At 37.8% G+C, this 576,716-nt stretch overlaps 1 protein-coding gene across 1 annotated transcript; it reads left to right on the top strand.

The window, feature by feature from the left end:
• The first annotated feature begins 101,010 nt into the window (after positions 1-101,010).
• On the top strand, positions 101,011-453,068 carry NCAM2 (neural cell adhesion molecule 2). The gene is made up of 18 exons (XM_075170635.1): positions 101,011-101,178; positions 299,109-299,183; positions 299,980-300,186; positions 302,527-302,670; positions 307,633-307,770; positions 314,672-314,789; positions 325,659-325,819; positions 335,172-335,317; positions 352,502-352,652; positions 367,130-367,317; positions 368,949-369,045; positions 382,989-383,162; positions 403,686-403,805; positions 405,729-405,850; positions 414,024-414,204; positions 440,058-440,262; positions 446,010-446,129; positions 452,124-453,068. Exons 1-18 carry the CDS (start codon positions 101,127-101,129, stop codon positions 452,233-452,235), a joined length of 2,511 nt encoding a protein of 836 aa, XP_075026736.1. The 5' UTR covers positions 101,011-101,126; the 3' UTR covers positions 452,236-453,068.
• The last annotated feature ends 123,648 nt before the right edge of the window (positions 453,069-576,716 follow it).

Here is a 576,716-nt window from a genome sequence, read left to right on the forward strand (position 1 = left end):
TCTTGTTTTCTCTGCTATCTAGAGATTTAGGGTTTTTTCTAGTAGAGAAGATGCAGTGTAAACAAAAGGGCTGAATACAATGATGTGCAAGTAGAAATACAACACAAATTCAAATCATCAAAATATATATTTTGGTAAAATCAAATGTTCTGCTGGAGATCCAGTGATGGAAAACACTTATTACTCCAGAATTTATTTAAATGTCTGAATTAATCAAATGCTCACTTGCTTGACTACCAGGATAATTAAAATATTTAGTGTATAAAATACATACACTGTCTTCTATTACCTTGCATTTTTGACAAAGCAGTCATTTTCATAGAGGGAAAAATTATGGATAGTCTTCATGTTGTGGTGACTACTAGTGCAGTAGCATGAAATTTCTTTCACCAAGTGATAAATACGCAATGTGTTCAGACTATAAAAATTCTACTGTACTGTCTTTTTTAATTGTGCTGGGCAAGCCAAGAAAATTTTGAGCAATACACTTTGATTTCAGATCAGGTAAGCTAGTCGAAACAATTAACTTAAATCTGCTTTGCAGTGAGGTCTGGCAGATAGAGAGAGGCAGGTGACTTAAAGTTGGAAAAAGAGCCTGAAATCCCTATGCCATGCTGCCAAGTCTCAGATTAAGTCATAGCTCCTCTTAGCAATTTAACTTCTGGGAAGGTGGAGGGAAGGAGGGCAGGATTTGTTCTGTCCCACCTGTCTGTAACATTATACAATGGATGTCTAAATCTGAGTGAGCCATGCTGGGTTCTTGTTATGGTCAGTGAACAGGTCTTCAAGGTGAGGCTCATCTCAGCCTATTTTAGCGTTCTTATCTGAAATGATGCCCATGATACTACTGTTTCTCTTCCCTAGTTATACACCCTGTATGATTACATTACAGATCTCTATGTATGAGTTAATGTATTGTCAGGCAGATGATTCCTAACCTATCATGGTCTAACTGGGCAACAGAAACTGTGACTTGAGATTTGGCATCATGTCAAAGCTAGAATAAAGGTTGATACTCCTAGACTTAAGTTAGGGTGTTTATTATCTGCAAGCTGTGGTGGATAAATCCCACAATGAAGTAAGTATGGACAAATTCTCCCCTTTTTGCATGCTAGTTGTCTGATGCATGAGTAACTGTTTCTATGTGCCACTACAAAAAAATATTTTTTTTGCTGTCACATAAGCTTATAAAGAATGGACTCTGGGTTTTTTAAAGAAAAAAAAAAAAAAAACACAAACAAAAAAACCCACACAAAACAAACCCCATAGTCCTTCCTGAACCAACAATGAAGTGCAGAAATTACCACAGTAGCTATAATAAAGTAAATTTTCAAAATTATGCTGATGGAATTGCAAGTGTCCTTAGCATGCAACATTGTTGATTTGCACATGTACAGTAAACACTTGTATTTGTAAATTAAACTTCCATAAATACCAACACAATATTTGAATATCTAGAACAAATGTGCTTCAATTTTTTTTAATGAATCGGTTTGTTTGGGAGAGTGGAGGAAACATCCTCTTAAACTCTAATGCAAGTAATTCTGGAATGGTGATCTGTATTAGAACTGTCTGAAAAAGTAAATAGTGGGTTCAAGTGCCTGTATCAAAGTGGAAAAACTTGTCAAGAGTTCTCCAGGGACTTGATCGTAATCTATGTAAATCACAGTTAAGATTCTTATTTACTTCAGTAGGATAGAATTAGTCATTTGCATATCATCATCAGTATTGCTTTGGAGGTGGGAGGGGGATATAGCGTTAATGACATTCACAGCTTGTCATAAATTGAGAAGAGTTGGTAGTGCCAACCAAAAAGATGATAACGAAGAAACTAACAGAAATGCAAGCCAAGTGACTTAAATGTAAACCAAAATGTACAAAGGAAGCAGGAGATGAAAAATGTGCTCTAATAGACATGCAGACTGGTGGACAGTAAATCTGGCTGAACATTGAAAATACTAATTCTTAAATAACTGTCTCCTAAGGAAATGTCAGCACTTGTAGCTGGTTAACTATTTCAATGGTTCAAACAAGTAACATTAGAAATGCATTTTTTTATGCAGTAGCCACAAAAAATGGGGCAAGTTCCAACATGGAGACTGCAGGTGTCTATCACAAAAGTGCTCTGTCTTGCTAGAGCTCTGATGTACTAGGCACTGTAATACCTATCAATTAATGGAAGATATTTGGATAGAAGTGATGAAAAATCCCTCTGGAGTTGGGGGTATTTCTCAAAACGGATTGAGTAATAAGACCTAATTCAGTTAGTCTTTTGTGATCGGTAGCTCCCAGCAATTTACTGAGAAGCGATGCAACAGTTTCCAACTTCCCAAAGAGATTGCTGTGTTCATTGTCCAGCCTATATAAGGGACACTACTGTAATTAGCGAAGGGAATGCCTTAGCTGATGCAGCAGCAAAAGCTGTGGCTCGCCAACCTGTGGTAAAGATTATGGCAGTTGCTTCAGACAAGAGCTTATGACCTTATGTCAACCATCCAGGGAAAATTACCATCAGTCAAAATGTGACAAATGAAGGAAAAAAAAAGTGGAGAAAATGGGAAGCAGTAGAAGATGAAGACAAAATATGGACAATAGGGGGAAAACCTGCATTACCAAAAAAAATACCTGATGACTATAACCAGATGGTTCCAAGATAAAGCTCATGGAGGAGTGGAAGCAGTGGCTAATCAAGTACAGCAAGTATGGATGGCACTTGGTGTCTGTGCAGCCACTAGAAGAATTATTAATGCCTGTCCTACCTGTCAGAAATTCTCAAACATAAAATCTGCATGTGACTTGGGAAGTCGACCATGGGCTTTTTTCCCATTCCAAAGATTGCAAGTATATTATGCTGATATGCTTGCAGTATGCGGATATAAATGTTTGCTAATGATAGTAGACCAATTATCAGGATGGGTGGAGGCTTTCCCAACAAGAAAAGCAGATACTGGAGGAGTAATAAAAGTTCTCCTTAAAGAAATGTTTCTTAGGTATGGAGTACCAGGATCTATTGAATCAGACAGTGGGTTGCATTTCAGAGCAGAAATAATTGACCTACTTTATAAAATTTTAGGAATAGAAAAAAGTTTGCACACTCCTTCTTACCTTCAAGCATCTGTGCAGGTAAAAAGAATGAATTGAACTATTAAGGAGAGAATAGCTAAAACTTGCACACATACAGGGTTAAAATGGACAAAATCATTACATTTAGCCTTATGGGACATTCAAAATGCCCCAAGACAACCCTTGGGGCTATTACCAGCAGAAGACCGTTTTGGGAGACATTTAGTTATACTGGGAACATACCCCAGCCAAAACCAGCTTCTTCAATGGAGATGAGCGTTTAATGCACTATGTTCTAAATTTACAAGAAAGTTTCAAAATTAAAAGGGATTGTACTCAGTGGTACCATCCCACTCCTCCAGAGACACAGGTACATGATTTTCAGCCTGGGGACAGAGTTTTAATTGGAGTATTTTCCTGTAAATCTAAATTGGAACCCAGGTGGGAGGGGCTGTATACTGTCTTATTAAGTTCTTTCTTTGCTGTAAAAGTTACAGGAAAGGAAGCTTGGATCCACCACTCACATGTTAAATGCTTGCCGGAGGGTCATTCAGCAGATGAACAACAACCGGTGGACAAGAATCTACTGTGGCCACTGTTCTAGAAACTGAAACTCTTTAGAATTTCTTTTCCAGAGCTATGTGCATGCAAGATTTCCAAATGCCTGAGGAAATTATGGAAAATCTATGGGTAAAGTTACTAACCTTTGCCATGCTTATTACATGGCGGAGGGAGTATCTAAATCTATACAGCCTCATTATGAGTGGAGGGGAAAATCTCTATTTCAACCGATAACAAACCACCGTCCAAATTACTAATAAAACTAACTATTGAATATGTACTTGCCTTCCAAGCCCCTCAGCTTTGAGCATTCCCCTGTTAGGGATCCCTATACCAAATAACACATCATGGACTACCTTATGGACAAATACTACTTTCCATCAAGACCATGTTGACTCACAACAATGGGAGGTGGTAATCCCAGAAGCAAAGAAAAAAATATGCAACATATGTAAAAAATGTCATGCTTGCTCCAGTCAACTTAAGCTCCTATACAATAGTACTACCCCTGTGGGCAACTTTAATGATTGTAACCAAACAATGAAAGCAAGAATACTTTGGGACTTTTCCAATACACCTTGGCCTGAACCTGAGGGGAAAGTGTGGTTTTGGATACGTGGTAAGAGAGCTTGCAAAACATAGCCAGGAGACTGGTTGGGAACTTGTACTTCATGAGCTGTTACTCCTAATATTTCTGTGTTCTCAAATTTAACTATGGAATCAGGATCATGGTTACAAACATTTGTTCATAGGACCAAATGTATTGATGAGCTAGTAGAAAGGCTGACTGCATTCCACTCCTTTACTAGGTTGGGAGTGAGTGAATTAAAAAGGCTTTGGTTAATGTCCTGGTTCCAGCTGGGACAGAGTTAACTTTCTTTCGAGTAGCTTGGGGGGTGTGCTGTGTTTCAGGTTTGGTGTGAAAGGAGCGTTGATGGCCCATTGATGCTTTGGCTGTTGCTGGGTGGTGCTTGCACTGGGGAGTTTTTGTTTCTCTTTTGGCCTCCTGTGCCCTGCCACGTACAGGGGAAGCTGTATGGGGCGAGGGGGGAGAGCCTAGCCAGGGTGGTCGACGTAGATGGCCAATGGGGTATTCTATACCATGTGACATTATGCTCAGTATAAAAAACGGGGGGGAGGGGGAGGCTCACCCCTGTTCATGACATGTGGTCGGTGAGCAGTTGCATTGTGCATTGCCTGCTTTGTATATTCTGTTATTGTTGTTGTTCTCATTGTTATTCTTACTGTTCTACTTCGTTTTATTTCAATTATTAAACTGTTTTTATCTCAACCTGCGAGTTTTCCTACTTGTGCCTGAAGTCCAGGTAGACCACATCCACAGCCTTTCCCTCATCCACTAGGCAGGTCACCTGGTCATAGAAGGAGATCAGGTTGGTCAAGCAGGACCTGCCTTCCATGAACTCGTGCTGGCTGGGCCTGATCCCCTGGTTGTCCCGGACATGGCTCGTGAGCACCCTCAAGATGAACTGCTCCATGATCTTCCCTGGCACCAAGGTCAGGCTGACAGGCCTGTAGTTCCCCGGATCGTCCCTCCGGCCCTTCTTGTAGATGGGTGTCACATTGGCTAGCCTCCAGTCATCTGGGACCTCCCCTGTTAACCAGGACTGCTGGTAAATGATGGAAGAGTGGTTTGGCAAGCTCCTCTGCCAGCTCCCTCAATACCCTCGGGTGGATCCCATCCAGCCCCATAGACTTGTGAGTGTCCAGGTGGCATAGCAGGTCGTTAACTGCTTCCTCTTGGATTATGGAGGGTTTATCCTGCTCTCTGTCCCCGTCTTCCAGCTTAGGGGGCTGAATACCCTGAGGATAAGTGCTCTGACTATTAAAGACTGAGGCAAAGAAGGCATTAAGTACCTCAGCCTTTTCCTCATCCTCGGTGGCAATGTTCTGCCCCCAGCATCCAATAGAGGATGGAGATTCTCCTTGGCTCTCCTTTTGTCACTAACATACTTATAAAAGCATTTTTTGTTGTCTCTTATGACAGTGGCCAGATTGAGTTCTAGCTGGGCTTTTGCCTTTCTAATTTCCTCTCTGCGTGACCTAACGCGATCCCTGTACTCTTCTCGAGTTGCCTGCCCCTTCTTCCACAAGTGATAAACTCCCCTTTTTTTCCTGAGTCCCAGTCAGAGCTCCCTCTTCAGCCAGGCTGGTGGTTCTCCACCTGTTCTTCTCCAGCCTGCTCCTGTGCCTTTAAGACTTCCTTCTTGAAGAATGTCCAGCCTTCCTGAACCCCTTTGCCCTTCAGGACTGTCTCCCAAGGGAGTCTCTCAACCAGCATCCTGAGCAGACCAAAGTCTGCCCTCCGGAAGTCCATGGTAGTGGTTTTGCTGGCCCCCCTCCTTACTTCACCAAGAATCAAGAATTCTATCATTTCATGGTCCTTAAGCCCAAGCCGACCTCCGACCACCACATCTCCCACAAGTCCTTCCCTGTTTGTGAACAACAGTTCAAGCGAGGCACCTCCCCTGGTAGGCTCGCTTACCAGCTGTGTCAGGAAGTTATCTTCCACACACTCCAGGAACCTCCTCGACTGTTTCCTCTCTGCCGTGTGGTATTTCCAGCAGACATCCGGAAAGTTGAAGTCCCCCACGAGAACAAGGGCTAGCGACTGTGAGACTTCTGCCAGCCTCTGACAGAATGCTTCATCTGCCTCCTCATCCTGGTTAGGTGGTCTATAACAGACTCCCAGCAGGATATCTGCCTTGTTGGCCTCCCCCCTCAGCCTTACCCACAAGCACTCGACCTCATCATCACTACCATTGAGCTCTAGACAATCAAAGCGCTCCCTAATATACAGGGCTACCCCACCGCCTCTCCTTCCTCACCTGTCCCTTCTGAAGAGCTTATAGCCATCCATTGCAGCACTCCAATCGTGAGACTCATCCCACCATGTTTCCGTGATGGTGACTAAGTCATAGCTACCCCCCTGCACAATGGCTTCCAGCTCCTCCTGTTTGCCGCCCATGCTGCATGGTTGTAGATGCACTTGAGCTGGGCTACCGATTTCGCCCCCAGCATTGGCGTACTGCCCCTAGGCTCTTCTCTAGTGAGCCTGGTTTTATCCCCTTCCCCCTTCGAACTTAGTTTAAAGCCCTCCCAATGAGCCCCGCCAACTCATACACGAGAATCCTTTTCCCTCTGTGAGACAGCTGAACTCCATCTGTTGCCAGCAGGCCCGGAGCCGTGTAAACCTCCCCCTGCTCAAAGAAGCCAAAATTCCACTGATGGCACCTGCCCCTGAGCCACGTGTTGATCCGATGAGTTTTCCTGTTCCCTTCAGTATCCTTCCCTGCCACTGAAGGGATAGAGGAAAACACTACCTGTGCTCCTGATCCTTTCACCAATCGTCCCAGTGCCCTGAAGTCCCTTTTGATCGCTTCGGGACTTCTCTCTGCAACCTCCTCACTGCCAGCCTGTGTAACCAATAGTGGGTAGTATGTACCTAAATGGAAAAAACCCCTAGGGATAATTTCAAAGTACTTGAATTAAAGAAGGCACATTTCATTTCACTTGCTAGTCATACTCTAGAAAAGCAAACTCTCCACATACCTCAAATCCATGATACCATTCCATGTTTTTAATTATGTATTCAAGCATGTTAGATCCTGAATACAGATTTAATCAATAGCTAGATAGCGCAATTATTGGAAAGCTTAATTTCCTTCACTTTTAACATGGGAAATTAGGCTTTCTTGGTTTAGTTTCTGTGTTTTAGTAATACGTTTCTTGCTTGCGGTTTGCTGGTTGGGAGTTTTTTGTGGATTTTTTATTTCTTTTTGGAATTCCCTGGTTGAACTGTCTTTGCAGGCGTAGTGTACGCTGTTGGTATTTGAAGGTGATTAACTGAATCAAACCATCCAATGGCTTGGATATATACCTTTGGAATTCTAAATCTGAAAAAAAAGAAAAGTAATGATTTGTGTGAACACATGTTTATTTAAAAAAAAAGTTGTAACATTGCTATGTTATATATTCAAGGATTTTTTTAATCAGAAGAACATGCATGTGAGTTTAAGATAGACTGTAGAGGTCTCCTTACATAAGCATGTACACTCAAAGATTGTTTAAAGAACCTGTGAATCTACATGTGTAGAAAACACATCTGTACGAACACATATGAAAGGCAAAATATTAGCGTGCATTCTCTAATCTACTATGTAGCCTTATTTGAGTAAGGGTCAGATTTCCCTGGTCACTTGAAGGAAGTAGTCTTCATTTCCCAGCCTGTGACTCTTCAGTGAGCTTTAGTAGCTGCAGGTTCTGTATTGAGGCTGACCCATGATCTTGGACCTGAGGTGTTATTCCCCAGTAGAGTGGTGCGGTGGGGGAGGAATTAATAATTTGTCTATTAGCACTTTCATTCTAAATCCGCTCAGTGCTACACTTCCCACATCCACAATTGACATTCTGTGCACTAATGAACAACTAAGCAAAAGTTTTGCCATAACACATGCCATGCTTTTTTCCCCTTCCACAGAGCTCTGCTGAAACTTTCCTGCCTATATGATTTTTGAGAACATCAACAGATGGAGGTCAACTGATGAGAAAATATGTCAGGCATAACATTGGTATTGCATATGGATACAGTCTGAGATGACAGGGTATTTAGTTTTTTCTATAGCAGCAAGCTGTCTGGGAAGGAAGCACTTACAATCTAATACATATTCTCTACATATGCATGTATCCTCTATATTTGCGAGCAAGAACATGAATTTTCCACAGCCAGAAAAATTATCTTCTGTTTTGTTGTTCACAAAAGTCCTGAAGCAGTACTCACATTCACAGTGTCAGATACTAACCCTAACTAATCAAAGTTTATCTCAAGGATAATGTCTACAGGCTGCTGTAGGCAGCAAGGTGAGGTGCTTAATGCAAGTTGCAGTATCTACTACTACTTTTAATGTCAAGGTAAATACAAGAAGTAAGCTGGGGAATGTATATTGATCTACTAAGAGTGAAGACCTAAATAAACTGACTTAAAGCCAGTACTATACTGGAAGCATTTCATGTCCTTACACACTGCTTGAGTTAACAGTCAACAAGCAGAATTTTACAGGCCATTAATCTATATGTGAATTATTGCCCCTGGGTATTGTAGAAATGAATAACACTGTTTTATTTTAGAAATGCTCTTTTCTATGCAATTAAAATTTCATAACGATATTTAGGCACATCAGTTTAGGACATGTGCCTAGTAACTGGATCAGCATTAAAGATTTTCATATTGCCTTTGGAACAGTTGGTCTCTGGATTTATAATCTACAAAATGAAAGAATTTAGACAAAGGATAGGAGCTGCTATTGTCCATAGTAGTTTTTATGTAATTGGTAAGTTTATCAAAATACATATACTCAAGAGTGTCCTGAAGATTGTCCTGGTTTTGGCTGGGATGGAGTTGATTTTCTTCCTATTAACTGGTATAGTGCTGTGTTTTGGATGTAGTGTGAGAATAATGTTGATGACACGCTGATGTTTTGGTTGTTGCTAGGTATTGTTTACGCTAGTCAAGGACTTTTCATCTTCCCATGTCCTGCCAGATGTGCAGGGGGCTGGGAGGGAGTGTGGCCAGGGCGGCTGGCCCAGCTGGCAAATAGGCTATTCCATACCATATGACGTCATGCTCAGCATATAAGGCTGGGTGAAGAAGAAGGAGGGGGGATGTTCGGAGTGATGGCGTGTGTCTTCCCAAGTAACCGTTACGCGTGATGGAGCCCTGCTTTCCTGGCGATGGCTGAACACCTGCCTGCCGATGGGAAGTGGTGAATGAATTCCTTGCTTTGCTTTGCTTGTGTGCGCGGCTTTTGCTTTCCCTGTTAAACTGTCTTTATCTCAGCCCACGAGTTTTTCTCACTTTTACCCTTCTGATTCTCTCCCCCATCCCACCCGGCAGGGGGGGTGAGCGAGCGGCTGCGTGGTATTTGGCTGCTGCCAGGTTAAACCACGACAGTCCTTTTTGGCGCCCAACGTGGGGCTCGAAGGATTCGAGATAACGACAGGTTTGATTGGAATGTGCTAGATTGAATTTATAGCTGTTACTGCTGTTTAGCTATTAATTCGCAGGCTCTTGTGCTTGCCATGGGGCTTGCTTGCCTTAATGTGTATTAGAGTCTTGTGCTCGTTAGTGGCTGCTTTTTTCTCTCGCTGCTTGCTGTACTGCTGCACTGCTGATCGTCTTACTGTGCTGTGCCTGGGAACATTCTGATAACAGCAATGGGGATGCGCCTGGGCTGGCAGATGGCCAGGGCATCGCTGCTGCTTCTGTGCTGCTGTGCTGGACAGGCTGGAACTGCAGCGTGAACTCGAATTGAAGGGACTGTGACCTGTGGCTGAGTCCATGCGGGACAGGAAACCCCGAGGCGTCTGTGACTGTGGATAAGCCCATGCCCAAGCAGGTACATCTTGAAGCGTCTGTGGCCGTGATTATGTCCGTGCCGCAGCAGGTATACCTCTGAAGGGATTGTGGCCTAAGGATAAGTCCACGCTGGAGAAGGTACACCTCGAAGCATCTGTGGCTGTGGATAAGTCCATGCTGCAGCAGGTACACCTTGAAGTGTCAGTGGCTGTGCATGAGGCCATGCTGGAGCACCTCAAAGCGTGTGGCCGTGGATAAGCCCATGACAGGGGAGGTACACCCCTGGAGAGATTGCAGCCATGGGTAAGGCCATGTTAGAGCAGGTTTACTTCTGAAGGGACTGTGGCCCATGGAGAAGGCCACACTGGAACTGGTGCACCTCGAAGCGACTGTGGCTGTGGACAAGCCTGTGCTGCAGCAGGTATACCCCTGGAGAGACTGTGGCTCATAGGTAAGGCTCCACTTGGAGCAGGTACACCCCTAAGAGACTGCAGTCTGTGGATAAATCCAAGCCGGAGCAGGGGCAAGGGGAGGAGTTCATTGCAATGTTAAACCCTATGATTTGGCCCAAAGGGACCAGGGGTGGAGATTGTAATGGATATACCTTTAAATTGTTGTAACCCATGATTTGAGTTGCATGTTATAGGAATTACTATAGCAGGAACCACCTGAACCAACGGAGGACAAACTTTACAAGAAGCAGCGCAGGTGCAGCAGTGACCCGACCTGAGCTGGCTTTGGTGCCCAGTAACTCCACGCAACACACCACCTCTGCTGACCTGAGTGACCACCATAACAGATGGAGCCCAAAGTCATGGACTAAATGAACGCAGTGGACATTTTGTGGACATTTATGGATATTTTATGAACATTTTACAGGGGTGGTCCATAGACTAAGGGAATGATATCTGTGTATTATATCAAAAGATGGGAAGGGGGATGGTGGGTAATGAGAATGTATTGGATAGTGTGGGACCTGAGCATGATGTAAATGGTATGGAATAAGGGGTGGATACTGTCCTGGTTTTGGCTGGGATGGAGTTGATTTTCTTCCTATTAACTGGTATAGTGCTGTGTTTTGGATGTAGTGTGAGAATAATGTTGATGACACGCTGATGTTTTGGTTGTTGCTAGGTATTGTTTACGCTAGTCAAGGACTTTTCATCTTCCCATGTCCTGCCAGATGTGCAGGGGGCTGGGAGGGAGTGTGGCCAGGGCGGCTGGCCCAGCTGGCCAATAGGCTATTCCATACCATATGACGTCATGCTCAGCATATAAGGCTGGGTGAAGAAGAAGGAGGGGGGATGTTCGGAGTGATGGCGTGTGTCTTCCCAAGTAACCGTTACGCGTGATGGAGCCCTGCTTTCCTGGCGATGGCTGAACACCTGCCTGCCGATGGGTAGTGGTGAATGAATTCCTTGCTTTGCTTTGCTTGTGTGCGCGGCTTTTGCTTTCCCTATTAAACTGTCTTTATCTCAACCCACGAGTTTTTCTCACTTTTACCCTTCTGATTCTCTCCCCCATCCCACCCGGCAGGGGGGGTGAGCGAGCGGCTGCGTGGTATTTGGCTGCTGCCAGGTTAAACCACGACAAGATTGTTTAAATCATATGTTGCAAAACTCATGTTAACCAGTTAAATTGTAAACCTTTAAAAAATCCTCAGTATGAATTCAACTATTGTTAATCATTTATCTGTCTGTCATCCAGGGAGGCTAGAATGGCTGCCACTGAATGTTTGTTTCACAACCTTTTGAGATTGTGTAAAGTACATTTTATATATTAACATTGGACAAAAGAGAAAAGCCACACTCGGAGCATACAAACAAGGCAAACCACAAAAGCCAGAGCATTCAAATTTAAATATGTAGTTTAAAAGATGTTTTTGCTTTTGCATTTGCAGGGTTTTGTCAGCATATATCTAAGCCATAATGCTATTTAAATGCAGGGGTTTGTCTACATCAGGTTTCTGATTGAAACAAGATAAAAAGCTGTTTGAATTCATTGTTCATGTGCGTTTGTAGAGCAAAAAGCTATCCCACACAAGTGTCAAGCTAGGGTTTGTTTTTTTTTTTTCCCCTTCTATTTGATTCTTAAGACACAGGGATTGTGGTTCCTTTTACGTTTAAGACAGAAAAATTCTTTCATTTGAAAATGACATTGTGAAGATATCTCTTTCTTAACAGCTTCTTAATAGCATGTTTTTGACTTTTCTTTCAGAATATAAAGTTCTTTCTAGAAAGAATATTAAAAACAAGTATAGTAGAACTTATTTGTACTATTATCAAAATTATATGATGAAATGCTATTATGTAAGCATATAAACTTTACTCAGAAAAGTCTCCTAAAGTTGTCAGTTCTTAACACATCTTTTGAGGCTTATCCAGCAGGTATGTTTGTATTTCTGCTTGTTACATATATCAATGCTGAAGAATTATTAAAAGTAGTGAAATCTAATTTGAAAATCTCATCTCTAAATCCAGTTGCTCCTTTCAGTCACTTATTTCTCACTACCATTTCAGACTGCTTCGCAAACTGGACAAGCGTGGTCTGTGTTTCCTTTCTTCAAGACACACTTGTATGCTGTTGGAAAATAATAGCTTTTCCTGTCTCTTTGCCTTTGTGCTTTGAATTCAATGCTTAAACCATTTGCTTGAAGCTTCTTTTCAGTCTCCATTCAACTTACCTACTCTTCTACCCATTGCAAAACACTTTCAACAGCCTTTTCCCAAAGCATGTGCTACACTATATGCATACCTTCTCTGCTTGTGCAATTCTTAATGGCAGATTCCTTAAATTTATATTGTTAGCTCTTTCTTTTTTTTTTTTTTTTAACTTATTTCCTTCTACTCCCCTTCAACTTCTCTAATATTTTTTTTTCTGTGTAAATTCTTGTAAATTATAAGATTTCAGGTTCACACTTCTTCCTTAATAATCTTTGCAGGAAATCTCATGTAGTATTACTTACTAAATCTCTGTCAGTAACTTAGTGCTCTACTTCTGACCTCTGTCTCATTTCTTCAGTCCTGTATCCTGTATCCTGATGTTAGTCCTGTATAACTGACTGTCAGACTAAACTCATCAAAGATAAACCAAATGCATATATCTCTCTGGAGCTGTTCAGTTCTTCACTTGTTCAGATTTCCTCTTACACTGCGAAATAATGGGTATTTCAAGGGTGTGGGGACATTGTGTGTTGGTTGTGTGGATTTTTTTTTCTTTTTTCAAGCAGTGTCATGGGCTACTTGAGAGCAGTGAAGAGCACTTCCCATCCCTTGTCTAAATACAGAGATATATTTCTCTCTCAAGTAGTCTACTTATTTCACAATAAAGGGCAAAATCAAGCTGTGTACTCATTTAACTAAAATCTTACAACACAAATTTACCCTCCCCCTCCCAACACACACACTTCCACAAAGTGAAAGAAAATTTCTTTCTCCTTCTGCCCTGTTCTGCCCCGGGAACAGGAGCTTGAACCCTATAAGGGCCTTTTACATTTAGGTACTGCTCAGTGAGGTGCATTAAACTACAGTCTTATAAGAGTTACGTGGACATTTGATCCAAGAAAGCTCAAGAGCAACCAAGATGGGAGAGAAGGCTTAGGCTGGTGTTTGTATCATGTTGTCTTTTTTTTAATAAAGGGAACTATTGACACTTTGAAGTGTCATGAGAATTGTTTAAAGCTTAATGTTGATTCCACCAAATTACTTTCTGAAAACCAAGTGTGTAGCAAGAAACATGGCTTTAGAACATCTTTAGAACGAATTGTACCGGCAGATCATTACTAACTATGTCTCTGATGGACTTCCAATCACTACAGGGTGGTGACTTTAAAGTGCTCTATTGAATGGTGTCTTCCAGATTAACAAAAGGTAGTAAAGAGTATACATGGGATGACTAAAGTGAGGAGGAAAGGGCTTTTTTGGGTTTTTTTCCCCTTTGGTTTTTGGTTTTGGAGGTTAGGGATGTAGTTGTTAGTTAGAGAGCAGAACATACTGCTAGAGAGCAGAACAAAGGAGTACCTGATATCCAATGTTTTTTTCCTGAATGGTTTGTTCTGTGGTGGACTAAATTTAATTTAATTTTCTTTGCTTTCTTTGCTTTTCTTTGTATTACCAGTGCAATCATATTAAAAGTCTCTCAGCTTAACTTCCTTAGGAGAATAGTCAATGCCCAACTCCCAAACCTGGATTTTTCCTTAGTAACTTTGTTGATCAGAGGGAGCAGCTTTTTTTTCCTATTGAGTAACAAAAAATTATTCTTTAAAGCCTTAGAAATTCTAGAGGAAAATGTTATAAGGAGCCCTATTTTGATGCCAGTTGCATTTATTCAAGACTTCCTAACAGAGGGAAAGGCATACATTTGAAGAGTATTGAATGTGACCTACTTGTGTAGGTCTTAAGCTATCGCTATATCCATCCAGTATCTTCGTGCTAAAAACTGACACCAGAACTAAGGGAGATAACCGTAATATGTAGACTGACAAGAGATATGGTGTCTCATACCCCCATGTCTCCCAACCCTCATGAGTCCCAATCTCCATTCCCCATGGCTCCTGCACCGCTCAGGGATGGGGCGGGTAGAGGAGTTGGGGATGAGGGAGTGAAATTGAGCCTGGGAAGCAGGGGGGGAGATGTCTTTGTTTCTTGCTATCCAACTCTATTTTTAATTGGCAATCAATTAAATTAATTTTCCCCAAGTTGAGCCTGTTTTGCCTGTGGTGATAACTGGTAAGTGCTCCCTGTCTTTGTCTCAGTTCATGAGCTCTTCCATACTATTTTCTCCCCCTCCTGCCCTGTTGAGGAGGGGGAGTGAGAGAGCTGCTGGGTGGAGGTGTGGCAGCCAGCCAACGTCAACCCACCATAGTGTGAAATCTCTGCTCAGTGAAATTGAGGGAGATCAACATAAAGGGTACATCAGTAGCCATGAAAGAGGCATAACTAGGACAGCTGTTTTAATAAATTAAACTTTTCCCTAGGCACTTTCACACACTCTTTTCTTAAGATGTCAGTCACACCTTCCAGATGCTTCTCTTCTAGCTCTCCTCCCCCTGGGATAAAGGACAAACAGTATAGCGGCAATATTATGTTGCTCCCTGTGTAGCTGCAAATGTCCTCAACAGCCGGGGGAGTAAGGGTGGGCTTGTGTAAGAAAACAGAATGACTTCCAAAGCTTTAGTTAGCATTATCAGGCCTGATATTTGAACATCATCAGCAACACTAAACTGCCTGAATACATATAGTGATGGTACTCTATATGCTTTTTAAAATAAATTTAGAAAAACTGTTTGGGGGCACGGGGGAGGGGTGGTTGGGTTTGTTTGTTTGGGTTTTTTTAATTTGGATTTAATGCTGAGGATGTGATACCAAAACCAGACTTTCTTAATTATCATTGTTCATCAACCCTCTGGCATCTGCAGGTTTTACTCTTTCTTGCTTATTTGGGCCAAGCATTATAATGTCTCCAGTACTGCCACACTTGAGCTTCAGGCAATTCCTTTTAGTCCTTTCTTTTTTTTTCTTTTCTTTTTTTTCCTCCCCCTCTGCTTCTCTAATAAGGTTGCAGTTATATCATGATGTTCCAGAAATATGTAGCAGCTATAGCTGTCATTGCACTGGTCTTTATCTGTTAGCTTCCTTGTCTGCTAGCCTGCTGAGCTATCAAGCAAGCTTCAGCTATGAAGATTCTGAAATGATAACACTTTTGACAATAGAAGAACACTTTATTCCCATTACACGTAGCCTTAAGTATACACATTACTCATACCAATACTGTCATTTATTGATAGTGTTGAACTGTCAGTGATCTAGTTAGCACAGTCAGGTGCTGCAGCTTCAGTTGCTAGACAGAATGACATTTTGCTCATGGAGCTTGTTATTACATTATTATTTTATACACTGGATTAAAGCCAAAAAACAGACTGGTTTACAAGAAAAAAATAAAAATCAAACCAGGAATGGTTAACTGTTTGCACAGTGTTTCACAGAATTTGGAGATAAATCAGATCTTGCACCAAACTGGGTAGCTGAATTCTGTGGGTGAGGTTTTTTGTTCTGTTAGAGAGGCTTACATCTATAAATGTGAAACTGTTGAATATTAATAAACTTCAACCTAATGCAAATATTAGCTTCCAATTAGATCATTTAAAGGCCCCATGTTAGAATGGAATACAAGAGATTCATAAGAAGATTTTTCATTCTGAATTCAGAAGGTAATTCTGTAGAGATTTGTAAAAAATATGAAAAATCAGTATGAATGCAATACAAATGGGAATGTGCAAATATGTGTTTAACAGAGTTTAAGAATGGTCTGTGTTGGTAATGGAGAATACCATTACCATATGGAGAAATGTTGCCTGTATCAAGGTGAGAAAGTCTGCACCATGGTAGGACCACACTATAGGTGATTTGTCAGCAGTTAAGAGGAACTCAAGAAACATGGTGAAGACCTGACAGCTGTCATCTTTTTTTTTTTTTTCTTCCACATTGTATGTGTGACCCTGGCCAGACCATTCAGATGCATTTATTGGTGCTTGTAAGTGCAGAAAGTCATCTTGATTAAAGATTTAAAAACAAAAAATCCTTTCCCCTTTATAAGACCTTACATTAAATTTTGTTACACTATTTTCTTGCAATTGCAAACTTTTAGGATCTTGATGTCTCAGAAAGGCATATTTGCTGGCTGACTTTAATAAAATTCCTAGATTTTAGAAACTCCAAGAAAAACACAGTTGACTTTTAACCTACTTTAGGTGTTTTGGCCCTGTTGTTTTTAGTTTAAGGCAACAAGTAAGTATTTTCAGTCTGTAAGACTCTAGTCCTACAGTAATTTAACCAATGTAGTGTTCTAGTGTTCTGAATGTATATTTCATGAAAAATGGGAGGAATGCCTTCTAAAATTAATCCTGATCTAAAAAAAACCATCAGCACACTGCATTCATTTGACATTTATGCTAAGTCTAGGCAATTCAATTTATATTGAATACTTGTGCTGCTGACCTATGTAGTACTGGTTTAAAAAAAAAAAGTATTATTCCCCACCTCAAAAGTTCAAAAAAATTTAAGTCAGATCTCTAAAGGTATGTTCGTTTTCTAAAAACGGGGTTCACTTCGTTAATTGTCTGGTTTCAGAGTCTTTAGGATATACTTGGATCGTGATTTTGTCACATCTGTTAGACCCCTAGTTAGCAAAGTGCAATGTTCTTTTTTTGATCTGAAATACAAACCTTAAGGGAAACACCAAGTGCTGAAAGACAAATTGCACTTTCATGTAGGACTGTAAAGCATAGATGCTTCTAAGTGTTATAGAAGAGTCACTTTGGGCCTCTTGTTGCATTACTGAGGCTTGTGGCTTAGTCCATGAATAGAAGCTGAAAACAATGGTAATCACTCTTTAAATTTAGAAACATCTACATTCAGGTATCTTTTCCTACCCTATCTTTTCAATAAATTTAGGCAAGTTACTATAGTGTAGCTGTTGTTTTCCATGATGCTCCTGGAGTTCTGTTGACTGGTGCACATCCAAGACTTACCCTGACTGTTAGGTGGGAAGGGACACAAACACACACAATCCTCTCACATGTGGATGTGTTTGAACAAGAAGCAATTCCCATCATGTTTGTCACAGCCAATCATAAAGGTTAAATTTACTTGCCCTTTTTTCACTGCACTCCAAGAAATTGCACAGGTGCAATAGGCAAAGAATTTACAAGGATTTATGTCAGTGCAATGAGAAGCCTGTATAGTCTAATAAATATATATTCATATCAGATCACCCTCTTTACACATGTCCTATTTCTTCAGCGAGGATGCACACATAATTTAGGAACAGACACATCAAGTAGGATGCTGAATTGGTACTGCCTCAGCCTGTTCTTGGTACCACTTGTGCAGCCGTCTGTTTTCCAGACGCTGCCTTTTCAGCACAGGAGAGAGAGTCTCTCACCACAGACAGTATTGCTTTAGCTGTGCAAGGATGGGAATAGATAGATTTTAGATCTTTATTTAGAGGCAGTATCTTGGTTCTCCACTACCTTTAGCCATGAGGCATACAGCAGTTCTTTGCCTATAGTGGAACGGCTAACTCACTTGCTCTTTCTTTTCTCAAAACTGGCTTTGTCCTCCACTACCAATAATATACACTGAAAAAAATAGTCAAAAATCCCAAAACCAAGCAAAAGTACTTTCTGAAAATGTATGAGAGCTTTGTGAGAAACTAGATGATAGCAAAAAGTAAATAAGGGAGGGGAGAGAGAGGAATTAGGCAATTAGACAGGGTAACAATCCATATATTTTAAGCTCCACTCAAGCCATGTCATTTAATATTTCTTTTACTCTATTTCCATGCAGATAATGCTCACTGTATACCATCAGGACCTTTAAAGCTATAACAAATGTTAAGAGATTGAGAAGCACAACAGACTATTTTTGGCAGGTTGTAATGTCATAATGTCCTTGACATCACACACTTCTGTTCCTTCCAGTTTTATAATGCATTAGGGGATTTGTGCAAACCGTATCTGTTTTGTAAAGCTACAGCATATCTGATAGCAAAACCCTCATATTCTTCCTAAGTCTGTTTTCTGTGCTAGAGTGGGTTTTGTGGTTAGGAAAGGATGTTCTAACAGCATAGTCAACTTTTATAGGAATGTTTTCTGGCATGCATTTCCAGCAGCTCTCCCTTTAAACATGGCAAAATTAAAAAAGTGCAGCCATAAATTAGCCATCTGGTAGCTGATGATTCATCTCTGTCCCTTAGAGATAGAAATTTTGTTTTGCTTTTCCTGAAAACCTGGGTTTGCATGTGCTCACAAGAGAATAAATTTTCAGGGGATTCATTGAGTTCAGGACTACTGTCCTCCTTGACGTACTCTCTCTTTTGCAAAAGCACTGGTAGTGACAGGTGTTTCTAGGGCCAAATTGTTTCCAGGTGTGAGTGAAGCCATAGTGGGTTTAAGCAGCCATGGATTTCAAAGCATTCCGTCCTGGTCTTCTTGACATTAGAGTTATTAAATTATGCTGAAACAGAGCTGCAAAAATTTCCCCAACCTGCTTGTACACACTTTTAAACACCCTGCTTATGGATAATGATGTTAACTCTTCCACTCTTTCTCTGCATTTTTTAATGAATAGGGGGAAAACTTAAAACATTGCTGGAAAGGGTTTCGCTTAATTACAGTCTTTGCCCTGTCCTGTCTATTAGTCTTTGAGAAAATGAAATCTGAATGAGGGAGGACTGGGAAAAGATCATTCTTCAATCTCTAGAAGTCTTTATTTTACAGGAAAATGACCCCTTGTTATTTTAGCACTGTTAGCACACTTGCAAAAAAAAAAAAATTATCATAAATATTCTAGTTCTGCATTTACAGAGGAACCTGATATTTGTATACTGAAAGGTGATAACTACTGAAGTTCTAATTAGAATGTTTGGGAAGAAGGGGGAAATGGTGTAGTAATTAAGTTTGAGCTGTCCTTTAAATTCATCTCCATAACATTTAAATGCATTCATTAACTCAATACATAATTGGGAGGCATGCCATTAATGCAACAGTTCTGAATGTTTATCAAATTACTTCCAATCATCGGTGTATCTTGATGATTCCTGGCAATCCGGTGTATGGACATCAATAAAATACTAATTATGAAATACTAATTGTAATCACTCCATAAGGTCTAAAAAGAAGCATCACTGTTTAAATTAAATTAAGTTAATTTTATTGACTTAATTATTGAAGGATGAGCTGTTCCAAGCTGTAAAATTCTGAACTGACATTTCAAATTACTTCTGTACTTATAATTAATGCCAATTCTTCTAAAAGCAAAGACCACAAACAAATAGATGTTGGCGATAATAGGTCATGCAAATTAACATATGCTTGCTCACCAACTGTTGAAAAATAGTTTGCTTAAAAATAAGTTATACAATGTTTTTTTGCTTTTTATTAGGAAAAAACAAAAGGAAGATCTATAATCTCAAGCTGTTTATTAAGTAAGCCTGCTCTATTTGTCATGTAGTCAGATAAACTACAATTGCAATAAGAAATGTTTGTTAACAGCTAGGCAAAATATGTAGGTAACTCATAACTTGATCTGATTTATTTATTTATTTATTTCTCCTTACCTCTCTACAATCTCATTTCCCAATGTCTGGGCTCACAGCTAAGCTTAAGGCAATATATTTGATCATTAATCTTTTCATTCATAAAGTCTAGAGCATTAATAATGTAATGAATAGTCTGAGATGAAGGAAATGTTGCTATCCAAAGCTTACAGATATTTAAATAGTCTTAGGTTTGTTTTCCACTGCATTAGGAGGTATTTAACCTATGTTTTCTTCCACGTGCAATGATAAATAAATTAATTATAGACATGCTTATAAACTTTATCAGGATTTGTTCACAGTTAACTGATCAGTTTGTAAAATGATTATGCAAGCAAACACAGTTTTATATTCAGAGCTCTGTTTTGTTTTATACAACAAAGAATAACAGGGCACTTTGGAGGGGATAGGGTGGTGTGGTGGTTTTGGCTGGGATAGAGAAAATTTTCGTCATAGTACCTAGCATGGGGCTATGTTTTGGATTTGTGCTGAAACAGCGTTGATAACACAGGGATGCTTTAGCTGTTGCTGAGCAATTCTTACACAGAGTCAAGGTGTTTTCTGCTTCTCACCCCACCCCACCAGCGAGAAGGCTGGGGGTGCACAAGAAGTCGAGAGGGGACACAGCTGAGACAGCTGACCCCAACTGACCAAACGGATATTCCATGCCATATGACGCCATGCTCAGCATATAAAGCTGGGGGAAGAAGAAAGAAGAGGGGGGACGTTCGGAGAGATGGAGTTTGTCTTCCCAAGTAACCATTATGTGTGACAGAGCCCTGCTTTCCTGGAGATGGCTGAACACCTGCCTGGTGATGGGAAGTAGTGAATGAATTCCTTGTTTTGCTTTGTTTGCGTGTGTGGCTTTTGCTTTACCTATTAAGCAGTTTTTATGTCAACCCATGAGTTTTCTCACTTTTACCCTTCCAATTCTCTCCCCATCCCACCAGGGGGAGGGAGCAAGTGGCTGGGTGGTGCTTAGTTGCCAGCTGAGGTTAAACCATGACAGGTGGATATAGGAGGCAGTGCTATGTAGATATGTTGGGTCTGTGGCAAGGTTTTGGTGCCTCACAGAAATAAGGGCTGATTGCTGGCTGCAGGCTATTTAAAAGGCATATTGCTGGGTTTCTTTATGCTGCCAGAGATTTTGCATCTGTGTATATGAGGATAATCTAACTGGTTTTCACTCAGGTCTTGTTCAGCACATAACCAAAAGCTAAGCTTTGCTCTTGAAGACATACTAACTGGGACAAATGGGACAGAGCTAAGACACCTTAGGCAAGTTAAGATCTAGGTTTTGACAGAATGTGTTTGAGATTAACTAAAACTGTATCTGTTTTGGAGTATTTCAGAGTTAAACTCCTATTAGTGTATAGCTTGAATCAGGTACCTCCAAATTGTCTCAGGCATCTTTAAATCTGTATCAAATGTATTTCAAGTTCTCCAGGTTTTCACCTATAATATTAATAATTAATTGAAAGGAATGTGATTGAGTTTCCATTACTTTGAAATAATGAGGTGAAATTATATTATGAGAATGTTTTCCAGGTAAGCTGCAATCCATTATAAAGGTGAAAGCAAAGTCTTTCTTAACTCTTGGTATACTTGCATCTGGAGAGGATGACTTCGAACTATAGAAAAGCATAAGTTATTCCGAACCCCTGTTAAAATATCAAAACCTTCAAAATCATGTATTTTTGAAGTGAAGTTAGTTAATTATGTTTACTGTAAAAGCTATTCTGGTAGGAGCATACTGTTATGCAGAACCAGACCTGTACAGGTTCAAGCAATCAGCATTAAATTTTTAAAGCCTTGTAATAAAATTAGAAGCTGGTTTAGGACAGGATCAAAAGCTAGGTCAATGTCTGTTGACCTCAGCAGACTCTCATCAAGGTCTTTACTTACAGAAATCTAATACCTGAAAGGATAACTGCAAAATACACAGTCATCAAAAAACGAGAATAGTTATTCCTGCCTTATTAGTGGTCATAGCTTATCAGCGTTGATGAAAAATTTTGCTTTTCTAGGTTTACAAGAGATTTCTTGGGGCAATATCCTGTGAATTGTTGACCTTTAGATTTCCCTGTTGTTACATCATAATTACAAATGCTTATGTAAAGGTGTAGCAACACTTACTCCATGCAGTTATTTGGTTAACATTGTTCTCAAACCCCAACCTCATTTTTAAAAGTAGTTATTGATTACTAGTGTTAGAAAGTTCTGCCTCTTTCCTCCCCCCCCCCCCCCCAAAAAAAAAAAAAAGGCACACCACCTTGACATACTGCATTTCTGTTGGATTATTTGCATTCCAAGACTTATTCATGGTTTAGACTGGGATGTTTCAGATGCTGGGATCTAGTCTAAGAATTTTAAAAACTCTTCCCCCCCCCACCCCCCCCATGTCATTTCATTCATTTCTTGGTATTAGCAATGTTTTTAAACTGCCATTGAGCTGTTCCAACAGTACTGATGGAGTAGGGTTGGAATCACAATGGTGATAGTCACCTTCTAATTGTGAACTCAACACAAAATATTTCTTGCAAATCATTTCATCTTTGACAAATTGATCTAGGTTAACTCAATTACTTTATTAGAAAATTTCTGATCAGATCTACACAGAAGGCAGTGGACATCTTGGTCAGCCACCATGCCAGGAAGAACTCAATAACAGAATAAAAAGTATAAGTGTTTGTTCTTTCTTTCATGCTGCTATGCTGCTGGTGATGTGCGCATGTGCTATCTTCGGCCTCGTTATGCCATTAATATGCTTAGGGTACTTAACATGATTTGAGACCTCACTACTTGGTGACTTTAGTGGCCTCTGTCTTCCTAAAACATCTGCTGCCGGGTTGTTTGGTTCTTCAGTTGTTTTCTAGATGTGCAGAATAATTATTTTCCTCTGTCAATACAGGCACCGCTACGCTTGCCTTCAACTGAAGTCTGAGAAATCTTCTCTAGAGATCCTTCTCCTATGAGAGATTTTGCAATTTTATCACACTGTGATAAACAGATTTTCTTTTTTAAATGTCCCAGTGCATTTTTTCACAAGGCACTCCTCTCATGCTGGTATCACCTAGGCTGTAGGTAGAGTCTCTACTCCATCATTCAGATTATCAGTGATGAATGCTGGACAGTTTCAAGGTCTCCACCGATGCCTTCTATCAGACTGTCTACAAAATGTGTGCAGGTAACTTGAAGTAAACTCGTACAAGCATTTATTATCTACTAAATATAAATTTCATCTTGACTGTGGATGACTGAATCACCACAGCAGGGTGAAAAAGGTTACTTCTTCTAGTGACTTTTTTAGAAAGTGACATTTGCCACTCTAAAATTCTGAAGTCATCACTGGTCATTGCACATCAACAGCTCTCATTAATATCAACTAGATACTCTGAGCCCCAAAGTGAAAAAACAAACCAAAAAACCACAGTATAGTAGTTCATCTAGACTAGTTTTTCAGTATCATCTTCCTCCTCCCCCTCCATGCTTTGTTAATTAAAACTGATTGGTGACATCAAAGTTGGTTTTCTTTTATGGAGGACCTTACAGGAACTAGGTGAGCAGTGTCATCTAATTCTGGAAAAAAACAGCTATTTAGACTTAGAGAGTCTACTTAGAGAGTAGGCATCTACCGTTTTAGTGTCTCCTGACTGCTCCGGTAGGAGTAATCAAGGTAGTTGGGCTTCTGATCTCTACAGGGAAGCCTGGCTCCTTTGAGACAGGGAAAAATGATGTGGCGTGTGTAAATAATTATATGAATCAAGTGGAAATGGGGAAGACAAGCATAATCATGTAGAAAGCAACACTGCATAAAAGGATCTTGGGGCTATCACGAAGAGCAGGCTGCATATGTTGGCATGGGGGTGGAGTTGGTAGCAAGAAGGCGTTTGGCTGTATGGACAGAAATGCCTAGGGAGGTATTGATGCTGCTCTGCTTACAGTGTATCAGTGGGATTGGCAGGAGGGGTGGGGTAGGTGGAGGGGTGTGTTTTTGATGCTGTGCTTGAAGAAATTTGGGGATAGACCAAATCTTAAGGAATGTAACAAAAGTACAAGAATGAAAAGAATGCCTTTGGGTATTTATTGATAACTTTACAAGTTCCTAGTTCTTGGATTATAGTGAGAACACCTTTGGAAACTTGTATGACAATTGTCTAGCTTTGTGGCTCTGTGAAACCCATTTCTTCAGCATATATCTCAAGGCTACATTGATTATTATGGATTCACTACTGTCACAGATTCACTAACACTAATATAACATGGACTAGAGGAAAATCATAAGTGGAGGTTTTCACAAACTAACAGCTGGTTTTGCTAATAAAAAATTGGAACTTAGTGTTCAGTGGTTTCTGAATACAAGGGTTACTGAGCTTAGTCCTGTTCTTCTGTCTGATTTAGTTTTTCTTGGCTTCCTTGGTTAATTAAATCCTTTACTGAACATTTGGATAGAAGAAAGGCCTATTTTGCTATAGCCAAAGTAGCTCTAAAATCACAGTAGGGTATATTTGGAAGACTGAGAGGGAAATGGAAATATCTAATGGCCGTGAAAATGCTGAGCAATGTCTACCTTGTGGTATAAGATCTTACTGTATTTTGTATGGTGTGGCATATTATACTGTACATTAGCTGCAGAGATCTTGTCATGTTAAACTTTTCCTCTTAAAACACTATGCAATTTCAAAATACTTTTTCTTTAATCCTCTATGACAACATGTGAAAAATTTCTAATGAAACTTCATTTGCCTCTTAGGAAAATTACTGTTTTAGAAAACAGTGGAGGTATTAATGATATTAGATGCACAAACTGTCAGTCAGAACAAGAAAAGGCAAAGCAAGCCAAACTTTGGATTGACACACTATAAACAAACAAAGCTGTTCAAATTTTATATCAGTGAGAGGCATACGTACAAGATTACGTCTTGAACAACAGGAAGATGAAGACTTACACCTACAGTAATTATTCCGTGACTAGTGGAAATATCGTGCCTGAAGATCAGGGTGTGAGTTTCAGAACTCGTCATTCTCTTCATCCTGGGTTATGAACCAGACTTCTTGGCAAAAACCTGTGGAGGGAGCTGTTGCTTTCAGAAAGCAGAGTTCACTGTTGGGTGAAGGATATAGCTGGGTTCTGACAACACTGGCAGTTGTGATGCTTGTAAAAAATATTTCTTTAACACAATCTGCAGCAAAATTATTGTCTTGGACCTGCTTTTGCAGGACTCCCTGTCCTTCTCCCTTATTACTTGTCTGTCTCTTGCCTCACAGCAAGGCTCCTCCTTTCTTCTTCTTATGCATAGACTGGGAGGTTGACCACTGAGGTTGACTAAACACTATTCTGACTAGACCAGGAGGTTTTTGGCCTTGGCTGTTAGCAGGATTCAACTTTATGTTCTTAGGAAAGTTGATGAAATTTTAAAAGTTGTTATTGCACCTATTTCAGTTTCCATGGGAACACTGATAAAACGTTTCACTTCCATAATCTCTTCTCGTTATTTTCTGGAAGATAAGTCATCTGCTACCTAATCTTCTGGGCATCTAAGCACTTATTTCAAGTAATGTCTCTTTTTTCTTTTTTTTTTTCTTTATTAGAGAAAATTTGGGAGCTGCTTGTGTGCCACTCGTACAGTCTCACCACAACTGACTTTGTATGTCACTGGTTAGAACAAAGGATGGACAGAAATCATATTTTGTGGGTAGAAGTTGTGAGATAAGGAAAAGTGGGACAGAATTAGGAAATAGAATCATAGAGTCATAGAATCATTTAGGTTGGAAAAGACCTTTAATAGGTTTAATAGGTTGGTGTTCCTTCTGCACTGGACTGGGAAGTGCTTCCAACAGAGATGTGATATAAGCAACAGAGAGGAGGGGGTTGTTCATGCATTCAAAGGATAGAGAAGTAGCACCAAGGTCATGGTATGTCTTGTCATTCTAGGGTATACCCTAGAATGCTATGGGATCTCCAAGATCTCGAGCTTGTTAAGGGATTATGAAATGTCACTGTTTCATTGCATTCAGACAACAATGGATCAATTCTGTGTCTGAAGTTTTGTTTTATATGACGACACAAGATGTACCACAAAAGTTCTGCAATGACAGTCCTGTATCTTAGGAACTAGTCATCTTAATAAACTATTGTAAGTCAGACAAGTATCTGAGAACCTTGATGTGTTGGTGTTTCTCTGTCTGAGAGTAGCACTGAACCAAAGAATGAGAATCGACAAGAATGAGAATAAGAATTCCTGAGAATATACAGTGAGCTAAAGTAACTTTTATATTACTTTATTTTTATTGTATTATATAGCAAGGAATTTTTACATGAGGGTCTTTTCTTAGTTGTAACCAGCTAAACCCAGGTTTGACGCTGGAGAAAAGTGGCTAGAGCAAGTTTGGGTGGGGGCTGCAGAGGTGGCTTCTGTGAGAAGACACCAGAACTTTCCCCCATGTCCAACAGAGCTAGTGCCAGCCAGCTCCAAGACGGACCCAAAGCTGAGCCCGTCAGTGATGGTGGTGGCGTGTCTGTGATAACGTATTTTAGAAAGGGTAAAAAATGCTGCACAGAAGCTGGAAGAGAGGACCGAGCATATGTGAGAGAAACAGCCCTGCAGACACTAAGGTCAGTGAAGAAGGAGGGAGAGGAGGTGCTCCAGGCACTGGAGCAGATTCCCCCGCAGCCCTTGGAGAAGACCATGATGAAGTAGCTATTTACCTACTGGAAATATTTTCCCATACTTCAGCATTTCTTAAAGAACTGCAGCCTGTGGGAAGGACCCACATTGGAGAAGTTTCTGAAGGACTGTATCCCATGGTAAGGACCCCACGCTGGAGCAGGGGAAGAGCATGAGGAGGAAGGAGTGACAGAGATGAAGTGTTATGAACTGACCACAGCTCCCATTCCCCATCCCCCTGCACAGCTTGGGAGGGAGGAGGTAGAAGAGTAGGGAGCTCAGTTGAGCCTAGGAAGAAGTGGGTGGGGTGGGGAGAAGGTGGTTTTAGTTTTGTTTTTATTTCTCATTATCTTACTCTATTATTAATTGGCAATACATTACATTAATTTCCCCAAAGTTGAGTCTGTTTTGTCCATGTCAGTAAGTGATGTCCCTGTCCTTATCGCTACCTTCAAGCTTTTCCGTTGTATTTTCTTCCTCTGCCCTGCTGAGTAAGGAGTGATAGAGCGCTTGGCATGCACCTGGTGGCCAGCCAAGGTCAACCCACCACAATGGGACAGAAACTGATATATTGGGAGTGGACATTGGCCTGCTGAATGGTACAGAACTGTCAAAAGCTCAGGATGCTCTGTTCTGTGCTAGGACTAATATCCCTTAGCATGATTGTAATTTTCAGCATATAGACAAAGCGTTCAGAGTTTGAGGTCTTGGTCTCCAGATATCACCCCTGTCATATTTATATATATATAGCATACAAATGCCTTAATTTTATCTGTAATTAAATATCAATAAAGCAAACTCATTTCCAGCTGACTTTCACATAACAAAAGGCTATAGTCATCTTGGCTATCTGCTAACAGTTTCCCAGGTGCCACTCGAGGCAATGCTGAATGAAAGATCTGCCTAAGACACTGGGCCGTGCCAGCGCCCGCTCTAAGTGTTATCTTGCAAAAAGTAAAGTTCACTGATGGTCTCTGGAAAAAGGATGTTATATCCAGCTCCTCCCTATAATGCAGCTATCTAGAGTGCTGTCAGAGTAAAATAAGAGAAAAAAACCAGGACCTAAGTCTGTCTGAGATTCTTGCCTTTGCTACATTAAGTACAGGTTAGAGAATGTACTTTTTTTCCAGATTTGCTGTCATAGGGTTTTCTACTGTAGTGGCTGTTGTTATGCAAGTGTGTGTTCTTTTCTCTTCCCAGTGCATATTATGTTATTAAGGATTAAGGTACATGTGTCTTGGAAGGTGCAAAGGCAAATGGTCCACAATCAGCTTTGTCCAGTCAACTCCAGAGCAGAAGAGTTACAATATAAAATGCTGGAATAATATAGACAATGCAGGAAAGTAGTTGGAAGACTGCCAACCTAGCACAAAAACTATGCATGAACCTTACTCATACTGAAATAACAGAAAGAATTTAATTCATTTTAAAAGCACGTTTGAGAATTTGCATCAACTAGCCAGCTAACTCAAAGTAGGGATCGTGCTATACGATCACAGAGTATTTTAACTTGGGGGAAAAAAAATTGATGAAAAATTAAATCTCTATCCAGATAAGATCTTAAATATCTGTGACCTTCCAAACCTCGTCTTGACTTTGAAAGGGAAATATTAGTAAATTAAATATAGAATAGGACATGTATTTTTTTTTTTATTAATGATAATATTCAACTCTGAAAACATCTCTGAATATTTAAAAGCACAGACTCTTGCTATTCCTATCCTCATTTATTTTTCTTTTTGTCGTTAATCTTCAACAATTGTTTCTATTACCTCTTAAAAGATTATTCATGCAAATGATGTATGGTATGGTATTACAGCTGCATGCAGCCAAATATATCATATAACTCATATATATATATATACACTTGTATTTTTTTGGCCTTCTTATTCTCAAATCTGTAACTACACTATTGTTTGCTCTTCTCTCTATTTTCATCTTTTTCCCCCTCTTTTTGCCTGTTTATGGCTCCATCTACATGTACAGAACTTCACAATGTTCACAAGTCCAGACAATTCACTCCTTGTCCCATTCTTCAAAAACATTAGCATTGGTAAATGCTGTGTTCCCTCCCTAGGAGTCTTATCTGGCGGGAATTGCTACAACACTTTTAGGCAATATTCGCATCATCTAGCTTCAGAAGGCCAGTTTAGGTGCTTTGGATCTGGGAACATCTACTTCTCTCTATTGACAACTTAAAAAAAAAAGTAATAATAAAATAAAACCCACCTTTCACTCTGAAGTATATGTATGGTGTATTTAACTGCAGAAAGTGAATGTCATAAATAGAACTGTGGTTTCCACTATGTGGATATGGAGCCAACCGATTATGCCTTTGTCTCACTCCATACAATTCTACAAGTTAGATCAGTCACGTAAGACCTGGAATCAATTCACATGGCTTCTTTCCTTTTTGAGAGCTTAAATCCAGTCCTCTCTGAGAAGTAATTGGATGCATGCTAGGCTTCATATTACTCTGGAGTGAGGTCTACCTCAGTCACATCTATCACAGTTGTTACCGGTGGGAGGGTGGGTAGTCACTGAGCCAGAAAGTGCACAAAGGATTCAGTGAGTGATGTGTGATACCGCCTGCAGCACAGGAGTTGCTCATTATTGCTGTCGGTGGACCAGCAAAGACAGGGGTACACTTTATTGACCTTAGTCCTCTGAAAAGTATCATTATGGTTATGGAGGTCACATAAGTACCTTAACTTCACTTGCCTTTCAAGTTTTTGTTATTTAAGGAAAGATAGGAAGCAGTTTACAATCTCTGGTAGCATGTAGAAGAGTAATTCTATTTTTTTTAATATAAATTAATTTCTATATTCTTACATCATAGATTATATCCACTATATCACCCCTTTTGACTAATGGCAGCCTTTACTGTTAGATTGTTAAATCAGAACTCCAATTGAACCCTATATCTCAAGCATTTCATAGTTCTTTGTGATAAAAAAAGCTTTCTGGTTTTGGAAGGGGAGGATTACTAGTTTGAAGAAAGGGCTGGATTTTTAGTTTCTTTTGTAGTGTCTGTACTGGACAACAATAAATTAATCTGTGGAGCTACAATTTGGAGGTAGGTGTTATTTAATTTTTTTTTAAATCTTCAGGCATACCAGTAAAATCATGCAAGCTGAGGAAAAAATAACTTCTACTACTAAGTGCTACCCTTAACCTTTACATAAAAATTAAAGGCAAGTTCTTGTTGATTTCCTCTTTCTGCAAAAATAGTTTTCATTTTGCCATCCTAACCTAGCTGCAGATAAAACATCTATGTATGCTGTTGCCTGTTGAGATTCTTGTGAATCATGGTTTAAGGCAGATGGGAATTATATCGAGCAGGAGATAACTCTGTGTTTCAGTATTGCAACGTCACAAGATGTTAAGTCCCTCCCTGCCTGATGCATACAATTTGTGTCAGTTTTTGTGTGTGGAAACCCATAGAATAGCTACCCCTGGCCTTCCATGAATGAAAAGCAGGTTCCCCTCAAGTGTCACTTCCCTTCCAAAGCATACAGGGGATATGGGACTCGCATAGGAGTTTCTGTCAGAGCTTTGACTGCAGCAGCTTCCACAAGAGACCTGCTCGTTCAGAGCCATTGTGCCAATGTGTGAAATGGGAACACCACTGTTTCAACCAAAATCATCACTGCTTGACACCCATAGGTGGTGCTCCTCATGCTCAGGGTGGAGGTGATAGTAATGTAGCCAATTTTTTATTGACTTTGTTCCACAAAACCCAGAAAAGTCAGTGATCTCCCTGTACTGAAGACTTGCAAGGTCCCAAATGATGCAAATTGCCTTTGTCTTTTGTGAGATAAGGCATAATGTGTGTAGAGAGCTCAACTCTTTTGTTTTATCATATGCAATAAAACCGGGGGTGAGGGGTGGGGCGTTAGATAACATATTGAGTATGTAATGATTATTTAATCCTAACATCATTCACTTCTGGCATTAAAATTTACTTTATTTTTATGTATGTTTTTCTATCTGTTGAATGGTAAAGTGGCAGTGAAATATTTCTATTTCAGCTGAGGAGCAAGATATCTGTGCTCCAAACAATTTACAGAACACACAACACTAGATCCACTATGACTTTATGCAAACAGCAAGACTGATCTTTCTGAGTAAATGTGCTACTTTGCCTTCTTTGAATGTATGTATTACTCTGCTATTATGGGCTATTTGATGCTGGAAGCTTTCTAGAAGCTACTGTTGTTTAGAAACAGGCTGTAATATAGGGTCAAAGATTTATAGTTTAACAGAAAATGTGAAGATAAACTAATAAGATTTTAAACAGCAGTTATCTGCAATGTAGACATATAGTTTCTAAATTAAAATATTTAGAATTTCAAATTTTTTTGCAAAGGCATTGAAGCTCAACTATCAACTATGTATGCAGGAAAGATTTTCTTACTGTGTAGCTTAACCTAAAGTCCAGAAGCTGTATACAGATCAATCCTCCAAATTGCAACCAATTTCTTCTTGGCATCTCTCCAAGGGTCCTGTAGACATTGGCAGTCATTAGGATGCATTGCTCCCATGTGCTTTAGTTGTCTTTCCTGAGGGTTTGACACATAGCCGGATGTGTACTCCCCAGTCAATTGACAGAGATTTATCTCTGTCTTATGACTAGAATGTCTGTTCACATGAAATACATATATCTGCTATATGCTTGATTCAGTGGTAGGAAGCGCCTGAGCCCCACAGCTGCACCACTGGGAAGAAGTGAGGGATTGCAGTGGGAAACTCCCTGCTATGGGGGGTGGAGGTCACTATCTGCTGACCCAACCTGCTGTCCAGGAAGGTTTGCTGCTTGCCAGGGGCTCAGAGATGACATTATGGAGAGGCTGCTGAAACTTGTTCGGCCCTTAGACCGTCTTCATGGGTGTTTTGAAAAGCCACAAAAATTATTATTAAAGGACTACAGCATCTCCCATATAAGGAAAGGCTGAGAAAGCTGGGACTGTTTAGCCTGGGGAAAAGAAGGCTCAGGGTGGGTTTCATTAGCGTATATAGATATAGGGCGTATATAGGAGGGTGCAAAGAGGACAGAGCCAGGCTGTTTTCATTGGTACTCAGTGGCAGGACAAGAGGCAGTGGGCACAAAACGAAATGCAGGAGGCTCCATATGAACATCAAGAAGCACTTTTTTACTGTGAGGCTGACTAAGCACTGGAACAGGTTGCCTGGTGATGTTGTAGAGTCTCCATCCTTGGTGATATTCAAAAGCCATCTGGATTTACTGTCCTGGTAACTGGCTCTAGGTGGTCCTGCTTGAGCAGGGGGGTTAGACCAGATGACCTCCAAAGGTCCCTTCCAACCTCAACCATTCTGTGATTCTGTGAGTACACGACATGTCTTAATTGGTATAGTAAAGTAGATTCACTGTATATAAGGCACCAGTGTTATGGTCATGCAACTGGGTCAATATCTGAATAAAAATACTTTGTTTTTATTTTTAAATGTAAAAATAGCTTTTCTTTAATCTCATTTTTTGGAGCTGAAATACGCATTTTTATCTCCTAGTCATCCCTCATGGATTTAAAAAAAAAAAAAAGAATCATTCTAACAGAAGCACTTGCAGTCTGACAAAGGGCAGATTTGGTAAAGCATTCTTGGTAGATCATTTAAGCAAATTAAAATTTTTAAACAGGTATGATAGGTATATGCTTTGAATGTTCGCAGATAAGTGCCAGAAAATGAATGCTCACGGAAGTTGTAGGCATATAAAAATGCAGAACTTTGCATTCAAGAGCATGCCAGGAGTATACCTGTATGGAAATTTATCCCATTTGTACTGACAGGGGACTTGCATATAGAAATACACTCAGAAAAATACAGGTTTTTTGGTCTTTTTTTTAAATAATGGCTTAAAAAAAAAGTTCGAGATAGAAAGACACTAGGTTAGCAATTGCTTCAAATTAAAGCAGTTTTTCTGAAAAGATTAAGATATTGTTCTGAAAATTTGGCATATTTGAGATAATTTTTTTTCCTTTGATACTAGTGATATTCTTAAAGTACTCCTATAATGTATTATATGTCATGTGAAATTTTCTTTATATAATTATCCATGGACACTGTACAATCATGAAATTTCAGGAATGTGTTTCCTCCTTCTCAACTCAGAAGAATAGCAGATGGTTTCTGCTGCTGGTTTACCCTAGAGAACTCTTCCCCCCCACCCCCGCCAAGCTTGAGTGTATATTTGCATTTATATAAATTCCATGATTCAATTTATATTAGAAAGGAAGAGACATATAAGCATGCAAGGCATAAAAGTGATAGTAGCATTGACCTGTAAATAACATGTCACTTTAATAGCCTTAAATACTGTCATTCCAATTGAGATGTCCTGTATCAAAAGTGAACAGTAGTGGTAAGGTGTGGAGTCAGGGGGGCAATTAAGTGAAAAAGCACTTTTTGTCAGAGGGTTGGAAATAAAATTGAAAATGCAACCAAGGAAACTGAAAATATGTTTTGGAGGCCAGATTGCAGGTGCTCCTAGGGGAAGTATGGAGGTAGTGTCTCTCTGTTCCGGCTGTCCCCCACTCTGGCAGCCACAGCAGGGACTAACGTCAGTGCAAGCACCTGAAAAAGACGCTCAATTTCCGTATTAGTTGCCTATTTCTACATTCCTAGGCACCTTGTGATGATTATTTTTAGGGCCAAAATGGTGTGGCTTAGATTGGAGAGTGGCAAATTCTTCAAGAGATGCCAACTCTTGTCCCATTATAAGGTTAATCCTCACAGTGCAACACTCTCTGTGGGAGGCATAACAGAACCCAATTCTCAGATCACACTCAGTGCCTCAGCTACGTTTCCCAGGGAAACTATCATGGTTTAGTGGTGGGTAAGTTAATAATTCTGATATCATGGAAAATGAAAGGAATTTATTAATATCACAAGTAGTGTAGGCATTTGGGTTGTACCTGGTATCCAAACCTGCATTTTGTGAGGTACTGAAACCTACATTTTCTATCTGGAGCCTGTGCAGTCTAAATCGTTGGAGGTTTTCAAGACCTGGCTGGCCAAAGCCCTGAGCAACCTGGTCTGACTCCAGAGCTGACACAGCTTTGGGCAGGAGGTTGGACCAGGGACCTCCTGGGGGCCCTTTCAGTCTGAATCTCATTATATAACACAGCTTGAGAAGATACAATTTCCTAACAAACAAGCTGTGAACAAGTGTTATTGAAGATATGAACTTAGAGAATGAAAATGAGAAACATAAGCCTAAAACCTAGATCCTGCCATGCCAAGGGAAGTGTGCTAAACATTCTGAATTTCCAAAGGTACATAGAATGAAGTTGGTGGAGGGTGAGGGGTTGGGGTATGGGGGGAGAAGCTACTTACATCTTTTATTTTTTTTTTTTTTTAAACGTGTAATAAAAGGACTTGGCTGGAATTGGGATACACTGAAATTTAGCTGTCACAGTCCAAAATGTGACCCTGCAATACCGTCTTCTGCTTCAACTTAGCCCTTGAAAGGACATCACAGTTTACTAAGTCATGTAACGCAATGGTTGTGTCTGTCAGTCACTTCCCTTAATGTCTGTGAACTCAAAGGAAAAAGAAGTATCACAAATATTGAATATCCACAAATTTCATTTAAATAGAAAAAGTAAGTGTAGAAGAAAAGTCTTGTAAGTGAATGTTTTCTCTCCCCACATGGCATGGGAGCATCCTTTGTTGGTTACTAGGGAATTGACCCATACTAAATGTTCTTAGAAATGCTCTTCATTCAGGATAAGCTCTGATCGTAACTTGGACAGTTCTTAAAATCAATTGACTGCAAGACATAAATCAATAGGAATTATGATCCTTTTATTCTAGCACACACTTAGAAGCTTATTTCATTGTTCCAGTAAGATTTACAATGTCAGCTGTATTTGAACATTTTAAACATTGCAAAAGTAGATTCCAGTATACGAGATCCTGTTGTAGCAGGAGAGAAGGCAAAAAAACCTCTGCATGCAAAACTTCAATGGCAATTCTAATGCCAATAATTTATAATTTTAAGTGTCTGTCTTGTGATTGCTATCATTTTTATTGTTCAGCTTATAAACATGTGTTTTTCCACAAACATTATGGAATATGTATTCTCCCTACAAAAGATATCTGTGGAATATAAAATTTAAAGGAGGGATTTATTTACTTTTCAAGGTGAATTGCCTGTAGAAAAAGGATTTCTCTAATTAGTCTGTACATTTCAAACAGAAGATTAACAGATCAGATTATCACAATTTTGCTTGATATTTGTAAATAACAACTGATCCCCTTTGCAGAGTCTTTCTCCAGGAGTGGTAGCTGTCTTTCAAGGCAATATTATTTCCAAAGATTCCCAGTTAGAAAACAAATCAATAGCTAAAAGTAAAGTACAGGTTATTCAGTGAGAAGACATAGCTTAAAAAAACTGAAAAATTACGTAAGTAGATCTTTCCATCACTTTTGTTTAAAAGTTTGGAGAAAAACAGTTGACATTGAATGTGGTAATGTACAAAATTACTCTTGTCAACAGTAATGCTAGCTAGTATATAGGAATGTATTGCTGAAAGAAGGTTTTGAGGCGGGAGTATATTGCCTGATGTTCTGAGATTAAAGAGTTATTTTTATTCCTTACCAATTTACTGCTGACCTTATTACATTGATGTAATGTAATATTTGGCTTGAGCCTGCTTTTCCAAAATCCCCATCTCCTCTTGACTTCAACTGAATTGTAAAGATCCAGCCTATCTGGAAATCATGGTTGTAAATATTTCTGTAGAGAAAACGTAGATTCTGAAAGCTTATATGCGATAAGAATATCACTTCAACTGCACCATCTAACAGTCCTCAGAATTACCCAATTATTCTTCTCCCAACTCAGAAATTACAAAAGGGATGGATACTTATTTTTCTCTCCTTATCTAGATACCAGTCACAAATATCTCAGACTTGTTGATTTTTGGAAGAGCCAAATCTAATCTAAATTCTGGATTATAACAAAAATTGGTCATCCCCCATAAAAATGGGAAAACAGTAGACATCAAAAATATCAAAATTACTATAGGGTATGCTAAAGAGGATGTTAGCATAAATGTCTATAGGCTGTGTTTTTACATTACTTTGACGGTAAGAGGAAATGCTAAAAGCATTAACCATAGAAAGATATGCGATGACTCTAATTTCTGTAAGTTATATAGCTGTGACTTCAAGAAAAAACACTCATGTAACAAAATAAAGTAACAAATTGAAATAATGGAGCAATTTCTTTGGACTCTGAAGTAAACAAGTGTAATTTTTTTTTATCCTCTTGTTTCCTCTCCAGAATTGTAATTACTTACAACACAGAAGAAAGCATATTCTGCAAAACTCTTAAGCAGCAAATTTGTAGAAGTGGAAATAAAATAAAAGAACAGAAAGGAATTATTTATTATTTTGCCTAGTGCAGTGAGATGTTTTTCTGTATCTGTTTGGTTTACGTGCCACTCAAACACATTCTCAAACAAACTTATTTGACAAAATAAGTGGTAGTGACAAAAGGAACTTTCTTTTTACTTTTTTTGTTCTTCTAAGTTGCAATAAAAATCTGCACTATAAATGACCTTTGAAATAAAACACCCACAGCAATGCTCCATAGCTCTCATAAAATGAACTCTCTAATTGGTTGGATATTTTTTTGCTGGAGGAATGTGTAAAAGGGCACAGTAAGTAGAATTGTACTGCTGCTTCTCATATCTGTGAGTATCCAATGTTTAATTTAGTAGCCTAAGTTTTCAAAACCACAGAAAGCAAAGAGAAGCAGACTGTGGCACTCTGTATGTGCAGCTCAGCCCTGTCTGGAATTTCTTAATAAATACCCAGCTGAAAAGTACCTTATCCAGCTCTTTTATAAGGTTTTAGGCCTTCGCATGGCTCTGCTAAATAAATCTACCAAGAGCAAAAAAAGTCAGACCCCTGCTCCTGCTATTAAAAGATATGGTAAAAGTTTGTTTGAAGATACTTTCATTCAGATACATCTTCTGGATGGATAGTCTGCAATATTTGTAATTAGGCAAAATATAAAATCCTGTTGTATACCCCACAGAAGAACTGAGGTGTGTGGTCTAGGCAGCCTTTTGTCCTTGCTAAGAGACTGCTTATCTGTAGCCCTGGGGCTACAGGTTGCAATTGCATAGCTGTTCTTCTGCCTTTTTGCCAGCAGAGCTTTCAGGGAAGTGCAGACTGTGCATGGGAGTAGTACAAAATGTGTAATGCACAGATCTTGCTAGTCACTCTGAGGAAGCTGGGAACAGACATGCAGATCGAATTAGTACCTGATTCTCTCCGGTATCATTTTAGAAGTTATATTAATTCTGAAAGTTTGCATTATTATTGCTTCCATTAGATCTGTTCTTTTCATAAATGCGGAGCTTTCTGTCAAGGTTTTCATTCCTAAACCTTTAGTAAATATGGAACAGGCAAAATAATACAGATGGCGATACGCAAAGATACCTGTAAACGTATTTGACGCAGACTATCAGCACACGTTAGCAGCAGTGGATTTCTAGCAGAATTTGGTTAGACTGTTCAGAGTTTCATGGGTTGGGGTTTTTTTGGGGTTGGTTTTGTGTTTGGGGTTTTTTTGTGGTTTGGGTTTTTTTTTCGCCATGAGCTAACAAAAGAAACTTTATGCTTTGAAGCATTTTTCCTAAAGAGATATCTTGTGCAACAGGGTAGTGAAAATGGCAAATCATTTGGGTGGTAAAGTACTTTTAGCTTTACTTCTGTCTTGCAAGAAAAAAAAATACTGAGTGCCAGCCATCTCTATTCCGGAAAGAGAGCTCTCAGTAACAGACCTCTCATGACAACTTACTGCCACCGGTGGTTCTGGAGCCGTAGCTGTGTGATGTAGATCTAGATATTCTGATGCTTGGTGACTTGTGCAGATACTGGGCAGTATCAGTATTTCTTTCTCTTTAAATTACACCTCTATTTCTTTATTTCAGATTTTTTTTTAATGCAAGCCAGAGCTTGTTTTCAAGTAAATATGCAAGAAAAGTGGAAGAACAAACATGCATAGGAGGTTTTGGTATGGACATTCCCTAACTTTTTAGAAATTGCCTTTACAAAGCTGATTTTTTTTTTTTTTTTTTTTTTTAAAGAAACAGTTTATTTCTTAGCATTCTAGATATAAACCACATAGTGGTGTTATTTTTAACTGTGTTTTTTTAGGGGGTGGGAATGAGTGTGCATTAAAAGGAAAACACATTTCTCAGTGCTTTTACTTTGCTTTTAAAACTGGTCTAATTGATATAGCTGGAACCTTTTTATTATTAAGTAGGAGACTTTTTCGTAGAAGAAACAGAGCTGAACTTTTCGTAAAGATTAGTCTAAATGTCACTGCAGTGACAGCTCAAAATAAAAGGCGCTGTAAGTAGTATTTTATGGGACAAGTTTTTAGTTTTCTTCTCAAGTTAAGAATTTACTTATCCCATGAAGTCTAGGCACTTCAAACATTTTTCCAGTCCCATGGTGGAAAAAGTTTTGGGGCAGAAATTCAAACATGAATATTCCATGTCTTAGCTGAGGGGTTTTGATCACTATAGACTCAATCTCTACTTTTGAAGAATAACTTCCAAGATATCCACAAGAGAATAGCAAATTAGCTAGTAGTTTCTTCACCCTTTTTTTTTTTCCTTCTCTCCCTTTTTGATCAGAAATTCCATCCTTGTCAAGAGAGGTTTTCCAAGTCAAAAGTTTTGATGAAACTAATATGTTTTCAATGGAAACAAAAAGACAGACAACATTGTAAAAATGTTTCTGGATAGCTATGCTTTCAACAAAACTCTTATTTTTAAATCCAGGAATGAATAGATTGTTAAGAGTAATTAAAGTCTCCAACTAATTTCAAATTAAAACAAAAAAAATACATGTAACATTCTCTGCACACAAGGACATACATTGAAATTCTGAATCTAATGAAATCAGTGGCAATAGTTTCTATGTATTTTTCCATGGAGCCAAGATTACATCCTCTTATACTTATAACCTTGTTTATGGGCAGAGAGGAAGCACACTTGCATGTAAGTAAAGCCAAGAATTTATTGTTAGTATAATTGAAATCTTAAGTTTAATCATTATTAGTCCAGATGTAATTGTTACAGAAAGAGAAAGAAAAATAATGCAGTCAAAATTGTTATATGCACATTTCTTAGTTTCTATGCTTTCTCCTGGAGCTATGCTCACCTTCCCACTGCTCCCCTGGGTCCTGAGGTCAGGAGGGTCATGCTGGTGCTGAGAGGAGGTGTGTGTTATGGGGGTCCTCAGCATCTGGAATCCTTCACTGGCAGGAGTATAATGTAGTGTTGATCGTTGCTTCTTCCTTGGTCTAGGATCCACTTTGGGTTATTTTTTATAGATTTGGTAACACAGCTTTACAGCTTTCTGCTTCTTTACTGGGCTGCAGTTTCTTATTACATCTGAATTTACTATATATGGTGCCTTTCACACATCTTAGATACTATTTCTCCGTTGTCTTTGTCACCCCAAAACCCCATTTTGTCCAGGTTTGCATTTCTGTAAAGGACCATGGGTGGGCTGTGTATAGCTGTGAGGTCTCCAGGGCCCCCCTGTGTCCCATATCTGACCATCCCATGCCGGTGCACCTCTGAGCAGCGTCCTGTGCTCCACTTGAGAAGGCCTCTGCCCTCGTACCAGGGCTGTGTTTCCCTACACTGTGTCTTTATTTTAGTTGTAAATATCTTGTTCTGCTCAGAGTAACTGCTTGTTGCTGCTGTCTATATAAAACTGCAGTTGTATCACACAAAGGTAAACAAAATTAGGACAAAGTAGCCATGGACATCTGATCAATTAGAGAAACTACTGTCACAGCTAGACCAAGTAAAATGAAGGGCAAGAAAAGTTCACACAGAGCAGGACTGACAACCTCAGTGCTGAGGCCTTGCAAAATCAGTTCAGGCTTATGGCCCTTAATTAGCAATGGCAATGCCATGCTACAGGGTTACAGTCCTTAGTGATAAGGAGAACATATGCCATAATTGTTACGAGACGTTGGCTAAACTGTGGGACTATCCTGACAGTCTGCTGTAACATGTAGGAGAAATGACTGGTCAACCAAGGAGCTCAGCACACCTAACAGGCAATTCGGTCCACAGATATAGGGATACTCTGTGTTGTGAGGACTGATTTTTAGGAAATTGCAAAGACCTAGTACATTACACAAAAATGGATAAAAGACATGGAGCAGAAGCCAATAACACTTTCTTTGCCTCTGACCTCCCTAGGGAGTTCAACAGTCACCTTCTAATTAGTGGCGGATTGGACACAATATTCAGAAACCACAAAGCGACTACAGACCCTGAGGCTTACAGAATCTTCCAGAAGAACTTTTGAATCTTGCAATGTTGGAGAACAAATGAAAAGTTGCTGAAACATTCAAAAGTTTGATTAACTAACACTTACAGCCTTGATCCTTTTCCAGGTGAAAGACCACAAAGTAGCTGCTCTGTCTTATAATTGAAATGAAGTAACGGTTGCCACCCCTTGTGGGTGAAGGATGCCAAAGGCAAAAGCAATTAAATCCCTGTTACATTATACCTGTTGGCAAAGATGATCATTCACAGGTAGCTTACTACATGCGGCTTGAATAACAAGGTGTACAACATTTACAAGTCTGTCAATTAAACTGGCATGGCAATAGCTCTATTCAGAAATTCTGTCTGAAGATGAGAAGTTTCATTAAATCACTGTTATGTATAGTGCTACAACCGTGGGGAAAATGTGTGAACTGCTGAAACTATTGTATGGAATAATAACATGTGGGCATTTGTCTGTAAAAGCATTTACATTCAGCAGTTCAGAGAAAATTTAGGTTTGTTTGATTTATGTAAACATTTTTAGTTTGTCAGATAGAAAATCCCTTTGGATTTGATACGTAACTCTGTGGTTTCTCTGTTGGTGAGTTGAAATTTTGTCTGCTCATATCTTGCAATAGGTACTATGGTATTTGTAATGGGGAATGCAACCTATTAATTTTTTATCACCTGGTTTTGTTATGCATGAGCTTGTCTGCTTTTACAGATGGGTATGTTGCACACTTACCTTAAATGATTGAGAAGTTTAGAAAACGAACTTCGCTAATCGGAAAGAGCCCAAATCTAGAGATGTGCAGATACATGCCATAAACTGAAGTTCTTCTCAGCAGTCACACTGTCTTTGGCTCCATACTGGCTTTGCGAACAAAGAATCCTCACAGAAGGTTAAGTGAACTGTTCGTCTCTGTTTTTCCCATCTTGGTTACTTCTGATTATATTCTTACAGTTGAAGAAGAAACTGCTGTAATTTCATTGCTTGATTTTTAGATCTCTGTGATTTTTTTTGTTTGTTCCCTTTCTCTGTTTTCTTCAGAGCTCAGAATATTGGAAAAGTTGACTGAGAGTGTATAACAGTATTCAAAATAAATTTCACAGAGATAATATGCACATTTATGAAATTATTAAGTACTGTACATAAAGAACATAATCAACATTAAATTATCATAATAATTGCTATATTTACAGTATCTGGTATTTTCTCATAACTTCTAGGAAGGACCCCCAGTGTTTCCTTGAATACTATACAGCTCCTGGTGTCAACAGATATTCTTATCTGTCAGGGAAAATGATGGCCACGATTTTGTAGGGATATTATCTCCTGACAATAACAATCTCCTTCTTCTGACATGCATACTGAAGTGAAGCTATGTGGTATGAGGGAAAGGGCGGTCTTGCAGAATTAATACGGTATTTTTTTAGTCATAACTTGGTACTTTCTAAAGCACTTTCACATTCCTTGGTACTTTCACATTTTATAAATCATTATTATAATATTTTTCAACCCAAATATAATCCTAAATAATCTCTGCTCCAAAACCTCTTCTATTATTTACTTAAGAAAACCTATTTTTCTGAATTTCCTTCAACAGTGGCTCCTCACCTCCTATGAGATAAGCAGTGTTGCTCAAGCCTACCTCTAGAAAAACAGAACATTGGAAGCCTGAAGTATCTTCTGACTGGGTTTTCTAGAACAACAGCTTCTAGAAAACTCTCTTATCCAAAGACTCCAAGAAAAATCAAGCAACAAAAATATAACATCAGAGCAGTTATAACAGATTGGACAGCAGGATGGACTGAAGAAGCTTCCCCTGGTGTAGTACAGTGGATGGCCACTGTGAGGGAGCCCGTAAGCCCCTCCCCAATTATTTCCTTTGAAAATTTAGAGTGCCATTGATATCTTGCCTATCACTAGGATGTTTTAAATCTATTACCAGTTGTAGTTTTTTCTTTTTTTCCCCTTCCTACCCTTGAGCAAACAGAAAGGGATTTTTGTTTATATTTATTTAATGATATGCAGGAAAACTGTCAGGAAAACTATGTCAAAGTGTTTTCTACATTGTATCTTGAGGGCAGCAAGATTGCTGGTTGTTCGGGCCTCCAATGCTAATGAGTTATCTTGGTGCAGATGTGACACTGATTAGCTTTTGCTAGGAATGCTTTATCCTAAGAGTCTACTGTCTGAAGTGAAAATTAAGCACTGGATGTGGAAAAATATAACATTGGTTTACTTGACAATAATAAGCTGATAAAATTCTAAAATCAATATTTAGATTGACATACTGTCTCTTGCCAAACCAGAATCATAACTGCAAATTTACAGCTGACCTATTTTTCATGTTGTAAGACTTATGTTAGAATGGCCTGAAGCATTTTCTTTCCAGATTTAGATTACTATCAACAAGATATGCATCCAGCAACATGTAATATGAAGGAAGTGATGATTCATTGTCAGAATCCAATGAAATAGAATAACTATCTCCTTGAAATATCCAGCTAATGTTTTCTTATCTTGCATAATGCATTATTAAATTCTCACTGAGTCAGCTGATGGGAATTCAGATTCTGATGAGTGTATGACTATCAGCCACCTGAAATGGTACTTCTCAGACAGAAACTGTTGATATTCAGGGTAAGTTCTTGTCCAGAATTTTACTTGCCCTTTTATCAGTTCAGATTTCTAAATAGAAAATAGGCAGGTATTTCTGGCTTCCCTACATTTTGGGGGGGAAAGAAAAAAATAGTGCAGACATTTTATTGGGGTTGGGTTAAAAAAAAAAAAAAAAAGAGAGAGAATAGAAAAAGTGTTTATAGAACAGATATACAGCAAGATCTAGAGAAGGTCTTTTGGCTAAATAAAATCCAAGTGTGTTGCACTTATTCATGTTTCCCTTTCTTCTGTCCTTTCACCTCTTTCCACTGGAAAAATTTCACCCCTCAAAAAAAGAAAAAAAAAATCCCTTGGACTTTTCTGTGGTATTTATGGATGGTTTAAACCAGTAAGAAAATTTAGTGGCTTTGAGATCCCTAAGTCCTTAACCTTTTCAATGTTGAGAAGAAAGCAGTGATGAATGAGCTTTAATTGTAGCCTAAACTTACTGTAGCCATCTCTATCCAAAAAGTTATGGTGGCAGCTATCTAATGCTGTTACGCTTAAGATCCTGTCAACACTGGCATTGTAAATCCCATTTGACTGCTCTTTGGAACTTGGCCATAAAAAACGTGCTTCAAATTGAACCTTACTGTGCATGGCTTTAGACTAACAGCTTTTCCCTTTCCTTCATACATATTTTAAATTTAATGGATTTTCAGTAATCAAGAATAAAAGAAAGCTATACTTAAGAAAATAGGAGTTCTCATGGTAGTTCATTTATTTTGTTTTTATTGCTCAGCCACTAAAGAAGAAATAGATGAGATAAAAGCATTAATTTTATTTCTTTCATATCCTGTTTTTCACTCATATGGGTTTAGTTATCACTACTATCATTCAGGCATGCAGCATCTCTTCTCTTTCCTACCTCCTGTCTGTTTAATCTCTATTTTCAGTTTGTTTCATTTTTTCCACACTTTCTCAAGTCTTTCTAGGGTCTTCCAAATGGCTTCCTGGTTATATACAGTTACAGTTATACTGCTGTCGTAATGGAAAGACTATGACAAATCTTTAACTGCTGCAACCTCCCCTTTCTTTCTTACCTATGTTTCTTTATTTCTTTAGTATTTCTCACTTAATCTGACTTTTACATTCTCACTTTCTGCTTTTCATTATCATTGCTAAGCCTGCTGATCGAAACATGAATGAGAAATGTTGGTGTCTTCAAGTATCTATCTGTCTGTCTATCTATCTATATCTTCTTGTGAGATGTAGATTAGCAGTGGTTGAAACAAAACATTTCCTGTATGTTTTTTTTCTTTCTTGGAGTGTTTCTTCCCATTTATTATACACCATCTTCTTCTGTGCAGGACTAATTCTGCACTGGAAGAAATCAAAACATCTCAGATTACAAGCATTAATAACTTCTTTTCCTCGTTTCTCCCAATAAAAGACCCAGCTCTCGAAGAGGTTCCAGCATACTCTTAAGAGCCTTTCCTAAAGCCATCATTAGAGTCTGATGGAACACACATCATAGTGGGCAACAGATAAAAGAGGAAAATATATAAAATGTTTTATCAGAAAATGCAGAAAATAAACAATAAAATTAAGATGACAATATAAAATCTATTTGTAGGTGAGGCGAAATTTTTGGTTAGGTAACGACACAGTAAAAAATACCATAACATAGACAAATTGTTTTTGTCTAAGAATCCTTATGTTTGACACAGGAACTATAAGAAAAGAGTCATCAAAGCTGAGGTTTTCTTTAGTCAAATTAGGACTGATTAGTCACAGTATGCACTAGCACTGCGGCCTCTCATATCTTGTGTGCATTGTAGAGAGAAAAGAAGTAACTACAGAAATATGTCCAGAGTGGCAATGACTGACTATTACCGTATTAGCGCTGTAATATCACAGAAGTCTTTGGGACCCATCAGTGAATTTTATTGGCTATAAATGAATTGCATATTCACGACTGCACATCTGGGAAGGAAGAGGAAGAGTAGAGAATTTAGAAAAAAAAAAAATCTAAAGCTCTGTAATCTGGAAAATATATCAATACTCAAGAAAATCCAGGAGAAAAAAATACTAAATTGAGTTGAGCCCTCTTCACTAACTACATTGAACAACTTCATAGTGTATAATATGGTTAAGTCAATAAAAATCTTCTTACAAATTCCTAATATTTTAAAATCTTTTGTTTATTCTTCGAATCTAAGTGTATAGTAGTATGCTTTTGCTCACCGTATTAATATTCAGGTTTTCATGAGAAGGTATTACGTAGAAATCTAATCCTACCAATGATTTTCACAGTGGTCAGTTGTTATTTTTACCAGCTGTGTTTATAAAAGATAGAAAGTTGAAGATATTTGGCGACTTGCCATTTACATCTATCATCCACAACGTGTTATCTCTGTTGCTTTGCCATATAAATACATTAGCTGAATAACTGTTAGAGATTAATATTTAATCTGAAATCTTTTTCACTTTCTTACAATTATATCTGTAAAATGTAGTAATTCTGACTACTGACAGAACTAGTTATTAATCTGATTTTTCAGAAAGTAAATTTTATTTAAAATATTTCCCTAAGTGAGCTTTACTTCAGTGATCATAAGCTTGGTACCTATGGCACACCTAATGCATTTTGATAACCAAAAGCTCTAGTGTCAACTACTAGTAACAGTGCAGTATAATATTACCACAAATTAATACCATCTGTCAACATGATAAGTATCAAGCTGGGTTTTTCAAACAGATCAGCTTTTCTTTCATTAAAGTATGTGCAGAGAAGAAGCTTTCTGAAAATGAAAGGAAGAGGTCAATCTCAATAACGTAGTTATCAGTACATAGTGAATAAATATGGCAGAACAGGTTTCTACCTCCAGCAGATAATGTAATAGTATAATTAAAATCATGCACTAAGTCTGCCTCTATAGATTTTTTCCCCCTTTTTAAAAATAACAATTGCTTAGAACTGTCACAATGCTTTTGTATTTAGTAAAGGTCAGTTGAACACCAGCCCACTTTCTTATGGCTATTGGATGGCCTTTCAAAGGTTATGTTTGGTTTCCTTCCAATTGTGTCTGAAAACAGGGGAAAGCTACCTATTGGCAACCAACCGCCTTATCTATTGTTATGCCTTATCAGAGGAGTGATTTTTCTCATCTAATGATGTAAAGAGATACTGCAACTAGGATGACCAGATACCTTCCTGTCAATGTTTGCACTTGGTCCTGCTCTGGCAAATGCTCCATGGAAGGGGCTATAAGGAGGACATTTAGGTCTGGACCCACTGCCTGTGCATACAACAGTTTTCTTTTTACTGTCTCTATTCTATTGAATCTAATACTCAAGATTCAGATGATAAAAGTAACTAGCAACATCTTTGTCTCTGGAACTTTAATCCATGCCTGCTGCTATGATGGGTAACTGCTTTGCCCTGTGACACCAGGCTTAAACAGACTAAACAGACTTAAACAGGCACAAAAATGAAGTCATTGTGCTTGAGAATCAAGCCAAGAACTCCTAAGTCATCCTTGTCCTCTATATTTGAAGAAACATCTGAGTTTTGCTTTTTTAAGTAAGGGTAGGATAAAGCCCTGAAGTTGCTATATGATGTTGTGCTGAATGCTGTTTCTGAGTAATAAAACATAGTAAACTTTCCTACAATACTTTAGTATCACTATACTACCTTAAATAATTACATACTACAAAAAAAAAAAAAATTCTGATTTTTCTAAGAACCTGGTAATAGTTAGAAACGATCAAATATGGCTTCGTTAGGCTGGCTGCTAATGTGGGTGAAAACAGCTTCTGTCTCCATGTGGTGATAGGAAGCAAAAAAATAAAGCACTTGGAGAAAGCAGCAGATTTCTTCAGACTTCTGCACTTGTCCCAGAGGGACAAATCAGAATAGAAGAGAAAAGGATGTAATATTCTTAAAATGAGGCTGCATTGTCTGTGAAACGCGAAGGAGCTTTTTGTTTATTTGAAGTGAGAATGTTGCCAAAACGGGTGCTGTCAAAATAATTAAGTACAATATTTGCCAGTTGTGATGCCCAGACAGACACCTCCAAATTTTATGTAAAGGAGGTATCACAGGGAAATTGCCAAGGTCTCAAAACATTTTTCTTCTTAACCTCATAAACAATTGTCATCTCATGTCATATTTTTTTAACTACAGTTTGCCATTTCATAGAATAAATGATTAGTGATATCATGCATCATTAACTATGTGGCCAAAGTTTAAGCCCCAGACACAGTGAGCCAAATTAATTTTTAGTGTAGAACTACCGACTCCAGTGTGTTACTTCTTGAGCCAGCAGAGGCTGAAATCACTGAGAAAGTACTGATTTTAGATCCCCTAAGTATTGTGCATCTCATGTAATAGAACTGTTATCACCTGCTGGTTCATCAGAACTGGTTTTCAGGTAGTTCAACCTTTCTTGGCAGAAGACACTTTTTGATGTAGTGGTAATAACATATCTAGGTATTTATAATATTCCCAGCACCATATTACCTTAACGGTTGAATTAAATCACTAGCTAGAATTTTCTCTTTCTTTTCTTATTTCATAATCCAAAGCAAATGAAGATATTTGGATGCTCTGTCTGTGAAAGCAATCAAGCTAAGTATCACACTAATACTGGGCAAAATGTTTTTATGTTTTTTAAAAAAATATTCATTTTTCTATTCTGAAATTTAAGGATGTCCTGCCAAATGACAATGAATCTTCAAAATACTTTGGATTTGGCATTTTTCTAATTTTTCTGCTCTTCTTTGAAACTTCTGTTTTAAATCACAAACTTAAAACTGACTTGTTAGGTCATTGTTGGTTGAATCACAGTATTTATCATTGAGTTGAGTCAGGTGAATAAAATAATCTGGAGATTCCATAATTCCTGTCTTTTCAGTAAAAAATCCTCAGACTATTGAGACTGTGTGTGCAAACCAGCTCCTGTGAATTGTTCTTTTGACTTATGTTTATAGATTAAAGAACCAGGGGAACCGGGTTGAATCATTTATATGTGTGACCATCATTTCATTTTTCTTTTTGGCTGGACCTCTTATTACTCACTTCCATAAATTAGCTTAGGGTACAGTTCCCAGCTGACTTCTTTTCTTTGAACAAAACTCCTTTAAACTCCTTGATACTCATTGATGGGATAGCTAACTCTATGCTATAATGTCCTTGATTTTAATGATACATTAATTATATTTTCTCGTTAATGATACCTCTATTATACCTCTTCATACTTTCCCCTTATTATCTTGTTATCCCCTTAAGTCATAGCTAATGTTAAGATAAGATCCCAAAGCTTCAATTGGAAAAATACCTCTAAAGCCAATTTCAGGAGTCCCAGACAAGCCAGAAGTCTCTCACTCAATGAGTTTAGCATTTTATAAGAAATTTGTATTCATTAATTTAATAATTACATATAAAGATTAAAATATAAGCAAATACAAACTATAGCTTAAATGGAATTTTACTTAATTGAAACAAAACATTTCAGTATTATTGAAATAATAGTATAAATGATTCCGTTTGTCTTCTCGTAAGTGTTAACCTTACCATGGAACTTTCTGATAAGCTAGACTTTGTTTGAATCATTGGCAATATATGTATTAAATTTATATTCAATTATTAAGTTAATCTTCAAGTTTAATATTGAAGACTATGAAATATTTCATTCAAATATTATTAGAAGGGAACACAATTAAATGTATGTTTAATGAAATTCTAGCTTTTACTTTTCATTTTTATCCACAACCTATATATTTATTAAGTTGTTTGAAAGATTATGAACCCCATGGTTACTTTTTCCTATAACTTTATTTATGTTTTCCTATGCAGAGATTAAAGTATTTAAAATGCTTACACACACTAACTTTCTGTGAATTGCTCTGTTAATGAGAACAAAATGAATTAACTGCAGGCACCCACATTGCTGTTAATAAGTTGAAAAACCAAGAACAATGAGAATGTTTTGCTAAAAATGTATGCAATGTTACTCTTATCAGTATAATGTCAATTATGACTTATGTTGTACGTGTCCTCTAACAGCACACATAACATCTTAAGTATTTTTCAAGACCCAAGCAAAGGTTCGGTCCTTACACAAAAGAGCCTACAATCAAAAGCAAATTTGAACCCCAAGCAGTGGGGTGAGAACAGGTTGAGATGTACAAGTGAAGTCTTGTGAAGTCTTGTCTCCCAATTCCCCAGCCTATATGTAAGTTCTGTTCACGTGTGTTTTCCAAACTGAAGTAGGAGTTATCACGCATAACCTCCTGGGTCATGGGTGTTTAAAAAAAACAAGAGTTCATGGAATTAGAGGGAGATGAATGCAGGGCAAGCTGGGGGTTTTGATTGATTTGTAAACGTTGTGAACGCAAAGACAAAGAAGAAGGAAAAAAGAAGAACTTGCAAAGAGTAATGAACTGCTGCTTTGTTAATTAAATCTTAGACAGAACTTTTGGTTGACAGACGTGTGTATTTTGCACAGTGGTGATGCTATACTGAAATTCTACTTTTGGGGCCTTAAAATTTGCTAGCCTTTATGCTACTTGCATGTTTTGTGATGATATGAGGATATGGAATTATGATAGGACTTTGGGGAGCGGGGCATGCAGTACCTTTGCTTCTCTGTATCTGCCATCAAGGGTTAGTCCCTTCCTTACAGACCTTACAGCTGCTAGGGTCACAAGTCTTTCACATTTCCGGGCCTCTTCCACATGCCCCATATTCCCTTGCTTTCCCAGAGGAACCCAGACAAACCACCAACAGAAGAATGAAGCAGAGACTCCATAAATGTAATTGAGATTTTAATTGGCCAGAGAAAAGAGGTGACAAATTTGTTCTTATTGTAGTTGAAAGAGTTAGGTTGTGGAAGCTCCTGCACTCATGCTCTATTGATTTTGCAGTTGTTGATGAAATATGTGCACGTTTTTTTGCTGAAAGCATACCTACCAGTATTTAATTGGATTCTTTGCTTGCTTCCTATAAAGCTTTCTAATAGACTCTTGCCTGTAGAGGAGCTTTAAGAACTGTGATTTGAAGCTGGGAATGAAGACTTTCAAATATGAAAGTCTATGGAGTATATTTGAAACGTAAATGCAAATGTGTTTTGCTACTTTTTATAAAATTCCCATGTCTGATTTTGTAGCATTATGCTAGTGCATGTAACTTGAGTTTTCAACTGGACTAAGTGCATCTTCTTGATGTACTCTTCTGAAAAGTTATCATTTTGAGTCCTGTTCACTTGGAGTTATCCTCGGGCTTGTTAGCAAATTAATATGGTGAGGATAGAGAAGAAGACAATGGGATGTAGAGAAACAACCCCAATTTGAAAGTCTCAAAAGCTTTTTCACTCACTCACTCTCCAATACCATTTTTTAAAGCTACTTGGGAAATGTCTGCAAATGGTCACAGCGTAAAAGCTGAAGTTGTCACCTATTTAACAAAATCCAGGGTATCTTTATAGCAGACTACTCAATAAGAACATCTAAGGACAGACTAGGTTCAAAACTATCATAGCATAGACACCATGTTTTCAAATCCAATCTATTCCCCTTACAGAGATGCTCATGTCATGTGAATATTCAAGTGCCAGTTAATAACGGTCTATGATGATTTTTGCATCTGCCTGTTTGAATGATGTAGCTGTGGTGTTAAGTGCCTACAGCAGTTGTAAAAAAAAATGCCAAAGGACAATTTTAAAAGCACAAGACAAATCTGTACACATAAAATGTTTGCGTAGCGGCCCCAGTAAAATATTTCTGAAGGCACATATATATCTTTGGAACTTGTTTCCTTTTCTTAAGGTAGAAACAATTAAAAAATGTGTATTAATAACACTCAAAATCCAGTTACAGGTAGGTAGGTCTGTGTAGCCCAGGTAAAGAGTCCAAGTATATATTATCCTTAGCAGTAGTTAATAAAAAAAAAAGATTAAAAAATAATTTCTTTATATGTTTCTTAATTCTGCTTTTTGGTGCTTTTCCTTGTCTCTCCCCTTCCCCCCTCCCCCCCCCTGCCGCCCTCCCCCCCAGTCCACAATTTATCTAGTCCTTCACTGCAAAAAGAAAGACTGGGTTGGGTGGGAACAAACATCCCCCTGCCCCATTCCTCCTTCCTACAGCCACAGTTTAGGTAAACTGGGCTATGCTACAAAAATAGTCCTGCCATCATTTAATCATTGGAAACTGAATGAGTTTTCATAACAAAGACATTGTTTTTTCTTTCTCACATGCTGATTTTCTTTCAGTTGTGCTGATTTACTTTTATGCATCTCTCATCAAGTTAGTAAATGCCATAATAGATTTTCTTTTACTGTGAAGCTGTATGGCTAACTTTGGAGAGGAAGACAATCCTTCTTTTCTAACTGATGCTGTAAAATATAGTAAACTGGATGATGAATTAAAGTTTCTGTGTGAGAGAAAGATCTTCTTTATGAATAATGGATTAGGCTTTGTTTAAACCATATAGATTTTATTTGCTTTTTATTAACTTACTACATTTGACACTGTTCCTGCATTTCCCCACCCCTCCTCCCCCTGGGAATGTCTTCTAATGAGGCATTTCATAATATTTATGATTTTTTTTTTAATCTTAAATAGCTCTAGATAGAAGGCAAACACTTTGTTATTGTAGAAGTAGTATGTTTACATCCCATGAGTGGGAACTGCTTGCTGTGGAACACTTTAAATTCATTTGTATATATATCAAAGATCACCTAATTTTTAAAACTTTGGGCCTAACTTGTAAAACTTATTACTGTGCATGATATTTGCTGTTTTCTGGGCCCCCTCTGGAGTTTCTCAGGTAAATATGGTCAATTATGCACACAAGTTTAATAAAAGGGGTATTGGGGGCAGGGAAGGTTTCCCTTGTCACACATGCACCTATAGCACTAGCGATTGTTATTTATTTTTTTTTTTGTCCAGTGGCGCATTGGCATAGTTGTGGTCTTTGACTCTATTGAGCTAGCTATTGTTAGACCTGTCTGTGCATTTGTCTGTTTGTTACTGCTTGAGCAGTTAAGTCATTGATTGATTTTACTGTCCCTATCTGTTGTGAAGAGAGGATACTCTCCCTCCATTTTACAGATAGAATTTTTTGTGAAGGCCACAGAGGCATGCGGTTGAGCCAGGTACTAAGATCTGTCTCAGACATTTCCAAATCTGTACCGATGGCAGAACCACCTCCGTTTAGATATATGAACAATGTATGGTATGATATATAGTAAGAATATATAGTAGCTGTATGAACTGTAGGAAGCTTCCTTCTGTTCAAGTCATACAACTTACTGCTTGGAAGAAGCCAGCCTACTGCTTGTCAAAGTACCAAGTTTAGGAAGGCTCAACCCTGTTTTCAAAGTATTATTGCCTCTTATGTTTTGATTTTCTCTATCACTGTTCTAGTCCTTCTGGCTTTCTCCATCAGAGCATTCTTCCTTTAGCAGCTATAGTTTACCTGACCACTTTGGTTGTCCCTGAATAAAGAGACCCCAAAAGCCCCAGTGAGCCTACTGTAACTGTTTACTGATGTTTCAGACTTTTTCTCTTATGTGGTAATATACAGAACTGATCATGTGTTCATCTACTCTGTTAAATACTAATTAGTTATATGGCTAAGCTAGCTTGTTTGAATTCCCCAATATCTGGATATTTCCATGTGTTTTTCACCAAATATTTTCATCACTAGACCTGTAATGAAGATACTAATGTGGCAAATAAACAAATAAACACAACATAATTTAATGAGAAACCAAGAAAATCAAATCCCTGGATCATGAAATAGATGTAGTACTAAATACATAATAGCACCAATTTCAATAACGTATTTCAGTGACCAGTACAGTATTTGGGGATAGTGTTTTTCATAGAAGATTTGTGTTAGGTCAGACTTCACAGCTATTGGAATGAATAATTAAAAAAGCATAACTTGTTGCATATGTTTAGCATAACATTTACTTACAGCTCGGCAGCATTAGTTGCAACACAGATCAAAAAATCTGAGTGCATAAGAAATGTCTTTCTGTGTTTTGCAGTAGCTCTCTAGATGGGACACATCTCAGTTGACCCAAACAAAATTGCAAACATCTGTCTCTGAAGCTAGTTGCCCTTGGTGTTCTTATGTCCATGGAACAGATGTGGACTTCTGGGACACAACAGGTATTGTACCACGCATAAAGGCAGCCTTAAGGTGATTAGTTCAGATATTGATATCTACTTGGTTCCTTGATCCACATCTGTGTGCTTCATGCCGATAGATGGCTGATTGCCTTTAAGCAGAGTGGCTTTTAAAGATGGTAACTAGGTCCTTATTTGCTCCCGTGAAAAGCTAATTTTGTATCATATCTGCCAAAGCATTACTTACTGTGTGGGATCAGCACACCCTCTTAAAAATTGAATGGCAAACTGATCAGATTTTTTTTTACTTAGCTTTGTATTCTTCATATTTATTTACTTATATTTTAATTCAAATCATCTGGGAACCCAAATTTAAATTAAGAAAGAAAATATATGTTGTGAATATTAAGGAAACATATTAAGGGAATGAGTGAGAAATGTGAACGTGCATATATAAACACTGATGCATTCACTTCTGTCACGGAGCTGTATGGATAACACAGGATATCTTCTTGCATTGCACATTACCTGAACACAGAAGAAGATGTAGTCATTTCAGACAATTGTCGCCAAAGATGTTGAAGTGCTGCAGTCAGCCCCTGTGCTAGTTACCCACAGGAAGAGTCTAACTCTTAACTCTTGCAATCTGCTGCAGCCATGTAAGGACAGAGTAGTACCCAGCTGTAATATTGTTGCACCTTCCCTTGAAATTGTCTGTACATGTCCCTCACCCCTTCTTTTACTCCTCACTGCCTACCCTCTTTCCTGTGTTTTTGAACAGATTTACAGGAGATATAAAGCCATATTCCTGCTGTTGTGTTTCTAATTCTTATTTACTGACATGACTTTTTTCACCTCTCTCTACACTTCATGTCTCTCTCTTTTGTTTCAAATATCTCCCTTTATGGTCTTTTCTTCATTTTTGCTCCTTCAGGGAAGATTGGGCACTTAAGTATATCAATCTGACGAGCAAGAGTGTAAGCCTGGAGAAACCAGGAATATTGGATACCAGTCCAAGCTCTGTGGCAGTAAGTATGTGATTTCTTGCCTTTCAAACCAAGAAAATGTGCGACGACAATGGGTGCTAGACTGTAATATACACTGATAATGAATTTCCAAAATCAAACCATGAGAACAAATACGTCTCTAAGTTTTAGTTCTAGACTCTGGGAATTTTTCATTTCTAAGTTTTATTTTCCTTCCTTACACTACAGAGTGAGAGAGAGAAAAGGAAGGAAAAAGAGGGAAAAATTTAAAAAGAGCAAGTGTGGGCAGGGGGTGTTTCCAGATAGGAAGTCCATAGAGTCAGTGTGATCTTTTCTCCTAAATTCACATAGTCCTCTAATGATAATGAGATAGAATCATAGAATCATAGAATCATACAGGTTGGAAAAGACCTCTAAGATCATCGTGTCCAACCATCAACCCAACACACCATGCCCACTACACCATGTCCCTAAGGGCCTCATCTACACGTCTTTTAAATACCTCCAGGGATGGTGACTCCACCACTTCCCTGGGCAGCCTCTTCCAAGGCCTGACCACTCTTTCAGTAAAGAAATTTCTCCTAATGTTCAATCTAAACCTCCCTTGGTGCAACTTGAGGCCATTTCCTCTTGTCCTATCGCTAGTTACTTGGCAGAAGAGACCAACACCCACCTCGCTACAACCTCCTTTCGGGTAGTTGTAGAGCGCGATGAGGTCTCCCCTCAGCCTCCTCTTCTCCAGGCTAAACAACCCCAGTTCCCTCAGCCGCTCCTCATAAGGCTTGTGCTCCAGGGCCTTCACCAGCTTCGTTGCCCTCCTCTGGACACGCTCCAGCACCTCTATGTCCTTCTTGTAGTGAGGGGCCCAAAACTGAACACAGTATTCGAGGTGCGGCCTCACCAGTGCCGAGTACAGGGGCACGATCACCTCCCTACTCCTGCTGGCCACACTATTTCTGATACAGGCCAGGATGCCGTTGGCCTTCTTGGCCACCTGGGCACACTGCCGGCTCATGTTCAGCCGGCTGTCAATCAGCACCCCCAGGTCCTTTTCCTCTGGGCAGCTTTCCAGCCACTCTTCCCCAAGCCTGTAGCGTTGCATGGGGTTGTTGTGGCCGAAGTGCAGGACCCGGCACTTGGCCTTGTTGAACCTCATACAATTGGCCTTGGCCCACCGATCCAGCCTGTCCAGGTCCCTCTGCAGAGCCTTCCTACCCTCAAGCAGATCAACACTCCCGCCCAACTTGGTGTCATCTGCAAACTTACTGAGGGAGCACTCGATCCCCTCATCCAGATCATTGATAAAGATATTGAACAAGACCGGCCCCAGTACTGAGCCCTGGGGAACACTGCTCGTGACCGGCCACCAACTGGATTTAACTCCGTTGACCACAACTCTCTGGGCTCGGCCGTCCAGCCAGTTTTTTACCCAGTGAAGAGTGTACCTGTCAGATAGTTAGCAATGCTTATCCATTATTTTTCAATAATGCACTAGGAACCAAACATGCTGAAATACATTCTCATTATTCCCTGAATTGATTTATGCTTGCAGCTTGGGTTTGTTTTTTTTTTTTAATCCAAAAATAGCAGGAGTTATACATTTAATTCCGTAAATGCAGTCTTTAGAGTGTACCTGAGGAAATGCATGTTTTATCTAATATATTAGCTAGAAATCTGCCATTGCAATGATGAATTTGTTTTAGTTTTTTTCACTGCAGACTATAGCTGTTTTGTACATCTGTGTCCAAAGTGCATAGGCACAGCAGCACCTTACACACTGGTCATGTTGAAAATTATAATATTCAGACACAAAATAGTCAACAAAAGGTAAGTCATTAACCTTCCAGTGATACTTAGGAAAAGATAATACTTCTTGGTCTAACATTTGATAAACACAGTTCCAATTCTTTTTTACAGGACTGTTAGTGCTGAATAATTTGTTTATATAGAGAGTGATTTGCACCCTTAGACTTGTTCTCAGCCACATATTTCAGTGTAAAATCCACCACAGAACAACCCTGAAAGGTTTATAATTGTACCTATTTGAAAGCATATGAACTGAGATACAGAAAGGTTGTGACATGCCCAAGATTATGCAAGCCAGTCTGAAGAGCAAGAACAGAACTCAACTGGTAACACAGTCAGCCCTGTCTCTCATTTTCTTCCCTGCTGTGTCCCAGCTGTCCTAATATTTGAGATAAATTGGCGCCTGGAAGAAACCCAGGGAGCTCAAACTGAATGTGAATAAGATGTGGTGGATATAGAGAAGAGAAAGAAAACTGTTTGAGGAGCAAGCTGAAATTATGGCTTTATTTTTGACTGAGAAGAGTCATCTTCTGAATCTTGAGAAAATGTCTTAATTTTTCATTGCTTCTTTAGAAAGCAAAGCAAAGCATCTAGACGAATACTTTTCTCAGCTCTTAGTTGAGTGATGGGGCTTTGTCTTCTGTTTTTCTGATAAGACTTTCATAAAATCCACAGCTAGAACAGCACCCAAAAGTATCCCAAAGATTAGCAGGAAAGACAAAATCTCTCTGCCTCATGTTATGTTCCCTCTTCTCTGAGGACAGAGCTCTTTAATCATGCCTTCAGTAAGCCTCGGGAAAAGGATGCTCCACTGCAGCTTCACAGGAAAGCTGTTGTCACCATCTTCTTCAGGAACGGCCATGGATCCAGCAAATGAGTCCTGCTTCTGGGCAGTGCCCTGGGAGATGAGGGTCTGAAAAGTTTTTTTTTGCGGGGGGGTGTGATCTTTTCTTGTTTCTTAATCTACCTCCGCACCACTTTCTACCTCTGAGGGAAAGGAACTGGGTTTGTTTCTCCTAGCTTTGTCCGGGGGCTCTGCAGCTAGAAGCCTGCCCAGGTTATGATCCATCAGTGCAGATTCTGAGCATTTTTTAAATACAAGTAGTAGCCATAGCAGGTCTCACTAGCAAGGGACTCTGCCTCATCTCCTTGCTGAGGACCATAAGAAGCCTTGTGTTCCATGGAGCGGTACTAATCAAAGTGTGCATATATGCTTATATCCTGCTCGCAGTACAACGTAAACCTAAGTCTTGCCTTGCCATTGTTTGGTTATCCCATGAGAGCTCTCCTTTAAATAAGCTTGCTTCATGTCCAAAGCAAACTGCCAAGCTGTCAAAAAAACCCATTATCTACCATTAGTGAAGTTGACCGAAATTTTGCAGTGAGCTTCACCCAGACCAACACCTGACTTCCAACCCAAAAAAAGATGTGAGGCGGGTGTGCTCTGTAATGCACCCAGCAGTCTTGCTTCCAGAGGATGCATCACAAGTCCCTCCTTGCTGGAGTCTGCAATTGAAACAAAATTGGGGAGGAAAATGAGGATGGAGCGTGGTCCTCTCACAGGATGCAGTAAGGCCACAGCTCAATGTGTGCCTGGACTCAGCAACTGGGAAGCGTTCCCATGTCCTGCAGTTTAGGAATAACAATAATGAAGAATCTAAAGGAGAAAATTCACAGAGAAATTTATATTTTGAATTTATCAAGCAGAGTATTTATGATTTCAGCTATGGACATGAATTTTGAATGTTACAGAGTAGGTTTTCATTCTTTCTCTGTATCCGTGAGGCCGCCTTCTTGCATGTTATGATTTTCTACTGAAAATATAAGATTAAATTAGAAATCATTGCTAAGGGAGAGTAAGAAATGTTCCTGATACTGAGGCCTGAAATCAGACTTCATTTGATAATATCATAATTTAGATAATTTGCTAAAGTTTTGAATTCTCAAACTGGTAAGAAAGGAGGAATATATTGGTGATGAACTAGCACTAATTTAGTCTTCTCTGAAGGCAATAGATTTTAATGAAAATGAAGGAGTATGAACTGCCACAGTAGGGTTAAAACAATATTAAGAAGTATTACATAGAATAAGTAGAGACCTAATAGTGTGACTGCAACAGCCAGGACAGTACTATAAATAGAGAAAGCCAACAAGTTAAAATGCTGATAATATATCAGAGCTCTATAAATTGTTCTACTCAATAAATAGATTGATTTGCTAAATAAAATACCATTATTACATCATCCCTGCTTCATCTTTGGGTTCTGTTTTTCACACTTAGAAATTAATTGCTATCTTGGGTTAAGTTTGTAGTGTCACTGACAAATGTAGAGAGTCATAGCAAAGACTGAGTAAGAATTGTTATTTTTTTATGACCTAGCTTTTAAGAAATGTTTTTCTTCTTTAGTGCAAATAATCTTGCACAACCATTGTTTGTGCAGGGCCATGGGTTTTTCATTCAACTTTGATACCTATAAAATTATTGTTTTAAAGCTCCTGTCACGTTAGAAAATAGTTATGCATGAGGAGAGCAACCATCTGTAGGCTTCAGATAAAAAGTAGTAATACGCAGGTAATCCTGTGAAATGCAGTCATACAATTACAATTATTGGAGTCATATTGTGATACGCATTTGTTGCATAGTTAGTATATGAGTTTAACTTCTACAGAAGGTCTGTACTGGTGCTTCCTCTTCGAACGCTACTGAAAATAACCCAGTATATAATAAACTGTGGACGGTAGAACTAGAGCTTCGGAGAGGAGGAGAAGGAGATTCATGGTCATTTCTGTTGATTCATTTAACTGACAACTAGGAGAAAGAAAAAAAAAGACCAAAGGCTAGGGAGGAGCTATAGCTACATGAAAGAATGTAGCTGTAGCTGGAAATTCAGGAGGAAGCTATGCTGTGAGGGTTTATACAGGTCTCTGAGAAAGGATCAGGCAGCCAAAACAGAACTTAAAGAACAGTTTATGTTAATCATCCATTAACATTACTTTGTTTTTAAGAGTATCAACACAGCTAATATATTAGTTTAAAACAAATTTTAAAGTATACTGTAAGTTGCTGATAAATGCAAGTAAGGTGAAATAGGACTGTTTAGGAATTGGTACAAAAATACAAAGATTACAATCTAGTGTGCTTGGTCGATAGAGGTGTAATTAAATCAAACAAACTCCATCAAACTTCCAAATGCATAGTAAGAGGAAAAGAATTTTCTCCATAATGGTCTAATAGAGTATTCTTACCATTAAAAATTTAAAAAATCTTGGTTTTTTTTGAAAGAAATGTGTAATTGATTTCATTCTTATTCTTAAAACTTCGGTTTTAAAATGCCTTTTGGTCCTTTTTCAAGAAGGTTGAAGCAAAGGACTTTTAAATAACAGTTTTACTCTTAGAATACACAAAGAACACATAAATACTTAGTTTTATTGCTAAGGAGTAAGCTATGACATTTAAAATTATCTTCACATAAATTTTCACAAGTTGTAAACACCTGTATTAATTTTTCTAATGGACGATATTTTCAGTATTTTTGCAGTTGCTTTAGTGGTGCACTGTTAGTTTTCAGTAAAAAAAACATGACATAATAAAGCCTTCTATATCATGTCATAATTTTTATTTATTACAATTGTTAGTAATAAATTGGTTAACATTACATGAGAGAGTGAAAATGTTTCCATACATGTACACACATTCTCTCTACCTCTTCAATTCTCTTCCACTCTTCTCTAGATAAAATTTTTGCCACTATACAGCTGAATTTTCAGAATTGGGAAATCAAACATGTTTGAGCTGTACACAATGTAATTAAAGCCATTAATAACTAGCATCTTTTGGAAAAGCATGCAGCTGGAAGTGACAATGTGGTCATGGAAGAACTTCTAATTTAATTTCATGATTGTACAAACAGTAGTATACATCTCTTATAAAGATTTGTTTGTTTCTCATTTTTTGCCTTTTAGGGTTTGTGGGGCAGGAGGTTATTGCTGGTTTTTTTGGTTTTCAATTTTTCAACAGAAAAATACTATTAGCATTTTTGCTTCCCATTCCAAGGCAGAAGGAATAATAATGGAAATGTTTTAAGCAACGTGACTGAATTTCATTTTCCAGTTTACCAAAAAGCCATCATTGAGGTTATGGTCTTCCTCAAAACAAGCTCTATTACTGTTATTTTGTAACACTCCCAGTGAAACTATAAACCACAAATAAGTCCTATGTCTTATGTAGATTTAATTGGTGAATCAAACCAGGCTGTACAGCTTGTCACATGAAGTTATTTTCTGGATCAGCATTCCCCAGTGTAATTGGACATTTGTATATTTGACATTTTTAAGGCTGAGTTTTCATACAAGTCTACATGTTCCTTGGCATCTGAGTGGGAAGTGAGGTTTCACAAGAGACCCAGATTATACTTATTGAAATGAACTGTGTAAAGCACTGAAATGACAGGTTTTATTTGAGGGCGGTGAGACTAACAATAGAGTTAACAAAGGAAATACATGTGGTTTGCTAGCTCAGAACCTTATTAATAATAAGAAATAATATATTATTTTACTGCTTTGTGCTTGTATAAAAATAGAGAGATATGCCTAGTCTTTCAGAGAGACGGGGCTTGAGATGTCAAGAAAACCTTCTCAATAGGAACGAAATATAGGAAATTAATGTTAGATGTTAAAGCTTTTGGGAAAATAACACTTTTTAAAAATATTTGTAGAAAGATTTATCAAGTTTTGAAGTATACATAGCTCAAGGACAAGGCAACAACTGAGAACAGACCTTGTGTTTTATAAGCAAGCATGCAATTAATACAGATCACTCCTGCTTTGAATAAGGTTAAAAGTATTTTGAGTTAAGTTTCTAGTGGAAGGTACCATGACCTGATGTGAACAATAATTTTGAAGAACTGGTCACGGTGATCATTCAGTATCAATGTAAACAGACTTTCTATTCACAAATCATTTATAAACAGTTTAATGACTTCAGAACTGTCAGCCTAAGGGGAGTGTGGCTGGGAGGGAAAAGGTGAAGAACTGTCATTTGGCTATTCAGTGTTGCCTATTGGCACATCATTACGTGCTGTCGGTCACCTAAATCTCATATCATTGTTCTGTTTACTAATTTATTGAGAAAAGAAGTTTTGCAACTAAAGCATGATGAAAACTCCTATTGCCATAGGGACAGTGTGTTTCATGTAGTAGTATGGATATTTTTACTTAACAGTAGGCTTTTTTTATTAAAACTTTTATGCAAGCAGTAATCCATTCACTCAAATGCTTTCAAATAGCAAGAAATAAAGCTCATAAACACATCAAACTGCCATGTGGTTATCAAAGAAGTTTTTTTTTTTCAGTGTTCTGCTCTACTTAAGGGTTACTAATCCAAGTTTTGTAATTGATTTGGCCTGTGTCACTGATAAATTGTTTATGACTCAAATTTCAGAAGTACTGTCCAAACTAAACTATAGCTCCTATTGACTTGGGAAGCTGTGTACACTCAACTTCTTTGAGCCTCCCCCACACCCTAACTGTATCTGATGAAGGTAATAATTCCTAACTTTCCTAGAGGCTGCCATAATGAATAAGCTATTAATACTATATGCAGATATGAGAATATGTAAGTCTGCCTAGGCACCAGATTTTGCCAAGGGAAGGAAAAAAAATCTCTGATCTAGTATCTCTTTAAATGCACCTTCTTGGTTCAATAGACAAGACACTATGCAAAGTACTTCAGAGATACAGCAGAGTAATTGAGGTACAGAAGTTAAGTACTTTGGTTTTGATATACTGACAGTGTTCCAAATAGTGATATTAATGGTTTTGCGTGTCCCTTTTACTCCTTATGCACACTGTCAAAAGCTGAACATCATTGTTTTTCTATGACAGAGAATAGAATAAAGCTGAGCCAAATACAGCTTCTATACAAAACATTTTCATGGTCTTTACTGCATCTGGCTTCTAGTCCATGCTGTGCTTGCAGAAGGGTTGCTCAGACTATCTGACATGCAGATGAATCATGTATCAAGTGTGATAAAACCTCTGAACAGAGCACTGAACTTTCACAAACTTGTTTCATTTGCTTACATTTTAACTTGTGTTTGAATTTTCTTAGGAAACCGTTTGGACTGTAGTATTTTGTCTTCTCAAGTATACTTCGCATTTTTCCCTATTTGCCTAATTCATTGATCAAATAATTCTTCAAGCACTGGTCAGAACTAGCACTGCTTATTGTAACACCCATCCCTCCAAAGATGAATGGATTACAATTCAATAGCATGCATTCTTTCAGTGACGTAGCACGATGATAGTAAGCAATTATTGCACTTCCTGTTTCTGCTCTTTCTTTTTTCTTTTTTTTTTTTTTTTAAATTGTAGTGGATATTAAGTGACCACAGAAAGCTGAGTCACCCACCTTGAATGGTGCTGGAGATCTCTGGGGAGAGCTTGTGTTGTTTTGGTAGAGCTAAATCACGGAACAAAGAAGCACATGTAGCTAAGTTCTCAATGTCTTAATTTCATACTGGACATAGACTGCCATATGGAATTTGTTCATATGAACAGGCATGTTGAGTTGTTGATAGATCCTTGAATAAAACAGACTTAAAAATTTTGGCTGTTTACAGACAACCCAACTACTTTCTGTAGGGAAGAATAGACTTGTTATGGAGCTAGGTAACTATATAACTTCTGAATTTCAGTTCTCTATTTTGTAAGTCAGCAAAATAATACTTCTTGAAGCTGTTGTGTGAAAAAGTTACTTGATATCTTTGTTTACTTAAATGAAGGTGATATGTAAGTAAGGCTGAGCCTCTATGTTTCCTTGGTCTGATTTTGATGAGACAGACAGTCCTGACAGGTTCTGGCATGAGCTGAAGAACAAGGAGCTCCCAAAGGAGCTTTTGTGGTTTCTTGGCTGCTTTTGTGGTTTATTCCCTCCTGAGAACCACAGGATATGACTGTAGACATTGCTGCTGCTGCACTCTCTTAGGGCAGTGATCACTTGACATCATCTGAGAATGGACCCTGTGACCATGTCTTCCTAATGTTTTCCTACTGAAAAACAATCAACTGTTTTCTAACTTTCACACTGTAAACTCTGTTACGGGTAGAATGATGGATGACTTCTCGTTATACAGACAATTAAATATTTTACGCTGAGGCAAATCTTCATGTTGACATTCTTAGTACAATTCAAGGTGTTTTCGTGACCTTTAAAGTGCTGGATAGACCACAACCCTGTTACTGCAGCTGAGATAAGCTGGAAGAAAACTCATGTCTGTGTCTTCGTTTGAGTGTGCCAGTCAGAGGACTGCCTCTGGAATCTGCCTTCTTTGGCAGTTTATCAGAACTCAAGTCTAGTGACCTTCAGATTAAAAAAAAAAAATCAAATACTAAACATTAAAAAGAAAGCAAGTCATACCTGCTTTTTCTTCTGATTTTTTTAGCTAAACTGTTAACTGCCATAACAAAGGCCAGAGCTGATATTAATGTAAATAGAAAGGGCCTCCTCCCTTCGGATTATTTCTTTTGCATGCCTTTTCAAAACTGAACTTGTTTCACAGAATAAAGTACCACAACATAGTTTAGTTTCTCTACACAAGGTAATATTAATTAATTTGTTTTCTCAGTAGCTTTGTATTTTTTTCCAGTGGCCGAATACGTTTATTCTCCTGTTTTCCCAGTAGTAGGGTAGCACATATATTTTAATATATTATTAGTGCCATTCAGAATGTCTGTCTTAAATAGTACTAGAGAAGACATTGTTCTTGCTTTCTCAGGGAATTAGGTTAGTGAACACTGCATGCCAATAATTAATGAATGACCAAGTTACTTCATTGCAATTTTGACAATTTCATTTGTATTTTTCAGTCCAAGTTTATCATATTTATTGCTAGATTTTCAGTTGTCAAAAAAGTTTAAACATCAGAGAAAAGAAACATGAGACCATCACAACAAATCTTATAGTAAATATTCTAACATATGCACTTTTGAAGACATACATCAAGAGGAGATAATACCATGTAAGTCTTAAGACCCAAAGGAGCTCTAATTCAAACTGTTAAACTGTCAGCTGCTTTGTGGCCCTCAGTTTGTATGCATGAAATGTTTTAAGGCTATTGGAAAAGGTCAGAGTCCTTAAATAAAAACAAAAACCAAACAAAACAAAACAACCAACAAAAAACCAAACAGCAGATTTATCTCCTTCTTAGAAAAGCAGAAGGATGATAAAGGACGGTTTCTTCTGTCCTTGGGAAAAAATCTAAGGATAGAGCACATTTATAGCAGTAAGATCCTGAAGTTTTTATACAGTCAAATCACCTCTTGCTTCTGACAATTGTCCCTCAAAAGCTACTTCAGCTTCCTCTGAGTCAGTGGAAAACCTTCTAGTGATTTCAAGAGAATTGGATGAGCTTTTAAATGCAGTTATCCAGCTGCACAATTAACAGCCAGAAAAGCACATTCTATAAATTATTTTGCTATTTAGAGATACATTTAGCATGTTCTAGCAATATCAATTAACTAGGAGAAGAATGACTCATCCAAGCCTTCTCCAAATCCATTAAGTCAATATCTGACTCACTTTTTGTGGTATGAAAAATGGTCTGTTCACTAAATTTACTCTGGATTTTTATCAGATCATCCAACCTGTATTAAACTGAATTGCAATTGAGGCAAAAAATTATGGCCAGAAAGTGCCAAGTTACAGTAAAAAAATAACAGGGGTTAATCTGCTAGGTTTTGCCATTTGGCCGAAGACATCTTGGCCTTAAGCAGTGAGGAAGCTTTAGGAGAATCCCAAAGGGCCAGGTCGTGCAGCACTGCCTGCATGGCACCACTGCTGGAGGTGCAGGACGCTTGTCCTCACAGCCAGGCCCTTCAGCCCCTCTCTGACAGCCAGAGCGGATTCCTTGCAGTTTCCAAATTCCTAGCAGCGACGTCCCTATGCTCCCTTTGAGGAAAACTTTTGTGGCCCATAAAAGCTGGGAGACATCCATATGAGTTTAAGCAAGCAAGTGGTCAGGGAGAATGAGGTCCCTGCAGCAAGGCTTTTGGAGAGGGGAGAGTAGTGGAGGACATACTGGAGGCAAGTTTTTAACACGTGAATTAGGAAATAGCTTTTAACACTGGTCCAACCAAACTAGTTGCTTAAAACCTGAAATGCTTTCAGTACAATCCTTATTCTCCCAGTTTCACATTATGCTTAGAGAACGTGGCTGTGGGTTGAATATATTTTACATTTTCAAATTATTGAGTGCACAAACAACATAATATTGATGTCAAAACATGCAGAGGCACTGTTTTGTTGGTCAGCTGAAAGATGATCATTAAAGAGGTAGGTTTACATATCATAATTCACTGAAGTGAATCTATAAGGCAGCACTTTAACAAATTAAGTGCACAGCCAAAGTGAAGTTCAGACCGTACAGTTATTCCAATGAAGTTTTCTTGGGAAACTATTACAATTTTTCCCCAAAGTATGCTGTGGTAATTTCTATGGTATCCCAGTTCAGCTAACTTTCCCTATGAAACTATAAAGATATTTATGCCTAAAATCATTCACTAAGGACCATGATAATGCTCATAGATAGAAGTCCTAACCATTTTTTTACTTTATCACAAACTTTTTGTAATTCTAACTTATTTCAAAAAACATTTCTTCTTTCGTCTAAGTACAGATTTCATGTCATACAGGAAAATAGTATCATAAATGCTCTCATTTTCATTTGTAGTTCTTTCTTCCACAAAACTTTCCTATGCTTTTATAATTTTCCTTTCACTCTGTAGAAACTTTATCTTTTGTGATCATTTAGGTCTAGTATTCTGTTTCAGCCACCGTTTTTTCACAGACTTCTTAGAGAACTCTTTTTTTCCTATATGTGGTAGAAAAAAATACACTTTATTCTCTACGTTTGTAATTGTACGTGTTCTTATTGAAGAATGCTTTTATTTTTCTGATTTGGTAGAGCAAGCCCACAGTTTTGGCAACGGCTACTTGGCCCCATTTTCAGACATTGCTTTTGATGGGCAATGGAGTGTCTGTTTTCCTGTCTTCCTGGACTACTTACATCAATACTTATATCACTTGTATTTCCCTTATATCAATAAAGGAAATGACAGAGTGACTTAGAAGAACAATGGTGAGAATAGTCAGAAAAGGCCATGGGCAGCTTTTTGCTTTGTTCTGTTTTGATTTAGTTTTGGAAATAAATAATATCTTAAGAAAGGGGCATGTCTGGATCATAAGAAATAGGGGGAGTAAGAACTCCAAAGGGACCCTTCCTGCTGCTGCACCCCTTTCCTTCCTAGATATGAAACAGAAGTTCATCCAGCCTCTTCAAGAAAATCTTCAATGATATAGAGAATTTACACTCTTTCCGGGCAAAAATTCAGTTGTTTTATCATTTAATCTCTACAAAGATTTTTCTGATGTCTAGCCTAAGTCTTCTTTGCTGCAATTTCTTTACTGTAGACATGAAGAACCATGCTTATGGAAGCTACCTTTGCACATCTGAAAACTGATATAATGTTTCCTCTCTTTTTCTTCTCCTGTTAGCTAAACAATCCCATTTCATTGGTTTCCACTTAGTCGAAAGCCACCGCCAGAAGGAATGTGGCGACCCAGACGGAGCCCCCACGCAAACATACATCTGTCCAGGTCTCCGGCTGCAGGGAGTGCCTGAGCCTGTCACCTGTACAGGAGGGCAGCAGAGACAACGCCTGTATGCGCTGTGACCAGGTGGATGATCTGCTCAGCCTGGTGGCTGAAAGAGGAAGAGGAGAGTTTAAGGAGTATCAGGGAGTGTGAGAGGGAGATAGATTGGTGGAGTCACACCCTACCATCCCTGAGGCAAAGGCAGCAGATGGAGGCTCCACAAGAAGCAGAGGATCCCCTGCCCTCTTGCCACCAGGCAGAAGGAGGGGACCTAGGAGATGGGGGGGAATGGACACAGGTCCCTGCTTGGGGCGCCAGGCGAATCCCCGCCCGGCCTCCCTCACCTCAACCTTCCCAGTTGCCCTTACACAATAGATATGGGGCCCTGGAATTTGAGGGCCAGGCAAATGAGGATGTAGATGAAGGTCCATCCAGGGGGTTGTCCAGGGCAAGTCAGTCAGCCCCACGCATTACGACTGCCTCCGCTAAGGAAAAAAAGTGATTCTCTTCTGAGGGGGACGGAGGGCCCAATATGCTGCCCAGACCCATCCCACAGGGAAGTCTACTGCCTCCCTGGGGCCCGGGTTAAGGACATTACTAGGAAGCTCCCTAGTCTCGTGCAGGCCTCCGATTACTGCCCGCTACTGGTTATACAGGCTGGCAGTGAGGAGGTTGCAGAGAGAAGTCCCGAAGCGATCAAAAGGGACTTCAGGGCACTGGGGCGACTGGTGGAAGGATCAGGAGCACAGGCAGTGTTTTCCTCAATCTCTTCAGCGGCAGGGAGGAATACTGAAGAGAACAGGAAAACTCATCGGATCAACACGTGGCTCAGGGGCTGGTGCCATCGGCGGAATTTTGGCTTCTTTGATCATGGGGAGGTTTATACGGCACCGGGCCTGCTGGCAACAGACGGAGTTCAGCTGTCTCACAGGGGGAAAAGGATTCTCGTGTATGAGTTGGCGGGGCTCATTGGGAGGGCTTTAAACTAGGTTCGAAGGGGGAAGGGGATAAAACCAGGCTCACTAGAGAAGAGCCTAGGGGTGGCACGCCAATGCTGGGGGCGAAATCGGTAGTCCAGCTCAAGTGCACCTACACCAATGCACGCAGCATGGGCGGCAAACAGGAGGAGCTGGAAGCCATTGTGCAGGGGGGTAGCTATGACTTAGTCACCATCACGGAAACGTGGTGGGATGAGTCTCACTATTGGAGTGCTGCAATGGATAGCTATAAGCTCTTCAGAAGGGACAGGCGAGGAAGGAGAGGCGGTGGGGTAGCCCTGTATGTTAGGGAGCACTTCAACTGTCTAGAGCTCGATGGTAGTGATGATGAGGTCGAGTGCTTGTGGGTAAGGCTGAGGGGGGAGGCCAACAAGGCAGATATCCTGCTGGGAGTCTGTTATAGACCACCTAATCAGGATGAGGAGGCAGATGAAGCATTCTGTCAGAGGCTGGCAGAAGTCTCACAGTCGCTAGCCCTTGTTCTCGTGGGGGACTTCATCTTTCCGGATGTCTGCTGGAAATACCACACGGCAGAGAGGAAACAGTCGAGGAGGTTCCTGGAGTGTGTGGAAGATAACTTCCTGACACAGCTGGTAAGTGAGCCTACCAGGGGAGGTGCCTCGCTTGACCTGTTGTTCACAAACAGAGAAGGACTTGTGGGAGGTGTGGTGGTCGGAGGCCAGCTTGGGCTTAAGGACCATGAAATGATAGAATTCTTGATTCTTGGTGAAGTAAGGAGGGGGGCCAGCAAAACCGCTACCATGGACTTCCGGAGGGCAGACTTTGGTCTGCTCAGGATGCTGGTTGAGAGAGTCCCTTGGGAGACAGTCCTGAAGGGCAAAGGGGTCCAGGAAGGCTGGACATTCTTCAAGAAGGAAGTCTTAAAGGCGCAGGAGCAGGCTGTCCCCATGTGCCATAAGAAGAACGGGTGGGGAAGATGACTGGCCTGTCTGAACAGGGAGCTCTGGCTGGGACTCAGGAAAAAAAGGAGAGGTTATCACTTGTGGAAGAAGGGGCAGGCAACTCAAGAAGAGTACAGGGATCTCGTTAGGTCACGCAGAGAGGAAATTAGAAAGGCAAAAGCCCAGCTAGAACTCAATCTGGCCACTGTCATAAGAGACAACAAAAAATGTTTTTACAAATATATTAATGACAAAAGGAGAGCCAAGGAGAATCTCCATCCTTTATTGGATGCCAGGGGGAACATTGCCACCACCGAGGATGAGGAAAAGGCTGAGGTACTTAATGCCTTCTTTGCCTCAGTCTTTAATAGTCAGACCAGTTATCCTCGGGGTACTCAGCCCCCTGAGCAGGAAGACAGGGATGGAGAGCAGGATAAACCCTCCATAATCCAGGAGAAAGCAGTTAACGACCTGCTACGCACCTGAACGCTCATAAGTCTATGGGGCTGGATGTGATCCACCCAAGGGTATTGAGGGAACTGGCAGAGGAGCTTGCCAAGCCACTCTCCATCATTTACCAGAAGTCCTGGTTAACAGGGGAGGTCCCGGATGACTGGGGCCAATGTGACACCCATCTACAAGAAGGGCCGGAAGGAGGATCTGGGGAACTACAGGCCTGTCAGCCTGACCGGGGAAGATTATGGAGAGGTTCGTTTTGAGGGCGCTCACAAGCCATGTTCAGGAAAACCAGGGGATCAGGCCCAGCCAGCACGGGTTCATGGAAGGCAGGTCCTGCTTGACCAACCTGATCTCCTTCTATGACCAGGTGACCCACCTCGTGGATGAGGGAAAGGCTGTGGATGTGGTCTACCTGGACTTCAGTAAAGCCTTTGACACTGTCTCCCACAGCATTCTCCTAGAGAAGCTGGCGGCTCACGGCTTAGACAGGTACACTCTTTGCTGAGTAAAAAAATAGCTGGACAGCTGAGCCCAGAAAGTTGTGGTCAACAGAGTTAAATCCAGTTCGTGGCCCATCATGAGCAGTGTTCCCCAGGGCTCAGTTTTGGGGCCGGTCTTGTTCAATATCTTTATCAACAATATGGATGAGGGGATTGAGTGCTCCCTCAGTAAGTTTGCAGATGACACCAAGTTGGGCGGGAGTGTTGATCTGCTTGAGGGTAGGAAGGCTCTGCAGAGGGACCTGGACAGGCTGGATCGATGGGCTGAGGCCAACTGTATGAGGTTCAACAAGGCCAAGTGCCGGGTCCTGCACTTGGGTCACAACAACCCCAGGCAACGCTACAGGTTTGGGGAAGAGTGGCTGGAAAGCTGCCCAGAGGAAAAGGACCTCGTGGTGCTGGTTGACAGCCGGCTGAACATGAGCCGGCAGTGTGCCCAGGTGGCCAAGAAGGCCAATGGCATCTTGGCCTGTATCAGAAATAGTGTGGCCAGCAGGAGTAGGGAGGTGATCGTGCCCCTGTACTCGGCACTGGTGAGGCCGCACCTCGAATACTGTGTTCAGTTTTGGGCCCCTCACTACAAGAAAGACATTGAGGTGCTGGAGCATGTCCAGAGAAGGGCAACAAAGCTGGTGAAGTGTCTAGAGAACAAGTCTTATGAGGAGCGGCTGAGGGAACTGGGGTTGTTTAGTCTGGAGAAGAGGAGGCTGAGGGGAGACCTCATCGCGCTCTACAACTACCCGAAAGGAGGTTGTAGCGAGGTGGGTGTTGGTCTCTTCTCCCAAGTAACTAGTGATAGGGTGAGAGGAAATGGCCCCAAGTTGCGCCACGGGAGGTTTAGATTGGACATTAGGAAAAATTTCTTTACTGAAAGAGTGATCAGCCCTTGGAACAGGCTGCCCAGGGAAGTGGTTGAGTCACCATCCCTGGAAGTATTTAAAAGAAGTGTAGATGAGGCCCTTAGGGACATGGTTTAGTGGGTATGGTGGTGTTGAGTTGATGGTTGGACTCAATGATCTTAGGGGTTTTTTCCAACCTTAAAGATTCTATGATTCTATGATTCTATGATTCAGTCATTATTTGTAAATACTATCCTTACTGGTTTCCTCTGAATCCATTCTAATAAATTCTTGGCCTTTGGAGTCCAAAATCCTACAACAATGTATTCATGCTCTAAGATCCTACTAATGCAAAAAAAGGAATATTAATACAAGTTTACACATCTGGCAGCCTATGTTCTTTTTAATTGTCCCCAGTTTGCCTTTTCCCAAGCAGCCTGAAATTGTTGATGAGCAATTGCAACTACAATTCCTTAGCTTCTCTCCTAGAAAGCTAGTAGCAGCCATCTTGCACTCAAGTACCATATTCTTTCAGCTGAACACTGCAACTTCTTTTTTTTCATACTTTCATTATTTTTTTCTTTTCTTTACAGACCGCTTTTTCAGTTTGCCAAGATCATCTTGAATTCTAATTCCAATCCCAAAACGCTTTCAATCCCTGTGATGGCATGTGCTCTAAGGCCCATCAAAAGAGCTAACTTGAGATCAAGTTCATTCCACCTTAGCATGGAAAGCAGCATTCTCTCAAAATGCCACAGAATACCCTGAAATTGAGGCCACAGTTTGTATAATATGAAGATGAGGAAATTCATTCTTTGCCTTTGAGCAGAGCAATTTGCAGCCCGTCTGTCTAGCAGCAGCAGCATTATTCTCAGTCTGACGATTAGCTGATCTATAATAACATGTGGTTCTGTATGCAGTTTATTTTCATCAGAAGCAGAACAGGTATGTGCAAAGCATTATATATTTTTATGTGTGTTAATATATTTATACACATGTACCTATATGGATGTGTGTTAATACACAGATTGGTCTGTTGCCACGCGTCAGACGCTCCCAATTCTCTTCAGCTCATTAAAACTCCACAGAAGCCTGCAGCGTAGCATTTTCCTGGGAGTCAGAATGAAGGTGGCACATGTCTCGGTCTGGCTACCACTTTATTGTTTGGCAAGCAGAGAAATATGAATGTAAGCCATAAATTGGTCTGCTAGCATTTCTACGAAAATAATCTCCAACTGCTTTGAAACAGATTCTGTTTGTAAACAGAACTTGCTACTGTTTGGATGCAGATTACTTCTAGTCCATTCGCTCTCCCCCTTTTTTTCCCATGTTGTATTTCATTGGTAAAGAACTGTGAGCATTGAAACTCACAGTCCACTTAAGCAACATTTAAATGACAGCCTTTCTGTTTGTGTGTATTTTTTCTTTTATAATACAAACTATGAACACAGAAAATTCAGTACTGTAACAGATATATTTAGGCCTTTAGGTTTATGAAAAAGTCAGTGAATCAAAACAAAACTAATATTATTTCACTTATTTTAACATACACGTTTTATATTCACTAAAAAGACCTGAACTATGAATATAAGTCACATAATCATTTCAACGTGTTACTTGCCTTGCCAGGATTAAAGTACTGCCACATTCCCATTCTGAATCAGTTTCAGAATTAGAAGAAAACTTTCGGGCTTAAATTGAGAACAGTCTCATCATTTTATTTTTTATTTTTAATCAAAAATCTAAATCTAAAATGCTTCCACTTGAGAAAATATAGGGTAAAAAAAAAAAAATCCTTTTTCTTTAATCGTTCTTGGTACAAAACTGGTGTTTTCAAGATTTCTGGAAACTAATCTAATACTTTTTTTTTGTTTGTTTTTAATATATTGTAATTATTAAAGATAAGGACGTGAAAACTTCTTGGAAAAATGTCTCCAGCAAAGATGTTTTAATCCAGCTGGAAAAGAAATCTGGTGTTATGCTTAGAGAATGAAACTTTAAGTGTCTTGAAAGAAAGTAGAATTGGATTTCTGTGATTAGAGTTTGTTCTGCCCCCTTGTGGTTATGCAGTCCAGTAGGGCATAGGTATGATTGTCTATTTTTAAAATATTTGTAACTATTTAAAAAATAAGCCTTATTGTACAGTTCAAATGATGCAGTTTTCCCAGAATGTCTATAGACCAAGAACACAAGGAAAAAAGTTCTGATAGATATGAGTCTTCATATATGAACAGTGGATAGATGAATGGTTTTAATTCAAAGTAGTTTTCCAAAAGGATATGTTTTTAGGTTATGAAAGGAAGCTTAGAAATGTTAAATATAAGCAATAATTTATTCAGAAAGTAATACTAATGGAAACAAGATAGAAATAAAGAATAATTTCAACTTTAAGCACAGCTTTTCCACTGTGGTTTTACTAATACAACTCAGTAGCAGGGTTGCTTTTCTCTCCCACAAGAAAAGAAAAAAAAAATTACCTTTGCAGTTTAATTCACCCAAAGCCAAAATTCATAATATAATTCTATTATGTTTGTAGAAGTGCACCTCTATATGCCAAATTTTCATTTATATAGATAAATTCTAGAAATATTTCACTTAGTTTTGGAAAGGTCCTACAGTTAGTTTGTCACAGATTAATTCTTAGATAGCAGGTTAGATTTTAAATCAACATATAACGTAGTAGACAAAGTCAGTGACTCTCTGGTCAATGATGACTTATTGTCATTTAAAGATTAAGAATTAGCTGTTCTTAAAGAGAAATTTTCTTAGCCTTTTCCTGTTTCTGCTAAACAGAGAAGATAAGGTAATATTACTACTTAATTTGTCTTTAAACATTCACTAGAAAATATATTAAAATACTTTATTTTTATAGGTTAATCATTTTTTATTTCCAGTTTACAGAACCAATCATTAAATTTGAAGTAATCAAGTAAATATTTTTATGTCTTCACTATTTCCAAAAACTCTGCCCCACTGCCCCCAAAATTCACATTTTGTTTCAGTACAGCTTAAAAATAACTAAGTTTTTATCTCTTTTTGGTTTTGTGTTGGTTTTTCTTCTTTTTTTTTTTTTTTAATGGGGTTGTAAGTTCTAGTAAACTACTGAAAAAGAATTTCAGTACATACAGAAAGTTAAACCAAAAGTGTCTCTCATCCATACACACACACACATCCACAGGGCATATGATATTAAATTATGTATAAGCAAATTTTTTGTATGAGACAAAAATCTCTGTATAATTTTTAATCCAAATCAAGTCCTGATCTGTATTAGCTGAAGTATACAAAAGCATTGGATGGATAGGTATCAAACCATAGTCTGTTACGTGACTAAGCTCAAATACCATCACAGAGTCTGTGCAAGCCGTTATGTTTTCAGCTGAACTGCCAAGACAAATGTGGCCTCTAGGATCAAACTCTCTGGTGTCCCCTTCAACCCAAGTTATGAACCTATTGGCTTAATAGAGTCACAGCTGTCTGGAGGAAAAAAGTTTCAAAGATAATCAAATGTGTAAAAAATAAGCAGCTTGACCAAAGGAGAGATTTCTTTTGGTGTCATAATTGTTAGAAAAGTTACAAAATGATCTAGCGCGTCATTAGACTGGAGAGTCGAAGTGTTGTTCAGTATGGATTAAGAAGTGAGATGCTGAGCTTTAATCACAGAACATTCCCGTGACCCTGTATAACGAATAGACCTCTTCAAGGTCCCCATTGCAGAAATTATTGCCCATGGCAACTGCACCTGTGAAAAGACCAATTTTGAAAAAGTACCACTGTAATGGCCCTTGGAGGCAGCTTATGACATTGTGAGGCACCAAGGCTTTGGGGAGACTTGGAAATGTGTCTCTGTATCTTCTACTAATGATTTTTAATACACTGTCTAATGTTAGTGAACTTTCATAAAGATAGGTAGCAGGCCAGCAGAGTAAACACAACTTGAAGAGTCACAAGTTCACCATTAATAGCTTTTACTAGCCCAAATGCTAACAAGATATTTTGCATAACATCAAAGGAAGTCTGCTACTAATGGAACTAGCCCTCATATTGGCACCAAAGTACTCTGTGGGAGATTATAAAGTACATGCAGAAACAGCAGAAAATGTTAGTCTATCCCAGTCAAATAGTTACTTATGAAATGTCAATCTGTTGGAAATGAGACCTCAACAGTTCATTATCTCATGAAGACTAATTTCATATCTATCATCTGCACCTCAGATAGTTCATGCCTGTTAAAATAGGGTTTCTTGGAATAACTACAGATAAATCACATTGTTGGGTGACTTGCAAAGAATCTGAAGTAGGGAGATCAGGGACTTTGGGAAAGAAGTGAGGTCTAGAGAAATTTGTGTAACACGAATGCATTTATAATATGAACTGCTGCTGAATTTGGGCGGGGGGGGGTAATTTATGGGTTATACATGTTACAGTATGGTACTTTTTCATCTTTCCCACAGAAAGTGAGTTGAGGTTACGAGGCTTCATAGCCACTGCAACTAATGGGCTGCTGTGAGGTTTATGAAGCAGCTGTACAGCTTTCTTCTCTTTTTTTTCTAACTGCTCATCTGCCACCATAGAGCATAATAGTGCCAGGCTTTTTACAGAGCATGTAGTTATTTGTACACTTTTGTATTCATCTAATCTAATGCATTTCTAATGAACTCTTCACTGTGAAATTGGTGCTTTCTTGAATATGAAAAGAGTAAATCCTTGGAATCCCTGCCTGCTCTTCAGACTAAACTGAGACCATGTGCCATTAAACATTTCTATTCATGAATATTTAAGCATATTTGTTCTTGTATTGATTTTGTACAATGCCGTTGGGTGTTCCCTAGCAGGACTCTCTCTGTAAACCTAAACAAGTGAGTGACTTATGGCGGGGGCAGAGTTTGAGAAATCCATAAATATGTATTTACATAAGTAAAGGATATAATCAGTGTGTTAACATTTCATTTCCTTGCTGTGCTTCCATTCTGTGTCAAAATCTTAATGTTAAGCAAGTACTAGAGTTGTTCTTTTTTTCATGTTCTTGAACAGTCTGATCTACTCATAAAGATATTTTATGTTTTACACTGCATAAAATACATAGTCTTCTTACTATTTTAAATCCTCTCTTCTCAGGCTATCAGGGTTGTTTGCTTTTTTTTCCTTGAATCATTCATCTGCTATTTTTATTGTGCATTAACCTTGTAAGGTGTTTTAACAGATGTCTGTACAATAGCAAGTATCATAGACTCCCAACTTGCTTGGCTAGAATGGGGGATTGGGGAGCAGCTTCTTCCACTCTAGTGTTGAGATAAAGTTATGTAGTTAGCTCTGTGTTATGCTTCCCCTTTCGTTTGGAAGAGATAGCTTATATTCATCTCTTCATTGTTATACAGGATAACCTGATTACATTCCTATTCCTGAAAAGCTTTGGTGAAACATGGAATATTATTTATAGATGTGAGATCACAAGATATTCCAGGGCCTCCATGTTATGTGCATATTGTAAGTGAACTAATTTACTGGCATTTTGTTTCCTTTGGTTAACACAGAGCCTCCACTGATGTGCTGGGTGGATTCAGCAAAACATTTTAACAGATGGTAAAATGGAGGGTTGCCCTTTGGTGTCACTGTAAGTGATGAGTGCTTAGCTGCATCTCAGCAACACATAACAGATGCTCTAGAAACAGCTGGCAAGAAAGAATTAGTGAAACAAAGAAACATTGCAATGCTATATGGCACTTTCTTGATTAGTAGGGGCCATTGGCATGCTGTATCCAGATGATGATATGTATTTAAGCACATCATTCCGAAGTCTCTGTCCTCTGCAGCAAAAACTCAGATGGGACTCAAAAGAAGATAGCTTCAACAGCTCCATTGCTTGATAATAGAAGTGATGGAAACTATTTTTAGAAGGCTGAAATGTCAGTGGTGTCATCAGCTACCACATACAATCTCTCCCCAAGTAGCATACCAGAAAATCTCTGAATTCAACTTTATCCGCAAAGGTCTTCTGTGCCGTCTTACACATTGGAAAGATAATAGCTTGTTTTTTCTTCTTGGGGTGAAAGATAATAGTCTTCACTACTGAAGAAAAATATGGAATATTTTGGAAAACATGGAATTGTTTATTCTTACATCTTGCCTACACTGATATTACTGAGATGTTTAGCTTTTATGTGTTCAAAAGAGAGACCAAGAGAATCAGAGTCAGATTCACATTCTAAACACTGAGGAAATCTGTTCAACTTTTTTTGCTAGAATAATCTGTTGGGAAACATCACATGATCTTTTCTACAAGGAGTAGAAAATGCTTCAGTGCAAGTTCCATGAGTTTGAACAGTAATAAGCAAAGACTGTCTTCATTTCCAAATACTTTCAGACCTTCCTTATCCTTCAAATCTAGCTGTTTCCTAACCAAAGTCTTAACAAGCAGAATTTGATATTACAGTACCTTCTATTGAAGAAGTGTCACTTTTACCGAATTTCCTGGGCCTAGTGCTGTATTTATGTCTAACGGTTGATGATGCAACTGTAGAGAATCTCAAATTTTCTTAGCCAGCCATAAGAACTCTTCAAAATCAGTAGTTTCTGAACTATATTTGGAATGAGCTATCTCTGGAATACCACTTCACACTAGCCACATTATGCTGCCACTAGAAGGTTAAGCAAGAGTCACAATTTATGACTTACACCCACCAACCCTCTTTAGACTCAGCTATGAACCTTGAACATCCAGTTCAACTCCTATTGAACTGCAATGATCCCAAAGTATGAGGTTGCCTAGTGCACAGCAGCTAAAGCATCTGATGACTATTTTAATCCTATCTGCAGCTAAGATAAAAATGGTGCTTACCTCCCTAGATACACATCATGTCTACCACTTACTTCATGAAATTTCATTAGAGAATTTGCATAATTCCTCTGCTGTTTCTTTTCCTTTCTTATATGTTTCTCTCATGACAGTGCACTGTCCTTATTCGGATCATAAATGTATTATAATTTACAATAGAGCAACATTTTTTATTTTGAACTTTCAATGTCTTAACTGTAAATAAAACTCCCCAGAAAAGCTGGGAAGAGTGTTTCTTAGGGTGTATATGCAGCACTAAATCTAATGCGTATAGGTTGTCATCAGCTGATATTAGTGAATGCACTTAACTTGGTACACACAAACTGACTCAGTGCATTAATATTTGCAAAGTCAGGGCCTTACATTTGAAAGGCTCCTGCAGATGTAGGATTTTGAAACTCTACTCATTAGTTTCCTGAGAGCATGAAATATGTTCACCTTTTATAATGTATTTTAAACTCCATTAAAAATAAAGTGTTGTGAGCAACAGTCTAGAAAGTACTCCTGCTTTGGCAGGGAGACTAGCAAAATAATCTAATAGGCTTTCTTCATCAGTAATTTCTGTGATTCAGTTAACTGTGATAATGTGGCTAATTATATCATTTTAAACTGATTAAACCTGTAAACATTCCCTTCTCAAAGAGCTTATGTGCTTATGTACTCTCTGACAAATTAAACAGGCTATTGATAATAGAAAATGAACCAACTACTTAAGTAAAATCTATTCTCATATATTTTGTTCAACCATTTAATCAGTAGTTCTTGAAATCAGTCAGAAATTTACATGCAAATTTCAGGTTTTGAAAAGAAAGGCACTTTTTTTTTCTGTTTCTAAAGTTTGGGAGGGTTTTGCTTGCAGGAGAGGTATTGATGCCTTAAAGAAAAAAAATACATTTTTGGCTTAGATATTGGCACAGTATCTCAAAATCTAACACAGTATGCCATAATCTACAGAACTGAGTACATTATTTCCCTTAGTATAAATCAAATAAGTCAGCATACAAAGACTAAAAGGTTTAATAGTTACAACTGGATAGAAAGCAAAGTTCCTTCCTAAAGAATGAATTGTAAATTAACTGCATCTGAGATGGATTTAGGTGGACTTTATCATTCACAAAACTCCTATCTTCAGCTCCTTAGGAAGAAATATCTGCAGTCACATCTTGTTGGATGGCTGTTACCAAGCCCATAGCTTTCTCATTGTTGAAAGAAACAGACAATAAATTAAGTGCTTTAAGAAGTCCATACCATTTTCTTTGCAATCTACTACTTTCAAGACAGCTCTAATTTAGATTAAAATGTGGTGATAGTTGAAATCCACATGGTTTGTGGGAAGGTCAGTTTCCCAAAGCTGACTGTATTTTGGAACTAGTTATGATTAAAGTTTTGGTTTGATTGCTTATTTGTTGTTTGTCTCCCATTTATAATTATATTGATTAAAGGTGATTTTATCTTTTTAGTACTATCCATTGAAAAAAGGAGACTTTTTGTGTCAATATTATTTTAAATATTTCTAAGTTCTTTAAATGTAAGTAATCCATAAGATTTATGCTCAAAAATTTATTATTTTATTTCACAAGATAATTTTAAGCAAATGTATGTTCATTCTAACATACTTCTTGATAATGACTATAACACATTTAATGATTTGAAAACTTCAAAAGCTTTCACAGAATGTTTTTAAAGTGAATTTACAATGATTGTCAGTATTGAACATTTTAAATACAGAATCACAGAATGGTTGAGGCAGGAAGACATCGCCTAGTCCAACCCCATACTCAAAGCAGGGTCAGCCAGAGTAGGTTGCTTAGGGTGATGTCCGGTCAAGTTGTGAATACCTACAAGGACGGAGAGTCAAGAAGTATTCTGGGCAACCTGCTACAGCATTCAGCCACCCTCACAATAAAAGGGTTTTTTTAATTTTAAATGGAATTTCCTTTATTTTAACTTGTGCCCACTGCCTTTTGTCCTCTCACTGCGCACCACTGAGAACACTCTGGTGGCATATGCACTAGACTTGGGTCCTTCCGAGCCTTCTCTGCTCCAGGATGAACAGTTCCAGCTTTCCTAGCCTTTTCTCACATGACAGATGCTCCAAGCTCCTAATCATCTTTGTGTCACTTCACGGGACTTGCTTCAGTATATGTCTGTCTCTTTTACTGGGGAGTCCTGGACTGGACAGAGCACTCCAGATGTGTCTCACCGGGGCTTGGTAGAAGGGAAAGATCTTCCTTAACTTTCTGGCAATGCTCTGCCTAATGCAGCCCAGGAGGCTGTTGGCTTTCTTTGCTGCACAGGAGCATTGCTGGATCATGCTCCACTTGGTGCTGACCAGGACACCCTGAGTTTTCTCTGCAAAGCTGCTTTCCAGCCAGTGGGCTCCCAGCCTGTATTAGTGCATTGGGCTGTTCCTCCCCAGATGCAGGACTTTGCACTTCCCTTTGTTGAACATCACAAGGTTCCTGTCAGACAATTTCTCCAGCTTATCAAGGTCCCTCTGAATGGTAGCACAAACTTCTGGTGTATCAGCCACTTCTCCCAGTTTTATATGATCTGAAAACTTGCTGAGGATGCACTTTGTTCCATCACCCAGGTCATTAATGAAGATGTTAAACAGTATTGGCCCCAGCATTAATCCTTGGGCTACGTCATTAGGGACTGTCTTCCAGCTTGACTTTGTGCTGCTCATCACAGCCAGTTATCAATCCACCTTGCTGTCCACTTCTCTAGCCCATACTTCATCAGCTTATCTATGAGGATATAATGGAAGACAGTGTCAAAAGCCTTACTAAGGTGAAGATAAATAACATTCACTTCTCTCTCCTCATCCACCAAACCAGTTGTCTCATCATAGAAACCTATCAGCTTCGTCATGCATGATTTTCCCTTCATAAATCCATGCTGACTACTCCCAGTCACCTTCTTCGTCCTTTGTGTGTTTGGAAATGGTTACCAGAATTATTTACCCCATCACCTTCCCAGGGACTGAAGTGAAGCTGACTAGCCTGCAGTTCCCCAGCCCTGTCCTTGAAGATAAAGGTGATATTTGCTTTCTTCCAGTATTCAGCAACTTCCCTAGATTACCACAGTCTTTCACAGATAATTAAGAGTGGCCTCACAGTGTCATTGGCCAGTTCCTTCAGCATTTGTGACTGCATCCCAATAGGTCTGAGAGATCTGGATATGTTCAGTTGGTTTAAGTGTTCCCTAACTTGATCCTCCTCCACAGACAGTACGTCTTCCTTGCTCCAGACTTTTCCACAAGTCTCAGGGCCTGGGATTCATGAAGAAAGTATTGAGTACCTCAGCCTTCTCCATGTTCTTTGTCACCAGGAGCCTGCCCCACTCAGCAGTGGGCCCACGTTGTCCCTAGTCTTCTTTTCCTGCTGATGTACCTGTAGAAATCCTTCTGGTTTTTCTTTATTCCTTGATTACCTGTGTCAGGAAGTTCAAGGCATCACTGTACTCCATAAACCCGTTCAAGGTATCAATATATTCCAGAAACCTCCTGGACTGCTCATGCTCTGCTCTGTTGCCCATCCAGCAGATATCTGGGGTAGTTCAAAATCTCCATGAGGAACAGGACCTATGAATATGAAGTTTCTTCCAGTTGTCTGAAGAAGGCCTCAGCTGCTTCTTCCTGATCAGGCAGTCTGTAGCAGATACCCACCACAGTGTCACCCACGTTGGTCTGCCCTCTAAGCCTGACCCATCAGCTCTCAGCTGGCTCATGACCCCTCCCAAGTCAGAGCTCAATGCATCCCTGCTGCTTTCCCACATAAAAGGCAACTTCCCCTCCTCATCTCCCTGGCCTGTCCTTCTTAAAGGGCCTGTATCCATCCATGGCAGGACTCCAGCTGTGTCAGCCATTCCATTACATCACTGCCACGCCAATGAGATGGTAGACTTGCAGCTGCACATGCACCTCTAATTCCTTCTGTTTGTTGCCCACGCTCCATCCGTGAGTGTACAGGCACTTCAGAGAGGCACCCAGTTGTGCCAATTTCTCAGAAAAGGCACAATATCTTTCCCCATCATGCTGTCCCTTCAGCACTTACTTATGTGCATATGCTTGAACTGGGTCCCTTTCAGCCCCAATTTGTTGTTTTCAAAGTCTCTCTTTTCCACATCATCTTGTTCCTTTCACTTGTCAGCCAGGTCTACCACTTTCCCACTTGAATGTGGATGCTCATCTCCCACCCTCATAATTTCTAGCATAAAGCTCTCCTGAGCAGGTTGGCCAGCCTGTTAGTAAAGATGCTTTTGTCAGATGGATCCCACCGCTCTCTCAGTCCACCATCCCCAGAGAGGGCCCCATGGTCATAAAAGAGAACGCCCTGTCATCAAATGCACACAATAACATTTGCCCAGACTCTGGGCAAAAAAAAAAGCATTTTAATTGCATTTAAGTTGGTTTACTACTCAGGCTATTTTAAGTATAATTGCTCTTCTTCTCTGCAAACCTTTTTAATTCCCATCTTCTGCTGCAGTTCATTTTGCTTCCTCTCTATATTTTGTGACTAAATAGAATGTCCTTCTCTTCCCAAACATAGTGAAAAGAGCAGGACCCAATACTGATGTTTGCAGTATCGCACTTGTCACATATATCCATTTCCGCCTGTTTCTTCTCACTCATGCTATTTGTCTTTACTCCTCAAGATAGCCCTTTATCCTTATAAACTGCATATATCTCTTGCAATACCAGATGACCTTGCTGAAAATCATCTTTGGGTGGTAATGTAATAGAGATTTCATAAGGTTTCTTTTAAGGCTGTATATTCTGTCCAAAATTTCTCTGACAAATCCTGTGTATTATTTGTTCATATATAACTCTCATATTTGTCACCACAATCTTGATAATCCTTAAACAATGTCGCTGTTAGTTCTTCTCTGTTTTATCTTTACTCAGCATTATCTTGTTTGCTTTATGTAACTCCAGACTTGGATTGTTTTTTTTTTCTTTTTTAAAATTATTTATTTATTATTACTCTGATTGGGAAGGCTCCGACCACCTCATTTATTGTTTTGCCCCCTGTTTTATAATGGGTCCTGTTGATTTTAGTGTCTTTCTTAGATATGTTTATTTTTTCAAATAGTTCTTTTTTTCCTCATGTAATGTTATGCTCCTTCAGTTTTTTGCTATTGTTCTGATTTGGTATAAGTATTTCCCTGTTGTTAGTTCTCTCTTCAGCCTTTTTTCCTCCTTTGAGAATGCTGAAGCAACAAGTTCATGTAAATAGCCTGTGGTGACAGTCACCTCTACCAATAAATTATCCCTACTGTCTCTTAAAGGGTTATGCACTCCAAGAGACTCCCTTTCTCCTTAATATTTCTGCAGTAATATTATTTCATTCTTGACTTCACATCTCCTTAAAATTGTTTTTCCATTTCTTTGGCCTCATTCTATAAACTTCCTATTCTTTTCTGTGCTTGAAGTGTTTTATATTTCACACTTTATTCTTTTTATATTATAATGCCCTTGCACTTCAGTAATACCTTTTATGTGAAGACCTATATGCTTTATAATAACTAATGAGTTAAGCTCTCAGTATGTTGTAAGAAGTAATGTCTATTATTTTCATATTAGCAAAAGGAAACTGAGGCACTGGAGCAAGCCAACTGACTTCTTGGAGATAAATACTAAGTCTCAATCAAGCTGTAAGAAATGTAATCTTGTTTCCTTGGGGTTTTTTTTGGGGGTTGGTGGTTTGTTTTGTTTTGTTTTGTTTTGTTTTCTATTCTGTTTATCACAATATGCTTCTCTCACAAATAAGGTATTTCTATAATTATTATTTCCCCTTCATTGACCGATAGTAGCACCTATGAGTACTATATGGTTTGCCATTTAACCTTGCAAGCCTATCAGAAGAGAACAGTATTTTAAAAGCTCTTTCAAACTCTTTATATTGTGACCTTAACAGCGCCTCTAGTACAAGATACTCTTCTGATTATATATTGCATTTATATATTTTTGCATGCTTTCAAAACTCAAAATCTAGAAAAAAAAATTGATATAATATTCCTTTCTGTGCATGTATGTGTTACATTTGAATTTTTAACTACATGATGACAATTACATTTCAAGGTTGTAATGTAGGTATATATGCAGCACTGTCAGACTGATGTACAGCTAGTTACCCCTTAAATTGCTTGGTTTGATAATGTCTCTAATATAAACATTTCTGAGTAGAGACCACCTTACTAAAACATTAATAAAATTGACGCCCTTACACTAATATATATGGTTTAGCCTTGCAGTAATATACAGATTTTTTTGTTTTCAACAATTTTTAAATTGCTGCGTTTAGTGTTGTGAAATGCTATTCTGTGCTTCATAAGCTATGTGTCTTATACAAAATTTTCATCACTACCCTGATCTCTTTATTGTCAGATATTGAGCAATGGAGATTTTACCCAATATGTAGTTTTTTCCCAAGACCCTTCCAATCTCTGCATGCTTTCACAAATGCCAGTTCTACCCAATTATAAAACCTGATTCTATTTTCTGCCAATTCAGTGATGTCTTTGGAGAGCCATAATTCCACGCTCTTAATGTGGACAATGCCTATCTCCGCATCAAAAATAGTACAGGGAGCAAACATGAAATACTGCATTGTGCAAATCTGAACAGGTCTTCTCAGTAATTCAGTTTATTTTTTTATTTGGCTGAGAAAACTGCCCTTCACTTTTGGCAAGGAATATTGCTCTCTCAAAATTGTTTTAAAGTGTTTCCTTTGGAGAACCAAGGGTGAAAGAAAGGAAAAGAAAACAAGTTACGTTGTTGTTTGTGTGAGGAGTTCTCAACCAAAGCCTCACTGTGTCACACCATGACATAAAACACCAAACAAACTGGCAACCCCTCTGGCCCAAGGTGTTTATGATTAGCAAATATCATAAAGGCTTGATTTTGTCATCCGTATTGAAGAGACTTTCACTTTCCTGCATTAAGAGGCTAATCAAAACCCACATAAGTACAACTCTGCTTCAGGATGAATCAGAGCAGCAAAATGTAACTCAGCTCTTTCATTTCCAGACAAAGTCCTTCTGAAAAAATGACAAGGAAAGGAGAAGCAAATGCTGTCATGGAGAGATGTCTAATTTTAGCAGCTTATCTAACTGAATAGTCGTCTCCAACTTTTAATTGAATAGCTGGATTCAGCTGAAGTAATATGGACTGAGGTCTTCACTGCATGATTATGGTATCCCCATTGTAGCTTCTCAGATGTAGATGCATACAGAGGATGTGAACTGCACACAGATAATACATGCTATTGGTGTATACTTGTGTAGTGAAGGCTTAAACATGTACAGATATATTAAAACTTAAATGTGAAGGCTGCAAAAAGAAGGGGAGAAACAGAAGGTGCAGCACTTACTCCTCATATTCCCATCTATACTAGCTTGCAATATTCCTTTATGCTTGAAAGGCAAATTGTAATAAACAGTATCTGCTATACAGACAGAGGAAAAATACAATATCCTATAGAACAGAAAAAGAAATATGAAATATAAAAGATAAAAGAACTTATTAGTCTTCAATCATGTCCACTCTGAAAGAGTCAATACTTCTTCCAGATGCTGGAATCATCTTCTCATCCACTAAACCTATCAACAGTTTTCTTAAAGACAACATAGCAGACCAAAACCCAGGGAAGGTCTGTAATCCACAGCTATGTTTAATGTGAATATAGAGTCTATATACTAAGGATAGATCTGATTGCGACCTTTGCTGCAGAAAATAGTTCAAGTTCTCTTATTGTGCCTGAGTTTTTTTGTTGGGCAAGCATCACATGCCATTGAATTCTCTGCCAGACCAGGGCAGAAGTTCCCCAAAGCCACTGATCTTGACTAGTTTTTCACGCAGAGCTCTTACTCTTGATTATGAATGTTTTTTTGCAGTGTGCCACTTTGAGGATGGCTCTTTACATCTGGTAGATTCAAATAGCATTAGAGGTACTGTAAACTGGAGGTGCAGTTGGATGTTTATTATCCATTTCTTCCCTTCTAGTTGGTTTGCACCAGTGTTTCTCCTGTTACGGTTATTTTTCCTGAGTCAAAAAAAAAAAAAAAAAGAAAAAAGAAAAAAACAAAAAGAAAAAAACCCCAACTTCTCTACATGCATCTTTGATCAAAACTTCCTGAAAAACCCTTTTCCTTTTAGTGAGAGTGCACCAGTTTTAGTAAAAATGTTTGATTTGTGTTCTTCCCTTTGAGACTTAGAAGGACAGTATTGAGGAAATACTTCAGTCAGACGACTAATACTAAAGCAAACTATTACCCTCCTATGCCAATTCTATGAAATAATAAAATGCAGTGGTCTAAGTACAGGTGAAGAAGAAAGTGATCCTTAGTGTGTCACTGAGGCAATATGAATTTTTGAAAATTTTGCAGGTGTGACCTGAACTTTAATGAGAAACTGTCTAAAAAGCTAAAGAACTAATTGTAGTGTTGTTCTTAGTGCAGATGCCCCTACAGTTCTCCTAAAGGTTCCGTACATTAGTCCATTATACTCTAGTTTATATATTCTAAGGCAGCGTTAATTTACATCACTTTCTAAACTATAGGACTAATTCACTCTATTCCTGAGGAGCAGGGGGAGCAGTCTCCTTGTACCTGATTAGCAGCTATGCTGAAGGATGGGCATAATTGTGCTGCAGATTTTTTTCCAACTTGTAACTGGTCAAAGAAGGCCCTTCCTAATAAATCCACAAGAAATTACCTTGTTGCTTCCAGAATGCAGTCCATGTACAAACAGGAAGAAAGAGCATTGACTTAAATATATTCTTCTGTGTATATGTACAGATACGTATATAAATATGTATTTATATATTATTTTTAAACATAAACCTGCACACACAGTCACATAAAAGCACATGGAGGCAAAAATATATGTGCATATTTCTGTCTACCTAAATAGATCAATGCTGAATACATACAGAATTGAAATGTAGTGGTACAGCTGTGCACAGGTATTCTGCAAAGATAATCCTTCAGTAATAGAGGGAATAGGCTAATACAGTTTGTTTCTACTAAATGTTAAAAATTGTGTTTCTTGTGTCTAATGAAATATTGATATGCTACTCAAAATTAATCATTCTAACCTATGTCCTGTAACAGATAAACACAAAAAAGTATCTAAACATGTCTTGTCTTTTCTTCCTCTCACTATTCTTATCCACTTTTTCTCAAATCAACTTCAATTCAGACTTTTACTGCCGTGGAGAAATTAAAGAAAATGTGATCTTCATGGAGTGCAGTTTCTCTTTCAAACAGTCAGTAAACACTTTGCTGCTTTTAATATTTTCATGCCTTTGGCAACCACCTGTTTTGTTTGTGTGTTAAAGCCTAAGATAATTCTAAGAAATAAACATTCAGCACACGGTTCAGGGACTTCAACAGATTATTCCTATAACTGGTAATTGAAGAGTGCTTTTAAAACAAGGTGTGAAAATTATGTGTGATGGAAAACAATGTTGCACTGAACGACCAGGGTACGCTCCTGAAAATGACCCCAGCAGTCACAGGTCCACTTTTCTTATTCAGGCATTTAAGACCAAATATTTTGCAGCAGCTTCTTTTTCCTCTTCTCACCCCAGTAAACTGGGATTTGATTAAATTTATTGCTTTATGTTTTATTAATCTCTTGGATTAGAGCAGTATAGTAAAGCAGTAGAGTTACTCACTGTACTGGTATGGATAGTTAACTTCAATTAGAGGGCATGCAGTTCCTGACGAGCAGGCCAGACGCAAACAGAAGAATTTGGTTTTAATGGACTATTTTATGTTTTCTTCTTGTTTCCTTCATTTCAGAGAATAAAAACTGTCCTTGCAAATATAACCATAGTCTCTAGGCTGGAAGTTGAAGCAAAAAGATCCTCTTTGTTCTTTGTTATAGTATTCCTCAGCAGAAAGGTAGTAAGGCACAAATTACAGCCCACCACACTCATACGGAATTCTCCCAAACCTGTTCATTGCACAATTGTGTCAATTTTTGAAATTCAAAACTTCATCTTTTCACTTGAAATTAATTAATATTCTGGGAACTTAGATAAGCACCCTTTTGCACAAATCTCAGTAGGTTAAAGGGCCATTTGCTGAGTCAGACAAGCACTGAAATCATATTGGGTTGCTGTATTCTCATGAATGGTGGGTACACTGCCTTTTTTGTTGCCCAAAACAAGATGGAGGATTCCAGTTCTTCCATAGGCCAATCAGAAGTTTTTTGGCCAATACGTGTGTTATAAATTTTTTACAGGTGTAAGGCCTCTAATTAATATTGTTAATTGAAATAAACAATTTTTATTTAATTTTTATATCTGTTTTAGTGAAACATCATTCTTAAGTCAATTTTTTGGTAAAGCTAATCCAATGTAAAACATTTGGTAATAGGTTAATTTTTCCCCCTTTAATTTGTCAGCTATAAAAACCTCCTTTTCCTCCTTTAATGAATTAAAAAATACCCTGGCTAAGACTTAGTTGCATTTTGAAAAAAAATCAAACTCTTTTTGTATCGTTAAAAAAAGTAATTTGCTATAATGGTAGATCTTCGTATCATTGGAGAACTCATTCATAAAGGTACCAACAATTGATCATAAAAAAAGTATGTATCCTTACATGAGACACTGAGGAAATAATAGTTTTAGAACAACAGCAAGAATCAGAAACTTACAGATGGAGACAGAAATCAAGTTTAGGACTTAAAATTATGGGGAAAGAATAAATAGAAACAGACTGATAATAATATACCATTACCTCAAATATGTCAAGTTTTATCCAGTTGAAGCTACTGTCAAAATAGCTTGATTTCTCAAGAATTCCTCTCTGTGGATATGAATGTGGATGTGAATGCACTAAGGTCCTGTGAGCTTCTTTTTTCTTTGCCTTCCAGCAGATATAGTGCCCAGTGTCCTTCTGGTACAGTATATGAAATCAGAAATGGACTGTAACAGACTATCTGACATTATGATATTTGAAACTGGGGAGACTGATCTATACTCTAGCCTGTCTTACAGCAGTCAAAGGGACAGAAGGTTGCAATTTCTTCTTTGACCAGAACTCTGGAGTGCTTCATCATTCTGTTTTTCAGACTGTTGCTCCCCCAGATACCCTCTAAGTAATCAGCCTTAATTAATATAATGCTGTTTGGTTTAGATCTGACTATTTTATCATTAAGCGTATCTTTCATTTTTCATAGATCAATTTACAGCCATAGATACTTTCAGACAAGAGAAAGTATATTGTCCTTGCATTGCTTAATATGTACATTATGATAGAAGGCAGTGTAAATCATACCATAACACCATTTATATTTGGTAGAATAAGACATATGCAAATTCAGAATGAATAAAGAAAATACTTTCTTATACAACTTTGTCAAACACGTTGCTATAAAGCTTTGCTAAAGATGGAAACTTAAAGAGATTTTTAAAATTAATGAATCTCTCATGTGAACAAGAATATCTGCAATTATCAGCTACTGCTTTTGGAAAGTATTAGACTTATACCAGACAATCTACTGCTGGTTTGGAGGTTTTTTGAGCCACCCATTGAGCTGGCCACTGATGTATAAATAATAGAGAACTAAATGGACAATTTTTCTGTTCTACTGTGGGATTTCTGATGTTCCTACACCAAACAGTGTTTTTAGATGTTTCTGTTTAGAAAAAAAATTTAAAAAAAACAACAAAAACTTCAAAAATGCTTTTCACCTAATGCAGAGCACAGCAGCCGTCACTGATTCTCTGCTTAATAAACTACAAGTCCATCAAACACCTTTCTTGTATTTGCTACTCAGGAGAATGGCAGTCCCCCTGTAGCCTTCATAAAGCCCTTAGTAATCTAATTTAATTTTGAAATTATCCCTTTTTAAGTAGAAAAGGGAAGACTACACAACCTCCAGAGGTCCTTTACAACCTAATTGGTTTTTTGCTTCCATGATTTGCAACTGTATTCCGAGCAAATCATGATTCTGTTGTCCAAGCTAGAAACAATCAAAAATACACAAAGTGGAACTCTGTATTCCAGGAATAAAACTCGTAAAAAGGCTGACAACAATTAGAATCCAATGCAAAATTCATTTCCTTGTTTAGTTCTTCAAGAGTACCTCCTTCCTGGTGAACATACATCAGCACGTACATCTGTTAGTCTTCAAGGGGAAGTGTATCTCTTCTCCCAGTTGAGGATTTTCAAACACTAAGATGGTAAGTACTTACATTCAGTCATTTAAGAGTCATTTGCCTCTCAGCATATAGCTAGTAGTACATGCAGGGAAGTGAAATACTTGCTTTGCTTGAATTGTAGACTCTTAAGTGAAAATATTGCAGCTGTTCTGAACATATATAAAAACTTAATTTTCCAGAGGCCTTGACTCTCTATTTATTTTCATAGTTTTGTGAAAATACTCTCTTTTCTAGATTAGTATTTTTTCTCTTTTTGAATGCTGCGTGTGCATAGATCATGGAATGGAATGTTTAAGAAATTTGATCACTTCAGTATTTAAAGTGGTATAGCTATAAAAAATATAGATATACAACTTTGCACTTAAACTGGTTAGATAAAATGTTTTCAACACTGAAGTAAAAAAAAAAAAAAGTGTCTGCTTGGCTTTCCGCCTCCCCCTTTTTTTTCCTTTTTTTTATTTAATGAAAAATGCATTGATGAGAAGAAAATAAATACATTAGCAGTACCCAGACAAAAAGGGGCACATTATTTTATATAGGAGTCTCAGTAATACATTATTGTAAACCTTCTGGGTCTTAAAGCCAAAGCAAAAGCAAAATCTCCAACATTTTCCCTCTCTTTTCCTTCAAAAGGCTTCTAAGGATTGAGGTGCTCTCAGAGAATGACTGCTCTGTTGACTTTCATGGAAAGGGTTATCTATGAAAACACTCTCTCAGCTCTGCAAATCTTATTCACTGCGAACAGAAGAAGAGTTTGAAATCACATTTGACAGCACAGGAGGTTTTTCTTGATCACAGAATGAAAAATCTAGACACATATTTCCAAATCACTTTTCGACCACAATTAAAACACCAAAATAATTCCGTCAAGCTGACTCCCAAGTAGAAATGCTGCAAGCAGGGGCAATAAAATAATCAGGAAAGGTTCAGTGCCATTGTACAATATATTACTGGCTGTCAGGTTTGTGATTTTTGAGACAGTTTAAATAAATGACATGTGAAAAATAGAAAGTTTGGCTTCAAGTCATATGTACTGTTAATGAGATTTTGGCAAATATAGTTGCAATATTTATTAAAATATCTTGACAGATGTTAGTATTTTAGCCAATTAAGACTTCTAGAATTCTTTTTGTGTTTTCTTATACTACAGATCTACCCCAATATGTGAACTAGAGCTGCACCGTGCATCACCGTGCCATCTTCTATACATGTTAGTTCAGTGAGCTGCCTATCTGCTCTTGTTAGGGAGAATAAGCACGTACTTCTTGCATCCTCAGGCCATCAGAAAGTTCTTTAAAAGTGCATGCTCCAGTTCAGTAGCCATGTTAGCACTCTGGATGATAACTTGGGACAAAAAAATATTTTGAGTACCCAGCTAATGTGAAAGTCTGGCCAAAACATGATCTGCAGAAGTACAAAAATAAAGAGCAAACATGGACTGCAACCACAAATAGCAGGCAAATTTTATTTTTATGGGTATCAAAGGATGCTAAGGCAACAAAATTATAATAGGGAGTATTAAAGGAAAATACCACGAGAACAATTAACAACTTATCTAAAGAGCTTTAAAAAAAAGAGAGAAAGAGAGAAAATGGAAGAATAATGCACAGAAATAATGAAAATGGACTGACATATGGACATCAAGGGTCAAAACTGAGTGTATCTATTAACCCTTATCAAAGAATCACCCTCACAAGAGTTTTATTGTGCAGTAACATATATAGCATAGGATAAGGCTGACTGCCCTACCCCCAAAAATGGGCTGAACTATTACTTTGGTTAGAGCTGTCTCATGAGAGCAAACAGAAAGTACTGAATAGTAGTTCTGCTATCTCATAATTCTCCATAAGACTCTCCCAAAATTATTTTACTACTGGAGCTACAGATAGCCTGAGCTGTTAAGGGTAACTGTTTTTTTTAAGTGACATTCCTAACACAGTATGATTGACCTGAATCAAAGAGTCATTCCTTCTTCTTTACTAGTACTTTTTTTTTAATAATTGCCAGTTTTCCTGGAGCTTATTAATAATTACTATTATTATTTAAATTCATCTTATTTAAATTCATCACACACATAAAATGCAACTCAAAAGTTCATACTGATCATTATTTATGGCTGCTTGGAATTTCACAACAAGGATGTTATTAAGAAGAAAAAAGGGAAGAAATACTTTCATGTTTCTTGTGCTTAAACGTTTTCAAGTGGTGATTTAGTTGGCAATTAATGTAAATGAAAAACCATGAACACCTCTTAACACCCTCTACGGCTGCTATCTGTGGCATCATAGAAGTCATTCAACAGGAGGAAGGGTTCCTGAGGCAACCAGGATGCTAAGAGAAAGGAAAATACTACAGAAAGATTTAAAGAATTCCTTCTCTTGCAGCTTGGGAATCATATGACAGAGTCACAGAATCACAGAAGGGCTGAGGCAGAAAGGTACCTCTTGAGATCCTCTAGTCCAACACCCCTGATCAAGCAGGGTCAGCCAAAGCAGGTTGACCAAGACTGTGTCCAGTCAGGTTTTGAGTATCTCCAAGGACAGAGACTCAACAATCTTGCTAAGAAATCATCCTCAAAGTAAGAGATTTATCTTGATTTTAAATGGTGTTTCCTGTATTTCAGTTTGTGCCCATTGTCTCTTGCCCTGTCACTGGGCACCACTGAGAAGAGTCCGGCTCCACCTTCTTTCCTGTCCTCCATCATGTATTTTTACGCACTGATAAAATCCCCCCAAACTTTCTCAGTTCCAGGCTGAATACTGCCAGCTCTCTCAGCCTCCCTTCATATATCAGATGCTCCAAGCTCTTAATCATCCTCGTGGCCCTGCGCTGGACTCGCTCCAATACATCTCTGTCTCTCTTGTACTGGGGAACCCAGCACTGGATCCAGCACTCCAAATGCGTCTCACCAGGGCTGAGCAGAGGGAAGGATCACCTCCCTTGATCTGCTGGAAACGGTCTGCATAATGTGGCCCAGGAGGTTGCTGGTCTTTGCTGTGAAGGCTCATTGCTGGCTCCTGGTCAGCTTGGTGTCCACCAGGACCCTCAGGGCCTTCTGTGACAAGTTGTCTTCTTCACCTCTGCTATAAGTTTCTAATTCCTTTCTTCTGCAAAGGAAACTTTCATGAAAACTTTGTGTACAATACTTCATGATCTTTTCTGCCGATACGGATAGTCCCAACTAAAAAAATAATTTGTACTTCAGTAAGTACCCTGGGTCCAAAGCAAATAATGCCACGGAGGTACTACTCTTTATTTCCATACCCCTTCAATGGGTCTTAATCCCCTATATTTCTGTGAGTAGAGGGAACAATACAGTCCTAAACCAGTTTTGAATTCTTTCTACAGGTTTTGGTTATGTTCTGCTGGGTTGCTAAATTAAACAAACAAACAGAAAATCCTCAAGAAAAATATTTTTTAAAATATTTTTTATTAATCCCTTATATAATATTTTTCCTTTTCTAACTCTCCTTCTGACAAATATTGATCCTTCCCAACCCTCCGTCCTTTCTTTTTCCTATGAAGAACAAGTCAGCACAGCAATATATACAGTACGCTGATTTCTCTTGCTTGTCAAAAACGTAACTGATGATTTCATCAGTGTTATTGGCACAGTTGTTGCAAAAAAGGATTTCTTAGCTTGTTTTCCCTGACAATCTTGCTTCTTCTGCATTAATGTAAGTAAGTATTCTGCAGCATCATGCTTAATCTGTGGCAACTGTGAGATTTGAAAATGCTCTTTTTATTTTCAAAGAATGTATCTAGAACTCAGAAGCTTCTACCTATGAAGTAGTAAGAGAGATTTCTTATAATTTTTTAAATATTGTTACATGCTGGGTCTAAATTACAGCAGAAATTGCCAGAAGGATGACCTGAGCTTAATTCTGAGTACCGATCTCATTTACTGTGCTTCCAGCTGTTCTGGGGCATAAATAAACTATCACTGTTGAATAGTTCAAGTTTAAAGAGCCTGAATATACGCATAGACATCATGTGTACCTGAAGACAGGAACTGAAACACCTGGAAACTAGTTCTTTGTGGGCCTCATTTTACAAGTATTTCAGTAGAAAAAGATCTTTATGCTTTCACAGGGCCAGTCAGGCTCTGAGAAGGTTGAGGTCTGCTCATATAAAACAGTCAGAAAATTTAGGCCTTCATATATTTTAAAGCTTATTTCCCAGCTAGATTTTCCAACAAGTTTTCAGCTTGTTACACATAGATCTATGGAACAGGTTTCCCTATGTGATAAAATTCCCAAATACAACCCCTCCTAAACCAACATATTAAATTAATTATTCATGTAATTTAAAAAATGCATTCAAATTTTAGCTCTGTTAAAGTTGGTGTAAAAATTCTCTTTCAAAATTTATTTTTCACGCCCTGTTATTTATTTATAACTACATCTCCACAGAAGAAATGAATCATAAAAAGGCATAAGCAAATGCATTGTAAAAACAACTGTTATTATTTTAGATACGTTTAATTTCAGTATGATTCTCACCAACATATCTATGTACCGTTGGTTGTTTGCTTCCCTATTTTAAGTTAAATATCTTTCCAAGTGAGTTTTTCCTTGCCCAGAGAATTTTTAGTGCCCTACAACATGTACTGCTTCATAACTATTGTTCTTGATATACCACACACTGTTAATGTGGGTAAAAAAAAAAAATATCTTGAATGGATGAAAAATAACTCTGGAAAAGTATGTATCTCCAAAATAAAATCCTATTTTATGTGTCTATGTACTTTGGATAACATAGATTTGCTTAACAATACAAGATTTTTCCCCCTTTTTTAAGACAAATGACATAACATCCTGACATTTGCCAACTCAAATGGCTATTTATTAGAAAGCATTCATTATTTATATTGACAATCTGAACAAGAAAGCAATGAAAAAGGAGTTACCTATACTACTTAAGGAGCTTGGAAATTTATTTAAAATTTTTCCATAAAGACTTTTTTTTTTTTTTTAAATTATGGAAAATATGTGTGGTATTGCAATCTGGCTTGGAAGTGAGTTGTAAGGTGACCAAGGCAGTTGCTGTCAAAAAAACACTATCTGTGGGTGTAAAAATAATTCACTATAAATCAGGAGTTCATTCTCATCTGTAATACTGTGCTTAATTCCCTACCTAACTAAGAGTTATAACAGATATTGAAGGATAATGAAAAACATATTAGAAACAGGAAGAAAAATAGGTGAGAGAATGAATAAATTGGGATCACTCCATTTAGAAAAGATATAGGAGGATGTTTATTCTTGTAATACAGTGTCTAGAGAAACCAAACTGAGCACTCTTATCTTTCACAACTCATCAAATTTAAAACTAATGAAAGAAAATGTTGTGCAACTGCTTGCTGTATCAAGGTGCTAGAAGATGCCAAGAGCTCAGAATATCTCAGTAAAGGAGCAGATGTCTCCTCATGAATAAGAACTTCTGAAGTTGTGGGTCTGAAATTAAATTAAAAGATAAATGTTGGTATAAACTACAGGTTTTAGATCACATGCCTTTATAACTGTCTGAGTTAAAATCCACATTATTTTGAATTTTCCATCATTGTTTAGTCGATAGTCTCTTCCTAAATTCACAGCTGAACATTTTCATGACCTTTCCTCCATGTTGAGAATTGGAGATGTGGACACAGTTCTTTTTATCACTTGGAGAAATCAATATACTCAAAATTACATGTGTTCCCTTTCCCCCAATCTTATTTATGTATATAAATGAAGACTTATTTATAAGTCCTCCATAAAGGTTTCACTGACTGTTGACATCCCGCATATCAGACATCATACCTCCTTGCTCACTTGTATCACATATAAGTCGACAATTACCCAGTTCCAATGAAAACTGGGACAGTGATGTGGATCAGGATAGTCAGATGGCTCTCAATCCCAGATACTCTATTTAATCTAGGCAGCATTTAAAATGTGCAGCACATTTAGCATCATGATACAGAACTGTAACCCAAAGGTATCCATAAACTTTCTAATTTTCACTTTATGTCTAATTTTACATTCTATAGATAACTTTTCTTTCTTTGGTCTGGGATTTTGTATGTTTTTAGTCTTTGCTGTTAATGAAAGTATGGATGGCTGAATAAGTGTTGTTCTGAATGTCTCTGAAATTCATCATGATTCAAAGCAATTCAGGGAACAAGTTTCACAGTCACAGAACAGTAGCTGAGAAAGGTCTGTGCTTTGCACACACAACCACTTTAAAAACAACTGCTTTTCAAATTCTTACCATGTAGCAACCATTCTTTGCTATTCCACATGCTGAAATAACTTCTGCACATCTTGGCTAAGGCCAGCAAATCTTGTCTCTTCTTCAGTGCTGCAGTAATAAAATATTCTTGAAAGTCCCTTCAATTAACTTAACTGATATTGCACTAAACCAGATATTAGTACTTGCATGATCTGGTAATACAGTTCATGGAGGAACAATTTTTGTCTAAGAGATGGTAACAAATGGTTGGTGGGACTTCAGTAACCAAAAGCTGGTGTTTACACCTATCAGGCATGAAGGTGACAGTTCCAATGAGCTAAGGAAATGTAGTAATTCATGAAACATTGTTTGGTAGCATCCACAATATTCCCAGATTTAAAAAAAAAAAAAAAAAAAAAGGAATCTTTTCTCTGGAAATTGTACGAAGTAAACCCCTGCTAACTAATAGGAAAGAAGGGTGCTAACATGAAAAAAAGGTGTATGAGGTTCATAAGCAGCCCATGAAGGAGGTAAACTGCCATGTTGCTGAATGTGTAGGCAGTTACATTTTAGCCAGTTAGAGCACCTTAGCATTGGCAGTTTCATTCTTGGATAAAATAAACAATGTGTCCATAATCCTGCCCAAATATCTGAAGTTGACAGTGACAGGATAGTAACTGTTGAGAGTTCCTGTTTTCTGAGTGACTGATCTGAGAAGAGGAATAGAGTTACATGCGGTAACCTGGAAAATATGAAAATCTGTCTCCAGAGTTCAGACAAGTTACCTTGTCTCATCTCTCAAATGCTACTTTTGCTGCACTAGACACAGAAGCACACAATGCTCAGACATATAAATTCAGCTTATTGATTTCTTTTGTCAGCACAATGTTTTATATTGTAATCAAATTAGCACACTGTACTTCAAGCAACCTTGCTATCTTCAAAAATTAAGCAGTCATCTTTACCTGGACAAAATTATTTTACACATGCCCTTGTCATTATTCAGTTCCAGAAATGATACAGGAAATTATCCTCCCTACACAAAATCCATGAGACTCTTCTTAGTAGCTGAATAATTTCAAGATAATTTTAAGTTTCTCTAACAGGAAGGAGAGTTCTTTATTTAAAGCGACATGAAACGGATTGGAACAATGTTTTTGACTCTTTCTCATAAAATGTTAATCCAAAATGACAGTGATTTTAGATCTTTACAAAAGTCTCTATAAGATGTTAAGAACTTGAAATATAATAGTGGTGCAAACATTTATGAAACTCTCTTTTGTTTATTATGCATCATTTCCTCACCACAATAATGCTGTTGTTCACTGTTGTATAATTTATCTTAGTGCCACTTTAATTGTGTTTCAGTCTTCATAGGAAAGCATCCTATTTGGGATAATTACTCACTTTGGAGATGATCAGCAATTCGGTTCATGAGCACCTCTGAAAATTACCCTGTCTGCAGAAGGCATTTTCCTGCAAGTGCAAGATACTGTGTTTGCAAGAAGGGGTATTTTCTCTTTTCTCTTTTCGTTTCCTCTCTCATTTCCTGTCCCCAAAACATTTGGTAATTGCTCTAGGACATGCTGATTTCCTTCCAACTCTTCACCAGCTATATCTAGACATATGATCTCTCTGTGCTTTCTTTGTAGCTGTGCCATTATCGTAAGTTCCGCTAAAATTCTCAGCTAATTTTAAGCTGCTTCCTTAATGTTTCACTTTATGTAAGACAAGTGAGCAAATCCAGCTGGATCTCTTGGCAACTTGGGTGTCCACAGGGAAACATGTATTTCAGTATAAATATCCATTATGAAATCACTGAGATTTAAGTTTCTGTATTTAATTACATTTGCATTGAGCAGGCAATCATCAATCAATTTAAAAATAAAGTAATCCTTGCAAAAACGCCATGGAGGTGTTTCTTGACAAGGAAGTTCAGTCACAGCAAGTTACAGATCCTCAGTTCTTGTAAACCGACTTAAGCGCAGTGATGATAGCTTAAAATGGTTCTGTTGCCAGAGCCTAATTTTGCCACTCTTATTCATACCATCTGATAGGCTACTGTATAAACAATCCCACTGAGCGAAACAAGTAAGTAACATGGGGGAAAAAAGAATTCTTGCTATCTTTTTGCTAACATCACAGGTAGTAAAACTTTTTAGGATAAAAGCTGCATATGACAACAGAGTTATGAAAGCTGGAGGCTATTGTGTGACAGATAAAAGACAGGGAACTCACAGATATATCCACTTAGATTCTGAGTATGGTATTCCACATTATCGAAGGTATTAATCAAACATGTATGTAATATTAGGTAATATTTTCCCTTCTTTTCTCCTAAGATTTTTCTGGTAAATCTTTTCAGTCACTGGAGTTGTATTTTAATTGCTTCAAAAACCTATCAAAGTCAATTTCCCCACCTTTGGAATAGCTGCCCCAACACAATGATTATTAAGCTTCTTGATGTTGCATCTCTTGGCTGTTCACATGGGATAATGCTCACTGTAGTTTATTTCTGGTCTTATTTTTAAAACTTATGTAGCATGAAAATGTATCTGTTTTCTGCCAGCATGTTTGTTATGCATGTGATATTACTCAGAAATCATGTTTCCTAATTCCCCAGTCTAAGTACAGCCATTAAACTCCATGTCAGGCTTCCCTCCAGTAAACAGTGCACTCTTTAAAGAAAAATGCCATTAGCCAAAGAATGGCAAATACTACAGGTGTGTTGTTACTGATACCGATTATTAGTGCTTTACAGCACTTTGAAATGCTCATCTTTTGGTTCATTTAACGCATGGTCACAAATACCAAGACTCATATAGATATGGATGGCAGAAAAGCTGAGCACTTTTTCTGCATCTTTCTAATCTCTGCGTGACCTCTGTGTGATATGCTGTTGTGGTTCACTGCGATACACTTTTTTACAGATCTTTCTTCCGTAACAAATGCGTTGTTCCATAAGCAGCAGAAACAATGAAGCCCATAAGCATACTTAGGTACTTTGTCCCCTCCTCTCCTCTCCATCCCTCCACTGCACGGTCTCAGGATCCGTACACATACCTTTTAGGTGGTATATGTGGTGGACATATACATGTCTACTGATGGACGAACCAGCTACTGCCTCTTCCTTCAGTGAGGTCTTTCTCTTTTAGAGCAGTACGACAAGAATGTGATTATCTTTGAGATTTATACCCATCTTTTGTTGTTGTTACTCCATTGCTTCAGAGAGGCGAAAAGCATGTTCCCCTTCTCCTTGAGAAGCTGGACTAAACCCAGATTTCTCCAAATCCTGTAGCCATATGGGGTGGACAGTCTACATGGTGGGCTCTGTTCATTGCTGCAGACAAGCAGTTGAGCAGACTTCTCAAGACAAGGAATCCTGTTTGGAAGCAAAGCATCCTCGTCCCATTTCAAAGGGGCAAGAACTGGCCACGCAAGTCTGACGCTGGTGAAATTCTCATCATATTTGTGATTTAAAATAAGCAAACTTGGGATAGTAGCATTCTTTCTATTATGTTTAGTTCTTGTGGGGCAAGAGACTTCCTACTTGCTACCGTACTGTGTCTTGGTGGGGTGTCTGCTGTACATGGATTTCAATCCTTGCATCTATGCTCCTGTGCAGATCAAGGTGCTTCTACTTTTGGCTCTTAATTAAAGCAGTTTATAATAGATGTTAAGGTATGCGTACAAGTTATTTGGTTTTATCTATGAATGCTGTTTATATTTTCTCTATTTATTCCACTTTTACTGGAGGGTACTGCTTCAAAGATGTTAAAACAAAAGATAAATTTGACAAATTTGGCATCTTATCCACTTCATAGTGAGGGTTTCCTGCTTTTTGCCCAGTAAGATTTATATTTCTTTTTCTGTTAAGGTTTTTATCTAATATTTGTGTTCATCATCTTTCCATATTAATCTATTAATGATGTCTATTTCTGTAGTTGGGCATGGGGCTGACGGAACCTTCTTACCTGGGAAAACTTCTTCACCAAAATACTTTCTTTTGTTGAGCTTTCCTGAACTTGCACTAACAGCCCCAGCCAAAAGTTTCTGCAATTAGGCATCTCTCCGACATTCGGGAGCGAAATGACTCCTAAATATAAATCTGGTTCTCACCTAAAAGGCTTTGCTGAAGCTGCCATATTTTGGATTTCCAAAAGTGTATGAGGAATTACAGTTCCATTCCCACTTAAATATACATGAAAATGAATCTGTTCCTTTTATACTAGGTTACAAAAATCTTTAGTTTCAAGAGCAGGGCCACGTGGTATGTAGTTGAGCTATAAGGTTCTGATTTATGTGGCTCAGATTAACCAACAACAGCACAAAGTTCTCACTCTCTCCTCTAGCAGCATTTTCTGTGCATGTTCCCAAGTGTCCTAAAACATCATCTTCTGAGGAAAGACTTTCAGTTTTATCACCTATCTTGTTGATACCAGCAAGATCTGACAAATTTCTTCCTCCTCTATTTCATAATTTTGTAAGACTCCTGTGCAGCAAGTGTCAAGCTGAAGATACTGGTCGTATAATTTGTATTAGTTTTCCGCAAAGAGACTTCTTGTCCCCCTCCTCCTCCCCAAAACCCAAATCCTCTTGAAAAGAGCAAAAAAAAGGTTGGAAAAATTATTAGGGATGTGTTAATTCGGATTAATCTTTTATTAACTACTATCACTACTGCTTCACGTTAATATAAATCCACTTCTCTGTCCTTCCATGTATCATACAGGTGGTGACAAATTTATAGAAGCTGCTTTGGAGACCACAGCTTAATTAACCCACACACACAAAAAATTACCTCTTCAAAGTCAAGCTGGACAAGATTTAGGGCAGTTTTTTTTCCTTACAAAGCAAGATCCTCAGTGAGACAGCACTGAGGCATCAAAAAGGTAAGCAACTTATTTTTTATGGGTTTTATTTCACGCAGTCAATCATAGCAGAGGTATTTTCCCCCTCTGTATCAATAACAAAAGTCAAAACAAGTGAATTCCGGGACAGCTAAATGAATAGGTATGCACCCAAGGGGATTAGTTGAAGACGCACCCGTAGGCGACGCTCACAGCCGTCCCGCTTCCCGCCGACGCTGCCCCACGTTACCGCACGCGGAGGGAGCGGGGGAATCGCCGGGCCCTGCGCAGCCCCTGCGCAGCCCCTGCGCAGCCCCCGCGCAGCGCCACCGCCTCGGCGCCCTCCGCTCCGCTCCGCTCCGCTCCCGGGCGGGCCGGCAGCTCCCGCGCACAGGCGCCCCGCGGCAGCGGGCGGCACGCGCCCGCCGCCCCCTAACGGAAGCCTCGCGGGCAGCCGTTGGGGGCGACGCCGCCGCGAGCCAGGGCACCGCCGGGGTGAAGGGGGTGGCAGAGCCACGCCAGCCCCCTTGGTGCGGCCCCCTCGAAGCGCCGCTCTCGGCTCTCCTTGCGCAGGCGGCCGGGGCTTTCCGGTAGGCTTCTCTGTCAAGCCGCCGCCTCTCCCTTTAGGCTCCCGTCAGGCAACGGCGGGAGGAGCAGGCTCCGAGGGGCCGCGGTGGCGAGGAGGGGGAGTTGCCTCACTCCCCCGGAGGAGGCTGCCGGCGGGCGGGGAAGGGGGGGGGGGGGGGGGAAGGAGGGAGGGAGGGAGGGAGGAAGGCTTCGAGCCGGCGGCCGCCTCTGAGAGCGGCGGAAGAATCTCCTTGCGCTGCCGCTCGTCGGTGGTGCGCCGTAAGTGTGGCGCGGAGGGATCCGCGCGGTCCGCCGTGTGCCCGCCTCCTGCGCGGCGGTCGCTGCCTCCCTGATATAGTGCGGCACGGGGAGGCGCTGGCAGTCACTTGGCGAGCGGCGCTCCGCGGGTGCGGGGCTGCGCGGGCGGGCGCGGACGGCAGCGGGGTTTGCCTGGGCTGAGCACCTCCAACTTGGAACTGTCCACCAGCGCGAGCTCCTGAACATGAGCCTCCTGCCTCTCTACCTGCTCGGATTGCTCCTCAGTAGCGGGCAAGGTAGGAGCGGGGCTGCCTCTTTTTTTTTTAATTATTATTCTTACCTGTACTGTCTGCTTGCTCAGATTAACATATAACCGGAAAAGAAACGGAGAAAAAAATAAAGCAATGTATCACCCTGGAGCCAAATTAAAAAGGACCTAAAACTTGCTTCATCCTGTCCCCCCCTCCCCCTTTTTTTTTTTAAGTCTTCAAGGTGGGGAGAGGAATGATTTCTGAGGAAAAAGAAAAAAAAGCTGGAAGGTGCTAAGTGCACTTAGCTGCTTTGCATGGGGTTTCGCCTTTTTTTGGGCGATAAATGTGGGAGGGGATCAAGCGATTAAAAAAAATATATCTGCCAGGGATCGCGCTTTAAAATATGAGTCTGCCTGAGGGAAAGGCAACGTGGGCTTCATTTTGAGGGCGAGCGAGAAGTACTGTCGGGTAGAGCCAGTGAGAAATCTGACCTGAAGTCTGCCTGTCAGGGTTTCTCCTCTTCGGAGGACCGTTCCTCTCGCTCTGCGGGGACGCTGAGCCCCCGGCTCGGGGGGTGGCAGCGCGGAGGAGGGGTGGGGCGGGCGTGTGCGCGGATGCGGAGACTTTTTGCCGTGAAATCACGCCGTGGAGGCAGGTGTATGGGGAGACGGGGCGTGCTGGGGTTGCGCCTCGGGGCACTGTTCGCCTTTTGCATGTGTATGTGCGTATCCAGACAGCTCTTCGCAAAATACGGACTTGGGGGCTGTGGGTTTTTTGTTTGGATTTTTTTGGGGGTTGACATTTTTTTTTATTTATTTATTTTGGATGTCACCTATGTGATTACTCGAGGATCTGTGGTGCTTTAGGAGACGGGGAGGGGAAGGGCCGCTGGGAGCGCGTTCGTGGGCGATGTGGCTCGGCCAGGGTGCCCCTCGATGAGGGATAATTGCGGTGATCCGAAACTGTTTGGGCAAGTTTCTGGCATTCATCTGGGGCCGAACCGGGCTGCCGTGCCGGCTGTGCCGCCTGTGGGATGCCCTCTGCGAGACGCCTGAAGGCGCCACATTGCCTCCACCTGAGGGGGTGGGCGGGGGCCCGCGCTCGGGGCCTTTTTAAGGAGGTTTTAGGGGAGGGGAAAAAAAAAAAAAATTGAAAAAGCTGCCCGGGTGTCAGCGGAGTCGTGGGAGCGGCGGGGACCGGCCCTCGGCCCCTGGTGCCGCCGCCTTGCAGCAGGGGGCGGCAGAGCTCCATCGGCGGCGGCCGCCGGTGCTCGAGTACTGCCCCGCGCCGGGACGGGGGCGGCTTCGCCTCCTCGCCGCCCCCCTCCGCCCCCGCCGCAGGTACCCAGGGAGTGCGCCGGGGGGCGGGTGGGTGCAGGCTCCGGAGCGCCGGGGCTGAATGTCTCACCCAGACGTCAGGCGGTGTCTTGTGAGAGGGTAGTGAGATCTGTTGCGCTTGAGAAAAGGGGGGGAGGGGGACGGCATTACACCTTGAGGTATTAAGATTGCAGCTCTGAAGGTCTCCTTCAATGCATTTATTGCTAAACCTCATACCATACAGACGTTTTGTCCCGGCGATAAGCGGCAAAGAGCCACCAGATGCTCTCAATTTATATAGAAATGCTTCTGTGCTTTTGCCACCTCGGGATGAGCTCTGGAGGTCTCCCGATTAGCAGCGTTTCAGAAACAGTCCGGAGGCTTTTCAGCACAGCCGACACTGGGATAGCAAAGGAGGAGGAGAACGGGAAAGCTTCCTTCAGGCTTTGCATTGATCTACCTAGGTGTAATGTGTACAGAGATGTGGTCTGTGGTTCCTCTAACGGAGGAATGGTAGAAAGATAGTTTGTGAAGTGTGATTACTGCAGCGTAGGAGGATTACATAGTTTTGGTATCTTACTATCAAATGTCAGGGGATAAATAATGGAGTGAAATTCTAGATGCTATTAAACTGAGTTTTAAAAATTCTAGGGGGATAGATATGAGGGGGAGATGGAAAGAAGAGGAGGAAAGTTGAAGAAATCTAATATTGATAGCAAGTTGTTATTAGTCTCAATTTAAAAAAACAAACAAACAGGGTTTTTTTGGGGTTTTTTTGTTTTTGTTTTTTTTTTAAGCAAAGGAAGTTAATTGTATTGGCGGGGCAGGGGGGGAAGGGTGGCTGTAGAACTGGCTGTAGAAATAGCAGGAACATGCAGTCTCAATCCACAGTAGGGGATAGTAAATGGGAGTCGGAAAACATCTGCATATGGAAAATATTCCCATTTAGGTTGCTAGGGTAGAGGAAAAATGTACAGTGATTTTTTTTTTTTTTTTTAATTTTAATAAGCATCACTGTGGTGAGGGATTTATTGTGCATTTTTTATTTTTTGACACCTCCTTGAAGTAATCTTGAGAATTTTTTGATGTGATTTAAACAATTTGAGAGACTATTCCAAAAAAACTTGGGATTTATCTTCTTTTGGGAATGCAGCGGTGGGGAACACTTACATCATCAGCTGAAGGTTGTGGTGGTTTGTAGTTTTTAAGAAAACCAGTGTTATCTGAGTATTAAATGATGATTATGACTTTTTTGATGTTAAAGTAGAGATAGAGAAGAGTGTGGATGGTTAAAAAAAAGCCAGTAACTAGATTTGGATCATTTGCTTTGGAAATATTGAAAGTTGTAGGTTGAGGATTTATATTTCTAAGAATATAGCTGCAATAGATTTTATGAAGAATGACTGACTGATGCTTTTTCTTTGGGAAGTGCTGGTGTTTAAGGCTGGGGAGAGGGAACTGTGATGTATTTGTTCCACCTCAGAAAATCAGAGCAGTTTGAAAACAAGTAGCAGACAGCAATCCCCTCCCCCAGCCCCTTACGTTAAGAGCTTATGAATGTCATAATTATCTACCAGGGCCAAATATTCCCTCTCCTAATTTCATCACAAGGGAGGAGTTTAACTGGCAATGTTATTACGCTAAAACAAAAGGATTTTTTTCTTAACCTTTCAAAGCTGTCCAGACAATTCATCCAGAGTGAAAGGCCCAAATTTAATTAGCTTTGCTTTAATAAAAAACAAAACAAAACACACCCCCCAAACCAACAAAATAGCCTACTCCACTCTGTAAATCTGCTTTTTAACATATGTAGTGATACAACACTCAGAAGAGGAGGCTTCATTGGTTTTTACCAGTGTCTGGGGACGCTGACTTACAGTGGATGAAAAGGACATCTTCCCAGATTGCAAAATCCTGTTTCTTTTATCACTCTGCATAATACACATTTCTCTAGGTTAGCAAATTTTTGTTAAGTTGCAATAGAAAATGTTTTCCTTGTAAAATTTAATCTATTTTGTGCTCGTCCAGGAGATTCATAGGAGTGAGTTCTTGTTCAGTCATTGTGCTTTAAGTTTCCTCTTTTCACTGCTTTGATACCGAGTTTGGTTTTGGGTTTTTTTTTTTTCTGAAGAGTTTCTCTTTACAAGTGCTTATAAGGGACTGTTTGTTAATAAGGAACATCGCCCAAAAGAGATGCCAGCGTGTGTGTCTTATTCACCACAGTGCAGTCACTTTCTAGAATCGTGCTTCTTTCTGCTTTTTGCGTAGGGAATCCATGAAATTTGGATTTTTTGAAATCAATGAATTTGTCTCATGGATTAAGTGGAACTAATATTATATTCCAGTTGTATACCGAAATCTGAAACATATCCTGAGACTTCAGCTAACCATTGTTTTTTGCTACCAGTTGATTTATACAAGATTAAAATACATCTACTACCTTCTCCTCTCCTTTTCACCCTTCAAAAAAAAAAAAAAAAAAGAATTCAGACAAAAAGTAATGTTTGATTTGCTGATTTAGCTTATGTAACTCTTGTTCAAGTGAAGATGAGAATCAAAATATCTGCCTGAAAATAAACCTTGACTGATGAGGTATTCTGAAAGATTGACTTAAGAATGGATGATTGAGAAATATGTAGAGAGTTTTGTTTCAAGCACACCTATTCAAAATGGAATTAAGAGATATTTTTATCATTTGCAGTGGCTCTAAATCATGAAATGTATTAAAGATAAAGTCATAGAGATAAAGCTTTAAAATCTTTCCTAAGAGGTTGAATAGCATCATTTTGACTTTGACTTTTGCTCTTACAGCACATTTCATGTATTTATTTAGGTAACTGATTATTTTTATGTACGGGAATGTTATTGGAGTGTTATGACCAATTTATGTATGATTTGCCTTTCATGGCCTTCTTTTTCAACAAGTATTTTGAGAACAAATACTGTATTTGTTTGCCCTTTCGTTGACCTTTTTCTTTGAGGCACCTTTCCGAAGTGATTCATGTTTACTTACTGATTTTCTTCCAATATACTCCAGTAATCCCCCAGTTTCATTCAGCACATGCCTTTTGATTCCAGCACAATTAAGTCAAGTTAATATGACATTTTGGGAAACATGTGTTTTAACTGCACTGTAATTTGTGGCTGTGAGTTGAAAATCCATTATTGAAAGAGTAGGACATAGACTTCTCTAGATAAATAATCTGGATAATACCTGCTATTCATATTTTAAACAGTTTATACCAACTAATTCATGCCAGATGTTTTATTTGGGTTTTTTGTTTGTTTGTTTTTAGCACACATTTGTTTTATAAAATAAGGTCAGTATACTTGATGAAGCATATCCTGAGGTTTTACATGTCACAGGTCATGCAAATTTTATTTTCGATGTCTCTTGAAATTTAGAAATGGGAGAGACGTGAGAGAAAACTTAAGGATATCCTGATGTATTAAATCTGAAGGCTCATTGGAATCTGATAGACTAGATCCAGGCCTATTGGTATCTAATATATCTTATCATCACTTTTTGTTTTGACCTAATCAATTAATCATGACCTAATCTGACCTAGTAATTATGTCCCATCTCCCCCCCCCCCCCCAGTGTAGGGTATTTGAATGAAATAATTCAATTTTTGGTAACTAGTTTAAAACTTAGAATAATTTTGAATATTAAATAGAGCATTCAGAGCACTACTTGCTGTTACTTCAAGAATCTGAGGATGTACAGCTTCAGTAACATAATTCTGCATTCTTTCACAAAATCTTTTTATTGCTTTTGTAGCTCAGTTTCAATTAACACTGTGATTGTATGGATTTGGATATTTTTAAAGGATATCAGGAAAATGAAGAGAGTTAATTTAAAATAGCAAGATACTCTTCAGATGTCTTGTGTTATTCTATAACATCTTGAATGGGGTGTCTTCAAAAATAAAGGTACCAAGCTTCTTATTTTTTGTTATTTGGCTAAATTTTTATATTAGTTGTTATCATTTGACTGATGACATCGTTAATTGGCAAAGACACCTTCTGATTTGCTCTGCTGTAGATGAGCTCAGAATCTACCTCTTAATATATTGAATGAAAAGAATAAAAGAGTTAGAGGAATAAAAAAAGAACATAAACAGGGAGAGTAATTTATCTGGCTACAGCTATTTGTGGTGACAGCTTATGATATTAAAATCTTTTTGTACTGGAAAAGAAATCCATTTAAAAGTTTCTTAGAAATTATGTGGAAAGGAAGCAAAGAATACATATGCATACACAAGTCTACTTTTAGAAAACCTTTTTTAACAAGACCCCTAAGCCTTTGAATAACCTGCATTTGAGTAGCTCCATAGAAGCACTGTTTGTTGCACTAATCCAGATGCCACCACACTGAGCAGGAGTCAGTTGACTTCAGTGGGTTTTGGAGCTGTGGAGTATGTGAAAGCATCTCTTGAAAACATCTCTTGAAATGGCAGGAGGTAAAACAGTTTTCATTTTTTAAATAGCATGAGATGTGACAATACTATCCATTTATGCTGCTGTTACAATTTAGGAAATTCTGATTAACAGAAAATATCTCTTTTTGCATCTGTGCATCAAAACCTAGATCGTTAATGACATGACACGGGAGTAGTGGCTTGAACTACAAATATAAAGACCTACTGCAGAATGAGATATTAATAATGTAGTTATCAAATACGAAGATGACTGTGAGCATTGTGGCCAAACTCTACTGATTCTAGTCAGAGGAGAATTTCCATTGACTTAAGTTTGTGTTTGCATGAGAAACAAAAAGGACCAGTCTTTAAAAGCAATTATCTTACTGTCTCAAGTAAGTTAATTTGGGAAGGAGGTAGACAGTGAATTGTATCAACTAAAAATTCATTACATGGTTTCTATCTATTTAAGAACACTACTACCATGTAAAAAAACCAAAACCAAACCAAACATCTTCTGAAATGTTTTACCTGTTTTCTGCTTCTTTTAGAAAAGAAAAAAGCAGTTGTTTGATTTCATCTGTTCTTTAATATAATACACAAGGAGCATTGCAAATAGGATGAAGAGATCAACTCTTTTAAAAACCTGTTTGAACAAATAATTCCAGTAAGCCTGGAGATCTACTAACCAAGACTGTCTTGCCACCAGTTTCCATGATCTAAGTATAATCTTATCTGAAATAGCCAGTTTGTGGATGGACAACATCCAGATAAACTTGGGAAGCAACATGAAGTACTATGGGGGTTTAGTCAGCTTCTTCATTGGTCCTGCCTATCATTACTGAAATAAACTTTCTCTTATCCAAGTACTATATAAGTTCCTTCAAGAACTAGCTTTCCATAAAAAGCATAAACATTGGTATGTTAATTTATGTTTATTTAAGAGATAGTGATTCTTTTCCAGAAAAAAATGAAGAAGAGAGGGGAGTAGAAGTGGCTCTTTTTCTCTTTGCCCACTTATATTTTTTTCTCCTACCTAAATTTTTATTGTGACTTTAGAAGTGGACACTGTTTTTTATTTAGTGTTCTAATTACTGGAGTAGTATTGCTAAACAGCAGACAAAGGTTGATGAATAACTTCATAATTCAGCAAAATTCAAAGTAATACATAATATACCTGTAGCATATGAATAACTTATTAGGATATGAATGAAAATTCCCTTTTCAAAATGACCTTTCCAGTTAGCTAATATTAAACTGATTATTTACATTGGAGTTGTAGCCTAAGTAACAATACGAGTTGTTCAACTGGCTATAAGCTGAGATTCATACTTGGAATTCATATATGAAATTCATACAAGAAGTTGCTATCCTCATCACTTTGCCCAAGTGGTGCCATTTGGAGCATACTATGAATTCAGTTTAAAAACAAAATCATTGCCATGAATTTTCTTGCTACTAAAACACATTGCACCATATTCAGTCAACCTGCAAGCAATTTCAAACCCATTAACTTCTCAGACCTTTGTACCGCAGCTGAATTTGGCTTGTATGAAGTCAGGTCTATACTTAAAATAATAAAGTATTTAAAAAGAGAGGGGCATGAAGCAGTGTATGGAGATCCTTATGGCATGTGTCACAGATAGACATAAACAGGTAGGGAGAGATAATTCTGTCTCTTACTATGAATAACTTTCTGTACGGATCACATAAAATGAATTTTCTTTTTTATTATAACAAGAAAGATGTAATTAGAACTGCAATGTTAATATGTCAATATTATATCATTATGTTATCTTAATTAGTCCAACCAAAATAAACTAAAGATCCAGGGTTTGGGGAGAGGATAGAAAAGGGGGTTGTGTTAAATGTACTGAAGACCAGTTAACAGGATTAACATAATTTAGCATTATTTTTAAAATTCTTGAACATCCCATACTCATAAACTAGTGTGCTTACTGGATCAGAACAAAGATTGATGTACTCCAGTGACCTCGATCCAACAGAGACTCAAGGCAAGAGTTGTAAAGAAACAGGATAAGTACAGGACAAAAACAGTGTGATACTTCTGTCAGTGTACCCTACAACGTTCAGGGATAATACAACCTATTCATAGGTTATATGTATGTGATCTTCCTTAATAATCTTGGCAGATCTTTGTTGCATGAATTTGTTCTTAAACCTATTGATACTTCGATCTAATTGGCATACTGTGTCAACAACTTAAACAAGGGAAAAATGCTGAAAGAAGCCTGAAAAAAATAATGTTCAGTCCCTTACTTGCTGTGTTGTAAGTAATGGAGTAATACTAATTCCTTGCTGAACTCTTCCATGACTTTCATAATTGTATGTACCATAGAGAAGCTCCACATCTCTTGTGTGACGGGCTCAGAACTACATGTTATATTCATGGACTTGCCAGCGATTTAATTAATTTTTTTGTTTTGTTTGGTGTTTCTTTCCTACATTTTGTTAGTATTTTGTTTATTTTCCTAGCCTTTTAGCAATGGTTATCTTAATTTAACAAATGGTAATGTGAAGTACTTGAATTTTAAGCTGATCTGCATCAGGCCAATTGTGAAAAACCACCTTCTTCATAAGTATCTCTTTTGCACTGTAATCAGCGTTGCAAGTTCTGCCTTACAGGGGGGTGGGGGCTAAAACTGTTCAAGCAGTTACCTTGGCAAAATGAATGCTGTGAGAGATTTGATTGTTAGGAAGACGACTCCTGGGGACGCGCACGTAGAGAGTGCAGAGGTACTTGAAAGGAAAGCATGACATATGAGTAAATGGATATAAACTGGTTACAAAAAAACCTTTCAGGATGAAAATTAATTTCTGGCCAAAAAAGCAGTCACTCTGGAGCATTATAAGAGCGAGAGGCAAGAAGTATGGTTGTTCTTAAGATGGTTCTTCATTAATTTATGAAAGGATTATGTTTAATGGGTTCCCAGAATGTCCCAGCAGATCCCTTCAAATGATGTGCTTCTAAGATATTCTTCATATAAAAGTTCTCAAGACATAGGGGAAAATAATTTTCAAATTGCTGAATGATACTTTCTGGAAAATATAATTATTTGAGTGTTTCTCAGCCATAATAGGTGTTGCATAGCAGGTATTACTTCTTAATGCAGTAAGAATTGCCAGAGTTTTTTGGGTATCTGTTGCAAATTCTGGTGGTGTCACTAGATGTTGTCTGTACATTTAAAAAAACAAAAAAGAAAAAATTGCTCTCTAGAGTTGTTTCTGGGGAAAAAAAAATCAGATGCTTGGGTGTCAAAAGTCTTTTTTCCATTTTTTTAATGTCTGAAAATTTTTTTCACTTGCTTACATCTCTTTGAAAGTTGAAGAAAACTGTTCTTAGAAAATGCAGCTTTAAATGATTTATTTGCATGTATAACAATAATAGAGAATTACAAAGATAAAATTGCACGACATTGAAACATTGTGGTTTTTGCTAATCATCTGAATGATTTTGTATCAGACATCCGTATTTCACAATAGGAGGTTTGCTTTTGTTGCTTTCTGTTTGCTTTTTGTTCCTGGATTCTAATTTTGTAAATCTTACCTGGGATTTGAAATTCAAGATGAATTATACCCAACTGGGCATTGCCATCAGTGATAAATAATGCAATAATTCATGTACTCCTGTGCTTTCTGTGTTGTGGAATAATATCCTAACTTTAGATTTATAAAAAAAACAAATGCTGACTTTTTCCAGTGAAGCCTATGGTATAATATGAATGCTACATCTATCTCTAGCCTGTGTAGTTTATTTTAAGAAAAACATGTTATGCGAGATGAGTTCTGCTGACAGAACTATGCACACTCTGCAGCCATGGAACTCCCACTGAAGTCGATGGGAGACTTGTGTGCCAAGAGTACTGTTTCGGGGGTTGTACTGATTGCAGCTTTCAGGATCTGATTGAAGCTTTCAGGAGTTTTATAACTCCCATGTAAGTATGTGGGAATTTCGATTTAGTAAAGAATAGAAAATCAAGCTCTAACTTTATGTATATTTAAGTAGTGGGCATGTTTATAAAGTAGTGCTGAAAGAGCGTGGGGCTAATCCAACAGCACAGAAGAACTAAGAACTAAAGAGATGTTCTGGTTGCCAGGTTCTATTCAAAGTAGTACGTGAGACAAAAGGGATATTTTTCTCTGTGTTTTTTTTAAATAATAAAACCAAAGACATATTGTAAGTATTGTAAGGTACTGGTTTAATTTTCTCCCTCTGAGAACATATGAGAAAGTTGAACTTCGTGCAATTAATCATTACGGTCACTTAGTCGTTGCAGCCCAGGTTATAGCTGTGTTGGAGAGTTTACCATTTAGTATAAAAATTCATCATTTGGTTTTGTTTGTGATTTTAAGAGTTTTTATGTACTTGTTTGTTTTGGTCTGTGGCTTTGTGACACTAGTCAAAATTGTTCCATAGACGTTCAGTATTCAAGTCATGCCTGTAGGTCTGTAAGCATACTGTCTGAGCGATCAGATGTTAAATGGATTTGTGCCAGTTTATGGCAGTTCCACACATTGGGTTCAACAGCTTTTAGCATAGTCGAAATAATCCTCCCCAGCACCTTTGCATTACATTTCTGTGAATGTCTTTGGATTATACAGCCTGCGTCCATACAGAATTTATGTTGCTCGGTTTGAGAACGCTCTCATAGGTGATGTTTTCTATACAGTTCTCCTAAACTCATGGTAGGCTTATTCTGATTTTACCATTCTTAGAAGTAAATTTACAGATGTTTCTTTAATGTCATGGTAGTGGGTTTCAGTTCTGAGTGCATGATTTGCTTACATGCTGCTAATTTGAAAATGAATATTGATCTTATATTCGCTTTTTCTGTATGATTTGCAAACATTAGTATAAATCAAAAGATTCCTAGGTGTGTTCTAAAACCTCAGGATTCACCTGCTTCATTCTGTGCAGCCCTTTACGAGCCGCACTCTGATAGCCTCTTTTTTTTTTTTTTTTTTTTTTTTTTTCATCCTAGGTACATGAATGAACACTTTATCTGCTATATATAAGAGCAGATCTGGCTGGGGAAACTATTGTTTCCCATAAAAATGTTGATGAAAAGAAGTACACTTTCCTATGAATTGTATATTTGCATTTTCAGCTACTAAGGATATCATTTAAAAAAAAAAAAAAACAAAACAACAAAAAAAACAAAACAAAACAAAAAAACCCAAAAAACCCACAAAAAAAAAAAAACCAAAACAACCAACCATAACTAAATAAAACCAAGAAATATTCCTTTTCAAGAGAAAAGACCTTTTGCTGTTAGATGGAGTTCTGATATTTTCTTCTGTGCCCATTTTAAACCAGGAAAGACAACTGTGGCCATTGAGTGGACTGAAAAATTAAAAGGAAAAGAGACTTTATTATCATGCAAATAGTGTAAATGCTATTCTAAAGAAACCTTACTTGATTTTTTTTAATTGTGATTAGTGAATGTTACTATTGCTTTAATGCACCTTAAATGTGTTTGTGACTATTTTCCAGACCATGAAGCCTAGTGAATACAGTCCTGAAAGGTTTCTAGATAGTCTCTCTTTACACCCAAGTCAATGAAAGTTACCCCTGCAGAAAACCTTTTTCTGTTCATAACCACCCTGAATCTTTTAATCTGCAGTTATTAAAGTAACCTCTCTATCTGTCAACCTATAGAACAATCCATTTCTGCAGTGATGTTCTATTTTTACCTATGAAAATGGCATAATGAATTTTGTAACTACATTTATGAATGTTTAATCAGAAAAAACAGTATTGTAGTGGGAGGAAAAAAAAAAGAGGGGAAACTCAAGCAGCAGGAAGGGAGGAACACCTAACATTTATTGAAGAGACACTTCTGCAAAGAAGAGATACTTCTCTCCTGGGTCCTTGTTGGGTTGGGTTTTGTTTTGTTGGGGGGGTGGGGAGGGGCTGTTAAAAAATAAAATTATGTTTTCGTAGTCCAGGTGTATTTTAAAGCATCACACAAAATTTGACATAATAGCTCTGCAAGATTTTATTCTTAAGACTGGAAGACAAGCCTTACTTAGAGGTATCTTCTGCATGACAGGCCTTTTGTGTCTAGCGCTGAGTTGTGTTTTTAGTCATAAGAACACTGAAGATTGAACAAAGGTCAGTTGGTCTGTTTCCTGGAGACAGAGTGGATGTTTTTAAGAGCCATGTTTATAGAAATCATGACACACTCTATGGTGTCATTTTCTGTTAACATCTGATTCTATTCTTTTTACCTACTGCTGCCTCTTAGAAAACCTTGATCACTTCTCTTGCAAATAGGCTATTGTGAGTTTTTTAAAATGTCGGGAAGAGGTAATCTATGCATTCTCAGAAGTGCTCATTAGATTCATAAAAACATAGAATAGCTTTACTGTTCATATTTCCATTTGAACTGTAGCCACATTTGCAAATATACGTCTGTTCCAAGTTTATTTTACTTGAATTATCAAATAAGTTTAAGAAGTAGTATCTTAGAATTCTGTTACTTGAAGTTTTTCTGCAATTCAATCCTAAAAATAGCTGCACATGTCTATGACAAAGAATTACTAAACCAGCAAAAATGAGAATATAAGCTTTTTTAAGCAGTTGTTAGGAAAAAAATACACAGTGAAGCAAAAGCTAATTTTCACAGTAAACACTTCTATGCAAAACCAACATTTGTATTATCAGTCTGAGTTTAATTGTTCATGAAACATCTTTGTGTAAGGCTTAATTCCTAACTACATAAAGAACTGTTGGTTTTTTTTTTAAGTCTTTACAGTATAAAAATACTTTTGGGGTCCTGCTGTCTTAGAAGAAGTAAAATGAGAGTGGAAACAGTAAACCTTCTCAGATTCATTGAGTTAATGCTGAGCTTTGCCCTACATCCGTTCGGCAGAATTTCTCCTCTTTAGCATTGTGCAATATAGTTGCATCATCTAAACTGAATTTTTGAGGTATGATATTAGGGAGGTAAATATTTCTCTGATACAACTTCTGATTCCAACCTCTTACAGGTCAGTTTACAACCTGGCAATAAAAAGGGCTGATTCAGCTGAAAAATGTGTACGTGATTTTCTGGTAATTACAAACAACAAGTAAAATACATTTTTTGTTATCAGAGTACAGTACCTGTCTTTTTAAAAGTACATGGTCTGTCCATTCAGTGTCATATGTATAGATATTCTCATAATGAAATCTATTATCATAACTGACACAAACGGCATCTTTGTTAGCCTGAAGAGAGAAGCTAAAGAAGGCTAAATGAGGATGGAGACTTTCTGTTTTTTCCTTTAGAAACTTTCTGGTTTTTACTTTAGTTTCTGCAGATCAGAGAAATGAAGACCACTTTCTTTTTTCTATAAGGTTCTCTACTGAATAATGTGTTTTCCATGATTATCTGTTCAGTATTATTGATGACGTTTAAAATTACTTCTGTATACTTGTCTTTGGAACATGTATGCCACCCAGTATCAATAACATACTGAGGAATTCTCAGTATGAGAATTCACAATATGAATTGTGAATGAATTCTGTCACTCAGAATTCACGATATGAAATGTGCTAATTCTCACAACACCTCCAGCCTTACCATTGGAAAAGTAGGGAATTAAGTTACCAGGTATGTCCACTTGTTCTCTTCTAGGCAGATGCAAACTCTCCTTGCGCATGCTCCCAGTTAACTGAAGACAAACTAGCTCCAAATCAAAAACTGAAACTGCTGTTCCTGTGACAGTGCTTGAACAAACTGTCGTTACGGCTTATTAACAGTAACATAGTGTTGTGGTAATTACAGATGCACAAATTGCCATTAGGTTGCATCTGGCCAACTCAGAGTGTGCATCTGCCTGCCAAAGATTGTGTTGACATGCCCACAGCAAGATAAAGGCAGGACAGTACAAAGATCCTCAAGTTAAAGAAAACCTAAACCAGTAAATCTAAATGGCACAGCATCGTCCTTGTGGTACAGATTGCCCACTCCTGTCAGGAAGAGGAGAAGTGGAGAAGGACTTCTGACTCCAAGTAAATAGTTTCATTTGCCATAGCCTGTGACCATGTTGACATATGTGTATTGTTTCCAGACTTAAGCTGAGTTAAGGTGTCTCTGCATCATTACATTATATTATTCACATTTCTGCTGCTGATGTCATAGACGCAGCTAGCTTGGTCTACAGCTGTGAATATATGACCTAATTAGAGGAGGTGTCACACAGAGCAATAAATTCGATTCAGTCTCCCGAGTCTTTAGGGTGGTACCCTAAAAGTTGAACCATCTTTTCGGACACTCGATGTTATTCCATAAATTCTAGGAAGCCACGGTGACTTCTATTCTAACTTTATTAGGGCCACTTAACGTGGCACATTGTTCTGAGAGTGCCCATGCAGTTCATATTCATGAAGTAAGAGTCAAACAGTATCCTTTTGGAAGACCAATCCAGTACCAGATTCAAACTGGTATAACTAAGAGGACGTGAGCTACTAGTGAGAAAGAAAATCCTGGCTCTATTAAATCAGTAATTCTTGAAAAGTGTTTTAAATTTAAAAGTCATTACTTTATCTTCAATCAAACTGTATAATTTTGTTCTTCATACAAATAAAATCAGAGATTAGATCTGATAGATTGAATACCAACCATTTCTAGACAATAGAATAGATATCCATTTAAACAGAGAAGAACGATTTCATGAAGAAGTATGAGAGACTATAGTTTTCTTTTTAGAACATCGCTAGCAGACAGGAAACCTGGGTTCTCCCATTGTGAAGCTTTGTGACTTAATACAAATAACTTTATTTGTGCCTCAGGAATTTTACCTGTTAGTGTGGCCCAGTGTACACTCTGAATCAACTAATTCAGGCACCAGAAAGAAAAGGGAGATGTTAATGTTGCATCTTAGACAGTAATCTGTACTTAATGTGTTGGATTTTGTTTTAGTTCTGTCATTGTCTGTGAAACAGAAATACTGGAATTTTACTGCCTTGGTTTTGCTAAAATTTGTTTCTCTTTTTTACATTAAAGCCAGGATGTGAGTGTGAAGTATTTCTTTACAAAATGAGAGAAGTCATGCCCCTGTGGATGTTTTTTTTCCTTAATTGTACTGAGATACCCCATTTTATTGATGTGAAATGAAACCTAAAGAAGCTTGATCAAGGTCAGACAGAAAGTCCATTGTGAATCCAGAACTGAACTAGCTGTCCTGATTGCGTTCCAGTGCTTTAACCGTCATCCTGCTTTTAGTTTATGATAAGATATGGAGTCAAAACTGACATGAAAATATGTAGTGATTTTAAACTGATTTCACTGTTGTTCTTTAGGGGTCTGCATGCTGATTCTAGCAGCTCTGTCTTAAATGGGCTTTATCTGACACTAGAGTGTTTGGCAAGTGTGATGATTTGGCATTCCTTTAGGATCCTAAGGAGTATCCCCAGAAATCCTTATTTAAATCTGCATATTAGCAAGTGGAATGCTTGGTTCTTCTTTTTAAGAAGACAAGGAAACAAAAGAAAAATGTGCTTTTTGGAGGGAAACTAGATTGGGGGCGGGAGCGGAGAAAACAAAAAACCCCAACAGAAAACCAAAAAACACCCTACAGATTCTGTAAGATCTGTATTTAAATATTTTTTTATGTTCCCCACTCACTATTCTGACACTGCATCAGAAATTACTTTTTTTTTTAGTTTTGAAATAATAGCTGTCATCATTTATCCCTTTGAAGAATGAAAGTGAATAACAAAATTGTTTTCTTTTCGTGGCCAAACAGGCTGTTTTGGTGTTCAAGGCTGGCTGTGAATGTTGGACTGGTAACACTTTAAGTAGATGAAACTGGATGAGAAAGATGCTGTCAGTATTGATAGGCTCAGAATCTGATCAAGCTTTTTTCTTCTTTCTTGCAAACTCCATTTACTAAAATTGCCAGAGTGGATATCTGTAGTGTGGGGTTTTTGTATCTATTTTTGGAATGAAGGTGGACCTACTTTTGTCTTCCTGAGTTTTGTTTCCTTTTAAATAGAAGTGGGATGGTGTTACATAGCTGTCTTTGTACAATACTCAAACATTGAAATACTAGTACAAAAATGCTGAATTAATTACTGGTAATATTAGTTTCAAATATAGAAATAGCAAAATAATGATATAAATTCCATCATCTGTTAACATAAAAAAAGGCAATAATGTTACTTACGCAAGAGTTTTGAGCGAGAATTTTACAGGGTGCCAAATGCTGGTACAACCTGTGTAGATTCTTTAATCCTTGCAGTGAAAATGGGGAGGGCTCTGAAATGCTGTTTGGAACACACATTCCCTGATCCCTTAGCACAAATGAGAGAACAGAGTAATTAGAGGGGCAAAATTTGTGTGTTCCCTGCATTGTTTGTACATATGAGAGGTTATCTATTGCTGCAAATTGGATTAGCTGCATAAACAGCAGGGTAATTTATTTAGTCAGGTCTCAAAGACTTGGAAAAGAATAGTGGAAGAACAAGAAGGGGATTGTAAAAAGAAGAGAGGTACAGAGAAAGCAGCTGTACTTGTGTACAGGTAACTCGTGTCTAACTGGAACTATTTTAATACAGCAGAATTTCTTTGTGTTTTAACCATTGGCAATGTAGAGAGCATGAGACTCAACATTCCGGCAGAAGCTTTAAACCTACATGTAAGGGCTGTTGAAATTACGTATTTAAAACCAATCATATTCCATAAATTCATAAAATCAATCACCACCTCCTTCTGAGTATCTATGAATATTCATACTTCTTCCACAGATGACTTGCAGAAATGATGATGTGCCTTCCAAATGGATATATACATAGTTGGTTCTTTGAAGTCAATAACATAACTTCTATTTAACTTTTCTAGTGCTTGGATTTTGTTCAGTGTACTCTCGCTTAGGTACTGAAAGGAACGTTTTGGGAAGCTTCCCTGCCTGCAGCCATGGTGACAGCATGAGAGGCACAGTCAGGTGGCTCTGCACTGGCTCTGCAGAGGTCCGTTAGCGGTCTGAGATGCACTGCTCCTCTCCTGGGTTCCACAGGGCTAAAAAGAAGAACTTGTTTCTTCCTTCCTGTAGGGAGTACTCAGATGAAGAAAAGTTTAACCTATACTAACCCAAACAAGTTAAATTATGATTAATATTGATAGCATTTACCACCGGAGTAACTTCATTCAGAAAGGTGGTGCAACTTGGTCAGAGGTACAAGGGCATTTGCGTGGTTTTTTTTGGAGAATACTCTTCATTTCTCTATTCAGTTGGATCTTTAATACATATTTTTTAATTTCTCTGGTCTTTAATTAGCATCTTCTCCAATGGGGTTCTTTATATTTTTGGGAGACATGAAAACTGTAAATGCTTGTAAGTTTGTGTATCATTTAAATACTTCTTGAAAATGATGTGGATATCTTAGAAAAAGTATCCTTTTTTAAAATGAAAATTATTTTGGTTTTTTTCTCATGTTTAAATAGGATGCTTGACAAGAACAGCCATAATTTTATTAGAAGCTACGATTTGTTGCATGTAATACGTACCTTGATTTTTCTAATCTTGGTTGTTGTTTTTACAGACCAAATCTGTCACTTTAGTAAACGAGATGTTTTATTTAAACTCCAGTCTTTAATGCAGCCTTCTAAAAGAGGGATCTTTTTGAGTGCAAAGTTCGTTGTCATGTTGCTAGTGTGTGTTTCTGACGAGCATGCAAAGTAGCTTTAATCCATACATTCTTTTTTCCTGTACTGGGATAGCTGCCAAATCTATGTCAGCGATTAACTTCTGAATGTGTCAGCTGTAACAAATACAGTTCATTGTTTCTTGACTAGCTAACAGCTAGTTAAAAGGCAGGATCAGCTCAAATGAAAGGGAAGTAGTGTATATTTTGTATCTAAAATATTCAGGCTGTTAAAACTACTGAGAGAAAGAAAATAAAAAAAATCAGTTCTAGGAGGGATTTTTGGGTAGACAAAAATACTTTGCTGATTCTTCAAATCAAAACATGCCAGATCACTGGATAATGAAGTTATCTGATGAAATTATGGTCAGTTACAGGTCATTTTCAGTAAAGGGTTGTATAATTCAATATTTAAACCTCTGTTTCACTCATGTGAAAAGCAAAACAACAACAACCCCTCCCCCCAAAAAACCCTACAAGAAATCTCTCTCAAACTGTTAGAATAATATCTGAGATACTGGTTAGAAAAAGAATATCACAAGAAAGAAAAATGCCTTAACTTATTCAGAGAACCTGAGAGTATGAAAACTATCATCTAGAGCAAAGTGCAAAATGACAGTTTAGAGGGATGAGTTAATGATACTCTTCCTCCTCACAGACATACATTTTCAAATTATTAATGTCTTTTTTGTTTGCAGACTGTTTGCACCAAGTTACAACAATCTTATGTTCATGTTTTGCCTATATTATTTTTGGCAAATTTTCCTCTGCAAGTGAAATGTGAATGGTTTGCTGTAAACATTTTAAAACCACAGTGTATTTAATTAGTTCTTTAGGCTTCATGTAGACCTTTTTTCCTAAATTTTAGATCAACTCTCCCAGCAGAAAATTTTTGCATTTCAAACTGCAATTTTAGTATATGTAAGACTTTTTTTTCTATAATTTTATTTTAAAAAGGTGTATTTTTGTACATTCTGTCTTGTTGAGCTTAACATGAAAATAGTGGTAGTAAATGAAGACAAAAGAGGCTGTTGTAACAGGTGTCATATTCAATGTCTTGCATAAGAGAGCAGATTCGGTTCTTTTTTCACAATGATGACAGGTGCTAGAACTCTGCAGAGATGCAGAATTATTTTTGTTGACTAGCTCATTTGAGCCCTGTTATTTTCAAGTTGTGGTAAGTGAAAGGTTTGAATGTCCTATTAGGCAGAGCAAAGACAGAGGAAGCCATGCAATGAAATGTCAATAATCTAACAAGAGGAGAAAATTTATACTGTAACATAAAAAAACCAACAACAACAAAACTCTGGAAAGCACAAATCAGGGTCATACTGAATGTGTGCTTCGAGTTAGAAGAGGAACTTCAGCAATTGGCAGCAAACTATATTGCTGGGTGAATTTTTAAATGCAAGGAAACTTGTGGAAAACTCTATCATTTGCTTTTATTTTAAATAAAAGTTATTTATATTAAGAAAGTGAAGGAGGGGGGGAAATAGTCTTTGCATAGCTAGAAATCATAAGCATTCTGTATAGGTTTGTGGAATAAAATGTTAACTCTCAATTCATTGACAGTGGTGCAGCCTATGCAGAAAGTAGTATTTACACCTAATGTACAGATTGTGAATCTACAGTCCCAGTCCTTCAGCACTTATTCCTCCTGCTCTGTGCCACCCTCACCCTCATTTGCCTAGTTTCCTTCTTACATAGGAGTACTGTTTCATTTACATAGGAGTACTGTTTCATTTAAAAAGGGACTCCAGACAGTGGTTTCCCCTATACATGAGTCAGAACATTTTATATTTGTAATGCATAATTCTCCATATCTGTAGAATAGTGGTTGTGAGTCACGAGCAGGATTTGTTTGTCTACCCTCAACTTACTCAGTGTGCGTGGTAGAAGACAGGAGTGGCATGAGTGGCACTCTTTTCCTTTCCCCCTTTCACCTTATGGTGGAAGATCTGTGAGCCTTAGGAGACAAAAAAACCTGATACACGTGAATCGAAAACCTAATTCCCATCTGATATACAAACTGTCTTCGAGTCAAGTTATACACTTACAGCTCAGTTCTTTCTGAAACCTTAACCACTCTCATCATCATTTCCTACTACTACTTTTAGTAACTCTTCTTGAGCATGCTGGTGACTGTGGAACACATTCTGAGGTATCCCATGCATTCTTGAATCCAGGATCTTTGAAATAAGTTATTGCAATGCCAAGATTTTGTAAGGAGGGGAAGGAGATATTACAAAGGGCAAAGAGAAACTGAATGGTGGGGATAATGAAAGGAAAATTTCTGCATTGCAAGTGGAAGCCAAAATGAATGAGCAGGTAACCTCCATCCCATGATCTTGAATGAAGCTGAAGATTCAGTGGCAAATGCTGTACCTTTGTTTAAAAGATAGAAGAAAGAAATCTGGTCAGTACAGGCTTGCTGCTCTAACACAAATAGTGTGCAAGGCTGTATATATATTTGTGTATGTAAATATATATATATCTTATGTAACTTTCAAATATAAATAATTTTATTTATATAGTTATGCCATTGTCCCAGATTCCAATGAAGTTTGTTCTTTTAATATTATATACAAGTCTGGTAATCCATTTTCAAGGATAAGTGTTCGTGCAAAATGAGAAAAAAGGCATCAGGGCATGAGAGAAAATAGGCTTGTTTACTTGAAAGTGGAGAGGGGATATGTTTGGAGTCTTTAAAAATTCCAGAGTGGTAAGTGGAAGGAAGGAGAATTATTCTTTATTTAAATTAAAGTATGTGCTTGGTGCAGGAACAAATCATGGAATCATAGAATAGTTTGGGGTTGGAAGGGACGTTGAAAGGTCATCTAGTCCAACCCCGCTGCCATGGGGGGACATCTTCAACTACATCAAGTTGCTCAGAGCCCCAACCAACCTGACCTTGAATGTTTCCAGGGATGGGGCATCTACCACGTCTCTGGGCAACCTGTTCCAGTGTTTCACCACCCTCATTGTAAAAAATTTCTTCCTTATATCTAGTCTGAATCTACCCTCTTTTAGTTTAAAACCCTCCTTGTCCTGTCGCAACAGGCCCTGCTAAAATATCAGTCCCCATCTTTCTTATAAGCCCCCTTCAAGTACTGATAGGCCACAATAAGGTCTCCCCAAAGCCTTCTCTTCTCCAGGCTGAATAACCCCAACTCTCTCAACCTTTCCTCAGAGGAGAGGTGTTCCATACCCCTGATCATTTTGGTGGCCCTCCTCTAGACCCGCTCCAACAGGTCCATGTCTTTCTTGTGCTGAGGGCTCCAGAGCTGGACGCAGTACTCCAGGTGGGGTCTCACCAGAGCAGAGTAGAGGGGCAGAATCACCTCCCTCGACCTGCTGGCCATGCTTCTTTTGATGCAGCCCAGGATACGGTTGGCCTTCTGGGCTGCGAGCGCACATTGCTGGCTCATGTCCAGGTTTTCATCCACCAGTACCCCCAAGTCCTTCTTGTCAGGACTACTCTCAATCTCTTCATCCCCCAGCCTGTATTGATACTGGGGGTTGCCCCAACCCAGGTGCAGGACCCTGCACCTGGCCTTGTTGAACCTCATGATGTTCACACAGGCCCGCTTCTCGAGCTTGTCCAGGTCCCTCTGGATGGCATCCCATCCCTCAGGCGTGTCGACTGCACCACTCAGCTTGGTGTCGTCTGCAAATTTGCTGAGGGTGCACTCGATCCCACTGTCTATGTCACTGATGAAGATATTAAACAGTACTGCTCCCAGTATGGACCCCTGAGGGACACCACTCGTCACCGATCTCCATCTGGACATTGAGCTGTTGACCACTACTCTCTGGATGTGTCCATCAAACCAATTGCTCACCTACCAGACAGTCCACCCATCAAATCCATACCTCTCCAGTTTAGAGAGAAAGATGTTGTGGAGGAGCGTGTCAAAGGCCTTACAGAGGTCCAGATAGACAACATCGATAGCCCTTTCCATGTCCGCTGATGTAGTCACTCCATCATAGAAGGCCACTAGGCTGGACAGGCAGGACTTGCCCTTGGTGAAGCCATGTTGGCTGTCTCAAATGTCCAGCAGGACGTGCTGTCCAAATCTTGTAACTTGACAAACATTTCCTTCTTTCATTTATAGGCACTCTACTCATGCAAATCCAAGATGTTTAGGCTTTAATTTAAAATTGCATTGATCTGTCATTTTGATTTCAATAGTTAACACACACAAAAAAAATCATACAATATTGGTCACATTTTTCTAATCAGATACATCTGATTTGTATCACTGTAATCAATGGAGGAAAGAAATTGCTACGAGTATTAAGTTCGTATGATTTGGAAGTATATCAAACTATCCATGTATATGTCAAAGTACATAATTTATTTGTATTTATAGTTTGTGGCAGACAACGTTTTCCAGTCTTTTTTTCCCAATTCTGTTGAATCCTGTTCACCACCTAATAATTGTTTGAATGCCTTTTTGCTTGAGTGTTAACCTTGGACCTTAGTATACCATAAGAAAACACGGATGACAGTTCGTAAGGTAGATGAGCTTTTGCAAGTTTAGAAGATGCTAATTTGTTACTGCTTCTATGTAACTACTCTTCACATTGCAACCTTGTATACCTGTTATTCTTTATTAGTATTTGATACAGACTGAGTATTCTCAAGTTTCTGGAAACATCTAGTTTCTAGTTCTGGTTCATGTTCAAATGCTTTTCCAGGCTCATATTAAATCATTAAATGGCATCATAACTCCAATTTAATACGTCCTTAGTCAATACATCTTGTCAATGATTCATTATTAGATCTGAATCTTTAGCTTTTTGCAAAATACTAACCACAGGATTTCCACCTGTATTCTCTAAACACGCTAGGCTAAGTTTAATTCTGTGAGAGACTTCTAATTTAGAACTAATGTGTTGCTTTTAAAAACACCTCTGAAACACATAATCTTAACTTTGATAGTTTATTCTTCATTTTATGACGTATTAAAACTTCTGTCTAAGGAATACAGTGCAAACATTTTAAGTTAATTCATTTGTGTTTATTCTTTGCTTGCAATGTCATAATTCTATGTTTTAAAAAAGGTAACCAAGTATAATTAAATAGACTTCATATCTCTTGTGATATCGATATATTTTATATTGTGCTCTCTGCCCAGAGACGAAATTCTGTATTACAAATTAAAGCAAAAAGAACACTCGCAAATACATACTAGGAAAAGATTAATTTAAAAGAAGAATGTAAAGTGGGTGCTTTCAAGAGCAATTACATATGAAAATGACATAATTTTTTTTTTTTTTAAACTCCTGAAGGACTAAACCAAAACAAAAGTGTAATGAAAAGTAGGGAATGACATCCTAAATATGAAGAAAAGACTGATGCCCAATTTTAGTTTTTGTGTAGTATTAAATATCGGAAAAATTATATAAGTCCACAGCTAGACATGTAAAATTAACACGCCTTTTTCCTATGAGAAACTGTCTCCATCTTTGCTTTGCTATGCAATTTGTAGTAAAGCTAAATTGGAAGTTTGATGCTTTTAATTTTGTTTTGGCATGGAGTCAATTGTGAACTTCTCCACCAACGTAACTCTTTATAATCTTCCTGGTAGCAAATCTTTTCTACTGGTGTCTGCCCTGGGAAACGGGGGAAGTTTACAAAGACGACGATATGTTCTAGATACTGCAGTGTCTTCAGTTGGAAATCTCCAGGGGGCCAAATGCTGATACGGTGCCTGCTTTGTTTCTCAGCCTTCTTTGCCTTTTCTTCCTTGTCTTCATTACCTACATCCAGCAAAGACATAATTGCTTGCTTTTCCTTCCTATTACCTAAAGCAGGGAGGTGCATATGAGTGGATTGCATTGCTAGTGTAGATCACGAAAAGGGTGGGGTGATTCTACTACACCATTCAAATGTTGTATTTGCTTATGTTTGTTTTCTAAAGCTGTTTGTGTTCCCCTCAAAGTACATATTGCATTGTGAAGCTACCCAGTACAAGTGGCATGACAGACCTTGACGAAAACAATGTACTGTTCCCATGTAACACTGTAATCTGTCTCTGTGAAGAGAGCAGCCATGTATTGTCTTTGACAACGGGGTTTTTTTACTACTTACAACTTACTTCACTTCATTACTTACACTTTACTACTTATATTTTATCACTTAAAATATACACTTATCTGGTTTCTATTGGACATGGTAGAGAAGCAGCAGTTCTGTCTGTCTCATGACCTGGTTGCCTCAAATTACTTTCTCTTTTGTTTCTGTTAAGCGGTCGTTCACATACACACCCCCTCCTTCAGGCAAAATAGTATGACAATTCAGGATTGCATTTGAACTGGTTCTCCAGTTTGGTGACAGCTGCTGAGCCTTTATGAATTTGTGTATGTTTTGGATTTTAAGATCAAATCTGAGAATATTTTCAGAATTTTTTTTTATCAAGTTTTGGCCTCTATATATGTTAATATTGGCAATAGGTACAAAGTATATGCCAGAGTTAAGTAGTTTAATTCAGGTTCTGTTTTCATTGATTGTTTCATTTACAATAACAATTTTAGATCATGAAATTCCTCCCACTGTCTCTATACATAAATATGTAGCTTCTTATTAAATTATATCCACCTGGTGGCAGTATATCATAGCTAGCAACAGAGTAACAAGCAGAACTGGAGCACTCTTTTTTTTTCCCCTCCTTTTTCTTTACAGAAACATAATATCAAAGCTAGTTAAATCAGATGAATCATTTATTGCTTAAAAAAACCTGGAGATATGCATGAAATAATTTAAGGCTGAACTGTGACGTCTTGTGTGTAATTTGATGTAAACACTATATGGATCTTTAACTGATAAGTATCCCATGCATAAGTGCCTTCAAAATGCAAGTCAGTTGTCAAAAGCTGTGTTGGCATAACTGTATTAATGGCTGCTTGTCCTGCTTTTGGCTGGGATAGAGTTAAACTTCTTCCTAGTGCTGTGTTTTGGATTCAGTATGAGAAGAATGTTGATAACACACTGATGTTTTCAGTTGTTGCTAAGTACCCTGCTAGTCAAGGACATTCAGCTTCCATGCTCTGGAAGAGGTTGGGAGGGAGCATAACCAGAACAGCTGGCCCAGCTGGCCAACAGGGTATTCCATACCATGTGACGTCATGCTCAGTGTATGAATGGTAGGCGTGATCCAGGAAGTAGCGATTGCTACTTGGTTATCGGCCAGCGGGTGGTGAGTAATTGCATTGTGCATCACTCATTTTGTATATTCTATCATTATTTATTATTTTCCCTTTTCTGTTCTGTTAAACTGTCTTTATCTTAAGCCATGAGTTTTTCACACTCTTACCCTTCCGATTCTCTCCCCATCCCACTGGGGTGGGGGGAGTGAGCAAACGGCTGCATGGTGTTTGGCTGCCTGCGGGTTAAACCACGACATTGCATTCCTTCACTTAAAAAGAACAACACAGATATTTTGATGGGTAAAGTAAACACTCAAAAGTGTTTCACATATATGTTATGCTTATTCCTGTAGTTATAAAATATGGATTAGGTTGTGCAAAGTTTGCATAATGTGTTTTCTTCAATCATATTTTTGTAGTCTGTTGCAAAGAAATGCTGTTTTCTGAAGTGCTGAATTGCCAGTTTTCCTCAGTGAAGAAAGGAAACATTTTCAGAACAATAAGCACAGTATCAACATATCTTATCAAAATGTGTTTTTAAGAACTTACCTACAAGACTTTTCATATCACAGTTGTCAGAAGAAGGTTTACATTTAAAGTTATACAAACAATTCCATATTATTTAAGAAAAATAGTACGTATGTGTCCTGGTTCCAGCTGGACGGAGTTAACTTTCTTCCTAGTAGCTTGGGGGGTGTGCTGTGTTTTGGGTTTGGTATGAAAGGAGCGTTGATGGCCCGTTGACACTTTGGCTGTTGCTGGGTGGTGCTTGCACCTGGGCGGGGGTTCCGGAGCACAGCCGGGGTGGTGGACCCAGCTGGCCAATGGGGTATTCTATACCATGTAACATCATGCTCAGTATAAAAACCTGGGGGGGGGGGGGCTCTCCCCGTTTGTGACACGCGGTTGGTGAGCAGTTGCGTTGTGCATTGCCTGCTTTGTGTATTCTGTTATTGTTGTTGTTCTCATTGTTATTCTTACTGTTCTACTTCGTTTTATTTCAATTATTAAACTGTTTCTATCTCAACCCGGGAGCTTTCCTACTTGTGCTCTCCCGATTCTCTCCCCCATCCCACCGGAGCAGAACAACTGGCAGCGCAGAGGTAAACCCATCTGGACTGCTGCATTGTGGCAAGGTATTGCTGCCTGAGTAGAGAACCTGGTTGTAAAAGTACGTCACGTAGGTGCTTACGTACCCAAGAGTCAGGCCACTGAAGAACACCAAAACAACCAGCAGGTGGACCCGGCTGCTAAGATTGAAGTAGCTCAGGTAGATCTGGACTGGCAACAGAAGGGTGAATTATTTATGGCTCGGTGGGCCCATGACACCTCAGGCCATCAAGGAAGAGATGCAACATACAGATGGGCTCGTGATCGAGGGGTGGACTTGACCATGGACACTATTGCACAGGTTATCCATGAATGTGAAACATGCGCTGCAAGCAAGCAAGCCAAGCGAGTAAAGCTTCTTTGGTATGGAGGACGATGGTTGAAGTATAAATATGGGGAGGCCTGGCAGATTGATTATATCACACTCCCACAAACCCGACAGGGCAAGCGCTATGTGCTCACCATGGTGGAAGTAACCACAGGATGGCTGAAACATATCCTATGCCCCATGCCACTGCCCGGAACACCATCCTGGGCCTTGAAAAACAAGTCCTATGGCGACATGGCACCCCATAAAGAATTGAGTCAGACAACGGGACTCATTTCTGAAACACCCTCGTAGACACCTGGGCCAAAGAGCACAGCATTGGGTGGGTCTATCACATCCCCTACCATGCACCAGCCTCCGGGAAAATTGAACGATACAACGGGCTGCTAAGGACTATGCTGAGGGCAATGGGTGGTGGGACATTCAAGCATTGGGGACACACATTTAGCAAAGGCCACCTGGTTAGCCAACACTAGGGGATCTGTCACTCGAGCTGGCCCTGCCCAATCCAAACCCTTATGTACTGTAGAGGGGGATAAAGTCCCTGTCGTGGATATGAGAAATATGCTGGGGAAGACAGTCTGGGTTACTGCTGCTTCTGGCAAGGGAAAACCCATCCGTGGGATTGCTTTTGCTCAAGGACCTGGGTGCACTTGGTGGGTAATGCGAAAGGATGGGGAAGTCCGGTGTGTACCTCAAGGAGATTTAATTTTGGGTAAAAATAGCCAATGAACTGGATTTTATGATGTTAGTTACTATATAATACTGTATGTCATCACTTCTATGGTTACTATATGTCATATTAACAGTATTACAGTAAGAATCACCCAGATTAATGTAGGATGAACTCTGATGAAACTGAGCAAGGTGCAACGATGATAGAACCGGACGAGCGCCCAGAACTGGCCTCCGCATGCACCAGTCCAACACCACACACCATCTCTCCTGTCCCGAAAGACTGTTACGACAGATGGAGCCCGAAGTCATGGACTAAATGAACTCAATGGACATTTTAGAGGGATGGCCCATGGACTAAGGGAATGATATCCCTGTGTGCGTATATATCAAAAGGCAGGAAAGGTAGTGGTGACTAATTGGAATGTATGGGAAAATGTGAGACCTGGCCACGATGTAGATGGTATAGAATAAGGGGTGGATATTGTCCTGGTTCCAGCTGGGACAGAGTTAACTTTCTTCCTAGTAGCTTGGGGGGGGTGCTGTGTTTTGGGTTTGGTGTGAAAGGAGCGTTGATGGCCCATTGATGCTTTGGCTGTTGCTGGGTGGTGCTTGCACCGGGAGGGGGGAGCACAGCCGGGGTGGTGGACCCAGCTGGCCAGTGGGGTATTTCTATACCATGTGACATCATGCTCAGTATAAAAACCAGGTGTGTGTGTGGGCTCGCCCCGTCGGTGTGCAGTTGCATTGTGCTTTGTATATTCTGTTATTGTTGTTGTTCTCATTGTTATTCTTACTGTTCTCCTTCATGTTTTTTCAATTATTAAACTGTTTTTATCTCAACCCGGCAGCTTTCCTGCTTAGGCCCTCCCGATTCTCTCCCCCATCCCACCGGAGGGGGGGTGAGCGAGCAGCTGCGGGTCTTTATTTGCCGGCTGGGGTTAAACCACAACAGTATGATTAAGGTTTTTACAGAAAAGCATAATTATTTGGTTAGCCACAGCTGAGAGGTTATTTTGTCTTACAAATAAAGTCATCCCCTAAATGTTATACATTTACATCTCTGTCTAAAATTTCAGGAGTACTCCAGAGCCATTCTGAGGGTTCAGTTGGAAAGGAAATTAGAGATTATGCTGTATTTTCAAAAATTCCTATGATCAAAGGAAGTTACAGGGTTCCTGGATGGTGTAAAGTGCTTTGACTAGCTTAATTCTTGTATGAAAGGTTTCTTTAACGTCGGGAGAGATTTTTAAGGCAATGGTTATGTTTTTTCCTGTGGAAAATACTTAGTTTTCTTTTTTGTTTGTTTGTTTTGGTCAAAAAATACTAAACACAGTTTTAGTTACTGTAGCCTGAAACTACAATGGTCATGAAAATATTTACTTTGTTGATTTCCCCTGCTTCCTCCCCTCCCCCCTCCCCCCCAAAAAAAGTCATACAATTTTTGTCAAAAAATTTTTGATCAGAGCTAATTAGCAGCTGAGAACTTGTAGCAAATCATGTTTTGCTGATTGAAAAGCTTTTAAATTTATTTGTTTCTATGTAGTATTATGTGTCATGTTCTGTTTATAAACATTGAATCAAATACAACCAATATTTTTTTATTTTTATGTTTTTTAAAAATAGACCTGTACTTCCCTTTGAAAATGAAAAGTTAGCCTTTTTATTGTTGAGTTTAGGTGGTAGCATATGTTACTTTGTTGAACTGTCATGTAATTATTTTGATACAGCTATTTACAAAGTATACTGGCTTGTGATGAGTTCTTTATTGGTTTAAACACAATTGTAAAAGAATTTACAGCTTGAGAACCTCATATGGGAAAGTTAAAAAGTGTTTTTTAAAGAGGGGGAAAAAAAAAAAGAATAGGCTGGCAGTAATCTAAAAGGAAGCTTGTATCTTTGTGGCAAAGTCCATGCTGTGTTCTCAGACCTTCACTTGATGTATGCGTGTGTGTAGGTTTTTTTTGTGTGTGTATAAATGAAATAATGCTTAACTCATTGTTCTGGGTGAGAACTAAAGAATTCACCTTTGTTGAAGTCATCTTAGGCTTAATAGGCCACAGAAACTGTGGTCTATAAGCACTAAATAGAAAGAGCAAGGGACACAAGGTAGTTAATGCTTTAATTACTGAAAGCATCACTTACGTGCTGTGAGACTTAAAATGTTTGGTTGTGCTCACCTTATTTTTCTGTAGTGTGAGGTGTACAAAATATGAGTTCACGGAAGAAAGGGAAAAGGCAAAGAATCCCAACCAAGCAAATAATATTTACATAGCAGAACAACCAATCTCTCTTACAAGCCATAAATATGGGAATATTATGATGATTTGTCACGCTGCATTCATCTGATAGAATTGGCTGAGGCAAAGTTTCTATTACGGACTCTTTTCTCTGCATATTAAGCTTTTTCATGGAAAAAGGCTTCCTTTTTTCTTTGATCAATCAAGCGGTTTCTAGGCTGATAATATCTTTCTGAATTTATCAATAAATTGCTAGTTGTTATTTAAGAGCTATAAAAATGAAATTCATATATTAAAAAAAAAAGATTAGGTGCTAATTACCCACTTACTTTCTTGGTTTATATAGTAGCATATTTCAGCCTGCAGCTGTTGAACTGACCAGCTTTAACTGACTAGATTAGGTAGTATCAGCTTTAAGGTAAAAAATGTGATAAAACCATCCTCATTAATGAAAGTGAAATTTAAGCAATGAAGAATTTCCTGCTTTATCAATTGCAAATATTTTTATTATAAAAAGCTATCACTACTTTTAGCTTTTTTAATCTTACAAAAGTGATAATATAAGAAACATTGAAGATTTGTTGAAGAAAGTTTGATTTGCATGACAGAACTCTTGAGCTGGAAATTTAGGGCCCAAGTCAGGTGCTAAGATGTCTTCATACTGCTTCAGAAGTTCAGACCACCAGATCCCCAATTGCCCATTTGCTTTCAGAAAATTATACCACTTGTAGGTCTGATGCTTTGTGTTGTCCTTCTGGGAAAGCAAGAAGGCTTCTCCTGTGGCCTGCTCTTTCCTCTTTACTTGTATGGGGTGAAGGGACATAGCAGCCCTATGAAGCCTGCTTGCTTTCTTTCACTTTCTATACACCTTCTCTTATAGGAAGCCTATGGGTGCCTTACTTCCTCTGCGGAGGTGCATAACTTGAGCCACATTCATGTCTTGATGGTTATTTTTTACTTTAGCAGAATCAGTGTTGTGTGGTGTTGGTTGGTGTGCAGGTTTTTTTGTCGTTGTTTTGGGGTGTGGTGTGTTGTGGGGTTTTTTTGGTTTTTTTGTGTGTGTGTGTATTCACAAGGCTGGAAGATACCAAGACTTTCTTGATTTAATTGATTGATTTGCTGCTTGCTATGTTAAGGAAAGAAAAACAAGGGTACTTGGAAGGGACAATTGTCAAAGTAGACAATAATAGACTTGATGAGATATTTGAAATTTTTATTAAAGTAAACCCAACAACTATTAGGTTAATACTTGAGCAAAAATTATAGCAAATAAATACTTATTGTTAAGTACTTACAACTTATTACTTCTTAAAATTGACTAGTAATACATTCTATCACTGTTGTAAGGATATCTGAAATAATAGAATAAAACATAGTATTTAAATTAATTTCTTTACCAGAGATGAGCAATTCCTTCAAATAGTGTGAATTTGGAGCTTGTGAAGTTCTTCTGAAACACGGAAAGAAAAAATAAAACCCTTCTGGAATTGGCTTGGGAATCTCATTATGTAATACTTCAATAATTTTGTAATTTAATACTTTTGGCCACCTCTTTCTCTTTTGACTGTAACAACTGATGCTCATAACTTGCACTGAATTCTGCGCTCTTTTCTTAGCAATTTTGTTACTGCTTAGAGTGAAAGTGAGAAATTCTTTTGCAGTCTTTTCATCCTGATTTTTCTCAAAGTACCATTCCCCCCCGCCCCCCAAATATTTTAACCTGAACTAATCTGTGAAAAAGGGGCAGGCTTCTGAAAGGAAGCAATTCTTCAGGGTAAGAACAACAGAAATATAACCAAACAACTGTATTGCTTGAAGTCATGTTCTTGTTTCTCCTCTACAGGGTATATGCGTTCAACGGAGTTGGTAATGGAGCTTATTCTATATACTGACTTCTAAGCCCTGAAATACTTGACTTTGATGCTACAAGTAGGCTGTGAACTTATGGATACTCTTTGTAGATGTCTGTTTAGAATGACCTTTAATAAAAATTCTTGTGCTATGTCATGGAATTCGATTTTTTTCATATCACCATTCATTTTAATATTGAAGAAATTCAGCAAATCTAAACAGCTGAGAGTTTATAAGATGATGTACCTTTATCTATGCACTTGCTGCTACCTCCAAAAAGAACTGTATAATCAACTTTTGTGGAAAATATCTTAGGGTGATGTATCATATGGTTTAGGAGTTATAGGATGTCACCACATCCGTGTTGAGGTTTAAGGAATTATTTCTAATTGTACAGTAGTTAAGACTGGTTCATAGGCTGGTTCTAATAAAGGAAACCTGCAAAATATAAGTACAGTAACCAACTCCTCTTTTTTCTTTTTTCTTTTTTCATTCCTTCCCCCTTTTCCTTCAAAAGCATTGGAACATTTTGAGCTTTAGCATTCTTCCATGAAGAAGAATGAACTGCAATTACCATGGCGTAACCTTGTGTGGCACCCTTTCTGTATACCCTAGTATTTAATGTTTTCTTACAGAGAAAAATCTTTATGAATAAATGTAATGTTTTTAGAATAATCATGCAGCACCATTTGAAATATATACTGCATTTTTCGTACCTTTCTCTCGCCTCTAGATAAGACAGGACAATGAGGTAAAATTTTACATTACCACTTATTTACTAAAGGAGTGAAACTAGGACTGCTAGTTTATTGCTGATGTTGCCAGGATGTTTTCATTTGGGGGAGACTGAATCTATACTATTTCAGAAAGACAGATGAACTCTTAAACACTCAATTGCTTTTCTGGTGGTGCTCAATCTTGGAGTTCATCCAAGTGTATTTCATAGTGTGTCTCAATATAGTGCCTGGTACTTTGGGTTGAAACAAACTTTTCTTTAATAGAAGTGTTATTAAAGGGAGTAATGTGAAGCATCGGGGGTTTTTTCTAACTTTCTAGTCTTGAAAAGGTATATAAACTTCTTTGGTCAGGAATTCATTAAGAATATATACAATATTGAAATTAAGTAGCTACACTATTTTAGAAAAGTATGTGTATACTTTTAATAAGACTGAAATTTCAACTGCCTAAGCCACTAATTGTTTCTGGAAAAGTTAAAAACTGTTACTAAGCTTTATTTTATAAAAAGTCAGTGACAGGTGCAGCTTCTCAATTTAAATGGATATTTTGGGGATTACCCTGAATACCTAGGACTTATGTTTGTGTTCTGTATTCATTCTGAAATCATATCTACATTGCTTACATATGTAATGCTGCAGTTTGACTTTGTTGCCCCTTTTGCTTCTGTGTACCAGTTATATCCATACTTGTGGTGTAGTAAAACTAAGAATGGTTTAAAATTAAAGCTGCAGCTCAGTCTACATCGTTTTATCACTTAGTAAGCCATACTGAAATTCTGTGTGGTCTTGTGGTTTTGGTTGGGTTTTTTTTGTGTGTTGCAGCATACATGCACAGCCTTTATCATAACAGGGCAGCCCTACCATCTCTCTCTCTCTCTCCATTGCACCTCTCTCCTCTGTCTCTCTCTGTTGCCTCTCTTATATCTTCCTTCCGGCAACGATCACATGTCTGCTCACAATTCCCTTCACCTGTTTCTGTTCTTGAATCAGCTGGTACTCATTAGGCCACCTCTTAATTCTTCTCCACATCTCCCCCTTTTTTTTTTATGGTTTTATAGCATTGCCAAAGTCCTATCCGAAACTCCCGATTCCAGAATTCTTCTCCACATTTGTGTGTTGGTTTTTTTTTTTTCCCTTTTTTTTTTCTCCCCACCACACCCCCCTCGAAGTGTTAAATATTGCTACCTTGTCAATAACCACAGAAGTCAGAATTCATACTGTGCCCACCTGGGTGGGTGGCAAGGTACATACAACAATAGAGTTGTTCTACATTGTAGTGATTTGAAGGTTTTAGAAAGAAAACAATTTGTCTTTGGATCCTCTAATTGATTCCATCAGGAATAAGTTAATGTAAAAGTGTGGTATTGAGATCATCTGAAGATTCTGGTGTGTATATATTGTAATGCTCAGATGGACCTCTTTTGTAATACTTGATCTGAACCATCATGTGATCACACCTACATGCAGTAAGTAAAGCATATGCTACTTTATACATCTGTGATCATATTAAGATAGTTATACTCTTGTTCCAGTTGGGGAAAAAGCTAAATTACTGAGTTCCAGCTGTCTGTAAGTTTTCACTGCATACAGAGGAAGAGGAAGAAGGCATCTTATTCTTATAAATAGCAGGAAGTCATTAAACTTGCAGCCTGTGTGCATGATCAGTTTGGGGATTAAAAATATCCATATACCCATCCCTAGCTTGGAAATGAGCAGTAGTCTGTTCAATATCCTAACAAGATCTTTCTTTAATGTACTCAAAAGATTTTAACCTTTTGTCAGTCAGAATAGTGGAAAAATAGGACAGGTCTAAGAGGATGAAGGATTTTTATATCTCTGGATAGATTTGAGGGAATATAGCTGAAAGATGTTTTGAGATTCAGCAGAAGCCTTTTCAGCACAGAAAATAAGTTAGCCATATGTGTCAAATATGAGGATCGACTGTACAGAAGGCAAAGAAATTTGAGCAGCTCTGAAAATTTTCGTGTCCCATTTCCCTGCCATAATGAATGCTCAAGTCTTCATCCTTAGTTCTCACTGGCTCCTGAACCCTGAACATTACAATGTTGAACAATTATGTGGGAAACGTGTGGCTCTTCTCTCATACCTGTTTCTTTGCTATTCTTCTCGAATAAACCAGACTGGCTCAGCCCTGCCATTTGTGTTGGGAATATGGTTATCCTGGTCACCAGGGAACAAGCAGTCCCAGTTCTCAGACGATTTAGTACATTTCAGTTATTATGATAGGCTCTCTTTGCTCAACTGTTAAGCATTATAGCAGTGTGAATAATTTACCACCATTACTTCAAAAGGAAAGGATTTCTGTTATGTGAGAACTTAATATAGTTTGGTGACGCAGATTCTGACTGAGCACTAGATTGATTCAGATAGATTTAATCCTTGCAGGTGTAAAATATGTGGGGGAGGGGGGGAAGCAATGGGGTTTATGATTAAGTCTCTGCCTGGAATGTACCAAAATCCCCAGGGTTAAATAAGTTGTGTGGGGCTTTTTTATTTTTTTTTTTAAATGGGACAACTGACAAAAACTTTAAGAACAAATGTATGTCTGAGACCTTTGATACGTTGTTCTTGTAGGTTGGGTGTCTTGTTTGGTGGTTTTTTTAGTTCCAAGTATTTTCTTAACATCATATAGCATACCATTGATTTTTATCAAAAACTGCAGTAATAATATACTTCTAAAATGTTCAGTTCCAAGATAGGCTTGACCGTATGTCATGGTTTAACCCCAGCCAGCAACTAAGCACCACACAACTGCTCGTTCGCTCCCCCCCCCCCCCGCCCCGGTGGGATGGGGGAGAGAATCAGAAGGGTAAAAGTGAGAAAACTCGTGGGTTGAGGTAAAGACAATTTAATAGATAAGGCAAAAACTGCGCATGCAAGCAAAGCAAAACAAGGAATTCATTCACTACTTCCCATCACCAGGCAGGTGTTCAGCCATCTCCAGGAAAGCAGGGCTCCATCACGCGTAACCGTTACTTGGGAAGACAAATGCCATCACTCTGAAAGTCACCCCGCTTCTTTCTTCTTCCCCCAGCTTTATATGCCATATGGTATGGAATACCCCATTGGTCAGTTGGGTTAGCTGTACTGGCTATGCTTCCTCCCAGCTTCTTGTGCACCTGGGACAACATGGGAAGCTGAAAAGTCCTTGACTAATGTAAACACTACTTAGCAACAACTAAACCATCAGTGTGTTATCAACATTCTTCTCATACTAAATCCAAAACACAGCACTATACCAGCTACCAGGAAGAAAATTAACTCTATCCCAGCCGAAACCAGGACACTGTAGAACTGTGGTTTGGCACATCTTCTCCCCAAAGCAGAAGATAATTCTGTCCTTCAGTTCTTAGTTCTGTCTTTCACTTCTTTAAATGTCACCTGCTAGAAAAATTGGAGAAGGACTACATTAAACTGTCCTTTTACACTCAAAATTTTAAGGGCAAAAAGGAACCACCTATATGTGGAGTCAATTTATTATTACTCCAATTATCTTTACCAGTTTAGTCAAAATGGAACAAATATTTCATAGAATCATAGAATCATTAAGGTTGGAAAAGACCTCTAAGATCATCGAGTCGTTATTAAAGTCGAAAACTTCCATAGTCCTTAATACTAGTGGAAGGAAAGGGTTAGTCATTATCCCAAAGTCTTTGCCAGCAGAAGTATGATGTCTGTGGTGGTGGTGTCTTCCTCAGTCTTGGGTCTACCTGGAGTATTTTTAATACTTACTCTGAAAGAGCTACTTATTTACTTTTTATTTGTGGTTTTTTTTATATTTTCTTTATTATCCCTAGGGTCATTAGCAGAATCCCTATTTGTTATGAGTTCTTGACTAACCATAGGAATTATGATTGCAAGAAGTGCAACTAAAGCTAAAATTAATTTAGGAAAGAGTCACCTGACCACTAGATGACTGCTCTCGCAGTCATAATAAACTAAAATCAGCTCAAGCCAATACGAGTCCAGAGAAGTCCATTACCACAGAAGCTAATGGAAAAATCATATTTACTTTACACATCTATTTATTGTAAGGAGGAACAATTAATGAATCTAGTTCTTTGTATTTAACTTTTGCTATACATTATTGTCCTGGTTCCGGCTGGGACAGAGTTAACTTTCTTCCCAGTAGCTTGGGGGCTGTGCTGTGTTTTGGGTTTAGTGTGAAAGGAGCATTGATGGCCCATTGATGCTTTGGCTGTTGCTGGATGATGCTTGCACCTGGACGGGGGAGCACAGCTGGCCAATGGGGTATTTCTATACCATGTAACATCATGCTCAGTATAAAAACCAGGTGTGGGGGGGGGCTCTCCCTGTTTGTGACACGTGGTTGGTGAGCAGTTGCGTTGTGCATTGCCTGCTTTGTGTATTCTGTTATTGTTGTTGTTCTCATTGTTATTCTTACTGTTCTACTTCGTTTTATTTCAATTATTAAACTGTTTCTGTCACCGAAATCGGGAAGGAACCTCGTAACACCAATGTAGTGTTAAAAGGCAGGCATTCTTTATTAGCAGCGCTGGGGACACGGGGGATCGCTCCACCACAGCGTGTCCAATTTGTTGCACCTTTCACCATAAATTTATACAACAAAATCATAAATATACATAGCATTACATCATTTACTAATACATATGCATGACTAGTCTTCGCTTCGTATTAAAATGAGCTCTCCTCCCATTTGCGCCTGCGCACTGTTGCTTGGTGGTGGTCGTCAGGGGTCTTGAAGATGAAGGCCAGTGACTCCTCTTCGTCACCGTTGGCTGACCCTTTTACTTTGCGCAGACTCAGTGGCCTTTTGGCTTCTATCCGACCTAGGTGATTTGCTTCAACTGGTTTCTTCTAAGCATCAGTTGCTTCTTACAATAGTATGCTAAATTATCTTCTAATATTTAACAAACCAACAGTCCCTCATGTTCCTAAATTTATTTGTACTGTACTGTACTATAGAAACATGAACAGAACACTCTACCTGAATTTATAATAACTATTTGTTTCAAACATCTACTCCTAGCAACTAGTGATTTCTTTTGATCAGTAGTTTGATTGGATTTTAACCCAATCATGGTCTAGGGCTATACAGAGGATTTCATAGCATAGCGGCACTGCTTGGTAACTGTGTGGTAACATTTCCCCCCTTTGGAAGTCTTGAAATTTTATTTAATTTCAATACTTCCACAATATTAACTATTTACAAAGGCAGGATTCGTGTTTGCTAGATTGTAATTGTCACCACTATTTCCTACTAGTGCGAGAGTGATCTTTCGATCAACGGCAGCCTTCCTTGTAAACTCTCTTTTCAAGCAATAATAGATAAGCAATATCACTAGGGAAATAATTAACAAACACAATACAGTACTAATTAAAGATTTTACCCAGGATTCAAATTTGTCGTTAAAATTCCCCATGGAATCGACTCACCTACTGCTCTCGGAATTGGGAGGCATGCCGTTATTTGGGTGACATTTTGCAATTTAGCAAACTCCTTTATCAATCCTATCATTAGATTTTCTTCCGGAGTCCTTTTGGGAATGTGTTTTACTGGTACTAGTGCAAGGATGCCTTGTTTTGCTGCCTCTTTCGCAGCTTTATCTGCCAATCGATTACCTATGTTTACTACTGTTTGACCAAATTGGTGGGCTTTGCAATGCATTACTGCTACTTCTTTCGGTTTCTGTACGTCTTCTAGAAGTTGGAGAATTTCTTCCTTGTATTTTATAGATGTCCCTTGAGCTGATAACAATCCTCTCTCTTTCCAAATAGCTCCATGAGCATGGATCACACCAAACGCATATTTAGAATCAGTCCAAATGTTTACCCTTTTTCCCTCGGCAATTTGCAGAGCTCGCCTTAATGCAACCAGTTCTGCTTTCTGTGCTGAGGTATTTGTAGGCAGCATCCTTGATTCCAGTACCTCGGTGGTGGTGACAACAGCATACCCGGCCATTCGCTTTCCTTCCTGGACAAAGCTGCTTCCATCAGTAAACAGTTCCAAGTCAGGATGTTCCAGAGGTTCATCTCTCAAATCCAATCTACTGGAATAGACTTGTTCAATGGTTAGCAAACAATCATGTTCTAAACTTTCTGCTGGATTCTCTGTTGTTAGAAATATTGCTGGATTGACAATTGGTGTGGTTTTCAATTCCACATCATCTTGTTCCAATAGGACAACCTGGTATTTTAGCATTCTGCTAGGGGACAACCAATGACCCCCCTTTTGCTCTAGAACAGTTATCACCATGTGTGGGGCATATACTACCATCTTCTGTCCCATAGTCAACTTTCGAGCCTCTTGGATCAACAACACTGTTGCTGCTACAGCGCGCAAACATCCCGGCCATCCTTTACTCACATTATCAAGTTACCCAACCGGTCTTTTCCAGGATCCCAGTCTTTGTGTCAGCACTCCCAGAGCCAGATGTTGTCTCTCGTGCACAAACAGCTCGAACGGCTTAGTCACATCAGGTAGTCCTAAAGCAGGAGCCATCATCAATGCTTTCTTTAGTTCTTTAAATGACTTTCGGCATTCAGGTGTCCAGGTCAAATACCGATCTTTGGATTCTTTCAAAGCCTCGTATAGTGGCTTTACATATAGTCCATAGTCCACAATCCAAAGTCGGCACCATCCAACCATTCCCAAAAAGGCTCTCAATTCCTTTGGGCTATTGGGTTCAGGGGTCTGACAAATTGCTTCCTTTCTTTCATTCCCCAATTGTCTTTGTCCCTGGGATATTTCAAAACCCAGGTAAATCACAGTTTCTTTTCCTATTTGGGCCTTAGTCTTAGAGACTCTATATCCACCTTGGCCCAGGAAGTTCAATAAACTAATAGTACTCTCGAGGCACTCCTTTTTGTTTTCTGCCGCTATCAAGATGTCATCCACATACTGTAACAATGTGCCTTTCCCTTGATTCTGTCTCTTCCATATTTCCAATTCTTTTGCCAATTGGTTTCCAAATATTGTAGGGCTATTTTTAAACCCTTGTGGAAGTACAGTCCATGTCAATTGTGTCTTCCGTCCTGTGGTAGGGCTTTCCCATTCAAAAGCAAATATGCTTTGGCTTTTTGCATCCAGGGGTATGCAAAAGAAGGCATCCTTTAAATCCAGTACCGTAAACCATTTATGTTCCTCTTTTAAAGAGGTCAATAAAGTATATGGGTTAGCCACAACTGGATGCATATCTTGCACTATTTGATTTATAGCTCTCAAATCTTGGACTAATCGATATTCTTTTCCTCCAGATTTCTTTACTGGCAATATGGGAGTGTTATATTCTGATTCACATTCTACCAAGAGCCCATATTCTAAAAATTTTGTAATCAATTCTTCTAATCCTTTCCGAGCCTCCCACTTAATGGGGTATTGTTTTTGTCTTACCGGCTTGGCTCCAGGTTTCAGGTTTACTTTTACCGGTTCTGCCAACTTAGATCGTCCTGGTTTTCCACTCGCCCAAACCAATGGAATTACTGCATTTTCCACTTCTTCTGGAATTTGTTCTTCCTTGGGGAAATCCTGCAACATAAACGCCTTTGCCTCTATAATTTTTGACTCCGGTACTAACAATTTAATTTCCCCATCTCTAAAAGTTATCTGTGCATTTAACTTACTCAACAAATCTCGCCCTAATAAGGGCAATGGGCATTCTGGCATATATAAAAACTGATGAGTTACCCACCGCTTTCCCAATTTAAACTTTAATGGTTCTAAAAAGGGTCGGTTCTCTCTTTGCCCTGTCGCACCAACAACATTAACTGATTTACTACTAAGTAATAGTAGTAAATCAGTAGTACTACTTACACATATTTAGTACTGAATAGGTAGCTCCTGTATCTACTAAAAATTCTATTTCTTCATCCCCTAGCCTTAACATTACCAGAGGTTCAGCTAGGGTTGATTCCTCCGGTCCCCTTCATAAATCTTCGTCCAAGGTCATCAATTTAACTGCTTGAAGAGTTGGATCTAATTCTCTAATTTTGGGGCATTCTCTCTTCCAGTGTCCATGCTCCTTGCACGCGGCACATTGATCTTCCGCCAATCGGAGGTTTACCCTTTCTCTATCTCCAACATTCATTCCACGTCCTCTTCCTCTACCTCTACCCCTCCTATTATTTCCAGCTAGAACAGCCAGCAATTTTCCATCCCTTCGTGCATCCCTTCGTGCTTGTCTTAATTCTTTCTCTTTTTCTCTATTATTATACACAGTCCATGCAATTTCAAGCATTTTACCCAAATTCCTAGATTCAGAACCTTCCAATTTCTGGAGTTTCTTCCTAATGTCTGGGGCCGACTGGCCCATAAATATAGAGGCCAATTGCGCTTCTTCATCTGGTTTATCTAAATCTAAATTAGTATATTTTCTAGCAGTCACCTTCAGTCTTTCCATGAAGGCTGAGGGAGACTCATTTGGTTCTTGTCTTACATCATATAATTTTGACCAATTCATTGCCTTGGGCATTGCATGTCTCACACCGTATAAAATCCACCTCTGATATCTATTTAACATCTCTCTGGGCCCTGGTTGATTAGGGTCCCATTCAGGATTCACGGATGGAAAATTCTGTTCCACTGTTCCCTGTAAACCCCCGTTAGCATGTGCCCCTTCTACCTGCTTCCTAGCAGCATTTAATACCATCCCTTTATCAGTATCATCAAGCAAAGCATCCAATATCACTTGTAAGTCACTCCAATCTGGTCGCAATGCGAAAAACAAATCAACATATGCCATTTCATCCCATTTACCTTCCCTCTTACAAAATAACATCAGTTGTAGGATGGTATTATATTGCAATGTTCCATTCTCTGGCCATTTTTCCCCATCTTCCAATTTATACATGGGCCACCAATTATTACAATATTCAATTAGCTGTTTCCGAGCCAAAGGATCACCCCCCAAATCTTTCCAATGCTTCAAAATACATCCCAAGGGTGTTCTTTGTGGGACCGGTTTCTTGCTCGGAAAAGTACCCATCCTCCAAGGACTAGTTGAGTGTGATTGTGCACTATCACCAGTCACTAGTCAGAGGGACCCCAACCCCTGGTGGAGCTCCCTCTCCGGGGCCTCTTACCCCTTCCTTTACCCGGGTCTCTAGCCCAACCCTGCGAAGCTTTCACCGCGACTTATGGGCAGGCGTTATTACTAGGTACCTCTCAGCCCAACTCTGCGTAGCTTTCGCCGCGCCTTACGAGCAGACCGCGGGGACTCTACCCCTTTCCTTTTTAGAAAAGAATGCCTTTTTACCTGTTCCAGGGGACTTGCTTTGAATTCTTCGGTCCGGGGATCAGAGGTTCTCCCCGAGAATCCCTCGGTGCCGGCTGGAGGTCCTGTGATCCCACGGATCCGTCGAGATTCACAAGCAGGGTCCCACCTGGGTCGCCAAAACTGTCACCGAAATCGGGAAGGAACCTCGTAACACCAATGTAGTGTTAAAAGGCAGGCATTCTTTATTAGCAGCGCTGGGGACACGGGGGATCGCTCCACCACAGCGTGTCCAATTTGTTGCACCTTTCACCATAAATTTATACAACAAAATCATAAATATACATAGCATTACATCATTTACTAATACATATGCATGACTAGTCTTCGCTTCGTATTAAAATGAGCTCTCCTCCCATTTGCGCCTGCGCACTGTTGCTTGGTGGTGGTCGTCAGGGGTCTTGAAGATGAAGGCCAGTGACTCCTCTTCGTCACCGTTGGCTGACCCTTTTACTTTGCGCAGACTCAGTGGCCTTTTGGCTTCTATCCGACCTAGGTGATTTGCTTCAACTGGTTTCTTCTAAGCATCAGTTGCTTCTTACAATAGTATGCTAAATTATCTTCTAATATTTAACAAACCAACAGTCCCTCATGTTCCTAAATTTATTTGTACTGTACTGTACTATAGAAACATGAACAGAACACTCTACCTGAATTTATAATAACTATTTGTTTCAAACATCTACTCCTAGCAACTAGTGATTTCTTTTGATCAGTAGTTTGATTGGATTTTAACCCAATCATGGTCTAGGGCTATACAGAGGATTTCATAGCATAGCGGCACTGCTTGGTAACTGTGTGGTAACATTTCTATCTCAACCTGGGAGCTTTCCTACTTGTGCTCTCCTGATTCTCTCTCCCATCCCACTGGAGGGGGGGTGAGCGAGCAGCTGCATGGGATTTATTTGCTGGCTGGGGTTAAACCACGACAGTTCTTTTTGGCGCCCAACATGGGGCAACGAAGGGTTGAGATAATGACAGATTAATTAGAGCATATTAAGGAATTTATATCTGTTAACATATTAATTTGTTCTGCACCATGCTCCTGTTTTTACTGTACCTGTTAAAGATTGGAGTTGGGTTTTGTAGTCTGCTGTGCTCTGCAGTGATTAATGTTTTGCCTGGGAGATTTGTTACTAAAAAGCTGGCATTGGGGGTTATTTGGTATTTGGGATTTGTAATGAAGCTGTTACTGTATTTCGGGTACCACCTCATGGAGACCATTAGCAATTATACCTTTTCCTCTGAGAGATTTTTTTATGGAGGAAATAGAGAATGGCACCGTCACTACCTTCCTCTATGATGTCGTGTCCTTTGTTAAAATAACTTGCCAGTACCTTGAACATCCCTGGGTAGTTAAGATACATCTATTGGTATTCCTTGGGAATATTGTTTTGGTTTTATCCAAGGTTAGTAAGCAATTTAAGAATGTCATCCAGAGATCTGCCCCAAGGCTGGATAGTTATGAGTGGCAGAGTGAGTGGGATAGCATGGGCAAATGCCTAGGATGGTGGGCATTCCAGTGTTCTGGAATTTCACCCCTGAGCAAGTACAGAATCCTGAAAAATTAGTAGAATATTTGGAAAAAGTATGCTGTCACCCTGACCATTCTAGGGAGACACAAATCACTACAATGTGCTGGGGCCGGGCCCACGCCTACCAAGCCCTGTTTAACACCACTCAGAACCCCCAAGGGGAAGGAAACGTCTCTGCAGCTGATGACAAAGCAACAGGCCCTGCGGCTACCCCACCCCCCACGGCAAGCACAGCAGCTCCCTCACCCCCCAGGGCAGGCACGGCAGCTACTCCGCCCCCTGCGACAGAGAACCAAGCCATGCCAGTATCAGACGCCCCTATACAAAAAAGAAAATGCACAAGAAAATCAGCTCGTTTAGTAAGGGATGAAGATGAACCAGGGCCATCACGAGAACAGGAGGAGGAGGAGGCAGAACCCGTAAATGAGATGGTGACCACCCGATCCCCATCTCTGGGTAGGCTGCGAGATATGCGAGATATGCGAAGACTTCAGTGTCATCCAGGCGAGCACATTGTCACCTGGCTGCTCTGATGCTGGGATAATGGGGGCAGTAGCCTGGAATTAGAGGGTAGGGAAGCCAAGCAGCTGGGATCCCTTTCTAGGGAAGGGGGCATTGACAAAGTGATTGGACAAGGGGCACAAGCCCTCAGCCTCTGGAGGCGACTGCTGTCAGGCGTGAAGGAAAGGTATCGCTTCAAGAAAGATGTTATATGCCACCCAGGCAAGTGGACTGCCATGGAGAGAGGTATCCAGTACCTGAGGGAATTAGCCGTGCTGGAGGTGATTTATGATGACCTGAACAATGAGCAGTTATCCAAAGACCCAGATGAAGTCAAATGCACCCGACCCATGTGGCAGAAGTTGGTACGGCCCGCACCAGCATCACATGCAAACTCATTGGCAATAATGACCTGGAGAGACGGAGAGGAACAAACAGTGGATGAACTGGCTGGCCAACTCCGGCAATATGAAGAAAGTCTCTCTTCCTCCCTACGGGCCTGTGTCTCTGCTGTGGAGAAACTGTCTCAGGAGGTCCAGCAACTCAAAGAGGATATGTCCTGCTCCCCACCTGCACGGGCCAGTGTCTCAGCCATTAGGAGCAAGCGTCCCTCTCCTCAAGAGAGGAGACATCATGGGTACACGTCCCGGGGCACCCTGTGGTTTTACCTGCGTGACCATGGAGCGGACATGAGGAAGTGGGATGGAAAACCTACCTCAGTCCTACAGGCACGGGTACATGAGTTGCAAGGGAAAACAACCACAAAAGGGGGTTCTTCCAGGAAAACTGCTGCTCCAGTCTCCAGTGAGCAGTTCCCCAGACAGAGTAGAAGGGCTGATTCCACTTCTGACCTTAACAAAGGGATTTCTGATCCATACTTACAAGAAGTGGATAGCGAATATGATGACCAGGACTAGAGGGGCCCTGCCTCCAGCCAGGCGGAGGAAAGGGACAACTGGGTTTACTGGACTGTGTGGATTCGATGGCCTGGCACATCAGATCCACAAGAATATAAGGCTCTCGTAGACACCGGTGCACAGTGTACCCTGATGCCATCACGCTATAAAGGGGCAGAACCCATTTGTATTTCTGGAGTGACAGGGGGATCCCAAGAGTTAACTGTATTGGAGGCCGAAGTGAGCCTAACCGGGAATGAGTGGCAGAAGCACCCCATTGTGACGGGCCCAGAGGCTCCGTGCATCCTTGGCATAGACTACCTCAGGAGGGGGTATTTCAAGGACCCAAAAGGGTACCGGTGGGCTTTTAGTATAGCTGCCCTGGAGACAGAGGAAATGAAACAGCTGTCTACCTTGCCCGGTCTCTTGGAGGATCCCTCTGTTGTGGGGTTGTTGAAGGTCCAAGAACAACAGGTACCGATCTCTACCACAACAGTGCATCGGCGGCAATACCACACCAACCGAGACTCCCTGATCCCCATCCATGAGCTGATTCGTCGACTGGAGAGCCAAGGAGTGATCAGCAAGACTCGCTCACCCTTTAGCAGTCCCATATGGCCAGTGAGAAAGTCCAATGGAGAGTGGAGGCTAACAGTAGACTACTGTGGCCTGAACGAAGTCACGCCGCCACTGAGTGCTGCCGTGCCGGACATGCTAGAACTCCAATACGAACTGGAGTCAAAGGCAGCCAAGTGGTACGCCACCATTGGCATCGCTAATGCTTTCTTCTCCATCCCTTTGGCGGCAGAGTGCAGGCCACAGTTTGCTTTCACTTGGAGGGGCGTCCAGTACACCTGGAACCGACTGCCCCAGGGGTGGAAACACAGCCCTACCATTTGCCATGGACTGATCCAGAGTGCACTGGAACAGGGTGAGGCTCCAGAACACCTGCAATACATTGATGACATCATTGTAAGGGGCAACACAGCAGAGGAAGTTTTCGAGAAAGGGGAGAGAATAGTCCAAATCCTTCTGAAGGCCGGCTTTGCAATAAAACGAAGTAAGGTCAAGGGACCTGCACAGGAGATCCAGTTATTAGGAATAAAGTGGCAAGATGGACACCGTCAGATCCCAATGGATGTGATCAACAAAATAACAGCCATGTCCCCACCAACTAGCAAAAAGGAAACACAAGCTTTCTTAGGTGTCGTGGGTTTTTGGAGGGTGCATATTCCAAATTACAGTCAAATCGTAAGCCCTCTCTATCACGTGACCAGGAAGAAGAACGACTTCAAATGGGGCCCTGAGCAACAACAAGCCTTTGAACAAATTAAATGGGAGATAGTTCATGCAGTAGCCCTTGGGCCAGTCCGGGTAGGACAAGATGTGAAGAATGTGGTCTACACTGCAGCAGGGGAGAATGGCCCTACCTGGAGCCTCTGGCAGAAAGCACCAGGGGAGACTCGAGGTCGACCCTTAGGGTTCTGGAGTCGGGGATACAGAGGATCTGAGGCCCGCTACACTCCAACTGAGAAGGAGATATTGGCAGCATATGAAGGGATTCGAGCTGCTTCGGAAGTGGTTGGTACTGAAGCACAGCTCCTCCTGGCACCCCGACTGCCGGTGCTGGGCTGGATGTTCAAAGGAAGGGTCCCCTCTACACATCATGCAACCGATGCTACATGGAGTAAGTGGGTCGCACTGATCACACAACGAGCCCGAATGGGAAACCCCAGTTGCCCAGGAATCTTGGAGGTGATCATGAACTGGCCAGAAGGCAAAGATTTTGGAATATCCCCAGAGGAGGTGATGACACGTGCTGAAGAGGCCCCACCATATGCAAACTACCAGAAAACGAGAAGCAATATGCCCTGTTCACTGATGGGTCCTGTTGCCTTGTGGGAAAGCATCGGAGATGGAAAGCTGCGGTATGGAGTCCTATAAGGCAAGTCGGAGAAACTGCTGAAGGAGAAGGTGAATCAAGCCAGTTTGCAGAGGTGAAAGCCATCCAGCTGGCCTTGGACATTGCCGAACGAGAAAAATGGCCAGTACTTTATCTCTATACTGACTCATGGATGGTGGCAAATGCCCTGTGGGGGTGGTTGCAGCAGTGGAAGCAGAAAACTGGCAGCGCAGAGGTAAACCCATCTGGACTGCTGCATTGTGGCAAGGTATTGCTGCCTGAGTAGAGAACCTGGTTGTAAAAGTACGTCACGTAGGTGCTCACGTACCCAAGAGTCAGGCCACTGAAGAACACCAAAACAACCAGCAGGTGGACCCGGCTGCTAAGATTGAAGTAGCTCAGGTAGATCTGGACTGGCAACAGAAGGGTGAATTATTTATGGCTCGGTGGGCCCATGACACTTCAGGCCACCAAGGAAGAGATGCAACATATAGATGGACTCGTGATCGAGGGGTGGACTTGACCATGGACACTATTGCACAGGTTATCCACGAATGTGAAACATGCGCTGCAAGCAAGCAAGCCAAGCGAGTAAAGCCTCTTTGGTATGGAGGACGATGATTGAAGTATAAATATGGGGAGGCCTGGCAGATTGATTATATCACACTCCCACAAACCCGACAGGGCAAGCGCTATGTGCTCACCATGGTGGAAGTAACCACAGGATGGCTGAAACATATCCTATGCCCCATGCCACTGCCCGGAACACCATCCTGGGCCTTGAAAAACAAGTCCTATGGCGACATGGCACCCCATAAAGAATTGAGTCAGACAACGGGACTCATTTCTGAAACACCCTCGTAGACGCCTGGGCCAAAGAGCATGGCATTGAGTGGGTCTATCACATCCCCTACCATGCACCAGCCTCCGGGAAAATTGAACGATACAACGGGCTGCTAAGGACTATGCTGAGGGCAATGGGTGGTGGGACATTCAAGCATTGGGGACACACATTTAGCAAAGGCCACCTGGTTAGCCAACACTAGGGGATCTGTCACTCGAGCTGGCCCTGCCCAATCCAAACCCTTATGTACTGTAGAGGGGGATAAAGTCCCTGTCGTGGATATGAGAAATATGCTGGGGAAGACAGTCTGGGTTACTGCTGCTTCTGGCAAGGGAAAACCCATCCGTGGGATTGCTTTTGCTCAAGGACCTGGGTGCACTTGGTGGGTAATGCGAAAGGATGGGGAAGTCCGGTGTGTACCTCAAGGAGATTTAATTTTGGGTAAAAATAGCCAATGAACTGGATTTTATGATGTTAGTTACTATATAATACTGTATGTCATCACTTCTATGGTTACTATATGTCATATTAACAGTATTACAGTAAGAATCACCCAGATTAATGTAGGATGAACTCTGATGAAACTGAGCAAGGTGCAACGATGATAGAACCGGACGAGCGCCCAGAACTGGCCTCCGCATGCACCAGTCCAACACCACACACCATCTCTCCTGTCCCGAAAGACTGTTACGACAGATGGAGCCCGAAGTCATGGACTAAATGAACTCAATGGACATTTTAGAGGGATGGCCCATGGACTAAGGGAATGATATCCCTGTGTGCGTATATATCAAAAGGCAGGAAAGGTAGTGGTGACTAATTGGAATGTATGGGAAAATGTGAGACCTGGCCACGATGTAGATGGTATAGAATAAGGGGTGGATATTGTCCTGGTTCCAGCTGGGACAGAGTTAACTTTCTTCCTAGTAGCTTGGGGGGGGTGCTGTGTTTTGGGTTTGGTGTGAAAGGAGCGTTGATGGCCCATTGATGCTTTGGCTGTTGCTGGGTGGTGCTTGCACCGGGAGGGGGGAGCACAGCCGGGGTGGTGGACCCAGCTGGCCAGTGGGGTATTTCTATACCATGTGACATCATGCTCAGTATAAAAACCAGGTGGTGGTGGGGGGGGGGGGGCTCGCCCCCTTTTGTGACACGCGGTCGGTGAGCAGTTGCATTGTGCATTGCCTGCTTTGTGTATTCTGTTATTCTTGTTGTTCTCTTGTTATTCTTACTGTTCTGCTTAGTTTTATTTCAATTATTAAACTGTTTTTATCTCAACCCAGCAGCTTTCCTGCTTAGGCCCTCCCGATTCTCTCCCCCATCCCACCGGAGGGGGAGTGATCGAGCAGCTGCGTGGGGTTTATTTTTGCTGGCTGGAGTTAAACCACGACAATTATCTTTCTTTTGAACTATACTATTCTTCTTAAATTCTCTTTTTCTCTTTATGGATTTCTCAAATGATTCCAAGACATTACCTATTTTAGTGAAAGATTAAGATTCAGTTAACATTTACTGGAACAGCCTTCTTTTCCTCCAGGTAAATGTGCAAGTAGAAGTGAAAGAATGATACACATTCACCTTCCCCAAAGAATGAACTTATAAAAAACAAAAGAAAAATGGCAAATAATTTTGTATTTGCCTCTTTCTCATTTCTTTCTGAAAAGCTACTTTCTCCAAGCAGAAATTATGTTAGGCAAATCTGAATTACAAAAAGTATTTTTCACTAATGGAATTGCTTGTGAAATTAAAGAAGTGAATTATGGTTCATACAGCAAATGCATTCATCATGTGGTACTAGACAACCTTTCAACAATGAATGGCAACTACAGTTCATGTGTTGTACCATATGTAAATTTCACAAGAGTAAAACAGTAAAAATTAGCAAGTTTTATGCATGTGCTTTTTCTTATTACATCATATGTTTAAATGACCATGAAAATTAATCCTTTAGTAAATTGCTATTTGATCTTACAATAGGTATTTCTTCTAATGCATAGATCTGCTACTTCAGTGTCTCTATTTTGTTTAAGCTTAGTGGTGAGTATGATCATTAAAGAGCAGAAGAACTAGAGTTTTAGAGAAAATTTTAATTTTTCTCTCTGGTGAAAGAAATTTAAGTTAAATACATATTTAACATATTTTAAATCCTTCAACTAGTCTCACTACAAAAAGATATCCAAAGTTAACTAATAGGTGCCACTGACTGTTTACTTCTCAGAAAATGATCATTCATTCAAAACATGGAAATAGCTTTGCTATTGGAGGCGGGTCAGCCTCCAACATTTGATAATGTAGAACTTGAATCATTATTCTAACACTTAAGTTTTATTCCTCTGAAATTCACCTCCAATCAGTGGAACATGTATTACATTAAGAGAATACAAAGAAAATAAATAATTGAAAACCCATAATGCCTTTATGAGACACTGTAAGCAGAGTCCATTAATTGTATATATAGATTTCTGCTTATTTAAATATAAGTTTAGCAATATGGAAAAAGGTTAAAGACAAAAGTCTATGCTTGAAATAAATTTTCACCACTTAACTTTCTAACTTGATAGAAAGACACCTGAAATTCAGCTTCAGAAGTTAGTTATCAGTTTCACATAATGGCTTGAAAGGGAAAATGATCTCATGGAAGCACACTTTCATGATCCTTGGAGATTTTGTCATTGCTTTGACGATCAATTTTAGTTTTCTTGTTTGCAGGAGACCATTGGCAATATTCTCTTTTTTCTGCCAGGCAGTAATTAATTTTGCCTCTTCATTTATAACTCTAGTAATAGCCTTGCACCTTAAATTCAGTGAGAGAACACAGTTTGCAGAAACATTATCTAAAGATACACAAGAGGAATAAATGGGAGTTTTGGAAGTGCCAGAGTACATTATTTGTTTAGTTCTCTAACTAGGCATCCATTTATGCAATTCTTTAAATCCAATAGCGCCTAGCTGCTTTTTAGATAGCTAGATCCCTTGCAAATCAAATTCAGTCAAAAAAGTAACTCTTGAAGTTAATTGGCCAACTGTTGAATCTGCTGTAACTTTTTTTGTGAGAAGCAAAATCAGAAGTTTTCCATGTTCTGAGTTCTTTTCTGCACATCCTTCAAAAACTCTGCTAGTTCCTTTAAACCACCTTTACCCTTTCTGGACTAGTTTGAATTAGCTTTAATATCATTCCTTAAAACATCACTGATTATGTCAAGTACTCCAAATCTTCTGTGGTTGGTGGGGTTTTTTGGGTGGGTTTTTTGTTTGTTTGTTGTTTTTGGTGGTTTGGGGTTTTTTTTGTGTAAGAGTTTTGTTTTGGTTTGCTTTTTTTTGTTGGGTTTGTTTTTTTTTTTTACCTGGGTCTGCAACTATCCAATCCTTTCATTTTGCTGTAGTAAAGATAACTTGTCCTTGCTCTTGAATAGCAGTGCTGTACAACAAAGAAAACTTGAATCTATAACCAGTGTGTTTTATCCTCACTGACAACTCTCGCTTGTAGCAAATGTGATTGTAAACCTAAGGGTACTGCTGAATTCTATACCTCTAAGTGATCAGTAACCTTTACAGGAGTCAAGATGGAACAGATGTATCATACAACATATTTTACATTATGAGAATGGTGAAATAAAAAAAAAACCCTTTTCATTAGAAATTATTTTCTTCAGCCTCTGTGATGTTTGAAGATGTACTTATGCTGTCATTTGTCTTCTCATGGGCAATCTTGATATTGCCTCAATTCCCCATCTACCCAAACTGTTAAAATTCTTCTCTTTCACAGTGCTATCTTCTTAACTCCTCAAAAAAGCTCTCTTAAGTGTTAGAAGTAGAGTACAGGCTGCCATCATCAGTTCAAACTCCATCTGTGCTGTCTGAAAAAAAGAATGGAAGGCAAGAGAAACTACACCTGGGAGGTGGTAGGCTTCTTAAATAGACTATGTGAGCTCTCGGGGGGGCCCCATTTAGATGCAAACTCAGATTGAAGTACCTTCAATACTAATAGAACTCCAACGCTAATAGAACTCCAACGCTATTGTTCCACATCTGGATGTTGCTAGTTGCAGCTATAAAAGTGTTAGGAGTTGAAACCCTTCTCTTTCATACACAATTGACTCTCAACTTTGCAGAGATGATTTTGTAGGTTAATATATTTTTAATTATGTTAAATTCAATATGTGTATGCCTGAGCAGAAACAGTCAGGAGAGGGGCTGAGAAAGAAATAGATATGCATCACTGTGTTGATTTATGCAGTTCCTGTTCCTTAATAATATGGCAGGAGGAAGATTCCATACCAAGCAGTCTGAAATTGTAGTATTAGTGTCTATTAGTATACTAATTTGAAATCTAAATGAACTCAGTTAATGTTAATTCTAGTATTAAGCCTTGTTAAAGTGATAAACCAACCTCTCCAATTCTTGTCACCTAACATCACTTCCATTTCTCCCACAGTCACCGCTTCTGCTTTCTAATTACAAATGTCCAGTATAGTAAAACATTTTTGCAGTTCTTGGGTATGTGTCCATACATATACAGACTCACACAATTCTTAAATGTTTTTTATTTAACACGGCAAACTCCATAATGGTACCCAAAATAGAAGAAATTTCTATGAGTTCAGATTTTCAATTTCTCAGACTGAGTTCAAGAAATTAAACAAGCCAAATAAGTATGTCTTAAGGCCATCCCATTTGATAAGAAAGTTTCTCTTCTCGGGGGAGGGGAACAGAATTTTTCTTTCTCATCCTCATATGGTCAGGAAAAAACTCTTCTTAGTTGTTTAAGCTTCTGTATATTAACTGTGAGATATCAGCCACTTCGTACAAGATTTCTGATAGCTTGAAAAAGTCCTTATTTTTCTTCTCTAGGAAGCATCTGCGGTGGCAGGAGAACAGCTTCCCTAAATGTTAGTACTCTGCATCCCTCACCCTAGTCTGACCACAATTAAATAGCAGCTTGTATTTAGCGATACTTTTAGTGATATCATCTCAGGGAAAAGAGAGAAATACTTTTTTCTTTCCCCCAGTCTCAGGGACACTGTCAAATATTAGTTTAGGTTCTGTGTGATTTTTGGATGGAGAAAATCCAGCTGTGAATTCTAAAATTCTATCTGGTTGATAAACAAATTTAGATCAAATAACAGGAAATTGAAGCATAAGGGAACACACATCTTAAATTTCCAGAAAATTAAATTTCTCCAGAAAAGAGAACTGCTGAATGAAGACGTTATTTGGAAATGAAGTTAATTGACCATAATCTTACTGGAAATGCAGTGGAGAGCAGTAACATGGATTAGGAACATTTTGGCTGAGGTGTCTGTAAGAAGCAGATGAGGCTTAAATGGGGAGATTTTGTTGTTATTCAATGACTGGAGAAGGATCTGGAAAGGAGGGAGCCTATATGGTAGATAATATTATAGTAGTGAACACTAGGCAGAACAGCAGTCTAATGAGAAACTGTATTAGCAACTCTTAAATCCTAAAACTGAAAAGAGTGATTTGCATAACAATGTTTCTTATTGCTTTACTTTAAATCCTGGGCTCTAGAATGCCCTCTAGCTATGCTTTTGGAGAGATAAAAAAATAAAAATTTATTATGTGTAAGGAGCATGGAAAAGATACGGTTCAGTTTCTTACACTACTGAAATTCAAGGTATTACATCACAATAAGTTATGAGGAAATCTCTACTTGCTCCAGTTTTTTCACTGATGGGATGGTACAGACAAGCCTTGTTTCTTTTTCTTTATATTCATTTTTCTATGCATTGGTCAGATGGAGTAGCAGAGGAGTTCCCTGCCTGTTCAGCTTTAAGTGCTGCTCTAGAAACAACCTTACTTTCCATCTCTCAATAGAATAGGAAGTCCAGATACCGAAGTACTCGTTTACTCTCATTCTAAAAAGTAATAAAACCCAAACCCTTTTAATTTCATTGTCTTTTTAGTGTAATTAGTTAATATAACATCACAATGACTTATACTGGACTATATGTAGCTGGGAAAAACATGAACGAAAATAAGTTTAACTAGTCAAATATACTTAGAAAATTTTTAATACCTGAGGTAATTTGCATACCTTAAGGTTCTTTCCATATGTCCAGAAGAAGTATTTATTTCTAAAATGTTGGGCTTTATGCAGTCTTTTTGCAGAACTCTTTACGGTCTGAATGTTACAGTTTTTCTTTTGGATCCTGTTACTCAGCAAAGCTTAATATGTAAGAAACACATTGTGGTCCCTTAAAGATTCTGCTCTATGTTTTTTTCTTAAGTGAGCTATGTATTCACAGGCATGCTGAACTTTCTGTTTTGCTTTTTCCAAATTAAAAGATTTGTGATGGAATCAGCAGAAGACTTGCATGGCATTCATAGAAGCATAGTAAATCTTTTTTCTTTTTTTTTTTTTTTCAGATACTTTCTCAGCAAAAAGCTAAGTCCCATCGGAACACATGATTTCAGTGACAGAAATACACTCTTTGAATTTAATATCCTGAAATGCAATTTTGTGTATCAAGCAAGTGTCAAAGCAAATAAAAGTTGCATTCACTCTAGACTTAACTTTGACAGTAGTTTCAGAATAAGTCTTCGAGTTGAGTTACACATTCTCACTCCAGCTGACATATGAGGAAACCTGTTTGCAAAGGTAGTAGAATCCCCGCTCTTTAGTTGGATCTTGTGGTGTGTTGATCTGTAGGAAACTTTTGCTCTTTACTAAGCTATTCTCCTTGGCCACAGGACAAGGGCGAGCACTGTCTGGGTCCCCAAGTTCTTCACCCAAGTGTTCAGAGCTTGTAGTCACTCTCAGGGTCTCCCCTGTCAATGTCAATGGTACTTGTGTGAATAAGCATCAGAGGGAAGTGGTCTTAGAAATGGATGAGCCTCAGCAGTCTCTGCCATGTCCAAGATCTTAGTCTTGGGCAAGCAAGCCCATGGGTCAGGTCAGAAGATGGGTAACTGTCACTCACAGGAGGAGTCCCTCATGATTGGTACCCACCAATTCTGCTTTGCAGCACTCTCTGCTTCATTGATCAGGTATGGCCAGCCCAAGTGCCTTCCAAACAGAACTTGTTCCAACTTTCCTGTTGCCAGGGCTGCTCCTGTACCTGGCCAACAACAAAAGTTGTGCAGGCGTCATGTTTGGCAAAGTGTTTTAGCCCACCTCAGTCCATATTCTGATGTATCCTGTGTTTTTCTTCACAAAGAGATTACATTATTAATTAAATATTTATTACTGAGATAAAAAAATTAATATAAACATTATGAAGTTATTTCATTTTATATCAGAAAGGAGGCTTATTGAGAGAAATTTCAACCCATCTTTGCCACTGTTAATGTGAAGGATATCTGAACTGATGAGTAGAACCACTTTTTTAAGGGCAACATTTTTTTTAAAGGTAGTTGTAAAATTAATGTTTAAAACAGATTTTTTTTTTTTAAATTAGTAATTCTGGAATAATATTTTATATGCATGGATAGAATTGCTGTGCTGCATAGAAATGTTGGATTAGCCTGCTGATGTGTAGCTAGTGTTTGGAGCTATTATGATTCTTAATTAACTGTAATTTTGCATAAGGTGCTATGCAATTAGTTAATACCACAAACACTCATTGAAATCATTATAATTGAGAGAAAAGAATTGGACCCTCAGTACCTGAAAGAGTTATCTGTTGTGAGAAGTATCCTTTCTCTGCTTAGAGAGATGTTGCCAGAAAGAGGTTACGTTCCTGGTTTATTACTAAAATTGTCTCCAATATTTCCAAAGGTTCTACTTGTGTAATGTATACATGTTATAATACGGAAAAATGGCAACCTGACTTTTGAAAATTTTGGATTACTTGTTGGTATTAGGTATTACCAGTTCTTTAATTGAATTTAAATGTTTGTTTCAGATAAAAATGATACCAATCTTTTTATATTTAAAAAAAAAAAAAAAAGTAATGTGGAAATGTATGTTTTTGTTGAAAAATACTTGTAACTTACTCGGCTGCATTACCATGTTTACTTCGGATCAGCCATTGTCTATTGGAGAATAATAATCATGTTATGCCAGAAATCCTGTTTCAAGTGATGTTTCAGAGTAGTGAATTTTAATGTACTACTAGCTACGTTTACAAAAAATAAGAATAATGTTGGAGGGATTATAGGACTTCCCCTATAGAAGTAGTGCAACGCTGTTGACCATTTAAAAAAAAAAAAGAACAACCAACCAAACAAAAACCAAACAAAAAACTCTATAAATGAAAAAAAGCTAAACAAGCTTAACTAAACAAAAGCTAACCAATCCCACTTGGAGGTGAAAAATGTATGTAAAATCTTGGGAAAAAATGGAGAAAGTAAGTTGTTCTGAAATCAGAGAAAAGTTCAATGAGTATGAATGTGTTTCTCTCAAAATCTTACTGGCATATTGCTGGAATGTTTTTTTTTCTATATACACAGTAGCAGTTTTGGATTTTAGATTTAGTATTTAGATTAATTTGCAGCAGAATGGTATTATTTCCGTTTGAGGTATCTCACGACTGGAGTTACCTGAAGGAAAGAAAATTCTTGGGAGACCTCACTGGGTAATGAAGATGATAAATATACTTAACTGAAAATGTGTTCATACTGAAATGTATGTATTCTGTCACTGCAAATAGTATATGATTGAGCTTGAGTCTATCAAAATGTTTATTCTGAAACATATATGAACTGGAAGATTCAGTATACCTATGCACTTAGCAGTATCATCTAAACAGAGCGCGCTCTTCTTCCCACCCCCATCCCCATCCTCCCTCATTCTGAGGACAAAATAGAATCAATCACCTTAGTGTATTTGGCAGTGTTGTAATCCTTTCTCTTTTCTGTTCCTTTAAAGGAAACCAAACTTTATCTTTGCATGTCAGATAAGATCACTGAAGAGATTATTTTCTGATTGGAGATAAAGACAATAAATACAATTGTCAGATGAATTTACTACTTCAGTGCTCAGTGACAAGGCTGAGCATTACCTGGTTTTAGATTTTAATTACAAACACAGAATTTTATGACTTTAATACCTACCTAGGCAATGATTGTACTGGCCATGCCAATTGCAAATATGCGCAAGTGAGATATGTTGAATGAAGCATGGCAAATCTAATGGAAGAAGTTGACCCTTCATTTGTTTTGGTCAGAGGGAGGCTATAGAAAGTAAGTATTGATTTGACTAAGAACATTCTTCCAATTTTACTATTGTAATAGTCACTGAATTTGTTGGAACAAGGAAATTGGTGAGAGTTTGTGGTCTGGCAGTTTTGCAGGCTCCCATGCAACCCTAGGAGACTGTAATATATATTTTTTTTTTAAGGCCAGGCAGTTGATTATCTATTAAGAGGTATAATACAGCATCTTGCCTTGTGACACTAATGGGGGGGGGAAAAAAAAATGTTGTTATGTAAAAACTGTTGTTTAAAGAAACAGAAACAAATACCTGAAAATCCTGGGCAACTGGCTGTACACGGCCCTGCTTGAATGGGGGGGTCAGACCAGGTGACCTCCAGAGGTCCCTTCCAATTGCAACCATTCTGTGATTTTAAGGAAAAATGTCTTGAATATCAGTGGCAAATCCCATCCCCCCCCTTTATTTTTTTTTTTTTAAAACCAATGTTTCATTTCAAAGAAATCTACTTTCTCTTCAGAGAGTGCTCATATTTTTATGCATTTGTCAACTTGCTGTGTTAAAATTAATATATTATGACTATATTGTAGTCCTGCTCAGCAGCTGTTTCTAGTGTCTTGGGAAATTGGTCCTGTATATAATAACACATTGTTAGAGATAGCGGAGATGTCAAGATGGTCCTTGGCTGTTTAAATTTTACTTTGTACTCTTCCTTATTTGTTTATCCCTGAGTCATATTGTAAAAGTACATAATGAGTAAACGAGCCACCTGCATAGGAAAACATAAAAGTTATTTTGTATTGTCCTTTCAGTTCACTAACCTTTATCAAGAATAACAGTAATAATAATAAAAAAAGAAAAAAATAGTTTTCCCAGAAGAAAGCATTTGTGTCAAATTGCCTGAGCAAAGAAGGGAGTAGGTGGAAGTTGCTTGCACAATCTGTTTCTGGGCTTCCTGAGTTGAATGCGATTGCCACAGTGTATTCTCAGGCCATGAAAAGATTTAAAACTGGAACAGATAATTGCAGAGGCCAGTTATGGGCTTTATTAAGGTTGCATTGCAGCTTCATGAATGAAAGGTGCTATATAATGTAATGTACGAGACTGTGAAATGTATGAAGACTTGAAAGTATTAAAGCCTTTGGTCTGCACTGCATTCTTGGAGACTACCAAAGGCATAAACATCTGATATAATGTCAAAAAGTGGAGTCCGGACGCTATTTGTTATTGATGGACATAAAGGTGTTAAGAAAAAAATCTCTTGCCTTTGTTCTGTTCCACAGGTGAAATTGCAAAAAGTGAGAAGGGGAGAAAGAAAAGAGGAAGGGCAGATTTTGATGCATCTGACAATACCAGATGTTCTTAATGGCTCTTTCTTTCCATCTTCATGGAAACTGCGGACTTCATAGGTCATAAATAGAAAAGAAAGAATAGGGAGGAGGGGAGGCTGATACCTAGTGGTTGATATTCTGTTGTTCAGTTAATGCTTATTCTTGTTTGCTTACACTCAAGTAGGGATGTACCATACTGTTTCTGTCCATATAGCAAGGCATTCCGTAACCAGAAAATTTGGCACAACAGGTATACATTTTGTTCCTGAAGTTTGCAGTCTGTCTGACTATAAAAGTGTCCAGTAGGTTTCTGAAATTAATCTTAGTTTATTTATATTCACTGGTGTTTCTTGTTTAAGAGATTGACTGACTTCAAGAGAACTTCATTGTTGTATTTTTTTCGTCAGATGTGAGAGAATTTAAAATCTAATGGCTTACAGATAGTAGATAATAGGAAGTTAGTTAACTCAGCAATCAGAAAATGAATTTAAAACATTAACTCTTTCCACTGTATCTCTATTTATCTTTTTGCCCTATTAGTTAACGTAACATAAATATTTATAGGTAGAAGCATATACATAATATAAGTACATGCGTGATATATCTGCATATCTCTCTTTCTCTGTACTTCTCAAATTATACAGTTATTGGCAGTTTAAACATACCCCAAAACAATTCCTGTGTGATTATAGTCTCACACTGAACATTTTTTTTTTTCTAATTCTCTTACCAGCAGAAATGGAATCAGTTTTATAATTCAGTGAAATAGAAGCCTCAATATAAATATACATATTGTGTTGGCATGCCCTAATGACATATATTTGAAAAATAAAGGTTAATTCTTTCAAAACAAAAAAAAGATTGTGGGACAAGAGTGATGGAAAAAGGCTATCATCTTCTCCCTTACCTTTCCCCCACTTTGAATTGTTTACAATCAATAAGCCTAAACTAAGCAAGCCTCAGGAATACTAGTATTCACAAATCCTTAGTGCCATTTGAAAGAGAATGCAAGCTGCATTACAAACCAAGATGCATCAAATTGCAAAGAAGGATGTAATCAGTAGCATGTTTGAGAAATATGGGCTAAAAGAAGGATAGAATTTTCATAGATTTTCATGGTTTTTTTGTACAGAGGGTAAAAATTGAATTAAGTAAAAGGTGTAAATTGGGTGATGACTAATAATTGCATTATTCTTGCTCATAATATAGCAATTTAGTTTGTGGAAAAAACCTCTAAATGTGTTTATATGTATAGAACTGAAAATTGTTTTGGAAATATAGTGTGTAGTTGTGAATTTAGAATTATTTGCAAGATTTGGTAATATGAGTAATGAAATAAAAATGAGTCACAACTCCAGAAATAAGTGCTTTGATGCCCTTGTGGAAGAGGCTACCAAAATGAATAACTAAATATAAACCTTAAAAATCAAAAGCTAACTTTAGCATTTTCTGAGTTACACTAAAAATCGGAGTAATTGAAAATCTGCATTCTTTATTTACAAAGATTACATCATGACGAAATTTTGTATTGTCCTTGCATAATAACTTTCTTAATCATAATATTAAACAAGATGAAAAACTGAAGAAAAAGTGTTGAAGAGCTCAGCATTCTCTCAAATCTTAGTGATTTTTTGATTAGAGTAGTTATAAGTCAGAGAACTAATCTGTCTGACCACTCTAGAAACTCACCCATACACTATTTCCCATTAGAATTCCCATTTGAGTGGAATAAGTTACAAAATAAATAGAACAAAAAAATGGCTATCATGTTGTTTTTTTTTTTTTAGTAAGAAACTGACTTGAATTATTTTAGTTTCTCTCTTAAAAATATTTTACACTATTGTGCAAGCATCTTATGAAAGTCTAAATTATTTAATTTAACTGTCTTAAATTCCCTGTGTGTAGGCTTTCAGATCCTCTAAGTAAGACATTAGATGAGATCCATTGACTGACATTAGTTAGCAGATTATTGTGTAATTTTTATTAGAGTCTTTTGTTCATTACTTTGCTTTGGAATGATCTGGTTGATGGGTCTATAATTACTTTTTCAGATGTTAGTGTTCTACAGTCCCGTGGAACTTTCCAGTATCCCAATACGTATTGAAAAGCAATATTAACTGTAAGGAGAACTCCTTAACCACTTCTTTTAAATGTCCTTATTGTGAGTTATCCAGAAATGATGATATCGAAACAGCCACTACAAAACAACTCCCTGAAAAGCAATATTTTAGAAAATATATTACCTCTATCATTATTACGGTTTGACTACACTACCTATTCTGGCTTTTTCACCATGATAATTTTATGAACACTTCTGTGTGATTACTGATGATTCTATGACAGTGAGTAACAATTCCATATTTTTTTAGGATTCATTAAGTTATTTTTAATTAAATTAAATTGCCTGGTATGGAATAAAACTGCATAAAATGTAATTAAAGTGAAGTATACGCTATTATTTTCTATGAATGATACTACAGTTTTGTGGATTAACCCTGGCAGGCAGCTAAGCCCCACACAACCACTCGCTCATTCCCCCAGCAGCGGGATGGGGGAGAGAAGTGGAAGGGCAAAGGTGAGAAAACTTGTGGGTTGAGATAAAGACAGTTTAATATTTAAGGTAAAAGCTGTGCATGCAAGCAAAGCAAAACAAGGAATTCATTCACTACTTCCCATCGGCAGGCAGGTGTTCAGCTGTCTCCAGGAAAGCAGGGCTCCATCACGTGTAATGGTTACTTGAGAAGACAAATGCCATAACTCTGAACATCCCTCCCTTCCTCCTTCTTCCTCCAGCTTTATATGCTGAGCATGACATCATATGGGGTGGGATATCCCTTTGGTCAGTTGGGGTCAGCTGTCCCGGCTGTGTCCCTCCCAACTGGTGCACCCCCAGCCTACTTGCTGGTGGGGTGGTGTGAGAAGCAGAAAAGGCCTTGACTCTCTGTAAGCACTGCTTAGCAAGAACGAAAACATCTCTATGTTATTAACACTGTTTTCAGCACAAATCCAAAACATAGCCCCATTCTAACTTCTATGAAGAAAGTTAACTCCATCCCAGCCAGGACCAGTATATACAGCCATAACAAAAAAATACTAATAGAAATTGTGAGCAATATTTAAATATTTCCTCTCCCTTTAAGATAAAAGGTAAAGATGTGGATGTGGCTAGTAGTGTGATTTGGTGAAATCTCATCACTGTAAGCTGTGCTTCATTGCTGGCTGTTGTTAGCCATCTTGATTGGACTCCAAGGACCTTCTCTTTGACTCTGGGAAGGACATATTGTTCTGCTTCTACTACATATTGTGCTGTTACTTCATGTAGAATCATACAATAGTTTGGATTGGAAAAGGACCTTTAGAGGTCATCTAGTCCAACCCCCTGCCATAGGGGGACATCTTCAACTACATCAAGTTGCTCAGAGCCCCGACCAACCTGACCTTGAATGTTTCCAGGGATGGGGCATCTACCACGTCTCTGGGCAACCTGTTCCAGTGTTTCACCACCCTCATTGTAAAAAATCTCTTCCTTATATCTAGTCTGAATCTACCCTCTTTTAGTTTAAAACCCTCCTTGTCCTGTCGCAACAGGCCCTGCTAAAATATCAGTCCCCATCTTTCTTATAAGCCCCCTTCAAGTACTGATAGGCCACAATAAGGTCTCCCCAAAGCCTTCTCTTCTCCAGGCTGAATAACCCCAACTCTCTCAACCTTTCCTCAGAGGAGAGGTGTTCCATACCCCTGATCATTTTGGTGGCCCTCCTCTAGACCCGCTCCAACAGGTCCATGTCTTTCTTGTGCTGAGGGCTCCAGAGCTGGACGCAGTACTCCAGGTGGGGTCTCACCAGAGCAGAGTAGAGGGGCAGAATCACCTCCCTCGACCTGCTGGCCATGCTTCTTTTGATGCAGCCCAGGATACGGTTGGCCTTCTGGGCTGCGAGCGCACATTGCTGGCTCATGTCCAGGTTTTCATCCACCAGTACCCCCAAGTCCTTCTTGTCAGGACTACTCTCAATCTCTTCATCCCCCAGCCTGTATTGATACTGGGGGTTGCCCCAACCCAGGTGCAGGACCCTGCACCTGGCCTTGTTGAACCTCATGATGTTCACACAGGCCCGCTTCTCGAGCTTGTCCAGGTCCCTCTGGATGGCATCCCATCCCTCAGGCGTGTCGACTGCACCACTCAGCTTGGTGTCGTCTGCAAATTTGCTGAGGGTGCACTCGATCCCACTGTCTATGTCACTGATGAAGATATTAAACAGTACTGCTCCCAGTATGGACCCCTGAGGGACACCACTCGTCACCGATCTCCATCTGGACATTGAGCTGTTGACCACTACTCTCTGGATGTGTCCATCAAACCAATTGCTCACCTACCAGACAGTCCACCCATCAAATCCATACCTCTCCAGTTTAGAGAGAAAGATGTTGTGGAGGAGCGTGTCAAAGGCCTTACAGAGGTCCAGATAGACAACATCGATAGCCCTTTCCATGTCCGCTGATGTAGTCACTCCATCATAGAAGGCCACTAGGCTGGACAGGCAGGACTTGCCCTTGGTGAAGCCATGTTGGCTGTCTCAAATCACCTCCCTGTCCTCCATGTGTCTCAGCATAGCTTCCAGGAGGATCTGCTCCATGATCTTCCCAGGCACAGAGGTGAACCTGACTGGCCTGTCATTCCTTGGGTCTTCCTTTTTTCCCTTTTTAAAAATGGGGGTTATGTTTCCCCCACTCCAGTCAGTGGAAACTTCACCGGACTGCCCCGACATCTCAAATACGATGGATACCTTCTTCATTCTCCCAGTCCTTTCCTTTGCCTTCTGCAGCTTGGGTGGTGAGGTTTGAGCACTTGCTGGTAAAGACTGAGGCAAAAAAGTCATTGAGTACCTCAGCCTTCTCCATATCCCGGCTATCCAGGTCTCCCATTTCCCTCTGGAGAGGGCCTACATTTTCCCTCGTCTTCCTTTTATCCCTGACGTACCTATAGAATCTTTTCTTGTTGCCCTTGACATCCCTGGCCAAATGTAGTTCTATCAGGGCTTTAGCTCTCCTAACCTGATCCCTGGCTGCTCGGACAATATCTCTGTATTCCTCCCAGGTTACCTGTCCTTGCTTCCACCCTCTGTAAGCTTCCTTTTTGTGTTTGAGGTTGTCCAGGAGCTCCTTGTTCATCCATGCAGGCTTCCTGGCATTTTTGCCTGTCTTCCTCTTTGTTGGGATGCATCGCTCCTGAGCTTGGAGGAGGTGATCCTTGAATATTAACCAGCTTTCTTTGGGTCTTCTTCCCTCCAAGGCTTTATCCTGTGGTACTCTACCAAGCAGATCCCTGACGAGGCCAAGTTCTGCTCTCCTGAAGTCCAGGGTAGTGAGCTTGCTGTGCACCCTCCTCAGTGCCCTAAGGATCTTGAACTCCAGCATTTCATGGTCGCTGCAGCGAAGGCTGCAGTATGTAGTACATTCAGTTTGAAATTCAGTGCAACTTCAGAGTACTATGTTATATTATGTTTTTAAATATTTTTCTAATAGAGTAAATAGGGATAGTGCCAAATATTTAACTTACATATATATATATATATGTAAACTATGTAGTAACAGTGGCATAGAGTCCTAAAGGCCAACAGATAACATTAATTCATTCTTCCTTGTAATGGCTACTGTTTTGTATTTCATCGCACTATGTAATTTGTGAATTATCCCAGGAATCTCTGGTAAATACTATCTTGTCCTGACAAGTTGTTTGGAGCAATTCAATATTTTATTTCCTCAATAGCTTCTTTTAAAACTTTCATTTCTAAGGCATCCTATGGCATGTTGCCTTTATAATAGGATCCTAACATAGGGATGTTCCAAGACTGAACATATTTCCAAGAAATCTTTTATTTTTTTCTGCTGTAGCCTTGTCTCTTCTGAATATTCTTTCTCTGCCATGGTCATGTGTTCAGACTCTGTCTGTACTCTTGACTCCTTTGGTAAAGGAGTATTATTTAAAACTTTTTTTTGAATTGTTCTTCAGATTATTTTTTGTCTCTTCTGCTTTCATGCTTACCTTTCTGGAGGTTTTCCTCTTTTTTTAATTTTCCTTTTGCTTTTCTTTTAAAGTGGACACAACTTAATTTTTTGAAGCATTCCTTGGCTTCAGCAAATCTCCTTTGCCCTGCAGTTCAGTCATTCTAGTCCAGAGATTTGTGGAAACCACAGAGGGGCAGAAAAAAATTAAGGTAAACAAAGCAATACATACAGTTATCATGTGTGGGTACAGTGCAGCACCCTTAATAGATAGTAGGTGACATTCTTGTGGCAGACTGTAACCAATCATTACATTTTTGCCTTTTTCAAAGGAGATGTCCTGTTCTTCATTGAAATACAATTTTTCTTTGTTTCTTATATCCTCAGTATTGTTTAAATTCCAGTAATCTAGTTGCTCACAACTGTTATCTCTATTATAGTATAATGACTAAACAGTTCTCAGATTGGCAAGTTCCTTAGCAAAGCTGGATATTTGACCAGAAATTATGGAAAGGGGGAGGGCACAGACTATTAAAAAAACCAACCAAACAAACAAAGCAAACAATCTTTTGACTAAAAGGAAAATTTAAAGAAAACTAATGCATAGTAATGTTTTTGCCAATATAACTTTTTTTTTTTTTTTAAAGCAGGAGTGAGGTAACAAATCTTTAGGAGCATTCTTTTCCATTGCATTGGTTCCTTCTTGTATAAAGCACTGACAAAATGCAACCAACTTCTCTGCTATCTGGGAAATGTTAAGCCAAGTTCTTCCTTGGTATAATGTCACTCAAATACCTGGAATTGTAACACAAAAATTTTGGCTTTTTGAGAGTTAGACAGTTCATAATATTTTATAAGAGATTACTGTTCTTAGTAATGCTATGAAAGTTTTCCTTTGGGTAAGTATCTTGATTATTCATAGAGAATTTGGTCCTGAAGAATTGCAGCAACTCTAAGAAAAGTTGGGCCACAATTTATGTTTCATATAGATTGCTTTTGAATTTTTCATTTGCTTTGCTCTCAGATTGCCAGGGGAAAAAAGATTAAGAGAACTGAAGGAAACATTTTCCTTGACCTTATGAAGAAATAAATAATGTGGTGTATATTATGAAGGTACCCTGGGATTAAATCCCATGCTCCTAGAACAAGGAATTTGCCTTGTAGCTTACTGAGAATGTTCTTTCTAGATACATCTTTTCTATTCTTTTTTCATTAAATACAGATTATATCTGGGACTCTTTTTAATACCAATACTGATTTTGAGCATTCATACAAGAATAAGTATTTCTAGAGCATTTGTTTAACACTGTATTTTCTTTCTCCTTTCCAAGTTGCATGATGGTCCAACAGTGTATGTTGTAGAAATGAAGTTGGATGGAGAAAGAGAGAAATAACAATAACTTGTTCTTTTTTTGTATCTGCCTGGTCTTTGGGAATTTTCTGTCCTTTAAAACGTTTCCTTTATTCTCTTTATTCAACTCTTTCTTTATTCCTTTATTCAACTTTTTCTTACCTTCTTATGTTCCCTAGCTGCCTATCCTCTGCTTTTTCAATGGTATATCAACAAAAAAAGTCAATCCTAAAAATATCTCTTAGAACTTTCAGCAATAATGTTTCTGAAGCTTCTGCATCTGTTTTGTTGTTGAGTTTTTGTTTTGAACTTTTTCATTTCTTTCCGGTAAGACTTCTAGCTTTCTTCCACTCTCAGTTTTGATCAGAGCTGCCACAGTTACCCACTTTTTATTCCCAGTCTACCCATCCAAGACGGAAGGCATATCCCCTTCATTATTTTTATGTCTGGTGTATCTCTATAATATAATCAAAGGCAGCAGCATTGTGTTTTCTAGCTACGACAAATAAGAATAGTCTGATGGTATAAAAATAACTGTAATAAGCTAAATTGAGAATTTAGCTATTTAAGACAGAAAAAAATTTGTAATTTTTCTTAGTTCATTAATGTTTTTTGAATAGGCTATGACACTAATAAATAGTTCTGAAATGACTTCCTCTTTCTTGGAATTGCACTAGTTTCTGTACATGCCAGATGTTGTTCGATATTAAATTCTTTTTCCACAAATAACCATGTTGCAAAACATGTCTGAGAACAGAAATGCCCACATGCATCTTTTGAAAGGGCAAAGAGATGATGAGTTTCTTTGCTATCTGATAGGAGGTATGTCTGGAGGACATGGATGAGCGTGCAGAGCTTTGATCCAGATCTGTACTTACTGGCAGCTACAGATAACCTGCATAAGTAGATAGAGACAGTGGAAAAAGGAAGATCTGGAGGGTGAACTAGTAAGGAAATACAGAAATTATAGAGGAGAAAAAGATCTATACGTTATTGTAGCCGAGAGCCGTTGATTTGGGTGTAGAATATGTGGGATTAACAATGGCATCATCCTCATTTCTGCCCTAAACTGATACTATCAGCAATTCTACTCCTGAAAAATAGTGAGATAGTTTGGTAGAAATTTTTACAGTGCAAACAATATGTTAATGTTTCAACTAAGATGCTGATGAATGTTTAATGTACAGTACTGCACAAGACGTACTTAAAGTATGCCTTATCTTTAGTCTAATATATTTAAGTCAAGACTGTTTATCTTTTCTACTTAATTCCACAGAATCAAATTTCTAGCATAAACACTGTGAATCTTGAATATGTTTCCTCTTTGTGCATCATTAATTTCTAGTAATGCATATTAGTGTTGTTCTATCTGAATGGTAGTATCCAAAGTGGAAACCAACAAGAGAAAGAAAAATTTTATTAGAAGAGAAACAAATATTCATTCACTGTACTTCATGTTTGTTTAGAGAACTTTTAGTCTAAAGTCTAAAGATGGGAGCAGGAGTGGGGCAGGTCTATAACATGAAGAGGAAACATGTTTTATCTGATTTACTGATTCCAGCTGAATGCTCAAATATTAAGGGAACTATAATGATTTTTTGCCACTCTTCCACTTACAATGGCCAACAACACTATGTTTTTTAAAATAAAAATCACTTCTTACAGTATACCTATATCTTCTGGTTATTTTGGAGGGGAAAAAGTGGAAAGGAATACTGTTGTTTGAAAACAGAACCCTCTAGAGGGGAAAAATGAGATGTGAAGAATAATTAAGCAGTTGAGATAAGGGTTTCTACAATCTATTTCTTATTGTCTTTTTCTGGGGAAGGATCAGAAGGCTTCTACATTAGTTTGGGGCAGTATGGTGATGGCTGCTTGCCTCACCTGGTTGGTTGGTTTGTTTGTTTGTTTTGAGTTTTTTGGTGTTTTGTTTTGGTTTTGGTTTTTTTTTTTGAACACACAGATGTGCTCTTTCAGACTAATAGCTAAAATGCCAAAACATAGGCTATTGATACTCCTTAATATTGAAACAGTTTTTAAAGAGGATTGATCATCAGCACAAGCACTTTGAATTTCTATAAATGAAAAAATTTTGGTGGTGAAAGGTAGAGAAATGAGCCTGAGATTTCCCAGGAATGTTCCCTTTCTCTATCTGCTTTCATTGCAGAGCTCAAGGAAGCACTTGAATAACATTCTGTAGGAGTTTTACATTTTTAATAATTCCTATGTTCCTTAATATTGTACATATTTCATAAAAGTGAGATCTTCCTGCTTTAGAGAATACCTGCTTCTTTTGATTATTCTTTTGATGATAATTTATCAGATGCTTTTAAATGCCATTTCTGTTACAAAGAAAATGTGCTGAACAGAAAGAAAAGGGCAAATATAAGTCACATACAGTAAAAAATGGCTTCCTAAAACTGGAAAACCATCTTTGGATGGATACCATAGAATTGCACTGTTTCTAAATAACTTGGTGGTGTTAATCCAGTTTTTAATTAATGTATGTCTCATATTAAGTTGAGAGAAGCTGTTTTGAAACGTAGCATTTTTCCATCTTGTTTGCCCCAAGTCCATTTAGTTGGTAACTTGTAACCACTACAGTGTATGTTCTCTCCCTGGGTACCTATTCCAGAGTTTTTGTGCATGTGCAGTAGCATCTGATGTTTAATAAAAATATCATTAGCATCCACACAGATGCATAAGGGAAAAAATACTCAATTGGTGCATATTGGTGTGTTTTTTCATCTTGACATTCTTTTAAAAGGATGAACAAATGTAGTTTTCTGTTTCTCCTTGTACATCATATGCTTCAGCCCCATAATGACCTTGGTGGTCCTTCTCTTGACATGCTATAGTATGCCAATGTCTTTCTTGAACCAGGGAACACAAAACACAGATGCAGACTCCCAAGTGCCAAGTAGAGAAGGAAGCATTTTTTTGGACCTGCTGGCTACGCTCTTGCTAATGCAGCCCAAGATATGGTTGGCCGCCTTTGCTGCAAAGGCATGTTGCAGACTTCTGTTCAAACTGTCCATCAGGACCTGAAGTCTTTTTCTATAAAGCTGTTCTCCAGGCTGTGAGTGTCCAGTATTGACTATTGCACAGGGTTAGTCCATCCCAGATTCCTTTGTTGAATTTCATGAGGTTCCTGTCAGCCCATTTTTCCATCCTGCCTAATTTTTTTTTATCAGTTTATCAATGCTGGCCCAGTATGCCATTCTCTGCAGCAGTGTCCTGGCGTTACTGTTTATACCCAGAGATTTAGGGTTAAAAAGTATTTACCTTTCTTACTACAAAAATCTCTGTGCTTCTTTTAAAGGTATTCTGTCTGGTACTGTGATTAGACAAACACAACTGGATTAAAGACAAACATGTTTACCATGTATTGTCTCTTGGACTGTTTTTAGTATACTTAAGATATATCTCTACTTGATTATTATATTTTTTTTTTTTAGTCAACCTTTTTCTTTCTTGTCTTCAGTGTTTAAACATGATGGAATTGAAGTTTATTTTTTGCTTCTGTAAATTTAAAACATTCAAGTCTATTTTAAATTCAGATACTGATTATTTCTTAATGAAATTTTAAGTAATTATCACTTTTTATATTTATTTCAATTTAAAATTAGTCAAAAAAGTGGTATTACCATTGGTTTGAGTGTTTTGTTCACTTTTGGTTTACCACTTAAAATTTACTTCAGACTGTAGGGTATGAGAGAGAATTTACTCACATATACCTAGGCTTAGAGTTTTCTCCCGTGGTTATATGTTACTGCAGCCAATCCTCTTCACATGAGTGCTTATTGTTAGATAGTTGCCACTGGTTGTTAGTTATGGTAGTTGAAGAAAGACCTCTACCATCATTGACTCAAAATAACTGCCTTTCATTCGAAATACTTATTGATGCTAATTCACTTGCAGCGTCAGACTTATGGTAAATTATGTTCCTTTACAAGTTTAATAAAAAGAGCATTCTGTTGGGGTAATAGCCTGTTTTCCAGTCTGTTTCAGTTCGGGCATGTGTTGCAGCAATAGATTACTTCTTCAGGTAGTGCCCAGTATGGTTGGACAGACAAAGATGAGGAACAGAATCAGGAGAGCAGGCAGTGAAGGACCAACCTTGCAGAATACCAAAAAGTAGATCAAAAACTTTAAGCCTTTGATGAAGAGGGTGTGACTGTCACTGGAAACGTGGTAGGCAGAAGAAAGTGGTGTTCTAAGCAGAAAAGTGAAAGGGGACACCTGCATCTGCCACAAAATTTCTGCCCTTTAAATGAAAAGATTGAAATCCATATTTCCCATTTCTGGGAAGAATTTCTACACAACAGAATATAGTATGTGCAGTTGTATACACACGATAGCATGGTGGGAAGGACCCTTCTACTTTTCTTCTGCTAAAAATTCATGCCAGATCATGCATTATCAAGAGAACTTATGACTGTTTAGTCTGGTAATTAGGATACTTGACTGCTTAAGACTGTCTTAAATCTTGGTCCCTGCTGCCAGTTTGATTTTGTGCATTAACTATTGGACAGTCAATGGTGAAAAGGTAAATAATCCAGGGAGCAGAAACAACCATTGCATTTGTCCTCCAACCCCTCATTCCTGAGGTCAGTATTTTCTGTTGAAGTATGATTTGTTCTGCAGTGGAATATACCCCTTTTCACTGCTGTAGAAACCTACTTAGTAGTTGTTGTGTAGTGGGTACTGACACTGAGGTAGATGTTCTGAAACTGAGCTCAAGTTTGGCTGTTTTTACTAAAATTGCCCTCTTTGTTCTTGTTGCATACTGCTGTCATTCAAATATGATGATAATATAGATACACTTAGTACAGGGTAGCTTCATTCAAAGTTAAATTGTTAGGTGAGGTCCAGGTCTAATTTATTTTCAGCAATACGTTGTTTTATTCATAGCCTCATTAGAATAAAAATGACAGTTGGATTTAGCCATTCATTTTTAAAACACTAAATTTAAGTTCTGATATGGTTCAAAGACAGGATATTTAAAAAAAAAAAAAAACAAAACCAAAACCCACAAACAACAGAACACCAAAAAACCCAACCAAAAAAACAAACAAAAAACCCCCTACTGATAGGAATTTCAGCTATCTCTAGGTTATGTTTCAGTTTCTTTCAAAGTTGTATTTCGGAGGGATGAGAACTGTTACAGTCATGATGACCTATCTGTCTGCTCCTGCTTCTTCACTGGTTTTGTATGTGGTGCTAATCAGCCTGCAGTTGTCAGAGATTTTCATGTTTACAGATTGTCATCAGTAAGAGATATACCTACCTTACATGCTGTTTCTAAATCATAATAGCTTCCACTTCCCTTTTGGAGATGCTTTTTTTTTTAATTTTTGGGGTTTTTGGGGGGTCTTTTTGGTTGTTTTGCTTTTGCCCTGCTTCCTTCTTGTTATGCTAGAACAGCTGTTAAAAGCTCATTACTTTTTTTTTTTCCTGCTTCCAGTGTTTTTTTCATTGTTCTGATAAAATTGTAACTCTCTAGAATTATTAATTATTTGGATTTGTGAGACCACATTTATCATAACTGAATGAGTGTGATAAAAGCAATTTCAGTTGGTAGGGCTTATAGTGTCAGTTTAAGATGAAACATCAATTTTGGATTATATGCAAGTTTGAGACGACTGGAAACTACTGCAGTGAACTTGATGCATTTTTCTTTATTCCAATGTTATCCTGTATATGCAGTGGTTTCTAGGGTATAATGAAAGCAACCGGAATGACCTTGAAAAGTGATTTGAATAGTCTAATACAGAGTACATTGATTAAACACTTATGTATAAATACTTCAAATGGCTGATAAACGTGATAAGAGCTGATAGTGAACTTACATATATATCTTTTGGGCAATTATGTTAACACTTGTGCTTATTACATTTCCCTAATGTTTTTATTAATACTTTCCATGTAAAATGAAGATTAAATACACGTAGCTCAGCTAGGATGTTCTGTAAACCTCCAACATAACATTTCAGAAGCCAGCTGGATGTATAGAATTACATTGCTTTTTCTCTTAACTTCCATTTCCTAAAATACATGTTTTGTAGCCTTTTCTAACCATAAATTACATATTTTTATTTGATAGTCATATACATTATATGTGTACGAATCGCATTGCTCCAACGTTTGATGCAAAAGACAATACAAATACAAGATTCTATGTTAATTTTTGTTTTTCTTATGGAAATCGTTACGACTTTAAATGTGTAACTCAGACATTATATGGTTTGATAAAATATTTTTTAATATTTTCAGATTGCATGAGAAACCAATTCTTTATTACACAAAATTGTTGATAACTGATTATGTTTTTTTAATGAGTGGGAAGTAATCTCGAGTTATCTTTATGCAGCTTCTTTATACGATTACTTTTTTTTCATCAGATGGATCATGATGAAACTATTACATTTTTCAAAAAAAAATTCTAGTTTTAATCTCTGTATTCTATGATATCTGTTTTTACTTAGTCTATCCTCAGCACTAAGGACTAACATATGGCTTAACCATGAATTAACGCCTATTACCCATCTTTTCTCTCATGTTCTAGAAGTACAGTCATCTAATACTATCCAAGCCAGGTTGTTCAATTCTGTTGTAAAATATGAGCATTGAGAGGTTACAGAGGAGAGGAAAAATACGAAATTTCTGTTGTATGTAGTATAAGGATACTAACTGCATATAACCCACCCCGTGTATGTCCTATTGAATCTAAGTCACTAATGTTTTTTCCATCAGGACTATGTGTATTTTTATAAATCAGATTATTTCAAAATTGGTAGTGGTAATTTGTTTTTGTTGTCAGTATTCCAGATATGTAAGTCTGATTAATCATCTCCTGACATACTGTAGATCCTTTTAGGACTTAACTTCTGAGATAGGTCAGTATGATTTCTTCTGCTAGCAAATGGGCTACTCGCACTACTTATGTGCAAGAGATTTATGGTACTAACAACAAACTATTTCATAAACACATCAGTCCCTGTATGACTGGTATAGTACACAAGAAAATAACTCCTATGAGAGAGTTTTCTCTAAGTCTCTTGTGAAATCTTCAGTTAAGAACACTTACTTCTTGTGTAAAAATGGAAAAATGGAGTTCAAGTTGCTGAAGCTACTGAAATTCTTTGTATAATTCCGTATAAATTTGGCTTTATTAGATAATTTCCAGCTCTGCAGCTGTGTTTGTGGTTTCTTAAGTTTCAGCATGTCAAGTATGTCTGTCAAGCCAATTCAAGGAGTTCAACCTTGAGCCAATAAGCTCTTGAAATGAAAGTTACTTATAGTAAAGCTTTGGTTACCTTGCTAAAGTGTCTTTCATTCTGTAACTGGTCAGTTATATGCCAGCTGTAAAATGTATTTCTGTTGCAGAGTTGTTCCTTGTCTATATTTGGCCAATTAAAATCAATATCATGTTTTGAAAGTGTTATCGAGTGTATCGTATAAATCAAGGATGCTGGCACAGAAGACTTCTGTGAGCAGAGATTGATACCTAATAGTTGTACCATTTTGCATTCATAATGTGGTTTTTTCATTGCTCTTTTTGAACAATATTTATGAAAGACTTTGCTTTTGGAAAGATTCGTTCACTATCTGGTAGTCATGTCCACTGGCAGTTGTTTGATACCTACAATCAATTGTATTTAGACCTTGAAAAAATTCTCCCCTTCCCTCTTCTTTGGTTGATGACATATTTATTCACCCATAAAGCTACTGGTGAAACCTGTCAGATTTAAGCTCTTAACATAAAATGATGTATCTGCATCATTGCTACTTACTAGGTTTGTGGTACTTTTGAGGGGGGAATAGTAACACTTCTATTATTATTTGGAAGCTCTTTGAGTTTTCTGAGGTTTTGTTGCCTTTTCATTCTTACAAATATCCTCAAATTCCTGCAATTGGTACAAGCTTACGTAGAGCTTATGTAGGGGACTGTTGTATCTAACAACTGTTAGTCAGATTCTTCCTGCTGAGTGTGATGACGAAGGGCTGGTGAATATAGTAGTGTTTATTTAAAACAACATATAACCTTTACTTTCTAATGAAAGTAATAGTTTTTACCTAATCAAAAGTCCTCATGGTTGGGATGGGTAGCTTAAATCATTTTTAGTAAAACTTCTATAGTGTTTTTTGTTTGTTTCATGTTCATTTGAAATAATAAGAATTACTTTTTCTAACTAAAAACAATTGGTGTGTATATGGTGCTCTGCTATTTGGTGATTGTCCGAGTCCCCTTAAGTGTTGCTGACTGTTCTGACTTGATTTTTTTGCTTTTTAAAAAATATTAATTCTATCACTTGTTTTCTAGACAGAGTGGATTTTGGAAAAGTCCTCTCAAAATAGTAATCGAAACTGTTTGAGTTAGATGAAAGTCCAGAAAGTACAAAACTTTATTAAACTTTATTTATGTGGGATAGATACTCAGTTGCTGTTTCAGAAAAGATAGGGTCATCGTGGCTAAATGGAGAACATCTTGTAGCACTTTGGGACCCTCTAAGATATGAGTCATCTTTACAAGACCACAAGATATGATAGGGTACATGTAGGAGACCCACAGCCTTCTGAAGCACCTCCTTGAGGCTGGGTGGGATATCCTAGGTCATTTAAAATGCTATGTTGAGGCAACTGAATCCCACTGAGTATAGCATGCTGAGGCCTATATATACAGACCCTAAAGAATTCTGTAACACATTGCAAAAGCTGACAGTACCTATTAGAATGGGGGTATGAGAAGGGAAACAGGGAATGTAACTGTCCCGGTTTCGGCTGGGATATGGTTAAATTTCTTCCTAGTGCTGTGTTTTGGATTTAGTATGAGAAGAATGTTGATAACACACTGATGTTTTAGTTGTTGCTAAGTGCCCTCCTAGTCCAAGGACAGCTCCCATGCCTACTGACTGAGCTAGGTACATGAGATGGGAGGGAACATAATCAGGACAGCCAGCCCAGCTGGCTAATGGGGTATTCCATACCGTGTGACGTCATGCTCAGTATATGAATGGTAGGCGTGATCCAGGAAGTACCGATCGCTACTTGGTTATCGGTCAGCGCGGGTGGTGAGCAATTGCATTGTGCATCACTCATTTTGTATCTTCTATCATTATTTATTATCATTATTTTCCCTTTTCTGTTCTATTAAACTGTCTTTATCTCAACCCACGAGTTTTTCTCACTCTTACCCTTCCGATTCTCTCCCCGTCCCACTGTGGGGGCGGGGGGAGTGAGTGAGCGGCTGCGTGGTATTTGGCTGCCTGCCAGGTTAAACCACGACAGTAACACTGGTCTTCTAGGAGTAACAGAAGAACAGAGCCAAACTGAACTGACACACAATCTATATACATCTAAATAGATAATTTGATGCAGTGACAAAATGGTTTAACTAAACACGAAGCGCATAAAGTGTGCTTGTCTTAAGTTTGAAAGTAGTGGTGTCCTTGTTAGCTGAACAAATGTGAAAATAATATTTATGTAACTTAATTTACAATGGATCAGTTGGCAAGAACCTATAATAGATTGTATTTCTTGCTGTGCATGTAGTGGATTGCAATTTGAAGATTTGACCTTTTTCAAAGACTTTTGCAGAAAGGCGTAGGAGGATATTCTGTACACCTAAACCATTTTGATCTCCATTCACAAGGATGTAATCAAATTATTGTTTTCCTCATGGATTTACAATAATATGGTATCAGAATATTTTATATATCTAATCTTATTGAATCTTGACACTGCACAAGAACAGCAGATGGATGTAAAGAATGCATAAGCAACGGAAGAAATAGTGTTGTGTCTCATAATGCTGAAATAGGGAGAAATAAAGTTCCTGCATTAAGTAATGTGATGCAGGCACTTATTTTTAATTGAAGGACTTATTTCAGATCCTGTAAACTTCTTTACCTGTGACTTCTAATTATAGCATATGCTGAGTGGGGGGGGTGAAGAAATCCTTTGCTGCTTTTTTTTCCCCCCAATAAGCATTTTTTTTACTCCTTTCTTTACACTTTTAACAAATCCTAATGACCTCATGAAATTTTCCATAAAACTGAAAGGAAAGGCAGATTACATCCACCCCTGCCTTTTTTTATTATCCATATTTATTCAGGTCAAAACTTATGATAGATCTGAACAACATTATTCTTTTCATACTTGAGGAATGATCACTGATGTTAATTGGAAAAGAAATGCATTTTACTAACAATAAACAGAATAATTTTCATTTCGGATAAATAGTACACAACTTTAGGAAAGCTTAAGCATGTAGAACAGTTTCAGTCCAAACAAGAGTAGAATTCACAGCAAAATGGCTAATTTGGTTCCTACTGATAGATAAAAAATATAAAGAGGTATCAGAGAGGATCCATTTTCTATTAAAATAAGATTAGATATGCTGCTAAAAATGCATATTCATACATGTTCATGATTATTAATGAGTGACCAAAATTAGAAAGTGTTTTATTTCTACAATTTGCAGCCAAAATATCTAACTTTTGTTGATCGTTCATGAGGAAAAACCTAAAATTTTTACAGTTACTTCTCAAGATTAATTCTTCACTGATTTGACCTACAGTTTGTTTTATACCAGTTAAATTGTTCATGTATGTAAACTGCACTTTAAGAGCATTTTAAAAGTTGGTGGTTTTTTTAATGTTGGATCATATAAAAAGAAAATAATTTTAGAATTAACATTGAATGAACACTGACTCAATTAGTTTTAAATACCTAATGCTACCATGAGATGTGATTAGTAATTTCTAAACTGTAAAATGTAGTATGCTTAATCTATAATCTATTTATCTGTCTATAGGTAGAGAAACATTAAGTTAAAGTACATTGTCAGTTTGAGGATTTACGTTATGAAAGGCTGTCATTAGCTGATTTTCACTTTTTCCAGTCTTCCAAGAAATAGCTTCTATCTATGCTAAATCTACAGCTATACTTGAAGAAACTTCTATATTTCAAACCAACTTACTCAATTAAACCCTGTTTCAAATGTATATTTACTCTCCTTCTGAGCATGTTTGGAAGTCTGAACGGTGAAAGTTATTTTAGGTTCCTGCTTTCTGCAGAGAAACTGAGGATGGGGAAGAACAGAAAGTAAATGTTATTTTATAATATTTTTCATCTAGCTAAACTTGTTTTTGATGTTATCTGTTGATTTTCAGATTGTTCAGAATGCTAAGCATTCTGCTGATTGCTATGAGTAACTCCTAACACAGAATATTTATGTGATAATGGGTGATATTTAAGAATATTCCCACTGATTTTAATGTGACTTCTTCCATACTGAGGTACATATAATGGTGTCTAATTATACCCTAACAGTACTGTAGTACAGGCTGAACTCATATCTCTTTAGGATTAGTTTTCCTAAAGATGTCATCTGTAGATCCTTGAAGTTCTGTTAGGGTATTTTTCAGTGAAACACAGAGGATGGGCAAAAGTTAGCAACCAACAATAACAAAAGTGTGTGTGTATAAATTATGCCGTAAGGTTGTGATCATCTTAAAAGTTCTTCCGCATTCATGCTGCAAGCCTGTGCAGGGAGGGGCAATAGATTGGTTTGTATTTGTTTCTGATTAATATTAAGGGCCTCTGTTTTTTGTTCCTATAGGCTAGAGTATGGAAAAGCTGTACCTAGAGTAATATATTACTTAGAGTATTATTATGTATCCTATAGTGCAATTATTCACTGGTTTTTTTTTTTTTTAACCAGGTTGTCTCATGACCTTTATTTTCTTGCTGCTTGGAGACATTAAAGAAGGAAATGTTTGTTGTTTAAATGTGAACATGAGAAGAATTTTAGGTTCGTTTTTCCTTTGTTGAACTTTTCTTTTTAGGTCTTCAGCTAGCATTTTTATATTACAGGCTTTGGTCTATAAGCAGTATCTTGAAAAAAAAATCCTTTACAAAGAACTATTAGCTGTATGTGCTGAGTTTTTGTTTAGCTCAAAACCTTTTCAAAAGTGCTTTCAAAGAAGATTTCAAAAAATAGACTTCAAGAAGATTTCTGAAGATGAAAAGTAGCATACCATGGTATAAGAATGTGTTGGGTGTAGGTGGTAAATTTTTGGTAGTGGAGGAGGGGGCCTGCAGGGGTGACTTTTATGAGAAGAGTGGCCAGCTAGACATGAATTGAGCCACTGCAGGACACAGCGAAGCCCATCAGCCAAGTTGGTGGTGCCTCTGTGAAAGTATATTTAAGAAAAGACAACACGCTGCACAAGCATTGAGGAGAAGGAAAAAGTGTGAGTAACAATCCTGCAAGCACCAAGGTCAGAGAAGAAGGAGGGGGAGGAAGTGCCTCAGGTGCTGGAGAAGAGACTCCCCCACAGCCCATGAATGAGACCATGATGCAGCACATATCTCCCTGCAGCAAGAACCATACCAGTACAGATATCCACACTGCAGCCCATGGAGGACCCCATACTGGAGCGGGTGGATATTCCCTGAAGGAACTGCAGCTCGTGGAGTACCCACACTGGAGCAGGTTCTCCTGACAGGATCTGTGGCCCATGAAGAACCCACGCTGGAGCAGGTTTGTGCTGAAGGACTGCAGCCTGTGGGAAGAACCCTCGCTGGATCAAGGGAAAAGTGTGTGAGAAGGAAGGAGCAGCAGAGAGGAGTTGTTATGGACTGACCACCACCCATTTTGCATTTCCCTCTCTACTGCTCAGGGTGGGAGAGGAGGTAGAAAAGTCAGGAATGAAGGACTGAGGTTGAGCCTGGGACAAGGGAGGAAAGGGGAAAGTGTTGTTTTCATTTTTGTCTTTGTTTCTCACGATCCAACTCTGTCTTATTTGGCAGTAAGTCAAATTAATTTTCCCCAAGTTCTGTCCGTTTTGCTCTTGTTTGTAATTAATGAGTTATCTCCCTGACTTTTTCTAAACTCACAGGCTTTTTCATCTTGTTTTGTCCCCCTGTTCTGTTGGGGAAGGAGAGTGAGAGGGTGGCTGGCAGTCAGCCAACGCAAATTGCTTAACACCTTAACACCAACGCAAGTTGCCCAGAGAGGCTGTGGTCTCCATCCTTGGAGCTACTAAAAACCTTACTAGGCATGGTCCTGAGCAACCTGCTCTGTCTGACCCTGATCTGAGCACGGGCTTGGACTCTATGGTCTCTGGGGGTGCCTTCCTGCCTCAGCCAGCCTCTGATGCTGTGGTTCTGTGAAAGGCTCCCATTGCCTAACAGTGGGAACCAGCCCCATCATTACTTTTGTAACAGGTGAACATCTATTCCTTTTACTTAACATGTACAGACAAAATTTGTATCAATATATGCTGTTTATGTTATGCATTCATCTTTTTGTTTCATTTTTGTGTTTTTCCTATTGTGACAAGTTTTTTCATGCATTTAGTGCAACACAAGTAGTTCACCAAGACCAAATGCTGTGTGAAAACATAGTTATATAAAGCCTTTCTCTGTAACTCAGCAAAACTGCAGAATGTTACCAAGAGTGAGCAGGGACATGTCCACTCAAAAACGGTGATGCTCAGTTCTGGCTGCAATTGTGGCTTTAGAATTTTTTGGTTTTGTTTTGGGTTTTTTTGGTTGGCTGTTTTGGTTTGGTTTTTTTAGGGGTTTGGTTTTACTTGAGTTTAGTGTGAAGCAAGACCATAAAAATGGTCAAAGCCTATTCACTGTAAATGGAACTTTTGAGACAGATTTAAAGTACAATTACCTTTTAAAGTTATGGTACAACACTACTGTATTAGGTATTAAAAACCCTAACCTTTCCCCTTATCTATTTCTAATACTTTTCTCTGCATTTCTTTGTATGTAGAAACTGCATCAAATGAACATTTGGCAAGGGGGAGAAATGGGAGATACTCCTGTACTTCCTATTTTGAACTTTTTTCCTGTGCCGTCATTACCAGTTGCTTCTGTAATCAAATATGTGCTCTGTTAATAGTACTTAGTCATGCTTTTGACCAATCATTTCAGTATATGTAAGTCAAAGGGAATATCAGGTGTATATTTATGTGTATATTTATCTATATGTATATTTTATATATATTTTTACATTATACATATAAAAATTCTATGTCATAGAATCATAGAATCATTAAGGTTGGAAAAGACCTCTACGATTATCGAGTCCAACCATCAACTCAACACCACCATGCCCACTAAACCATGTCCCTTAGCGCCTCATCTACATGTCTTTTAAATACTTCCAGGGATGGTGATCCAACCACTTCCCTGGGCAGCCTGTTCCAAGGCCTGACCACTCTTTCAGTAAAGAAATTTTTCCTGATGTCCAATCTAAACCTCTCTTGGCGCAACTTGAGGCCATTTCCTCTTGTCCTGTCGCTAGTTACCTGGGAAAAGAGACCAACTCCCACCTCACTACAACCTCCTTTCAGGTAGTTGTAGAGCGTGATGAGGTCTCCCCTCAACCTCCTCTTCTCCAGACTAAACAGTCCCAGTTCTCTCAGCCGCTCCTCATAAAACTTGTTCTCTAGACCCTTCACCAGCTTTGTTGCCCTTCTCTGGACATGCTCCAGTACCTCAATGTCTTTCTTGTAGTGAGGGGCCCAAAACTGAACACAGTATTTGAGGTTCGGCCTCACCAGTGCCGAGTACAGGGGCAAGATCACCTCCCTACTCCTGCTGGCCACACTATTTCTGATACAGGCCAGGATGCTATTGCCCTTCTTGGCCACCTGGGCACACTGCCGGCTCACGTTCAGCTGGCTGTCAACCAGCACGCCGAGGTCCTTTTCCTCTGGGCAGCTTTCCAGCCACTCTTCCCCAAGCCTCTGCAGAGCCTTCCTACCCTCGAGCAGATCAACACTCCCGCCCAGCTTGGTGTCGTCTGCAAACTTACTGAGGGAGCACTCAATCCCCTCATCCAGATCATTGATAAAGATATTGAACGAGACCGGCCCCAGAACTGAGCCCTGGGGAACACCGCTTGTGACTGGCCGACAACTGGATTTAACTCTGTTGACCGCAACTCTCTGGGCTCGGCCGTCCAGCCAGTTTTTTACCCAGCGAAGAGTACACCTGTCTAAGCTGTGAGCCGCCAGCTTCTCTAGGAGAATGCTGTGGGAGACAGTGTCAAAGGCTTTACTGAAGTCCAGGTAGACCACATCCACAGCCTTTCCGTCATCCACGAGGTGGGTCACCTGGTCATAGAAGGAGATCAGGTTGGTCAAGCAGGACCTGCCTTCCATGAACCTGTGCTGGCTGGGCCTGATCCCCTGGTTTTCCCGGACATGGCTTGTGAGCGCCCTCAAAACGAACCTCTCCATAATCTTCCCCAGCACCGAGGTCAGACTGACAGGCCTTTAATTCCCCAGATCCTCCTTCTGGCCATTCTTGTAGATGGGTGTCACATTGGCAAGCCTCCGGTCATCCGGAACCTCCCCTGCTAACCAGGACTGGTAATAAATGATGGAAGAGTGGCTTGGCAAGCTCCTCTGCCAGCTCCCTCAGTACCCTTGGGTGGATCCCATCCAGCCCCATAGACTTGTGAGCGTCCAGGTGGCGTAGCAGGTCGTTAACTGCTTTCTCCTGGATTATGCGGGGTTTATCCTGCTCGCCGTCCCTGTCTTCCTGCTCAGGGGGCTGAGTACCCCGAGGATAACTGGTCTGACTATTAAAGACTGAGGCAAAGAAGGCGTTAGGGACCTCAGCCTTATCCTTGTCCTTGGTGGCAATGTTCGCCCCTGCATCCAATAAAGGATGGAGATTCTCCTTGGCTCTCTTTTTGTCCTTAATACATTTGTAAAAACATTTTTTGTTGTCTCTTACTACAGTGGCCAGGTTGAGTTCTAGCTGGGCTTTTGCCTTTCTAATTTCCTCTCTGCATGACCTAACGAGATCCCTGTACTCTTCCTGAGTTGCCTGCCCCTTCTTCCACAAATGGTAAACTCTCCTTTTTTTCCTGAGTCCCAGCTAGAGCTCCCCATTCAGCCAGGCCGGTTGTCTTCCCCAACCGTTCTTCTTATGGCACATGGGGACAGCCTGCTCCTGCGCCTTTAAGACTTCTTTCTTGAAGAATGTCCAGCCTTCCTGAACCCCTTTGTCCTTCAGGACTGTCTCCCAAGGGACTCTCTCAACCAGTGTCCTGAGCAGGCCAAAGTCTGCCCTCCGGAAGTCCATGGTAGCATTTTTTCTGACCCCACTCCTTACTTCACCAAGAATTGAGAATTCTGTCATTTCGTTGTTGCTAAGCCCAAGATGGCCTCCGAGCACCACATCTCCCACCAGTCCTTCTCTGTTTGTAAACAGCAGGTCAAGCGAGGCTCCTCCCCCAGTAGACTCACTTACCAGCTGCGTCAGGAAGTTATCTTCCACACACTCCAGGAACCTCCTCGACTGTTTCCTCTCTGCCGTGTGGTATTTCCAGCAGACATCCGGAAAGATGAAGTCCCCCACGAGAACAAGGGCTAGCAACTGTGAGACTTCTGCGAGCCTCTTGTAGAATGCTTCATCTGCCTCCTCATCCTGGTTAGGTGGTCTATAACAGACTCCCAGCAGGATATCTGCCTTGTTGGCCTTCCCTCTCAGCCTTCCCCACAAGCACTCGGCCTTATCATCACAATTGTTGAGCTCTAAACAATCGAAGCACTCCCTAATGTAGAAGACTACCCCACCGCCTCTCCTTCCTTGCCTGTCCCTTCTGAAGAGCTTATAGCCATCCATTGCAGCACTCCAATCGTGAGACTCATCCCACCATGTTTCCGTGATGGTGACTAAGTCATAGCTACCCCGCTGCACAATGGTTTCCAGCTCCTCCTGTTTGCCGCCCATGCTGCGTGCATTGGTGTAGGTGCACTTGAGCTGGACTACCGATTTCGCTCCTAGCACTGGCGTGCGGTCCCTAGGCTCTTCTCTAGTGAGCCTGGTTTTATCCCCTTCCCCCTTCGAACCTAGTTTAAAGCCCTCTCGATGAGCCCCACCAACGCGAGGACCATGACTTCAAGTTATAAAGCAGACAAAGGCTGAATCCTACTCCTTCCATTCCACCACAGAGAAAAGCTGATGTGGCCTTTGTAGGTCTACAAGATACATAGCCACCTTTTCGTTTCTTTATGGGAATGTTATCTTACTTCTTCAACAAAACCATCTTGTCAGTACTTGAACTTGCACTTTCGTTGATATCTTTCAACACAGCAGTTGTCCTGGGACAGTATCTATGATAAAACCTTGTAGTATGGTCAAGCATTAAGTATTTTATGTAGTATTTTAATCTGTGAGGGGTCAATACCATTTGCCACCTTTTGCAGGGTCTTGCTTTATAAGAGTGCTAATCTGTCAGATGTTACATAAGATCCCTTTGAAAAAAGCAAGCATTTGTAAACAAAAAATGAGTTAGCTACAGAGAATATATTATGATGGTTCTGTAATACCATCAGATACAGATTTTTGACATTTAATCTAATAAAAGGCCATGCACTGCATATTTCCTTATGATAATTTTTCCTGCTTGCTGAATTTTTTGTATTTTTTCCCCTTTTCGTTCCAGGCTTTAGTTCTGCTTCTGAGGTAGATATAGATTTCCTTTTTCCACTAAAGTATTTTCATACATCCAAGTCTAGCTTACACTGGCTTTCAACCTGGAGATTAAGAAGCAGAGGTTTTCTTGACCTGAGCAGCTTCATTCTTTTTACAAGTTCAGTCTTGATCACGCATGAAGAAAAAAGGATATGTTAACACAAAACTGAAAATCTGTGTTTATTACTATGGTTATAAATGATTCAGATATTAAGAAAAAAAATAGTTTGAGAAACTGGAGAACATTGATTTGGCAAATCGAACTTACTCTTAACTCCACATACCTCTGCTGTATTTGTATTATGAATCCTCTCCCTTATTTACAACCTCTATGAGACTTTCAAACTCACTTTTTGTGTCCTAACTCAATATTTTGTTCTGTATGACTAATAATTTTTCTGTCATAATTTATCTTGTGTGAGTACCCAAATATGATCTAATTGATTTGTTTTATACTGTCTCCAATCTTCACAAAATTCGTGATACAATTGCAACTTTAGGAAAAAAAAAAAGACCTTTGTTTTTCTGTGATGTGTATTGAAGAGAAGCTGTATGTTCAAGCTTGTTGATCTCATCAATCTACTTGGCTTATTCTTTGCATCTTGCAAAGAAGGAAAATGAATGTGAAGTTGGCACTGTCAGAGTTGGCAGTGATGGAAAAAAATGAACCATATCACCTTCAGCTTCCTTGTAAAAATTTCTCAGATGTGTCTCCTTTGAATAGGAGTGTAACAGTGTGTCTGTCACTCAGAGGTGATAGCTGGTACCATGTTTTCTCTGGTGTACATGACTAAATGTACTTCCCAACCGCTAGATTTAATATTAGAAACACATTCTTCTGAATTTCATGTCATTATTACCGAATTCTATTTTCACTTATGCTCCCAAAATTAAAATAGAATTTCTCTGGAGGGCTATTAGACACACTAATATTACTGGATATAGTACTAATACTTATTAATACTGAATATGAATAAATACTGGTTTTAAAGTCACTTTTATCAAGAACAGGACTTAATTAGCTATGCATATTCAGTGGGTTCTGAAAACTCTCAAAATTACTGGGATAATTTATTTGTTACTATGCACCTTTCTTTCACTTTTTAAAACAGCTTCATATTTAGTAGTCTATTTCAGTTTCTGTTGCATAGCTGTTAGCTTGGCGATGAATCTATTATGAGAAACATTGTCAAGTGCTCCTTGAAAATCTAACTATGCTGTAGTCACTGAAATTTTTTTATTTTTCATAACAGTTATGTTTTCAAAGAACTTCAGAAGGTTAGTTAAGCATTACCTCCCCTGTCTGAATCCATATTTGCTGTCATTAATCAAACTACACTTTGCTGTGTGGTTTTTTTCACCACATCACTAAAGATCATTTCTAAATTTATTCCTATGTGACATGATAAGTTTCCTGGTTTGCATCATTGTGCCTTAAGATTTTCTTTCCTTTTTTTCTTACATATATTCATGGTGGTGAGATCTGAGGACACCTAAAGTCATATTCTTAGGTGTCTTTAGAATCTGCTGGCCATACTCATGTCAGCACTTGTTACTGGCTGTGTCACTGGAATGCTTTTCTTCAAGAAAAAAGTACTAGATGTAAGTTGGATAAAAAATGTCTGTAACTGGTTCTGAACAAACATTTCAGAAGCAGCTGGATAGAAGGCACATTTCTGTGTTCTAATTGCTTATTCTCATACTGTAACAATGTTTTCTCTGCATTTTAGTAAAAACGCCTGAATCTGAAATGCTACTTTCTCCTTCTGATACAACTGTACTTTTTATGATTAAGCCTATAGCTGCTACCTGTTGCTTACTGTGGATGTGCTGAGGAAGTAGCATTGTTTGTTTGCGTAGTCTTCTCTTTCTTAGACCCTTGTTTCTTGTTGCTTCTGAAGACAGGATGCTGCTGTAGGTACTCTCATTGAGAAGAGCCACTGTTATGTAGCTCATGTGACAACTTATAACATACATCAGACTGGAGCACTCTGCTTTATACCCAAGGGTGAAAATAATTCTTTACATTCCAGTTTATTTAGCATTCAACTGTAGCTCAGTACAGGAGAAAGAAAAAAAGCTCAAGACTTTAGCGTGAGCACTACACAAATAATTGCGGATTAGTAGTACGGAAAAATAAATATTTTGGGAAAGGAGCTTTGTATAAATCCATAATGTTCTAGGTATGATTTTGAGTTATATTTGATATCAGAGCAACATTTTCAGTGTATTATGTCAAACTGCAAAGCCATCTAGATAATTTTATTTTCTACTTGCTTATGGAAAACTGTGAGGTAAGGAAACTAATATAGTGAATAATTAGACCATAAATTATGAGATTGCAGAAGGAGATACTTTTTTTGCCTAGTATTAGTGTCTCCAGTGCTTTATAGAAAAGTTCTATTAGAAATATTAGATGCTTTGAGAGACAAAAGCTCTAGAAATCATTTTTACGGTCTTACTGCTAAAAATATTCAAGTATTTCGTGTGCCCAGTACTTCAGTGAAAGGCTTTGAAGGGTCTCATTCTGATTCAGTCTGTGATCAGGGTTGGTTTTTTGTTTTTTTTTTTATTGGTGATTCCACACCTTTTACTGCCCTTCATAAATTAGCACTGATGAGACTTCATTTGGAACCCTCAGCTGGCTCACGCCCAGTCATCGTGTTAAAGATATCTGATGGGTTTAAGAAGTTAGAACAGATGTAGAAGAGGAAATTCACTAGAAAAAAGAGTTACAGAGGACATGTCGTGTGAGAAAAGCCTGAAGGGGTGTGAATGTGCTTAAGTTGTGTGACCCCATGCCATTTTATTAGCGCAGGCAGAACACTAGAATCGAATGTGCTTTCACCTTTTAGACCCCCCAATTTGGTTCACATCCGGCTTGAAGTAGTGGTAGGGCCCTCACCTACCCCAGCCCACTCAGGTAGACAACGCTTTTGGTTTTTTAGCTCAGCAAAATGAATATTATGTTTAAATATGATTCCTCCCTATTACAGAAGGGAAGACAAAATTTAATAAAAAGGTTGCCAGTTCCCAAGAATTAATTTGGCTGGAAATCGGAAGGGAGGCTGCTAATTGCCAACCAAGTCAGATTCTAAAATAGACTTTCAGTGAAAATATTACTGAGGGGTGGGGAGGGGGAAATAGATCTTGGCTAGTTTATGGTTACAGTTACATGAATGAGGAGATTTTCTGTGATAAAGCAGGATGACTCTCCCATTTCTTTTGTTTAGAACCCAATGACTTCTGAAAACATTCATGTTGGCTTTTTACATGCCTATATAAAACAGTTGCCAATTTCAAAATGAATAAACTTGAATGGGAGACATTTAATCAGGGTCGTTATCACCACATCATGAAGTTTTCAAAAGATACTGCTGTAGGAGATAAAAGAATATAAAAAAATATTACATGTTTGCTTACAAACAAGGCATATACATCAACACAAAGAATTAAAATGCATTGTTTGTTCTTCCTTCTGTACTTCTTGCTTACTCACTGCAGATTGCTTTTACCTCTAATTCTATTATTCCACCCAGCTATAGAAATTTATTTTATCTGTTTTGTTACTTCTACTTCCACTATCACCAGATTTCATCCCTTCCGTCTCTTCTTTCATACAGTCTTTTCTCTCCTCTGTTTTGATCTTTTTCCTAACTCTAAGATATTATATCTTTCAGAAAATATGTTATTCTGGACTTCATCCTATAGTCTTGATTTTTATCATTTTAAAATGTAAACTTTTTGAGTCATTCTGTGTGTAGACTTCTGTAAGGAAATAATGAGAACTCTTGCTCACTTATGTTCACTGAAAAGTGTACATTCAGGATTTAAAGTCCCTCACTGACTACTATGTTCTATCCCAACAAGACTGAAAGAAGTATTTTGTTACATTTTGTTGACCTTTTTTTATAGAAGTGAACATTTGATATTATATATTACATATTAATCTCATAATTACATATCTGTAATATATTCTTAGATGAGAGGCTGGTCCTTTCCGAGTACCTAATATTTTCATTCTAACTTGAGACCATGTCATATTTCTGTGTATTGACCTTGGGAGTGAGAACAGAAATATCTCGTCTTCCTCTTGAATAACTTATGAATGTGAACAGGCTTCTTTGTTCTGGCCCTGCCATCTCAACCCTGTGTGAATGAGGAGGATGTGGAAGGCCAGACAGCAGTTAATCTTTTTCTTGCTTTGATAACTGGTGGCTGGAGAAATATAATGTAATGTATGCCTATCTGCCATAAAGATGAGAGCATCTTCTGGGTAACTGTGGCACCTGAATATGGCAATGTTTTCATTCTAGATCATTAAATCATCATAGAATATACAATAAATGTCTTCTGTGTTTGTTTTCAGTCTGAATTTCTTAGGCTTTTTCACTTCTTTGTGGATTTAGGAATGCCTTTGTATTGGTGTCCACTGGGATTGTTGCATACAACTTACTTACATACTGCTGATGGCAACTCATTGCATAAATTCTCATTCATGAGAATGAGGATATATTCCTTTTCATTATTTCAGCAGACATTTGTGGAGCTTCTTTAAGAAATATTTTAGGAAAAATTGAGCGCTAGTAATTTAGAAAATGAGCATAAGCTTTCAGAAATTACGTTTAAAATGTTAACGTCAAAAGTTAATGTTCTTGGTGCAAGTGTAGTGCCTTTAATGTTGTTGGTTTTTTTTCTCCTAGTAAATTGCCGTTCAACTCAGCTTTAATTTATAATAAAAGAACAGTTTTAGCTTTCTAGCCTTAAGACATCCACAGAGAGAATAAATTTACTTCTTTCTTGTTCAGCACTAACTGCGCTCGTTTGTTAGTGCTCCCCCTTGGGTCCAATTGGAAGAAGGTATAAGGAGACAGCAGGTTGCACAAAGGCTTGACCTTCCTGTAACAAGATTAAACTAGGGAACATCCTCAGTTATGAGAAATAGGGGAACATTTGGTGGTCTCCTGATTTTAATTCCCCTTTGGGCGAGCCTTTCTCTATTATCTGTACAGGCAGCCTAAGAGGATTAACCATCTTATTTTCATTTCTTCCATTTTCAAGCTGTGCTAATCACCAGAACTTCAGGGAGATATAGATGACATTAGGTAACTTTTGTATAATTTTCCCTGACATATGAGTGAGCAAAGTGTGGGTGTGAGGGTGTTGACTGTGACAATGAATATTTGAAATGGAATCAAAAAAGACTGAAAGCAAAGTTTTCTAGGAAGATGTGTTTTCAAAAGCAAACACTTTTACACACTGGGAGGCATTTGCTTTGGAAGCTTGGTAAAGCAAAAAGTAAACACAAATTTCTCATCTTTTTATGAAAATTAGATAGGGGTATATAAGAGAAGAATACTACAGAAGGTATAAAGCTATTTTATATGGCTCTGTCTTAAGAATAGTGTTGTAGAACAGCATTTCTATGGAGGCTGCTTTGTATAGTACTGTGGTCTCACTGAAGACTTTTGAGTAAGCAGTCATAGCTGTTCATTCACATCCAATAATTTATAATAAAAAAAAAAAATTATTAAAACCAGACTCTGCTGACTTTTTTTTTTCCCCAAGTGGTATGGTGCTGTAAAACTCTGATGTCATTAAGAAATGTTTGACATCAGGCAAAAGCAATATTTAATATGAACTAGACTGCAAATGGGAATTATTATTATCTTCTTCCATCTAACTTATAGAAAATGATTTAGTGTATAGCCCATTCTATATAGGTTTTCAGAGGGAATAATTTTTTCCAGATCTTTATAGATTAGTTGTGATTATACTTCTCTCTCTTTATTCAGCAAAAATGCTGTAGTGCGAAAATATCAAGGAGATGCCCTAATAAACATTAAGATTATTAAGTTATTTCTCCTTAGAATTTTTTTTTTTTCTAATATTGTTGTCATAGAGAAACAAGTCAGGGTTTTACTTTCTCTACTTTTTAAAAAAAGACTATTTAAGTAGGCTAAGTTTCCTGAATGTTTCGAATGTTCTGAAATGTTTTGAAAAACAATCTTTGCAGATTTTGCAACAGATTTGAAAGTATGCTTGTTCATTATTAAAGAACAGATATTATTGCAGCTCATTCAGAAGTCACATATAAAATTTGACAAGGTAGAAGTTATTTGTAGCATGAATAGGCAAATAATTGAATTTCACCTACTAAAACCTGGTAATGCATCAGCAAAGGATAAGAAACAGCCTGGTTATAAGTTTCTAAAGGCTAACTTATTAAGTTTAGTCATTTATGGGCATCTAAGGTGAGCAAATCTTAAAGGACTTGTTTTTGTATAAATCTGTGCTTAGAGTTTTCTGAGTGTGCCTTTAAGTTGTATCAGTTTGGACATCCAGTAGATGCATGTCCAGCATTTTATAATCTTGACGTTTTCTTAAGAAGGAACATTTAAAAGTTTAGTGCTAAAATAAAATGTTAGCAGTATGCAGCTGTTTTTTTCTTGTTTCTGATCTGAAACTTAAATTATCTAAAGTTCACGTAAGTGAATTATATAAGATCAGAATAGAACTTGATGATTCTTGAAATTTTAGAGGAGATGTGCATTTAGGTGAACCTGATTTATTTTGTTTGTGTTAGCCCAGGAGATGCTGTCATTATTTTTAGACTGGCTTTTGCAGGTTTGTATTCTAGTGATAGATCCAAAGAAGGCTTTTGCAACTAGAAAATCGTTTCATGACAAAAAAGGATCTTGACAATTTGAAGATGTGTAAAGATTTGCAGAAGTTGTTTTGAAATGTGTATCACTGATCCAGGAAGCCACTCAAGGCATTGTGTTTTGTTTGAAGTCCAAAAAATAACACTAGAATGTTTTTATCTCTAACCCTCTGCAGAAGGGGGGCAGGGGAGAGAGGGGAAGGATGCTATCCATGCTCTGGTTACCAGGACTGAAATTAAACTTCATGAGCTTGAACAAAACGCTTATTGTTCAGGGAGGAACAGTAGACAAACAAATGCGAAATTAGATCTACCCAAGCTTGAAGAGACTTGTTAAGAGGGGAGAATGGTAACGTCCAATTAAGAAAGGAAATAAAAGAATCTGGAGAACTCTATGGACTTAAATTTGTACTTAGCAGATCAGTAATGATAATTATGTCATGTTCCTTAAATCTCTTTATTGAGAAAGGCCTAACTAAACAGTTTCTCTTTGATTGCTGAAGTTGGTGTTTGTGTGGTAAGAGAAAATTATTGAGTTTTGGGGCTTTTTTTATCCTGGCCTAGTTCAAAATTTCTCTCTCTAAAATCATAACTTGTCGGGTTGTCTAACTTCATTAGGTTTCATACAAGCTTGTGACTGGCAATTGATGGAAAACAAAGAGGGTTTTTTTGACTCAGGGTTTTTTTTTAGGCCTTAAGTAAGAAATGAGCCTAGTAGTCCCAAGTTGATACTGTCATAACCTCATAATTATTATCAAGCGGACAGTTCTTTATTACTGTATTTAAAAATTGGTATGTCCCAGTTGCTTTTAGAGGTTCCTAACACTTTTTTCTAAGGTTTAAAGAATCTTATTTTTTGGCAGAAAGATAATCTCATTTGGGAAGCCTTTTTGATATATGCTTTCTGTGTAACAGTATAATGAGCCAGTCTTTAATGTAAAACTTTGGAGGATATTTAACTATATAAGCTGCATCCTAGGACTGAGAGTTGTGTCTTCATAAAATAGATTGATAGAAGAAAAAGATTTTAGATACAGTCATCACCTAGATCCATCTGAAGATTAGAACCATCCTTTTAAATTAACGTAGAAGCTGTCTGAAAAATTACTATATTTAGCATAGGTATGACACGTTTATAGTTACCTGAAATATTAAGCAAACTTCTATATTCAAAGCCATCTGGGGTGTCATCTTTGTGTTAAGCTGCAAAACAGCCAAGGTTAAATGTTTGTCACCTCTGCAGACTCTTGACTATATAAAAAGGGAAATAATTTCTGTAGATGAAAATGAGAAATAATTTTTTGACAATAACTGCTATAGGATGATGTTAAACTTAGTCAGTTAAAAAAACCCAAACCAACCCCAAACAAACAACCTCCCCCAGCAACACCTCCCCCCCCAAAAAAAAACACCAAAAAAACCAAACAAGCCCTCTTTTGAATGATATCGAATAGAAAAGATAGAAAGAAACTAAGATCATTTTTTCCCTTTAGTGTCTCCTTAGTTTCATCTTATTTTCTTCTTTCAGATTACCATACCGATCTCATGCCTAGATTTATCTAAGAACAAATTGCCTGCATGCAACTGGAAATCTGGACAGAAATACAGGCAGTGTTGAACAAAATAACCAATAGCATCCGATTGCTCTCCTCACATGCTTTTAGGCCTATATTGAAAAAACATTGTTGTATGGATGCCTATGATTCCATACAGGTGAGATCTTGAGAGAATGGTTAGACATCATTTTCTAGTTCAGGCCAAAATGCCCACTCCAGTTATTGCATAATTAAAATTTAACACCATGGTTCCAAAAGAAGCAGTCCATGTCTGTGAGCATGCAATTTCACCTGTGCCTATGGCATTATTTTTCTCTTAAAATTAATTTGTTATAAATAAATGCTAACAACTTCAGTTTCAACAAATCAGCATGATTGTTGCTTATTACTCAGCACGTAATTTTTCTACTGCTTATGTTTTCTGGATTATTTTATTTTTGGTGGATGTATTGATTCTTTCAAACAAAAATTATGTAAAGCCCTAATAATAGCTCCTCTCATTCACTTATGTGAGCAAAACCCCATCACTATTGCCACTATTTACCAGTATGTAGTATGGTTAGCTAGATAGACTTTGATATAAGTTTGGTCTGTCACAGTGCAGGTTGCAGTATGTCATATCCATTAATTTGTAGGCTGGGTTCTGCTGTGTTTTTGGAGAAAACATGTTTGTTAAAATTGCTGACTACTATAGTAACTTATTCTGCTGATGTAGCACATTATCTACATATCTAAATATCTAAAACCCGTCAATAAGTGTTTCCAGCTAACAGTGTCCCATATGCAATTCATCACCTTCTGTTGGCCACCAGGACAAATTTTTATGCGTAAGAAGAAACCATATGGGTATTAATATTTTGGTGCTTCTGTGCACTTGCATAGTTTTTGTGCTGTTTTGTGTTCTCCCTTTGTCCCATGCATATAGCCGTGTTTTGATATTGGTAAATGCTACTGAAATAAAATACTGGTTATTTTAAACTGATTCTGTTCAGTGTTGGAAAGCTAGAGATTAATGTGAAGGAAATTGTTTTTGCTAAGACACTTCATAAATACTAGTAACTGTAATCTTTAGAACACTATAGAAAAGGGCTACCTGGAAAGTACAAAACAGTCCAGAAGGAAGTTATACTGTAGGAATTCAGCTTGTGTATTTACTTGCACTTGTATATAGCACGTGCTTGTTACATGAATCAAAAGAGGGTGAAAATGCCCTGCAAATTTCAATGCCCTGACAGTTTAATGAAGTAATTTTATCACTGTATACTCCAGGAGGCAGTTACAGCATTGTTAAAGCCAATTCATGATAACTGTTGGTTAATGCTAATTTTTAAAACAGGAATCACAAAACCATTTTACTTAGTAAGGCTGTTGAATTTCAATTCAACTTTTGAACTATTTTATCCAAAACTTAAAATTTAACAGTCCACATATGGTCTTGAATATTCTTATGACAAATATGGGGATGTCTGTCCCAAGTGCTCTGTTGCCTTTTCCACAGAGATTGTTTAATTATTGTGTCCACTCCTCCTTTTTTCAATTCAACTAACAAACCTTTCAGATATTTTGGAGTTAAAAACAGAATGTACCCAGATGCCATCATGGGGAAAGGTAAGAAATCTCTCCATTACTAGTATGGGACTTGATTTCAGTTCTTAGACCAAGATCATTTTCAGAATCTTGCAGAGTGGAATTTAAGAGATGTACACAGAAAGGACTAGGGCATCTCCCCCCAAAAAAAGGATATTTCTATTCCTCTCTTCCCCAACTCACCTTTCATATATGACTAGAAAACTTGTGGAAAGCTGATGCTGCAAGCTGTGAAGTTTTATCCAAGTTATGACTTCATGGTCTGTAATGGCACACAAACTGATGGGTAAAAAACAGGTTGAAAAATCAGGTTAAGAGTGTAGAGGTTAACAAGTGTTGTGGTTTAACCTGGCAGGCAGCCAAATACCACGCAGCCGCTCGCTCACTGCCTCCCACCCCCAGTGGGATGGGGAGAGAATTGGAAGGGTAAGAGTGAGAAAAACTCATGGCTTGAGATAAAGACAGTTTAATAGAACAGAAAAGGGAAAATAATAATAATAATGATAGAATATACAAAATGAGTGATACACAAAGCAATTGCTCACCACCTGCACTGACCGATAACCAAGTAGCGATCGCTACTTCCTGGAACATGCCTACCATTCATATACCGAGCATGATGTCACATGGTATGGAATACCCCGTTGCCCAGCTGGGCCAGCTGTCCCAGCTAAGCTCCCTCCCAGTCTTTCGTGTGTTTCGGCATGGAAGCTATCCTTGACTAGCAGGGTACTTAGCAACAACTGAAAACACCAGTGTGTTATCAACATTCTTATACTAAATCCAAAACACAGCACTAGGAAGAAATTTAACTCTATCCCAGCCGAAACCAGGACAGCATCCACCCCTTATTCTATACCATTTATGTCATGCTTAGGTCTCACATTTTCCAATACATTCCAATTAATCACCACCACCTTTCTTGTCTTTATATATACATATATATATACACACACACACACGCAGATATCATTCCCTTAGTCTATGGGCCATCCCTTTAAAATGTCCATTGAGTTCATTTAGTCCATGACTTTGGGCTCCATCTGTTATAACAGTCTTTCAGGGCAAGACAGATGGTGTGTGGTGTTGGATTGTTGCATCCTGAAGCCAGTTCTTATTCCAGTATTGCTGGGCTCGTCCAGTTCTATCATCGTTGCACTTTCCTCGGTTTCATCAGAGTTAGTTCATTCTTCGTTAATCTGGGTGATTTTTACTGCTATACCATTGATAGCAACCATAGAAATCATGATATGCAATATCATATAACAATTAACATAATAAAATTTAGTTCATTGCCTATTTTCACCCAAAATCAAATCCCCCTGAGGTACATATCGGACTTCCCCATCATTTCGCATTATCCACCAAGTGCACCAAGGTCCTTGAGCAAAAGCAATCCCACAAATTGGTTTTCCCTTGCCAGAGGCGGTAGTAACCCAGACTGTCTTCCCCAGCATATTTCTTATGTGCACGACAGGGACTTTATCCCCATCTACAGTACGTAAGAGTTGTGATTGGGCAGGGCCAGCTCAATTGAAAGATCCGCTGATGTTGACTATCCAGGTGGCTTTTGCTAAATGTGTATCCCAATGCTTGAATGTCCCACCACCCATTGCTCTCAGTGCAGTCTTTAGCAGTCCATTGTATCGTTCGGTTTTCCCGGAAGCTGGTGCATGGTAGGGGATGTGATAGACCCACTCAATGCCATGCTCTTTGGTCCAGGTGTCTATAAGGGTGTTTCGGAAATGAGTCCCGTTGTCTGACTCAATTCTTTCTGGGGTGCCATGTCGCCACAGGACTTGTTTTTCAAGGCCCAGGATGGTGTTCCGGGCAGTGGCATGGGGCACAGGATATGTTTCTAGACATCCGGTGGTTACTTCCACCATGGTGAGCACATAGCGCTTGCCTTGGCAGATTTGTGGGAGTGTGATATAATCAATCTGCCAGGCCTCCCCATATTTATATTTCAGCCATTGTCCTCCATACTGAAGAGGCTTTACTCGCTTGGCTTGCTTGATTGCAGCACGTTTCACATTCATGGATAACCTTTGCAGTAGTGTCCATGGTCAAGTCCACCCCTCGATCACGAGCCCATCTATATGTTGCATCTCTTCCTTGATGGCCTGAGGCGTCATGGGCCCACGGAGCTATAAATAATTCACCCTTCTGTTGCCAGTCCAGATCCACCTGAGCCACTTCAGTCTTAGCAGCCTGGTCCACCTGCTGGTTGTTTTGATGTTCTTCAGTGGCCTGACTCTTGGGTACGTGAGCACCTACGTGACGTACTTTTACAACCAGGTTCTCTACCCGGGCAGCAATACCTTGCCACAATGCGGCAGCCCAGGTGGGTTTACCCCTGCGCTGCCAGTTGTTCTGCTTCCACTGCTGCAACCACCCCCACAGGGCATTTGCCACCATCCATGAGTCAGTATAGAGATAAAGTACTGGCCATTTTTCTCGTTCGGCAATGTCCAAGGCCAGCTGGATGGCTTTCACCTCTGCAAACTGGCTCGATTCACCTTCTCCTTCAGCAGTTTCTGCAACTTGCCGTATAGGACTCCATACCGCAGCTTTCCACCTCCAGTGCTTTCCCACAAGGCGACAGGACCCATCAGTGAACAGGGCATATTGCTTCTCTTTTTCTGGTAGTTTGTTATACAATGGGGCCTCTTCAGCACGTGTCATCTCCTCCTCTGGGGATATTCCAAAATCTTTGCCTTCTGGCCAGTTCGTGATCACTTCCAAGATTCCTGGGCGACTGGGGTTTCCCATTCGGGCTCGTTGTGTGATCAGTGCGACCCACTTACTCCATGTAGCATCGGTTGCATGATGTGTAGAGGGGACCCTTCCTTTGAACATCCAGCCCAGCACCGGCAGTCGGGGTGCCAGGAGGAGCTGTGCTTCAGTACCAACCACTTCCGAAGCAGCTCGAATCCCTTCATATGCTGCCAATATCTCCTTCTCAGTTGGAGTGTAGCGGGCCTCGGATCCTCTGTATCCCCGACTCCAGAACCCTAAGGATCGACCTCGAGTCTCCCCTGGTGCTTTCTGCCAGAGGCTCCAGGTAGGGCCATTCTCCCCGGCTGTGGTGTAGAGCACATTCTTTACATCTTGTCCTGCCCGGACTGGCCCAAGGGCTACTGCCTGAACTGTTTAATTTGTTCAAAGGCTTGTTGTTGCTCAGGGCCCCATTTGAAGTCGTTCTTCTTCCTGGTCACGTGATAGAGGGGGCTTACAATCAGGCTGTAAACTGGAATATGCATTCTCCAAAAGCCCATCAATGCCTAAGAAAGCTTGTTTCCTTTTTGCTAGTTGGTGGGGACATGGCTGTTATTTTGTTGATCACATCCGTTGGGATCTGACGACGTCCATCTTGCCATTTTACTCCTAAAAACTGGATCTCCTGTGCAGGTGTCCCTTGACCTTACTTTGTTTTATTGCAAAGCCGGTCTTCAGAAGGATTTGGACTATACTCTCCCCTTTCTCAAAAACCTCTTCTGCTGTGTTGCCCCATACAATGATGTCATCAATGTATTGCAGGTGTTCTGGAGCCTCACCCTGTTCCAGTGCGGTGTGGATCAGTCCATAGCAAATGGTAGGGCTGTGTTTCCACCCCTGGGGCAGTCGGTTCCAGGTGTACTGGACGCCCCTCCAAGTGAAAGCAAACTGTGGCCTGCACTCTGCCACCAAAGGGATGGAGAAGAATGCATTAGCGATATCAATGGTGGCGTACCACTTGGCTGCCTTTGACTCCAGTTCGTATTGGAGTTCTAGCATGTCTGGCACGGCAGCACTCAGTGGTGGCGTGACTTCGTTCAGGCCACGGTAGTCTACTGTTAGTCTCCACTCTCCATTGGACTTTCGCACTGGCCATATGGGACTGTTAAAGCGTGAGCGAGTCTTGCTGATCACTCCTTGGCTCTCCAGTCGACGAATCAGCTTATGGATGGGAATCAGGGAATCTTGGTTGGTGCGATGTTGCCGCCGGTGCACCGTTGTGGTAGCGATTGTTACCTGGCTGCTCAGATGCTGGGATAATGGGGCCAGTAGCCTGGAATTAGAGGGTAAGGAAGCCAATCAGTTGGGAACCCTTGCTAGGGAAGGGGGCATTGACAAAGCAATTGGAAAAGGGACACAGGCTCTCAGTCTGTAGAGGCATGGGTACGTGAGTTGGAAGGAAAAACAATCGCTCAAAGGGGTTCTTCCAGGAAAAATACTCTCCTGGAGGTTAGTAACAACTGCAGTGTTGTAGAGGTCTGTCCTGAGAACTCTCCTGTCTCGATGGACTGGATGTAAGAAAACTTTTTCCTCATTATGACAGTAAAACAGTAGAACTGGGTGCCTAGAGAAGTGCTGTTTCTATCTTTGGTGTTTTTCAAGATTTCACTGGATAAAACCCTGAGCAATCTCGTTTGTGACCATAGTTGACCCTCCTTGGAGCAGGAGGTTGGACTAGAGACCTCCTAAAATCCCTTTCAACCTAGATTATTCTACTATGCAATGATCTTGTCTTTGTCAGTAGTCATCCTCCATCCTGGACCTCAGAATAATTCTTTCATTATGAGACAGAAGCTTGAATTTTAGATATGGCTGAAACTCATTCTGTACATGGGCAAAATGTCCTCCCTCACATAAAGGTTTGGAAAAAAGAGAACAGCTATCTCAGAAACTCTTGGATGAAAAAATGTACAGGGACACAAACAGGAAATTTTCCTTTTGAAGTTAGGCCTCTTCCAAATGTACTGCAAAATTTGAAATATACAGCACAGAATTTGTTTCCTATCTACTTAGTAAAAAAAAGAATATCGATTTAACATTCAGTGCAAGTTTTAAACAAAACTAACACGTAATCCTGTTATATTCCACTGATACCATTCTTGTCTGTCTAAACGATATAGGATTGTTTTGTAGCATAGCTGTGTTTTTAATGGGAAAATCTGATTAAAATCCTAAGTAAATTTAAAACCTGATCCTGAACTTATTCAGAAATCAAAGGGAGTGAAAATACTTGTCTTTCCTTTGTCATGAACAGAAACAGGATTACAAAAAGCTAGGAGATACACTTTTTACTAACACTTCCATGTTAACCCCAAATTTTAACAGAATGTGTTGGTTTTCTTCCAAGTGAGATGTGGTTTAACTTTTTTTTTTTATTTTGTTTAACAAAAAATCTACATAACAGTAATGGGAGTTTTACTATAAACTTCCATGATTGAAATATTAAATTCAGAATTACAAGCTTCAAATAAATGCTTTCTTACAAAAATAAAATTTTCAGTGAAATATTTCCATAGTAAAACAACTGTGTTGATGTGTGCAGCAGTGAAAGTAGACTGCTCCAAGACATGTTATCATGATCATTGTGTACCAAAAAAGCAATATAAATTTGGAACTCAAACTGCCTCAAAGGCTAGGATTTCATAATAATTTCTACAACTTTCGCTTTCTGACATTTCATTTTACATATAGATTTTTTCAGTTTTTTTCTTCCATGCTTATTTTTTTCTAGCAATCTTTTTAGATTAATTATGTTCAAGTCAAACATACTTGAATCACACGGTTGTCTTCCTTAACATCTGTAGTTAGTTATGTACAATTCTCCAATGGTACTTTCATACTTCTTAGAATTGTAGTGTTCTGAAGAGATAGTTATATGTTCTGAAAGCAAGTTCTGCGAAGTGAGCAAAAGTGTGCTGAATATGGTTTAATCAGCTTCTCTCTTTAACAAGATTCTTTGACTATTTTTCATGTTTGGCTGCAGGACCACCTTTAGTCAACACCCAACAAATTATGCAGAAGACAGTTAACATGATTTGCGCCTTAAGAGTAATAAGTCTCTAGAGTTACTATTCTGCTACTAGAAAAATAGTAACTATAGTAGGATTATAGTACCGTAGTTGTTTTTCCAAAGGGGAGTATTTGTAAACACAAATGGTTTCAACATGTAATTTGAATTTCTAGATTTCAGTAATATTACTTTCTTATGTGAATAAATACAAAAGAAAAAAAAGGAATATAATCTCTATATCTGAAAAAATAATGCAATATTTTCATCAGAAATATTCTGATCTTCTGAGGTACCCAAAAATATCTCCTCCTCCTGTTTGTGTGAGTAATGCTTTCAAACGCATTTCTGAAAACTTTTACATAGTTTTCCAAAATAATAATAGCAATTACTGTGATACAGTTTTGGAGGGGGGTTAAATTTCTCATTTCAAGTAAAACTATAGCTTTGTTCATATACAATTCAGGTGCAACTCTATTAGAAGTGAAGAGGAATAATTTTCAAGAAATAAGGAATTAGCATTTGCTTAAGCATACGGTAGTTGCAATCCTCATTTTCCTTTTTGACAGTTAAACTTTTAATCTTGTGTGTACAAGGCATTGATTTTTAAGAAATGGAGTCAATTTTTTTGGTAATTTGGTTATGTGTTACCAGCAAATCCCAGGGAAAAAAAACCCTACAGATTAGTTCTTGATTCTGTAGAATATATCATGTAGGTGTATTTTGAAGCAGTTTTGTCTTTTCCATATAACACCAAGACCAGAAATAAATAACTGGTGAGTGGCTTTAACTTTTACCTTTTGTTATGCTTTTCCATGTCCAGTGAATGAAATATTCCAAAATGTTATGACAAAGATACGTATTTCATGCTATAACCTTAGAGCTTTAAAAATTGCTGTACGCCACATGAGGGGATAAATGAAATATAGCAGACATGTTTCTGTAAGAAGCATTTTAGGACCGCAGAGAATATTAGCATGTATTCTGACTCCCCTACTTTTACTTTATGCAATCCTAAATGCCTTAGGGAAAGCAATCCATGAAACCAGCCAAACAAAATGTATGCACTGGGTAGGAGAATGAGGGAAATGTGTGTCTGAGTTCTACAGAAAGTGAAGAATAGGAAGGTAAAGAGACTGAAACAGACAGGATTGAGAAGTGAAGGCAGGACTTTGACCACCTGCCTCTTGAAGGATGCAAGTCAGATGAAATCAGTTGTCTATCACATGAATCAAAGTTTCAGTTTCAAGGTTTTCCAGAGTCCTTTCTGTAGATGATTTATGCTACACTGCTGTTTTTGAAAGGTATTCCAAAGTTATCCACTCCTCTAGAGATAAGAAGCCTTCAAATTTCCTTCTCTTTTTGCTCTGGTATGGGTTGTTATGTTTCGGCTTCTTTCTCTTTCTCTTCCTAACTACAGTGCACAGAAGAAGTGACTATACAGCCCCACTGCACCATTATTTTTTTCACCTTTTCATGAGGTAGATTTCCATTGCCTAAGCATTCGAAAAGCCTTTCTCTCTGTAAATGTTAACATTTTTTAATGTAAGTGATCAGAGAATAAGTGTATTCCATATGAAGTTTTAGTGTTGTTTTGTTGAATTTCTATCTTAAACAATTCAAAAAACAATAAGCAGGCTACCAGTGCTGGCATTTATAAGTATCATGACATTTAGATTAACATCAGTTAAAAGAGAGTCAGTTTTCCTTGCTACTTCTTTCAATTTCTTTCTGCAAGCCAATGCTGGATCAGTTACAGTTAAGCCATACTTTTAGTGTTTCTTTGTAACTGTGGCAAATTTATATAGAAAAAGAGGTTGAATAGCCAATATGTTTCCAAAAAAACCATTGAATATGAGAGTGTTCATACAAATGAGGTGATAGGCTTTGAGAAATATCTCAAATGTGTCTGAGTTTGCCAGGAACTTTTCTGTTCTGTCTCCCCTTAGGAAAGCACATTTCTACATACTGAAGTATAGTGATGTAAAATGTAACCATTGAATGAAAATCATTGTTAGCAACTAATTGATTAATACAGGAATAAAAAGGATGAAGATGTGCAAACAACAAAAAAAAAAGTTTTGAGAAATTTTATGCAGTGTTATGACCTGTATTTTCTCCTTAAGTGTTTTTTTTCCAGAATATTTACAGTAGGGAACTTCACTAAATATATTATTACTTATGTTGCTTCTTCAGTGTTGAATGTAGATGATTTGGGGCTGCATCTCATTCTAAGGCATATGTGGAACTTAGTACCCAAAAAGTAGTTAATTGTACCCTAAATTTCTAACTTGATTTCTGCTTGCAGAGGTTTAGTTGTGGGTATAAGTCTGGTATTATCTGTAGGCAGTAAGATGCCTGAGAGTATTTTAACAGGATGACAGGCAGTTTTAAGTATTACTGCTAATAAGTGCTGTTCCCTACCAGTGTGCCTGGTGTCAGCTTAATATGACAGATATCAACAAAGAGTTGGACAGTTTGCCATACCTTTTTCAGGCTTTCTAGAAACTTGGACAAGAATAATTTTAAGCTGAGTGACCTTTTAAAGCACTTATTAACATCTGTGAATCCTAAAGGTATTACTATTAAAAAGTAAATCTTGTGTATTTTAGTACAATATTAATTTACATATATGCGGTGCTTGACTGAGTACTCCCTATGTTAAACATTGAACTAAGTGATAACTTTTAATATTGTGATGGCAAAAGAGGCTGGAAAGAAACATGTAGTCTTTCTCTTAAAAACAAAGAAAACAACTGCGTTTGGCAAAAAACAATTTTTTGAAGTGTAAACCAAGTGTGAACAATTTAATTTGAAATTAAATAAAAAGTTAGTGTAGAAATGGAAGTCTTTCACAGCTTGGCTGAAATGGAAATGAAATAACATATTTGGTTGACATTATGAAACATCATTTAACATACATGTTTAAAAAATGCAAGAGGAAATTGCAAGAAGTAATTTTTTCCGTATTGAACATCCTGATAATAGAAGACATTGCTCAAGTAACAGGTTTGGGTCAAGAATCATTCTAGTTCTAGGGATAGTTTCATTGACTATTTCCAAGATTAAAAATTTTTCACACTTAAAAATTAAGTTTTTATTATAGATACATGAAGGTAGTAAATACATTGATGAATATACTAGAGACAAGCTACATGTATATTTATGTTATTTGTTTTTTAAAAGCTGCAGTAAGGGACATAGAAAACAAAAGAGTCAATGTCAAAACTTAAGGAAAAATACAGGTTTTAAATTACCTTTTAATTAGGATCACACCAATACATTCTAGGGTTGTGTTGGAAACTCCCTTTACAAATTTGTATGCATTATTAGCTTTTGTTTAAAACCTTTTTAATTCTGGAAAGAATTTCCATTGTCTGTAAACAATAATAGATCAAAATTTAATGAAGTTATGTCAGAATAATATTATTGAATGTGGTGCTATTATTGATGTATTATTCATGTGAGGTCTCCAAGAATGATTGAAGGAGTTAAAATGAGGACCATCTCCATAAATTTAACTGAGTCAAAGAATAACATACAGTTTTTTCTTCTCTTTCTGCCTGTCCGCTGGTTTTCTTTCCTTTTTACTGTCCTCTCTAAGCAATTTTTATTATGCTTTCTTCTTGTCAAGAAAGAAAGAGGAAGGGAGAAGAGAGAATCCAAAATCTAAGTTTTCTTTAAAGATAAGTTTTAAAAAAAGAGTTAAATATCTCTTGAGACCCTAGATCTTAGTTACTGAAATATCTTAATCATATAGGTATTAAATGGTGTGATCACTGAAAAGAACTGCAACTATTTAGACTAGTTCAATGTGCATTTTTAGCGTAGTATGCTTGGCATTAAGTACAACATTGATTCTCTGCATTGCAAAGTTGTCTTTATGGTGTACTTGCCAGTTTTTTATTTCACTTTAAAATTACTGATTTGTAGTCTCTTAACACCATCCTAACATTTTTTACTTACAGTTACTAGCTATTTCTAGTATCTGGTAGGATAGCTAGTGTGCAGTACTGCTCTTATACAATATATGGAGTTAGGAAATTGCTTTATAAGAAGTTAGAAATCTCTCTACTCTTAAATATCAAATATTTCTCTTTTAATCTTATTTGTTGCCAGGTACTTAGTGGTTACTTGGCAAAGTATGTTGTGTGGGAAAATACTGAATGAATGAAACATGATAAAATTAATAACAGATGTTTACATTTGTAATCTTATTTGTGAAAAGAATAAGCAGCAAATAACATCATGTACAAGTATATGATTGCATTTATTTTGGGGGGAAGAAAAACAATTTAATATATCTTTCTAAGTCCATCATGTACAAGTATATGATTGCATTTATTTTGGGGGGAAGAAAAACAATTTAATGTAACTTTCTAAGTCCCTCTGTATTCACAGCCAACTCCCAATTACAGCCTCTGTTACCGTATAAGCAGTATAAAGTGTGTACATGTATAGTAGAGAAGAGGAGTGGTTTAGATTTGTTTATTGCTGGGGGCAGGGGAGAAATGTGTAGCATTTTCTTTCCTTCTTTGAAAATTTGTCCTTGACTTAAATTGACATGAGAAGCAAATACATCATGGGAGAGCACAGAACAGGAAAATGAAAAGAGATTTCAAAGCTCTAGGCTGCCTTTCTTAACCTCCTCAACTTTTGAACAAGAGAGAAAAATAAAAAAAACCACCCGCTTACTTCTCAAGGCTATATGCATTTGAGAACTTGCCTAGATAGAAATTCTGTTACCAGATTGGCTTTCCTTTCCTGCCAATTGACCATGACACAGGTTTTAGTTTTTTTTTCTGGAAGCAGGAAAAACTGTGTACATTATTACTGTGTACATACCCCTTTGAAAAAGAACGTGTAAGTAACAGCCTGAGAATCGTTGGAAGCTGGTTTTCCTACATGTTTCCAGATTCATCCTGAGTGTTCACCAATTCATAGAAAGTGTTCTAAGATCATTGAACTGTGGCACACAAGTTATTAACAGCAGCTGTGTAGTACATTGAGGAAAGTGTGTTTTTCCTATAAAATAGTATGGCTTTTACACTGGCAAATATTCTTTCTAAATTATTCCTGAAGAACACTGAAAAAGAAACCAGTAGATAATAATTTAAACATATTCTAAGCAATCTGAGAGTGTTTTGGTATAATGGCTAGTGCTGCTAAAGCTATTAGTGTAAGTTCAGAAAAAATTCAGAATGTGGCACATAAGAAAAGAAAATTAAAAATTAGTTAAATAGCCTCAAAAAAAGTAAATCCTCAAAAGTTTCTTTTTTTTATTTACTCTGTGTACAGAAAAGTTTAGGAAGTATTACAGGGAGGAATTAAAACAGAAAACCCATTTCTAAATAGAGTCTTCCACTGAATGAAAGAGACGTTGTTAGGCATAACTTCTATATTTTCAGCAAATACTTTTACTTACATAAGCAACTTTTAAACCTCTTTTCCAGTTCAGAGGGTTTGTAAGCCTCTCTTTCAGAATTAGTATTTTCAAAATAACATGAACAGCGTTATTTTTGCTAGAGTTTAATGATGATTTCTGTTCTTATCTGATATATTAATAGACGGAATTTATTTTATGTTTTTATATGTATTTGGAAAAACAGCACCCTTTCTTTACCAGTTAGCAGAGTTGTTCAAATTCCTCCAGAAAAGAAATTTTCCAACTTTCCCTTGTGATTTTCTTTTACTTTCAAACACCTTCAGGTTTTGAGCTGTATTTTATTTCTTTAATGCCAGTATGGTCGTTTTCTAGGAGTGAAAATTTTTTTCTCTCTCTCTCCTCGCTGTTCCTCCTCTCCTATATACACGTTCCTCATGATGAAGAGTTTTGTTCTTTCCTTCAAAAGTTTACTTTTTACCTGATAAGTTTTCCAAGCGGTAATTGTTCTGTTGTCGTGGTTTAACCCGCGCTGGCAACTAAGCACCACCCAGCCGCTTGCTCACTCAACTGCCTGTGGGATGAGGGAAAGAATTGGAAGAGTAAAAGTGAGAAAACTCATGGGTTGAGATAAAAACAGTTTAATAGGGAAAGCAAAAGCCGTGCACGCAAGCGAAGCAAAACAAGGAATTCATTCGCTACTTCCCATCACCAGGCAGTTGTTCAGCCATCTCCAGAAAAGCAGGGCTCCATCACGTGTAACGGTTACTTGAGAAGACAAATGCCATAACTCTGAACATCCCTCCTTTCCTCCTTCTTCCCCCAGCTTTATATGCTGAGCATGACGTCATATGGGGTGGGATATCCCTTTGGTCAGTTGGGGTCAGCTGTCCCAGCTGTGTCCCTCCCAACTTGTTGTGCACCCCCAGCCTACTTGCTGGTGGGGTGGTGTGAGAAGCAGAAAAGGCCTTGATGCTGTGTAAGCACTGCTGTGTAAGCAATAATGAAAACATCCCCGTGTTATCAACACTGTTTCCAGCACAAATCCAAACCATAGCCCCATACTAGCTTCTATAAAGAAAATTAACTCTATCCCAGCCAAAATCAGCACATGTTCTCAAACAGCTTTCTTATAAATCAGTGATGACATGTCTTTCAATTAAAAACTTAAACAAATTAAACTAGATTGAAAAATAGGTAGGCTTCTGACAATAGGTTTCAGAGTTCTTTCTGACCTGTAAAATCTGTGGCTTGGGGAAGGGCGCCTGGGAGTCTGGAACCTGATGTGCAAGCCATGGCTCTGTAGATTTCCAGTTCCTCCAATAGGACTTTGTATGTCTGATCTTAGCAACTAACAGCTAAGTTGAGTTTGTAAGTGAGTCGCTCTGTTTTAACAGACTAAAAACTTCTATATGCATTAGTGGAAATTTTTTTCATATCTAGTTCTGAATCAGAAGAAAAGCTCCCCTAGCACCATTATACTTCCATAGTAAAAGACTACTTTTAAGTTTTTTAGGAATCAGTCTATAATTTCCCTCTTTGGATACTTTTATTATTTCAGCTTTGAGAAATGTGCTGGTACTTTACCTCATGTGTAAGAATCATCTCACATAAAATGATAGCGTAAAATTTTGCAATAATGACATAAACTGACTGATAGCAACGAGCATTAAGCAATCAGTGATGCTCTAATGCTTACCTGATATACTGGGTAACTTTAATTGTTGACTGATTTTTAATGAGGAGCATGTGCTATTGATCCATGCAGTGCCAAAGCCTGAAAACTCATGGGTGTAAAAGAACTAACGATCATCTAATGCTTCTTGTTTACTTTGACTGAAGACATTTCTAATCTGTCTTATACATAGATTCTATACTCCAATACGGTCTTGTTTTCTGAGGTTTAAATGTATATGTCCTTGTATTCTTTCATTTTGAATAGCGTACCAAAGCCTTTGTGTTGTTGCTGGGAAAAGATGCTAACTAATTTTTTTTCCCTCAGAGAAGAGGTTGAAACTAGTTTAAACTTTCCAAGCCCATCTTGTTCACCTTGAAGCCTGACTGATGCATGAACTCTGGCTATTGCGAAAAATGGTGGTCAAAATGGAATAAATTTGGGGTTTCATTAGTTGTGAAATCCACTGAACTTGCTGTAATTGCCATTAAATTTTCTGACAACAGTATTGTTCAAAGACTAATCTAATCAATTCATTAATGTTTACAGTCAGTAAATTAGACTATGCTCATTTACCACCTCAGGCTCAATACCACTACTTCTGTTATGTGAATCTCATATGTTTTCATGCTCTGCTCTGCTTTCTTAATTTGAACTGATTTAAATTCACATGTGCATTTGTTAATTCAGGAGCCTCTGGTAATTTTTCCTTAAAAATTCTCTGATGATGATTTTAGATTAAGTGCGTCCCAATCTTTTGTATCATTCATAGGCACATTCTGCCTTTGATGCAGCCATCCATGAATTCTGCCATGATTCTCTTGAAACCATCTAGGTTTAGCCTACTACTCTCATTTCTAGTTATTCTGAATATCTTGTGTGATTGTTCAGAGATAGCCATCCCACAGAGTTTACCTCTGACAGTGGTGAATGTTTCACTCTCTTCAGTTGTCAATAATCTGAGCATCTGCCAAATCAAGTCTATAATTTTTATTCTAACTGTCATAGATGAATGCTTCTGAGCTTGCAATATCTTTTAAGGCAGACAAATTCAATACCAAGATTTGTGTAGTGCTTAACAATAAAATGATGAAACCTTGCCAATTCATCAAGCCTGTGATTCTGCAATCACACTCCATGACTGTAGTTGACATGTTTATCTCCAATCAGAAACTGAACTGAAGATCCACTGAGAATACCACAGTGAAAACTGGGCAGTTGTATTAACTTGTCTATGTTCCTTGTTCAAGAAACAAACTACTTCTCTATGTCCTTGTAAGTACTATTGATTTCTCAAAAACAAAACAAAACACAACAAAAAAACCCAGTCCTGCTGATGATCAAGAGTATGGAAAGAGTATGTTTTGCCAAGTATTCACTGCAATTGACTTTTCAACACTTCCAATATTGTCTCCAGTTCATTTTCATAATGGCAAATATAATTTTAATCCTGGTACAGTATGGACAAGCTTTTCATCTCAAGAGATCCAAAGCTCTTAAATGCCTTGAAAACATATATGTAAGAACAGCAGGAATTAGCTTGACATACCTTTCCCTGGCTGACGTAATCAATTTTCACCTGTGATCTTTGGCCAACATAAACAGTTTCTTTTGGAGGCGCTAATAAAGTAAGTATATATGTAATATAAGAGAGGTGATTTATCCTGTTACTTAGTTGGATTCCTGAGATAAAATCTCTCTGCAACAGGTGACAATGGATGCTAGGAAAGTGTCTACTCTTCTTGATAAAAAAGACATTCAACATTTTCTCATTTTATTACAGCACTATTTTTTCGAGACCATTAGCTGACAGAAATTTCTGAAAAACTCCAATTCTATTACATATCAGAGTTCTGGCCAGCTTTTCAAGTACTGGAGTAGACATTCATGTTAGTATTTATCCAAAAAGCACCCAGATATTCTGAAATCGCCCTGTAGTGAAAGGAAATGGATGCATTGAAGTCCTATTATTTGCGACTATTGCATTGAAGTCCAATTATTTGTGTATCTCTAAGCCTGTGGTGAATAAGAAGCATTATGATATGTGGGATAAAGAGTTGATGAACAACAGTACTGACCTGTGAGGAGTCACCAATCCATGAAATGTTAAAGATCCTGTGGCCGGTTCCCGAAACTACACTCACATCTGAGTCTTTAGCTTCTGTATATCATATTCTTCAACCTGAAACTTAACTAATGCTCTGCTGCTACGAACTGTAATCTCTGCACCAGGACTCTGGCATATTTCCTTTCTGTAAGGAATGCTAAAGCACATACAGTAATTCTGTTAAAATCTCTGTTACATAAAATGCAGCCTTTTACAACTACTTTAAGATTGTAGTTTGGTACATTAATGAAAGAATGAAAATATTACATAAAATTATCTCACAAAAAACAGGAGGTAAAATTTCAAATGTTAAAAAAATATGTATTAGAGTATTCATATACATCTTATCTCTTCCATGTGATAAATAAAAAATTATGATTAATGCCTAAGCAATCAGATTGTCTGGTTTTAAAACACTGATAGTTTTTGTTTGTTTTCATCTGTCATTCTTATGGTAATTGCTACAAGACCAAGACAAGCCAAATTCTGGCCACTTAAAATGTTTCCTTATAAGCCATTATCTGAGCTGAAAGCAATTTAGATTCACTCTTTTTTATGACAGCAAGAAAAAGAAATCCCTTGGAAAAGGTACTGTGAAATTCTTTGGGAAGATTTCACTAATCAGTTTGTGATTAATAAGGGGGGTTTCAACTATACAAAATACCTGAAAAAATGGCCAGCCTGAAGAAAATGTTTGAAATATTTCCTATATTTTGATTGTACAATGCTTACTAAAATAACTGTATTTTTTTATATATAGCACCTAAGACAATTGCAGAGTGCTCTGTTTTTGGAGACTGAGCAAAAGCAGCTGAGGCTTTTACAGTTAATGTCTAAAGTTTGCGAAGTTTACTCACCTTCATTGGTTTGAATTTTTAAAAGGCACATTTTCAATTCAGTCAAAAATCATAATTAACTGCTGTTAAATTTCTATTTACTTGAGCTTTTAACAGCATGTGGTGATTTTAAGTGGAACTTGCGTAAACTATAGTTCTATATTGTGATTTACATAATGTAAGGTAAAATGCAGATAGGGTCTTTGTAAGGCTTTCTTGAAAGTGAGTGCTATTGCATTTAGTAATGTAGTTCAGTTATTCTAACTTGTACTGTAAGCATTGGTAGACTTTGACTTCTACAAGCCAATGTAGTGAAAGACAGCAACAACTGATCAACTGAAAACCCACCAAAGAAATAACGAGAGAGAAATTTCTTATAAGTTTTTTTAATTATCATTATTTGTATTTGTTCTCATTAAAAAAAAAAAAAGGATGGAAGAACGTGTTTTGGTCTCTTCTTGGCATACAAGTTTTTAAAGAATGAAATGCATTCATGGGAAAAAATGTCTACTAATCAAAAATATACAAATAAGCTACTACAAAATTTTAGTTTTAGTATTTGATGATAACATGGCAAGAAAGCAAAGATCTACAGCTAGCTTAATGGAAAATGAATATCATTATTTTTATCCCCTGGGTTTTGTGCAAGAGTTTCTGAAGGATGAGGCATTAAGCTCTAATTTTAGATTTAATAATCTGGTAAATTTTGATGAGAAGTCATAGTATTATAGCTTTGCTCTTCTAATGTACTTGATAATTTTGTTTATTTTCAAATTATTTCCTTCCTAAATATTTGATAACTTGATGCTCGATTTTTCAAAATAATTCATACTTGGCTTTCTATGTAGTTTAAACTCAGTGTTATTCATAGAGAGCGTGCAAGTAGCCAGTCAAATGTGGAAAACATACTTATGGTTAAATAATATTTTCATTATGTTACTAGTTGTCACATCCTATTATGTTACTGCACAGTGATTGTACTATATTATTATATAAAAAGTGCTTTATGTTCCCTTCTTTTTTTCCTGTGATTTTTTCTTAATATAGTCACTTAAATGTATTTTAATAGGAGGATGGAGTTCATGCGCAATGCAGTTTTGTAAATATATTCATCTTTTTGCTGCATTGAGAACAGAATACAAATTAAAGTAACAGAAATAATAGAGTAATAATACAGAAATAATAAAGAAATAAAAATAATAAAGAAACAATGGAGTAATAAAAATGTAAAATTAAACATAAGAAACATAGACCTACTGATCTCTGATTGCATCAGACTGTCTAAAAAATAATAGCTAAAATTCAGAGAGAAAATTCTGTGCAGCAGTCACTAATCCCCTTCTCCATAAGGATAGAATGTATGTGTCAAGTTTTAATAGTGTTGTTTGACCGCAGAAACCCTGCTAATAAACCTCACTTACAGTTTACCAAAGGAACCATCTGAAACAACAAAAATAGCCTTTAACAATTCATATTGCAGGCTCCTAATCAGACTTTAAGTATATTTGAAACAGAAATCCACATACTTTTCTTGTCAATTGTCAAAGTCCTCATTAAAACTAAGATCATAAGTTACACATGAAAGATGGATTTTCACCATTTGAGAATGGAGAATTAAAAGATGATGTTGGAGTCTGCATGTAAATTACGTTATTTGCATTTGCCTTTATCACAAGGACATTGAAATAATACATGTATAAAAAAATACATTAATTGTTCAGAATCTTTTATTTTGTTGTGGTCTAAAACAAGTATCCTTCTGATGTTCTCCACTTAATTCACTCTTCCCAAACAATTTTGTACCATCCCCTTGCACTTTTGTTTCTATCCAGGTCCTTCAGAGAAGCCATTTCCTCTAGCAGGGAAGAGAAATGGCATCGACAGGTACCTGTTGAATTAAAGTTGAATAAGAAAATAGTTAGCCTTTAGGATCAGAGAAATTCTTATTGCCCAACAGGCTGCATTTCCTGCCCTTCCTTTGCCCCATTTTCACACCTTTGAGACCTGTTTTCTCAAATGATGTACTGCATGCGATTAAGAAAGGGTTGTGACTCCTCTTGTTATATATACAAATAAATTAAAAAGTTTAAGCATGTTTAAACCCATTAAAGTATGAGTAAAATATGTTTGGGGGAGTTTGAAAGACATTTGACTTTGTTATCAAATCGATTATAAAATAGGTACATTTGTTTGCCAGCAATGGAGTGAATATATTTGTAAAATATCTGGTATAACTTATGTGTCCTTCATCTTCAGGAAGATGAAAAGCAGAAATGAAATGACTGATCAGACATGCAGTTATCTGTGCATAATGCAGGACTGATTTAGATCTGTTTCTAAACAAGTAATAATTGCAAAATTATGTGTATATGTTGTATCCAAGTTCTAGTGGGCATTCAAATCAAACAGAGTAGAGTGTTTACATGGTGTATTTGAGAGATCACTGGTGTCAACCAACAACTGGCAAATTTTAAACTTCATCGTTCGAAGTTTCAGCAATAATACTTCAAAAACATTATAAAGATCTTAGATCATGGAAATAATATCTAAAAGTTTTATCAAACAGTTATGTTGCAGATATTGATTATGTATGTCATTGCTTAACCATTTGAGGTCTAGAGAAAAAGCTTTAGAAAAACTTTCATGAGTCAGACAAAGTGTCTGATATTAGATATTTTAGGTAAGTATCATAGATTCAATTTTTGAGCAACTGTTTATAAAAAATAAAACAGATTAAAATAATTATTGGTGTCTTTGTCCTTGTAGGAAGTTACACAGCTTTGCTTGTCAAGCTCTTAGGGAAAGCAATCTTTAATTCATCAAAGCTTGGTACATGACTGACTATATTTTTAACAACATAACTTGCTCTCTGGAAAACACAAAAGAGGTCTGGATATCTGGGGAAATGGAAGTAATGTTATGACAGTTTCTGTGTGTGATACAGTTTAATTAGGGGAATTGACAAGGAAGTACTTTATGTTTTTTCTTTTCCCCCTGTGGTTTCCATTTTAATTATTCATTGTTGAAATTCTTTTAACAGTTTTGGAAATAAGCTGTAAAAATTACAAATATATTATTGTTGATAAGTGTTCTACATGCAATAATGAAATGTACACAAGTGTCTGCTTAAGACTAGTTTCTTCCCTGTTGTCTGATCCTGGGGGTACCTTTCTAATGCTAGACTTTGTGCCACTGATCACACCTTGAGCCCAGCAGCTCAGCCAGTTTTGAGCTGACCTCACTGTCCACTTATTTATCCCGTGCTTCATTAGTTTGTGAGGATGTTATGTGTTCAGAATGTTCTGGATATTTAAATGTAATGGATTTATATGCATAAATCCATGCTGACTACTCCCAATCACCTTCTTGTCCTTCATATGTTTGGAAATGGGTTCCAGGATTATTTGTCCCATCATCTTCCCAGGGATCAAGGTAAGGCTGACTGACCTGTACTCTCCTGGATCCTCCTTCTGACCCTTCTTGAATGTAAGGGTGATATTTGCTTTCTTCCAGTCCTCATGCATCTCTCCTGATCACCTCAGTCTTTCCAAGATGATCAAGAGCGGCCTCTCAGTGACACTGGCCAGCTCCCTTCACACTCGTGGGAACATCCCATCAGGCCTCCTGGACTTGTGTATGTCCAGTCTGTTTAAATGTTTTCTTACCTGATCCTCCACCACCAAGGGTAGGTCTTCCTTGATCCATATTTTTCTAGTGTCAGGCGCCTCAGATTCCTGAGGGTGAATTTTCTCAGTAAAGACTGAGGTGAAGAAGTCACTAAGTACTTCAGACTTTTCCATATCCTTCAACACCAGGTCCCCTGTCCCATTCAGTAGTGGGCCCACATTTTCCATAGTCTTCATTTTGCTACTCATGAACCTGTAAAAGCCCTTTTTGTTGTTCTTCATGTCTCTTGCCAGATTCAACTCCAAGCAGACTTTGGCTTTCCTAACTCCATCCCTATACACTCAGACAGTGTCTCTGTTTTTCTCACAGGTCAAATGAGGGATCTCTTGAACCCCTCTTCTCTCTAGGACTGTATCTCATGGAATTCTTCCCCAACTTTGTTTTTCCAAGTATGAGATTATTTCTTTTCCATCCATTTTTCACTCAGAGATTTTCAGGCATCTTCTGAAGCTGTTACTTTTGCATAAAAAAGATTATTCTAAAATTTACAGAGCTGCAATAATATCCTTCCCTTCAATCCTTGCTTCCTTTTACATTCTGCCAATATTTTGATACTTTCAGGTGACTCCTGTGCAATGCTGGTTCATGTTTTCTAGTGCTGTCTTTTTCTGTCCACCAAGAATTTTCTTGCTACTTTTTGGACAATAAATTGGAGAAGCAAAAGAACTTTTTGAGTTTATTATGTGCCACTAGAATAAAGGGAAAAAGAATAGTTACAAGGACAAGTTTAATGGAATACATTCTTATGTCTACAACAGTAGGTAATCAAAGTACCTATGTTACAGGCGATTCACTATAGCATGAATCCATGAACCTGCATTCTTCAAAGAGGTAAGGTAAACCTGCATAATTTTTAAATTAAAAATACATATTGCTTTTCCAGTGAAGTGGTACACTCTTTGTCTTAATATACTATAAGTAAAAAATATTGAAGGGATGATAATGGATAGAGATTAAAATGTTGCTGCTTGAATTTAGTCAGTTATGGTAACTGACCCCATGCACTAACTTCTTTATTTAACTTGATAGTCCTTCTATGTGTCACTTATTTCTTTCAAAAGCAACTGTTAAGCATTTGCATAAAGTCGTCCTGCAATTTTAAATTTTTTTTATGTGTTTTTAAGGGTTAACCAAAGACATAATTACTCCAACCAATGACAAATTATTTTATATCCACTTAAGCACTGCAAGCTTTTTCAGCATGCTTTCACTGATACATGCATGCTGTTTTCTCTTCTGAGTATAGAAATCCCTAATTAGGTTACCTGCTGTTTATACTTACTAAGTTTTTGGACTTGTCCACATGATTCAATGTGCTGATGTACTGGCGATCCCTGAGCTAGCTCCAGGGTGCTGGCGCATCAACAGGGTTCAGTATGGTGCCCCACAGAGATACCAACTCCAGTTCTAACACAGTATAATCATGACTTCAGGAGGCAGTGATCAAACTAATGAGTCCCTCTGAGGAACACTTTTCTGATTCAAGTTACAGAGTTAGCTTGGAGAATGCTAGTTTGAAGTCAAGAGCAAAAAGCAGAGTTATTGCCTAGGCTGGCAGATGGTGTTCAGTGGTGGTTTCCCTAGCAGTTTAGTTAATCCACTTTGTATTTCTTATAAGGAGTTGAAATCAGCAAAACTATCAATCTTGATATTTGCCTTCAATTATGAATAACTGGGCTGCAAACTTACTATAAACATGGAAATACTTGAAATGAAATACGAGACACATCATTCTTCTGAACTGGCCACAGCTTAATCAATGGCAAAGAGAAGAAGGTATCAACTCATCCAGTAAAGGGGTCTGTAGTGTCTGTGAAGGGAAAAGATACAATCTAAATTCCAGTGAGTATGCCACAGTAATCAAGGAAAAAACAGGTTTTATTGCTACCCAACCAGAACTGAATTTTTTTCCAATCTAGAGAAAGAAATAGGTGAAAAAACATGTCTTGTTACCCCATGGCATTTATTATGGAAGTTAATATTTTTCTGAAGTATTGTAAAATAGAAGATGTTGCATTGTAGTTGGAGGGAGTCCATCTTTAATCATAGAAGGCAGAACCTGTTTGATGCAGCAGTACGAGTACTAATAGATATTACGCTCAAGCTAAGATGCGTTTTATAGTATAGTATTGTGACATTGCTTAAACATGAGTTATTTGATTTATTCCCTCTCTGTTTCTGGAATGAATACTTTGACTTCACAATTAGATTAGAGGAGGGATCAGGGAGGAGGGGAAGGATAAGCAGGGAAATGTAGAGGAGACCAGACAGAAACAATCAAAAGCAGAATATATTTGTGTGGTTTTTTTTTAAAAAAAGTTACTGACTTCTTATATAGTTTGTTATACATTCAGAAAAAATATTGTCCAGAATATGAAAAATTAACCTAACATGAATATGTTTTATTAAAGAAAATCTAGAGAGAAACAAAATTATGAGATGAGAAACATATGAAGAAGTACCCCTTTTCTCCTTAACCTGAAAAGTCTTGGTTCTGGGTTTTTGGTTTTTTTTTTTTGGTTGAGGTTCTCCTTAATCATCTCATTTGCAGATGTAACTGAACTACAATATTCATTATGTAAAAGGAAACTTATTTATGTGCTTTCTAGATTCACATATGCAGACCTCACTTTTATTCCAGACTATTTCAATATTGAATGCCTTTGACAAAAGTCAAAGGTCTGTGGAAAGAAATTGCAGGAATAAAAATGCAAGAGTCATTAAATGCAGTTGTTATTATGAATGGAGAATATATTCAATACAAAGTAAACCTTGCATCTTCAGAATTGCTCTAGTACTCCCATTACTGTATTTTCCCTGTTTATATTTTGCATATTAATTATCTTCCAGGAACTATCAATATAAAATCTTTTAAGAAAGAGTCTGCACCATCGCATCATAATAATGTAGGTAACAAACAGAAATCCTTTACATGTTTTAGTCATTTTCCAATATTTTTCCACCAAATCTGACCTTAAAATAACATTACCCTTAGTTATCTGAAATTTATTTGTATTTTCCCCACTCTGTTTATTTCTTGCTCTTTCCATTGTTGCTTAGGGCTAGTAAAAGGTCTAACAACTTATTAAAACAAGTACATAAACGTTTGCACGTTTTTCAGCTAGGAAAGTGCTTATTTACTGTTATTTATTTTTTCAATAGTGTATTTTAGTGACTCCTGTTATTCTTAGGATCTCCCTTCTCTTGAGCGTGTTGAAGATACTCATGTTCAGTAGCTAATGCAGAAAAATGTAAGATCTAGTTAGGACTGAGTTTTGGGTTTAATTCTGTTGAATAAGGCAAACTTTTTTCTACTTATCCTAGAAGAGGCTACTTATACTAAAATTAGAACCAGAAGTATGTCCCTAAGGTTTTTTGAAATTTATATGGAAGTTATATTAATAGTAGGATTGCAGCAAGTAGTTATTTTGTGTCTCAGGCCCAAATCATATGAGAGATGATACTAAAAATTTACATTATTTTAAAATTATTCTAAGTGTGTATATGAAAGGGATGTTTTCCCATAGTAGGGATGAGGGGGTGTCAACATAGAAAAGTACACATGGCATATTATGTGTGTCTCCCAGTTGAATGAATGGTTAAAAACTCATGTCTAGTAGGAAATTATCACTATAGTTATACAAATCTTTTAAGCAAGAGTTTTTAAAATTGAGAATAAAACCCCCTAATAGAGAGGAGCTATTCTTCTGTAATTCAAACATTATACTAGTTTTAAACATGGTATGAAGTACACAAACCTTGTAGCTGCAGTCTCATATGAGGTCAAATCTAGCTTGTGTAAAGGACTGGGGATGAAATGAGCCACAGAAAAGCTGCAGTTGTCACATTCCTCAACCACAGCAGCCAGTATTAATGGAGAGAGAGAAAACTGGATGTACCAGTTGTCAGCATATATCCATGATCAAAAGTGGTGGGTGTTTAAATATTTCCTAAAGTATTCCTTCTATTTGCTAACATAACTTTTCAATATTTCTTGAGTTAAGTTTCTGTTAGGATTTTTTCTTCACCTAAAGACGTCTGTGTCTCTCCCTGCGTGTCCTTTTCATGTACGTGCATGATTTTCCTCCAGTGTTATAGGGAGCATACAGCTCAAGTCACTGATATTTTTCCCACTAAAATGGAAAACGATGCTGTCTACATTACAATGTCTTGACATAGGTGCATTAACCCAAGAAGGACTGAAATACAGAAAGATTGAATTTCTGGCCTATAAGAATACATACAAACACATTTGCATACAGAAAATATTGTGTGAATAGTAATAGCAATAGTAGAAATAGATGATGCATAGTTCTGTGCAGGAGGATATGTAAAATATCTTACTAAAAAAAAATGTTTGCATTTCAGCATGTTTGATGTGACAGTGAGTGTTGGTATTATTAAATGTCTTATACTTCATATTATGTAGTTTTAATTATTGGTATCCAAGACACTGAAGCCAGGAAAAAAGCAAAATAGATGCATATCTATGAGATTATACTGCAGTAAAGTCTTGAACTCAAAGGTAAAAATATAATGCTTAACATTTTACAAAATTTTCAGATAGACCCCTTTATAAATTGTTTTCTGTATGTTTAAATTATTAATATTCTCAATTTGGATGAGACAGGTGCTATTGTAACTCATTCAGCTCTTTTCAGAATGATTATGCCAGGAAAAAAGTCTTCTGTCTTAATTCTGAGACCCACCGATAATTTTCTGTTCATGTCAGATTTGATGGAAAATTAAATTATTTTGGTCTATTCATGGAAGAAAGTACATTAAGTTGGTAGAATTTACTCCCATGATTAAGTCTTCTACTGTGTCCTGGGGCATTGATTGACTAGCTGAAGTCAATTGGCCTACCAGTGATAAGAACCCAACATAAGCTTTTTAACTTGAGGCTTTCATGGACATTAGAATAGCTAAAACTCAAAAAGATAGTTCATAGTTGTCGTGGTTTAACCCCAGCCGCCCACTGAGCACCACGCAGCCGCTCGCTCACCCCCCCTGCCGGGTGGGATGGGGGAGAGAATCAGAAGGGTAAAAGTGAGAAAACTCGTGGGTTGAGGTAAAGACAGTTTAATAGGCAAAGCAAAAGCCGCGCACGCAAGCAAAGCAAAACAAGGAATTCATTCACTACTTCCATCGGCAGGCAGGTGTTCAGCCATCGCCAGGAAAGCAGGGCTCCATCACGCGTAACGGTTACTTGGGAAGACAAACGCCATCACTCTGAATGCCCCCCCTCCTTCTTCTTCACCCAGCTTTATATGCTGAGCATGACGTCATATGGTGTGGAATAGCCTATTGGCCAGCTGGGCCAGCCGTCCTGGCCACGCTCCCTCCCAGCCCCCTGCACATCTGGCAGGGCATGGGAAGATGAAAAGTCCTTGACTAGCATAAACAATACCTAGCAACAACCAAAACATCAGTGTGTCATCAACATTATTCTCACACTACATCCAAAACACAGCACTATACCAGTTAAAAGGAAGAAAATCAACTCCATCCCAGCCAAAACCAGGACAATAGTTGGTGTGCTTCTCAGTGTTTTCTATCTTTCCGTATTTGAGTCAGATTTTTACAAATGTATGCAATAGTTTGAGATCTCTGTTCTCTTTCATTATTCAATAGGATTGAGTATGTTGTTTGAATCTGCCCACATGAACTTAATTTTCAAAAAACATAGTAAATTTTATACAGTGACTATTCCATAGTAAAGATAGCTTTTATTTTTAGTGTTTATTTTTTTCAGGCTTATTAAAATAATCAGACTTCTTTGAAAATAAGCTTCTGGGAGTTTATGAAAACATCATATAGGTTCAGACATTATAGAATTGGAGACTAGAGTAATTTGAAAAAGCCTCCTCATAGCTGAAAGCTTTCATCTAGTATAGGCCTTCCATGAAGACTTCACACTGTTTGAAATGAATGCACTGAGTTTAAGGTTGCAGCTATGTTCCAAGGTGTTCCTTGCAGAATGCTTGTAAAATTAGCAGCATTCACTCGCCTGGAAAATGTGGTCATTTTATGTAAGTGAAACACCAACATAGATTCTTACTAAAATGGCCAAGAGGTTAGAGTGAGGTACAGCCCATCCGATATAAACTTGTGCTTAACGAGTTCATGTAAATATTTTATAATGTTATATCTGAAAAGTGATACAATTCTTCCTGAACAATGTATTTGGAATAGAAAACCTGTTTGGTTACAGGACTATTAAACTGTATGGAAGCAAACAACAGTATAACATACTTTCTTTGTGGCCTACTTCCTCATCTGTAAACTGGAAATGCTAATCCTTCTTTCTCTCTTATTTGCCTTATTTCTTTAGACTATCTAGGATTGCCTCTTGCCATGCAAATACCCTGATTTTTCTGTGACTATATAGTGTAACTTGCATACTTTAAAATACAATCTTTTATTAGAAAAATATGTAATTCATAAAATTTAATACGATTTGTGTATCTTACCTATGTTATCAAAACTACAGTTTTATTAGAGAAATTGTCACAAAAGTAAAAGACTACTTGAAAATAAGAATGTCTTGATGGGGGAGTGGTGTTGCCATGAAAGTCCCCCAAAAAATTCAAACTGCAGAATTCTCACTTAAGAATAGCAGCCTTAAAATGCCTATTCCTGAGATATTTAAATTTGAAGAAAAGTAATTAAGGAATTTCCCTTAGTTGTTTTTTTTTTTTTCATGGACATGAGTTTGATTTTGACTCGTAGATCTGTTTGGTAGTGTGGTGAAATAATTAACTTGGAGTGTCAGAAACCACTGGATATGGGAAAATAAAATGAATACTTTTCCTAGAGAAACAACAGAAAACAAAACATTGTTTTCAGCGGGAGTTTTGCTGAGTGTTAGTGACCAAATACTGTAGCCATTTTAATTTTTTTTTTTTAATGTGCTGCTAATAATCTGTCTGGCTGATTGTTGACGCCTTAGTCACTTGTTATTTTCTTTGGAAATGGTGGGAGGTCACTTATTTCTAGAATGGGACGTTTTCTTTTTTCCTTTTCTATCTTTTTTTTTTTCTTTTTTCTTCCCCCCCCCAGCCCTGACACCTTAACTATTAGAACAGGATACCTCTGTCGGTTTCACTAATTATATATATGAACCTTTTAAAAGGTTCTTTTTATAAATCTTAAATTAACATCGGTTCCATAGCATGCCATTTTTTTCCTACTGCCATACAGGTTCTTACAGGTCCTTGTCAAAAACGCAATTTTCTTCCAACACTGTAAGAAAGATGTCAGCTAGTTTGAATGGTAATCATTTTATTGCTTTTTGTTTTACTTTTGAAGAAAGAAAATGCTTTTCCAAATTGCTGACTTCAAAGTACAGCTTGACTTGTAGAATGAATTTAACTGTACTATGGGAAAAAAGTGTATGTTTCATCTGAAAGATTAATTTTCACTCACAGAATTGTGGTTTAACCAGGCTTCCAGCCAAACAATTATTTTAGGTTTATACGTTTTATATGTCCATAGTCTCCAAAGAGATGTCATTAAAGCCTGGTAATTGTTAGTCTTTTGGAAAGGACATGCAATTATAAATAAATGCTTTAGCATTAATTTTTGAGGAACAAGCTAGGGGACTGACTTGTGTGGATTTCATTAATAGGATTCGCACAATGAAAAAACCCTGTGCTTTACATTGTAAATAGCTTTTTGTGTGTTTGCCGTTTAATTTGTAGTATTGCTCCCTACTATGAGCTAGATAATGCAAACTCTTGGAAGAAGATAACATCATTCCTTATTGTATGTAGTGCATACATTGCAAATCTGGAGTCATATTGCGATGTCACAGGTCAAGAAAACAATAAGCTGGGAGCTGAGGGGGAGCAAACAGCAAACAAACAAACAAAAATCATGTTCTTTGTTGTCAGAACAGATGGTGTTTCCACAAATTTTGGCCATAATTCGGAAGGTCTTACTGAAACAGCATGCCCTTGGCTTGTAGCCCTTGATTGTTTTCCCCGGTGGTTGTACCAGGCATCCAAGGTTACATTCAAGAACAGCTGTTTTGCACAGATTGTAGCAAATTTGATGTCTGTCTTTCAGTTCCAGGAGAAATCCTGTAAGTGTTGTTGAGAAGTTAGGCTGCTCCAGGAGTGCCATAAGCAAAACATATTCTGTGGTCCAGGACACATCACCATGAGTTAAATGTTATTATTAGTTGATTGTTTAACCATCTTTTGCCGTTTCTGTCATTTTAAGTAGAGGTGCTGTTCTATTAAAATTATCTCATGAGTTCAGGTGTAGATTATTTAAGATCTGGTGTTTGTTCTTGATGTTAATCTCTATAGATTTTTCCTATTAAAAGGAAAAACCAGAAGAAGTAGAAATGCCTCCGTCAGATAATTGTGCCAGGGCAGAGCATTTAAAATCAAAATCATCACTAACTTTGTTCATCTTCCTGTTCAGTTCTCGTTTCTCATTTCATTCTGAAATGAATCTGAGAAGAGTTTTGAACATGAAAAAAGTGTGGCAAAACTGTAGCAACATGAGACACATCAATGTGTTTAATGAAATTTAGTATGAGACCACTCAACTCATTTTTACTTAAAGCTGATTTGCATATGAATCTTAACATAAAACAGGATACAGACTGGGTAAGGTTTTATTTACAGTCCTCTTCAGTTAAAATTGTGGTGTTGCATGTGCATAAAAAGAGTTTTGAGTGATATGGCTGTAAGTACATGTTTTAGAACAGCCATTAAATTGAGTCTATTCTAGAACGTATATGTAACAGAAGTTTTGGGAAAAAACAAGTTAGCGTAGTATGTCCACTTATACATGCCAATACATTCTAATTTGCAGTTGATGTTATTTTTCATACTGCATTTTACAGTTAGTTATCAACTGTCCTCACCGAGTTCTTTCACTTAATTACAGATAACAGCTTTTGAAATGTTGCGTCTGAAGTGTGACCCTCAGTGCTATATAAATAGGACTTTATTCTAACTAATTCTGAAATAACTGTATTCTGAAAATGGCTGTTCTTGCAACTCTGAGTTCTGTTTTGCTTTTCTCTCAGCATTCTAGGGGGTGCAGTTTTTAAAGGCCACTGTCTGTCATACTTATTGAGGATTTTCTGTCTCAAAAAATCACATTTAAGTGAGAGGAAATCACTTGAACCATTTTATCAAATAAAAGCCATGTGAAAACTGTTGTACGTGCTTCCTCCACATGCAAGCTTACAGTTTGGTGTGTATAGAAGTTCCCTACTTTAATTCATCTTACCAGATCCACATTATATTATCTTTGGGAGATTTGCAAGGCCATTCAATTACTGTGTCCCTTCTACTAGTTCTTCTGCCACTAAGATTTGAAAGTAGTTTCTGCTTTATAGTTGTTATAGGCTATGTGCATCTGGACATTTCCTGCTTTGTTTCCAATATTCCTTGGTTTTCTAAAGCAAAGTGACTTAATAACTATCACAACTAAATTGGTATTTCTAAAATAAGTACTGTCTGCAGGATAGGACACATTAGTGGATATTTGAAAATATGATATACCTCATGGCATACATTAAATATGATTTTTTTTGTCCTTTTTTGCAACTCTCGAATTACTAAACAGTTTATGTATAGTGCTGGATGTTTATGCAGGATGCTTTAGAAAGGAGATGAAGCTCTTCAAGGTGAAGAATAGAGAAGTCATTTCAATGTTTATTGAAAAGGGACATTCAAGATAATTATTATAACTGATAAATTGCACCTGCTTCCTTTTTTGTTTCTCCTATTTCTTTGCTGTATCTTTCTGTTGCTTTAATTCTCTTAAAGAGGTTGTAAAACTTTTTAGAGTTCATAATTTCTTTCATTTCTCAGATCTTCATGTTTTGTTAAAGCTGTATGAAGATGCTTTTTGTTTCCTTTATGAGAGTTTATCAACTGAATATACCTAAGGCCAAATTGTATTTTTAAAATAGTCACTTCGGTGTACTGATTGAGTCATATTCACGATCATCAGAGCAATGTGTTTTTTATTGAATGAAACTTGTTCAAAAGTATGGCATTTTTCCAATTTTAAAAGAATTTATGATTCTTATAGCAAAGGTATCCATTTGCAGTCTGGTCTTCTCTTATTTCATGCAGTTGTTAGTGGAATAACTGAGCCCCAGAGAACATGGTGAAGAAACATGAAAGATGGTGAAAAGGGGACACAGCAAAACATAGACCCACCTAAATCTAAGTCAAATACTGGCTAGTCATACCCTGGCTGCACTGGTAGAGAAGTTAATATGCAAAAGAACCTTATTGCCTTGTAGATTAAACATATTTTAAAATATTTGGTTGAGTATTTAGGTGGATTCAAGTTCGTATCCTAAGACCTGTTTTAACCATCTCATGACTACTTAGTTTTCATAGTCAGGAGATCTTGTGCACTGCTATTTCATTGGAATACTTTTGAAAAATCCTAAAGCCATTAAAACAACAATAAAAAACTCTAGAAAGGACCCCAAACAATATTCCTTCCTCACAAGATTACACCATTCCTGCCTAACACACACACATCAACACATAATTGTCTAACCTATTCAGAAAGATCTCTAATGATGGTGGTTCTGCTGGCTGCTGAAGAACTTGGGAGTTCAAGATGATAGGGGTTTAGTATTTTTTTCCAAGTATCTAACCACATCAGCAAATAATTCTCTAATTATCAAAGAAAGAAAGGGCATACAGTAAGAAATTGCATCTGTTGTTAATTTCCAAGAATAAATGGAATGTATGCTGTAGTCTGAGCCTTAAAAAAAAGTGAAAGTGGTTTTCCTGAAAACTAGAAGTGACTGGAAGGTACTATCGCCTGCTCAGTCTCCTAGTCATTGCTAACACTTTGTGCCAGGAAGCATTTATGTTGCTTATAACCTGTTTTTTAGAACTGGCTTGTTTTGTTGTTAGCTGCCTCTATAGTTGTGAGAGATTTTGATTGTCTTCCATGTAAAGAAAATCTTCCCATTCTATGGTTGACTTTGAACATTTTCTGGTTCATCTCTTCCTGGTGATTCTGTGCTAAGACAGTTTTATGCAATTTAATTAGCAGGATAGCGCTTCCTTAATATAGTTTAATCTGGATCTGGTTTGATGACATGGTTTGTCATATTTTACTAAGAAAACTGAACAAGTCTGTTACCTAAGCAAAATTAGATGGGTAGGAACTGGCTTGATGGTTACATTTCTTAATTTCATGCTGATTGTTATTGTCATTTTAAAGACTTAGTATATAAAATATTATGCAGAAGTCTAAAGCAAATCAGCAGTGTTGTAATTTGGCATGCTTTCTCAGTTACATTTTTTTGTCTACTGAACAAGTCCAAAGAATAAACTAATGCAAAAACTATTTTCTCTCAAGTCTTGGAGGTAATCCGTTAAAGTCATAAACAGAACAAAGTTAAGGTTTTGCAGTGCAAAGTTTATGACTTACACGTCAACAAAATAAAAAATGCAAGTTAAATTTTATAAAGATTATTCTACAATATGTTAAAATATAAAATTAAATTCATAATTACAGTTTCTATGCAATCGGACGTATTTGCAGATTTGAAAATTGTATTCCACTTTTCCTTGAATTTTCTAGTTGACTTTCTTTTATATATTATATTTTATTCTCTTCCCCCACCCATGAAACAGAATTGCTTAATTGCTATGTGCTCAATCTTTAATTTCTACAAAGTTGTAGTTTTTTTCTGGTTCTGAGAGGATGGACTGAATAGCATATATCTACATTTCCCTGTGATATTTTGAAAAATATGAGGTGTGAGGAAATAGCATCTAGAATCTTTGTGTTTAGAATGACTTGGAAAAGAAAAGGAATGGGTGAGCTTTCAGCAAAATCGGGGACCTCAGGTCCAGCCTGGGCTGTGACTAGGGCTCACCTTCCACCACCACTGTGCAGAGCCCCGCAGTGGGGAGCTCCCTTTTAGGACACAGCATGGTGGGACAGGCTAGCTTGCATAGTCTCACTAATCCATACAATTATAGGTATAGATTCCACCTGAGGAAAAAACAAATATCATAAATCATTTTTTCTCAAATGTTGCATTATAAAGTGCAATTCATGTATGTACTTTTTGTTCAGTCATGAAGCAAAATCCTAATATTGTATATTTTTTACACAGTGTTGTCTATTCTTTTCTGTTTCAGCCTGTCAATGAAGAAGAAATTGGTACTTTAGAAAGATGCTGATACCTGTTTTAAGAAACATGGTATTAGGGCCAAAATAATTGAGTGTTCCTTAGGGGTGGTGTTGCTAGAGAAATGCAGTGTAGAGATGTTTGATAACTTACTTAAAGTCACATGCTAAAATTAAATAGCTCCTTAAATATCTCTATGCTATAAAGGAGGTAATAACACTAGACAATGCCTGAGGAATTGTTTAGTATGTTCAGCAATCAGCTTAATCTGTTAGTAGAAATAATATCTACATAATGAACTGTTCAGTTAGGAAAAAACACTTTTTTCCTAATAATAAAATGAAAATATTTTTATTTTATTTAGTATGTTGATCTTATAATGTCTAAAAGTTATTTATGTTTTACTTTATTAAAATCAGGTGTTATAATACAGAAACAGCTCTTACCTGTTTGATTAAAAATAGCAGCAATTCTAGCATACACAGAAGTCTTAAAATGCAATGCTTCTCTTAAGATTTAATTTGTTTTTATAGCACTAAAACCACACACAGACTAAGTGACAAGAAAGCTTAAAAAAAGTCATACATGGATTAGAAATGTGTGAAAGTGCTTTGGCTAGTGAGGATGGGAAGACTGACAAGGAAGCTATATTCAACTAAAATGGAAAAGGCTAGGAAAAAGAAAATGCGAATGGAATATAGAGAAATTGAGTCTTATTTTTTTAGGTGGAAAAAGGAAGATGCTTACTCTCTCTTGATTTTGCTAAAGATTATTGTTATTATCTGAATACAGAATAACTAGCTGGCACAGTTTTTCTGCTAGTCACTCCTGGAATCAGGAGTGTTGTTGGCTGATTATAATTGCAAGCATTTTATTAAGCCAAGTGAAGTACAGAGATGCAGAAGCATTCTATAACAAACATCCTGGCAGTAATCACACACACACAAGCACACACACTTCTTGTGGCTAGATTTTCTTTGTTTGTATTTTATTCTTCCTTGAGTTCCTTTGTGAATAAAAATAAATAAATCCAGGACCAATATTTAATCTGTTTATGGCTGTGATGGATTATTAGCAAGAGTAGTAAAATTCATCTTCATGCAGAAGATCATCACCAGGCTACGAACGACTTAAGAGATAACTTAATGCTCTAATCTGTCTGCTGAAGTTAATGCATAACTGTATGTGGGATTTCTGATAGAAGAGGAGAATAAATCCCCTTTACTTCTAAAGGAATGTTCATTACTGACAGGAAGGAAGGAAGGAAGGAAAAAGGGAGAAGCAGAACAAAACTTAAACTAAGACACTGAAGATCCTTTAATAATGAAAGGATCGGTGGCTTATTTACTCAGTGACGAATTTAAAACAGTTGATTTTGTCCCTAAAAGACATTGCAGTGTTGGGTTTGGGGGATGAAAGAGAAAATAAAGAAGGAATTGATTTGTTAGTCTGTCCTTAGCTATTATGATAATGTGAGCAATAACCACACGCCCTTTCCCTCTCTTTCATCTGTGGCACTGAATAATATTATCCATAATAGTTGTGTGATTTAATGATGGTGAAAAAACAAGCAAAACATCACTTTTGAATCACCACATCATGTTAAATTCACAGATGTTATAAAATTAGCGTAGATTGAAATGTAGCTGATTGTTTCACTGACTACGCTTTTCTTTCTTGCTTTTAAGTTAATATATGTAGGCATTCGTGGAGTTTATTTCTCCCTAGGATGATGTTTTTCAAACCTTGCCATTTACCTAAGTAATCATTCTGTTTTCATTTGCTGGGAAATGCAACTATATGAAAACAGGCAGATGAGACTACTGACCCATAACCAGCTCTACTGCCACTTTTAAACCTTTTGTTTTCTAATTAGGCTATCCTAATCATCCTTGTATTTCTTCTTAAGTTGCTGCGCACAGCTGAAGTCAAGGACAGAATGGTGCAATGGCTGATTGTAGGTTTGATTATCCACTGTACTGGGATTTTCTTATGCCCCAGAAATTCATGAGCTCAGATCTATCTTGCATCCCTGATTACATTTGCAGAGGTAGCCAGGGTACTTTTCAGTCTTCAATGACATCTATATATCGTGTGGGAAAGAATGAGACAGAAGAGAATTTTAAAAACGTGTAACGAGTTAACTTACTCCTGCAATCCTTAGAAGAAAATTTCTTAGGCATGTGTCATTGTTTTGCACAAATACAAACATAACACCCTTGGTGAACTGAAATAAATAAGCAAATGTGTTTAATTATAAATTATACATCACATTGTCCTCTCTACATCTCGTCCAACAGTTGTTTCTTCATCTCATGCAGATCAAACCATGCTTATATCATCACAAAATCTGAATTTTAAAAATTAAGTTTCCTTAGCATGAGGACAAGCTGACAATCATAGAATTTTGAACAGTATACAGCCGTTCGTACATAGTTATTTTCTTGTCTTTGTAATAGATATGAACAGAGAAAATAAAGATTCAAAGTCTGTTATTTCTAGGTGGTTTCTGAGCAGCTGGTATTGAGAATTTGTAAGCCAAGCAAAATTCCTTTAAGTCCATAAACCAGTTTGTTCTCAGTAAATGTGAGAAAAATCTGGGCCTTCGTTCTTCCAGAGCTAGGTAACCATCTCAGAGAGCTGAAGTTTTAACTGGTGTATTTTGAAACTTGCCCTTTTTTATCTTATTTGGAGGTTCATCTTACTCCTTCCTTGTTTGTAGACTGCTTGCTTAAATTGCAATTAGTCTAACTCAAAAGAGATCAACTCTTGTGCATGGAAATGGGATGGGTTTGTACTTACCTGTCAACCTGCTACAACCAATCATGTAGCTGCATGCACCTACTACATATGTTCTAACTTTAAAATTTACTGAATGGTGTGTTTTGTGCATGTCCAGACTAGTTCAGACTGTTTCCCATCAAAGGCACAATGGGACTTAGAACTGTTGTTTGCTTAAGTCCCCCAGGTAGGCAATCCCTTAGGTGTGCCAGGAGGCTGGGTACGCCTGTGCACATACACTTGGGAGCAACCAAACTGCGACAACTTTTCCTTAGGGCACAAGTGAAGGCAGAGATTTTAGTATCTCACTCTTATACATCATCTGAGTGATTAGAACTCTTTCCAAGAAGATGAAGACAGTGGGTTCAAATCAGTCCAAGAAATGCAAACGGTATCTTCTCCCACATAGCAGAGTTCAAAGCAGAACTGTCTTATCTGTCAGGATCTAGGACTCCTTAGAAACATCAAGGATAACCATTGCTGAGCTATTTATATGTACCTTGTGCATGTTGTAAGATTGGCAATACAGTGTAGACTTTGTTCTCCTGATGTCAGAAGATCTTGATTCAGTGTTGGTAGGTCAAACAAAAACAGTCTTTTCAGTTATAAAGTAGGAAAAAATGCATACTTAATTTCTAAATGTACTGATTCTGAAATTACAAAACATCAAATAAACACAAAATGAGGATTTTCATTCATGTATAAAAAGTAGATTTCTTTACATGAGACAATACAGATGATAAAAGGTAATCACTATTTATTATAATTAAGATAGCCAAAATAACTGTGCAGCTTTAAAATATTTGCAGTTCTGAATGTTGTTCAGGTATACATAGATAATTACATAAGAGTTCTAGCTGGGTTTTTTTGTTTGTTTGTTGTTTTGGGTTTTTTTTGAAGATTAAAAATGCCTTATATTCTGAAGGTAAAATACAATTGCTAATCAGCTCAAGACAATTTTTGAAGTGTACCAAGTGGTATGCTTCATTTATGTATAGTTCTCTCACTGCCTTTTGGTCTGCATGCATACAGAGATGTATACCTTTAGACCAGCTTTCTGGTTTTTGCTAATACAATTAATGAGCTGAAAGGTTTTTGAAAGCTAGGTTAAGTTTATGCTTAGAATAGCAGCATGTAGAAAATGCTTAGAATAGCAGTGTCTAAATACAGAATTGTAGTTCACAGAAAACTGTCCAATTACCGTATGTTTTTAGACTGGCCCAATTGTACATGATTATCACTTCTTTTATGTATTTTAACCTTTATGTGCATATAAAAGACAGATATTGTACTCAGCAAAAGGTAGATAAAAGACAACAGATTTTTTAGAAAAGAAAGGTCGTTTTTTTAATATACTTTGCTTCTTGCAAAATTACCCTGGAAATTAAACTCATATACACACACAGAAACACACACACACACTGCAAGTTTGTTTTTTTATGTTTGTCAAGGTTTATCAAGCTTACCTCTTCAGTTCCTTTTATAGGAAGTACTACTGAAGACAACTGGCTTTTCTTGAGGCCAGGAGGGAAGGGGTGGAAGTTTTTTTTTACAGCTTTAGGATGAGCAAATATTAACTTCCTTAGTTTTATGCTTTTTTGGGACTGCCATTGAAGAATGCATCAGCAGTCACTATCAGGAAATATAGATTGCTAACACCAAGGTGGTTTGGTTTTATGCAAATGAAGAATATTAGAGCTGGCACTACTTTATCAGAATTCAGAAAATAGGATTGTCAGCTTAACCAGGATGAGTGGCCAGGAGCTGATTACCTGGAATGCATTTAAGAACATTTAAATTCTATTTTATCAAGAGCTGTGAAACCTTGTGTTGGATTATAGGGACAGCCGTATGCTGACTTGGCAGGGTTCTTAAAAATATTCCATTAATACTGTGACAAGAATTAGAGCTATACAGAGAAAATGAAAGCTGTAGTAGTAGCTTCTGGCACCTTTTTTGTGCACTTAGCACAAAGTGGAACCCTTGCAAAGTGGGATATCAATGGTTCTAGCTCACTGAAGTTCTAGCTTGCTTAATAAATTGTCATAAATATTTGATATGCCAGAAGTCTTTAGGAAGAATCTATCATGAAAATAAAACAATTTTGTCCTTAGTCCATGTGACTTCTAACAGAGAAGCTCTTTTGCTGCCTGAGAAATGAGACATACTCTGAAATATGAGTGTAACCAAGAGTTCCACATTTCCTACAAACCCGCTCTCTACCTATTTAAGCCAGGACTAACCCTACACACCATTGTTTCTCCAATGTTGAGGCCCAGCAGAGCACCTCTTCTCATTGGGCTGTCACTTGGGTTGGGAAGTTGTCATCGATGCTTTGCAGGAACCCCCTGGCTTGCTTATGCCCTGCTGTGTTGTCCCTTCAGCAGACAATGGGGTGGTTGAAGTCCGACAGGAGGACCAGGCCCTGTGAATGTAAGGCTGTTCCTAGCTGCTTGTAGAGGGCCTTATCCACTTGTTCTTCCTGGTCAGGTGGCCTATAACAGACACTAACTACGACGTCACTCTTGCCTGTCTTGTCTTTAATACTCACCCATAAGCTCTCAGTCGGCTGATCATCCATTTCCAGGCAGACCTCCATGTATTCCATCTGTTCTCTCTTAGTATGTTAAGTATCCTTCTCCCCTGCCCCCCAATTATCAAAGAGCTGAGTAAATATTAAGTATATCAAATAATGTGTCAGGAAACATTAATATATTGAGAGAAAACTCTTATTGAAAAGACCTGTTACTTCTTTTGACAAGTAAGTCACGTAAATTGATATGTGTTTTAAAAGGTGCTGCTAATCCAGCATACAAGGAATGAAGCTAGAGTAATTTCTGCAGTTCATAAGCATTTGCAAGCTGTTAAGGGCTTGTTGGATTTTGGGGAATGGAGATAGGAGTTATACAGGTTTGACTATACAGCTAGCAAGCCACAGGATCTAAAGGAAATACCAGCTTGCATTTTATGTATTTCTACACTTTATACATGTGAGTCCAAAGAAGAACCTTTAGAACCTTTTGGCTGAATGGCTTTTTGATTTCATTCCTGAAATACAAATAGAATCATAGGATAAAGTCTGAAAAAGCTTTGTTATGTTAGAAGTGTTGCAAACCATTTTGTCTCAGTCACTTCTTTTCTGATCAGATTGTCAGTAAAAATGCAATTTTCAGCACCACACCTGAACCACTCGGAGAATGTTTTTTCCTTTTTTTTTTTTTTGTTTTTTGTTTGGTTTGGTTTGGTTTGGTTTTTTTGGTTGTTTTTTTTTTTTAATTCTGAATTCTTTAGAGTAGCCATACATACTTCGTCTTTCAAACTCCATTTTGGAAGGCTGCAGTTCCCTGTAAATTAAACTAGTGGATTTTAGTGTAAGAAGGGCTGATAATTGCAGGTTAGTCTCTATTTCACCTGGACTAGGGAAAAAAAGATTGATTTTCCTGGTGTGCATGAAGCAATGGTTAGTGCTGGGAGCTACTTATTCAATTAGAGAAACAGTAGTCATGAAAATCAGGGCTATTTGTGTTGTTTTCTAGAGGCACTTCTCCCTACAGAAGGAAGAGTGTTAGAAGCTTTCTGTGTATCCTTCCTTTCCTCATCTCCAGTACCTAGGGATATGTACTAGGTGAGGAGAAGTTTTTGTAGCTATGTTAGGCAGAAGAGGGAGAATGCCTGTGAGTTTCAGAACAGTCTAAAGAGGAGTGATCCTGTACAAAAAAGACAAAAAACATCCTATAATGGGAAGCTGGGATGACACACACATCTACATTCCTAATAAAATCTATGGCTTCCACAAACCCCTGCAAAAGCCAATGCATTCCTGCAGAAAACGAATTCTGCCTAATTATTGAAGAATTCTTAAATTGGCTCTGAACCAAAACCAAAGCCTGTTAGAATAGGAGGAAAGAGAGGTGAAAGGAGAACTCAGGATAAATTACTTACAAATTGCTTTTGGTCATTGTGTGTTAAGGATACTTAAGCTCTATTCATTGTTCTGTCAAGAAGTTCTTTTGAGCTCTCAGACAAGATACTTTTCTTCTTTGTGCCTCAGTTTGCTGAGTAAAATTGGAGATTCTCCATTTTACCTTTTTTTAATCTTGTTCTTTTTATAGCGTACTTCACATGCATTCGCTGTACAGCTGCCTGTACAGCTTCTCTATATAAAAAGTTCTGAGAGGAGGGGGCCACTCACTATTAAAGGAATGCAAATAATAATAAAATACCATTTGAAAATGTTAATGGCTTGATATTGTAAACCTATGTTTACTTTTGTAAAATTTTATGAGGATAGAATAATGAGAATAGAAAAAGTCAATGGGGCGGAGAGTAGCATAACATTAGGTATGTTTCAGAAAGTATTACCTACTTAAACATTGTTGGTATAGTAAAATTTAGATTTGTAACATTTTGATGGGAATTAGAAGGCTAATTGGATTTTTTTATTAGCTTTGTTAAATGAGAGCGAGTTGTAAAGTACTATGTAGGCAGTATTCAGGTTGTCAGAGTCTACCCAAACCCCAGTTCTCCAATGCTAACCCTAGACTCAACCTCGCCCTTGATGTCTAAAAGCAATGCATGTTTTGGAGCAAAGAATGCCTAACACTTTTACCTAGTCTTTCCCATTTATACTCAGAAGCAGTCTGATTGCCTGTTCTGTCTCTTTTATGATTTGGAGACTCAAAAGAAACACCTAATCTCTGCCTAGCCTCTGTTGAAGGTTTAACACAGAAACGACGTTAATTCATTCAGAGTACATTGGATTCAATGGATTCAATGCAAGACTCACTACTTTCATTTCAGAGCTCCAAGTGATTGGGGGGCGGGGAGAAGACCTATTTCAAAATGTGTTGATAATGTTAGTATTTGTTCAACCTGAAGAAATTTCATTTTACGTCTTCTGTTTCCTGGTTACTGCTTTGAGCCTGGACAGCCAGATGCATACTGGCATCAGGATGCTTCACAGACAGTTCAAGCATGGCTATTTTACAGCCAAGAGTAAAATAGGTGGCCAAATGGAGTTAAATGAGGATTCTGCCTCTTTTTCCAGTGGTGGTTGTGCATTCGCTTTCATTTTTATTAAATGGAAAAAAGCTGGCATGGTCCTTTGAACAAGAACAGGGACAGTTGTCTTATTTTGGTGTCTGCTTCCCTGTCTGAAGTAAGAGAAGTATTTCCACAGAATCATTTAGGTTGGAAAAGAGCCTTAAGATCATCGAGTCCAACCATTAACCTAACACTGCCAAGTCTACCGCTAAACCATGTCCCTAAGCACCACGTTCATTACACATTACATTAAAGGGAATAGTTACTCAGTCAAACTAAAAGTTTGGGAACACAGCAAGACCTTAAAGGGGTGCATATGGAAGTGGGTGGTGCTCCATTGGTGTAGGACAGTTGAGTTGCTTCATCTGTTAAATTACACTCTAATTTTATGGTAAGTCGCATGTCTGTCTAGAGTCTCATATATTAATCAGATGCAGAAATTATTAAAGAATGGGGCAACAATATTTTAACAGTAATCTTGGGAGAATTATCTGTGTATTGTGTACTATGGTAATGAAATGAGAACTGTATTTTTAAGACACTATTCTATTAAATACCATTAATAAAACTATTACTGTCTACCAAAGAAATAAATACTTTTTCTCCTAGTTGGTCCTGACTAGTTCTCATCTGGAGTACCATATTTATTCAGTATAGCAATTTAAAATGACAAATTGAAACTTAAATGACAGACAGTTCAGAAAATGAAGCCTACGAGGAAGCCTACAAGTGCAGAACTGTATACAGCCATCATAAAAGAAAGGAAAAGGGAGGAAGAAAATTGATAGTCTAGAGAAAGGGAAATATTTATAAATTGGGCAAGATCCAGCAGTTGTTTGACAGTAGGAGCAGAGAAGGTAGGCAGTTATTGAGAGTAAGAGAGAAAATATTAACAGAGTAATGTATTAAAATGCTTAGTCTCTAGAATGAACCAAGCATATTCTACAGCTGCTTTTGCTAGAGGAAGATGCTCTGTTGAGGCAACCACCACCAAAGACTGATAAATAAACAGAGGTGATTTTTTTTATTCATGTTTTATTAACAGCTTTATTATCAGTATGATTGTTCAAGTAATGCTGCAACATAAACCTAGATATTTATTTTGTGGCGTCCTATCAAATATGTATTATTCCATTCTAAATGGTTTATTGAAGAAAAATAAGAATTTGTATGGTTCTTAAGATACTGTTCTTCCATTGACTATACCAATTGTCAATTTCACTTTAAGGAGAGTTAAAAGGTTCACATTACTGCTGCAGTGTCATGACTATAGGTGCCAAAGAAGTTCTCTTTGTCAGGGAGGACTGCAAATTTCTGGAAACGTATTTTGCAGTCACTCATTTGTGCCTTAGTGATTTTTGAAATATTGGTAGATAAGTGAAAATGTTGACATCATCTAGTGTCAGAGATAATTTATTGGTTAGTTAATACCATGCTTTTCAAGTTTCCTGAAATAACGATCCATTTGAGGAGTGGCATCTGTTTTGTATGCAATAAACCACCTTCAGTTTGGCAACCTGTTAATCTATTTAAGTGCACATAGAAAAGCATGTTAATCAGTACATTTCATGTCAAATGTGTCTTTGAATGCTCTGTTTTCATTCATGTTATCACACAGATTAACTTGATTAGTGGACTTTTTTTTTCTTTTAAGACATAATGGATAGCATGATGAACATCATTTAACATAAAAAATACTTAATCCTCCCCTCTTGGTTGTGATTTTGCAGCCTAAGGAGGAGTGATTTATGTTAGAAGACTACAGATTAAGCAAATAGAGCCTCAAGAGACACTTCAGAGAATCATGTGTGCGCTCTTTCAGAGTGAACATTCAATCAGTTCTCTAGAGTAAGGTGTGCAAGGTCTAAATTGCTACAGGAGCCATGTTTTTGGGTGTTCTTTTGAAAAGTTCTTGTCCCTGACAGTTACCACTATTAAAATATTGTGGCCTTTTCTGGGAGGTTAGTCTTGGGTCTTAAATATGTCTTTTGTTTGAATAGCTACAATGTACTTTATGTTTGAAATTACTATTGTGATGATAGATTAATTTATTAATTAATAAAATAGATTATTTTTCTAAAGACATTTGGGCACCGGGATTAGCTGTCCCCTTATTGCACTTTGGCGTATAAAAAGATCTGGGAAAGTATGTATAGAAGCAAGTGCTTTGATGATGACAAATCTAGGAAAAAAACCTCAAAAACAGATAAATCCAGAATTTGCAAACCATTTGTGTATTTCAACATAGATATTAAATGAATTTCTGTATCTCCCAAGCATTTTTATAGATCTGCCTGGCCAGAATGTTGATCAAATCTAAATGCAATTTATATGTAGGTATCTCTGTACTTGTGCAGCAGTACTCTCTTCCATAATGCTTTCTACATGAAGTTCTTTCAAGATCAAGATATTACAGAGAGAAGATATTTAGTGAGAGAAATGGCTATGAAAGAAATATAAAGTTTAAGTGAAATTATGCATAAAGTAGAAAAGATGTTTCTATTTATATCTAAAAAATAATAGAGTGGATTCATTCATCAGCGAGTGCAAGCAAAATGGAAAAGAAATCTTCCTAGTCCAGAGGAGAGTCAAAAGATTTATATTGTTACTTACAAGAACGTCCAGGTTATGTGTTACAAACATTAAGGATGGTTATGAAATTAAGTTCAATATCTATATAAATAAGCTTTTACGTTTTATGTTTCTGCTCCAGATAGGAAAGCTGTAAGTGGACAAAAAGTAGTTTAAGTAGAAATCAAAGGCATATAAATAGAGATATAATCACCTATAACTCTCATTTGTATGAATTTTGCCAAGAAGGGGGGGGGGGGAGGGCAAAAGAAATTATTAATATATTGCTTTCCTTAACTGAATTCCATGTGCTCTACTTGATCTCATGGATATTCAAACATATACCAAGATGGGTATTTCAGTTATATAAATGTCTAATAAATTCCTGTTAAGTTATTGAGTTTTTCTGCTCTTAAAAGTTATTACTTCTAAAATTGCTTATATTTAATTGACATATTCAATCTAGTAGTGAATGTAAATTTATAAGATGCATAATCTGTGAAAAAAGCAGGATGTAGGGTGAACTAAGATTATTCATAGGAAATCCTGTCAGAAAATCAGGTAAATTTTGAAAAGGCGAATCAGGATGAGCAACTATATTAACAAATTTGGACAACGAGTCTGATGGAAGGCTTTGGTAGGAGGACAAAAGTTCATGCAGTACTGAAAAAAAATTAACATTAGCACATAGCAAACATCTTTTGAAGAAATGTTTGAGAGAAATGCATCACTTAGCCTACAAACGTCAGGAGTTGCAGTTTCTATGGTCACTAGATTAACTTTCTGGGGACTTGGAAATATAATGTTCCAGGCAAGAATTTGATACTTTCTCTGGATTTGTGTAAGACCAATTCCTCCTCCAGTGTCCATGGAACTGTGAAGAAAACCATTGAAAGCAGAAGGGACTACTCTTTTTTTTTTTTTTTTTTGAGGGGGGAAGGGGGCGTGGAGGGGGTGTCTGTCTTCATGCCTGCGGCACAAAATTGCTTTAAGAGACTTTGCTGGAGGGGTATGTATATGAGTGTATATATCTGTTTAATTGCTAGATAAGGTAACAACCTTTAAACAAGTGCAAACATCAAGGTATACTCTTCTTGAGTATTCTTTTTATCCTGCTTGAGTGTTCTGGACTTTTCTGCATGTCTTTTCTATGATAAGGATGAGGATGGAATAGTAGCAGACAAAAATCTGATAGACTTCTGTGAGAAATTATGCTCTATGCAGTTAATGTACCTCTATGATTAAGTACTTTATGAAGAACTGTGTTCTTGAAGCAATACCCACGACATCTTTCATAATGTGTAACCTAGAGAAGAGTAGAGACATAGACTGATAGTTTGTGTTTGGGTGAACTAGTGATGTATTAAACTACTAATACCTGTAAAATTGCTTTGAGAAAGGTAATTCTATCATGTTTTAAAGATTAGATCATTACAATTTGAAAATAAAACTAGACATCTTGAAATTTTGTACAAAATGAAATAGATTTATGAATGTGAGACCATGAATTTGGGATCCCAGGCTATAAAGAAATCCTTAACTTGAGATGCATTCCTCCTTTGAATTATTAGTGCTTATGTTTTTGTTAGTCTACCTTTGAGGTTATTAAAGAGTTGGATGATGAAATGAATTTAATTAATTTAATTTGACCCATCATTGCAAATATTATTAGCAAATTGACAAATTCTAACAAACTGCTTTGGAATGGTTTTTGAAGCTTCAGTTCTGGACTATATTGTGTAATTCTGTATAGAAGAAGAACCTATAGATCCAGGAATTGAAAATGTGAGTGTTGGAACTAAACACATTGAAAATAGCCTAAATTCCAGTGGAAATATTCTTGTGCCCTGTGTTGTCTGTTGTCTGTCGGCTTCACTGTCATTTTTCATGCAATGTGCAGTTTCTCTTTTAAAGCTTTTAAAATATTTAACATTATATATTTCATTTTTTTAAATGTAAATATTGTAAAAAATGTTGCAAACATTTGGAAATGTCTTAATGGCTTGGAAACTTAAGCTAGAGTTTATTTTATGGAATACTTGGTATAGGAGAGTTGATAGTCTTGTGTAAAGTGTAAATATATGAATCATTTTGATGTGTATGTCACTACTTGTCACGTTTTTGACTCCTTAATTGCAAATTAGAATAAATCAAAATTTTAAAGATCAAGAGACGTTAAAGTAGGAGACATTTCCTTAAGAAAAAAAATATTTGGCTATTCATATACACCAAAAGTACAGGTGACTATGAATAATAATTTTAATTTTTCTTTTATCTTCTTTTTTTTTAATTTTATTTAAATGAACTGGCTTTGTTCGTCTTTGATTGAATTGCAATATGGTTGATAATGTGCTGACTATTACTGCAAATAGGTAAGTTAAAATTATTTTTCTCTACTATAATATAGATATTCTGTTGGATGTGAAGAATTAATAATTTTCCAATTCAATATGATTTTTTAGGCTGCTCACTAAACAGTGCATATTTGTTTACTAATTAGAAGTTCAATACAGGTTTATGTATTTTCCTTGCACAGCAGACAGAACAGGATGATCACATCATTTCTGTTCCTTGGATATGCTGGTTTGGATGGAAAAATGTTACCTTCATTTTTATTATCGTACAAAATAGCTGCTTGGTTTCAGGTTTTATATTATTGTTGTTGTTGTTGTTATCCTATCCTTTGTTTGCCCTCGTAATCCATTACATTACTATGATTTTTTCCCCCCATCTCTCCCTGCACAGCCAAAAAGAAAGAAAAAGAAAAGAAAAATATCCTAGTGGTTAAATTCTAAATTCTACTGCAGGACTTCTTTTCCTTGCCGAAGAAGGAAATATTCATATATTCAAATATTCATATGTGATACCAACATAATGTGCTGATTTTGCTTTAGGTAGTATCTTAGAATTAGTATACAAAACCCCCCAGAACTACTTTTTTAAGAATTGATTTAATAATTTCCTCTACTTTAGTGGCCAAATTTATTTTCAAACCAGATTTTCTGCTGTTCCTATTTTTAAGTAAAAGGAGCACAAATGTGGACTGCTTTTTGGTTTTGGCACCAATGCATTCACCATATAATTCACAAATACATATTCTCTAGAAACTTAATGCTATCTTTTAAAAAGAAATGCAAACAAGTTTATAAATGACTGTTGTTGTTCACTGCTGTAACCTCAAAAAAAGAGTTACTTTTTCTTTCCTTATTGTCACAGTTTATCTGTTGATCAACACACTTATGTTGATTGATTGAAAAAAGGTTTCCAATAAATGAGATGAACTCTAATACTAAACAATGCATCAGAATTCCTGTAATAGTAAATAACGCATAATCGTCAAATAACTTAATTTCTGATTAGACAATTTTTTTCTCCATTTTACTGCAAGGTAAAATGACGCCGAATGCTTATTTAACAATAGATTATTACTTCCTCTTTTCTTTTTTTTCTTAATTACTGAATTAGTTCCTGTCAAAATAGATTATGATGGAGGTTATAATGTAGTAGCTGTCTGTCAAATCATCATTTGTACTTCTGAATGGCTGTGTTTGTGGAGTTCTGATGACAAAAAGAAGCATTAGCGTGCTTCCCAAATCTATGACTCAGTATTCACGGTCCAATTTTTCCACAGCTTGAAACAATGCCTTTCATTAGCAATTTATTAGAGCCTGCCCTGTAGAGTCAAAAAAAAGGGTAATAAATACCAGATAAGAAAAGCAAAAGTGTTCAGACTGTTAGGACAGATAATTTATCAATTATCTTTACAAGTCTAAATCCAAGGAAAGTGTACTGTGAAAGCTCATGTCTCAACTGCTTTTCCTAGCGATAGGTATTTCTATCCAAATTACTTTTTTTTGTTTTTAATGCAGGGTACAAGGAATTTAAACAAATCTAAGCACATATGGTGGGATTAATTCGCTTGGTTTTAGACTTCTATATTTCAAGTCCTCTTACCAGCAATGAAGGGAAGTACTTTGAGAAACTCAGTTGATTTATTTTCCTAAAGTACATGACTTCCTTAGAATGGAAGGGATTTGTACTGATGAATTTAGTCATTATAAGGACAAGGCATTAAATTCTCACTCTTAATGCCAAATAAAGTTGCTTTTTAGTGTTGTATTTAGAAACCACAGATAATCTACATTATGTGCCCTGAATTTTGTACCAGTAACTCATACTATCAGCCTCTTCTCTAATCTAACTATAATAAGGAGTTTCTTTGTCTGAGATCCTAGACACCTGAGTTTCTGCAGCCCTTACCTGAGTAAGTTGATTTGCCAGCAGTGCACGATAAAATGCTATTTTCTAGGCATCTGTTTTATAGTTAGTTCTTCAAGTTGTTACTCAGAATATAGCAATTTAAATGTGTCTGTACTAGGTCAACACCAGAATTTTATTTTAGTTTATTGATGTCCTACTTCTTTCCAAAAAGATGCAAAATGATAGTTGTATTTGAAACTAAATAGTGGTCACCTGTACTTAGTGTGACATTTCTAATGGCCCTTCTGTGGAACGAAGAATTTTAACATTAGGAGGCAGTACCTGTGATTGCCCTTTCAACAACAATACTGTATGTCATAGCCTGTGGCCATTAGTTTTTAATTCTGGTGAACGTGCTGAAGGCAGTCTTGCTAAGATTTACCAAATATATGTCTTAATCAAGCTATTAGGGGTGAATAGTTGTTCCAATTAAAATTATTCAAAATAAAAGATACAGTCTATTCAAATTATTGTCTCCTACCTATAATTTCCATTTGGAAAAGAATTATATCAACTGAAGTGTTTTTTAAAAATATATATTTAGGTACACTTTAGCCTGAGATTTTTAGAGGACTTGCCGAAATAAATTTTTTTCTATCTCAGAACCCCTCTTGCCTGTTCTTGCTTACTAGCAAATCTATTTCAACAATCTTGAAATCTAAAGTATTCTTAATATCTGCGTCGCCGGATTTTGGAGTATTCCATTTTCAATCAGAGGTTCTTGGAGCTCTTACGAAGCCTAGTGAGGCAGACAAAAGTGACTTGTCACTTCTTTTTGGCCAATAATTTGCCTATGTGTAAGAAATGAGTTGCTGATACCTGTCATTGCCCATCATAAGTGTCATCTCTGTATGACTGTCCTCTCTCTAATAAGTCTGAATGTGACAGTCTGAAAACACCAAGCCCAACATTCTTTCCTTTTTATATGCTGTGATTTTTTACATGTACGTATTTGGGATATTTGAAAGATGCAGGCGATGGAAAACATGAGGTAACTTTTGCCATTTCTTCATTTCATTTCTGCATGATTCATTAGTCTAAAATTTGGTGGGATTTATGTTTATTTAGTTTTTCTGAATATACCTAGCAAGCTTTTATGAAATTGGTTTTAAGTGTTTGGACTTGAAATGTTTGGCTTTCCTTTTAAATGCAAAGGGTTCATCTACCTTGCTCATTTAGACCATGAAATAACCTAGCAAAATGACAACTGCTTAATAATTATTCAGTTTTTCTTTCAGACCAAAGTAACAAATATGGCTTGTAAGTGGGGTTTGGGGTTTTTTTTATGATTAAAAAAAAGAAAGAAAGAAAAAGCCAGTGTTCAGTTTACACAGTTGCAGTGATTTAAGATCTTCTTGAACTCACCATGGCATTTTCAGCAATAAGGAAGAAAATTAAATTCTTCACATTTTAGGTCTGAAAGGCATGGGGGCAGTGAGATGGCAGTTTTGCAAAATAAGAATTTATTTATACACACAAAACTAAAATAGGCTATTAGAGCCTATTCTGGAGTATCTATTTTTAATACATAATAATCCCATTAGCAACACAGTGTTTCTTATGTCATACACAGTGTAATGTAAGTGTAACAGAAATGCCTGAGGCTTTCTGCTTCCAGAAATTTAATTTCACATCTAGCCCAAAAAGATTCATCCATCATTGTGACATTAAATCCAGATCACCTTTTTTTAAAGCTGAAGCCTCGCTGTCTGCTGTCCTTGTAATCTCTTAGATTGCCTGTAACTTGCATCCTAGTTATGAAACTTGGATAAAGGTTGAGGGAGGGAGGGAACAGGGTGCAGCAGAATAAATGTGAATGAGCAGCTCAGCAGCTGACAGCTTAGAAAAAGATAGTTCATCTTTATCTCCTATCTCTTATCCTGCTGGAAATACTTAGTCAATAATAGCAGTATCAGGGTTTATAGTGGCATATTTATTTACACTTACGTACATATGTGCACAGAACTATATATGCATTTATATACAATGCCTATATTCCCTATTCCCAGAATTAACTTTATTTAATATGTGGCTTTCAAAGAGGAAAAAATCATCAGATTTGCTAGGAACAGAGTATTTTTGGACCTCCAACAACAGAGCAAATCAAGGAGCAAATCAAGGAGGCTAGCTTTTCTGTACATGCTGGCATCTCTAACCAGAGAAAAATGATTTATTTTTGGGAGCCAACTACAAAATTAATAGAGAAACAGAGCAAAGCAAAAGAAAAAGAAATTTCACTGTAATCTGTTTGCCACTTACTCCTACTATAAGCTTCCAAAAACTTAATCTAAAACTGGATAATTATATACCTCCTTTAGTTTTTCTGTATATTTCTGTTCTCCCTCTCCCCCTCTTTTAAAATAAAGCATATGTTAAGCTCCTCTAAAAGCTCATTCAAATCTCTCTTTTTGCTTTTGTTTCCCAGCCATGCTTTAAGGGGCTATTTGTCAGGGCACAGCACAGATGACGGTGGCCGGGGGTGGTGGTGACCATGGGGCCGTCAGGGCGGTGCAGTGCCCTACCTCCTCGACCAGGCTGGTGAGCTGAGCCGGGCCAGGCATGGTGACGGAGGTCAGCCACAGCCCAGCCATCCCCAGGCGCTGCTGCAGGCCTGGGCCCAGCTGGGAATTCAGCCCCTGGGTGAGGACTGGAGGGGACTAGGGTGGTGCTCAGCTCAGCGGGGCCCAGGGCAAGGCAGAGCTTGCAGCAGCCCCCAAGGAGACCTCTCCCTGCCTGGAACCACTCCCACCCAGCCCCTAGGGCTGGCCCCCGGGCTGTGCCTGTTGCCGCAAGACCGCTTTCCTGTGATATAAAGTGTAGCTGTATGTCTCATCTGACTGCTGTGTCAAGTCCTTTATAACATACCACAGAAGCTACCATCATGCAGTTAGTGCTGATGGCCCTCTTCCTTGATGTCACCAAGTCAAGGTGTTCAGACTTGAGAGCTCACCAGGCGCAAGGGAAGCTGGAACCAATGTGGTCTTTTTCTTCCCATCTTTCCTCTCCTGTTAAAGATGTTTTATGTTCCTCTCCCCTCCCCAATCTCATTTATTCTTGACATTGTTGATCTTATTTTTGGGACCAGGGCTTACTCTGGTTTGGCCAGGCATCTTTCTTGCTTATTATGTAGGATTATTCTGCTTCCATCAGACATCTGTACTGCTTGTTCAACGGGATTATTCTGGTGGTTCCAGGCACCCTTCCCACATTTCCTGCAGGATTATTTCATTGTGCAAAACATCTTTCTTACTTTCTCTACAGCTTTAGTTTTTACCTTGCAGATTTTACTACTTGTACAGGTTTTCCTGTACCCAGTTTGGAGAAATGTCTTAGTCTATGTAAATTAAGACATCAATCCAAATTAAGAAGGCCATGGAGATTGCTGCTCATGGAGGATCTCTGCAGAAAAGAAGAAAAAAAAAAAAAAAAAAAAGAGTAAACTCTATACATTTACTTTTCAAGCTGGAAAATGTGACCAATAATAACCATGCAGCTCCTTTCAGGTAGTTGTAGAGCGCGCTGAGGTCTCCCCTCAGCCTCCTCTTCTCCAGGCTAAACAACCCCAGTTCCCTCAGCCGCTCCTCATAAGGCTTGTGCTCCAGGCCCTTCACCAGCTTCGTTGCCCTCCTCTGGACACGCTTCAGCACCTCCATGTCCTTCTTCTAGTGAGGGGCCCAAAACTGAACACAGGATTCGAGGTGCGGCCTCACCAGTGCCGAGTACAGGGGCACGATCACCTCCCTACTCCTGCTGGCCACACTATTTCTGATACAGGCCAGGATGCCGTTGGCCTTCCTGGCCACCTGGGCACACTGCCGGCTCATGTTCAGCCGGCTGTCAATCAGCACCCCCAGGTCCTTTTCCTCTGGGCAGCTTTCCAGCCACTCTTCCCCAAGCCTGTAGCGTTGCATGGGGTTGTGGTGGCCGAAGTGCAGGACCCGGCACTTGACCTTGTTGAACCTCATACAATTGGCCTCGGCCCATCGATCCAGCCTGTCCAGGTCCCTCTGCAGAGCCTTCCTACTCTCGAGCAAATCAACACTCCCGCCCAACTTGGTGTCGTCTGCAAACTTACTGAGGGAGCACTCGATCCCCTCGTCCAGATCATTGATAAAGATATTGAACAAGACCGGCCCCAGTACTGAGCCCTGGGGAACACCGCTCGTGACCGGTCGCCAACTGGATTTAACTCCGTTGACCACAACTCTCTGGGCTCGGCTGTCCAGCCAGTTTTTTACCCAGCGAAGACTGTACCTGTCTAGGCCGTGAGCCACCAGCTTCTCTAGGAGAATGCTGTGGGAGACAGTGTCAAAGGCTTTACTGAAGTCCAAGTAGACCACATCCACTGCCTTTCCCTCATCCAGTAGGCGGGTCACCTGGTCATAGAAGGAGATCAGGTTGGTCAAGCAGGACCTGCCTTCCATGAACCTGTGCTGGCTGGGCCTGATCCCCTGGTTGTCCCGCACATGGCTCGTGAGCACCCTCAAAACCAACCGCTCCATGATCTTCCCCGGCACCGAGGTCAGGCTGACCGGTCTGTAGTTCCCCGGATCCTCCCTCCGGCCCTTCTTGTAGATGGGAGTCACATTGGCGAGCCTCCAGTCATCCGGGACCTCCCCAGTTAACCAGGACTGCTGGTAAATGATGGAGAGCGGCTCGGCAAGCTCCTCCGCCAGCTCCCTCAGTACCCTCGGGTGGATCCCATCCGGCCCCATAGACTTGTGAACGTCCAGGTGGCATAGCAGGTCATTAACTTCATCCTCTTGAATTATGGGGAGTTTATCCTGCTCGTCGTCCTTGTCTTCCAGCTCAGGGGGCTGAGTACCCTGAGGATAACCACTCTGACTACTAAAGACTGAGGCAAAGAAGGCGTTGAGTACCTCAACCTTTTCCTCGTCCTTGGTGGCAACGTTCCCCCCCGCATCCAATAGAGGATGGAGATTCTCCTTGGCTCTTCTTTTGTCATTAACATACTTATAAAAGCATTTTTTGTTGTCCCTCACGACAGTGGCCAGGTTGAGTTCTAGCCGGGCTTTTGCCTTTCTAATTTCCTCTCTGCACGACCTAACGCGATCCCTGTACTCTTCCTGAGTTGCCTGCCCCTTCTTCCACAAGTGATAAACTCCCCTTTTTCTCCTGAGTCCCAGCCAGAGCTCCCCGTTCAGCCAGGCCGGTCGCCTTCCCCACCCGTTCTTCTTGCGGCACATGGGGACAGCCCGCTCCTGCGCCTTTAAGACTTCCTTCTTGAAGAATGTCCAGCCTTCCTGGACCCCTTTGCCCTTCAGGACTGTCTCCCAAGGGACCCTCTCGACCAGTGTCCTGAGCAGGCCAAAGTCCGCCCGCCGGAAGTCCATGGTAGCGGTTTTGCTGGCCCCCCTCTTTACTTCACCAAGAATCAAGAATTCTATCATTTCATGGTCGCTAAGCCCAAGCCGGCCTCCGACCACCACATCTCCCACCAGCCCTTCTCTGTTCGTGAACAGCAGGTCAAGCGAGGCATCTCCCCTGGTGGGCTCGCTTACCATCTGCGTCAGGAAGTTATCCTCCACACACTCCAGGAACCTCCTCGACTGTTTCCTCTCTGCCACGTGGTATTTCCAGCAGACGTCCGGAAAGTTGAAGTCCCCCACGAGAACAAGGGCTAGCGACTGGGAGACTTCTGCCAGCCTCTGGTAGAATATTTCGTCTGCCTCCTCATCCTGGCTAGGTGGTCTATAACAGACTCCCAGCAGGATATCTGCCTTGTTGGCCTTCCCCCTCATCCTTACCCACAAGCACTCGACCTCGTCATCACTACCATCGAGCTCTAGACAGTCGAAGCATTCCCTAACATACAGGGCTACTCCACCGCCTCTCCTTCCTCGCCTGTCCCTTCTGAAGAGCTTATAGCCATCCATTGCAGCACTCCAATCGTGAGACTCATCCCACCACATTTCCGTGATGGCGACTAAGTCATAGCTACCCCGCTGCACAATGGCTTCCAGCTCCTCCTGTTTGCCGCCCATGCTGCATGCATTGGTGTAGGTGCACTTGAGCTGGGCTGCCGATTTCTCCCCCGACATTGGCGTGCGGTCCCTAGGCTCTTCTCTAGAGAGCCTGGTTTTATCCCCTTCCCCCTTCGAATCTAGTTTAAAGCCCTCTCGATGAGCCCGGCCAACTCACACGCGAGAATCCTTTTCCCCCTGTGAGACAGCTGAACTCCATCCGTCGCCAGCAGGCCCGGTGCCGTGTAAACCTCCCCGTGGCCAAAGAAGCCAAAATTCCGCCGATGGCACCAGCCCCTGAGCCACGTGTTGATCCAATGAGTTTTCCTGTTCTCTTCAGTATTCCTCCCTGCCACTGAAGGGATCGAGGAAAACACTACCTGTGCTCCTGATCCTTCCACCAGTCGCCCCAGCGCCCTGAAGTCCCTTTTGATCCCTTCAGGACTTCTCCCTGCAACCTCCTCACTGCCAGCCTGTGTAACCAGTAGCGGGCAGTAATCGGAGGCCTGCACGAGACTAGGGAGCTTCCTAGTAATGTCCTTCACCTGGGCCCCAGGGAGGCAGCAGACTTCCCTGTGGGATGGGTCCGGCCGACAAATTGGGCCCTCCGTCCCCCTCAGTATGGAATCACCTACGACAATTACCCTCCTTTTATTCTTAGCGGAGGCAGTCGTAATTTGTGGGGCTGGCTGCCTCGCCTCGGGCAACCCCCTGGATGGGCCTTCATCTTCGTCCTCGTTCGTCTGGCCCTCAAGTTCCAGAGCTCCATATCTGTTGTGTAGGGGCAGCTGGGAAAGTTGAGGTGAGGGAGGCCGGCCGGGGGTTCGCCTGGCGCCCCGAGCAGGGACCTGTGTCCATTCCCCTCCATCGCCTGGGTCTCCTCCTTCTGCCTGGTGGCAAGAGGGCAGGGGTTCTTCCGCTTCTTGCGGAGCCTCCGTGTGCTGCCCTTGCCTCAGGGACGGCAGGGTGCGGCTCCACCAATCTATCTCCCTCTCACACTCCCTGATGCTCCTTAGCCTCTCCACTTCCTCTTTCAGCTCTGCCACCAGGCTGAGCAGATCATCCACCTTGTCGCAGCGGACACAGACATCGTCTCTGCTGCCCTCCTGTACAAGGGACAGCCTCAGGCACTCCCTGCAGCCGGAGACTTGGACAGATGTATGTTTGCCTAGGGGCTCCGTCTGGGTCGCCACGTTTCTTCTGGCGATGGCTTTCGGCCGAGTGGATACCATGGCCAGGTCCTCTTCTGGGAGGGCGACGACCACGAGTTGAATGAGTATATGACACTCTCAAGGAGAATAAAAATCTTTGAAAGCTAATGACATTGGGCTTTTTCTACTTATATAGAACTTCATCAGGTGTGATGGCTTATATTTAGATTGCTCTCTAGTTGGTCTCAAGTTCTTGAAGTAACGTGTTAATATAATGACAACTATGCAAAGTATAATTCCATAGGTGTGTTTTAGGTTTTCTCCTTCAGAAAAACCTTTTCCTTCTCCTAGCTAGACATATAACTGTGGCTTTGCAGGCACTGTAGCTTGTGCATGTGTGGGAGCATACATGTGCAAGTCTGAACTAATCTATTTAAGTGTGGGCCAAAATAGACTAAACTATGTAGGATTATTCAACTTTTTGGTGTGATGTAATGTTTTGGCCCTCATTTCACACTGTTGTAAAGAGAGATCATGTGCATCTGCTGAAAGAGATGAAACTGTAGGAAATTGTATTCAACAGAAAAATTAATGTAATGGAAATTAAATTGGCAGATAAGTAAAAGTAATCCATTGGCATATAGTATGTTTTATTTACACTATGCATATTTTTAAATTCAGAAGAATTGAACAGATGTCTTGATGTATCCCTCAAATAGCACTAAAGACACGAGCAAATATTTGCAAATATGATCAAATTATGCAGCTATCAAATAGAATTTTCTGTAATTAGGGGGTAAGCAGAAGTTGTTGACTTTGTGATTACATGACAATTCTAAAGGAAGTTCCCCTTTAATTTGTCTTAGTAAATACCACCAATGCAGTCAGAATTGAAATGCAGCACAGTTGTACTTTGACTCATCGGCTGTAAGGATAGCTAAGCTACAAGAAGAAAGATATGAGGAGGCAGAATTTTCTGTCTTTGAGACATTCACGTATTGCAAAAAGTTCTACTTAATAATTATCTGGAATTTTGTCCTACCGGAACTGAAGCAGTGACTCATTGACTGTCTCTGAGATATTCAGCGCTAAGGGGAAAAGGTATTAAAGAAAGAAGAAAGGTATTAATTGCAATGTGGAACTCAGGAGGAATGTAGATACTTGTTAAAGTCTGGAGGGAAACGAGTTATGTGCAAAGTAGAAAAATACTTTGTTGACCAGAAAAAGAATTGGGAATAACAGGAAATAAAAAGTACTTGCTTTACAAGCTGTGGCATTTTAAAACAAAACAAACAAGAGGAAAGATAATCAAAAAAAGGATATAAACAAAGTCAGTGTTGCTCTGAGAGAAAAATCTCAGAAAAGTCTAAAATGTGGAACAAGCCTACAAGGAATAGATACAGTGACAGGGTGACTGAATTTTTGGTAGTTTTTCTACATGAAATAGAAGAAAGAAATATAGAAATAATCAAAACTGTAAGATGGATGTAAAAATATCTTAATCTTAAATATTTCAGAAAAGAGAGCTAGAGGTCACTGGGTCAATTAGGGTGGAATAATTTATCAGCAGAACCTATGGGAAAAAACTTTTGGATCATTACAAAAAAACCCTGAGCAGAATACTAGAAATTATACTGAGACATATGCACTGCTGGATACCTGGATATCCTTCCATATTTTTTCCTATGAACTGGAAATCTCTTCTGTCAAGAGACAAATGGAGAACACAGCCATTTTGCTAGTTGTCTAACTGGCAAATGAATTGTCCAGCCCTAAAGGAGTTAAGTTAGAAGAACTATAAATGACTAGTGAATAATTTTCTTGTGCATAGCATAGCCAAAGTATATTGGCCTAAAGTGTTCTGTATTCATTTGATTAATTTTTGCAAAAATAAGTTACATAATTTATACCAGTTTTGAAAGCGCAGTTAATATTACTTTCCATTTATCAGTGATTTATCATCTTGAGACATTATTGCATTATACATGGACATACCTCTGAGATATTGGTAGATATATTACGTTATATAATTTTGGCCAGAAATAGTGTCTCCATTTTCTATGAGATACAAAATGTAAGTTTGAAAGAATATGTAATTTGTAGATTAAGACTGTATTAATGTAGTTGCATGATACAGTCATACAGGTATAATTTCAAGATTTTTTAAAATTCTTTGCTGCTGAATGGGTGTCCAACACTGAATATGTCACAGGAGAATTGTATTATCTGAAATTAATTAATCTGAAGATGTCCAAGTGTGAGGCAAGAAAGGTAAGAAAGAAGAATGTATGAATTCAGACAGAGAGAACTGAAAATTGACAGACTCGTGTGTGTGACCTTCGATTTGATTCATTTCTCATCTTCCTTACAAAGAGGCTGGAAAAGAACCCATGTATGCGCACATAACTCTGAACTCTTTTTACTCTTATTAATGTGCGAGAACAATTCAACTGAATAGAAAATTACTTTTTTCCTTATGATTTGACTAGCATCAAATTTATTTTGTGTTACTAATTTAAATGTCCATGTCCAGTTGTCCAAAGTAATGCAGTGGAGTCAGTGTATGCATATGGCCCAGCACATTTGTCTCAGAAACTTTGATTTGTTGTTAATTTCATTAATTCAGTATTGTTTAGGAAAGCTGGCTAAGGATTAGAGGTCTTCAATGTCTTACAGTTCTCCTTACAACTGATAGGACAGCTGCAGTCGATAAGCAATGTTATAAGAAAGTTTTGGAAGTTTTTTGGTATAAGTAAATCCCAGAAGTACGCTCGGAAAGATAGACTGAAGTATATGAAGAGGGAGATCTTCAGTGGAGGTTTGAATTGTTCACTTGGTAGCATTTTAAGCCATGCACGTATGTAAGAAAATGAAACACTTGAGAAAGTGAGGCGGATAGGGAAAGAAGACAGAAGGATGGAAAGAAAAAACAAAAGTTTGTGAGCTCTAGCTCATGAAGGTGAAAAAGCAGGAAGGGAACACATCCAATCAACTATAAAAGATCAGTTAAAAAAAAAAGAACAGAGTAGTTGGCATAGTGAAAATGTTTACAGCAGGAGAGAATCCTGAGCAAGAGAGGATTTTGTGGGTATGGGCAAAAAGTAGAATTGCTCGATTAAGAGAATTCCAGTGTCAGAAAAAAGCAGAGACCTGTAATTACAAAAGTCAGCACGATGCAGCCTTTCTCTTTCCAGTACTATGAGTCGAGGAAATGAACTGAGGAGTAAGCCATAACCATGGTATGCTTTACGCTGAGGGGACATAGAAATGGGAGTAACAGATGTCTCTTGAGAAGAAGAGCTCATCTGTGCCATTGTACACTATTTCTTCAATATAGGATCAAAGAATTCTCTTAAGAACACAGATGTTTGGGCTTCCAAAAGTTAAATTATGAGATCAGGGTATATTTTAAGCAATAGTTACAACTTCAATAATTGAAACATCTATTTAGTTTTAAGTACTACTGAGATAGAAATAGGGTCTTTCAGAAAATGTTATTTTTCTGTTCAGTAGATGTCTTCCCACTGTCCGCAACATACATGTTATTATGCCTGTATGACTGCTTTTACAACGGTTAATTTAAAATCAGTCAATAAGTCATGCTGGCATTTTTAGCATGATTCTTGAGATATTCTCAGTCTGTCTTCAGGTGTATTTGTTCCGTGACTGTTAAGGTTGTTCATAGCATTTTCACGTGATGCACAGTGTTATAATGTTCATTTTTATCCTGAGGGGAAATGTATTACTCATTTGTAATAAGAAGATTGGCTTAGGTTCCGTTGCAAAAGGTAAACAAAACTGAATTTTTTAATGCTGGTCAGGCTTCCAGGACAGTAGACATTTTGTGTATATTGGTCCCTGGTAATCTAATTGAAACTGTAATTAAACTGTTTTTTCTTTTAATAAAAAGGCTGGTGGGGCATCAACTGCCCTAAGGATTTCCTAAATAGCAGGAAAATTGAGAAACAATTAATTCTCATACCTTCTCACCTCACTAGCCTTTCTCCCTGCTACTCTATATATAGCTTTTGGCAACAGAAGAGACAGACAGATTTCTTCCTGTTCTCAACTCAGCCATACTGTTAATGTGAATCCTTGCAATAGTGAATGTACTAGAGCTATTGAAGATTGCCCCCAAATCTCAGAGTTGTTCTCATTGTTCCAGGTTGCTGGATATGTGATGAGGTGACAGTTTGTTTGAAGTTGTGAGAGCATTTTAAAACCCAAACTTGTTACTACATACGAAGAAAATAATTCTTTTTTCCTTTTTATGTGTTGTGTTGTATCTCTTTGATCCTCATAGTGCCTCCTGTTACCATCAATGGTAACAGCTGTAAGAGCATCCTAAAAATGGGCACATTTATGAACATGTATGTGTAGGAAATCCAAAATTCTGTCTAGTGGCCATGCCAAAAATATGTGGAATACTATGATAATCACTGCGAGTGACCGAATAGCAAAATACTGCACCTTGTATACCTAGAACTAGCCCCAGTGATTCTGCAGTACTTGAGAATATCCAATAGCCTTGCTGTGCAGTGCACTGCTGTTCTGTCAGCATTATGTGTTTCCCAGTTTTCAATTCCTACCAGCAAAATGTCACTGTGACTGCAGTTTTCATTGCAAACCATTTCTCTGGATTGTCATACCTACAGTTTTCCACATAAATTTCCACTATTATTCACCTATATTTTTTTCTGCTAATAAATTCATCCTCACAGTGAATATCTGTTTGAGTTCTTAAACTGACATCTGCTATACCTGGGTGCTTTTGTTTTCTGTAAGTCTAGACATATTGAAACATCTCTTTTGGGACATGCCACTTTCTTTGCTGTTGTTTTTCCTTTTGCAACAGAAAGATCAAAGCAGTGGCTCAAAATGGAAAATAGGTAAAATTGGAATTATTTGATGAAATTCTGGACCTTTAGTCACTTTTTATGATTGTACATGAGTAATGTAGCCTGTTCCATGATTTAGGTTTTGGGTGGGTTTTTTTGGTGGGTTAGGATTTTTTTTTAAATCTCTAATTATATGCAACATTTGGGCACAGCTGTCTATTCATTAATTTAGGGACACACTATATATGTGTATTATTTGCATACAGAACATGGATATATTGACGCACTTTGAAATAAGTGTAATTCTTTAGTGATTTAAAAGAAAAAAACGACAAACACCTGATATTAATACATTCCATATGTTTTCCCTTACTTCGAGTTCTCAAGCACCAGATAAGCTCTCTTTCCTCACCACAAACTGGTATTTGCAGTGACACAGGCTTCCTTACAGCTATTCATGACTGACTAAAGGGACAAGACCAGAAAAAAATACTGGCATGTACTATTTACTGAGGATAGTAAATTAATGAATTATTGCTTTCCTACACAGATCATTGGTACTTGATATTTTGTAATGGCTAAAGTGAAGTTGAACTGAAACTACATGGAAAAAAGTTACATATTCAGCAGGAGAAAAGATTTTTAACTACAGCACCTACTTTATAAGCTCTGTATGTTGAAGCTTTGCTACAAGTGTCAGCTTTCCAAGGATGTGCAATGACCGATTGGCAGTCATTGCAATGATGATTGATAAGTGACTCTCTTCTTTTTCTATTTTGAGGAGACTGGTTGAGAAGCTGAATTTTTAAATAAAGATTGTCCTTGAAACAAGAACTTTCCTAACTGCTGTAAGCAGGGCATTCTGCTCCATATATATTTCCAAAATTTGTTCTTTCTTTTAGAAGAGTTAATGTCAACATCAAGTAAACTTTTTGTCTTTCTGATTAACAAATTTACTTAAAATGTCTCTGTAAATGCCATGTGTTTTGTTCCTTTTGTCATTGCATAGATATCATCCACAGCAGTCGGTGAAAATTTTGTCTGGCAGAAGATCATTGTTTATGATTATATAATCCCAGAAACGTAGAGGTTTGGATCACGGTTCTGTTTATCTGAATGTGGGGGTGGTTTGGTTTTTTCATGGTGATTCAGACGCTGCAGCTGAATATGCGAACTAGAACTGTTGATCGTGATGTTGCATGGCAGTAATAGTATATAGTAGTAGTACTCCATATAAAAATAGTAAAGTAGTAGTGACTCCATATTAGAATAATAATAAGAAGGAGATAGTAGGGCCTATGGGATTATTTTATGTTTATGTCAACAATTCATACAACCACTTAAAAACATTGTTGTTATTTTTAAATTGTAAGTTTAATCCTTCCCATCTTCCCACATTTACTAAAGCCCATTCTTGCAAGTTGCTGGGAAATACAAAGTAACTGTGTTTCACTGAGTTGTAACCTTAAATGAAAGGAAAAAAAGTTAACATTTATTTTGTGAGTGAGTGTGTAGATATATATGTAGATGAACTAAGAATACAATTGAATTTTCTGAGCTGAAAATGTGCCATTCAAAGACACAAAGGCAGAATGCTATGGAAAAAATTGGGAAAAAATTGGGGAGAGATTTTTTCCAATTTTATAGTGGAAGTAGTATTAATCAGTGACCAGATAACATATCCAAGAATCAGATGGGTAAAGTTCTAGTTCATTCTCATATTTGGATAAGGTGGAGGATAAAATAATGCATAGTCATTTCAGAAAAGCTTTAAGGACTCTTCTGCTGAGAAGCATAGCACAAGTGAAGTGTAGCAATTGTGTCAAATGTTTTCAAGACAAATCAACTTGAAAATTTAGCAGAATTGTCTTTCAAATTATTAGAACATCCTCCTCCCTCTCCTTCACTTCATCCTCACCTAAATTCCTCATCCAATTGCAGAATGTAATTTGAACTTTCATTAAGTTGATGCAATATCATCTTCTTACTTTATTTTTATTACAAGTAGTATGCAATAAAATAAGTTAGAGAAAGTGCAATAATTTTAAGATAATTCAAGCTGAAATGCAGGAATTTTATTTAAAAGATAATTATTTTGATTTATGGTGTCTTACTCTGAAGATTGGTTAGTATAAAAGAATTGCAGAAGGGTTTAAAAATTATTTACTTTGTTACAGATATTAATGAAGAAAAATATAAAGAAGTAATATTAAGCTCTACTTTCTTTAATACATTCAATAGTAAATGGACAGTGGGAAATGGACAGTGTGTAGAAGAAATTAGACTGTCTTTCTGTTTAGACTGTTGATTTCAGTACTGTTGAGCATTCAGTGTATAATGATGGAAGTCAAGAAGTCTGTTTTCAACAATTTTCTATGTAAAAGAGGAATTACTGTCAGGCTGAAAGTAGCGAGTGTATGTGTATAAAACAATTTATAGAAACCAATATTGGCTAAGTTGGTTTTGAGTTCAAAGATTTTAACTGGTCAAAAGGAAGTGGTTTTGGATAGAATGTAGAAATCCATAATTCTTAGATTATAAACCAATTGCAGATCATTATGAATTTGAAAAGATCTGGTATGTCTTTCAGCCAGTAAGTGTCCCCCTAGTGTACTAATTTAAATATATTGTAGTCCCAGGTAAACAATAGAAAAGATGCTGGCACCAAAACCCTGGAAATACTAGTCTGTATATTTGTGTGGTTTAGCGTTTTGTTTTTTTTTTTTAAATAAAAGCCTACTGGATAAAATGCATTGTGAGTTCATGTGCCATGACAAACTCCAAAAGAAATTGTTTCCAAATTATTGCATTAAGAGACTATTTTGTGGAAACTTCTCTAGTTTATCTGGGACTATAAACCATCATAAAATGGAACATTTTAGTGTTAAATTTGGGCTATGAAATGGTGACACTAAGCAAAAAATACTTGTTACAGTAACTTCTTATTTTAATCTCGGTAAAAATACTTCATTTCCAAAACTGGTAGATTTCACAGGGAAGGGGAGAAGTTCTGGAGTTCTTTATTGATGATAATGAATATTTAAAACTGACTATAAAATGCACAGGGATAACACTTGTCAGATTAGTCTACTGCTTATCTGAATGGGTCAGGTGAAACAACTTGGCCTTATTATTCACAAAAAAGAACAGTGAACTGGGAGGGTGAATATATTCAAAACCAGGCAAAACTGTGATCTAGAATGTCTCTGACTTTTTAGCTGTGTAATGGTTGCCTTTAAAGAGCTTCGGGAGAATTTGAGAGTGTACTCAGAAGAATGGCCATACTCAGGAAAAGCAAGGCCCATTTTCTCTTTGGCAATAAGCAGGAATGAGTCTTTTGTGGAAAAGTTTATAACTATAAATAAGCAGTGATACTTTCTGAGTTTTGACAAAACATCCTTTATGTCTCCAAATGCCATGTGTTTCTTGTGACTGAATGACTTTCTGTCATACGTGTATGATCAATAATCTTACATTTTCATTTAATTTTATATTTTGCTAGTTCTGGTTACAGACTTATACTATGCAATCTGGTGACCTTGCAGTTGCACATTAAGTGTTCTCATCTATCATGTTTGTTCTCTTTTTCTCTCTCTAGAGAGGTATGATGAGATTTGTTGTTTCTTTGTTTTCAAATATTTGTGATTCACGTGTATGCAGACACACATACACATGTATTCTGGCGTATATATTTTTAGGAGAATTGAGGCCAGAGACATATACTGAAAACTGAAAGCTGAAAATGGGCTTTCTGGAGGCTCTTGTTTTCTGGTCTTGATCCAAGCTCATGAAGTTTTTTTTAGTGTACAGATTCATGGTAATCTTCCTATCAAAGCTTTCATTGCCCAGAGGAGCAAACCTACCAACTGTAGACTTTACCCTGGAGCTTTAAATCTATCTTTTTGTTTGTAAACTCATTGAGGACTGTTTTAAAGTGAGAGAAGTTTTACCTGCCAGTAATCACTGAAGAACAATTTTCAAATTGATAACACTAAGAGAGTAAAAAAAAATAACAGCTTCACATATGTTCAGGGCTTTAATGTGTTCAGGTTTGGTTTTTTTCTAGTGAAGGCACTGTGTTGGATTAATTACCTATCTTGGTGATTGGGCTGATCACCATCCAAAATTGGAAGAAGAACTGTGTGTGTTCAGCATCTGTGGAAGTGGGAACTTTTGAGAATTTGTATCAACGGTTTAGAAATATGGACTATCACATGTACTCCATTATTACCTATGAAGAGGCGATAGATTGGCACGAAGTTTTGTAGAGCATAACTAACACTAAAAAAAGTCAGAATTTTAGTGTGAGAAATGTTTTGTAGAAAGAACATTAAGCAGTAATTACATCCATGGGTTATTGTCCTGGTTTCAGCTGGGATAGAGTTAATTTTCTTCCTAGTAGCTGGTATGGTGCTGTGTTTTGGATTTAGTATGAGAAGAATGTTGATAACACACTGATGTTTTCAGTTGTTGCTAAGTAGTGTTTACGTGAGTCAAGGACTTTCTAGCTTCCCATGCTCAACCAGGTGCACAAGAAGCTGGGAGGGACCATAGCCAGGACAGCTGACCCCAACTGGCCAATGGGGTATTCCATACTATATGATGTCATGCTCAGTATATAAACTAGGAGGCGTGGTCCGGGAAGGGGCGATCGCTGCTTGGGGACGGGCTGGGCATCGGTCGGCGAGTGGTGAGCAACTGCATTGTGCACGACTCGTTTTGTATATTCTATCATTATTATTATTATTATTTTCCCTTCTTTTTCTGTTCTATTAAACTGTCTTTATCTAAATCCATGAATTTTACTTTTTTCCTGATTTTCTCCCCCATCGCACTAGGGGGTGGGGCGAGTGAACGAGCAGCTGTGTGGTGTTTGGCTGCCTGCTGGGTTAAACCACTACAGTTATAATCCATGGGTACATGAGAATATTTATTCCAGATTGATTATCAAACTTTATACTGTCTTTCTAATTTCATCAGTTGGCCAAATAGTTGAAGAAATAATGTGGATGAAATTTCACAGTTCGAAAGGACAACTTTTTTGTTGTTTTTTTTTTTTTTGTCCAGGAGAGTAGTCACCACAAAACTGAGGGAGTGATATCTTATATGCTATATCCCTGCCCTTGTCAGAATCAGTGTTCTCCTTTTTCAGGAAGGTATTCTGACTGGACCAGAGGGTGGGGATCTTATCAATTGCTTTGATTTCCAGTTGAAACTGTTCTAGCTTGAATTAATATGTAATACTAAAAATAAGCTACAGAGAGTTTCCACAAAGTGTTTTTTCTCCTCTTGCTCTTCTTCATATTCTTACATCTTAGCACATTTTACTGCTGTTTGCTCTTGTTTGCTTTGGCAGCGAAAATTAAAAATCAGTTCATGCATAACTGCTACACGAAACAGTCTCAACAATGATACAGTCTCAATACTTCTAACCCCTCAGCACTCAGGCTGAGAAAAATAATTGGGCAGTGTATCGCTTTAAGGCTTTAAAATCATGCAGTTTTCTTAGTCTGAACAGGACGTTTATGGTTGTGAATGTCATTATCAGAGATTATACAAGCCAGTAAAAAAAAAAAAAAACCACACAACCTAGGACTCAAGGAGAATATCATTATAAAAATTAAAAATAGATGAGTTTGATATTAGTTGCCATTTAAAATGAAAAGTGAAGGACATGGAAGGAAGCTGGCATTAAGATGAAAATCAATATGGGAACAGATGTGATATCAGTGAGATAGAGAAGGATCTAGAAGCTTGGAATGTGAGTAATTCTGATATAGGTACAAATGTGATTTACAGTAAGAAGCTAAGAAATTGAAATTCCTTTTTAGAAAGTATTTGCATACCAGATCTGCTATATAACTCCAATGATCCAATTTCATATCTTCCCTTGAAAAGGGAAAAAAAAAATTGTTTAAACCCCATAATGTTTACAAAGTGTTAGAAAATACATAGAAAAATTAAAATGTTTTGTAATAACAGTGTCTCTGGCTTTACATAATTCATGAATGCCTTATGAAAGAAAATGGAACAGAATTGCAATCTGATGTGCCTAGTTATCTGTGTGGAAGATCAGAAGAAATCTTCTAATTCTCAGAGTTCAGGTAAAGCAGCTTGTCATTTTAGGGCAAAGGATCCAAGGATTGGTTTGTGTGACTTGCGTATGAATTTGAGACAAAATCCCATTCTATTGGCTTATGCAACCGAGTCTCAAAAGCTCCCGACTTTGAAACATGAATAATTTCTGGATTTTTGTAATGATTTATGCATGCCTGTTAAAAGTTGTGAGGCAGGGTTGAACCAATGGCAGTAAACGGCTTTACCACATAGATGTTTTCATAGCGGAAGACAGTGTCTTCAATTTTGTATTATGAAAATAAGAGATGCCACACAGAGTTGGAACGAGGCGTGGACATACATGTATCATAGCTACATGAGTCACTATTCTTTCCATATTTTCAGGGAGTGATGAAAAATCTGAGAATTTGTTCAGCTGAAGGAACTTCAACTTTAAAAAAAAAGAATAAAATTGTTCTTTGTTATTCCTTGTCGGCTCACATCTCTTTGACTGAAATCTGATTTATCTTTTTAGAACAGCAATGGAATGTTTACTTTCTTATTTGTCCGTGGTGTTGTGTGATGAAGAATTTATGTCATTAGAATGTCATTGTGTCATTGTATTATTAGAATGATGTCTGATCATTATGTATCACCAAATCATTGTGGAATTAATTTAAAGCACACTGGAGCCTATTCCAAGAGAATCAAATCTAGGTGTAGTCACTGTCTTGACTAAATACTTCCTCAGCTAACATTTTTTTTCTTCTCCTTTCTTCTCCTTTCTCCTTTCTTCTCCTTTCTTCTTCATATAAATAATTTTCTCTCTCAAACTGGCCTTGACTGAAACCTCTTATTCATTGTCATTTGTCAGGAAAAAAGGAGAAAGGTTAAGGATTGCTGCTTTTGGAAACTATAGCTGAAATTCAGTAGAACATTAAGCAATTAAGGAATTGCATTAAGCAGTTTTCTTAAAGTCCTGTTAACCTTCGTTTTGCTGATCGCAGGGCTTTTTGCTAGCTCTCACATTGCATGAATCTAGTAATAAAGCTTTGATTGATTGTATGATGCAAGGATGGTGCCTAACTTGGGAAACAGTAAGTGTAACTGGAAACTTGCATGCTTTTAAATTATTTTTTTGAATCCCTGCTCCAAGCTACCTCTGAAGACTTTTTTGATATTAGTACTTTTATCTTGTGTTTATGTAAATCAAAAGATGTCACATTTGTTTGAGGATTTTATTTACTACATATATATTACATATTTACAGTGGTATTGTACGTTAACCCCAGCAGGCAGCTAAGACCTCCATGGCTGCTCACTCCCTGCGAGCAGAGTGAGGGAGAGAATCAGAAGGGCAAAAGCGAGGAAATTCATGGGTTGAGATAAAAAGAGTTTAAATGAAGCAAAAGCTGCGTGCACAAGCAAAGCAAAGTAAGGCGTTCATTCACTACTCCTCATTGACAGGCAGATGTCCAGCCACTTCCAGGAAAGCAGGGCCTCAGCACGCGTTATGGTTACTTGGGAAGACAGATGCTGTAACCACAAACATCCGTCCTTCCTCTTCCTTTCCCTGAGATTTTATTGCTAAGCACAACATCATGGACTATGGAACATCTCTCTGGTCAGTTGGGGTCAACTGTCCCTGCTGTGTCCCCTCCCAACCCCTTGCCTACCCCCAGCCAACTCGCTGAGGGAGGGAGAGAAAGCCTTGAGGCTGTGCAAGCACTGCTCAGCAACAGCCAAAACACTAGTGCGTTATCAGCACTGCTTCAGCCCCAAATGCAAAGCACAGCACCATACAGGCTCCTATGAAGTAAGTTAGCTCCATCGCAGCCACACCCAGTACAAATATTTATCTATAATTCTGTTAATTCTGTATTTTATTGATGAGTCTGTTAATATGGCCAATACAGAAGTTAGGCTTTATCCTTTTATAGTTTCCCAGTGTCTGTGGAACCCATTTTTGAAGTTAGGTATAATGTTTGCCACCTTTTAGTCCTTGGGTATCAAGGTAGTTTTGAGAAAGAGGTTCTGTATAGCAGTTATTAGTTGAGCTGTTTCATCCCTGAGTTCCTTCTGAACTTGCTTGAGTAGTCCCCTTTTCAGGTATTTCCTTCCTGCTCACTGTGTTGATTTGTTCCGTAACTAGTTCCATCGGTGCTTTGATTTGAGACAAACCCTTTGGTGTGTCCTTCATAGAGAAGGATTCTGATGTAAACCTCTCCCATGGTAAACACAGAAGCAAAAAATCTCTGTCACCTTAGCTTCTTAGAATGCTTTCTGTATCCTGTGATCACATATTGGTCCTATGTGCTCTTTGGCAGGCTTTCGCTTCTGATGTGTTTTAGAAAGGATTGATGAATAGTTTTTATGTCTTTTCCAAGCTGTTCCTCAGGCCTTTTTTTTTCCCCCCCTGACTGCCTCAGTCTATTGTTACATTTGAACTTGCAGAGTTTATGATCCTTTCTATTTTGAGGCAGCTTCGACTTCTAAAAATAATCTTTATTATCCCATTAGCTACGCTGTTTCATTTAGTCTTTCTCAACTCTGTCTTGCAAAGGGAAGAGAGGATTACAAATTTGCTCTGTCTTTGGTAGCGTTTCACTTAATAGTCTCCATGCTAGTGCAAAAATATCAATTCTTTACCCATATTTTTAGCTTCTTTTTAACTCATTTTGTTATTTTTCATCACTCGTATTGTATTTCAGGCAATATAGAGTCTACTATGTATTGCAGCATTTCATGCAATTTCTATATTTTGAGGACACCAGATATGAAAGGATGAGACATTCATTTTGCTTAAGTGGGAGGGAGAAATCATCCATTTGGGAGAGGAGAGAAAGAGAGGAGTAGAGAAAGGACATTTGGAACAAAATTCGTCCAGGAAGACTCTTGTTTCGTTTTTGTTTAAAAAATAGGGCAGCTTTTATGGGTTTCTTCTGTAATGATGCTTTTGGATAACCCATGTAGACCAAATTATTCAAGTGAATTGGTTATTCCTTCCTTGTTTTTAAAGGCAATATGCTAACTTCTTTTAAAAATGCAGCCCACGGGAAGGCTGTCAAAAAAACTACTAAAATCTTTGTGTGCTTACTGCCACTTACTGTAAAAATGCCTTACTAAGAAAATACTGCTACTTAACAATCCATGTGTTCTGTACAAAGAAGCATCTAAAACTTTTTCCTCTATTCCACATCTGGCTGAATTTCCATATTTAAAATGAAAGTAATATTATATTTTTTGAGATTTGCACAAAACTTTAAAGTTAATATGGAAAACAATTAGATTTCAAGTTTGTACTCTATTGTGAAAACAGCTTTTCCTATCATAATATCTCAGTACTATCGATGTTTAGAAGTATTTGAAATAGTTAACATGTTTGAACTTTTGGTGAAGACCCAGTGTCCGTCCTTGATCAAAATTCCTTTTGACTGCAGTGTTTCTTTTCCTGAGCTGTTTCAGTATAGGATCTAGAACGCAAGACAACCTTCAGATTAAAACAAGGGAAAAATGAAAAATAGAACCACTTGTGATTGTTTAAATGTTAAATATGATTTTAATGAGACTATACTACACCTTAGTTTTCCACATTCTGTTTGAAAAGAGGCTTGCATTAATGCATACTTTTTAATGTTAAGAAAGTTGCTTCCAAAGAGAAAAATACTAGTGAATACTATATACTTTTCATGGGAATCTTCAAATTTCTAATGCCCTTTTATTATACTGTATTCTGGAAAAGTTTATTTTTGGTGATGAAGAGAGGGAAGATTCCAAAAAATGTGATTTACTAGCTTAATGTAAAAATGTAATGTGTGACCCAGTACAGTTTTCATAGTAAATCATCCGCCTAAATGCCATTTTCTGATTTTTAGCTTTAGGAGAATCCTTAAAATATGTATTTCTCATCTGTGATGTTTAAAAATATTACTGTAATAATAGTACAATTCTTAAACATAAAAAATTATTGAAAATGTCTTTAAAATGAGAAAATGAAAATTATTTCAGCAGGTTCTAAAACTCATTCTAAATTGTGACAAGACCATGTATTGTAACCACATTTCATTTTTATACAAACTGAATGACACATCATCCCTTTATTTACTGTAGGTTCTAATTGTATGTAGATAATGACATATTTAAGTAAGTTTACCATTTTGATTCCATGAATGCTGTACATGTATAAACCTACCCTGTGGTGTTTAATCGTGTGTGCTTATGTATACATAACAAAATAGAGAGGTGTTTTCTGCGTGTACGTTGCTTAATTATGAATCACTTCCAGGACGGGTATAAAATAGCACAGCCTCCTGGTAGGCATAGAAATGCACCAAAATAGTACAACATAAATAATCCCGTTCTTGTCCTGAAAGTATGTTTGTCTTCCCCTCATACTGATAATCTGGCTCTGAAAAGTTGTTAAGCTTAATAGCGTTTTGGAATGCTTTGTTTAAAATCATGGTCTTTTTCTTTTTTTAATATTGGTTGATGTATGACACGTTTTACCGTCTTTTATTTGCTGTGAACATAGGGGATGTAAAACTGCATGGGTATGTAGAGCTAGTTCTGTTTGAACTGTTGCAGACAAAGCACAATAAGGCATGGCAACGTAATCTTTTTGCTTCCAATTTAGTCTTTCATGTGGTTAATCTGTAAACTAATTGAGCAGTACTGGATTGAGCTTCTGAATTTTTCTCTTCCCCATATACAAGAAATTAGTTATAATGAGTAGATTAAATAATGAGCCAGGCAGCCAGGAAACCAAAGGATGTGCTGTTAGTTCTGGTAATGAGGCTGGTTTGGTAGTTCAGTTGTGGTTAGTAGCCAGTTTTGTTCAGCAGAATTTTCATTTAAACAGAAGACTGAAAAGATGTAATTTTTCTTGTTAGTTTGCTGTCATCATCCACTATAATTCCAGTTAAAAAAAAAGGAAAAAAAACGGAAAGAAAAAGTCATTTACGAAGTAGAATTTGCTGTCTGACACAGATGCAGAGTTCTGTTTATTTCACAAAGCATTTATAAGCAGAACATATTCTATTGCATGTATTCTATTACTGAAAATTTACCCATGAACATAGATATATTCCGTGGTCTGAAAACTAATAAAAATGAGTAAAACTTATCCTAGCATGGATATTTACTTAGAGCGCAGAAAAGGCTATGTTTTGAAATTATCCATCTTGTGCTTAATCAACTTTGATTTGTACCTCATCAAAACAGTGCTTCTGTAACTAGCAAATACTGAATCTATATGCAAGATTAAAGAAAAAATGAAAAGGGGAATTAAATACACCATCTATATAGCAAGGGATAAATAATATAATCAACTGAATGTACCATGTCCATGTTAAAGAAATACTAAAATCTGACACAGGCTGAGGATTAACATATGTAAAGTCTTATACATATGAATCTTATATCATCGATCCCTAGTTGCTTCTCCCAAACAGCTTTCCCATGCGGGGCAGAGAGTTATAGACATTGTCTATTCTGTGTGATATATGCCCTTTCTCTCACTTGAGGGAAAATCACTAGAACAGTGATTTCCAAAACCTGAAACATTGCTTTGAATTCTTAAACATCACAGGACATCTACACACACCTTCCAAGCTAGTTCTCCCATTTTTCCTCAGTCCAATCCTACAAAATGAGTTTGTTTTATAACTTGTTTGTTTCCTATTTAAAGAATTAGGTGAGGACATTCTTGTGGGTATAGTTGGGCCTACATGGGGAATCTGCGAAGTAGGGATCAGAGAGCTGAAGTTAGTGAAAACTCAGGTTGAGACAGCTCAAGTTTCTGGTGATTGTCAGAGATAAGATTCTCTGCCTATTTGACAAGTACAATGCCTGTTTCAGTTTTGTTCCCTGTTTCAGGGAAAAAAATAGTTGTCTATTACTGTTAGGTAACTGCTGTTGCGTATGTGTGTGAAATGATACATCTTGATCTTCTGAGGGAACGTTTCTCCTGTTTTATGTGTGATGTCTTATGAGGACTTGTTTATCAATTTATGTGAATCACAGTTACATATGTTGTGAAAACATATCTAAAATAGCCCTGAAAGGAGCCATGTTAGTTACAGGAGCAGCACTGTGTCAGTACAGTGTAGCCAACAGCTTGGACCACAGCAGTAGCAATCTTTTATTATGATCACCTTTCCTCCACTTTTGTATGTTAAAGGCATGCAGGTGAGAGCGAAAAGTTGGTTCAAAGTGAAAAGGTGAGCACTGAAACATTGTAATGCAGTATTCAAAACAGGGATGGGGGGAAGTGACAGAGTGAATTAATGGTAAGCAAAATAGCTGTAGAAGGAAATGCACTCAAAAAGGTAACAGCCAGACTAGAGAGACTGCCAGAACACTCAGAATAATACTCAGAATTATATTCAAATATAATCAAGAAAATAAAGCCAAATTTTCAAAAACAAGCATTCCAGAACAATGGAGAAGAGAAGGTTTAAGTGCTAAAGAATAATGCTGATTTATACAACTAGTTGGTCTTAAGTCCCTATTGCCGTATTTTAAAACCGACTTACACATACTGTAGGCTGAAATTCATAATGGACCTAACTTGAGAAAATATTCCTGTTTTACCAGGGCTCTGAAACCTTGCATTGTGTAGTTTTGACTTCTTTTCTGCAATATTGCTAAGGAGTAGCTTCTTCAATGTAACAAGAACATGTTGCTGTCACAGGGAGGTTTTCCTTTTGCATCTATGTTGCCCACAGAATATCTGTCTTTTATAGGTCAACTAATCTCGGTAGGTACTGCTTATACAAAATCCTGTAGGAGAAATAGCTGTGTAAATATGGTTATTATTACTCTGTCTAGTACGCTGTTCCCTGTATGTTCCCTGACTCACACAAGTTGAAAAAAACAATTGTTGAGCAGACAGAACAAATCTTTATTCCAACAAAAGTACAGAAATTCAGAAAAAAAAGGCTATGGCTTCACTAACAAAACTGTTAAAGGAACTATAAAGGCTTTGCAGTTTAGTTAAAAGTTTTATTTTTTCGTTCTTCCAAAATAGTAACATATTTTCTTCTTGGGAAGCTAGGATGCCATCAATAACAATCAGTTACTCAGGAATGAGAGAACAAAATCTGAAGTTACATAATATTATAACTCATTCCTGTGACATAAACTATTATTCATCAGCATGGTCATTCCTCTGAGGCTGTTCATAAAGAGCATACCTAACCCAAATTCCAGAGTAATGGCTCTGGCCACTTTCAAAACAGAAGTAATGAATAGGATTGCAGTCAATCCAGAATTTACCTGTGAATGGACTTGCTAAATTTTCTTCATTGCGGTTAACTTGGGGGGGGGATGGAAATCCCAAAGGGTGTCAGAAATCATTATTCTGAAAGCAAGATTTTATTTTTTCACAAAGCAAAATGCTTTTACGAACATGGGAGACAATTCTGGATGTTACTAAATGCTGAGTGAACTAATGTTTTCAAGTAGAAGACAAATATTCTACATATCTACATGTATGTATGCACATATTAACATACATGTACACACACATGTAAATGTCTGTGCACACACTCAAGCTCTATCCAATAAACTGAAACAGCTTTTTTTGAGCTCCTGCTGTCAATAAGGATATCAAGTTTTAAAACTTTGCTTCATTTAGGTCAGATTCCGTGGAGACTCTGCACAGATTCTGTGCTGTAGAATATTGATGAGACTGGAAAGCCGGAGTTTTCACCAAATCTGGCTTTATGATAAAATCGGTTCTTTGGAAATGGGACTTGTTCTTGTCCTGGTATGTATTACATCTATTGATGAAACACTTATAGATCTGTAGCCCCTGTAATTCCGAACTGTTATGCACATGCAGTATTTGACTATGTGAGAAAATACTGACCATGAGAGAAGTGATTATGTGCAAGTCTTATGTTTTACTTTATTTTTTAAATCTGAATTTAGCTTTTGTATATTCGTAATTAATTCCAGATTAATTTTTGCATAGCGATGCTGAGTTGTTTTTGTTGTAACAGGAAAAGATGGATGATTCTAACTGTTTTTTAACGTGTTACTTACATGAAGAAAAATTAGAGAGCATTGTAGGAGTCAACCATTACTCTTGGAGTCGTTGCACCTTATATGCTTCACATATCAAAGGCCTGACACTGATGTACTGAAATCCCTGCTAAAACCAGTGATAGTCCTGTAAAGTAAAGATTGACAAGTTAATGGAGCAAGCAACAAAGAAGATTTTCCAATTTCTCCACTTTTGTTGTCCAGTTGTCCCAGTCTCTTGGGAGTTTAAAATAAGCTTAAATATCTTGAAGTACTGCAGCAAAAAATAGAGAACTACTTGTCCATGAAGTTGATTTGTTTCTCAGTGGGTGATGTGGGAGTAATGTACACCGTGTCAGGCTGATGAAATAATCTTCTGTACTTAATTAATCTAAAATCCTGAATACTCTTTCAGACTTTTGCAGTCTATCAGGAAAGCACCTGTTCTTAATGAATTCTAGTTACAATATCAGCTTTTAAAGCTATGAAATTAAACAAAGGTATTTTGGTTTAGGAAGAGCTGGAATATGCTGCAGTTCTGTATGTGTGGTGCAGATGTTCATAAAAAAGATTCCTAAATGTAAAAGGAGGAAAGTGATTGTGAAAGTCTCCTTACCAGACCTGAATGAGTAATCTACAACATAGAACTTAATTTCACCTAAAACATGTGGGATGGGGATCACAATTACAAATAGTGAACATCATGCTAACAGTTATTTCCTGGTGCAGTCAGTTGTCTTAGGGACAGCGGTCTAAGCTGTTTTAGTGATTTGAGTTTATTATCAGTAAAATGTAAATACTGCTTTATTTTACAGTTGTTTGCTATCAACTGCACCGCTTCATAGGTCTGTGTATTACTGAATTCACAAGACAAGTTAAATGGCTGTGGAAAGGTCTTAAAAATGTCTTTCGTAATGTTCAGTACTACTATATAAGTAGTAAAAGAAAACATTGGACTGCTGAGTAGAGGATCAGGGATTACGAAGTAGCAAAATGTGCTGCAGAGCAAATTATTAGTACAATCTCTCTAGGTAAATAGAAATGAATCTTGTATTTGGGTGGCATGCCTAGAAGGTAAATTCCATTACTCCAAATATTAATACCAAAACACTACTATACAAAATTAACAAATTAGCTTAGTGGTCAGGCTAGTCTAATAAAAAGTCTCTAGATGCAAGTCAGAGCTGCTTTCAAGGGCAGTAAAACCCTCACTATGAACAAATTCTCTTTTGTGCAGTGTCTAAGAAATTTTGAAAGATGCTGTGAATTTCCCCTTTTCATGAGCAGAAGATAACAAAAGATAGAGGGAAATTGATATTACTTACCATGTCCTAGGCATATACTGACTATCTGCTGGAACAGAGAAATCATTTTCTTTGTGATTTGTGATTGTGCCAAAAACATTTTGGGATAGATAAGGACTTCCTTTGGAAACATAAAGCATACAGGGTTCAATTAAGTATCTGTGTATGTATATGTTTTTAGTGAGTATTCATTTCTTACTTAGAAACTTAAGAGTACCACTGCACGCTGTTTGGAGGAAATCAACGTATGGAGAAGTATTTTAAGTGACTTTCAAGATTGCCCTGGAATACATGGAATAAATGAAGAAAGTCCTAGGGGAGTTCTTGACATGGATATCTTGTGTAGGCAAAAAATACCCTGTCAGAGTATTTTGTGAGCTGTTGCAATTCACATATGTAAGGAGAAGCTGGGAGACTGACAGGATAAGGTGCTGTTATAGTCATTTGTTACTTGTATTGTTCCAACAGTACTGGTCACAAAAATAAAGCATATAAGAGCTGGAAATTGAACAGGCTACAAAAGAGGAATATAAAAACATTGCCTGAATTTCCCGTGATGCTGATAGGAAAGGCAAAGCTCAACTTGGATTGAGAGTGACAAGCGACATCAATGGCAGCAAGAGCTTCTGCCATTACATTAACAGTAGAGAGCTGAGCAAGAACATGCAGGTCTGCTGATGAATAAGCCATTTAACAATAAGCAGATACAGCTAAGCTGAGGTAATCATGAGGTAATTATTGCCGCCTTTGCCTTGATTTTCATTGACAAGGTCTCCTAGCCTTTGTATCTAGCGACAGCGTTCAAGAAGGAGAGGATCTACAAGTAATGGAGGATGATCAAATAAGGAATCTTTTGAGAAATCTTGACCAATACATGTCCACAGGACAAGACAGGATGCATCTGAGGGTGATGAGAGAGCTTTCTTATGTCATTGCAAGAGTACTCTCTATCAACTTTGAAAAGTCATGTACACTGGGGGACAGTCCCGGTGACTGGAGAAAGGCAAATGCTACAGCCATCTTTAAAAAAGGGCAAGAAGAATGATCTTAGGAGTTACAGGCCATTCAGCCACACTTTAGTTCCAGGAAAAATCTTGGAATGAGTTCCTTCAGAAGCCATTTCTGGGCACATTAAAGAGAATAAGAAGATTGCGAATAGCCAACAGTTATTTAACAAGAATGGATTGTACTTGACCAGTCCAACTCTATTCTGTGATAAAATGATGAGATCTGTGGATGTGAGGATACCAGTGGATGTTCTTCACTTTGACTTTAGCAAAGTTTTTGACATGGTCTCCCATAGAATCCTTCTGTCTGGATGAATTCGTTCAACTAGATGGATGAAAAACTGGCAGGATCATTGGGCTCAAAAGAAAATAGTTAATGATTTGGATTCTACCTGGAGGCTTATTTTCAAGTAGAGTTCCTTTGGGTTCTGGTCTGTCTTGTTTGACATCTTTATCAGTGACCTGGAGGAAGAGGTAATGCACCTCCAGTTTGGTGTAGCAACTGGAGGACAGGGTTTTCATTCAGAGAAGCCTGAACAGGCTGGAAACAGAATACAGCACTCCACACATACCTGTACAGAATTTTTGATAGGTAAATAAAATGGCTGGTGATGAATTCTTATTTTCTTTCTCCCACTTCTCCCATTTCTAAGCAAGAGAGAATCCTGTCTAGTATTAGAAACTGATATCTTCAGATAAAAAAAAAAAAAATGTGTGAAGCACAATGCAATATTAGGATTGTGACTAGTTCACAGTAATCTTGAGGGACTTAACCAATGATGTTTGTGAAGTTTCTTATCTTTTTTTTATTAGTGGAATTTTTCATGTAACAGTAATTTTTGGAAATTATTTGCACAAATTTGTGTGTTCAGAATTCAAGTGGTTTTAATATTGCTACTTTATTTACTGAGATATTAAGGACAAAGGCAGGATTAATGGTATGTGCTTTGCAATGATCTGGCAAATGAATCATTGTTAATAATATAGAGTCTGTTTATTGATTTTCATTTAAGAAAGAAGAAAAAGAAAAGAAAGTGGAATAAATGCCAGAAGCAGCCTTTGTCACATTTCTGTAGGGAGATAGAGTTGATTCACTAGCTCAAAGTGTAGTAAATGCTTGTATATAATGAACATATTGCAAAGCAGTCGATATAACTTGCCTATTAAGTCAGAGGAACTTAATAAACAATCCTTAGATGTATTCCTCAATGTAATTTTAGCTTCTATAGACAGAATTTATAGGGACATTCATCAATCATTTTAACCTGTATTATTGCACAATATAAGTGTGTTTTCATTTTATTCTAAGAAATGAAATTAAAAATATTTAATTAACAAGCAAAATCTAATATTTTGCATTTTGTTTTCATCATGGATTTAAGAATATGATCTAAATTAAATCTATAAAAATTATAAATGGTGTTGCACTGAGCAGCAGTAATATAAAATTGGAAAGATTAACTTGTTTAATGTGTTTGCTTATCTTTAGCATTTAGATTTAGCTGTTCTTTGTTTCCGAGTTGTTTATCTGCACTTTCAGATTTGTAAGTAAATGTCACATATATCTGTACTCTGCTAAAGATAACCTATAATATGCGCAGGTGTGGCTAATCTGTTTGTTATACCGCCCTTTCTTTTCCTAAATCTTCTGGAGCCTTACCTTGTTGTGATTATGAAGCAGGTATTGCAGAGCACAGTTTAGGATTTAAAACATGTTAGGACTCCAGTTCTGCTTCCAAAATTGAATCAATGTCATACAGGAAGATTCCCTTTAGGGTCTTTGTGTTTTGCAGTAACAATTAGAGAGTCAGTTGGAAAGAAATGAAAGCAACACAGATAACAATCATCTGATTCAGCTCAGTTTTCTGGAACCATCCTTGCTTCATCAGAAAGGTCAATGAAAATGTTAGCATGGTCATTCCCAGGGTAATAGAATGTGTCGTCAGCAAATCTCAACCTCCTGGTAGCACTGTCCCTTGCTTCCTCTCTCCTGGGCACAAGCCAATCCTCTTTTAAAGAAGAGCTCTCTAAGAACTTTGTCAGCTCGTACAATATTCATTCTTTGCCTGTGTTCAGAAGTTTAATTTTGTATACTTCTGAAATGTACGCTTCTGAATATATATTCATACATATTTCAGAGATTTAGACCTAAAAACCATACCAAATTAAAGTGTACACTCACGCTGTGCATATACATACGTGCCTCTTGTCACTTGAAGCGTATGTTTATTTTTGTTCCTTGTCCCTCATGTTTGGAACATAAACCTATTAGAGTCACGTATCTTCATCACTTCAGTTTTTCTCAACTACTTTTGTGAGATAAATGAATTAGTTCTGTTACTTTTAATATCTGGCAATGGGATCTGTCATTAAAATAAATTACTTCTTCAGAGTTAATAGCAGCCAGTTTTCTGGAAGTGGACTTTTGAAGCTGAAGTGAGGAGATTAACTTCTTTGCAACTCTTTGCCCAGGGATTTCAGCACTGAGACAGGCTTCTGTACCTTTCCCTAAAGGTTTTATGATGATAGGCACTGTGAGAAGTTTCAAACACAAGCACCCATATCAAAACAGACAGGAGACAAACAGGGAAAAAAATAGATGTCTCAGCAATCTAGCCACATCATAGGAACACAAGAAGTTTGATGAGCTGATTTCTTCCATCTGTCCTCTTCCACTGATACCAAAAAAGATTTTCTGAGATAGATTTTTAAACTGGATTTCCTCAGTGCTCTACCTCATGGCCTGAGTGCTGGATTGCTTTCATCACTTTATGTCTTCCCTGCGAGACAGGCCCTGAATAAAAATTTTATGAAACACACTTATCCAACAAAATGGAATTTATGGAATTTTCTCTTGTCTTAATAGGGTCTGTTGTTCCTGTAAATCTGCCATGAGATACAACATTTTCTACCTTTCTAGTTCACATAATGGAGCAAAAGAGGTCTAATTTATCTCTTGGTTCAGTTAAAGAGCCATCACTTACCCTGGCGGGGTATCTCAATTTTTGTAATAAAAGATTGCCTTCAAATTCCTGAAGGATCAATGACAGAGCTTCTACTTGTGAAAGAGCCGCAATCCTGTGGAAGACAGAATCTGAACCTGATATCCTTGTCAATCTGACCTCTACTGATTTGCTTACATTATAGTCTAGTTACGGTTACTCATGAAAATGTCCTTTTTGATGACAGTTGCTTCTATCAGAAGGTTGAAAAAGAGTCAAACTTTCTGATTAATTTCCTATATACCGTGTTCTTTCTGGATAAAGTATCCTGTAGAAGCTATTTACAGCTTTCTTAAGGCAATTCGAGAATTCTGGAGCCTGGAAATGAATTTACCTGTCTCCTTTTCTAAACTTGATGCATACAGAGTTTATCCTTCCTACCTGCAGTGTCATTTAGGGGATTGGGTTTAGAGATGTTTCTCTCATGCCTTCTTGAAATGTTTAAAAAGACTTCCAAGGCTGTTCCTTTGAAGGCTAAGAAGTTGCTGTAATCTTTATGCCAAAACTCTAACTGGATAATGCTTGTTGTGAGATCTCCAAATTGATAGTGGAAGTGAGCGCACTTCTCTAGAGTTCAAACTAAATGGGAGGTACTGCTGAGAAATGCATGTGACAACAGCCAAGGTGCCACCAGGTGTTTCATAACCAACTTATCAAATCCCTTGCCATCCTCAATCAATTCAGGAGTGAAACTGGAGCGTATTCCTTCTCTTTTCGTTTTCTTTCAATGAAAGATTCTGAGATGCACCTCCAGTGTTAATGTATATCTGGTCTATCACTGGAATGCCAAAGAGAAGTTTTTCTGCTGGTAACTTCAATTCTTTGAGATGTGCAATCATTGCATATGCATCATTTTCAATTTGCACTCCATCTGTCTCAAAGCCTTTCCAAGTCCCTCTACCTCTAGAATTCTGCCAATGAGAGGGACGGAGGGTTTTTTTTCATTCATTCTGTGGTATTTTCATGAGCTGACTGTAAGTTGTTAAAACAACAGAACAACTCTGGTGTTTAGTGATGCACACAGCAAATGCACACATAAACTTGACATCTCATGAGGTTAATAAATATGCACAGGTTACTCATTAGTACGGAAACTTTTTATCTTCTCTCCTTATATCCTTTGGCAGGGAAGACCCAGCACAAGCCATTTGACTATTTCTCCTTTACTGTTTTTGTATTTCTGATCTAGATTACCTATAGGTAATCAAACTTCAGAAATACTAGAGGGTTTATGAGATATCACTGAAGGTATCAGTGGGAAGTCAAAGTATAAGGAGTCGCCACTTTGAAGGAGGGAGGGATAAAAAAATACCTTTTACATGAGAAATTGTCTGATATTTCATATGAAGTTTTCTGTAAAGAAATGTATGCATTTTTTAGTTAACATTCCTCTAAAAAGTAGACACTATAAAGACTATCTTTAGCCTCCCTCAGCAACGTATAGATTTCCAGTGTTACTAAAGCATTCTGCAATGAATGATAGTAGTATGGACACAGAAGTTTATCTTTCAGATTTGAAATTATCTGCAATATAGTGCTTGCTTTTATGCAAAAACTGGCACATTGGGCTTATATTTCTCTGATTTTTTTTTCAGGGAAAAAAACACTTAGAGCAGATTACGTTGCATGAACTGCTACAGAAGTCCAAAATGATAATCAGTTTTCAGAATCTGATTAGGGTCTTTCATTTTCTAATATTAGTGCTGGCTTGCAAATCTAAACAGCATTAGCAGTTTCAGTTCTTTGAACCTCCAGTCTCCAAACCTAATTCAGTCTGCATAAATACAGATTAAATATCTTGTTTTATGTTGAAAAAAAATGAATTGGGTTAATGTGATGAGTCTTCTGGCTTATGCTACTTTTTTGTAAAGTACTGGTGCTTTAATAAAATGTCATAATCAGGGAAGTACATGTACATATTGTATTTTCTCCAAGAGTGTAGTTTATGGGGAAGAGAAGGCTTTTATCTCTTTATATGGTAAATATATAATGGAAATGGAATGGAAAATGAATAATTCTTCAATTCATTCACAGACTTTTTATATAAATAACTGAGGTTGGTCAAACATCTATTTTTCAGTGGATTCATAGTTAAGATAGTATTGCTGCTTAGTTCTTATTTAGGTTTTCCTAGTTGGTGCTTACCATGTGACTAAGGCAAATCTGCATAATTAAAAATGTGCACCCACCATTAGTTCAAGTGGTGATATTTTGTGAAGACAGGCAATTAAGTGTTTGATTTTAGTATGTTAATTTTTTCAGAAGATTAAACATGAAAGAAAACAATACAGTCTTTTCAGTGAAATATTTTAATATACATTTAGGCTTCAAGGAAATTCATTCACTGTTTGCTATATGTTATCACAATAATCTGGATAATATTAATGGACAGTATTAATTTGTTTGATATGGAAAACCACATCTTTTCCTCACATGATACCTCTAGCTAAACTAACTTAGACTATCTTATGTTTATAGGTTTTTTGTTTTCATTATGTCTAGTACAAATAAATATTTTCAAGGTGGATTTATAATTGAACACTAAAGGGACGAAAATTAGTTTTATTCATATCCTGAAACAATTATATTTGTTTTTTCATGGGGTTCTTTTTGTGGACTAGATTCTTCAAGTTGATTTGATATACTAAAGTGATTTTCCAGTTGAATGACACCTGTAGGAAGACTAGAGAAGATACATTTCATACTCAGAGGAGCAACACTTGGCATTCATTAAGGCGTCTACAAGCTGTGTTAATACTGACTGGTTAGTACAGAACTCGAACTCATTGTAAGGGTTGGTAGCCAGTCGCTTAGGAGGAGCAGCCTTCCATTCAGGGTGTTAAAATGGTAACTCTGTGTCTTCTGAGCTCCAACCCTAGACAAGGAAGACTTCTTTCCACCTCTTTTTCATAAGCTTTATTTCTTTTTGATAAATCTTTTTCAGAGACAGTTTCACATATAACCCCCATTTCTATATTTGACACGGAAACATCTTCAGGGTTTTGTTAGTCCCTGTAGTCCCTTCTCTCGTAGTTTTTTAATTCAGATTCTTTGTTTTTTAGGATCTGCAACCAAGAATAAGCCATTTCTGAACCTATTTTCCAATATTATTGCTTCCTTGAGTCAGTTTTCTGTATCAGTCCGCAGTGGAGCTGAAACTTAAGTCCCAGCCATTGCTATTAGTCACATTATTCCTGGAAAATAAAATTTTTAAAAAGAGTATATATTACTATATATGTGGACAAGTATTTAATTAATTAATGTCAGCAATTATTACACGATGTATCCAAACTGTGGAAAGGAACAATTAGTCATTTAGCTCTTTCTGGAGTTCCTCAGGCAATGAGCTGGAAAAAATGTCGTGGTTAATCATAATGGATTGGGTCAGTTAAGTAAAACTAGAGATTGTTTATTAATCTGTTAGTTCAGTAGGCAGCATAAATACTCATAAAAATTGAAAGTATGTTGAAAGATCTAGGGAATTTCTGGGGGAATTCTTTATAACTAAGAAAGGATTTTTATTTTATTTTACGGTATCTCTAGTTTTAGTTTTCATGTATTACACTAGAAAAGAACACCAATTTCTGGATTTATATATAACAACAATCTGCATTTTTCCTTAGAGTGATTTGAATGGAAGTTTTTCATATCTCAAGCATTGGCCTCTGTTGCTTAAGCTGCTGGACGTTACCCTTTTCTATAAACCATATGGCAGAGGAGATGTGAGAAACTCAGTACTGAGTTATATATAAAGGTATGATTTAGTAGGTAGCAGAAATATACCGATCAGTGAACAGAGCATATTGCTTCTCATTTTCTGATAGTGTATTATACAGTGGGGCCTCTTTTAGCACACGCCAGCTCCTCCTCTGGGGATATTCCAAAATCTTTGCCTTCTGGCCAGTTCGTGATCAATTCCCAGATTCCTGGGCAACTGGGGTTTCCTGTCGAGGACATTGTGTGATCAGCGTGACCCACTTATTCCACGTAGCATCGGTTGCATGACGTGTAGAGGGGACCCTCCCTTTGAACATCCAGCCCAGCACCGGCAGTCGGGGTGCCAGGAGGAACTGTGCTTCAGTACCAACCACTTCTGAAGCAGCTCGAATCCCTTCATATGCTGCCAATATCTCCTTCTCAGTTGGAGTGTAGCGGGCCTCCGATCCTCTGTATCCCCGACTCCAGAACCCTAAGGGTCGACCTTGAGTCTCCCCTGGTGCTTTCTGCCAGAGGCTCCAGGTAGGGCCATTCTCCCTGGCTGTAGTGTAGACCACATTCTTCATATCTTGTCCTGCCCAGACTGGCCCAAGGGCTACTGCATGAACTATCTCCTGTTTAATTTGTTCAAAGGCTTGTCGTTGCTCAGGGCACCATTTGAAATCGTTCTTCTTCCGGGTCACTTGATAGAGAGGGCTTACAATCAGGCTGTCATCTGGAATACGCATTCTCCAAAAGCCCATCAACGCCTAAGAAAGCTTGTGTTTCCTTTTTGCTAGTTGGTGGGGACATGGCTGTTATTTTATTGATCATATCCATTGGGATCTGACGACGTCCAACTTGCCATTTTATTCCTAAGAACTGGATCTCCTGTGCAGGTCCCTTGACCTTACTTCGTTTTATGGCAAAGCCGGCCTTCAGAAGGATTTGGACTATTTTATTCCCTTTCTCAAAAAATCCTTCTGCTGTGTTGTCCCAATACACAGATGATGTCATCAATGTATTGCAGATGTTCAGACCCTCACCCTGTTCCAGTGCACTCTGGATCAGTCCATGGCAAATGGTAGAGCTGTGTTTCCACCCCTGGGGCAGTCGGTTCCAGGTGTACTGGACGCCCCTCCAAGTGAAAGCAAACTGTGGCCTGCACTCTGCTGCCAAAGGGATTGAGAAGAACGCAATAGCGATATCAGTTGTGGCGTACCACTTGGCTGCCTTTGACTCCAGTTCGTATTGGAGTTCTAGCATGTCTGGCATGGCAGCACTGAGTGGTGGCGTGACTTCGTTCAGGCCACGGTAGTCCAGTGTTAGTCTCCACTCTCCATTGGACTTTCGCACTGGCCATATGGGACTGTTAAAGGGTGAGCGAGTCTTGCTGATCACTCCTTGGCTCTCCAGTCAACGAATCAGCTCATGGATAGGGATCAGGGAACCTCAGTTGGTGCGATATTGCCGCCAGTGCACCGTTGTGGTAGCGATTGCCACCTGTTGTTCTTCAACCCTCAGCAACCCCACAACAGAAGGGTCCTCCGAGAGACCAGGCAAGGTAGACAGCTGTTTAATTTCCTCTGTCTCCAGGGCAGCTATACCAAAAGCCCACCGATACCCTTTTGGGTCTTTGAAATACCCTCTCCTGAGGTAGTCTATGCCAAGGATGCACGGAGCCTCTGGGCCAGTCACAATGGGGTGCTTCTGCCACTCATTCCCGATTAGGCTCACTTCGGCCTCCAATACAGTTAACTCTTGGGATCCCCCTGTCACTCCAGAAATACAAATGGGTTCTGCCCCTTTATAGCCTGATGGCATCAGGGTACACTGTGCACCAGTGTCTGCAAGAGCCTTATATTCTTGTGGATCTGATGTGCCAGGCCATCGAATCCACACAGTCCAGTAAACCTGGTTGTCCCTTTCCTCCACCTGACTGGAGGTAGGGCCCCTCTAGTCCTGGTCGTTACTCACTTCTTGTAAATGTGAATCAAAAGTCCCTTTATTAAGATTGGAATTAAGTCAGCCCTTCTACTCTGTCTGGGGAACTGCTCACCAGAGACTGGAAGAACCCCCCTTTTGTGGTTGTTTTTCCTTGCAACTCACATACCTGTGACTCTTAAGTTTGAGGTGGATTTTCCACCCTGCTTCCTCATGTCCTCTCCGTGGTCACGCAGGTAAAACCACAGGGTGCCCCGGGGTGTGTATCCACTATATCTTCTCTCTTGAGCAGAGGGACGCTTGCTCCTAATGGCTGAGATACTGGCCTGTGTAGGTGGGGAGTAGGACATATCCTCTTTGAGTTGCTGGAACTCCCAGGACAGTTTCTCGGTTATCATGTCCAGCAGTTTCTCCACAGCAGAGATGCAGGCCCATAGGGAGGAAGAGAGACTTTCTTCATATTGCCAGAGTTGGCCAGCCAATTCATCCACTGTTTGTTCCTCCCCATCTTTCCGGGTCATTACTGCCAATGAGTTTGCATGAGATGCCAGCGCGCTCCGTACCAACTTCCGCCACATGGGTCGGATGCACTTGACTTCATCTGGATCTTTGGATAACTGCTCGTTATTCAGGTCATCATAAATCACCTCCAGCACACCTAATTCCCTCAGGTACTGGATACCTTTCTCCATGGTGGTCCACTTGCCTGGGTGACATGTAACATCGTCCTTAACGGGATACCTTTCCTTCACGCCTGACAGGAGTCTCCTCCAGAGGCTGAGGGCTTGTGCCCCTTTTCCAATCGCTTTGTCAGTGCTCCCTTCCCTAGAAAGGGATTCCAGCTGCTTGGCTTTCCTACCCTCTAATTCCAGGCTACTGCCCCCATTATCCCAGCATCGGAGCAACCAGGTGACAACGTGCTTGCCTGGATGACGACTGTAATCCTTTTGCATATCTTGCAGCTCATTCAGGGATAGGGATCAAGTGGTTACCATCTCATTTATGGCTTCTACCTCTTCCTCCTCCTGTTGTTGTGATGGCCCTGGTTCATCTTCATCCCTTACTAAACAAGCTGATTTTCTTGTGTGTTTCTTCTTCTGTATAAGGGCAACTAATACTGGCACAGGTTGGTTCTCCGGTTCAGCCGCAGTGCCTGTTGCTGGGGTTCGAGTAGCTGCAGTGCCTGTCGCCGGGGTTCGAGTAGCTGCAGTGCCTGTCGCCGGAGTTGAAGTAGCCACATTGCCTGTCGCGGGGGTTGGAGTAGCGGCAGTGTCTGTTGCCGGGGTTGATCTCTGGACGGTATTCCTAAATAGTCATTTAAGCCTAAACAAGACCTGAATCACATTCAGGAGACATAACAATAGGAACATGCTTGTTTGAACATCCCAAGGATATTCAAAATTCTCAATAACTGTTGTGGAGTGCTTCATGAAGAGGATAGAAGGAAAAGGAGTTTCTGGAGATATGAAAGGGAAGGTGAAGGAGTGGGGGAAAGTGTCCCCTCCATCTCCACCATAAATTGGTTCTCTAAGGAGAAAAGGTAAAGAGTGTAATTATTAATAATTTCCAAGAGGTGGCTCCTGAGGTACAGAGATGACGGCAATGCTGAGTGCAAATACCAGATTAGATTCATGACCAATTATTTTATCATATCATAAAACAGTGTTACACAGTGCAGGAAAATGATAACCTTGACGCAGTTCCGAGCGGTGATAAACAGCACAACAGGGAATATATACTTCAAGTAAGGTATTACATAACCCAACATTGAGAGCCAGCCCAACAACTTTGAGAGCCAATAAATCGGCATTGTGACCAGCAACTATTAAACCAATATAATGAATGCTTATAACAAATTTGCCTTAACACGCTTCAGTCAGATCTGTCATTACCTCAACCCTTCGTGCCCCACACTGGGCACCAAAAAGGACTGTTGGGGTTTAACCCGGCAGGCAGCCGAACACCACACAGCCGCTTGCTCACTCCCCCCCACACACAGTGCAATGGGGGAGAGAATCGGAAAAGAAAAAGTAAAATTCATGGATTGAGATAAAGACAGTTTAATGGAACAGGAAAGAAAGAGAAAATAATAATAAAGATGATGGTAGAATATACAAAATGAGTGAGGTACAATGCAATTGGTCACTACTCTCTGACCGACGCCCAGCCCGTCCCCAAGCAGCGATCGCCTCCTAGTTTATATACTGAGCATGACGTCATGTGGTATGGAATACCCCGCTGGCCAGTTTGGGTTAGCTGTCCTAGCTATGCTCCCTCCCAGCTTCTTCTGCACCTTGCAGAGCATGGGAAGCTGAAAAGTCCTTGTTGAGCGTAAACACTAGTTAGCAACAACTAAAACATCAGTGTGTTATCAACATTATTCTCATACTAAATCCAAAACACAGCACTATACCAGCAACTAGGAAGAAAATTAACTCTATCCCAGCCAAAACCAGGACAGACACCTACAGTGTTTCCAGTGCACTACAGTAATGTAGATAGTAGACCACTGTGGTGTGTAGAGTGTATTTTGGATAACTAATAGTGATCCAAATAGTTTATAAAATTCAACCTAAGTTTTAATAATTTGTCTATTTTATTATTTAAGCTGATGCACAAAGATTACCTAAAAATGAGCAAATAAGTTAGATTTTATCTGCAAATATTTCTAGTATTTTGTTCTATGTCAGAGCATGTCTCTAATTCTGTTGCATTTTTGGGAAACTCTGCTGAATCATATAGTACTCAGGTCCTAGAGCTGGTTTCACAGTGATCTGTTCCCTGCCTCCTGTCTGAGGGACGTGCTTAGAAAGAGCTGTCGTACAGAAATACACGGCATGGGGCTGAGGGCTAATCAGAGAGCAATAAAATGTCTGGCCACTGACCTCATAAAATAAAGGCTTATAAAACAAGTAAGTCAAAATCTCAATTATATCAGTGAAAGAAATACTTTCAATTTCCTGCAGCATGGAAATGTTGAACACTTACAGAAGCATATGACAAATTTATTGCTATTTCCATTTCATAAAGGAATAATTCATTATCCTACAGAGCTTTCTGCCTCACCAGTATTTTCTTCTCAAAGCAAGAGTTATATAAAAGGTATGCTAGGATTGACTGCTGTTAATGAAGAATTTTGTTATTTTTTTTTCCCTTTTTTGAACTAAAACATTCAGAGTGAAAAAATAAAATGGTACATTTTTCCTGAAGTTGTAAAGGGGTGTCACATCACATCTGACCAAAATAACCATATATCTAGAGATAATTGCTACGAATGCTCTTTGCAAATTTCAACCTGAAGGTGAGAATGCCTCTGTAGTATGTTAAGATACTCATGCAAAAGAGAGAACACCTGGGTTCCAGTTCCTGTTCAGTATGTGTTTAATTATTTATGCAAAGCAAACATCCTCAGGAGAGGGATTGAGAGCACTCCACTACAAATTATCCTGTAGCTTTGAGGTAGAGATTCTTTCATTAAAAATGAGCGGTCCAAATTCAGATCCCCTTGTGTGTTGACACTCAAAATGTTGTTATGGGTAAAAGGGAGCATATCATATAAATGGCCCTAAGAATTTATTATTAGTCCCGTTAAGTTTTAACTGCTTGGTAGTCCCAACTAATAAAAAAACACCTCAAAATTGTTATATGAAAAACCTTCATGGTGTTTACCACTTTTTGATAATCAACAGCATCTTGAGGTCTTTGCCAGAAGGGGTTCAATGCCCACATTTATTTTTGTTTTCTTATCGCTACCTACTATGCCAGTGGGAGAAAGGAGTGAAAGCTGCCCCACAGCCCTATGGTCCTAGGAGCTGTTTGTCTGGCAGGGACCGCCCGGGGCTGTCAGCCCCTTCCCCGGGGGCACTCACAGAGCTGGAGCTCAGACAGGCTGGGCAATGGGCGCTTGGCCACGGGGCGCCTGGTCAACCCAGCTCAGCCCCGCTCAGGCCAAGGGCAGCCCAGCCACCCCCTAGGACCTGACACAGCCCAATGCCTTCCCCCAGCAGTGGCAAATATATTTACTGGGCCACACAGGTGGTAAGAGACTGAATCTAAAAATTGGACATTCTGTGAGAGTGCATTCACTGAACTTAAACAAGTGTTGAAAAAATAGGGAGCTTGCAGAGCAAGACTCAAAACAGTAGCATATCCCACTTAACAGAGTGGGACACTTACCAAGAGACACTTCTGATATTTCGTAGAAAGTCTGGCAGTGTAGTAATTTAACGATAAATACTTACTATTTAATGGATTGGCACAGTAGTTATTTTGGGGGTTTCTTTGCTACAATTATGTGTTTACACGTTGAGCAAACTGATTAAATATAATTGAACTGCATAAAATTGCACGCCTAGAAAATGAGGTTCATTTAATTATTTTTTTTATCATTTCCCTTAATAAGTGTAGAATTCAATGGCCAATTTCAGCCAGACCTGACACAATCATAGAGGCCTTAAAGATACAGTTATGCTCCTGAGTTTCTTGGAAATCTGCAGCAGGATATTTGCCTTTTTAAGGAAGGACTTTTAGTTAAGGGACGTGAGAAAGCATTGGGATAATATGTTAGAGGTTTAGGTAGTGGAAGTGAAAATTATTTTTGTGAGAGAGGTCATACAGGACAAAATAGAGGAAGATGGAAGGGATGTTTAGGAAATGTCTTCAGTATACTACTTTCATAGGTGTGCTATTGATGGAGCAACTTAGTTTAATGTCACGTAATTTGCACTGTCTGTAAAAACATTTTTTGTGTGTGTGTATATTAATTCGTACTTACTATTTAATTTTTTTTTCTTCAAGAGGTAATTGTATACTGTATAGTATTGGGAGGTAATGGGAAAACTAAGTTGCTTCATGTGAAAGAATGAACTAAAGCCTATGATTTGTCACAAACATGACATTTTAGTTCTTTTATCTTTCCCATCAATGAATCCTTTACATCCATAATTTTGGATGCTATAGAAAGTCCTATGAAATTCTCATATATTGTTTCATTCCAGTTTTTCTTATGGAACTATTTATGCTAGAGAAAAATTAGTCAGCAGAATCATAGGAAGAAGTGGTGGAACTGACTGAAAGAATAAATCATTTAGATTAAGTTCTACGAAGACATAAATTTCTCTTCCTATGGAAGCAACTTGTAACATGTAACCTGAAACAGGTTTCATAATTGGTTTAATTCAGCATCAGCTATCACCGCCACTGTAATCAGTGGTCCTGCTTTGTGGTACCCCTTTTCTTTTACTGAAAGAAGGTAGGGTAGACTGTTTTGGGAAAGAGAAGGGACAATACTATTGAGGGATGTATTTGGAAATATTTACATGAGTGATTGCAGTTAGAGGAAACAGTTTAGAAATCAGTGCTGGAACAAAAAGGTAGATAGATAGATAGATAGATAGATAGATAGATGGATGGATGGATGGATGGATGTATATATAGAGAGATATATATTAAAAACCATATGTAGTCCATGGTATGTTATCCATATATAAGTATTACAGTTCTATATGTGTGATCATCATCACGTGATTTGTTGATCTAATTTGTTTATTTGGTTTTTAATAAGGTGTTTCTGTTAGGAAAAAAACAGATGAGTCAATGGTTGTTTTGCATTTAAAAGAATAGAATTTCATAGGTAACATATTTCCAAGTGGATTTTCTATTTAGAATATTGTAATTGAATATTTTTGCTAGTAACATGGAGAAAATTCTGAGAAAATAACACTATTGAGGGTGGGAGTAGGAAGACAGGAGATTTCTTCTCAGGGAATTGTAAATCAAAAAAGTCTAGAACGGGAGATTTATTTTTTTTAAAATGTTATATCACAGTATGTGAGAAAGGGTATTAATATTGGTACACAAAACAATTTGGTGATCAGCAGAGCATTATTTGATACAGACTATGTTCGGGGATTCAGTAGCAGAAGTAGAAATATAATCCTAATTTATATTCCTTTCATCCTGTAATTAATTATAATGAAATGTGTTTCTTGATTGTTGTAGCAAATACAAATTCTATTTATTCCTTGCGTATTCCAAAGTAACATAACATAGGAAAAAAATTCCCTATTACTTATGAAATATCATCCTTAAAAAGTATATTTGTTAAGCACACCTGGGAATTGCAATTCAACCTTCTTCTGAAATTCTGTCTAATGGTATGTCAGTTGGGAAGCCCTAATGAATTATAATGATCTGGCTGAGCATTGTGCTTCAGTTAGAGAAAAGACTGAATGTAGAATTCTATAAAATCAGGAGATAACGGAGAAAGGGAACAAGAAATTATTGTGTACAATGTTATACTCAGAATAGAGAAGGAAGAAATGCTCACTGAAAGAATCTGCCACCAACTAAAGAACAGGAATTCCTTTTTGGAAAAGTATAATTAAATAATGTAATTAATTGTTGGCAGTTATTGAGGAAGCCAGAAGTTTTAAGTGCTTAGATAGTACTGAAGATGATGTAACAGGATGGATCTTGCAGGGGATATTAAAATTGAATGCTTCAAATAGACCTTTGGATGCCAAATTGCCAGCACTTGGAGTGAAAAACAAAAGGTACAAACTTGTGCTGATTCCTTGGATTTTCTTTTTTGACTGCTCTGAGAACTGCAGTACTGGCTAGTTAGACCTCTGACCTGACCTGTTTTATGGGTTTTAGTCTGAAATTTAGAGTTTATTTGTGCTTACATACTGAAAATACTTATAATCTTTAAACTAGCTATAACTTGACCAGTAAAAGATTTCATCAGAAGAGTTATGGCAGCCTTAATAAATATGTATTTAATGTCAAGAAAAGATTGATTTTTAAAACTTACGATTGTCTGGTTTGCTTATTAATTTGTCTGGCTGATTTCATATTAATTGCAACCCTGTTGGTTCTCAATTAGAAAGCTTTCAAAACAATCCTGTGAGAGAAAATTAGTTCCCTAAATCAAGATAATTAAAGATGGGAACTTGCTAGTACCCTTACAATAGCATTCAAAGATCAAAAAGCTTAAGGGTTAAAAGAAAGAGTTTGAAAAGCCAGTCTGATTTCTTATGATCTCTGGCAGTGTCACTTATTTATAAGCATTTCCTTGAACTTTCAGTTTTTTGAAACAGAAAGAATATTTATGCCAGAGACTGTTTTTATAATCCAGACAGGGCTCATGAAGCTGTTCTGCCATTTTTCCACAAGTCAAAGAGAATATTTTAACAGTATTAACAGCAATAATTTAAGTTTTTTATAAGACCTTAATAGGCGGTCATTCCTTTGAGGTAGTTTAACTAGATTTTTAAGTGGTTTTTCTTGGTCAATAATACTTCCAATAGCTGGTGATAATAATGTCCATTCTTTGCCTATTTTTAATATTTAGGTTTTGAAGTTTCAGGTCATTTTCACAAAAGTATCATGAAACTTTGCAAACATTTATCTCTTTTCAAGTAAATTGGTTCAGTGAAGATATTTGAAACAAAAAATATTTGAGATTATGAAAAATAATTGTAAAAATCCTAATTTATAATTCTAGACCTATATAGTTCTCCTTATTATAATTCTAATTCTTAAATTATAGGGTGCCTCTACATCAGCATTTTAGTTTGGATCACCAGTGTGCTTTAGAAGCATATTTCCCAGATATCCATTCCTACTATGTTTTGACTCATGTTACAGAATGGTTCCAAAGCAAGCAGACTGTGTTCTCTTCTGTTGAAACTGAACTGAAACATATATTCCTGAAATACACCTAAGGAACTCTTACCCGCTGAAGGCCTTTCAGGTCACAGGACCAACCACATGCTAGTCCAAAATAAAATTTATGAAACTCATACAGTATGAGCTTCGGGGCGTCAGCCACAAAGGTTTTCTATTGTGCTGTGCTGCTGGCTAACGCAGACACAGGCAAGGGACCTGCCCCTGCCAACATTCTCCAGTTCATAGGTCAAGGCTGCACATTTTCATTTATAGATAACCCCCTTATTAAAGAGACTAAGCATTCTGCTCAAGCAGAGCCAGTGAAAACTTTGCATTTGAGTGTACATATGAAACATTTCTGGCAATATCTCATAATATTTGCATCAGCTGAAGATGTGGCTTTTTTTTCACAGCAGTGTTATGGGAAAAATATCCTTCAATTGTTCTCCTCATTTTTCTTAGATAGGACTGTGCTGCCTTAAGTAAATCAGTAAGGGTACTTTGATACGTAGGCTTCCACCAGTTGTAGTTTTGATAACATATTAGGATTGCACATTATGACAAATTCTTGGTTCCTTTTGGTGATCTTTCTTATACAAAAACTACCTCTATTTATAGTGCTTTACAGACTGGAGTGATAGCTTTCTGTTACAGGAAGAGGAAAAAGACTAACATCAACATTAAATAAAAACCCTTAAGTTTTTTTCCTTAGGTATAAAATGCATATATACAACAGTGTCAGCTTAGCATAAGCGGTTTTGTATATTAGGATGTGATAGACTCTTCATCTTCTGTCAGGGATACTTAATTCAGATTTTATTAGCTTGTTAAATCAGTTTGTTTCTTGAGAGGTTTCTCTGAGCTGTCATCTGTTCAGACTATCAACTGGATTATCTGTGCCTATTTCTTACTTTGACAGGCAAAATTATTTTAGTTTATCTTCCTGTCTCCTAACTTCTATGATATTTCTCTTAGAATCACAAGATTATAGAAATGTTGGTTGGGAGGCATCTGTGAAGGTCATCTCTTCCAATTTCCTCTTTACAGCAAGACTGTCACAAGCACTCAGTCAGATCATGGCTTTGTCTAGTCAACTCTCCAAGGAGAGACACTGCAACTTCTCAGGACAACCTTTTCCTGTGTTAAGCTCTTCTTCTAGTGATTTTTTTTTTTTTTCATGAGGTCCACAGTTTGTGGTCTTGCCAATTATTATGTTGTCCAACAACATAACAGAAGAGCTTGGCTGTGACGTCTGAAACTCTGTTTCAATAAGCTGTAGGCAGTTATTAGCTCGATACTTAGCCTTCTATTTGCCAGAACAAACAGGCCAGTTTCCCTCATAATTTCTTCATGAGATATTTGCTCTAAGCCCCTAATCATAGCCCTTTGCTGGACTCTTCCAGATTCTGCATATCCATCTTGAACTAGGGGCCCAAAACTGGACTCAGTACTCCAGGTGTGACCTCACCAGCATTGAGTAGAGGGTTGGAAAAGAATTCATTCAAAGTAGCTGCCCAGTTGTCATTCAGAAATAATTATTTTGCTTTTTCAGATAATTTAAAGTAAATCAGAAAATTATCTTTTTAAGTCATTTAATATTTTTTCTAAGATACTTCCTTTTTTTATGGCAAACATTTACAATTAAATTGAATCTTAGTCCAGCTCATGAACAAGTAGTTTCAGCAAGTCCTAAATAAGTTAACATAATGAGGGAAAGATTTTAAATCTTTAAAATTTTATCTCTATTCATTTTAGCTTCTAATGTAAGATTCTAAACTAACCCAGCCATGAGAGAGAAAATTTTTTATTTGACCAAGGTAACTAATATAAGTTTGGAAGTAAGCCTTGCTGTAAGCAGGAGGTTGGATAAGATATCTTGTATAAGATATCATTTCCAACCTAAAAAATTCTATTATTTTATCTCAGTTTTTCACAGATATAAAGGAAAAACCAAATTTCACAGCTCAATTAAACCATCTCAGATTTAGCCTGAGAGTTTATGTAGATGACCAGTTTTGTGCTGAATAGAAATAGTTACCTCTAAAGTAATTGAATTATTTCTGTGCATAGATTATCCTTTGTTTTATTTAATATATATGTGCTTTTAATATGTTGATCCGTATACTGAGGCAGCAAGACAAGTTCCTAAAGAAATGAAATATACTTTGTGCAACGATAAGCTGTTTGTTAAAAGTGCATTGGGAGCATTCAGCATTATGGAGGGTCTGTGCATAAAAGTGTATCGTCTTTGCGAAGGGAGACAAATACGTTCTGCACAGAACAGGTGTGATATCTCCAACAGTCACATTTCTGTAACAATGATTTCTAAGCTTTTTTTGGATAGACATTTATTAGATCCAATGTCATGTTTCTTCAGGATTTAACCATTCAAGGTAAGACTTTGTGATGAAGGAATATTTTTCTAAAATATTTTCATTTTTATTGAATGTTGAATATCTTGAGTTGATTACTAAGTAGAAGAATCATCAACTTAAATGCTGTTATCTGGCATCTTTTAGCACTGTTCAGATAATTTATGATTTTTTTTATATCAATGGGTTTTCAATAGTGAGTATAATAGTATCAAATTCATGACTGAATTATTTATAGTTTACAAATAGGATAACATTAAAGTAGATAAAAACACATACATCCATAATTCTAGGTTTGTGTGCCATTGAAGTATGGTAATTTTTAAAAAGGTTTCAATGAAAGATAAAATATATTTATACAAATAATTATATATTAAGATGTTTCTGAATAAGATTATCTAAATACTCTGTAAGTTATATACTATAACTTTTTTTAATTACTTTTCGTGTAAATTCCAGAAGCAGAAAGTACAGGAATATGTAGAGAAAACATGTATCAACATGGCTAATTCTCCATCCTATGCTTCCAGTACGTTTCCTTCTAAGCAGAATTTTTTTAGAGTAAGGAAGCTTAGTGGCTGATGTAGATATTATTTCTGTTCTTAGGACCAATCCCAGTTGATAATATTTTCAAGTCTTGGATATACGAGTAATAATGGAAAATTTGAGTACTGGATTGTGGACTCTTGCATTTCAAGATGTGAGTGCAAGTTTTTCAAGGACTTGATGGAAGGAAGAGAAAATAAAAAAACATTGCTCAAAGTAAACTTGTCGTGGTTTAACCTGGCAGGCAGCCAAATACCACGCAGCCGCTCACTCACTCCCCCCACCCCCAGCGGGACGGGGAGAGAATCGGAAGGGTAAGAGTGAGAAAAACTCGTGGGTTGAGATAAAGACAGTTTAATAGAACAGGGGAAAAAAAAAGGAAAATAATAATGATAATGATAAAATATACAAAATGAGTGATGCATAATGCAATTGCTCACCACCCGTGCTGACCGATAACCAAGTAGCGATCGGTACTTCCTGGATCACGCCTACCCTTCGTATACTGAGCATGATGTCACATGGTATGGAATACCCCATTGGCCAGCTGGGCTGGCTGTCCTGATTATGTTCCCTCCCACCTTGTGTACCTAGCTCAGTCAGTAGGCACGGGAGCTGTCCTTGGACTAGGAGGGCACTTAGCAACAACTGAAAACATCAGTGTGTTATCAACATTCTTCTCATACTAAATCCAAAACACAGCACTAGGAAGAAATTTAACCCTATTCCAGCCGAAACCAGGACAAAACTGTACTGAGAGAAATTATGACTCCATAAATTCAAATTCAAGCCAATTTGGAGTGCCTCAGGAAACACCAACTTTTATAAGCAGCATGCAGGCAAAGCAACTAGTGCCAAGAGAAGGGCTGCAAGTCCTTAAATCTGAATTTAGACACTGCCTAGATCTATATGCCTGGCAGCAGGAAGTCCCTGTAGCCATTTCTCCATGCCCCAATGATGTCTGTTCTCAAAAGGACAGCAGATTTCAGAAATAGACTGAATGGGGCAATTCATATCTCTTTGAGCTATTAATTCATTTTCTTGAGATGTCAAATAGACATCCTTGGGTCACATTTCCACAATCTCTTTGTCAACTCTTACAATTAAAAATGTGGGGTTTTGTGTAGTTGAAATTGATATTCTGATTTCATTATGCAGTTCCAAGAAATGGGAATTAACTGCTTATGCTTTTATTAAAGAAACATCCTGACAGAGACTGTAACTGACTTTCCAGTCACGAAATGTTTTTACTATATCAGTCCTTTTCTCTGAAACAGGTAATTTTGGGATGTGTTGCCTTTTACAAGAAAAAAAGACAAATCCATGAGAAAAACCAATGCAGTTGGTTGTTTAGAGGTTCTTGGAATCAGGGTTGAAATAATCTCTATTCAGCTACAAAGACATTGATTAGTCAGTGTGTTTTATTCAAGATGTAATTAACTAAATACTGCTCTTACTGTTGCTGACTTTATTTTACATACTGTTCTAACTTATTTGCTGCCTTTGGTACATTTTTTAAAGACTACTATATTTTTAGCAACAGTTGCTGAAAGACAAGTTGTTTGCAATTGCAATGGTTGCTGTATCTGGCCATCTACTCGTTTGTTAATCTCACCTAATAACTTTTGAACTCAAAGGCTAATTTCAGCATTTTTCTGGTGAGAGTTAAGGGGAAGGGACTGATTGTGCCTTTTGTTGCAAAGATCTTTTGTTTTTAAATCAGTCAAGATTCACTGATACCATAATTATGTGATCTGATTTCTTGCCCTATCTTTATTAGAGTACTGTCTTTTAGCAACTATATTTTCTTTTTAGAGAAATCTCTTAACACATACCTCACATTAGAAAAAAACATGTAAGTCTTCTGTAGAATGTGCTTGAAGCAGACATTTTTGTGAGAATGGGTTGTGTACTGTTTAAGAATGGGCAAACTCTTGGCTCCAACTATGAGACATGGAGGAATCCATTCTTCACAATGTTTTCTACCACTCATTAGAATCATAAGGAACATTGATTGATTAAATGGTGTCTTGAAATGTCCAGGCCTTAGGATGTAATTTTGAAATGATCTTGCGGAGTCTGCCAGACTTAGAAGAACCTTTCTGTTCTTCTGTGCCTGTTGATACAGAAATATGATTCCAGCATTTTTTTTCTTTTCTTTTCCTCTTTTTCTTAGATTAGTTATGTTGAATTGGTTGCATGATCATTTGAAGGGTTAACGTGTTTGACATTCAACAAAAACATCACATACAACTTTTGGCCAGAAGTTGGAGAAACATGTTGTTTGGATTTAGATTATAAAGGCCAAGTACTTAGAAAGAATGCTGGCTCCATCCAGCACCCCTGTGCAATTTGAAGGACAACTTGGGCTATTAGCTGATTTTGAAGAAATAATTTTGGCAGTGATTCAGCTTGGCTTTTTTTTTCTAACTCCTGGTCCCAGAATCATGTTTTCTGCTGCTGTTCTAAGGCAGTATGAATGCATTTTTCGATTAGGGTGTCCATGTTCAGTTACTGTCTTGGTGTGTTATCAAACTTGTGCTGACTACCAAGCAACAATGGCAATATGCAGTTTTCAAAAGTTTCTACCTCAGCAAAACCAAAATTAAATATAATAAGGAAATATGAGGCATTTATAGCATGAGTGCTTCTTTTCAGCAACATTTCTAAGGTTTGTGGCTTTAAGATAAAGTTTACAGTTTTAGATAAATGTCACTCGTATGTTTTTTTCCTCTATATTGTGTCTGATTTACTGTTCTATAATAAAAGACTGTCCAGTGGAGCAGGGGGACAGCAAGGTAGACTTTTATGTTAGAAAGATCACGCAGGCTCACACAGACCAGCTGAGGCAGGAAGGTACCTCTGGAGATCACCTGGTCCAACCCCCTGCTCAGAGCAGGGTCAGCCAGAACAGGTTGCTCAGGGCCGTGTCCAGTCAGGTTTTTAATATCTCCAAGTATTGAGAATCAACAACCACTCTAGGCAACCGGTTCCAGTGTTTGACCACCCTCATAGTAAAAAAAGTGTTTTCTTATGTTTAAACTGAATTTCCTGTATCTGAGTTTGTATCCATTGCCACTTGTCAGGTATTTATACACACGAATGAGATGATACCCCCTGAGCCTTCTCTGCTCCAGGCTGGACAGTCCCAGCTCTCTCAGCCTTTCCCCATAGGTGAGAGGTATCTTCAAGTTGCAGCACATTTGTGATACAGATACTGTATCCCTATGGTACTGTTTATGAACTGCTTCTTGTGAAGGCCTGTACCAACACTGCATAACAGTAGATGAGAGGAGATTATATATTAAAATGCATTTTAAATTTATTACGATTCAAAATATTCCTGTTCAACTAAATACTATCAGCTGTACCATCAATGATTTCTGTTTATTAAGGGCAGTGCATTTTTTTAAGGTTTTGTAGTCAGCTTGTATCATTCTCTTTGCCTATGAGCTTTTAAGTTTTGCAAATTTTATTAAATCAATTTTAGATTAGATAAAAAAGTTTCCTAGATTGCTGTTACTGACAAACTGTCACTTTGAAGATTAAGGTCCTAATTTTTCAGGTTTATCTTTATTGAAGTACTTCTGGTTTTTAGAAGATTATTCTTTGGGTGTAGGAAAAATCGTGAAATTAAGAATTCACTGACTACATAATTTTCATTTTGGGAAGCATGTTTCTTAAAATTCATAGGCTCTTGAAATACTTTTTCTTTTTGTTTATTGCTGCCAAAAAGAAACATTTTCAGATTGAGGAGATTTTGTTAAGGTAGTGTTAAGTTTTGATAAGTATAATCATCCTATTCTATACTATTTTTCCTACATACCTATTTATTTATTTATGTATAAGATCAATATAAGATAAAGATTCCCCAGTATGTTTCTCTACAGTAAAAATAGTTTAATATTCTGTTAAGCAGTGAATTTTAAACTTCACTGTTCTTTCCATTCATGCTAAGAAGCTCTACTGAATTTAGCTGGAATAATGTAAATAGAATTAAATATCTGCATCATGTCATGCCTGACAGAACCCATTTTATAACTAAAGTCCTCCAAAGTTCATGCCTTTCACTTACAGAAAATCTTTCTTGCCAAAAACAGACTTGAAGTGAATAAAGTTAGATATCTTGATATATTTTTTTTTTAAATTTGGATATCTTTTAATCTTGATTTTCTGTGATAAGCTTCTAAGCCATGATTAGAAAATGTACCTATGGATTAAATATTGGTTAAAACTTCTTTAAAATACCTAAATAAGGTTGGGCTTGTAAATCTATATTTAAATATTTAAATCATTATCCCATCTCTTAAGTTTTGAGAGAGCTGACCTCCCAATATCAGCCTACCTGGAAATCTCAATAAAACTCACAATGTTTATATTTATATGTTTTTTTCTAAACTATAGTTTGCTTGACTTGGGGTGGGGCAGTAGTGAGTAACTTCTGTTTGAGATAAGTCTTGTGAATAAAGTTGTAACTAGCAGACATTGTTTAAGCAATGTACTGGTTTATAATTGTATACTGTCTCTGCTCAGATATTAATAGCTTATCTATTTTACTGTTTCTACTGCAAATGTCATAAAAAAGAATATTTAACAGAGAATTTTCTGTCTATGCTTCAGTATTTATGCCATTGTTGCACAAAACTGGATCATGGTTCTCTTGCATCGTGTATTTCACCCCTATAACATTTGTTATGTTATGCCCCAGAAGGCAGTTTGAACTTCGTGTGACTTCTAGCTCTTCTCATCAGGGAAAATGACACTTCAACAGATGTAGGAAATGAATTCACGATGACACAAGGACTCTTTTGTCTACCTAAAAATAAACCACTCTGTATTCTATAAGACAGAAATTCAACAAGGAATCCATAATGATTCAAATAAAACCTTAGAATTTTATATCAGGACTGTGTTTCCTACTGACAAATCCAAACTAATGCTAATGTGATGAAATGGAAAGTTCAGTTATACTGAACTACTTAATTAATTGTGAAACTTGATGTCAAGCAATTAAAAATGTAACTAACAACTCTCAGTAATGTCATACCGTGGAGAGATGATGCTTTATGATTTAGTAGTAGCCTGCCCACTACAGAGTTGAAAAATATCTAGCCTCCATAGAGTTTAAATTTTTGTTTATTGGCTTTGCAGATGCAGTTTGTCTTTCAGATATTTCTACAAAACAAATTGCTGGCAAGCATTCAAGGCCATTGAATGGAAGACAGGCTATCATTAGGCCAGTTAATATATCTTTGTTCATAAGAAAAAAGAAATAAAAAAGAGAATATAATTTTATAGTGCTTACAGGATATTAGAATACTGCCTGAATAGAAAACTTTACATAGTTTATTAAACTGCTAAAACAAATTGAGAAAAAAAATCTAAAAGTACATTTAAATGATAAAATATTGAGTGAGTTACATTTGAATAGAGTATTTGGATTAAATTTTCAGTGTAGGTTCCCACACATACAGAAAAAAAAATATTCTTTAGCATTATTTTTATTCCCAAAGGATTACAAATGTACAAGGTGTTTTTAAACACTACAAGACTCACAGGCTTTACAAGCTCAATAAGAACATCATCTCCTTTTCAGTCGGTATGCAGATGATAGGATTTCTTCCCCATAGGCAGTTCACTTAGATATAAAAAAGAGATGTGACAGTATGTGATAAAATCCTATTTTTTCTAGCATTTTGTTGTGGGTTTGCTGTTTAATGATGATAATGTTAGTAATGATGTCATTAGCTTTAATGGTCATCTTTTGTGTAACGTGTGACTGCATGCGTTCCTTCTTCAAAGGTCTACAGTGTTGGAGTTTTCTTCATTGTTCATAGGAAAAAAAAATAGTACCTTAGGTGACTTAAGATATCTCTGAACATTATTTCCATTTGGTGATTCCGTCTCTCAGGTGCAAACAGCTTAACAGACTTTAACTTAGCTCTATTTTGTACTGTTGTTTTAATGGAATCCTTTAGGGCAGAGGTGTATGGTTCCTGCTTGTTTGATTACTCACAGAAACAGCTCAAATCAGACTTTCTCTTACCGAACTGTAACTTTAGGGATTGTATAATGTTTTTGTGTTTCTGACTTTGCTGAATTAATAAGTGAAATAAGTTAACTGATTGAGATTTTTAAAAAAGAACCTAAAAAAGCATTTGCCCTAAAATAAAATGCCCTTGACCTGTCTGATACTGAACAAGTTCAGTGTACATTTAATAATTTCTGTTTCCTCATTTCAGCTTAGGAGTCCAAATGGATATAAAGTATAGTATTTAAAAACAAAACAAAGCATCCTTTTTGGTGTTTCAAAGTATATTAAAACTAGAAAATATTAGAAATTTAAAAGAGAATCCATTTCTGCAAGGATTGTGTTACTGTAATTTTCATTCAAAGCCCATTCACTTTTATCTGGGAATCAGTGGATTTAAACAGAATACCCTCAGAAGCCTGCATAATAAAGGGAAAAAAGATTAACTGGGTGAATGGTTATTCTGGGACTGAATTTGATACTAATTAAAAACTTACTAATTTCTTCATGCTCAAGAATAATGAAGACAAGTTTTCTAATCATATTAAATATTAAATACTAGTGTAATCATTTACTGAAAGCAAAACCATATCATCCAAATAAGTTTACTTACTACATGAAGTCAAAGCATACCAATAGCCGAGGGTATAACTATGGTCAGAGAACTTATGCTAAACAGAATTAGGACCTTCACAAAGAATACAGTCCTTATCTCAGCTGTATCTTGCAGTCTACTTGTTTTTCTTAGAAGCCACTGCCAAAGTCATCCGAATTAGCTTCTGTAGCTATCACTCCTCTCCTTAGTTCCATGTTGATCCCAAGCTATGCCTTGTTTTGTCTTCATAGCTGTGTCCTTTCATTTTTACTGCCTTCAAGTTACCCTCTCCCTTTCAGTGGGTTTGCAGCCCAACACATTTAGAAAGATCCCTCCATAGTAGAGTGCTGTCTCATTGCTCAAAAGTAAATTCTAAAATGCATTCAGATCTATTGATGTAGCATAAAACTGTTCGACTATATTGTTCCACATTTACATTGTGGAAACTGGGGCAGAATATGGTATGTTTTGGTTTTTGGTATCTGTCTGGTGTCATTTTTCAATACAAACAAAAGGAAGCTTTTCAGGTTTTTGGAGTGTTTGGGTGTTTTTTTAAGAAATGGAATTATCAGGAAGTTGCTGGATGGAGTTACTAGTCGAAGCAGAGCTTTACCCGATATTTTTCAGATTTTATTCAAATATTGTTTCCTTTTCCTTTTTAGTATCTTATATATCTTATATATATGTTTTAAGTATACATTTGTATAGTATACACATTTAACGTGATTTAATATGTTGCTAAGTGACAATAGAAGTACATATGCGAGTGACTTACTGTTACACTTTTTCTAAGCTCTCACTGATGACACCTCTCTTCTGTTGCATTAGGTAATCATCTGTGTAGACAGAGCTATGACAGGTTTGTTGATGCTAGTTCTGAAATGTAAAGGATACTAGTGCAAATGGGACTGAAATAAATTAATTTACTAAATATTAGGTCTTATGAATAGAGTCATCTGTCTCCATGTTTAACAGAACAAATGGACCTCTTATTGCTATTCTTCCTTATCTTCCTAAGTGATTTTAAACCCATTAAGGAATAATTCAACAGAATCCTCTTCTGTAGTACAGCTGATAATAATTCTTTTATTACTATGTTCAAAAGGGAAAGGGTTGGTTATATCACCTAGTGCTTTTTTTTGCTATAAAATTGCACATACACTGAAGACTGAGTGAAGCCCTGACTGACTTCACTTTTTACCAGAACAGCTGTACTACAGTAGCATTACAGTCCACAGTATTCTGTGTTCTAGATCTTGCCTTTTTTTTAAAATTTTTTTTTTATTTATTTATTGCTAGTTAGGTAATATCCTTGGAAACATGGGAAGAGGCAGTATTTTGTCAGATCTATCAAGAAGCTACTATTCATTTCTGGGCTTGGTTTAACATAACTAGACACAGCTTCTACTGACTTGAATTTTTTAACATCTTCACCGACCTGATAAAATAAACATTTACCTGTGTATTCAAAGACCTTCAGACCAGTCTAGTACAAACAACTCCCTTTTATATTACTCCAGTGTACAGCAATAACTTGAATTGTGTGTACATTGCATGCCATCTTCATCAGAGCTTATAATAACCTAATGCATTTATGTAGTTCTTCTTGAAATAAATTTGGAAGAAATGTAAAACTTTCTGGATGTGTTGTCTCTTTGCAATATTTTACTTTCAGTAAGTGATGAGTGAGCCTTCTCCTAGCTTAGTACTGGGCTATTTGCCTGACTACCTAATAAGCACAGATTGCTAGATTAATCACTTGGGCAATATTTTTCATTCTAGTTTGCATAAGGCAATATTTTTCTATTTACATGAAGCAGAGCTAGGAAAAGGATGAGGCTGGAAAAATTGGACAGATGGTCTTATATTTTTCTATTTTGTAAATATTAAAGTACCATATGTAGAAAATATTATTTCCTTTTGGTTTCAGAGATGTAGCTAGCATGTCTCCACAGAGTTTATAATTGCACTTATGCTAAGAATTTTAAATGAGTTCGGCCCTTTGCCAAAACTGTGTTAGAGTCTCAAATATCTATTTCATTGATGAAGGAAAAATATTCTCTAACTTTGCTTTTCACCTCTCATCATGCAGTTCCTTACATTCTACCTGACATTTATTACTTAATCTATTGCATTTACATAGGTCAACATCAGTTATTACAGTTATTGGAACTGAGCAATGAAATTGTCCTTGAAGCAATACTGCTGAAATCCTAACGTGTATATTTCTGAAGCAACTCTACAAGGCTACAAACTCCATAAAAAAATATAGTACCAGACAAGTGGTGGCATAGGACCTAAAAAGTGAGTCTGTGATTTGAAATAAATGTCCAGGCTCTAATCTCTTGAAATTCCCCAACCTCTGAATTTATTAGTACCTTGGTTTCCAACCAGCAGTTGTATGTCCTGAGGTTAAAGTGAAGCTTACCCTGACAGATAAATAAAGTGAGGCTTTGAGTAGCCTCCTGGATGATTTCTTACTCCTTGATGCTTATTACAACAAAAATAAAACTTTGTCTGCAGCTCATTTCCTTTCCTACACTTAAGCTTGTCCTTTGCTTGTGGTACCATGGACATAAAGACCGTAGATGAGTATGAGCACATTAGTCTCTTTCTCTGTCAGTGCTATGCGTGTGTCCTAATGGAGCCTTCACTGTGTTCCTTGATATTGCAATGAGAATGTACTAGTACCTGCTCTGGTACTAGATTCAACATTTTTACAGTCCACTTCAGTTTCTTCCTGACCTCTAGGCAGTCACGCCCTCTTCCTGACGGTCTTTATAGACTGACATGTTTTGATGTTAGCAAACAGAGTACACACAGATATTTACTTTTGCCTGAAGTAGGATGTGTTCTTGGGGGCTTTTTGTGGGTTTTCTTCTTAGCTATTTTCTTATGGGGGGGTAGGGTATAAAATATTATTAATAATTAAAAAAAAAAAGTAAGTTCAATTGTGATGATGTCCTCAGGAAAAGTATCCACAATTCAGGACATCTCATGAAAAATGTTATTTACTGTATAGATGTTTGATTTTTTTTTTTTTGCTAGAAAATACCCAATTCTGTTAAATTTAGTTTGTCAGACTGATACTGAAGTAACTGATACAGTTTTCTTTGCCTTTTTTTGGTTTGGCTTTTGATATGATTATTGAACAAAAAATTCAAATCTGGTCTAATTCTTGCTTATCCAGGCTGATTACATGAAAGTACATCAGTTAATAGCAAATCTATTTCATGACACTTTTCTCTTAATTGTAATAATTGCCACATTAATATGTATGGAATACTACTTAGATAATGATTTTTTCTGTGCTCATCTTTAATTTTTGCTATCAACAGAACTGAATAGTTGTGGGTTTTAGCAGGTTCTAAAGTTCTAACATATTCATGGGTAAAATTTGTCACACCAGAAAGTTAGTTTAGAGTGTAATACTCCCCACCTCTAGAGATGTTTGTGCTGTTGGACTTTCATAGCAATTATACAAAAGGAATATAGTGAGCTTGGGACATTCAGTATATACTGTAGATTGTGTTGCTGTTTTCAAAAAGGTGAAATATTTCCACATACACAGAATAGACCATAATTATTATATTTCAAGACTGAAAACCTCAGATTCTTGAAACATTTTTTTAAACTTCAGATACACCCCAGTTCTCTATTATGTATAATACTGAATGAAAATTTAGATTATTTTCTTCTCTTAAAAATGAGTATTTTTTTTGTCTGTTTGACTTTTTCTGTCTTGATTAGAGCTTGAAATTAACGTGACTCTAGTCTTGTTATTGGTTTATGAACATTTATTGTCCAATTTTGTAAGATAATGGATGTTAAAGAGCTACAGCTACTTAGGGTGATGATTATTGTGATTATTGAAGACTACATAGTTATTTTGCATAAATAAGCCCTTCACCAATCATACTGGCTGTGTTGGGTAGGTTATTCATAGGGTCATGGGACCATAAGATAGTTCAAGGTGGAAGGGACTTAAGAAAGTCTCTAGTCCAACCTCCTGTTCAAAGCAGGGTCAGTTACAAAAACAGACCAGATGTTCAAGGCTTTATCCAGTGAGTTCTTGAAACCTGAAAGAACAGAGATTGCATAATCTTTCTGGGCAATCTGCTCCACTTTCTGACTGTCCACATCATGAAAAAGTTTTTCCTTATGCTTAGCCTGAACCTCTCGTTTCAACTTGTCTTCTTGTTTTTCGTCTATCTGCCATACACCACTGTGAAGAGCCTGGCTCCATCTTCTTGATAAATTCCCCATAGGTATGGGTGGGTGGCTGTTTGGTTCCCCTGCAGTGCTCTCTTCGGCAGATTGAACAAGCCTAGCTCCCCCCAGCCTCTCCTCACCAGCTGTGTGACTCCCAACAGGTTATTCCCTCCCAGGGAACTTAGCATTTATCCTTACTGAATGTTATGATGTTCCTGTTGATACATTCTTCCAGTCTCTCTAGGTCAATGACCTTCATGTCAAGTGAAGGTGTTAAATAGGACAGATCCCAGGACAGACCCCTGCAGTACCCCACTTGTTACTGGTCTCCAGGTAGAGAATGACCCATTAGCCACTTGGACAGCCGAGCTGTCCACTCATCCAAACTGTAACACCCTAACTTGATGTAGTGGGTTGGCTTCAACTGGCAGCCAAGCACCCACACAGCCAGTTGCTCACAACTCCCACCCCCAGCAATACAGGGATGAAAATAGGAAGACTGGGAGTGAGAAAACTCATGGGTCAAGGTAAAGACAGGAAAATCACTGGCAAATTACTGTTGTGGGCAAAACAGACTCTAGTTGGGGAATTTAACTTTATTTATCAACCATTAACATAAACATTTAATTACTGATTTGAGTATTGGGAAACAAAGAAGACAAATACATAAGCACTTAGGGAAAACACCTTTCTTCCCCTTTCCCAAGCTCCAGATACCTCTCCTTCCGCATTCCTAGTCTCCACTCCCCTTGTTATCACCATCAATGCAGATTAGACTCAGTCCCTTCAGTGAGGTGATGGGTGATGCAGGAGGTTTGGTGATGACATAGTGGTTTCTTTCTGCCATTCCTTCTTTCTCACTCTTTCTTTCCACTTCTCCTTCTGCCTAACTCATTTTCTCTGTTCTGTTGGTTATTCACAGGCCACAGTCCTTTTGTGGGTGTTCTTACTCTGGCATGGGCTTATGCATGGGCCACAGTCCCTTCACGGGTGTTACCAACTGTGCCATGGAGCACCTGCTATTGCTCTGGCCTTCTTGTTACTCTGTCTTGGTGTTCTAAGAGGTGCCACAAACTCCTCCAACTGGCTCAGCTATGTCCTGCAGTGGGTCCGTTGTGGAGCCAGCTAGAACTGGCTGTGTCTGTTACAGCACAACCCCTGACCTCCCTCCAACAGAAGTCACCCTTACAACTATCCCCGGCTACCAAAACCTTGCTATTTAAACCCAATACACTTGAATACAAGAATTTTGTGGGAGGCAGTGTCAAAAGCCTTGGCAAAGTCAAGGTAATTGCCACCCACTGTTCTTCCCTCATCCACAAAACTAATAATTTTATCCTAGAAGGCAGTGGGGTTGGTCAGGCATTGTTTACCCTTGGTCAGTCTATGCTGAGTGTTCCCAGTCACTTTATTCTCACTGAGTTTTTGGGTTTATGTTCTTGTGTATTTCTATCCCTTTTTCTTCGTTTCTTTAATTTTGTCCTCAGTTTTAGGATCTGAGGCTGTTATCCTTCATGTAACATCTTTTCTTTATTTTGATTGTTTTCTCCACGTCTATATATACTCCCGTTCAAAGCATACAATGCTTAGCTGAAACTTCTCAGATTTGTTGAACAGGTTCTATAGTATAGAATGAGAAAATACAAAACCTGAAGATATAAAATTTAAACTTATAAATGCCAAAACATATTCACAACCTACTTTATATTTTTCAGCTCTACTTCAAGTTACAATTTCACTTAGCAAAGTTGAGCTCAGTGTGGGTGAATCCAAATTCTTCACATGCACAGGTATGTATTCATTTTATTTGTAGGTATGTATTTTTTTGTTAGATTTTCAACCTTCTACATAATTTGAACTGAATTAATTGGTTCACAATATTAACTTGAATTAGCATATTTTTGTATATTGACATTGACTTGTGAGAATTATGATAAATAGGACTTCACTGGCTTCACATTTCCAGTCTAGAAACTATTCATTTCAGACTCTGAATCACTCAGTTTGAATTGTCTATATCAGTACAGGTAATTTATATCTATTAGGATGCTTCTTTAGTTAAAATATTTTCACTTATCTAAACTAAAGAGTTAAATAAGCTACTAGGCTAAGCTTTAGTATCCTCTCCAACCTAATGAGACACCCAAAGAGTGTCTTCTGCTGAGGCAGATATCAGTCAAGAGCAGAAGGGTTTACACTTACAGCTGCCTGAAGTGGATCCTTGATGTTGCTGAGTTGCCATCTTCCATTGACAATGACACATGGCCTGACTACACTGACAACCCAACCGACTGATGACTTGACCTGTTGATCCAGTGACTGCTGAACAGCCTGTTTCTTTCCTTTAAGACTTTATACCTTTATGTGTTTATTTTTTTCCCTTTTGAATCCTTGAGCTACTACTAGTTATCCTGTCTCAACGATCATACATCTGCCTGCAGTTTTGCCTTGCTTGTCTTTCTGCAGACTCTCTCCCAACTCTCATAATTCAGCAATTCTCTGACATTGCATAGACATTGTGCATATGTGTTGCAAAATGTCTACCTGAACTTCTAATGTTGGATTGTTTTTTGGTTTTGTTTGTAGCCATTGGTGAGCCTGACAACATAGACTGGTACAATCCACAAGGAGAGAAGATTGTTTCTAGTCAAAGAGTGGTGGTTCAGAAAGAAGGTGTTCGATCACGTCTAACCATTTATAATGCAGATATAGAAGATGCTGGTATATATCGGTGTCAAGCAACAGATGCTAAAGGACAAACTCAAGAAGCTACTGTTGTTTTGGAAATTTATCGTAAGTAAAATATTATCAATTAACAAATGAAAGACTATGTTTTAAAAGCCTGCTCTTGAGAAAGTAAAGCCTATCAAAATATCTTCCCAGGCTCTTAACCTTATCTTCCAAATAACTGCATCTCCTGCAGTTTAGTTAATAGCTATTATGACTAAGATTTAAATGAAGTGGATGGCCACTTTGTAATATTGTAGATCACTTTTCGTTTGTATCTTAGAATGCCGTCTTATGAGGGTGCACTGCATGTCCCTCATGGAAAAAAGGAAATATGAGAAAAAAGTTATGTCAACCTAATTCTAATACAAATACATCTACAACCTATTACAAATATGTGCATAACTAAAAGCGCAGGAAGTGCAATATATGTCATTAAAAAAGTGGAGTTTAGACTGAATTAGTTATTTTTATGTCAACCTTTTCCTATTCTTGGCCTTATAATGGAATTTTGCCATAAAGCATTGAAGCTTAATGTGATAAGCAACCAAAATGCATTTCAATTACAAACAACTAATTGAGGAGTATATTTGAGAAGTAAATACATTCTATTGTGGTAAGAGATTCTCTGAGAGGTTGGTTTTTTTTTTTCTGTTTAGTTAAATAACTTTACATTGTACTATATTCTTTAGATCAATCAAAAATGCCTAAAAGCAATACAATAAACAAGTACACTGTGAAGATATAAGGCAAAGTCTTTGCTGGTGAACGGGTGAGACAGCAGCCTTTCAGCTGAGTTATTCTCTAATTTCATTGAAGAATAGTTTTTTAATATTCATAAAAATTGTTTGTGGATGGACTGAGCACTAAGGAATTCAGTGAGACAGAAAATACAGAGTAGAATCATGAAGCACTACTTCTGAAAGGTACAGATAACTCAGATAACAAAAGACATACAATTTAAAAAAAAATCTATTGATAAAACAACCATTAAAATGGTGATAGCAGTTACAAGAGATTACATGATGGCTTGAAAGCTGGCAGTTCAAAGGATTTAAAGTTTTGTGGAATTCATTTGTGTGCTTAAAACTGCCAATCACTCCATTAGCAGACTGCTGAGCAAGGTTGAAATCTTTTGAAGTGTTTGCATCCGGTAATTGTAATAATTCTGAGGCTAGATAAACCCAAAGACCTACACAAGAAATGTAAAGGTTTGTGGGAACTGACATATAAAAGTTTCATTATTCATATTTGTGGTGTATTGTAAGGAAAAAGCAGGATACACTGTACTCCTAGGGTCTAGTTCAGTACTCACTGGTGTCTGTGAGAGTTTTTCTTTTGAATTACATATGGTCAAATACTTCAAACATTTCATACAAATACTTTGTAAAAGTATACAAGAGATGTTTATAACAAAAGTGTGCTCCCTCTGCTGTGGGAACTGTGTGGGTTATTTGAGCCTGCACTCGTATCAATGCAAAAAGGTGGAGGTGGAGCTGCATCTCTGACTTACGTTCTCCAAAGTGTCCTCTGAAATGTAATTGGCAATCTTTGATCCTAGAGATCATAGGTCGGTTTGTTTCTTCTGTGTGCAAGAAAATCTTCCAGAATTTTTTGTCAGGCAATTGGTTTCTGCATTAGATCTTGTATGAGATCATGAATTAATGCCATCTTGGACTTCTAACTGTAAATTCTAATAATACTAAACTTATTCAACCCACTAATAAAATTACATGTCAAGTTTGGTTATTTGGGGGTTGGAATAATTAAAAACCTCATCAAGCCTAAAAAAAATCTTGTTATTTCCTCAAAAAAAGGCTACAAATTCTTATGACTTAATAATATTAAGTTTTTCCTATGGTTTCCCACTGGCTTTTAAGATTTTATGTTTTACTCAGCTGATGGTTTTCACAGTCAGTGAGACTAAAGTTCCATCTTTTTAATAAGACTTTTCCAAATTATTTTGGTGACTTTGATGGAAGTTTTGATGGAATAAAAACATGAGGTTTTAATTCAATAATAAGTTCATGAGGAATAAAACATACAAGAGAGTTAATAGATATTAACCTGAATATATAGACCTCTAAAAAACTAGAGTTTCAAAACTGGGCTCTGGAACATTGAAAACTTTGGAAAATATATTTATAAAACATGCTTAGTTTATATAAATAAAACAAAGATTATCATAATGCAAAATGATTGTAAAATCATTTCTACAGACAGAGTGGAAGCCATGTGTCCGGGATCATTTGAGTCTAATCAGGGAAAATTATATTGTGGAAATAATTCTGTATTATCACAATGAGGAGTCTTAATAGTCATCTTTATCTGATTTGGTGTTACATATAATTCTAATACTAAGTGAACTGGAAGACGCTTACTATATTCTGTTTTCTTCTTTTTCAGAAAAGCTAATTTTCCGAGACATAATATCTCCACAAGAGTTCAGGCAGGGAGAAGATGCAGAAGTTGTTTGCCGTGTAACTAGTTCACCTGCTCCCATTGTCAGCTGGTTGTATCGGAATGAGGAAGTCACAACTATTGCTGACAGTTAGTATTTTGGTAACTCTTTAAGTTATATACATTCTAATTAATATGAAAATACTATTGTAAAAGAAGACTAATCACATTATAGTGGAGGATGGATTTTGATTAGCCTATCAGCTTAAGTAGAATTTAACCAGGTTCTGTGGTCTATAGGGAATCCATATGCAATGATTTCCTTCATGTATCATTTTTTTCCAATTGGAAATTTTTTTCTAGATGTAACATGAGGGTCCAAATGCCCAAAAGATTGCTGGGAGCTCCTTCGCAGGAACTCTTCCTGGGTTGCCATGTATGTAGGAACACATTTTGAAAACACACAGAGATAAACTTCACTGTGAACACAAAGCCATGACACTGAGCAAACACTGCATTGACTTTGGTATACTTGCACATTAGCTCAGAGACTTTCATGTGGATAGTGAGAATTTTTGCACTATTGTGAGAATTTACCTGTATGAGTGTAAGCTACTCTTTGAGTTACAAACAACTGGGGGTATAGGTGATCTGTTTAGGCTAGATTCCCTAACAGCTAGACTGATAAAGTTAGGTGAAGATGAATCTCACCTTCCCCACATGCAAGTTCTAAGCCTGTGGAGAGACAATTAATTAGGCATATAGAATCTGTATGATTTAACCCCTCAAAAACTGTGAACCATTTTTTCAGCACTGTCTCAATAGTCATCTTTGCCTTTATGGAAAACAAGACTTTCCACATTTTCTGGAAATGGAAATAACATTGTTGATGAACCAGCTTATCCATCTTCTCATCAGTCTTTATCTCTGCATTTACTAAAACTCAAGGTTGTAGTGTATGCACTTAAAATTCTTGTTCTTCAGAAATATTTTTTTTTTTTCAAAATGAAAATGAAAAATTATATTTGGTCTCTTATGAAATCACATAAACAAATGTGGAGCAGTTTCTGGGGGAAAAAAAAAAGCTTGTTTCATGTTTCTGGACTCAGTCTTAGACTCCTCTCCATCATGAAGGAAAGTTTTGATCAAACTTCTTTCTTATGTAGTATATCCTATCCCTTCTGTCATCTAGACAGAGACACTAAGAAGAAATAGCAAACTTCTATCTTAGAAAAAAGAGTTGAAATTTTTATATGTATAGTTAAACAGTGAATGTAGGTGAGACGTAGCAGATTTTGAAAAATAAGAACTCTGAAAACCAAACAAAGTTTGACAATTTAGCAAAAAGTCTTTTTCAAGGATGCAGCTCAGAGCTTGAAAAAGTAAAAGTGCCTTCAAAGATATCTCTCAAAAATTTTTATTATTGCCATTTTATTTGTTTTTCCAATCAATCTGGCTGCTGTAGGATTAGCAATGGAAATAAAGCAACATTTCCTTTCTTTTTCAAAATCACACATTCTGAAGATTCCAAGTTTTTACATTTGAATGCGTAAATTTGTCTCTTTAACCATTTTTTTTCACAATGCTTACAATGTGAAAAGGTAGAACCATAGAAACCAGTTTTAATTTAAATTGCAGAATATCTTCCTTATGTTCTTCTGATCTAGAGTAGTATCCAAATAAAATCCCAGTCATGCTTGGGATTGCTGTTAAATACACTTGTGTAAACTGATGTGCAAAGGTGGGTGTCAGCTTTAGATGGTTAACATGCTGTGTTTACATTTGGTCTAGAAGAAGAAATTATTACTGGGTTGAAAAACAGTCCTTCCTGTAGAGAATGACTGGTTTGGTTGTATGAGGGACATATTTAATTGGAGTATTGGTCTTCAACTTTTGCCAAATTTTTGATTTTTTCTTCAACAGGTCTTTAGTCATGTCCCAGTCTTAGAATGAATAGCTGTGCCTAACCTTTTTGTTAGACATTGTGGGTCATAGCCTGGTACATACCCTAGAATGCAGTAAAATTGGCAAACCATCAGCCAAAAATTCCTCAAGCTCTGATTATGAGGGACTGAAAAGACATAGGCAATCCCTCTTGCCATCTATACCACTTAACGTCTGATTTGACTGAAGGGGGAGGTAGCATGACTGTTCTTCTAAATTGGGCATTTGAAGTTGAGTGAGTTGAGTCCAGAAAATAAAGTGATGAGCTGGAGGAGTGTAGTGCCCAGTCAATGTCCACATCCACCAACTGTAATCTGTTTACACAATTTTTATTATGATATCCATGGGACAGTGAATTTTATCTGTGTGCACACCATCTCTATGTAGCATGTTGTATTACTAGTTTATGCTCTGAACCTCCTGAATGTTCCATAGTACATGTGAGTCCATCAAGATCTAACCTCTGCCTGTCAAGATTTCAGTGCATTTGTTGACCTAGCTGGTCTATGCACAATTGATTCCTGCTGGATGAGAATAGTGTCATTGTACACTTAGTGGCATTTTTACAGCGCCATAAACTATTCTTTCACAAGCCTACCAAAGGATGAGACATGGAGGGCAACAATTTCTAAAGAAAGTCGCACATTCAATTCACATTCCATTTTTTAAGTTTCCTTGTAATATGGTGTGTATTAATTTTGTCTGTATGTAGAGAGTATTAGTGGCGGAAAAAGACATAAAATGTTTTTCTTCTGTTATGCCTAGTTTACTCATGAGAATATCTCCTGCTGTATCCATTATATTATTCTTGAAATAGGTGTTGTTTCCTGTTACTAAATGAACTCTCATTTTTTCAGCATTTTAAAGAAATAAAGGTTATCTCCAGTCCTTTCGTTCACTTCAGACATTAAATATTTACGTTTAACAAAAAAAAAGGTTACCAATGCTTAAAGAGAGACTACATCTCACCTTTTCAAAACATTTGAAGCACAGCTCTCTGGGAATTGTGTAGGGACAGGAAAGAAAAAGATTATATAATTTGCATGTGGTAGTGTGTGAAATGGCATTAATGTTCAAGCATGACTTTAATAAACTAGACATAATTAGCATAAATGTGTTGAGGCCATTGATGTCCTGTAAACCTCTATCAGGTGAAGCATAATTAAACTTTATTTTTTTATTTTTCTGATGTAGTTCTTGGTAATGAAACAGAACCCACATGGCATAAAAAGCTGTTTTATTTGTAAATATGTATGCACATATGTTCTGTAAATAGACTGTTAGCTGTATAATACATAAAAGCTTTTCTACCAAGTGTTGTTTATCACTGATTTGGAATATCAGTGTTGTGTTGTGGGAAATCTAGCATGGTTTAAAAATCTAGCAGAATCAAAAAGGAAAGCAAAGTGAAAAATGACACTTGGTTGCTAGTTAAAACTGAAAGCTAGTAAATCTCATCATCCTCCAATACTGAAACGATGACACTGGTTCAAATAGAACAAGACAGACGGATGAATAACAAGTGTGCAGGTTCTTCAAAATTCACATACAGTGAACTGCAGGAAGTAATTCTCCTCAAAAGAGTCTATTAATATTGACTAGTTATGGTGGGTTGACCTGGCCAGCTTCCAGGCACCCACCCAGCCACTCTCTCCCTTACCCTCCTCAACAGGACAGGGGGAGAAAATGAGATGAAAAAGCTCGGGGGTGGAGATAAAGGCAGGGAGATCACTCACCAATTACCAGCACAGGCAAAACAGATTTAAATTGGGGAAAATTAATTTAATTTATTGCCAGTTAAGTAGAGTTGGATGGTGAAACACAAAGGCAAAACTAAAGCAACACCTCCCCCCTCCTTTTTCCCAGGCTCAAGTTCACTGTTTCATTGCCAACTCCTCTACCTCCTCCACCCCGAGCAGCGCAGGGGGATGGGGAATGGGGATAATGGTCAGTCCATAACAGCTCCAGTGTGGGTCCTTCCCATGGGCTGCAGTTGTTCAGGATAAACTTGCTTCAGCATGGGGTCTTCCATGGTCTGCAATGTGTGTATCTGCTCCACCATGCTCTCTCCTGGGGCTGCAGGGGGATCTCTGCTCCAGTGCCTGGAGCACCTCCTCCCCTTCCACCTTCTCTCATCTTGGTGCTTGCAGGGCTGTTTCTTTCATTTTTTTTTTCATTCCTCTCTCTCACAGTTGCTGCGCAGCGTTTTTTTCCCTTTCTTTTACACCTTTTCCCAGAGATGCCACCACCTTGGCTGAGGGGCTCAGCTGTGCCCTGCGGTGGGTCCACTGGAACATGCTGGAAGTAGCTGTGTCTGGCACAGGGCAGCCCTGGCCTCTCCTCACAGAGGCTGCCCCTGCAGCCCTTTTGCTGTCAACATCTTGCCATGTAAATCCAATACACTCGTTCAGACAGAAAGGAGAGAAAAACTAAATTCAGATTCAGTTTACTTTTGCAGATTATAATTTTGCTGCTGCATGTGCAGGAAAGAGTACTCACTACTTGTTCAGAGTCTGATTTTTTCAATGAACTTAAGCTACTCAAAAGGTCTATTGAATTTCAGTTTATGCTGGACTATGCAGAAAGTGGAGTGGTTTGTTGGATTATGTCTTCGTACCCATTTCTATGAAGTGTTAGCCTATGGTGAGATACATTGAGTAATAGTGAATGAGCAAAGGAACAGGAGGAGGGAAGGACAGCAAGCAAGCTGAGAAATAATTAAGCATAGTGCCTGTAAAATGGACACAAAGACAGATGGTTAATCTAGATAGAGAGGGAAGAAGCATTTTCTTACTTATTTTATTATAAATTGCTTGATTTATCTTTTTTCCATCTCTTTAATCTTTTTGATATTCTGTGTAGGTGTTCATGAATATACCACTCATTTTGCAATAATTTATAAATTTAACTTACATTTGATGACTCCTCAGAGTAAGTAGGAAGTTATGGATGGAAAATCCAGATTGAGTTTTAGGAAATGGCAATGTATTTTGGAGTAGGAAAAAAACAAATTTCTCAGCTGACATTTTACTTATAAATTGACAAATATTTTGTCAATGAGCAGTCTGATTGTACAAAGAAAGTACATAAGTATTACTCATTTAATTTAGCATTCCTTGTGTTGTCTTGATTTTCTAACACCACTTAATCTCTTACTTGCCTTTCTAGATCGATTTGCAATATTAGCAAACAATAATCTCCAAATTCTTAATATCAATAAAAGTGATGAAGGAGTATACAGATGTGAAGGAAGAGTGGAAGCCAGAGGAGAAATTGACTTTCGGGACATAATTGTTATTGTGAATGGTAAGGAGTAAAAGTTTTTGAATTTACTTCTGGCTTTACTTGATTATCATAGCCTATTTTAAAATATATCAGCTTCTAAAAAATCCTGATTAAACTGGTTAATATAGTTGTCATGTCTGTTTAGTATTGTTTTTCTGTAAATGTAATTGCTTAATATTTAAAAAAAATCTACTATACTGTGTAAATAGAGTTCAGTGCATTTCATAATATCAGTGTATATAAATATGTAAAAGCTGGATTTTTTTTTTAATCATTCATGGAACATTGACAATCACTGCAAGACTAGAGATTCAGATTATAATATATAGTGGTTCAGTTCACCCTGTATTTTTCAATGTTTTGTCATTTACTGTTAAAAAACCGCACTTGATTTTTCATAGTTATTCACCTTCACTGCATTGAACATATTTTATTAACTGTCCCAAAAGTCACAGATACATTCTATTAAGATTAACAGAATTACTTATAGATTTTTAACATTTTATTTTTATGAGGAGTAAAATATGTAAAGTGGCATTATACATTTTATGAGTTTATAATAAACCTCTGAGAAGGAATATGAAAGGATTAAGACAAGATGGATAATTTAGCTCAATCCATCTCTTAAATTCAGGGTTGACCTGTTGAAAAATAAATATCTCTTCATATATTTTCTGGAAAGGGCACAGTTCCTAAAGAGCATTTCTTTATCTATACATTCTGTTTAATGTCATTTTTTCAATGAAACTACTTCCATCACGCCTATTAGGTTCTGAGTTCTAAATGCTTTGTCTTTGACTGGTCTTTTTGGGCAAACCCCAGTTTACCCCAGTTTTATGTAAGTTGAATTCTCAGTTAATTTCAGGAGAAAGAGCAGCTTTTGGCACAGGTATTATTTAATCCATATAGTCAAGCAGCAATCTTTGAAGCAGAATTCTTTAGATTGTTGTAGATAGTATACAGACAGTGGCAAGCAAATGGGTGATTATCCTATATATTGTGATAGAATATAACAGTACATGCCCTACGCACTGTGAAGATCCCCAACAAATTGCTTTCCTCTCTGTGCATTGTGGTGCTGTATTACCTTGACTCCTGGTTATGTACAGTTCCAACGGTGCATCTGGTAGCATTTAAAATGCTGAATGAGGTTTTCTGGGGGTGCTGGTTGACAGCCGGCTAAACATGAGCTGGCAGTGTGCCCAGGTGGCCAAGAAGGCCAACGGCATCCTGGTCTGCATCAGAAATAGTGTGGCCAGCAGGAGTAGGGAGGTGATCCTGCCCCTGTACTCGGCACTGGTGAGGCCGCATTGTGCCGAATACTGTACTCGGTTTTGGGCCCCTCACCACAAGAAGGACATGGAGCGTGTCCAAAGAAGAGCAACAAAGCTGATGAAGGGTCTGGAGCACAAGTCTTATGAGGAGCGGCTGAGGGAACTGGGACTGTTTAGTCTGGAGAAGAGGAGGCTGAGGGGAGACCTGAAAGGAGGTTATAGCGAGGTGGTTGCTGGTCTCTTCTCCCAAGTAACGGGCGATAGGACGAGAGGAAATGGCCTCAAGTTGCGCCAAGGGAGGTTTAGGCTGGACATTAGGAAAAATTTCTTTACTGAAAGAGTGGTCAGGCCTTGGAACAGGCTGCCCAGGGAAGTGGTTGAGTCACCATGCCTGGAGGTATTTAAAAGACGTGTAGATGAGGCCCTTAGGGACATGGTGTAGTGGGCATGGTGATGTTGTGTTGATGATTGGACTCAATGATCTTAGGGGTCTTTTCCAACCTTAATGATTCTATGATTCTATGATTCTTCTGCTGCTGTTTATGTACATGGATATGAACCTACATTCTGAACACCTTTCACCTCTATCTGATATTTGTATGCAGTTGAGCTGAGATAGCCTGTATTTAACCTAAAACGTCAGATTACAAACTATGGTCTGACTTCATATCTTTTATTGGTGGGTTATATCCACAAATTTGGTTCTTCGTATATTTATTATGACTCTAGACAAGAGACTTACTCGCTTACCTCTAGATTTCAGTTCATAGTATTGGGAGGAGAAGGGTTTGCCAATTGAGCGATTCTGACATGGTTGCTCATGTAGAGTGGTATCAATTAAGGACTACTTTCTGCTTCATTTATAGGAATAAATAGTTTTCCTACATAAAGCTGAATGTATTAAATTTGGCCCAAAATTACTTTTAGAGTAATATTAAAAATCAGAAAGAAAGAAAAATTGTAGTGTTCTTTGGTGAAAAGGAAAACCTATGAATGAATCGGATTCAGAAAAGAAAAGAAAAAGAAGAAAAAATAGGAGCAATCTGTAGGCCAGTAAAAGCTACACGGCTGTATTTCCACCATGTCTCCTTTTCCAAAAAATAAGCAGTAATGCTTACCTGGATGATAATTAAAGCTTGGTATAAAAAGAAAAAGTTATCATGACAGTATTTGTATGTAGAAACTATTCAAATTTAGAACTTTACTGTTTATTTACTTATATTGCAATAGTACCTACAGGATCTATAGAAAGATCTAAGATCTATACCAACACACAGGAAGAACTATACAAGGTCTCTAAAGATGGATAAAGTGCAGTTAAACCACAAAGGAATAGGAATACTTCAGGAGAGCTGGCACACCACATAACCCATACGTTTACATTTTAAAAAATTTAATTTTTTATGAGAGTCCGTAGGGAGAAGTGAATGTAGAGAATGATGAGATTCATAATTAAGTCAATAATATTAGTCCTTGCTCTCACATATGTATTTAGGGTTTACAGTGGAAATACATTTTCAGGAGGAATATAGGGGCTGATATTGTAGCTTTGCTAATTTATTTGGAGAGTAGCAGAATTCTTCATATATGATGTTTCTCTACTGCAAACAGTATATGAGTATGTTGCTTCTAAATGTCTTCTTTATTATATAGCAGGAGTTGATATTGTTTCTATTTCTGCAAGTATGATTTGTTCCAATGCTTATACACACTTCACTCAAAAATGTAAGCTATGGTAGAACTGTGTGAAATCTCAGATTCCCTTCTGCAAGAATAGTGACGAAGATTTAATTAAAAAAGAAATTGTTAGCTATCCCTTTACTCATTGCCTTCTAGTTAGAGTATTATCCATGGTGCAGGTTACCCATACATCCTCTGATTCAGGGCAAAGATTTGAACTAAGACTACCTCTTCTGTGAACAAGTACTTTATTTGATACTGTTTCTCTGCCTCTGTCCAACTAAAACGGGAGGACAGAGAGAGTGTAAAAGCATTGGAGAGACTGAGAGCACCCAAGCCTTACTGCAAGCTGATGAAGACCAATCTCTCAAAGGTAGATGGTATGGGATCAAATCCTCTCAAGAAGAGGAGAAGATTAAACCTATGATTCTCATATTTAAGAACAAGAGGTAAGTTCCCTCTTGGGCCATTTTGGCCATGACAGAGTCATCTCTCCATGTGGATGATACTTTCCTGTAGAATGGTTTCTTGTGCTATGTGGAAGCAAGAAAAAATAATCACCACTAGAACTATTACTATGAAATGAAGGATTAGACCTTGCAACCACCAAAATAAAATGGTAAAAAGCCACTCCCTGAATGATTTAAGAACATGTTGCAAAAATTCATTCTTTCTTTGCCTGAAGTTAGGTGGCTGTACCCATATTTAGGAACCTAAGTAGCAGAAATTTTCACAGTTAATGAAGCAGCATGTGCAGGTGATGTTTACTAAGTGGAAATTAATTGAACTTTTTAACTTAGATACCTGGATGGAATGTTATTATTTTCCTTATTAACAATGACTTCCTAAGAAACAAAAATTAGGTGACTGTAAGCATTTTTTATTTTATTTTTATATTTTATTTTTAGTGGAGTACTAAGTAGAATTAATTTCTTATCGATTTCTTACATTAGAAAGGAAATTTCTTGTTTTGTAATCATTATATAAATTTAAAATAGTCTAGTCTTGGGATTAAATAGTGGGCACTTGTAACTACACATAAAAATAGTGTTGTAGAGATGTATCTCATCTTGAAGAGAAGGAATTAACAAAGACAGTGGTGTGTATCTTGAAAATATTTCTTCCATTCTCCACTCAATCTGGATGCTAAACTGGTTGACATAACATTGGCTAATTCACATCTGGGTGAGATGTAAATAACAGGAAGAAGAGATGAAATGGATAGCATTTCCATCAGACCGTAGTAGGGTATGTTCTCTTCTGTACCAGTGTCCAAACTAGCTGATCATAGCAGCAGTTATGACTCAGGTCACATGCACATAGTTTTAAAAACTAAAAGCTGTAAAAGAAACTATTTTGAACATGATATTCAGTGTTCTGGTTAGTGTTGCAAGACCGTGCTGAATAATTGGTGAAGGCCCTGAAATGCAATACAAATCCTCTCTTTACTAACTTATGGAAAAGAAGAAAATTGAGTAAATTAGCAGAGGAAATTTTAAAGTCTGTTTGCCTAGATTATTGGCCCACAAATTTAGAGGTTCATGGCCCTGGGGTCATGGTATTTCCATATCCAATCCGTAGCCCAGGCAATTTCAGATAGGAAAGAAGTAATCTGTGAAACAGACTTAACATAAAAAAGTGTGAAAGCAACTTACAGTAAGTAAATATATGTTAGAAAACCTGTTTAGTTTTAGCTGGCTGTTCATTATATTGGTTATTTTTTTGTATAATGCTTTAAAGATTACATATGAACAGAATGCAACTTTGCTCAAAAATAGTTAAAAGTAAATACTGGAACAAACTTTTATATATAAAATGTAGTTTCTAGTGTATGGAAATCTTTGGGGGGTTATAATGAATAATAAATTGAAACACATTTGAGCTAGATTCTCTCTTTAAAATCTAATGTTTAGGTATCTTTTTCTACTTGCAATACTGAACTTATAGCATTTCTTCTCTACCCATATTTACAGTGAGGTCTAAATGGCAAGTTTTTATAAAAAAAAAAAAAAGGTTAGTATAAAGTAGAACAAAAGAATTCAAGTCCTCCTGAAAACAAAAACTTATTTGTTTTTCTTTTTATTCCTCTCTTTCTCTCTCTTTTGGTAAATGGGCTTATTAGATGTATTTCTTTAAGTTTTCTTTGCTGTCTGGGAAGTTCCCTAAATTGGATAGACTTCCTGACCTCACTGACATAAATGAAAAAGAATTGTTTTCACTTAAATGTGACTGGATTTTACCATTTTGCTTTAAGTTTGAAATGTGAGAGACTTGCCAGTATAGCTTCATTTGGCTTTTCCTCTTTTAGGTTCACACTTTATTTCCATCCTACGTACATACAAGAACAGAACCAAAGATAAACAGACCTTTTCCCAGAAGGAATGATGAGAAAAATAAAATTTGACTTTTGAAAAGAAAAATAATATTTCCTTTCATTGTCATTGCAGTATCTCTTGGAAGATTGAAGTGCTTAAGTAATGTGCTGAACTGAGTCATAGTCCTGTAATTCTTAATTGTGAGCAGTGAAGAACCTGCTACTGCTGGCAAAGAATTCATCCCCTCATGTTACTGAGTGTTTTCAGGTCTAGACATTAGAATGCTCTGCAAAATGGCTAAAATGTATATAACGTTTTCTAAGTGACATTTTTTCATGGGAGATGTTGCAAAACAGAAGGGTTTTGTATGCTGAGTAATGGCCCATGCAATTTCAGATAGGTAAGAAAGAAGTGATCTGTGAAACCTTTAAATTTCAGCACACCATTAAAAAGTGTGAAAAGTATATAACAACATCTACTTACTGATCATTGATAATTCTCATACATTATTTTTAGTAATTTGATATATTTAAGGTTCAGAAGCTGGAAAGGCTTCTGAAATAGAATACTAAAGCTAAAATATTTGGTGCAAAGCAACAGAAGTTGATTCTCAACTGTTTGTGAGAAAAATCCATGGAAGTGCAATGAGAAGCTAAAAGCAAATTCATTGGAGTTGCTTGTTTCTCCTTCTTTTCTCTAGTGAAAGTTAAAACTAAAAAAGTTAATTCTGAGTCACTCTGATGACAGGATGTTCTTGCTAGCAGAGGCCTATATTTTGTGAAGCTCTAATCTTTTCCGTTTCCTCTCACTTTCCCTGACATTCCTTCTTTTCCACATATCCTCTTCTTTCCAATCTGCTGGGATTGGTTTTTTTTTGTTTATTTGCTTGACAGTTAATGGAAACATTTAGGACAGCTGTCTTAAAATTACCATATGAACAGAGATATTAAATATCAGCCTGTAAGTTGTTCTGCCTTAAATATTATTGCTATTTTTTTCTGTTGGGTAGAGGTTCTCTGTGAACTGTTATAATTTTAGTAATAACTTCATCCCATCAAGAACAGACAAAATTCATCGCTCTTAGAACATAATTACAATTTTTTGAAATACAGTTTCCAAAAATAGATGTATCCATTGAGTTCTATCACATTTCACCTTTTGAAGCTGGTGATACTCTTGTCTAGGAAATATGCAGTAAAAAGAATTGAATATAATCAAGACTACTGACACCTGGTTTAAAAGCACTATCTGACATCAGTACATAGTTATATGTCAGCTTTATAATTGAGTGAAAGATAAAAAAGACTAGAGATACATTTTCATTTGAGATAGTTAAATTAGTGCCAATCATCACTCTATTGTGTCTTATACGTGCTAGGTATAACTTCAATCGCTTTAAAATGTTCTATAAGAAAACAGAAATGCTGAATAAGACTTTTTAAAAAAGGTTATAAATGTCCTGAAAATATTAAAAATCTTGTGTTTTAGAAAAGTAAAGAAATGCTAATAACAGTGATTAATCTCTTAACTTGATCCCTAAGCGTAACCATAAATTCCAAAATTAGCAAAGGATCCTATCCTGTGCTTTAAATTTCTCCGGAAACACATAAAATCATTTATTTTTCCATTAATAGGGCATGTTTTATTTTTCAGTTCCCCCTGCAATTACTCTGCTACAGAAATTCTTTAATGCCACTGCAGATAGAGGAGAGGCAATAACTTTGTTCTGCAGAGCCACTGGATCACCTCCACCTGAAATCAGCTGGTATAGGTAAGTTCAGTTGAGCACATCAGAGCACATGTTTTAATGTCACGATTTTCTATCACAGTCCATTAAGCTGTGCAACCTTAATTTCTTTACTGAATTTTAAGAGCATTTGCTGTCCATTTCTGTTCTAACTTCTAAAGCTAGATTCAGCACTAATAAGTGAATGAACTCACACAAATTCAGTTGCACTCAGGTTACCAGCAAGTGAGATAAATGTAAAAAGTAACAAAAATACCATATTGACATGATTTCTTCATATTTGAGGGGAAACAAATAAAGCTGAAGCAATGACTCCGTATCTCAAAAACAATACAAGCAAAAATTTCACAACAACTTTTGCACATGAATGCATCAGGTAAAAACATATACAGTTATGCAAGAAATAAATATCCAATATAGATCAACAATACTGATAACGAAGATAACATTTTCCCCATCTGTAAAAATAGATTCTAACCATAACTCTCCATTTCAGTGAGTTTCAGAAGGAGGAGGTATGGCTTTAGACATCCCAGGATATGGGAATGTTTCATTGCATAAGTTTCAAGTGTATTTTATGTAATTTTTAAAATGTAGTACATTTTGAAAATGGAACTGCTTTTAAAGTTCATGTGTGGTTTTTGATGATATCAGTGACATGAACATAGTAAAGCCATGTCGTTTGGGAAGTTTACCATATAACATTTGTAAAAATTTAAATATCCATACACTGTATATTTTTTCAATTTTAACAAAGATATGTGTCAGTCCTGGGTTATAAAGTATCTCAGACTCCTCATACCAGTGCACATTTCTATTTTAGACCTGAATAATTTGCATCTACATATATTATTTCAGGTGAATTAAAAGGTCACTGCATTTTCAAAACGGACATAGAAGGGATTTCCATCAATTCTTAATCTCCTTTGGAATCTTTGAACAATGTTAGATTCGTTTTAAATGTTAGCTTCCTTTGACTGACACCTTTATCTTAACATGCCATAAGTTAAATGTGGATTTAAATTTCTCTCTTCTGTAATTTAAATCTCAGGAGATATAAATAAATAGAATGCAAAGTTAATTCCTTAATGTGGCTTAGAATTCAAAATTTAGTGAAGAGGAGGAAAAAGAAAAACAAAATATGCAGAGCCCAAATTAAATAACTGGTACTGAATTCAAACTGAGGTTGAATATTCTGATTATTTAAAGTCTGTGAAGTAATTTTTTACAATGTATGTCTTATTTGGCCAAAATTCTTAAGAGTTGTCTGAAATCTGGTATTCAACTGGCCTTGTTGTAAGATAACCAACATTAATGTTTTATATTGTTAAGAAAGAATGCATACGTTTCCACAGTTTGTGGATATCTCTGTTTACAGTTGTGGGTTTTTTCAATCTTTTATAAATATTATAATACGTACACAGGCTAAGTGTCTTGAAGAGACACTTATCTCTGTCTACTGATCAGAGCCTACTGAAAGATTTTTTTGGGGGTTGCCAGCCCCTGAGGCAACTGATTTTTATGAACCATTCATTACCAGATACTGGATCTTAAATGAGGAAACTTCTGTTCTGTTCCTATTTCAGGAACTATCTCATAGTGAGGAATATTGGTTTATGTGCCTCCCTTCCCTGTTGTGGTGGCTTTTTTTCATTTTTTTGGTTTTTTCTTTCATTGTTTTTTTATTTTGTCTTATTAGGCTATAAATTCTTGGCAGTAGAAAATATTCTTGCTTTTTTATTTGCTGACAGTGAGAGGTTGTAAAGTGGTAGGTGGAGAAGGCCCCTGGTCTCTGTGACAGAATATTATCATTGATAGGCAAACAGGGAAAAAAAGACGGGAGGAGCTAAATCATTTTTTCTGGAGGAAGCAAATTGATTCTAAATTGTATTCCAGTACTAAATTTCTGCATCAAATTTCTGAAATCTCTGTCCTGAACTGTTCAGGTCCCTTTTCACTCACATACTGGTAGCCAGTTAAAAGAATTCAGAATCTGCTGATATCTTCTCCTTGTCCTCGGACTTACCTCGCAGATATGTCAAGATAAAGACCTTAGTTTTCTAGAATATTTCGGATTCTTTTTCTTTAGAAATTAGACTGAGCATAGGAAAACTAGATCAACATAATCCTTCTTGATTTTGAGAAAAATATAGAAAGCATTGTCAGTGTTAGGAAAGTCTATCAAAACTGATTTATCTAATATTAATATGCATGTCATCTACTGAGAACCTGTTTATCAGAATTAATGGCCAAAGTATCATATTCCCAATTTCATCCTGTTTAGTGTATTTTTTGGTGTTGAATGTAAGTTAATATTAACCTCAGTTTTATGTAAGTGTTTCTTTTTTAATAAACAAGTGGAATTACATCTTGAATTTGATTAAGTGTTAATGCTGATTTTGGAAGGATTATAACCTTTGGTTACAGCAAGTTATGGGAATCGTGTTAAGTTTTATTCCCAACTGTACCATTTATCTATGTAAGTTCAGTCATTTTATTTAATTTGCCTCAGGTTAACCATTTGTAAAATGGGCATATGTAATAAAGTGACTTAATGGAAGTCTGTTTTCTGAGTACATAACTATACTAAGGAAAAAAGTCCAGAGAGATGCAAACTATTATAACATATATTAAGCATTCTGGAGAGCTGAGGAAAAGCTCTGATAAAAATGGTGGGAATGATTTCTACTCCATTCTGCTGGAGGATTTTTGCTATATTGTACAGAAAGTACATCTGTACCTGTTGAGATGGTTCATCAAGATTAAGGACCTGTTTTATAAATAGTTCAGTGTTCTCGTGTCTTTGTTGCCTTTTAAAATGTGCTCTGACACCAGTTAGTCTCTCATTTGCTCTATTGAAGTTTCTTTAGCAAGGCCTGCATAATTTGGATCTATCATTGTGTAGTCGTATCTTCCCTAAAATCCACTGATATTTTAGTCAATTAAAAAAGAAATTCTCTTGATTCTCTTCTCTCTTGTTTCCTTTTTGGTTTCCAATGAACTGATTTAACTTCAGGTAGGACATGAAAAATGGCTGTATTTTTAAAATCAAATGACAGTACTATTAAGGTGGCTTATATATCCCTCTGTGTTGACTGTAAGCAAGACGCTGGACGAGACAGTAGTTTCAAGCTTTAAACTCTTTAAGACAGTATCTAATGTAGTAAAGCTTTATTTATGTCGACCCTTTTCATTTCCAGATGCTGACAATGTTTAAGATTTTGTCAATTTAAAATGTAGGCATCAGAACTAAGGTGTCAATCTTTTTCAGAAAAATACTTTTCTTCACTTACAAATTTGTCAGTTTGAAATACCTGGTCAAGAAGAAAGGTCAGCAAGGTTTAGTTGCTGCCCTATTTAATATGCTTATGTACTTTGCTGGTATTTCATGGACGGAGAGAATCTAATTCTTTCACCACTTAACTGATGTATCTATTGAAGCTGATATTACATTAGTGTAAAGTATAACCTTCAGAGAAGCAATACACTAATAGAATTAAATTAGCCAGGACTGAAAGATAAAGACCCAAATGTACAGGTCATGAACTGGAAATCTTTACTTGTGTGAATAGTCCTACTGAAAACATGATGATTGTTTACATCTGTGGAGATAATTTACACTAGTGAAGTTTAGCTGGATCAATCCATTTATCTTTACTGACAGGACTTAGAATTATCTGACAAAAAAAATAATCTGCTTTTAATGTGTTATTCATGTTTTCCTGTTCTCCAATATCAGCATCAATCTGAATCTCTCCTGATCACTAGAGGGTCCAAGGAAATGCTCATAATCTCATTTCTGCTTAGATATTGTCAGAGATACAGGTGATTGTCCTGGTTTTGGCTGGGATAGAGTTAAATTTCTTCCTAGTGCTGTGTTTTGAATTTAGTATGAGAAGACTGTTGATAACACACTGATGTTTTTAGTTGTTGCTAAGTACTCTGCTAGTCAAGGACTTTTCAGCTTCCCATGCTCTGCCAGGTGCACAAGAAACTGGGAGGCAGCATAGCCAGGACAGCTAACCCAAACTGGCCAACGGGGTATTCCATACCATATGACGTCATGCTCAGTATATAAACTAGGAGGCGATCGCTACTCGGGGATGGGCTGGGCATCAGTCGGAGAGTGGTGAGCAACTGCATTGTGCATCACTCATTTTGTATATTCTACCATCATCATTATTATTATTATTATTTTCTCTTTCTTTCCTGTTCTATTAAACTGTCTTTATCTCAATCCACGAATTTTACTTTATTTTTCCCCCAATTCTCTCCCCCATCCCACTGTGTGTGGGGGGGAGTGAGCGAGTGGCTATGTGGTGTTTGGCTGCCTTCCGGGTTAAACCACAACAGTCCTTTTTAGTGCCCAACGTGGGACACGAAGCATTGAAATAACGAAATCTCTGACTCAGGTGTCAACAGATTAAAACAAATTTGTTAAAAGCATTCATTGTATCAATTTAGTAGTCGCTGGTCACAATGTTGGTTTATTTGCTCTCAGAGTTGTTGGATCTGTTTTTGGATCTGTGTTATGTAGCACCTTACTGTCTGTATATACTGTTTGACCTGTTTATCACCTCTGGGAGATGGATTAAGGTTATCACTTTGCTACACTGTGTAACACTGGCTTATGGTATGATAAACTTATTGGTCACGAGATTGTACTAAGCATTGCCATCATCCCTGTGCTTAGGGAGCTATCTTGGAAACTATTAATAATTACACTTTTTACCTCTTCTCCTCGGAGAGCCAATTTACAGGGGAGACACCTTCCTTCACCTTCCCCTTCTCCTCCAAGCTGATTACAACAGCTCTTGAGGATTTTTAATATCCTTGGCATGTTCAAACCAGCATGTTCCTATTGCTATGTCTCCTGAATACGTTTCAGGCCTTGTTTAAGGTTAAACAAGTATTTAAGAATACCACCTAGAGATCTGCCCCGAGGCTGGATAGTTATGAGTGGCAGGGTGCGTGGGATAGTATGGGCAAGTACCTAGGACAGTGGACACCTCCAATGTTTTGGAACTTCACCCCTGAACAAGTGCAGAATCCTGAAAGTAAAGTATTTGGAAAACATATGCTGTCACCCTGGCAATTCCAGAGAGACACAAATCACTACAATGTGCTGGGGCTTGGCCCATGCCTACTGAGCCCTGTTCAAGACTATTCAGAACCCCCAAGGGGAAGAGAAGATCTCTAGATCTGACAACAAAACGACAGGCACTGCAGCTACTCCAACACCAGCGATAGACACTGAAGCTACTCCAACCCTGGTGACAGACATTGCAGCTACTCCAACCCCTGCGACGGGCACTACAGCTGAACCAGAGGACCAACCCGTGCTGGTATCAGTCTTCTATACATGAGAAGAAATCTTGGAAGCAAAAGTCAGGTTGTTTAGAAAGGGATGATGGAAAAGCAGGGCCATCATGAGGAGGGCAGGAGGAAGAGGAAGAACTTGTAAACAAGACAGAAACCACCTGATCCCTATCCCTGAGTGAGTGGAGAGATATGCAAAAATATTTCAGCCGTTTTCCAGGTGAGCATATTGTTACCTGGCTGCTCCGATGCTGGGATAATGGGGCCAGTAGCCTGGAATTAGAGGGGAAGGAAACCAAACAGCTGGGATCCCTTGCTAGGGAAGGAGGCATTGACAAAGCAATTGGAAAAGGGGCACAGGCCCACAGCCTCTGGAGGCGACTACTGTCAGGCGTGAAGGAAAGGTATCCCTTCAAGGAAGATGCTATATATCACCCAGGCAAAGGGACCACTATGGAGAGAAGTATCCAGTACCTGAGAGAATTAACCATGCTGGAGGTGCTTTATAGTGACCTGGATGACGAGCAAGTACCCAAAGATCCAGATGAAGTCAAGTGCACGCGACCCATATGGCGGAAGTTGGTACGGAGCGCACCAGCGTCATATGCCAATTCGTTGGCAGTACTGTGCTGGAAAGAGGAAGAAGCACCAACGGTGGATGAAGCAGTTGGAAGACTCCAGGAATACAAAGAAACTCTCTCTTCCTTCCTTGTCTCAGCTGTGCAGAAACTGTCCCAGGACGTCCAGCAACTCAAAGAAGATAGGTCCTACTCTCCACCTGTATAGACCAGTATCTCAGCTATTAGAAGTCAGCGTTTTTCTGCTCAAGAGAGAGGATATAGAAGGTACACACCACGGGGCACCCTGTGGTTTTACCTGCAGGACCACGGAGAGGACATGAGGAAGTGGGATGGAAAACCTACCTTGACCCTAGAGGCACAGGTACGTGAATTGCAAGGAAAAACAATGACAGATGGGGGTTCTGCCAGGAAAATTGGTCCTCCAGTTTTCAGGAAAAACCTGTCTCACAATGGTCCAGTTTCCAGTGAACAGTTCCCCAGATAGAGTAGAAGGGCTGATCTTACTCCTGATTGTAATGAAGGAATTCTTGACTTGTATTTACAAGAAGTGAGTAACAAATACTAGGACCAGGACTAGAGGGGCTCTGCCTCCAGCCAGGGGGAGGAAAGGGACAACTGGGTTTACTGAACTGTGTGGATTCGATGGTCTGGCACATCAGACCCACAGGAGTATAAGGTTCTAGTAGACATCGGTGCACAGTGTACCCTAATACCATCAAGCTATAAAGGGGCAGAACCCATCTGTATTTCTGGAGTGACAGGGGGATCCCAAGAGTTAACTGTATTGGAGGCTGAAGTGAGCCTGACCAAGAATGAGTGGCAGAAGCACCCCATTGTGACTGGCCAGAGGCTCCGTGCATCCTTGGCATAGACCACCTCAGGAGAGGGTATTTCAAGGACCCAAAAGGGTGGGCTTTTGGTATAGCTGCCTTGGAGACAGAGGAAATGAAACAGCTGTCCACCTTGCCTGGTCTCTTGGAGGACCCTTCTGTTGTGGGGTTGCTGAGGGTTGAAGAACAACAGATGCTGATCGCTAACACAGTGGTGCAGCAGGGCAATATTGCTCCAGCTGAGACTCCCTGATTCCCATCCATAAGTTGATTCGTTGACTGGAGAGCCAAGGAGTGATCAGCAAGACTCGCTCACTCTTTAACAGTCCCATATGGCCAGTGCGAAAGTCCAATGGAGAGTGGAGACTGACAGTAGACTACTGTGGCCTGAAAGAAGTGACGCCGCCACCAAGCGCTGCTGTGTCGGACATGCTGGAACTTCAATATGAACTGGAGTCAAAGGCAGCCAAGTGGTACGCCACAACTGATATCGCTAATATGTTCTTCTCAATCCCTTTGGCAGCAGAGTGCAGGGCACAGTTTGCTTTCACCCGGAATCGACTGCCCCAGGGGTGGAAACACAGCCCTACCATTTGCCACGGACTGATCCAGAGTGCACTGGAGCAACTGGCAGCGCAGCGGTAAACCCATCTTGGCTGTTGCATTGTGGCAAGCTATTGCTGCCCGGGTGGAGAACCTGGTTGTAAAAGTACGTCACATAGATGCTCACGTATCCAAGAGTCGGGCCACTGAAGAACATTGAAAAAACCAGCAGGTGGACTAGGCTGCTAAGATTGAAGTGGTTCAGGTGGCTCTGGACTGGCAACAGAAGGGTGAATTATTTATAGCTCGGTGGGCCCATGACACCTCAGGCCATCAAGGAAGAGATGCAACATACAGATGGGCTCGTGATCAAGGGGTGGGCTTGACCATGGACGCTATTGCACAGGTTATCCATGAATGTGAAACATGCGCTGCAATCAAGCAAGCCAAGTGAGTAAAGCCTCTTGGTATGGAGGACGATGGTTGAAATAACAATATGGGGAGGCCTGGCAGATTGATTATATCACACTCCCACAAACCCACCAAGGCAAGCGCTATGTGCTCACCATGGTGGAAGTAACCACAGGATGACTAGAAACATACCCTGTGCCCCATGCCACCGCCAGGAACGCTCTCCTGGGCCTTGAAAAACAAGTCCTGTGGTGACATGGCACCCCAGAAAGAATTGAGTCAGACAACGGGACTCATTTCCGAAACACCTTCATAGACACCTGGGCCAAAGAGCATGGCATTGAGTGGGTATGTCTCATCCCCTATCAGTCTCTGGGAAAATCGAACAATACAATGGACTGCTAAAGACTATGCTGAGAGCAATGGGTGGTGGGACATTCAAGCATTGGGATACACATTTAGCAAAACCCATGTGGATAGTCAACACCAGGGGATCTTTCAGTCGAGCTGGCCCTGCCCAGTCAAGACTCTTACGTACTGTAGAGGGGGATAACGTCCCTGTCATGCACATAAGAAATATGCTGGGGAAGACAGTCTGGGTTACTCCTGCCTCTGGCAAGGGAAAACCCATCTGTGGGATTGCTTTTGCTCAAGGACCTGGGTGCACTTGGTGGGTAGTGTGAAAGGATGGGCGAGTCCAATGTGTACCTCAAGGGGATTTGATTTTGGGTGAAAATAGCCAATGGACTGAATTGCATGATGTTAATTGCCATATAATATTGTATATCATCACTTCTGTGGTTGCTATATGTCATATCAATGGTATAGCAGTAAAACTCACCCAGATTGATGAAGAATGAACTTTGATGAAACCGAGCAAAGTGCAACAATGATAGAACTGGATAAGTGCAATGATAATGGAACCAGAACTGGCTTCAGCATGCAACAGTCCAACACCACACACCATCTTTCCTGCCCTGAAAGACTGTTGTGACAGATGGAGCCCAAAATCATAGACTAAATGAACTCAATGGACATTTCAGAGGGATGGCCCATAGACTAAGGGAATGAAATCTGTGTGTATATATCAAAAGACAGAAAAAGCGGTGGTGATTAATTGGAATGTGTTGGAAAATGTGAGACCTGGGCATGACATAGATGGTATAGAATAAGGGGTGGATACTGTTCTGATTTCAGCTGGTATAGAGTTAATTTTCTTCCTAGTGCTTTGTTTTGGATTTAGTATGAGAAGAATGTTGATAACACACTGATGTTTTAGTTGTTACTAAGTAGTGTTTACGCTGGTCAAGGACTTTTCAGCTTCCCATACTCTGCCAGGTGTACAAGAAGCTGGGAGGGAGCATAGCCAGGACAGCTAAGCCAACTGACCAATGGGGTATTCCATACCATATGATGTCATACTCAGTATATAAATGGGAGGCATGGTCCAGGAAATAGCAATCACTGTTTGGGCATTGCTCAGTGGGTGGTGAGCAACTGCATTGTGCATCAGTCATTTTGTATATTCTATCGTTGTTGTTGTTGTTGTTGTTGTTATTATTATTATTATTATTATCATCATTATAATTTTCCCTTCTTTTTCTGTTTTATTAAACTGTCTTTATCTCAATCCACAAATTTTACTTTTTTTTTCCTGATTCTCTCCCCCATCCCAATGTGGTGGGGGGGGCGGGGGGGGAGTGAGCGAGCAGCTGTGTGGTGTTTGGCTGCCTGCCAGATTAAACCACATCAGTGATGTTTGTGATAACAGACATTTGGAAACTACTCCTGACCTTGAATATAGACTTTTGTCTCCTAACAGAAATCACTGGATTTTTTTGTGAAACCACCTCTGTGGAAAATTAGACCTTTTCTGTTCTGCAAAACAATTTCTATGATTTGCTTTGGAAAGGAGGTGGACAAGTATCACAATAACATCTTGAAATGGACTAGAGTTATTTATAAATATGTTATTAAAATGCAAGCTATATAAATGGCAGGGGAATCCTATTAATGGATATTAATATTCCCCAAAAAGAAGCAGTATTCTCACTTTTAAGGAAAATATTATTTAGAAAATATGAAATATATGTAGTTATCAGCATTATGTGAGCAGAAAGAAAGTGAAAATCATTGTTGCTCAAATCTTGAAATAAAAATAGATGTCCTAAACTAGGCATGTTGAATAGAACAGAATAGAATATTTCAGTTATGCATATTGGTTCCATTTTACAAATAGTTTGTTTTCAAGAAGTCGGCATTGTCAACAGGATTATAAATGCTTATGAAAATCAGGCAATTTTTATGTAGGTGCTTATAAGAAGGGACTGTTGATGATTCAACAGAAATAAGATCGAAAAAAAACCTGCAACAAACAAGGCAGAATGAGAAGAAATAAAAAAAATTACAATTACACTCTTGAAAAAGAAGCTGTTTTGATAACTCTGTGTATGCCAAGGTGCTCAAATGGACCGGTCAAGCCTCAATCAGCCCTCAGAATTGTTCACAGATTTTATTATTTCTATACCATCTGGTCAGAACTCATTCTAACATCTGGAGACATGCCTGCTTAGTAAGTTGTGACTAGCCAACAACAACTGAGAGGAAATAATTTGGAAGGGTTCTTTATGTGCCAATAGGCTCTAAAGTAATTTAAAATATTTTTATCAGTTGGTACATTGTTAGTAACGTGAACTGCAACAGTCACACTTTGAAAATATGCTTTTAAATGTTTCTCACATACAAGTATGTATTTATATAACTGATTTCCTTCTATCCTTCCTTGAGTGTAAGCTGTATATTAGTGTTCTATTCACAAGCATTTTTCTAACATTAAGTCAATATTGAACATTTAAGAATAAAGATATAGTATTTTTAATATGTATATATTTTAGAACCTGACAATAAAATTTTGAAGCTGGGGTCTTGAACATCAAAATGCAGTTCAGAATGCTTTGCTTGTGTCTAGAATGTGCACATTCTTATGAAAAAACACTGTGATCCTGCAGAACAATTTTTGTCATGCTAAAATCAACTCCCTTCTATACATACTGCCAATTTATGCCGCGTGAGTTAATGCATTTTTGAGGCTAGCATAATAGCAGTCTTTTCCTTCAAAGATTATTTTCAACATATTGATGGTTTCATAGCACATTGTTTCAGACTTTGGAACCTACTGGTTGATTTATACATTGTTTTTATTTTTTTAGGAATGGTAAACTTATTGAAGAAAATGAAAAATATATGCTGAGAGGAAGCAATACGGAACTAACAATAAGAGATATAAAAAATATTGATGCGGGTCCTTATATCTGTAATGCTAAAAACAAAGCAGGAAATGATAAAAAACAGACATTCCTTCAAGTTTTTGGTAAGTACGGCAGAGTATGTTCCATCCTTCCTTTTTAAATGTAAACAGTATGGAACTGGGGTTATAATTCACAATTTTCAGTGGAACAGTATTCCTGCAAGGTGTCTACTGATGCAGCAAACCACTGTCTGTGTAATTTTACAGCTTTTGCCTCCCTGTTGGCTACTTTAACCTTTACACTTGACTTTAATTTTGAAAAGGCTGTCTTTGGCATTTGCTTTTCTACTATTCAGATACAGTACAATGGAGTGTTAAATTGTTAATTCACTCTGGTTTTCCTTTAAAAGTTAGTTGCTTGCAAGAAAACCAAGAGAAGAAAGAGGGGAAAATTCTGAAAGGGGAAAACCCAGGTTATTTGGACTTCTAAGCAGTGCTTTTTTTTTATAAGAAGACATCGTGCAGAGGTGTTCCTGATTTTTTTATTTGTTTTTCTTTCTTGATTTTTATTTTCTTAAGTGCATGATTGCACATGTAGTCACAAAAATATTGTCTGATCTGAGTTTCAAAGGATAAAGGTAATAATAAAGTGAAATAATAAAGTGAAAACTTATTTCTCTTTCTATGCTCTACTACCCAATCTGTGTTCATGATTCTCTCCTTTACACAGAGCTAATAATTTCTTTGAAGTTTTGTATAGCTGTAACCTAGTGAGAGTAGGCACCTGTGAGAATGTAGAAAACCTCTCTCAGAATCATTGTGCAGGATCAAGGCTGTAGCTTACTTATGAAAAACGTACAAAAAAGTAATGTGGTGGGGTTTTTTTACATTAACTGTACCTTGTAGTAGAGAGAAAGACCATTTGTATTTGAACAGCTAAAGCACATACTTAGGACCATGGGAAATTAAATTTTAAGTCCCAGTTAAAACTAATAGTAACTTATACAAAGTGAAACAGTTCTAACAGGAGAGGCTAATCTGGTAACTTGCACTGGGAAGAGCTAAACTGTTGGGTTGGATAATGCTGTCATTTGGGATCTGGGAGCCGGAGGCTGAAGACATGGTGTCAGGTGAACAGGTTAGCTGTGTCTGTGTGCCTTCCACTGTCTTCCCTATTTGGGAAACTCTTCATAGCCCTCCATGCTGTGCTGTCTCCAGTGCTCCATACTCCAGATGGGATGCCTAGCCATTGAGCTACTTTGTTTTTCTGAGGTGCTTGAAAGTTATTCTCAATACTTTTCAAAGAAGAGAAGATTAAATACAATTTTAAATTTCAGCCTAGCCTCAAGATGTAGAGCATCTTGAAGATTTTTGTGGAGAAACCAAAACATTTTATTCAATTGTGTTTCCAAAATTAAAAAAAAAAAAAATTTGAAGGAATAGAAAAGACTTGCTAGTTTTCATATGAGTTTAGGGAAGTTTCAGACAGAAATAATTTTGCCTGTTATTCGAGTAATTTTAAGTATGGATGAAATTCACATAGTTTTTGCCTGAGGCAAGGTAACTTTTTAACGCAAGGAATAGGGAAAGGGACACCCCAGACTAAGAGTGAATATTTCCTGTATACATTCTTCCATTGTTTAACAACCACTCTTCTGGGGACTCCCCAGAAAGCTAAATCCAAATGATTTAATAGATACCATGAGTTTCTTTAACCCATTTTGAACCTACACATTCTTTTTTGTTTCCATGACGTCCTAAACTCCTGAATTCCTTAAATGATTTCTTTCTTGCATGAAAAATTATTTCTTATGTTTAAGTTTGGACCCTATTCATTTCTTTGGCTCATAATTCTCATTTTAAGATAAACAGTGAAGAATAATTTGGTATGTTCTTTACATCAAACGTAGTTTTCTATCTCACTAGTTCATTTATTTTCTAAGCTGCGAGTTTCTAGTCTAGTTTCTCCTACTGTGGAAACCATTATGAATCTCTGAACCACACATTCCTGTACCTTTCCAGTTATAATGCCCTGTTTGTGAAACAGCAAGGCAAGAATGGCACGCAGGATTCATGCTGTGGGGGGAACCTGGCTGTTCAGCAGCACAGTGCTGCTTCTGCTTTGATCTCGGTACCTTCCCTCACATTCTGTTGGCCTCTCTGGCCCTCTCTGAGTACTGACCTGGTGCTTCCACAGAACTGTCTGCAGTGTCTCCCAGGTCTCTTTCCTGAGTGGTGATAGCTAATTTAGAGCACATCATTGAGTATGTATATTTAGAGTTATTTTTCCTGTGTGCTTTACTATTGGATGTCTTCAAATTAGATTATAATAATCTGTGTACTGTTAGCTTGACTTCAGGGAATAGTATCATAAATTAAGCCTCTTACCTTATTTGTAATCTGTAAAGCTAGTGTGATTTTAGTCTAATATTGCCTTTTCAAAGTTCACCCCTACTTTCAGTCTGAAAATGTGGAGCAGGGTTGTTGTATTTTTTCCTAGAAAGAACTTTACTTTTTCTTTTATCTCTTTCATACAGGTTAAACTCCCAATCATATATACAGCCAACAACTTATTATACTTTTCTTCCCCTTAAATGTATTCAAAAAACTGCAGTCTGAAAATGGCAAGGCAGATGGCTGATTATTATAGCTAAATAGTACACAACAGCCACTTTGTGTTAAAATGACCTATTAAATTACATTATTCTTTCCCACGCCATTAGCTTGCTTGTCTCACCTACCTGCTCGCTTTAATTTTAATTCGCAAACTCCTTGGGGCAATGACTATTGTTTCTACTGCAACAGGGCTCTGGCAGGGTTGAAACTTGTAATAACAGTAATGTAACCATAATGCAATAAAAGTAACAGTAACATTATAGCATTTAGCATTTAAAATTTCTAGTACTCTGCACTTTTGAATGGACATGCCCATCTTAGTGCCATCTAACACCTGCATATGTTTAGTTTCCATGCGTGACCTAGATTTTTTTTGTTCAACCTTTTTTTTGTTTCCAGTATTAGTGTTAAAAAAGCTATTTTGTCCTCATATCAAATTTTTACTCTGACAGTTTTTCTGGAACACTAACACATGTATAGAAACCTATATGCACACACCCTGCTCTCCCCAGTTCTTCATCTTTATTAGTGCTTTTAATCTGTTTACCGAATAAAACTTAGAAGGGTAAAGAAAGCCCTGTTTCCCTTAGAGAATTTCTTGCTGATCATGATTTGGTAATCTCTGTCTGTCATCCTGTTATCTGCTATAGTTCTCTCTGTATCATTGTCTATTACTACATAAAAGATCTCATCTATATTAATGCTTAGGACTTGTGCTAAGATTTCTGATACAAATTCATTTATGTTTAGTCCTTCTGAACGGCTTGAAACCATAGGTGTTCTTCCTTGAATTCTTTAAAAATATTTTTAGTCTCTGCTTGGTAGCTAACTTTTTATATCTCTTTCACCCATACTATTCAGTTTCATTATTTTCTTTGATTTGTTTTGTAATTAGCCATATATATATATGTGTTTAGATACCTGTAAAAAAAGCATTTTGAGTTATAAAATACCACATTTTTACACCTGTGGGCAGCCCAACAAAAATTTCAAAAATAATGTAATAATAAGCAATTGATTTAAGAGTAGTCAAGAGAATTCAATCCCTTAAAACGTTCCTACATTGTCATACTTTCTAAGACCTAAACATGGATTTCTTCATCATTACTTCTCCAGAGTGATGGCAGTACTGTTCATTTACCTTGTAATAAAAAATCTAATCAGGGTAAATGAAACAAAATTAGCTTTAATTAAAGACACATTCATGCTTTGTAAGAATAGTGTTTATATTCTGAGGACAGTTTTTATATCTTCATCTTGTTTGTTCTTTAGTTGCTCATTTCCACTTCTTAATCACTCAAATGCTTGGTTCTACCATTCCATGATGCATAAACAATTGAGGTTCTCAACAAGTTTTCTGTCTTCTGTACATATGCCATAGGAAGAGACATTTCTATGTCTAGAAATTTCTATTTCTAGAAAGAGAAAAAATATTCTTTCTTTAATCAGAATTGGTAAAAAAAAAATGTGAAGGAGTTCTAGCATATGTTAATTTGAAGTTCTCTAGGGTATAGGTGTTTTACCTACACAATCAATGAGAGGGTAGTCTGAGCTTATAAAAAATATTTCATTGGCATTTCAGTGATTTCTGACAATTGATTTCATGAAAGTCAAATAAGGGAAAAATACCTCAAGAAGCATTATAAAAGACCCTTTATAATTATTGTATGGTTTAAGCACATACCATTTTTAGTTTCTAGACGTCTTTTACATACAATCTGAATCTTGTATAGCAAGAAAGTTTTTGCAGATGTGTTCAATGTAACTTTTATTGATTATTGAGAATAGTATATGCTATTATTAATTTTTTATCTGTCATCAGGCAGATGAGAGGAAATGTAATGGACCTCTTCTGTCTTTTCCTTCTTAGATGTGTTCCAAATGTTAAAATTCAAAACATTTAGGTTAATCTAGCCCCTCAAAAGCCATGCAACTTGGAACCAAAGTGGCTGTCGTGAGTCTATAATGAGGTTGGAGTGAGAAGTTGCCTAAATTTTTTCCATTATTTTCAGGCTTAATGACTGCATTCCTTTTATATTTATAGTGCCTAGAGCACACCTAGTTAATTTTCCTTTGAGCTTAATAAGTAGATTAGTATGTGTTTTGGTTTGGTTTTTGTAATTTTTCTTTTTTCCCCCTAAGATACTATTCAATACATATATGGAAACTCTTTATTTAATTTCACTGATAAATCTAGAAGGGAATCCCATAGATCTGTGTATGGAACTATCTGTGCCTGCTCATCCCAGATATTATGAAGTATATCAACTGCAGCTTCACAAAGTGCAATTCATCAGTTAAAGATGTAGTGTCAGAAGTTCATACATTTTCTGTATTCCTTCTTCCTCCCTCCTACCTCCTTACCTGTTTGGAACACCTCTAATTTTTAAAATAAAAATTATGAAATTTATAAAGCTAGCGATGCTGGTTCTCTCAGAAGACAAGTCTTAAATCCCTTTGAATGTGAAGTAGTAATACCATTTTAACATGTACAAAGACTCAGGTTAATCATGCACTAAATGAAGTCAACACTTCATCCTGGTGTGTGCACGAATCCTTATTGTGTCAGGCATCAATTTTCAGGAATCTGTTTCTTATATATTAACTTGTTGGACTCTAGCTTTTTTATTAAATTCAAATTGTACCAGCAGTTTCCAGGAAGATGAGGTTGCAGTTTTGCTACCTGATACAAGTGTGGCTGCGCAGGAAGATAGCAGAAGAGTAAGATTCCTCACGTGTCATATTAATCAAGAGATCCTGTCAGGCAGCGATACAGACATATACTAAGCCTCTCGCCAGTAAATATGTTTATATTAATAACAAGCTGTTTAAAGCAATTCTTTTCATGAGATATAATTAGGACTGTCTCAAGCTTTATATATGTGCTGCTTCCCAAGTCTGATGAACTTCTTTTGTCAAAGATATGGGTAGAACTCTGTGAATTCAATAAATTTTGTACCTTCTTCAAGAAATCAGTTGTAAGCAACCAATAACAAATCTAGAACCTCAGATTGCTATCCAAATTCTTAAGCTTTTTGGGGAGGCTGTAAGGTACACAACAATGAGCTTAAATTTTCTGTTAAAAAGTATTGCACTTGTCTGAGACAAATAAGAAAAGACCAAGGAAGGAATCTGAAAGAAACTTGTTTATTGAGGAAGTATTAGAGAACTTAACACCAACCTTCCCTGCTCAGAAAGCAAACTTTCCAACCAGTAAATGTTATTTCTTTATTTGGCAGCATCACTCTGTTAATATTTAAAAAACGCATATCTAGTAATGAGCGGTTCCTTTTCCTTCCGAAAAAAAAAAATGTTAAAGAAGCTTAAGCATAACTCCTTTCTATATTCAAGCCTTCTTTCATTTCAGTCAGGTCATTCAGTTTAGAATTTTTTAAGTACATTATAATGCAAATATTTCAATATTTTTGACTGAGGAAACCAGAAAAGACCTGGAGGCTTCCTGGATTGACATTCCAAGACCCTGTATTTTCATTTGTTTCATATTTGCTAGAGTACAGCAAGCAAATACCAATTCAGTTTGAGAATGACCTTGTCAATTTAGAAAGAACAGTTAAGGAATTGGCGGGGGGGGGAACCCTGTTTCAGTATTTCGGTGAATACTAGTCTTATTAACAAATAAATACTGTTATTTACATGTACATAAAACTATTTCAATATTTTCCAGTGTCCAAAATGTCATAAAAAAGTAGTCAAACAGTATAAAAACTTCTAGTCAAGAGCAAGTTATGACTTGTGACCTACGAAAATGAAGCAATTAAATAATATCCCCCATATGAGCTCTCATCTTCTTAGTAATAACTGTCAGCTAGATATATTTGATGATTAATCAGTGCTTATTCCTTTAAATGTCAGCTGCTCATGTCTAAAATGTCAAGCTAAAACTTTTTGTCTTGTGATCCATTTGAAGAAAGCCTTAAAGAAATTTAGAATATAAGTCAAAGATTAAAAATTAAAGAGTATTAGTTATATGTTTTAGAACATGCATCATCTTGAGAAGATCATATTGTCTGTCATGTCTAGATGGGGAAATCCTCTTGTTCTGATGGAAATAATGTAATTCCAAATTTTACAAATTTCTGACATAAAATAATATAAATAAATGTTATATCTGCCATAGCTCTTTCCTTGTTTCCAGGGATGATATTATATCAAAGGAAAGAAACTAAAGAATGGATTATATTGGAGCCAGGAGACATGGCTATAGAAATAGAGTATCTGAATTACCCAAGGTAGAATATTTCATAGGCATTTGGATGATCCTGAAAGTGAGAGTAATAACTGAAGTTATTTTGAAGTTTAACATGGTTATCTTTTATCTCAAATTCTTTTTTGTAGTTCTTGTAGTTTCTCCTCTACTATTGAGGAGAGTTTCAGCTTTTCTCAGCCAAATTGATGTCCTGATGTAAAGCTTTTGCTTACTACCTTCTACTGCATCCAATAAAGCTGGATTCAGTTGACATTTCAAGAGCCCCTGATCACTCAGGGTATTTTCTCTCTACACACAATGTCACTCACCGTAGATTATATCTTAATGAAGCAGGATATTAGTGCAGTACTTCGGTAAAATATGACCTGTTTTTCATCTCTATGCAGTAAATACACAATAGATTATTTGTAATAGTAAAGGGTGAACAGACAGCAGACAAGCAACAGAAGGAGTATGGAGATAAGGAATGAGAAATGAGACCAGAAATGGTGTGGTGGAAATGGAAAAAAGAGAAGTAGGTGTTGTGTCTGGATATAACAAGTTTGAACGTGGGTTTATTATTTCTCTTGGTAGTGCTGAATGCAGCATCTGTGAGACAATGGTCATAAATGAAATAGTGGTCATAAAATGAAAAAGGAGACTAGACATAAGGAAAACATTCTTCACCATGAGGCAGTCAGACACTGCAACAGGCTGATGAGAAAGTCTGTGCAGTCTCCATTCTTGGCATTTTTCAAGATAGTAGTCAACACATCCCTGAGCAATCTGGTCTGAACAGGGTCTGTTGACCCTGTGTTAATGGGGAGGTTGGTCAAGATGACCTTCTGGGGTCTCTTCCAACCTGAGTGATTCTTTTTCCCCTTTTGATCCACTAACATAAGCCAATATTACTTTTCTGCGTAGCATATTGTTTTGTAACCTAATGAAAATAGGTTACCTCTGTGTTTATTTTCTGTTTCATAGAATACACCATAGTAGTGCTTCCTCAAAAGCAAAACTCAGGAAAACTACATAGAAAATATATTATTTTCAACAAATGTCCTTAACATTTACAAAGTCAATGTTAAGAACTGCCAAAATTAAATTTGCTCATGTATACTTAATTCACTGGGTTTGGGTGCAAACATACTGAACCATATTCTTATTACATGATTACATGCTAGGTTTTCCAGTAGGATGAGAGTCTCATTCAATGTGTAAAGTAGATGGGTTCAGAGAAACTTATTCATGGTTACATATGAGTGAGTATATAGGGCCAAAACATTTTTTATAAAGATGCTTAAATGCTGTGGAGGAGAGTAATATTCTATGCATAGTTCTACAACAGAGTTCTTGTATGATATTGTACACATAAGTCCTCTAAATAAAACTGTTCACGTGTAACCAGAAATTGTATTGCATATGTAAATAATCTGACAGGGTACAGTATAGGCTGAGAGCTGTAGTTCCTGTGTACTTGTGGCTATAAAGTGGAATGATTTGAAGAATGCAAACAATATCTGGAATTTTTAAATTGTATTTTACCACCTATTTACTCGGTCAGTAAAGATGAATAGATTTGTATCAGAGGACTCTTCAGTTCTTAATAGTGTTAATACCAGTATAATATGTTTGTTATGAGGAGATTTTGTTAAATTCAGTAATTTGTGTAAGGTAGATATTTCTAAAGACCAAAATACAAGAATATTGATAATTCTGTATTTTTTCCAAATAACTTTTATTTGAAGACAAACACAGATTATCAAACAATCCTCGAGGCAGGAAGGCATCTCTGAAGATCATCTAGACCAATGCCCTGCTCAGAGCAGGTGTCTCAGGACCACGTCTACTCAGGTTTTAAATATCTTCAAGGATGGATACTCCACAGTCACCTGGGCAGCTTGTTCTGGTGTTTAGTTACTGTCTCAGTAGTAAAAGATTTTTCCTCTTCTTAAACGGAATTTCCTGTGTTTCAATTTGTGTCCATTGCCTCTTGTCCTGTCACTGGGCACCACTGAGAAGATTCTGGCTGTGTTTGTACTCACCTCTGTCAGGTATTTATACACATGGCTAAGATACCCCAGAGCCTTCTCTACTCAAGGGCACATTGGTGGTTCATGGTCAACTTCTTGTTCACCAGGACCCCCTGGGTTTTCTCTGCAGAGCTGCTTTCCAGCCAGTTGGTCCCCAGCTTGCACTGATGCATAGAGTTATTCCTGCCCAGGTGGAGGAGGATCATGGAAACGTTGAATCTTTCCTTCATTCCTGAAGTGCCAGAGAGCAGCAAGGGTTAGTTAGTCCCTAAGGGACAGCGAGCCAGGAGCAAAGCACATGAACACAGCTACCAGGGCAGAGACCTCATCAATCAGGACCCATGCAACACTACCCCAGCGACAGAAGAGGCAGCCCTGGGGGTGTCAGCCATGCTGAGCCAGGAGTCCAGGTCATCAGACATACAGAAATGGTTGTTGTGCAACTTGAAGCCAGAAAAGCTGATTGCTCTTATAGATGGTAATGTTAAACCTGTAGTTAATCCTAAGTAAACAAACATGAATGTGTTTTTTAAAAAAAAAAAAAAAAGTGTTTTAAAAGATACGTTTTGATATGACATTCTTTGTGCAGGATGAGTAATGTAATTTGTATTTTTAACAGTACAGCCTCAGATTATACAACTTAAAAATGAAACCACATTTGAGAATGGGAAAGCCACCCTCATCTGTGAAGCAGAAGGAGAACCTACCCCAGAGATTACTTGGAAAAGGGCCATTGATGGAATAACTTTCTCTGAAGGTGACAAGGTAAATCAGTCTTTAATGTTTAAAATATCTAAATATGTATTGTCTGGCTAATCTTCTTTTCGTAAGCAGAAAATTAATTTAGAGATAGATTAATTCTAGATTCCTCTGGAACTGGAAGGAATTGCTACTTTCCAAGAGCGACATGGAGATTCTAAATTTTAAGTTAAAAGAATAAACAAAGAAAAAAGCAATTAAAGTGCTGAAAGGTAATTCATCTCATCAGGCCTAAATTTTCATACATAATCCCTACCTACTAAGGGTTTCAATTTCGCCTTGATCATAATGGCTGCCCATAGCCCTTCTTGACTATATTTGGATTCTGTCCAGTATTTCTCAAAATGCAGTAGAACTTATGGAAATCTGAAATAAAAAATTCTGAATACTTTGGAGTTCTTTATTTCCCACTTCTGATGTTTTTTTTCCCTATTTTTCTCCTTTCTTACATTTTTCCTGACACAGAGCAAGTAGTCTATAGCTACAAATTGAGCCCATTTTCCCATTTTGTTTTCCCATTTTCATGTTTTATATTAAAGTAAGTCGAGTAGAGGAAGATTACAGTATGACAATGAAGAAAGGCAGTTACTGTGGGAACTAGAGCTGTAATTAGATGGAATGTTGAAAGCAAAAGGGAACAGTGTAATGTTATTCCTAACCATGTAGATAACAAACTGTTTCTACAGAGCTCTTTTTCTTTTATTTGTTTAAAATAATTTTCTTTTAGTATTTGAAAAAGTTATTTTCTTAATTTCCTTACATAAACTACAGAATTTCTCTGCACTGGTTGAAGTATGAGATACCATCTTTCTGTCTGGCTAATTCAGATTTTTCACTCCAGATAATCAAATAGTGAAATAGACAGTCTTCTTGCAGATGTTTCCATATTCATAGCTCTTGCTTAAAAAAACAATTGACAAACCTATACAGCAATCATGCAAATGAGGGAATTAGATACATAGTAAGTCACTCAATTTATAGGGAATTACTATATATTAAGGAATTATGTACTTCCATTATTTGTGTTCTGAAGGAGAATGTCTGGTCTGGTCTAATCTTTGACTTGACGTTTCCTGGAATTGAGGCAGTTTATGTGAGGCTCTGTCTACCATTGTCCTGCTTTGTGATTTCCAACATAACAGTATTTATATATATTTTTTCTAATAGTTTTGCGTTAGAACAAAACAGTTTGTCTCCTCCTTAAATATTTCAAGTCAAAGGTCATCTTTCTGACCCACGAAGACTACACTTGGTTCAAAGGTTACAAATGTAGCCTTTCACTTAAGTTTGGAATCTTTCTAACATAACTTTGTTATATCAGAAATTGAAAATGAAAGCAAATCGCAGAAACAAGCTAAAAAATACTGGTGCAGTTGAAACCTGAACTTTATTCAGGCTTATATAGGACAGTATTACATTCTTACTTCAAACTGCAGATGGTTAAACTGTCTAGACGTGTTTCTGTAGCATTTTTTGAACTGTGGTTCAATTGAATAATACTGACAACTAAAACCTATATTCAGTTTCTACTAGTGTGCTGATATACTCTATGTGGAAGATAAAAAGAATGAGAATAATTGCAGTTATATGGTTTCCTTTTGTTCTTGCCAGTGGAAGAACTGTATGTGTATTGCTCATGGGAGAGTTTTTGCTGAATGTTGAATAAATGTTCTGAAATACTGTATATGTTCTTGAGCTATAAAATATGCTGCTGCATTTGCCATGTGGTCCTCCAGCTCTAAGGTCCCAAAGCCTTGGCTTGTGCTTTCCTACCAAATTAGGTGAATAGGGAACAAAACTGGCAGTGATTAAATAATTGAATAATTGTTGAATAATACAGCAGTTTTGCACACAGAAAGAGAAAAGGTGAATTGAAGAAAAGGGGGAGGGTTGTAACATAGTCTTAAATTAAAATTATTACTTATATGTGATAACTTTTGAAGCAATGTTAATCACCAGACATACTTGCATAAATATAAAAATTATCATCTACATTCAGAGAATTCATCTTTTGAAATTTTTACCAGTTTTAAAACACTTTTTCTGTATAGATTGCACTTTATCCAACCTTTTGGTGAATTAAGAATATCTTTACGGGATGATTTTTTTCCATAGAAGATGGAAGAACTGCTCTAACTGTAATACTAACATGACAATGATTAAAAAACACAGAAAGCGTTGTTCTTATTTTTTAATTATACTTTTATTGCTTTTAGTATGCAGCTCCTCAATCATGTTATTCTTGTTTTGCTAAAATGCAAGCATGCCTTGTATGGATAAGGAAGAAGGCTGAATGTGAGATCATTCTTAGCCTGCATGGATTCAACATGTTTTCTTTCAAATGATAGATAAATCTTTTAACCAGGACATAGGCTTTTCTGAGTTTTGAAATGATTATGTCCAAAAGAATGGAAAATATGCACAAAGTCATAGATCAAAGAAATAACCCTACTAGGCTTAAGGAGGATAATGAATAAGAAGTCTATAATTATCTCTCAGGAAAATATAGCTTTGATAAAGGATTTTCAATACATCAGAAGTGTGTATTTGAAAGTTGAAGCCAATTGAGTTCAAACCAGAAGCAAAGAAGCCTTTTCCTCTTTCCTTTTATCAGCCTTTGGAACAATCTACCACACAGTGTGTGGTCCCTCTTTCATTGAGAATTTGAAATAAAAGGGTCTTTCCGTTTCCTCTGACCTCTCTTGAAAGTTTAAATGGGAAGTTTTCCAGGAGGTCACATTAGATGACCTCTGTAATTGTTTTATGGCTTTATAACTCATACATACATGAGAGTGGGTAAGCGTGAATAAATGATTGATTATGACAGAAGGTGTTTGGCTCACCCTTAAAGATTGAAAAGGGAAAGGGAGGTTTACTCCAAGACAGAGCTTCATCTGCTGTTGCAGTGTCAAGCCAAAACTCTCTGCTTCATGCATGTACTCTGCCTCTGTGCTTCTAGTCCCCGATTCCCCAGCATTGCACGTCCTTTTGCTAACGTGCCAACCTGGCCATACCCCTTTCAGCTGTGATTCAGAATGGCGTGTTCCTACAGACCTCTGTGCATCCAGCAGGCCTGGCCCTTTTCCCAGTAAAAAGAGGAGACAGGAGAAGCATTGCTTTTTGTAGAACAGAAGGAAGGATAGTGATTGGATTTGATTTGCTGTAATCACTTATAAAATGGATTTTGGACACGCACACACATATCTACACATATCCCTGAAGGAGAGCATATCCTGATTCTCTGATACAAGTATGTCACTGATTTCTGTGCATACTGCAGAAATGAGGGCAGAGTTTCATGCTCTACTTTCCTAGTATCTGATTCTAGCAGAAATATGAAAGCTGACCAATGTTGTTTGTAATTACCATTTCAAGCTCTGTTTTGGAATGCAAATGACTATAACAGATGGGGCTTGATATGAGATAGTAGCTGCACTGTATGCAGCATGTGCCCAAAGAGACAATCTTTACCCTGAGGAATTTATGATCTAAACATGTAGAAGAATGAAAGAAGTCAGTGCAAAGAGGTTACAGTCCAGTATCTGATACTCAGTTTTGATAATGCCTCATGTGTGGGGTAACTGGTTAATAAAAAAAACAAACAAAAAAAAGAATGAGAATTTGCATCTTGGGTGTTGGATTTAAGATATATGAAATGATACTGTACTTTATATGTATTTGATACAGATTCACCAAATATCTTTCAAATACCTTACACTATTCTTCTTGTATCCACAAGTAAAAAAATCTCTGATTTTTAACTTTATAGTGAAGACTACAGAGAGAGCTTGAGTTCTGCTTCCTTCCATCTACCTACGATTGCAATAATAATCTGGGTGTCCCCCTAAAATTTTCTATGACGTTATTTATAAATATTGCAGAGCTCAGACCAACAATTCCATTATTTTCCAAGTTTGGATTCACTTATATTGGCATGCAAATCATAACTATTTGGAGCTTGTAGAGTTTTTCGTAGTTTTCATGATCAGGCAATAGGCAAAGGTAAAGGATTTGGGATTTGTTTTGTCTTTTTCTTTGAAAGGTCAACTCTGCTTTTACCCCAAGCCTGTTAACTCCACTTCAGCTATTACAAATGTTAATAAAAAGAATCTGAAATCTTTTTTATTCCCTGTATATGTTATTGTCACTGCACAAAAAGAAGCAGTGTTACAGTGTCAGCAAATTGTGTTGCCTTTCTTTTGAGATAGTAATGAGAGCTCTGTCACATTCTTGGTCATCAAGGATCAGCTCTTTATTTGAAATCACCCAAAAAGACGAAACATAGATGTATTTAGAGTATTTTAATTGATTCCAGGAGATTTCTTTCTTTTTCTGAGCTGTACAAATCCCAGTCTTTGTAAATTAATCTCAGGAACTTTCCTCCTTTGAATAGTTGCAAAAATGTAAGGGGCAAGTCTCCTTGCCTTATTGCAGAAAATTTTTATAACCTGTTTCACCTACATGTTGTGTGAACAGCTTCTACTTACAATATCATAAAATATTTTTGCTGTTGTAATATTAGCACAGGCCTGCAGGCCCGAACAGTTTATGTAGCCAGCTGCAATTGTGTTTGATTATGCAATTAAGACACTCTGCAAACAATTCAATCAGGCATCAAAGATTTTTTTATTTTGTTTTTTACCCTAAACTGAATCATGGTGGGCTTCACACATTAAGACTATGAAGTAGAAGAGTAAGAATATTGTGACTGGAAGGAGAAAGTAAATATACGGACTTGAGAGTGAGTAGAAAGCAGGAGGGTGGCCTTAAATGTTAGGTAATTAGTGCTGTTGAGAATATACAGATTTATACCCTGTGACATATGTAAAACATGGAGCACATATGAGCACTGAATAGTATACTCTTACCAGTCATCTGATCCATAGAAATCTGCATATGTTTTGGGTCTCTTTCATCTTCTCTATGGCATGTTCAGCTACACTAATATGGACTTGGGACAAACTCTTCAGATAACTAGAAGGAGCTAAAAGTAGAGTGTACAGTTTTGGGAGGTGACAGTATTTTAGTAGGAAGATTGATTTTGGAGGGGTAAAATTGTATGCAATTAGAAATAAAGAGCAGCTTTCCTGGGTGAGCTGAGGAAGCATTACAGTAGGAAAGCTGCAAACCAATGTGGATATTGCAAAGTCCTTAAGTAGCCCAATCACTCATCTGAGTTCCATACACTCCTTTAGGTAACAATATCTGCAGTGATGCATAAATGAAGCCAAAACTGAAGCCAGAAAGTATTTTGATGTACCGTAGCCTCTTCTTTCCCAATGCAGGCTTGGTTGGTGGTTATATTGACAACTCAATACTAAATCTCAGCCACATGGCCAGAGGGCCCTTCAGATTTCTTCCTCTTTTAGGAGAGAAATTAAATTCTCTGTTAACCAGAGTAGACCCAAATGGCTTTACATATACACATCCATATATGTATTCATATTGTGTGGATGACTGTATTAGTATTACACTAGCTCAGAATTCTCTCATTTCTGCAAATTTTTCCTTTCAGTAAAACTTCAAGGTCACTTTCCACTGGGACGGAATTAAGTAAGCAGAGATGTTGTTGATTCGTTAAAGATGACAAAAAGCCAAGAAAATGTAAAATTGAATACTCCTTCTGTATTAAAAGCTTAAACAACCTAGGGAAAGAAGGATGTTTGTTTAGGAACATCACTAATTTAATCAACTGTTTAACATGATACCTAAACTTAAATTAAGTACAAAGTTTTTATCCATTCTGTAAATGGATAATCCTATTTCTACCTGATTTATATTTCAAACTTAAAAATTGTCTCCTATTTAATCCATTTTCTTATGTGTTACCTATGCACCAAATAGATTTTTTTGGGTACTTTCCGTGGGTTGTGGTGCTGCATTTACTGGCTGAGATAAGGCCATACAAGCTTGGAAATGGTATTTCTTTCCTTTCCAATATTAGCTTTTTTCATTTAGTTGTCAGTGATGATATTCTGTCTGTTACACTAATGAAGACTGAAATTATCAGGGAACTTTTTATGGACCAACATTTCCTACGATACCAGTGCAGCTTGGACTTGAATATTCATTCCTTTCTTCCACTACATAAAAGATCATTTCATGAGCTTCTGCCTAAGTATCAGTTGTATTATCTGCTAACAGTTTAATAACTTTCAAATAGCTGTTACTTGTCTGATGAAATAGAGATCCTGCATCTGATGATACATTAAGCGATACAGCCACACTTTATAGACTGGGGTCATTTGCTAGCATTCACTGATGTACTATAGAACATTTTCCAGAGACTTCGGAAATGTTATATTTTCTAGGTACTGTGGAAACTCATAGGAAATGAGCACAATCAATGGCATAATCAGCAGCGGAATGCTGGCAAAATGTATTTTACACTATTAAAACCTGTCAGTAGTTTTCCTGACCTGAAAGGCAGTTTGAGTACCAGTGTATATTAGGAGAAAATAAGTATTTAGACTTTTGGCAAAAACAGGATGAAAGCAGGTGGCCTGGATTCTTTTTTCAGTCTATTGTTTGTTTTGTTTAACAAATTATCTAAACTCTGTGTAATAATCAGTTCTTAATAATTTATTAATGTCCTTAGTATGCTGTTAAAAAGCACATTTTCCTGTCACATTTTCACTGTACCATCTCCCTGTGTTCACCTACTCATATACTATCTTCCTATTAATAGCAGTTCTCAGATTTCAAACATAGTCAAGTTATGGCAGTTCAACATGGCAATGCTGATGGACCAGTGTACGTCCATCATTCATGATAGGAGTCTGTGCAACTTAACCTAAAGCATAATTCCAGAGTCTTATTTCTTTGCATTGGGAAAAGTGAAGACTGTTTTCACCATCCCTTACTTACAGCTTCTGAAATTCAGCAAACTATTTCTTAGGACTGCATAACTAAAATCTTTACAAATTCTGTATGAAAATGTACGGATTTATATAAACAGCTTACTTAGTCCTTTTGTCTTTATTACCTTTATCATCATATTTGTTAAAATGAAATTGTGTGGTCATAAAGCATTACACATGCATCATTCATCTTGTAGCAAATGCCAAAATATTAAGTAATACGGGGTTTTTTTGTTGATGAGATATCCTCAGCAAATGTATTTTTTGACAATTTTACTGGTAATTTTGTTTCTTGGATAACATGTTGGGAGGTACTAGCTGTACAAAAAAGAAGGAAAACTCTTATCCCTACCAGCAGGCCACCAAGAGGCCATTTGCTGCCCACAGTCTCCTCTGCTCCAATGCATGTTCTTCCCACAGGCTGCAGTTTTTCAAGAACTGCTCTAGCATGCATCTCTTCCACAGGGTACAGTCCTTCACGAACAGACTGCTCCAGCATGGGTCCCCCAGGGACCACAGGTCCTGTCAGGAGCCTGCTTCGGAGTGGGATTTCCACGGGCTGCAGCTTTCTTCAGGGCATGTCCACCTGCAGGGTGGAGTCTTCTGTGGGCTGCAGTGTGGATACCCACTCCACCATGGACCTCCATGGGCTGCAGGGGGACAACTTGCTTCGCAATGGTCTTCTCCACGGCCTGCCGGGGAATCTCTGCTCAGACACCTGGAGCACCTCCTTTTCCTCCTCCCACCTTGGTGTCTGTAGGGCTGTTTCTCACACTTTTTTCCTCACCCCTCTTTTTCCTCTCCTTCCTCACCCAGAAGCTGATTACTTTCCTCCAGGCCTCCCTCTCCCCTCCGAGTTTGCCTTCATACCTGAGAATCCTAGAGCTGGGACTAATTTTTTAGCTGTGATTAATTTATCCACATGGTTTCTTCAGTTGTTACAGATCTGTTTCTTCACCAATGTACTATGCATAGCATCTGATAATTTAATTTAATAATATATACTCCTTGAGTTTTGTAACTTGTGCAGTTGAGTAGGAAATGTTGTAAACTGAACGAAAATAAGCTACAGATTGGTTCTAGGGTTTTGTTTCTCAGTTATACTTTCCCTAGCAGAATGACATATGGTTTTTTGTGCTGCCATGTTGCAATCTCTCCTTTCCAACTTGTTTCAAACTCTAGTAGCAGCACATTTTTCTTTAATAGTTTCCACCCAATTTGACTGATATGTTCAGCATAATCTTTTATTTATATCCGTACATATAAATAAATTTAGAAATATAAATAAAGAAACTCTACTGGATATTACCAATTAAATAAAATAACTTGAAAAGAAATATTTCTATGGCCTTTCAGATATGTCCAGGTTAGCTCATTTTCTCCATTTTGCCTGCTACTGCAGTAATTTCCTGTTGTTTCTTCAGCTGCAAAAAGCCATACAGAATTATCTGGGTTTGTGAGCAAAGACTTTTTGATCTGTGAGATCTGGATCTGTGTCCTCCTGCAGACAATTCCCCTGCTTCTCATGACTCAAGTTATGCATTTCTGGCTTTCTGTGCCTTTCCTTCCCCTAAGGAAGCCTTGTTGCTTATATATCTCCCTGCAAGGTTCCACCTCATCCCAGTTTCCAGACTTCCTATCTGATTCCTAGCCATAGTCATTTTAATAAAATATACATCACCTTTACAGACAACTGGAAAGGATTCCAAGCTGCATACAACTACTGAACAAACCAGTAAGAGAAACTCAAATCATGATCCTTTTTTTTTTCCCCCAAAGAAAGCACATGTTGTGCTGCTCAGTATAGGCTATTCTGTGGTATATAACTGCATACCTTCACCACATCAGTTATTCCTGCAACTAAAGCTAAACTGTCATGGTTTGAACCTGAATTCTATGAAAATGAAATGAATGTATATACAAATGCATTAAGCTCAGTTTGAGATTCTTGGAGTAGTTGTCATTTTGAAGGTTATTTTGTATTCTTACAGAAGAGTTTTGTGAGCAAGAGGGGCATACAACCCATATTTATCCAAGAATTTGTTATCAGTCCAAGTAATGTTTTATCAGTTTGAACAAAATAAACCAAACAATTATTCTTAGTCCAGTTACAATGATACAAATACTTTAATCCAAGTTATCTGAGTAATACAGAGAGGAAAAAAAATAACATTACAGTTAAAACTGTTATACAAAAGCTTCCTAGTTTTCTTTTCATTGTTATAGTCACCCATCCAGTATTCCCCTGAGACCTGAGGTTAACAGTGCTTATTTTTCTTAAAAACAAAAAAGAAAAAATTTTAAAAAAGGGAGAGAAGGGTTGACAATTCATCAGCATCCTAAACTCTTCTCCAGGGGAAAATACCAATGACTTAACCTCCCACCCCAACCCCTTAAAAAGAAACCTAACCAAAACCATGCTTCCTTCTCTTCCTTGGGTCAAGTTGAAGTTATTTTTGTCCATTTTGTACTGCAGTCAGCTTACATGCTTTGTCTTCTACAAGTTGTTTTGGTTTCTTTTTTTTTTTTTTTTTTTTACTGTTTTCACCTGTTATTGAAGTTACAGAACTGCCTCCTCCAGTCCCAATTAAGATAAAGAGCTAATGTCTGCTAGTTAGACCTTTGCCATACATGGTACTTAGCACAGAGCTAAGCAGAAACAAGTTTGGGTAGTTACCTGATGACTAGGGACTTGCAATTGTAAAGCAAGCTGAAATCACCTCAGACCAAGGCAACGCCTGGCAAGTCCCGAGACCCTGCACTGCTGGAACAGTGCAGAGCCTTTACTAGTAATAGAAGGATCATACTTACTGGGCTACAGTATATGAAGCTTTCAAGAATAGATTTTTCCTGAGACCGTACATGCTGTTAACAACCTGCATAGAACCCACTACTATTTCCAATCTGAATTCTTTAAAAGTAACTGCTATGTCTGCAGATGAACAGAAAATCAAAACAACGATATTTTTTTCTTCAAGATTAGTTTTTTGTGACTTCCTGGTGTTACACTATAGATCTACAAAGAATAGGTTCTTCAATAATTTCTTCCTTGTGGAAAAACAAATTCCTAACAAATTCAGGAATTTGCAGCATGCTGACATATATATTTAATGAGCTGCAGTTCTAAAAGAATCACAAGGTCTCCTATAAAAATCACTGAAGTCCAAGACACTGCTGTAGCATTATTCTGATTCACTGGACATTAAGGCATATGCACGTAGCAATACTCTGGAATTTTCTGCTGTCTCCAACAGGTGCATGGATAGAATACATTTACCTGAAGAGATGGGAAATATTGTGAATATACCATCCATAATCCAGAAGGGAGCTTCCATCAGCTTCTACACGATGATGGCTGTTGTGACTAACAGCCCTTTCTCATCATCAAAGGTAGATTTTCAGACTAGGAATTGCTGGTCACTTACATTTAATAGAATTCTGGAATTTCATCATCATTTAGTATCAGCATGTCAGGTTGCAGAAGTTCTTATCTTTCATGCTGCTTCAAGGAACAGTTTCATGAGCAATTATAATCTGCTTAAATCTCACATATAAGAAATGTCAGCCTGAAGTATGTGATATGAAGTTTTCCTCTCATGTGATATCAACACAACCCAAAATCAGAAAGCTTCCTAAAAAAAATTGTTATTCCTGAAATTCCAAAGATGATTCTGTTAATCAGTATTTGTTTAATCCTTGAAATTTCAGTGATGCCTACTTGGAACGTGACCAAGACAACATGATGAGTTGGCAATTTTTGACAATTTGATATGAAGGAGGAAGAGCTAGGCATAAAATTAAAACAAGTTCTTTCCCCCCACGCCTTTTCCTCCTCCCCATGTGAGGATCTTCTACTATGTACATCTGCAGCAGCTCCTTTGGAGGAACTTGAAAAAGTCCTGCAGTTTTTACTCAAGTTATATGTTCTCACCAGTGACTGTTCTTGAGTATGTTGCACCATGTTTTACAAAAGAAACAACACTCTCAATTCTAAGCCACTGTTTCTTCATCTTTTCTGTTGTTAACACATGCATGCACATCCAAAATGGCACTAAAGTACACAAGGCATCAGAAGACATATTTGGTAAATATGTGACAGGCAAAACTGACCTGCAGTGGTGTGACTATGGACAGTAATGGTACTTTGATCACAAATAAGCTTTAAATATTAGAAGAAAAACAAATAAAGGTATTTCAACTTGTCTAGATTTTAAATGTAGGGATTTTTTGCTTGCAGTCTTGCACTTGGACTTCAAGGGATGAAGGAGTAATTTGTCAGCCAAATGGTAAACTCTGTAGGAGGGAAGATAATCAATCATACCCTAAAAACTGCATACCTCCTCTGCATGTGGAACCCTTGAATACACTGTTATCATCATTCTGGTACTGCCTTGGGCGCTCTGGAACATGGTTTTGGAACTGTGCATCGACCAGTCAGGTCAGCAGCAGCCAGTCAGGACTTTGGGAATATTCGCGTGTGGAATGACAAATCATGTGAGAAGTTCAGGAAGCAAGAGCATGACAGAAAAAGTCAGATAGTAGAATAGCATATATAGTATGACAAGAATTTTATCAAAATAAAAAATATGTATTTACTTTTACATAATCTGTAGAATCTCAAGTGATGAGATACCTCCCATTTTATGATTATTATAGAATTCATTTGGGTTAAGCTACATATTCTGAGTAAGAATATTGCAAGTGCAGAAAGTTCTCACCCTTTGGTATTGTTTTTTTTTTTCTCCAAAGGCACTTTTTGATACTTCAGAGTTGTCATTATGGATAATTTTACTTGAAGACCTGTATAGTTTTCTTTGACAATGACAGAGAATATCAGTATTCAAAAGGTGGTTTTCTGTGAAATGTTAAATTCTTAATTTAGGGAATGTGGGGTTTACGTGGATAAACTCACAGAATCAGCTGTGCCTGAGCTGTACCTATCAAAGTCTCTGCTGAAGATTTGTCACTTGTGTTTTAGCTTTCTTCTAGCGATGGGGTTGTAGGGGTTGTAGGGGGGGAAAAAACACCACCAAAACCCACTTTTATTTATGAATTCTATGAAATTCTCTGATAAACATTAATAATGTAAAATATTTTTATTTCTTAAGATTTTATTATGTTTTCCAAAATGCTGTGAAAAGGTAACTTCCGAAGACCTTGTCTGTCTTTACCATTTTCAGGACACACAATGGTCTGTTTATTGAAATTATTCTTCCAATGTCTTAGAGTGTAAGCACCTATTAACATACTTGCTCACTGACATTTCTAAATAAATATGTGTATCTGTATGGAACTGTGTTGACCACATATGTTTTCAGACCTCACCAATTATTCTTGCTCCACAATGATATGGAGTAATTCAGTGAATGAGCAGAAATCATTAGTATTGAACCACAGAGACTGTTCTGGTTGTCTAGGTTTTTGTTTTGTCTATTTTTTATACTCTTTATTAATACTAAGAAATAAAAGCACATGTATTTATTCAATCTAGCACAAAACACCATAGTACGTATTTCATATCTCTTCTACCATAACATTTGAAAGGAAAAAAAAAAAAAGAATTCCAATTTAGTAGGAGTCCATTATTATTTCAGGCAGACTTGAGAGTTACTGATGTTATTAATTTATAGAGTTTATATCTATATTTTGATTTGCCACCAGTGGCAGCTCCAATGCTTTTTTTCCTGGTGGGGATTTCTGCTGAGGACTACTGGGCAGGTGCAATGTACTTTGTGTTCCCATGTGGGCTGCCTCTTCCTCTTCCTGTTTTGGTGTGTTGTGGTGCCAGACATGGTGCTAACGTGTGCTCTCCATACTTAGTGCAGGAAGAAAATAAGCCTCAGAAAGATTTTACCAAGGGTTATAAAGTTCTGGTGGTCACAGACCCCAAGGTTAGGGCTGCCTCTGACATTTTGTATTTGCTGTTCAGAGTTAGATAAGACAACTGATGTCATGTATCAGTATGAATGCAGACTTCTGCTTTGTTGGTATATTCTGGTTGTCATAATGCCCTTTACAAGAGTGGGAAAATATAACTAGCATGGTTTCAATTTTTGCATCCGGCTAACACTGTATATTAAATTTTTGTCCCAGCTTCTTCATTGCTCTTTGCCATAGTCAAATTCTGTGTCTCTGCTGTGTTCCTAATGTTCGTTCCTAGCTGTGCTTCAGCATGACTGCACTGTTAGTGTACTTTTTTTATCATAATATGTCCTTGGCTTATTTACCCAGATCTCTATAAACTGACTTATACCATAGAACAATATAATACAGCCACTGTCCTGGTTTCGGCTGGGATAGAGTTAATTTTCTTCCCAGTAGCTGGTATAGTGCTGTGTTTTGGATTTAGTATGAGAATAATGTTGATAACACACTAACGTTTTAGTTGTTACTAAGTAGTACTTACACTAAAACAAGGACTTTTCGGCTTCCCATGCTCTGCCAGGTGCACAAGAAGCTGGGAGGGAGCACAGCCAGGACAGCTAACCCAAACTGGCCAAAGGGTATTCCACACCATATGATGTCATACGCAGTATATAAACTGGGGGGAGTTGGCTGGGGAATAGTGATCGCTGCTTGGGTACTGGCTGGGCATTGGTTGACAGGTGGTGAGCAATTGCATTGTGCATCACTTGCTTTGTATATTCTATCATCACCATCATTATTATTATTATTATTATCATTATTATTATTATCATTATTATTCTTTTCCCTTCCTTTTCTGTTCAATTAAACTGTCTTTATCTCAATCCATGAATGTTACTTTTTTTTTTCTGATTCTCTCCCCCATCCCGCTGGGGGGCAAGGCGGGGGGGGGGGGGGGGGGAGTGAGCAAGCGGCTGTGTGGTGTTTGGCCGCCTGCCGGGTTAAACCGCAACAGCCACAGTAGTATTTTTGAAGTCCTTGTGAAAATTCATCATACTCTCTAATATTTTTCATTTGCACATGTTAATCTCCAGCATATTCTGGGAATCCTCTCTAGACATAGGCAACTGCTTCAAAGTATTTTCTTTTATTTATGTATTTATTTATTTATTTATATATTTATGGAATTTTCTTGGTCTGTATTTGCACTCTTGTTTTCTTCCGCGTATTTCTGTGTTCAGGAATGTCAGCCAAACGGTATATTTTCAATTAGGTATTGCACCATCTTTGCAGAAAAATTAGTGAAATTGTACACTAATCCATCTGCAGAATAGGACTAGGGAACAGGACTTCTTAAACTATTCATGAAGAAGCCACAGGACAAAAAGCATTCTGAGCAATGCAGCAGAAAACATCTTATTGTATATTTTACATTACTTTATAAACAATTTCAAAGAGACTATTATAATAATTTTCAGACAATTTTTTAAAAGTAGAAATTAACTTCAGTAAATATGTATTTTTATGATCATTTGGGCCAAATTTTCTTGCCTACATTTGTTATGTGGTTTATTAGGTTTTGTGGACTTTCCTTAAACTAGTAGGTCCCTCTCAAAATGCTTCTTACCATGTATTTGATGATAAGAATGGACGATATGATCATGCAAAAATCTCCTATCATTCAGAGTATTTATTAGGTTGTTTTTTGCCCTAACTATTAACCTAAGATGTATTACACCCTCCATATTTGAATAAAATATTTTTTTCTCATACATGAGAACATAGGAAAGTAATTTTGAGTACAGACCAAATGTGTACATATCAAAGTAATTTTTTCCAGCAGTATTAGAAAATAATCAGATAAAATAAAACCAAGATTGAGACGTACTGTAAAAGTTATTTAATTTTAAGGATCTTTGTGGTTATTTTCATTACCTTTTTTTTTTTAAAACATCAATTAACACTCATATCTGTACTTTGGAATGTATGGAATTAATTATAGTGAAATATGCAGTGAATTATAATATTTAGGATTAGTATTGAACTGACAAAATTTTCCTTTGTTATCAAATTCAAAATAGCACTGCAAATTTTATACTTCTGTAAAAATACCTTTAATGACTTAGTGAGGATTATAAATAATTTAACTCTTTTTACAGGAATCCTGTTGACCATACTGCCCAGAAGGTACGACTAGTACATGCTTGTTTTTCAGAGAGTGAAGGATTATCTTTTGGAATATATATTTTTAATTCAAATTTTTTTTCTTTTTTCCATATATGCTTCTCATAACCTATTACTGGAAAGAGAAAATTGAGCTAGCTGAATAATCTCTGATCTAACTCAGAAAATCATGGTGAAAGAACTTCCGTGAATGTGTCATTACAGCTATAGATCAATATAACTTCACAGAAAGACACTTTCCATTGTGCAAGGAGAAGGTACTAAGAAAAGATTTGGCTTCTCATATTAGGTTTGTGATATACAATAAGGAAGAGCAAAGAGAATATTTTTCTCAAAAGACCTGTTCTCTACTACTATTGTCTATTGTATAGAGCTACCTTAGTGCTTTAGGAGGGCAGCTCTTAATGAATTACTAATACAGTATTTAGTACTGTACCTCTGATTCATAGTCACAGGTTGTTTCAGCATATGTCTTCTCACAGTTTCAAATGTGACTTCTTAGGGAAATATTTGTAATCAAGGTAAAATCAGAAATAAAGTTGCTGAAGTGTATGTACATTTTAATTAGGAATAATGTAGATTTACCATTTTATCTCATACGTGATGTTTTAAAAAAGAAGCAAATAATCCATAGGTAAATAATACTGTTATTAACTATGTCATACAAAGTACTTTTAATATCTCTCTCTCTCTCTCAGAAATTAGAAAACTATTTAATGTTTTGTTTTAAAGAAATTGTATTTTAATTATCCTAAAAAATCCCTCCAAAACCCATGACATTGGGTACTGTAGCATGTTTACTAGTAACTTCAAAACTTTTCTCTTTCCTTTTTTAAAGGTATAATGAAAATAGAATTTTCAGCATTAGAAATTACATAAGAGATAACTAAGTGGTCTTAGTTACTAATTTTTACCAATGCAGAGGGTTTTAGGTTTGCTCTTGCATTAGAATTCCATAACTTTAATTTATGTACCTATGCTGTGAGGTTTTCAAAGGAAACAAAATGCAGTGTTCTTGGATTCTGATGTGGATCAGAATACTTTTCTTTCCATAGGAATTATGATATACAGAATACTTTATATGACTGCTTTATGCCAAATATTTTAAGATCTAAATTGTGTGCATTTTTCCTGTATTCAGTGAAGAAACAATTGTACAGAGTTAAAAGCTCAGTCACTTAAATATCAGCTGCGACTTGGTGAGTATTTAGTGTAAAAAGCAGTAAACTTGAGTGTATGTATTTATATAATGGGACTAAAGTATGTTTCAAGTTTAAATGTGATACAGTGAAATAGTTACTGGTTTTTCCTTCCTTTTCCACCTTCCTCAATAATGAAGGTAGGTAAATATCAGTATTTTTTATCAGCTTTTTTTTTTCCTCAAACAAAAAAAGTGAAACAAAGAAGTAAAGCAAGTTTCCCAAAGCTACAAAACAAATAAAGAGCAGAACCAGATTAAAAATAACTTCTTTTTCCTCAGGTATACCTCTCCATGAAGGCTGAAGTGTCAAGCAGTGGATTTTTTTAATTGTTTTATTTAGTTTTCCCTAATATTTTATACTCTTGAAATTCAAATAGTTTTTGGGGAGGGGGTGGGGAGGTGTTATGGATAAAGATTTTTATGAAGTTGCTAAATATAAAATTTATATTCTAGAAAATCAGAAACCAGCATTCATTTTTCTCCCTTGCCTTTTTCCATGCAATGATATGGAAATGAAATCCAGAAATTCCAGTTGCATTTATGGATCAGGTTTTTTAACAATTGTGAGCTTATGATAAGAAAATGTGAATAATGAAAATAAATCTATGACTGGATTTTTGTTTTGATCATTGTTTGGGGACGTTTCTATTCAGTTTCACAGTTACATTTTTAAGGACAAGAGAGATAATGCTAACTGTAATCTAAGATACTATGATTTTACAGGTATGCGTTTTCATTAACTGCAGCATCGTAACAAAATGAGTGAGATCATAAACAGGTTTTGAATATGCAGTTTACTATTTCAGTCATAAGTGGATACATTTTGTGGTTTACCTTGACAATGTTCCTTTAAGCATGTACTTATTCCCTTGATTATAGTGCCTAGAAACAGAACATCTTTTTCTTTTTTTTTTTTAATTTATTTGACAAATTTAGAAGTTGCTTAGCTGTCAGTAATAACTTCACCATAGGTGAAGAGATGCTTTCAGTCATACTTATCAATGGTATTTAATATATAAAACATACATAAATATACGTATATGTATAAAACCTTTCTTTTTCCTGAATCAATGTAAACAGAGCCCAGATGGCCGTATAGAAGTCAAAGGGCAGCATGGAAAATCGTCACTGCATATTAAAGATGTGAAGTTGTCAGATTCAGGGAGATATGACTGTGAAGCTGCAAGTAGAATTGGTGGGCACCAAAAGAGCATGTACCTTGATATTGAATGTAAGTGCTAATATTTTGTTTTCTCTTTTAAATTTGTTTGAAAAGAAAAAAAAAAGTACATTCTTAATGGAAGGTCATTTTTTCCTGGTAATTTATGTTTAAACTTGCATGATTTAAGAAAGCATGTCCTTCTGTAGTTAGTGATACTGAATTCTGTGGAGGAATCCTGTCTTTTCTGAAGTTGACAAGACCCTTGTCAGGGACAAGATTTGATCTGAGATCATATGCCAGTGGTATTACCCACTTACTTAAAGCTAAGCGTAATAACTTCAAATCTTCGGGCTCATGGAGACTGCTGTGGGTGAAAAGTATTCTGTGGGATAACGTAAGGATTGATTTGAGTAACAGCTCAGTCTTGAGCTTAACCTTCTAAGATTCAGCAGAGTCTTCTGGTTTTTTCCTAGTTCTCTGTTTTACTAATCCCCAACAAGTCTCTAGCCCTTTTTATAACCCTTCCTGGAGTGTCACAAGTTTGTGACAATCTCTTTTAGACAGGCTGCTTTATGGACAGTCTGCTTTATTCAAAGGTCTTGAAATTTGTCCAGGAGAAAAGGAGATTATTTTTGCTTAGAGAAGAGTCTGATGCTATAGAAGCCAATCAGAGGATATAAATTTGAAATATATAAAAATTCATTGGAAAATTGTCTCTTCAAACTGTTCTTCAAATTCAGGAAGCAAAGGTCTTAAAGAAATGAAAACAAACAAAAAGTCCTTCTTTTATATTTCATTGTTGTTCTATTTTGCTAGAGAATTTCTAGATACATTTGTTCTACATTGCAATACAGCTTGAGTGAGCCTGTTTGAGATTGAGGCTCTTAACAGAAAAGGTCTTTCCAGTGGGAAGATAGAAGTTGGAATAGGATCTGTGGCACAGAAAGATAAGTAACAGTTGCAGACTGTCAGCTGAGTGATTTCCTGAGGAGTTCTGAAAGTCATTTCACTATACAATTGCGTTTTCCATCTTTTTGCCAGGCAAGCAATGCATTACGACGTAGGAAATAAATCTGAAAGGAAAATGAGAAATGGTCAAAGTTGTAACTGGACGTTAGGAATGGAGAGATTTGCCAACCCAGAAGACCTAAGAAATAAATACAGTATTTATTAATAGCTTTAACATGGCTACTCTTCAATAAATAGACATATGAAGGCATTGAAAACTTTGCAAAATATTATTATTCTTTTGGGAACATATTAATTTACTATATTTGTTTCTTTAATGAGTGCACTGGTAATTATTTATTTTATATGTATATAAAGGAAAAAAAAAACCTAGATAAAAATGCAAGTTCAGTGAAGTTCCTGTAAAATTTCTGTAAAATTCTGTCCTACTCTACACATAATGATATGAAATATATTGTTTGATTAAAGTTATGTAGCCATTATGCTTTAAATACTAATACTTTTTGTATTCAGAAGAGAGACATAGGATACACCACATTTTATGAAATATGGGCCATTGAAATTTAAAAATTTATTAGCCGCGCAGAATTCATACTAAAGGGCATAACAAAATCTCTGGACTGATACAATACCTCATTATTATAGTCTAAGACACCTTTCAGGGTGAAAGTTTTAGAATAGATGCTAAGCATTTAAAAGCAACATATTCTCATTATGATATGGCAGACAATTTTGAATATGTGTGGGAACAATCAAATATAGTGTACGAGAAAAAGGAATAGCATATTGTTTTAAGTCTGGATTTATGCCTTGGTAGACACTACAAATACATTCTTTTATGAAGCAGGTGTCATAGTTATCCTTCATTCCAGTTATTTCACTTTGGAAGTTGCAGGTTAGAGACCTTCAGCAAAAGCAACAGGTTCAAAAAATAAGCAACTAATTTGTATTCTCATAACAAAATGGGGACTAATCAATGCACCTATGCTATTCTGTAAGTTAATAACAAAACTACAGCAGTTTTCTTTATATGTTTTAATACTTTTGACAGTTTGTGTAGTTATGAGAGGATCATGCTCCCATCACATACTTAAATGTCAGTGCAGTTAAACAGGCCTAGTGGAGACACAGATTGCTCTGGTGTCACTGTCTTATCCTTTTACTTACTGACCCCTATCAGAGACTTGAACTGACTCTTCTGTACTTTATCCCTGTTCTGTACTTTATCCTTGTTCTCTATTGGGCTTGCTCTTGATGATAAGAGCAGTTCTCCACGACAGGAAGAGATTATCAGGTTTGATACCAATTGGGCACAATTAACCTTGCCTTTTATCTGAAGTAAATGCTAGACAGACATGAATTGTAGGGAACCCAGAGACATTTATAAGGATTTCTTCCTACAAAATCATCTCTGTATTTAGTTGTGTTTAGTTTTCCTTATATTAAGTATGAAAAATAAATCAAAATGACATGAAAAAGAAAGATGCTATTATAAACATTATTTACTAATGGATTTCATTAACTGCAAAATTTGATTACACATATGAAGCCTAGGGTGTATTGGATAATAATAATAATAATAATAATAATAATAATAATAATAATAATAACAGAAGTAACTGATTGAAAAGTTCCTGTGCGATGGCATATGTAATGTATGCTAGGTATTGGGCATTAAGATGTGTCTATATATTTATCATAGATAGAGAAATAGCTATTTCCTTTTTTAATAAAAACCATGATAGAAATAGATAAAAAATAAATAAAGAAGGAGATACTCTAAGATGAGGTTAAATGTACAAATCCCAGTGAATTACAACCTGATTTGTACATAATACTATCTTTCAAAGTTACAGTTTAGTTACAGTTACAGTTTTCCTATGCAGATGTTTACCTTTCTATATGGTATTTTTTGTCTTTTTAGCTGAGACATAATTATTCTGAAAAATATATGCTAGGGATGTAAAGGAAACTTAAAAAGCACAATATAGGCCTGACTAAAAGAAGAAAAATTCTGATGAGAGAACACATTATTTCTTGGGTTCCACAAGTTATTCACTGCAATGATTAGCATTAGTGAATGAAAAATCATAATTTTGACATGTTTGATATGCTGGATAATCTTCTTCATAGCATTATTCTTAGTTAGGATGCACTGATGGCATTACTAAGTTGGAAAAGATTTAAGCAAGCTAGCAATCAGCAGTCTTAAAAGTGGCTCTCTGCTTGCCCTTAAAGTTTTCACTTCATCATGTTCAAACTGTCATTAACACAGTCAGAAGTATTCACAGCACTTAGTTGTGTGCTCCTAGGTGCACACATTGTGTAAGATGCTGTCTCTCTGATTGCTCTGTATCACCAAGTGCAAATTCCTTCGGAGAATACTCCTGTTACTGGAGAAAATGTATTAAGCCATGTTCTTTGGAAAAGTCTCTGGTTTTCCCTATACTACCCGGGAAGCATCCTAACTTAGTCTTTTGTAGCTGCAATTACCAGTTTTCACATCACTCTATTCCAGTTAAAACTCCCAAGTTTCAATATGGGTACTGCAATTATTAGATATTGTGCACAGTCCAAAAATGCCTACTTCCTCACTGTACACAAAGACTAGTGGTTTGGGATATAATCAACTATCGCAAACATATTGCATTCAGTAATATGGTACATTTTGTATGAGATCAGCCATGTGAGTGTTTGACAAATATGATTTCTTAGAAAACAATTTCTAAAAAAACCCATCTAAATAATTTAAAGTCTCTTCCAAAAATGAGATGTTTTTCTTACTACTAGTTTTCATCCAAACCTGAATTTTGTAATTATATTCCTTATTAGTTAAGAACCAACTTAGTGATTCAGTGATACCAAAAAAAAATTGTATAGCTTCTGCAACATAGTCTTTACGTGTAAAGAAACCTGTGCAGTATTTATTATGCTACTGTATTGCTTATCAGAAACAGTCTTTTTTCTTTTTTTTTTCCCACCACAATTTGAAATCAACCTCATTACTGTTACAGTATTGAACTTTTTTTCCTGAGTCTATTAGTCTTTTAGGCTTTTCACTTTGTTTTATGTTAGTTAGCTGTATCGTGGTTAATGCAGATGCTTTGGATTCATGCTATTTAATTTTATATATTTGCAAAAATATACAGCATTACTTAAAAGCAGGTTGAAGAAGCTGAGCTACAAATTCTATTTATCTTCAAGGAAGCAAGGCTTTGAATCAGTGAAAATAATACTACTGTGTGCAGGATGTCACAAATGTCACAAATGTTTCAGGTACCTATTGCTATCATAAATTACAATAAATGGAAACAGTTCATACTTTGGATTCGGTTTCTGTTAAATCAGTGTATCAACATCCGGTCACTACTCACTGAATCACAGAATGGTTGAGGTTGGAAGGGATTGCCTCTTTTCCTGTCACTGGACACCACTGAAAAGAGCCTGGCTCCATCTTCTTTACACGCTCCCTTCAGCTATTAATCATGGGGGCCCAGACCTGTCTTGTTATCATAGCCAGAAAACAAAACTGATAAACACAATCATATGACCTAAGAAAGAGACAAATGACAGGAAAAGCAATCAAGAAAAAAAAAATGTTGAAATATTCTGGAAAATTTTGCATCTTTTCTATTAAAATACTACTGGCTTTAGTTACATTTCCTCCTGTCAAATTTATAGCTTAAAATGAGAAAGCAAAGATGGAAAAGGTCAATCTTTAGCATCATGAAATACACATCATAATTGTGAGATGACTTTGGAGCTCATGAATGTCACTTGTAAGATTTAAAATTTTCCTTCTTTGACTGCCTTGTGCGCTTGCTTAGAAGCAAATTTGGTATGTCACTGCAGTGACTTAAAGGGGATAAGAATGTTGAATTCTGAGCAAAAAGTGAGGTATATCGCATGAAGTCACTTTGCAAAACTGTTTCACCAAAACTCCCTGTACTGAAGCAGAGATGAATGCATCTTTGTTGTCTTTTTCTGATGTTGCAACAATAAATGTAGCAAAGTGGCTAAAATTATACTTTATTCATCTGTATGGTAAATCTACCTATTCTTTAGCCCAAAAGGGTGTAATCATACTTTAGAACAGAAATTCCATCTTAAAAACGTTTGGCCTATATATGTTAATGACTTGTTAAAATGCGATATTCCTGTTAGGAATTCTCTAATTTTTTACCTAATAGAGCTCTATACTGCATATTTCTTGACCTTGCAATGAACTTGATGTCATTGTAAGTAGATTTTTAATAAACATTTTGGCTATTTTTATTTAATAGAAAAATACAATTTTGAATGAATATTTGAATAAAATATGAAAAAATATTTTAGGTTTTATTCTGTTTCTCTTATAATAATTTACTCATTTTATTAATAGGTATATGTGTCTCAGCGTCTTTTCTTACTGACATAATTTTTCACATACAAAAAATACTTTTACAAGTATATTAATGACAAAAGGAGAGCCAAGGAGAATCTCCATCCTCTATTGGATGCGGGGGGAAACATTGCCACCGAGGACAAGGATAAGACTGAGGTACTTAACGCCTTTTTGCCTCAGTCTTTAATAGTCAGAGCAGTTATCCTCAGGGTACTCAGCCCCCCTGAGCTGGAAGACAGGGACGGAGAGCAGGATAAACCCCCCATAATCCAAGAGGAAGAAGTTAATGACTTGCTATGCCACCTGGACGTTCATAAGTCTATGGGACCAGATGGGATCCACCCCAGGGTACTGAGGGAGCTGGTGGAGGAGCTTGCCAAGCCACTCTCCATCATTAACCAGCAGTCCTAGTTAACAGGGGAGGTCCCGGACGACTGGAGGCTTGCCAATGTGACATCCACCTACAAGAAGGGCCGGGAGGAGGATCCGGGGAACTACAGGCCGGTCAGCCTGACCTCGGTGCCAGGCAAGATTATGGAGTGGTTCATCTTGAGGGTGTTCCCAAGCCATGTGCGGGACAACCAGGGGATCAGGCCCAGCCAGCAGGGGTTCATGGAAGGCAGGTCCTGTTTGGCCAACCTGATCTCCTTCTATGACCGGGTGACCCGCCTAGTGGATGAGGGAAAGGCTGTGGATGTGGTCTACCTGGACTTCAGTAAAGTCTTTGACACTGTCTCCCATAGCATTCTCCTAGAGAAGCTGGCGGCTCACGGCCTAGACAGGTACACTCTTCGCTGGGTAAAAAACTGGCTGGACGGCCGAGCCCAGAGAGTTGTGGTGAACGGAGTTAAATCCAGTTGGTGGCCGGTCACGAGCGGTGTTCCCCAGGGCTCAGTACTGGGGCCGGTCTTGTTCAATATCTTTACCAATGATCTGGACGAGGGGATCGAGTGCTCCCTCAGTAAGTTTGCAGACGACACCAAGTTGGGCGGGAGTGTTGATCTGCTTCAGGGTAGGAAAGCTCTGCAGAGGGACCTGGACAGGCTGGATCGATGGGCTGAGGCCAATTGTATGAGGTTCAACAAGGCCAAGTGCCGGGTCCTGCACTTCGGCCACAACAACCCCAGGCAACGCTACAGGCTTGGGGAAGAGTGGCTGGAAAGCTGCCCAGAGGAAAAGGACCTGGGGGTGCTGATTGACAGCCGGCTGAACATGAGCCGGCAGTGTGCCCAGGTGGCCAAGAAGGCCAACGGCATCCTGGCCTGTATCAGAAATAGTGTGGCCAGCAGGAGTAGGGAGGTGATCGTGCCCCTGTACTCGGCACTGGTGAGGCCGCACCTCGAATACTCTGTTCAGTTTTGGGCCCCTCACCACAAGAAGGACACTGAGTTGCTGGAGCGTGTCCAGAGAAGGGCAACGAAGCTGGTGAAGGGTCTGGAGCACAAGTCTTATGTGGAGCAGCTGAGGGAACTGGGGTTGTTTAGTTTGGAGAAGAGGAGGCTGAGGGGAGACCTCATCGCACTCTACAACTACCTGAAAGGAGGTTGTAGCGAGGTGGGTGTTGGTGTCTTCTCCCAAGTAACTAGTGATAGGACGAGAGGAAATGGCCTCAAGTTGCGCCACGGGAGGTTTAGACTGGACATTAGGAGAAATTTCGTTACTGAAAGAGTGGTCAGGCCTTGGAACAGGCTGCCCAGGGAAGTGGTTGGGTCACCATCCCTGGAAGTATTTAAAAGACGTGTAGATGTGGCACCTAGGGACATGGTTTAGTGGGCATGGTGGTGTTGGGTTGACGGTTGGACTCGATGATCTTAGAGGTCTTTTCCAACCTTAATGATTCTATGATTCTATGATTCTATGATACGTAATTGTGAAAAGTAAAGGTAAAAAAAAAAGCAAGAAAGAGTTTTCTGATGTTTCCTTGAAGATGGTTCTACTTCATGAGTTGGTCTTACAGGCTAAAAATATTAAATGTTTACATTGATAATTAATGCATAAATTTTAAACTGGTTTTCATACTGGCAAAATTCAACAGAGTGTTGCAAGTCATTTCATATTATGTTAAGTGTAATTTATATCATACAATGATGACCTGTGAATGAGAAATAGGCAACATTGCCTTTGTCCTTCTCTACACCTCGAAGATAGGTCCAGCAGAGCAGAAGCGACACATCTGAGAATTATGAAGCAAATAATCAGGTGCTATGATAAGTATGATGTTGAAACTTTGAAACTTGAACAAAACAAAATATCTTAAATTGAGATTTGTAACCTCAATTTTTTTTTTTTCAATTAACTTCCCTTAACTGCAGAATACTTAGCATTACTTGAAGTTGGTATCTTTAAATAGTCTTCAGTTATGTCAGAGCATCCGGAAGTCACTAGGTCAGCACATGCTTGAAAGAGAGACCTCCTGTATTTTTTCCAGTAAACCTGAGGCATGTAGCTTTGATTGCAGTATCTGAGGCCAGGTCCCTCTGCACCACAGAGCCTGCCTCTGAGCTGCTGTTGCTGCACACACTGGGAGCAGCATAGGTCTAAAGTGAAGAGGGAAATACTGGGTGAGTTTGAGCACACTGTAATGGAGGTCTGAGGGATATAACATATATGTTTAGGGGGACCATGTGTTGGAAATGGAGTTGGATATCCAGGGTAATTTCAGCAATGATGTTTGGATTTTTAGTATGTTCCTTAAAGTTCCTTAGAGATTTTTTTTGTTGTTTTCTGGACAGCACTGTGTGTAAAAATTAAGTAAAGAGATAATGAGACTGAGAGTCCCTGCTCCATACAGGAACAACAATTATGATTTGGGAATATGGGGGGGAAGACAGAGAGAGGGAGGGAGGGAAGGGGGGGGGAGAGAGAGAGATTAGGGAATGGAGGGAAGATAACAATAGGAGATATGTTGTGGTGGTAAGGACGACAGGTAAGAAAATACAGAAGGTAAAGATATGAAGCTGGATTTTGTTCTGAAAATGTGACAAGTAGGATAGAAAGAGAGATGGAGGTTAGGATCCTGGTTTGAGAAAGGCGTTGCAGTTTTTCACCTTTGGCTATAAGAGAATTATGTGATCTAATATATGATGTTAGAAGTCTGGCCATCCTAAACTATTCCAGTAATTCTGTTCTGGAATACATGTAACAATTGAAATTTTGGTACAAACTGCTGCCATCCAAAAATAATGTGTCAGTAATTGGCAACACCTGATCATTTTATTACTAAAATAAAAATTACTGCTTGTGTGAGAGATCTATAGGGGGAGTCTTCCTGTTCTAGTTCTGATGGCCAGTGTTCCTAGTGATTTACTGACATAAAAAATGACTGATAGATACATGCAGACAGTTTCTTTTAAACATCACTATTGACATACTTAGCTTATTTTACCTAGCTATGATTTCTTTATAATTTCTTCTCCTATTTTAGACAGGTTTAGATAATTTTATACAGATTTATCCATTCACAACAGATATTTCTATGAAACTAAAATTTCTTGGGGTTTTTGTGTGTTTTGTTTTGTGGTTTGGTGGGTTTTTTTGTTTTTGTTGTTTTTTTTTAAGTGATCAACCAAATACAATTCCTTAATGTCAACTAGAATTCAAAGAAAAATAGATACATTGAATATCTGTGACTCTGGCAGCACCAAGTACCAAAACCATGCATGCATTCGTTGCCCACCGTTTGTTAAGGTTGAAGGTGCCATTATCAACAACATACTTTGCATCTAGCAGAAAGATACCTTATCTTCATGATAACTAATTTTTTTCTATGTTTATGGAAATGGAGAAATTAGTGTGGTGTTTGGATATTAAAAATAACATCATAGTCAAGGTTATCAGGGACTAGTACTACTTGCCAGTAAGAGGGGACTCTTACTCTTGCATAAACTGTATGATTAGTAGATAGTTGGTCATACTATTGAATATCAATATTTTATTGTAGTGCATTTTGAGAGGAACCAAGAGAATGGGGAGGGGGAAAGGAAACATTACTGAGAGAGGTGTTTACTGTCTCTTGCTGTGAAAGAAACATGTATCTCTGCAAAACTGCTGATCTCAAACTTTTGAAATTATGAGCTGGATTCTGAAAAAAAACTCTGGTTTTAGCTAATAATCATGGCAATTTAAAACCTAGTGTATGATAAGTTTTGTTTGCTTTTCTATTTGGAAACTTAACATGTAGATCTTGCACATTTTTCCTCGCAGCCACATGATCGTGATAGTAGCAGTAAAATTATGAAAGTTAGTAAACCTGAAGCTCTGTAGTTCCTATCTTCCTTTTAAGGATGATTATATATTAAAATCTAATCACTTGGCCTCATTTGTTAAATCTCTCTAATATTATTTCTTGTTACAAGGAATATGTGACAGTACTGCACCTGTCTGGGGAGGTTCTTCTACTTTATCCACAAGGAAAAGCTATTCATTCCAAAATATTAACTATTGTGAAACAGTTATGCAGGAGAAAATACAAGAGAAAGATTGAAGGCTGTTAACAAAATTGTGGCAGAGTTACAAAAAATTAAGGTACTTTTACAGGATGGATGGCAAGGGAAGTACTAGATTAGCTAGAGGATGTGGTTTATTTGAGTCCTTGATGATGGGAAACTTATGCCAGTAATAACCATCTAAGAGAGAGGCTTCCAATAATATACTACAGGAAACATCCCAGCATCCTAGACCTGACAATCTGTCATATGTTTTCATTGTATGATCCAGGAAAACAAATTATTTGAGGAACAAATAGCCAGAAGTTTGAAAACCTATGTTCTTAAATTAAGGAGTGCAAATCTGATTCTGTACACTAGTTTGCTATTATAGCTATCTGGACACATGTGCTGAATCAGGTAATTTGCCATATCCAATTTTGTATATAACGCCGAACATACACCAGATCTGGATCTTTGAAGTTGTTAATTAAATTACCTCCTGGGTGAGACAGATCATGTATTAATCTGTTCTTGATTCACTGTTCTCGGACATTATACCTAGTAAGGATATCTGAATGCTAGAGACAGTTTTCAGGTCAGAGTTTGCTTCCCTTACATAGTCTTCTTACACAGGTTATCCAGAACCACTTCTCCTAGTTGGAGTGCTGACCTGTCAGTTTCTTTCTCGTTTGGGAAAATAAACAGGAAGGCTGCAGGGACACTTTATTGCAACCTTTCAATATGTAGAGGGGGCTTATAAGAAAGATGGAGAGAGACCTTTTAGCAGGGCCTAAAGTGATAGGACAAGGGGCTGCCCAGGGAAGTGGTTGAGTCACCATCCCTGGAAGTATTTAAAAGACGTGTAGATGAGGCGCTTAGGGACATGGTTTAGTGGGCATGGTGGTGTTGGGTTGACAGTTGGAATCGATGATCTCAGATCCAACCTTAATGATTCTATGATTCCATGATTCTAAGGGACAATGGTTTTAAACTAAAAGAGGGTCATTTCAGATTAGATATAAGGAATAAATTTTTTGCAATGATGGTGGTGAGACACTGGTTGCCCACGGAAGTTGTGAATGCCCCATCCCTGAAAGTGTTCAAGGTCAGATTGGATGGGACTTTGAACAACCTGATCTAGTTGAAGATGTCCCTACCCATGGCAGGGGGCAGGACTAGGTGATCTTTAAAGGTCCCTTCCAACACAAACCATTCTATGATTCTATGAGTTATTTTGTGCCTACACTAACTAATATGAACAGTAGCTTTTGTACTTTTCTGCAGTATTGTGGGTGTTTTGTTTTTTTTTTTTCAGTAAAGCGCCATAAGGTTCAGATATAATAAATACCATCAGGGTTCCTTTTCTTAAAAGTGGAGTGTATTCAAGCTCCTAGTTCTGTATTTAGCTATTTCTTAACTGGTAGTACTTTATGTACAAAAGATTAAAAAGAACAGTTCATTTACACTCTGAATTTATTTTTTGTCAGGTGTAAATTAATTCTGAGTTACATAGAAGCTAAGCAGAGCATATTTTTATTTTTTAATGGTTTTAACTTTCTCACTGATCTGCATGGAAGCTTTTTTCTTTTTATACAGTACATATGTTGCATTTAAGTATCCTTAACATATGTTAACATATGAGAAAGTCTACCTTCTCATTTCTACTTGGTTATACCTAATTTTCAGTTGATAGAATTTCTTGATAAATGTTCTGTTTATTAACTTAATTTGTTTCTTAGTTATTCTAGAAAACTGGAGGGATCAGATTTTGTAGACATATAAAATAGTCAACCTTATGTTTTCAAAGCCTTGACTTTAAGGTTTGTTATTTTTTCGTGCTCTATTTTATATTATACATATTGTGTGTTTCTGTTTGATAAATACTAATTCTGTAACCATTTAAGCATAATATACTACCATTAGTGATGAAGAGCATACAATAAAACCCAAAATCTCCTTATAAACCAGTTATTCCCTTCCAACTCATTTTTTTTATTTTATAAGAAGTGTAATATAACTTTTAATTGTACTGTAAAAAATGAAATTGTACTGTAAAAAATGATTTCCAGAGTTATTTTCTTTGTGTGAAACATTTCTCCAGGTATCTTAATCTGTTCCTGACTAGGAAATCAAAAATCATTTGACTTAAGATAATTTGTCTGAATCAAGCCATTAGCACAATCATCCTGTGTCCTCTTCTTTTTGCTATATTGGAGCTTTTGACTATTAGAGAAATGGCTGCAAAGCCTTTTTACCCGGACTTTTTGATAAGGAAAATGTGAAGCTCTTTTTGTTTAGGAATGTTTTACATTTGGGAGTTGTTGATTTTGGGATATATCTTTATTTGATGGACTTTTAGTCTTATTTGTGTTTTATGATGTTAAAACTGTCTGTTACTATCTGCAGTCATGTATAGATGGCAGTCCATAATTCACCTATTCTTTTAAAATATAAATAAACAGATACTATAGGCATCCAAAATCTACCTTTAGAAGAGAGAGCATTCTGAACTGAAAGTCCCTATTCTCTTAATTGCTTGTACCTGCAGTATAGAAGTTTATACTACTTTTTCACTTGTAAGACTTTTTAAATAGGATATGAGTTTGCCACGTGTTTTTAAATCAACAGAAAGCCACGTGATGTTACCTAGGAGGGAAAGTTCGTCAAGTTCAGACAGAACATCTTTCTTTCTTCCACATTCATGCCAGTGTTCATTAATGGAGTGAACTTATTCTGAGAAATTGTGCATTGGAAGACAGTGCTTATCTAAAATCTTTTGTGAAATAACCACATTTTGTGCCTCATGAACACTCTAATGAGATTTCTGATCCATATGTTGAACACATTAGGTGCAAAAACTGTCTGCCAGGCAGAAGTCAGTTTGTGCAGTTTTCCTTCAAGTGGCTCCCACCACTAATTTCATTTCCAGAGGAAAAGCCAAGGCTCTGGCTCTTCGTATTCTAGATCCCTGACCATACTTAACCATAAAACAGGCATATGCAGTTTGCTTTTTTCTTCATAGAGCTCCACCAGTGTGAGGTGTCACATCCTGAAGACTCTTTGGTAGTCCATTTTTGCATTAAGATGTTTAGATGATGAAATATGGGGTTTTTTTAAAGGTCTATGAAAATCAAGGAGCACTAGAATTACTTATTAAAACAGAAAAGAAAGATGAGCTCCTGTAAATAAATTCATAGGAAGACATACTTTACTTGTTTGGATGAAACCACTTGCTTTCCTACCAAAATAAGGGCTGAATAGTTATTAAAAAAAATGCTGCTGGCATTGAGCAATGTAGCAGCCTTGATCTGCTCTTTAAAATTTCTGCTGATAATAGTTCTTTTTGGTCAAAGCCTGTATGCATGCATGCAGCAGCAGCATAATGTCATCCAAAAGTTATGCTTTTTGACAAAGACAAACACAGAAAGAAGTTGAAAAAGTGCACTTCAGAAACCAGGAAGTAGTTTTAAACAATTCTTGAAGCTAAATTTTACTACTTAGTTAAATGTGCTCAGTTCTGGTCTCTGATAAGACCTATTAGCAATTTTCTAGCCTAAAGTTAAACTCTTTGTGAGAAGATTAGAATAGAATTTCCAGAGACATATCTAGAAACATTTAGGAGATATTTATCAAAATAAAAATATATACATATGTATTTTAAATATTAAAATGACACCAGCTATAATTGATAATTCTCTTTTGGAATTAAAGTGCTAGAGAGTTTCCTTGACTTTCAGTATTATAAAGAATATTTTCTTAATACTCTTAAAATACAATAAGAGTGGGATTAAAATTTAAAAAAAAAATTACAAATATATATTTGATAGACAAAAAATATGATTTACCCAAGACATAAGTAGAAGAGCAGGGAAAGAGCTACTCCCTCTCATTTTCTAGAGACCATTAAACTGTTCCTGCTATCCAGGGAAACACTGAGTAGAACAGGTAATTTTTGTCACTGTTGGCATTATGATCCGAAAAGCATAGTTAGTTTGCAAACCAGCAATTTCCTCGGTATCAGACTCAGTGTTTGGCTATATGTTTAACATAGCCATTTATAGGCAGGTTTGTAAGGAAGATGCATCATCTTTTTGCTTGTCTGTAGCTTGATGATTTCATAAGGAACTGGTATAAAGATTATCCTAAACAGTGTACTGATACACACAATATTTTTTCTGACGTAGGTAGAATACATTGCAACATTTTAGGTATTCTTTTATTATTTTTTTCTTCTAGCTTTATTCACACAGCTAAACATCTCTCTTTAGAAAGATTTCATAAAGTGTAAGATAGTTCCAGTGAGAAATGGGTGAAGCTCTTACACATCTATGAAAATTTGGAGAGTGAATATAATTTCTCCATAGCAAAAGAAGACACTATAAAATTGCAAATGAACAGATTATATATATAAGTTTTGTAGGTCACCTCCCTTTGTCATACAAGTGTCTGGCTGAAGAGATTCTCATCCTCAGGAAGAAATGTTCTTTGTCATTTCTGAGATAACGCCTGATGTTGCCTAATGCTAAATATAATTAGCATGTATTCTCTTCCTGAGAATTTCAGCTGAAACAGTTTCAGGAGAGGAGAAAGCTACCAAAATAAAGGCTTAGGAAACTCAAGGTTGAACACTGATCTTTTCATGGTCCACAATAAATTGATACAGCAATCAATTGAAATTTCTATGTGAACATGAATGCTTGGATAGGGGTATACGGCTTGTTTTACTAAAGCAGTTAATATATTTGTGTATTAATTCCTTTTTCCAGATGCTCCAACATTTGTGTCAAATCAAACCATGTATTACTCTTGGGAAGGCAATCCCATCAATATAAGCTGTGAAGTGCTAGCAAATCCATCTGCCTCAGTTCAGTGGAGAAGAGGAAAATTAGTTTTACCAGTAAAAAATACAACACATCTGAAGACCTACAGTACAGGAAGAAAGCTGATTCTAGAGGTAAGGCTTAAAATGGAAATCAACGTGGTGACATTAATTAATTTCTTCCTCAGTTTGGCATCATTGCAAGTACTGTAGAGTGCATTTAAGGATAAGACTTATAATTTAATAAGTAAAGTTCTTTTTTTTTTAAAAAAAAAAAAAACTATTTTTGAACTTATTTATGTCCACATTTCTTGTGAGCAGTTAGAAAATAAACCTCATTTGCATGGCTCGTGCTCAGTTTTCCATCTGCAGTGGACAAAAATGTAACTCACGTTTCTTGCAAGTAAATACATAAATAAATAAATATAAAACTAACACATCAGGTTAATACTAAAAATTAAAGTGACTACCTGGTAGGTGCTTGTAATATACAAAAAAATTTGTGTGGCTTCAGTCAAGAACAAAGCAGAAGGTTAAAGTGATAATAAACTGCAATTGGTTTTGAAAATAACTGTTTCGTCACAGAGGCATTGGAAAAATAGGAACTAAGCTCCTTTCTGTTTCTGAAAGGTACATGTAAGAACAAAACTTGAGAAAGGCAGAAGACAAAGAATGGACCTTAATTATCTCTTTATTAAGTTAACTTTATTAACTTGACTAAACAGTGAACTATTCAGCAATAGTGTATAACAAATTGTGGTCCTTAATTAATTATTTCACAACAAAGTGTAACCAGTGTCTCCAGCCCTGGTCTCACCTGTTACAGGGATGACGTACTGTCTTCCTCCACAGATGTGGAAGAAGTTAGTTTTCTCCATTTCTATCTAGTATCAGCCTTATGTCTGAACATAAGCTTCTCAGTTGCCATGGGAATAAAGATAGAGAAGCTATAGGGCTAATAAGAGTGGGTGACCTACTTCAGATCCCAAGCAGGACGTGTACAATGCACTGGAAAAAACTATGTTTTTTCCTAAAGTCCAAAGAAGTAACCTCTTTTCTTATATAGAGGATATATATTTAAAGAGACACACTCTTGTTTGAAGGTCATCTTTTTTTTTTTTTATATATTTTAAGTAAATATTAACAACACAAAATATGCTTTATGGTCTGTGGTTCTCTGAGTTCTCTTCCATTCTTCTGTCACCTGAACAGTTGGTCAGGCAAGCTGGATTCCAATAAAGCATTAGCTCCCTGTGGTATCTATTATCTGTTCTGTCTTATATCCTTATTTACCTGAGTTTACAGTTGAACCACATCCCTTACATCTTCTTTCCTCCCGCCGAATGTCTGGTGTATTGTGAATCCTGCAAACAATAAAAAGTAAAATATTATTCTTACATCATCTATAAGAATCAGAAATTTTCAGACCTTTCATTGCTTATTTCAGTCAAAATATCCATTTGTGCAAATAGCGTCTGTGAAAAAAATGTGGTTTATTAGATTTTTTTCTTGTTTAAAAGTAAAATTGTAAAGATGAACAATGTCACCATTTTCCATTATTTGATTTCCTCATTTGAATTTGCAAAGGAAGAGTTTAACACAAAAAGCATGTATTTAGATCTGTATTTGGAGAATATACTACCTAGGCTGAAGTAAGAACACATTTGCATGTTGGTTAAGGAGAACATTTTTGCATTTCTGATTTTTTTAAAGAACTTCGATATTTTATTAGAAGCTAATATTTACAAACTGTATTCATTTTAAAGATTGCTCCCACATCTGACAGTGATTTTGGGCGGTATAATTGTACAGCCACAAACAGAATAGGGACAAGATATCAGGAGTATACACTTGGTCAAGCTGGTAAGTTAAAAAGTTGTTTCCTTTTTTTTAAATATTTTTCTCTATTTTAATCAAAATTAAGTTCAGACATACTGTTCTCTGTTTATTTTATTCCAATGGAATGTTTGCAGTTAATTTTAATTCTCTAAAAATTGAGTCGCAATATAAAGTAAAATAAACCTGTTCCCTCAGAATATGAATCTTCTTCGGATTTAATTTTAAGCCCTTCTGAAATCTGAAAAAATAGAATTAGTCTAACTTTTTTTCCTTTGCCCTTATTACATCCTACATTTATAACAGTGTATTTTCGTTACTTCAGTGGAGAGACATATGGTTTTCAGGCAGTAAAAATAAGAAAGAATTAGGAAAGCCTTTTTTCCTTTCCCCCCCTGGTATTTTCTTGATAAACCAAGGATAACAAAAGACTGAAATACCTCAGCAAAGAATTTTTATCTTCATTTGCACTTTTAGTTATTTAAAAGCAGAATTTGACCCAGAGTGCTAGATTGGATTAATTTAAGCTCTGAGATGTTCTACAACCAATTGTTACAGAATTTCTGAGTATTTTTAAGTCCATCTATTGTTGTTTAGGCAAATATAAAAATATTACTATATGTTCGTTCTTTGGCAGAAATAACTATTAACTGAGAGTTAATGAGAATCTCTTAGCATTTCTTTCAATTATATTTTCTTGTGAAATGGACTAATGGTTGTTCAGAAAGCTTTGAGGTCTCCCAACATTTGGATCTACATTCTTAGATGATGCAAATTGTTCCAGCTTTAATGACGTCTATGGAGTTATAATGCAGTTTACAGTAACAAAGGTACAGCCATACTGAAAGCTACGCACCCCTTGTGATGCATTGTTATAGACCATTTTCATCATGTAACCTTCAGGTCCGTGTTATGAACCATTTTCATCAGTATGCCAGACTGGCTGATACATATTGAAGGGGACAGGTAGAAATAAGGTCTTGTATAATTTATTTTTTTTTTTTAAGTAGGACTTGTATATTTTCTATAATCTTGAATGTTTCAGCTGTAACTTTTGGTTACATTTTTTTTTTAAATAAGAAAATAAACTCTTTGGAGCCCTACTAGGAGGACCTTTGGAAGTGCATTTCTGAAATGTGCATATCCAGTCATAGGGAGGCTCTCTTACCCGGCCTGATGTTTTAATTTTTATAGTTTTGCTCAATACTGTAATTATTTTCTTCTGGTGTCTCAAGAGTCATAAAAACCAGTTGTTTATTAAGAAATTTCTTAGAAGTTGTACACAGCATTGAAAGTTTTTCCCATTACCTCTAAAGAATGGATTACTAGCACACACTTTTGCCATGAATGCTACATTTTTTTTTTTGTCTTTGAATGTGGTCAAAAGAGCTGAGCTTCCTAAAATAGGAAAATGTGGGGTTTTATTAAGAAAACAGCAGATTTCTATGTGGCACAATTTTACATCATCCAGAAGATCCATTCCCCTTGATTTTACAATTTTTGGGGTATTAGCTGTGTTGCAAATCTGATCTTCCTTTGATAGCTACATGTGACTAATGAGAAATATATTTCCTCTTCCTTTTGCATGTAACCATCCTTAGTCCCAGCTAAGTCCTAATTTCATACTATACATTCTTTACTTTCCATTTTACAAAACTCTCCCCGATATAAGGACTCACACAATCTAATTCATGCCTAAAATAATTTTATTTTTTGTGAAAAGAAATTCCAGAAGAGAACAGTTTGTAGAATCTTCAGTCATGTTCATGATCATTTACCTGGTTGATCCCATTTATTTCAATGGAATTACTGTAATAGGGCTAAAATTATGACTGTAGCAGCTCATCACTACTAAATGTGGCATTAAATATGAAAAAGGAATACTCCCTGTGACATTCAAAATTGAGGTAGTAATAGAAAAGCTCTAAGCTTTAAGGAAAAACAAAATTAATTTCTATACCAACTGTTCTGTCTCTAATTAAGAAATCTCAAGACTTGTAGAAAGTTAGCATTGATTTGAATAGGTAAGCTATATCTATTATATGTATATTACTTCTGCAATCATTTAATTCAGGAAGTAGATTTAGCCCTCTCAAAATCTCAGGCCTTGTTTTTCTAAATATGACTGGCATAGGATTTGCAAAGTTACATTAAATTCATCAAACAAAAGGACTGTACATAACCCTCTGATTTTAGTCAGTTACATCTATTTCTCTTAAGTAGCATGCTTTCTCTTTAGGGCAACACGTGCATCTGTTGATTTGACAGTAGCACTTGTTCTGCCTGTCCTGCTGGGCTAGGTGCTACACTTTTCTCTGGAGCATCATCTCTGAGATTTGTTACATGTAAAGCTCCAGTGAGACGGAAAAGCAGTAGAAATACAATGTGACAGCTGCTAGAATAATTTCTCAATTCCTCTCAAAAACAGACTTGTCACTAGAAGTCTTTCTTAAAGACGTGAACATAAATGGTAGGAAAGGGAAGGAAAAATCGCACTTGCATCCCTCTCGTGTCTTACCATTCAGGACAGAAAAAGATGAAAAAATACAACAATTATGTCAATGAAAACAGGTTGTTGTTATTGATGTGCACTGTTTTTTCATAAAGATGTATATACATATGAAAGCATCTCACCAGGTATTCCATATCTGCTGATTTTTCTCTTAGATTGCAAAACAGTATCTCATCACAATGCTTGATACTGCATGATGATTATTTTAGCTATGTATTTCTCTCCTGCTTTTATAAATAATGAATTAATTTTAATACAAAGTAATTCTCATTATTAATTGAAAAAGAACATGTTATTTTGATTACGCATTGTATTTCAGCAAATTCTCATGTGAGAGCCCCTGGAAATGCAAATGAGAGCAAATAACTCCATACAAGCTATCCTGTTTTGGCTTTTTAATACAACTGTATCAGAGATGTTACTGATGCCAGTTTTTTAAACAGCTTACTATTCTCTACTTTTGCAACAGTTTGCTTAACAGTTTTCAGTCAATTCTTCAGAAAACTTGATAAACACTTCAAAAAAAATATATTGGAGTTATAAACATAAAAACGTAAATCAGGTTATATTTAGAATTATAAAATCATAGAATCATAGAATTGGTTAGGTTGGAAAAGACCTTTGAGATTATCAAGTCCAACCGTTAACCTAGCACTGCCAAGTCCACCACTAAACCATGTCCCTAAGCACCATATCAACATGTCTTTTAAATACCTCCAGGGATGGTGACTCAACCACTTCCCTGGGAAATCTGTTCCAATGCTTGACAAGCCTTTCAGTGAAGAAATTTTTCCTAATACCCAATCTAAACCTCCCCTGGTGCAACTTGAGGCTGTGTCCTCTTGTCCTATCACTTGTTACTTGGGAGAAGAAACCGACACCCACCTCGCTACAACCTCCTTTCAGGGAGTTGTAGAGGACGATAAGGTCTCCTCTGAGCCTCCTTTTCTCCAGGCTAAAAAACCCCAGTTCCCTCAGCCGCTCCTCATAAGGCTTGTGCTCTAGACCCTTCACCAGCTTCGTTGCCCTTCTTTGGACATGCTCCAGCACCTCCATGTCTTTCTTGTAGTGAGGGGCCCAAAACTGAACACAGTATTTGAGGCGTGGCCTCACCAGTGCCGAGTACAGGCAGACAATCACTTCCCTACTCCTGCTGGCCACACTATTTCTCATATAAGCCATGGTGCTATTGGCCTTCTTGGCCACCTGGGCTCACTGCCGGCTCATGTTCAGCTGGCTGTCGACCAACACCCCCAGGTCTTTTTCCTCTGGGCAGCTTTCCAGCCACTCTTCCCCAAGCCTGTAGCATTGCATGGGGTTGTTGTGGCCAAAGTGCAGGACCCGGCATTTAACCTTGTTGAACCTCATACAATTGACCTCAGCCCATCATCAATCCAGCATGTCCAGGTCCCTCGGCAGAGCCTTCCTACCCTCAAGCAGATCAACTTGTTGTCATCTGCAAACGTACTGAGGGTGCATTTGATCCCCTCATCCAGATGATTTGATAAAAATATTGAACAGGACCAGCCCCGATACTGAGCCCTGGGGAACACCACTTGTGACCGGCCACCAACTGGATTTAACTCCATTCACCACAACTCTTTGGGCCCGGCCATCCGGACAGGTTTTTACCTAGCAAAGTGTACACCCGTCCAAGCCATGAGCAGCCAGTTTCTCCAGGAGAATGCTGTGGGAAATGGTGTCAAAAGCTTTACTAAAGTCTAGGTAAACGACATCCACTGCCTTTCCCTCATCCACTAAGTGGGTCACCTTTTCATAGGAGGAGATCAGGTTAGTCAAGCATGACCTGCTGTCACGAATGAGTGGTTTAAGGCCGCGTAAAAAATCACTGGGAAAGGTATTTGCAAAGGATGATTTTAATAGAAATTTATAGAAACGTGACTTAACAGAATTTGATGGCAAGGTTCACTCTATTACTTATTACATGAATTAAGTTACACAGGGGAAAATCGTATCAGAATGGTGTTGGAATGATTTGTACAGAGATTGAGGATAAAAGGGTAAGGGGGACCCACCCGTTGAGTCATGAGGTTCAGAGAAGATCCGACTGGACCCAATCTTAGTCTCAGACTTGGACAACGGTTTGTGTCTAAAGGGTTAAGGGTGTTTAGCAGCAACTTAGAGTCCAACAATACTTAAGCATTAATCAATTTGGCAGCTATACAAAGCATTAGTCAAGTTACTACAAATACTAAAACAACTTAACTACAGATTATACTTGTTAGTAACTGTACAGATAAGCATGCAAAAAGATCTAGATCAATCAATACTTATATATATGCATATAAATATGGTTCCAAAGCTAAATGAAAGGCCTAGAGTTAGCTAATTTATAAAGGTATACCTGCTAAAAATTCCCCTCAAGTTCCATGAAATACACATGTTAAATCCTTTGGCATTTCCCAACAGGCGAAGGGTTGACCCCGAGGAGTGTTTCAGCCCAAATCTCGGTGTTCCTCTGAGTATCGCAAATTCGAGTTTGCGGACTCTGAGAGGCGTCCCACTCAGAGGGAGATTCTGGCTGCAGCCGGCTGCGGTCCAGGAGAGCTCAAAGGGTCTCACTTGGTACCACTGTTTATAGGTTTGCAAGATGATTGGCTTTAGTCATCAGTAAATTTCCATTTTTGGCTACTATCCGAGGTGGTCCAGGGTAGTAATTATGGTATTGTTTCACGGTAACAATGGTATTGTTCCACTTGAGCTATGATCCAGGTAGGGAATGCTTCAGAGCCATCAGAGATGACGAATTATCTCTTGTTTCTGTTCCCTACTTTGATCATGTGGCTAGTGTCCCTGGTACGACCAGTGTTGTTCCCCACCTTAGCCATGCAAGTGCACTTGGTACGGCCAAGGGATGCTTAACCGCCCAACTCATACACAATGGCTAAAGCTTAACAGAAGGTTCTGAGATCATATCGCAGCCCAGAGGAAAAGAGGAGGGAGAGGAATGCACCACCACACCTGCCTTTCATAAATGCATGCTGACTGGGCCTGAACACCTGATTGTCCTGTACGTGCCACGTGATGACACTCAAGATGATCTGCTCCATAACCTTCCCCAGCACCGAGGTCAGACTGACAGGCCTGTAGTTCTCCAGATCCTCCTTCTGGCCTTTCTTGTAGATGGGTGTCACATTTGCTAACCTCCAGTCAACTGGGATCTCCCCGGTTAGCCAGGACTACTGATAAATGATTGAAAGTGCTTTGGTGAGCACTTCTGCCAGTTCCCTCAGTACCCTTGGGTAGATCTCATCTGGCCCCATAGAATTGTGTGTTTCTGAATGGTGTAGCAGGTTGCTAACTATTTCCCCTTGGCTTATGGGGGCTTCATTCTGCTGCCCGTCCCTGTCTTCCAGCTCAGGGGGCTGGGTGGCCAGAGAACAACTGGTCTTACCATTAGAGACTGAGGCAAAGAAGGCATTAAGTACCTCAGCGTTTTCCTCAGCCTTTGTCACTATGTTTCCCCGTGCATGCAATAAAGCATAGAGATTCTCCTTAGCCCTCCTTTTGTTGCTGATGTGTTTATAGAAACATTTTATATTGTCTTTTATGGCAGTGGCTAGGTAAGTTCTAGCTGGGCTTTGGCCCTTCTAATTTTCTCCCTGCCTAACCTCACAACATCCTTGTAGTCCTCCTGAGAGGCCTGCCCCTTCTTCCAAAGGTCATAAACTGTCTTTTTTTCCCTGAGTTCCAGCCAAAGCTCTCTGTTCAGCCAGGCCGGTCTTCTTCCCCACTGGCTTGTCTTTCGGCACATGGGGACGGCCTGCTCCTGCTCCTTGAAGATTTCCTTCTTGAAGAATGTCCAGCCTTCCTGGACTCCTTTGCCCTTCAGGACTGCCTCCCAAGGGACTCTGTCAGCCAGGCCTCTAAACAGGCCAAAGTTTGCCCAAGATAGCAGTTCTGCTGACCCCCCTCCTTACTTCTCCAAGAATTGAAAACTGTCATTTTGTGATCACTATTTAGTGAATATGTAATGATTTAGTGAATATGTAATAATAAAGAATTATGGGAAGTTATTATGTAAAGCATGAGCTATATATGGACATTCTATATAACAAAATGCAGAAAATAGAACAAAAACCAAATTTTGTAGTAATAATAATGAACAGGTATCCTTAACATAAGCCATTTGTAGTACAGTATTTATGTGGGGCTAGAAATATTGGATTTGGGGGTGTCAGGGCTCCATTATGCTAGGCACTACTTACAGTAGTGTAATTAATAATATTCAGTATCCTGAAAGATTGACATTTTTAGCATTTGCATCTAAACAGACTTTTTTTTGGGGGAAAAAAAAGCAAATAACAAATGTCGTTCACTGTTACAGGTTTTGCACTTAAACTAGCATCAGCTGGAAATGAAAAACAACCAGGGAGATGGAGGATAAAACTATCATAATAATTACATGTATAAAATGTCAAATGCAGCTTTCTTCCTAGTTTTACTACCTCTGTTGCTTTATTTTGGTAAATTAGGAAGCCCTAATGATTGATATTTTCCATATTAAAGCCTATAAAATTTTTTCATGCATTTCAATACAGCCCAGATTTTCTTCTGGATTTGATTGTAAATACTAATGCTCGGGCATAGCATACTTTCACAATGGCTCTGTCATTTCTGTCAGGCAAAAATAAATACTATTTCTAGCTGGGAGACAGTATTAAGCAAAGTATGTTGCTAGGGTAAATTTTACAAATAATGATAATTTTACTGAATAGTTTTCTCGTAAAATTCTGCAGGAATGACTTGTCGCTTCATGTTTTGTTCCATTTTTCTCCTTTGCTGGGTTTCAGCAGAATCAAACTACCCTTTGTTTTTTAATTTACTGCTAGTTAAAAAGTGGTCATACTGTCACAATGCCATTATCTTTATTTCTGCTGCCTTCCTGAAAAAATTAGACTTATTGATGATAGAAAAATAATTCTTTCAGAATTTAGATGCAATTTGCAACCATACCATTTTGTATGACAGGGAAACTGTATCTGTTCACTCAAATTGTACAGAGCTACTGAATCAACCTGGATTCCAGGCACTTTCATTTAAACCTTTCAAAACAATTGAAGAACTGCAGCCTATTTAAGGTTTCACACAGAAAGGTTCTGGCCATTACTGGTAAATGCTGAGAAACTTCAGTGCTTACTGAACGCTTAATCAGATGTGCTCACCATCTGACTTGTGGTGATCAACTCTTAAAAATACCACATGGCTGACATCCTCCTTTTTCATCCTTCTTTAAGGATTTAAATTGCTGTGTGAGTAACATGTAGAATGCGAAAAGAATCACAATCTTTTTTGTTTCTTGCCATTGCAAATTAATTACTTCACATCACAACAACTTTTATTTTAGAAGTCTACTTATACTCTGTTTTTTCTCTATGACAGGCTTAGGCTTTGGCAAGCCAGGTGAGCTTGGCAGATTGTCTCAATGGCTTTCAGAGCCTGAGGTGAGCACAGAGATTCCTAGTTTAGACACAGTTTATGTGAAATATTAGTATGCAGGGATATGGTATTAACTAGCAAAGAATTCTTCCTTTCTGTTGAGATCTCAGTATCATTATTTCAAATGTTTTTGTATAGGAAATAGAAAACTGTATGGCCATCATACAATTGGAATAGATAATTTATTATCTTAAAATGGTAAATGTTAAAGTTATGACACAGAGAGATAAACTGGATTTTTCAAATAATTTTTTTCTTTAAATATTAATTGTATTTTACACATAGCACTGTACAGCTGAACTGAATCCAGAGCCCCTAAAAAGTAAACCATGATTCATCTCTGAGGATCTCATGGCCTTACTCATTGTAGACTTCCCTTTCCCTTTCTTTCTTCTATTCTGGAATGGCAAAGGGGTTAAAAGTTCAGATAAATAGCCTGATTCACCTTTTTCCTCAGTCTTTCTTTCAGTTTTTGCACCTAAAAGGATACTTTCATTTTTGATGAAAGTTGAGATTCTGATCTCACTGCATCATGCCTGGAACTGCAGCTCAGCACAGAGACTTACAGTGACTAAGTGTTAACAGGATCAACTGCTGGCAGAAACCATACTAATAGGCAGTGAACATAGTTTACAAATTAGCTACATCATACAACTCTGATGATGAATTTCAGACTTGTCTTGCCAAGTCATCCCTATTATGTGTTTTGCACAGTATACTATAGAACATCAAAGATTTTACAGCTTTTAGAGATGGTGACATATAAGAATACTTAAAGAAATGAAAGATGCTATGTCTGTTTCCTTTCTACAGCAATATTACAGGGAATTAAAAAGTAAAATTAAAATACATTCTATGATGTCATTAGATATTGAGAATTCCCATGTCACTTTATTTAATTAAACTTATTTTAAGCATCCTGTATACACAGAAAGTCAGTGAAGATGGGGAATAATGACATCAAAAGGAAATGAAGACATAGGAAAGACAATAATTGAGCTTCACAGAAATTACTCCCTGTAACCTGTTTTACGGAATCAAGTCATGCTCAAAATATGATAAGGTTGATCGACAACTGACAAGGACTACAGCATCAAATTTAACAGTTTATTAATCTGGAGTTTTGGTGCTGGTACTTTGGTGCTGGTTAATGGATGTTGTTCCTTTTTTCTCCAAATATTTGTGTTTTCACACAGCCAAAATAAAATCAAAACTTAATTTTCCCTGGAGAATAATATAATAAAAAAGATAATCATGTTCTGTTCCAAGACAGTGTTATAGGATTTTATTGATTTTTTTTTTTAGGATTGTTAGGTTTCTTTCTCTGTACAACTTTTCCCTTGCTGCTGCCGAAATCCCATTCACCTCCACAAAAATATGGGCAGATCTAAAATCTAGATCTCTGTCCTAAAACTTGCTATTCACATCTTTAACAGCATCAGCTAAAGGATTTTTACCAAAAAGCCAAACAGCAACATATTTTCAATAAGCATATGTGTGAAACTATCAACATGGCAACAATGTTTTGCTTTATGTGCATATGTCTTATTTTCATTTATTATTTATGTATTTGTTTGCTAGCTGTGGTCCTGTTTCATAATTAATTCCTTATTTTTCCAGAACTCCCAACGATTTGGTAAAAGAAATGTATTGCAGTTTTCCCCAAGCAAGGATATCAAGGCAAGACTGAGCCTTACCTGTAGATTTAATACTGAATTTTTTCTCTATTCTGAGGATGTACAGGCATGAACTATTTCATGGAGGTCTTTGACTCCAAAGGTCTACTCCGCAGCCCCATCTCTTTCCCTGCCATGGTTCTGATATTACTTGCATTCAGGATTTAGACATAGTTACTTTCAGTCATATATATGCCAGATATACAGAGACAGGAAAAGCTGCAGAACTGCTCTAGGAACCTATTGACAGGCGATAGGAGACGAACTAACTGGACTAACTGTTGATAGTTTCACTACCTATTCTCACACCATCACTTCCTTTTCTCCATTTACACCAGGACTGCTAAATTCTCAGAAGGAAAATTATTTTCTTCCATAAAGCTATCCAAAAAATAGCTTGAAAAGAAAATCCCCAGTGATAAATGGTGGTCATTTATTGAGCAGGTTGGGTAATAATAGTAATAGGCTTGAAAGAGCATTTACATATCAGTGGAGATAGGTATGTACTCATAATTCCGTATGTACATCTCTATCAGCTGCAATAATGTTTTTGGAACCAAACCAATACTACTTAATTTAGGCCAATGTATCATAAAGTTAATTTGTGCTAACCAGCTTTACGTGCTGAGTACAAAATACATCAAGTGCAATTTTGCACTTACTATTTGGGGATCTCTTTTTCTTTTATTTTTAAGGAATTCTTTAACATCATACATGAACACAGTCACATACTGAACAGAAGAATAGACACTGTGGCAAGAAGATGAAGTTGACTAAGTCTGACACTTGTTGATTTTTAATGACTTATTTTAATTTAAAGGCTGAACTTTTGGTAAATTATCCCTTGTTTTGACAGCAGTATAATGACAACAAAGATAGCAGTGGAACTTCTAAGCAAGTATACCAGAATCTGCGCTATCACTAAGTGATCCTTAGATCATAGAAAAGAAATCCCATACTTTTTCTACTATATAGTCCTTCAACTTATATCCATAACAATGTATGAAAGACTAATCACTGCCCATAGCTAAACTCCTCTAAGATTCATTTGGTTGGTTGGTTTTAGAAGGAAAAAGAACAAGAACCATCCACAGTTCTATCCTTCCAGATGCAGACTTCAGAGTACACAACTTTGCAAATTATTCTTCACTCCTGCTAAACATTGAGCCAAAAGCCTTGCAGTGCTAATACGAAAATCATGGCAATGCTCCAAATAATTTCAGCTGACAGGGGACAGCTCAAATGCTGGAATGTTTAGCGAGATCAGGACCAGAGGGCTGTTTACCTTGAATGATAAAATTCATACTCATTAGAGAACTACGAAATTAGATTCAGTTCATTATGCTGCTAATGGTCTTCTTTGGGGAAAAAGTTATAGATTTGCCTAGTGATAGTAGGTATTTTATTCTATCTTAATGGAATTACTAGTATTTGTTTCTGATTTTGACTAGGAATGTGTCTCCTGTTGTATTTTCTTCAGGTGATTCACTCTTCAGAACTGATATATTTCAACTCTGAAAACTGCATAAAAGTTACCTACGTGTGGGTTGCTCGGATTGTGGGATGCATATTTAAAATATTATTGTGGATGTATTTCACACTTAAATGAGTTTTAAACATATTGCATTGTGCTAATTATGCAAAATATTTTACTGGGTTTTCACAGGAGCTTCATTTTATGCTTATTACCAAATGGAATCATATCTTCATTTGGCAGAAATTATACTTGAATCTGCAGTAGAGAACTTAAGGTTGTTCCTGAAAGATGTCTTCTTCCCTATGCCATGTTTATTATAGTTAATCATATGCAGACATAAACACACAAGGAAAAGAGATCTCCTTAACATTTTGAAAGTCAAGAACAGAGTGGATATGTAAATAACACATTTTTGTTTCATACCATTGACCAAATAATTGTTTTGATCCAAACTGAAGTAAGTGTATTGCCTTATAAAAAGAGCATACAAAAACTAACATAAAAATAGTCTTAGTGAAATTAAATATTCATGCAACCTTAAACAAATTTTTTTTTGTTTCATTTTGAACTCTTTTAACAACAGAAAAGGAATAAAAGTGTTTTGAAATTATTTGTAATATTGTCGGTATCCACAGCAGCTTTTAGCTTGCAATTAAATCCAAAGAGCATTCATCTTCAGTACTGCAGAGCTATATTCATCTTCCCGAGTGATTGGTATCCACACCACTCATACAGTGCATGCTGCTTTACTTTTGCTATCCTGGATTGCTTTGCTGGCATTCTTATGTTGTATTTTTCCCACCCCTCTCAGAACAGTCATTTGAGCTAGGGAGAGAAAGAATCTCTACACAGAATGGTGCTTAAGGTACTGTCACTGTGGGGAAAGAAAAATATTGCTCTGAGCTGTAATAAGAATCTGGAGGAGAGGGGTCACAAGCTGGTTCTAATCCTCATCCTCCTCTGATTTTGGGATCAATGCTTACTTAGCAAGCAATTCATATAACTAATTCTTCTTCCGTGTGATCACAGAAAAAAATCTGTATGGTTTTTTGAATATATTTTCTTTTTTCTAAAAACCCCCAACTTTTTGACCAATTTAGACAAAGATTCAAAACCCAGGTCTCTGTTATCCTGGATGCATAGCATACTGGTTACATTTGGTCACGTTCTGTCTGACCATGAATCTTGAATTCCTTTCTGCAGAGTAATACACCTTCACTAAGAAGGGTGAAAATTTCCTGCAACATCCCATATCCTGGTGAAATGAATGTTTCCTGGAATAAGAAATTATTTGAATCCCTCAAGCTGAGATTTACATTCTACTCAAATCTTTAACATCATGGATTCATATAGTTGTGTCTTTAAGTAAAAGATATTAAAATTGTTTGTCCACGTAAATAAATCTATGCTGGTTTTAACCCAATGAGCACCAAGCACTGGAGGTTTCAGAAGACCTATATTCAGAAATGCTAACTGTAAAAATTCACAGAGGTAATGATGTTAGCATTAAGACACTCAACTCTGACAACTGTTAGAGAATTTTTCTGGAAAAGTTTGGGTGCCTGATTATTAAAAGGTTATACAAATCAGCCCCTTTAGAGCAGCTTTGGCAGGTGTCCTTTTCCTGAGAATTCGTGGCTGAATATGGTCTTAAAACCATTCTTTATTATGTTATAGAAATTTTTGGCTCATGTTCATTCAAGTACCAATACTGGGTGAAGCTCAGATTGATTCTCATTTATTCCCAACTGCCTGACAGCCCTTGAATAAAGACTACATTTTATGTAAATGGTTCGGTACCCACTAACCAAATGATAGGCTTTGGCTCAAATTCTTGCATGTCCTTCCATATCTTCCATACCATGGAGACAAAAGCAATGTCAAATCTGTAAGCAGGTATGCAAATAATTGTTAGATGTATCAGAAGAGAAATTTTTAATGGTGTTTCAAATGCCTGGTCTTCTGTCCACAGAACTAAAATTCTTCCTCGTGTTTTCAATGCAATTTTTTGTAATTGTAACACTTTGAAATGTACAACAATTAGAAAAGTTAGTCTTTTGTCTTCTATGTGTTAGTTCAGTCATACATTGTAAAAGTAACATATGTTTCTATTTTTAAAGATGTACTGACCCCAAGGTTAATTTTTTCCTTTTGTTTCATATCTAGCGTCTCAACACCTACAGACACCTGCTTTATTTTCATAGTTCTTTTGTACTTTGAAAGATATGCACTTGCTTTTGATTTCAAAGAAAATGTTTCTTTCAACCTATTCCGGAAATTATTTCTTAAACTGAAAAGAGAATAGAAACCTTCCATTAATATTCCTTGCTAGTAGCTTGGAATCCAGTCTTTCAAAAAAAAGAAAAAAAGGATTCATGTTTTCAGCTGTATTTCAGAGTTTCATAAAAACAGCCAAATTATTTCTACATTTTTTTGTCATAATCTCATTTAGAAGAATTCAGACTCTGAATGATCTATTTAGTCATAACTGTTGCTCTAGTTAAATTTGATTTAAAGTTTGTTATTCTCTTTTACATAATTATACAGTAAACAAACTAATCTCTTACATTTGCCTATGATGAAATTAGCTATTAAAAAAGATCATATTATAAAAGAAAGGCAGAAATGGAAAATGTTTTTGCATAACTTTAGCATACAAGAAAGTAAGTGTGGTTTTCTTACAGCTCTGTATTAGAAAGCTTGTTTATCTAACACAAACATTATTACATGATTCATTATTTTTTCTCCCTTCAAGATGCTAAGGAGACTTTTTGGGGTAGATTATCAACTGTTTAGGTCTGTCTGCTTGCTGCTGATTATTAAATTGATGTGTATACTTTTTTAGATGTGCCATCAAATCCTTATGGAGTACGAGTTTTAGAGTTGTCACAAACCACTGCCAAAGTTTCGTTCAATAAGCCAGATTCACATGGAGGTGTGCCCATTCATCATTACCAAGTGGATGTAAAAGAGATAGCCTCAGAAACTTGGAAAATAGTTCGCTCCCATGGAGTTCAAAGTAAGTATACAAAAAATAAATGGAAGTATTTTGACTGAAAAGAATGTCAAGGGAAAAGAATGCAATTATATGTTAACTGATTCTTTGTTTCTCCATTAGTCTCAGTCCAGTAGCTGTATCTTCAGTTAATATTAATGAAGTCAGACATCTTTACACCAATTAGAAATCTTACTGTAATCTTGTAAAAATCAACCGTTACTTTTTAGTTTTAAAAAAGTTTGGTGAACAAATTTACAATTATTTTGCATTTTTCAGTGCCCAGTCAAGTAGGTATGAAGAATATTTTTGAAGCTGTAAACTTCAGAGACAGTAGAAATCACAGAGGAGTTAGTTTGAGAATGTGCATTACATATGCAGTTAACTTAAAAATTTTAAAAGTAAGCTATTATGTGATACTTAATCCTGGGCATTAATTACTGATTTTGAGCTACTTAGTAACCTTTCTACATACCTGTTGATATTCATGATGTCTGTTTCAAAAACATATCTATAAAGTATTTTTAAACCAACATTAAATGCATTTGTTAGATATTATATCTATTGTCTATCTACTGTATTAGTGGGGATGCTACAAATGAGGCCAGTTCCTTGCCAGATCTATGCCTTTGCACTTCTCTAAAGGCAGAAAAGAGTATAAGCCTCCCCAAACAGACAAGAGTTCTTTAAGTACATGCTGAGGTAGGGTGTTTATACAGAGTAATATTAACAAAATACATTCAACAGATCAGTAATCCCTTGCATCCATATCTACCCTTTGATATTTTTAACAGGTAGTGCAAGTTAAAGCAGCCCCAACAGTCTTCTGATTTATACAGCAAGAGGTGAATGGTTTTGCAGCTTCATCACAGTGATAGGAGAAAAAATCTAGCAAATGATCTAATGTGTGTTATCTCTTTCCCTTTCACATCCCATAATCCAGACACAAAAATTCTGCACTAAGCAGAGCATGTTCCAAATTACAGAATTATTTCAAAGAAACATACAATGAACATATAATTAACATCTATTCAAAGAAACATATGACTTTTTATCTTTTGTTTTTCTTAACCACAGTAACTGTGTGTATAAATGTAATACTGTAAATCATAGTAGCATTCATTTCAGTCCAGTATAGCTTGTATTTATTTCAGTACCAGAAGATCTAAAGAAGACAATGTGTTTCCTCTAATTGCAGGGCATACACATTAATGGACATTAGTGCACCTCTTCCATTCTTTTCATGTTATGTTTCAGATGAAGTTTGAGACTTTTTTTCTCATAGCTACTTCCTTCAATGAATTGGCAATAAATTTCTCTGATGAGAACTACAATATACCAAATGCTAAAACCTGAAGTGACCAGTCTGTGTAGTAGGGTGCAATGTACTCAAATGAGAACAAACCCAATGACTACAGAGTGCAGCCATTCAGATGCTTAATTTAAATGTAAAGCCAGAACAAAAAAAAGTCCTCAATATTAACTTTGTTGAACAGTGTATTTACCTTACTCCCCATAAAACTTTCTTTCTTATTATTTCTGTTAATGTGAAATTTATTAAAAGATTAATTGATTAGATTGGGAAAGATATATAACTTGACAGCCCCTTTTTGTTATTAGAGTTGACTGGAGCTGCCTTCTTCAAAAGTTCACCCTTTGATTTTGAAACATTCTTTCAGGAATACATGTTTTTAAGTTGTTTTATACAGCTTATTTTGGAGATTTCTGTATAACATGAATGGATCTTCCTGGAATTATTTTAGTATAATATCTGTTTGAATTGTAATTTATTCTAAAAACAGAGTGGCAAGTACAAATACCAGCAGTCCTTGTGAAGACAATACCACTGTGAAGTAGATTGTGAGTATTTAGGATCTCTGCTGCCATCCTTGCTGAAATTGAATATACAGCTTCTTTGAGAAAAAGACTGTGTTAGTTTCTACATGCTGTCATGTTATTTCCCCACGTCTTCCTTTTATGCAATTTGCCTTACTTTTTTCAGTTTATTCTCCTTTCTTGCTTGGAAGTTTTCAGGGGATTTACCTTCTTTCAAACATGTATTTTCCTTTTCATTTCATTGTCCCCCAACCGTAACGCTGAGAGATTTTGTTGAAAAAACAAAATTGGTCACACCAGTTTTGGACATCTTAAGGGTACCTCTTAATAGCAGGTATTATCAGAGACTACTCCAAGTGATGACAAAAACTAGTAAATATGAAAACAACGTGAAAAGTCATCTTGGTCTACAAATAGATATAAGTAGTAAATAGATAAATATTGGGAAGGTAAACTCTACTGAGAGGACAGTGGACAATATTAAAAATTAATTCTAGATCGATAATTAATTCATGCTGTTTTCTGAAATCTCTATTTATATACCCCTGCATAGAAAGATTGAGATTTTATATCCTATATTTCTCTGAATTTATCTCTGAACTACTTTAGAAATCAAAAACTACTTCAGAATTTCAAATATTTGCTAAGCAGAAGGCATCTTGTTTTTGTAAATCTTGTTGGTGTTACACTATACAATTTGATTGGGAAATCAAAAGGGACCTGGCTGCATTCATCTTAAGTTCTTGCAGATATTCTATAATGAGTTAAAAACTTGTTCTATTTGTGAGGTACTATAGGGCCAAACCAGAAAAACAAGATATGTTACCAAAACACAGACTGAATAGCCCAGAGCAGAAAAAGTCTTCCCAGATGGGGATGTCAAAAAACTATATTAGCATCCTTTTTTTTTAATGAAAATACTACTAAATGTAACTGGAATCTTTCTGAAAAATTCAGCCTTTGCTTGTTTCCTGAGCATTCAGAGGGTTTCAGCAAGTTTTCTAAAACATCTGTTTAAATCTCTCTCCATTTATGTTTTAGCCTACTTACAGTGTCATGGTAGGATAACATTGATATATGCTCTTCTAAATCACTGTTTTCAGTTCCTGAAAGAATTCTTAAAGAAGCTTTTCTTAGTGTGAATACTTTTATTTTTTTCTTTATACTTTTTGAGACATTTAGGATACTTCTAAGTCTTTTGAACGATAAAAAAAATTACATGTTTTTGAGACCGTTTCTCATTGTGCTTAGGTAACTAAGGACCACTTTCCTACCATGCCTCAACATCTTCTCAGCTGAATGAGGAGGATGTTTAGATTACATACAGTCAGTATTTCGTGTTATGATTTGTAGTTGGGTCCTCATAATGTCCATACTTGGTCAATATTCCTTAATGGAAACAAAATCACTTTTTTGTTCACATTATAGGGACAGGTTTATGGCTAAGATTCAGATATAAATGCTGTTTACACAGGGACAGTTAACTGCTTGTACATCTCAAGTAATCATGCATACATAATGCATGAGTCATGATTTTTTCCCAGCAGCCAGTGATAAACTATGCTGAAATTTTACAGGATGCCTTTTTATCAGACTGATTTAACTCAGAAGTGATAAAACAGCACTGCAGCCCTTTCTTGCCACAATGTAGGTAATGTGTAAATTCCACGACCATCTTTTAAGGGAAAGAGGCAGAAAAACCTACATGCAGGAGAAAGGTGTGCCTGGAAGACTGTTAGCATTCCAATACAGAGGCTGTCAAGGCTAAACTGGGTCTTCTGGTCCCTCTCTGCTATGACCAGAAGGAATAGTGTAGTTGTCTTCATGCAGTCACAAAGAACAGCCATAAACTCATGAAATGAATGAAAACTGTATTTTTAAATGAAACAAACATCGTGGAAATGTGCCTACAGAAGTTAGTTTATAAATAAAGTGTTAATAAATTCTTAATAGATGTTTCAAAAAGTTGTTGAAAAGAATTGCTAACACTAACAAGTCATTAATTTTCTTATAATTATGACCCAATAACTGTGTATAAAACCTTCTACAAGTAGGATTATAATTGTCTGGTTTTATTTATATGAAAAATATAAATTAAAAAGTTGTTAGGCATTCTTATGTAATCAATTATCCAGTAAATACAAATAAGTTTAATCAGAAAAAATTAAGCAGTATGAAATGGATTCTGTACAAATCTATTCAAACAGCCTGCAATTCTCTTCATCTAGGAAGAATGCTGCCAGTTTCTTCAAAGAATCCCTCAAAAGGTGGCTTGTCTCTCAAACTGTACTAGTTTGAGCTGTTTTCAGATCAAATTAAGGAGAAAATTCCAGAGTCTTGGAGCTGTAGCCAAGAATATCTGTTTCCCTATTTCCGCCCCTTTGTCTTTTATTACGAAAATTTCATTTGAAAGTCTGTGCTGATTGCAGCTATTGAAGGAGAGCACAGAAAGTGAAGCAATCATTCTGATATACCAACTTCAGGCTATTTAGGAATTTAAAAGTCACAATCAACACTATCATAGTTCACCAAGAGATCGGTGAGCAAACAGTAGCCAGATTTTTCTGCACTTGTTAGATGCTCTTCTGAATATGAAAATTGTTTTGTTGCAGGCTAGCTGCAAATCTCTGTATAGTTTCACTTTACAGTCATGGTGCAGTGGGGCTTCCTCTGGGCTGGAGTCCCGAGGGGAGGTTGGTGGGCAGGGACAGTCAGGGCTAACAGTGCCCTCAGGGCCCAGACTTTTATGACCCTGTCACTAGTGCAGAGAAGCCCACTAATCTTGAAGTAACAGAAGTGCAGATAATATTGGCAAGGTTCGTCCTCCAAGGAAGGTTTGCATCCTTTCAGCCAGACACCTGGTAAACCCCTGAGTGTGGGGTATTGCCCATCCATTGTCAAGAAGGGGATAACAACCAGTGAAGAGCATTCTCCATGCGTTCCTCTGTAGACACAAAGAAAACAGTGAGAAGGTGTGAGATACCTGTGCTGGGAAAAATTGTCTTACCACAATCTTCTGTGTAATTTTACTTAAAAAAAGAAAAGGGACATTCACTGATCAGTTTCTGAGCAATCAGCAAAGACTTCATGAGCAAAAAACCCTGCATTATTTTTCCCTTTCAAGCAGTATTGAGTTTTCCAAGAAAGAAACAGGATGGACTCAGAGACTGCAAGATTGAGTTCTTCAGATCCCTTCAGTCCTTCAGAAAGCACTACTGCTATAACTAATAGAGAAGCCGTCAAGGTCTTGTTTTGTCTTAACAGAAACACTAGTAATTCTGGTTCACAGGCAACAAATAATGTATTTGTAATGAAAGGGACTTAGCTTATACACAAACCTGTCGAGGTGTGCTTGAACCTTGAAAAAAATATTCTCTCTGAAAACTTTTGGATGTCTTCAGCAGGAATACAAAAAACTTTATTCCACCATCAGTCTAACTCAGCATAAGATGGGTATGGCCGCTAAAACTCTAGCAATTTTTCCTTCCTTCTTCACATTTACAGATAGATAGATAGATAGATAGACAGAGAAACATGTCAATGGATCTTTCTTTTCAAAGCATTAAATATCTATATAAGAATGGAATACCAGTCTACAAGTAGACTGGACTACAAGTGGTATCAGAAAAATAAGCATAACATATAGAAAGAATCAAAGGCATTTTTCTTAAGAAAAAATACTAAGAAAATTTGTACAGCATCTTAATCTTATGCAATAAATTGAAGACTTCAATACATTTAATAGTTTGTGTTTAGCTATTGAGGAGTTCTCAAACTTCAAGCACTACTGCTAGTATTTGCTTTCAACAGAACTTTTTGTTTTCTTTCTGGTTTTTGACAAATTGGAGATCAAATCTGAAATAAGTAATTCTTTGTAATTTCACATTCAAATCTCAGCAGGTTCAGTTCATTTTTTTCATCTAAGTACATTAATTTCATGTACTTGATTAAATCATCGAATAATTAAGAAAGAAAGGGACCTTGTGATTATCGGCTCCAAACCTCCTAGGTCGCAGCAGGGCCACCTTCAAAGTTTTGTTAGGGTGCTCAGGGCTTTGTCCTGATTTTTGAATCACTCTGTGAATGAAAATTCTGTATTTAGCAGTTTATTTGTGACATGAGGGGGTTTTTAAACAAGGTCCTGTCTGCACTATTTTTTCACATGCATTTAACTTTTTTTTTAGGCACATTATAGTAGGGAAAGGATTTTCTGTTACCCCAGAGAAGTTTTTAAACTGCTGTGCTCTGTATTATTCCTGGTACTGATTCTTCTTTTACTACATGTGTCCTTAAAGTTAGAGGGAATTATGTACATGTTGATGAGATAATTAAAACTTGAAGTCGTCTATCTCTGTGTTACGCTTTTTACTTTTGAATTGGCTATACCAGTGAGAAAGCATGCATGTATGTAGGCAAATCTTATTATAATCCTTCTAGTAAAAAAAAATTCAGTAAATTTAAAATAAGGTCATTCTATTTTCTCTTTTACTTTTTATAATATATATGACGTTCCAAGCAATGAAATGGTGATTTTTTTGTGTCTGTGCAGTTCAGGTTTTTGGGTAAAACTACTGAACTTCATTTTCTGTCTTTAAGCAAGACTTTTTGATAGACCTCACATGAACCAACATTCTTTCAGAAGACTTTAGAAGTTTATAGTGCATGGTTTTCTACCGAGATTTCAGAAACAGCATTATGCAAAAATATATTCTTTCTTATCTAAAATATAGCAATTACTATATCTTGTTTTTCTCATGGGGAGGAAATCTAATAGGTAGATCAGTTAGAATTCTCATGTACTACATCTTAGGCTGTAGGTTTTGTACTTCGTGCTTCTTTTGTACTGAAGCATGAAAGTATGCACCCCATTGATTACTAAAACACTTTCCCAGTGTAACAATGCTTCACCATTAAACTGGGAAGACTTTCAAATGGATTCCTGACAGATATGAACCCCATATAATTCAATAATTTTCTCAATGTGTTTAATGATTAAGAGAACATACCTGTATAATTTATAGAAAAAACAGAAATAAATTGCAAATATTTTGGTAGGCTAACTCAGCATTCAAAATTATTTTAATAGTTGAAAATCTTCAAGGGAGAATTCATTAACGTCTAGTGCAAATCTGCTAAAGCAGAAGGAAAAACAAGTTCATTAGCCAGTTCCAGTGAGAAAACACATTTTTAGTAAGTATTTGAGACATTGAATTCCTTGGCATATCTGTCAGATTTTGCTCCCTGTGACATGAATTGTGATCACATTCAGTTCTAAAATGACACTTGCTATTTTCGAGGAGTGTTTCTGCATTTCTGGAATATCGTGTATGTACTCCAGAAATTTAGAAGTATGTGAAGTCTCGGAGATTTTTGTACATGTTAAATGATGCCATAAGTCATTCAGAAAACATTTCTAGGTTGTGTATTCAGCTTTAGAATCTGATTCTCCATTTAGCAGACTGTTAGGCAGGCAGTTTAAGACCAGTGAAAACACGGATGAAAAAAACCTGTAACACCAAACCCCAAAACTTTGTTGTCACTTTATACCCAACTAGTACCACAGAAATTGATGCACAATATGGAGAATCTTAAAATGTCACATTGATTGTCATATTGTCAAATTGACTTAAATTAGTGGTTTAATTTAAGAAATTGTCTGTTGTCAATAGGCAATAATTGATAATATTGTAAAAAAAAAAAGTTGTAGACCATTCCTGATATCAGTTAATATATTTATGATACTGTTGCTAAGCCTAAACTCATGGGATTTCTTTTTCAAAAGAAACTGGATATTTAGCTTCATGCAAAAATAGTTTTCTCAACTTAAACCAGCTTTGAAATTATAAGAATGTGGGAGTTGCATATATATGTGTTATTAAGCTATAATGATGTAAGATGCAATACAAATAACACAAATAAAAAGTCCTTAATTTTAATAAATCTAAATTCTTCCAATAAAATGGCATGATACAATTTGCAACATGTCATACAATTAGAAAAAGAAAAAAGGTGAAAGAATGGATGCAATTTGCAACCAATATAGATTACTATTAAATGGTAGAAAAAAGACCACTTTTTATCCAAATTAATCTGTGTGTATACCTGCATGTAAGAAAGTTATTCAGCCCTCTAATTCTGTCTTTATACTATTCTTGGCCTCCATCCAGCTCAATCTTTGCTGTAAAAGTCTCATGTGGATGGAAAGGTTGGATTGTAAATAAATGTCTTAAATGAAATTACATGGACGGATTAGAGAGATTTGGAAAGTGAGGAGAAGTGTAAAGGGAAAGCTAGGTTTAAATATTTCAGGTTTTTATACAGACCTGAATGAAATGTACTTTTCACGTTCAAAGGTGAATAAAATGTCATGAGAAGAGAAGAAAACCCAAAAAATTTACTTCACAGCATGAGTTCATATCTGAAAGCAACTGAGTGTTATGCAGCTATAACCACTGCCCATATCTGAGGTTACTCTTCTCTTAAATAGCTTGTAATTCTGTGTTTGCAATTGCATTTAGTCAAACAATAAAAGCTCATTGGAAAACGTGATTTATGTTCAAGTGTTGGGTTTTTTAAAGACACAGACCTGAAAATCTGTAAGAACAAATGCAAGATACTTTGATTGCAAGAAGTATGTAGTAGATATTTTAATAAGCAATTAAATGGAGAATCAGTTATTCCAAATATATTTCACCTGGTCTTTCTCTGTTGTGATAACTCTTGGCTACTCCCTATTTAGACATTTTCAGGCTTTTCATCATGGCGCACTCTCAAGTAAATTTGCAGTGAACATGCTGATCTTATGTAAAGGTCTTACTGATCTGGCTCGTAAGGGTAAATCTTGTTAGGTAGAGAGTGATGCAATGCAGTATTGGATATGAATAACTGATAAATGAGATGCATGGTGCAGCTGCAAATTTTGCCTTTCAAATCTGTATTGTATTCATCTGCATTTATTTTACATTGCCAATCTGCTTACAAAAAGGTAAAGTACATTTATGGAATATTTATGCATATATAAACTTCTGCTGCATTTTGTAATACAAAACAGAAAAGTGTTCCTGGAGGATAGAGTATTCTTTAAGTATTTTTCCAAAGTCATTGAATGACAGAGTAGTTATGAATGGAGTTTTCCTTCTGCCGCATAAAACAATGCGCAACAGAGAAATAGCATAGCCCTATCTGTATTACATTTCCCAATATCATTAAATGAATCTCCTTTTTATCACTAAATTTCTCTCTACTCTTTTCTTTCTCCATTGGCAAGTAATAAAGTATAGTATGCAGGAGTAGGACGGGGATAAGGAAAAAAAAGTTATGAATGAAAATGATCTTTGCATGTAAGAAACAAAAAACCTGTTGTTAAAATCTATGTCAGCCTTGAGGTCTTTGCTTTTTCACAGTAGTGAATATCATAAAAGACATATTTGAGATCACATTTTAGTCCCTTTGCTTGTCAGGGGTTGTGAGGATGGCCTCTGATGATAGCAGTCACGAGGAGCTGGTTTATTCTTACCTCAAATGGTGATGGTTAGATTTTTGCCAGCTCCTGCCTTTGATAACAGAGCAAGTAGTCTCTTTTTCTCACACTTTGCATGCTCCAGAGTTGAAAATTACATGGGTTAGAGGAATGAAAGGCAGAACTCCTGCATCATAACCTGCTTCCTAGGTAGCTCCTGAGACTGCAGCAACATACCTTGATCACGGAACAATGAGTATTAATGAGAGCTTCCAGTTTAAAAAATCTGGTCAATGATAATATACTATTCAAGAGAAGACCATAGGAGACTACTTTTGTTGGCATTCAGACTAAGTGGCTTGTTTCGAACGTAAAACTAAGCAAGTAAAATAAGTAGTTTAGAAAAGAGAAAATCGTGCATTCAATTTCTAATAATGAATTCAGTGGTTACAGTACATAATTCTCTGTACATAGGTAAACCCAAAAAAATACACGTAGATTTTATATATGTTGTTCTGTTTATTACTGTTAGAATGCAGAATTATAATAAAATTAAAAAGTGGTGGAATTTTAAATAGCAGTCTCAACTGAGATGCAAGGCTTGCTAACATATATTCATTTGCCTATAAAAAAAAAATCTACTTCTCTGAGCACAGTATTAGAAGTTTTCATTCCTTTGTGCTCTGCAGATATTCCTTTGGCTTGGCATTAAGAATTCCTGAATTCTTGACATCTGTCTTGGAGCTTTGTAAGAGGACTGATATATTTGTATTAATGAGCAGAGAGTAATTAATTTTCTTAGGTATTTTGGGTTCATCTGGTTAAGAAAGGCCATCTCTTACTTGTATCTCTAACATGGTGCAGTTTTGTAACACCACAAACTAGTAAATTGCACGAAACATAAGAAAACTTCAATCTAGTGAATTACATGAGACTTCTTAAATCTGTTGCAAAGTCTCAAAGGAACAAAAAGATCACTCCAGTTCTGCAGAAGTTAGCTGACAACAGGAAGAAGGTGCAGGTGTTAAAAGTAAATTGCTGTCATTATTTTCTTAGACTTGAAAGGCATTTTCTGTGAGGTTTTTTTGCTTTTTTTTTGGTGATAAAAAAAGAAGATATTTGGACCAATAATCAGTTATTAGTTTACGATAAGTTGTTAGTTTAAATCTGAGTTATACCCTGCTCTATTAAAAGCAGTCACCAGGAGCTTACCCAGTCTTACCAGCTTCAAACAGCAGTTGTATCACACTGAAAGAAACTTGCCTGCTCAGACTTTTGAAAAAAGATCTGAGCTCACTCTGTGAAGTCAGTCAAGTGGAGACCAGCTCCAACTAAAGCTGTGCGCTGGGCACACTTCTGCCCTCCGATTGGCAAGACCCATTTGCCAGTGACTATGGTGACACAGAAGTATGGAGTCAGCCTTGACTCAGATGGGAGGGCTCACAGACCCACCAAATGCCAATGTATTGCAAGAATGTATACCAAGGTCTCCCATACCTGCCTTTCTCAAACAGTAATATGGTCCTCAAAACTATGTGGACTTGCTACACCATTAGCAAACGTATACACATTCGATATAACATATTCCAGACGCACCACGGAAACTATTTTGTGATTAGAAGATACAAGGTTTGTCTGCTATGAATTCAAGTGAGATCTACCTCACCTCTTTCTCAAGAACTCTCAGTGACGAAGAACTCACGGATGGAGTTTTGAATGTAGGAGACTCTTTTCAACTCCAGCTTTGTGTTGCAAATTTCAGACGGGATATTAGCTCACAGCAGGATCATGGGAACAGACAGAACAGCAGAAAAATGGGCAGGAAAAACTGAAATAAAATTCTTTCTACCCTACAAGGGAGTGTGAGAGATTCTAGATTCTGGCATATATGAGACTGGGATAGGATACAGTTTGATTTATACAATTGAAGAATGAGAGAAAGTGGTGTAACTGTAGTAAGCTTAGAAGAAAGGAAGGTATGCACTCCTAGCTAACCCCGAGCTTCCCCCCTCAAAATATACTCCCTCCTTCAATAATCCAGGGTAGATTCCAGTCCTTGATATAAGACAGGGAATACATAGTGGCATTAGCTAAAATCTAAGAACCAGCATGTTCTTTGTAGTCTCCTAATAAATGAAATCCCTGTTCCCCTTAGAAGACCCTGTTTTATTTTCTGAGTCATGTCCCAGTAAGCATTGTTTTTAGTCTTGATGGGTGTTCAAAAAGAGAAAAAAAAAAAGGATAAATGAAACAGCATAAATTATCTTAATGAGGGCCTTAATTGCCCTTCTGCAATGAGTTTAACACAGTTATTCCTTTACTACGTAATGTAGTATAATATTTACTCAATAAATTGTTACTTACTTAGAAAATTTAATTCTATTGTCTTTATGAATTCATATTGCCAATGGAAGTTCAGGTGTATTCAGTGGCCTAGAAATCTTTGTTTTAGGAGAATTTTAAAATTTATTTCTACAGAAAATAAATTTGATTTATGGAAAGATTTAACTTCATCGGATTTTATATTTAACAGTGTAATTTGCACTCTTAAAATTGCAGCAATTATAGTCACATAAATATTTAACAATGAACCCTCATGCTGCTATACTGAGAACATTAGTCATATGTTAGAAAGAATTTTGAACAATACCTTTTTGCATGATTGGGGGCATATCTTGTAGCAGTCCAAATCCCCATTGATTTTACTGTATTGTTTTATTGTTTCATAAAAAGTTTTAAGTATAGCCCTTTTCAAGTGGCTGGCTGTTTCTTCATGCAGTAGACTTTAAGATACTTGCATTAAGAACTGCACAATAATTTTATAGCAGAGGAGAAAATGGGATTCCAAGAACCAAGGTAGTATTCCCCTTTAATTTATAGAAACATAGAAAGATTAGTTGGGACATCTGGAGTATATGTGGTCCAACCTCCTGCTTGAAGCTTTGTCTAACTCAGTCTTAACCTCCAAAGATGGAGATTCCTCACCCTCTTCTCTTGGTGTAACCTGTCTCAGTGCTTCATTTCTCTCCCAGTGTATAAGTTTTTCTAATATCTGGCCTGAACATGCCAAGCTGCAGCTTGTGACGGTTGCCCCTGTTATGCTATTTGCCGCTGTTGAGAAAAGTCTCACACCATTGTTTCTATCTCCACTGCGAAGAGACAGTAGGTGACTGTTCAATCACCCCTTGGCATTCTTTTAATCAGACTAAATAAGCTTCGGAATCTATGTATTGTTCATGTGCCCTAGACTCCTCTGCTTGGACTCTATCTGGTTTCTTTTTGTTCCTGGACACACAATCCCAGGTTTGGCCCTACCAACACTAACTAGAGTGGGACAATAAACTTCCTTCAATCTGCCCGCTCCAAATACAGCCCAAGTAGGCAGTCTACCATGCTGGTGGCAGTGAGCTATGTCTGGATGTGTTGGCCTACTGCATGCATCTGTTCCTACACAAGCCTTTCAGCCTGACCAGAAAGACACTTTCGCCCTTGCCCCAAAGACCTACAGTTATCTTTGATCTAATTGAGGTTTCTGTTGGGCATCTTCTTGATGCCTGCATGGGTGAACATAAATGAATAAGGTTAGCAAGATGAGACTCTGCAGTCTCTGCTTCTGCAGCTATTTTTCCTTCAGCTGAATTAGAGGACTGGGATTTGGGCTTGTGTGTTTTAAACTACAAGAGTGTGATCAGTTCTTCTAAGGTTTGAGCCAAACTTCACCAGTCTCCAGGAGATTCATTTCCATAATTTTGATTGACTTAAGTTACTGCTACTAAATTTTAGGATGACAAAAGATTAGCCATTAAGCAAAGTTGTTTAATTTATCATCAAATAAATTTCAACGCTTCAGAACACCCACAATCCTATGCACAAAAAAATTTGGAAAAAGTCTTTCTTAAAAGCTGGTTCTAAAATAATTATTTATTTAATAAATAGAATGAAGGGCTAATGAGTACTTGGAGGAGATCTAACATTTTAAAGGTTAGGTTATTCAAAGAGCATTTGTTTTTGAAATGCATTTAAATTGTGTGGTTTTAAAGCTCAATATGTATTTCCATTTTAGCCTATTGAATTGTGTAAAGAATTGGTTTATTAAATATGCCTTTGCTTTGCTTAACAAGATATTCTTACAGGGAATATCAACTGTTTCAAGCACTCTCTCTCCCAGACTTTAAATATGGTGGTACCTAGTAAATTTTTAATTGTCCATTCTTTCTTTCTCCTCTCCTTTTCCCTTTCCATTCCCTTTTCTCTCCTCCCTTTCCTATTCCTTCCCCTCCATTTCCCCTCCCTTTAAGATATAGAAGTACCTTTTATGGAAGTTAACTGCATTTTTCAAGATTTGGTATTAAGCAGTTGGCTTTGGTCATCATAAATGTAGTATAGGAAATTTTAAAACTAAAAAAATTGGAGAAAGGGATAGGAAAGGGAGGGGTTTTTGTTGTTGTTTTTTTTTTTTTCCCCAAAAAAAAGATATCACCACACTACTCAGTAAAGTTTTGAGCATCTGTGTTTTTTAATGTGTGTTATTACAGTTGAGGCAAAGAAGCACATCTTGTTAGCATGATAAAAAAAACATGTTGGCTTTGTTCTCTGCTGCAAAAGATATAATTTTATAAGTAAGATACCGCTTACTAAAAACTAAACCAACATCTAGTGTGTTTGTGTACATTACAGTTAAATAGAATGTAATCAAAATAGCAACATAAGATATTTATAAAAGAACAATACAAAAACAATTGAATAAAAGTGGTATTGTGTCAAACCTGAAGAAAGGGAAGCTTACTTGTGGAGCAAAGTATTGGGTTATATAAGAATATAACAAAATTAAAGGAATTAAAGAGAAAGGAAAATTTGCCTACATCAGTTTTAATGCTGATGATATGAAAAGTCAGGGAAGTTAGGACAAAAAAAGTGTTATTTTATAGATAGTCAGTATATCTATTACATACTCGTATATTCGCATTATGTATTTAAAAATTCTCATTTTATACTGTTAGAAGGTTTCTGTATGGAAAGGAAGAATAGCAAGTTGGAATTAATAGTGATACCTCACGTGTTCTAGAAATTTTGGCAATTTTTAACCATGGAAATAATCTTTTATCAATGGGAGTACAAATATCTTTTGTAAGCCTATAGCCTAAAAATATTACATACAATTAATAATTTTTCATTTTTCTTAACACTATTTGTGTTAAGAAAACACTATTTGTGTTAAGCTTGTGTATTTGATATTTGTATTATTTGATATGCAGTTCGTGGAAGTTTCTTTTCTGGGTAAGGTTATGGGAACAGTTTACTGATACAATGATCCATCTCAGTAAATTACTTTTATTCCACGAATGTTTCTCCTAGGATTTTTAAAAACTGTGTACTATGCTGTGATTTAGATTAAACACAGGTTGAATGAAGGTTGCTTTTTAAATAAATAAACTAGAAAATGAACTGTTAAAGAAAACCTATTAGTTGTAACATCCTATGTTAAATAACAAAACCCATCTTCTGGATTCATGCTGATTCAAGATATTATAAACTATGTTGTCAATCCACAAATTTGCTCTTTTCTAGGGCTTTGGATTACAGTCTTGCTTGCTTTATTTTCATCAATTTACAATTTACAGCACTATACATTTTATAACTATAATTGTCCCATAGATTACTTAATCTTTTCTCATTAGTTTGATTTCAATAAAAATAAGTATCAAAATAATCTCCTGAATGACTGTAGGGTGCTGATGCTACTTCTGGTTCAATTTGTATACTGACATCTCAGAATCCTACCCAATAAAAACAAAAATTAAATGTATGGAGAAAAGAAGCTTAACAGGGTAATTGTGTTTTGGGTCCTGTACACAAAATATTAAAGCAATTTTTGCCAAGTGCATTTTTTATTTCAACTACTGAAAAGTATTTTATAAGGAAATTATTCATGTTAGTGAACGTTATATTTTATTAATTATAATTAATCTACCACACTATATATCTTTATTAACAGGTAATTGTTTATATTCACAGTTAATTAAGCCACTATAACTTTTATTGCAAAATAATGCAATAATTATACATTATATATTATAGTGCAAAGAATGATGGAAATTCCTGACAAAGCCATTCTCTCTGATTTTTAAAATGGTTACATTTGTTTCTGAGTATACATTTTAGGGAATGACTTAAGGCTTGATCCTGTCTCCATATATATTAATGGAAGTTATGCCAATTATTTCACTGGCAGTAGGATTCACTACCATTATGTTTTTTCATATAATGTGCAACTTGAAATATTTTCATTATTAAACTTCATTTATTTGTGTTAGTTGAAATCTGATGTTATAGCCAGATGTTTGAATCAGTATTTATGAAATTAATTGTTATTTAGGCAAGGCAGACAGATGGAACTGAGACAGCGTGACTGTTTCTGCATATGAATAAACATTTTGCCTATTGTGCAGCAAAATCCTTTTTTATTTTTTTCCTGTATTTCTCCCCCGTGGAAATTTCTAACTTCATTTTGTCAACATTTCTGTGAGCTAACTCTGTGAGGCTCAGCTAGAAAAAGAGTTTTTATACTCTTCCTCCTATTGTACTAACACATCGATTAAACAAAACCGTGTTGCTCATCCCAGATGGACAGAGGTTTTGGGAGAAGTTCTTCAGATTGCGTGACATCTACAAAAGTCTGAGACATTTTTGCAGAAACTTAATGCTATACTACCATAGGTTCCTCACTGTTCTCTTCACATATCCTACTACCATAGGTTCCTCACTGCTCTCTTCCCGAGCCTTTTTCTTCTGTCCTTAAAAGAACATGAGTCATCATCACATCATCATAAAGAGAAACCTGTTTAAGCTTCATAAAAATGCTGTTCATTTTTTCCTCTGAAAGAGATTCAAGTATTTCCAGAGAAATTCAAGAGATTCAGTTTTTCCTGAGAGTTGTAAAATAATGAGTAAAAGGTGCAGCAAAATGCTGCTAAATCAAAACACTCCACTTATTAACCTGCACTGTATTTGATCTGCATTCAGTCTGCATAGTAATAGAGATTCAGACTAGAGGGAAAGAAATAGGAAAAAACCCACCATCCTAAAATTTGCAATGCAGAAGTTTCACACTGCTGCTACTATCTGAAGTATATATGAGTGATAATGATATTTCAGCAATGCTATATCTCAGCTACTTTGTTTCAAAATAAATTTATATCCTACTTTAGTTAGATCTCACATCCTCAGGGGATTGAATTTGGAACAGAAAGAACATTGTTCTATGCAACAGATAGCTCTCCAATGAGAACAATGTATTGATGTGGTATTTCTGTTAATTAACCTCATATAAGATCTACTTTGGGATTAATGTAGTGTAACCATACTATTAGTTCCCCTAACCTTCCTTGCTTTGGTGATGATTTATATAATATATCACAGTCTTTAAAAGATTTCTGAGGTAGATTTACTTTGGTGAAAAGACGATTTAATATGCCAGACATTTCCCCTCTCATTCTACTGTAATAAGGTAATATAAACAACCTACCCCTGGACCAGAAAAGCAGCTGGGGATTTTTGTTTTGTTTTTACTGACTGGGATTTATGGTATGATTTATTTCACAGCAAATCTTGTGTCAGATGTTGTTTTCCTATGGTTCATCTTGATAGCAGTTAAAACTGTACAATAATAAAGTAAGCTCTTCTAGCTGAAATGATTACGCTCTGTATTTGAAATAACATGGAGTTCTGAATTTTTGTCTATCTATCTATCTAATGGAAATTTTTTGGTGTTTTTTTTTTCTGTACTGTGTTCATCCTTTAATGTTTTAGTTTTGCTTGGAAATTAGAAGAATCTGTATAATAAAAAATAAGGACTTTATTTTTAATGTTGCTTAAACTTTAGGATTCTTGCCACAGAATCGGTTGAACTGAATTTTGCTATTCAGTAAGGCTTAGTTCTTTTTGGTTGTTGTGTTTCTTTTTAAATTCTGGTCTACAAAAAAAAAAAAAAAAAGTTCCTTGCATACCCTGTCAAAAAAGTATTTACAATTTTGTTTTAAACTCTCTATGGAGTATATTAAAACAAAACCAAAATAACTGGTAACTTCTCGTGTCATAATCTCCTCCAAGGGTACCATGTGACTTGCAGCCTCCCTGTCTATCTTCTTATACATGGAAAACACTAAGGTCTGAGATGTTGTGCATCATGTTAATTGAGCCCAGCAATACCCGCAGAGTTCACAAGAGAATCTTCTGGTTTCTTCTCTTTGGAGTAGTTCTTCGAAGTCTGCTCCTCAATGTAACCAGTCACTATGTGAATAATCCCAGCAAAATCAATTAGTCTACAAAATTGAATACTTCAGATAAATCATGCAGATACTATGATTAGGAAGACAATATAAAACCAGAAGCAGATAGATAGGACAGGTAGAAAAAGACTGAAAAATTTCAAATCATATTCTGAAAGAAATAAAGGAATTTCACTTTCAGTATATTTGGGACTTGATATATCCAATGAATATGCCAATGGCATAATTCACGCATACAATATGCAGTGGACCAATTTTTTCACATTCATATACTGAAAGTGAAACTCCTATGTTTCTGTGAGAATATTATTTGAAATTTTACAGCTAATTACTTCAGTGATCATTGAAAACTGTAATCAAAATACCATTGTGGCCAGGGCTGTGAGCTATGGACTCCTGTAAGAAGAGTTTTGTTTGTGTATGGAAAGATGAATAAGCTGATTTTATACTTAAATGACATATACATATCTTAAAAAACAACAACAACAACAACAACAAAAAAACTAGTTTATTAAGTATTTTCTTCTATTCTCAACATATTTCAAAAATGTAAAACACTAAGCAAGCAGTGAAAGCTTTCACTACTCTTAGATTACTTTTAAGCCCTGCACTTTTGTTACATACTGTGAGATAGTTCCTTAATCTTACTTAATTATTCTAAATATTATTTTACAACTGGAGTATTTAAAGTATTCTGATCAATAATGGTTCTTTGTTTTCCAGGAGGACATAGTTATAATTTCTTTTCCTATGTATAAAATATAGTCACATCATAACATCACTGATACCAAGTGGTTCCAGTTTTTCAGGACAGATTATGCCATCGGATTTAGTTGGGTTAATTCCATAAACATATTTTAAAAGTCATTGCATCTAGACACATAGTGCTGTGCAGGGAATTCTAAAATAGAGACTGATTCTTTAGATACTGCCTATACAAATCATTTTATTCATTTAGATAGGCCCCAGGAGTCACTCAAGTGTTTATAGAATTAGATCCTTAGGTTTTATGTAGTTAACACATTCGCCTTTTATTAAGTGTAGATTCATAGTCATGCTTTTATGTTGTTTAAATTTTAAAAACATTTACAATAACACTAATTTTTAGTATGCCCTAAGGTTTATTTTCAGTGAAATTATTCAGCCTTGGAAAGTAATCATGGCTGAAAGGCAAGTCAAACACTGCTACTGCGTGGTTTAGGTTTTAAATTTCATCTTACTGTAACTGAATGTTAATATCATAATCCTTCTCTTCTCCAAATTCTATTCTTATTCTCATGATGGTACTTTATTTTTTCATGACATGGTTATACTTTATAGTTTGATATTGTTAAATCTCATGAAAATGATAAAGCTAAAATGTGCTGGAAGACATACAATTCTACTGTTTTGTTTACAAGAAAGCAGTTATCATGTTTCAATGGCAAATTTAAGCAAAGTGCTCATAATAGAGTGTGAAATGTAAAAGTTACTATTTTTCCAAAATTCATTAAATTCCTTTAGCTCCACGTGTAATGGGACCTCTGTCTATCTCCTGCAGAAACTAAAGAAATAGAAATTCTAATAAATTGGGACTCAAAATAACAACAGAGTACTGACAAATAATTATACTTTCATTAAATATAGAACTTGAAAAGCAAGCCTAAAGCATACTCCTCTGTAATGAAAAAAACTAGGCTCCCTAGAGACTGAGAAAGAGACTACTGGCTCTTTCTCAAGACATTACAATTCTATATCCTCTTGTAAGATAATACAGCCCCTGCTTTTCTGGGCAAGAAAAATACTAATGTGCTTCAAGTAAAGTCCATCCAATTTATGTCCATCCCCCAGTATGAATCTGACATCTGGAGAGCTCATCACAGAGCTGGCAAACAGCAAGCAAGCAATTGCTCTAGAGACAAAAAAAGGAAGTTTTCTTGTGAAGGCGGGGTGATCGTCCAAGAACTCTGTGGGGATCGAAGTTTCCAGGTGCATATTCAACACTGATATTAGTAATATACAGTACTATGGTAATATGTAATATTGCATTCCCATAAAGGATCTTGGAATCCAACATTCTTTTTCTCGATTTTGTTTCTAGATTTGTTGCTGTACATTGGAGCAACAATATTCTTAGTGCTGTAAAATATTATTTGGGGGAATTTTTTCCCCGTTTTCTGCTTCTGATGGCACCTCCAGGCAGAATCCTAGAGATAGGTTCAGGCTGTGTGAAAGAGTGCTGCCAGCGATTCAGTCTTGATTTCTGAAAGCATGTCCTAAGTTCAAACCCGTTTGCTTCCCAAATCACTTTTTTTTGTAGTAACTTAATATACATTTCCATACACCTCCTCTTAAATATGTACAAACACGCCTAATTCACTTTCAGGTCCTTAGTAGATAACTCAGAACTCTTCCTTTGATCATCATAGCCACCTGTCATTTTAGGTCTTCAATACATGATTGAACTGGCAGAGCATAGCACCAGTAATTCACCACTAATGTGCACGTAGACACATCCAGGAGTGTAGACCAAGGATGGTTGATACTGCTCTCCATGAAGGAAAAATGGCAAGTTATGAACTGTATAAAGGTGGCTTGAATGTGCATCAAATGCCCATTGACAGCTAGGAGAAAGGAAACTTCCATAATTTTTTGCCAGATTCATGTCTCCTGTGCTCACAATCTGAACATAAAATATCAATCCCCATCAAGGTCCTTAATTGTTGCCTATGGTTTCTGTAACACTGACATTAAATTCTTTCAGAAGCATAAATTGCTCAGTCACAACAATGATTTTATGCAGATGTGAAAAAAAGGACTATTAGCACTCAACAAGAAAGCTAAGTTTGGAACCACAGGACTATTAGAAAACAGGACTCCAAGAGTTGCAAGTGAAGCAAAGAAATTATGAAATTTGTTGACTCTTTTTAAAATTTATTGCTTTATCAAATTTTGTTCCCATATTTTTTCTCCCCTTTCCTTTAGCAATGGTTGTTCTCAGCAATTTGGAACCAAATACAACATATGAAATCAAAGTAGCTGCTGTAAATGGAAAAGGGCAAGGAGACTATAGCAAAATCGAGATCTTTCAGACCTTACCTGTCCGTGAGTAATACCTGTGCTATTAAATGAAAATGTAAAAGATTATTAGAATATGTTATCTCCAGATTAACTAATAATTTCAAGTATGATTCACTGTGGATAATGTGTTTTATATTTATACACTACTTCTCAGTGTATAAATCAGTCTTTACATTGTTTCTCAGAAATCATATTTTGTTCCTCTTATTCCTTCCACCAAGTAGTATGAATGAACTTAAATTGGATAATTTCTTCCATTATCTATATCTTTGAGACTTAGACAAATCTTTGTTTAATATTCAAGACCACAAACCATGAAAGAGATTAGATTAAGGACTTTTTCTTCATTTACACCCAAGGTATTATAGACATCTGTGAGAAAAGAATTGGCCCTTTCCAGAGACATTTCTTCAGCAAACTATGCTGCCAACAGTTTTGCAATTATCAAGCCTCAAACAGAACTCCTAAGCTATGGAAAAATGATGAGAATAAATTGTTTTAACTATGATTACATGCAAATGATAAATGATACAAAGTGAATTCTATATTTGTAGTAAATTTTATACGTAAGAAATTCAGATTTAAATATTAAGACCTAATGAAAAATGTTTTTCTCAAATTAATTTTAAATAGAAACAATAATAAATAAATTAAAAACAAAGGGAGAAGAAAAATAAAGGAACTACCAGATGGCACTGTATAGTACTCATACAGATATACCAAAATATATCAGCAACCAATCCTAGACTAATCTCTCATAAATCTGTTGCAAATGAACTGTTTTCTGAGGAGGGCGTTACTCAATATAGTTAAGAATACTGGCCCTAATGGAATGAACAATAAAAGTCACACGACTACAAAGAACACAAAATATTTCCGTGTTACTATATTTTGTTCTTATTGGTACATTTCTTCTGTTCGAAACCGGTAACTTGACAGCTTTCAAATTTCTTTTTGAATAAAGCATATGCATATTCTAAATAGATTGAATGACAGAGAGAATAATTTGCTATTATTCATATGGAACATCATACCTGATACAAAAGTGATAGAAACTGATAGAAATTATATATATGTTATCTGATAAAAATCTAGATAAATTCTATGTTGAGATCTAAGTCAATTTATCTTTACTATGACAAGGGATAAACACAAATATTACAAATATTTCTAAAGGAACTGTGTCTCTCTGGGTGAATGCAAATTTACAGATATTTTGAGGATAAGACACTTCAGTATAACAACACATGTTCATTTAGGATCTGACCTAAAACTTTATAATAGGCGTTATGTATAGAAATGATAATTAGTTTGTGAATTTTCATTAGTAAAGTGGCTTAAGCTGACTATTAACCCTTCAAATGTACATTTAAGATTATTTTTATCCTTTCATTACAGAGAAAATTGTTTTTGCTTTTGGAAATCTTATTCTTTATATTTATTCTTAATATAGACTACTCTAAAAGTATCTAATTTTGCCTTGGCACATTTATCGAAGAGTTAAGTTAGCTAGTATCTGTGTTACAATTTAGATCTTGCACGTGGGACTAAAGCTCATGCTTGATATTAAGGTTGCTTTCCTGTAAGATAGTGTTACTCAAACTTCAGTGTGACTAGGAGCTCACCAGCCTTGCTGAATTGATGGCTAAATAATTTCTGAAGTAAATTACATTTGAAAGTGTCAAAAGTCAGAAAGTCTCAAAGAAACAAATGCTTCTTTCATACTTGACGTAATTTTGTTTCCTTGTGTGAGATAATTCATCTACATTAGAACATACTTTAAGTAAAATATTTAACACACTTATTAAGGATGTTCTGCAGTGCTTGGAAGGATCATGTTGATTTTAAAGATTTTGACTAATAATCTTGTGAACAAGCTCCCAGCTATAATTTAAGACTTATCTTATTGCTGAATTGTTATTGTCTACTGTTTTTTCCCCTGTTTAGGGGAGCCAAGCCCCCCTTCAATTCATGGACAACCAGGAAGTGGCAAGAGTTTTAAACTTAGCATAACTAAACAAGATGATGGAGGTGCCCCCATTTTGGAATATATTGTCAAATACAGAAGTGTAAGTATTTCAGTTAATCAAAATACGTAGGTTTTGCTTAGTAATGGCTGCTTTTAATGTAGAGAAGACTGTTGATACAATTTGAAATGTAAAAAAATTGTTTGCATACTACAAAAAGAAAAAAAGATATAGTATAGTATGTTTTTTCTTGTGACTAGATTGCTGTTGTGGTTTAACCTGGCAGGCAGCCAAATACCACGCAGCCGCTTGCTCAGTCTCCGTCCTCCCCAGTGGGACGGGGAGAGAATTGGAAGGGTAAGAGTGAGAAAAACTCGTGGCTTGAGGTAAAGACAGTTTAATAGAACAGAAAAGGGAAAATAATAATAATGATAGAATATACAAAATGAGTGATGCACAATGCAATTGCTCACCACCCGCGCTGACCGATTAACCAAGTAGCGATCGGTACTTCCTGGATCACGCCTACCATTCATATACTGAGCATGACGTCATATGGTATGGAATACCCCATTGGCCAGCTGCGCTGGCTGTCCCGGCTATGTTCCCTCCCATCTTGTACATCTGGCAGAGCGTGGGAGCTGTCCTTGGACTAGGAGGGCACTTAGCAACAACTGAAAACATCAGTGTGTTATCAACATTCTTCTCATACTGAATCCAAAACACAGCACTAGGGAGAAATTTAACTCTATCCCAGCCAAAACCAGGACAGTTGCTAATGCCAGATTATAAAAAAAAAAAAAGAAAGAAAGAAAAGCACCCTGCTCTTTCTAAATGTATAACTGAAAGTTCATTCTAACAGGAAAACCATATTCTCTGTTTTGTTACATGGTAAATGAGGAACATTCGTGTTTAGCTCTCAAAAGTGCAGTAAATTAGCAGACATTAAAGTTACATAATTAAGGGTTGTTTGAACAGCAAATTACTAACCTGTTACAAATGCATCTGTATTGATAGATCTGTATTGATAGATACCATCCTAGAGATAGAAAGCTATATTCCAATGCTCCATATTAATTTTAAATGAGATTAATTATCTGATCATGTTTCATATTTTCTATCTTCCAAGATTCAAAGGGTCAGCTTAAAAAAGCCAAATAATTGACAAATTGTTAGGACTTTCATGAGTTTCGGTGTACATATCAGTTCTTTAACAGCCATCGTGCAGAGTTTATTGGTCTTGTGTCTGATCTGGTGTTCTCAACAGATCTGGCAAGTTTAGAAAACAGGCTTTTCTGCAATATGTAATTTCTCTTTCTATGAAAAAAATGGGGGGGAGGGTATTATTAAAGTAGCTAAAATATCCTTTCTTTCCTAATATACTATGTTTAGAAATGATTGGGTTGAAGAAGTAACTGTACAGTTGGCAAAAGCAGTGATTTTAATTCAAAAGTGTGCATTTTCTAATAAATTCTTTGTGTTCTTTTAGGAAGATTATACTACTTTTATCTGACTAGACCCAGTAAAAAGACATTTTACCAGAGTGCAATAGCAGATTTACCTGTCCATTTCAACACTCTAAAAGAGATTGGGAATGTAACATCAGATATTTAGAGCTGTTAAACAGAAAGTAGTGAGGACTGTATTTAACAGAAATAAGCTTTGAGAAATTAAATGCATAACCTGTTTAAGTCTTCTCAAAAAGGAAAAGCCAATTACTTATTTTGTAATAGTTTTTGTCACATTTCCTGATGTTTCCTGTAATGTAACTTTTTGATTTTGGGATTATCCAAGTGCTAAACCTGGCATGTAAAATGATTTTCTTAAGCTGAGTATAACCAAAGAAGATCGGTAGCTCCAAATCAATTGAGAAAAAATTTGGTAGAGCTTTTAAGAGCAGCCTGAGGAAATAACCAGCAGTTATTCTGATACCACTGATCCCTAAATCTTAATTGACCTTCTTAAATTACTTTCAGTCCAGTGAGTATAGTTGGCATAAAAGAAAAGTAATTGTAAAGAAGAGAGAGGGTAGTAAAATATGCAATACAAGATACAATGCAGTTTTGTGGGATAGAGTTTCCTAGTTAGGTAACAATGCCTGTAAATATAATTGAGAAGAAAAAAAAATAAACCATTTGGATATAATATAGGCATGCAGTATATGGAATTTAATCTGTTTCTGTGATTTAAGCAAGCTAAATGATTTTGGATATATCCTGAATATTTTTGGAAACTTGATTTTGATCTAGTGTTTTGACTAAGGTACAATATTATAGTATAAAAGATCACTTTTCATGTGTATTGTTGAAAGATAAATGTACAGTTTAAGCAGTAACTGGAAACTTAATAGGTTACAGAAGAAGATAGCTTTTATTTGGACCTCAAATCCATATCTCCTTAAGCTTCCAATTGAAAAAGCAATTTGACTAAATTAAAGGCCTTCCTACAACAAAAAAGCACAATAATTTTTTGGTGTTTTAATCAGAATGAATGGATGCTATTTAAAGTTCTTAATTATCTGTTGACTGCTTCTCTTCTATCTTCCCCATTGGTCGTATTTAATTAGCTTTCCTATAACTGTTGCCAGCCTCATTATTAGCACCTGGACCAATGTATTTGCTTGCATGTTTAAAGAGCATATTAGATAACAAGCTATACAGCGGTGGCTTTTGCTTCTTTGTGTTTCATAACAGCTTATGTCTTATTAAGAGTCAGTTCCCTCATATTTAAGTTTTATATATTTTTCTTTTTTTTTTTAAACTGGGAAAAGGACAGCCTTTAAGGTATTCTAGCAATATTATAGCCTGGTTTAGGGCAATGAGTAAGTTTTTTTTTTTTCCTGCAAATCACGTGTTTCAGTCTGTCAAATATTGCTTTCCTAACATCAGTTTATTCATATTATGGGCAGGACTTACTGACTATAATCAGATAATAAGAAGCTTCATATTTTGTTCTGTATTCCAGAGGAGTACGTACTATGCAATTTTTATGAGTAACAGCCTCAAATTGATTCCTGCGGTTGCACAAAGTCAAGACAGTCTTACAAAGCTTCACTGATGGAGTCTGAAGCTGATGGCATACCTTGACTTCAAAGATACCTTAGGAAAGAATAGGAGGAGAGAGAGAAAGAGAAGGGAAAACTGCTCCCCAGTAGCCAGCCAGGAAGAGCTCCCCTTTGTTCCTGCTTATGGTGCTATTAATGTTGGTTGGGGCAATGGATGTTAAGCTTCATGCATGCAAACTACTGGGCAAATGTGTATTGAATTTGTAAATGGCTATTATCTGCCGTGTTATTTACCAAGTAATAAAATAAAAGCTAGAGGATTGAAGAGATTGTACAGACTAAGGGGAAGGTGAGGCGATAAGGAAGGCCAGGAGCAAGGAGCACTTGGGACACAGGGGAGAGACTGCCACAGCAGCTCAGGGCAGGTGGGTGACCAGGCACAGACCAAGAGAAAGGCAGGCTACAAAGCAGCCTTTAGAAGGTATTACACAGGTTAAGGTTAGCACCAGAAACAGCACGCAAACGATGTGTGATCACCATGCAGGAATGATCACTTATGCATGACTCACATAGTCACAAGCAAAAATTTGTGCTTACTGCTCAAGTGCGTTTTGACCGTGATGGATATGCTGTAGCTGTACATGTTGCAACTGTGAATTGGTGCTTGGTGCATAATGTTGCCCACTGTTCCCTGCAAATACGTATCAGTCTATTATCTTGAAGAGATTTGCTCCCAGCCTTCAGATATGATTTTGGTACCATATCCTGAATTACTTCATAATGCTTAAAAAGCAAGTATTCAAATAGGCTTCTTAGTGATTGGAGAAGGGAATTCTGTTTCTATACTTTCAGGTCACAGAATGCCAACAGTAAGCTAGGGGAAAAAAAGGGGGAGGAGGTTGTTTTTGTTTTTCCCTGGCATGCCAAGTTTCAGTAAAAATTTGGAATTAGAATGAAATAATAAAAATATCTATCTTTTATGGTTATAAGCTTTTAAGTAGAAGCAAGAAAAGTTGATTAAAATCCTATTTTTAAAAACAATAACAGCATTTAATTTATTTTTTCCTTTTACATCCATAATGATTGGAGGAAATGTTAGAGGAGCAACTAGTTTTTGCAGGCCTAAAAGTTGTTCACCATGTTGACCTGTGACAGTGTCACTATTAATGCCCTGAATTTTGGCAGTGACAAGTGTTTGATTGATAGATTATGTGCTTCACTATTGTTTGACTATGTTGATGGAGGATTGTGTTAATTTTGTTGCTTTATGATAGGTTCTAGAACAAACTTCTGTAAGTACAAATCATTAAAAAACCATAATTTCTCATTTACTCCCACTCTGAGATACCTACCATAAAACAGTTAAATGTTTTTGCATCTCTAAGTTCCACTTTACCTACCAGATCCTTGGACTTTCTGTGCATTTTAACACTATGTATGTTATAAGCCATTTTGTGCTTTGTTCAGTATTTGTCCTGTGTTACCCAGACCTACAAAACACCATCCTAATGTAATGAATTCTTGTGAAGTCACTGCTTTAAATCATCAGATTGTCTTCCATGAGGATTTCTTGATATTTTTTCCTGCCAGCTTTCAAGATAGTGTGGTATGTTGTACCCTTTTTTTATCACAAGGACCACCATAATAACAAGTCTGTTTGAGTGGAACTTTCAGTGCAACAATTTAGGGAGGATGGAGAATAAGGGAAAGGGTTGAAGGGGGTTAATCACTTTTCCTCACTTTTTATGACTTCCCAGACAATGTGATCTTGGGTACAATGTAAAATGACCATTAAAGAGAGAGATGTTATTTTCTAGACTAGTAAATAGTTAGCTGCCTAAACAGTGGACTGGCTTTACTTCCACTGGTGTCAGATGTGCCCTCAGTTTCGAGAAGCAGCCAAGTCATGGTAGACTGGAGTTTCACACTGCTTTGTTTGCTCTTTTTTTGTCAGGGTATTTAGGTGTTTAGGTTACTTACAGCTGTCTTACAAATCTAGTTCTTAGACACTTCTGAGATAAATTTGGCTGATGCTTATATTGAAAGCCAATATACACACAATTAAGAAATATTTGTTTTGGTTTGGTTTGGTTTTTTTTAGTGTCATTAGTCTGTGGCATTGTGACAGGTTTGTTTCAACCAAAGACTTATACTGGGAAGAGGACAGTGTGAATCTAAGCCTTAAGAGTAATGGAAGTGGGCAGTAAGATCCCCAGAAATTGCCAGTCATTGGTTATTCTCACAGCATCAGTCACCTTCTGTAAAGGAATATTTCTGCATTATATGAAGCAAAACGAAATGCAAATAAAGGAACAGTTTAATCTCTGAGGCTGCAGATCTGATTGCAGTTTCTGAAAATGTGCATTTGTTGGTCGATATTAATGATACAACTGCTAGTAGCAAATGATTATTGAAGACATTTATATTAACTCACCCCTCAAATGAGACTGTAGTCTGTGATTTAGAAGTTTCTTTCCTTTGTTGTAGAACACTGTGCATATGTAGAGCTTTCTATAAATTTTAAGCTATATTAATAATAGAACAGCCTAATAAGGTATGAAGTGTTCTTTTGTAGTTCTGTTTTCTGCTTCTTAAGCTACCAATGAAAGGGTCTTAGCATAAACAGGGAGATTTGTAGCAAGATTTAACTGGCAGACTCTTGTGTTCTTGTCCCTCTCTTTCCATTTCTACACTAATAGTAAAATAAATCTGGACACATGACTGAACTCTATTTAGTAAAAAATACTTGAAAAAAATACATGTGAAATAACAGCTATAATGAAGGACATTGTGGTTCTTTTCTTTTTTTCTTTAAGATGCCAAAAGCAGATTGTATTCTGGAAGGCTTCATCTGTTTATCTTTAGAAGAAGACAACTTGCTTTCCAGATACTTTCTTTATTCTTCCTCCTAGCTTGTGTTTGTCAATCTTTGTAAAATGTTTTGTTGTCTTTGAGCTCAGGGCTTGGGTTTTGTTTCATTTGTCTCAATCCCACCCAGTTGGCTTCACTTTCAACTAAACTTACAGTGTCGCTTCTCTGGCATAGCATGCAGGTATCCTGTTACATTTCAGCTCTTTCATTATTCTTCACCTGACCAAACTGTGGAACAACTGCCTTTTCACTTATTCTTATGTCTACAGAAGAACAGCCTCATACAGAAATCTGTATAGTTTTCCTTCCAAATCTGAAGCTCATTCTATTCATCACATATAATTCTACAGTTTGTTTTCAGAATATAGTCATATATCTGTTTGCAGCGCTGTCTTTTCCTCCTGCAGGAACCATATTAGCCTGAATCTTTATTTTCCCAGTCAATATATTTTTTCTCCTTCTGTGATTCTGAACCTCTTTGGAATTCCCCAGTATATTCACATGGTTGTATGTGCACACACCAATATCACATATGGATCTTCTGATTTCTCTCATGTTGATATTCTTTGGAATCTAGGTGTGGTGGTTTTTTTTTCCTAACTCCTCCCAAACCTCACCAGTTTAAACAGCCATTAAAATATGGTGCTACGTGACACTGCTATTCCTAATATTACCAAAGAGTATTTGCATATGCATATTGCAATCTGTATTGATTCCTTTTTTTTTTGGCAGTGCTATATAAATATATATTTTGTAAAAGTAGTTTGATATAGTGATAATATAAGTGGATTCACTCAGTGAAATGTAAATATAGGTGGATTCACTCAATGGCATGTGAGATGATTGCAACAGAAATTATCCACAAGGATATGGGAAAATATCCTTGACAGAAAATACCAGTTTCACTGTATGATGAGTAAACTATTTTTACTCCAGTGTATCTATTTTTTTTCATGATTTGTAATGTGACTATCATTCTGATGTTTTTCATTGGTCTACTGCTGCACCAAGTAGGCACTTTCACCTTGCTGCAAATGTTCCTGAAATGATGTTTTACTGTATTTTACTCATTCCCAGGACTATCATGTGTCAGTACCAATGCCAGTGCAGAAGAAGCAAGAAAGAGTTTAAGAAAAGGTGAAGTCAGTACGGAAAACCCATCACACTCAGAGCTGATAGCGAATAAGTTATTGCAGCAGTGCACATAAGGGAGTTTAGTGTGTCACACTATTTTCTGAAGGCTGGGGACAAAAAAAAAAATCAACACAGGCATAAGGAGCATGACTGGGCTCTGAACTGTCTAATTTAGATGCTATTTTCTTTGTCACCTGTATTAGTCAAGAGCAAGATGCTTCAACAAAGAGCTGGGAAGTATAGTAGTCTGCAGCAAAACATTATACTTCCCTTTATTTGACGTTTTTTTTTTTTCCCAGAAAGATTGTATCCACTGATTAGGTCTGTGTTGCTGTATGGGTTGGACGGCCAGGATTTGGCTCTCAGCCATAATTTTGCCACTGTATTGTACCTCAGTGTTTAGTAAGAATAGGACTGCATGGATTCTTACTGACTGTTACTGGTACTCCTTTGAACAAGATGGCTTTTGTGTTTGGCAGTATATACTGTTTTATCCTTTTACCTATTAGTTATTAAAATAGTTCTCATTTGTATAGAGAATAATTAAATATATTATGCACTAAAAGGAGCGATTGCAAAGGTAAGCGCTCCAAATTCATTAAATGCCAGAATTAAGATTGCAACTGAAGTCCTCATTTTTTCCCTTTGTATAGGTGTCTTAGATAATTATCTAAATTATGAGAACCCTTTTTTCCTCTAGAACACCATCTTAATGATTTACATATATCCTCTCACCAGTGTAGACATAGGACTGCATACTTTCTCAATGGTGTTTATATTGTTGCATACAACCTGGTTTGCAAAATGTTACTATAGTACCACATATTGCTACAGTTAGTGTATGTTTTCATTATATCACTGATGTATGATACAAGCACAGCTTGCGTTCATGAACAATTCAAGTTTGGGTTTAATAGCAAGTTTCTTTTAAAGAACATTGATCAAAATGTAATTGAAACATCTATTTAAAATAAACATTTTACAGAAATTCTTAGCAGCATTTGCAAATAATTATCCTGCTATTCCCCAAGCAAAGTATAAATTGAAGCCAAAAGGTTAAAACTGATTGCCTACTGAATCCCTAAATCTGCATTGTGGAAACGTGATTAGGAGTGGTCAAAATTACAAAAAGCCCGAGTACTCAGAACTCTAAAATTAGATTAGTTGAATGTTTATATTGTTAGTGCATCATGTAGACATGTGCATAGTTTAGACAAATAATACAAGAGGTTTTGAGAATTTAAACTAATATTTGCATCTTTACAGAAAGATAAGGAAGACCAGTGGCTAGAGAAAAAAGTGCAGGGTAGTAGAGACCACATCATCTTAGAGCATCTTCAATGGACCATGGGTTACGAAGTACAAATAACAGCTGCCAACAGACTGGGTTATTCTGAACCAACATTGTATGAATTCAGCATGCCACCAAAGCCCAACATTATTACAGGTAAGTTGATTTTACAGTGTTTTCTCTCTATAATTTTTTTGCTACTCATAATACACTAATGTGTGTAGTTGAACATAATGTAACTGAAGTCGTCTTTAACTGACAAAGCCTGAGACCCCATACTCTATTATCAGCAAAGACTCGATTCAAAACCCTTAAATGGGACCCTGTTTCCTACTTTTCTCTTAGTAATAAGGTCATTTGTAAGTACAGAACAAATATTGAATCTTCAACCCAGATGTTGACAGTTAACAAGAAATATAGTATTTAAGATACACTTGCTATACATTTTTAAGTTGCCTTGTACTGCCTGTCTGTTGTAAGCAACTTGGTTGTTAGAATTCTTGATTTCAGTCCAGCTCAAAAAATCTCTACATGTGCTTCAAGATACACGTGTAATAAAAGTATTTATTTTAGTGTCTGATGAGGTTAAGACTTCAAATAGCCTTGTTTAGATACCGTCTTACTGATTCATCCTAACATGGTGAGCATACAGCCTTCTACTAGGCCTATTTACAAGCTTTGAAATCTATAGAAATGTTGTTCATATTTTTAAGTGTGTAGATCGAAAGGTTTGGATTTTTTTAAAGGAAAACTGCATAGTATTTAAGAGTGAGTGGGTTTCAGTAGCTTATTTATCAAGTTTTAATGCTTCCCAACATAAAGTTACATTTTGGTGCAACAATGCAAGATTATTTCATTCAGAATAGACCTGAAATAGGATGGTAATTTCTGATACATTATGGGTAATTTTAATTTTTATAAAGCAAAAGTTATGAGGAAGAGATTTCAAACTTTTTATCTAAATCATGAGCTGTTATCTTTAATAATAAATTCCAAATTAGATAAGTGTCATCATTACCATTTTAAAATCAGGTGCTAAATCCTCTAACATAGTGTATTCTGTATGCCATATATTAAACTATTAGAATATTAGAATCAAATTAAAATCTTGCCAAAAAAATATAATAGCCAATATATTAAAATGTAAACCATATCAATACCTGTGTTTCAATCTGAGCATCTGACTCGCATTGATCTTAGTAAAGTGTCAATAAGTTTGAATGAGTCATAGACTACTGTGTCATTGGAAAAGTTTGAAATAACTGACTAATTTTTTTTCTGTCTATTGCAAGTTTTCTTCAAACCTATTTTCAGGGAAGTTATCTCAAGATCTCTGCTATATTTTTTAATATTCCGTAGCAACTTGTTGATATCAGAAGCGTTGTTACTTGTATTTATAGAAAGGAATAGGCTTTTGTAATTCATTAGTAGGTTCAAATCCAGGTCTAGTACAAATATTTAGTTTATGCAATTGGATTGCAGTAGTGAGTGTTGATTTGCATCTTGATTGAAATTCAGGACCTCAATAGGCCCTGTGTACTTGATTTTAAACAGATAGTGCCTTGTGATTGCCATCATTCAGAAATAAAATTTCACTACATGATCGAAAAAAAAAAAGGAAAAAGAAATGTAGGAAAGCTTATTGTCCCAAGGAAATAAAAACATTTATTGAGTAGAAAAATAAATAAAACCTTATTTAGGTAAATTGAAGGGATAAACCATTTTTCAATTTTGTATATTTGAAACACAAATCTTACTTGTTTTGCAATGCAATCTAACTTTAACCTGTTATAATTAGTTAAAGTATTCCATATTATTGCCACAGCTGCTGTAACTCAGAGAAACATGATATGCCTGCATAAATGATAATGTAGATGGTCTCTAGACATTCAAGTAAAAAGCAACGTAGTTAATTTAGTTTCAGAAGATAGATAGAACATTTTTCTCTGAACACAGTTTTATAGATGTTTAGGGCCTTTTTCCGTTCAGCGCTCTCCCATAACCTCTAAGTACTTGTAAGAAGCCTGTTACAGTATTTGACATCAGGTCTTCTTTATATGAATCATTATTGCAATTATGATTGTGGAACTAATTAGTTTCCTTGACAACTGTTTTTGCAAAGCCTGAAAAGAGTGTGAAATTTCCATCATAAGAACATTCTGTAGGCGATTTTTAAAAGTATGTCAAAAGACATTTAAAATCAGTGGAACCTTAATGTTCACATGCATGAGTCAGTACGGTTATCTTGTTTTGAAATGGCATAATATTATTATTGCAATATAATATATATATATATAAAACATTGTTGCAAAAGTATGAACCTACTCTTTTAAAACTTGATAGATAATGTGTATAAAATGCTTAACTTTGAGCAGAATAATTCTTTCTGATATCGGTTAGTGAGCTCAGATCATGTAGTATTTGTCTGCTTTGAGGCTTTGGTATTTGCAGCTAGGCATCTACAGTTAGGTCCAAAGAAGGACACAGGCAACAAGAATGAAATTAGGCAGACTTTTGAATGAAATCTGCATCATCTATCCTGTGCTCACTTAGCTGCTTCTGATGACTGAGATTCCCTTCCTGATTATTCATGCAATTATTAAAAAAATTTCTAAGACTCCTAAAGGTTTTCATCTGTATGTGCCCAGATCTATGGCACTTCAGCTGAACTGAGTGTTTCTGTCTTGCTCTAAATGTAATTAAAAACCAAGGTATCTGTAGATCCTATGTATGCAATCTCATGGATATTACTTATCCCAAGCGAATTTTGGGATCCCCTAAGTATCATGACGGTTAACTATACCTAACATACTATTCTGGTGAAAACATGTGCAAGCTAATGCAATTAATCAGAGAACTGGAGAGAGATGGAAGCAAGGATCCATTTATTGTCCTTCGATGGGTGCTTACCAGGGAAATGGGAGCTGTCACAAGAAATAAAACTTTGGTTCTGATTCCTGCAGAAGGAGCTTGCTTATGCTTTTGAGAGGCATTGCACATAAGGCAGAAGTAGTAAACCCTGAGGGCAGGGACTGGAAGCCAAAACTCTACTTACGTGAATACACAACTCCTGTGGGCACTGAGCCCACAACTTCTGCTTGCAGTGTGAGCAAGTACCAGCTCCTCGCTGACTGTCAAATTCTATAATAATACAATATGATGATCTTCCATTACCAGTCTTAGGTCTAGGAAGGAGCCCGAGGCTGCAAATTGCTGTCTGGCATCAGTGAGGTGTATAAATGAGACAGACATACCTTTAAATTTTCACATGGTTGGCCTCAGCAGCCTCCAACTATAGATCTATTTGATTTTGTAATTTCTGTTTCTAGGCCTATAACATGGTCTCCATTCACTGAATCACTCAAATTTGAGATTAGTTCCTCAGAATTTGTAATCCTTTTAATAAAAGTTTCCTGGTTTTCTGAAGGGTTTAGCAACGGAACCTTGCACTGACTTTGAGAAATACTCAGCAAACCAACTTCTTAAAACACTTTGCCTTAAATATATGTATGTATAAATATATTCGTGTATGTGTATATGTTTATACATGCATTACTATATATTATATCTATGTATATATAATTTTACTTCCTACTTTTTTGAGTTATTTTTTGCAGTCAGCAATTCCATCTTTGTATTTCACTTTTTACTTAGGGGTGTGAGCATGTATTTAAGAATCATGCTTTGAAGAAAGAGTGGCATAGTCTTAAATGTAGTATTTTATGTATTCCATTATCTCACTAGGGATGTTAGTTGGCAGTACTTGCAGGCAGGTGCAACTCTAACATTGGTGTGTGTGCCTCTGAGTGAAGTCTTCATCAGATTTTAAGTACTGATTTGTGATATTTTAGAAAATTTTGTTCTGGTTTCTCTATAGTGTTAAGCTTCTTCTAGTCCTCTGAGAAAAAAGGGGATTCTCAAAGAAGCTGTGTGCCTTAGTTCTTAGCTCTTTATCAGTGTTAGGACAGCATAGACTAACCTCTGCAGCCATAACAAACCCTCTGACTAGGTGTCACCGGGAACAGCCGAACTCCATCAGCTTGCAGAGCCGACACTACAGCCCATTTGTATGGGTCCATTTACTCTTTCTCAGCAGGGCAGAGATAGAGATCCTGTCTTTGCACCGTGCAGCTGGTACAAAAGTGTTCAAATCAGCTGTCATTCTGAACCATTAGTATTGCAACCTAAAAACACATCTACAGTTTTATATTAAATGAATCTTAAAAGAAGATGAAATGGAAGGTGTTAAAAGTGGATACTTTCTGCAAGTGTTAGATATATTTTCAGACATTAGTGGCAGAAGATCTATGCAGGTGCCATCTTCCAAAGGCTTTTACCCAGTCAGTGCTGTTTCTCTGGAAGGCCAGTAGATATATTAAAAATGTCTGCAAGTTGTGTTTTATCATAAGTTTTTCCTTCTTCATTACAAATTAATAACTTGGCGCACTAGTGGGAAAATGAGAAAAGCATTCGGGGATAATAAGAAGCTCATAGACCTATTTTTCTCACTTTGCGATATTGGTTGTTTTGGGTTTTTTTAACTTCCAATACTGCATGAACTGTCAGAATGTTTTTTTGTTAACATCCCTGGAAAAGTTTTAATCCTTGTGCATCTCATTTACCTTTTTTTCAATGCATGTCTGTCACCAATGCTTGAAATCATATAGTGATAGGCAAAGAGGGACAATCTAATACGTGGTATTTTCTCTCATCATCACTAGCAGCAAAGATGATACTTTTCATGCCAACATTACTTTTATCAGTATTTTTTACAAAAATGCAGCTTTAGGATCTCCAGTGGTGTCAAAGTGAATGAAAAATAAAAGTAGCTCCTATCAGTGCTACAGGTATGTGTATATATATGTATTTGAATTTGTGTATGTATGTACATTTTATGATATATTACATAGACAAAATAGGGCTTTTGAACTATACAGATAGTGTTTTATTAGAATAGAAGCTAGGATAATGAACTCTTTAATCCAGAGACTGAAAATTACTAAGTACATAAAAATAGAAATAAGTCTCCCTGATGCCCACAATTTTCTCTCAGGGCGAGTCCTTTTCTTTAATTTTGCTCTCAGTCAAGCAATTCACAGATATTTTTTGGGAAGAAATAAATTCTGTATGATCCCATCTGGGTAGCTGGGGTAGGTTTTTGTTCCTGTCATGTCTTACTATTAAACAGCAGACACTCTTGCTGCAAGTGCTCTCCTTGTCTCTCACATCCCTTCAACCCTGACCCATGGGCTGCAAGAGACTCCCTGGGGCAGAGTCTGCCTTGCTCTGAAGGGAGGCATAACCTCCCTTTTCTCCAGAAGGGTTGACTTGACCCTGACCATGCATCAGCTAAGAAAAGCCAAAAAGCAGCCTTCTTCATTCTTGTTCTGTACCCCACCGCAAAAGTATAGAATATTTGTTGACTTACCATAACTATGAATAACTTCCGATCTGAATAGTTCTTGCGTCCTTTGAAGCATTTTCCTTAGATTTCAAGTCATTTCAGATCTGTTTGAAATTAGATTTTACCTGATTACAATCAAGCCTCAAGGTCAGGGTTTCACATACAAGCATGCTTGCAAAACCAAGGCCTCTGCTGTCATTACTTAGCCTTCCTTGCCACAAGAACACATTGCTGGCTCATGTTCAACTTAGTGTCTACCAGGACCCCCACTCCAGCTGGGTGGCCCCCAGCCATATACTGGTGACTAGGGTTGTTTCTCCCCAGGGGCAGGACTTTGCACTTGCCATTCCTGAACTTCATGAGGTTCCTGTCAGCCCATTTCTTCAGCCTGTCAAGATCCCTCTGGATGGCAGCATGACCCTCCAGTGTATCAGCCAATCCTCTGAGATTTGTGTCATCAGCAAAGTTGCTGAGGGTACGCTCTGCCCCATCATCCAAATAATTGACAATGTTGAACAGGATTGGACCCAGTATTGACCCCTGGGGTACACTGCTAGTCACTGGCCTCCAACTAGATTGGACACCATTGATCAGCACCCTCTGGGCCCAGCCATTCATCCAGTTTTCAATTCCATTTCACTGTCTGCTTATCCAGCCCATATATCAAGAACTTCTCTATGAGGATCTTACGGGAGACAGTGTTGAAAGCCTTATGGAAGTCAACGTAGACAATATCCACAGCCCTCCCCTCATCTACCAAGCCAGTCATTTCATCACAGAAGGTTACCAGGTTGGTCAACTTTTGCCTTTGTGAATCCATGCTGAGTACTTATGATGGAATAGTTCTTCACGTGCCTGGAAAGTTTCCAGGATTAGTTGCTCCATCACCTTCCCAGAGATTGAGGTGAGGATGACTGGCCTGTAGATCCCTGAGCCCTCCTTCCTGCCAGAAGGAAGTGACATTTGCTTCCCCCCATCCTCAGGCACGTCTCCCAGTCTCCATGATAATTCAAAGGTTATTGAGAACAGCCTTGCAATGACAGCTCCCTCAGCACTCGTGGGCACATCCCATCAGAGTCCATGGACTTATGTATGTCCAGTTTTCTTAAGTATTCCCTGACCTGATCCTTGCTCCAGAATTTCCTCACATCTCTGTGTCCTTAGATTTCCAAAAGCAATGTTATCTCTGTTATGTTTATTTTCTAGGTTTCTATTTACAGCTCTTCTTCCCATAAAACCATGCCAAATTTCTTCTTTCATCACTTTCACTTCAGTAGCAACAACAGCATTCTTCAGACCAGTTTGGCTTTCAGTTATATTTGTGGTATTTTTTGTCTCAGTACACAATCAGTAGCCCATGTGCTTTTGCAGATATAAACTGCCTGTTTTTTTTAACTTTAGTCAACAATTCTATAGGTAATGAACAAGGAAAAGACTGTAGATATTCCCTCTTGAGCATTTTGCAGAACTACTGGTAACTAAAATTAGTCATTCGTGATCATATGTAGCTCAGTTGAAGGGAAGCCCTTTCCAGGTACAGTGTGTTATTTCGGAACAAGGCCACATTCTGAGGCAGAGTTAGCTATGGGGTAATGTCATCAGTTGGCTTCTGATACTTATTCTTAGTTCTAGGAAAAGTTATGTTACATCATTAAAAGTTAAATTAGGAGAATTGTAGGGATTTGTAGTCATCTCCTTGTCTTGTACTCTCTTTCCACAGAAAAAGCTAGACAGGCTGCCAGTAGCTACTTGAGCCAGGACTAAAAGTCATTACTTGCAGCTTTTAAATTGCCTCTTTAAATCTCCAGAAAAAGACCGTAGAATTATATTATGTACTGATTCTTCAGTATGGGGCAGGATGGGATCCACCCGAGAGTACTGAGAGAGGAGCTTGCCAAGCCATTCTCCATCATTTATCTGCAGTCCTGGTTAACAGGGGAGGTCCTGGACGACTGGAGGCTTGCCAATGTGATGCCCATCTACAAGAAGGGCCAGAAGGAGGATCCGGGGAACTACAGGCCTGTCAGCCTGACCTCGGTACCAGGCAAGATTATGGAAGGGTTCGTCTTGAGGGCGCTTACAAGCCATGTCCGGGACAACCAGGGGATCAGGCCCAGCCAGCACGGTTCATGGAAGGCAGGTCCTGCTTGACCAACCTGATCTCCTTCTATGACCAGGTGACCCACCTCGTGGATGAGGGAAAGGCTGTGGATGTGGTCTACCTGGACTTCAGTAAAGCCTTTGACACTGTCTCCCACAGCATTCTCCTAGAGAAGCTGGCGGCTCACGGCTTAGACAGGTATACTCTTCGCTGGGTAAAAAACTGGCTGGATGGCCGAGCCCAGAGAGTTGTGGTGAAAGGAGTTAAATCCAGTTGGCGGCCGGTCATGAGCAGTGCTCCCCAGGGCTCAGTACTGGGGCCGGTCTTGTTCAATATCTTCATCAATGATCTGGATGAGGGGATCGAGTGCTCCCTCAGTAAGTTTGCAGATGACACCTAGTTGGGTGGGAGTGTTGATCTGCTCAAGGGTGAGAAGGATCCACAGAGGGACCTGGAGAGGTGGGATCAATGGGCTGAGGCCAATTGTATGAGGTCTAAGAAGGCCAAGTGCCAGGTCCTGCACTTGGGTCACAACAACCCCATGCAATGCTATAGGATTGGGGAAGAGTGGCTGGAAAGCTGCCCAGAGGAAAAGGACCTGGGGGTGCTGATTGACAGCCGGCTGAACATGAGCCGGCAGTGTGCTCAGGTGGCCAAGAAGACCAACAGCATCCTGGCCTGTATCAGAAATAGTGTGGCCAGCAGGAGTAGGGAGGTGATCGTGCCCCTGTACTCGGCACTGGTGAGGCCGAACCTCGAATCCAGTGTTCAGTTTTGGGCCCCTCACTACAAGAAGGACATTGAGGTACTGAAGTGTGTCCAGAGAAGGGCAACGAAGCTGGTGAAGGGCCTGGAGCACAAGCCTTATGAGGAGCGGCTGAGGGAGCTGGGATTGTTTAGTCTGGAGAAGAGGAGGCTGAGGGGAGACCTCATCGCACTCTACAACTCCCTGGAAGGAGGGTGTAGCGAGGTGGGTGTTGGTCTCTTCTCCCAAGTAACGAGCGACAGAACGAGAGGAAATGGCCTAAAGTTGTGCCATGGGAGGTTTAGATTGGATATTAGGAAGAATTTCTTTACTGAAAGAGTGGTCAAGCATTGGAAGAGGCTGCCTGGGGAAGTGGTTGAGTCACCATGCCTGGAGGTATTTAAAAGACGTGTAGATGAGGCGCTTAGGGACATGGTTTAGTGGGCATGGTGTTGGGTTGACGGTTGGGCTCGATGATCTTAGAGGTCTTTTCCAACCTTAGTGGTTCTATGATTCTATGATTCAGGAATAACATTTTGGCCTGATTTTCAAACTATGGCTTGTGACCACTACCTGTCCGTGTATGTGTGTATGTATACCTGCACAAACATCCATGAGTTTGTGTCTTGTGATAACTTTTGAATGCAGTTGACAATTTCACTAAATTTGCCAGAGAACTTTTTTCCGAAGTTCTGAAGAGAACTTCATTAAGAGATTAAATGTGTCTTTGAGACCTCATGCTTTGAGAACAGGCGTTGGTAGGAATCACACCAATGAGATGAATTAATATCCAAAACTTCAGAAAGATTGTAGCCCCCACAAAACTTATTTGCTTTTGTTTTGCAAACTAGTACTAGAATTTGCTGAGTAAAAGCCATTTCTCATCAAATCCTGGAGGTGAACATTGTTGTCGGTGATAGGCCATGTTCTTGCTGTAAGCTAAAAACATCTGTGTTTGCTCCATTCCCTGAAAAGACTAACATTTTTTACATGAAAAGGGATAGAAATTGCTTATTAAAATTGATAGAACTTATTTGATATGAATCAGAAAGAGAGACAAAAGGTCTTACACTATCAGTACCATCAGAGATGTTCATAGGCAAAAAAACCCCACCAAAATTATAAAATGTAATTCTTACAGTGCAGCTATCATAGAAATTAACTACCACCAAATACTAGAAAAACAGTAGAATGCTAGAAAAAATAAATAATAGTCAAAGAACTACTGTGTATTCACAGAACTTCTGCTTCAAAATGAATTTTTTTTTTTGCCTTGTGAATTTAAGTTTGCTTATCTTTTTGAATGCTATGAGAAAAAAAGAAAATCATCACAGATGTTGGAGTGCTAGGCCACACTTTGCAATTATGGTACTCTTATTCGTCTAGAATATTTGTTATAAGTAATCGCTAGCATTATGTTGCTTTATAATTAAAAAACCCCTAGGTGCCAATTAAAAGATTAAATTTTTAGATATATTCCTAAAAATATTTAAAAGCTGTGTTATTAAAATAACTGTGGAATTTTAATGTGTCAAAGATTTTTTCACTATGAATATAAGGACCAAACTATTTAAGTCTTAATAAAAAGAACCGGTTGTGAATTTTTAACATCTTGAACAGTCATAATTTCTTTAAAAATGTGTATCATTGAAAACACCACAGTAGAAATATGTGTGAGGATGGGGTAAAGTCCATAATAGCTCTTTGTTTATATTTCTGTCTTTTCTACTTGATAGTTACCTACACTCACATGTATATTTGTGCAAGAACAGGGACATTCATGTTATAAGAGGATAATGCATTGGTTAAACATTATGCATCCATGTCCCAAAGGCAAGTTTCTCACCAGAGCATATTCACAAAACAACAGCTCTGTGATTTAAGCTAAATTTGAGGTGCATTGAAAAAAAACCTAAAAGATTCAAATCCTAAAACCTAAAAAACCTTGATTTTGGGTAGCACTTAAGTTCTGCATGTCCTTATCATATATTTGTGGAAAGAGATAATGATTTATCCACCACTTGCCTTTCTCTTCAGACTGTGAGGTCTCTAGAGTAAGAGACATACCCCAATATATTTGTGCTAAGATGTCACAAATTATCCTCTACACTGATTTTAACCTTAAATAAATTCTTTTAAAGCTTAAATAATTATAGTAGGGGACTGATATAATACAGTTTAAATGAAAAATGGTGGGCTTAACAGTTTTCATCTACTTCCATTACAATTTCTTAAAATTCACGTTTTAAAGTAAGTAAATTAAGATGTAACCAAGGTTATTGTTCATACTACACAAGATTTCCTACATTTCAATTTCTTTTGAAGTCTACAACAGTAGCCTAATGCTGATATTAGTCACTACCCATATAGTTACTGTGTCACTATAGCTGAAAAAAAAAAAAAATCCAGTCAAGGAGATTAAGATATTTAAACATACACTGTATTGCATAAACTTGACTGTATTATCTGCCAAAAAGTGAACTTTCAATATAAATATTAGTAGAAAATATATATACAAACTTCATATATTGCACTGGATTGCATGCAGACATAGTGTGAGGATTTGAATGTCTAAGAAGTTGCATGTTTTAAAAAGCAACTTTGTTTTGTTCCCACCCTACTATTAAAGTTAATATTTAATTACCCAGCTGCCTGTGCTAATTGCATTGGTCATTCATATTTCAAGTGGACTTATGTCCGTATTATCGATACCACTTTTGACGGTGGTCCATTCTGGACTGCTATGATAATTCATGAACATGATAAACTTATTAGCAAGAAGAAACAGCTAAACAAGTTCCTCTCTTCTTTATCCCCATGCATGGTTGGAATCTTTTTATGTAGTTATTGACTTTTTTTACATTTTCTTTTTTCAGCCTATGCGCTGGTGTTTGTTGTTGCTTCAAATATTCACTATTTCTGATAGATGTTGCATTGTAGTTTCCCGAGTTCCAAGTACCTCCAGCAGGAAAGACACATGAAAGATTGTATTTAGGTTGGGCTTGGCTGAATAGTTTTGAATCTCAAGGGGAAACAAGAGAATTGGTTGCATGCTTCAGGTTAAGTCCTTAAATAAATTGTTTTAAAGTTAGACCAAAGAGTTTACCACTTTGGCTGCTGTGGAGAACCACACATTGCTGCTATTAAGGTACACCTTTTCTACGGTTTGAGGACTTGATTATCCAGCTTTGTCCAGAGCACTTCAATGGTTACCATTTCATCCACACTTTAATCATAATTTGATGTTTCTATTAGAGTAATGTATTTCAAGTGATTGTCTTTGGTACAATGTAAATAATAAATTAATTATTTTTTATCTTTTTTCTTTCCCACTGTCACTTTTTTTCTTTTGATACTTTATTTTTCATGTTTATCAACTTTTTCACTTTTTTCTCAAATTTACCTTTCACACTCTTGATTTTCTGTAACAATTCTTACCCACACAGATAGATGCTGTGAAGCTACTAGACGTGAAAATGGAAGCCAGTCCCTGCAGCTGAATGCTGCTGGTTTCTCTTTCATTGTAGTCATAAGTTTCTGGTACATGTTTTGATGCTGTTGATAAGGCAAGCAATGTGTTTTCTTCCTTTCCCTCTTAATTTTATATTTACAGGAAAATAAACACAGACCTCTATAAAAAATTGTACTTTTCTATAGCTCTTCTAAAGTTTCCATTCCTGGTTAAGATCCTAAATAGCGTAATCACTTGAGTCTGTGCATGCAAAATTCTTCACCTGGCTTTTTGGAAACCTTGTAAGTTCTGTGACAAATTCAACAGATGATGCTTGGCTCTTCTGTCTGACAGAACTTGGAGAATGTGACTTACTGAATTTGACCAATGTGATTTGATACTATTTTCTCAACTATATTTTGATTATAAGAAATCTATGCATAGGCCTTACCCTTGTGAGTGGCATGGCTTTCTAGGTACACCATAAATTGCTCTTTCATGAGAGCATTTTGATTCTGTATTAATCCTTTTCACAGAGTTGTACTTATACTAGCTCTTCCGTGATGTACTTAAAACCTTATGCTTAATATAGACATGGTTTGTACTTTCTAGCGGAGTTTAACAAACATTTCTTCCCTTATTTATAATCTATGAATTACTTTAGTTCATAGTATTTAATTTCATATACTTTTTCTGTGCCTCTCTGCAGTCATGCCTCAGCACATAAAATAAGTCCCTGCCCACCAAACTCACTTCTTGTGACTGTAACAGTGCCACATTCCATTTCATGACATTTGTTGGACTTGAAGCTCCACGGGGCTCAATTTTGACCTTTAGTAAAGAATGGGGAAAGTAGTTTTCCCTATTTTACACATTAAAAGAATGTGTAAAACTCTGCAACTAGAACAATGTATACTAAACCTCAGAAAAAAGTTCATTTAGTAAGAGTCTACATAGATATTTTACTAAATATATTTGAATTTAGAATTTATGTAGTTGACTAAATTTATGGTTCATTCCTCTGTTGCATACAGAATAACCCAAGAAAGCAATGCACTTTAGTGCTAAGGCAGAATTAAATATTTATTTTAAGATACTTCCCTTCAAATTGTTACAAAACATAACAAAGATAATAAATTAGCAGTATTTGTTGATTTTTCCCCCTTAGAGTTCATTTCTTTTGGGGTTTAATACCATTATCTTATAACTTTTAAATTAGTTGGTCAAATTTAAGTTTTTATGTGTCTTCACCAGTCTTCACACTTTCTTCTTAGAAATAGTGATTATGGTCAGTTTTGCCAGTTTCAATTTATTCTTGGAAGACTTGACTTTAAAACATCATTAATAAAACATCTCTCATCTAAAAAAAATAACAATCATTTTAGAAAACTGGCCTATGTCCCAAGTAAGATGTCTCCAGAATGCATGTGTGTTAATCTGAAGATTTAATTTATTGACAGAAATACTTTAAAAAAAAAATTACATATTTAGTATAACGAAGTAGCTGGAATTCAAGCAAATGCCATTCTAAAAATGTTGGCTTCATTGTGGTCTGTAGAAAATCTTCCACTGTGTTAAGTGGGGCCACTATTTCATCCACAGCCCTTGCCACTCTGTTCTATCACTTTAACCTAATGCTGTGCCATTAATTTGAAATTAATTACATTGACATGTGCCTGGCATAGTATGGTGAAGAAATAAAATTTCTATTCTAATTTTGTAAGAGTCAAAACTTTCGGTACCCAGTCAGAGTCAGTTGGATGAAAACCTATTTTTCCATGCACAAACAATGGGAATATATGAATTGACTTTGTTATTTAGTTTTATAAGTGTTAGTTTTACAACAAAAACTATTTATTTGTTTAATGCTTAAGTGCATATTGAACCTACAGACAATAATTCATGAAAGATTGGGATTTTAACATTAAGCTATCTTTTTTAATGAAACTTTTCTCTTTAACTGTGATACAGAGGATTTGGAATTGCTAGCTACACATAACAGTTATCAAAAACTTCCCGATGTGAGAACACATTTTCAATTGAGTCTGACAAGTGCTATTGCTTATGCTAAATTTTTTTAGGGGAAGAATCACCTTGAGCAGGAACTTTTGCAAGAGGCTTTATTTTTTTCTAACCATTTCTAAAATCCAGATAGTGAAAATGTTTGTTGTTGTCATTATTGTCACTTTTTTCCCTGTAGTAGCAAAACAAAAAAATTGCAAGTACCTCTCTACTTACAATCAGAGAACTGACATTTGGCAAATATGTAGTAAGTAGATACTGCTTGTATTCCCAAGGGTAAAAAAACCCCAACCCTGCCCAAGTCTGGCCTCATTAGAAACCTCTGAAGATCTCAGTTCACAAGTGGTCAACAGCGAATGGTTTGATCTCCACTGAGTGTGCTTCAGCACAAGCACACCACAATCTGCTCTCAGGAGCTCTTTCTCAGTTTGCAGGAGCACAGTGGTGCACAAACCCTGGGGCTCCTTGTTGGACCAGGGGAGCAGCAAATTATTTCGAGAAGCTGTTGTCTGAAATCATGTCTCTTCTGCATTCTGATCCCATTGTAAGATAGGGACTGGGTGAATATAAAGAAACAGAATTTTCTCTTGTGGACACAATAGAGAGAGAGAGTGCTGTTCTAAATAATAAAGAAAACCAAATTGCAGATACAATCACAACTAGTGAGCACCTGCCGCTGGATTAAAAGATCTTGAGTAAAACTTTGAGGGTCTCATAGAATGAAACATAAAATAGGGTCTCATTAAGGTTGCACAGACAGTCCGATTCTGGTATTTCCTTATTTTGCAGCATTTTCCTAATTTCCTAAAATTTGAGCTGTTCTACTAAACATTTTCTTACATATTTTACGTGTCACCTACTTGTCTCTGTTCTTATTTTTTTTAATAAAGCAAGACAAGAGACTACTACAGGTATGTATAAAAGTAGAAAAATGAAAATTTCTAAATAATTTTCCTACTCTGGTTAGACATTTGAAGTACTCTTTACCAGTTGTAAATTTATTATCTTAGCAAGTAATTCTAACATTGCAGATAAGTATATAAGAAGACGAGATAGGAATTAGGGCACAGAGAGTGATCGACTGTGAACTCTCCATACATATTGTGAAAGAGCTAATGAAAAACCTTGAGAAATTTTAGAAGCTAAACATACATTATAAATGAGTTGGCTTTTATCCTCAGTGTCACAATGCCAGTGGGATAAAGAGACAAATTTGGATCACTTACCTTTTTTCCAACTGATAGTAACTTCAGCTGGAATCTGCATAAATTTCCCCTGTTAAATGAGAGAAATTTTAGGTCTGCTCCAATTTATATTCTTCTGTGTTATGCATTTTGAGGTTATCAGGTACTTTGAATATGATCCTTTTCTTTTGGCCCTACTCTTCCCATCAAAGTCCAAAGAGGACGAGTTAAGCCAATATGTGGGATTCTGTGAGAGCAAAGCCAGACATTTCTGGGCAGTGTCCCAAAACCTCTGTAATGAGAAAGAAAAAGAGGAAGAGAATAATGTCCTTGGGTTGTCATGTATCTCCTGAGATGAATAACTAATACAGTTTTGTTTGTATTTCTGTCTTTAAAATCAATAAGCGCAAGATTATTTTACAATATTTTGTACAATCTGTGGGAAGATACAGAAGATTTTAAAATCTTGTCTTCCTACAGATGAGAATGAGGAAAAAGTGAAAAGAGACATTTGCAAATTAAATTATAATTGGTAGGTATAGACTGAACAGCTTTAAAATTGTAGTTTAAACTGTATTAAAATGATAAATATGTCTTCACAAATTGAATTTAATATTCTGCTGTCATTAGTACTTAAAGGTTAGATAAGTAAATTTGCTCCTTTAAGTGTAGTGATCGTAAAAGGAATTTTAGGTCTTATGATTGACAGTGTAAAATGTTACCATTTTTTCAACGTTGTCACATATTTTGAAATGCTAATATTCAACTGTCTGTAAGACTGAAGGCCTAAAATATTCTACACTGAACTTATGCCTTAAATCCAAATTGGTGGCACAGAAACTTAAAAAGGGTAATGATTATTCTGTGATATAACACTATATCTCTAAGGAACAGTATTTTTAAAATGTTTTGATTTACAACCTTTTGAGTCTAAGGCTGGCTTCTTTCCTAATCAGATTTTGCTTGTTGTCTTTTGTGTTTCCAGACTTTTGACAAGTTCCTAACATTTACAAATTATTCACATATCAAAGTATTTACATAATACAACTTCAAATGTGATCCTTCATTTATTACAGTAGGATTATTAGAATATAAATTGCTCTCTAGCTAAATACGAAAAATATTGCCCAGAAAAAGACATACATTGGAAATAAAATATATCTGTCTGTGTGGTTTTGAGGTGTACTAAACATACTATTACCAAGCAACAAAATAACATTCCATTTAAATTTGTGATGGAAGTATAAGGCCAAGCACTGATGTAAAAAATATGATGTGCATATGAAAAATAGATATTTAAAAGATAAAAGATATAGTGGTTTAATTACATAAGTAACCCTATGACCAATACTCAGTTAGATTCCTGGGCCTTACCATGTACTTTCCAGCATGCAAACCGCATTCACTAAATTTAATAGCTCCATTCACATGTGTTTGCAAATGTAAAGTTAACTAATTAAGCCTAACAAAACAATTTTTTTTTTTAAAAGAGGTAATGGAGACTCACATACAATTTGCTATTGTGCCAGTAGTCTCCAATCTTCTACCCATTGTCCAGTGTGTTGATGATTTCTAATTGCTCATTTTTTCAGGATTTTTAGGAGAAAAGGAAAAAACACTCTTATTTTTATGAAATAGTTTGAACAATATCAAGACAAATGTAGCTTCTGAAGTCTATAACGACATCACTTTAATCTTTGCTACATCTACAGCTCATTTGAGCTTATCACATTGTACTTCCATCCCATTTCTCCAGGCATATAAGGAATCTTCAGTTTTCCTTCGGTACACATTTATCAGAGTGATGGAAACTCATAGGGAAAATCCTATTCCTTGTAATGCCAATGACAACATCCTAATAAAGCCAATGGTGTCAAATATCAAGTGTAGAGAATCTACCAACTTTGCCCGTTTAGAAACAGTAGCTGTATGGAAGCTGTATGCTTGAGAGCTATGTTAAGTTTAGATGTTTTACAAGAACTAGATTAAGCAACTGAGGTAGGAATATCCATTTTTGTTCATTTTTATATTTTCTAAAGTCCTGAGAAACTGTAGTAGTAATTCTTGCCACTATAGTGTCATTACATTGTACGATATTCTTATTAATAATTCTGTATATTTATTTTACATGTTCAATATTTTTATAGAGGCCATTTCTAGTCAATATTTTATTTTCATATCATTTTAATTATAATACATGTTAAGTGAACTGTAACACAAGCAAAGTAAATCTTACTGAGTGTATGGTTCCAACAGAATTACATTTGAAAATATATACAATGTACTAAAAACTACTTCTGTAAAAAATATTGCAAGCACTGCAGTTTCTGTAAGTTTCTGTTTTCAAAAACAGTATGAAAGGCAAGAAAAAAATTTGGATTTAAAGTAGTTTATTTTAGTTTGTGAAATAATAGCATTTTTTTTTCATCTCGTTCATGTTTCACTACCATTTTGCTCCACTGATTTCTTTCATGCATGCAGTACTTGCTGTCATATCTCTGCTTTCTTCCTGAAGAATGTGTGCATAGTGTAAATGTAATATCCTTCAGCATCTTTCCAAACACACTGTCAAGAAATGTATGTAACTTTGTGTGTCTTTCATCTGTTGTTCAAAGTTCATTTTAGTTTATGCAACTTCTGTCTTCATTTTTGTAATAAAGAAAACTGATTTAAAGCATTTCTATCTGTATTTTCTTTATTACTGATAAATGTTGTTTTCCTTGTATTACCTACATTATGTATTTTGTAACTGAAAAGATTTTTTAACGTTGTATCAGTATTTGTGTTTCAACAGTAAACCTCAGTGGTTTATCCAATAATGAATATTAAAAAAAAACACAAAAAAAACCACAAAAAAAAAAAACCAAAAAAGCAACAAAAAGAAATCATTTAAATTAGAATTCCTCAGTTTTTAGTTTGGTTCATATTAGGTGGCTGCCATGCTACTCCACTAATGAAGCAACTATGTGAAATGTCTGTATAAATACGCAGCCTGAGCACTTGATCTATACTGATTTAATCTGCCTGCTTGAAACAGTTGTATCCCAAAAGGCAGATGTTTTAATACTGGGAAAAACTATATTGGTACATGGCACTTTTATACCAAGTACAACTCTGCTGACACTTGCAATTGTACCAGTGTAACTATTTCAAGTAAAAACATGCACCATGTACTGGCAGCACTCATAATATTAAACTTCTCTTTTTCTAGCTAATGCTATAAAATAATTATATATTTAAAATATCATTCCAAGTAATACTTCTCAAAACTCTTGAGTTTGCATTTACATAAGTCTTAAAGAGCTAAAAGAAAGTGCTGTCAAACCTGAAATATTTTATCAAGTCAAGTACAATCCCAACATAGTTTGACTTTTTTTCGGGTCTCCTGACTACAGTACTCTGGTTACAGCTGTCATCCAGTATAAAGATGCAAAAATCTCTCAGGTCTCTGTGGTATGTGCACAGTGTGATTTTGAATTCTCCTAAATAACGCAATTAAAATAATTTATCCTTTTATGTAATAGCAGTACTGAAACCACACATAAGTGTATGTTTTCAATACCCATGTCAATCTTAATTAATCTGCACAGTTTCTTAGAAATTCCTCCGAGAGACATGTTCAGTAAATCTGCTGTCAGTTTGAATGGAGGAAACTGGGACACAGAAACTTACTCATTTCCCCAAGGCCTTGTGAAACCTGGGTGCAGAGCTGATACCACAAACTCCACAACACTGCTGTTGTTGCGCAACCTCCCCCCTCAATGCACAGGAGGGCTGGGATCTCTCTGCCCGCTTTTCTCTGGGACTTCCCATAGAAGTAAGCAATGGTAAAAAAATACTCTTTACTACAGTGACTGAGTAAATACATGAAAGAAGGGGCTGTAGCTACCTGATAACTCTTTAGGCACATTAGAAATACTTCTGAAGGCTACTTAGAGATAGTTCGATGATGCCAGAAATAATTTTTTAAAACTTTGCTTAAAAATGAATAAACTACAACTCCAAAGAGTATTTTCACAACCCAGCACCCTTTTTCTAGTTAACATGGCCTTCTTTCCTTTCCCTTCTTATCCCTCGGTGGACATAGATAAGACATTGTTGACAGGAACACCTGAGCTGCTATTTACATTACAACATTTGTTTTATTTAGCTATTTCATTTATGTCTTAAGACACCTTCATATGAAAAATGCTGTAAAGGGCCATTAGAGTAAATAAGAACTCAAGGCCTACTTACTCAGTACCCAGAAAGAGTCATAGTAAAAGAAATTTTCCTGTAAAATTCAGAGGAAAAAAGTCATTTCAGAAAACTTGTTGGCAAAAGGATCTCTGCCGTAATAAAGAAAAGCTTCCTCACGCAGATAAGTGTCAGAAAAGCACAACATTTCTGATAGATACCATTTTAGACATGCTCGTTTCAGGAGCTCACATCTCTATAATTGATAATCCTGGTGACACCACAGACTCCCCTGACTGTGAATGCCCATCCCTCCTGTGCGTTGCTGTCTGTGGTATACAGCCTCTTCTTTATGGCTCCTCTCGCCAGTGAAACCATTGAAACTCCACTGCAATCGGGCTCAGATTTCATTACAGATGGTAGACAATGAAGATATGTCATTTACAGGGTAGAAGAAAGTTAAAGTAAACCTTCTCTTTAGTTAGTTAGTTACATCAGGATCAATAATACTGTCCTCTTATTTTTCAAAGCTGTGTGTCAAGCATATCTGTCAGAACATATTACTCAGTCGTGCAGTACAGAGCACACATCCTCATGTGCTTGCATGCTGCCCTACAGCAGTATCTGTCCTAGCAGAAAGTTACAGGAAAAATCACTGAGGAAGGAAAACCATTAAAATTAATGTTGATTATAGCCTTGTTAGCATCTTTTTGTATTAAGGAATAGGATAGAAAAGAATATTACTTATTGTCATGGTCTCTTTTGCATCATACATTCCCCCAGTAAATGTTGCACAGAATCATAAGAATTTTTTAAAAGTTGATGCTGCAACTGTATTGATTTGTTTATTTCATTTGAAGGTAGACATGTAGCTGCTGGGCACTTACCTGGCTAAAAGCCAAGTTTTATTGGTTTAAATTCCTAAAAGCAGCCTATGCAGCTCTGGCTGTGGCAGCCAAATTATTGGAGCTTGTTTCAGTAGGGGCGAGGGGTCATTGGTAGTTTGCTCCTTTTTGCCTGCTGTGATTTTTATCTCAGTAAGGAACGGGAGTGCTTAGTAATGGGAAGCTCTTGTACAAAGCTAAGAAGTGGTTCCTCTTCTAATTAATATAGTCTTCCAGCATCATAGCATTGTCACTAAAAAAGCTGGGTACATGCTACCTTCACATGCTACCGAAGATAAAGTTCATTCTGGGTACCTGTAACTTGTAAGATTTGGTGTGTCACACAGGTCCTTGCATCTTGATCACTCACAGCAAAGGAGCTGGAGCACACAACAGCTCTGTTTAAACTCCTCTTGAACATTTCCTGATGGAAAATGAAGGAGGAAGATGCTTTGACAGGCAGTGAGCAAAGTTATGCAAGTCCCACAATTTAGATATAACCATTTTCAATACAAGAAAATACAAAGCATTAAAAGGCAGTGAAATATAGATACCAAACATAATTATTTTTAAGAGAGGAATGTCTCTTTTTTAGCTGCTATCAATTGAGAAATTATTTCCACTTATTATGTACAAATTTGAATGTACTTAATTACATCCCCAAAGAAAAAAAAGAGGAAGCATTTCAAAGCATTTGGAAACAAATGAGTAATCACAGTGATTAAAATGAAGGACTGTCCTTTGAGTATTTGCAATACCCTGCCTCCGATACCCACCTCATAGTATTTGTATACATTTTTATATCTGGGATGACCTGTATTATAGATGCATGTTACCAGTCTGGAATTCTATAACATTTCCAGTAAATCCTTTTGGTTTTGCCATTGTTGTTTTTCTCATGATATGCTTGTTGTTTGGATGCGTATCCTTTTTTTTTTCCCCTCTCCAGATCTTTAGCTTGGCATTGCTTGTTCTAGCAATGGTCTTGGCCTTCCACCGTTATAGTATTAACTGGTAGAAAAACCTTGTACAGCTGTTTAACTTTTTGGTACTACATTATGATTGTTTGGATGCTCATCAATGGATACTAATTTTCAAGATCAATGTTTTCTATCTTTTTAGAGGTTTTGAATACATCTTGTAAGCCTTTGATTCTAAGAAATGTTCTAGATCAGATATAAAATCAAAGACAACATTCATAGGCAGTGCAGAAATAACTGTCATGGTTGGACAGCCTTTTTGAGAGTCAATACAACATGGCAGTTCAAGAAGATGACAAACAAGAGTATGCTTTTTTCCTGCCACTACCCAGTGCAGTATTTTCTAATTCATCCTCTAGCTCATAATTTTAACTATTTTAACTCGAGAGCAGTTCCTACTTTAGCTTCAGGCTGACCTGAAAGAAAGGACAAACTTATGCATAATATCCCTGCACACTCATTCACACCCATTCAAATGTAGCTGCCAGGTGCTACCCTATGAGTGTAGGAAAGTGTTTTATATTATTGCTTTTTTTCTTTAAAAATGTAAATGGCTGTAAAAGGTTAAGGGCTATGTAGAATCATCTTTCATCTTTTGTTTAATCCGTGCCTGCTAAGGAGGAGGGGAAGGGAAGAAAGGCACAAAAAGGTGCTAACTTGCTTTTTTTTTTTAACAACAAAACTAACAATCACTGAATGGTTGAGTTTGGAAGGGACGTCTGGAGGTCATCTTGTCCAAACCCCCTGCTCAGGCAGAGTACTTGTTATAAAGCTTGCAATTATTATTTTATTGTACCAGCAATTGAATAGATACAATGTGATTCTGTAAGAATACAGAGAAATTCTGTCACATCGAAGGACATACATTTGTGTAACGTCAGTCCAGATATATGAATGTTACATATTAAGTTCCTGTCTCTTTGTGCAGAAGCAACAGCTTTAGCTTTCCATGTACAAAATGTATCTGTACACTCTGTGTACATATGTAGATGGTGGCTCTCTCTTTAGACCTACTTCCCTTTATAATATCTGATATAGACTCCTTAAAGGAATTCACTCTGAATTTACATTTGAGGGTCCAGAAAATTTATTTTTGCAGTTAGTTCTTTTCACTGGGAAATTCTGTTTTAATTGCCAAAGCTCTTCATTGCTCTTTCCCATTCAAATAATGATTTGTGCAAAAATGTTCAATTATTTTATTAGAAGTTAGAAATACAACTTGTTGAATAAGTGAGAACTTGAAAATTGCCAATACTTTCCATGACATTTATAGAAAATTGCTTTAATTTTTTTTATTGCATTTCTGAAAGTTTTGTAATCTTATTTCCATTGATAAGCACCTATTTGAAGAAGTGGGTGAATGAAGTGGCTTTGTTTAAAGTTGGCAGTTTCCTTCATTATCATGGCAAGGTGTATTATATTATTTATGTCACATTCTATGTAACGAAAAGCATATTATTTTAAATTTAGCATATTTTTGACAAATTATAATTAAAACTCATTCAGAACTATGGAACTTACACTTTTTTTTTTCCAAGCAATGTTTCAAAAGGCTCCACTATGATTAGGGTCCTGTCAGGTATACAATAAATCTTTTCACAAAATTGTTAAGAACTATTCTCTCACATTAACATTGAATTTTTATGATTTAAAATAAGTGTGTTTTCAACTAAAGATAAGGTATATAATATATAAATACTTTATTATTGCAGAGCACAAAGTGGAACTAGTATTTTGAGTCCATTTGGTACATACTGGAACACTGTAAAAAAAAAAAAACTAAAATCATTGCTGCTTATAATGTATTTTTTTGTATTGTTTAAGAATTGTCACAGTAAAGCTAATCCCAATTTAATTTAAGGCAAAACTTTTTTGATAACAAAGATGTTTTTTCAAAGTTTTTTGAAAGGCTATATGTAGAATGACATTAATATTTCATCCAGTCACAGAATTAGTACTTCTGTTGATGTCATAAGATTTAACACAAAATTTTGCATTGTTTTGATACCATAGATGTATTAGGATATGATTTTTGAAAGCAGTCAGGACAGGCCTAAATCTGCTCTAATAGTAATGGGCATTAGTTCTACCACTGACTCTTACAGGAGCAGATAGACCAGTACAAAGTCCCAGCAATTTAAGAAACAATAGAATTAAGCCAAAAATTAACTTTTTAAAAATTAATTTTATATATTCTCATTAATATTAAAAATAAACCATAACACAGATACTTTTAAAACACAAGACAGTCCAATTTCTGCCTGTCTTCTGAAAAAGAAAGTACATAAAGAAGACTGATGACAGCCATATTCCTCACCCCGTCTCAGGATGTCCTGCGTTCCTGTCACTCTTTGGAGGGACAAGGAGAGAAATGTTGGAAAAGCATTGGCAATCATAAGAAATCAGACTTTCAGATGTTGTGAAACAGAAACCTGTATGAACAAATGGGTTGCAGGTACGAAAAATAGGACTTGGGACAAGTAGGGCAGTAGTAAGGATGGGGAATACTGAATGAAAAGGAAATTATCAATCATAAAGTGGTAGAAAAATATGTAACAGTCAAATACATAGGTCTCAGATGTCTCACCAATACCAAAAAGATTAAAAATGAAAAACAGTGTCTTCCCCACAACTATGGCAAATGAATACGAATATCATTGTACAAAGGAGCAATATTGTTACTATAAACATTTCCTTCACTTGCCCATGAAAATATTTTGTAGGTTTTTCTGTTACTGAATCATTCGGGGTGGGAAGCTTGCCACATCACAATATTCCAGTGACACTGGAAATGCTGTTTACATCAGTGAAAAATGTATCTCCCCATGGTAAAGACTTCTTAACACTGCATTACAAAAAGAAAAGAAACCCTAAAAATACAACAGCAACAAAACAATTCCAAATTCCTTTAAAAATATAGATTAAGAGACCCTAATTTTTCTCCTCCGCATTCTATTTAGTGGTTAAGAAGGTATAGAGAGGAAAACTTCACTGTATAAGATCTCGAGAACTGGACTATAGAATTTACTGGTATTATATCTGTTGAAACATATGAGCTTTTCAATAAACTGGAATTAAATATCTATTTATATCTTCCTGACAACTCAGACTGGTAAACATAAATGACTGAAATTTACAAAGGAAGTCATTAAATATGTAGGTGGATGTATGGGTAAAGCAAGTTTTGGAAGATGTGTCACAAATTATATTTATAATATTTAACTAGGAATGTTGATGCTAAAAAAAAGAAAGAAAATAAATTCATGTGAAATGTCAACTTCCAACATTGCTGATGGGGCAATGCATAAATGATACATCATTCTATTGTTGTGCCATTATTTTTGTTATTTATATAGTGTTTCTTAAGTCTTTCTGAAGAAAGGAAAATAACTTTGACGTAATATCTGTTTCTTTATCTGCCTATCCATCCATGTAAATATATACATTGAATTCTGGCTTATTGCATAATAACATTCTGAAGAACAGTTCTGTAATAAAACAATCCATACAATAGACAATGGAATCAATTGCATAAGAAGTAAAATGTAGCCCTTCCTTTGAAAAATTTTTACTTTTCCATTTAAGTGTTCAAACGCATAGACTAGCAAAGCATATATTTCTGTTAGTATGTATTGATTTAGAAGTCCTCAAGAAAATAACTTTTAAGTTATATTTGAAAGGGTAAATAGATATTTTCTTAAAAATTAGTTAAGCAGAAATATGAAAGCTTAAATTATATTCTTAATCTGAAAACAGTCCACAGTGTATCAGGGAGATGGAAGATGATAGTAGTAGCCCCATTAAAACATTTATATTATATTACATTATATTATGTTTTGGTGTCTGTTACAACAGTATTCAAGTAATCTCCTGTCAGAAAAATCTTGCTCTTATTTTGGCAACAGGCATAGATACTGCTGCAAAAGGAAATGTACCACTGCACCACTGACTCACGCATCACTCCAAGGCATGGTAACACTAAGTAAGCAATGCTGATGTGCAACACCAACGTGCAAAAAACCCTGTTCCACTGCCCCGTGGAGTTTGCTCAGGACATAGCATCACAAAAGGCAATTGTCACTAGCCAATTTCTGAGCTAGACTGACACCTTCTTGAATGAACTGGGTTCATGAACCATTACTGAGGTGGCCTTTTTTTTTTCCCTAGTTTATTGATCAGATACAAGTCCTCTCCTTTATGAGGGTCACCTGAGTTCACAAACACAATAGTTTTTCTTCTGAGAATCACACTATTCAAAACAGTCTGTAGCATTACTGTCTGTTATGGAAATGTCAACTGAGTCCAAACATTAAAATATTTTTTCTGAGATTTGTAATGAAGTAAAATTAGCTAAGCATCAGCTTTCATAATACAAATGCAGAAAGCAAGATCCGGTGTGGAATATGTTTTGAAGTGTATGAATGTATTCTCAAGGTACAAGACTATACAAAATGAAGTCCTAACCTTATAATGATTTAATAATATGCATAGTTTTCCTCATACTCATTTATTTAAGACTAAGTGTGTGCAACTGTTTGCAGAGTAAATAGCTTGAATTAACTTCTTTGAAGACTTTTTCATTCTACTTTAATTAAAAAAATGACATTTACAAGAATAAATACTATTTTAGCACTCTTTTAAACCTTTCAGTAATTCTGCTTAGCATCACTGCTAATTAATTATATTTGAAATGTGGAAGATGAAAACTTACATCAACTATTATTATGCTGAATATTTAAAACGTTTTTCTTAGGCTACATTCTGATACTCTCAGTGGAATGTTAAGATGTGATGTTATTTGTTATTAAATAATGTCATTTATGCTCTGTGTCTATATTGGAATTTTGGCAATGGGAAAATATTATATAGAAAAGATTTTTTTGTGATTTTTTTAATCAGGTTGTAAACATGCTTAATCTTCAGGACTGTTTATTTTCATTAATTTCTAAATGATTAATTTGTAAACATCCTTTAGCTTCCTGGCCTACAGCTTAAAAGCTTTAGAAAATACTATTCTTTGGGATGAATTTTATTAGTAAATTTTTATTTTCTTTCTTTCAAGACACTCTTTTTAACGGCCTTGGACTTGGTGCTGTCATTGGCCTGGGAGTGGCAGCTCTTTTGTTAATCCTGGTTGTGACTGATGTTAGCTGCTTCTTTGTACGACAATGTGGATTGCTAATGTGCATCACCAGGAGAATCTGTGGGAAAAAGAGTGGTTCAAGTGGAAAAAGTAAAGAACTGGAAGAAGGAAAGGCTGCTTACTTGTGAGTATTAATCATATATTTTGGAAACGTCATTAAAAGAAAAAGTTGGCTGTCCAGCTTATATTAATTTTATGGCCATTTTATGGTGTGGCAAAGAGAATTAATAAAATGTTTTTATTACTTGGAAAAGTGTTCCCCTGAAATGTACAGAATTGTTTGTGGTCAAATGTTACCTTAAAAGAAAAATGGACACAAAAAAGGACATTTGCCATACCTCACTTTAAGATGGCCTCTTTGTGCAGCTTGACACAAAGGAAATCAATTGTGATTCAGTAATAGGCACATCTGTGGTCCAAGAGGAACAGTAACAGATCATTGTAACTCCATTTCTACTAATCCATCTTTGAGGTGCTAATACCCAAAAACTCAGCATATGGTTGTGGCAGTGCCAATAAATCTGGGAGTAAAGGACATAGTATTATGGAAAATCCGTGAAAGAGATTTTCTTCTCAGATATAGCACTTGATGGAAAATCTTGTTTCTTGCCCATAGATTTTAGGAATAAAAAATATTGTTGATTTTTAAAAATAGGAGTGCTGAGTTGGATGTGGGTGGGATGCTGATTAGTGTGATTGTTCTTCATAGCAACAGTTAATGATTGATAAACATAAGTGAGGAAAAAATTTCTCACAAATACCCTTGTGTAGTGGCTACTTCATCAGACAAATGTGAATGAACTGATCATTTATGTGCAAATATGTTTTCTTAAATGATAAGAGATTCTGACAATACAGTTCAAGTACTGATTGCATAAAATAATAGTGCTTTAAAGGCCCAACGTTTACAGGTTTTCAAAAGGTAAGCTGGAGAGAGGATTACTTATGGTCCCTCATTTTAGGCAGTTCCTTTTTTTTAGCTAAAAAATGCATCCTTTCCTCATTATGTTCATCTGATAGGCTTCTTAAGTATGCACTGTAATATCTGTGAGAATGCTGTCTTTGTGTGGTTTAACTAACATTTACTGGTCCAATACCTGTGTGCTGTAGCTCTACCAGTAGCCAGGCCTTGCAGTTCATTCTCCTGAAGCTTCCCAGATCCCATCCTTCCCCAGGTGCCTGTATAGCAAATCACATTTCACAGCCCTCATTATTCATAGCTGTGTCAGGCTTCTTCATTGTTGGTAGTGAAGGTGTAGGTGTCTCTTTTTTGGTTTTAGTTCTGCCTATTGGGATTCAGAGACTATGTCTTTTGTAGGTAACTTGATTACATTTCTTGGTTGGGTTCTCAACCCTTTTTGAACAGCTCCACAAAACCAATCATAAGCAGGCACACAGTATTTACATCAAATAATGCTTCTGAATAGAAGTTATGCCATAAAATAGCTATTTCCTAATTCTCCGCAGCTTACAGTAAGAGAAAGAATAACAGCATTTTTTCTATTGTGTAAAGCCAGCGTGTCCAGGTCAATACAATCAAGATGTCAAGCTTCTGACTCTGACTCAACTGTCCTTTCTTACTGAGCACAGCACTTCAGTTTATGCTTTAATTTCCCATTCAACAAGTGACCAAGCATGAATTGGTGTACAGATCCTCCTGAATCATAGAATCATAGAATGGTTTTGGTTGGAAGGGACCTTTAAAGGTCATCTAATCCAACCCCCTGCAATGAGCAGGGACATCTTCAGCTAGATCAGGTTGCTCAGAGCCCCATCCAAAGAGCCCCAGTGCACATTACCTGCTCATGTCCAGCTTTTCATCCACCAGTACCCTCAAGTCCTTCTCCACAGGGCTGCTCTCAATAATATGGCCATGATATGGAAATAGCCGCTCACTGCTACAGAAGTATTAACAATATTAGTACTAATTAGCTTGCATATAATTTTACTCTCAAAGGCAGATCAAAGGATACCCAAGATATATCTGATATTTCCAAAATAACACCTCTTTCCATGTAAATATTTCATCCCTATTCCTGTCATCAGATCAGGAATTGTATCCTGGAACTTTATCAGCTGTAGTCTGGAATCACAGGGTAACAGAGTTACAGATGAACAACCACTTTTATATTTAATAGACTATTTTCTGGACCTGTGATGTTCAAGAGATGAGTCAGACTGCTATGTGCCATAGCAAAGACCTAGTATTAAACACTTGTCTAATTCATATCTCACATTTTCATATTGTTGATAATCGTTAAACAGGCTGTTACAACTACAATAATCCATCTATTCAGGAAGTACCTGGAAACCTCTACCATCCTCTGGTAGGTATCCTCAAGGGAAATATTTGTAGGTTAATAAGAGTGTAGCACAGATAAATGTGTAGCCAAAAAGTTGACTAGTGAAGAATTAATGGGTAGAAGTCTAAAATATTCTGGTTGTTTTTTAAAAAAACTGCATGTGCTTATTCACCTCTGCAAGTGAAATTCTACTTTAAGATACACAAATGCATACACTGCTCATTTCTGTAAATGATGCACATAACTGTCATGGCTACCTCATAGATGTGAAAAGATTATGGATCATAGTAGGACTGGTGGAGTGAATGGTAAGTTCTACTCAGTTTGTCTGTACATCTATAGTCTTATAGACAAACATACATTACTGCATGACCAAAAACCTAAAAAAGACATTACCCGTGAACAGCATTCACATAGGATTGAGGAAGTGATCTGTGCAGAAAGTACAAACTGCGTAGCCATTAAAAATTCCACAGAAGGGAAAGTGATTTGTAGGAAATGCATTATGTCACTTCTGTTCCAGGTGGCTGTGTGTATGTTACATCTACATTCATTACATATGAAACATAATTAACGATTATATATATACTACAATCAAAATGTAACAAAGAACCGTACTATAAACCACTTAAAAATCCAGAATGCAAATGGACATATTTAAAACAGGGAAATGTCAGTGTCTTTTAGGGAATGGCAGTTGGCATGAAATAAATTCAAATTTTGACTCTTCACTGTCTTGAAATATTAGCCTGACAGTTTATTTATGTGGAGACCAGGCTAAAACAAGAAAAGTCCCAAATATTTTAAGATCTGACTGACTGAAGATCACCCCAATAAGGAAAGAAATATAATTAAATAAGACAGTTGTTCTTGCAAAAGGAGTGTCATGGAGAATTAATATTAAGTGACCAGCTTTATGCTTTTCTGGAACAGCATGGAATGTCATTTGGGTATGAGATGTTGATAGCAAGATATAAACTGCTGTCAAGTGACATTTGCAACTTTAGCTCCCTAAGGTCTTCCCATTCTGGGGGGAATACAGAGAAATTGTCCGAGCAGCCAGGGATCAGGTTAGGAAAGCTAAAGCCCTGATAGAATTAAATCTGGCCAGGGACGTTAAGGGCAACAAGAAAACCTTCTGCAGATACATCGGGGATAAAAGGAAGACTAGGGAAAACGTGGGCCCTCTCCAGAGGGAAATGGGAGACCTGGTTACCCGGGATATGGAGAAGGCTGAGGTACTCAATGACTTTTTTGCCTTGGTCTTCACCGGAAAGTGCTTGAGCCTCACTGCCGAAGCCACAGAAGGCAAAGACAGGGTCTGGGAGAATGAAGAGCCGTCCACTGTAGGAGAAGATCAGATTGCAGACCATCTAAGGAACCTGAAGGTGCACAAGTCCATGGGACCCGATGAGATCCATCTGTGGGTCCTGAAGGAACTGGCGAATGAAGATGCTAAGCCACTATCCATCATATTTCAGAAGTCGTGGCAGTCCGGTGAAGTTCCCACTGACTGGAGTGGGGGAAACATAACCCCCATTTTTAAAAAGGGAAAAAAGGAAGACCCAGGGAACCACAGGCCAGTCAGTCTCACCTCTGTGCCTGGGAAGATCATGGAACAGATCTTCCCGGAAGCTATGCTAAGGCACATGGAGGACAGGGAGGTGATTCAAGACAGCCAACATGGCTTCACCAAGGGCAAGTCTTGCCTGACCAACTTAGTGGCCTTCTATGATGGAGTGACTACTCCCCAGACGTGGGAAGTGCTACAGATGTCATCTATCTGGGACCTCTGTAAGGCCTTTGACACAGTCCCCCACAACATCCTTCTCTCTAAACTGGAGAGGTATGGATTTGATGGGTGGACTGTCCAGTGGGTGAGGAATTGGTTGGATGGATGCATCCAGAGGGTAGTGGTCAACAGCTCAATGTCCAGATTGAGATTGGTGATGAGTGGTGTCCCGCAGGAGTCTGTATAAGGACCGGTACTGTTTAATATCTTCATCAGTGACATAGACAGTGGCATCGAGTGCACGCTCAGCAAGTTTGCAGATGACACCAAGCTGAGTGGTGCAGTCGACATGCCTGAGGGACGGGATGCCATCCAGAGGGACATGAACCTCATGAGGTTCAACAAGGCCAAGTGCAAGGTCCTGCACCTGGGTCGGGGCAACCCCCAAGTATCAATACAGGCTGGGGGATGAAGAGATTGAGAGCAGCCCTGCCGAGAAGGACTTGGGGATACTGGTGGATGAAAAGCTGGACATGAGTCTGCAGTGTGCACTCGCAGCCCAGAAGGCCAACTATATCCTGGGTTGCATCAAAAGAAGTGTGGCCAGCAGGTCGAGGGAAGTGATTCTGCCCCTCTACTCTGCTCTGGTGAGACTCCATCTGGAGTACTGTGTCCAGTTCTGGAACCCTCAGCACAGGAAAGACATGGACCTGTTGGAGCAGTCTGAGGAGGGCCACGAAAATGATCACAGAGATGGAACGTCTATCCTATGAAGAAAGGTTGAGAGAGTTGGGGTTATTCAGCCTGGAGAAGAGAAGGCTCCAGGGAGACCTTATTGCGGCCTATCAGTACTTGAAGGGGGCTTATAAGAAAGATGGGGACAGTCTTTTTAGCAGGGCCTGTTGTGACAGGACAAGGCAGAATGGTTTTAAACTAAAAGAGGGGAGATTTAGACTAGATATAAGGAAGAAATTTTTTACAATGAGGGTGGTGAAACACTGGAACAAGTTGCCCAGAGAGGTGGTAGATGCCCCATCCCTGGGAACATTCAAGGTCAGGTTGGACGGGGCTCTGAGCAACCTGATTGAGTTGAAGATGTCCCTGCTCATTGTAGGGGAGGTTGGACTAGATGATCTTTAAAGGTGCCTTCCAATCCAAACTATTCTATGATTCTATGATTATCATGAAAAGCATAATGATAATACTCACTGCTCCATCTTCCTTACAATTCATTGTCAAATTGACACAAAGGTTATTCATTTACTTACATGTGAGAGACTAGCATTTGTTCCTAAAATGGGGAAAATATGACATAGAAACAGAGAGTTTCTTCTGCCAGTGCGAGCAGAAGGGGCTAGATTCTTATTACACAAGGCTCTTTACCCCGTTCTGGCAGCTGGGATTGTCACAATCTCAGGAAATTAAAGTACACTTCTGCAGTGTGTATACTAACATGAGGGCTCTTTCCGCTGCCAGAAAAGTACAAGCATAACTGGGTATCAAGTCCTATATTTATTATATGAGGTTAGAAAAATTTACATCTATTCCCATGAAGCGGCTGTTGTCTTATTATTTAGTCATAACAAAATGCTCTTTTGAGATGCTAATCCATGATGTTTGCAGAGTTAGGTAAGTAACCATGGATACAGGAGGCTTTGAAGACTTTAAGGAATTGGGAACATGCCATTAAATGCGTCTCGGTGGTGTTAGTCAGTGATAATTAATTCTGCCTTTTTCTTGCCGACTTTTAAGAGAAGGGATCTTGGTAATTATTTATGTGCAATGTATGTGGTTAATATGATGATATGAGACTAAGACTCTGTTAATAATTTTTAGGAAAGATGGATCAAAAGAGCCAATAGTGGAAATGAGAACAGAGGATGAAAGAATTACCAATCACGAAGATGGGAGTCCAGTAAATGAGCCAAATGAGACAACTCCCCTCACAGAACCGGAGTAAGTAGTCTTATGTTGCCCAGAGTTTCACACAAGCTCCTCCTGGCTGTGAGGACGGACTGGGCTTCCCGCGCTCTGGGAGGGAGATACACAGCATCACCAGAATGGTGTGCTGTGGCAGGGCAGTGGAGGAGTGTGATTTTTTTGTTGTTGTTTTTTTTTTTTACAATCTAAGTCAATGGTACCCTACATACAATGGCTGAGATTATTACTAGACATTTTTCTCTTCTTTCTGTGACCCACCACACCTGGGCGTTATCTAGCCCTTGGATGGCAACACTGCGATAGCGGCGATCCTGCACTACCACCTGCTTGTAGTTTAGCGAGCACCCAGAGAAATTTTCTGGCCCTCCCTGCTGCCCTGACTCCCAAGGAGCTCCTCCTGTGCTCTTGATGAAAACAGATCTTGTGTGAGGGCAGGGGGGGCACAGGCAGCCCTGTCCCACCCTCCCTGGCCCACCCATCGCCCCTGACCAGGGTCCAGGAGCCCCACATCAGTTCCAGCCTTGTCAGCAGCCCGTGGCCAGCCCTAGCCCCGGTGGGACAGGGACCCACACCCTGCTGCTGCCCCCAGCTCTGCCCGCTGCATTCAGGGGCTGGAAGGTGAGGACAGGGCCCTGCCTGCGCTCTCTGGCTTTCAGGCGTCTCTGAAGCTTGCCCCAATGCTCTCCCGCTGCTCCCAGTTAACCTCCAAACCCCGAGGGGGACCACAGCTGGCAGAGGCAGGTCACAACCCTGCCTAATCCTCTCACAGCCCCGGCACTCGCAGTCACCTCACCCCCCCCAGCCCTCCTGGCCCTGCAGTGGTGGCTGAGCAGGAGGATGAGGATTTTTTTGGTCGGGTGCAGCTGATCTTCACCCCATACCCAGGGCCCACCCAGCAGTTATTAACGACTCTGCGGGAATGATCTGACTCACAGGAGTGAGTCCCTGAGACTGGGTCACACACGCATCCCCACACACACCCTGTATGTAGGGCACAATGATCCCATGCTCCAGAAACCCAGCTCCTCACGGGGTCGTCCCTTCCTGCTTTCACTCACATAACTCAGAGCTTAGCTCAGTATTTAAGTCTACGTGGTGTCATTGGATTAACAGCACTGAAGGGTAGCCACTTTGCTCGGTTCCCTCATCCCCGCTTCCCGTCCCTGCAAGCCATTCTCAGCACAGAAACCACAGCAGTTCCCCCCTCGGGCTCACAGGCTCCGGCTGCCTCCTGAGTCATGGGGACCAGCCTTGGGCTTGGGGATCCCAGGTGCTGGCGGTCATGTCCTCTCCTTCATTTTGTCACCGCAGCCCCTGGAACAGATTAAACTGCGTAGAGTGGCTGGTGTTTGTACCTGAATAGCACTTTTTGAAACGTGTGTGGAGGATAAACTAACATTCGTGATAGGGCACAAGGAAGCTGGTATTTTGCTAAGTTTACTGTCACAGTGAAAGCTTCTGATGTGCTTTTTTTTTTCTTCTGAAAATTTAGTTTGAAGAGAAACTAATATTTCAACAAAGGTGATGACAGTACCATTCCTTCTATTAAGAGCTCACCTAGTGGTGTTAAGCGACATGAACTGATTGCTCAAGAGTTTCATTTCTGAGCCTCCAAAGTTGACTGATTTGAAATTATTAAAGAAAACCCCAAGTTTCTTTGGTTTGAGCGCAAAGCTTTTCATGTGTTGTGAAAATCACCTACCTCATGAGATCTTAAAGCTGTCAGGGCTACGAAGAGACACTTCTATAGTAAATATAGAAACTCATCTGTTGATTATTTGATGGAATCACCATTGTTTTTTAAAAGGAGAGGTTGTTCTTATAAAAGTCTTCTTCTCTTTCTGAAAATACACCAAAATTGCCTTCCTTGCCATTACCTAGAACTGCAAATGCCAGAACCTTTAACAAGAAGAAAGCCTGTTATTGGCTGTCATTGGCGTTTGTAGTAAATGGGGGGGGGGGGTGGGTGGGTGGTGGTGGGTGTTAGGTAACTGCACATTAAGCTATATACTTGTTTAAAGAACTTGTATCTGAAGACTTCAAACTTGTGTTAATTAAATAATTATGGAATTTGTTGAATGACTAGTGTTACATTTGCTCTTCATATCAGAATTTATACTGAGGAGCACTGTAGAGAACCCACAGTTATCTAAGGAGTCAGGGGAATGTACTTGTAAACATTGTACAAGGCCAGTGGGCCTTGGATATGTTAGTGGGTAAGGCACCAGGGCCACATTTTTTCATGCTTCAAGACTATTTGTAGCACCAGATCTTGCAAATACAAATGAGATGCATCTAGCAAGGGACATGATACAAGGAAAGATTAAGTTCAGTTCTTCCTGCTTGTCCCAGTCATTAGAACAGCTGACAGGAGTGAAATATGAGAAAGTTAAGATCAAAAATGTTTTATTATCTTAGGGGAGGGGGAAAGAATCAGTCACTGGTAGCACAAAAAAATAACTAAGTCATAGGAACAACTGAGAAGGAGTTTGATGGCTATTATGTCCTTGGGAGAATAGGACTGCTTAGAGATATTAATAATGACAGTTTCTTTCTTGGTAATTTCTTCTCCCACAAGCAATGGCAAAAGGCAGCAGTCCAAAGTACAGCTGGATGGAGGTCAGCTAAAGATTCTGGACAGTGTCACTTAGGAAACCAAAGGTGAATAGAGCATCATGCAGTCAGGACATCTGAAGGAACACTGGTACTAGGGGAACATGGAAAGACCTGCTCAGACACAAGTCATAACAGATGAAACAGAGAAGCAACATAAAGTAGCGGTGAGATGCCACTAAAGGAAAGGAGGACACAACAGGGTAGAAGCAAGTCTCTCAGCAGGAATAACACAAAACCACATTGTCCACAACAGCTGCTATTGGCCAGAAAGGCACACGCTGGGCAGGGCGAGGACGACCAGAGGGGATCTTGGAGGGAAGAGCTTAGCTTGTAGGAAGGAAGAGTTTCAAGGACATTCCAGGCAGGCAATGTACATAAAAGGTGGGATTCATTCTGACTAATTATGGCTGTCTTAAAGGTATACAAGGTAAGCCTTCAGTTTAAATTAAATGAAATATTTTGAATAATTAGTAGAATTATTTTGCATAATACTAAATTATACACAGAACTTTAAATGCAATTTAAGCATTTGTGGGAAATCATTAATAAAGAGATTACTTCCTCTTACAATAATGGAGTATTTTCATTATATTGCTCAGCATATTATTCAGTAATCTACATTTACCTTAACTCAAATGATTCTTGTCAAAGCCAGGTTTGGGATTCATGTGTGACAGATGAGCACAACGCACTTTTACCTGGGAGTCAACAAGTTTTAAATAATACTGGCAGGAAATCAATTTAAGCTGTGCATTTCATATTACATTTCTGTAATATGATTAAAATATCACATGCAACGTGGTACTATAATTACATTCCTAGTCTGACATTATTGTGTTTCCAGTATTGGTTGAGTTTTTCTTCATATTAAAACTGGGTGAATTCCAGTATCAAAATTACTAGGAGCCATTTTCCTATAAAATAGGAAAGTAAATGTTCTAGTTAAAGTTTTGCATGGGTAATACCAGCAGAGTATTGCCGTTAGGCCACATGCAGTGCTAGAGAAAGTCAATATTATTAATGATTGATAACAGCCAGTACCTGATTAAAGCAAAAGAGCCTTTTAAAGTTCTCCAGTCTTTTTTTTTTCCCAAAAAGCTTTTACTATAAAATGCTTTAAGATTTCAAAAGATTAGCCTGCTCAGATGAAAAATATAAAATTATTTCAAATAACTGTAGCTAAAGAAAAATTAGGTCTAGAAAAATTGGTGTAATTAAAACATTTAAACTTGATTTAGTTAACTAAAAGAGGAAAATGATTGAATCTGTTAATGGAGATTAAATATGAATTAATATTTGAAACAAATGGAGAGAAAAATTCCAAAATAACAAAAATATTGTCATTGTCAAAAAGGACAATGTCTAACAATAACTGAGCTGATAACTTCACATTATATCCAAAAAACCCCACAAGTTTTTAAAGACAGTAAGGTCAAAGAATGGTGGATGGACTGTTTGATGAGGAAAACTTGTAAAACATTTTATTTGTTTGTAGATCTTTTTTTTTACTTTTTTCCTTGCTTGCATTGAAAGCAAGGTTAATTTTATTACACTGTTTGCATGAACGTGGATTTCAGTAATATCTAGTATCCTTCAACAGGGTTCTAGCAAATCTTCCTATTTCAAATAATTTGAAATTATTTGTAACATGCTCTTAATCCACTTCTCCAAAAACAATTTATTTAAATTTCCACACAGTATATTCTGCCAATTGTCTAGTTATTATTTTGACTAATATTTCTTCCCTTTCAGCACCATCTTTTGAGAAATTACTTTGCCTTTATATAAAACTAGATTAAATTAGGTCTTTTTTTTTAATACTAGTTTAAGTAAGTGTTTTGCCTTATAAGCCTTTAACACAGGTGTCTGCTTACCTAAAGTGCATCTCATGAGCCGCACTTCTTCTGCCCCAGTGTTTATAACCCTCTTTTAAAAATAGATTTGTATTGATTCTGCAGTTTCCATTCTTTCAGGTGTCGTGTTGTGGGCTGAAATCTATTTCCTTTGGGTGTGCCATGTGAAACAGACAATTACCAGAGACCTCCCTCTGTTCTCAAAGCCAGACAGCTATATATCTGATATATATCCTGCATATTTTACTGTAATAGAAGAAGTTAGTCTTCTCTTTGATTTCTCTCAGATATAGGTTGTGGTCGTTGTTTAACTGCTAGATAAACAGTATCTTTCTTAGTTTGTTTCAGACAGCCTAAATTTCATAAGACTGGGAATTTAGGTATTGCTTTGGTTTATTTGTTGTTATTAAACACTGTTATTACAAGACATTCCTAAGGGATTCCTCAGACAGGTTTTGAAGAGTATATTGCTCTTTGGGACATCAAAGGAATCACAGTGGAAGTTTACTGAAACATTTAACAGTTGTTATGAATAAAAAAGGCATATGCATACTTTTCCCTAGTTAAAAACCAGAAAGCAAACCCAAACTGGAATCACTGTTAACAGCTATTATGCCCAGGAGACATTATTACAGGAACATCTGAGTAAACCATACATATTTTTGACAGCTGTATTTTTTGACAGCTAACTACTGACAGTAGGGAATCAATGATTTTCAAGACCTTTTTGAATGGAATTTGTCTTTCCTGTAAAGTAAGGGTGAGGATACTTTTGCCATTGGAATTAAGGATTATAAAACCCAAAGGAATCTTTAGAACATTTCTGAAATTAAAATACCATCTGAAGGTCTTCTAGCATTCAAATAAGAACAGCTTCTATCACAGGGATGAATGTAAGTAGCCAGCTTCTTATTGTGCCATTTCTTCAGAGTTAGTCTTAAAAATTTAAGACTAAGTTAGTCTTAAAAGAGCTATCAGTTATTAACACAGCTAGATTGTGTGCTCTAGCAAAAATAAATTGTAGAAGTTTCTAGACAATAAAATAACTTCCATAACCTCCTAGTGCTATAAAAGGTTCTTTACCTATGTCTTGGCATAACCTCCAATGACAGACGTCTTCTTTCATATACAATTGAATTTACATTTAGAAACAGGCATAAAAAAAGGAGTATAATCTAGATTCAGCAAAAGGTTTGACTATAAGTCTTTCATGGTATCCTTGGGAACACATATCTCCATACTATCTTGAATCAGGTTATTTGGCATTCTGTTGTTTCTTTTGTCATATTGAAGAAACTGCATTTTGGGCAACAGCAATGTTCTTATCATGTGCCATTTAGCTTTTTCTCGCTTTGTAGAAATGGAAAGAGTTAATATGAATTTCTTCAAAAGTAAAGAACCTCAGTAATTATACATTATTTTCAATAAATTATGTTTTTAGAAACACTGTGGACTGTGTAAACAATACATATGTTGTAGACTTAAATTCCAGATTATGTGTTATTTATGTGCTACCATGATTCCTCTTTTCTTCTGATAGGAAGCTGCCACTAAAGGAGGAAAATGGGAAAGAAGCTTTAAATCCAGAAACCATAGAAATCAAAGTTGCTAATGACATCATCCAGTCAAAAGAAGATGATAGCAAAGCATAATAAGATAAACTACAGCTGTCTGGATAATGCATTTGGATTGAAGTAACCCCGTGACCAAAACTTTACAGCTGACCTTAATTTCTTGGGAAACTTAAGCTTGGAATAGTTAGTACATGTGTACATATGATGAAACAATTTCTGTCTACAGTTCCTTTCTATCTTTTTGTTAATGGTTTTAGTATGTAGTTTTGCTGACACCAAGTCCCATGGTATAAATTTGAAAAATCTGCAGAATAAGAACTGTAATTTATTGTATGACAAAGTATGTCTATTTAGAAGACTACTTTACAAAGCACCCCTACCCACAAACAACGCATTCAGGTCTGTCCAGATCTTACAGTGCAAGCTACATACATAGAGTGCCATATACTACTGTATTAGTTTCCATTTATAATAAAGCAGAAGTTTAGGTTGCCTTTAAAAAAAAAGAAAACCAGTCTCAGTATAACGTTTAAGATCTTAGTGCTGGCAGACACTCAGTAGTCATTCCAGCTGTGCTTATCTCTTAAAAAAAAACAACAAAAAAAAGACACTCCAACATAGAGCCAACTCCACCTGCAGTTCCACCTGGGTTCTTCAATATAATAAAAAGTTGATAAACACGATGTACAGATTTAAATAAAATTGGCTAAATATTTTGTAGCAGTATATTGGCCTCATCCTAACTACATGAGTGTAACTCTGAAAGGCCCCAGGATTTTCAGTGCTTCAGGTTTTCTGTATTAATGTTTGGGAGGTTGCATGTAAACTAAAATACAGCAAAGGTATGAAAAGAAAACTCTTTTTTGATCATAATCTTGGCTTCAAGTGAAACCTTACAATAAACACAAGCTCAAATTATTTGTCCCAATGTATTTGTGCATACACAGTATTCATTCTTCTTTTAGTTCTAACCATTTAGTCAAGGGATAAAACTGCATTTTAGTGTAGTAGATACATTTTCTTCCCAAATCAGTACATGAAATATTAAAAGTTGGCCTTATTAAAGTAGCACTTGTTTCTTTATGATTTCATACCCTTTGTCTTAACAAAAAAAACCATAAGAACAGATGGAAAGGAGGACTTTGGCTAAACAGCTAGGAACAGTTTTAAATTATTAATTGATAGCATCTTGTATTAGAACAAATACATTTTTTCCTGTTGAGCATTCCTTAAGATAATCTTTTTTATTTTTCTGGTTAACATGCAACAGTCTGAAATTTGGCTGATTTTTTTTTTGATGAAAAATTCATTCTTATTTATTGTCATTGATTTAATGGTGCCATTAACTGGAGCAACATATTTTGTTTCCATTCCAGCATAGTGTATCCTCACCTACTAAGCTCTTCAAAGTCTTGCTTTGGAAGAAGTAGATAAATCATATAGAAAACTAGATTGAAAAATTCTACTTGTCAGGAGTAAATTATAGAGTACCTTGTGGATTTTCCACATTTAAGTCATACCTGAGGTTTAAGTGTAGCTTTACTCAGCAAATTAATGTCCTCTCCACTCTATATCTGAATTTTGCTCATATTTGAAGTCCTTACACTTCCTGATTTCCCACAGAACGTCATCAACCCTTAGCTGATATTTTGTAGTCATGGCAAAATGGTTGACTTTTGTGCAGTAAAGCTGAAAGAGAAATGTAAAAGAGTGTCCTTAAATTTGGGGAAAATGGCAGGTTAACCTTCTTGTTAACCCAAGCTTTTGTGCGTTTGAAAGAACTGAGGATATATTTAATTCATAGATCTTTCTTATTTTTCAAAACCACGTCATTTTATGGTTTTTTTTACAACTTTTCCTCACTTTTGGAAATACCTACAATAAACCAAGTAGTTGAGGACAGCAGAATACCACTGGTGTAGCTAGGATAAGAGGCCAAGTTCCCACAAAACCAGAACCAAAGTGAAAAGAGTGGGTAAGAGGAGATAGCAATGTGGGATGGAAGTCGTGAAAGAGAATAATTTAAAACTGCTGCAAAGAAGTTTCTTTAAATGCTAAGGCACTACCTCTGGATGAAGGAAAGGTGAAGACATTCCTTTATAACCTCTGACTTTTGCTCCCACGTACTGAGCAGGCAGTACTACCAAATAGCTGCTTGTCTATTAAATTTCTGTCCTGTTTCTTTCTAAGTACACAGTACACCTATAATTAAGAGAACCAGTTGCTTTGTTTATATATATGAATATATACTCTTTCTACAAGCATGTATTTGCAACTTGGCTTTCTCCCTCTATCAAAATGCAAGGAAGAGACCTGGAAAATTCAAGCAGTTGAGAATAATGCAGTTGGTGTGGCTTGAACATCTGCACCCCACATCATCTCACGCAGTATTTTTACCAGGATGAGAATGAAGGTAGGAAACATCCTTTCCTCTTCTACCTGCCATCACAAAATTAGGTGATGCCATGCATATTCACATAAGTCAAGCTTCACTAGGGAAATGGTGCTTTTTCTGAAGCCAGCATGATCATTTGCACAACAAGGTTCCTATACAATGTGGGCAGAGCTAACAGTGTCTAGGCTCAACTGTAGATGCATTTCAAATTTTAGTACTTCTTATTGGGACTTACACAAAAAAACTTTCATGGCCTAACAGCTATATATTGCATTTTTTGGTTTTGTTTGGTTTTTCTTTTTTTTTTTTCCTAATATGGCCTCTAAATACAATGTGAAGGCATTAGAGGATTTAAGAGGTCTTGTCAGCACATTTATTTTTAATATGCCTGTGCTACTCTTTACAAGTAAAATGTACTGCAAAATTATTTCAATATTGGAAGCAAAAGCATTTCCCACTATATTGGGTTACAAATCAAAAGCTATTTCCAGAAGTATTTCTTTTCTTCCTGTTGTTAAGTCTCTTGCCCGTTGGGCTATGAGAGGGCTGAGAATTAAACAGTTCTAAATTACTGATGGACTGTTCCAAGCGTACCTTTTGGTCTGTGGATTAATAGGTTCTCTCTTGTACTTTGATTATATGCTGTGCAGGAGAAAGCCAAACTATAACTATGAAAGAATGCTCAAAAACACTGATATTTGCAAATATTTCCAAATGAGGGACAGCGCATAGCAATTTGTAAGATATGTGTAGAACTGGAATAACATCTTTTCTTTATTTTCTTTTCCTATTCTAGACTAAAAAGAAAAAAACAGGTATCTGTATAAACGTCACTTTTACTGTCTAAAAGTAATTTTAAGTGTTAGTATGAAATGTCAGAAGAGTTGACAGAATATAACTATTTGTAAAAGTAATCTGAATTGTTACACTAACATACTCCAGGGACGAGGGTGGGAGGGAGCCATTGAAATTATTGACAATATGGAATGTGGCAGTGACAATCTCTCTTCAACAAAAAATAAGAAGTAAAATTAAGTAAAACGACTTAGAGATTCTTGTTATTATTTTTTTAGTAGACACGCATTCTGATTTACCACAATAGTAACAAAAGTTTTAATCAATGTTTTACAATTTAGTATACAAGTGTACTCTGGAGAGTTTTTTATGGTTTTGTTCGTTTATTTGTTTTTTCAACTTCTGAGATTTTTTTTGTGGTTGCAGAAATATTTACTATTCTGGTGATGCTAATGCCTAATGTGACAAAGATTAATTTATTTAGGCCTCAGTCTTGCAAGAAATTTTGCGTGGCTGAACCCACCCCTCATATGGCACCCCACTGACATCAGTGGGGTCGATGTGAGCAGGAGGATGGATGTACTTTCATAGGAGAACTTGCAGGATTGGGCCTACTTTCTATCTCTTCATAGATAGAGTTAGTTACTCGTAGTTACACAGTGACAGTCATCTACAAAGGCTGTTTGACAACAGTCCATGGTATAGTAAATTCCACCTGCTGTCTTCAGCCTCTACATTGATGTTCATCAAAAAAAGTGGCTTTCTTTTTATGGTGATAATTACTTTGATTATTTATTTAAGTGCCAATCATCAAACTGTAGTATAATAATCATGCCATTTTTCTGTTTCCTAGACCGAATAATGGAAATGTATTTGTGCCTTTTGATAGCATGCCACTCTGCTTTATTAAAGAAAAATCTTCAATAATTTGTCTACAAAGCCTGTTTAAAATATTTGAAAGCTTTATCATTACATACTTTTCTGCTCAAATATGCTCAAATACTCATCTAAAGTAAACTGGAGATAGTTTTCTCAAGTCACATAAATATTTTAAATGCAAAATTTGCAAAAATCTATTGAGATCACAATTCTAGTGAGGGTTATAGTGTGTGTATTACTGCTGAAAAGATTCAAGTAGATGGAGCACATCGGGGGTGTGTAGGGGTGTTTTGACCAATTTATCAAGTTGAAGAGTCAGATAGAAAGTCTCCTTAGTTCTATCTAGGTACTTAGACCTAAAACATTAAAATCTTTTCTCAAATCTGAAAGATGATGTGGAGCATCTTCCCACCATTTTACCTCTGGAGTAAAACTGCAGTGAATATTTGTTTCGCAGTCATTTGTGGTCTCATCATCTCTGTGTAAGCTGTCATAGGAAGTATTATCTTTGTAAAGTAAGTGTTGTGTCTGTTGGGTGACATTCACTCCTGATTAAAGGGCCTCCAAAAAGACCATTTACTGAAAAAGCTCAAGACCCCTGTTATGAATTGATCTATGGAGGGGTGCTGAGTGCGCTGCAAGAAGGGCTATGGTGGAATCCAGGTCTCACTAGGGTTTAGACACAAACTGCCTTCAGTGGAGCCTGAATTTCACCCATCCATCTCAGGGAGGCTCTGCATGTCCTTGGCTGATCAAGTCGCTTTTGTGAATCGGACTTCTAGGTGTAAGTGGAACTTAAATGTCCTGCTAGGCTCCTGCTAACATTTTGCACAGGGGAGGTTTTCCTATCAGGAGTTTGTACCAATCAGGAAACGTTGATAAAAATATCTGATCACAGTTTTATCCCATACATTACTATATGCCCAGAAATAAAAGAAATAAAACATCCCTCTGAAAAATTCATTGTGATTGTGATACTTCTTTAGGTGAAGATGAAAACACTCTAAGAAGTAATGTTTCTTCTTAAATCCCTTTGTTTAACTTCTGATACTTGTGCTGATCAATCCACAGCTACTATGGTTAAATAAATCTTTTCTAAAAAGGATCCACCCCCTTTTTCAGATTTTTTCCATATCATTTCCTGGAGTACCCAATCCACTTGATAGCAGTTCTGTAGTGGTAGGGGGAAACCACTCACTAAGTTTTAAGTGATCTTCAATATTTCCACTGCGCATATAAATGTGTTCTTATATCATTTTATTTGAACCTGAGCCAGAAAAAAGCCTTTCTATTATAAAATTGGCTTTGGATAAGGTTCTGAGGAATCACAGTTTATCAGTTTATCTTTCCTCTTAACAGGCATTGTGAGCCTCATGATGTTTGACTTTCAAACTTGAATATTGGCCATTTTTAGCCCAGAGAAATGAAATAAACATTTATTGCCAAATTTGTATTGGCAGCTTTTAAGTCATAGGTGATATCGGGAGCGGGCGAGATGACCAAATGCAGTGCCGACAGAATTCAGGAAAGCCACTACCAGGAAGAACAGGGGCCAAAGAATGAGCTGAGAGAGGGCTCGGATACTGGGAGCATCTCTCGTTAGCAGTGACAAGGGAAACGGGGAGCTACTGAAACAAGAGAGGCTGCTGAAGGGCATTGCCAAAAGGCAGGGCACTGCACGCTGTGAAAACCAGAGGAGGGGGAACATTAGCCCTGTTGTGTCCTTTAACTCTGCCGTGTAAAAGTAGGCTACATTTTTAAACCTAAAATGCAAGATTGGGGGAAGGGAAAACAAACCCTCAGAGTCTCTATAGATCAGTGACAAATATATAAAGCAGTCAGACCCCCCAGGAAGGTAATTTCATTGCTCATGGTGTAGAGTTCTCACTAAGAATTTTGAACTATTTAGACAAGGTTTTAAAGAAAAAAAATAGCTTTCCTGCTACAACGAGCACTCGGTATGTATTTGTATGCTGTGTACAGTATAAGCTAAAGCATACCATACATTGTTTTTGTTATTCCACACGTTGTCAACAGTCCACTTGCGATATATACCACCTGAATTATATATTGATGAGTTAGCTACCACTGGAGCTAGTTTGTTTATTGTTTCAAAATCTTATGTCCCTATGAAATGCTGTGTATATATATATATCTCTATACTGTAAAAAGAAGTAATATCGCAGATGCTGGTTTTGTATTTATGAAAGACATTGAAAGTATGGCTTAAAGTATATCAATTATTTGTCACTCTTCACCATTTGTATATTAATAGTAAAGATACTTTTACTTTAATGAAGTGTTGTAGTTACATTTATTTTTGCTAAGAGTCTTTCTGTCAAGGATGTCTGATTCATTAGGAGTCTTATTGCCAAAAAGAAACATATCAATTATTTTCCCCCCCATTATAGAAGGGCTGAATAATGCTCAGGCAGCCCTGCAATTTATTCTCTTTTCTGTCAAAATACATCACTGCTATTAAAAGCTACTATTGTAGCATCCTGTGTCTCCAGCTGAGCTAGAGGCCCATTATGATCAGCCCCCCTAAATGTTAGTGTTGAAAGATAATCTTTTTTTCCAAAGAATATGAGTGCAACGTTTTAAAAGTATTTAGTATATGCCAGCAAAAGATAATATCAGCAGAAGCTAGCTTGTTTTGCCAAACTTTGAGCCTTCCAAAAATCTTGCAACCGTGTTAGCACCACCAGGATCTGGTCATAACCGGTCGGGCAGTCTGCAATGAAATGGGCTTCATTGCTGGTTTCTATTCCACTAAGATGGAGGATGGGCAAAGCACACCCCAGACAATACAGCTCAGCCACTTCCCTGAAATGGCAGAGGAACATGACGACCTCTGTTTTACCACCAATAAAATGAAGCCTCCTAAGAGACTGAATTCCCATAGAAACTTGCTAGATTGTGTAGTCATGCCTAAGCATCGGCTTTCTGAGTGCCACCTAAGCTCTAACAAACCACACCAGCCAAAGAATGGAAGGGCCACACATAGGAAAAAAAGTAATGTTTCGTCCAACAAAGTCTTCACAGCTGTATCTTCTTCCTTCCACAGATCCTTAAGTTCTGACCCTGCAGACGTCTTAGGCATGTGCTTCCCTAAATGTCAGTGGCAGCATCAACAATTAGCAAAAAGGTCTCCTTGTATTGAAAAACCGAACCTGAGGGAACTGGTTCAGTGTCCTGTTAACATCAGCGTGCGCCACTGAAAGTTTTTCATATAATCATGTGTCCTGGTCAGAAAATTCAGACTTCATCAAATGATGCATGAATTTATTTCCAATATCTCAAGAGTCAACCAGTTCAGTGCACTGGCCACAAGATAGGTCCCCCTTTAATTTACAGGTGAGCAGTAAATACAACTACTGCAAATTACTCGTAATGCAAAGATAATCTTCAGCAAGCAACTTTTTAAAATTCAGCCTTGCCACTGTATATCATGCTCTGATGTATTTCAAACATGTAATTCAAAATACAAGAATAATTATTTAAAGGTATATTCAGGTACCTTCATAAGGACAATTTATTTACCCATGTCATTGCTGAATTAGACACAGATAATACTGCACCAAAAAAAATAAACAAAATGGAAAAAACGTGTCACTTACTTACAGTTTACATTCTTGGCAAAAGATAACTAACTTTCTCATTTGAGCCCTAGCAGATCCTGATAAACAAACTATATTTGTAAGCTCATTCCTATGTGGAAAATGCTTATGTTTGGGGATATGGTTAAAACTTCATTGGTGATTTATTAAACACTTACTAAAAAAAAAAACAACTCTAAATTGAGCTTAGTGTCATACTTAAATTTCTGTAAAAATCCTTTATGTAGCAAAAAGATGAAACTATCTTTCAGTCAGATTAAACAAAGCAACAAAACATCCATGGTTGGTACCAACATAAAGAATTATCAATGGTGTTGCTGAAAAAGCAGAATGAACCACATCTGGCAGCAGGGTGATCAGGTCAGGCAACAAATTTCTAGAATTCATTAAAGCACTCTGATGATAAGGTGAACAAAAAAGTTTTGAATTAAAAAGAAAAGTTTTTTCTACTAAGCAAATGCCATTTTTTAGGACTAAACTAGTGATGGAGAAATTATATCTTACTATTTTTAAATTAAAAAAGGAGTTTCATTGTCTTAGTCCATGACATGATGAACAAATTTTACTTTGGCACTTATTTTTATCACAGACTGGGGAAAAAATAATCATTTACTAAGACTAAATGATCTTTAACCACAAAAAATAGGAAGGTGCTATGTACTGCTATGACACTTCCTAAAGCAATAAAAAATAAACATTATGATTTTTTAAAGAATTGCTTTCAAATGGATTTGTGAACTACAGATATCTTTAAAAATAAAAGAATTTGGAGAATGTAACGACTCCTTGCACATAGCGTACTGCGAGTTTAATTGACAGGGCGCTTGCAATGAATTTCAAACTACTGTGTGATAAGTAAGGCAGAATGAAAGTGGTGATGTATATTAGAGGTTTCCTATGCAAAACTTTTCATTATAGACAAGTTTTGTAATAAGGCCATCCCCTAATGGGATGCAAGTGTTAATTGTTGCACTGGAGTAATGGTTCTGCCCTTCTTGGTATTCATGACATGCCCAGCTGCAGCGTTTTGTTCTATCCTTCTCTCTATAAAGTATATATTCAGTGGAAAGTAGTATCTTTTGAAAAATTAAAGGCTTTTACTCTGTAAAATATAATTTTTGCTTCTGTGAGTAAAGGAAAACAAATAAACACCACTTGCATAATCTGGTGATAAAATACTCAGCTATAATATCACTGCCCTGTATACGGTAACTTGTATTCTTCACCAAGGCAACATAAATTCTTTAAGTTGAAACACCCTATGGCCATCTGAAGGTTCCATGTTTTTGTCTTATGCTGAAGGATGGGGACTTGAACATGCTGCATATGTGACCAAGGAAAGTGTTTGATTACTTTCTGTGAGTTTGATTCCAGCATCAGTCCAGGATTTCTGAAGATACCACTCTCCCTCTGCTGGACACAGGCATGAGAGGGAAGCAGTAATGTAGGGGCATAAAAGCAATTGAAGCCACTCTATCAATTACTGAGGAATTTACTGTGAACTCCATTAAGTTAAAAAAAAAAAGCAAAACCACCAAAGCAACTAAAAGTTAGTATTCTATTTCTCTGATGCTATTGAAAGATAGCCAGTGTCAAGGTGCCACGAGGGCTGGCAGCTCCCTGGTGCCAGGGCACTGGGGCACCCATGTGGGGTCTGGGAGGGTTTGTCAGCCAGGGTCTCTCCCACCACCCCCAGCCCAGGAGCAGGGTGGCCAGGGGGACATCTGGGGCAGCCCCAGCCCCAGTGAACCCATAGGGGTGATGCAGGGCCAAAGTCAAGCTGGGAAGTCAGGATTAACCTGGTCTGTGGGTCCAGCTGAGATGGGGACAGGCCCACCTAAGGTGCTGCTGGGGCAGGGGCTGACGGCCCTGGGCGGCTGACATGGGGCACTGTGTCATGGGCAGGGTGGGGGGAGCTCCAGAGGTGGGCAGGGACAGTCAGGTCTGCCAGGGCCTGGAAAGTGAGAGAGAAAATTCACGGAGAGAGAAGTTGTTTGTATATTCTCAGACTTGAGTTAAAGATTTAGAAGGAAGAAAAAATGGTTTTGGAGATGGGAATTGGGTAAGTGCCCACTACCAACATGTTAAAGCAATAAGATGTTGATCATTCAGGCGATTCAGGTTAAGCATGTTTCTCAGTTGAGAAAAGTATAGTGCTACGAGCAGACTAATCGTACTTTTTGCAGATATTGATTTTGTTGTCTTTTGTATGAGATCCTTGGGAGATAAGCTCCTTGTAGTTTGTAATTTGTCTTAAGTGGGAGAGCAGAAGAGTGACAGAGAGAAAGGCTGAAGCACTGGATTAGGGGTCAGAGGATCCAATTTCCATCTTGGGTGCTGGTTGCTTGGATTGAGCAAATCAATTGCCAGGAGAGAGTAATGTTTCTTTTCCTCTCCTTGTCCATTTTGTACTAAAGATTTATGGACCCGTTTATCTTACTGATTTGTGTGAGACTACTCACAATAAATATAAGAACATGCATAAACTGTTTGCAAGATTTAAACCTTAGATTAAAAGTGGGTTCTGTTGGGTCTTGTGGCAGAGAAATCTTTTTGCTGCTGCTTTATGAAGTGTTAGTATGCTTGTGTTTTAATGTATCAGAGCATTCAGTTCTTGCAATACAAATATTACTGATCACATGTTTAGTACTTGAGTTGTTACCACTATTGGAGCGTGAGGGCAATAGCCAAATCCTGGGCAGAGGAAGCGTTCTCTGTATGACGTTCAAGTGGCAAGGTTACTATCAATAATCACGATATTGTTAACTTTACCCCAAAGAATTCTGAATTCTTTATCAAATTATGAGAAACTGCATATCTATTGCTTAGCTTCAAAAACCTATGCTGTCTTGACAGATTATGCTGCCTGTTACTTCTATGTGAAAGGGCAACCATGAATTAGCTTATTGTTCATAAAATAGAGACAATTTCTTCCCTATGCCAGACCACCTGAATTTCCCTAGAAATGCTTAAGTAACATAACAGACAACAAAGGAAACACTAATTTAGTAGCAATATTTCCCAAAACATCTTTTTTGAGAACATCCTTAACTATCTGTAACTGCAGAATTAACCTCTTCTAGGATTTTTTTTTCTTACTAGGCCTTTTTGAGGACAGCACTATAACTTCAAAGTGGTTAAACAAATGCAGGTGAGGTGTGACCATTTTGCAAATGGCTGGTGCTTGCAACTTTACTCTTTCCCAGAGATAAGTATGTTTAGGTGTTGTTACAGTTTTCTCTCTTGTTTCTAAGAAAAGGAGTTATTGGTAGAGGCACTGTAACAGGCAAACTTTTTGTTAAACAATAAGCTGTGTTGTTTGGATACTGTAGCTTGTATTGCTGGAGTATCTAAAAGCTCCGAGCAGGCTGAGGTAGCGTGGAAACAGAGTCACAAAAAGTCAAGAGTCAAAAAAGAAAAAGTGGAGGAGGGGGGAGGAGAGAAAGCTGACGTAATAAATCAATAGGAAATCTATACTGGGGGCAAGAATTATGGGTTTAATAGTTTTTAATCACATTTTATTCTGAAGAGGAGTGGGAAGAGGAGGGAATTAGCAGAAGGACTTTAGTGTAAGTTAGGCAAAAGATGTATTAGAAGATTAGTGAGAGAAATAAGAATAAAAGAGAGTAAGATAAGTTTAAGTGAAACAAAAAAAAAGTAATTTGCTGGCAGAAAATAGGGGTGTTTTTAAACAATGAAAAGTAAGTGAGAAGGAGAGAGAGAGATCTATCATGTTGACCTGGAGAAGAGTGAAATGTTAGATGGCTACCATAGGAAATCTTAGCTGTTGTGCCGTGGTTTTGGGGGGGTCGGCAAATGTCTGTGTAAATCCATTTTCGGATGGTGTGTAGACTTCTTGATCTGAAACATTTCACCAGTTAGTGATTAGGAGAAGTTTACCCTAATTCTTCATAAGTCTCTGGATATCTTGTCATTCTATTCCTAATTTTGAGTGGGAACAGGAGACTTTCATACAGTGGCTCTACATTGATGGTAGCTGTCTCAAATTCTCAGGGAAGTCCTGATCCTGCCTTTCCTTGATATGCTGGTGAAAACTGATGGGCTTGCAGCATGATTTATTAAAAACAGATTTCAGAAACGAAGCAGAGGAGGGTAAACCCTGTGTTCTCACCTTTTCCTTTCTTCAGCCTTGATTAACAGTGAAACCACTGAAAGATATAATTGATGAATTGTACTGAATCAAGCTGTTCTTTGTGGAGTTCTTTAGTTTTGGTGGTTTTTTTGCTTGTTTGTTTTGTTTTGTTTTTGTTTTGTTTTGTTTTTTTCCCTTCAGGAAATCCCTTCAGAATCCCTTCAGGATTCTGACCTGCATAATGTGGGCCTATTCTTATAGTACTGAACACAAAACTGTCGCTGAAACATTTTCTTTTTTCTGCAAGCAATTAATTTCCTTCCTCTCAGACTCTATTTCACTAATTTTACCGACAATCATGTAGCATGTAGGTGTGCTGCAAAGCCCTGCCTGAGGTGGATTTTTTGCAGAGTTCAGATAAATTATATTCCCTGCATCTTGTCTTTTTATGGATTTTTTTTAGAGTAGCCTTAGAGATGGATTAAGCTCAATTTATGTAATTGGATATTTATTCCACTATGTAAGTTTTTCTCTGTCAAACTTGAATTGTAAAAAAGACAAACACGAAAAGCATACTGCTTCTTCTTTCTTCCTCTTTCTGTACATAGCCCTTTCTCGGGGCCTTGGACCATTCATGGACCTATTAATTCATGACCCTATTCTATGACTTCCAGTTCTTACCATACTTGTGGTCGTAACAGCTCCATGGCTTTGACTCTAAAAATGTTTCAGGCAGACAGGTTGTGTTTGAATTTGTATGTTTTACTTCAGTCATTTAGCCGAGCAAGTAGGCAGATGATAGCAGCGTGAGAGACAAGAATGTATGCATCATTAGAAGATTTTGGTGGTACTTGGGTTTTTCTGAGCAACTGCTACCTCAGACAGATGTGCCCTCTTAGTCGGGTGGATTGGGAGAGGATGTGATGGTGGGCTGCCAGGCTTTGTAAATGTTTACTCAATTTGAATTTTTATGGAAGCAGTTTAAGACTACAATAAGAATATATACAGATTGTCTAAGGGTATGGGCACAGTGCCTCGCTGTGATAAGGTAGGTGAAGAGTCTCTCATACCCCCTCTATCGGCAATTAATTTTGGCTGGGTGGAACTGTGCTGTATTGTGGTTAGTCAGCAGTGAGTGTGTGAGCTAGCTGAGCGCTGTTTTGAGTTTCTCTAATAATTATGGATTAGGCCTCTAGTACACAGTGGGCTACTACTGTGATTGCAGGAAGCCATAATAAAGGGGTTAAATGATTTAATTTGACTTACCATTTTTATTGGAACAAATTTATCTATTGGAATAGAGTTGATTTATTTTTGAATTGATTTCCGTCTACTTGGCTCTCGCTAGACATGCTTACAGAATGACCATGTAATAGCATGTCTTAAAAATCTCTTTTCTACAGTAAAATAACTGGTCCCTATTTAAAAAATGGCTAATTTGTGGACCTTTGATTATTCATATACTTTCTTTTGTTAACCCTCACTCATATCACTTCAAGTGAGTTCAAATCAGGCTGTAATTTTCTAGAAGCAAGATGGACTGTGAATATCTCTCAATGACCTGAAAGCATTGCAGTAGGTAATGCTGTTAAGATAGTAATGGAAGTTGCTGCCTCCTTGTAGACAAAGGTGTTTAGAAAAAATCCAGTGTATTTAGTAATACAAAATACTCTCCAAAAATTAGTTCCAACTCACATTAAAATTAATTTCTGTCCTGTGTCTTCTTTATAGCCAAATTGATGACTGTTTATTTGCCTCTTACTAGGAGTCTGTTAACAAGAGATTGTCAATCTCATAGGTGGGTGCTAACATGTGCTAATCAGGAATATATTAGAATATAGCAGAAACTTGCAATGACAGTTACAGTCTCTTCTCCTTACTACCTTTGTGCCACTGCACTAATACACAAGCTGCCATCACATCATGCTGCATTTAGAACTGCAAGGAATAATAATTACCATTAAAAGAAATTTCAGCTTGTAAATGAATATGTACCATATATCTGGATTTCATAGGTTATTTTGGTTAAGCTTAAAGTATAATAGCAGTATAATTTAAGGTTTTATCAGATCTGAGTTGGGATGGTGGTAGACTACTTACACATAGCCTCTAGGTGCAGTGTGCTGGTTTTGACTGGGATACAGTTAATTTTCTTAATAGTATGGGGCTATGTTTTGCATTTGTGATGAAAACAGTGCTGATAACACAGGGATGTTTTCATTATTGCTGAGCAGTGCCTACACAGAGACAAGGCCTTTTCTGCTTCTTACACCACCCCACCAGCGAGTAGGCTGGGGGTGCAGAAGAAGTTGGGAGGGGACACAGCTGGGACAGCTGACCCCAACTGACCAAAGGGATATTCCACACCATATGACGTCATGTTCAGCACATAAAGCTGGGGGAAGAAGAAGGAAGTGGGGGACTTTCGGAGAGATGGCGTTTGTCTTCCCAAGTAACCGTTACATGTGACGGAGCGCTGCTTTCCTGGAGATGGCTGAACACCTGCCTGGTGATGGGAAGTAGTGAATGAATTCCTTGTTTTGCTTTGCTTGCGTGCACGTCTTTTGCTTTGCCTATTAACCTGTCTTTATCTCAACCCATGAGTTTTCTTACTTTTACTGTTCTGATTCTCTCCCCCATCCCACTGGGGTTGGGAGGGTGAGTGAGCAGCTGTGTGGTGTTTAGTTGCTGGCTGGAGTTAAACCATGACACGCAGCTTCTCTTCTATATTTTTATGTTCCACTACATGTTACTCTGTCACAGTATGAAGAGACAGCATTTTCCCAAAGCAAAGGTTTTCAGCTTGTTAGATGCAGACAGATAGATATGGATTGTTTGTTTTGGGTTTTTTTTCTTAACAGTATAATTTCTTCAGTGAGAAAAATCTGTACTTGCACATGAATAAAGATAGGTTCATCACTCGCTACAAAATATTTCAGAAATAAACATCGTAATTGCTTCCTTTTCATCACAATATTGTACCAGCTTGACTTCTTTTGCCAGCCAACCTCCTCCGACCTTCCAGAACTGCCAAAACATCTGAGATAATACACATTCAATTACAGTATTATAAAGATGAACCATCTGTGCTAAGGTTTCCAGTGTTGCATGAGAACGAAAATAGGAATATGCAAAATCCCAGATAGGTTGTTATAAGTCCCAACATGACATAAGTGCATTGAATTAAGGCAGTCCCTAGCATTGTTAAATAGCCGTCACAGATTTTACCACCTACAATTAAAACCAAAATTAGAAAGACTATGTTGGATATGCTGTGGAATCCACTGTGAGTGAAGAGAAGTAAATTGCTTCAGTGTGTTCAACAAATAGTAGTAGTTTTATCAAAGCTTCACTTTTCTAATGGAACCAAATGCAATCCACATTTAAGGAGTCTGGAAGTAGGCTTTCTTTCTTTCTTGCTCCACAGGCATGGAAAGGATAATGGACACTGTTCACTATTAATACTTATACACCATACGTGTTTTCTCTTATGTCTTGCACTTAACTTCAGCAGATCTGTCTTTATACAGGTATAACCCATTCCTTATACTGCAATCTCTCTAAGGTTCCTCTCACATTGATAGGATCAAAGTTGTGTGCAGAAGATGAAGTGCTGTGAGCCCCATAGTTGGTGCTTTTATATTCATTGGTGGCTTATAAATAGGTCTACCTCTCAGTGCAGCTCTTGCCTAAGATTTTTATGTACATATATTTTGAGCTAGGCATGCTGTATTTGCTAAGCTAAAATAAATTTACTAGTATGCAAGAGTTAACATAGTGTGCTAATTTAAACCCATTTAGTTTTTTTAATGTTCACTAGAATGATTTTTACCTTTTGTTAAAGATAATTCACATCCTCCACTTGTGTGGCAGCATGGGGGGCTGAATAGAGGGAGAAGAAAAGTTTTCACTGCCTAGTTAGTTATTATCCTAATGACATTCCCAATGACTTAAATAAAAATGCAGTGTATACAAAATGTTAGCTAGAGATACAAAACAATTTCTGTTACATGCATATTGTGTTATGTAAAAAATGGAGCAGGAAAAAATGGAACAAGAAGGCAGAAGGAAAAACTGGGTGCACTGCTGGAAAGAGAGTTGTTCTGTAAAAAAGAAATTTTGGGTTGTTTTCTCTTCTTTCTTTTTCCAGTCAGAAAATAACCTCTTCTTCTGTGATCCAACATTAGCCCATGCCAGGATCTGTTCATTTGGTGTGTGATTTGCTATGTTAGCAAAGAGAGGGTGATGAGATGCCACAGCCATTAGATCCATCCCTCTTTGAAAGAATACACCATATGCAAGAGAGGGAGAAGAAAGAATTTATTGTTAACCTAACAAAAAATCATAAGACCTAATCATAATATGACAGTTGTTACTAGTCCAGCAATACAAACACAGTCCAAATCAGTACAGAAAGGCCTCACTAATAATAATGCCATTAAAATAGTTAAATAAGATAATTTTTTTTGGTGTTATGCTTGCCCACCCAATAACTGTCTAGGTTTGATAGTCAAGTGTTTGAGCCTTCCCCAAGCAAAGAGGTGGGGGCACTCGTCAGCGTCTTCACCAGGATGAATTTGACCTTTGTCGTCCCTTCCTCCTCAGTGATGGGGTACACTTGGATTTATTTTTACGTGTTTTCCCATCCCCACCTGCTCCCTTCCCCCTGCTCCCAGGGAAGGGGTGAAAGCTGCCCCATAACCCCCCTGTATCCCTGGGGGCCGTTTGTCTGGCAGGGACCGCCTGGGGCTGTCAGCCCCTTCCCCGGGGGCACTCACAGAGCTGGAGCTCAGACAGGCTGGGCAATGGGCACTTGGCCACAGGGCCCCTGGTCAACCCAGCTCAGCCCCGCTCAGGCCAAGGGCAGCCCAGCCACTCCCTGAGATTTGGTCTATGATCAAGTGAACACAAAACCAGTGGAATTTCACAACTAATGACAAAATTGTATTTATTGAGCTTAGATGTGAAGAAGAACGTTCCTATTTGAGTTATGAGGAGGGTATAACCATTACTACTGCTGTTTTTAAATTAAATTGACTGACCTTTCTCTCCCATGTACTAATATCTTTTTGTAACAGGGACACCCACATGCTGCTGCTGACTTAGGAAGCGTTCAGAATGAGACAGTGAACCTGAATATAAAGATATTTTGAAAGGTGATTGAATGAGCAATATGACCCTGAGATTTTCAGAGGCATAGATCAACATACAATGGTTAATACTAATCTCTGAATCTGCATGCAAATCAAACATTGACTGATAGTTCAGTATATTCATCTACGCTTATTACATTTAGATCTATATTCTTTGCTGAAATGAGGTCAACTGCTGAACCAAAGCTTCAGCATGGTAAGATTCACACATATTATGGTGTGATAGTAAATGCTGAGCTGAGCTGGTTACAAAGTTACTGCCTATTTAATGGAGAGTTGTTATGGTTTAACCCGGCAGCCAAATACCACACAGCCACTCACTCACTCCCCCCTGCCCAGTGGGGTGGGGGAGAGAATAGGAAAGAAAAAAGTAAAATTCATGGAAATTCATGGATTGAGATAAAGACAGTTTAGGGAAGGGATAATAATGATGATGATGATGATGATGATGATGATGATGATGATGATAATAATAATAATAATAATAATAATAATAATAATAATAATAGTAGAGTATACAAAATGAGTGATGCACAGTGCAATTGCTCACCACCCACTGAACAATGCCCATCCTGTCCCCAAGCAGCGATCCCTCCTTCCCGGACCATGCCTCCTAGTTTATATACTGAGCATGATGTCATATGGTATGGAATAGTCCGTTGGCCAGTTGGGTTAGCTGTCTTGGCTATGCTCCCTCTCAGGTTCTTGGCAGAGCATGGGAAACTAAAAAGTCCTTGATTTAGTGTAAACACTACTTAGCAACAATTAAAACATCAGTGTGTTATCAACATTCTCTCATACTAAATCCAAAACACAGCACTATACCAGCTACTAGGAAGAAAATTACCCCAGCCGAAACCAGGACAAGAGTTTAGGGAGGTGGAAGCTGATACTCCATCAAATCATACCAGTTCTTTTTAGGACTAATCAAGTAGCACTAATGTAATGAGTGATAACTGTAAGAGTTATAATTAGTCCTCATTTTTTCTCAGGCAGTGTTTTGTTTTGCTTGTGTACTCCTATTTATGTTTAAGAAAGTATTGCTAATCTTTTTTTCATGTCTGTTAACATACAAAAGTGATTTTAAATTCTCTTTGTTATTGTGCTGTTTCATAATTAACTATCTAGCTAAGACATTAGAACTTTATTGTCATCCACATATATTACTAATATAATCTGATACAGAAACCTAAACTATGTTTTTTTTTAAGGTTTTGCATAGTAACCCTAGTTGGGTTGGAGATATTGAACCCTCTTGTCCTGGTTTTGACTGGGATATGGTTAATTTTCGTAATAGTAGCTAGCATGGGGCTATGTTTTGCATTTGTGATGAAAACAGTACTGATAACACAGGGATGTTTTCATTATTGCTGAGCAGTGCTTACACAGAGACAAGGCCTTTTCTGCTTCTCACCCCACCCCACCAGCGAGTAGACTGGGGATGCAGAAGAAGTTGGGAGGGGACACAGCTGGGACAGCTGACCCCAGCTGACCAAAGGGATATTCCATGCCATATGACATCATGCTCAGCACATAAAGCTGGGGGAAGAAGAAGGAAGGGGGGATGTCTGGAGTGATGCCGTTTGTCTTCCCAAGTAACCGTTACATGTGACGGAGCGCTGCTTTCCTGGAGATGGCTGAACACCTGCCTGGTGATGGGAAGTAGTGAATAAATTCCTTGTTTTGCTTTGCTTGCGCGTGCGGCTTTTGCTTTACCTATTAACCTGTCTTTATCTCAACCCATGAGTTTTCTCACTTTTACCCTTCCGATTCTCTCCCCATCCCACTGCGGGGAGAATGAGTGAGCTGCTGTGTGGTGCTTAGTTGCCAGCTGCGGTTAAACAATGACACTTCTCCATTTTCTTCTGTACGAATAAGTAATATTTTGTATTTTTTGCAATACAAACTGTGGTACAGAAGAAATAACAGTAAATTATTGCAGTGGCTTGGTTCTGTTCATTAACCAGATGAATGAATTTCAAGTCTCCTTCCAACTGCAAAAGAAACTCCATGCTAAACTTGCTCTTGTTTATACTTCTGTCTTTGGAATTGATTAACTCCTCAGATACTAAGTCAACCTGAACTAAAAAATTTGAGCATGGAAGGACATTTCTGTGTACTTATGGGTGTGCAGTTTCTGGGTATGTTTCTATGCATCTTTTTCACATGCCAGAAAAACAAATTTCTTCTTCTCTCTGAACATCCCTTTTCATTTCTTCCCCTCATGAAGAAAAGTGAGAGGTAAAAAGACTGTCTCTGCATGGCTCCCCCGCAGTGGTAAGCCACTGCAGAGAGGTACAAGGAAGGAGCAGGCAAGGGTGCTGCTAGGGGAAGCGGCAGGCGTGTAAGCCAGTACTGCCATTGTGAGAAGCAACGGTGGACCCATATACTCAGACATCATCAGGATCCTTACATTCCAAAAAGAAGGTTCTCAGTGGGCAGCCTAAAGCTTAACGCTTAACGCTTTAAGCATTTCCAGAAATATTTCCATTCTGGAGAAATGTATATATACCTATGTAAACACACGCCAAATGCCTGTAGTCACTGACCATTCTGACTGGTGGGGTTCTGAGGTGGGGTCCTTAGTTAAGATGACATGGATCCTGGTTCATTGAGGTGGAGAAGAGAATGGCAGGAGAATCTGCAGGGATTTTATTGTATTTTTTTTACCCTTATGGCATAAATATTCTATTTTCCAGCTAGCACTCTCTGAAAATTACTTCATCTTCATACACTTCAAGAAAAACAGTATTTTCAAAGTCAATCATCTCTAAAATTCAGTGCAAACTCAACTGTACATACATTTTTTTCAAAGATGAGATGAGCAGGTTTCACATTGTAAGCAGATTTTCTCATATGAAGATCATGTTAATGGCAACTCTATAATTGTAGTAGGTCCAAGAAAAATTTGAACCCCTGGCCTCCAAGGGAAAAATAGAGAATTTAATGACTTTTTAAAAAATCTGTGTATGTCCATTGGGATTCTGTGAAATCCTAAAGTGAAAACATCTGATAAAATACAAGTAGGGAGAGAAAAAGATTAAAAAATAAAATACAGGCTGAATTCAGGAACATCAAACTATTTTCTCTTTAGGTAGAGAGATCCATAAAGAAAATTAAGTGTTTTATCACATATAGAGGTGGATGGTTTCTCTATTAAGTGGTTTTGATCTACTGGAAGAAAATTAATTCTCCAAGAATACAAGGAGAGAAAACATGTATTAATATTAATTCATCGTGCATGTTAACAGGACTGTATTCTCAAGTAAAATTTCTAGACTTCATTTCATATTTGTGGTGTGAACCCTTCCAATAAAATAATTTAATGTTTTACTTATGTAACCTTACATTTAATGTTTTACTTATGTAACCTATTATTTTCCTTTCTTTGGTTTGAAACTTTTTGTTGATTCCTGTCTTATTTAGTATTATTTGGTCCTACTGTGCACTTGCTCCAGCAGGCAGTTGGTCCTGACGATATAACCAGGCAGTCAGTGCTGACTGTATAACCTGCTGTTAGGTCTGCTTTTTTTCCCTCAGCTGAGTAGTAGTTCATCAAGAAGAAAGACTTGAAAAACTATGTGTGTGTATATATATATACACACACATGCGCGTGTATGTATGGATGTACATATATATATGTGTGTATGTCTACATATATACAATTATATAGTTTTTCTGTTTACTCTCACTTAAAAGTCCTGATCAGTAGTCACACCACAGAGGTCACACAGCAACAATTTGGCACAGTCTAAGAGTTTACTGGCTACTAATGAACTTTTATATATTTTAATCTGCAGTATGAGGAAGATTAAATGAAAATGTGTAATTGTACAGCAGTTTAATGGTGAAGTTCTCCTCTCTAGGTTTGGTTTAAGATGATTCTAGAATATTTAATATATATTCTGAAATTCAGTACAAATGCTATTCACAGTCTAGATCTTCTATCCCATTTTCCAAATGACATATTCAAATGTCATTGAAATAAAAGAATGCAGAAAGGAGCTTTTGTGTGTCTTGCTTTCCTTCTCCATTTTTTTTAAACAGGATAATTTAGCCAATGGTAACTTCCAGAAAGAAAAATACTAGAATGAAGAGTATGTTATAAGGGAAATATACATGTATGTAAGTAACCTAAGCCAAGTGTCTCCAGTTATATGGCTTAAAGTTCCCCATCAATTTGTAAAATAGATAAACTCATCTTTTAATTTCAAGAGTTTCCAGAGACACTTTCAACATTTCAATGCCCTCATAAACTAGCCATAAACATATATATAGGCCCTTTACTCTTAGAATTTGGTGACTAATTTCTAATAAATAATTTATTTGATGAATGTTTTCCCTTTTGTCTTTTGAACTGATCAGGGGTACAATATAAAAGAACATCTACTTATTGTTCAAAAACATCAGATTAATAGTTTGTGCTAATATACGTTGCTCTGAAATGAAGTGTTTGCCAACAACTTACAGGTATTTGATGAGCTGGTCTGGATAGTACAAACAGAACATATGTTTAAAGCTACTTATAAACCAAAATGTTTTTTTTTCTTTTTTAACCAGTAGACATTTTGCAAAACATCACCTAAAATAACAAGCAGAAAAAATGAATTTGAATGGCCTTTTTTAACTGTAGTTTTTTTTTTTTCTTTTTAAGATAAGAGCAGGTTGTTTTCATTGTTTTTTTCTTTCTGTAATCAGAAATAACAGCTTTTCAGGGAGAAAAATACAACACCACAGGAGATTATTTTAAGTACCTCTTTACAAATGATTTTTGTATTTCAAAACCAGCTTTGTTTTAACTGCTCGGTTTCTTATTAGGTTGCTAAATTGCTACAAATACTTGTTACATGGGTTTTTTTCTCTTAATTTCAAAAATGCTTGTTTTGATGAAACAGCTGCTGCTAGCTACACCAAATCTCTCAGGAGGAATTAACATGTAACACTTCTCCTGTATCCTAAGTTCCTGAATCCAGTTACATATTTTCATGTATATGTCATGGAGATACAGTACTTCTTTCCTCCAAATGTGGAAGATGTTGTTCTTTAATGGAATAGTGATAACCTGGGCTTATTTGCCAACCTTTAACATATATAATTCAAACCTCACCTTTATTCTCAGATATTTGCAGGTTTTTTCAGTGTTCGAAGCTGCCAATAGATGCAGCAGAATTTATCAATAGCATATTGGTGTCATCCGCCCACCCAAGACATTCACCCTAGGCCTTTTTAGGAGCTGTGCATTTACTCATAGTTTGACTATAAGGATTAAATCTAAAAAGTAATCACATATATATACAGCTGCTTAGACAAATAAGTATAGACAAGAATAGCAGTGATAACGTACTTTGATTGTTTTCAAGGTCTCAACTTTCCGTATGGCCATAGTGACCAGAATAACTATGACAAATGAGTCTTAATGATGGTTGTTTTACTGAGTCAATATCCTTATAAATAGTTTTGACTTTCCTGAATTTAAATTATATACTAAGACAGAGATGCTTTAGTCAGTTCATACACAAGTTGCCTGTGTTATTCTATGCTATGGTTTTTATTTTCAGCTCTTACCTCCTCTTGTTCTTTCCTCTACCTGTAGCTTATTTCTGCTAACCAGTTTCTTTTTCATCTTAAGTCTTATTCCAAGTCTGTCATGTGAACAATTGTAGCCAAATTCCAGCTGGAGCTTCTGTTGTTATTGTGTAATTAAAAGTAATAGACTACTGAAATTTCTACCATTTACTTGTATCTTTCTCATGTCTTCAGACTAAAATGTGGAAACATGGTTATTTTGCTCCTGGCATTCAGTATTCCTTTTCTATATTTTTAATCATCTCTTTCATTCATTTGTTTATTTTTAATAGTGGTGGAGTAGATATACATTTTGAGGCTATGCCTATGTGGCACAACAGATACTCATCTTAGCTTTGAATGAAGCATGATTTCTCTGAATCCTTAAATTTACTCTGTTCACAGGTGGAAATGATATAGGTGACAGAAATGTGATACTTTGATATTTAGATTTCAAAACACCCAGTTTGAAAGCTGTCTGGAATCTGTCTTTAAAAGCAGGCAAGGAAGGGGCTCTGAAAAAGTGTTTGTCTTCTCCATGTCAATTTGCAGTTCTACAGCAGCTGAAGTGTGTTCTTTGACACAGTAACCTTGAGTCACTTATAAGATTTTATTGACAACTGCAGTCCTTTGCCAAATCTCTCTTTATTTTTACCCAACTTCTGGCTGTCCTTGTTAGGATACATTAGTGTCAAACTGAGGAATGCTGATGAGGGAAGACAAGTCATGTACCATACACAGGCTTGCTATCATAGTCCTATTTAAATGAGGGTATAATGTCTTTTGGCTCTGTGGAGCAGATATAATTTTAGATGCCTTCTCCATCTCCCTTCTTTTCCTCTTCCCCCCACCCTCTTCTTTGATAAGTGATAGTTTGTGCAACTAAAGGTAATGGTGAAGATTAAATATCTGCCAAGGTTAAAAATAAATAAATGTGTACAGCTAGGCTTGGACTCAAAGCAGGACAGCAGAGAGGAATAGACTTCTTTTGGAAATGTGCAGTGACTGAGGCTCAGACCTCTGTGAGTCATTCTTAAAGGAGATGAACTAAAAGCTTGTCCCTCAGCAAAGGCCTAAGCCTGAAGGTCAGGAGAGATGTACCTGAAACGCTTTCTCCATGGAACAGTCTGCTAGATGTCTGACTTCAGATTTTACCCAGGGCTCAGTAACTGCTCTCTACTTTAGCACATTACTAAGACTGTTCTACAAAGCACATCTGTTGGAGTGTGCGTGTTTGTGTGGTCATATATGTGTATACATTTGATTCATAGATGTGTATACATTTGATTGCCCAGTGCCCCTAATACTAGGATAGGAATATGTTAGGGCTGAAAAAAAAACCAAACCCTTTTTGATTAAAAAGACCTAGAATAACAGAACAATTACCTTCTTATGCTGTCTGTCACACAGTTTTATTACGTTTTGCTGCTAGATGATACAAATTATCTAGTTAAAGATGAGTGTGGATATTCTTTTTTCATAATGTATAATGTACACATCTCAAGGTGAATGACCAATAATGAAAACCGTTAGAAATTTCTGTATCTGAAACTTGCTTTATGGGTATCTTATACTCTGAAAGGAGAAAGGAAAGCATAGCTTGTCATACAAACTGTCTTAGAGGAAACTTGTATAATTACAGGCAGTTTCCTGAGTGAAAGGGGAATTAAAACAAAACAAACAAAAAAAACATGCAATATATGGAAACAATAATTTCCACTACGTTTATCAGGGAGGAGGTGTAAAGCTAGTGCTACTAAGCTAAATAGGTGGAATAGGCAGAAAGAGATGAGAGGCATCACATTAATGAAAATTTTGTTATAATTCTGGACTATAAGTAGGAATTGTAGGAACGTTTGTTCCTTGGTATTTTTGCCCTGTGGAGACTTTGTTGAGGGCTATATGAATGCTGGCAGAAGTGGGCATACATAATCACAGTATTGGAAGTGGACTAGTTATTGCAGTGCAGTTGAAATGTCGGTAAGCAATTTTCCAGAACCTAATGTTAGTTTGAGGATAGGTTGTAAAAGGATGCTGCCAGAAAAGTATCAGGAAAAAAGCAAAAGTATTCATGTAAAAAGTATGAGGAAAAGCAGGTTGTTGGCAAAGATCCAGAATTTTATAATAAAAAATACTCTAATGTTTAAAAAGTTTGGTGGAATAACAGGAATTCAAATTTGTGAATGTCATCAAACTAATGCTAGTATACGCAACTTCTTCATCCTGTCCTGCAAAAGCTTATGATAGTAAATTTTCTTAGGCTGAAAACCTCAAAAACTGGATTTTGCAGCTCATTGCATTTTGTGAAGGAATTCAATTTAGTTCCTTTCACAGTCATGTTTTCTTTTTCCTTTTATAAATACAGCTGTTGGAGTGATTTATCTTGTGTGTTTGGCTGACATTAGTAATAAGTTAAGCACTACATATCAAGTCATCAGCTTCTTATAATGCTGATGGAATTCTGAATTTCAGAGGCCTTCCAGCAGTTTATAGTTTTGTGTTATTCTGCTGTATAAAATAGCTCAGCACAGAAACCGTGCATCTGAACAACACATCTGCAGGTATTGATGTAGCTTTTTAGCTTTTCACCCTTTTTAAAAAAAGATATTATTCTAAGAGGATACAGGGTGTCATTGAAAACTCATACACCTGTAAATGATTGAGCATTACCTATAAAATAGTAAAAAGCCCATTTACAGAATCACAGAATGGTTGAGGTTGAAAGGTACCTCTGGAGGTCATCTGATCCAACCCCCCTGCTCAAGCACCTAGAGCCACCATGCCCAGGACATGTCCAGAATGCTTTTGAATATCTTCAAGGAGGGAGACTCCACGATCTCTCTGGGCAACCTGTGTCAGTGCTCAGTCATCCTCACAGTGAAGAAAGTGTCTCCCTATGTTCAGACAGAGCCTCCTGTGTTTCAGTTTCTGCCCATTGCCTCTTGTCCTGGGCACCACTGAAAAGAGCCTGGCTCCACCCTCTTTGCAGCCTTCCTTCAGGTACTTATATACATTGATAAGATCCCCCTGAGCCTTCTCTTCTCCAGGCTGAACAGTGCCAGATCTCTCAGCCTTTCCTCTTGGGAGAGATGGCTCTAGTTCCTTAATCATCTTTGTGGCCTTTCATTGGATTCTCTCCAGTATGCCCATGTCTCTCTTGTACTGGGAAGCTCAGAGCTGGACACAGCACTCCAGGTGTGGCCTCACCAGTGCTGAGTAGAGAGGAAGGATCACCTCCTTCCACCTGCTGGCAATGCTTTGCCTAATGCAGTCCAGGATACCATTCGCCGCCTTTGATGCAAGGGCACATTTCTGGCTCATGTAAATGCCTTCACATGCCTTCTTGCTAGCTGCGTTTTCCACTTATTTCTTTTTCCTATCTACAGAGTTGGAAAAAAGTCTGCTGATTTTATTTACTTCTGAAGAATGAAAAGATATCTGAAAAATAATGAAACTTAAACCGTTACTCAGACAAGACAGAAATCAAAGATAAAATTTTGAAGAGGTTTGTTTCACTTTCTTTTCCATGAATAGAAGGTATATTATTACAAATACAATTATAAGAAACCAATGCAAAATGTTCAAATTACAAGAAACTTTCATGTGGTTTTAAGACAAAAATAGAGATGACATAACCAGACCTCAAAAATATTCTGAGAAATTGGTTCAGAAAAGCATCTGGTTTTGTATCTCTGCTCTTGAAAATTCAGAAATTTAACGTTAATGGAGCTATTGTAACATTTTCCAGAAAGTTAAATGGGAGAACAAGAAAATAAGAGAAAATTGCACTAATCTAATGGCAAAGTGAACAGTAGTCACCTTCCAAATCAGTCTGTGCCAACGACATCTCAGTGCTGAACTTCCCAGAATAATTCAGACATAGCTTTTCAGGAGCATCTCAGTTCAGATGTTTTATTGCAACAATGTTTCTGGAGATAATATGGACAACCACAGAAAACAGTACTTCAGTGATCATGGCTTTGGTTCTGCTACTGTCTACTTTGGTTTTGACAGAGATGAGTTGCAAATGCCTTTGCTACTCAAGCAATTTATTAGTTAAGTGTCAAAATATAAAAACATCTGCACATACTTGAAAATATATAAAAGACTTCCTTCTTTGCTGACTTAATATTTAGAACTCTAAATTGGTAACTGTCTACAGGTTGAGGCATAAATTACAAACTGACTAAGAATTATATCTGTCAGTATTCATTGGCATAAATAAGCAAAAATAAATTTGGGCTTTTCCTGGTAGGATTCAGCTTTCCTTATCAACAAAACCCGAAATGTATAATAGTTTAGAAGAGTTCTTGTCTTCCTTCTTGTGCTTATGGTGGTAGTTTCAAACTCATTGTTGCTTCTTGAATTCAGCATTTAGAGTCTAAGTCTTTAAAGGAGAAAGATTTTGATGTCACAGCCAAAAATGAATAACTTTTACTATTGTCATATGTTTGTGCTCTGGTAATGCATGGAGGCTAGGTAAGCTATACTGCAGCTAGGTAAGCCCCACTGTATTAAATAACTGTTTACACATGCCTCAAAAAAAAGGTCCGCTTATTAAGAGCTTGGTCCAGTTCTGACAAGGTGTAATTCTGCATTTTACTGCTACGTCTTCATCCATACATTATTATTTATTAGGATTCAAGTTCAAAAATCTGTGAACTGTCTACTTTTTAAATTTTAAATTGTACATGGTTTTACATGGAAAGGAATTCATGTCATTTTTTGTCCCTAAGAAAGTTGTTGATACAAATCCTGATACTAGTGAGATATGGCATCCCAGCAGGAATTTTATTAGAAATTATGGTAATTCCAAGGTGCAACGTAACAAGTACTATTGCTGTCATGTTATATCCTGATAAATATATTTACTTAACTTGTGTCACCTCAGTAAATACACTTCATCAGGCCTAGCATGAAGGAGAGAGATTATATTTTGTTGTTGCTCTTCTGGTCATTTGCATCTTAAAAATCTCATTTGTGTAAATTTCTGCTTAAGTAGCTTTAAAAAACAGTTCTCATTTTCAAATTGCATCTTCAGTCTTTTCACAAATGAAAAAGAAAAAAAATCTTTGCTCCTGCAGATCATATGCTGCTCAGCAGTCTTAACAAAATAGGTATAAAAGAAGATTTTATACGAAGAACAAAGAGCTACTCCCTAACTAATGTGCCCTAGAGACCCTTCCAGCATTGTATCTTGTTTACTTTGAAACTAGCTAGTTTGTAGTCCTTGATCTCAAATGTGGCAGTATCTCTGAAAAAGGTAAACAAACTCTCAGGTTATTGGATTCCAAATCATTATAATATTGCTTCCAGTGACTGCTAGCTTATATTTATTGAAGCAAGTCCTTCTGCCCTTACGTCCATTTTGGGAGATTATCTCCACTTAGGAAACTGCTCAAGCCACTACTCAGAAAGGCACCTAAAGTATGACTAAGAATACTCTTACCCTTTCCTACGTTGGAATGTTTCTATATTATCTAATAAAGAGATAATTAATAAAATATCATATATAAACCTATTGGATACATAAGCTTACATGCAGTAACATCAGTGATATGTTTTGATCTGATGTCCAGTAGGAGTTGAGCATTCATACTAACAAACAAAGCAGGAGGAAGTATGGATGCCCAGAAGCCTGTTGATCAGTCCTTGTCACCATACAGTAATTCTAAAATGAAGGCATTTCAAGTGAGCAAGCATTTTAAAACTTTGATCATCAGAGCCGTGATAAATACTGAGTGAATTGCATTTTCTCCCCCTATACACCATTTTAATTAAAAATAGATATTTGTGCAGTGCTGCAGTTCTTCAAAGTTTTGATAACTTTGAGCTGACTTTCATCTCTGTTCAAGTAAGTTCATCATGATAATAACATTTTATAGTCTTTCCAAGTTTTCATTTTCACCTATTTTATGAACATCTTCATAACAGTGTAAAGGGCTCTTCTTTTATGTCAAAATGTTAATCAAATACCTCTTCCATTACTAATAAAAAATGTAGGATTTTTTCCCCGTTAACTGAAGTTTCTATGTATATATGTGTATATATAACACATTTCCTGATGAGACTATCAGGAAAAAGGATAAAAGAGTTCGCAAATCCTTCTACTAGCTGGTTAATTTAATATTTCAAAGAACATGAAATCCATGCAGCAAAGCACATAGCATGAGTTTAAGCATGTGCTTATGTTCCTTTCAATTCAGCACATTACTAAAATAATGAATTTAAAATTAAATATATATTTAAGAGTTTAAATAAGTGCTTAATCACTGTTGCCATTAGGGATATTATTTTGACAGGCAGGTTCTAATGATTTAACACCTTGCTGAATTAAAGTCTTAAGCATCTGCCTGATTTAAGCAGTAAATCTTATTGAAGCCAATGGGACTTATCCTGATTAAGTCTCTTACTGAACTAGGGTGAAAGTGAGAGACCGATAATCCTGAGCAACCTTAAAGTCTGACAAACAGGCACTGAAACTAGTTCAAACAGTGAAATATAAATTACAGCTTCCCAGCTAGTCATGTCTATAAGCACAAATTTCAAAAGGTGCCAATCTCTTTATTTTGCAGATGAATCGTACCTGAGAACATCTCTAGAATAAATCTATTAAAGCAGGTAGCTATGTGTAATCTAAAAGAGCAAAAACATGTTAAATTGATTTTATTCAGTACCTCTGTTCCAAGCTTTCTTCTCCTGTGCTCTGGAGTTTGTCAGGATTCTGCTTATGCGTTTCTTTTCCCAGTCTTCTTTCCTTCTGCCTTTCAACATTGTCACAAAGTAATCCAAAGAAAATGAACAAATGAACAAAAGACAATACTATGTATGCTTCCTGCCACATGAAATGGTATGAATCTCTCTAATGCCAGACAAAATTATCTTCCCTGATATCCTGCACCCAAAGAACAGGTTAGTGGCCTTATACAGATAGGTAGAGGCAATATGACCAAAATGACTCCATCCCAACAAGAGGGTCATGTTCTACAACCCAGTAAAAATGGTATTTCCACTGCTTGGGGCAAATATCAGGCTGTGTCAGGTCCCGGGGGTGGCTGGACTGCCCTTGGCCTGAGCTGGGTTGACCAAGCGCCCATTGCCCAGCCTGTCTGAGCTCCAGCTCTGCGAGTGCCCCCGGGGAAGGGGCTGACAGCCCTGGGCAGTCCCTGCCGGACAAACGGCCCCCAGGGGTATTGGGGAGCTGCAGGGAAGATTTCACCCCTTCCCTGGGAGCAGGGGGAAGGGAGCAAGCCATAGTATACAAATGTATGCAAAGAAATCCAAGTGGACCCTGGCACTGGAAAGGAGGGGACCCCACCACCCACACCCCTCCCAGTGAGAGCTGAGGACATTGATGAGTGTCTGTGACACCCCCCACCTCTCTGCTTGGGGAACACTGTTGACCGTCAGATCCAAACAGGCTTCAGGAGCACGGGCATAACATAGAAAGAAAGGACTAGGAAGGTCTTTTTTAATATAGGCATACATAAATATATGTATAACAATTTTAATCATTGCGACTTTTCTATATTAGATAATTCGGACTAATAGAATGCCAAAATATTAACTAGACTGATAATAAATTCTCGGCTCCACATGTATGGTGTGCTCACTTCTACCCATAATGAGATTTTGAGTATAATATTCCCTCCCAGCAAGTGTTGGAAATGCACATTTAATTTTTTGCAGTCATGTATGAAATTCAAAGGGAAAGTGGGGAGAAACCCTGCAAATTCAGTTTAAAGAAGTTAAAACTGAGAAGGTTGTCCCATTGCCTGATTTTGGATCTTTTTCACATTTAGGCTTCTTTTTTATTTGGTAAGGAGGAGTATGCTACAGCTGAAAGCGGTCAGGATTCTAACTACCATCTGGAATAACACTTTCTGTAGATGTTTTGTTGTCTATTTAGAGTTCTTAGGGAACTTAAGATGTAATTATATGTTTTTGGAAGCTATTGTTTTTGTTCTGTTCTGTTCTCAGAATGACATTGACTGCTGCGATGTTGGGTTTTTTTGTTTTGTGGGGTTTTTGGGGGGGTTGTGTTTTTTTTTTTTTAAAGAAACCCACAACTGGTTTTGAAGGTGGATATGGTGGTGTTTGTATTTGTAAAGTATCTGCGGGTGCTGTTCAGAGACCACTCTCACCTAAATGATCTGGTCTGAGAGTTTTCAACTTTTATACCTCCCCTTGCCTCCCCACAACACAGGAAATAGTGTCTGTTGATATATAGTGTCTGTTGATATATAAAATAATCATGGAGATTATTTTAACCTAGATCTTTTTAATGATCTACTTGATAGTTCAGTCCCAGAAGGAACTGGGGTTTTAGGAGCTTTCTGTACAACAATGCAGAAAGAGTTGTAGTCTTTTTTGGACTGCATATTTATTTTTGTTCCTGTAATCTAGAGTATATGGAAATTCCTAAAAATCTTTAAAAACTGTCCCTTAGGATTTCTTTTGTTCCATCAAAAGAAGCAAAGGTCCCTTATCATCTGGACTCAGTTGCTTTAAGAGAGATCACCTTCTATCCAGCTTTCCTGCCTCAGTGCGTGATGCTTAATTGAACACCTGGAGGGACAGCATGTCCTTTTTCTCAGGTTCAGGTCAAGAACTCTTAGCTTGCTCCCAACAAAAAACTTGAGTTTCAAGTGTGTATGTATGTGCATGAGTTCTCGCCATTCCTCTCACAATTGATTGTTCCTGTGTTTTAGTTTTAATTAATCCATGTTTCCCATCACGCAAATTTAAAAGAGTAGGCCTGTTTCTATTTGAAGTTCTGTATGGGTATTAAGAGACAGGGGAGAAAAATATATAAACAAACAAAAAACATAGAAAAATAATCATTACATCTTTTGAGGAACAGGGAGGGAAGAATATCCTGGTAAAAGCTTATTTGTCTGTGCCCCCAATAGGGCTATTGGTGTAACAGAAATATCATCCAAACCATTCAGGCCTGCAATAGTTTCTTATATAAGCTTATTTTGGAATTTTATTGTGGCCTAATACTTTACCTTTTCCTTTTATATATGGTACTAAACTGTGGAGCCAGTTTCGTATTTGTTTCATTTTTGCCATGGCAGTGGGGGAAAAACATTGGTTCCAGATTAGAGAATTTGGGTTTTTTGTGTTATAATTGCACATTGCAAGAGGCTCAAGGCTAACTGAGTTTAGGAAAAGTAAGACCAAAAATACCACCAACTTCTCAGGTCAGATGTAAGCATATCATTTCAATAGTTAGCTGTTGGTTTGCCTTTCTTCAAAAACTGAAATTCAGACATGTTAATATGCCTGTTTCCCACCTTGTAACCTGTTCTATGGGAACAAGAAAAAAAAATTCCTGAACTCAGCTCTTACTGGAGTCTTGCATTTTGATGTCTCAAACTGCTCTTGTTTTCTTTGTGTCCCATGAAATCAAATACTGTTTCCCAATTATGACAGAAAGAGAACAGCTGAGCTACTGCAGGCTTTTCCTCTTGTTGGATTTAGTAAACAAGGTACTCAATGATTGTAGCAGATGTCTCTGATTTGAGCCTTTTACCTCTTCCCATGAAGCAAATGCTAGGGATGTTCAAAATCTGGAGACGAGCCCGCAGATACCAGGAATGATGCATGGCCAGCAGCCCTAGGAATTCAACCATTATTCCCAGCAGCTTAATTTTCTGATCAACCATGCTGATCGCATGTTTCTTTTTTTTTTAACAGTGTATTCTGCCATTCTCCCTCCTGGCCCGCTGCTCTCCCCTCTCCAAAAATTTATTCATTTATATTTGAACGCATCTTTCCCTCAGTCCCTGGGCGACTCGCCTGTACCCTCATGATCTTTGTCATGACATATGGTCTTTGTCTGGCACATGGACAGTGGGATCAAGTGCACCCTCAGCAAGTTTGCAGACGATACCAAGCTGAGTGGTGTGGTTGATACTCTAGAGGGAAGGGATGCCATCTAGAGGGACCTTAACAGGCTTGAGGAGTGGGCCCATGCAAAACTCATGAGGTTCAACAAGGCCAGGTGCAAGGTCCTGCACATGGGTCGGGGCAATCCCCAGTACCAATACAGACTGGGAGATGGATGGATTGAGAGCAGCCCTGCAGAGAAGGACTTGGGGATACTGGCGGACAAAAAATTAGACATGAGCCAGTAATGTGTGCTTGCAGCCCAGAAAGCCAACCATATGCTGGGCTGCATCAAAAGAAGTGTGGCCAGCAGGCAGAGGGAAGTGATTCTCCCCCTCTACTCTCATGAGACCCCACCTGGGGTATTCTGTCCAGCTCTGGGCCTCCCAGCATAAGAATCATAGAATCATAGAATCATACAGGTTGGAAAAGACCTCTAAGATCATCGTGTCCAACCGTCAACCCAACACACCATGCCCACTACACCATGTCCCTAAGGGCCTCATCTACACGTCTTTTAAATACCTCCAGGGATGGTGACTCAACCACTTCCGTGGGCAGCCTGTTCCAAGGCCTGACCACTCTTTCAGTAAAGAAATTTCTCCTGATGTCCAGTCTAAACCTCCCTTGGTGCAACTTGAGGCCATTTCCTCTTGTCCTGTCGCTAGTTACTTGGCAGAAGAGACCAACACCCACCTCGCTACAACCTCCTTTCAGGTAGTTGTAGAGCGCGATGAGGTCTCCCCTCAGCCTCCTCTTCTCCAGGCTAAACAACCCCAGTTCCCTCAGCCGCTCCTCATAAGGCTTGTGCTCCAGGCCCTTCACCAGCTTCGTTGCCCTCCTCTGGACATGCTCCAGCACCTCCATGTCCTTCTTGTAGTGAGGGGCCCAAAACTGAACACAGGATTCGAGGTGTGGCCTCACCAGTGCCGAGTACAGGGGCACCATCACCTCCCTACTCCTGCTGGCCACACTATTTCTGATACAGGCCAGGATGCTGTTGGCCTTCTTGGCCACCTGGGCACACTGCCGGCTCATGTTCAGCCGGCTGTCAATCAGCACCCCCAGGTCCTTTTCCTCTGGGCAGCTTTCCAGCCACTCTTCCCCAAGCCTGTAGCGTTGCCTGGGGTTGTTATGTACCAAGTGCAGGACCCGGTACTTGACCTTGTTGAACCTCATACAGTTGGTCTTGGCCCATCGATCCAGCCTGTCCAGGTCCCTCTGCAGAGCCTTCCTACCCTCGAGCAGATCAACACTCCCGCCCAGCTTGGTGTCGTCTGCAAACTTACTGAGGGAGCACTCGATCCCCTCGTCCAGATCATTGATAAAGATATTGAACAAGACCGGCCCCAGTACTGAGCCCTGGGGAACACCGCTCGTGACCGGCTGCCAACTGGATTTAACTCCGTTGACCACAACTCTCTGGGCTCGGCCGTCCAGCCAGTTTTTTACCCAGCGAAGAGTGTACCTGTCTAGGCCGTGAGCCGCCAGCTTCTCTAGGAGAATGCTGTGGGAGACAGTGTCAAAGGCCTTACTGAAGGCCAAGTAGACCACATCCACTGCCTTTCCCTCATCCACTAGGCGGGTCACCTGGTCATAGAAGGAGATCAGGTTGGTCAAGCAGGACCTGCCTTCCATGAACCCGTGCTGGCTGGGCCTGATCCCCTGGTTGTCCTGGACATGGCTCGTGAGCACCCTCAAAACCAACCGCTCCATGATCTTCCCCGGCACCGAGGTCAGGCTGACCGGTCTGTAGTTCCCTGGATCCTCCCTCCGGCCCTTCTTGTAGATGGGAGTCACATTGGCTAGCCTCCAGTCGTCCGGGACCTCCCCAGTTAACCAGGACTGCTGGTAAATGATGGAGAGCGGCTTGGCAAGCTGCTCCGCCAGCTCCCTCAGTACCCTCGGGTGGATCCCATCCGGCCCCATAGACTTGTGAACGTCCAGGTGGCATAGCAGGTCATTAACTTCATCCTCTTGAATTATGGGGGGTTTATCCTCCTCGTCGTCCTTGTCTTCCAGCTCAGGGGGCTGAGTACCCTGAGGATAACCACTCTGACTACTAAAGACTAAGGCAAAGAAGGCGTTGAGTACCTCAGCCTTTTCCTCGTCCTTGGTGGCAACGTTCCCCCCCGCATCCAGTAGAGGATGGAGATTCTCCTTGGCTCTCCTTTTGTCATTAACATACTTATAAAAGCATTTTTTGTTGTCTCTCACGACAGTGGCCAGGTTGAGTTCTAGCTGGGCTTTTGCCTTTCTAATTTCCTCTCTGCACGACCTAACGCGATCCCTGTACTCTTCTTGAGTTGCCTGCCCCTTCTTCCACAAGTGATAAACTCTCCTTTTTTTCCTGAGTCCCAGCCAGAGCTCCCCGTTCAGCCAGGCTGGTCGCCTTCCCCCCCCGTTCTTCTTGCGGCACATGGGGACAGCCCGCTCCTGCGCCTTTAAGACTTCCTTCTTGAAGAACGTCCAGCCTTCCTGGACCCCTTTGCCCTTCAGGGCTGTCTCCCAAGGGACCCTCTCGACCAGTGTCCTGAGCAGGCCAAAGTCCACCCGCCGGAAGTCCATGGTAGCGGTTTTGCTGGCCCCCCTCTTTACTTCACCAAGTATCGAGAATTCTACCATTTCATGGTCGCTAAGCCCAAGCCGGCCTCCGACCACCACATCTCCCACCAGCCCTTCTCTGTTCGTGAACAGCAGGTCAAGCGAGGCATCTCCCCTGGTGGGCTCGCTTACCAGCTGCGTCAGGAAGTTATCTTCCACCCACTCCAGGAACCTCCTCGACTGTTTCCTCTCTGCCGTGTGGTATTTCCAGCAGACGTCTGGAAAGTTGAAGTCCCCCACGAGAACAAGGGCTAGCGACTGGGAGACTTCTGCCAGCCTCTGGTAGAATATTTCATCTGCCTTCTCGTCCTGGCTAGGTGGTCTATAACAGACTCCCAGCAGGATATCTGCCTTGTTGGCCTTCCCCCTCATCCTTACCCACAAGCATTCCACCTCGTCATCACTACCATCGAGCTCTAGACAGTCGAAGCACTCCCTAACATACAGGGCTACTCCACCGCCTCTCCTTCCTCGCCTGTCCCTTCTGAAGAGCTTATAGCCATCCATTGCAGCACTCCAATCGTGCGACTCATCCCACCATGTTTCCGTGATGGCGACTAAGTCATAGCTACCCCGCTGCACAATGGCTTCCAGCTCCTCCTCTTTGCCGCCCATGCTGCATGCATTGGTATAGATGCACTTGAGCTGGGCTGCTGAATTCTCCCCCGACATTGGCGTGCGGTCCCTAGGCTCTTCTCTAGTGAGCCTGGTTTTATCCCCTTCCCCCTTCGAATCTAGTTTAAAGCCCTCTCGATGAGCCCGGCAAACTCACACGCGAGAATCCTTTTCCCCCTGTGAGACAGCTGAACTCCGTCCGTTGCCAGCAGGCCCCATGCCGTGTAAACCTCCCCGTGGTCAAAGAAGCCAAAATTCTGCCGATGGCACCAGCCCCTGAGCCACGTGTTGATCCAATGAGTTTTCCTGTTCCGCCCTGCCACTAAAGGGATCGAGGAAAACACTACCTGTGCTCCCGATCCTCCCACCAGTCGCCCCAGCGCCCTGAAGTCCCTTTTGATCCCTTCGGGACTTCTCCCTGCAACCTCCTCACTGCCAGCCTGTATAACCAGTAGTGGGTAGTAATCGGAGGCCTGCACGAGACTAGGGAGCTTCCTAGTAATGTCCTTCACCCGGGCCCCAGGGAGGCAGCAGACTTCCCTGTGGGATGGGTCCGACCGACAAATTGGGCCCTCGGTCCCCCTCAGAAGGGAATCACCAATGACAATTACCCTCCTTTTTTTCTTAGCGGAGGCAGTCGTAATTTGTGGGGCTGGCTGCCTCACCTCGGGCAACCCCCTGGATGGGCCTTCATCTTCGTCCTCGTTCATCTGGCCCTCAAGTTCCAGAGCCCCATATCTGTTGTGTAGGGGCAGCTGGGAAGGTTGAGGTGAGGAAGGCCGGCCGGGGGTTCGCCTGGCGCCCCGAGCAGGGACCTGTGTCCATTCCCCTCCGTCGCCTGGGTCTCCTCCTTCTGCCTGGTGGCAAGAGGGCAGGGGTTCTTCCACTTCTTGCGGAGCCTCCGTGTGCTGCCCTTGCCTCAGGGACGGCAGGGTGCTGCTCCACCAATCCATCTCCCTCTCACACTCCCTGATACTCCTTAGCCTCTCCACTTCCTCCTTCAGCTCTGCCACCAGGCTGAGCAGATCATCCACCTGGTCGCAGCGCACACAGGCATCGTCTCTGCTGCCCTCCTGTACAAGGGACAGCCTCAGGCACTCCCTGCAGCCGGAGGCCTGGACAGATGTGTGTTTGCCTAGGGGCTCCGTCTGGGTCGCCACGTTTGTCCTGGCGATGGCTTTCGGCCGAGTGGAAACCATAGCCAGGTCCTCTTCTGGGAGAGGGCGACGACCACGAGTTGAGCGAGCCTCTGGAGCCTGGAGGGGGTCTGCGCCCTGCTCGCACGCCCTGCCCTGTGCCAACTGCCGCGCAAACTGCCGCGCCACGCCCTTCTGACGCGCCACGCCCTGTTTGCCCGCCCTGTTCGCCGCGCTCCGGGTCGCTCGCGCTCCCTGGGGGCGGCTCTCGTACCTGAGGGGGTTTGGCCGCCGTCCCTCCTGGCCCCGCCCACGCTGAGTCAGAGCTGCCGCTCGTCGGGAGCTCGCTCCTCCGGCTGGGGGGAGGGGGGCTGGGGCTCCCTCTCGCTCCCTGCGCTTTTGCCTTCGCGGTTTTTGCCGCGGTTTCGCCGCTTCAGGAAGGGTCCCCCGGCGGGATCCTCCGCTCCGGAGCCCTTCCCCTCGGTGGCTTCGAATGAAGTGGCCTGAAAGGACATGGACCTGTTGGAGCGGGTCCGGAGGAGGGCCATGAAGATGATCAGGGGGCTGGAGCACCTCTCTTATGGAGACAGGCTGAGAGAGTCAGGGTTGTTTAGCCTAGGGAACAGAAGGCTCCAGTGAGACCTTATAGCAGCTTTCCAGTACTTAAAAGGGGGCCTACAGGAAAGATGAGAAGGGAGTCTTTATCAGGGAGGATAGTGATAGGATGAGGGGTAACAGTTTTAAACTAAAGAGGGTAGATTTAGATTAGATATTAGGAAGAAATTCTTTACTGTGAGGGTGGTGAGACACTAGAACAGGTTGCCCAGAGAAGTTGTGGATGCCCCCTCCCTGGAAGTGTTCAAGGCCACGTTGGATGGGGCTTTGAGCAACCTGGTCTAGTGGGAGATGTCCCTGCCCATGGCAGGGGAGTTGGGACTAGATGATCTTTAACTCAAACCATTCTATGATTCTATGACCCTGGTGCCTCTCTCACTAACTCCACAGCATGGGTGCCCACTCCCCGCATGACAAACTGACTTCGACAGAATGCCCTGTCACGGCCTCTTGAATACGTTGTGCCTTATCCTGTCTCAGGATCAGTTTTGTGGCGGAGAGGAGGGGAGGTTTTGGGCTGGTCAGCCTGGTGCCAAGTGCAGGTGTGCTCGTGCTGTTCGTGGGCACCTGTTTCTTCCACCACTCCTTCTGGTATGGGAAGAGGAAGCGTGACTCGTGTGGTGCCTCGTCGCCCCGTGAGGGAGGTGGCAGCGGGGGGAAGGGGGTCCGGGGCACTTGACTGTGAATTGTATGGGGTGCATTTGCTCTTGGTTTGGCGTCTTTTCAAAAAGAAAAAGAAAAAAGAGCTGAAAGGTTACAATTGCTACTAATGAGATTTACCAGAACCTTGTTTCTGCTCCACTCTCCTTCCCCTCTGCCCCAAAATCCACTGATTTGGCAGCGCTCCTGGTTCTCTGTTCTGAGTGACAGCTGTGAGATGGTAAGGCTTGTAGGGCTTAAGCAGTATGGTGTTTGTGTTGTGGGGGTGGTGTGGTTTGGGTTTTTTTTTTGTTTTTCCTATTGTAGATGTTGTACTTGGTCTAAGCTTTGGTGAGGTTGCTGTGCCAGCGGGGTGGTGAGCTGAGTGTGGTGAACACCTAGATGTTGTAGCTGCTCAGTACTTTACTTGTGAGGCCTGGACTTTTGTTCAGAGATATTGGCAGAGGGGAGGGAACGTGGGATTGGGTAGATGGGGAGGAAGACAAGAAAGTGCAAGTGTGTGTGTGGGGAATATATGAAAGTAAGAGGTTGAAAGTATGACATGCAAGGTCAGTAAGTAGTCATGATGGGAACCGAGGTGGAAAGGCCAGATAGATTTGCTGATTGAATTCAGTTTGATTGTGAGGAATTTGCATTTTACGGTGAAAATCAGAAAGCATGAGTGCAAAATCAGAATTTATATAAAGTGGCTAGGGGTGAAAGAAGCCAGTCATTGGAGGAGACACAGCAGTTTACATTCTCTAAACCTTTCTTGCTGGGCCACAGAAATTTAGTCACAACCTATTTGTTGTCTTTATTGATGTTTCAGTAATAACTGTTCCAGGAGCATGAAAGCAGAGCAGATATACTATTAATAAATTTGTAATGACTTTGAAATTTTTTTCCCCCACTGATGCGGTTCAATCATAGAACGGTGAGCAGTTATGGACTCAGCCTTACCTAAAGCTACTAGCATTTTTTGCCCAAAGCATTTGGGCCAAAAGAAAATGGCTTTTGTTTTTTTAACATCCACCTGGTGAATTTTAGTCTTCCTTTCAACGCAGGAAAGCAAACTTCCATTTTTATGGTTGGTAATTGAACTTGGGCTAAAGTTTACTCATGCTTCTGGGTAGGCTGCTGGCTTTTGTAAGTGAAATGCTGCCTCTGCTTCAAAAGAAAGTGGACACAGAGGGTACAGCAACTAACGGTTGGCTAACATAGCCCCAGAAGCGTGTGGTGCTGGCAGGGGTGGGGATGTGTTTTGTATGACTGATTGACTGGAATGATTAAGGCTGCCATTGAATAATTGTACAGAGCGATCTTCAGCAGAGACATTAAAGGCTTTTTTCTCCTAGAAGAGCCTTCAGGAAATGTGACAATATATATGGCTTAGTATCCACTGTTTACAAATTAATACACAATTAATACACAATTAAGTTCTGGCAAGGCGACTCTTGTACGTCAGGTAGCACAAAGAGTCAGCTGCAGGGTTTTGGCTTTGTTGTGAACTCACACTGCAGGCAGTTCACTGCTGATCTGCTGGGCTCAGCAAGCTGGGATAGATGGAATATGAGACTCGACTACGTAAAGTGCTAAGTAATGTTTTGCAGAAAACATTTTTTGCAGGTGTCCATTTGTTTATTAATGACATTTGACTGGATGAAATTAAAAATCTTGGTCTAGGTTATTGTTTTTACGAGTATAACAGCCATCCCCTGAGTTGGTGTGCCTCTGGAGGAATGATAAATATGCCACAGAAAGCTCACATGGGGCACACGTTTATATTTACAATACTGTATAAAGACATGTATCCTCATTTGAAGATTGCTTCCAATTTGGAACTTTCTGGCTTCTCTGTATGATCTGAGCAATATATTCTTTTTTTTTCTGATCATCAGGCTTTTGAAGCATCAGATTTCTCAGTAAGTTGTTATCAGTTGCCTTGAAGAATTTTGAGAGACATAATTTCTGTCATGTTCATAAACTTTTGTGGCTCCTTGGAGGGGATGCATGGGGCAAAAATAATTGAAGTGTATTACTCCTTCAAGGAGTGAGGATAATGAAAACATACCTTCCTTTTTTCTTCATGAAAAAAACTTATCTTAGGTTTTGTCCTCTTCCAGTTTATGTGCTCCTTTTTGACTTGTTAGTATTACTGTAGATCACTTTCAAACAGATAAGTGGGGGATGTAAGAGACAAAGAAGAAATTATACTAGTTATAAAAACAAAGCAGAGAATTGAATTTTAGCTCCTTTAAAGGGAATATTCTTTTTAAGGTTGTTAGAAATAGGATCATATGTGTGCTACTAAGTATGACTAAAATAGGGCAATGAAATATCCCAGTGTTTGCTACCCAAATTCTTTTCATATTCCTTTTTTTTTTTCCTATTTTTCGTATGTTTTTTTTCTGTTTTAAGATTCATGTTTTCTAGGTAAATCACATAGGCTTAATGAAATCCATAATCCTGGAATCCTGGAGCCTTGCATCTTTTCCAGTTCCTAAATTTTGCATTGCATTTGTTCCTTTATGTATGCTGGATTACAGTGGTGGTTGCACTGCATGTCTTAGTTCAGTGATCAGTAGCACACATATTCACAAGAAAGCTTTTGCTTTCTTAGCCTGCTTTTAAGATTTATGTTGTGTAAGAACTAACAGCATATTGGAATGGGAATGACCAGTGATACTGAATATGCTCTTTAACTGGAGGGAACCTTGTACTCAACACGGCTAGAAGATGTCAGAGGGATTAGATGAAAGAGCTGCCTGGTATAGTGTGCAACTATAGCATACTTTTAAGTTATGTGACCCCTCTACTATTGCTATTTTTTCCCCTCCAACCAGCAGATTAATCTGGAGATGCATTAGCTACTTTGCATAGAGCTTTTTTTTAGGTAAAAAGGGAGGTGTTCCTAACAAGCTGAGGTTTGAGGTGGCAATGTTTTTTTTCCACTGATATTACTAGACTGCTGAGGATAAATGCTGAGCTAATTAGTGCTGTGAGGTTCTCCAAGCTTTTCTTTACAGAAGGGGACAGGTAGTGCCAACCCGTTAGGCGTTGAGTGGATGGAATGCGGCACGTTATCTAGAATGTTTCTGCCTTTCCTCGTGAATCAGTTCGAGTCTGTCCAGAGATGGTATGGGCCAAATTCATTCAGGAATTACTACAGTCTGGAAAATAATGAGGAATGTGGTTGGAAAGCATCATACCATTGGCAGTAAAGAATATATTCTCATTACTTCCCTTATTGGTCTGTGTGATGTTGAAGGCAAAGGGGAAGTAAAATATGTGTTTGAGTTACTCTTTGGAAAAGTAATCTGGAGAAAACGGGGAGGTTATAAACAGCAACTCACAGGGCTGCTTAGGTGAAGCAACACTGCAGTTGTTTGCTTTTCTTTGCCGTGCTCATGAGATATGCATATGTGCAAATACTATCTTGTGTCACATGGGTGGTGTTTGAAAATTGTGTCCGTAGATGCAGTTTCCAGGAACAAAAAAATTGTCATCTTTAGTGCTGTCTCAGCTATCTCCTCCGTAGTTTTTGAGGTTTGATGTAGCTATCACCAGCTTGTATAGTTATTTCACAGAAAACAAAACTGTTAATATTTCAAAGTATCCAAGCAATGGAAAGATTCATTTTTTTTTGTGAATGGATAGTTACTGTGTTCTCAGATATTTTGCTTATGTGAAGTATTGCATGGAAACACGTAGACACACTGACATCTGAGTGGATGTGTGGTTTTTGAGGATGGGACTTAAGGATAACATTATCCAGAGAGATTAGCAAGTTTATTAGTCCAAACCTGGTTTTAATGAATTCCCTTCAGTCAATTTTTTGTCCTACTTCCACATACTGAGAGAGGAGTCATATACATATATATAACTCTGTGTTCTGCTCATCAACTGTTCCTGAAACCACAGTTCAGTTTGAACCAAATTTAATGGAAGGCTTGAGGACACAAAGTTAAGAAAATCTTGAAGGGAAACCAAAACTGAGGATTTAACTTGTGGAATGGCAATTACCAGTTAGGTCCTGCCTAGGAGTAAAAGCCAGCTGGCTGATGAGGGCATGTGCCTTGGCCAGCCAGTCAGCTTACACAGAGCTCGGTGTTGTGCCTGCCTCTAATTGCCCAAACTTGTCCCAGTATGCAAGGACTTAGTGCTGAGTTGGCAATACTGTGAAGGACTGAGGGAAGCACTAGTTGATATGAAACCATAAGAACAGTCTTGATTAATTTTGCATCATACAAACATCTTGCTTTATTGATGTTTGCTAGTGCAGAGATAGCTGGATCTATTTTGTAGATAATGACTTGAATATTTCTTATGGCTTCTGTTCTTCTATGATCATTTTGCCTAAAGAGGGAATGAGAGGAAGTCTAGAAGCATTGTTTTCTTAATTTTGAACTTTTCTTTTGGACCTCTTATGAAAAAGCTTAATTTTGTTATTCTAACATCGTGACTTCCATTAGTTATAGGTGCAATGATGAATAAGGTTAAAAAATAATCAATTTCATAAATCCATGACATGTAATGAAAGGAGCTTCTTGTGCTGCAAGTGTAACAAAAATTGATGTTGGGAATATAATTCTATGGAAATGAATCATTCAGGGTATGTTGTGAAGGATGAAGATACTTCTACAACTTTCAACTGTAATGTTGGAGCCCCAAAAAAGTTGAAAGATGGTGAAAAGGTACCATTTTTAAGAGAAAATGAATTAGGCCTTCTCTAACTCTGTCATGTTTGAAAAGCACAAAATAGAAACAGCAGACAAAATATTAATGGTTGACATAAAAATGACTGCTAGTAAAACTTTACTTGATAGTAAAACTTTTTTCTTCTGAAATGACAGGTTAACATAATTTGCAATAAAATGCATGTTTTTTCAGACATTTTAGAGTTTTTTGTTTCAAAGCCAAATAGAGGTGTTTAGAATTCTTTTGCTTTGTGAGGAAAAATTGCACTCTTTCAGATGTCTTCACAACTGTGTGCTGCAATATGAGATGTTGGTCTAGCATATATTAATAGAATGAAAACTTAAAACAATTGTGATGCTTCTTTTGTTTCCTCAAACCTTTGGTTGCAAAATAGAACTGTATTATGGAGGAAAAAAATATTTGTTGACAAGTAGCTTTGTGGGGAAGAGGAGCAGATTATAACAAAGATGAAAAAGAATAGAATTGTCTGTAAGACTTTGAGGGGAAATTGTGCATGTTTGTGTATGTGTTCATAGCTCTGTCTGAAAGAATAAAAAGTACAGTGAGAAAAGCAGGGGAGGGGCGAAGAGGTTGACATATGAAAAGGAAAGAAAGCATTAAGTTTCATGACTCCCTCACTTATTGCCTGTTAGAAATACTTCAAGCAAAGAGTGAATGTCTTCAAAGGGAATTTTAGCTCCCGTTGGCAGTGAATTTTTTTAAAGAGGCTTCTTATTTTCCCTGTGGAAACATATCAGATTTTAATCACTCTCATATGCAATTGGTTTCTTTTATGGACTTTAATTCAGTATACTTTATGAGTCCAAACCTTTCTTCCTCATGTGAGTTTTGGCTGGGTGAGGCGAGAGGAATTAGGCCCTAAAATCCATGATACCCAGTTTAAGGGGGTTCTAAATCATACAATAAAAGCATTTAGAGGTTCATGCTCTCCATGGCATGCATATGTAATTCCTGTAGTCATTAATGGAAATTCTTACCATTACTCTCAAGGTCAGGGTTGTATTAAATGCTGAATTGGAGCTGTCCTACATTCGGCTGGGATAGTGTTAGTTTTCTTCCTAGTAGCTGGTATAGTGCTGTGTTTTGGATTTAGGATGAGAAGAATGTTGATAACACACTAATGTTTCAGTTGTTGCTAAGTAGTGTTTGTGCTAGTCAAGGACTTTTCAGCTTCTCATGCTCTGCCAGGTGCACAAGAAGCTGGGAGGGAGCATAGCCAGGACAGCTGACCCAAACTGACTAACGGAGTATTCCATACCATATGACGTCATGCTCAGTATATAAACTGGAGGAGGGGGCTGGCGAGCAGCGATTGCTGCTTGGGGTCTGGCTGGGCATCAGTCAGCAATTGTATCATGCATCACTTGCTTTGTATATTTTATTATTATTATTACTACTACTACTACTACTATTTTACTTCATTTTATTTCAATTATTAAACTGTCTTTATCTCAACCCACAAGTTTTCTCACTTTTCACTTCCGATTCTCTCCCCTATCCCACTGCGGGGGAGGGAATGTGAGTGAGCGGCTGTGTGGTGTTTAGTTGCTGGCTAGAGTTAAACCATGACAGTCCTTTTTGGTGCCCAACATGGGGCTCGAAGGGTTTGAGATAATAACAGATTAACCAGAGCGTATTAAGGAATTTATATCTGTTAACAGTTGCCAGTCACAATATTGATTCATCTGTTCTTGATATTAGTTTATCTGATTTGCACCATACTCTTGTTTTTGCTGTACATGTTAAAGATTGGTGTTAGTTTTTGCAGTCTGCTGCGCTCTGCAGCGATTAGTGATGTTTTGCCTGGGAGATTTGTTGTTAAAACACTGCCCTTGAACGTTATCTGGTATTTGGGTTTTGTACTGAAGCCATTCCTGTACTTTGGTACCACCTCATGGAGACAATTAACAATTATACCTCTTCCTCTGAGAGGTTTTTTATAGAGGAAATACAGAATAGTCCAAATCCTTCTGAAAGCTGGTTTTGCCATAAAACAAAGTAAGGTCAAGGGACCTGCACAGGAGATCCAGCTTTTAGGAATAAAATGGCAAGATGGACGTCATCAGATCCCACTGGATGTGATCAATAAAATAACAGCCATGACTCCACCAGCTAGCAAAAAGGAAACACAAGCCTTCTTAGGCGTTGTGGGCTTTTGGAGAATGCATATCCCAAATTACAGTCAGATTGTAAGCCCTCTGTATTAAGTGACCCAGAAGAAGAACAACTTCAAATGGGGCCCTGAGCAACAACAAGCCTTTGAACAAATTAAACAGGAGATGATAGTTCAGGCAGTAGCCCTTGGGCCAGTCTGGGCAGGACAAGATGTAAAGAATGTGCTCTACACCGCAGTCAGGGAGAATGGTCCTACCTGGAGCCTCTGGCAGAAAGCAGGGGAGACTCGAGGTCGACCCTTAGGGTTCTGGAGTCGGGGACACAGAGGATCTGAGGCCCGCTACACTCCAACTGAGAAGGAGATATTGGCAGCATATGAAGGGATTCGACCTGTTTCAGAAGTGGTTGGTACCGAAGCACAGCTCCTCCTGGCACCCCGACTGCTGGTGCTGGGCTGGATGTTCAAAGGGAGAGTCCCCTCTATACATTATGCAACCGATGTTACATTGTCCTGGTTTCGGTTGGGATAGGGTTAAATTTCTTCCTAGTGCTGTGTTTTGGATTTAGTATGAGAAGAGTGTTGATAACGCACTGATGTTTTCAGTTGTTGCTAAGTGCCCTCCTAGTCCAAGGACAGCTCCCGTGCCTACTGACTGAGCTAGGTACACAATATGGGAGGGAACATAATCAGGACAGCCAGCCCAGCTGGCTAACGGGGTATTCCATACCATGTGACGTCATGCTCAGTATATGAAGGGTAGGCGTGATCCAGGAAGTAGCGATGACTACTTGGTTATCGGTCAGCGTGGGTGGTGAGCAATTGCATTGTACATCACTCATTTTGTATATTCTATCATTATTACTATTATTTTCCCTTTTCTGTTTTATTAAACTGTCTTTATTTCAACCCATGAGTTTTTCTCACTCTTACCCTTCCGATTCTCTCCCCGTCCCACGGAGGCGGGGGGGAGTGAGCGAGCGGTTGCACGGTTTTTGGCTGCTTGCCAGATTAAACCACAACAGTCCTTTTTGGTACCCAACGTGGGGTTCGAAGGGTTGAGATTACGATAGATCTGACTAAAGAGTGTTAAGGCAAAATTGATATAAGCATTCATCATATTGATTGGTCACAATGTTGATTTATTGGCTCTCAAAGTTGTGGAGCAGGTATTGCAGCCACTCAAACCCCGGCAACTGTCACTACAGTTATTCCAACCCCTGCAACAGGCACTGCAGCTACCCAAACCCCAGTAACAGGTACTACAGCTGAACCGGAGGACCAACCCTGGTATCCATCGCCCCTGTACAGAAGAGGAAATCTTGGAAGCAGAAGTCAAGTTGTTTACAAAGGGATGATGGAAAAGCAAGGCCATCATGAGGAGGGCAGGAGGAAGAGGAAGAACTCATAAACGAGACGGAAACCACCTGATCCCTATCCCTGAGTGAGTTGAGAGATATGCGGAAAGATTTCAGCCGTCATCCAGGCGAGCATATTGTTACCTGGCTGCTCCGATGCTGGGATAATGGGGCCAGTAGCCTGGAATTAGAGGGGAAGGAAGCCAAACAGCTGGGATCCCTTTCTAGGGAAGGAGGCATTGACAAAGCAATCGGAAAAGGGACACAGGCCCTCAGCCTCTGGAGGCGACTGCTGTCAGGGGTGAAGGAAAGGTATCCCTTCAAGGAAGATGTTATATATCGCCTAGGCAAATGGACCACTATGGAGAGAAGTATCCAGTACCTGAGGGAATTAGCCATGCTGGAGATTCTTTATAGTGACCTGGATGACGAGCAAGTACCCAAAGATCCAGATGAAGTCCAGTGCACGTGACCCGACCCATGTGGCGGAAGTTGGTACGGTGCACACCAGCCTCGTATGCCATTTCGTTGGCAGTACTGTCCTGGAAAGAGGAAGAAGCACCAACGGTGGATCACATTATTAGCAGACTCCAGGATTTCGAAGAAACTGTCTCCTCCTCCCTTGTCTCAGCTGTGGAGAAACTGTCCCGGGAGTTCCAGCAATTCAAAGAAGGTATGTCCTATTCTCCACCTGTACGGACCAGTATCTCAGCCATTAGGAGTCAGCATTTTTCTGCTCAAGAGAGAGGATATAGAAGTTACACACCACGGGGCACCCTGTGGTTTTACCTGTGTGACCATAGAGAGGACATGAGGCAGTGGAACGGAAAACCTACCTTCACCCTAGAGGCAGGGGTACGTGAGTTGCAAGGAAAAACAATCACACAAGGGGGTTCTCACAGGAAAAATGCTGCTCCAGTTTTCAGGAAAAACCTGTCTTACGACAGTCCAGTTTCCAGTGAACAGTTCCCCAGACAGAGTAGAAGGGCTGATCTTACTTTGGATTGTAACGAAGGAGTTCTTGACTCACGTTTGCAAGAAGTGAGAGATGGATACTATGACCAGAACTAGAGGGGCCCTGCCACCAGCCAGGTGGAGGAAAGGGACAAGGTTTACTGGACTGTGTGGATTCAATGGTCTGGCACATCAGACCACAGGAGTATAACGTTCTAGTAGACCATGGTGCACAGTGTACCCTAATGCCATCAAGCTATACAGGGGCAGAACTCATTTGTACTTCTGGAGTGACAGGGGGATCCCAAGAGTTAACTGTATTGGAGGCCGAAGTGAGCCTGACCGGGCATGAGTGGCAGAAGCACCCCATTGTGACTGGCCTAGAGACTCCGTGCATCTTTGGCATAGACCACCTCAGGAGAGGTTATTTCAAAGACCCAAAGGGGTACCGGTGGGCTTTTGGTATAGCTGCCTTGGAGACGGAGGAAATTAAACAGCTGTCCACCTTGCCTGGTCTCTCGGAGGACCCTTCTGTCGTGGGGTTGCTGAGGGTTGAAGAACAGCAGGTACCAATCGCTATCACAACAGTGCACCAGCGACAATATCGTACCAACCGAGACTCCCTGATCCCCATCCATGAGCTGATTCATCGACTGGAGAGCCAAGGAGTGATCAGCAAGACTCACTCACCCTTTAGCAGTCCCATATGGCCAGTGAGAAAGTCCAATGGAAAGTGGAGACTAACAGTAGACTACTGTGGCCTGAACAAAGTCACGCCGCCACTGAGTGCTGCCGTGCCAGACATGTTGGAACTTCAATACGAACTGGAATCAAAGGCAGCCAAGTGGTACGCCACCATTGATATCGCTAATGCATTCTTCTCAATCCCTTTGGCGGCAGAGTGCAGGCCACAGTTTGCTTTCACTTGGAGGGGCGTCCAGTGCACCTGGAACCGACTGCCCCAGGGGTGGAAACACAGCCCTACCATTTGCCATGGACTGATCCACACCGCACTGGAAGAGGGTGAGGCTCCAGAACATCTGCAATACATTGATGACATCATTGTATGGGGCAACACAGCAGAAGAAGTTTTTGAGAAAGGGGAGAGAATAATTCAAAGGAAACACAAGCTTTCTTAGGCGTTGTGGGCTTTTGGAGAATGCATATTCCAGATTACAGCCTGATTATAAGCCCTCTCTATCAAGTGACTCAAGCTGCTTCAGAAGTGGTTGGTACTGAAGCACAGCTCCTCCTGGCACCCCGACTGCCGGTGCTGGGCTGGATGTTCAAAGGGAGCGTCCCCTCTACACGTCATGCAACCGATGCTACGTGGAGTAAGTGGGTCGCACTGATCACACAACGAGCCCGAATAGGAAACCCCAGTCGCCCAGGAATCTTGGAAGTGATCTTGAACTGGCCAGAAGGCAAAGATTTTGGAATATCCCCAGAGGAGGAGATGACACGTGCTGAAGAGGCCCCACTGTATAACAAACTACCAGAAAAAGAGAAGCAATATGCCCTGTTCACTGATGGGTCCTGTCGTATTGTTGGGAAGCATCGGAGGTGGAAAGCTGCTGTATGGAGTCCTATACGCCAAGTTGCAGAAACTGCTGAAGGAGAAGGTGAATTGAGCCAGTTTGCAGAGGTGAAAGCCATCCAGCTGGCCTTGGACATTTCCGAACGAGAAAAATGGCCAGTACTTTATCTCTATACTGACTCATGGATGGTGGCAAATGCTCTGTGGGGGTGGTTGCAGCAGTGGAAGCAGAACAACTGGCAGCGCAGAGGTAAACCCATCTGGGCTGCCGCATTGTGGCAAGGTATTGCTGCCCGAGTAGAGAACCTGGTTGTAAAAGTACGTCAGGTAGATGCTCATGTACCCAAGAGTCGGGCCACAGAAGAACATCAAAACAACCAGCAGGTGGACCAGGCTGCTAAGATTGAAGTGGCTCAGGTGGATCTGGACTGGCAACATAAGGGTGAATTATTTATAGCTCAGTGGGCCCATGACGCCTCAGGCCATCAAGGAAGAGATGCAACATACAGATGGGCTCGTGATCGAGGGGTGGACTTAACCACGGACGCTATTGCACAGGTTATCCATGAATGTGAAACATGAGCTGCAATCAAGCAAGCCAAGCGAGTAAAGCCTCTCTGGTATGGAGGACGATGGCTGAAATAACAATATGGGACAGCTTGGTAGATTGATTATATCACACTCCCACAGACCCGCCACGGCAAACGCTATGTGCTCACCATGGTGGAAGCAACCACTGGATGGCTGGAAACATACCCTGTGTCCCATGCCACTGCCAGGAACACCATCCTGGGCCTTGAAAAACAAGTCTTATGGCGACATGGCACCCCAGAAAGAATTGAGTCAGACAAAGGGACTCATTTCTGAAACACCCTCATAGACACCTGTGCCAAAGAACATGGCACTGAGTGGGTATATCACATCCCCTACCATGCACCAGCCTCTGGGAAAATCAAATGGTACAATGGACTGTTAAAGACTACACTGAGAGCAATAGGTGGTGGAACATTCAAACTTTGGGATACACATCTAGGAAAGGCCACCTGATGAGTCAACACTAGGGGATCTGTCAATCGAGCCGGCCCTACCCAATCTAAGCTTTTATGTACTGCAGAGGTGGGTAAAGTCCCTGTCATGCACACAAAAAATATGCTAGGAAAGATGGTCTGGGTTACTCCCATCTTGGGCAAAGGAAAACCCATTCGTGGGATTGCTTTTGCTCAAGGATCTGGGTGCACTGTATGTAATGTGAAAAGATGGAGAAGTCCGATGTGTACTTCAGGGGGTTTTGATTTTGTGTGAAAATAGCCAATGAACTGAATTGTATGATGTTAATTGTTATATAATATTGTATGTCATCGCTTCTATGGTTGCTCTATGCCATATCAACAGTATTGCAGTAAAAATCACCCAGATTAACGAAGAATGAACTCTGATGAAACCGAGCAAAGTGCAACGGTGATAGAACCCGACAGGCGCAGGATAATTCCAGGAGCTGTTGCAGTGAAAGCATTTATTGGGGACTTTCGTGTTGTGTGTTTTCAGGGAGAAACATGAAGTGCTGTCAAGACCAGTGCTCTCACCAAAACCATAAACCATTTATCTCAGGTTTCTGGGATAACAACGCAATATGGGATATCTGCAGTTGTTGACATTCAGGTTGAACTTACTTATGCTGCCTAAATACATTTTCAAAATGTATTGCTTACTGTTGACTAGCATTATGAATTATACCCATACTGCTGAAGATGGCTTTTATTATGTGACAAAAAACTATTGTACATTGTGTTGTTTCCCTTGGGGTCCTGATACTAATACCACAATTCATAACATAATGCGGAGAGTATACTTATGCAGTCAAAGCACTTTAGTTAGAGGCACAGAACGAAAAGCAGTGCCATTTTGGTGACAATGCTTCAATTTAACACTGGTGTCTCTGGAAGAAGTCATGTGTGTCCCCATCCCCCCCCAACCTTGCAGTAAAAATAAATCCTAACAAAATCAAAATTTCATTTCATAGTTTATTTCCACATTTTTATTGCACTTCAGCAGTTTGAGTAAAGGAGAAATAAGCTTATTTTGGCAATAAACTGACTGCCTCCAGTAGCCAGTTAGGAAACCTAGGCACAACACTATGGTTAGTTGTATGTACAATTCATCATAATACAAAACTCGGGCTGGAAGGTAAACTTGTAGAACTAAAAATAATTTTTCAGTATCTAGCATACTTAAGAAGGAATTAAGACACTTCATATGCCATTGGCCAAAATGAGCAACATGTTTAATTATGAAAAAGTTTACAAAAAAAAAAATACATGAACCCCATCTCCCTGCCCCCTTACATTACAGCATCTTCACAGTAATTGTCAAAAGCATTCTAAAGAAAAGTTCAAACATAAAGTGGGATGAAGGAATAAATGTTTGACTTGTCAGGAAGTATCTAATTATATATGCTGCTGGTGAAGAGCTTGATGCTGGAGACTGTACAGACAGTATCACCATTGAAGTTATCCAGAGGTTTGTCTGTGTAAGATCAGGAGAAATCTGTACCTTGATTTTTAAATCCTGTCTGTTGGAGTTAAGCCACTGCCATCAATGGCGGCATGAAAGTTGCACTGTACCTTCAGGAAGAGGCAATGTTCTTAATTCAATCTAGTTATTGGAAGCTGACAATATTTCACACTTCAACTCAGATCTATAATCAAGTACAGGAGCCAGAAACATGTTTGGCTTGCACTTCTATGCTACCTACAGGAGAGCCTGAATGTTTTTGATTGAAAGATTTTGTGCAGAGCAGGGGGGATTATTTCTGTTAACAGTTTCAAATGGAGGTAAGCAAGTCTAACCCTTGCATTTCTCCTAGAGAATAGTTAAGCATGTTTTGAAATATCCGGTCTTAGTGATTCACATTCAGTGTAGATGACATAGAAGACTAGTTAGTATTGGATAAGGTCCTGAAACATAACAGATTCTGTATGAATGTGTGCAATGTGATTTTACATATTTAAGCACTTACTCTGTATGCCAGATTAAGCTGCTTGCATTGCTTTTGTTCTGGGCACATATTTTAAAGCCTTGATTATATACAGGAAACCTAGGAAATAAAATGTTCTGTGGTTCAGCTACAGCAGAAGCAGCAGTACACTCTGTACCAGGGCTGTTGACTCCTGACAATGCTTTTAAGTGCCGTGCCACTGTTCTGAGCAGATTGGGCAGGATAAATTAAATGATACAGTGCTTTAAATGTCAGTTGAAGAAAGCATTGCATATACCTTTTGGTTTGTAATGTTATTGTCACAGTCTGGGAGAAGTATTTATGTACAGAATTTTAATTTTTCTTGGTGTTCAGGATTCTGTATATTGGTGTCAGACTGAAACTCCATTTTGAGTGTGCATTTTGGTTTCTGCCATGTCTGTCTTCTGTTTTCATACTGAGCTAAACTTACAGAAGGTGCCAGGACAAAATCTTGTACCTGGCATGGAGCTAGCGGTAGGGGATGTCTAATTTTAACTGTCTATTCAAATGAAATATGCTTTGAAGAAAAAGATGGCTATTGCCCTTCCTAGTTCCTACATAAGGTAAAATTTCAGGTCTGAACTTGAAAATCAAGGTAAGCAGACAGTGTATCACCCAGCCGGAAGCTGTGATCTCTCATGTCTAGAGAATTTCTGATCAGCTTTGACAGGTCAACTGGAAAGTTTTCACATCCTTGTTTTAATAGGAAAATGAAGATATGCTTAGATGTATATGCATTCTATCTTTAGCTTAGTTTGATTAGTGTAGGTAACAGTTACACTGGACATTACTGACAGACTTCAGTTCGTGCTAGTGGTCAGAATTCATTGCATAATCACTGGAGAGCTGCTGCTGTGTACTGGTGAAGGGTAAGGCACCTTGTGACACTTCCTGTTTGATATTGACAGTGCTGTTGAGTGCTAATCTGTCCTTCAGGCACCCTTTTACTTCTCTTCATTGTTGTGGCTACAGAGATTACCTAAATTCCCTTATAGGAGAGAGATCCAGTGCTTTGAAGATTGAACTTTGTAGAGGGTCAAGGGCTCTGACTTAAAGGACAAGCACTCCGAGGATGATCAGAAGTAGTGTGTGAACTGAGGCAAGGAAATGCATTTGTATTTTTGCAAATCTTCTGAAAAGAAGTTGTTTTGGGATTTGTTGCAGACTTCTATGCTTATTTGCTTTCCCTTGATGCATACCTCCAAAAGATGTGTAAGAGGCAACTTTGGACAGTTAAATGCCTGAGCAGCAAAGGTGGTTGGGTTTTGGAGTTCTTGTGGATCTTTGACAGGTGGAGAGCTTGTGTCTAGGAATCAAAGACAGCAGAGAGGTTGCAGCCTGTTGAGGTTGATGGAAACTAATTACACATGAGCCTCTGATGGAATTGTAGTAACACTGGTAATGCTCACCACAAATACATTTGCAAGCATTCTGGCGTGGTTTTGGGAGGAGAAAAATTATTGTGCTCTGACGGATTTTTGTTCTTGTCTTTTTTAAATAAAGGTCAAACAATCTGAAAATACTTACTCCCTCAATGTTCAGAGAAATGCAACAGCATGCCAGAGTGAAACTGTAGGAAAGAATTTTAAAAAGAAATCACTGAATGCCCTGAGTTTCCTGGTTATAGAAATCCCTGGGGGGGGGTGGGAGTGGGGGGAAAAGAACATCACATGGACAAAATTATCCAGTCCTTTGATATACATGGAAGAAAACGAAAATATTCTGGTTGTTTTAGATTCCTGTCATTGTTCCCTTTTAAGGTATTGATTAGACGAAAACATCTGTGGTTGTTATGTAAGAGAGCTGGGGAAGCTGTCTGTCAGGCGACATGCTGTTGAACAACAGAAGTGGTCTGACTAATGAATAATTGAAATGTATACTCCTGACTGTTGCAGAATGACCTTTGATTGGAGGCCTGACAAAAACTCTAAATAACAAAATTGGGTATGTTCTTATAAAATAATATAGTTCTTATGTCATCTGGCTTGCCTGTGACTATTGTTGCCATGTTTATTTTAAGATATGCTCATAGTGATATGATCCTCAGTTTTGCTTTTCAATTTTACCCCCTTTGGCTTTTATGCTGACTGCTGATCCATCAGCAGGCCCTGTTTGAGTTTTCTGGCTCTTCTGATGAGGAAACTCAGGCACATTGACATCACCTGGGTCACTAATAAGACTCAGAAGGATCCAGCCAGACTTTGGTTTTTGTCACTGCTGGTCCATGCCTGCCCCTCCCCACAAAGGAGGATGTCTCCTCCTTTTAGCTTCCTATTTGAAAAAGCTGTTTGTGTATGTAGCTAAGCAGTCATCTGATTTCTTGTGCAATGGATGTGTCTTAAGATGTTCAGAGAGGAGTTATGCATAGCAGTGACAAAAATGCAGGTCTGTCTTTCATCTGACTAGGGCATGTGCAACTTTACGGCTGACTGGTTTTAACATAATAGGCAAATGGTGTAAATTTTGAAATGGGGAAAGAATCCCACAGAAAAGGATTTACACCTCAGGTTGTGGCTGGCCTTTTAGGGCAGCATACCAAACCTACCCATATGTAAGGACCTTCAGGGTCTGTTTTAAACATGTCCAAGACCCGAGTGTGTTGTATGCTGCTGGAGTTGTGTCTCAGAGGCTCCTTCTGAATCCAGTGAGCCTTGGGAATGAGCATAACCTTTCGCATGGTGGGATTCCAGAGCCCATCCTCAACATCTGCAGTGATTAGGGAAAGCATAAACACAAAGTGCACAACCTTCCTGAAAGCCTTCTGATCTGTTGGATCAGAAACATTGTCCAGTGAGTTATGCATGTGAGTACTCATATTAGCTGGGAGGGAGGGGAAGCTGAGGAGGCTGTTTCAAACATCATGCTAATTTCTGGTACTTGAAAGGCCAGAGAAAGCCTGTTTTCCAGAACATAACGTCTTTCAGTGAGCAGAACCTTATATTAGTTGAGTCTTCGGATCTCCCACCTTCTTCCAGCCTGGGACATCCTGGGGAAAGTGGGGTCCTGGCAGTCTATAGGATTGTTCTATCCTCTTACTAGATGGCAGCAGTGGTCAGGTACAACGGGCAGGAATTTCTGCTTGGCAATTAGGATTGGTAACAACATACATGATCACTATTGAGCAGTAATTTTCTAAGAAATGTGGTAAGACATGGTATCCTTTACAATTTTTTTCATATCAGAAGAATCTATTGCTTAATTTTTCTTCTACTTAACTATTAATTGATCCTGAGTAATTCTCTAAAAAGACACCAACCTACCTACATTTTCATAGCGGAATTGTCTTTTAATGTATTCTGAATCTTTTATCTTTGAGTAACAGTGGTATTCAATGGTCATGTAAGAAGTATGCATTTACTTTGAATGGATAAATTCCAACAACCTTTCTTCAGTAAAACAGTACATTTCAAATATTGGCTACTATATGTGTATAAGTGTGTCTTGAGGACATACATAAAGCTAAGTAGTCTCATGCGTCAGAGTGAAACAAGCTCTACATGTTTCAGAATTTTCAAAGGCATTATCAGTTCTGTGACAAGAAAGTGGTTTTTAATAACACAAGTATATTTACTGGGAATTGTCTAGAGGGAGAACTTGAATTTTTATTAATTTGAGGTAAACTGTTTTCACTTCCTTTGTATTTGCTATAGCAGCTGAAGAATGATAGCATATATTTTATGTATATAAAATGTAGGCATATGCCTGTGCACTTGTCCATATATTTTGAAAGACTGACTAAAAATTAGGAAGGATAAGCACATGAAAAAGTGGAGACAGCAAGACTTTTTTTTATTTATGTTGCGGTAAAATTGTCATTGTCCTCCATAGACTGTGAGTGTGTTTAAAGTATGTATTTCAGAGCTGCCTTCCTGGAAAGAGGAAAGAGCATGATACATATCAGTTACCTCACTTATTTTCAAATGTTTCCAGATTAGCTAATCATGTAGGCTCTGTATGATGAGTGGAGAGTAAGAGAAACATCTGATTGAAGGTGATTCATTCTGTTCTTTGATAGGTATTTAAAGATTAGTAAGTTAGGTGAGATGAATTTTGCCCAAATAGTAGAAGTGATCAAACGAGATCTATGGGTAGTAGTATTTGTTTAGTCCTTTATAAAGACTACTTTTTACTCTTACATCTGTAGTATGTCACTAGAGTTGGAAGCTTGCAGGAAAACAGAAATGGTGCCTTTGTGTTTGAAATAAAATAATATGATGTGAGTTAGCCCTAAGCTAGTATTTTAAATAAACCAGGATGTTGAGTAAATTTCAGACCTATTGTGTTATTCTGGTTAAGACATGCAGTAAAAATATTTAAGTATTGCACTGGCACAGACACTGGGATGCTTAGACATCTTTTTCTGTATAAATGTGTCTGGTTTTATGTGTCAAAATGGTTACCCCTTTTTCTTTTAAGACTTGTTCTTTACCAATCTCTTAGTATGTCTTTGGGAAATGTTTTGATATTGTGATTTAGTAAAATACCCAAGGTGGTTGGTCATGTCTCATATGTATGTGATGTCACACTGATAATACTGGCTATAAATATTACACTTCCTTCCTAAGTAGAAATTACTACCTCTGTAAGTCTAGAAATGCCTGTAATGCTACAAAATGGAGCAATTACTCTGCATTCAAGCCCCTCTTGCATTGAGGTAGAGATAGTATTCAGACTTTCCTATCAGAAAATGACAGGTGAAAATTCTCTTAGGATCCTTGGCAGATTGCTTGCATGCCACTTGTTGGATGAGGGAGCATGCCATGCTTATAGCTACTCCAAAGGCTGCTCTGAAGAGCTGAGGAAGGAATGTTTTTTAAGTGTTTCTCCCCTTCTCCTTTTCCATTGCATTCATGGTATACTGTTCACATGACAGGCTAACATATGGATTTTGGCAGGGTAGCATACATATTTTGACATATCTGACACAGTGCTTAGCCTCTTCAGTCACATTACTTGTTGGTATTTATTTCTACCTTCTTTCTTGTTAAATTTATTAGATCAGTACTGAAAGCAATAACCAAGCTGCCAGTGAATAGTGCTGCATAAAAATAGTGACTCAAAGCTGAGGTAAAACTTAATGACCCTTTGTTGGCTCATTATGCTTGGATTGTTGTTTCTCATACCCCCCGCAATATATGAAAGACCAGTTCTAAGGGCTCAAAGGCTGACAATATGAATTTTGTCAATTACTTGATATTAAACATTATTTCAATGTCCTCCAGAGAACAAATTCTGAAAGGATTTTAGCAAACTCTGTTTTTCTATCAGTACTTTTATGATTAGGTTTTATTAATGAAAAAGAACTTTAAATTATTCCTGTTAGGTACGAAGGATCACCATGTGAAGGTTTGGTTTCTGAGATGCATCTCAAGTGATAGACAAACTGTTGATTAACTTCTGTTATATGACTACATATATTCAAATATCTTACTTCAACTATATGAATTAATGAAACCTAGCAATATAATTACTGGGGGTGCTTTTATCACAGTAGTCAGTATATGAGCCTTTGATTAATAAAAGAATTCTCCTTCTGCCCATTTCTGGAAAATGGGGAGAGAAGAGGGCAAAAAATTAAGGACAAAATCAGAAATGTTCCATGGAAAACGGATGCTTTAAGAAAATGTTCATTTGAAACCCAAACCAGCAACATATTTGACCCATGATCTGTGCAATACAGTTATCTAGCAAATAAAATGTATTTTCATATTTTTAGCTACTTGGAAAATTCAGGAAGGACTTTGACTCTCTGTTTAACATCATGGTGGATCAATGTAAGTGTGAACGAAAGCATTCACTGGTGTGTAATTGGGAATGAGGTTTTCATGAAGATTTGCAGTGCAGTGAAACTCACTGTGGGATCCAAAATAGCATTTGGGTGGGATTGTAACAACTGTAAAGATTTTATCATAATAAATAAAGCAAGGTATAGGCAAGGAAGAACGCTGTTCAAGCACGTACAGAAACTGTTGTTCCTGTTGCTCAGATAAAAAGTGCAACTTGACTTGGGTAATTCTCTACATGACTCAGAATGAAGAAAGCAGAATGCTGCAGTAATACTTGCATCGATTATTTTTTTGTGAGGCCTGATCTGGGTAAGTTCATACTTCTCTTATGCCCCATGTGTGAGACTTTCTTAAGATGAAATGGCTATAAAAATAACACATACTAAGCTGTTTATCATTTGCATTTAAAAAGAAAAAAAAGCAGGAGGACCTATTTCATCTGGGTGATGAAGTACCCATATATGAATAAAAACAAAGTAGCACTGGTAACTCTTACAGCAGCTCTTCTGTACCTTTGTGCCATAGTACCACGTATCAGGTTTTATATGGTTTGCTTTTCACATGCTATTCTTTCTCTGTTACATGCAGTAGCTTTGCTGTTGTGAGTGGTTATAAAAGGGTGTCCTGACCTCTTCCTTCTTGCCTTGATGTTTTCCTAGTTATTGATTTTTTGCTTGTTACTTTTATTATTATTTACCTTTGCTTGTTACCTTTGTTCAATGAAACATTTTCATCAGCCAGATCAAGATGTAAGTCTATAAAGGGTATATCTGAAATTTGGTAGCTGCATAATAGAACCTGAAACCCAGAGACAACAATCTCACATATACTCAAGAGCAGCTTTTTTACAAAAAAGGACAACTTGCAATGCTTTTGTCAGATCTTAGGTGGTTTTCCTGGTAACTCTTAAGTTCTTGGGAAGAAGTTTTGTAGGCAGTTGTCTCCTTTCTATGTGAAGGCAGTATTTGTAGTGTCTATGTGCTGTTGCTTGTAAGTGTGGTAATGTCAGACATTGGAAAACAGTGCTGTGTGTTACTGTCTGCAGTGAACTGTACTTCTCTCTAATTCTTCACTTGTGAAGATAATTTCTTATTTGTGTATGCAGCCTTGATATTCCTGAATATTTTCACTGATTTCTGTGGCACTCCTGTACTGTGGAATATCTTTTCAAACTGTCAATAGATACTAATAGATGTAAACAAAGCCTGACATTTTGTATATTCTATTTCAAGGCTTAATGAAAAATACCTGTTTCTACTGTGTCCTGGATGTTATTTTGGACATCTCACATCCTTCTACAAGGAAGCATTTACACTTGAATATCAGAAGCACCCATATCTGAATCCCAGAACTTTGCATGAGCTGTTCTTTCCATCCTGTATGGTATCAAGTTGTAATCAAAGAGGATTTTTGTTAGTTTATCTATTTCTAGCTTTCTTTATTACACTGTGTATTGTGCAAAACCCTGTGTGACAAGTAACTTCCCCAGGCATGTGTTTGGATACTCACTGAGACACAGCCTGCGAAGCAGGAACTGAGTCCTGTGGTTTCGAGTTCACAGAATGACAAAATGGTTGAGATTGGAAGACACCTCTGGAGGTCATCTAGTTGGCTCACGCAAGGCCACCTAGAACCACAATGCCCAGGACCATGTCCAGATGGCTTTTGAATATCTCCAAGATAGGAGAATCCACAACCTCCCTGGGCAATCTGTGCCAGTGCTCAGTCACCCTCACAGTAAAAAAAGTGTTTCCTTATGTTCAGGTGGAACCTTTTGTCTTTCAGTGTGCCCATTGCTTCTTGTCCTGTTACTGGGCACCACTGAGAAGAGCCTGGCTGTGTCATCTTTATTACCCTCCCTACAGGTGTTTGTATCCATTGAGATCCCCCCTGAGCTTTTACTTCTCCATGCTGAATAGTTCCAGCTCTCTCAGCCTTTACCCATAGGAGAGATGCTTCAGTCCTTTAATCTTCTTAACCACCCTTCACTGGACTCTCTCCAGTATGTCCATATCTCTCTTTCAGTGGAGAGCCCAGAACTGCACCCAGCACTCCAGATGTGGCCTTACCACAAGTGCTGAGTAGAGGGGAAGGACCACCTCCCTCAACCTGCTGGCAACACTCCTCCTAATGCAGCCTAGGATATCATTAACCTTCTTTGCTGCAAGGGCACATTTCTGGATCATGTTCAGCTTGGTGTCCACCAGGACCTCCAGGGCAAATCTGCTTTCCAGCTGGGTGACTGCCAGCCATATACTGGTGCCTGGGGTTGTTCCCCCCCAAGGGCAGGACTTTGCACTTGCCCTTGTTGAACTTCACGAGGTTCCTGTCAGCCCATTTCTCCAGCCTGCTGAGATCCCTTTGGATGGCAGCACAACCATCTGGTATATCAACCACTCAAAGTGGGAATTGAGGAGACTCGAACCATTTTAGAACCTGAAATGAAAACACATAATGTCTTGCCCAGAAATCTGTTAACTGTCACAGCACCTTGTCAGAGTGCATTGAGTAGACTTGGCTCAGAAAGAAATGGGTCCAGTCTTTCAAGTACAGATATCCAAATCCTCAGCTCCCAAATTAATCACTTATTTTCAAAAATGCAGGAATGCAGCCCCAATGATTTCTGAGACTTGCTGGTTTATACCACAGGGAAATAAGTCATTTGATTTATGTATTTGGGAACAGTTTTAGTTGTCAGGAAGCTAGGAAGTTTTGAAGTCCTATCCACAAACTGGAAGCAAAAAAAATACCTGCCTGCTCATACTCAGTGTCATAATTCTGTTTGTGGGCAATTGTTACAGGTTATGAACACAGTTTTCGCTCTGGTTTTATTTTTTGGATTATGCTGATAATTATTTACATAGCATTGTAACGTGTATGAGTCTTTAAAATAATTAGAGTGGGAGACAGGAAGGAAAAAAGCAGAAAGTGTTTCAAGCAACTTACAAGTAACCCCAAAGCTCAAAAGAGTAGGAGTAAGTTCAATAAAGAACAGATGCAGAATGACTGTTAATGCTGGATTGTTTGTTATAACAGATGGATTTTGAAGAGAGAAGGGAGTGTGAGGCTGCTGGCACAATTTCTTTGGCAGGCAATTTGGAATTAAGGCCTAGATGGTGTCTGGCCAGTAGGAGATTGTCCAGGGACATTCACATGAATAAAAACCTTGTCTTCTTTTCGGGTTTATCCTGGTTGGTCAAGGGAGAAAAATGATCATAATCCCTATGATTTGAGCTGTGGGAACATAAATTACTTACAGAAGAGACGAGAAAAGAAAGCAAAATAGCCTGGTCATGATTTTTTACTCTTTAAGAACAAGATCACTGTATCAGTGAGGGACGTCTTGCTGTTTATAAGAAACACTGGGCTGAGTCAAGTAACTGATGTGGTGCACTGTATACCTGAATGTAAAATACTCCAGCAGCCATTTGTACCCTTGCTTGTTCAGATGCAAAGTTCAAGGTAGAAAGAATTGGTAGAAACATCTGTATACTGAAATTTAAAACTAAAGTTCTTTGAGTTCCATGTAAAGAAAATTTGGTTACAGATTTGATTGTAACAGTAAAGGGTAAAAATTTTAATTCATTTAAATCTACAGATATGCAAGAGTAGAAAAGATCAATTTTTTGTCTCAGATGCATTAGTCTGTTGGAAATTTAACTTCTGAGAGCAAGATTTGATATACTTTGGAAAAAATGTTGACAGTGAGGTTTCATAAAATCAGATGTTAATTCTATTATTAAAGATATTAATCTCTGTCTAAAACTTTTAAAAATTCATGGAGACCAATTTAAATATTTAATTTAGTGACATTGACCCAACCTTATAAAAGTACACAAAGCTATTTAGTTCTTGTAAATAAGGAACTTGCTCGCACATAAGACTCTAAAGCTCACTAACTCTGAAGGAAGCCATATTGAATAGGATGTAAGGGTTAGAATGAAGTAAATTGAAATTAGTGAACTTGTTGATCTAAATGCAGTGAATACTAAGTCTCTTAATGAATCATATTTTATCATAGTTTTGCCTCACTTTAGACAACCTTATCTTTGTCCTTAGAAACATGTCATGCATACTTTAATTTTTGGCATGACTACTCCCTGTTAATCACACTAGTGCAGTATCTGGCAATCTACCACTGGGGCTGCTTCTTGCCATTTGCAAAAATTGACTTTGTGTCTACAGCAGTGGTTCAAGATGATTCTTTCCCTTTTCTTTGTTAATCAGAGAGTAAACATGTAGTTAGAAATGGGAAAGATCGTACCTCCAGTGATATTGCCCTTTGAAATTTATCTTTTTCAGGGAAAAGTATATTCTTCCTAAGGCCCTTCTTGGAGGCATTGTCAGTCACTGTGAAGCTTTCCCCCAGCTGTATGCCTGGTCAGAATGGAGAGAAAGAGCTTATTCCTCATTGCTCTTATTACTGGTGTTTAACAGCTTCCTGTAAGGATTTTTTTCTTTATCTCTTAGGGCTGCTGCTGTTTGCTCTAGGCAATTCCAGGCTCCATTGGGAATCTAGTGGCAGGCTTTTCCATTAGCTCTTCATGGCTACAGAATATTGTCAAAAAGAGCTGTAGCCAGCAAGGCAAGTATGTTATATGCTGTCCTTGATGCACAGAGGGACAGTGACGCACTTGAGTCCTTGCAGCTAGGCTTCACCTTCTTTCTTTCTTTCTCTTGCCTAATGTGAGGAATCCTAGAGAGATGACTTCTGTTCTCACTCAGCTGAACTCTGCTACATCTCAGAAATCTTTCTCTCCTGAGACTGCAGGTATTCCAGCCAGGCCAGCATATAGCTGTTACTGTGTCCTAGGCAAGACAAAACATTACTAGTTTTCTTTTTCATTGGCTACCTGCAGATGAATGGGTGTTTTCTTGGATTACCTGTGCTTTGGGAGCTCAGAATCGATATATTCTGGGAAAAAAACACACTATATCTTGATTTTTCTCATCAAGAAGGTTGAATGCAGTGCCAGCAAATGGGTATTATGTCTAAAGTTCTGCACACTTTAAATTGCAATGTTGGTATAAATGGTATATAGCAATAGATTTTCTGGGCAGATCTGGTGGGCAAACCCTATAGATGACATTATATGGGTAACAGCATTACAAAATGAACATAAATTATTGTATTCACTGAAGAAATCCAATTAAAAACCATTGTGCAATAACAATCAGATGTAATACCTCAAATTATCTACTGCTTAGAGAAAAGTTGCAATTTCGGTACCATATTATACATAAGTCTTACTCTGTGTATTAACAGAAACTTTCTGTAATCTAAAAGGAAAACACATAATACTTGGATTAGTTGTGGGTGCGGTGGTAGCAGAGTCTCTGATTAAGTGTTCTTTTTTTCTGTTAGATGATCAGCTTCCTAAGGGACCTACAACTTATTTGTAAAAATTATTTCTAACTGAAACTTTATATGTAACCTATTAGCCTAGGAGCATGTGTAATAATTTATGCTTGCATAAAAAAAAAGAAAAAAGTAGAATATTTCTACTTTATGTTAATCTTTGCCTTCAATTAAATCCCATACAACATCAATTTACAAAGAGCTTTGTCTAATAGCTTTTGGCAGTTTTGTTGCACTGGGATTTTTTTTTTGAAGGGTGGAGAGTGGAGGCAGAAGATAATGTTTAACTGAGGAAATTCATAGTGATTTTTTTAATGATACTTCTCTGCAATTTGTAAATGCGTGGTTTCCTGATAGAGTGTGTAATTACATTCTAACAGGTAATCAAGTAGCTCTTGTTAATGATGTATAAACCAAATATATGTTTTATATATATTATATATGCTTTGTATATAGTTTATATACATACTGTATACAGTTGAACTACTGAACTTACTGAAAGATTTCTGCATGTGTATATAAAAGTATGTGTACACAACATGTAACATAAATATGTACACACTTAAGCCAAAGTATGGAAAAACTACTAGCAAAATGATATGTGTTTTTTAAACAGAATTTGGTACAAATTGGCTTGAAACAATTGCATAGAAATTAGATTCAGACACACAGTGCTCATCTGAGGATATAAATGTACAAGCATTCATTTTGTAAATGCTTGAGCTTTGTGTTTCCATATCATTATTATTCTCATAGGAAGAGTATTCATAAACTACATAGACAGTCCTGACTCATCCAGTATGCTGTATTTTTTGTTAAGCAGTAGACTAAATATAGTCTGTTTAGCCCTCAATCAATTCTCTTTGGCTACTACATTGAAAATTATTTTTCAGCATTTTTTGTCATTTATCCCTTTATCCTTTTATATAGTGTTGTACACTGAATGCAAAAAAACTTCTAACATTTCTACACATTTGTAATTATATGAATTAATGACCAAAGTTATGGTGTGGGGTTCTTTTGTAATATATAGTGGCTTATGTAATCACTAGGGTACAATGTGGAGGAGCACTTCAGTTTGAAAGTAACTTAACTACTAACTCTGAAAGGGCTGACAGTCTTTGATTTGTTTTCTGTTGGCAAAGGTGTGTTTTGAAGCACCCTGATATCTGTTGGAGGGGGCAGCACAGTGGGGCGCAAGCTATGAAGGAGATTTCTGGAGTGCATTGATGAGAACTTCCTGACATTGGTGATGGAGAAACCAATGGGGGAAGATGCACTGCTAGAGCTGGTACTTGAAAACCAGGAAGGACTGGTTGGGGATGTGGAGGTTGGGAGCAGCCTTGCTGCAGTGAGGTGGTGGAGTTCAGGATCCTAAAGAGCAGTAGCAAGGGAAATCATGCCTGATGAACCTGATAGGTTTATATGATGAGGTGACTGACTTGGTGGATGAAGGGAGAGCTGTGGATGTTGCTGGTTTCAGCACTGTCTCCTATCACATCATAATTAACAAACTGATGGAGTGTGGACATATGTAATTGGGCAGTGAAGTGGGAATGAAAGCTGGCTAAACTGCTGGGCTGAAAGGGTTATGATCAGTGGCAAAATCCGGTCCCTAGCAGTGTCCTTCAGGGGTCGATGCTGGGCCTAATATTGCTTAATATCCTCATTACTGACCTGGATAATGGGACAGAGTGCACTCTCAGCAAGCTTTGTAGATGACCCAAAATGGGATGATAAACTAACCAGATGGTTGTGCAGCCTTCCAGAGGAGTCTTGATGAGCTGGAGAAATGGGCAGAGGGGAATGTATGAAGTTCAACAACAAGAAACATGGAGTCCTGTGCTTGAGAAGGAATAACCTGGTGCCCAAGTACAGGCTGGGGGTGGACAGGCTGGAAAGTAGTTTGGACAAGAAGGTATGAGAGGGGCACAGGAAGGTAGGGGTGGTCCTGGTGGACCCCAAGTTACCATGAGCAACCAATGCACCCATGTGGCAAAGAGGGGTATTATCATCCTTGGAGATGCTCACAATTTAACTGGCCATTGTCCTGGGCAGCCTGCCTTGTGCGCCAGCTCCCTGAGCCAGAGATTGGACTAGTCAACCTCCAGAGACTCCTCCTAACTTCAGCCATTCTGTGAAGATCCTTAAGTCTACAGGCTACCAGCTCTATTTTGGTGATAAGCAGTTTCCTAAATGCTTTCTGATAACTAAAGCGTGTGTTGCTGTGCTTTCTGTGTCAAAGATTGGAATAAGAATTTTTCTTTTTTGGAAGTTTCTTCTGAGAACAGATACATTCACATCTTTAAGAATTCAGATGCAGTAATAATGGTATCCATGGAAGTACTTTAAATACAATGATGCTTTGTGCTCTATTTGATTACAAGTTCTATCTTACTGCATCAAGTGTCAACATAGATTTCAAGTACTTGAAGGAAGAATCTGTTATGAATTATTAACATATGTAAAAATTGAATATGTCAGTATAATTACATAATTGCTGTATTATATTATTCTTTTTGTCTTTGAATATTTCAAAATAATGCAATCAATAACATTAATTATAAATGTTGTTTTTGCTGTTATTTGTATTGCAACTGTGCTTAATAATCTGTGTCATGCATTGCATTACTTTGTTTTTATGAAAATTTTTTTCTAACCAGGGGTAAACCATATATTGCTGCTTTGTCTCAGTTAAATTTTCTCTGTTGCATTTACTGGGAAGGGGAGAGCACTTCTTTTTTGTTTTGTTTAACAGAGGGAGAGATTAGTGATTCTGTGTTTGTTTAGCTCTGTGACATAGCAAAACTCCATGCATGGATCATTGAGGAGCAAGATGCAAAATCACTGGGAGATGAGGTATCAAACATGTGAATTTAGAGAGTAAATGGTTGATACATCTGTGTAAGTACAGAGTAGTGACATTTCAACTGCTGAAGCTACTAAGCTGCTCGGTATATTGTCCAAATGTTTTTGAAGGGGTAAGTCATCCTGTACACACGAGAACGGAGCTCATGCATAGTGTCATAGTGTTCTGTATTTCTATCTGTGGTCTGTCACAAAGAAATAAGGGATGATAGTCACAAAATGCAGGGGTGGTGTCTGAAAGGGATAATAAGAGCTGTATGTTTTTGAGGCTCTGTGGAATGAGGAGAGATTTGAAGAGGAAATTCTCACCTGTTATTTCCAGCTTTACATTATTTTTAATGTTTTAACATGTAGGCATTAGATGGAGGAGGAACAGAAAGATTCTCGGTGTCAAAACAGACACCTGTAAGGCCTGTATGCTCCAAAAAGCTATGGTATATAATTAGTACTCGTCATTGTGAGGAACAGTAATTAGTTACTGTGCATAGAAGCACAAAGGAAAAGTATATGATATACTTTTGATATTTTAGAGCGAGAAAAGCTTCTAGCACAATCTAAACTTTCCCTTGTTTGATGATAATAATGGTAGCCTGGAAGGTATTTATACTTTTATTTTAGAGATCAGTGAGACAAAAGGATTAATAGCAAATATTTCCTAGGTGTTTCACTAACATCACATCTTTGTTCAGTTTGTTTTCACTAAATTCCAGAAAGCATCAACAGTAGTTGTCAGTTAACTCTAGTAAATTTTCAAACAGAGTTTTGTTTTTCTAATTGAGAATAATAGGTAGATATATTTATCTTCTCTGATATGTTCTGTCTGTCAAGTGTGGAGATCTTTATCCATGCATATAAATATTGCATGCATAAATGAACATTTTTAGTAGGTGTTCAGTAATAAGCATTTTGATTGTAAATTGAAATAACATACAATTCTTCCCAAAGTAATTTTAAATGGCCTTTTAAAAAATAAACTGAGTGATGGTCTTACTAATTAGTCACCAATAAAAACAAATGAGCAACTATCTGCCTGTTAGTATTCTCCACAGTAATTTGTCTCCTATGAAATATTGCATCTGAACCAAATACGAATTCCCAGGCACTGGAAAATACCTCTTTTAGAAATATCTTTTGTTACAATCTCCTGTTTGTAAATACTGCCTGAGCCATACTTTTTGAAGATAGATGGTTTGAGTTGTGTATGGACACATGAGAATTTTGGAACCTTAGATGTGGTATTGTATATGATAATGTAAAACTTCTGTTCCCTGTGGGTACTTTGTTCAGGTTACGTTTAAGATGGAGCAGCTATAGTGAATGAAATCAAAGGTCTAGTAAATCTATTACCTTTGGAGTTGATCAGAAGTGGCAGTCTTCAGGAGAATTGATAGAGCATTGCCACAGGAAAATCCAGAGGTAAGTCGCTAGGACACAACCATGCCACTTAGTGACAGAGAATCCAATATCTTCTTACTAAATGGGATGAGCAAATCAGATTGATAGTAATTTTTATTCTAGCACACTTCTCTTTTCCCCAAAAAAGGCTTCTGGTTCAGTTATAACCAGCACCATGGACTCAGGGGAAGAGGATATTTACTTGACCTCGGTAAGGTGTCCAAGTCCTGTCTGGTAGCCTGACTTGATGCTGCACCCAGACATTCCCCCTGCCCTGCTGAAATTAGGTGTTTTCACGCTTTGTGGCTTTCTAACTCAAATGGTTAACAAAAGGTGCCAATGGTGTCATTGGTCATTTGACGTCGACTTTGCACTCCCTTAACTTTGGTTTATCATCCATCACCTTCAGGCTTCTGCCCAAAGTATGTCATAAGGTTGTAACCTTGCAAAGAGTTCATCTTCACTGCTTTGTTTCTTTTCATTGCTTACCTTGCATACCAAAAGCAGAGCACCCAACATGTCCCAATTTTACTAGAATTACCTCCGTACTTTGATGTATACATGGGACCCTCTGAAAACATTGATGAGCAAAGTTAAAATATTGTGTGATATTCTGTCATGTTAGCTGACATAGCAACGCATAATATTGCTAGCTCTGTATTAGGTATACTGAACTCTGACTTCTGCAGCTACTGGAGGATGAAAACCCCTTAAGTTTAAAGATAAATTAAACCTCCCCATAACAGTTATCTGTGCTTTGTGTATTTTCCCAGAGCATACCAGAATCATCTACTAAGATAGAGCTATGATGGTGTATTGTCAAGGTCTCACTTAACTGAACAATACTTATGGGTAGCTATATAATGGTACTTTCCTTAGCATGTTCCTTCCAACTTCCAGAAAGCTGTTGAAGGGCTTTGAACTGTATTTTGAACTTAGCAAAGTTTCAACACTTAAGTGAGGATGTAATTCCTGTTCATAATTACTGAAACACTGAGTGTTACTGAAATCTCATGAATTGTTCTCATTTCTAAAAAAGATGATGGGTTTGGGTTTTGCATTTCATGTGGAACCCTAATTTGGAGATATGCTGTGCATGTACAAATGTACAGTGCTCCTAGAAACAAATACAGGTATCTAGTCTATTTTATCCTATATATTTGTGTGGGACCTTGTTGGGTTTTTTATCATGTCAGAATTATGTAATTAATACAAAATAAGCAAGGATTTATTAAGTTGAAGGCTGCCTTTAAAACAATTCAATTTCATAAAAATAAGCAACCCCTCTCGCACGGTCAGAGTACTAAAGATTTGTACCTGGAGTACTGCATCTAGCTCTGGAATCTTCAGTTCAGGAAAGACATGGACCTGTTGGATAGGGTCCAGAGGAGGGCCATGAAAATGATCAGAGGGATGGAACACCTCTCCTATGAAGAAAGGCTGGAGAGTTGGGATTGTTCTGCCTGGAGAAGAGAAGGCTCTGGGGAGACCTTATCATGGCCTTTCGATACTTAAAGGGGGCCTATAAGAAAGATGAGGACAAACTTTTTAGCAGGGCCTGTTGTGATAGAAAAAGGGGGAATGGTTTTAAACTAAAAGAGGGTAGATTTAGACTAGATGTAAGGAAGAAATTTTTGACGATGAGGGTGGTGAAGCACTGGAACAGGTTGCCCAGAGAGGTGGTAGATGCCCCATCCCTGGAAACATTCAAAGTCAGGTTGGACAGGGCTCTGAGCAACCTGATCTAGTTGAAGATGTCCCTGCTCATTGTAGGGGAGGTTGGACTAGATGATCTTTAAAGGTGCCTTCCAATCCAAACTATTCTATGATTCTATGATCCTAAATCTGTTTGAATTCCACTTGAGAACAGAAGTGAGCCCTCTGAATGATTTCACAGAACAAGAAGATAATGGTAGCCTGAAACTCTTTAATCAAAGTGACTGTTGGGAAGATTAGAGTACTTGGATGCATTTCTCAATTTCTTGCAAATCTTTGTTCTAAAGAAAGGCTGGTTTTTCTGCATTTCTGGTTTGTGTTTTATCAGAACCACCAAGCATTTTGAGTATGAAACTGAAAATAGATCCTGTGGATGGGTGAGGTTTTTTTGTAATCAGTTCCATCCTGGACATTTTAAGCTGTTTTTTTTAACATACTCTTCTTGTACTGAGGCTGACTGCTTTTAATATATAAAGTACATTAAAATCCAAAGCACTGGTGTGGAAAGGTTTTTTCAATGAAGCATGTTTCTCTATTTTCCTGAGTATTAATGTACTTCACTGTATCTCATCAGAACTTATCAATGAGATAAAGGCTAAAGAGAATCTCCATCCTTTATTGAATGCACAGGGAAACATAGTGACAAAGGACAAGGAAAAAAATGAGCTACTTAATGCCTTCTTTGCCTTAGTCTTTAGTAGTAGAGTTATTCTCGGGGTACCTGGCCCACTGAGCTGGAAGACAGAGACAGGGAGCAGAACAAAGAACTTCCCATAATAGAAAGGGAAACGGTTAGCGACCTGCTACACCACTTAGAAACACACAAGTCTATGGGGCTGGATGGGATCTAGCCAAGGGTACTGAGGGAGCTGGCGGAAGTGCTCACCAAGCCACTTTCAATCATTTATTAGCAGTCCTGGCTAACCGGGGAGGTCCCGGTTGACTGGAGGTTAGGAAATGTGACGCCCATTTACAGGAAAGGCCAGAAGGAGGATCTGGGGAACTACAGACCTGTCAATTTGACCTCAGTGCCAGGGAAGGTTATGAAGCAGATCGTCTTGAGTGCCATCACGTGGCATGTACAGGACAACCAGATGATCAGGCCCAGGGATGCACCTTAATGGATAAGGGAAAGGTTGTGGATGTTTACCTAGACTTTAGTAAAGCCCTTGACACTGTTTCCCACAGCATTCTCCTGGAGAAACTGGCTGCTCATGGCTTGGACGGGCATATTCTTTGCTGGGTGAAAAACTGGCTGGATGGCTGGGTCCAAAGAGTTGAGGTGAATGGAGTTAAATCCAGTTGGTGGCCCGTCACAAGTGGTGTTCCCCAGGGCTCGGTATTGGGGCCAGTTCTGTTTAATATCTTTATCAATGATCTGAATGAGGGGATCAAGTGCACCCTCAGCAAGTTTGCAGATGATACCAAGTTGGGTGGGAGTGTTGATCTGCTCGAGGGAAGGAAGGGTCTACAGAGGGATCTGGACAGGCTGGATCGATGGGCTGAGGTCAATTGTATGAGTTTTAACAAGGCCAAGTGCCGGGTCCTGCACTTCGGTCACAACAATCCCATGCAACACTACAGGCTAGGGGAAGAGTGGCTGGAAAGCTGCCCGGCAGAAATGGACCTGGGGATGTTGGTCAATAGCCGGCTGAATATGAGCCAGCAGTGTGCCCAGGTGGCCAAGACGGCCAACGGTATCCTGGCTTGTGTCAGAAAAAGTGTGGCCAGCAGGACTAGGGAAGTGATTCTCCCCCTGCACTCAGCACTGGTGAAGCTGCACCTTGAATACTGTGTTCAGTTTTAGGCCCCTCACTTCAAGAAAGACATTGAGGTGCTGGAGCGCATCCAAAGAAGGGCAACGAAGCTGATGAAGGGTTGAGAAAACAAGCCTTATGAGGAGCGGCTGAGGGAACTGAGGTTGTTTAGTCCGGAGAAAAGGAGGCTCAGGGGAGACCTGATCGCTCTCTACAACTACCTGAAAGGAGTCTGTAGCGAGGTGGATGTCAGTCTTTTCTCCCAAGTAGCAAATAATAGGATGAGAGGAAATGTGCTAGGGGAGGTTTAGATTGGACATTAGGAAAAATGTCTTCACCGAAAGGGCTATCAAGCATTGGAACAGGCTGCCCAGGGAAGTGGTTGAGTCACCATCCCTGGAGGTATTTAAAAGACATGTAGATGTGGTGCTTAGGGATGTGGTCTAGTGGTGGACTTGGCAGTGCTAGGTTAATGGTTGGACTCAGTGATCTTAAAGGTCTTTTCTAACCTAAACGATTCTATGATTCCATGACTTGAAGTTTAATGTTTCAGAATCACAGCTTTTCCTCTGAGGGTATGATCCTGGAAACACTCAAGCATGTGAGTTACCTTATGATAAAACAGTTTCAGATTTGGTATCTTGGATTGTATATTCTGTCCTGTCCTAGCAAAAGTTTTTTCTTACACATTCAAAGGCTGATTGACCTTTAGCAGACCTTCACTATAATCTTTATGCTTGGAGTTGAGGTAATTATTTGTGAAAACAGTGAATAAAGCAAATTGAGTGCATTCCAAATCCGAACACTTCCTTCTCAAAAATCTTTATAACAACAGCAAAAGTAAGTGCTTCTGAAACTAATAGCTTGTCACTTCGTAACTGTAATCCTCATTTATGTGGTTGCTTTATGTAAGATCTTAGTCTTGTTTTCATATTTTGTGTTCTGTTAAGCATCCCATCTGTGGGCCTTGGGCTTGCAACAGGAGCTATGACAGAATTTTGAAGTTCCATGTCATAATGAGATACGTATGTGATATTGGCCTTGTCCTTGGTTTTGGGCAGAAGTGCACGGTTGGGGAAAGTTTTCTCATCACTTCTAATAGGCCCTGTGCTCATGGAGCAGATACTGCAGAATGAACCTTAACCAGCATTTACATATCAATGTCTCTCAAGCTGTCAATAATATTATTTATCGCTGTTTGCTGATGGTCACTGCATTTTAGCATTCTCAAAGCAAGCATTGCATTTAGGCCATTTAGAGACACGGGCTAGATTGAATAAAGAATCTGTAGAAATGAGCATTCTTTACAGCATTGCTGGCAAAAGTATATGGGAAATCATGCTAATTTTCCATTAAGTAGACAGCTTTATCTTTATTTTATTAAAGAGCTTCCTGTAATTGAGTTAACTCTGTAATTCACATTTCTCAGTCTCAGGATCTACTGTGATAAAAAATAATATTCAGGAAACCACTAATAATGTAGTTGAAAATTAACTTCTATTTATGAAATATCCTCTGGCAGATCATGGATTCCATAAAGCTATTTGTTACTCGAATCTATTTGAGTATTTTTGTTGTTGTTGTTGTCTAATTGGTATCTGTTTGTACCTGTTCAGTTCTGCATTAGTTTGGGTGCATGTTCACTATGCTCATTGCCATGTCCATGGTTGGATTTTAGTCACTACAATCATGACCAAAAAGTACAAACAAGTGTTTGTACTCTGAAGTGGTTCTTAGCAGAGATAATATGCTATTATTGTGGCTATTTTTCCTGGGGTCTGAGTTAGCTTACTCAGAACTGCCTTGGTTTCTCTTTACTGTACCACTTTGACAAATCCTCAAAATCAAAGTGATTTTTGAAGTATGAAACTGGTTGTACTCGTTTTGGCTGGAACATAGTCAGTTTTCTCCATAGCACCTTTTATGGTGCTATGTCTTGGATTTGTGGTGAAGAGAGTGTTGATAACACAGGGATGTTTTCATTACTGCTGAGCAGTGCTTACACAGAGTGAAGGCCTTTTCTGCTTCTACACCACCCCACCAGCGAGCAGGCTGGGGGTGCACAAGAAGTTGGGAGGGGACACAGCTGGGACAGCTGACCCCAATTGACCAAAGGGATATCCCATACTGTATGTCATCATGCTCAGCAATAAAAGCTGGGTTAAGGTTATGTGGTGTCTGTCTTCCCAAGTAGCCATTACGCGTGATGGAATCCTGCTTTCCTGGAGGTGGCTGAACACCTGCCTACTGATAGGAAGTAGCGAATGAATTCTTTTGGCTTAGCTTGCATGTGCAGCTTTTGCTTTACCTATTAAACTGTCTTTATCTCAACCCATGAGTCTTTTTACTTTTATCCTTCTGATTCTCTTCCCCATCCCAGCAGAGGGGAGTGAGCGAGTGGCTGTGTGGTACTTAGCTGCCTACCAGGATTAAACCACAACACTGGTGATTTCTTTTTCTTTTAAAGTATATGTAATACTTGAAAATATTCTCTGGAGCACGCATATATTCCAAGGTGTTGAACACTTAGCTTTGCATTAGGCTGAGTTATCTGACAGATGGCCAAGTTGTGCAATGGCACAGCTATTTAAAATTTTCCTGCTCATCAGTTCAATGTTGCCCTTTTGAAAGACAAGTTACCACTCCCACTGTTCAACCAGTAGAGCCACTTCTCTGTGTGCTCTCTAATTTCCTTCAGGCAGGTTAGCTTAAATGGCTTAAACCAATGATTTAAGTTAAACCAAAGCATTAAACCAAAGTATTTATCAGAAGTAGGATAGAGAACTCCCATGTGATTTCCTCTGTCATCAATGGAAGCATGTAGGTAGTGAGTGTGGTGGGGGAGGAAAGCATTTAATATCTGTTGCTGTGGTAAGAAGAGTTGTACTGGAGTTTCATGCTTCTTACCTAGCTTTCCTGTAAGCAATATACAGCTTCTCATCCTTGCAGTCTTTGAACTCCTTGCATGTAAAATCAATGATAGTATTTGACAATAATTTAATTCTTTATTCCCACAAACGGGATGGTGTCATGCCATTACGGTACAGAGGAATCTACTAATCTCTAAATCTTGTCTTAGTCCATATAGCCTTGGTCTGTTTTTATGACAGGATGTTAGTGGTTGAAGAAGTGACCAAGAAGGTTACTTTAAACATTTTTTTTTTTTTTTGTCCTGTGGGGCAGGGAGGAATTACTACAAGCATAGTTATTTTATACTGAATGACTGTATCTAACATGGAAATTTATTTACCTTTTTATGATAAAACTAGTTATCCTGCAAATCACAAACATGCATGTCTGTCTGCATATGTGTGCTAATAATAAAGTTGATGTGAAGTTATCACAGCCACAGCTTTACCTTTCTATCAGGATACACATCCTGTTTTATCAGAAGATTTGCCTATATTAGAAAATGTGGTTGTGGTAGGGGGTTGTTAATATCAGTTTATATTGCAAAGGATAATTGAACAGAAAAAAGGATTAAACATCTTCAGTTGTGACTATATATGTAAACTAGAGAGATTATCTCCCTCACCCTATCTACCCAACTTGCTCTGAAATGGTTCCTATACTGTCTCTCCTGTGCTGTGCTATTCTTGTAGTTTAGGTAGGAAAGTCAGGAGGGAATGAGTAAGCATGTGGAGTAAAGAAAACATAACAATGCAGATACCTTAACCACATTTTACCTGTACCTTCACAACATGTTTCAGGTCCAATAATGGAAAATTTCCTATAATTCAAGAGGTTGTTAGTAATCTGTTTTATTCACTTCAATTATTCCTCATTACACTTATCAGGAGTTTTCTGTTATAACCCTTTAAGAGGTAGCTGTCAAAAGTTAAGACACTGTCCCGATCCAATATGCGGGGAGGTTTCAATGTGATCCCAAGAGCGAGATCAAGACACAAATGAGGTCAAATGCCGTATGTCTTAAACAACTTTTATTATCAAAAGTAAAAGTTAGTAGTGATACTGTATGTCCTAAACAAATTCTATTATCAAAAGTAAAAGTTAGTAGTGATAGGATAGATTAGAATAAAGATAGAAATCAAGCAAGCATTCAGGATAGATTTGCAGGAATAGTCACCACCATGGATCCGTGACGTCTCAGAGTCCAAGTCTTTGCGTGCTTCGGTAGTGAGCGGTCGCTCCGGGGTCCGCAGTGGGTGATCTCTCTGGGGTCGGCGGTGGTCGATCGCACCGGGGGTCGTCTTGTCAGTCCCCTTTATCCCTGTTCGGGGGCTGCAGTTTCCATGGCAACGGTACGTTGCCACATTCCTAGACAACACGGAGTCTTGCTCAGAGCGCATCCCCTGCAAACTGGAGGCCTCAGTGGCCTTGCAGCTGCTCTTGTCTTTGAGGCAGATGTTTTATAGTTCTTAGGTAAGCAAATGTTTTATTGTTCAGTTTCTCCCACTTTGCAGCGGCTCTTCTTAGATAAGCAATCCTTGAGACAAATGCCAGGACTCATTGACAAATGTTTCAGTTCCTTACAGACACCCAGATTCAGGAAAACTGTGGTCCTTTTACCAGTCAGGAAGGAGATGGGCAGTTCAGGGGAAACCTGTTTGCCTCTACAGTGTCTGTCAATCTCAGTGAATCCCATGACTATTAAAATTGCCCATCATATCTTTGTTCTTGTGATACAAAACAAGTCCAGGAAAGAGTTAAAAATAAGTGTTTCTTTTATTTTTTTTCCTGAATAATTTTCTCATCTAGATGTAGCTGGAATTGGTATAACTACTTTTGCTGCTTCATTTAATCTCCTCAAAAGGTTCTTGAATATAAAGACTCTAAGACTCATCGAAGCAGGTGTGGTTCTGCTAATGGCATTTTTACGGGGAGGGTTCTTTGAATATACAGAAGGTGGTTTTCCACCTGATCTGTAATTCCTTTGGCATTGCTGCAAAGACACTTTTGCTATCAGTAACCATCTTCATGAGCTATTGTGGACTCTTGGGACTGACTTAGTATGCATTCACCAGCCAGACAAGGTTTATTTGCTACAGATAATTCTTATGTTTCTTGGAAAAAAATCATAATAAAGTGAAAAATGTATCAAACAACTAAATCTCTTACCTGTCATTGCATACATTGCTTTGGCTTCATTTATAAGATTTCCTAACACTGGAGGAGAGAGGAAAACACATATGGTTATAAACAATTTCTGTGTAGTGGTCCTGCCTCAAGAATCTTAATTTACCTCCCTTTTCTCAGTGAGTTGCACTTACTGCTTTCTGAGAACAAATGATGATGTCTTATTCCCTTTATGAGGGGAAAACCAATTCTGTATTCTGTTCTCTGAACAGTGTGGTAAAGGACCTCTCCCATGGTTTTGGTCAGTATCAGAAACCCTGATCATCGCCTTCTTCCTTGCATGACTTAGCCTTTCCATAGACACATTTGTGTCTTCTGAATTGTTTACTGCTCATCAGTTACATTTATCTTGTATTTGATGCTATCAAACCACACTATAGTACTTTGTGTAACACAGATCAGGTTTATGAAGATGCATATGGGTGGTAGAAGTTGAAATTAACTTTATTCTTTGTTTCTGCAAGACATTTGGGATTTTTAGATTGTGTTGAATTTTCAGGTGCCTCCAAAAGAAACAGAAAGATAAAGTTATTTAGAAATTGAAGAAAAGAGGAGAAAATATAAGAAAAAAACAATATAGAACTGCTGTATTTTTAATTATATGCAACAATTTATGCTTTGGATATAATTGTCACATATCACCTTAATTTGGAATAACAATAAAAAGTAATGCAAAAAATGTTCTGTCTTGTATTTCTCAAGGGTTAGTGTGGATATAAACATTTCCTGCAGAAAGGGGGTAATTTAAAAATGTTGACAGCTAGACGTAATATTGTGGAAAGTAGAAATGCAGTGGAATGAGGAATGGTGTTGCTACACAAAAGTTGTATTTACTGTTTAAACTATTAGTCCTTTAACATGCCACTGAAAGGTCAGTCTTCAAGAGCAAAGGAGAAACTATTGGAATGAAGGCTAGGAAATAAATTGCAAAGGATGTACTGCAAGTGCATTCCATCTCTATCTTGTTCATAAAGTGGTGATAAACTAGCGGCTAGATTTGTTCATTTTGGTTTTTGTTTTGGTGTTCTCTTTTGTTTTGTTTTGTTTTGGTTTGGGGTTTTTTGTTTTGTTTTTGTTTTTGTTTTTTTTTTTAATAATAATAAATAGGAGCTAAGTATTTTCTAAATGTGTAATTTTCTCCAAAACCACTGGTGAATTTTGGGGTTCCTACATGTCCTTATATGCTTTTAGTCAACATCTTCCTATATTTTTCATTTGATTCCATTAGAAAAATACAGTAAGAGTGATTCTTTACTTCTTTTGCCAACAGGGGACAGCATGGGTAACACCTGCTGAGTGGATGTTCCCAGTGCATGCCAGTACCAGAACTGAGAAATTTGATCCTGGACAGGTGCTCAGCATAAAACGGTGTCATTCTGCTTAGGATTTCTGTTGCCAGTATACATTATATAAAGCCCATCCTACATGAATTGTTCTGATCTACTCATATGAAGACCTATTGATTTTTCTTTTATTCATTAAGGTTAGTTATTTTAGAGACTATTAAATGAGTTTGTAATTTTTCCACCAGATTTGTGTGTGCTCTTGATTGACCAAAAAGTACATATAACTTCATGGCTGTTGCTGATGTGGAGCATCCAACTTGTTAGCTTTAAGTAATTTGTATTCATGTCTCCAGAGCTGTGGTAGGGACACCTCTGCATGAAACTTTGAAAACATGTTCCCTCTACTGATTCCCTAAGTGCACCAATGGGCTCTGGGAGTGTTTTTCCCCTCACCCTGCCTCAGGATTTGGCTGCTTGTGCTCAAGGTCAGCTCTGGTATACTGCAGCTGTGTGACACTGGATGTGAAAGATTTGCCAATGTGTGTGAACACCCGATGGAGTGGGGAGTAAGGCAACAAAGCCAGACTTTTGTCAGTGGTTCTATGTGGCATGACAGGAGAGGAGGCAATGGGCATGAAACGAAAGAGAGGAAATTAAATAAGATACCCCTTTTTTACTATGGTGGTGATTGAATAGCTGAACAAGCTGCCCTCAGGGATATTTTCATCCTTGGAGATGCTCACAATCTGACTGGCTGTTGTCCTGGGCATCCTGCCTTGTGTCCCTCTTCTCTAAGCAGGGGATTGGACTAGGCGATCTCCAGAGATGCCTTCCGATTTTCAAATGTTCTGTGGTCTTGGATCTGTGGACACCAGGAAGTTGTCCTATCAATAGAGTACAGTGAAAACACGGCACAATAGATATGTTCAGTCAAAGCAAGTGACAAACACAAAGCGTTTTTTCCCTGTTAGCTTCTATTTAAACAAGAGAGGAGGTACAGTCAAAAAATAACATACACAGAAAATACACGCTTAGTTTGAACTTGCTTGTTTTGTAGTAGTGGCAGGTGCCACTTCTGGCTGGCTGAAGAGACATGCAGCAGATGTTATGACAGGCTTTTTTTTAATTGATGTCCAAAAGATGATTCCATAATACATTCCTGTAGCTGTAATTTTGTGGGTGATGAATTTATTTGCTTTCCATAGGTTCTCTGATGCTTTGTATTATTCCAGAAACTGCTTAGAAAGAGGAATAAGAATTACTCAGAACAAATTTCACTGATGCTGGGCTTACAGTACAAAGAATTTAGCTATTATGCAGTGTTCTGCCAGTAAGGCTTTAAATCATTGAAATACCCTCTAAAATGAACACCAATGTTTCTTCAAGTCAGTCTGGGAAGTAGAGTATAACCCATATGCTCTTCAGTTGGTGTGGCATTCAGAGACTGGTGACATTCACCAAGAAGGATTTTTTTTTCTTTTGGGATCTGATTTTTCATTTTTTGTTCTTTCTTTGATATTGTTACTTTCTCAGCACATTTATAGATTTTTTTTGGCTTGTTATTTTTGCTCAGAGCATTGTGGTATAGATCTAGGCCTAGAACTGACTTATGTAGTCTATGATTTTGGCTTTGTAACGTTCTTCCCTTGGGAGGATGGAAGTCTGTAGGTCTAAAATGCCTATTGCAATGTAACAAATTTCATTATACTGAGTAATTATATAATGTTTTCAGAAATTGCAAAAATGGAGATTTCTTCATTGAAGTTCTTACTCTGGATGTGGAACAAAAGTGCAAGGTCTTAGTTCCTAGTCTTCTTATTGACCTTTTAAGTGTTTGCTAAATTACATGCATGATGAAAATCTGTTTTAACTGCAAGCTAAATATTTTAATTATGTTAAGTAACCTCAACATTATGTTGCTAATACTGATGAACTGATGGCTGGTCTTGGTAAAGGTCTCATCTGAAAAATAGGAGCTCAATTAAGAGATCTGAGAAAACCTTGTTTTCAAATTCTGAAAACCTAAACATTTTAGCTGTATTTAAATGACTTCAGAAAATAGAAAAGCAGAATAATCTTCTGAAGAACAGGGCTAAATCATAACACATCATAATGATACAAGTTTAACACTTTATATCATTCCTCAAGTGGTCGATAGGGCAAGAAATGAGGAATTAATGTCAGTTAAATAATTGAATACCTTTGTTTCAGTCATAGAAACAAAAAGTTTTGATGGAGCAGAAATGTTTTTCAGGTTTTGAGATCTGTCACATTTAATGGCTGAAACTGTTTCACAGGAATCAGATTTTAGATTATAATCTCAGTAACCCTCTTCCAGGTGTTTCTACACCAAAACTCCAGGGCCATGTGAACCGACCTTGGGAAGCATAATTGGAGTCTGGAAGTACCCAGATACATTCAGTGTTGTTGCTCCAGAGCTAAGCAGTCTTCAGTTAATGCACTTGTTGCTTCAGAGTAGAAGGCATCAGGAATCTTTGTATCCCACTGAATGCTTTAGTTAAAATTTCTTTAGCAACATTAGTGTATCAGCTGTCACATTTACCTCACTTACTTGTTTATGGTGAAAAAAAAGTCAAGTTTAACTTAACATAGTTTGATCTTTGTTCCCTAAAGAAATCTTCTGCTATGGTATACTCTTGGGCTAAATATTTTGAACATAAAATTTCCTGAAATGGCTCTCCCTACATATCTGAAACGGCAAAAATAAATCTGAAAGCTGCATCTTGGATCTGACAGAAGAAAAATTACTTAAATTCTGCATGAGGAGGAACTTTTCTATCTGTGAAACAGAGCAAGTCTGCTGACATAAAAGAAAATACACCCTGCACCATATGTTAATCTCCTTTAAGGAATCAAACATAGTTTTGAACCATAAAGAAATGCTGTATGTAGGGGTATAATATATTTTATTTGGATTCTAAGCTTCAAAACTTTATTGTTCAGCAGTCTTCAGGAAGCTTTCTCATTATTGAAAAAGAAGAAAAATCACGAGTGTGAGTATTCACTTTTAAAAAATGTGTACGTGATGATACTAAATTTTGAAAATAGGGTCCTCCTTTACTTGATAAGAAAATTTTCTGCTTTCTAAAAGCAACCACCAGTCCAAATAATTGAGCTGGGACAAAAAAAAAAAAAAAAAAGACAAAACCACCTGCATTGAGAAAAGTAGGATTTGTAAGAATCTATCTGTTGTTGTTAATGCTCTGAGGTCACATGTAATTTATGTGTAAATCATTACCTGAAGACTGCTTAACCTTCATGTAGTTCCAATAGCTAACTGTTTCCTAGAGATTACTGGGGATGGATGTGTCTCTAGAATCTGTTTTCTGACTTCCGTCCTACATCTGAACACTAAATACAGAAACCTTAGTGTATGTCCTGAAAAATAAATGTCATAAGTTTATTTTGGCAAGGATTAGAAGGTTTAGAAAATCTGTTCCAGGAAACAAAATGTTCATCGGCGAAACTTAACGATTTATAAAAGTTTAGCAGTATAAAAGCCGGTCATGGCAGTTACACCTGTTTTACATATATATTCATTGAACTTATTCTTTGTATATATTCTGCCCTAAATAATCAATGCAGGAAGAAGAGTAATTCCATACGTTTTGTTCCCATTGTTTCTAAAGCAGTTTTCTCTTAAAATAGGGGTTACAGGCTTCACCTTGTAATTATGGGTTGCATATTTAAAATCTGGGAAAAAGCTTGAGGCTTCTTTCTTGAAAATGGTAGTGAAAGTATCACATGTTTAATGAATAGAGCAGTCATGTAATGGTTGTTGTCTAAAAAAATCATTAATGTGGATGCAGAGTGCATTGATGTAGATGGAGGGTGCTACAGCAGAACACACTCTTAAGGTTCAGAACAGGGAAAATAAGAAAACTGTTAGAAATCCTTATTGAAATTGTTTACATCATAGGTTTATTTGGATTAGAAAAATCTGGGAAAATAGTAGTTTGGTTTTGGTTGCAAAAGGAACTACTTTTGTATGCAATCCCCAAAAGAACCTAACCTGTATTTCTGAGGAAGCTTTGTGTATTGGAGGAAAAGAATATGACCATGCAAATGCAAGTGCTTGCTCTTGAAAACAAGTGCAGGGTAAGTTTGATTGAAAATAAGATACTTAAGCTTCTTCCTAAGAAGCTTTATTTTGAGAATCTAGACATCTTTCACTTCCTCTAACAGCGAGGTCTGCTAGATGTGATGCTATGGATCTGTGCATCTGCTGTAAAGCACAGCTCACAGACTATGACCTGTAGTCTCAGACTATGCCCAAACTTCAAAATGGCTGCTAAACATGTGGTTTAGCCAGTACAAAAACCCCAAGAACATGGCTGTTATCTTTCTCAATATAGTATTTGCATGTTGAGGAACTGGTTTTTACTTTCTAAGTAAAAAGAATTAAAATTAGAATAGTATGATATATTGTGTAATTTTTTGTTCACGTACATATAAATATTTGAAATCTTCAGACAGAAAAAGATTATTTTATTTTTTTCATTTTAAATGTACGTACAATACTGTCTGCTTTCTGCTGTCCTCCTCAGTGTTGATTAATTCTTTGTTCTCAAATGCTGGTTAATACTTTGAGTAATGCATTCTTTTAGCGTATAGTGCACCAGTAACAAGTAAATAAATATATGAATAAAGAACACGTAGGGGATTGTAAACACTAATACTATCTATAATGCTACATGTTGCATACATGTCATTTTCTTAAGCTGAAAATAGAATTATGTTCTGATTTCACCTGAGACTTTTCTGACTAAACTGGTTTGAAACTGTTCATTAAGCTTACCAAGTACCTCATAGAAATATTTTAGAGATTAGTCTATGTGCAGTATGTGAGGCTATGTGTCTCTCTGCAAGTCATGGTTAGTCTTTCATTCAGTGAAATTTTCTAGCAAAATTGGTAACAGACTCAAACCTTCATAAAGTTTCTTTCTTTCATTTCATTGTATTTTAAATATGGTTCAGCATTTTTCCATCAAAGATTGTTCTGTTGTCTTAAATACAACTGATATGACTGAATTATAGAATGTATTCATTCATGTTAATGGACAATTTTACATCTGTCCTCAAAAAACTCCTAGCAGAATGTCACGGGTCAGACTCTGACTTATTTTTCATATAAAAAGCTGATCGCTAAAAATTACTGCCCCTAGTGGCAGTGGACAGCCTATATTTGTCAGATTGTGTCAGCACTACTGTGCTATCAAAAAGCTCATCAAAACTCAAAACGCACAGCATGACAGACTTGATCATGAAGTGCATTTTCAGGCAGAATTCGAAATTATATTTGCCTTTTTGTTTTAACAATCTATGCTGTTCCCAGATTGGTTTCTTTGTACCTCCTTTGTTCCTGTTCTTTAGTTTTTGTATGGTTTGAGTTCATTATATATCATTCTGGAAAAATCAAAGCAGTGATCAGAAGCTCACTTAATACTGCTTCTATACAGAAATTAGTAGACAACCAGCTTGACAGGAAAAAAATTTTAAAAAGTGACTTAATGTTAGGGTCAGTATCATGCTACATGACATGGTACTTAATTTTCAATTAAAATTTCTGTTTTCATCAAAATAATAGATATTTTTTATTTTTAGCTCTTTTGAAGAACATGTAGCATCTAACAATGGCATTTCTTTTCTATATGCAGTAGTATTTGCATATTCAGAATATCTATATAAAGAACTGCCTTGTAACATTTCCTCATACTTTAAGCTCGCTCTTAGAGAAGACTGCAGGAAATGAGTCTGAGTTCTGATTCTGGTGTACGCGCCAACATACTGTATGTTAAGGGAGGTGTAGCTTGTGGACCTCCATTATAGAAGATTTACAGAGAAAAACTCTTAATCCCAACACTGTTAAAGGCTTAGTTACATTTTGATTACATCAGTACACGGTAGGAGTTTGGGACTATGAAGAACTTCACTACAAAATGGTAGTTGGCTTTAGATTCTCATTCATCAACAGCAGCCAAATGCATCGAGAGATTTTTTTCAGCTTGGTGAGATGTTATTTGGAAATAGTGAAAGATAAAGCTTTTACCCGAAGCTGCTCCAGAAGGAAAATGTTCTTTCATTATCAGTGTGGTGATCTGCACGATGCAGTCCTTATATTTGCTTACTGCTGTAAGATTATGCATACATCCCACTCTTAATGATGACCACATGTAATATATCAGATAAGTTTTACATGTGTAATTATAGCAATTATAAGGTAGATGCAAAAAAAGGCCCTGGTATCCTATTTTATGATACTCGGTATAAAGCAATGTTGAACTTACAGGCATATGGAGAGGGAAAACCTGACAAGGAAAACAGATTTCTTTTTGGTGAAATGATGTGGAGTAGAATGAAAATCTTTACAGTGGAAAGAATGCTAGGTAGGTGAGTAAAATTAGAAGGTGGAAACTTAGACATGAGTCCAACTTCAGTTTGAATACTTACTGATAAATCATCTACTCATAGTAACAGATTTCTGCTTAAACTAAAAATGGTGACTGCTTCATTGAATTGTGATTAAAAACAAGATCGACAGAAACTGTATGGTGGCAGGCTGTGGGTCCCAGCTTTTAAGTCAGTGAGAATACCAAGTGTTGTATTTAATCTTTTTTAGAAGTTGCCTGGCTTCTCTTATGTGGTGTAGTAGTGTGTTTGGGGTTTTTTTTGTTTGTTTTGGTTTGGTTTTTTTTGGAGGAGTGGGAGCTTCTTGCTTATGCTTGCATTTTCTAAAACAACAAATTCCTTTCAGTGTGCTTCAGTGGTAACATAACAGAACTACAAATAGGATAAACTCCAAGTTTTTATTTATGAAAGGATGTGCTGAAGTCTGTTTTCCATGTACCTTAAGCCAATACTTATCTTTCACCTAACCTGTTTAAGTGTGTGCATAGGTGCACACAGTAACTTTTGAATACAGAGTGTGTTCATGGATGATAATGAGTTGCTTTTGTTGTTTATGTTCATCAGACTTCACTACATCTTTTTTCAAAATGTGTGTGCCTGAACAGCAGTCAGATGGTGATAATCTTAAATCTTGCTTTTATGGTTAGATTCAGACCAGTGAAGACTAAGGAGTTTCTGTAGTGGATTATTGACAAGAACTTTCATGGACATTGGGAATACCTTCTGTAATGCCTTCTTTTGTAAATGGATGCTTTCCTAATGCTCTTGGCTGCTGAAATAGCTTCCTGGAGTGATTTAGATTTTTCTTTTTGCTTAGAAAGGTAAGGGTTAATTGAGATTATGTTGTAAGCTTATATGCCTTTCCTTTTATATAAAATCTTCATTTTTGTCCTGTTCGAGTAGTTACAATTTTTTTTACTTGTCTGCATTTCAAAGAATGCACACAGATGGTAGTCTGTAATTGCTCAAGGCCAAAAGGGTTTCTCATTACATAAATAGTATTTTGGTAAGCTTTTGCTTATTAGTACATTATTAAGTCATAATTTCTTTCATTATCCTGAAATGTTTTTTAAAGCATAATTTTGATTATCTGTGTGCTAGTTTTCTTTGCATCAGGACAGAATGTGACAGGTGTAAAACCGAAATATTTATTTGAAAAAGGTGTCATTTCTATGTTAAAACTTTCACTCTGATACTGAAATTCAGGTCCCTTACATGATCTTTAGCTATGGATGAAAATTATACGGAGATGAAAGTTTAAGACAACTTACATCCTGAAATTTTACAGTTTTGTCACATGAAGCTATAGTTCAAAGTGTGATAAGTTTTCTGCACCACTTGGATTCCCTTATGAGTTTCCATTGTCTAGCTCCATGTCCTTTTCTGTAGTAATAAGAGTTGTCAGGCTGCATCATGGGAGATGAGGACAAGGAAAGCTAAATTCTCCTGTTCCTTGTATTCTAACCACACCTATAGTGGCATGTTTGCTTTTTCAACAACAATAAAATACTCTTCTGGAGAGAGTAGAAACATTTCACATAAAAACTTAATGTTATCAAGTCTTTCATCCCATTGAGAATTGCTTTTTTAAATAAACTATGCTTACAATAGATGTTTTAGACTTTGCAAATTGCGATCCTCTACTTTCAAATGTGCTTTTTAAGTTTTCTAACGATGCTTGTGATGTCTTTTTAAGTATAGTTTTTCCTCAATAAATTTGCAGCACCTGAGTTTGATAAATGTCACAAATTTTAGGGAAAAAATGGTAATTATCTCATTTCTGAGAATTTCTGGAAACTGGTGTAACTTACTGGAATATTGTTCAGAACAGAAGGACACTGTGTGTGATCATGTTACCAGAAAAACATGTCAGGTGTAAGGTAAATTAGAAGTTAATGGAAAGAGTATGCAGAGGAAAATCTTTGTAAGAATTGATAAATTTGATTTTCTCATAATCCTGGATTCTTCAGTCTGTAGTTCTCAATAAGGCACCAAAGTAACTGGCCAGGTTTCAGAACAAACTTATTCTCTTGGGTTTTTTTACACTACAGTTTTAATTTTACAATAATCATATTTATTTAGATGTTTTACTGAGATGCCTTAGCTTAATGGAAGCTAAAGTCCTTTCAGAGAGCTTAGCTATAGAATGTAATGGACTTTTCATATTAGTACTTAAAATAATTTAAAAAAAACCAGCTTCTTTCATCTGTGAATATGTTTATAGGACTATACTGTAGGTTACTAAATTTATCTCAGTACTCCTCTACCTCTAAATCATATGTTTCAGACTGTGGTAGGAAATATTGAATGTTTTTCAGCAGCACACTTTGCTTTTTTTTAAGACCTCTTAATATAATGTAGCCCTAAATCTCTTAATATAATGTAGCCCTAAAGCTAGCTAAGCCTATCAACCTTTTCTACAAAATGATCAGCATTTGGATGGAAACAGTTTTTATAGATGCCTTTGTAAGGTCTGTGACATATCTAGCAAAACTGTTCGCAGCTGTGGGGTGTTTCAAAAACTATTTGTAGCTAATAGTAATGTTAACCCTAGAAATAATTATAATTAAATTTCCTTATTAGTTGTGATTTACAAGCCGTTACAGGTGACCGCTATTTTACATTTCTTTCATGCCTTCTCTGAATGCAAAATGGAGAAGCCAAGAAAAAAGCACTGCGAATGAATGTACTTGAAGTATGTGACCAGAGATGTGTTAGCATTCTGCTTTCTCAAAAGCCTTAACCAGCATTTTGACTAAATCTTGTGGTAGTAGTCCCAGAACTTGCCATTGGGTTCCCAAAGCACTATTTGAACTAAACTTTTGCACTGCCAAGATCCTATATCGATAGGCATTAACAGGATTGGTTACTCACCTCTGTCCTCAGTCTTCCTGTCCCTAATACTGAGTCAGAAAAGATTTTGTAGAAGTATTGGGCTGTTTTATTGCCATCTTATGTTCATCTGAGTTTTATTTGCTGAAGACTATTGTGGCACATGTCTCTCTGCAACTGTGCAGCAGTTGTCCCTGAGATTGGGAGACGTAAGGATGTCGAATTGACTTACTGATATCTTGTTGTTGCTATTTACAATAGTATTTAGAATATTAAATTAAACAAAATTTCGTTCTAAGGAATCTTTACTGTTATTATTGTCACTTAGGAGAGGATGTCTGTGGTCATTTAAAATACAAAGAGGGTATTTGGAAATGTACGTCATTGAAAGGTGTTTAAGCATAGTGCAAATGGTCAAGAATGGTAATAGTTACTCCTGCTATTACCAACTGCCTGATTATTTTTTGACTCCTTAGTGTACAGACTGCTTGTAAATCTACTTTTAACTTTTGTTGTTTTCATTCATATGGGATAAATATTGTTAGGCATGTCATTTAGTTGAGGAACGACCTGAAGTTGATTGAGGTCATATAGCAGCCTGGGGTCAGGAAGAGAGTACCAGGTTTTAAAACAAACAGGAAAAGTCTGAGAACATCAAGCAGATAAGTGTTCAGTTAAGTTCTGTGGTATAATACGAGAAAGAGAACAATATAAAGGATTAAATTTATAAAAGTATTGCAGCCATCAAAAAAAAAAAAATTGCCTGCTTTCTGTAGACAAGTCGGATGTGTCTACCAGGACATCTGCTGAGAGAAGCCATGTGTTAAAATTTTATTGTTCATGTGATGCGTGCTCGCGAACTCTTTGAACAAACCGATCTTCATCTAATTCCATGGATCAGCCTGTTTTTGTTATGAAGTTCTCTTTTTTTTTTCTTTTTTTTTTTGATCCCCACTCAGTCTCAAGAGATAAGACTCCTATAAATCTTTCAGTGCTTTTTTTTTTTTTTCTTGTCCCTGACTGCTGAATAGGCATTTTCAGCAATCAAGCTACTTGGTCTTATATCTAGGAATCTAAATCACTTAAGTGCTTTTTTTGGTTTTTGAATAGTAACTTAATGTTTGATGCCAGGTTTGATTGTACAATTCAGTGTTCCCTATCTAACAATAGCAGAGCTGGCATTTCTAGAAAAACTTGTCAAGGGAGGCAAGGTCTGTAAAAATGCAGTGGATTTCAAAATTAATTTGATAGTCTATAAACTTATTGCTAAAATGTGGGAGTAATGTAAACATGAACATGCATTAAGAATTGAGCTTTGCTTTCTTATCATACAAATAATTGCATGATCAGATAAGGACCACATGCCAGAGGCTGGAATTGAAGCATGCCATTTCACTTCTAAGCTGAATAGGTGCAGCTGTATATAACTAAGGTAAAAAGGAAGAGGAGCCCTTTTACAGCAGTGATTTGACTCTTGCTCCATACAAACGAGAATTTAAGCTATGGCCTACTGAGTCAGACTTGGGGTCTGTCTAGCCTATTTTCCCTTGTCCAGTGACAAAAGGAGAAGCTATTTATCTTGAGATCCTGCCCACTGACTGCCTTCCATTCCCTCAATTCGCTTAGCATCCAGGATGATGTTATGGGCATCAGAGGCTACTTCCCTGCGTAGACCTATTTAACAATCATTAATGAATCTATGGTCCTTGAATTTGTCTAAACACCTTCTGAACCTGGCATTAGAGCCTGCCTTCGCAACCTGACAGAAGCAAGTCCCAGAAGTTCACAGCCTGCTGTGTAATACTTCTTAAATCTGCTATTAAGTGCCCTCTACCTTCAGTATTACAGGATTTTTTGGTAACAATTTTTCCTTTACACTATACATTGTCTTCATGGTTTTTGAAACATGACCATATACCCTTCAGCATTTTCCTCTTCAAAATGAAATGTTCGAGACCGTTCTAGCTTTTCCTCATGAAGCAGCTGCTCAAACTGCATTTTGACATGGAGATCAGAACAGCCTGCAATATAGGCTTCTGTTTTGTTTTCCCTGTATCCTTTCTAGTGATGCCCAATGTGGTGTTGGCTTTTTTGTCTGCCACTACACCTTGACTGAAAGATTTCAGAGAACTGCTGGTGGTGGATGCAGAGTTGTCTGCTGGTTCAGAGTTCAGCATCACATAGGCATGCTTCAGATCATTTTTTCCTTTTGTTTACAACCTTGCATCTGTCTACCCTGAAGCTCATCTGCCATCTGATGCTCACACTCAGCTTAGTGAGGTCCTCGCCATTGTTATGGCATCTTGCCTGTCTGGAAAAGCTTAGTATTGTCAGTAGACTTGGAGATCTGACAGTGCACTTCCTTTTCTGTCATGGATGGTGAATAAAATGAGTCAATCACGACACTGATGCCTGGAGGGCTCCAATGATAACTCTTCTCTGCCCTGAAAAGGAAGCATTAGGTTCTTCCTTTGCTTCCTCTTTCTTAATCAGCTTTTGAGTTTATGGAAGGATGCCCCATCATATGGCAGCTCAGTTTCTGTAGCAATTTGTGTTGTGAAACCTTGTTAAAAGCTTCTTGAAAATCCAGATAGGTTATGTCTGCTGGATGTCCACGCGGTTATTGACCCCCTTCAAGAGCTCTGGCAGGGCTCTTGAAATCTGGGCCAGGATTTCCCTTCAGAAAGCCAGACTGTCCCTTTCCAAACAGGCTCAGTGACTGTATGTCTTACTGTAGACTCTCCACCTTACCAGAGATGGAAATCAGACTCATCAGTCAGTAGTTCCTGGAATCCCCTGTAAATCCCTTTTGGTAGACAAAGGTTACTCTGGCAAGCCTAGTAGTCCCCTGGCATGACAATAGCTTACACACCTTAGTCTGCAGTCTTGCAATTGCTGTGTGAGTTTCCTCAGAGCTCTTGTGTGAATGCTGCTATTCCACACCTAATTTATGCATTTGGTTTAATAATTCCTTTTCCTTGTAGAAGGACTACAAATGTATATAGTTCCTCTGCTCTGTCTTCCTCAATGAATATATGGGGAATCTCCCCATCATCTTGAGCTGTTAGGAGTAATACATAACTTCTCTGCTTATGTCCCTAACATTCCCGAGTGCACCTTCTATACTTTTGTTGTAGGTAGTCCCAACAGATGCTGTCTGTCTGCTTTTGAGTATTTAAAACATCTTAAAGTCACTTTTCAACCTTCCTGTCACCGTTACAAATTGATCCATCTGTACATTAAGTTGATGTTGTTTCATGTCAAAATCTTTGAGGCAAATGTTCATCTCAATACAACCGAATGGAGTGAGGCCAAGAGCATTAGATAGATGTACGACTCTAAGTATTGAAGCATCTGGAAGCTGCTAAAGCATACCACATTCTGGATCACTACTGTTTTCCAGTAACAATAAACATGCCTGGTGACTTTGAGTACTGCAGATGATGGCCTAGAAAAAAACTAGTAAGCCTCTGGCATTTGTGCTTTTCTTCTCTAAGGCAGAAGCTTTGGAAGAACTGAATGAGCACTGTAAGGACCATTAGATACACTCAGGACAAACAGGACAGCTAGGAAAACCAGAAAATCATATATTACTGATGCAATTTCAACCTGAAGGATAAAAAGAAGATAAGTCATTAAACCCAGTTGATGATATACAATCTTTGTCATATTTTTACTGATTTTCATAGACAGCTTTTAACATACTTTATTTTGGGAAGAAATATGTTGTATATATTAACAAAACCTTAAACACATTTTTGCGGTTAAAGACTCTAGCTTTCTTTTCCTAGTTTGCTTTTTTCCCTTCCACAAAAGTTTTGATTAACTGCCATTTAAGGGTACAATTCAGATCAGTAATTCTATGAACAAACATTCGTCCTGAGCAGTATTTAGTATGTTTTATCTTCAGTGGTTTCCATGCAGCTTTGTGAGACAGATGTTGATTTTTAAGTCCATGCCTGAAGGAATTCAGAGACCTGATATTTGCTGGGAAATTTGAGTTTCTGTTTCACTGCTCTGCTCCTAAAAGCCACAAATACACATTCTACATAGAAACAGTGCAGAATCACCATATGAACTATGACCTCCTATGAAACTTTCCAGAAATATAAATCCAATGGATCAATCTCAATTTCATCTTATACAAGTTATTTCATTAGTTCCCCGTCTCAGCAGTGAAGAGGAAAATCCAAAGCAGTTTTCTAAAGAGCAACTGTTTAATCACAGTAAGACTTAAACCAGTGGAGTCTGAGAAACCTATATACATGCAGTAGTAGTAATATGCACTGCAATATGCAGTGCATCACTGTAGCTGTACGGAAGTACTGTGTGAGACACTTGTGGAGGTATGTTTATCTGTTTTCTTTTGGTGTACTCAGGATTTCTAACTTATACTAGCTGATCTGTGATACCTTTCACCTGATAGTCAGAATACAGCTAGGTATCTACCTACTTGTCTGTGTCTCACCGTGTTGGAAAATTCAGGTAAATACTGTCTTGGAGCAATTGCAAAAAAGTTTATTTAAACTTTCTTATATTTATTTTACTTAAAATTATCCTGTACTTTGTTATCCTTCAATTTTTTCATATTTAACAATCCAGAAAGGAAAGCTTTTTTTTCTCCTTAGAAACTCTGTACAGCTAGAGAAAGGCCAGCACACTAAATTTGAGTACTGGTGGCAGTTGCACATTCAAGCTGGAGTTGCATACAAATGAACACAAGGAGAAAATAAAATTTGCCTGCATGAATTCTGATTTCTAGGAATCACTTCTACATTTGCTGAGCTGGCACCTGTCACAGGGAAACACTGTTTGGTTAATATAGCTAACCAAATCAGGATCAAAGAAGTTTAATTAATTAATGATTTATTAATGATACATAATTAGCCAGCAATCAGTGAAATACACATTTGGGATCAATATGACTAATATAACAGATGAAACAGAATACTAAAGACTTCTAAAGCATTAATAAACTTTACATATTCAAAACATCCTTTTGCCAACTAATCCTTGCAGTTACAGTCACCCCCGTCCCCTGGGTGGTGTGGGTTTCAAGCGCGCATACTCTTTCTGGGGCTGTGGTCGCACATAGCTGTAGGAGATGTGGGTGCTCCAGCCTTCTGTGCAGTTGTGCTGCTCCCTATCATCTGCTTTAAAAAAAAAAAAAAAAAAAAAAAAAAAGTGGTGCATGATTTTGACACTATTGAGAGGGTGGATTGGAGAAACACCAGAACAAAACTCCTAGTTCTGCTCAGGATTTGGATGGATAGCTTTATAGAGATTGTACAGTCTTGTCTAGAATAATAAAGGCTCCAAGCTTAACTAAATTCTGCATCCTGAACAGGTTATAAGCTGTAACATCAGCTGTGATGGCGAGACTTTTATTCTTAAACCATTCATTTCACAAACCCATTTAAACTAATTGCAGAGTAACTTTCTAGAAAGCAGTGTCCAGCAGAATCTCATTCTCTGAAATGTACACTGACGTGACTGTTGTTATGGTTTACCCACTTGTTTTTTGGCACTTCTTTTCCCCATCTCGATAACAATTTTGTGACCCTGTCAGGAACCAAGAACATCTCGAAGTAGTTTCTGTAACTTAAATATAGCCCAACTGAACAGCTGAACTGTAGACAAATAAGTAACTTCTATAGGTCAGCAGAACTTTTTTATTTTTAGCCTAATTTAGGCTGCTCAAAGTGCAAGTCTACTGCTAATTAATCATTGTAAGTAGACGTAATTATCTTTATAGACATTGTAAGTTAAACAAAATTACCTCGGTTTTTATAGTACCTAAAGTCTCAAGAAAAACATCAGCTTGCTTTATTTAAAGTATGTCTAGTGATTCTGTACCTATAAAACATACATTGCTTCCATGTGCTGTGCTCGATTATCTAGCAGAGATATTTTAAGTTTATTTCTACCCTTTCATCTGTAGTCTCCTGTTGTTATTATAATAGTGCATTAACACACATTTTCCTGGAATTACTACATTTGATTTTAAATATGCCTTCTGACATTTTCTGCCTTCAATACAAAATAACCTCACTTCATCTATTTGATTTGCTGATGTGAAATACACAAAATATATTGAATTTTCTTATCTGAACTTTTCCATTTATTTGCACATCAAAGAAAACACCTTAAAAATGTGACTAGAATAACCCTGTTTGCTGAAGTGGGCAACAAAAGCTTGAAGACATTTGATGGGAAGTGAAGAATTGCATATCAAATGTCTAATTTAAATATTTCTAATGTTGGTATTTCTGATATCCTGCTGTTTAAAAGTTATTAAATCTGCTATCCGTCATGGCCAAGATAACAGGAGACAAAATATGAAGTGAAATGGAGTTTTCAGGATGCAATAGCATAGTTTTGGATGCATTTTAAAAACAAGAACCGCAAAGTTTCTTTGGACCCCTCAAGTAAAAATGATATAAACCCACAGATGACAGTTTAATGGGTTTAGGTAGGAGGATGAGGCAGTGGACAATCAAGATAGATGGTAGAGAAACCCAGAGATGGATTCAGCTACAGACTTTAAAGATCGGTAATGACAATCGTGATGGTGACTTACTACTAGAGATACAGGTTTTGGTAGTATTTAGGGCTTGTATAACAGTGAATAGTCAGAAGATAGATTTAATTCCCAGATGTCTTAGCCTACCAAGTCAAGTCTTACTGTATTTATGTAAATAAAAACTGTATTATTTTTATTTTCCTTTCCTTCTGAACTAGTTGTGGGGATCAATGTTTGGTTAACTAAGACTCATAATGGAGCTTTTCATAAAACTTAGGTGAAAAACAGTCAGAATATACAACTTTTGATCTGTATGTGCCGGGGCTCTGTAGGAGTAGAAGAAAGATGGTCTCGGCTTTGCTTAGAGCCTAGGGTGAGTAGGCAGAAAGAATTGCATTGTACATAGTACTTTTGGTCGAAAAATGGTGCGAGTGCCCTCCGTAGCCAGGAGCTAAGGGAGGCGGGCTCAGTAAAGCCATGCTTTTTCACTTGTGATAAATTGGAAGGACATTTGTTTCAAGATATTGATGTTTGTTTCACTGCTTCCTGAGACACAGGGGAAGGATTTTAAAGGGTCATAGTCAAAATAGTACTAAGGAACTAAGAATTGCTAGCAGTAATTTTTTAAAACCTTTATTATGAGACTCTTCAGTAAAGTAATGGTGTTGCTTGTCTTTGTTAGGTATTTAATTGCAGCTTAGTTTAACCCACTGAAGTACTATCCCAGATTTGCTGTATCTGGAGTAAATCATGCCCTCTTAGAAGCCAGAGTTCTCTTCCTAACTTCAGTAGGACGAGATTTTCATCCTTGGAATTGAAAACAGAGTAGGATATTTGAAATTCTTCATAATACTCTGTCTAATCTTTCAAGAAAGTTTTGGATGACTGTTGGTTTTTTTTTTTTTAAAAAAATAGAAGTTTAGGGTCTTAGGTTTTGGAATTAATTTTTATCTGCCCATTTTAACAAAATTACAATCTTCTATGTCATCTTCACATTTTATTAATTGTCTGTTTCCAAGAAGATGGTTTTATTAATGGGTAAGATAGGGAAAAGTATAGTTATTATTATTATAATAATTATAGTAATAATAATAATTATAAGCATTATTATATACATAGTATATAACACACTTTGTTTTGTTTCATCTTTTATAGAATCATAGAATCATAGAATAGTTTCGATTGGAAGGGACCTTTAAAGGTCACCTAGTCCAACCCCCCTGCTGTGGGCAGGGACATCTTCAACTAGATCAGGTTGCTCAGAGCCCTGTCCAACCTGACCTTGATTGTTTCCAGGGGTGGGGCATCTACCACCTCTCTGGGCAACTTGTTCCAGCATTTCACCACCCTCATCGTCAAAAATTTCTTCCTCATATCTAGTCTAAATCTACCTTCTTTTAGTTTAAAACCATTCCTGCTTGCCCTGTTGCAACAGGCCCAGCTAAAAAGTCTGTCCCCATCTTTCTTATAAGCCCCCTTTAAGTATCAAAAGGCTGCAATGAGGTCTCCCTGGAGCCTTCTCTTCTCCAGGCTGAACAACCCCAACTCTCTCAGCCTTTCTCCATAGGAGAAGTGTTCCATCCCTCCTCTGGACCCACTCCAACAGGTCCAAGTCCTTCCTGTGCTGAAGACTGCAGATCTGGATGCAGTACTCCAGGTGGGGTCTCACCAGAGCAGAGTAGAGGGGCAGAATCACCTCCCTTGACCTGCTGGCCACGTTTCTTTTGATGCAGCCGAGGATACAGTTGGCCTTCTGGGCTGCAAGCGCACATTGCCAGCTCATGTCCAGCTTTTCATCCACCAGTACCCCCAAGTCCTTCTCTGCAGGGCTGCTCTCAATTCATTCCTCTTCCGGCCTGTATTGATATTGGGAATTGCCCCAACCCAGGTGTAGGACCTTGCACTTGGCCTTGTTGAATTTCATGAAGTTTGCATGGGTGCACTCCTCAAGCCTGTTAAGGTCCCTCTGGATGGCATCCCTGCCCTCAAGTGGATCAACTGCACCACTCAGCTTGGTGTCATCTGCAAACTTTTTGAGGGTACACTCAATCCCACTATGTTATTGATGGCGGTATTAAATAGTATTGGTCCCAGTACAGACCCTTGAGGAACCCTACTCATTACTGGTTTCCACTTGGACATTGAGCCATTGAGTGTAACTTTTTGCACCTGGTCATCCAGCCAATTCCTTATACCTTATATTTAACAGTCCACCCATCAAACCCATATTTCTCCAATTTAGAGGTAAGAATGTTGTGGGGGACTGTATCAAAGGACTTACAGACATCCAGGTAGATGACATCCGTAGCTCTTCACTTGTCAGTAATGTAGTCACTCCATCATAGGCGGCCACGAAGTTGGTCAGGCATTAAGTCAAATTTTATAAGTTTGTGAATGAGGAATATTTTGTGTACTAGATTAAAAAAAAGTGAAAACAGACAGACCCAAAGCTGTATTGTTGGTCTGCCTTTGGGTGTTTTTTTGGGCATGGAACCAAAGAGATAAATCTGCTGTGTGTGGAATCTAGCTGATTTGTGATGATGAGCTTTCAGGACTTTTCTTTACATTAAAAAAGAGAAGGTACTGAATATATATCCTGAAAACAATGTTAATATTAAAGGTTCTTTTCATTGCAAGGGCTTCAAGGTTCAATATGTTAAAAAAAATGTTACTGAACAACTATCTTTGATCTTCTGACAAAGATTTTGATGAGTAGGAATAAAGTATATTAGAATACATTAAAAAATGAGGAAGATTAAATGCAGTATCTTGAGTGTTACTCAGTGAATTAGATGTTAAAAATTTGTCCTTTTAAAGAAATTATGCAAGAGAATAAAAGGTAAATTTTTTATGGTGGGTTATAAGGCTCTCAATTAATTTCAGTGTTGGGAGAACGTGATGGCCTGTTTCATCTGTTTCTGAGTTTCTCTTGAGGGGAAAAAAAACAACAACAACAAAAAACAACCCCTAAAACAAACCAACCCCACAGGAAAAAAACCCACAGGTTGTGTAACCTGGCTTGCTGGGAGTTAGGGTATACATTTATGCTATATCACATATGTCACTGTGTTATTAGTGTGTTTGAAATTATGTATGATTAAACAAAGACACTTTAATAAGTGGCTCTATGATGAGTTTATCTTTCTGAAGTCCTAAAATATTCTACATCCAAAAAAGTGTGAGTAATAACTTCTTAAAAGGGAATGTTAAATTTGATTGCTGGTGTTGCAACCTTGCGAAGATAGGTAGCTAGATTTTACAAGTATTAGATCATGTGAAAGTAGAAAAAAAATTAATACCCTGCATTGAAATCAACAAGAATTAGATGTCCAGACTCAAGTATCCTACACTGTTTACTGACCTATGTCCAGATAGAGGAAATAAAATTTCTGTGGTACTTTCAGCAGAACCATCTGACTATAAATAGCTGGAAAAAAATCTGCTTATCTTTCTGTATCCTCAGTCACCAGTCCTTCTTCAATGTCTTCATTTCCATTGTGGCATGTACTCAGAAGCACCAGTGTTTGGGTAAAATACATTGTTTTATTTGAAATGTGCGTAATCAGGTTTTCTACAGCGAAGTCTGCCAAAAGATCAACTCTGACAGCTGTGTGGCTAGGCTAGACGTAAAATGAGGAAAAACTGGATTTACATCCCTTTTTTACAACTGGAGGTTTTTGATTTTTTTTCTTCTCATTTCTGGAAAACTACTCTTAACTGTCAGGTGTACAGCTGGAGAGGTGGTCCCTGATTAATTTCTGGGCAGAAGGAATGAAGTATCATTCAAAACACTTGGACTCCCACAGCTCTCCCAATGGTGTTCGTGCCTAACTTGGCCCTGGGTCTCCTGCTTGCCTGTCCTCTTGCCTCCTTCCCTTGCAGCACACAGTCTGTTGGCCAGCAATGACAATGGCCATTTCAAAATGAGCAAGACTTTGTGCAGTATAAAGCTATTAAGAAAAACAATGAGGAAAAAAGCATTAATTAAATACATTTTTTAAATAGGGGTGGGTTTTGGGTCAGCAATATCAGTAATCCTATAAAAAAAACAGTGAACTTGGTATATTTTTATAATGGTGAGATCAAGTCCCATATAATATTTCAGATAAATGGAGGAAGACAGAACATTTTAAAATCTGCTCCTGCTTTTGCTTAAGAAAAATCTGAAAATATTTTTGTTTGCTAATGTTTGCTAATATGTGTTTATATAAATTCTCTCAGCCTCATGGGAATATACCAGAATTAATCTCCTTTTAATGGTTGTTTCATAAGGCAAGCTAAAGCAGCATGGTAAATGTAAGAGTGTACACAAAACGATTGAACTAACTCTCATTAAGTAGTTGTGTTGTAAGGGGATGTAATGATTAGGCTTGAAACATAGATAGTCCAAGTACAAACTGGTTATTTGGCATAAAGTCTGAGGATTGAGGCTTATTTGGGGGCTCTAAATGATGACTGAATAAATTTCTTTAATTACAAATAAACCTTGCAAAGATGAGGAAATGGAATAAATGTGTGTCTCAATGTACTCCTTTGTTAACATTCAGAGTTTTAAAGGCAAACTTCTCAAACCTTTGCAAACTATGCATTTTCTCCTGACTCATATGTTGTATTGCGTTAATTTATTTTCACTGACATGACTTTCACACTCCAGTACTTTTTTTGAAGAGTTACCTAGAAACAAGATAGAAGAGCCTGGAGAGCTTTTAACTAAACCTACTGTTTGGTTTTGAAATGTGTGAAAGTGGAACTGTATTGATACATTTGGGAGGTAAGAGCAGGTACTTCTAAAACAATGCCAATGCAGTGCTTTCAGCTTATCAGCCTGTTCTCTGTGGATGAAGAGGGAAAGATACAAATATCACGTGCTTTCAAATTAGGGATAATAGCAATGTTTGAGGATGCCAGATGTTTTTTCCTGAGTATCCAGAAAGATATGTTGATGAGCAGTTTGGTTTATTAACTGTTTTTTTTCGTGATGATCAGTGTTCTAAACACTTTTGAAATTGTGGCCCAAAAATGCTTGATATTTCAGTGTTGGTTTCACTTAACGAGATTTCAAAAATATTAGTTTTACTTATTCAAACATCTTAACAGGCAGTTTTTAGCAAGCTAGGATCTGGTGATTTGTGACAATATTCACAAGTAAGCATTTAAAAAATCCATGCTATTTGAAGATTAAATGGGTACCATAGCTATGATATAGGGAATATGCAGTTTGGAAAGCAAGCAAACAACAGAAGGGCTATAAACATAGTTTTCTCATCAGCCAGAATTAGGAAAGAGTTGCAACAAAACTCATGCAAATATTTATGCGAAAGTAATACAATTTCTGTGTGGTTCCCCTAATGAGGTCTGGAACCAAGCTGGCCAAAAAATAATTCATGTGCTCTCAACATCAGTGATTAATTTCAAACCTTCCTTCTTCCCTAAAAATGGCATTGTGTCTTAGTATAGTATTAGAGTACAAAATCTGTTTCAGGAAGCAAAGAAAATTGTCACGAAGATTTTCTGCCCTTCAGTCTAGGACAAATTCATACGGGTTTACCGGCACGCTTGTTTCCCCAAGTCTACCAATTTATTTAACTATACAAATGGAATAATATTCAGTGTATATATATTTTTAATAACAGGACTATGGAAAATTATTTACCATAGATGCTCAGCTTAGGTGTCAGGAATGTAAAAGCTTGGCTTTTCCAAGGTGAAGATGGTGATGGGCACTTCGCCATACAGGTGACTAGGTCTGTAAAGTGCTGGTTTCCTTTTAACGGAGAGGAATAGCCACAAAGGTTAAGTTGTACCAATAGTGAGGTGTGACTCCATTACAGTCTGAAAATAAATGGAAGTCTCGAGCAGTGTTCGAAGTACCAGAATTGGAAAAGGGAAGAGTTAATGCTATTACCTTAGGTTCTTCCAGTGCCTGGAGTTTTCAGGCTGTCGCTGTGTATAGTTTCAAGTACAGTAGTTTTGATGATTGCATTGTTCTTTATTAAAATCTTCCGAGGGGAAATTACTGGTCTACAGCTACTTGGGGGCTTTTAACAATCCTATTAACAAAAAGTTATGCACTTTGTACAATGATCGTGTCTCTGAACTCACTCATGCTTGTTCAAACTAGCTTTAACTTGTTCTTCAACGGTACCTTAAAAGCTTCCTGATGCCTAGCCTGAACGAATCCATTTAAGTGTCGAGATTTTACTTCAACAAAATTCAGATGTAATTAAGTTAGGTCTCTTTTAGTTATTGCCAGAACCATTTTATCTCTATTCAGGAAAAAATATGAATATGAAAGATATTGTTTAGATGTACTTGTCAGTAAAGAATGACTGTCTCTTCTATTTTCATATTTCAATTTTAATGCAGTGCTAAATAGAACCAAGCACTTAAAAATCACATACAGATATTCTGTATTTATCCTAGCTTCCAAAAAATACTTGTATTTTCACTTTGTTGAAAGAAGTTATGTGACTAAGGACCATATAGTCTAACATAGCAGTATTTAATTTAATTCTCTTTTCAAATTTCTGCTCTTTCTGTAGAGATCTTTTTCTTAAGGCTTTCGGGTGCCCATCAGGGTAGTCTGCCACCCAGTTCTGAGAACGAGTTCTACTGGAAGGAGGACATTGTAAAGGTCACTCTTATTCTGAATTGTTACTGCAAAATGTACCTACTCTGGTTGTTCAGAAACACTGTAGGAAAGGAGTAAACCTAAGTTACGAGGTAGGAGTATCTACTACTTTTTTACTGTGCATCTGAGCTACTTAAATTTCTGTGTATAGCAGGTATCCTACAAAAATTGTGTGAGTTTATAGAGAATTTGAGAAAACAAAATCAAAGAACAATAAGGTAAATTTTTCAAATGAGAAATCCTTATTAGTTCTAATTTAATCGACTTTTGTGCTTTAATAATGGGATTGGATAAATTACAGAGAGTTTTAAATTTCTTTGTCAGAGTATGTGATCTCTGAGAAAAGAATGCATGGGCTTTTACAGAAATTTTTGTGTGACTTTGAGGTTCCTTAGTTGGTCGAGTTGAGCAATAGTCTTGTAAGGCTGCTGGAATGAGAATTGTGGAAGCGCTTAAAGCAAGTCAGGTAAACATTACTGAGTGTATTTATTATAGTGTTTATTACTTTAAGTGTAGTTAATAATTTAAGGAATGACAAATATTTTCTTCTGTTAGTTACCATTGACAAATAGCATCAGGAATTTTTGCAGTGGATCATACTGTTACCTGTATTAACTGTGTGTGTAAGTGCTTCATTAGGCCCAGTCACAAAACCTGTTTCATGTTAGTGGGTGACTTTAGAAATGAATAAAATTTTATGCAGCAGCCCAAGTTCTATCGCATTTGGTAGGAGAGAGGCCTTCATGCTGTATGTTCTTCTCTAAGTCTTATATTTGTGTTTATATAAATGTGTTTTATATCTGCATTCTTCCAACACTTGCATCTGAGATGATCATAATATAGATACACAGGGGTGTATCTGTTTTCAATAACAGTTTTTTGGGGAAGAAAACCTTAATTAAACTGAGTCAAAGTATTGTAAGTGAAAACTTACTTCTCTGACTACAATGCCAAGATGCTTATTTTTGTGGTTATTCAGCATGGCATCCTTTTTTGCCCCACGGATGCAGAAGACCATTTGATAACTTGTTTTCAATGATTAATCAAAATTAGAATTATTCAGCGTGGCTAATTAAAATTTTGATTATTGAAAACAGGGATTCAGAGAACGATACAGTTTTTACAGTTTTTTTACAGGTTTTACATGGGAACCCTGAGAAAAGAGGGGAAAAAACCTCCAAACCCTGATTTCTGTGGAGCTCCAGTATTGTCGTAAGAATATTTGAGGCTGGTTTCCAGTTTGTACTTTGTTAATATATCAGCATTCCATGGTCACGCAGTCTTATCACTTTATTAAAAAAAAAACAAACATAAGAACTACTCCTGTCCCCAAAAGTAATATCAAAAAATTGAATGCTAATAAAAGGGAGGACGTTTCAGGTCTTGCATCTATGTGCTGAGTTTCTCAGTCTCAGCTTACCACAATTCTAGTATATCGATGATGAATTTGTGCTCTAATTTGTGCTCACTTGTTATCAGTGGATTAAAGGAAAAATATCTCCCTAACGGATGTATTGAGTTATATATATATTTTTTCCCCTTTTACTGCCCCCCAACTCCTGCAAGTAGTATACTATCTGAGGCCAGGAAAACATCTTTTACAGTATGTTATGCAATCATGAGCTATCATTATCATATTTTAGAACCATCATAACAGTAAAAACCTTTACAAATGCCATACATCTATGGAGTTGTAACACTTGTATTTAGACTACTCTCGCTGTTTTCTGGTGACTTTCTTATTGATGGGGAACATAAGTCAGATATAAATAGCATTTAGCCCTTTTAATTGCTGTTATTAATGTATTTTGCTGTTCCATGAGATATGCAGTAGTGCTTTTATGGAGGCTTAAAATCAGTTCTGGCATAAAAGAGTAAGTGCACCATCCACTCAGTGGTTTAGATTTGGTGCATAGGCTTCGTCAAAACATTCAGACATAAAGAAATTTGAATAAGGTGTTGCTCTGGCAGCTGCTTTTTAATACATTTCTTCTTCTAGAGGAAGAAATGTGTCCAACTATGAAAATGTTTACTTTTCCTGGCATCTGAAGCCATGGAGACCTTATTTTTATGAGTGAGATACATGTAGCAAGTGCAAGGCTAGCAGAATTATTATCCAAGCTCCAACCGCCAACACAGTTTGTCTTCAGTGTTTTGTATCATTGAGGAAAATAAGTGTATAATTCTTAGCACTGACTTTAGAAGGAGTCCTGTTTTCTCTGGTAAGACAGGGTAACGTAATGCTAGTTTAGCCAGCTTCCTGAAACTGTAACTTCCTCTGTAACTAGCACCACAGATGAAGAATTTGTTGATTGTTTCTAGTATTTTTTTTATGGTCCTGAGAAAAGACCTACATCCTTCGGAAGTTTACCGAACAGAAAAACATGATGGTCTTTGGCTAAATTCAGAATTGTCAAGTCAGCCTTAATCATGACTAATCACTTAAATCCTTGTGAGTCAGAGATTATATCCAACTGGAGTTTGAAGACTCCTTTGCAATGGGTCCATTTAACTGAGGCCGATTAGATATACATTGTCAGCCTTTGAATTATTTTCCAATATCCCAATTCTGATATCAAATGATATAGTCTTTGTCGTGAATTTAAGACTGACTTCTTTTATGAAGCAATTTGATTCAACTCTGGGATTAACATACTAAATTCTGAATGAGTTTCTCTCATTTTATTTAAATAGATATACCTAAGCCTATATATTTTTTCACAATTTGCAATTTGTCATGTTTAATAGAAACATTCAATTATAGTAGGTTTGGTGGTTTTGTTTTTGTTTTTTTTTTTTTTTTTTGCTGGGATCATACTGCAGAAATCTTGAAAGAAATCTTTATAATCTACGAAGATGCCTGGCTTTTTTTCATTCACACAGGTATTGGCAGAATCAATAATGTTCTCAGCCTGCTTACCCTTGTATCAACTGTCATAGTCTCAGATTTAGCCTTTAAATGTAAGGGCTACCATGATTTCAAAATGAAATAAAAGCCCCTTGATTGATGATGTAGAGTCAGTCCAGGTCTGTTTTTTACTTTGGGAGCTTGTAGGACTGAAGTTGCAGATTGCATTACTGGCAAAGATCCAGATCTTTCAGCAGAACTTGATGGGATTTAATGCAACTGATAATTAGGACATCTAACCCTGCCACTTGGAGTGCTGCGAGTAGCGTCTTGAGACCAGCTCAAAATGTGAAGGAAGGCCCTGTACTAGCAGGGGAGTTGTCTTAGCATCAAGCTCATCTACATAAATTTGAGGAGAAAAGAGAACACCTTTATACACTTAACATTGCAGTTTCGTTGGTGATTAGTAACCATTTATTTGTACATCCAGGGATTACCCCACTTCCACAAATCTTCTGAAGGTATTCCAAACAAAGTTTTGAATCTCATCCAGTAGATGTTTATTTTTCTATTTGCTTTTAAGCACTTCACCATCTTATACTACAAATAGGAATAGGATATTCATTAAACTGGTCACAGGAAAATGTATAAAGAATCAAAAAATAAACAGTGAAGACCAAAACTACTGGTGATGTGCAAGAAGAATGCAATGGGACTAAACCATTAAAGATGTGACTGTCAAATGTATTCCATATTAGAAGGTGTCTGCTTGGGGAATTTACCTTAAGGAAAAGGTTTTGCATTTGTGCTCTGCCTCTAATAGTATTCATTTCTGGCTCCATAGCAGAACAACTTCACCCACTTTATTGGTAGTGCCAGGCAGTATTTCAGTGTAAATTAATATTGAACTGAGGTATTTATCATTGGATTTAGAAGAACATATGTGGATTACACCATGAACTCTTCTTCTCTCTTGATTGCAAGAGTCTTTTCCCCTTTCTAGTCCTTGTAGATCAGAATTCCAGGTTTCTCTTCTGTCTACGGGCAAAGTTGCGGATAATAGCCCTCCTTCATTACACGTTACACTGTTTCAGAGAACCGGTTCATTGTGTGTAGTTTATATGAGAAAACAAGGAGATTAATGACTGTAGATAAGAGGTAAATGTAACAGCATTCGCTTAATAATAAGAAAACATAATTGTATTTAAAATGAGCTGAAAGAAATGCAGTTTGGTTTAACTGAAAGCTAGATACAGCTTTCATATCACATTAAATTCATTAGAAAACTGAAATGGGTTTATTATTTAAATTAGTGATGGGACTTCTTTAGTGCTCCATTTCCAGTTTGTCATCAGTTAAAGACAGTTCAATCTATTTATCACTACATTAATCTCATGCTAATAAGGTTAACATAATGAGTAACCCAGCATTTCATTACATTACATTTATTTGAATGCCCAACTTAAGTACATCATATTTAATTGAAATGGTAATTGGGGAAAGGTCATAGGTTAAAAATGAGCTTCCCTTGCATTGCATGTGCAGTTCCTATTTCCGGTCATAGAATAAAAAAAAACCATAAATTAATTGGTTTAAATAGCTTTAATTTTAGTCTTAAACATAAACAAACAAAAAAAACCCAAAACAGGTAGTGGTGTACCTCTACTGAAGCAGACAATACGTCTGCCTTGGTAAATCATTAGTTTTCTACTTTTGCAAGGAAAAAGAGGGTTTATGGTTCTGTAGTGAATTGGATTGATATTTGGGAGTTGCTGGAGCAGCTGTATCTCAGACCTCAAGATCCTACCTACAACTCTCCTTTCTTAAGACCTTGCCTTCCTCACCTAATGGCCTTGCAGCCCAAGCAACAAGTACCATGGTCTTCCAGAGAAGCAAGATCTTGTTACAGAGATGCCTGGGGTGTTTTGCACCCAATCCTGGATGAGCCATTTGCAGTGTCTGCAGTGAGAACCAGAAGTGCTGTGTCCATTCATATATTTTGAATGCAGACATCTGACTCAAGGACAGTGGTATGATGCTTTTTGAACAAAACAGAAACAGAAAATGGGGATATGATGTTATGCCTGAGATTGCCCTTTTGGGAGGCTTCAGCAACAAGAAAACTCTACTCTGCATTAATTTTGAATCTAAACTTTTGCTTAAACTGACAATGCATTTGACCCCACTAAATGAAAGTTGTATGACTGGGGGAAGAACCACACACCTCAAAAACCTGACCCTGCAGCATCTTTGAACTATATCAAACACAGTATTAGTACATAAAACAAGTATGTTCACTTTGAAAACTATTACTTCTTGAGGGCCCTATGTACAAAACCCGAATAGCTGCTAGACTGGGGAATCAGTTGAGCTGAGAGCTGAAACACAAGGCTTTCACTTCTGCAGATGGGCCTCTGCATTGTAGTAAGACACAATGATGTAAAAATGACTAACTGCAAAAACGAAGATGTACAGATATTTTGTGAGAAATGTAAGCATTACTTGCATGAAATTTGAAATGAAGAATTTGTACTTAAGGGTACTTATCTCCATTGCTGTCTTGCAGTAAATCCTAAATGACCACAAGGATTTTTCTGCATAAAACTTATTGCAGAATAGAGGTTTGACTGACCAAATTTGTTTGGTAAGTCCATAATATTTCAGAGTAGTTCTGTGCCATTTAATGAATTAATAGGAAGATATTTTGTGTCATATGACAGTTGTAATGACTGCTATTGAATTTTCGTATCACCTCACCTTTTTCGTGCCTCACAGTGACATCTGTACTTGCCAATACAGTTTTTCTATGGTAAATAGCTTGTAATGGCCAGCAAATACTGATTCTTGATAGGTTCTTCTGCACACCAGGCTGTTAAGGAGCACAACAAATATAAATAACTATGCTTGTCAAACATGAATTAATTTTCACAGCACCATATGAAGAAGCTAAATTCAATGAGGCTAATTTTACAAAGGGAAAAGTGAGGAAATAAAAGTTTAAAAAATGTGCAAGAAACTGTTAAAGCACGTTGATAGCAGTGCCAGCAATAATGACCATGGTCTACATTTTCAGAAATAGATACTTATTAAAATTTTGTAGTGGTTCTGCTTTTAAAAAAGTGTCTGCTCGACATTTTCTGGAGATTATGAAGTATTATGCCACCTAAGAAAATGGCACCACCTGAAGTCACATCACACTAAAACCCAAACAATACATACCCCCCAACAACTGATATATTCCAATTTGTTACTATGCTTTATAACTACAAAAGCACTTTATCATTTCAAAATACTTAACAAGATGCTGCAGACTTTTAAGACTGCACTTAACTAGTTCTCTTAACAACAAAACTTAAAAATGTAGTGTAATGAGAATTACGGTGTTAATTTTTTATTTATTTGACAGTGCTCTTGATTTCTCCAATATTGGCAATAGCGGTAGAGGGACAGCTTTCAAAAGTAAGGAAAAGGTGCAGATCAGAAAATGGCAGCAACAAAGGTAGATTTGGGAAGAATTATGACACCAAATTAGAAAGATACACAGCCATGGGCATTGCAGCATTCATTTTATTTCAGCTTATCTTTTTATAGAAGACATGGGAGAGAGATGCTCTGAGTTGGTAGTCCTACTCCAGGTTTTTAGAAAGGAAGTTTGTGGAAGGGGGACAGCCAAAGTGCATAAGCACTTCTGTTTAGTGACTAGCTGAGCTTTGAACTTGAGAGTCCCTGTTCTCCATTTTAAAGAAGGAGATAATCATGAGAGTTAAAGCAATTTGAGATAGGCTATGGTCTTGCATAAATAGCCAGTAGAGGAGGAAAAATAACCCCAATAATTTCAGAACTTGTTTGCATGACATTTTGTTTAGTATTTCTTTTCCTTTGACAAGATAAGGCCAAGTTTAATACAGAAGTAGAAAAGAAGGATTTGTTTTTTTCTTGTGGGTGGAATATATTGCCACCTTTGGCTATAAACTCCTTTATACAAACCTGTCACCAGTATCAGGCCCAGCTATGTCCTACGATAGTGTGGAAGGATCCTTGAGTAACCAGTATTCTGCCTGGGAATCAGTTCAAAGATACTGTCATCCCTCAGTTCTCTGAAATATGTGGTGTGTGTCCTGTTGGTGAGATGAAGATGCTGGGTCATTTTCAAATGCTGGGTGAGGACTACCCTTGCTTTAGAGAAGCATTTTGACTAAGTCTGGAATTCGAGCAATTTTTAGGGGAAAAAAACCCCATGGTGCTTTGGGAGTAATTATTGCTACTTGTATTACAGTTGCTAGTTACGTATAGCAAATATAAGCTATAGGTGTTTTGATTTACCACACTAAAGTATAAGTAAGACTGTTTTGTGGAAACTGTATGGCTAATAATTCATCTAATGGTTTGTACTTTTGCTATCATTTAGACTGTGTTATGTGTTGTAAGATTGATTAAAACAGATGGCATGTGAATGAAGTGCTAGCTTCTGCATTTTTTGGTTCCCTGAATTTATCTCCGCTCCCTTGTTTAGCAGAGTAGAAGACTAAATGAGGATAGTGAAGTTGGAAGCAAACTTGGTGAAATCCCTCGTGCCTCTTCTACAGTTATATAATCAACTACTGTAGGCTGTAATTTGTGATGTGATGCTTTAATTTGAAATCCATAAATACTGATTTACTTAAAGATTTCAGGAGGAATGTAGAAGGAGGTAAGCTAGTGGAAGAATAATTCTTGAAAGAACATAAACTTAAAGATGTAAGTATCTCGAGATCTTAAGGTGTTCAGTGCAGGAAAGAACAAGCTCTATCATCTCAAAAACCTACAATTGTCGAAAGAGATTAGTTCGTCAGCAGCTTCTCTTAACAGTCAGTGCCTTTGCCAGGATTTGTAGCATACATTGGCACATGTACGTCTTGTCAGCTTTCTTTTGATACAGATTTAAAAGCAGATTTCATCACAATGATGGAAGAGTAGAGTCCTGAAGGGTCTGTGTCCTTAAAGGATGGCTGCTGATGTTTGTTCTTTCCATCACAACTGGTCATCCTCATATTTTATATATAAGGATGAGGGCATGCCTTTGGGTGTTATTAACCTTTCTAAAAGTCAGCCTTCTACATTTAGCTCTGGGAAACAGAGAAACTTTCTTGCTTGAAATGTTTAAATACCCTACAGTGAGATGTTTTACAGTCAACCTCTGCTTCTTTGCAGTTCCAGAAAATTTATCTTAAATCTTTCATTTGCAAGATAGTACTGAAAGTATCTCTATCCATAATTTTCCTTTAAAATTACATTTATTAATTCAAGCTCTGAAATGAGAATACTGTAAAGTTAAATGCACACTTACATCTAACTTTAGTGTCTTATTCTAAAGATTAGATTTCATTTATGCAAACTATATGGAATTCTTAAACTCTGAATTTGGTAATGTATGGGCTATAGAAGAGACTGGATTAGTTTGTCATTATTGTTTTAGGCCTGTATATCATATTAATAGCAGTTTGTCACTTCCATTTTTCTTTGTATTATTGATACACAAGTTGCTTGTGTTAAATTGAAATTGGAAGTTAACAGTGAATTAGATGTGGAAGACTAGTTCAAGACTCAGAGATTTTGGTTTGGATTGTAAAAAACTTCATTAAATGCTTTAGGGATTTGAAAATGCTGTCTTAACATTTGTTTTATTGTTCTTATTTTCTCAGTTATCGGTATTGTAAACAGAAGAGCCAATTCCTACAGTTAATGGTTATTTCACTAGTTTAGTCAGTCTTACATGTTCTTGTATTCCAATAACTGCAAAATGCCAGTCTTCCTTTGGTGATTATGTAGACTTTGCCCTCACTGCATCAAATGCTACAACTTTGAAGTTGAATTATTTGTATCACTGGATCACTTGGCTTTACATCACTAGATCAGGATCTTCTCTGTTCTCCACAACCTTTGAAAGATGATGTCTTCACAACCTTGTGAAGATAATGGCGATTTCTCTAGCATCCTTGAATGCAGCTCATCTGATCTCACAGATTGGTATAGGTCAAGCTTTATCAAGTGATCCCTGACTCAATCCCCATCCACTGCTGGTATTTTCCTTCCCGGAACTTTCAATAAACACAGAGGCCTGGGAGACCTTGTTGTCAAGGACTGAGGCAACGAAAAAATTGAGTACCTAATCATTAATCTATCTGCTGTTAAATCACTTGCCCCATGCAGTAATGAGCCCACACTTTCCTTGCTCAGCCTTTTAGTACCTGTGTAGCAGTGGATCTTCTTGTTGCCCTTAATGTCCACTGCGAGTCTCAGCTGCAGAAGAGTTTTAGTTTTGCTAACAGGATCACTAAATGCCTGAGCAGTATTTCTGAATTCCTTCTGTGTAGTTGCCTTTTTGCACTAGATATCTGACATGAGTTCCTTGCTTTAGCCATACTGGTCTCTTGATATGCCTGCTTGTGTTCTCCAGCATTTAGATAAAATGTTCCTTCTGCCTGGAGGTCTTTAAAGACCACCCAGCTTTCTTGAGCTCCTTTGCTGTTCAAAGATGCCCATGGGATCCCAATTACCAACTCTTTGAATATAGTGATATTCGTTCTCTCGAAGTTGAGGTTTTGTGCTCTGCTATGTGCCTTCAGTTGTGAGGATAGTTGCTAAGGGACTAACAAGATTACCACTGATTACCACATCCCCTACTAGTTTCTTTCTTGTTCAGTGAGTAGCAGATCGAGGTGTGTATCATCCTTGGCTGTTCCATCCAGTACATGTATCCCTGGGATATGACAATTATCCCCTGACATCCTCCAGAAACCTTTGTGATTTCTTGTGTCCTGTCATGTTGCATTCCCAGCAGATGTCAGGGAGGTCAAAGCTGCCCATGTGAATGAGGGTCTGTGACACAGAGACTTCCTCAAGTTCTTTACAGGTTTCATCTGCTTCCTCACCTTGATCAGGTAGTAACAGACTCCCACCAGGATGTCTCCCTTACTGGCCTCTTACCTGATCCTAACCCATGAGCTCTCAACAAGATTGTCTCCCATCCTATAGAAAAGCTCCCAGAATCTGAGCTGCTCTTTTGCACAGAGGGCAACTCCCTTCCCTGGTCTTCCTAGTGTTTCTCTCCTGAAGAGCTGGAGTCTGTCCATCATAGCTTTTTAGTCATGCAAACTCTCCCAACACATTTCAGTTATTCCCACAGTCAGAATTCTGTTACCATAGTTGGAGCTCTAGTTCTTTCTGCTTTTTTCCTGGATTGTGGGCACTTGTGTATATAAGTTTGAGGAAGGCAGATTTTTGCCTTTTTTTACCATTACTGAGGTCTTTCTTTTACCCATTGCCCCACACCACTTACTTTCGACTGTTTAGCTCCATTGCCTCTCTTAATTGTGAGTTGTAATCTCCTTCTCCCTCTTGAGAATTCCTCCTTTTGAAATCTATCTATCTGAAGTGGAAGTCTTTTATAGACTTAGATATGTTTTATAATTAGTAAAAAATAAAATTTGTTAAACACAGTTGGTTATTACTTAGATACTTTGTAAAGCTCTCTGTGAGTGAAGTTTATTCTCTGCTGACCTTCATTTGCCCCAGCTTATAAATTAATTACTCTCTGGACTGACTGCTGATCCTTAATCCAGAGATTATGCAAGGGGTATGATGTATTGCTTTTGTAGTTGAACAGATGTTAACTGTGATTAATACTTTATAAAAATATGTATTAGATTTGAAAACAGAATAGTTCTACAGTTGCTTTGATTTACTGATGATGTATATTACATGTCTAGTAGTGGTCTTTTGTAATGTATAAATATTAATATTTGCACCATAGGCCCATAAAATAAACATCATCTCTTGAATTAGACCTATAAGAGTCATTAATACAAAAACTTGAGTAGAAAAATCTTTCATAATATATGGAAAATATATTCTCCTTAATTGAAAGCATTTTTAATGACATGGTAATGTTTGCACTTCTTTTGAGAAACTCTTACAGCTTACAATGGTCCCCAGCTGTTTTTCTTTGCTCTACCTGTTGCTATTATCATGACAGTTGATTAGTGGTAACTGCAATAGGAATACTGTTGTTGAGACACCACTAGTGGCTGCTCCAGGCAATGTAATTGTCAGGAAATCCACAACTCCCTATGTGGATAAGAGCAATGTTACCCTGCAGGGGCACTCTTAACAGGTGCACTTTATTTTCAGAATAGTATCTGTTCAGTCTTTCTCCAGTGACTTAAACGTATTCAGCTATTAAACAGGCAGCAAAATTGCAGAGGCTTTTTGTTGTGCAACAACATTTGAGGTCCAGCTGAACTGGCCGAGGAGAGTAATTCCTCTAAAACTTTTCAGCCGGTGGAAAGATCTGAGCTTGTCACAAATAGTGCCTTATGCTTTGCTGTGATGGAGAGAGGGAGGGGATTGTGGAGAAGTACGTACAGCTGCTCAGGCCTTCAGTGATTGGTGGTAGGGTAGGAAAACTAGTCCGTGAGAAAACCATTTTTTTTCAAGTGATTAAATAAAAGTAGAACCATAGTAAAAAAATAACTAAAACCAGAAATAGATATTTGAATTTTAACAATGTACTGGTTTAGTTATTTATATAACTAAATATATAACTACATATACAGGTCTGATTTAAATATGCAAGTAGTTTTGTTGATTATGTTGTAATTACTTGGGTTGAAGTTGAACATATGTTAATATATCTGTTGATAGTAGAAGAAGAGTTATTTCTTCAAAAGAATTACAAGACCTTTTGTTACTATCTTGCCCCAGGAATGCTTGTTTTAACGATGTCTTATTTTTTTGCTCTCTTGGTTATAGCCAATAAATAGAACATTACTGTAAATACATCTTTGTTTAGTAAAACATGAAAGGAGGTTGTAGCGAGGTGAGTGTTGGTCTCTTCTCCCAAGAAACTAGCGATAGGACGAGAGGAAATGGCCTCAAGCTGCGCCAAGGGAGGTTTAGATTGGACATTAGGAGAAATTTCTTTACTGAAAGAGTGGTCAGGCCTTGGAACAGGCTGCCCAGGGAAGTGGTTGAGTCACCATCCCTGGAAGTATTTAAAAGACATATAGATGAGGCACTTAGGGACATGGTGTAGTGGGCATGGTGGTGGTGGATTGACAGTTGGACTCGATGATCTTAGAGATCTTTTCCAACCTTAATGATTCTATGATTCTATGAATTTAAAATTCTGGAAAGCAAAGTTGAATTAGAATCATAGAATCATAGAATCATAGAATCACTACCTGCATTTAAAGTTTTCTGATCATCTGCCTGCCCTGCTGTTTCCAGTCTCTGCACAGAAAACTGTAAGTCAGGTTTAGTAGCCAGTCTGTGACGATTATTTAATTCTGTAGCTACAGAATTTTGATCATTTAAGGCAGTTCTCAAATGTGGATTTATTAGCAGTGCTATGAAATGTGTGTGTGAATGGGAGTTGTTTCAGCTGCTGTAAATGGCAGTTTGGTGTAACTGTGTAAAATCCCTGTATAACAGGGAAAACAAGTCAAGTGAATCTGTCGTAGGGCATGAGTGTGTCCATTCCTGGCACTAGAGGATTTTTTAGAATGTAAATCATATGTATTACTGAATTTGTTCTTAAAGGTTAATGTGTAAAAATTGGGGATATTTATTTGTTCAAGGCTTTGCTTATTTTTATTGTTTATTCAATGACAAAACCCAAACATCTGTATTTTGAGACAATAGTGGATATTTAGTATCCACACTAGTGTTTGTATATTACCATGTCTACTCTGAGAGCTGCCTAGCAATTTGAAGTCTAATTGGGCTGGGATTACGTGGTAGGAAGGGATTTTCCAGGTCACCAAATGCTATTACTTCCTGTTGCGGCTACCACGACATACAATTCCTTTCATAGACCTATGAAGCTCCAAATCCTGCACTGAAAAGAAAATATGAAGTTTTGTATGCATTATCTTCCTAGTTTGTTGACATGCCTTTTCTTAAGGGATATGTTCTTCTCAGGAGTGAAAATTCTAAAAAGTGCTGGAAGTTTCTTCCTTGAGGCAAAATTATGTAAGTAGAGATAACACCAGGCATTGCTGAAAGATCTCCTGCTGAGTAAGCATTGTTAGGCTTCTCAGGCTTATGACTTACTTATAGTCATGATCCATAACATTTATGGGTGGAATTACCTATTTCTCCATATATTTCTGCCAGTACACTTGTGACGATTCAATCTGTGACAAACTTCTGCTTTGAGGTGTGTCATCACCAGGACAACTATGAGATGGATGTGTGATGTGGATAACTGAAGTTTAGGGTGAGACTCCCAAGTATCACTTCATTTCTCCTTACTATTGAAATAGGATGTCAGTGTGCTATTAAAGACTAGCAGATTAACTATGCAGGATGTTACCCACCGGAGAATATGAAGGGGTCATCCATTCGTATTTGACCCAGGCTCTTTTAGGATTCCCTTGGCATTAGTTTGTTGTGGTTTTACAACATTCTTTTAAATTTTATGCATTACACTTTTTGCATGACCTGATTCGTCATTAAAACTCCATATATTCCTTGGAAAAATCTTACCATATATGATCCTGCTACTACTGCTTTTTCTCTACGATAATGGATCAGTCAACTTTAATTTGGCTAAACTTTAGTCTGTATATGTCTGTGTGCTCTATTCAAGTCAGAATCAACTACACAGTAGAAGTCAGCAGAGCTGCTGGGGGAATAAGGTATGAACTGCTTGAAGGAAAGAGAATTGTTTATAGGAAAACTACCAAATTTTCTCCCAAACAGCTTGGAGTGGTGCTGGTAAATCCAGTGGCCCCTTCAGTGCTTGTGGTCCAAGCCATGCTAACTATCTTCAACCTTGGGAAAGCTTTCATCCTTGCAGAAAATGGGACAGTTTTCAGGAGTCAAGGCAAAAGCTTTGTGGGAAGAGGGGAGAAAAAATCTTCGCTGTTGGGGAAAAAGGTTTCAGTTTTTGTTCTGAGCCAAAGTGGAACAACCTCCAAATGTTTACTGTCCTATGGCATGAAACTTTCGATCTCCTAACCAATTATATTATTACAGGAATGTGTACTTATTAAAAACCAGATCTTTAAATATTAGCATAGCAAAACAAAAATTGCTAGGGATGTTCAGCTATGAGGAAGAAAATATGGTACCTTCAGTGTTCTTAGTTTGTGTACTGCATTATCTTAGATGGAAATAATCCCAAGTATTTTCTTTCATAAGGAGAAAAATAAATGTTTACTTTAATAAGAAGCAAACACACACTCTGATTTATGCTGAGTGACACCAGCCCTCAAGAAAGCAGATGGTTAATTACAGGGTTGCTTGATAGGGGTTTACAGGAATAACTGTTATAACTTTGGTCAAGTTTTGAAGTTAGGGCATGTTTTCTGGCAAAAGGCTCATGTTTTGAGGCATACATGCAGGATAGAAATAATTTGGAAGAGACAGAAGGGGGTAGAAAAGATGAGAAAATGAGAAGGAAATACATGTCCCAGAGACTTTCAGTGGGAAGTGAAATGAAATAAAGATTATTTAGGTGTTTACTTGCTCCCTGGTAATCTTATAATTGCTGAAATGGTGCATGTTTTTTAGGAACAGATGTTTACAAGGGAGTTTAAGATTAAGTTATGTTTCAGCTGTATTGGCAGCATACAGATTTTTATATCTAACTGCTTTTTTTCTCATTTGTTAAACTCAGCAGGGAGATGTGAGCTATAAGAACCAAAATTGTTTGATTACATGAAAATTATATATGCATGTGTATATATGTGAGATTTTAGAGTAAGTTAGCACCAAATGATAAATGCACAAAATAACAGGTATTTAAAAGCACACCACTTTCACTCTGGCCAAAATCATGATTTCCAGAACAAATAAAAATTATTCCAACATCCCCTGTCCAGATAAAACTTTGAATGAAGATATCAGGAATCTCACTCTGTCTTGAGAAAAATTTGCTATTGTGGGTTGAACCCAGACAGCAACTAAGCAGTCACCAGTTTCTTGCTCATGCCACCACTGCCCCACAACTCCAGTGGGATGGGGAAGAAAGAAATCCATGGCTTGGGCTCTGCCTGTTGTGGTGGTCATTTGGGAGGGGAGAGATGATGTGTTGTGTTGAATTGTTGGGTGCAGAAGCCAGCTCAGGTTGGATCACTGCTACACTTAACAGGTTCCTTACAAGGCTCATCTTTTACTGATTTGGATGGCTCCTGCTGTGGTACTTTTCAATGAAATACATCTATGGTGACAATTCAAATCATGGGTTATTTTTCCTCCAAGGTTAGGTCTCCTGGACGCATCAGATTTCACCATCCTCCTTCATTAACCACCAAAAGCACCTGGATCCCTGAGCAAAATCAGTCCTATGAATGGCTTTGCCTTTTCCCAAGGAAGGAGTAACCCACGCTTTCTCAGCCGGTTTCCTATGTGTGCCATGGGAGCTGTATCTCCTTCCACAGTACATAGGGGTTTTGTTTCGGCAGGACCAAGTGTGTTAGCAGATCCACTAGTGTTTACCAGGTATATGGCTTCTAGTAAATGTGCATCACAGTGCTTGAATGTCCCAGAATCCATTGCTCTCAGCATAGTCTTTAACAGCCCATTGCATTGTTCAGTCTTCCTGGTGGCTGGTGCATGATAGGGGATGTGATATGCCCAGTCAATTCTGTGTTTCTTGGCCTGGATGTCTATGAAGTCGTTTCAGAAATGAGTCCCATTGTCTGATTCTTTCTGGGGTTTTATGTCATCATAAAACTTGTTTTTCAAAGCTCAAGATGGTTTGGATGGTGGTATTTCTTACAGGTTATGTTTATAACCATCCAGTAGTCACCTCCACCGCAGCAAGGTGTGATGTTTGCATCAGCATGTTCATGGTAGTGTGATACACTCGATCTGTCAGGCCTTCCTGGTTTGATATCTCAGCCACTGTCCTCTGTGTCAGAGAGGTGTTGCCTGTTTGGCTTGCTTGATTATGGCAACATGTTTTGCATTCATAGATATCCTGTGTAGTCAAGGCCACCCCTTAGTCATGAGACCGACTGTGTGTTGTGTCTCTTCCTAGACATCCTCATGTTTTCTTGGGCCCACCAAGCTATGAGTAGCTCACCCTCACATTCCCAGTCCAGGTCCACATTAGCCAGTTTAATTCTAGCAGTCTGGTCTACCTGTTGCTTGTTCTGATATTCAGTGGTGGTGCAGTTCTCATGCATGTGAGCATCTATGTGACAGACCTTTAGAATCATACAGGTTGGAAAAGACCTCTAAGATCATCGTGTCCAACCGTCAACCCAACACACCATGCCCACTACACCATGTCCCTAAGTGCCTCATCTATATGTCTTTTAAATACTTCCAGGGATGGTGACTCCACCACTTCCCTGGGCAGCCTGTTCCAAGGCCTGACCACTCTTTCAGTAAAGAAATTTCTCCTAATGTCCAATCTAAACCTCCCTTGGCGCAGCTTGAGGCCATTTCCTCTCGTCCTATCGCTAGTTACTTGGCAGAAGAGACCAACACCCACCTCGCTACAACCTCCTTTCAGGTAGTTGTAGAGTGCGATGAGGTCTCCCCTCAGCCTCCTCTTCTCCAGACTAAACAACCCCAGTTCCCTCAGCCGCTCCTCATAAGGCTTGTGCTCCAGGCCCTTCACCAGCTTCGTTGCCCTCCTCTGGACACGCTCCAGCACCTCCATGTCCTTCTTGTAGTGAGGGGCCCAAAACTGAACACAGTATTCGAGGTGCGGCCTCACCAGTGCCGAGTACAGGGGCACGATCACCTCCCTACTCCTGCTGGCCACACTATTCCTGATACAGGCCAGGATGCCGTTGGCCTTCTTGGCCACCTGAGCACACTGCCGGCTCATGTTCAGCCGGCTGTCAATCAGCACCCCCAGGTCCTTTTCCTCTGGGCAGCTTTCCAGCCACTCTTCCCCAAGCCTGTAGCGTTGCCTGGGGTTGTTGTGGCCGAAGTGCAGGACCCGGCACTTGGCCTTGTTGAACCTCATACAATTGGCCTCGGCCCATCGATCCAGCCTGTCCAGGTCCCTCTGCAGAGCCTTCCTACCCTCCAGCAGATCAACACTCCTGCCCAACTTGGTGTCGTCTGCAAACTTACTGAGGGAGCACTCGATCCCCTCGTCCAGATCATTGATAAAGATATTGAACAGGACCGGCCCCAGTACTGAGCCCTGGGGAACACGGCTCGTGACGGGCCACCAACTGGATTTAACTCCGTTGACCACAACTCTCTGGGCTCGGCTGTCCAGCCAGTTTTTTACCCAGTGAAGAGTGTACCTGTCTAGGCCGTGAACCTTTACAACAAGGTTCTCTACTCAGGCAGCAATGTCCCACTACAACATAGCAGCCCAGACATGTTTACCTCTGTGCTGCCAGTTGGATCCATGAGTCTGTGCAGAGGGAGAGTTCAGGCCACATTTCTCATTCAGTGATATCTAAAAGCAACCGGATAGCTTTCACCTCTGCAAACTGACTTGATTCTGTACTTTCCTTTGGTTTCCCACTTGTGTGGGATTCCATACAGCAACTTTCCACTTCCAGTGGATTCCACAATGCAATGGGACTCCTTGGTAAACAGAGCATATTGCTTCTCACTTTCTTGTAACATATTATACACTGGTACCTTTTCGATGTGAGTCACCTTCTTGGACAATGCTCTGAATTCTCTGCCTTCTGGCCAGTTCATGAACTCCACCAGGATTCTTGGGTAGTTGGGGTTCTCCATTGGAGCCCACTGATGATCAATGATACCCACTTATTCCATGGAGTGTCAGTTGCATGAAGTGTAGAGGGGACCCTTCTTTTGAACATCCAGTACAGCACAGACATTTGTGGTGCCAAGATCATCTGTGCTTCTGTACCAACTACTTCTGAAGCAGCTTGAACCACTTTGTGTCCTACTAATATCTCTTTTTCGGTTAGGGTGTAGTGGGCTTCAGATCCTCTGTACCCTGGCTCCAAAATCCTAGAGGCTGACCTTGAATCTCTCCAGGTGCTCTCTCTTAGAGGCTCTAGTTGCAGCAATGTTTTCTGGCTGCGGTGTAGACCATGCTTCTTACATCTTGTGCTGTCCAACTGGCCTAAGGGCTACTGCACGAACTATCTCCTGTTTGATTTCTTTAAAGGTTTGTTGCTACTCAGGGTCCTGGTTGAAATACTTATTTTGTGTCACTCAGCGGAGAGGACTCCCAATCTGACTGTAACCAAGAATATGCATTTTCCCGAAACCCACCATGCCTGTGTTTTCTTTCCGTTAGCTGGTGGGGACATGGCTGTTACTGTATTAATCACATCCATTAGGATGTGGTGATATCTATATGCCATCTTATTTCCAAAAGCTAGGTGTCTTGTGCAGGTCATTTGACCTTGCTTTGTTTTGGGCAAAACCAGCTTTTAGGGAAAATAACAACCCAAATAATTCTTTCTCAAACACTTCCTTCATTGCGTTGTCCCACATCATGATGTCATCAACATATTGCAAGTGTTGAGAGGCTTCACCCTGTTCCAGTGCGGTCTGTATCAACCCATGGCAAATGGTTAGGGCTGTGCTTCCACCCATGGGGCAGCCAATTCCAGGTATTGGACATCCCTCCACGTGGAAGCAAACTGTGCCCTACAGTCTGCTGCCAAAGGAATAGAGAAAAAAGCATTGACAACATCAGTTGTGGCATATCACCTGCCTGCCTTTGACTCCAATTCACATTGGAGTTCTAGTGTGTCCAGTACAGCAGCACTCAGAGTGTTTTTGTTCAGGCCATGATAGTCTACTGTTAGTCTCCACGCTCCATCAGACTTTTGTACTGGCTGTATGGGGCTATCAAAGGGTGATTAATCTTCTCCAGTTGATGAATCAGCTCATGGATGGGAACCAGGGAGTCTTGGATGGTGCAGTATTGCCACCAGTGCACCATCATGGTAGGAGTTGGCACCTGCTGTTCTTTGACACACAGCAACCCCATAGCAGAAGGATCATTTGAGAGGCCAGACAAGGTAAACAGCTGTTTAATCTTCTCTGTATTCATGGTGGCTACACCAAAGGCCCACTAGTACCCTTTTGTGTCTTGTGAGGTAGTCTTTGCCAAGGATGCCTAGAGCACCTGGGCTGGTTCACAATAGGGTGCTTCTGCCACTTGTTCCCTGTTAGGCTCACTGCTGTCTCTTAACAAAGAGACCAGTTGGGATCCCCTGTCACTCCAGAAATCCAGAGGGGTTCTGCCCCCATGTACCCTGGTGGCATTAGGTTACGCTGTGCACCAGTGTCCACCAAAGCGTTATACTCTTATGGGTCTGATGTGCCAGGAAATCTGTTCCATACAGTCCAGTAAACCTAGCTGTCCCTTTCCTGTGCTTGGCTGAAGGCAGAGTGCCTCTATTGCTGGTCAGAGCATTCATTACCTGATTCCTGTAACTGCAAACCAGAAGACCCTTCATCAGGATCAGAAGTGAAAGTGTCCTCAGAACTGCTGCATCTGGGGGAGTAACCTTCCTGGATGTACACTTTTTGGCCACTGGTTTTCCTCATAATTCACCTACCTCCAACCTAGAAGTCCATGTGGGTGCATCATCCCTCTTCCTCATGCCCTCCCAGCGGTCGTGCAAATAGAACCACAGGGTGGCATATGGCATGCACCCATGTTTCCCTTTGCCTTTGCCCTGACTCCATATGGCACTTGTGATAGCTGAGACACCAACGTGTAGGGGAGCAGATGACTTGTTCTCTTTGAGTTGTTGTACCTGTCGGGACACTTTCTCCACAGCCAAGACGCAAGCTCATAGGGTTGGGGAGGAAGAGAGATTCTCTTCAATTTACCAGGACTGGCCAACCTATATACAGTTGTTGCCTCAATATCTGCTTAGTCCGTTATCGCCAGGGTGCTGGCATTGCCAGCAGCTCCACTGAGGATACCGGGGTTGCTGCCAATGTTCAAAGGCTGTTTCTGCATTAGCAAGAAGTGTAGTACAACAGGAGGAACTTATAACAAAACAGTTTGTGGTTAAAGACCTGAAATCTGCATGTTTATGTATTTATGCATGTTTCAAGGGATTTACCTCAGACTGGCTATACTCTGGTCCTGTCAACAGCAGTTGAAGATTTAGATGCTTCTGAAGTACAATGTCAGTTTACCTTAATTCAAAAGGGATGCAATTTTGTCCTCTGAGACTATTCTGCAATGCAAACCAAGGCAGTGTGAAAGGTGGTAAGAGATGTTTTGTTCAAAAGTGTATTCCTGATCTAAACCAAAATGTTAATGCACTTAGTTAAGCATGCAAACATACTCTATAGTAACTTGCAAGATCTTCGCTGAAAATGAGTTGAACTAAATGGATAACTTACTATTTTCCATATATTCCAACAGTAAATACTTCTAGTGCTGAGCACACTGTGCCTGTGTTCCTATAGCTCCTGCCTGGCATAATTCATGTAAGCAGGTATAACATACTGCACTCCATCTTCACAAGATTCTTTTTTTAAGCAACTCACAGGCTTACATTTATGCACATGAAGTTAAAATAAGATAAAAGAATGGAAATCTATATCCTTTTAAAATTGAGAGTGTTTTGGGAAGCTTTTGTTGCTTCTGAGGTTCTTGCATCTCATTTTTAAATGCATGAACTTAAATAGGGTTTCAAGAAAAATAATTTACAATAAACAAACTGTTGATGAACAAAGTATATTTATATAATAGAAAACAAATAAAGCTTGTTGAGAGAAAGCAATGTTGAAGAGATGTTGAAACAGTGCAAGGCTTCCATGGAAGGTTTCTATGTTAGAACCATGTATATGCTTTTCTTCATGTAAGAGACTAGTGAACTGCCTGGGTTACATATAATAATTTCTGACCTTTGACTTCTATGTGTCTGTGTAAGAAAGCCAGACTTCCTCTTAAGCAACTGGGAATTCTGAGTTGAATTTGATGAGATATAGCTGTTGTTGTAATAGCTTATTAAAAAGTCTGATTGTTTCATCGAGCATAGTTGATGTTGAACCTTAAATTTCCTTTTTTATCGAGTCAGTTTTAAGAAAAATCTTTCACTCATTAGTGTTATAAAAGTATAAAGATGTGAGTGAATATATTACATTGGGGGAAAACTAGAGTACTGTATACTATTGCTAGTAATGCAAAGAAAACTTACTGTGTTGAAACTGTGCTGGTAGTTTTAGAAACCAACACTAATGGTCATGGTAAAAGATATCCACATAACTAAACGGTATCTTAATTTATTTTCTGTGTATTTAGCAGCAGAAAATTGCTTTATACTGCATTTTAATTTCATATACTGTACATGGTTAAGAGCTGGAAGTAAATATATTTGCATTAAGTTCTGCTTTAATGTTGATTGAAAGAAAATAACTTTGGGATATATAAAACAGATGACTGAACAATTGTTTGACTCTTGTAATTGAAATTTCAGAAAATGCTCTTTCGTTTTTTTTTCTGATAAATTGCAGAAATCTTTCCACAGGAATTTTAAATAGTGTTACCAAGATTCATATGCTTATCCTTTTGTCTTTGGGAAAATTTAAAATTACTTCCCATGGCCATTACTGAGGCCTGTAATTAGTGTTGTGTTGCTTCTGGGTTTTCAATGACAAAACTTGTAAGTACTCTTTTTGAAATATGAAAAACAGTGAATTGTAGTATAATGGTTTTCTATGACTAAATGTGTATTTTTAAACTATAATGAATATTTTATTGACCTTAGTCTTCACTACGAGCTTTTAATAGGTTGCTTCTTATGTTAGTGCAGGGAGGCAGAACTCCCACAAAAAAATGAGTGCAGTTTGTGAACTTTTTGTCCAGCTGTTGTGTGGACTGAGACTTGTTCTGTACTTTAGCAGCTGTGCTAAAAGCTAAGTAGGTGTCTGATTTCCATGGATTTTAATAGAAATTAGACAGAATCTTGGGACCGCATTATCTTGTATTGCAGGCTTTCAGCTAGCTCAGCAGAGAATGAAGTTTTTCCTTCTTTAACAAGATGCTTTATTGTTCAGTATCTGGGAAAAAGTCTTATGATCTGAACATTACATTTCTACTCCAAGTTGGGGAAGAATCTACTTCTCTTCTTGTGTTTTGCACCCCTTTTTAGCTCCTAAGTGCTTGGTTTCAGATATTTAAGTATGGTTACTAACGTCTTCTGACATTATAGTCTGGGATGAATGTTCTTTAAATAATAAATGTGTCTCTGGCTTAGTCTTACTGTCTGGACTAGAAACTTTAGAGCATGCTAGAAAAAAAAAGTTAATACTTTCCCCGGAAAACTTTGGAGAAAAATAGAAATGTAACACAGTTAAAAAATATGGTTAAAAACATAATAGCTGTGTAATACTACAGGAATATTGCATGTACATGTTAACACTTTACAGGCAACCAGTGCAGATCCATAGTGTTCTTGTTTCTCATTTATATTAATAAGCTGTACCTATTTAACTATTTTCAAGATAGCTGTGCTTACATTGAGCGGAAAATTAGGATTTTTGAATCTGTGTTTCTATATCAACAGAATTTAAGCAGAACAAAATTGAAATGCTTTAAGAAATGTGATGTTAACACTGTAGAATATGAGTTGATTGGTAAAGGGGAGAGGACTTTTTTTTTAAACAAACTTTAAAAAAAAAAAAAGAAACCTGTCTATGGCTGTAAGTGCATAAGAAATAAATAATCAGAACTTATCTGTGATGTTTTGTTTATTTCTGGAAAGAGTAGATGTACATTTTTGCTACAGCTATTGAACTGTCTCCAATTAGGATTCTCAGAGCTTCCAGTGGGAGTCCATTTCTAGCTTGTATAAACTGTTTACTTTTATCTAGTTCTCAAACCGTGGGCAAAGACATGTTTTGTTGTGCTTCAGGGCTTCTGACCATCTCCTGTGCCACTGATGCACACCTGTAATCTAACCTGCTCACTTAAAATTCTGTAGCTGTGCACAGTTGATGGGTGTGAACAGGTTGATAAAATTACAGTCTGATAATATAGCAAGATGGAAAGTAACAGCAGTATGGAAAACAATGTGGTCAAAATACAAGTTCAAGTTAAATAGAATAATTTTGGTAGCTTGATCACCAAAAGTATATGAATGTAGTCTTTGCTATCTTACAAATTCAAAATGTATGTTTAACTTAGCCTATAGCAATATGATATTCTCAGGAGAAGGTTCAGTTACTTTTCCAAAAATTATATTACTTTAGAAGTTGCTTTGTAGAAATCAATGTTATCTGTGGAGTAATGAGGGAAGAAGCTGCCCAGAGTTTTTCATGCTAATTTGTTCTGCACTGCCTTTTGAGAAATTACACATGATCGTTTCCTGGATTTATTTTTTAAGCTAATAGCTTAAAATTGTTTGGTACATTTGATTTGAATAATTCTGTACACCCATAAATACATCAATTGATCAATCTCCTTGCTCAAATACCACATTGTTTTGAGAGAAAAATGTATTTTATGGGTCTGCACATTTTGTTCCATCGATGAAAGGAAATTATTATGGTAGTATCAGTAATAATAATTTCAGGCTTTTTCATAGGAGACAACACTCTTGATGTTTTTATAATTTAAGGTAGAGACGGCTAATTTTATACCTTTGCATATTGCAGTTTGAAAAAGGAAAATGTTTATGATTTATTTTTAAGTTACAGAAATATTTTTGTAAAAGATTCATGGGCAACATGAGTTTCAAAGTTCAGTCAAAACACCCAAATAACTGCCTTTTACTTATGAAAACAAAAAAACAGCTGCATGGCAGGGAAGTAATGCTGCCATGTTTTCAAGTCTGTAGTACAGCCAGAGTTCTGGCAGAGACAATGAAACCAGCCAGATTTTTGGGGCCAAGGCATTGTATCTTTTGTATTACTCTTTTTTACAGCTGTGTGGCTTTCTACTGGAGGGAAAAAAAAATTCTATCTATCTAAGACATCCAGTAAGTCCTTATGTCTAATAATCATAATTGAATACTCGCTAGACTTTTCTCTTTGAGGAATATCTTGAGTTCTTGCATTCCTGCTGTTCTTATGTCCACCAGATCACGTTGATGCTTTTTCAGCTTCCATAATATTAAGTATATCTCCTGGGTGATATGGTAGATATACAAAAAAACCCAAATTCATATTGCTCTATATAGTTGTGCGTAAAGATGTTATATAAGTAAAAGGTGTTTCTAATAGTTGATTTCCTCTGAGGAAAAAGAAGCTTTTCAACATGATAGTTTATCATTTGCACTCACTTCCCGTGATTCTAGAATAACCTTACATGTGATACAAGTACTATTTCAGCTTTAGAGGGCCAATTTACAGAAATTTTCCAGACCTCTGAGATTGTCTTGCAAAGATGGTAAGTCTTGAGAGAAGAGAGTGATAAATTACACAAGATAAGGTAATCAAGCCTTTGACTTTTTAACAAAATGTTTCATAGTCCCATTAGAGCTCTCATTTGTCACAGTTTTCGATATTTTGTTGATCTCAGAGGAAATAAATCATTGGCTTATCACACTACTTTTCCTCATCCACAGGTGCATCAGCATGCATTGCACATCTCAGTAAGCAAGCACATGAGGAATTCTCAATCAAGAAGCTTAAGATGCAATGTTTTACTACCTAGCACTTTGATTGATGGTGCCAGGGGTAGCATAGACTTTGTGTTTGCTCTCATCAAGCTCAATAAATTTAGAGTAGGCAATCACAGTTTAACTGAGAAGTCTCTTGTTACCAAAAGTATGTCTCCTTTAAAAAAAAAAAAAACACAGAAAAACAAAAAAAGAGAACCCCTTGTCATTTTAGGCAAGCTATCTTGCCACACTATTTCTTCCAAGATTTTTAAATGGGTAGCTTGGGGTCCATTACACACCAAATTAGCAGTATGCTCCTTATTTTCTCTAGAGTAGGTGGTTAAAATTTTTCAAAACAAATGAAAAATAGATTCAGTCCTGTTTTGAAAGCTATTTATTGCTTTCAGTTCCTACAGCTCATTTCTTAAATTAAACTTTGTGCTCAAAAATGCGTTTAGTTATGACTGAAGCTCCAGGACCTGGAAAGATAAGAGTAAAGGATAAAAATTAGTTTAACCGTTGTCTTGATCAAGTGTCTGTAACACTGCAGGTCTGAGGGACTGTTATGTCTAAATGAAAAGAAAAGTTGTTCAGTGTAGTTCAGAACTGTTGTGTTGCCTTGAATGCAAAGAATCTTAATGTAGACAAGCTTATGTGTCAGCTATTCTCCATTGATTATGTGAGCTTTCCTATTAGCATCATCAGGATCAAGATTTTCATGCAGTTGTCTGTTGTAATTTAAATAGTAATAATAATAACAGCTATCATTACCTTTAAGCTTTAAAGCTATAATGAGTTTGAATTTGGGTGA

Source organism: Calonectris borealis, chromosome 1, assembly GCF_964195595.1.
Source record: "Calonectris borealis chromosome 1, bCalBor7.hap1.2, whole genome shotgun sequence".
NCBI lineage: Eukaryota > Metazoa > Chordata > Aves > Procellariiformes > Procellariidae > Calonectris > Calonectris borealis.

Excerpts from the sequence above, each read along its gene's own strand:
- NCAM2 (XM_075170635.1), top strand. The coding sequence starts at position 101,127 with ATGAGCCTCCTGCCTCTCTACCTGCTCGGATTGCTCCTCAGTAGCGGG. Across the intron at positions 101,179-299,108 it reads GCTCCTCAGTAGCGGGCAAG|CTCTACTTCAAGTTACAATT; the intron begins GTAGGAGCGGGG and ends TATATTTTTCAG. Across the intron at positions 403,806-405,728 it reads CTTTCAGACCTTACCTGTCC|GGGAGCCAAGCCCCCCTTCA; the intron begins GTGAGTAATACC and ends TCCCCTGTTTAG.